General features: G+C 46.1%; 17 protein-coding genes, 4 long non-coding RNA genes, 1 other non-coding gene and 1 pseudogene across 49 annotated transcripts; 12 read left to right on the top strand and 11 right to left on the bottom strand.

Moving 5' to 3' along the window:
* Positions 1-4,090: 4,090 nt before the first annotated feature.
* Positions 4,091-20,648, bottom strand: Ldb1 (LIM domain binding 1). 4 transcript variants are annotated; one of them, XM_048338391.1, is made up of 11 exons: positions 20,150-20,474; positions 9,421-9,523; positions 9,237-9,281; positions 9,050-9,125; positions 8,844-8,946; positions 8,504-8,676; positions 7,900-8,022; positions 7,587-7,670; positions 7,378-7,501; positions 6,795-6,937; positions 4,091-5,888 (listed from the first exon to the last, which is right to left on the bottom strand). In XM_048338391.1, exons 1-11 carry the CDS (start codon positions 20,172-20,174, stop codon positions 5,658-5,660), a joined length of 1,230 nt encoding a protein of 409 aa, XP_048194348.1. In that variant the 5' UTR covers positions 20,175-20,474; the 3' UTR covers positions 4,091-5,657. The 4 variants fall into 4 exon arrangements, with proteins under 4 accessions (XP_048194348.1, XP_048194349.1, XP_048194350.1 ...); XM_048338392.1 differs by lacking the exon at positions 20,150-20,474 and adding an exon at positions 13,902-14,438 and having other exon boundaries at positions 6,789-6,937; XM_048338390.1 differs by having other exon boundaries at positions 4,092-5,888; positions 6,789-6,937; positions 20,150-20,648.
* A 9,155-nt stretch (positions 20,649-29,803) lies between these two features.
* Pprc1 (PPARG related coactivator 1) lies at positions 29,804-47,528 on the top strand. Of its 5 annotated transcripts, XM_048338388.1 has the most exons (15): positions 29,804-29,998; positions 34,214-34,402; positions 35,430-35,576; positions 35,682-35,774; positions 35,904-37,748; positions 38,454-38,742; positions 39,365-39,418; positions 41,360-41,417; positions 42,408-42,478; positions 43,359-44,082; positions 45,938-46,072; positions 46,176-46,242; positions 46,358-46,479; positions 46,685-46,836; positions 47,125-47,528. In XM_048338388.1, the coding sequence occupies exons 1-15, from the start codon at positions 29,846-29,848 to the stop codon at positions 47,226-47,228; spliced, it is 4,203 nt and encodes a 1,400-aa protein (XP_048194345.1). In that variant the 5' UTR covers positions 29,804-29,845; the 3' UTR covers positions 47,229-47,528. The 5 variants fall into 5 exon arrangements, with proteins under 5 accessions (XP_048194345.1, XP_048194343.1, XP_048194344.1 ...); XM_048338386.1 differs by having other exon boundaries at positions 35,904-38,742; positions 42,411-42,478; XM_048338387.1 differs by having other exon boundaries at positions 35,904-38,742; positions 46,182-46,242.
* A 3,829-nt stretch (positions 47,529-51,357) lies between these two features.
* On the top strand, positions 51,358-62,989 carry Nolc1 (nucleolar and coiled-body phosphoprotein 1). 3 transcript variants are annotated; one of them, XM_048338382.1, is made up of 14 exons: positions 51,360-51,537; positions 53,626-53,681; positions 53,796-53,941; positions 54,517-54,650; positions 55,731-55,896; positions 57,496-57,617; positions 57,733-57,868; positions 58,544-58,669; positions 58,857-58,970; positions 59,077-59,757; positions 60,450-60,556; positions 60,822-60,914; positions 61,069-62,607; positions 62,820-62,989. In XM_048338382.1, the coding sequence occupies exons 1-13, from the start codon at positions 51,418-51,420 to the stop codon at positions 61,225-61,227; spliced, it is 2,160 nt and encodes a 719-aa protein (XP_048194339.1). In that variant the 5' UTR covers positions 51,360-51,417; the 3' UTR covers positions 61,228-62,607; positions 62,820-62,989. The 3 variants fall into 3 exon arrangements, with proteins under 3 accessions (XP_048194340.1, XP_048194339.1, XP_048194338.1); XM_048338381.1 differs by having other exon boundaries at positions 53,793-53,941; XM_048338383.1 differs by lacking the exons at positions 60,450-60,556; positions 62,820-62,989 and having other exon boundaries at positions 51,358-51,537; positions 53,793-53,941; positions 61,069-61,209.
* A 67,114-nt stretch (positions 62,990-130,103) lies between these two features.
* Positions 130,104-134,741, top strand: Elovl3 (ELOVL fatty acid elongase 3). The gene is made up of 4 exons (XM_048335105.1): positions 130,104-130,204; positions 132,309-132,440; positions 133,918-134,069; positions 134,326-134,741. Exons 1-4 carry the CDS (start codon positions 130,104-130,106, stop codon positions 134,739-134,741), a joined length of 801 nt encoding a protein of 266 aa, XP_048191062.1.
* An 819-nt stretch (positions 134,742-135,560) lies between these two features.
* On the bottom strand, positions 135,561-149,316 carry Pitx3 (paired like homeodomain 3). Its single transcript, XM_048338380.1, has 4 exons — positions 149,271-149,316; positions 137,396-137,525; positions 137,017-137,219; positions 135,561-136,516 (listed from the first exon to the last, which is right to left on the bottom strand). The coding sequence occupies exons 2-4, from the start codon at positions 137,511-137,513 to the stop codon at positions 135,926-135,928; spliced, it is 912 nt and encodes a 303-aa protein (XP_048194337.1). The 5' UTR covers positions 137,514-137,525; positions 149,271-149,316; the 3' UTR covers positions 135,561-135,925.
* A 3,874-nt stretch (positions 149,317-153,190) lies between these two features.
* Positions 153,191-155,970, bottom strand: LOC125343820 (annotated as a pseudogene).
* On the top strand, positions 155,738-279,663 carry Gbf1 (golgi brefeldin A resistant guanine nucleotide exchange factor 1). 9 transcript variants are annotated; one of them, XM_048338375.1, is made up of 41 exons: positions 155,738-155,987; positions 172,187-172,292; positions 174,428-174,494; positions 242,805-242,936; positions 249,675-249,793; positions 251,843-251,951; positions 252,407-252,467; positions 254,328-254,382; positions 255,039-255,113; positions 258,663-258,810; positions 259,147-259,370; positions 260,227-260,395; positions 260,593-260,804; positions 261,093-261,191; positions 261,756-261,950; positions 262,182-262,371; positions 263,228-263,368; positions 263,804-263,892; positions 265,466-265,668; positions 266,040-266,163; positions 266,880-267,005; positions 267,252-267,334; positions 268,048-268,284; positions 268,554-268,647; positions 269,412-269,588; positions 269,886-269,950; positions 270,042-270,165; positions 270,340-270,411; positions 270,556-270,650; positions 270,873-271,026; positions 273,698-273,923; positions 274,428-274,588; positions 274,715-274,961; positions 275,092-275,297; positions 276,839-276,989; positions 277,081-277,211; positions 277,418-277,519; positions 277,775-277,888; positions 278,019-278,199; positions 278,336-278,464; positions 278,825-279,663. In XM_048338375.1, exons 2-41 carry the CDS (start codon positions 172,197-172,199, stop codon positions 279,103-279,105), a joined length of 5,664 nt encoding a protein of 1,887 aa, XP_048194332.1. In that variant the 5' UTR covers positions 155,738-155,987; positions 172,187-172,196; the 3' UTR covers positions 279,106-279,663. The 9 variants fall into 9 exon arrangements, with proteins under 9 accessions (XP_048194332.1, XP_048194331.1, XP_048194329.1 ...); XM_048338374.1 differs by having other exon boundaries at positions 255,039-255,137; positions 260,230-260,395; positions 275,092-275,285; XM_048338372.1 differs by having other exon boundaries at positions 255,039-255,137; positions 260,230-260,395.
* On the top strand, positions 206,761-212,621 carry LOC125346126. The gene is made up of 3 exons (XR_007209869.1): positions 206,761-206,790; positions 209,127-209,130; positions 212,162-212,621. It is a non-coding gene; the product is annotated as an uncharacterized LOC125346126 (long non-coding RNA).
* Positions 279,664-286,077: 6,414 nt separating the features above from the next.
* On the top strand, positions 286,078-293,882 carry Nfkb2 (nuclear factor kappa B subunit 2). 4 transcript variants are annotated; one of them, XM_048338365.1, is made up of 23 exons: positions 286,078-286,193; positions 287,339-287,591; positions 287,849-287,930; positions 288,035-288,075; positions 288,313-288,411; positions 288,492-288,643; positions 288,898-289,004; positions 289,094-289,252; positions 289,756-289,860; positions 289,962-290,047; positions 290,127-290,265; positions 290,428-290,553; positions 290,663-290,860; positions 290,934-291,075; positions 291,473-291,587; positions 291,671-291,884; positions 292,047-292,216; positions 292,337-292,439; positions 292,559-292,710; positions 292,858-292,927; positions 293,116-293,288; positions 293,413-293,527; positions 293,622-293,882. In XM_048338365.1, exons 2-23 carry the CDS (start codon positions 287,571-287,573, stop codon positions 293,753-293,755), a joined length of 2,703 nt encoding a protein of 900 aa, XP_048194322.1. In that variant the 5' UTR covers positions 286,078-286,193; positions 287,339-287,570; the 3' UTR covers positions 293,756-293,882. The 4 variants fall into 4 exon arrangements, with proteins under 4 accessions (XP_048194322.1, XP_048194319.1, XP_048194321.1 ...); XM_048338362.1 differs by having other exon boundaries at positions 293,619-293,882; XM_048338364.1 differs by having other exon boundaries at positions 286,089-286,193; positions 287,497-287,591; positions 293,619-293,882.
* A 118-nt stretch (positions 293,883-294,000) lies between these two features.
* On the bottom strand, positions 294,001-309,293 carry Psd (pleckstrin and Sec7 domain containing). Its single transcript, XM_048338361.1, has 18 exons — positions 309,221-309,293; positions 308,264-308,322; positions 306,464-307,200; positions 306,112-306,214; positions 305,279-305,639; positions 304,143-304,583; positions 302,605-302,799; positions 302,359-302,439; positions 302,073-302,185; positions 301,485-301,543; positions 301,290-301,379; positions 297,804-297,847; positions 296,392-296,582; positions 296,238-296,308; positions 295,962-296,119; positions 295,703-295,847; positions 295,041-295,184; positions 294,001-294,794 (listed from the first exon to the last, which is right to left on the bottom strand). The coding sequence occupies exons 3-18, from the start codon at positions 307,115-307,117 to the stop codon at positions 294,570-294,572; spliced, it is 3,075 nt and encodes a 1,024-aa protein (XP_048194318.1). The 5' UTR covers positions 307,118-307,200; positions 308,264-308,322; positions 309,221-309,293; the 3' UTR covers positions 294,001-294,569.
* A 1,016-nt stretch (positions 309,294-310,309) lies between these two features.
* Positions 310,310-312,821, top strand: Fbxl15 (F-box and leucine rich repeat protein 15). Its single transcript, XM_048338366.1, has 4 exons — positions 310,310-310,653; positions 310,795-310,948; positions 311,239-311,744; positions 312,483-312,821. The coding sequence occupies exons 1-4, from the start codon at positions 310,523-310,525 to the stop codon at positions 312,670-312,672; spliced, it is 981 nt and encodes a 326-aa protein (XP_048194323.1). The 5' UTR covers positions 310,310-310,522; the 3' UTR covers positions 312,673-312,821.
* Positions 312,822-312,932: 111 nt separating this feature from the next.
* Cuedc2 (CUE domain containing 2) lies at positions 312,933-321,693 on the bottom strand. Of its 3 annotated transcripts, none has more exons than XM_048338367.1 (9): positions 321,577-321,693; positions 314,732-314,818; positions 314,295-314,438; positions 314,144-314,205; positions 313,924-314,057; positions 313,676-313,855; positions 313,474-313,535; positions 313,331-313,391; positions 312,933-313,246 (listed from the first exon to the last, which is right to left on the bottom strand). In XM_048338367.1, the coding sequence occupies exons 2-9, from the start codon at positions 314,803-314,805 to the stop codon at positions 313,100-313,102; spliced, it is 864 nt and encodes a 287-aa protein (XP_048194324.1). In that variant the 5' UTR covers positions 314,806-314,818; positions 321,577-321,693; the 3' UTR covers positions 312,933-313,099. The 3 variants fall into 3 exon arrangements, with proteins under 3 accessions (XP_048194324.1, XP_048194325.1, XP_048194326.1); XM_048338368.1 differs by having other exon boundaries at positions 313,930-314,057; positions 321,577-321,691; XM_048338369.1 differs by having other exon boundaries at positions 313,930-314,003; positions 321,577-321,690.
* Positions 321,694-334,320: 12,627 nt separating this feature from the next.
* Positions 334,321-334,932, bottom strand: C2H10orf95 (chromosome 2 C10orf95 homolog). The gene has a single exon (XM_048336366.1). It carries the CDS (start codon positions 334,930-334,932, stop codon positions 334,321-334,323), a length of 612 nt encoding a protein of 203 aa, XP_048192323.1.
* A 9,135-nt stretch (positions 334,933-344,067) lies between these two features.
* Positions 344,068-356,662, top strand: Mfsd13a (major facilitator superfamily domain containing 13A). 4 transcript variants are annotated; one of them, XM_048338359.1, is made up of 10 exons: positions 344,085-344,132; positions 345,632-345,663; positions 349,163-349,403; positions 349,818-349,900; positions 350,353-350,805; positions 350,919-351,042; positions 352,335-352,431; positions 353,441-353,612; positions 353,684-353,877; positions 355,822-356,662. In XM_048338359.1, the coding sequence occupies exons 3-10, from the start codon at positions 349,236-349,238 to the stop codon at positions 356,082-356,084; spliced, it is 1,554 nt and encodes a 517-aa protein (XP_048194316.1). In that variant the 5' UTR covers positions 344,085-344,132; positions 345,632-345,663; positions 349,163-349,235; the 3' UTR covers positions 356,085-356,662. The 4 variants fall into 4 exon arrangements, with proteins under 4 accessions (XP_048194315.1, XP_048194316.1, XP_048194313.1 ...); XM_048338360.1 differs by lacking the exon at positions 344,085-344,132 and adding an exon at positions 344,250-344,277; XM_048338358.1 differs by lacking the exon at positions 345,632-345,663 and having other exon boundaries at positions 344,068-344,132.
* A 595-nt stretch (positions 356,663-357,257) lies between these two features.
* Positions 357,258-371,889, bottom strand: Actr1a (actin related protein 1A). Its single transcript, XM_048338355.1, has 11 exons — positions 371,736-371,889; positions 367,560-367,624; positions 365,401-365,476; positions 364,568-364,693; positions 363,953-364,077; positions 361,786-362,002; positions 361,037-361,129; positions 360,139-360,313; positions 359,973-360,034; positions 359,121-359,161; positions 357,258-358,954 (listed from the first exon to the last, which is right to left on the bottom strand). Exons 1-11 carry the CDS (start codon positions 371,781-371,783, stop codon positions 358,852-358,854), a joined length of 1,131 nt encoding a protein of 376 aa, XP_048194312.1. The 5' UTR covers positions 371,784-371,889; the 3' UTR covers positions 357,258-358,851.
* Positions 371,890-373,008: 1,119 nt separating this feature from the next.
* Sufu (SUFU negative regulator of hedgehog signaling) lies at positions 373,009-464,337 on the top strand. Of its 3 annotated transcripts, none has more exons than XM_048338346.1 (12): positions 373,009-373,399; positions 378,077-378,211; positions 401,093-401,229; positions 423,871-424,013; positions 424,660-424,745; positions 424,965-425,037; positions 428,380-428,533; positions 431,496-431,607; positions 447,994-448,128; positions 450,169-450,307; positions 460,663-460,731; positions 463,175-464,337. In XM_048338346.1, exons 1-12 carry the CDS (start codon positions 373,218-373,220, stop codon positions 463,262-463,264), a joined length of 1,455 nt encoding a protein of 484 aa, XP_048194303.1. In that variant the 5' UTR covers positions 373,009-373,217; the 3' UTR covers positions 463,265-464,337. The 3 variants fall into 3 exon arrangements, with proteins under 3 accessions (XP_048194303.1, XP_048194302.1, XP_048194305.1); XM_048338345.1 differs by having other exon boundaries at positions 428,377-428,533; XM_048338348.1 differs by having other exon boundaries at positions 373,047-373,159; positions 428,377-428,533.
* LOC125347477 lies at positions 395,535-395,640 on the bottom strand. Its single transcript, XR_007210243.1, has one exon. It is a non-coding gene; the product is annotated as a small nucleolar RNA U13 (small nucleolar RNA).
* Positions 464,338-466,357: 2,020 nt separating the features above from the next.
* On the bottom strand, positions 466,358-469,586 carry LOC125346112. The gene is made up of 3 exons (XR_007209866.1): positions 469,576-469,586; positions 469,020-469,021; positions 466,358-466,445 (listed from the first exon to the last, which is right to left on the bottom strand). It is a non-coding gene; the product is annotated as an uncharacterized LOC125346112 (long non-coding RNA).
* A 6,118-nt stretch (positions 469,587-475,704) lies between these two features.
* Positions 475,705-491,780, top strand: Trim8 (tripartite motif containing 8). Its single transcript, XM_048338344.1, has 6 exons — positions 475,705-478,159; positions 487,808-487,903; positions 488,370-488,603; positions 489,249-489,280; positions 489,400-489,515; positions 489,840-491,780. Exons 1-6 carry the CDS (start codon positions 477,590-477,592, stop codon positions 490,445-490,447), a joined length of 1,656 nt encoding a protein of 551 aa, XP_048194301.1. The 5' UTR covers positions 475,705-477,589; the 3' UTR covers positions 490,448-491,780.
* Positions 491,781-497,027: 5,247 nt separating this feature from the next.
* Positions 497,028-509,547, top strand: LOC125346114. The gene is made up of 3 exons (XR_007209867.1): positions 497,028-497,061; positions 497,646-497,652; positions 508,990-509,547. It is a non-coding gene; the product is annotated as an uncharacterized LOC125346114 (long non-coding RNA).
* Arl3 (ADP ribosylation factor like GTPase 3) lies at positions 504,856-542,404 on the bottom strand. Its single transcript, XM_048338354.1, has 6 exons — positions 542,277-542,404; positions 532,069-532,212; positions 527,143-527,259; positions 518,590-518,640; positions 515,804-515,989; positions 504,856-505,136 (listed from the first exon to the last, which is right to left on the bottom strand). The coding sequence occupies exons 1-6, from the start codon at positions 542,277-542,279 to the stop codon at positions 505,089-505,091; spliced, it is 549 nt and encodes a 182-aa protein (XP_048194311.1). The 5' UTR covers positions 542,280-542,404; the 3' UTR covers positions 504,856-505,088.
* Positions 505,215-509,663, bottom strand: LOC125346115. The gene is made up of 3 exons (XR_007209868.1): positions 509,542-509,663; positions 509,306-509,313; positions 505,215-505,227 (listed from the first exon to the last, which is right to left on the bottom strand). It is a non-coding gene; the product is annotated as an uncharacterized LOC125346115 (long non-coding RNA).
* A 297-nt stretch (positions 542,405-542,701) lies between the features above and the next one.
* On the top strand, positions 542,702-559,486 carry Sfxn2 (sideroflexin 2). Its single transcript, XM_048338353.1, is given in 14 exon segments — positions 542,702-542,720; positions 544,095-544,171; positions 547,829-548,014; positions 548,173-548,343; positions 549,262-549,360; positions 550,629-550,639; positions 550,642-550,703; positions 550,935-551,020; positions 553,874-553,934; positions 554,627-554,693; positions 555,770-555,819; positions 556,090-556,139; positions 557,302-557,349; positions 559,351-559,486. Coding segments are annotated over 13 exon segments (993 nt in total). The 5' UTR covers positions 542,702-542,720; positions 544,095-544,169; the 3' UTR covers positions 559,451-559,486.
* Positions 559,487-565,553: the final 6,067 nt, after the last annotated feature.

Below are 565,553 nucleotides of genomic sequence, written 5' to 3'. Positions count from 1 at the left end.
CTGGGGCTTGAACTCAGGGCCTAGACACTGTCCCTGGGCTTTTATGCTCAAGGCTGGTGCTCTACCACTTCAGCCACACCTCTACTTCTGGCTTTTTGGGTGCTTAATTGGAGATAAGAATTTCACAGACTTTCTTCCCTGGGCTGGCTTTGGACTGCGATTTTCAGATCTCAGACTTCTAAGTAGCTAGGATTACAGGCATGACCTACCAGTTCCAGGCATAGTCTGGTTGTCTTGAAGAGTTAAAGTAAACCCCATTTTCAGGCAGCCCCCCATTTTGTTGTCTGTTTAAACTATAAGTAACCCAGGCCACTAATTATCCCGGCTAGCAGGACAAGCTTATTAGGGCCCAGCCGGTCAGGAAACTCCCTGCTTAACTTTAACCGCCTGGGAATGCTTAACTCTAACCACCCCGGAATGCCTCGAGCCCTGAGCCAATCAGATTTGTACCTGTATCCTAATCTTGCTTGAACACCTGATTGTTTTTTGCCTTTATTAGCTCTGTGACATCTCAGCTCGGGGGTGCCTTCCTCCTAACCTCCGCTGTGTCGGTGGGTAGGACGAGGCCCGATCTGCAGCTCGCCTGAATAAAGCCTTGCTTTTTTGCATTTCGGAACATCTGGCTCTCAGTGGTCCCTCCCCAGCCTGAGGTCTTCAGTGAATCATGCAGCAGAGGAAATGGATGGGAGACGTACACCTTGTGGTTCTTAGCCTGGGGAATAGAGGAAGCTGAATAGGAATAGAATAGGAACTGACCCGTTCCTATAGATTTGTTCTCCAGCCTTAAGAAGGGGAACTTTTCCAAGACCCCCTCCTCCAGCCTAAGATAATCTAACATAGAGTAATTGCTTTTCCAGTTGCCCTGGCTCTATCCTACCAGGTCACCTGGAGAAAAGTCTCAGAGCAGGTGAAGAAAAGATTCTCTCCCCATTACCCCCAACATGTAAGCTTGCATAGGAGAGGTAAGCATAATAATTTACCTTCTTTTAATGGACCTAAGGGAGACAGACTAGATTAATCATAACTTTGCTTTATGACACATTTTTACCATTGCACTATACACACTGTGCTGCTTTAGTTAAAATACTGTTGTAAGAACTCATCACCTGCTGGTTACCAACGGCTCATACCTGTAATCCTAGCTTTTCAGGAGATTGAAATCTGAAGATCAAAGTTCGAAGCCAGATCAAGCAGAAAAGTCTGTGAATGTGGTGCTGTGTCTCAAAGTGGTAGGTCATTAACCTTGAGCACAAAAGCTCAAGAGACAGCACCCAGGCCCTGAGTTTAAGCCCCATGACCAACAACAATAACAAAAAGCAGTTTAGGGCTGGGAATATGGCCTAGTGGCAAGAGTGCTTGCCTCATATACATGAGGCCCTGGGTTTGATTCCTCAGCACCACATATACAGAAAATGGCCAGAAGTGGCGCTGTGGCTCAAGTGGCAGAGTGCTAGTCTTGAGCAAAAAAGAAGCCAGGGACAGTGCTCAGGCCCTGAGTTCATGGCCTAGGACTGGCCAAAAAAAAAAAAAAAAAGCAGTTTAACTTGGGTTGGAAATGTGGCTTGGTGGTAGAGTGCTTGCCTAGCATGCATGAAGCCCTGGGTTCGATTCCTCAGTACCACACAAACAGAAAAGGCCAGAATTGGTGTTGTCGCTCAAGTGGTAGAGTCCTAGCCTTGAGCAAGAGAAGCTCAGGGGCAGTGCCCAGGCCCTGAATTCAAGTCCCAGGGCTGGCAAAAAAAATTTTTTTTGCCAGTCCTGGGCCTTGGACTCAGGGCCTGAGCACTGTCCCTGGCTTCTTCCCGCTCAAGGCTAGCACTCTGCCTCTTGAGCCACAGCGCCGCTTCTGGCCGTTTTCTGTATATGTGGTGCTGGGGAATCGAACCTAGGGCCTCGTGTATCCAAGGCAGGCACTCTTGCCACTAGGCTATATCCCCAGCCCCCCAAAAAAATTTTTGTGTGTGAAATTCTACCTTCAATTAACTAGCAAAAAAGCTAGATTAAGCCTCATGCCAGTGGCTCATGCCTGTAATCTTAGCTACTCATGAGGCTGAGATATGAGGATCTAACCTTCCTGTCTCTATCTACCAATCCCCAAGGTAAGGAGAACTATGAAATAGTTAGGTTTAGACCCTAGAAGGATTATTTAGGTGTGCACGTTTTGTATTTTCTTTTGTTTTTTGTTTTAGGAAAGGAGCTTGAGTTCAGATGAAAGAGGCCTGGGGTGGACAGATTACTTTCTTTGGAAAATTAGAAATCCGGGCTCAGGTATAAAAGGAACTAGATGTTGCGCTCGATTATATGAAGTTCCTAGGAAAGGGACTAGAGCTCAGGCTGGATCAGTCCAGGTTTAAAATATGAGATGAATCAGGCTGATTTGGAGTTCAAATTGGAGGAACAGAGGTTTGGAATTAAGTTCAGGGCCCCTAGCTGGACAGACACATTCTCCAGCAGCATGCTGGGGCTGACACCTACACCTGAAAATTGAGGAGATGAAGGCCTTGGAGGGTTCCTCTTCCTTCACCTCAGTTAATCCCTCTTCATCAGGAGCTTTGACTACCATTGCTATGGGAGCAAATGGGAAAGAGCTAAATCTGAAGCTCCAGAGGAAGACACTGGCCACTGTTTCCTGAATTCAAATAGTGAACTCCCCTGTCTCTCTGACCTACCCCCATACTCCCCTGCTCTGCTTTGGGGATCGATTTCTTCCTGACACCCTCCCCAATACACACATGTACAGGACGTGAAAAGTACACAACCCAGTCATACAACTACTGCCCAGCAGCCAATAACCCAACACAATCTCATTGTGAAACACTTAACAGCACATTCTCATTATGTAGAGCCTTCATTCCCACACAAGAGTCATGTCTTCTCCATCTTGCACCTAGAGGTATCAAGGAATACTAGCTGAAGTGATTATTTCACTAACACATATATGGACACACATACACATGCCTACATGCACACTCAGGCATGTATATTTACAAGTTCTCTCAACTCTGCAATCACATACATAAACTGGCACATAAGTAAGACAAAAAACCCAGATGTGCACTCAGTGCCATAGACCCACTGCAGGTGTTACCTAAAACTCTCAAGGTGAGTTGGTAACAGCAGCTGGCCAGTAAATGTCAGCCCAGGCCTACAGGAAAGTGGGAGGTGGTACAAGTACAATCCTTGGGTCCTGAGGCACTGGGCTATGAGCTGGGCTGGCACCATGGCAATGCCAAGGAAACCATGTGGATTGGAGGTTGGGGAAGGCCAGACAATTCTCTCCATGATATCTTCCTGCCAGCTGGGGAGAAGAGGTGGAAATGTAGATCAGGTTTTACTTCACATCCAGACATCTCAGTAGGGTAATGGTCAGAGGCCTCAGCTTTCCCTGACTCAGATGAAAAAGAGACCTCCACCTTCAACTCACTTCATCTTGATAATAGTTTAATAGTGGTCCAGAGGGGACTTGGGAGGCTTTTAACTCCTTGGAAGTGAATCTGAAAGTGCCTAATTCCTCTTTCCATCTAGAGGTAAGGCTTAGGTGTTCCCCACCCAGTCAGTAGGAGATAAGCAATTCTATTCCTCTCTTAATCCTCCATCCAGGGAGCTCATTTTATTTAGCCCAGGTGACTAGTTCTCAGCAAGGCTGACAAGCTGGGGGCTGTCAGGTGAGGCTGGGGTAAGAATCTCACACAAAACAGAAGTCTTGTAGGCACTATAAATGGCCCAAGATCCTCAGACCCAAGTCCCCTCCTAAGCAAGGACCATTTGCCACTCTGCCCTCCCATGCTTCAACAATCGAATCCATCCAATCCATCTGGTTCCAGAAGCTTTCACTCAGGAGAGCAACCTCATCTAGAGGTGAGAGACAACAGTTGGGGGTGGGGGGTAGAGAGAGCCAAATGCAAAACCTGGGGACAAATTTTGGGGCCTAGGATGAAGGAGAGGACAATTCAAGAAAATACCACTAGAAGAATGAAGGAAATTTAGGATGGAGGGGAGAGAAGGGAAGTTCCTATTAGGAACTACAGGAGAGGGGAAAGACTGCCTTTAAGAAGAGTATTTATTGGCATAAAGACTAACCGGGACACTCTCAAACCAAAAAGTCTTTTTATTGATTGGTACCATACATGACTCAAATGGCCCAAAAAAAAAAAAAAAAAAAAAGGCATTACAGGGGTGGGGACATGTATCTTCCTTACCCCTTCCCTCAGCTCCTGACACAGTACTCAACCCAAAGTGTGGCTAGAATGGAGAAAATAGGGTTGGGAGGACCCCATATTCCAGAGGGAAGAGTGGGGAGAGAGGTGGCACTGACACCTCCTGAGACTGGCCACAGGAAATGGCAGAAAGGCCACGAGCCGGGCCCAGCCTTAAGGGACCCTGCTCTTGGCTTTCCCCTGGCTCTGAACATCCACATGTTCAACTGTGAAAAGGAGCTGAAGATCCTGGCTGCCCCTCTTCCCTTTGGGGAGAAAGGGTAGGAAATGGGAGATGAAGACCCTCTACCTCAGCTGAGGAGGGAACAGAGGCCTATTTCTCCCTGGCTTACAGCTAGGATGTCCTCAGAGGCTCCTCTCCCTCTCTGTGGAGGGGAGCTAGTATTATATAGGAGTTTGAAGGACTATGGAAGGGGGTTCAGAGAAGAGCCGACCCAGCCCCTCTCCCATCCCATGCCTGCATGACTGAGCAGAAACAAAAAATACAGCAAACAAGGCTGCTCCCTTCCCTCCCAACATCCAAGGGGAGGAGGTCTCCCCTCCCTCCATCCAAGACAGCTGCTCTAGTGGAGAACTGTAAAGAATATACACATGAGGATGAAGAATGAGGCTGGGATAAGAGTCACAAGCACTAGGAGGGCAGGCCAGAGTCCAGACAACAGCAGGGGTTGTCACAAAGATGTGGCCATCAGTGACCCCACCCCCACAACATGGCAGGCCTTCCCCAACTCCAATCACCCCAGAGAAAAAGGGGAGATGGCAGTGTCTCCTTGGTCTGAAGCTCTCAAACTATATAAAATGGTATGCATTACCCTCCTGTCCCCACTCTCTCACCCCCACCTGGGTCCGAGTCCCCCCCCCCCAGCCTGCTTTCTAGGAGGAGGGAGGTAGCTAGGTTTTTAATGGGGAACGGGGAAACATGAATTTTTTTTAACTTATATTTTTAATAATATTATTTTTTTAAAAACTTGGAGCTGAGACAGGTGGTAGAAGGGAGAAGGAACCCAGAGCAGCCACCTAGGGGGTAAGGGCATTCAAACAAGCCCCATAACGCTAGGCCCCTAAGGGCTGTGGGTATAGACAACCCCAGGCTTGAAGTGGGTAAATCAGGAGGGTAGGGAACCCAGAACCTGGGGTGAGAATGGAGGCAAATGCCCTGGGAATAGGGTGGAAGGGTCAGAACATTTCTGAGGCCCAGGGTCCATGTAGGCATCCACATGAGAACCCCCTTCCCCCAAAAGGCTCTGCAGGGGCCAGCCCAACCCAGGGCCACTGGGGGGCAAATCTTGGCACCTGCCCCCAGTGAGTCAGTTCCTCCCTGAAGTGGGTGGATGGAGGCTGCCCATTTAGATGCTCAGTCTCTTCATTCTGTCTTCTGCTCCCTGGGGCTGCAAGGGGTGGGGCAGGCAGGCAGAGTGCTGGGTGGTCATGGCAGGGCCTTTACTGGGAGGCCTGTGACGTGGGGTTCTCCGATTTGCTTTCTTGGCTGGACGGAGGCTTGCTGTTCCAGGGGCTGTTGGCGCCCAGTGCAGGGGAGTTGTTAAAGCTGTCCTCGTCGTCAATGCCGTTGGCCGCGTCAAACTGGGTGTTCTCCAGCCGGGTGATGAGCCTCTCGTCCTCGTCCCCGAACTCCCCGCCCATCAGGGTGGGCTCCCCCACCACCATCACATCCTGAGAGTGGCGGAGGTCCCCAAACATAATCGGGGCAGGGGCTCGCCCGGCCCAGGGCAGTAGATATCCCCAGAACCCCCATACCCATCCTAGAAGCTCAACACCTCCCTCCCCCTCCACATTCCCGAGTTTAAAACCCCAACTACTCTGACACCCTCTGCTCCTGGAATCCTTCTCACTGAGGGGCTCTAGAGTATCATAGCCTTTAGCCTATATCCATTAGACTCTGGGAGGAAACATCAATATATTTCCCTAGCTTCCTAATTCATCTTACTCTTCTGTCCACAAGCCAGAGGGAGGGAACAGATCAAAACCAAGAGGGAGGGCAATATGTGTGGATGCATGTGTATTCTAGATCTACAGCCACCTTCAAGACTATATATTCCTCTATCAGTGAATGTATTTCTGATAACATGCTCCTGTGGTTATCTGACCTGAATGTCTCTCTCTCTCTCATTTTTTTATTTTTAATTTTTTGCCAGTCCTAGGGCTTGAACTCAGGGCCTGCGCACTGTCCCTGGCTTCTTTTTGCTCAAGGCTAACACTCTACCACTTGAGCCACAGCACCACTTCTGGCTTTTTCTATATATGTGGTGCTGAGGAATCGAACCAAGGGCTTCATGTATGAGAGGCAAGCACTCTACCACTAGGCCATATGCCCAGCTCCCCTTCTCTCTCCTTTTATACTCTATGTGCTGTGGCTGAGTCTGTGATCCTAACTATGCATGTATGCATGTGCCTGCCAAGGATTCTCTCTTAAGTAAAGAGTCAGCTCATACTGGCAGTGTATACTGGGGAAAACTGTCTTTGCATCTATGCCTGAACTTGCTGAGGCTCAGATAGGGGTCAAGGGTGAGTGGTGGGGCAGCCCAGAAGAGAGAAGAAAGCCGAGATGCTTACAGGTACCTGGCTGGAGAGGGCGAAGGTGCTGGCTGGACTCTTCTTCTTGCTGTTGCTGTTGTTGGTGTTGCCGCCCCCTGAGCTCATGGTGCTTCCCCCTGACATCTTCCGTTTCCGCCGTTTGCTGGGTTGTTGCCGTGCAGGTTCCGCTGTGCCAGGAAAGAAAATCCAAGTAGAATAGGGCCCTGGATCCCCTGCTCTGCAGGCTGACTCCTCAGAAGCCTGAGCCTACCCCTTCCTCAGTCTAGTAGTCCAAGAGCAAGGAAGGGACAGAGAGAATTTGATAAGATAAAAATGCAGCCTCGAAGTCAGGTGCTAGTGGCTCATGCCTGTATTTCTAGCTACTCAGGAAGCAGAGATCTGAGGATTGTGGTTTACAGCCAGCCAGGACAGGACAGTCTAAGACTCTTATCCACCAGAAAACCGAAGTTGGAGCTGTGGCTCAAAGTGGTAAAGCACTAGCTTTGAGCAAAAAGAGCTCAGGGACAGTGCCCAGGCCCAAGCCTGACCATAACGGACCAAAACAAAAACAAAAAATGCAGCCTTGGAAACTGCATCAGTCCTAGTAAGGACGGGGAAAGGCACTCACCAGGAGGCGCTACCATGCGCTGCCACTTCTGGAAAAGGCAGGTCTTGAGGCAGTCTCGGGGGCTGAGGCTGTAGGTCTTGTGGCGGGACATGAGCTCCTGCATGGGCTCAAGTATCACACAGAGCTGGGAGTAGACAAGACCATGTCATAAAAGAGACACAGGACTGTGACCAAACAGGATGGGGCAGAGATGGGTACCAGAAACTCACTCGGAGGTAGTTGAGAGTAGAATTGGATAGCCCACACCGGGTGATATTTTTAGATAGCTGATCCAACATCTGGGGGTCCTGGGCCTAGATGAAAGACAAGAACATTGGCACCTTGATTGCATCTGCTCACTGCCCTCATTACTCATCTGAGCATGTAATTCTCACGAGAAGAGGGACTATAGCACTAAGCCTGTTTTTCAGATGAAGAAACCCTCCTCTTCTCTCCAAGTCAAGATCATGAAATGACAGGCCCAATCTCCCCTTTTGGCTGCTTGCCCTATCCCTTGTGTCTTGGGTCCTGCCCCAAACTCACATGCATGGCAAGGATGCTCCGGGGGATGAGCTCTCGGTGCTGTCGGATGCTGAAGTGCCATGTCTTTATCCGCATCATGTCATCAAACATGAACTCCAGGTACAATCGGCCCTCCACACACACCTGGGGACAGGCTTGTCACAACCGTGTCCCCTCCCCACACACATGAAACCATGCCTGTTATAGTCCTGCCCTTTGTTCACAGCTCTCTCACTGCATACACTTCTGCTATCTGTACACCAATATGGGTATGTAACTATCACAGCAACCCCACCCCATCCCATGCCCCACTCATACCTGGCCTTACACGTACCTATCTGTACACATGCATAGTTGCAATGCTTAAAAGATCTGTGTCCTTCCCCCATGAGGTCAGGGACACATGCATGCTATGAAGACAGGCTCCTGTTTGCTGTATACCCATGGGGCCCAGAAAACAGGCGCAAATCAAATAACTGTCTGTTGAATGCTGAAGTATGCCTGCCCTCCCTTTTAATTTGACCACTTCCCATTAATCCTCCTTAAGAAACAGCTGAGTACATGTTGGGAGAGAAGAAATCAAACCCAGGTGCCCGGGTGCTCCACATCCTGCTGGGTTGCTGACCTGGGTGAACATGGGTTTGCCGTGTTGGGTCACCATGCTGCCCTGGTCACAGTCGAGGGACACAAAGTTGCTGTGGAATGCCTCCTTGGGGTGCTTTAGGACATAATACAGCTCCGTAGCACCCCCTTCAAAAATGCTGCGAAAGTAGCGTGGGATCAGGGTCCGGCCAATGGCTGTAGAGATGGGACATTTTTCAGGACTGAGGGACTTCAAAGAGGGGGTCAGGCAGAGGTATCTTCCCTACCAAGATGGAACTCATGGCACTTCCAGACACACCATCAGATCATACAGCCACACAGGAAGTATATACCCTCAAAGCAGGACACCCAGAGGCACTCACTGTATCTCTTTGGTCCATCTTCCAGGCAGAAAGTGATGGTCAACATGGCATCGTCCTCAAAGAACTCAGTTGTGAAAGCATCCCACCAGAGATTGTCACACTCCTAAGAGAGCACAAACAGAAGAGTGTATGGGCCATAAAACCTCCCACAGGGTATGGTATCTAAACAGACTCCACCCTCCCAGTCGTTTTCCCCTTGGCCAAACCTCTGTCCAGTTCTGAAGCCGTTTGTTAAGCTCAAATATTCTGTAGTCAGTTTGGTTACCATAAGGTGTATGCCTCCTGGAAAAGTTAAGAGGGGAAGTTGGTAGGAGCAGAGCCTTCCCACACTGCCTCCCTTCTGCTTTTACCCAGGTAATGAAAGCACTTCATTCCCCACTGGACCCCACTTACCCAATCCCAGGCTCCAGGTATGTAGGCGGGTACATGGGAGTTGGGCTGTATAAGGGAAGAAGCTATGAGAATGGGGGTGGAGATAGGGATTATTGAGAGGGGTCAGTCCCTCCCCCTACCAGGTAGGAGCCTCATATATGGTAAAAAGGGAGAAAGGTTAAGAAGTAATAAGCAAGGGACTTACCCCACATCCCGATCCAGCATGGTGCCGGGATGAAAGGGAGGGAAGGCGTTGCCGTTCGGGGGCTCCTTCGGCGAGTACAGCTTGAATGACTTTGACGAACAACCTAAAAAGCAAGAGAAAAGAGAATTCGCTGAGCTCCTCTTGGGAGCTCTGCTGGAAGCCTTCGAGAGAGACCATGTGGATTCAGACTGGTCTTCTGGAGCCCCCTAGCCTGGTTCCAAGGGAGTGGTATCCTGGGGGAGGAAGCACTTACCACTTCTTCCAAATCTAGCTCCCATCCCGTTTAAGAAAGTGGGGGCAGCCAGGTGCCAGTGGCTCATTCCTGTAATCCTAGCTAATCAGGAATCTAAGAGCTGGCGAATCACAGTTCCAATCCAACCTGAGCAGAAGTCTTCCAGACTCCATCTCCAATTAACCAGAAAGGAATGGCGAAGTGGTAGAAGGTCAGAGAAAGCTGAGTGAAACCATGCATCAGTGGCTCAAACCTGTAATCCTAGCTACTGGCTGAGATCTAAGGATCTGAGATCTCAGCCTGGTCAGGGATGTCCATGAAACTCATCTCCAATTAACCACCAAAAGCTAGAATGGAGCTCATGTTGAATGAACAGTGCTAGCTCTAGCAAAAAAAAAAAAAAAAAGGCTAAAAGTGTTAATGTGGGGCTGGGCATATGGCCTAGTGGCAAAAGTGCTTGGCTTGTATACATGAGCCCTGGGTTGGATTCCCCAGCACCACATATACAGAAAACAGCCAGACGTGGTAGAGTGCTAGCTTTGAGCAAAAAAAAGGCCAGGGACAGTGAGTGCTCAGGCCCTGAGTCCAAGGCCCAGGACTGGCAAAAAAAAAAAAGTGTTAAGGCCCTGAGTTTAAACTTTAGGACATGTGTACACACACACACACACACACACACACATACACACACACGGCCCTTAATACAAGCTCTCATGGGTACATATGCACATACACTCTCTCTCAAAAAAAAAAAAAAAAGGGAAAGAAAGAAAATAAATTGGGAGTATTCAGCCATAATGCCAACCCATACTCAAGACCCTGCTTCTTTGAACCTTGAAGGACAAAAGAGAAACAAGCTGAGAAGAAATCATAGAATAAATAAAGATCCAGGGGCTGGGAATGTGGTTTAGTGGTAGAGTGCTTGCCTAGGATTCATGAAGCCCTGGGTTCGATTTCTCAGCACTACACAAACAGAAAAAGCTGGAAGTGGCACTGTGGCTCAAGAGGTAGAGTGCTAGCCTTGAGCAAAAAGGAAGCCAGGGGCAGTGCTCAGGCCCTGAGTTCAAGTCCCAGGACTGGCAAAAAATAAATAGGCAAGGAAGGAAGGAAGGAAGGAAGGAAGGAAGGAAGGAAGGAAGGAGGGAGGGAAGGAAGAAAGGAAGGAAGGAAGGAAGGAAGGAAGGAAGGAAGGAAGGAAGGAAGGAGCGAGCACACACACACACTTAGAATCTTGATAATCCCCTTTTTGTCCAGTTTCATTTAATCATCACAACTTTGTGAGGTAGCAGTGTTTATGGCAATATTGTATATGTGTGTGTGGCTGAACCTGGGCTTAAACTGTCCTTGAGCTTTTTTTGCTCAAGTCTAGCACTCTACCACTTTAGCCACAGCACCACTTCTGACTTTGTTTATGTGGTGCAGAGGAATTGAACCCAGGACTTTGTACATGCTAGGCAAGCACTCTACTGCTAAGCCACATTCCCAGCCCTGAGTTTCTTTTTGCTCAAGACTAGTGTTCTACCTAATTCCAGCTTTTTGGTGGTTAACTGGAGGTAAGAGTCTCACATACTTTGCTTCCTCAGTCTGGCTTCAAATCACAGTCCTTAGATCTCAACCTCCTAAGTAGCCCTGCTATGAAAACGTTCTTGTTTTACAGATGAGGCAATTCATCTGGCTCAAAGATCATAAAGGACTGAGATTAACAAACAAACAAAGAAACCCACTATCCATGGGCTGGGAAGGTGGCTTAGTGGCAGAGTTCTTGCTTAACATGCAAGAAGTCCTGGGATGATTCCTTAGTACCACATACACAGAAAAAGCTGGAAGTGGCGCTGTGACTCAAGCGGTAGAGTGCTAGTCATGAGCAAAAGAAGCTCAGGGACAGGGCCCTGAGTTCAGGCCCCAGGACTGGCAAAAACAACAACAACAAAACAATAACAGCAACAACATAAAAACCCAACTACTATCTAGCCAGGCTATCCAGGCTATCCAGCCTGTGGCTTACACCTGTAATCCTAGCTACTCAAGAGGCTGAGATCTGAGGATCAGTTTGAAGCTAGCTGGCATTCCCCTTACCCCTCTTATCTCCAATTAACCACTCAAAAGCTGGCAGTGATGCTATGGCACAAAGTGCTAGAGCACTAGCCTTGATCAAAGGAGCTCAGGGCAGAGCCAAGGTCTTGAGTTCAAGCCCTACAACCAACAAAAACCAAAAGCAAAAACACCCCAACACCTGACAGAATGGACTCAAGCCCGGATATTCTAATTACCACATCCTCAATTACCATCTGACCCCTTTATTGCTCTCTAGTGACCAAGGTGGGGAGGAGAAAGGGGGATTGGGAGAGCTCTCTGCCCCTCCTCCACCCTCAATGTTTTAGGAGGGTAAGGGATAGAAAGATAAAGAGGGGGTGCCGCCCATCAGATAACCAGTTGGGCCTCAGTCTCTCCCCCACTCCCACCAACCGCCACTCCCTTATCAGCCCAGCCCCCACACCCACCTTGGGTAGAGTATTGTCTCCAAACCAGAAACCCAAGCCTCAGTCCCTTTTTTCTTGAGATTTGCAGTGAATGGAGGAGCCTCCACTGGATCCAATTTTACTTCCCGTGGAACATGGGAAATGTGGCATTCTAGATTCCTGGGGTCTCAGTCTATAGGTAAGTAGTAACTAGACAGAAGTCATTGATGTATATCTGGGCATGTATGTATGCAGTCTCTTTCCCACCTCATCTAGCAGCATATTTGGTTCCTAGAATACTATTTTTTTACTTGAACGGTTAAATTCACAGTTAGGGAGAAGCCAGGAACTATTTTTTTCTCCTCCCTCCCAGAAAGGAAAAACCAAAGCATGGTCCCAAAGGTTGAGGGCCCAGTGATATTTGCTTTCACAGGATTCCCAAATTTGATTGCATTTGGAAGGGTAGCTCAATGTCTCTATGTGAGTTCCCTCCCCAATTTAGAAACAAAATCTATTTTGTTCCTGAGGGAAAGAGACAAAGGAAGACCTTGTGCCAATATGTCATTTAATTCTTTCCCCAAAGGCCCCTCCTCACACTGTGGGCAAAAAGGGGGTCCCAGAGGGGCTCAGACTACACAGTTCCTGAAGGTGCCAAGAGTTGGAGTCTGTGTGTGTCTGCACATGAGTGTGTCTCATCCTGCCCAACAGGCTTCCATCCTCAGCTCGCCCCAACATGCCTACTAAGGGCTGGAACTCAGCAGCCCCAGGCAGAATGAGGGTGGCCAAAAAAGGCCCTCAACCTATTGGAGCTCTCATGGGCCATGTCCACATGCTCTAAGTACCACACAAACTGCCTTCCCATGCCAGTCTTGGACTGAGCCTGTGTCTCCAGCAAGCAATAGCCCCACCTAGCCCCCAAGTCCTCTCTACTTCACAGACAAGCAGACTAAGGCCACATTGGAAGCTCAAACTTCAAATTCAAGAAGTGCACCAGAGAACAGGCCTGAGCAGTGAACTCAATAGCTGAAATTCTCAGGACTAGCTCCGATCTCCTAACTAGGCCATCCTTTCCTCAAAAGAACTAACACTCTCCCTTAGTTTTAGGGTCACTTGAAGAACCTGAAGAGAAGGAAATTATAACATCTGAGTTTCTCCCCAATTCTAAAAAAAAGTCTCAGAAACCTTGGTTTCTCTCTCTGGACAAAGCATTGTTTTGGGCTGGGTAACAGTTCTAAGAAGCTAAAAGCCAAAAGCTCGGGGCCTCTATCTGCACCTCCAGTGAATGGACACAACAAACTCAACACCTCTCCAGAGCTAAAGCAATTCCCAGGAGCTACAGTACAAGGAGCTAGGAGTGGGAAGGGGAGGGACATCACCCAGACCATCTGTCTCCCTTGTTGCTGGTCCCCAACAGCCAGGGTAAGAGCAAGGTGGGGGTGGCAATGAAGAGGATGTGCCATCCAGCCTTGGAGTTACACACACCCCTTCCCAGCAATCTAGGATCCTTTAGGAAGTGGGAGAGGAAAACAGGAACCCAAAACTTACAAAGTTTTCTTAGGTTGGAAGCTGCATCCTAGGAATAGTGGGTACCTCCAACTGGGCATTCCCATGGTAACCAGCCTGACCTGAGGGCAGGCCCTTTCCCTTTGGGGGCTGACTACAGGTCAGGAAGCCTGCACTGCAGTCCAGGCCTCTCCAAGCTGGGCACCTCTCCGACTTCGAACATACCAGGCCTGGGCCAGAGGAGGGCCTTCCGCCCACCCCCAACAAGCTTGCAGGGTGCCCAGACTTACCTGGGAGAACTGAGGGGGCCAGGAGAGATGCGGGGACCACCTGGAAACCCAGAGAGACCCTGGCAGGGGTGAGGACTGAGGTGGGGCCAACTTCAGCCGCTCATGTCCCGAGTGGGACAGGCCGGCCTATATAGGAGGCTCCACTCCACCGGGCGCACAAAGACTCACAGGCAAAGCCTCGGCCCGCCCCGCGGCGCCCACAGCCCCGGGGGAAAGTTATAATGGTCACTGGGTCTGGGACTGGGGGCCAGGGAGCCGGCCTGGGGGGCGGGGGGCCGCGGGGAGTCCAGAGCCTTCTTTGTTTGCAAGGTTTCCCTCAACAATGGCTGCTCCGCTCTTTCCTCTCTCCTCCTCCTCCTTGGCTCTCCCCGCCGCCGCCTCTCGCTGCCTCTGCCTCCAAGCAGCCCACCCGCCCCAGGACACGGGGCCCCTTCGCTGGGGCAGCGGGAGAAGCCGAGCCTGGCACTCACACTCACTCACTCACTCACACTCGCACACAGACACACGCAGCTCCCGCCGGCTCCTTCCTTTCTCCCTTTCTCTCCCTCCTCTCCCCTCCCTCTCCTCCCCGCTCCTCTCCGAGCCTCACTCCGAATGAGGCCCCAGGGCGGGCGGAGGGTGGAGCTGCCCCCGCCGGCCCCGCCCCCTCCTGCAAGCTGGAGGAAGAGCGGAGGGAGGGAGGGAGGAGGGACTGCTGAGAAAAACAAAAGAGGAGACCCGCAGACTGGGGATCCTGAGGACTGGGCCCAGAGAACTGGGTGGAAAAGAGGCCTCGGGGGTGAGGGGGAGCAGCAGCGAGATGTACCCTTCCAGACCCAGGCGTGGAGCACTGGGGTGGGCAAGGAAGCCAAAGCCACAGGCAGGGGGAGGAGTGTGCTGGCTGGCCTTTGCAGACTTCCAATATCTTCAATCCGCCCGCCAAACCTCCCCCAATCGCCCTCGATCCCGCGATCTCAGGTTGAAAGCTGGCCCGGGCTGCCACTGTGGACTCCCCTGGTGAAATCCCAGAGCAGCTGGGGTGGGGAGGCTCTGGGGGATATTTTTGACAAGAGACACATTCTGACTTCAGCCTGTAAACACTGATTAGAGGAAAGGGGGTGAGGGGCCACTCCAGGCTTCCCTAGTCTCCAATCTACCTAATAACATCCAACCCTGGACTTAGATAGACCCTTTCTCTACTACCATCCAAGCGTTCTCAGGGCCAGGAAAGGAAAATTTGCCCATCCAGGGGTCTCCAACAGGGGCCTAAGACAGGGGCTCATGAGTCCTCCCCAACATGCTGGTTTAAAAAAAAATTAAAAAGGAAAAGTGGTTACTGTGGCAGAGCCTGGTTTATCTGAAGGGAGAGGTGATAAATAAAGGATATACTTCTGAAACTTGGATAGTGATCCAGAACAACCTAGACAGACAGGAAAAACACAGGAAAGGTGTACATGTGGGCACTCATCCAAGCAAACACACACGTTCATCTCTCTCTCTCTCTCTCTCTCTCTGGTGGGGGGGGAATGCTACTTTCATTCTTCTTTGCAATTTGAGTGTCTCCTCTACTCCTTACCTCCTTCCAACTATATGCACACGTAATCCCAAGCACAGGATTTCATATGAGATACACGTTGGTTGCAGTAATAGCCGGGCACAGGTGACTCACACCTGTAATACTATCTACTTAGGAGGCTGAGATCTGAGGATTGTTAGCATTTCTCCCACCTTAGGTCCTTGGCCCCTTCCACTAGCCCCTAGCTCCACCCAGACCTGAACTCCTTCCTGCCAAACCCGCCTCCCCTCTAGCCCAAAGAGTTACAAGTAACCACCTGCATAAGGCGCAGATGCCATATTGCTCCCTCTCCTGTGGGAGATGTGGCCCCTCTAATAAACCTCCTTATAAACCTTCTGTCCGTGACTATCTCAACGTGGTCCCCTGGGATGGCCGGGACTGATTCTTTCAAGGATAACAATTCGAAGCAGCCCAGGTAGACAAATCTGAGACTCTTAGCTCCAATGAACCAGCAAAAATTTGGCAGCTGAGGCATAGTTCAAGTGGTAGAGCATTTACTTTGAGTGGAAAAAGCCAAGGGAGAGTGCAAGGTCCTGAGTTCAAGACCCAGCATCATCACAAAAAAAAAAAAAAAAGAAAGAAACCTACCAACAAAACACCTCTCAGGGTTGGGAATGTGACTTAGTGGTAGAGTGCTTGCCACTTGCCGAGCATGCATGAAGCCCTGGGCTGGATTCCTCAGTACCACATAAACAGAAAAAGCCAAAAGTGGTGGTGTGGTTCAAGTGGTAGAATGCTAGACTTGAGCACAGACAGGCTCAGGGACAGAGCCCAGGCCCTGAGTTTAAGCCCCAGGACTAGCAAAACAACAATTAACAACAAACAAACAAACAAACCACTTTCACTTGGCTGTCTGAACATTCTCCACACATAAATAACATTTCTAACTTTTATGCAAATCATCATAAATACACTGTGATATACTTCAAACCTGTACACACACATGCAGACAGATACACATATAACAGAATCTGTGTCAAATCTTGATTTCCATACACACTGGGACCTGGGATACATATATACACCCTGACCACAATACACACAACAAAATATAGATACACTATCCATACACAACCCTGAGAATTTGTTACAAAGACTCACCCCCCATACTATTCTCCCTGAAACCTGTACACAATTCCTTATCACAGCCACAAAATACACCCTAGCTCTCCTGAACATTGAAATCTATGACATTTGGCCAGACCTCGCAGCATACTGCCTACCACCAGGGCATAAAATATTCCTACTAGGCTGGGAAAATGGCTTAGTGGTAGAGTGCTTGCCTAGCATGCTTGAAGCCCTGGATTCAATTCCTCAGTACCATATAAGCAGAAAAAGCCAGAAGTGGTGTTGTGGCTCAAATGGCAGAATGCCAGCTTTGAGCAAAAGAAGCCCAGGGACAGTGCCCAGACCCTGAGTTCAAGCCCCAGGACTGGCAAAAAATAAAAATAAAATATTCCTACTGCCTAGAAAATTTGCAGCCCAACTCTGGATTAGCCATATACTCCTCCCCCACTGACAAGGCAATTCCTATCATCTGTTCCTTAAACTTTCCAAATTGAATAGATCAAGCAGTACCTTTGGCTTATACCCAGACACACATAAATGGTCAAACATCCTAACTTGAAAAAAATCACAGCCAAGAAGGCCTGAGGTTGGAACCCTCGACTTCTAACCCTAGTTTATATAAGCCCAGCCCTGGGTATCTCAGCAATTCTTATTCCCCTCCCCTTCTAAGCCTCAAATGACTGTCCACATGGGGATGGTACAGTAGTGAGATTCTGGCTTCTGCCCAAAGTCCAGAGCTCAGAACCCCATCTAGTCCATCTAGTCAGATAGGAGGTACGAGGGGCCTCCCTCTTCACTATGAGGAGGGCCCTTAAACAAGATGTATCAAGACTCTGGACTATCATTCAAATGTGATTCCCTTTCTGTAGCAAGTTCTGCACTGACCCAACTCTAGTCCTCAGGGCAGAGACCATCCAGATAAAGGGAACAAGTTTGAGTTAAAAGACCCTAAAATTGGTGTGTATGAGAGGGAGAATGACAATGGTGATGAGGAAGAAAAGCTGTGGTAGACAAGAGAGAACTCATTCCTTCTGAAGGGGGCCTCAAAAGATAGTAGCCTGCCCTAGACCACAGAATGAGATACCAGCACTGCCCCCTGCCCGGGCCCCTGACCCAGGCCTCCAGTGTGCTTGCCCCCCCTTCCTTTGTCTGTGCCCGGCCTCCCGTTGGCCTGGCGCTCTGCCATCCTCCTCTCCTGGCTCCCAGCCGCCACCACTGCTGCCTCCTCCCCTCCCCCTCCTCCCTTCTTTAACCCTTCGGAGCCACATGCTACCCCACACAAGCCCTGGCCCCTCAGCATCCTGCCCAGGGAGTTTACCCCTTAGCAAGGCTTGTCCCTGCTTCTGGCCATTTCACCCCTGAAGCTATTTCCCACCCCAGAAGCACTAGGGAGCTTAAGTGTTGTCCGTGTAGCTTGTGGTCTTCCCGCGTATGCATGTGTGTGTATCTGTGTGTGTTCTGGCTTCCCTCAGTCACATGTGTGGGGCATGTGCTGTCTCTGCTGGGCTGGGGGAGGAGGAGGAGCCAGGAGACAGCAGAGCACAAAGGAGAGACTCAGGCAGGCAGGCAGGCAGCAGGCTGCTTGCCAGGGTGTCTGGGCCCTCACTCCAGGGCTGCTCAAGGTGGTAGTGGGGTCCTTGGGCCTAGAGTGTTATATGATGCCCTTGTGTTTAAACATGAGCTCCCACCCTCCCATGCAATTCTGGTTCCCTCTCTCATATCTTAGCTCCTATCATTTCCCACCTTGCAAGCCCCTCCCTAGGTGGTTCTCCTTGAAGTCTAACCTCCATCCATCCTCTACTGCATCAATCCACAAGACTTCTTTGCAAAAAAAAAAAGAAGCCTTCCTTATTCTAAGCTATCTTTTGTCCCCTCTCCTTTAGCCAGACCACCACACACACAAAAGGAACAAGACTTTTGAAGAACTGACTGAAGTTCCACACCCCACACACATACATACCCCTGGGTCTAGGTCTTCATATTGTCCTTAAGCTACTCACAGAGACTGAGTAGAAAAACTTTCTTCTTCCCCTACTTGACCCAGGAGTTGGAGAATATGTCTCCAACCTCAGCATCAATCTTCCATCCACCTCCAACTTGACATCCCCTCCATTCACATCCCCTACCCTTCTCTCCTAAGAACCAAGATTAGGACTCAGCCCTTGGTTTTACTCTCCTGTGTATGGAGATGGAGGGACAGCAGCTGGGAATGGGCCTACAGCGTGGACCAATTACAAAGGAAAAAAAAAAAAAAAAGAAACACACTCAAGCATACACACCAAACTGATAGGAGGAATGATGGAGCCAGACAGGAGTACAGTTTGGCAAGCTCTTTCCTTTCCTCCTCTCCTTCACCTTTATGCATCAGGAGCTAGGGGTTCCTCTACCAGGATATTCCAGGATCCTCAGACTCTCCTAGCCTTCCCACTAGGCCCCATGTCCCTTAAATGTCAGGTTGGCAGGCACTTGAAGTGTGTGCCCAGCCCAGCCTGGTTTGGATCATATGATTTTCAAGGAAGCTTCTGCCCTGGCAGCTTCCCTTGGGGAGAGAGAGAGAGAGAGAGAGAGAGAGAGAGAGAGAGAGAGAGAGTGTTAGGGGAAGGGTCCAGTTGGCCTCTCAGAGAACAGGACACATGGAAAGGCAAAGCATCTACACTAGGCTAGATTCAGGGACACTTGACTTCCTGGAGAAAGCTGAATCCCAACAGACAAGAGGACCTACATGAGGACCCAGAGGCTTGGAGTTGGTAGCAGTGTTCTGAGACCCTCTGTCACATGGCTTTTCTGTTTCTTCCTGGCAGTTGAAGTAGGACCTACCCTCCTCCCACAAGAAAAGACTCACATACAGGCCAGCCCTTGACAAGAGCTGGTATTTGTTTGGAGGAGGTAGTGATCTACACATAATGGTCCTCTCTCAAGTTCTCACTTGTGGGGAGGAGAGGTCATCAAGTATTACTCCCCTAACTCAACTCTCTCCATCTCACTCTATTACCTAGCTTACCTGGGGGCTGTCAGATCCCCCCCCCCCACACACACACTAAGTCAGAGATGCCAGACCCAAAGGCCCAATTATCTGGCACCCCTTAGGAATACCTTCTGTCCCTCAGGAGGGACAACCTTCCCTAGCAACAGGCAGAATTGGAGGGGACAAGATGGGCCACAATCAATTCCTCCCCCAGTATGCTCAGAAACAGTCTGGGGGAGAGGGGCATCACAGTACATATGAAGCAGTAGACAGCAAAGAAGGGGGGGCAACCCAAACCATCCAATCACAACTCTATGATGACCTGAGGGGGGGGTCAAAAGTCCAGACTTACTTTTGATTGGCTACCACATTGGAATTCTGGGAATTTCAGTCCCCTACCCCTCCCAATTTAGCTCCCCCCCCCCAAAAAAAAAAACCCATACAAGCTATTCTCAGCTCCCCTCCCCGTATGAAATGCTGCTGCGCATTTACACAGATGAGAAAACCCTCCCTCAAAAGAGGCCCCGCTTACCCTTAGAGCCCCCGGCCCCCCAGGCCTTCGACGCCCCCACCCCACATAAGTTCTCCTCAAACAAGAGGTGAAGGACTCATGAGGAGGGTCAGGGAGGGAGGGATCGGGAGGCCGCGCGCCCCACTCACCAGGACAGGCACAGCCCACTGACATCTTCACATCGCCCGCCGCTGGGGGCCCAGCCGAGTCACGGTGCCCGCCCCTCGCAGGGACAGGCTGGGCATGAGCTGCTGCCGCCGCCTGCGGCTCCCGCTGCCCTCACCGCCGGCCTCGTCCCCGGCCTCAGCCCCGTACGGGCGGCCCCAGGCTCTAGTGAGAGGCCTGTCAGGCGCGGAGCAGACAGGAAGGAAGCCAGGCAGGAAGGCGAGCTGCCTCTGCGTGTGTGCGCGCGGGTGTGCGTCCCCGGGAGTGTGTGTCCGTGTGTGCGCGTGTGCGCGTGCGTGTCTGTGCGCTGCCGCCGCTCACCCGCCCCGCCGCCCCGCCGCCGCCGTCGCCGCTGCCGCCGCCGCTCGCGCCCACGGTCCCCCTCCAGCAGGCGCCGGCTCTCCAGCCCCCGCCGAGCAGGGCCGGGCTTTATTAATATGCTAATTGTTCTGCTTAGTGGGAGGGGAGAGCCGTGTCAAAGTGACCCAGGAGAGCGCGCCGGGAGAGACGACGTGCGTGCGTGCGTGCGTGCGTGCGCCGCGCAGCGGGCGGGCGGCGAGGAGCCGGGAGCCATCAGGAGAACAGCTCGCCTGTGACGCAGCTTTAAAAAAAAAAAAAAAAAAAAAGAGACTGAGGCAGAGACCCCAGAATGGGAGGGTGAAGGGCGGTGGGAGACGAAATCTACCACAGCGTGTCTGTGTAAGCCCGGGGGTGCGGGCTTATCTAGCTGCAGCGGGTGGAGCCAGGGCTGTGAATGTGAGCTCCACGCTCGCTCGCTCTCCTTCCCTCCCCCCACCCCTGGGGAAGAGGGGGGGGGCAGAAGGACTGTGGACCCCCTGCCCTAGCTCTGTGTGTGGAGACCCCCCAGTCTTACTCTGGAGACCGCCGGCTGCGTGCTCCACCCTGTGCTCTCTGGGAAAAGCAGCATTTATCCTAAAGCAAACCCTCCTAAATTAGCTACTCATCTCTGGCTTGCTGAACCAGTTGGGACTGGAGCTAAAAGGGTTAATTTAGCCGAGTCTAACCCTTCCTAGCCTAAGGCCTTGGAACTGCATTTTGCTGGGGGAAAAGGGAGGGAGGAGGCAGCAGATGACCATTAGGTTTGTACTGGGGGCGGCGACGGTGGGGGAAGAGGAGGGTGTAGAGATACGCAAGACTTCTTGCCAGACACTCTTCCCTTCCCCCTTTTCTCCTTCCAACCCGGGCCTCTTCTGCTTCCCTCCCCCCGCCCCCCCCCCCCCCCCGCCGTCCTCTGCTCTCTTTTGAAGGTTATGGAGACTGGAGAACAGAAAGCAGACCCCTTCAGTGCCCCCTACCTGTAGGAGCAGAGACCATGGAGGGGGGGAGGGGGAAGTGGTGTTGGAATAATCTATGTAAAAAGCACTACTTCCCCTGGAGAGGACTCTCCCAAACATCCCCGTACTACTAAGATTCTCCCACCCAGTACTTGGAGGGGAGGGGCTCATCCCCAACCATTCCTAAGTGCCTGGCCCTAGCTGCCTCATAAACAGGAAATACCTAATAACTGAGAGGAGAGAAAGGGGAGCGGCCTTCAGGAGAAAAAGAGAGAGGCCTGGGGTCCCCAGCTTCTAGTTTCTTTTTCTCAAGCTGGGTGGGCCCCGGGTACCCTAGAGCATCTGGTCTAGATTGGTTAAAGGGGGGGGGGGCTTCCCTTTGTTACTTAAAGGGGATTGGCTGAGAAGGGTGGTTTCCTTAACTCAGGCTCTGAGTCTACACAGCTGGTTTGGCCGGCTGGGGGAGGATGCAGATGTGGAGGGACCTATAAACTATTTATGAGACCCCTTTTTTCCAACTTAGTTCTTTGCTGAGGATCATAGAAAGATGGAAGGATGCAGTCTAGAGACCGATAAAATGATCTTCCTAGGAATGAGACCTTCTCCTGTGTGTTTAGGATGAAGGGAGCCCCACAGTGTGAGAGTCACTTCACCTTCAGCTCTACTCTCAGACGGATAAAAGCGGTACAAAATCTACAGAACTGGTCTGCAATTGTAGATAGCTAGGTTTGAATCTCAGCTTTTCCCCTTACTTAACTGAATGACCTTGACAATTGATTGTCATACTCTGAACTTAGCTTTTACCCTCTGAGTTTGGTACCTGAAGCTTGATGAGATGCAAACTAAACAATGTATATATGCCCAGTCTCCTAGCTCAGCATTCTCCCACACACATAGTATTTACTAGATATATTAACATCAGATACATATATTCTGCTTGTCTTGACGTTGCTATTGTAAGAGTATCTGGAAGAGGCTGGATTTGACTTGGTATAGAGAAAGGAATAATTGCCTTGACCCCTTCCCTCAATACTGTCCATGGATTGGCCTTATCTTAATACTGTCACCACTTACCCCTAAGGCTACTCGTTCCATACAACTAGCTTGGCCAGATTCCTTGATGATCACTATCAGTTGAATGGACCGAGAGGATTACCACTTACTGGACAGAAGTCCTTGTATACTCTGAATCTTAGATCTCCTAGATTGGAGATGTGGAATGTGGAAGAAGGCAGAGAAGGAAGGAAAAAAAATAACATTGTTGGTTCACACCTCTGGTCTCATTCATGGGGACTTTTGGAAGGTGATATTTATTGCTTGCACTGAACAAGCAAGCAAACGGAGGTTCAGGGGTAAGAGGTGTAGCAATGGAGGAAGGCATGTGTAGCAGATGTGAGACCCTGGGTTCTGTCCTCAGCACCTCAGAACTGAAGTTCAGCCAGACACTTGTGACTCATGACTAATCCTCACAACTCAGGAGGCTGAGATCTGAGGATCCAGGTTTGAGTAGACAAATCCATGAGACTCTTGAAAGAATCTGTCTCAGCCATCCCAGGGGACCATGCAGAGATAGTCACGGACAGGAAAAGAAGGTTTATAAGGTTTATTAAGTAGGGCCATATCTCCCACAGGAGAGGGAGCAATATGGCCCCTGTATGTTATCCAGGTAGTAGCTTATATAGCTCTGGTGCTAAAGGGGGAGTAGGTAGGTCTGAATGGTGAGTGGAAGTGGCCCATTATAGCTCTAGAGCTGGAAGTTTAGGTATGGGTGGATCTGGGTGCTAATGGGAGGGACTGAGGACCTGAGGCAGGGAAAATATTAATAACTCTTATTTCCAAATTTCCAATTAACCCACAAAAAACTGGGAAACATTGAGCTGGGAATGTGGCTTATTTGGTAGAGTGATTGCCTAAAATGCGCAAAGCCCTGAGTTTGATTCCTCAGCACCAAATAAACAGAAAAAGCCAGGAGTGGTGCTGTGGCTCTAGTGGGAGAGTGCTAGCCTTGAGCAGAAGAAGCTCAGGAACAGTGCCTAGGTCCTGAGTTAAAGCTCCATGACTAACACAAAGCAAAAAGCTACAGAAGGGGGCTGGGAATATGGTCTAGTAGCAAGAGAGCTTGCCTCATATACATGAAGCCCTGGGTTCGATTCCCTAGCACCCAGCACCACATATATAGAAAACAGCCAGAAGTGGCGCTGTGGCTCAAGTGGCAGAGTGCTAGCCTTGAGCAAAAGGAAGCCAGGGGCAGTGCTTAGGCCCTGAGTCCAAGGCCCAGGACTGGCAAAAAAAGCTACAGGGCTGGGAATATGGTCTAGTGGTAAAGTGCTCGCCTCGTATACATGAAGCCCTGGGTTCTATTCCCCAGCACCACATATATAGAAAATGGCCAGAAGTGGCGCTGTAGCTCAAGTGGTAGAGTGCTAGTCTTGAGCATAAGGAAGCCAGGGACAGTGCCCAGGCCCTAGCCCCAGGACTGGCAAAAAAAGATTGGGTAATAGTAGGGAGAGGTGGAAAGTCTTTAACTTAATAGCAGTGTCCTATAGAACAGGCAGTTTTGCTGATGTTTGGGTTATTTCATTTCATTTTATTTTGTGCTGGTACTGGGGCTTGAATTCAGAGCCTGGATACCATCCCTGAGCCTCTTTGAGGCTCAAGGCTAGTGCTACCACTTGAACCACAGCACCACTCTGGTTTGGGGGTGGGTAGTTGGAGATAAGAGTCTCATAAGAACTTTTCTGCCCAGGCTGGCTTCAAACCACTAGCCTCAGATCTCAGCTTCCCCAGTAGCTAGGATTACAGGCATGAGCCACCGGTACCCAGGTCCTTTAGGTTTTTTGCTCAGGCTAGTGCTCTACCACTTGAGCCACAGCTCTACTTCCAGAGTTTTGGTGATTAGTTGGAGATAGGAGTGTTGTAGACTTTTCTGCCTGAGCTGTCTTTGAACCTAGATCTCAGCCGAGTAGCTAAAATTTTGGGATTACTGTATAGGCCTGAACCACCATTACCCTGTATGCTTTTTTTTTTTTTTTTCGACAGTCCTGGGCCTTGGACTCAGGGGCTGAGCACTGTCCCTGGCTTCCTTTTGCTCAAGGCTAGCACTCTGCCACTTGAGCCACAGCGCCACTTCTGGCCATTTTCTGTATATGTAGTGCTGGGGAATCGAACCCAGGGCTTCATGTATACGAGGCGAGCACTCTTGCCACTAGGCCATATCCCCAGCCCCCCTGTATGCTTTTGTCTTTATGTGTAAGGTGAAAGTCATACAAGATTAACTATTTTATTAGCTTCTCGCTCCCCTTCCCCCTCTTTTCCTTCTCCCTGTCTTCCTTTTCCTCCCTCCCTCTCTCCCTCTCCCCCAGTCCTGGACTTGGGTTTGAACTCAGGATCTCATACTTGCTAGGCTGGCACTGTTGATCCACACTCTCACCTCTTTTTGCTTTAGTTATTTCTCAAATAGGAGCTTGTGGGCTGGGGATATGGCCTAGTGGCAAGAGTGCTTGCCTCCTATACATGAGGGCCTGGGTTCAATTCCCCAGCACCACATATACAGAAAATGGCCAGAGGGGGCGCTGTGGCTCAAGTGGCAGAGTGCTAGCCTTGAGCAAAAAGAGGCCAGGGACAGTGCTCAGGCCCTGAGTCCAAGCCCCAGGACTGGCAAAAAAAAAAAAAAAAAAAATCAAATAGGAGCTTGTAAATTTTGCCTAGAACTATACCCCCCTCCTCCCTTCTAGTAGAAATAACCCATGCATCCTGCTGGGCTTATTGATTAAGATGAAGTCTTGCTACACTGCGCCCCCCCTCCCCCCCCCCCCCCCCCAGCTACACTGGCCCCTATCTCCTACTGGTCTGGAACCCTGAACCCTGAGCTTTCCAGTTTCTGCCTCTATTTTTTTTTTGTTGTTTCTTTTGAAATAAGGTTTTAATATGTAACTTCGAGACTTGCTATATAGTCCAGATGGGACTAGAACTTTTTTCCTTTTTTCTTTGCTGGTTCTGGGGCTTGAACTCTGGGCCTGGGTGCTGTCCCTGAGTTCCTTTTTGCTCAAGGCTAGTGTTCTAACCACTTGGCCACAGCCCCACTTCCGGCTTTTTCTGTGATTAATTGGAGATAAGAGTGATAGACTTTTACAGGTGTGTGCCACCGGCACTTGGCCTGGACTTTCTATATTTTCTGCCACATGTCTCTCACCCTTGAAATTGCATTGGTAGCTCACACCTGTATTTTTAGCTTCTCAGAGGCTGAGACCTGAGGATCATAGTTCATAGGGTTCAAAGCCAACCAAGGCAGAAAAGTCCCCATGGAACTCTTATTTCTAGTTAACCACTCAAAATCCAGAAGTAGAGCTGTGGGTCTAAGTGGTAGAGCACTAGCCTTGAGTGAAAAGCTGAGGGACAGTGCCCAGGCCCTGAGTTGAAGCCCCACAACTAACATAAGAATAAAAAAAAGCAGGGAGGAGGGGGGAGCTGGGAATGTGGCTTAGCAGAGTGTTTGCCTAGCATGCATGAAGCCCGGGTTTCTCAGCACTGCATGAACAGAAAAAGCTGGAAGTAGCGCTGTGGTTCAAATGGTAGAGTGCTAGCCTTGATCAAAAGGAAGCCAGGGACAGTGCTCTGACCCTGAGTTCAAGCTCCAGGACTGACAAAAAGAAAAAAGAAGAAGAAATTGGCTCTGCTCTTTTTTTTCAAGAATGAATCTTCTGGCTCAGAAGCAGTTAGACAAACATAGTGGAATTCGAACCCCAGTATAATAAATAAATAAATAAATAGATAGCTAGATAGATATACAGCTAATCCAGGTACAGTGGCACATGCCTTAATTTCAGCACTGGGAAGTTGAGGTAGAAAGATAAGAGGATTTTGAGTTCAAGTTCAGCCTGGATACAACATAGAGAGTCCCTGTTTCAAAAGTTGGCTCCTCACTGGATACTGGTGGATCACACTTGTAATCCAGCTATTCAAGAGGCTAGGATTTGAGGCTTAGGATTTGACACCAGCTGTGGCAAGAAAATCTGAGACTTTTTTTTGTTGTTGTTGTTCAGTCCTGGGGCTTGAATTCAGGGTCTGGGTGCTGTCCCTAAGCCTATTTGTGCTCAAGGCTAGGGCTTTATCACTTGAACTACAAAAGTTCTGGAATAGTGCCCAGGCTCCCAGTTCAAGGCCCAGGACTGGAAAAAAAGAAAGAAAAAGGAGAGAAAAATATTTTCCTCAAGACTGGTGCTCTACCACTTGGATCACACCTTCACTTCTGGCTTCTTTGTGTGTGGTTAATTGGAGAAAAGAGTCACACACTTTCCTGCTTGAGTTGGCTTTGAATGGAGATGCTTAGCTCTCAGCCTCTTGAGTAACTAGGATTACAGTTATGAGCCAGCAGTGCCTAGTTTTTTGTTTGTTTCTTTTTGTCGGTGGGGCTTGAACTCTGGGGCTGGGCACTGTCCCTGACCTCTTCAGATCAAGGTTAGTGCTCTACCACTTGAGCCACAGTGCCACTTAAGGTGTTCTGGTGGTTAACTGGAGATAAGAGTCTCAAGTACTTTCCTCCAGGGCTGGCTTTGAACCTTGATCCTCAGATCTCAGACTCCTGAGAGTCTGAACCACTGGTACTTGGCTCCTAGATTTTTTTTTTTAATACAAAGTCATTTTTTTCCTCTCTCTCTTTTTCTTGTTGGTCATGGGGCTTAAACTCAAGGCCTGGGTGTAAACCTGAGCTTTTCCATTCAAGGCTAGCACTCTATCACTTTGAACTGTTACAGGGTTCAAGGGAGGGAATTCCCCGCCCTCCAAGAGTCTGCCACTCAGACTCAAGTAAAAAGCTGGAAAAGATGGATTTATTGGGGAAGTAAAAAACAAAAACAAACAAACAAAAAACTGGCTGGCCAGGGCGGCAGCCCAGACTTGGAGGGGGCTGGAACTGCTGAGCCCTAGCTGCACTCAGGCCTGGGATATATAGGCATGGTCAAGATCACCACACTCAGGTGGCCAATGAGGTTACAACCTGTTACATAGTATTTGTTTGAACCAACCTACCATTCTTGTTAGAATTGGAGTGGATGGGGGGGGGGCGGGGGTACTATTGTTCACTGCCAGGGGGAAATCTTCCCCCGTTTCCAGGCAGAAGGCATGGCCTTCAACTCTGAAGTTCAGGGGTGGGGGAGATCTCAGAGGAGATGGGGCCAGCCTCCGCCCTCCCTAACTAATCTGAGATGGAGCTGGCTTCCTGTCCCCCAACAGAACTGTTGTAGGGAGTACAGCTGACGCCATCTTGATTAGGGAAACATGGTAGGAAATGTTGGGGGGAGTAGATTAGGTCAACTTGACACCCAAATTCTGCTTCTGTGCCACACTTGCTTGCTATCCCCTGCATCAAACCCACATCTGTGCTATGCTTTTACCTTTATAAACCCCAACCTGAGGACTGCTCGGGGTCACAGTGGCAACTCCCAAGTCTGTGCTGTGTTCCTGGCTGGTCAGTTTGCTTTATGCTCCCCCAATAAACCTATCTTTTTCCTTGAGACTGTCTCTGAATGGTGGGCTCTTGGAGGGATGGGGAACCCCTTTCCTCGAACCCCATAACAAGAACCACAGAGCTACTTCTGGTTTTCTTGTGGCTAATTGAAAATAAGAGTCTCAAGGACTTTCCTGACTGGGGTCACTTTGAACTGCAATCCTCAGATCTCAGCCTCCTGAGTAGCTAGGATTACAAGCATAAGCCACTAGTGCCTGGCAAAACAGGTCATTCTTTTTTTTTTTTTTTTTGCCAGTCCTTGGGCTTGAACTCAGGGCCTGGGCACTGTCCCTGAGCTTCTTTTGCTCAAGGCTAGCACTCTACTACGTCAGCCACAGTGCCACTACCAGCCTTTTCTGTTTATGTGGTACTAAGGAATCAAACCCAGGGCTTCATGCATGCTAGGCATCCAGCTAGCTGAAATATTTTTACCTTATTTTGGGGGTGAAGGGAGTGGTAAAGCACAAACACATGGTCTTGTGTATGTTAAGCAAACTACTATTGAGCTATATACCTAGAACTATTCATGTGTGTTGAGTATATTCCATACAGAAACCAAACAGGTGCTATTGAAATAACAAAATTTGGCAAAATATTTAGCCATTGGTGATTAATATCTCAAAACAGTAATGTTTACAGAACTTTTGCTTTCTTTCTTTGTTTTTAGATAGGGTCTCACTATGTGGTTGACAGTGGCCTTAAACTTCTGGGCTCAAGCAATCCTCCAGCCTCATACTCTCAAGTAGCTAGGACTACAGATCTTTCCCATTGTGCTGAATCAAAGCATCTTTTAGAGTATGTAGGTGGGGGGGGCGGGTTGAATTCACAGCCCAGGTACAGTCCCTGAGCTTTTTCCGCTCAAGGCTAGGGCTCTGTCATTTTGAGCCACAGAGCTACTTCTGTTTTGTTCGTTTGTTTGTGGTTAATTGGTGGTAAGAGTCTCCTTGACTTTCTACCTAGTCTGGCTTCAAACTGTGATCCTCAGATCTCAGCCTTCAGAGCAGTTGGGATTACAGGTCTGAGCCACCCCCACCTAACCATGGTTTTTGTTTTCTTCCTACTTGAAGAAGGTGGGGATTAACCTAAAGCCCCACAGGTGGCAAGCCTGGCAAGCAGTCTACCACTGAGCTACACCTCTGGCATACTTTTTGTCTCTTTTCTTTTTTTTTTTTTTTTAAATGTAGGTACCAGGGCTTGAACTCAAGGTTGGTGCTCTCCCACTTGAGCCAAAGCTCCATTTCTGGCTTTTTGATGATTAATTTTGGTAATTAATTTGTTGAGTATTACAGACTTTCCTGCCCACGCTAGATTCAAACCTTGATCTTCAGATCTCAGCCTCCTGAGTAGCTAGGATTTACAGGCGTGGGCCTCAGGTGCCTGTCTATGAGCTGGAATCTTGAAACTCCATCTCAAAAACAGAACAACAGTAATATATAGCAGTGTTGCAGTGTGGAATTAGGTGTAAATTAGCGGCTGGGCTGCAGGTGTCCACTAGAGGGAACTGTTTCAAAATAGAGGCGCTTTTGAAATGAAGTGAAAGAAATGTATTGCAGGTGGAACGTCAGACAGAGGACTGGATAAATTAACGAGAATAAAAATAAACAAACCCTCCTCCTTACTAAGCGCTCTTCAATTTTGGTCTCTTTGTATAACAAAAATTAAGCACAATAAGCCTAGAGATTGTGCTAGCCGGCTTTCTTTCAGAGACTACGGCTCCCAGAATTCCCGGCGTGAAGCCCAGACTCTCTTCCCGGATGCTACTCGGCCTTCTGGGACTCGTAGTCTTGCAGTGTCCTTCGGGAGTTGTAGTTCCCTTCCCACAATCGGCTGGGCGAGGCTGCGCCGGCGATCAGAGCAGCGCTGGGCGTTCAGGGGCCAAGATGGCGGCGCGCCGGGGACGGAGAGACGGAGCTGTGCTGCCCCCGACTGGGGGCCCCGGCCCTGACCCCGGCGGCGGAGTCCGCGGAAGCGGTCGGGGGAGTCGGAGCCAAGCGCCATATGGTACGGCGGGCACCGTGAGCGGTGGAGAGCAGGTGAGAGGTTGTCGGGCGGCCCGCGGCAGGCAGCAAAGCGGCGTGTGCCGGGCGGTGACACGTGGACGCCACGGGAAAGGGAGGAAGCACTTGGGAGTCGATGCTTGATGGCCGCGGGAGTCAGGTTGGACCGAGTACACCCAAACCGTTTTTGGGGGGGCTATGTTGGCAGAGGCAGGGTTACTACAGCTGTTCCTGGGAAAGCTGGCGGGACCGGAGCGGGTGTGGGAAATATGGCTCTCATTTGGGGGGCCGGGGATTCAGGGTTGGAGTCGAAGGCCAAGTCTTTTCTCTGAGGATGCGGCTGAGGGCTCCACCAGCCCGGCGCCGCAGTTCCTTTTTCGGAACACGTGGGTTGTGTGGGGGGGGGGCAGAGCGATTTTCCCGGGAGAACTTGTCTGTCTCCCTTCCCCCTCGAGGCGGCGGGGAGACCCACGTGGGTTGGGCTCCGGGCGGGGGGGGGGGGGCTCAGGGCGCGGGTCCACGTGGGGGCGGGGAAAGGGGTGTCCACGTGGCTCCCGGCCCAGGCTGGCGGGCATCTACTATCCACGCCGGAGCCGCACTGCCGGGAACTGGGTGTGTCTCAGCCGGTCCCGCCATCTCTGGCCTGTGCTGGGGGCCCCTAGCCAGAAAGGAAGGTAAAGGGCTGCTAGAGTCAGCTTTGCCCAGAGCCTTTTAAGTTTTTGTCCTCTTGCACCGGTCTACATCGCTTTTGGACAGCGGGTGGTGGACTTTCCAGATGTTTGTGAAGTCTCTTCTCTAATGGATGGTAGGGTGTGATGGGAGAATTGAGTCTGAAAGGCTGAAGGAGTGAGCCTGACCGGCTTGGGGTGGGTTGTGACTCACTGGCACTGGCGTTTAGGTTGCCTCCTGTTCTGCCTTCTCATTTGTGATTCAGGGGCGTGGGGAGTTGTCAACGTACACCTAGGACAAGCTTAAGAAAGAAAAAGAGAGGTGCCTCTGTCACTGTTTTCTCCAGCATCTCTTTGGAGGAGGCAGCTAAGGCCTGCTTCTGTGAATTCACATAGAAACAAGGATGTTCTAAATTTAATAATGTTCTCTGCAGTTTTTGCTGGGGATGGGAAAGGTTGAAAGTGGTTTGAGAGCTATTCGACATTGGTTGAACACTTAATGGATGAGGGAGAATTCTTTTGGTCACAGTTTTCTTGGCCTTTAATTCTCCACACTTGCAAAGTATTAATGCTCCACTCTTTAGTAGGTTTCTAAAAGTTCCCACCCATGGTGGCAATGGGTAAGAATTAATTAAACTCTTCTCTCCCTCAAGCAATTTAGCTGGGTCCCACCTAGGTGGGAGTTGAGTTGTGTATATGCTACCTGGTAATATCATGTTCAACAAGCCATTCTATGCTCTTTCCCAGAGGAGAATGGCTTCTGGAATATGATTTTGGGATTGGTCACTTTCTCACCTTTTCAGAGGTTGCATCTTTGGGCTAGAGGGTTCATCCTGTAGGGCAGAGGCAGTAGGGATCCAAGGTTCAAAATAATATGTTCTGTTACTGAGATGTCATTATGTTCAGGCACAGAATAACATGATCACTGTCCTCTAGGATCTTATGTTTTAATCAGGACAGGTAGATACTGTGAATGAACAAAAGGAAAGTGCAGGATATTTAGGATTACTGCCAGCAGTAGTAATCTATTTTGCAGGATATGGGAAGGGATACTTTTTGTATGTGTGTGCTGGTTCTGGGACTTGAACTCAGGACATGGGTGTTGTCCCTCAGCTTTTTTGCTCAAGGCTAGCATTCTACCACTTGAGTCATAGCTCCACTCTGACTTATTGTAGTTAATTGGAGATAGTCTCATGGACATTCCTATTCCTGTCCCGCTGGCTTCAAACCATGATCTACAGATCTCAGCCTACTGAGTAGCTAGGATTACAGGTATGAGCTACCTGTGACCTAGCTTTTTATTATTTTTTTTAAAGCTTACTTTGTTATGCAGGAGGAGATTTCATTGTTGCCTTTCTCAAACATGTTTACAGTGTATTCCAATCAGTTTCACTCTATCACTCACCCTGTAGTGTGAAAGGTGAAAAGGTGAGAGACCTATATATCAGGAGTGGAGGAGAAAAAGCTGAAGACCAGGACTCCTGTGATCCACATTAAAGGGTTTAATGCTAAGTGCAGTAAGATACTACTGGCACTATTTATAAGGGTCTCAGGAAGTAATTATTAATACATTTTAAAAGGTTTTTGTTTTTGTTTTTGTTGTTGGGTGGTCATGGGGCTTGCCAGGTAGGCAAACCCTTTACCACTTGAGCCACACCTCTAGGCTGGTTTTTACCTCCAGCCTGGAGGAAGGAGCAAGATTGATGTGGGAAAGCCAGTTGGAAGAGTGTTGAAGCTAGGAGGTGCTGATGGCTGGCCCTGTTTGGATAATTTTGGTCATCTGGGAACTGTGCTGTTTGGGGGTTGAAGGATGAGTGGTTATATAAGGAAAGATATCCTTCTTGATTACCTCCTTGAGAGTGGAGATGAATGGTTTATATAGCTGGTCATTGCTTTGAGATTCTGCACTTGTAGCTGGGGCTCTAGTAGGGAGGAGGCAGGGCAAGTAGAGTTGCAGACTTCTTGCTCACCTGTGTCTTATTTGCTGAGCCAAGTGCTATTCAACTTCTGGTTGTAATTACAGGATTGTAAAGATCTGGGAGGGGTTAGTGCCTGAAACCTGCTTCCTTTCACTTCATCTCTGGATCTGGTCTCCTAAAATGTTCCTAACTAGCTCCCCTCTTTTCCTCCCCCTTCCAGAACTTACCAACTTTTTTTTGGAAGAAGAGGGAATAGTCACACCTGCCTTTTTCTTTTGGAGGAAGTGAAGTGATAAATTTCCCTTTGCTGAAGAAGAGTCTGTCTTTTCTGTGTTTGATCTTGTTCTTAGGCCTTTGGATCATGCTTCCAATAGTGGAGGCTTTAGCTTCACCAATACTTTTTGGCCCCTGCTCACACTTTTAACAAATTTGAGTGGGCCCTACCTCATGACAAGGCTGAAGACGTTGCTACCTCTCAGAGGAAGCTTATCTATAGATAGAATCAAGTCTTCTCATTGACTGTCACCAGATGGAAGTGGGAGGGGACCATTCCCTTGGGTTTGGGGATGTAGCTTAATAGAGTTTGCTCAGTGAACAAGGTCCTGGGTTCATTCCCTAGTACTAGAAAAGTGTGAATTGAATGAATACTGTGTATAAGATATTGGCAGGTATTATGGGCAGCTGGGAAGTATAAACACAATTAAACTCAGAAGTCTGGAAGAATATAAGCTAATAGAATCCAAAGGGTTATTTACCCCGAAGGAAGATGAAATCCAATTTTAGAAGAGATACATGGGGCTAGTGGAATAGGATGAGATTGTCAGAAAAGTGAACAATACAAAAAATATGAATTGGTCTGAAGAGAGATCAGCATGGTCTGGGAAAGCCTGAGGTATCTTCTGGAGGAAGGTAGGATTTGAATTCAATAGAGAACTGAGGCCTAACAGAGATTTGAGGTACTTCATCAGGTTGCTGTAGCTGGGTTCTCACAATAGTTGACCTCTTTGGTATGATCCTCAGGCAGGTCTCCTCTCCACTGTCTGGCAGATGTCTTGGACTCAGGGCCTGAGGCACTGTCCCTGCATTCAAGGTTAGCACTCTACCTCTTGAGCCACAGCACCACTTCTGGCTTTTTTCTGCTTATGTGGTGCTGAGGAATCAAACCCAGCGCTTCATGCATGCTAGGCACTCTATGGCTAAGCCACATTCCCAGTCCCTTCTGAATAATATTTTAAGGTTTATTTTTGAGGGAGGGCCTTGCTGTGCTGTGCAGCCTAGGAGGGCCTTGGATTCATAATCCTACCTCACGGCTCCTGGTATTATAAAGTTAAGTGCTGCCATACTTTGGGCTGGTTTTGGTCCTTATCATGTTTTTTTTTTTTTTTTTTTTATCTCCGCAGTTTCATAATCTCCTTTGGTTCTGTTTGTGAGTAGAAAACTCTTGTGCAGAATGTCATCCGGTTAAGACTTTTGCTCATAGGTTGTACTTGTTTCTGCCTAGCTAGCCTAGAGGTTTGGCTTAGCTAGCCCAGAGGTTTGGCGATGGTGGCTAAGTTTGGATTGGATGGTGGTGGTAGTTGAGGTCTGAGTATCTGCTTTGTGGAGCAAATCAATTAGCCCTACCCTATAGGGACCTTTTTTGACCTTTTCACCTTTTGCCTCAGGTATTGCTGCATGATGAGGGGGGTGATTCTGGCTTTGTCAATCTGTCAAGGCTGGGCCCATCTCTGAGGGAGAAAGATCTGGAAATGGAGGATCTGATACTGCAGGATGAGACACTACTGGAGACCATGCAGAGCTACATGGATGCCTCCCTCATTTCCCTCATTGAGGATTTTGGGAGCCTTGGAGAGGTGAGTTGAGGCTAGCCTTGGGGCCACATTTCAGGCAGAAGTTCTACATGCTAAGGCTTTACCTTGGAGTTGTTTTAGGCATGGCTCTGTTCTGGAAGATCCTTGATTATTTGGTGCCTAACCTAAGTGTGCGCATATACATATATATATACACACATACATACGTACGTACACATATGTATATGTACATACATATACTTGTTATTGTCTCTAGATGGGAGTTAGTTACAGGTTGCCAGCTTATGGCCCAATTAATGTTTAGGCTAGCTTGGATTGTAGCCTAAGGCCTTTCGTCTTATCTAAACCATTGATCTCTGTGTCCTGAGGGCTCTGATCTGCTTTTAAGCCGAATTCCAATCTAATCAAGATTTGGGCTGAGAATGTGGCTTAGTATTAGAGTCCTTGCCTAGCATGTATGAGGTTCAATTCCTCAGTACCACTTAGACAGAAAAAGCCTTGAGCAAAAGAAGCTCAGGGACAGTGCCCAGGTCCTAAGTTTATTTGTTTGTTTAGTTTTGTTTCTGTTGCCAGTCCTAGGGCTTGAACTCAGGGCCTGAGCACTATCCCTGGCTTCTTTTTGCTCAAGGTTAGTACTCTGCCAATTGAGCCACAGTGCTACTTCCGGCTTTTTCTACATATATGTGGTGCTGAGGAATCGAACCCAGGGCTTCATGTATATGAGACGAGCACTTTACCACTAGGCCATATTCCCAGCTCCACAGGTCCTAAGTTTAAAACCCCAGGACTGGCCAAAAAAAAAAAGTTTGCCTCATATCTTACATCTTGCCTGAAGTTGGGTAATGTGAAACCCAAACTTAAGATCTCTGTTAGCTCTGGAGAGTTTGTGGGTAGTAAATGAGATTGGAACCCATGCCTCCTGGTTTTTAGATCCCTGTTGTTGGCAAATTAAGTTGAGCAAAGCCCAGAAGATGAGTTCTCTCCTGACAGCTAGTTCTTCCCAACAGCTTAGTTCATTTTACATTATTAGAGATGTTGGTGGGAATTTCCTGTTGTCTTTCCGGAACAGAGCAGGTTATCTCTGGAGGACCAGAATGAAATGTCACTGCTCACAGCTTTGACGGAGATCTTGGACAATGCAGATTCTGAGAACCTGTCTCCATTTGACAGCATTCCTGATTCAGAGCTACTTGTGTCACCTCGGGAGGGCTCTTCTGTGAGTGTGGGACCAGGGGGAGGGACATGGCTGGCACAAAGGTTGTGGGCCTGTTCATGTAGCTCTGAAGCACAAACTGATTTCAGATCTTTCTTTCCCTCTTAGTTGCACAAGCTGCTCACACTCTCTCGGACACCCCCAGAACGTGACCTTATCACCCCAGTTGACTCACTGGGACCTGGCACAGGCAGTAGTAGAGTAAGTGGTGTAGACCTGACTGGGATCTCTCAGGGAACTCACAGGTCAGGGCAGTATATGAGGACTGGTTTGGAAAGAACTTTCCTGTAGAAATCTCGTCCTGAGTCTTTCTTGTCTTGTTTCCTGCAGGTTGAAATGTCGCTTACAGAATCCCCTTGGGACTTTTCCCCACCTTCCTTCTTGGAGACCTCTTCCCCTAAGCTGCCCAGCTGGAGACCTCCAAGGTCAAGATCACGTTGGGGCCAGTCCCCTCTTCCCCAACAGCGCAGTGATGGAGAGGAAGAAGAGGAGGTGGCCGGCTTTAGTGGCCAGGTGCTTGCTAGGGAACATGACAACTCTGTGAGCAGTATCACAGACTTCCCCATGCACCTGGCCTGCCCTGAGGAGGAAGAGAAATCAACAGCAGGAAAGGCAGCAGTGCCAGTACCTGGTGATGAGAGCATCTCCTCCTTGAGTGAGCTAGTGCGGGCAATGCACCCGTACTGCCTACCCAACCTCACCCACCTGGCATCACTGGAGGATGAGGAGGAGCAGCCAGATGATTTAACACTGCCTGAGGGTTGTGTGGTTCTTGAGATTGTGGGCCAGGCAGCCACAGCTGGTGATGATCTGGAGATCCCAGTTGTGGTTCGGCAGATCCCTGCTGGACCCCAGTCTGTGCTCTTGGATGACTCACTGGAGGCTACTTCTGCCTTGGAGCTGATCATGCCCACATCAGAGTCAGAGACAGAGGCTGCTGTGCCCAAGTTTGATACTTGCTCTGAGAAAGAGGGACTCTTGCTGGACTCAGCCTCCTTAATGGAGCCCAGGGAGATCATAGAGCCAGTGACACCCAAAGGGCCTCCGAACCCACCTGCCAAGGCAGTTCTGGGTTCCCAGCGAGTTCCCAGAAAGGGCAGGAAGAAGAAGAGCAAGGAGCAGCCACCAGCCTCAATGGAAGGATATACCAGAAGGCTGAGGTCATCCTCCCGTGGGCAGTCTACAGTAGCTACAGAAGTGACCTCTCAGGCAAGTGGCTTGCAGAAACAGCCTCAGGAGGAACTTCAGAGAAAAGCTGGGCCTCCTCAGGGCAGAGGGAAACCTAGGGCTTGGGCTCGGGCCTGGGCAGCTGCATTGGAAAAGCCTGACTCTGAGAACTTGGAGAGAAGTGCTGGGCAAGGCAGCCCTCCTCAAGAAGATTCTCCAGACATCTACTCTAATGTGGTTGATACACATAATGTGGCCAGCCCTGTGCCAGCTCATGTCTCACTGGTTGATTCTGCTCAAGCTGACCCCATGCCAGTTGACTCTGTTGAAGCCGATCCCACTGCAGTTGATCCTACTGTAACTAATCCTGTACCTGTTGATCCAGCATCAGCCAGTTCAGAGCTGGTTGACCCTCTCCCAGCAGACCCAGTGCTGACTGGCCCCATCCTGGCTGACTCAACGGAGACAACAGCTGACCCTGTAGTGGTTGCTCCCATCTCAGACAGCTTGCCGTCAGTTGACCCTGTGCTAGTTAAGTCCAGACCAACTGACCCCAGACGAGGTGCAGCAGCATCAATTCAAGGGAGTTCAGCTTCCCATCTAGACTCAGAGTCTCTGGACCCTCCAAAGGTCATTGTCCCTGAAGTCAAGGAGGTTGTAGGTCCTGTGAAGGTAGAAAGTACTACCAATACCACAACCCAGGAAGCTAGACCTCGGCCTCTCAGCCTCTCTGAGTACCGGCGACGAAGGCAACAACGACAAGCAGAGGCAGAAGAGAAGAGTTCCCAGCCTCCAGCTGGGAAGTGGCCCAGCCTTCCAGAAACCCCCACAGGACTGGCAGACATCCCTTGTCTTATCATTCCACCAGCCCCAGCCAAGAAGACAACTCCTCAGAGAAGCCCTGAAGCTCCTTCAGAGGCTTGCTTTGTGCCCGTGGCTCCCAGCCCTCCTTCTTCTAGTCCTGAGCCATCTGCAAGCAAACCTATGGCCTCAACTTCCACTGAACAGGTGCCATCCCAAGAGATGCCACTGCCAGCAAGACCTCCCCTTCCTGTGCAGTCTGCGTCGCCTGTTGGGCCCATGCCTCCCACAGTGCCCACTCCTTTGCCATTTCCCCCGGGTGGGCTGAGCATGCCCCCTATGCTACCCCTTCCTGCAAGTGGGCATGGGATCCCCAGTCTGCCCCCACCTCCCTTGCAGCCTCCTGCACTTCCAGTGTCTATGAGACCCATGCCACCTGATCCCTTCACTCACTATGCCCCTGTGCCACCCTGGCCTTGTTACCCTCCTGTGTCCCCCTCTGGCTATCCTTGCTTGCCCCCTCCACCAGCGGTGCCCTTGGTGTCTGGTGCTCCTGGTGCCTATGCTGTTGCCCCCACTTGCAATGTGCCTTGGGTACCCCCACCTGCACCAGTCTCATCTTACGGCTCCAGCTGTACTTATGGGCCCATAGGATGGGGCCCAGGACTACAACACCCTCCTTTCTGGTCTGCTGTTCCCCCCCCTCCTTTGCCCCCAGCCCCTGTTGGGAGAACTGTTCCCCCACCCAAGGTAGAGCACAGTGGCATCCCAGCCGTCCCTCCTGAAAATGTACTTCCTGTGCCAGTGGCTCCTTCCCTCAGTCTTGGGCCAACCAGTCCTGTAGCTCCACAGATAGAACCCACCAAGGTGGAGATCAAGCCAGTACCTGCATCTCCCCCTCTGAAACACCAGGTATCCTCCCTGGTGCAAAGCTCCCAGATCAAGACTCCTCCATCTCTACCTGCTGAGGGTGTAGCTGCTGAGGAGCCTACATCAGAGAGGCTAAAGCCTGAGGCCCAGGAGACCAGGCCCAGGGAGAAGCCCCCCACTCCTGCTATCAAGGCTGTTGCTATACCAAGGCACAACACTGTCCCAAAATTGCCTACTGTCCACCCAGCTCGTCTAAAGAAGCTGTCCTTCCTGCCTACCCCACGTGCCCAGGGTCCTGAGGATGTGGTACAGGCTTTCATCAGTGAGATTGGTGAGCTCTGGGTTTGAATCCTTTCTCCTTAGTAAGGGCTGCATACTCTATAGGGAGCATGTGAAGGCAAATGTGAGGTGATTGGAGGCTTCCAGAGACCTGTGTAGTCAGTTATATACATTCATATAAACATACATTTTGTTGTTTTTGGTCGGTCATGGGGCTTCAACTTGGTCTAGGCACTGTCCTGGAGCTTTTTCGCTCAAGGCTGGCACTCTACCACTTCGTGCCACAGCTCTACTTTTGGTTTTCTGGCGCCTAATTGAAGACTCTCAAGTTTTTCTGCCCAGGCTGGCTTGGAACAAGGATCCTCAGATCTCAGTCTCCTGAGTAGCTAGGATTACAAGTGAGCCACCAGCACTCAGCTTAGGGTTGTTTTTTTTTTTTTTGCGGAGGGGGTAGGCTTGGACTCAGGGCCTGAGCACTGTCCCTGGCTTCTTTTTGCTCAAGGCTAGCACTCTGCCACTTGAGCCATAGCGCCATTTCTGGCCGTTTTCTGTATATGTGGTGCTGGAGAATCGAACCCAGGGCTTCATGTATACAAGGCAAGCACTCTTGCCACTAGGCCATATTCCCAGCCCCTAGGGTTTGTTTTTTAATCCTCTGTTGTTTACTTCTATAGGAATTGAAGCATCTGACCTGTCCAGTCTGTTAGAGCAATTTGAGAAATCAGAAGGTAAGAGAACTTGGATGGTTCATATACACAAACACATTCACACTTGTTTGGTTTTTTGGCAGTATTTGGAATTGAAGCCAGGGTTCTCACATACATAGCTGTACCACTTTAGGTATGATCCTAGCCCTCTCCTCCCTCCCCCCCCTTTCTCATTTACTATGAACCCAGTCTTTCTTTTTCTCTCCTTTCTCTCTTCCCTCCCTCTCTTCTTTACTCTTCCTTTTTTTGTGCCACTCCTGGGGCCTGAACTAAGGGCCTAGGTGCTGTCCTTGAGCTTTTTTGCTTAAGACTAGCCTTCTACCTCTTGAACCTCAGCTCTACTGTGGCTTTTTGGTGGTTAATTAGAGATAAGAGTCTGATGGACTTTGCTGCCTGGGTTGTCTTTGAACTGTAATCCTTGTATCTCATCCTCCTGAGGAGCTAGGCCTTTTTTAAATTGTCTAAGGAACTTTGCCTAGGCTTCCCTTGAACCCTCCATTCTCCTCTGCCTCTTGAGTACCTAAGATTACAGGCATGAACCACCACGCATGGATAGCTTTTTTTTCTTTTCTTTGAAGTGCTGAGAATTGAGCTCACGTATCGATTATATGATTTAGCTCTCTGTCCCTTTTTTTTTTTTTTTTCCTTTTGTTGATAACTTCATTTAGGATCAGCTTTGTAGTTGCATTAGCTGGAGTATAGGGGAGGGACAGTCTAAGCCATTAGAGCAGTCCTCTAATTGGTATGGAGAGACAAAAATTTGCCTGTGATGGGCTCAAGGCAAGCCTGTTAGGCAAGTGCAAGGCTCTGAGTTCAAATCCCACTGCCAAAAAAAGATTTACCTGTGACATTAATCTAAACTCAGGGAAATGGTGGTATAGCTTCCAAGTACTAGAAGACAGGAGGTGCATTTATGATGGGATTGTCTAGGAACATTTTTTGAAGAGAGAAATGCTTCTCAAACTGAGCCTTGAAAGATAAGATTTAGAGAAACAACAGTAAGCAGTAAAAACAATTAGTAAACATCAGAGGAGATAAAAGAATGATTCCTTAGGACATATTGGAAGGTAAATAAGTAGATTGGTTTTTGGTGGCTCTTGCCTGTAATCCTAGCTTCTCAGCTGAAATTGAGGATTTTAGTTTAAAACCAACCTGGGCAGGAAAGTCCTTAAGACTTCTACCTTCACTTAACCACCAAAGAGCCAGAAGTGGAGGTGTGGCTCAAGTAGTAGAATGCCAGTCTTGAATGATAAGGGAGAGGTGGGTGATAGAGGGGTCAGAGGGAAATAATTGGGAGAAAATGAGGGAGAGGGTGACACTGTTCAAAAAGAAATGTGCTTATTGCCTGACTTGTGTAACTGTAACTCCTCTATACATCATCTTTACAAAAAGAAAAGTACGCAAGAACATAAGGACCTGAGTTAAAGCTCCAATAGTACTGACGTGCACGCATGCACGCACACACACACACACACGTAAGACATGCTGTAGATGCTGTAGAGGCTATTATGTTCTTTTATTAAGGAGTTTATAGTTTCAGATGAATCTGCAGAAAGGAAGCCTGAGTTTTATCAGGTATCTATGCTATATAATTGAGCATAAATCATGCTACTGGTTAAGACTGTAGTTCAGTGGTAGTGTCTCTGTTTAACATGTGTAAGGCCCTGGGTTCATTCTCAAACATCATAGAAGTTTAGGTGGTGAGGCTAGGAAGTTATTAGGTAGGCAGGTTATGCAGAACTTTTAATACTAGGCTTATAAATTTGTCTTAGATTTCAGTATGTTTCAAGTAGTTATAACTCAACATGGTAACTGGCCTCTCACAGAGGTCTGGGTCTCTTGGCAGTCCAACAGGGAATGTATAGACAAAGTAGATTTTCCTCATTTGAGTCTCAAGCCCTTCTGTGCCACCTCAGTCTGAAACATCTGGTTGAGCTTTTAACTAGTATGGTTTTTTTGCAGCCAAAAAAGAGTGTCCTCTCCCAGCTCCTGCTGACAGCTTGGCTGTAGGAAACTCAGGGTAAGTATGGAGGAATGAGTGAGTTACCCTACAGCTATTGGTCAGCAGCCAGCCGGCGCTCCAGGACCATCAACTAGATGCCTCTGTTGCAGAGATGTTTGGTTACCTCTAGAGTCTTCTATTTCCCCATCCCCTTTTCCTCCCCTCACTGTCAGTCAGGTAGTATCCTGGGTGATAAGGTGAGGAGGTGTGGATTGCCCTCCAACTGGTTCCAGTTAGAGATTCCAAATACTGTTGAGGTGCTTTTAACCTTTTGTCAAATCATAGTTTTAGTGATTTCTTTCATCCTTTAGCAGACTTTAAGCTTGTTCAGTGGTGACAGGGTGACTTAAAATAGGGGGAAATATTAATGGCTTGGGGTTTTCCTGACTCCTTAGAGGATGTACACATCTTGTCCCTCTTTGCCTCCTGGCCTTTAAAATATGAGAGTCCTGGGCTGGGAACATGGCCTAGTGGTAAAGTGCTTGCCTCATATACATGAAGCCCTGGGTTTGATTCCTCAGCACCACATATATAGAAAAAGCCAGAAGTGGCGCTGTGGCTCAAGTGGTAGAGTGCTAGTCTTGAGCAAAAAGAAGCCAGGGACAGTTCTCAGGCTCTTAGTTCAAGCCCCAGGACTGGCAAAAAACAAAACAAAAACAAAATTTGAGAGGCCTTTTTCATTCTTAGTGTTCATAGTACAACATCCTTTTATTTTCCCCAAAGCATGTTCCTGTCCACATTGGTTTCAGGTTGTTTCACGCTGGGTAGGCAAGGTTCCTGAGTTGAAGGAGGGTGGTGGGTATTGATGGTCATAACCAACCTACCTCAGGATTGAGCACAGTTGAGACCCCAGTCACTTTTAAGGCTCTTTTGTGCTAGAGGAAGATGATGGGGCACTTCCAGCCTCCCATGTTTCTCAGCACATACCCTTTTCCCATGGCTAATGAGGAAAGCAGATGTACACGATAATGAGGCAATGAACCAGGCTCTCCCTTTTCCCCCCACCAGCAGCATTGACACTCCCCAGGAGAAGAGGCCCCTAGACCGGTTACAAGCCCCAGAACTGGCCAACGTGGCAGGTGGGTTCAGGTTGGGGAATTCTGGCTATTTGCACAGCACGTGCTGTGCAGAGACATTGAGGATAGAGATCAGTCTCCACCCTTGAGATGCTCACCGTCTAGGGAGTAGATGTAAAAACAAGGGAACATGTTGAATATTAGAGGTGAGTGTTAAGCCTGTGCTTTGCAGTGAAATCTGAAGTTTATTCTCTAATCTGAGTTTTGAGAAAAATCACTGGTATAGATCAGGTGGTAGATTGAGGGGACAGGACATTCTAGGTGGATGGTATAGCTTGAATGGACTTAGGAAACAACCATCCTATGTTCCAGGCATGTGAATGGCTTGGAGTGTAGTGGCTGATGAAGGTGGTGGGTAGACTGAAATGAGATAAAGCTAAAGTAGGATATCCAGGTAGAGGAACTTGAATGTCATGTTAAGCTGTTTGGGCTTTATCCTGTATATTGAAGAAACAATTGGAAAAGCTTTTTCACATTAATTTTTGAATGGTCTGTCCAAATGTAAAAGTGGTCATCAGGTGTGAAGCTGGAAGAAAGACAAGTTTATTTCATGAACATAGGCAAGATGCAAGCATGGCTGAAGAAGAGGGTGGGGCTCAGGATGCACTGAAAGGTAGACCAGGTCTTATGGGACTTAGTCACTAACTAAATTTAGGGAGTCAAGAAAATGGATTTAGGAGGACCCTAGCTAGTTGGATTTCTACGTTAGTCCTCAAGGTGGGACCAAGGGAGAAGGAACGGTTAAAGTGGGAGAAGGTGGGCTGTTGATCAAGTGTGGTGAACTTTGTGAGAAGTAGGGTCTCCTGAGCCTAGCTACACAGTATTTAGAAGTATACAGAATTGGATCTCACCCTGCTATCTCCGTCCTGCCTCCCCCCAACAGGGCTCACCCCTCCAGCTACCCCTCCCCACCAGTTATGGAAGCCCCTGGCTGCTGTCTCACTGCTGGCCAAAGCCAAATCTCCTAAGTCCACCGCCCAGGAGGGAACCCCGAAGCCTGAAGGAGTTACAGAGGCCAAACATCCAGCTGTAGCCTGCCTGCAAGAAGGGGTCCATGGCCCTAGTCCAGTCCATGTGGGCTCTGGGGACCATGACTATTGTGTCCGAAGCAGGACACCCCCCAAAAAGATGCCTGCCCTAGTCAATCCAGAGGTGGGCTCCCGATGGAACGTCAAACACCATCAGGACATCACCATCAAACCTGTTCTGTCCCTGGGCCCAGCCACTCCCCTCCCAAGCACAACTGCCTCCCAGGAACCACTTGATCACAGGACTAGCAATGAGCAGGCAGATCCCTCGGCGCCTTGCCTTGCCCCATCTGCCTTGCTGTCTCCTGAGGCCTCACCCTGCCGGAATGAAATGAACACTAGAATTCCCCCTGAGCCCTCAGCCAAGCAGCGATCAGTGCGCTGTTACCGAAAAGCCTGCAGGTCAGCCAGTCCCCCAAGCTGTGGCTGGCAGGGCCGTCGTGGCTGCAGCAGCCGTTCTGTCAGCTCTGGGTCCAACCGGACCAGCGAAGCATCTTCCTCATCCTCATCGGCGTCTTCCTCATCCCGGTCCAGGTCCAGGTCCAGGTCCCTCTCCCCTCCCCACAAGAGGTGGCGAAGGTGAGCTATGGTGGCTTGTTAGATCCTCTCCGTTTAGGAAGTTTATATACTTTATTCTGTGATTTATTTTGAAAGCTTTTCCACATACCAAAACAACAAACAAACCCCAAAACATAAAAGATAGCCTCAAAAAACAAAGGAACAAAAACTTACACATTGATGGGTATTTTGATGTACTAAGGTTTGGCTTTTTCTTTTCTTTTTTTCTTTTTTTTTTTTTTTTTATTGGTCGTGGGGCTTGAACTCAGTCTGGGCACTGTCCCTGAGCTCTTTAGCTCAAAGCTAGTGCTTTACCACTTGAGCTACAGCAACATTTCTGGCTTTCTGGTGGTTAATTGGAGCTAAGAGTCTCACAGACTTTCCTGCCTGGGTTGGCTTTGAACCATGATCCTCAGATCTCAGCCTCCTGAGTAGCTAGCTAGGATTACAGGCATGAGCCACCAGCGCCCTGCTTAAATTTTGTTTCTTTAGGCAAATTATGAGATTATCCTGTTAGACTTTGGAGTATTTCTTTCTTTTTTTTTTTTTTTGCCAGCCCTGGGGCTTGGACTCAGGGCTTGAGCACTGTTCCTGGCTTCTTTTTGCTCAAGCAAGGCTAGCACTCTTGCCACTTGAGCCACAGCGCCACTTCTGGCCATTTTCTATATATGTGGTGCTGGGGAATTGAACCCAGGGCTTCATGTATACGAGGCAAGCACTCTTGCCACTAGGCCATATCCCCAGCTTGACTTTGGAGTATTTCTAAGGTCTACTTCCATAGCTGAGTCTTAGGGAGACTTACAGTTTGATCTGGGCTTTGTTGCTTTCTTTGTATAATGTTACCAGTTCTTGCATGTGATACTTTGTTGGTGGTAGGTGGTATATTGGGTTTTAATGGGATACAGTTCTTCCCTTAATCATCTTGAAGAAAGTAGGCAGTTCTTTAGGGTGTCATGGTGGCCTCATCTGTTTCCTGATAGTATGGTTTTTGTTTTTCTCAGTAACAAACCCATTTTCCCACTTAATTCAGTGAGGCTATCATGTATTTTGGCAGTGACGCCAATCTCAGAAATGGCTTCCTGCTATGGGTCTGTCAGGATCATCTCGAACAGTTGTAACTGAATGATTCCCAACACCACAGAAACTGATTGTAAACCTGAGCACCAGTGTGAACACACCAATTATCCTATCTTCTCAGTAGGCTAAGATCTGAGGATCAAAGTTTGAAGCCAGCTGGGGCAAGAAAGTCCATGAGACTCCTTACCTCCGGTTAAGCACCAAAACCTGAAGTGGAGCTGTGGCTCCACAGAGCTTTTTTGCTCAGGGCTAGTACTTAGACCCTGAGTTCAAGCTCTAGGACTAACACCAAAACAAGAAAAGAAAAGAAGAAACTGGTTGTAGAACTAAGGTCCAACCCTTTATTTCCATTTATTTTTCTATTTTCAGGTTTGTTAAATGTTTTTAATTATTTCCCTCCCTCTGCTTACTTTCCGTGTGTGTGTGTGTGTGTGTGTGTGTGTGTGTGTGTGTGCGCGCGCGCGCGCGCGTAGCCCAGTAGTCTGGAACTCTTGATCTTCCTGCTTTAGCTTCCCTAGTGCTAGAATTACAGGTGAGTACCACCAGGCAGCTGTCTCAGTTTTTAGTGGTACACTTGAAAAATAAAAATAAATGTCAGCCAAAACATTCCAATGCATTCCATACCCATCTAAAGGCCTAGAAAAGGCCTCAGCTCATTGATTTGTTCCTGTCTAGAACTCTTCTCTGCTTTGATTCTGAGCTTCCTGATTGGGTAGCAGGGCTGGGTTGGGCCTGGGTGAGGTAAGTGGTGTATGTCTGCACTACCTCTACCATACTCACATGCCTTTGAATTCTCTAGGTCTAGCTGCAGTTCCTCTGGACGTTCTAGAAGATGCTCTTCTTCCTCCTCTTCCTCCTCCTCTTCCTCCTCATCCAGTTCCCGAAGCCGATCTCGCTCCCCATCCCCTCGCCGGAGAAGTGACAGGAGACGGCGGTGAGCATGAACGTTCCAGAGGCTGTGCATCTGGGATGCCAAATACCTGAGAGTTCTGAGTCACGTTGTGTTTAGAGAATTGATGACATTTTTCTCTTGTCAGGTACAGTGCTTATCGTTCACATGACCATTACCAAAGGCAGAGAGTTCTGCAGAAGGAGCGGGCGATCGTGAGTAGAGGAGCAGGTTTTAGAGGAAGGGGCTTGCTCTGAGCCAGAAACTCAGAGACATTTTTAGTTGCATCTCTGGCTTATAAGTGTCACTTTTCTTTAATATCCAACATAGGAAGAAAGAAGGGTGGTCTTCATTGGGAAGATACCTGGCCGCATGACTAGATCAGAGCTGAAGCAGAGGTTCTCTGTTTTTGGAGAGATTGAGGAGTGTACCATCCACTTCCGTGTCCAAGGGTAAGCTTCAGTCTCAAGGTCAGGATGGGCTACCTGTGCCATTCACCTACCTTGTTTTGTCTTTTCTTGTTCTGCTGTGCTGGGCAATGGGGGCAACTTCATTTCTACAATCAGGGTTGTGCATTAGAGTCAGAAGAACCTCTGTACCCTGGGGTGCTCTGTCTTCTCCATGACCTGTGCCCAAATGGCCTAACTTTCCTACCAGTGACAACTATGGCTTCGTCACTTACCGCTATGCTGAGGAGGCATTTGCAGCTATCGAGAGTGGCCACAAGTTGCGGCAGGCAGATGAGCAACCTTTTGATCTTTGCTTTGGTGGCCGCAGGCAATTCTGCAAGAGGAGTTATTCTGATCTTGGTGAGTAGATAGAGGAGGGTCCAAGGCATGGACATACTTTATCCTTTCCTTAGAAGAGTTCCTAACTCTTTGACAGTAGAGCTAGGCAGACTTTTCATCTGAGGTGCAAAGAACCTAAGGGGTGGGATAAGAGGAAATGTGGGCTCTTCCATATCACTTTAAATTGGGACAATTTAGCTCTAATCCATTGTTTGGATTGGAGAGCACTGGCTTTTTGAGAACACTACTAGCTGGGATATGTTGTCAGATAACTTGATGGATTTTTTTTGTCCCTCTCTACCTTTGTAGACTCCAACCGGGAAGATTTTGACCCTGCTCCTGTAAAGAGCAAATTTGATTCTCTTGACTTTGACACATTGTTGAAACAGGCCCAGAAGAACCTCCGGAGGTAACCCTGGGCCCTCTCACTACCCACCCCCTTTCTTTGGAGGTGCCCAGCCTCCTCTACCCCCCTCTCCCACTCTAGGGGAGAGAGCTGCTAGTGAGGAGATGACTGTTTTATAAGAAACGGGAAAAAGTGAAATAAAAAATGTGTTAAATCAGATTTTTTAAAGGGGTATTTGTTTTTTATAATAGGTATTGAAACAAGTTAAATTGCATTCCTATGTAAGATGGTTGGGGCTGAGGGAACATCTAAGTCACTATGCAGACTAATAAATACGAACTAGAGAGAACTCGTGTTATTGTGCTTCTTTCTTTAGTGCTGGTGCCAAATGTATTGACTTTTCCTCTGTGAACACAACTCATGTACATGCCTACGTCTATTGGGTTTCAAGTGCTTCTAACCAGGACCAAAATCCCACTAGATTTAAAAGTTGGTGTCTCTCCCCTCCCTCCTCCCTCCCCCCCTTACTTATTTACCATGCCAGCACTGGAGCTTGAACTCAGGGCTTTGCTTAGCTTTTTAATAAATTTTTTTTGCCAGTCCTGGGGCTTGAACTCAGGGGCCTGGGCACTGCCCTTGAACTTCTGTTTTTTTGTTTTGTTTTTGGCCAGTCCTGGAGCTTGGACTCAGGGCCTGAGCACTGTCCCTGGCTTCTTTTTGCTCAGGGCTAGCACTCTGCCACTTGAGCCACAGCGCCACTTCTGGTCATTTTCTGTATATGTGGTGCTGGAGAATCGAACCCAGGGCTTCATCTATATGAGGCAAGCACTCTTGCCACTAGGCTATATCCCCAGCCCACTGCCCTTGAACTTTTTTTTTATATAATTTATTTATTAATTAAACATTTTTTTGACAAGGTGTTGTGCAAAAGGGGTACAGTTACATAGTAGGGTATGCATAGTAGGTGTGCATTTCTTGTGATATCTTACACCCTGTTTTTTTTCCCTTCCCTAGGTCAGGTAGACATATATACAATACACAGTGTACCAAAAACATATACAGTAGCCACGTGGCCTACGCCAAAGGAAATTCGCCTAGAGCTTTAAATGTAATGTTGGCAATAGGGTTTGCTTATCCTTGTCTTATATGAACATACATACATAGCTTTTGAGCTATTGTGATACACTGAGAGGTCTATTTTTGACCTTTATATGTTGAGTAATTAGTTTTAGTTACATAATGTAGGGTCGCTGACCCAAACCTGTGGGAAATACCATTTGAGAAGTTTTTGGTTTCACAGACCTGTCTCTACTGTCTCCCCCTCTCTCCACTTTAACAGTCATATATCGAGATCATGCCCCTTTGTTTTCTGTGTTCTAGGCTTGACTCGCTCAACATTATTTGTTCAAGTTCTGACCATTTCCCTGCGAATACCAATATTTCGCCATTTCTAATTGCTATGTAGTATTCCATTGTGTATAGGTACCATATTTTTTGGATCCATTCATGTGTGGAGGGGCATCTGGGTTGTTTACATATTTTGGCTATTGTGAATTGTGCAGCGATAAACATGGAAGTGCAGATGTCTTTTTGATATCTTGGGACCTGTTGTTCAGGATAGATGCCTAGGAGTGGTATGGCTGGGTCATAAGGTAGGTCTATGTTGAGCTTTTTGAGGAACCTCCATACTGCTTGAACTTCTTTTTGCTCAAGACTAGCACTCTACCACTTGAGCCATGGTACCACTTCCAGCTTTTTCTGTGTATGTGGTACTGAGGAATTGAACCCTGGGTTTCATGCACTCTACCATTAAGCCACATTAAGTCCACTTGCTTAACTTTTTAATACATGGTGCACTATAATTGCCATACCTCCACTTCCAGCTTTTTGTTGGTTGGTTGGAGATAAATCTTAGGTTTTTCTTTTTCTTTTTCTTGTGCCAGTTCTGGGGCCTGAGCACTGTCTCTGGATTTTTCTCAAGGCTAGGACTCTACCTCTTGAAGCACAGTGCCACTTTGGCATTTTTTCCCTGACTTAATCTGTGTGGGCTGGCTTTGAACCTTTAGTCTCTTGAATAGCTAAGATGGGCCACTAAGATTTGTTGGCATTTGTGCTGGGCAGACACTCTTATATTGAGCTAATCTCCAGCACCTTTTTTTGAGACAGGGTTGATGATGCTGAGTTGCTCAGGCATCTTCCCAGCCTGGCTTTGAACTGGGATCCTCAGATCTCAGCCTCCTGAGTAGCTAGAATTAAGTGTAATTTGAGCACAATACTCTTCATGCAGCGGGTACTTTCTTTTTCTTTTTTTAGTGGTACTAGGATTTGAATTTGGAGCCTGGTAGGTAGGCAGGCACTCTTACTGCTGAATCAGTCCCCCGCCCCCCTGTCCCCCTCCCCCGTGTCCCCCTTCCCGCCAGTCCCCCTCCCGCAGTCCTGGGGCTTGGACTCAGGGCCTGAGCACTGTCCCTGGCTTCTTTTTGCTCAAGGCTAGCGCTCTGCCACTTGAGCCACAGCGCCACTTCTGGCCGTTTTCTGTATATGTGGTGCTGGGGAATTGAGCCCAGGGCCTCATGTATATGAGGCAAGCACTCTTGCCACAAGGCCATATCCCCAGCCCCCTGGCTTTTTCTCAAGGCTAGCAGTCTACCTCTTGAGGCACAGTGCCACTTCTGGCTTTTTTTCCTTGTATTTATGGTGCTGAGGAATGGAGTCCAGGGATTCATGCATGCTAGGTGAGCACTTTACTACTGAGGACATATTACCAGCCGCGATTTTTTTTTCCTAAAACTGTCTTAGCAGGGCTGAGAATGTGGCTTAGTGGTAGAGTGCTTGCCTAGCATGCATGAAGCCCTGGGTTCAATGCCTCAGCACCAATAAACAGAAAAAGCTGGAAGTGGTGCTGTGGCTCAAGAGGTTGACAGGGACAGTGCTCAGGCCCTGAGTTCAAGCCCCAGGACTGGCAAAAAAAAAAAAAGCGTGTGACTCATTTTCACTAAATACCAAAACTGTAAGAATCTGTGGCTCAGTAGGAGAGCACTAGTCTTGAGTGAAAAAAACTAGAGGATGGGCTGAGGGTATGGCTTAGTGGTTGAGTGCTTGCCTAGCATGCACGAAGCCCTGGGTTTGATTCCTTAGCACCACATGAACAGAAAAGGCCAAAGTGGCACTGTGGCTCAAGTGGTACAAGCCCCAGGACTGGCCAAAAAAAAAAAAAAAAAAAAAGCTTGTCTCGGGGCTTACACTCCAGGCTTTTTGCACTCATTGGTGGATTTCCCATACCTTCAGATTGGTTTTGGAGATGGAATCTTCTGGACTTTTCTGCCCTAGCTGGCCTCAAACTGTGATCCTCTTATCTCAAGACACTGGTATCCGGCTCTGGCATTGATTGTTTTAAGGAATGCATGCATGTGGCTAGAACTTACAGAGAAGGAAATTTTAAGAATTCTTTCTAGGAGAGGAGTGACAACCGAGAGCTGTAGTTTTGTGAATCAGCACCCTCCCACCTTGAGTGGTGGCAATTTTAGTATCCACTGTAATATAGGTGGGAGTCTGGAGGCCGGAAAGGTGGGAAGGAAACTATCAGGACCGTGAATGTACTCGGTTGGACCGACATCAAGGCCACAAGTGGTGACAAGATGGCTGGTCCACCCCAGCACATTCTTTATTCTGGAATCCGAATTATGAGGGACCCAGTAAGTTGCTACTGTGGAAAAAGTGTTTCTAAAGCCAGGTGCCAGTGGCTCATACCTGTGATCCTAGCTAATCAGGAGGCTGAGCATTGAGGATCAAGATTCTCGAAGCCAGCCCAGACAGGAAACTCAGACTCATCTCCAATTAACCGCCAAAAAAAGCTGGAAGTGGAGCTGTGGCTCAAAATGGTAGGCGCTCTGCTTGGAGCTCAGGGATAGCCCCCAGACCCTGACTTCACGCCCCGGGACCAGCAACAAAGAACAAAACAAAAAATAAACGTTCCTAACAAAGACGCACGAAGTGGCAAGTTTTCCCGCCACGGCCGGGGTGTGGCGTTTGGCGTCAGCGCTCCGCCCCCGCAAAGGGGCGGCCGGTGCGCTCCGCCCTTGGCCAGTATGGCAACCCGCGGGAGACCGGAAAGAGCTTGCCGGCTCGGCTCACACCCAGTCTCCAAGACCAGAACGGAAGGCCGTGTGAGGGCCCGCCCCTTCCGCTAGGCGAGTGCGACTGACTTCCTAAGTCGTGTTGCGTCCGCGACGACAGTGACGCGTGTTGCCGGGAGCATGGCGGACGCCGGTTTGCGCCGCGTGGTTCCCAGCGATCTTTATCCCCTTGTACTCGGCTTTCTGCGCGACAACCAACTCTCGGAGGTGGCAAATAAGTTCGCCAAGGCGACAGGCGCTGTAAGTTCTGGGCTTGGTGTGTGGGCTAGGGTGGCAAGGCCTCATGCCGTGATATGCTTCGGTCTCCGGGTATAGCTTTAGGGTCGGCCGGCCCAGTGCCTACGAGGCCCATTGTTCTGAACTTTGGTGGATGACTATCCGGGATGATCAAAGTCTGAGGCTTTGGCACGGGCCCTAACCGGACCTGGGTCTTGTTTTCTTTAGGTGAACCCTTTGCCGCGTGGTACCCGCGTGGCTCAGATCACGTGCTGGTAGTGTGCAGTGAGGGAACTAGAACGTATAAAGTAGCGATCTCATTAGTGCTTAATTCTGATCTCAGGAACCCAGGGCTGAGCGACACACAATTATTACTTTACTTAGGGCAATTTAGGATGTTCTAAACGCTTGTAAGAGCAAAATGACCAAGAAAGTAAAAAGGCTGTTATGTACATTACAAGAAAAGCAGTCATACTTGGGTGGTAGCATAAGTGAGAGTGTGTTGAGTGGTAGGTTTTGTCAGGGTTAATAGCATGACTAAACTGGTAGATGTGTCTTTTTTAAATATTCGAATGAGGTTGCACAAGAAGGGGATCCAGGCAGCATCCTGAAGGATTTAACCTGGGACAGCCTGACATGTGATCTCACATAACTACTTTGTTTTTTTTGGTCAGTCCTGGGGCTTGAACTCTAGGCCAGGGCCCTGAACCCCAAGCTCTTCATCTCAAAGCTAGTTCTTTTGCCACAGCGCTACTTCTGGTTTTCTGGTGGTTAATTTGAGTTTGTATTTTTTCTTTTTGCCAGTCCTAGGGCTTGGACTCAGGGCCTGAGCACTGTCCCTGGCTTCTTTTTTGCTCAAGGCTGGCATTCTACCACTTGAGCCACAGTACTCACTTCTGGCTTTTCTGTGCTGAGGAATCGAATCCAGGGCTCCATGCATGCTAGGTGAGCACTCTACCACTAAGCCACATTCCCAGCCCTAATTTGAGATGAGAGTCTCACAGACTTTCCTGCCCAGGCTGGCTTTGAGCCATGATCCTCAGATCTCAGCCTCCTGAGTAACTAGTATTGCCTGGATATGTTTTGAGTTGACTGCTAAGGAGACTGCAAGGAATTGGCCAATTCAGAGTTAAGATTCTTGGATTTTGTGTGACAAAGGCAAGTCTTGCCTGGGCATTTGTGACTCCCATGTAAATCTAGCTACTCAGGAGGCTGAAATCCAAGGATCTGGGTTCAAAGCCATCAAGGGTGGGGAAGTCTTTGGGACTTAAATGTGCAGTTAACCACCAGAAAGGCAGAAAGCGGAGTTGTGTTTGAAGTGGTGGAGCGCCTGCCTTGAGCACAAAAGCTCAGGGACCCTGGCCCTTAGTTCAAGTGCCAGAATCTACACATATAGATAAGGATTTCATTATTATATTTCACACATTTATAGTGCATTCTAGTCAGATCTTACCTCCTTTGTTGCTTTCTTTTTTTGCAGAATTGGATATGGTTTAGATATGTGTTTCTAGAGAGTTGATATAATAGTTCATATTACAGCAAACACCACCCTGTGTATTATCAGTATTCTGTGCACTTGTTTCAGCATAAGATTTAATTTTTAGACAATGCATTGTTACAATAAAAGAAATGTCCTTTAGGTAAGTAAGATTAGGAGGCAGGTAGATATTGTCACAAACTACAATAGTGTAATTTTCGGTTTCAGTCTATGACACATAAGTAGAATATATTTCTTAATTTATGCAAATAGGAAAAGTTTTAGAACTTAGAATTTATTCCAAATTAGTAAGTTTAACTAGGCACTGGTGGCTGACACTTGTAATGCTACCTACCCAGAGAGGCTGAGGTCTGACAATTGTGGTTTGAAGTCAGCCAGGCTAGGAAAGTCTGTGGAGACTCTTATTTTCACTAAATTACCAAAAAAAAAGACAGGAGTAGAGCTGTGGCTCAAGTGGTAAACCACTAGCCTCGAGGAAAAGAAGCTCAGGGACAGAGCCCAGGCCTGAGTTCAACCCAACTGGCACTCCAACCAAAAAAAAATTAGTAGGTTTATGACAGGTAAATCACACTTAATGAAATATTAACATTCCCCCCTCCCCCTCTTTTCTGCAGACACAGCAGGATGCCAATGCTTCTTCCCTCTTGGACATCTATAGCTTCTGGCTCAAGTAAGCCTCCCCTATCCCACCTGAGCTATTTTCTTCCTCTAGGTGGGCTGGGCTGTGTTCCTTGGTTTGAGAAGGTTCCAGTTCCCCAGAAGTTAGCCTAATCTACATTAGCAGGTCTGCCAAGGCCCCAAAGCGGAAGTTACAGACAAATGGACCAGTGACTAAGAAGGCTAAGAAGACCTCATCCAGTGACAGCAGTGAGGACAGCAGCGAGGAAGAGGAGGAGGAAAAAGCCCAAGGCTCTCTACCTAAGAAAGCTGGTAAGAAAGGGCAAGAGGATTGAATATGCCACTTTCCTGGACCTTTTTTTTTTTTTTTCCCCAATTCTAGTACTAGAGTTTGAACTCAGGGCCAGGGCAATTTTTTTCCTTCAAGGATGGTGCTCTCCAACTTCATCTACTCCTTGACTTCCAGCTATTTGTTGGTTAATTGGAGAAAAGTCTCATTGACTTGCCAGGTGCCAGTGACTCACGCCTGTAATCCTAGCTACTCAGGAGGCTGAGATCTAAGGATCACACATAGTTCAAAGGCAGCCTGGACAGGCAAGTCCATGAGACTCTTGTCTTCAGTAAACTACTCAGAAAAAGCTGAAGTGGCACAGTGGCTCAAGTGGTAGAGCAGTAGAGCATAGAGAGGCTCAGGGACAGGGCCCAGGCCCTGAGTTTAAGTCCCAGGACCAGCCAAAAAAAAAAAAAGTCTCACAAACTTTTCTTGGTCTGGCTTTGAACTACTATTCTTTGATATCAGCCTCATGAGTAGTTAGGATTGCAGGTGTGAGCCAGTGGCACCGGGATTCACATGTTTGATTCTTATTGGAAATTGTGCTTTTGTTCAGCTGTCCCTACTAAGCGGGCTAATCTGCCTCAGCATCCTGGAAAGGCTGTGGCCAAAGCTTCAGAAAGTAGCAGCAGTGAAGAATCCAGTGATGAAGAGGAGGAAGAGGAAAATAACAAGAAAAAGCCTGTCCAGGTTTGTAGCTTTGGGAAAAGAAGTGGTTGCTTAAGAATTTGGAAAGAAAGAAACAAAATTGTCCTCTTGTTTTTGGTCTAGGAGTAATGGTAGCTGTTTAGTCAATTATGGGGAATAACACGGGAATTTTCAGGGAGGTAATAGAAATTTAAGGTCTGGGAAGGTTGTATGAAGCTCTATATCTAAAGTAATTTGAGGTCTGGAAAGGATGTATGAAGTTCCATATGTAAAGGAATTTATTCTCTCTGCTTTGAGAGGTTTAGATTCTTTTTTTTTTTTTTTTGGTTGTTTGTGGGGCTTGAACTCAGGGCCTAGGTGCTATCTATCCCTGAGCCTCTTTGTGTGCTTTGTTGTTTGTTTTTGGTGGGTCTTGGGACTTGAACTCTGGACCTGGGCACTGCCCTTGAGCTTTTCTGCTCAAGGATAGCTCTTTATCACTTTGAGCCACAGCACCTCTTCTGGTTTTCTCGTGGTTAATTGGAGATAAGAGTCTCAAGGAGTTTCTTGTCTGGCAGGCTTTGAACCACAATCCTAAGATCTCAGCCTCCCGGAGTAAATAGGATTACAGGTGTGAGCTATCAGCCCCTAGGCGGAGGTTTTTGGTTTTTTTTTTTTCCAGTCCTGGGCTTGAACTCAGGGCCTAAGCATTGTCCCTGGCTTCTTTTTGCTCAAGACTGCACTCTACCACTTGAGTCACAGCACCATTTCTGGCTTTTTCTATGTATGTGGTGCTGAGGAATTGAACCCAGGGCTTCATGTATATGAGGCGAGCACTTTACCACTAAGCCCTATTCCCAGTCCCGGTTTGAATTCTTTAGTGGTACTGTTTAGGGACCTAAGAACAAGAGTGTTTTGTTGAGAGTTGTTAATAGGCTATGGGAAGGAGAGGGCCAGTATATCAAGTGGTTGAACTTCTTTATAATGAAGAGTGTTTTACTTTTGCCATGTTCTGTCCTATTTGGATTTCCATCATCTGTAATGGCCCATTAGGCCCATAAAGAATACAAGGAGCCCAGAATGCCTTTTGGCTATCTAGAAACTCTTGCTGATTCATTTCTTTCTTTTTTTCCCCCTAAACAGAAGGGAGTTAAACCTCAAGCCAAGGCAACTAAAGCTCCTCCTAAGAAGGCTCAGAGCTCTGAGTCTGATTCTGACTCAAGCTCCGAGGATGAGGCATCAAAGAACCAGAAGCCAAAGACAACACCTAAGACAGCTAAAGCTCAGGCTAAGTCTTCAGCCAAACCAGGTATTTCTGATATCCAGAGGATAGGTTCATACCATATTACTTCGGACTGCCGTTTAACTTGCTCATTAGGCATTAGGATGAAATAGCATTGCTTGTTGAACTAAAAGCTTGGGATTTATTTATTTGCCAGTCCTGGGGCTTGAATTCAGGGCCTGGGCACTGTCCCTGAGCTTCTTTTGCTTAAGGCTAGCACTCTACCACTTGAGCTACAGTGCCACTTTTGGCCTTTTCTGTTTGTGATACTAAGAAATTGAACCCAGGGTCTCATGCATGCTAGGCAAGTACTCTACCACTAAGCCACATTCCCAGCTCATTTTCTTTCTTTTTTTTTTTGTTATTTTTATTTTTGCCAGTCCTGGGCCTTGGATTCAGGGCCTGAGCACTGTCCCTGGCTTCTTTTTGCTCAAGGCTAGCACTCTGCCGCTTGAGTCACAGTGCCACTTCTGGCCATTTTCTTTATATGTGGTGCTGAGGAATTGAACCCAGGGCTTCAAGTATACGAGGCAAGCGCTCTTGCCACTGGGCCATATCCCGAGCCCTGTTATTTTTTTTAAAGGAAAACTTTTCAATAAGTGACAAGATTATACAGTTAAATAAGAGAAATGGTCATCATAGCAAGTAAAAATAACATTTCTGAGACTGGGTATTGCTGTGTTGTAGCCCAGGCTAACCTTGAATTCATAGTTTATACATTTATAATGTCATGCCCAGCCTAAAAATTACTAGTTTTTCTTTTTCTGTGTGTGTATGTCCCAGTTCTGGGACTTCAACTCAGGGCCTGGGTGCTGCCCCTCAGCTTTTTTGCTCAATGCTAGCTCTCTAGCATTTGCGCCACACCTCCAATTCTGGCTTTTTTGATGCTTAATTGGAGAAAGGAGCCTTATGGACTATCTTTTTTTTTTTTTTTTTTGGCCAGTCCTGGGCCCTGGACTCAGGGCCTGAGCACTGGCCCTGGCTTCTTTTTGCTCAAGGATAGCACTCTGCCACTTTAGCCACAGCGCCACTTCTGGCCATTTTCTGTATATGTGGTACTGAGGAATCGAACCCAGGGCCTCATGTATACGAGGCAAGCACTCTTATGGACTTTCCTTCCCACTATGGCTTTGATCTATAATCCTCAGATCTTAGTCTCCTGAGTAGATAGGATTGTAGGACTGAGCCACTGGTATTGAGCTCAAGTTGTTGGTGAGATAAGATTTTGCTGACTTTGCCCAAGCTGGCCTCAAACTCAAAATGCTCCTATCTCTACTTCCAAAGAGCAGCAAATAACATCTTGTACTACTTTGTACCTTCATTCTGTAGGACAAATGATTTTGTTTTCCTTCTGTAACTGATAATTTGATTAAATGGATTACTAGAATTTCTATGAATAGAGGTTGATGAGAAAGACCTCAGACAGGGTTATTTAAATGATTGGTATTGTTTTTAGATAGTTGTATTTGGATAGGAAACTTGTCCTTTGTTCTAATTAACCATGGTATATTCTTTATGGGTTGCTCTGTAGTTAAAATGGGTAGATTCAAGTTCCGTGCTAGTAGGAAGATTTTCATGGTCCTCTAATTTGTCTTAATTCTACTTATTCTGTTTCTTTTTCCATAGGTCTGCCTGCTCAAGCAGCACCTAAGGTAGCCAATGGCAAAGCAGCCAGCAGCAGCAGCAGCAGCAGTAGCAGCAGCAGTGATGACTCCGAAGAGGAGAAGACCGTAGCAGCCTCCAAGAAGGTCTGGGCCATAACCTCTGTCAGGGCTAGAAGCATATATGTGTTTATCTCCATTCCCTAGCAGGATTGTCTAGGTCACCATTTTCTGTTGATAGTCAACTTTCTGTCCAATGCAGACTGGACCTAAGAAGCAAGTGGTGGCCAAGACGCCAGTGAAAGCAAGTATCACCCCTAACCAGGAGAGTTCTAGCAGTGAAGAGTCCTCTAGTGAAGAGGAAGAGCAGCAGACAAAACCTTTGAAGAAAAAACCAGGTGATTGGACATGGGGAGTCAAGCTGCTTGACTTCTTCATAGAACTGCCTGCTTGTCCTCAAGATATGAGTGTAACTAGCTTCTTCCAGCATGAGGAATCCAAGAGAGCAGGAAGGAAGCAATGATGGATGTTTCATATGACCTCTACAAATATACATATAAGTGACATATTGTCACCTTCACCATTGTCTTTTGGTTACAAAGGATTCATTCATTCTAGTCCACACTCAATGGAAAGAATTAATTTCTGATTCTAGAAACAGGTACTATCAAGGAAGTATAGTACTGTGTGTGTGTTGCTGGGGATCAGACATGGCTTTGTGCATGTTCTGCATGTACTGTTCCTCTGAGATACATCGTCAGCCTTGTTTGCTTCTGGGGATGGTTACTGGGGCTTGAACTCAGGACCTCACACTCTCATTTTGCTTTTTTGTTCCAGGCTGGCTATCACCTGAGCCATGCTTTCAATTCCAGCTTTTTGATGATTAATTAGAGAAAATTTTCTTGGATTTGTCTGCCCACATTGAGTTCTAGTTGAGATCCTAGACGGACCTCAGCCTCCTAAGAAGCTAAGATTGCAGTTAGGAGCGTGCTGTGTGTGTGTGTGTGTGTGTGTGTGTGTGTGTGTGTGTGTGTGTGTGTGTGTGTAAATGACCACATTTTCCTTTTAAATAGGCCCGTACAGTTCAGTTCCCCCACCTGCTCCCCCACCAAAGAAGTCCTTGGGAACTCAGCCTCCCAAGAAAGCTGTGGAGCAGAAACAGCCAGTAGAAAGCAGTGAAGACAGCAGTGAAGAGTCTGGTGAGTCCCAAAGATGCAGACTACCCCTGTCGCTCTGGGGGAGCGTGTGAGGAATACGACTGTTCCTCTGGTACTGCTTTTGGCTTACGTAAGATGGGGCTAAGGCATCAACATGTGTTGTTTGTGTATGGCTCTTCTGGTTGGGTTGGGATTCTGGACCCAGTGTAATGACACAGGTTCTCCCTAGATTCAAGTTCTGAGGAAGAGAAGAAGCTTCCAGCTAAGGCAGTCAACTCCAAAGTAGCTGCTGCTAAACCATCTCCAGCAAAGAAGGCAGCAGAGAGCTCTTCAGACAGCTCAGGTAATGCAGACACAGGCCCTTGGGACAATGGAATACTTTTTCCCTTGGGCAGCTGCTCTAGGGTTTCCCTGAATCTGAAGCTGTTTCCTCTGTCCCTTCTGTCTAGATTCTGACAGCTCTGAGGATGAAGCTTCGAGGAAGCCCGTCAGTACCTCCAAGAATTCCTTAAGTAAACCAGCTGTTACTCCCAAGCCATCTGGGATCAAGCCAGCTGCAGCCAAAACAGCTTCAGGCAAAGCTGCTGCAGCTCCCAAGCACCCTGCAGGTCAGAAGCCTTTGACGAGAAAGGCTGATAGCAGCTCTAGTGAGGAGGAGAGCAGCTCTAGTGAGGACGAGAAGACAAAGAAGACTGGGGCTACCCCTAAGCCTGTGACTGCCAAAGCAGCATCCTCTCTGCCTGCCAAACAAGTTCCTCAGGACGATGGGGACAGCAGCTCTGAATCGGACAGTTCCAGCAGTGATGAGGAAGAAGAGGAGGCAAAGTCTAAATCTCCAGTTAAGAAGATGGTGGGAGGTGCCACCCCTGCCAAACCAGCCCCTACCAAGTCAGCCCCTGCCAAGCCAGCCCCTGCCAAGAAAGAGGCTGCGAAGAGCAGCAGCAGCAGCTCTTCCTCTGATGATTCAAGTGAGGAGGAGGAAGAGAAGCCCAAAGGCAAGGGCACTCCAAAATCACAAGCTCCCAAGGCCAATGGCACCCCTGCAGTGACTGCTCAGAATGGAAAAGCAGGCAAGGACAGTGAGGAAGAGGAGGAAGAGAAAAAGGCAGCATTGTCAGTTTCCAAGCCAGGTCTGTGTACTGAGCACTTAGTCAGCCCTCTGGTTTTTGTCCCCAGCACTGGATGGGATAAGCTTGGGGAATGAGGTAGGCCCACCTTCTGGGAACCTAAGGAAGACAAGAAATTGGGGGGGGGGGTGCGCATGTAAGTGTGTATATACGTGTATACTGGGACTTGAGCTGAAAGCCTTGCGTTCTCAGATTATTTTGCTCATGGCTGGTGCTTACCTCTTGAGCCTCAGTCCAGCATTTGTTGAAGAGGAAGTCTCATACTTTGTTGCCTGGGGCAGCTTCAAAACAAGATTCTCAGATCTGGGCCTTTTGAGTAACATGATCCACTCACTGATTCATGCCTGACTTGCAAGGCAATGGCTCAATATGAAGCCTAGCAGACTTTAAATTCTCAGTCCTCGGGGCTGGGAATGTGGCCTAGTGGCAAGAGTGCTTGCCTCGTATACATAAAGCCCTGGGTTCGATTCCCAAGCACCACATAATATAGAAAATGGCCAGAAGTGGCGCTGTGGCTCAAGTGGCGGAGTGCTAGCCTTGAGCAAAAGGAAGCCAGGGACAGTGCTCAGGCCCTGAGTCCAAGGCCCAGGACTGGCAAAAAACAACTCAGTCCTCTTGACACGGCCTCCTGAGTGCTAGTATTATGGGTGTTGAACATCATACCTGGCTTCTGAACCTGGTTTCATTTTGTGTAGGTTCAGGAAAGAAGCGGAAGCAGAATGAGGCAACTAAGGATGCAGAGACTCCTCAAGCCAAGAAGCCTAAGCTCCAGACTCCCAACACATTTCCAAAAAGGAAGAAAGTATGTTTCACTTTCTCAGGAGCTAGCCCTTTAAAACAAAAGAAAAATCTAGGAGTTAGAGCATGCTCAAATAGTAGAGTGCCTGCCTACCAAGTGCCAGGCCAAGTTCAACCACTATAGCACTACCCCCACCCCCCAAAAAAAGGCAGAAAAGAAATAATTTAGGTTCATCATGGCACCTTGGCTAGATCTGATGCCCCAGATGTGTCATTAAGACGAGCTGTGAAGGAATTACTTTGTCTTTATTTCCTGCTTCATTGTCTAGGGAGAGAAAAGGGCATCTTCGCCATTCCGACGGGTGCGGGAGGAGGAAATTGAGGTGGATTCACGAGTGGCAGACAACTCATTTGATGCCAAGGTGAGGAAGAGAAGGTATCTGCCGATTGGTCATGGGGCTGGGAGATGTGAGGGTTGGTTCAGGATGTCTTGAGCAGGACGGTGAAAGATAAGAAGGTGACAAGACCCTGCCCGGCCCTGTCCTTGTCAGTGTTAACTGTACTTTTCCTTACTAGCGAGGTGCAGCTGGAGACTGGGGGGAACGAGCCAATGAGGTTCTGAAGTTTACCAAAGGCAAATCATTTCGGCATGAGAAAACCAAGAAGAAGCGGGGCAGCTACCGGGGAGGTTCCATCTCCGTCCAGGTCAATTCCATCAAGTTCGACAGCGAGTGACCTGGGGCCGCCCATAGCAAAGCAGGGATGACCAGGGAGGCCACTCACCTGTGGTGGCCTGAGGAACTCTCGGCTCCGGGAGTGGGAAGTCTTGGTATGAACAGAGGTGTAGAGTAGGTCCTAAGACTTTGCAACATAACATTCTCTTAGGTCCTTTTTTATGTTCCAAGTTTTGTACAGATTTGTTTTTTTGAGTGTGGAGTATCAGGGACACAGTAAGAAGAATGTTGTTTTCTAAGAATCTGTTCTAGTTGTCCGTCTCTTATTCTTGTTCTGTGAAAGCCCTCATACTGAGAAATTTGTATATTTTATATTAAATCATTTCTTATTTTTGTTGTGATTTTCAGAGGTGGGCTCCCACACAAAATTTTAGCAATTAACGAAGACATAGTAAATAATTCCATCTAAATTTTTATAACTGAAATTCTGCCTGTGTGAGTGCACACGTCCACGTTTTCTCTCTCCAAAGCCCTGGTGAGACAGATAAAGACTGGTATGTGTTTATATCTGTGAAGCATGCACTATAAAGCTCATCCTCATTCATTGAGTATGGGACTGATGCTTTCAGCCAGCATGGACCTACAACTTCGGAGGATTAAAGTCACACTGTTTTTGTAACATGATGCCTGTAAAATTCACATTGTGTGTAGAATTCAGTGTGTGTAAGTCATGGGTCAGTCTAAATGTTTCATTTTTCTGCAGTCTTATCATATTACATAATATTTGCAGTACATCTTTTGTTTTTAACTTGAAAGCAAACTTTGGTACTGTTAAGGCATTTTTCAGTGACTTGACTTACTACTGTTGTACTACTAAGGTGAGGATTGAATCTTCTGTTATATACATGCTCCAGAACAAAATTGTCTTGGTTTTCTGTGAAAAGTGCATTTCACTATTTCTCAGTTGGTAGCAGTGATGACACAAAATTGATGAATTCCTCCTTTAACAATATTGGGAAAAGAACTGTACTGTAATTAAAGTCCCCAATCCTTAGTAGGAATTAGATTGGTTCTATTAAGAAAACTCATGAGTAACCTCTCTATGTGTTAATAGAGGTATAAAGAACTTTAACAAAACACAAGATTTCAGTAGAGTTGGGTTGGGAGAGCATGGTATTGAAATGAATTGTTTTTAAGTCGGCACTGGGAAGTAATCCATGTGCTCCTGCTTCAGAACCTTAACAGTGAAATAACAGTAAACTGCAGGGCTGGGAATAGTTCAGTGGTAGTATGCTTGCCTGGCATTTGTGAGGCTGTCTCTGAATTAGACATCTGATTATCCAGCTCAGCCAGAGTGAAGAGGAGGGGGAGGGAAGAGTCTAGCTTTCTGAAGCGTGGGCTGTCCCTGTGTGAGGAAGGTGTACCTAGCTTCGTGGATGAGGTGTAAGTCTTTCTTTTGGCCAGTCCTGGGCCTTGGACTCGGCCTGAGCACTGTCCCTGGCTTCTTCCCGCTCAAGGCTAGCACTCTGCCACTTGAGCCACAGTGCCGCTTCTGGCCATTTTCTGTATATGTGGTGCTGGGGAATCGAACCTAGGGCCTCGTGTATCCGAGGCAGGCACTCTTGCCACTAGGCTATATCCCCAGCCCCTGAGGTGTAAGTCTTAAAAGTGCCCTCTAGTTTGGATTCCACACTTGCTAAATAATCCTTATTAAACCTTGAAGAAAATGCACCCTTCATGCTGAGCTGACCTACGTGTTTTCAGTCTGCATGGTAAAAATTTTTCATCTTAACATAAAACAATAAATGAGCTGGTTTAATGTGCCTTGGAAATTTTATTATTGCGAGTCTGACCTCTCCCCGCACTGGAACAGCTTGGGTACCAAGAGAAGGCCATGGTGCAGACCTACCTTGCATTCACTACAGAGGCTTCCAGGGCAGCGGCTTGCTGCCTCTTGTCACACATCCAACCTTTTATTTCAGCTCTAGTGCATTAGTGCAAAATGGCCTATGGTCCAAATCCAGCTAATGGATCTGGGCTACAGTTTGTTTGGGTGCTGGTCCTCGGGTTTCTTGGACTCAGTGCCTGGATGCTGTCCCTGAGACTTGCTCGAGGCTGAGGCTCTGATGGACTTTCCTGCCTGAGTTGGCTGGCTTCGGACCAGGATATTCAGATCTTAGCCTCTTGAGTAGCTAGGTTTACAAGTTCCTGGTGCTTGAACTCAGGGCCTGAGCACTGTCCCTGGCTTCTTTTTGCTCAAGGTTAGCACTCTACCTCTTGAGCCACAGTGCCACTTCTGGCTTTTTCTGTCTGTGTTGCTGAGGAATCGAACTCACGGCTTTATGCATGCTAAGCAAGCACTTTACTGCTAAGCCACATTCCCAGGCCCTGTAAGAGGGATTTTTACACTAAAAAAAATTTTTTTAAGGAAGTGGCACTATGGCTCAAGTGGTAGAGCGTTCGCTTCGAGCTGAAGAGCTCAGAGATAGAGCCCAGAGTTCAAGCCCCATGACCAACCAAGAACAAATTATTCTTTTAATGTAATAGAGGCTTTGCAAATGTTCCACAAAGTCTCAAATTACTTTATATATGGTCTTTTTTTTTTTTTTTAATAATTATCAAACCTTGGACGGAGTGATTGCTAACACCAGAATTACCTGAGGAATCTAGAAACATTGACGCATGGTGGTCCATGGTGGTCAAGCTGGTTTTCTGTATGGCAGTAGATGAAGGGGCTAGGAATTTGTAACAATCCACAGTGAGCCAAATGAGCAACCCACGTTGAGAACCTCTTATCTAAGTATTTGAAAAGATGGCACTTTGAAGCTGAACATTATATCATGTTTCCTCTCCACCCCCACCTCCTATGTTCATACCTTTAATCTTCGAATCCAAATAGTTCAAGGCAGCCTGGACAGGAAAGGTCGAGACTCCCTTCTCAAACCATAGCTGGCACTGGTGACACCAATCATCCTAGACATGTAGGGGAGAGTATCAGTATTGAGGTTCCAGGCCAGCATAGCAGAAAAAGTTGAGCCTGGTAGTGACCTGTGATCCCAGTTAAGCAAAGATGAGCTAGACATCAATGGCTTTCACCTGTTAGCCTTACTACTCAGGAGACGAGATGGAAGGATCGCAGTTCAAAGCCAGTATAGGCAGGGAATTCCCTCAGTCTTGTTATCTCCAATTAAGCACAAAATGAAGAGCTGGAAGTGGAACCATCTCTCAAGTGGTAGAGCACTAGCCTTGGGCAAAAAAGTTGGGGGACAACACTGAGACCCTGAGTTCAAGCTCCAGTACTGGGACTAAAAAATGAAAAAAAATGTGTGTTGAGCATCAAACCCAGGCCTTTGAGCCTGCTAAGCAAAGGCTCTACCATTGAACCTAGCTTCTAAGACAGACTAATTTGTAATTTCAGCAACAATTTATGGAAGTGCCACTGCTTGCTCTGGCCAACACTACCAAATTGATCTTTGCTACTTGGATCTCTGTTGCTTGAAAATACTATGTGTGTGCATGTGTGTATTGTAAAACACATTAAATATTTGTCCTTGGCTTTTTAAAAAAATAGCCCAAGTGGCTCTCAAACTTGGGATTCCCGTCTCTTACCTCCCGAGTGCTAGGGTTACTGCCCATGCCTAGGTCTAATGTAATAACACAGCTGCCAGGAAAATACATTTCTAACTGGCCAAGTTTTAGATCTGACTGGACACCTGCTTAAAATGTCTGCAGTTACTAAAGATGCCAGTAGATGATGCTCTTGCCCACTGTAGAGAATATGATCATAGACTAGTTGAACTAATTCCAGCAGTTAGTTGAATTGACCCAGAAGTTCACAGCAAGAGAACCCACTCCTGGATCTATCTGGTGCTCTTTACAGAGGAAGAACCTATCTATTGTGAGCTTCTAAGTTAAATGAGACACACGCCCTGGAAAGCTAGCTGCAGGAGATATGGAGCCCCCCCCCCCCCCCAGCGTGAAAATACAAAGACTGGCTGCTTTAAGAGGGAAGGAGAGTCATGACTAGGAAGATTAGCTTCAATGATAGGAGCAATGTATTCTGCAAGCCCAGTTGAGATTGAGTAGTTCATTAAGCTTTAAGATTTTTTGTTCCAGTCCTGGGGCTTGATTTCAGGACCTAGGCACTATTCCTGAGCTTTTTTTGCTCAAGACTAGTGCTCTACCATTTGAACCACAGCTCTACTTAAAGCTTTTTTGGGTGGTTAATTGGACATGGGGAGTCTCAAGGACTTTCCTGCCCAAGCTGGCTTCGAACCTTGAACCTCAGCATCCTTACTCGCTAGGGTTGTAGGGATGAGCCATTGGTTTCTGGCTTAAAAAAAGTTTGGTTTTTTTTTTTGTTTTTTTTTTTTGTTTTTTTAAAGCGTATGTGATACTGGGGCTTGAAGTCCGGGCCTTGTGCTTTCCAGGCATATGCTCTATTATTGAGTCCCAGCCTTCTTTGCACTGGTTATTTCTGAGCTAGAATCTCACTTGTTGCCCAGTGCACCTGTTCCACATTCAACCTATTTTAGACCTCTTCACTGTCTTAGCTGGATGACAGGCACATGCTACTGTGCCCAGCTTCAATTGAGATGAAGGCTCCTGGATTTTTCTATCTAGGCTGGCCTTGAACTACAATCTTCTTGTTCTCAACCTCCCAAGTAGCTAGGATTATAGGCATGAGCCACTGGCCTGACAGTGGTAGACAGTTATAATGGTGCAACCTACAGGTGACACCTGGTCATTAAGGTGCATTTTTATGCTTGTATTTCAAAAAACCATTTTTTCATTAGGTGGTGCTGTGCTTCTTTGGGCAGGTGAGATGAGGAGAGAAATGTAGAAAGAGGTGGAGGAATGGAGCAAAAGCTTTTCCTTGGGGAAATACAAAAACAAAGAAAAGGGTGACATGGATGCCACCGATCTTGAGGTATTCTAAGATTGTTGGCATAGTGAAGCCAGATTTGGCACCTGTAGGCCCTCAGGAGCACTGTCTTCTGGAAGGATCCTCAGGACTTCCTGGGCGTTGCAGAAGCACTGAGGATGAGCCTGTGGGCGTCAGCTATTTCAGGACGGTAAAAGGCCTGGGAGGTTCAAGAAGGTTTCTTAAAAAAAAAAAACAAAAAAACTTCATCTACGTCCTGTTTTGTGGGAGATAACAGGATGCAGTAGAAAAGACCACAGGTCCTATATTTGTTATTAATTTGGGTCTTTTTAGTGCTGGGCATTGAACCGTGCTGCATAGCTGTGGTCTTCGTGATCTGTACCGCAGCCTCTTTCATGTGAAGCTCCACTCGTTATGTGTGAGGCAGTTATGCTGGGGCAGCCTACTCAGCTTGCAAAAGCCAAGATGGACAAAGAGAACACAGCTGTGATGGCTGATTGCTGCATCTGATCACAGAGATAGCATGTCCATTGTTCCTGCACTTGCTGTTGCAGCAACCCTAACAATTACCTAAAGTGACGTCCTGGGGCTCTTAAGTTGCGGTGCCCTTTCCTCCCCTCACTTTTTCTTTTTTATTATTATTATGCCTGTTCTGGGGCTTGAACTCAGGGCCTGGGCACTATTCCTGAGCTTTTGTGCTCAAGGCTAGAGCGTGAGTGCTTTAAGCCACAGCACCATTTTGGCTTTTTGTTGTTGAGAAAAGTGTCTCATAGACTTTCCTGCCTGGGTTGGCTTCAAATTTTGATCCTTAGATCTCAGCCTCCTGAGTAGCTAGGAGTACAGGTGTGAGCCACCAGTGCCTGACCAGGAAATGCCTCTAAAGTCATGAGGTGAGCTTAAGTTTACCCTTCATGCTGATTGGGCTAAAGCAGTCCTCCTTCCTTAGCCTCATAAGTAGCTGGGACTATAGATGTACCCAGCTAAACTGCACTTTTTTTTTTTTTTTTTTGGCCAGTCCTGGGCCTTGGACTCAGGGCCTGAGCACTGTCCCTGGCTTCTTCCCGCTCAAGGCTAGCGCTCTGCCACTTGAGCCACAGCGCCGCTTCTGGCCGTTATTCTGTATATGTGGTGCTGGGGAATCGAACCTAGGGCCTCGTGTATCCGAGGCAGGCACTCTTGCCACTAGGCTATATCCCCAGCCCTAAACTGCACTTTTTTTGTGTGTGGTAATAGGAACCAAACTCTCCTTTGTCCCCATCAGACTAAGGTGGGATATATTTTAAGGGGCTGGATCTGGCATCCGAGGTAGCCATAGCAACCTGAGTTGCTCTGATTTGTTCATGGGATAAAATTTGATGGGAAATAAGAAATAGAAAAATGAAAGGCAGAAAGTATGCCTTCTCTTTCTTCCATCAGTTTTGCTGCAAGGCATTGTTTTTGTCCAACAGTACAGTGTATGAGGAGACATCCTCAGGAGCTGCTCATGGCTGCCCGGGTGCCTGGAATCCTAGCTACTTAGGTGGGTGAAACCTAAGGATCACGGTTGGAAGCCAGCCCAGGCATTAAAGTTCGTGAGACTCTTCGCCAATAAACTATTCAGAAAAAGCTAGAAGTGGAGGTGTGGCTCAAGTGGTACAGCGCTAACCTTGAGGAAAAACTCAAGGACAGCACCCAGGCCCTGAGCTCAAGCCCCAGGAGAAGCAAATAAAAAAGAAAAGAAAGAAAATACACTGCTGGGTGTCAGGAGCTCACGCCTGTAATCCTAGCTACTCAGCATCCTGAGTAGACTAAGGATTATGGTTTGAAGTCAGCCTGGGCAGGAAACTCTGTGAGACTCTTTAATTAGTCACACAAAAAAGTTCAAAGTGGAGCTGTGGCTCAAGTGGTAGAGCTCTAAACAAAAGAAGTCCAGGAACAGCGTTCAGGCTCTGAGTTCAAGCCCCAGGACTGGAACAAAAAAAGAAAAACACATGGCCTTGCATTATTTCCCATTCCTCCTGCCTCATTTTCTGTTTATTTGTTTTGTTTTTGTTGCCAGTCCTGGGGCGTGGACTCAGGGCCTGAGCATTGTCCCTGACTTCTTTTTGTTCAAGGCTAGCACTCTACTTGAGCCACAGCGCCACTTCTGGCTTTTATCTATATATGTGGTGCTAAGGAATTGAACCCAGGGCTTCATGTATACGAGGCGAGCTCTTTACCACTAGGCCATATTCCCAGCCCCTCCTGGCTCATTTTCTCTGTCTCTCTGTCTCTCTTCAGTCCTGGAGCTTGGACTCAGGGCCTGAGCACTGTCCCTGGTTTCTTTTTGTTCACTCTAGCTCTTGAGCCACAGCGCCACTTCCAGCCTTTTCTGTTTATGTGGTGCTGAGGAATTGAACCCAGGCCTTCGTGCATTCGAAACAAGCACTCTTATCACTTAGCCACATTCCCAGCCCCTGTCTCACTTCTATTTCTCCTAAAACCTTAGGTTCATACCACCTGAAGAAATCATGTATTTAAATGAAAGGACAAAAATCTAAAAATACTAAAAGTAAAGGAAATGCTGGAGCTGAAAAGAACAAAAAAATTCACAAGAGAGCTATGAAGAGTTATGAATCAGGAGAACATGTAGAAAAAGATCCAAGGAGAAAGGGAGGGGGGGCGGGGCAGAGCCAGAAAGAATATTTGAAAAATGACTTAAAATTTCTCAAATTTGATTGTTTTTCTTTTTGTTGTTGTTGGTTGTGGGGTGTGAACTTAAGGCCTGGTGCTGTCCCTGAACTTTTTGGTTCAAGACTAGAGCTCTACCACTTTGAGACACAGCTGCACTTCTAGTTTTTGGTGGTTAATTGGAGATAAGAGTCTCACCAACTTTCCTTCCCTGGCTGGCATCAAACCATGATCCTCAGATCCCAGCCTCCTGAGTACCCAGGATTATAGGCAGGAGCTGAAAGAAGCTATTTGACTCATCCCTGTGATTCCAGCTATTCAGGAGGCTAAAATTGGAAAGATTGCTGCTGCTTCTCTGGGAAAACATGGAATGGTGGATGATGCTGGTACAGCGGGGAAGGGGGGAAGGGGCAGAGCCCAGGTTAGGGAGTCCGTGGTGACTTTTCTGGGAGTCACAGCCACAGGGCTCGTGGAGGCAAAGCTGAAGACAGGAATGGATCCCTATTATGGGGTTCCAGGGAGGAGATCCCACGTCCCTCTAAGAGTCCACCACTCAGACACAGTCTCAAGCAAAAAGATGGATTTATTGTGGAAGTAAAAGGCGAACTGACCAGCCAGGAATGCAGCACAGACTAAGGCTGAAACCGTGACCCCTAACAGTCCTTGAGCTGGGGTTTAGAAAGGTAAATAATGTAGCACAGATGTAGGAGGTTGATGTAGGGGGTAGAGCAAGCAACCAACAAGTTAAGCAAGCCATTTACAGAAGCAGAATTTTGGGGTGAGGTTGACCTAGTATTTCAACAATTGTTACCATGTTTCCTTAAGCAATATGGAGTCAGCTCTTCTCCCAACATTTGCTACCAAGTTTCCCTAATCAAAATGAAGTTAGCTCTACTTCCTACAACAATCCCCATCACCAAACTGGGCTGCTTTGGGGATCCGTCTTTTCACCCTGCCCATTGAGCAGTCTGAGCTTACTGACTGCTTCCTGGGTGGTCACTCAAGGATGACAAGTTGAAGATTTCCTTGCACAGGAGCAGACCCGAGCTGGCCTGCACACCAGTCTCAAGGCGGTGATAGCTGTTGGTGACTACAATGGCCATGTGAATCTGGGTGGTAAGTGCTCCAAGGAGGTTGTAATGGCCATCATTTTGGCTCTCCATCGTCCCTGAGTGGAGATGCTATGGGGGAACAAGATTGGCACACACGGTCTAGAAAACCCACACCAGAGTCTCCATGCAGAGGGCCTGGCTAGCTGTGGCTACGACATAGGATTTTTTTTTTTCCAGTCCTGGGGCCTGAACTCAGGGCCGGAGCACTGTCCCTGGCTTGTTTTTGCTCAAGGCTTGCACTCTACCTTTTGAGCCACAGCGCCACTTCTGGCTTTTTTATATATGCAGTGCTGAAGAATTGAACCCAGGGCTTCATGCATGCAAGGCAAGCACTCCACCGCTAAGCCATATTCCCAGCCCCTATAACACAGGATTTTTACACAAGAATAATAAAGTGAATCAAGCCTGTTAAAAACAACAACAACAAAAAATCAAATTGGAGGGATTGAGATAAAAAAAAAAAAGTCCTTGGGAGTCTATCTCAGTTAATTAGCAAAATCCTGGACTAGAAGCATGGCCAGCTCAGTATCAACATATTAAAGAAAATAAATGATGAAAGAAAATAATTATCATGGGGAGGGGGATGGACATATGGCACATGCCTGTAATTCCAACTACTGGAGAAATAGAGATGAGAAGATTGTGGTTCAAGGCTGGCTCAGGGAAAAATGTTAGTGACATCCTACCTCAAAAACCAAGCTGATCCTGGTGGTTTGTGCTTGTAATCCTAGCTATGTAGAGCTGTGTAGACGGCTGAAGTAGGGGGATCCCAATCTGAGGTTGGCCATGGACAAAATCGAGACCCTATCTGAAAAACCAAAAGGAAAAGGACTAGATGCCTGGCTCATGTGGTAGACCACTTGCTTAGCAAAAGCAAGGCCCTGAATTTAAACTCACTACTACTAAAAACATAAACAGCTGGGTGCCCATGGCTCACACCTGTCATATTAGCTACTCAGGAGGCTGAGATCTGAGTATTGTGGCTTAAAGCTAGCCAGGGCAGGAAAGTCTTTGAGACTCTTATCTCCAATTAACATCAGAAAACCGGACGTGGCGCTGTGGCTCCAGTGATAGAGCTCTAGCCTTGAGCTGAAGAGCTCAGAGACCTAGGCCCAGAATTTAAGCTCCATGACAACTACACACACACACACACTCACACACACACACACACACTATATATATGTATATATATGTATCCTATATGTGACACAAACTATCTTAAAGTTAGAGAGAATCATGATGTTCTCAGATCAACAAAGACAATTAAGCTCACCACCTCTAGATCCCTCCTGCACAGACAACCCTTCCTTCCTGTCAAAGGAATTCTGCAAGGTGAAATAAAAAAAGTAATTTAAAGCTACATAAGAGAGTAAAGCCAATAAATGAGTAATTATTGTTATAACAATTTTGTCTTTTTACATGATAGAAGAGACTGATATATTTACAGAATTGTTTAGTTTGTGGTTTGGGACCCACAATATCAGATTCCTTACAAGATGTTTCTGTATGTATGCTTGGAGGTGGTGTCCTTCAAATCTAGGACCTTGCACACGCTAAGCAAGCACTCTATCACTGAGCTACACTTCCCAGATTTGAAGTCTTACAAAGATGGTGGTACTTTGAGTTAATGGGTTCAAGTGATCTGCCTCTATCAGCTTCTCCAGTAGTTGGGACTAGAGTAGTTGGACTGTCACCAGGCATGGTGACAGGCAAGGCTGAGAATTTTCCAACTATGTTTTGCTTCTATTTTTAAGTATTAACAATAACACATTTTAGCCTTAAGTGTTTACTCTTGTGTTTTATGATAAGCAGTCATTAGTGAAGAGAAACCTTATAATGCTTTCAACACTTGGCTCACAGATATTATTCTTAGAAGTATTAAAGTTTGAGCTCAGTGGCTCATACTTGCTAGGCAGGTGCTCTATCACTCAAGCCACATGCTCAGTATTTGCTTAGAGATTGCTACTATGTTAGTTCGTCATTAGCAAGTTCTACCTTCCAAAATACACTAGGACGCACACAACCTAATGCTACTTTATATTAAGCATGGTCTTTGAATAATCTTAACCCCAAGTTCTGGTTATGGCTTTTTGCTGGGTAATTGAAGGTAAGAGTTTCATGGATTTGTCTTCCCAGGCTGGCTTTGAACCAGATCTTAACATCTTGAGTAGCTGGAAATATAGGCAGGCATAGTGACACCAAACTATTTTCCTTATCTTGACCTAATATACATTTGCTCAAAATAATAATGGGCATATACATGTGCTAAAATATCATAATGAGGGCTGGGAATGTGGCTTAGTGGTAGTAGGTTTGCCTACCATGCATGAAGCCCTGGGTTTGATTCCTCAGCACCACATAAACAGAAAAAGCCAGAAATAGTGCTGTGGCTCAAGTGCTAGGGTGTTAACCTTGAGCAAAAGAAGCTCAGGGACAGAGCCTAGACCCTGACTTCAAGCCCCAGGACTGGAAAGAAAGAAAGAAAGAAAGAAAGAAAGAAAGAAAGAAAGAAAGAAAGAAAGAAAGAAAGAAAGAAAGAAAGAAGAAAGAAAGAAGAAAGAAAGAGAGAGAGAGAAAGAAAGAAAGAAAGAAAGAAAGAAAAGAAAGAAAGAAAGAAAGATTGGTTCAAAAGTAAACCTAAAATCAAAGAAAATACAAGGAGATGGAAAGACCTCCCATGCTCATGGGTAGGCAGAATCAATATAGTGAAAATGGCCATATTGCCCAAATTGTTATACAAATTCAATGCAATCCCTATCAAAATCCCAGTTACATTCTTCACTGAAATAGAGAAAGCAATCCATAAATTCATATGGAACAGCAAAAGACCTAGAATAGCCAAAGCAATTCTAGGCAAAAAAAGTAGTGCAGGAGGTATCACAATACCAGACTTCAAGCTCTACCATAGAGCCATCATAACAAAACAACCTGGTATTGGTATAAAAACAGACCGGAAGACCAATGGATTAGAATTGAAGATCCAGAAATAAAACCACACTCTTATAGTCAGCTGATATTCGACAAAGGAGCTAAAGACATACAACAGAATAAACATAGGTGCTGGGAGAACTGGGCAGCCATATGCAGAAAACTCAAAGTAGACCCAAGCCTATCACCATGCACCAAGATCAACTCAAAATGGATCAAGGACCTCAACATCAGACCTGAATCCTTGAAACTACTGAAGGACAGAGTAGGAAAGGTGCTAGAACTTATAGGCACAGGAAGGAACTTCCTGAATAGAGTCCCAGGGGCACAACAAATAGGGGAAAGACTCGACAAATGGGACTACTACAAAATACAAAGTTTCTGCACAGCTAAGGACATAGCCACCAAAATAGAAAGACAGCCAACCTTATGGGAAAGGATCTTTACCAGCACAGCAACACACAAAGGCCTAATATCTGTCATCTACAGAGAACTCAAAAAACTAAGCCCCTCAAAGCCCAGTAAACCAATTAGGAAATGGGCAAAGGAGCTAAAGAGAGACTTCACAGGAGATGAGATAAAAATGGCAAAGAAACATATGAGGAAATGTTCAACATCCCTGGTAGTAAAGGAAATGCAAATAAAAACAACCCTGAGATACCACCTCACTCCAGTTAGAATGGCCTATACTCTGAACTCAGGCAACAACAAATGCTGGAGGGGGTGCGGGGAAAGAGGAACCCTTCTCCATTGTTGGTGGGAGTGCAAATTAGTACAACCACTTTGGAGAACAGTATGGAGGTTTCTCAAAAAGCTCAACATAGACCTGTCGGGGTTTGCGACCCCTCTCCCCACTTCTCCAGAGGAGATGCCCAAATTCCAAACTATGAAAGAACACTCGGCTTTAACCTCCCACCCATGGAAGGAACAAAGCGTGTTCTTATGGATTATGCTAAGCTGAGGAGGTTGCCGATACCCCCTCCCCAGTCCCCTCACGTGTCAGGAACGGCGGCAGAGAGAGGCATTGGGGAGACGTATTCGATGGTCCATGAGTCTCACCCGTCCAGAAGGAGGGGTGAAGAATTTATTACGGTGACAAAGGCGGAAGGAGAGGGACCCCGGGGTGACTAGCTAATTGGCTGAACTGGGCTGCCCATCAGGTGATGTCATGAAACTTCCTCTGTGGGCAGAGATCACAATCCCCCAATGGCTAGGCCTCCGCCATTAGACACGTGGCCGAGCTGAGAGGTGGGGACTGCTTCTCTTCTGGTTGAGGCCGGAAGGTAGGAGGGGCTCCCTCCCACACTGCCCCAGGGCTGGGGGAAGGGCAGCATGAATCCCCAACATAGACCTACCCTATGACCCAGCCATACCACTTCTAGGAATCTATCCTGAACAACAGGTCCCAAGATATCAAAAAGACATTTGCACTTCCATGTTTATCGCTGCACAATTCACAATAGCCAAAATATGGAAACAACCCAGAAGCCCCGCCACAGATGAATGGATCCAAAAAATATGGTACCTATACACAATGGAATACTACATAGCGATTAGGAATGGTGAAATATTGTTATTCGCAGGGAAATGGTCAGAACTTGAACAAATAATGTTGAGCGAGACAAGCCTAGAACACAGAAAACAAAGGGGCATGATCTCCCTGATATATGACTATTAAGATGGGGTAACGGGGAGACAGTAGAGACCAGGTCTGTGAAACCATAAACCTCTTGTCAAATGGTATTTCCCACAGGTTTGGGTCAGCGACCCTACATTATGTAACTAAAACCAAACAACTACTCAACATATAAAGGTCAAAAATTGACCTCTCAGTGGATCACAGTAGCTCAAAAGCTATGTATGTACGTTCATATAAGACTATTGTCAACATACTGTCCATTGTAGACATTACATTTAAAGCCCTAGGTTAATTTTCTTTGGCGTAGGCCACGTGGCTACTGTATATGTTCTTGGTACATTGTGCATTGTATATATGTCTACCTGACCTAGGGTAGGGAAAGAAAAACATGGTGTAAGATAACACAAGAAATGTACATACTGCCCTACTATGTAACTGTACCCCTTTTGCACAACGCCTTGTCAAAAAATTTTTGTTTAATAAATAAATAATTTTTTAAAAAAAGAAAAGCTCGGGGCTGGGGATATGGCCTAGTGGCAAGAGTGCTTGCCTCGTATACGTGAGGTCCTGGGTTCAATTCCCCAGCACCACATATACAGAAAATGGCCAGAAGGGGCGCTGTGGCTCAAGTGGCAGAGTGCTAGCCTTGAGCAAAAAGAAACCAGGGACAGTGCTCAGGCCCTGAGTCCAAGGCCCAGGACTGGCCGAAAAAAAAAAAGAAAAAAAAAAAAAAAGAGAAGCTCAGGGACAGTACCAAGGACTTGAGTCCAAGAATTGGCAAGAAATAAAAAATTAAAATGTGGGGGCTGGGGATATGGCCTAGTGGCAAGAGTGCTTGCCTTGTATACATGAAGCCCTGGGTTCAATTCCCCAGCACCACATATACAGAAAACGGCCAGAAGGGGCGCTGTGGCTCAAGTGGCAGAGTGCTAACCTTGAGCAAAATGAAGCCAGGGACAGTGCACAGGCCCTGAGTCCAAGGCCCAGGACTGGCCGAAAAAAAAAAATTTAAAATGTTAAAAAAAAAAAAAGTAAACCGTAAAGTAACCTCTCTGGCTCACAGGCCAAAGAAATACCAGTGGCACTAACTAGTCTCTTGGGAAAAAGAGCCCCAAAGAACTGGAATTTTTCAGGGCAGAGATCTCCAGGAGCTGTATCTGGGAATCATGAGTTTGTTGTGATTTTTTAAAATAAATCATATGTGGGAGATGGAACTTCTCAGATATATCTTAAAAGCCTTTATTTGTTACCTTCATTCTTTGTTACTATATTTTCTTCCACTTTTTTTCTTTTATGGGGTTAAGTGAGCAGTGTATATAATTCCACTTCAGGCCTTCCTAAACATATCAATTATGCTTCTTTTTACTATTTTAGTGGTTGTCATCTAGTACGTAATGTACATTTATAACTAATCCAAACCCAGTTTCAAGTAGCATTATATTGCTTCACAATTACAGACTACCTTGTAATAACGAAGCGATCTTAATTCTCCTTCCCACTTTTTGTTTAATTTGTCATTTATTTTACTTATATATAGCATACACAAGACTACATATATACTTTTGGGTTTTTTGTTTGTTTGTTTTTTGGTCTTGGGGCTTGAACTCTGGGCCTGGACACTGCCCCTGAGCTCTTTTGCTCTAAGCTAGTGCTCTAGCACTTTGAGACACAGCGCCACTTCTGGTTTTCTGGTGGTTATTTGGAGATAAAAGTTTCACAGATGTTCCTGCGAGTACTGGCTTTGAACTGGGATCCTCAGATCTCAGCCTCCTGAGTTGTTAGGATTACAAGCATGAACCATCAGCATCCAGCTTACATATATACTTACATATATGTAGGTGTATATGCATGAGAGTACATGTGTATGCACATGTGCTCAAATACATTTTTCTATTTTTTCTTACTTCATTGTTATTATCATATATGTGTATACATACACATATTTCATTATGGTATTTTTTTTCCCAGTCCTGGGGCTTGAACTCAGAGCCTGGGCACTGTCCCTGAGCTTCTTTTGCTCAAGGTTAGCACTCTGCCACTTGAGCCACAGCACCACTTCTGGCTTTTTCTGTTTATGTGGTGCTAAGGAATCGAACCCAGGGCTTTGTGCATACTAGGCAAGAACTTTACCACCAAGTCAAATTCCCAGCCCTGTTTTTGAATTTCTAAAGTGTATAATTTACCAAAACCTATGAACAGCTAGCACACTTCTGAAAACCTTCTCCCTAGGCAGAGGAATAAAACTATGGTGGCAAGCTTCAGGAAATGCCAGTGAGCCCTGTTGGAACTGGAGAGTATCCTCAGTCACCCAAACGACCCCTTTGCCTGGATGCAAGTACCATTAGTGTGGCTCTTCCTTGGAAGCGGTGCCTAAGTGCCAAGGAGGTGTGTGAATTTGACTGCCCTCCTTCCCCTTGGACAAGAGCCTGAGCACAGCTGCTTGTTTGCATTGTCTCTTCCAAGTCATCCTCATGGCTGTCCCTTTAGTGAGGTACAAGCTCCTCTGTTCACGAGTACCATTGTCATGGCACTGAGCATGGAGAGATTGGTTTTGAGCTAAGCTTGACTACCAAGGAGACAGGGTCACAAACTCACTGTGACCTGTTTTATAGCAGGCCTCCCATCTCAACCATAGATTTGGAGGATTACATTTGCCTCTAGGGACCACTAATACTTAAAGTTTTCAAATGAGTGAACATGCTTCTTTTTAAAAAATTAATTCACTTTATTGTCATTATAGAGATGATGTACGGATGGATTACAATTATATGAGTCAGGTAATGAGCACATTTCCTTTTGTATGGTGTCTTTGTTCCCTCATTCTCTCCTAGTCCCTCTTTCCTGTCTCTACCTACAAGTTGCATAGTTCACTTTCATCTATGTCCAGTGAGCTCTACTGCTATACTTTTTGTTTGTTTGTTTGTTTTTCTTGCCAGTCCTGGGGCATGGACTCAGGGCCTGAGCACTGTCCCTGGCTTCTTTTTGCTCAAGGCTAGCACTCTGCCACTTGAGTCACAGCACCACTTCTGGATTTTTTCTATATATGTGGTGCTGAGGAATTGAACCCAGGGCTTCATGTATATGAGGCGAGCACTTTACCACTAGGCCATATTCCCAACCCCATTACTGCTATACTTTTTCACCTGTTTTTACTCAAGTTCTGTATCCTTCTCCCACCCTTCTGAAGATGTACACTTGAATACATCATACATAAGGTAAAGAAGGCAGAAACATCAGAAAGAAAGAGAGAAAGGAAGAAAGAAAGGAAAGAAAGAGGAAGGGAGGAAGGGAGGGAGGGATGAAGGGAGGAAGGGAGGGAGGGAGGGAGGGGGGAGGAAGGAAGGAAGGAAGGAAGGAAGAAGAAAGAAGGAAGGAAGGAGGGAAGGAAGGAAGGAAGGAAGGAAGGAAGGAAGGAGAGATCTCTTCTTTTCATATCTTGGAGTTCATACGTTATTTTATATAAATATAAAGAGGCACTTAGGCAATGTGCTTTTGTGTTTCTCCTAAGAGTGTCCTCTTTTGGTCTCATGGTGTGTGAGTATTTAGAGTCCTGTATAGTTGGTCATATCCCAGTGTAGTTTAGATTTCATTTCCACATATCAGAGAGAACATGCACATTTGTCTCTCTGAGCTTGTCTTACCTCACTTAACATGATTTATGCTAGTTCCATCCATTTGCCTGCAAATGACAGTATTTTATTCTTTCTATTTGCTGTGTAAAATTCTATTGTGTATAGGAACCACATTTTTTTGGGTCCACTCATCTATTGTGGGTTATCTGAGCTGTTTCCATGATTTGGGTCTTGTGAATAGTGCAGCATCAAACATGGATATGCAGGTGTTCTTATCATATCCTGGCTCATAATGTTCAGGGCAGATGCCCAGGAGTATTATGGCTGGGTTGTAGGAAAGGTTGGTCTTTAGTTTTTTGAAAAACCTTCACACTGCTGTCCAGAGTGAGTGTACTAGTTTACATCCCCATCAGTAGTGCAATAGGGTTCCGTTTCCTCTACGTTCCTGCCAACATTTGTTGCTTGAATTCACAATGTTGGCCAATGTTGGAATCTCAGAGTTGCTTTGATTTGCATTTCCTTTATGGCTAGGGATGATGAACATTTCCTCATGTGTTTCTTTGCCATTCTTACCTCTTCTTCTGAGAAGTCTTTTCTGAGCTTCCTTGTCCATTTAGTGATTGAATTTTTTTTTTTTTTGCCAGTCCTGGGGCTTGGACTCAGGGCCTGAGCACTGTCCCTGGCTTCTTTTAGCTCAAGGCTAGTACTCTACCACTTGAGCCACAGCGCCACTTCTGGCCGTTTTTATATATGTGGCGCTGGGGAATCGAACCCAGGGCTTCATGTATATGAGGCAAGCACTCTTGCCACTAGGCCATATTCCCAGCCCATTTAGTGATTGAATTTTTAAAGTATGGGAGTGGTGAGTTTCTTTAACTCCTTGTATATATTGGGTATTAGACCCCTGTCTGATGTATTGCTGGTAAAGATCTTTTCCCAGTTGGTTGGGCTGTCTTTCTAGTTTAATAACTATGTCCTTAGTTGTGCAGAAACTTTTTATTTTTATGTAGTTTGACCTGCTGAGTCTCTCTCCTATCTGTTGTGCCCCTGGGACTCTAGTCAAGAAGTTTCTGCCTATACCTATAAGTTCTAATGTTTTTCCTGGTTTGGGGTTTGATATTGAGATATTTGATCCACTTTGAATTGATATTAGTGCATGCTGACAAATGAGATCCACTTTTAGTTTTCTGCATATGGCTGCTCAGTTTCCTAACACCAGTTGTTGAAGAGGCTATTTTTCCCCCCACTGTATGTGTTTGGCTTATCAAATATCAGATAACTGTAAGTTATAGTCTTATTCTAGATCTACTAATCTATTCCATTGATTTTCAGTGAACATGCTTCATAGTCCGTGAATACACAATTGCTGAGTTGTCTCTGTGTTACACGCTTTTATACACACACACACATATAGTCAGTCATGAGCTCTTTAGCTAAAGGCTAGCACTGTACCACTTGAGCCACAGTGCCGCTTCCAGTTTTCTGGTGGTTAATTGGAGATAAGAGTCTCATAGACTTTCCTGCCTGGACTGGCTTTGAACCTTAGGTCTCAGCCTCATGAATAGCTAGGATTACAGGCATCCATATCTTTTTTAGAACATAATTTGCTTCTTGGTAAAGAAGAAGTCTCTGCCATTATGGCTGGCTGATTCTTCTCCTCAAACTTCATGGTAGGTTGATAGTGTGTGCCTGCATCTATAGTAATCATCAAGCAACATCTCTGAACAAAGGTTGCTACATGTTTGTTTAGATTAGAAGATGAACCATAGGCTCTCCTATGGAGATGCTTCTTCACTGCTTTTTTTCAATCCTTTCAGAGAAAAGACAGAATCATAATGTGGGTATGATTCATGAATTTAACTTTTGTCTTAAAAAGATACATATTTGTTACATATTTATATTATGTTGCTGTAAGAGCAGTTACAAATATAGTAGATATTAATTCAGCTATGTCAACAATTACTTTGAGACCCAGTCATCTAATTGTACAAATTTAGTTCTATCAGCGTATATCCAAGAACAAGACATAACTAACTTATCTACTGTTTACAAGAGACTATTATAAAGAAAGACACGTAGTTTAAAAGCAAACAGATGGGGCAGCATCTAGATCCTGAGTTCAAGCCCCAAGACCAGAACACGCACACACACACAATATGATCAAAGAATTCACAGCTATATGAATTAAGAAAGACAATAGAATATTTAAACCCAATGATTCTAAAAAAAAACAAACTGAAATTTTGGAAGTGGAAAATTCAATAAGTCAAATAAAACTGTTGAAAACTTTGATATTTTACATCAAGTGGAAGAAAGAATACCACGGCCTGAAGGCAAGACTGAGGAATTACATTCAGACAAAACCTATGGGCTATAACTAAGAGACCAAACATATGAATAATCAGGTCTAAGCTACAGGCATAGAGAATCTGTTTAGTGAAATACAGATTTTCTAAACCTTGGGGAATATCTGGACATCAAACAAAAGAAGAATTTAAAACTCCAAATACATATGAATAGAAAAGAATCTCTCAACAACATATTATATGCTGCCCCAAATACAGAACATTATAAACTGCAAGACAGAGTGCCAAGTTTCTTACAAAAGAAATCCTCAGAAAAATAGATATCACAGAAATGCTAAAGCATAAGTAATGTATTTCAAGCCCTGAAAGAAAATAACTGCCAACCTAGATTACAATATCCACCAAAGTTGCCCTTCTGACTCAAAGGGAAATGAAGACTTCAAGATAAGTACAAGTGAAAGAAACTCATGACCACTAAACTCGTATTGCAGAAGAGAATGTAAATGAGTTCAACACACAAAAGAATAAGCAAAGCAAACATATTCATGAAAATACAAGAAAGAATAAATCTCACTGGAAGTGTAAGCAAGCAAATGAAAATTAGAATATAAATAAATATGGTTAATTTAGTAAGCCATCAAGCCTCGGATGAATAAGGTAACTAGAAATAAACATAAATTATAAATTACTCAAAACAAGCCGAAGGAGCTGGGCACTAATGGCTCACACCTGTAATCCTAGCTGCTCAGGAGGCTGAGATCTCAGGATCATGGTGTGAAGCCAGCCTGGGCAGAAAGTCCTTGAAACTATTTTTTTTTTTTTCCATTCAGTTGTGTGGCTTGCAGTTGGGGCCTAGTACCTTCCTTGAGCTCTTTTGCTCAAGGCTAGTTCTCTCCCACTTTTAGCCACAGCTCTACTTCCAGTTTTCTGGAAGGATAATTGGAGATAAGAGTCTCAGGGACTTTCCTGACTGGGCTGGCTTTGTATCCTGATCCTTAGATCTCAGCCTCCTGAGTAGCTAGGATTATAGGCTTGAGTCACCAGTGCCCAGCCCATGAGACTCTTATTTCCAATTAACCACCAAAGAATAAAACAAAACAAAATGAAACAAAAACAAAACAAACAAAAGTAGGGCTTGGCTTCAGTGGTAGAGTGCTAGCCTTAACCAAAGAAGCTCAAGGAAAGTTCCTAGGGCCTGAATTCAAGCCTCAGGACAGGCTCAAAAAAAACCCACAAAAACAAAACAAACAAACAAAAAAACACCCTAAAACAGGGGCTGGGAGTATGGCCTAGTGGCAAGAGTGCTTGCCTCATATTCACACATGAAGCCCTGGGTTCTATTCCCCAGCACCACATATATAGAAAATGGCCAGAAGTGGCGCTGTGACTCAAGTGGCAGAGTGCTAGCCTTGAGCAAAAAGAAGCCAGAGACAGTGCTCAGGCCCTGAGTCCAAGGCCCAGGACTGGCAAAAAACAAAACAAAACAAAAACCCTAAAACAAACAAAACATTAGATAAATGACAAAATGGAAGGAATGGTACAAACCTTTCAATAATGACCCTGAGTGTAGCTGGGCATGATTGTAATGCCTGTAATCCCAGCAACAGAGGATTAAAGCAAGTGATAGAAAGTTCTTCAAAAGCCTTACAATACAGCAAGACTGTTTCGAAATAAAAGACTGGAGGTGTGGCTCAAGAGATAGTGAAGTAAGGAGACTGGGTCTAAGCGATATGCTCTGGTCCTTACAGCCATCTTGGTGACTTGCTGGGTGGAGGGAACTCTATAGGGAAAGTGTCCTGACTTGTTGAACTCCAGGAATGTCTCACTTCTTTCCCGATTGGTTCCTTAGGCTGTTTGCTTTGCTTTTATTTAACACTTCTTTTAGGTTTGCTTTGCTTCTGTATAACACTGTTGTTAGGTCTAATTCTTCACACACTATGTGGTCTTGTCTTTTTTGAGGTTTGTGCTAGTTGCATTCCCATCTGCAGATCTTTGAGACAACAGTCCACCAGCAGTCCTCTGGCTGTCCAGTAAAGACTTACAATTTGGCCTCTTAAGTGGTGGCTTCTCTGTTTCTCAGGACTGAGTTTCCTTACAGAAATAGAACCCCAGCTGTGAGGGGAAAAAAAAAGCCTAGGGAAAGCACAAAACCCGGATTTCATGCCCCAGTACTAGCACAAAAAATTAATAAAAATAAGTGGCACTGTGGCTCAAAGTGGTAGACTGCTTGCCTTAAGTGAAAAACCTCAGGGACAGTGCCCAGACCCTGAGTTAAAGCCCCATGGCCAACAAAAAATAAAAATAAATAAAAGTAAAAGGGGTTGACAGTGTAGCTTAGTGATACAGTGCTTGCCTAGCATGTAAAAAGGCCATGGGTTTGATCCCCAGTACCACAAAAAAGAAATGAAAAGAAAATCAAAAGAAAATCTAACAATTTGTTGCCTGAAGAAACCTACCTCACTGACAAAGACATACAAACACCAAAAAGGAAAGGATGGACTATTTCAAACAAAAAAACAGAACCCCAAAGCAATCAGGATTATATATTGTTAGGTTTTTAAAGTAGGTAGCCGGTAAAGGAGAACACCACGCGGTATTCAGGTAAGAGAGAAAGTTTATTACTGAACTGCTGGCCTGTGGCCAAGATGATCCATGGCCGGAGAGAAGGGAGAGAGAGAGAGAGAGAGAGAGAAGGGGGGAGAGAGAGAGAGAGAGAGAGAGAAGGGGGGAGGGAGAGAGAGAGAGAGAGAGAGAGAGAGAGAGAGAGAGAGAGAGAGAGAGAGAGAGAGAGAGAGAGAGAGAGAGGAGAGAGAGAGAGAGAGAGAGAGAGAGAGAGAGAGAGAGAGAGAGAGAGAGAGAGAGGAGAGAAGAGGAGAGAGAGAGAGAGAGAGAGAGAGAGAGAGACACCCCCACCCAGTCCTGCCTTATATCTAGGGCAGGGGCAAGGGGTGTGGCCAGGTGGATTAGGAGGTGACCTCAGGGAAAGGGGAGGTAACTGCCTCCAGGTCTGCAGGTTACCCAGGTAACTGGGTGGAGACTTAATGAGGTGGGGGCATCTACATGGAGCCCTCAGGGAGAGGACCTTACATTCCAGCCTTTTAATAGTTATGAAAAAGGGCAAAGACTCTCTCTGGCTGCTTCCTGCTGGCAAGGGGCATCGGCATTAGGGGTAAAAGGCAGAAATGTGGCCCCTCCTGGAGAAGGCGAGCAGCAGGGTCCCTTGGTGGTAGATGCCAGTCCCTGAATGAAGTCTGGAAGAAGTCTCATGAGGCAGGGGCTGGACAAAAAAAATGTTAAGGCAAAAGGAAGGGTTTAGTGCACAAAATTAAAAATTGGGTGACTTGGCTAGTTCTTATACTCAGGTATGGACATTAGATGGACAAGCTACTATGTCTTGATCCCCCAGCTCTGATTAATTTTCAAAGGGTGAGACAAAGTGACTCCATTTTGGATGCGATCATTTTCCTCTTACTCCACTCCATGATACTTGTTCCTGGAACTGGCTGAGTCCCAGTGGTCTAGGTGCTTGTTGCTGGGATGGCTTGCCCTCGTTGGCATTCACAGGATTTGAACTCAGGGCCTGGGCACTGTCCCTGAGCACTTCTGCTCGAGGCTAGTACTCTACCACTTGAGCTCCACTTCCAGCATTTGGCTGGTAAGAGATAAGTCTCTTCAGCCATGCTTCCAGCCTGGCTCTTCGCTGGTTAGTTGGGAGATGGAGTTTGAGAGAGATTTTCAGCCCGGGCTGGCTTCAAACTGCAATCCAAGGCGTCTTTGCCACAAAAGCCCTTTTTGATTTCCAATTAAAAACAAGGAAACCAAGGGGACTAGAGCTTAACTGTACCTTGTCAAGAATTGACCAATACTTGCCAGAATTCTGCAATCACAAAACTCAGTAGATGTGATGAGTTTTAGCATAGATATATAGCTAGATGGACATACTAACAAATGACATTTACACAGACATAAACACTGTGCACATAGTTTTTTGTTGTTGTTGTTTTGTTTTTTGCCAGTTCTGGGCCTTGGACTCAGGGCCTGAGCACCATCCCTGGCTTTCTTTTTGCTCAAGGATAGCACTCTGCCACTTGAGCCACAGCGCCCCTTCTGGCCGTTTTCTGTATACGTGGTGCTGGGGAATTGAACCTAGGGCTTGATGTATGGGAGGCAAGCACTCTTGCCACTAGGCCATATCCCCAGCCCTGCACATAGGTTTTACAGCATGCAAAAATGAATTTCAGCAGTACTCTTGGAATTCCAATAGTAAATGACATTTTTTGCCCAATATTTTAGAACCACGTGGTCGGTTAGAAAAACAATTTTACTAGCAAACAACAATTTTCAGATTATAAAATGGAGAAACCATATTTTGATAAACTCTAGTGGGATGCCATGTTGAGGGGGGGTGGCAGGAGGACACAAACACACTAATAGAGAACACGTGGCATGGCATAATGGCGCCTGTTAAACCCAATATCCACCACGTGGTCAATGCTAGAGAAAAGCACTTTTAGATATCTTTGCTGACAAAGCACATTGGTGGTCAAGCCTCAGTTTCGGAGGTCTGTGAAAAGAGGCAGCTTTGTGAGCAAGGCACACAAGGATGGTATGACTTGGGAATTTTATACAGTAAGCAAGTAAGCAGGAAGATGAGAGAGAGAGAGAGAAAGGAAGAGAAAGAGAGGAAAAGAGAAAGAGAGAGCGAGCCTGAATATAAGTGACTTCTGACCATTTACCATTGCAGTGGCAAAAACTGTATCTGTGCGAGTATTTCGAGCAGGCCTCATTGCACTGTCAAGAGGCGTGCTAGCAGTGTCCTGGCTTGGATGTGACTGTGATGCAAAACCCAAAAAGCATGGGAGGGAGGCGCCTGGTGAGTGGATGAGAGCTTACCGGGCAGAAGCGGCAGAAGCGGCAGAAGCGGCGGACAGAGCGGCAGAGAACCAAAGCAGCAGCAGTTTTACTCACCAGTGTAGACAAGTGGTGTGGAGGTGGAGGTGGATGTGGAGGCCAGCAATGGTATTAGTGAAAAGTGCCACGTGGCGACTCGCAGCAGTTCGGTTCGTGGAAAAAGGGCCGTCAGGACTGGGAATACTTCCAGAAAAAGAAGAAAAATAGATGGGAATTCTGCCTGTCCTGACTCTTAAGCCCCATCCGAGTCGCAGCACCATATATGTTAGGTTTTTAAAGTAGGTAGCCGGTAAAGGAGAACACCACGCGGTATTCAGGCAGAAAAGAAAGTTTATTACCGAACTGCTGGCCTGTGGCCCAGATGATCCATGGCCGGAGAGAAGGGAAAGAGAGAGAGAGAGAGAGAGAGGAGGAGAGAGAGAGAGAGAGAGACTCAATTCAACAATAGTATTAACACTCAACTCTCACTAATAGGTATATGACTCAGACAACAACATTAATGAAGAAATAGCAAAGTTAAATTATACTATATATCAAATGGACTAACAGACATGTACAGAATATTCCATTCAACAAAGGCAGAATACACATTCTTTTCATTTAGCACATGAAACTTTTTCCAGAATAGGTTGTATTTTGGGTCATAAAGCAAATCTTAACAAATTGAAATAATTTTTTACAGCCAGTCCTGGGGCTTGACCTTAGGGCTTTTGTGCTCAAGGCTAGCACTCTACCACTTGAGCCACAGTGCCACTTCCAGTTTTGAGTGGTTAATTGGAAATAAGAGTTTCATGGGTTTTTTTTTTCTGCCTAGGCTGGCTTTGAACCATGATCCTCAGATCTCAGCTTCATGAGTGGCTACCATTATAATTGGGATTATAATTGTGAGCCACTGGCACCCATCTATATAATTTTCTTACAGCAAGAAAAACTATAGAAATTTCACAAACCCATGGAGATTGAACAACAATTTTTTTTAATGCCAAGTTTTGAACTCAGGGGCTTGCTTGTTCAGTTCAACTCTTCTTTTTGCTGGTTATTTGGGAGATTATTCAAAATAACTATTACCCTTTCAATCTCAGTCTCATAAGTAGGTAGGATCATAGATATGAGCAATTTGTACCCAGCTGAATAACATTTTTTTTTTGAGGGAAGAGTGGGGCCATTGAAGGTTGGAGGTGTGGCTCAGTTGATAGAGGGCCAATGAGCAAAGCTTCAAGTACTGAGTTCAAGTCCTGGTCTTGGACTCCATCCACCCTTCCCCCATAAAAAAATAAAAATAAGAGTGGAGTCATTGAAGAAATCAGAGGAGAAACTTAAAAATTCTGAAAATTAAGGTCTGAGACCAGCCTATGTAAATATATGAGACTCTATGAGAAAATAAACTAAAAACAAAAGGACTAGGAGTAGCTGAAGTGCTAGAGCAGCTAAGCATAGGACCTAAATCTAATCCCCAAAACCATCATGTGTTGGGGGAATATCTCAAGTTAGTAGAAGGAAAGAAATAATAATTATCAGAACAGAAAGAAATAAAATAGAGATTAAGAAATCAATACAAGGGCTGGGAATGTGGCTTAGCTGTAGAGTGCTTGCCTAGCATGCACAAAGCCCTGGGTTTGATTCCTCCACACCAAATAAATAGAAAAGGCTGGAAAGTAGTTATGGGTGGATAATTGTAAGAAACTTATGTGCTTATTGATAGCACACAAATTTGCAGTCAGGAATGATGGTGGTACTTTTGATTTCTGATGGTTCACTGTGCACAAACTGTTGCAGGCACAAAATTATTACAGATATTGTGAAAAATGACCCCCAAAATTATATGTATAAAATAAATAAAATTTATATATACATATAAAATGTGATGAATTTCACACTTAGACTTTGGTTCCAACTCAAGATACCTCACTATTTGTATATATACATGTATTACACACACACGCCTGCATACATGTGCACAAATATCCCCTCAAAATTTATAAATCTGGGGCTGGGGATATGGCCTAGTGGCAAGAGAGCTTGCCTCGTATACATGAGGCCCTGGGTTCGATTCCCCAGCACCACATATATGGAAAACGGCCAGAAGGGGCGCTGTGGCTCAAGTGGCAGAGTGCTAGCCTTGAGCAAAAGGAAGCCAGGGACAGTGCTCAGGCCCTGAGTCCAAGGCCCAGGACTGGCCAAAAAAAAAAAAATTTATAAATCTGAACTTATCCAAAGCACTCTGGATAAAGGACATTAAACTTGCGTATGAAAATTAACTTTTAGCCATTTATTTTGAAAAAGCTATCATTTGAAGAAAAGAATAGCAAAATAAATATCTGTATACTTTCTTTTTTGTTGCTATTTTGGTCCTGGGGCTTGAACTCAGGCCCTGGATATTGTCCCTGGGCTGTTCTGCTCAAGGCTGATGGACTACCACTTGAGTCACAGCTCCACGTCCAGCTTTTTTTTTTTTTTTCTTTGGCCAGTCCTGGGCCTTGGACTCAGGGCCTGAGTACTGTCCCTGGCTTCTTCCCGCTCAAGGCTAGCACTCTGCCACCTGAGCCACAGCGCCGCTTCTGGCCGTTTTCTGTATATGTGGTGCTGGGGAATCGAACCTAGGGCCTCGTGTATCCCAGGCAGGCACTCTTGCCACTAGGCTATATCCCCAGCCCCACGTCCAGCTTTTTATTGGTAAATTGGAGATAAGAGTCTCAAAAACTTTCCTGCCCAGCTGGCTTTGAACTGTGATCCTCAGACCTCAGCCTCCTGAGTTGCTAAGATTACAGGCTTGAGCCACTTACATCTTATTTTATTTATTTATATATATTTATTTATTTATTGTAATTTGTGTATTAATTAAACAAAAATTTTTTGACAAGGTGTTGTGAAAAAAGGGTACCATTACATACTAGGGCAGTGTGTACATTTCTTGTGATATCTTACACCGTGTTTTTCTTTCCCTTCCCTAGGTCAGGTAGACATATATACAATACACAATGTACCAAGAACATATACAATACACAATGTACCAAGAACATATACAGTACCACGTGGCCTACGCCAAAGAAAATTCGCCTAGGGCTTTAAATGTAATGTCGACATTAGACAATATGTCTACAATAGTCTTATATGAACATACATACATAGCTTTTGAGCAATTGTATTCCACTAAGAGGTCAATTTTTGACCTTTATATGTTGAGTAGTTGTTTGGTTTTAGTTACATAATGTAGGGTCGCTGACCCAAACCTGTGGGAAATACCATTTGACAAGCAGTTTTTGGCTTCACAGACCTGGTCTCTACTGTCTCCCCATCACCCCATCTTAACAATCATATATCAAGGAGATCATGCCCCTTTGTTTTCTGTCTTCTAGGCTTGTCTCGCTCAACATTATTTATTCAAATTCTAATCATTTCCCTGTGAATAACAATATTTCACCATTCCTAATCGCTATGTAGTATTCCATTGTGTATAGGTACCATATTTTTTGGATCCATTCATCTATGGAGGGGCATCTGGATTCCATATTTTGGCTATTGTGAATTGTGCAGCAATAAACATGGAAGTGCAAATGTCTTTTTGATATCTTGGGACCTGCTGTTCAGGATAGATGCCTAGAAGTGGAATGGCTGGGTCATAAGGTAGGTCTATATTGAGCTTTTTGAGAAACCTCTATACTGTTCTCCAAAGTGGATGTACTAATATGCACTCCCACCAACAGTGGAGAAGGGTTCCTCTTTCCCCGCACCCCCTCCAGCATTTGTTGTTGCCTGAGTTCAGAATATAGGCCATTCTAACTGGAGTGAGGTGGTATCTCAGGATTGTTTTTATTTGCATTTCCTTTACTACCAGGGATGTTGAACATTTCCTCATATGTTTCTTTGCCATTTTTATTTCTTCTCTTGTGAAGTCTCTCTTTAGCTCCTTTGCCCATTTCCTAATTGGTTTACTGGGCTTGGAGGGGCTTAGTTTTTTGAGTTCTCTGTAGATGACAGATATTAGGCCTTTGTCTGTTGCAGTGCTGGTAAAGATCCTTTCCTATATGGTTGTCTGTCTTTCTATTTTGGTGGCTATGTCCTTAGCTGTGCAGAAACTTTTTAATTTGTAGTAGTCCCATTTGTCGAGTCTTTCCCCTATTTGTTGTGCCCCTGGGACTCTATTCAGGAAGTTCATTTCTGTGCCTATAAGTTCTAGCACCTTTCCTACTCTGTCCTTCAGTAGTTTCAAGGATTCAGGTCTGATATTGAGGTCCTTGATCCATTTTGAGTTGATCTTGGTGCATGGTGATAGGCTTGGGTCTACTTTGAGTTTTCTGCATATGGCTGCCCAATTCTCCCAGGACCAGTAGTTGAAGAGGCTATGTTTATTCTATTGTATGTCTTTAGCTCCTTTGTCGAATATCAGCTGACTGTAAGAGTGAAGTTTTATTTCTGGATCTTCAATTCTAATCCATTGGTCTTCTGATCTGTTTTTATACCAATACCAGGCTGTTTTTGTTATGATGGCTCTATAGTAGATCTTGAAGTCTGGTATTGTGATACCTCCTGCACTACTTTTTTTGCCTAGAATTGCTTTGGCTATTCTAGGTCTTTTGCTGTTCCATATGAATTTATGGATTGCTTTCTCTATTTCAGTGAAGAATGTGACTGGGATTTTGATAGGGATTGCATTGAATTTGTATAACAATTTGGGCAATATGGCCATTTTCACTATATTGATTCTGCCTACCCATGAGCATGGGAGGTCTTTCCATCTCCTTGTGTCTTCTTTGATTTCCCTTATTAGATTTTTATAGTTTTCATTAAATAGGTCCATCACGTCCTTGGTTAAGTTGATCCCTAGGTACTTTATTCTTTTTTTGGCTACTGTAAATGGAATTGTTTCCATAATTTGCTTTTCTGTTTGTACATTGCTGGTGTACAGAAAAGCTGCTGATTTTTGTGGATTGATTTTGTATCCTGCTATTTTGCCAAAATGGTTTTTTAGGTGAAGAGTTTGGGCTGGGGATATGGCCTAGTGGCAAGAGTGCTTGCCTCATATATATGAGAGCCTGGGTTCAATTCCCCAGCACCACATATACAGAAAGTGTCCAGAAGTGGTGCTGTGACTCAAGTGGCAGAGTGCTAGCCTTGAGCAAAAAGAAGCCAGGGACAGCGTACAGAGCTCAGGCCCTGAGTCCAAGCTCCAGGATTGGCCAAAAAAAAAAAAAAAAAAAAGGTGTAGGAGATTGGGGACTGAGTTTTTTGGGTCCTTCAGATATAAGATCATGCCATCTGCAAATAGGGATAGCTTGATTTCTTCCTTGCCGATATGGATCCCTTTGATGTCCTCCTCTTGCCTTATTGCTATGGCTAGGGATTCCAGCACTATGTTGAAAAGAAGTGGGGAGAGTGGGCATCCTTGTCTTGTTCCTGAGTTTAGGAGGAATGATTTTAGTTTCTCTCCATTTAATGCGATATTAGCAGTTGGTTTGTTGTATATGGATTTTATTGTTTTCAGGAATGTTCCATCTATTCCTGTTCTCTCCAGAGCTTTTAATAAGGATGGATGTTGTATTTTGTCAAAGGTTTTTTGGGCATCGACTGAGATAACACTGTGATTCTTGATTTTAGTTCTCTTTATGTGGTGAATTACGTTGATTGATTTACGGATGTTGAACCATCTTTGTGACTGTGGGATGAAGCCTACTTGGTCCTGATGTATAATTTTCTTGATCTGTTCCTGGATCCTGTTAGCTAATATTTTATTGAGGAGCTTTGTGTCTGTGTTCATTAGTGATATTGGTCTGTAGTTCTCTATTTTTGTTGGGTCTTTGCCTGGTTTGGGAATGAGTATGATATTAGCTTCATAGAATGAGTTTGGGATTTCTCCCTCTGTTTCTATTTCATGGAAGAGTTTGAGGAGTACTGATATTAGCTTCTCACTAAAGGATTTATAGAATTCGTTGGTGAATACATCTTGGCCTCGGCTTTTCTTTGTTGGGAGGTTCTTGATTACCCCCTGTTTATTTAGTTGATTTATTTCTTCTTGGTTCAGTTTGGGCAGTTTATACTTCTCTAAGAATTGACCCATTTCTGTAAAATTATTGTTTTTTAGTGAGTAGAGGTTCTGGAAATAGTTCCTTATGATTGTTTGAATATCATGTGTAGTTGTAATTTTTCCGGTGGAGTCCCTGATTTTACATATATGAGTCTCTTCTCTTCTTTTTTTTGTAAGTCCTGCGAGGGGTCTGTCAATTTTATTTATTTTTTCAAAGAACCAGCTTTTAGTTTTATTTATTTGTTGAATGATCTTTCTATCTTTTTTTTTTTTTGGCCAGTCCTGGGGCTTGGACTCATGGCCTGAGCACTGTCCCTGGCTTCATTTTGCTCAAGGCTAGCACTCTGCCACTTGAGCCACAGCGCCACTTCTGGACATTTTCTGTGTATGTGGTGCTGGGGAATTGAACCCAGGGCCTCATGTATACGAGGCAAGCACTCTTGCCACTAGGCCATATCCCCAGCCCTGGTCTTTCTATTTACAATCAGATTTATCTCTTCTTTAATCTTTGTGATCTCGCTCCTCCTAGTCATTTTAGGTTCGATCATTTCTTGTTTCTCCAGTTGTTTTAGTTTCATCGTGAGGTTATTCACCTGCTCTGCTTCCATTCTTTTAATGTGAGTGCTGAGGGTGATGATCTTGCCCCTCAGTACTGCCTTAGCTGTGTCCCATAGGTTTCTTTGTGATGTGTTTTCATTGTCATTGTGGCTTATGAATTCATTGATTTCATCTTTAATTTGGTCTGTGGCCAATGTGTTGAATAACAGTGTGGGGTTTAGCCTCCAACAATGTGTATAGCCTCTGTGGTAACCATTGTTATTGAGGGTTACCTTTAATCCACTGTAATCAGATATAATACATGGGATGATGTCAATACTTTTGTATTTGCTGAGGTTCTTTGTGTGGGCTATGACATGGTCTATTTTGGAGTATGATCTATGGGCTGCTGAGAAGAAGGTGTATTGGGTCTCTGTAGGGTGGAAGATTCTGTATAGATCTGTCAGATCCATTTGGGATATGGTGTTACTTAGGTCCTCAGCTCCCTTGCTGATCCTCTGGGTGTTGGATCTGTCTCTTGGAGAGAGTGGGGTATTAAAATCACCCACTGTGATTGTGTTTGGGTCTATCTTGTTCTGTAATTCTGTGAGAATATGCTTGACATATGTAGGGCCTCTTTTGTTCGGTGAGTATACATTTATCACTGTGATGTCTTGATTCTGGACTTTTCCTTGTATTAAAATGTAGTGACCTTCCTTGTCTTTTTGAGTTGATTTTAATGAGAAGTCCAGCTTGTCTGAGATTAGGATGGCTACTCCAGCCGTTTTGGTAGGTGCGTTTGCTTGGAAGATCTTGCTCCATCCTTTCATTTGGAGCCTGTTTTTATCCCTTGCTGTAAGATGGCTCTCTTGTAGACAACAGATGGCAACTTTTTGTTTGCGGATTCATTCTGCCAATCTGCTCCACGGAGAGTTTATATCGTTTATATCCCCAGAGATCAAGGATAAGAGTGTTTTTTCTCCTTCCATTTTCTTGTTAGTCTGTTTTTCTTCTTCTTCTTCTTCTTCTTCTTCTTCTTCTTCTTCTTCTTCTTCTTCTTCTTCTTCTTTTTTTTTTTTTTTTACTGAGCTGCTCTTTCTGTTGGGCTCTGGCTGTTGTAGTTTCTTTCTGTTTCTGTTTGTGTCCTGTACGATTTCTGTTGGGTGGGGCTCCCCTCTTGGTATTCGCTGTAGGGCTGGTTTTTTTATTCACATACTCCTTTAGATCATCTTTGCTATGGCAATATCTGGTTTTCCCCTCGAATATGAACATTTTATTTATTAGTTGTGGTGATGATTAATGATAGATTACAGTTGCCAAAGTTTATTAAACCATACAACTAAAATGGAAGAGTTTCAGTTAATTATACTTCAATATAGTTAAGGGAAATTGTTTCTCAAAGAACAAGGATTAGACTACTCTCTAAGAACTAGCCTGACAGCTCCCAAGATATCTCATAATAGAAAAAAACAAACCCTCAGTATCTGTAATCATATAGGCTATGTGAGTGGGAAGGATTTTGGGGTGAATTGTTGGAAAAAGTGGTGTGAGTGGGATTTCAAACTTGCATAGAATTTTTGTTGGTGTACAGTTACCTACTTATGGATAAGTGACTAACCTAAAATAACATGTGCATAAAAATCAAATGAATTTGGATGCAGAATCTTAAACAGAGTGTGACAGAGTCAAATAACCTATTATGACTCACATTCCGTGGAGTGTATTGTTCCAGTCATGAGAACATACATAATGGTATTTTTTAAATCTAGTAGTGGGCCTGGGTTGTAGCCCAATGGTCAAGTGTTTGCGTAGTATATGATGTCCTGGGTTTGATCCCCAGCACCACACACACACACACACACACACACACACACACACACACACACACACACACACACATCAAAAAAAGTAGAAGAAAAATGTCTGTAAAAAAAGAAAATCACTGGGGACTGGTAGCTCATGCCTGTAATCTTAGCTACTCAGGATGCTGAGATCTCAGCAGTGTGGTTCAGAGCCAGCCAGTTTAGGAAAGTTCATTAGACTGTTACCTCAAGTTAATCACCAAAAAAGCTAGAAGTGGAACTGTGGCTCAACTGGTAGTATACTAGCCCTGAGTACTAAAGCTCAGGGACAGTGCCACATAAACAGAAAAGGCCAGAAGTCGTCCTGTGGCTCAAGAGGTAGAGTGCTAGCCTTGAGCAAAAGGAAGCCAGGGACAGTGCCTAGGCCCCGCGTCCAAGCCCCAGGACTGTCTGGCAATAAAAGAAGAAGAAGAAGATGATGACGATGATGATGATGATGATGATGATGATGAACCATACAGAGACAGTAAGCTCTCTGTCCCAGATCACACAGTCCTGGCCTACTTTCTTCTAAGCCATGACTGTGTATCCTTGCACCATGGAATTAAGTGGGTAGCTCCTTGCTCTTGTTGGAGTAAAGCCAGTGCCAGACAGAAAAGAATGTTGTATTGTACTGGCCACACCCATTCCAGGAGCTTTAGTCTGAAAGGCCAGGCTGAGGCAACTAGCAGGCCCTAGAAGACAGGTCCAGTGATCAAGAGGATCATATTGTGGGAATTACACCCTAACAAGAGTTTTCTAGATTGAACCAAAGAGGCAAATAAGTCAAGCAGAATTTGAAGGGTTCAAAGGAGACTTTGGAGTGTGGTCATACCTCCACAGCAATCTGCCTCAGCAAGGATATTGAGTTTCATGTGTATCTTTCAATAGCTAGTAGAGGGGAAGTGACTTCAGCAAAAAGAGGAGAAGTGGGAAGCAGTTTTGTGGGGGCAGGTAATACGTGGGGTAGGGTTGTTCTGTAGAAAATCTCCCTTTGTTTTCTGTATAGGAATATGGCTTCAGGCAGGGGACAGTAGGACAGTTGTTGACATAATAAGCTACTGTTGCCTCATACATCTTGAGATCTAAGTGACTCTATAGTCTGTTTTATCTCTACATCACATATTTGGGAGACTGAGCCAATATAAGTCACTATATCAGTTCTGACATTTCACCCAGTTGGTCAGACTTGTGTTCCAGGATCATTTCCAAGAGCCTGTAGTTCTAAAGCTTCTTTAGGGTATCTGTTTTCTGATTCCTCTTTGGAAACCAATCAACTTCCTCCTGTCTGCCTCCTATATATCTGGAAGAGTGGAAAAGAGTCCATTCTGTTCCCAAGATAGAAACAGGTGGATGTTGTGCTATGTATCTAAAATCTTATTGTTATGGAACTTGAGTCTATGGATGAGTTTTTCTGTGATTAGTTGATATGACTGAATCCTGTGGGGGCTTTTCAGGCTGTGTGTCTTGTGTTCCCCAATTTATATGAACTTTTTAGGGGCCAAGTGCCATGTATGTCTCATCATCTAATCTATGGAAACCTAAGGACTTCTAATATATCTGTACCTCTCTCTACTATGTCCCCCTTCTATAAGGCATTAACTGATAGCACACTCATCCTGGGTTATTTGAGGACAGCTTCAACTATGAAATGAATGACCTAGTGTAGGGAAAGACAAAAGTATTTCCTAAAGGACCAACTTTTCCCTGAGGAGAAGTTGAGGAAGGGAACCATTTACCAGAATGCAGAAACAGAAAGACCTTGGGGGAAGATCTTAAAGAAAAATAGCTCCCATAACCTAATGATTGGGAGCCAGGAAATATGCTAATCTCACTCTTATTCCATCCTCTCATTATTTCCCACATTGGCCAAATTCATACAGAACTTATAGGGCCTAGGTGTTGTGAATAAGTCAACACGAGTGCATAGGAAAGGATGGAGTGCTCCTGGAAGGTAAACAGAGTACCATCTTCTTCTTTTTTGTTTGTTTTCTGCTACTTTGAGACAAGGTCTCTCTAGGTAGCTAAGGCTGACCTCAACTTTGAGATTTTTCTTTCCTAAGCCTTCTGAATGTTGTCACCACACCAGGCCTGATGATCATCTTCAACCTAGATAACTTATTCATTCTCTTTTTTTCCCCTTTTGTTTTCTTGCCTTTTCTCCTTTCCTCTCCCCCCTCTTCCACTCACCTCTCCTTTCCCCTTCTTTCCTTCTTTTCTTCCTTCCTTCCTTCTTTCCTTCCTTCCTTCCTTTCTGCCTTCCTTCTTTCCTCCTTTCCCTTTTTTGGCAGGGCTTTACTATGTAGCCTAAGTTGGTGTCAAACTTCGGAGTCTCCTGCTTCTGTACTTTGAGAAATAAGATAGCTACTACTAATGGTGGCTCTATGGTGGCCCATACCTGCAATTCCAGCATTTTGGAAGCTAAGACAGTATGATCAAGAGTTGAGGTCAGGGCTGGGGATATGGCCTAGTGGCAAGAGTGCTTGCCTTGTATACATGAGGCCCTGGGTTCGATTCCCCAGCACCACATATACAGAAAACGGCCAGAAGTGGCGCTGTGTCTCAAGTGGCAGAGTGCTAGCCTTGAGCAAAAAGAAGCCAGGGAGCCAGGGACAGTGCTCAGGACCTGAGTCCAAGGCCCAGGACAGGCCAAAAAAAAAAAAGAGTTGAGGTCAGCAAAAGGTGCATAGCTCAACTCTAAAACAAAATTCAAAACAATACTTAAAAACTGAAAAGACACTTCACAAAGTAGGAGACAGTATTTTCAAGTCATAAATCTTATAAGGGACTTGTATCAACAATATACAAATAAATTGTCATTCAACACTAAAAAGAAAGCCCAATTTAAAAATATGAGCAAAGGATTTGAAGTATCTAAAGAAGATAGTTTTCACACAGTCAAAGATGAAAACAAAAGATCCGGAAGATGGTGCCACCACAGTAGGGAGGCACCCCAACTCACTCCAACTGAATAGCGAGCTGGGAACTCCAGCACCCAGCACCCCATCAAGAACCCAGCAAAACCAGCAGCCAGAAGCAGTGGAGAAATGCAGGAAAACAAAAAGGAGCAAAAAAGAAGAGCTGAAAACCTACACCGAGCCGGAGAATCTATGGGGCACCCTCCCCCCACCAGCCGACCCGGGCCCGAACAGGGCCAGGCTGGGAAAGGGGACCCGGTGATCGGCAGACCGACTGCTGGGAGTGCAGAGTCCTGACAACGGGACTCCACAAACACCAGGGAGAGTGCGGACCAAGACAGACGGCGTCGGCGGCAACAGGAAGTTCGGGTCCACACCGGGAACGAACGTAAGCGGCTGGGGAACCTAGCAGTGCAGAAGGGGAGAGCCAGGGACGTCACCACAGCCTTTCGCTACACCCGAAGGACCAATGGCGGCGCGGGACACACGCACAATCCAGGACCAGTGAGTCCCCCATTACCCCCTCCCCCAACGGGAGATCAGCTATCAGAGACCCAAACCCTACAAATAAGCTAGATCTCCCTCCTTTTCCCTCCCCACCCCAAGGGAACAAAGAACTCCCAAATCAGGTGGGAAGCTCCCATCAGGAGCTGGGAAGTCACAGGAGTTTAGCAGGGGAAGGGCGGAGCAGCCCCAAGGCCGCCCAGGAGCCTGAACTGGACTAACCAGCCCTGTCCCCTTCCCAACAGAGGCCTGGGGACGGCTGGCAGTGCAAGCCCCACCTGAGGCGCCTGGACCTCGCGGACTTTTACAACTAAAATCACAGGCACTGGTGGGCAATACCAGCACAGCCAGGGACACCTGGGCCTGATCACACACCCCTCCTCACAGCGGAGGCGCAGTCTGAGGGTGCTAACCCGCGCCTAGACAGTTGATCCCAGGGCCCCACACATACCGCCCCCTACAGTGGACTCACAGGAGGGCGCAAGCACAACCCAACAACCCGGGGGCTCGCTCTGGTATGCGTACCCCACTCAGGTGGACGGGGCCACAGCGGCAGCTCCCGTTGTAGTGGGCGCACAGCACACAGGTAGGCGGGGCCCTGGCGACAGTGCCCGATCTGGTAGGCGTACCCCGCTCAGGTGGGCAGGGCCACAGTGGCAGTGCCTACACAGGAGGACAGAGCTCTCCATCAGCCCGTGCCCACTCAGTTTGGCGCATTCCGCACAAGTGGGTGGTCCGCACTTCAACAACACTGGCCCCGGAGCAGTCCACACAGGAAGACGAACTGCAGGAGAGGCGAACTCCTCTGACCAAGATACAGAGTGGAAAAAAGAACCAAAGAAAAGATAAGCCTCCACGCCACACTGAATTAGTGACCAATAAACCCCCAACAGGGCACGCTAGGGTCAGCACAGCACAGCGCCAGGACACTGTCCCGCAGAGAAAGACACAGAACCTACCGGCCCCCAAGTGTGGTGAGTGACCACCACAGCAACAATCGAGAAGCAAGGTCCAACAGCCAAACCCAAACCCAAAGCCAGGACACCAGGACACAAGGGTCCCACTGACGGACCAGCGGGAACCAGCACAAACCAAACCAGGGAAGCCACCCACAGATCTCCCGATGCGCAAATCACAAAGAAATATAACACAGTTCATCAAAGGACAAGCCAACTCGCTAGTTCCAAAAAGCAGCACGACTGAAGAGGAGATGGAGAATAAAAAAGCAAATGAGGCCATGTTAACAGAAATGATGGAAATCGTCAGAAATGAAATCAGAAAACAATGTCACGAGTTTAGAGGGGATGTCTTGAAGGACATCCAGGAAGCCAAGAAAGAAATGGAAGCAAAAATGGATACAATGCAAGCCTCCTTTAAAGAAGACCTTAACATCCTGAGAAGTGAAATGCATGAAAAAATAGGTTTAAAATACAACTCTTTAAAGGAAGAAATTTTCATGATCAGAGCTGATCTGACAACCATAAATAGCTCTCTGACATCCATAAACTCCGCAATTGAATCCACAGCACAAAGAATCGACCACATGCAATCCAGAATCTCTCGCTTGGACGATGAAGCACCCAACAACAACCAGAAAATTACCACACTCCAAGAAACAGTGAAGCTTCAGGGAAGACTAATCCAGGAACTAATGGAAAAAGACAAGAGATATAATCTGCGCATAATTGGAATAGAAGAAGGAGCTAAATACCAGAGCAGAGGGTTTCATCATATTTTCAATAAAGTTATTGCAGAAAATTTCCCCAATCTCACAAGGGACCCCATCCAGGTAACCGAAGCCTATAGGACACCTGGCAGGCCACACCCCAGAAAAGCCACCCCAAGGCACATAATATTCAAGACTTCAGATCTCAAGAATAAAGAGAAAATTCTGAATGCAGCCAAAACGAAGAAAGAAAATTTCTACAATGGGAAGAGGATTCGAATAACAGCAGACCTCTCCACACAAACCTACCAAGCGTGAAGTGAGTGAAAGAACACCATCCAAGTTCTACAGGCCAACAATATGCAACCTAGGATTAAATATCCAGCGAAATTGGAGTTCACATTCGAAGGAAAAACCAGATCTTTCCATAGCAAAGAGGATCTAAAGGAGTATGTGAATAAAAAACGAGCCCTACAACGAATTCTAAGAGGGGAATCCTACCCAACAGAGATCATACAGGACACACAGACAGAAACAGAAACAGAAAGAGCTGCTCACTAAAGACAAGAAGAAAAAAAAAGAGGAAAAAACAGCTCAACAAGAAAATGGAAGGAGAAAAAACACTCTTATCCTTGATCTCTTTGAATATAAATGGTTTAAACTTTCCGATAAAGAGGAGCAGACTGGCAGAATGGATTTGCAAACAAAATGTTGACATCTGTTGTCTACAAGAGACCCTTCTTACAGCAAGGGACAAAAACACGCTTCGAATTAAAGGATGGAGAATGATCTTCCAAGCAAATGCACTTACCAAAACGGCAAGTGTAGCCATCCCGATCTCAGACAAGCTAGACTTTTCATTAAAATCAACTCAAAAAGACAAAGAAGGACACTACATTTTAATACAAGGAAAAGTCCAGAATCAAGACATCACGGTGATAAATGCATATTCACCGAACAAAAGAGGCCCCACATATGTCAAGCAAATTCACACAGAATTACAGAACAAGATAGATGCAAACACAATCATAGTGGGAGACTTTAATACCCCACCCTCTCCAAGAGACAGATCCAACACCCAGAGGATTGGCAAGGGAGCTGAGGACCTAAGTAACACCATATCCCAAATGGATCTGACAGATCTATACAGAATCTTCCACCCTACAGAGACCCAATACACCTTCTCAGCAGCCCATGGATCATACTCCAAAATAGACCATGTCATAGCCCCCACAAAGAACCTCAGCAAATACAAAAGTATTGACATCATCCCATGTATTATATCTGATTACAGTGGACTAAAGGTAACCCTCAATAACAATGGTTATCACAGAGGCTATACACATTCTTGGAGGCTAAACCCCACACTGTTATCCAACACTTGGGCCACAGACCAAATTAAAGATGAAATCAACAAATTCATAAGCCACAATGACAATGAAAATACATCACAAAGAAACCTATGGGACACAGTTAAGGCAGTACTGAGGGGCAAGATCATTGCCCTCAGCACTCACATTAAAAGAATGGAAGCAGAGCAGGTGAATAACCTCACAATGAAACTAAAACAACTGGAGAAACAAGAAATGACTGAACCTAAATCGACTAGGAGGAGAGAGATCACAAGGATTAAAGAAGAGATAAATCTGATTGAAAATAGAAAGACCATTCAACAAATAAATAGGACTAAAAGCTGGTTCTTTGAGAAAATAAATAAAATTGACAGACCCCTCGCAGGACTTACAAAAAAAAGAAGAGAAGAGACTCATATATGTAAAATCAGGGACTCCACCGGAAAAATTACAACAAGTACACATGATATTTAAACAATCATAAGGAACTATTTCCAGAACCTCTACTCACCAAAAAACAATAATTTTACAGAAATGGGTCAATTCTTAGAGAAGTGTAAACTGCCCAAATTGAATGAAGAAGAAATAAATCAACTGACTAAACAGGGGGTAATCAAAAACCTCCTAACAAAGAAAAGCCCAGGCCCAGATGGATTCACCAATGAATTCTACAAAACCTTTAGTGAGGAGCTAATACCAATACTCCTCAAACTCTTCTGCGAAATAGAATCAGAAGGAGAAATCCCAATCTCATTCTATGAAGCTAGTATCATACTCATTCCCAAACCAGGCAAAGACCCAACAAAAATAGAGAATTACAGACCAATATCACTAATGAACACAGACACAAAGCTCCTCAATAAAATATTAGCTAACAGGATCCAGAAACGGATCAAGAAAATTATACATCAGAACCAAGTAGGCTTCATCCCACAGTCACAAGGATGGTTCAACATCCGTAAATCAATCAATGTAATTCACCACATAAAGAGAACTAAAATCAAGAATCACAGTGTTATCTCAGTCGATGCCCAAAAAACCTTTGACAAAATACAACATCCATCCTTATTAAAAGCTCTGGAGAGAACAGGAATAGATGGAACATTCCTCAAAACAATAAAAGTCATATACAGGGCTGGGGATATAGCCTAGTGGCAAGAGTGCCTGCCTCGGATACACGAGGCCCTAGGTTCAATTCCCCAGCACCACATATACAGAAAACGGCCAGAAGCGGCGCTGTGGCTCAAGTGGCGGAGTGCTAGCCTTGAGCGGGAAGAAGCCAGGGACAGTGCTCAGGCCCTGAGTCCAAGGCCCAGGACAGGCCAAAAAAAAAAAAAGTCATATACAACAGACCAACTGCTAATATCGTATTAAATGGAGAGAAACTTAAATCATTCCCCCTAAAATCAGGAACAAGACAAGGATGCCCACTCTCCCCACTTCTTTTCAACATAGTGCTGGAATCCCTAGCCATAGCAATAAGGCAAGAGGAGGACATCAAAGGGATCCACAACGGCAAGGAAGAAATCAAGTTATCCCTATTCGCAGACGACATGATCTTATATCTGAAAGACCCAAAAAACTCAGTCCCCAAACTCCTACACCTAATAAACCATTTTGGCAATGTAGCAGGATACAAAATCAATCCACAAAAGTCAGCAGCTCTTCTGTACACCAGAAATATACAAACAGAAAAGGAAATTATCGAAACAATTGCATTTACAGTAGCCAAAAAAAAAAAAATAAAGTACCTAGGGATCAACTTAACCAAGGACGTGACGGACCTATTTAATGAAAACTATAAAAATCTAATAAGGGAAATCAAAGAAGACACAAGGAGATGGAAAGACCTCCCATGCTCATGGGTAGGCAGAATCAATATAGTGAAAATGGCCATATTGCCCAAATTGTTATACAAATTCAATGCAATCCCTATCAAAATCCTAGTCACATTCTTCACTGAAATAGAGAAAGCAATTCATAAACTCATATAGAACAGCAAAAGACCTAGAATAGCCAAAGCAATTCTAGGCAAAAAAAGCAGTGCAGGAGGTACCACAATACCAGACTTCAAGCTCTACTACAGGGCCATCATAACAAAAACAGCCTTGTATTGGTAATAAAAACAGACCAGAAGACCAATGGATTAGAATTGAAGATCCAGAAATAAAACCGCACTCTTACAGTCAGCTGATATTCGACAAAGGAGCTAAAGACATACAATAGAATAAACATAGCCTCTTCAACTACTGGTCCTGGGAGAATTGGGCAGCCATATGCAGAAAACTCAAAGTAGACCCAAGCCTATCACCATGCACCAAGATCAACTCAAAATGGATCAAGGACCTCAATATCAGACCTGAATCCTTGAAACTACTGAAGGACAGAATAGGAAAGGTGCTAGAACTTGTAGGCACAGGTAGGAACATCCTGAATAGAGTCCCAGGGGCACAACAAATAGGGGAAAGACTCGACAAATGGGACTACTACAAATTAAAAAGTGTCTGCACAGCTAAGGACATAGCCACCAAAACAGAAAGACAGCCAACCATATAGGAAAGGATCTTTACCAGCACAGCAACACACAAAGGCCTAATATCTGTCATCTACAGAGAACTCAAAAAACTAAGCCCCTCCAAGCCCAGTAAACCAATTAGGAAATGGGCAAAGGAGCTAAAGAGAGACTTCACAAGAGAAGAAATAAAAATGGCAAAGAAACATATGAGGAAATGTTCAACATCCCTGATAGTAAAGAAAATGCAAATAAAAACAACCCTGAGATACCACCTCACTCGTTAGAATGGCCTATACTCTGAACTCAGGCAACAACAAATGCTGGAGGGGGTGCGGGGAAAGAGGAACCCCTCCCCATTGTTGGTGGGAGTGCAAATTAGTACATCCACTTTGGAGAACAGTATAGAGGTTTCTCAAAAAGCTCAATATAGACCTACCCTATGACCCAGCCATACCACTGCTAGGCATCTATCCTAAACAGGAAGTCCCAAGATATCAAAAAGACATTTATTTGTACATCCATGTTTATTGCTGCACAATTCACAATAGCCAAAATATGTAAACAACCCAGATGCCCCTCCCCAGATGAATGGATCCAAAAAATATGGTACCTATACACAATGGAATACTACATAGTAATTAGGAATGGTGAAATATTGTTATTCGCAGGGAAATGGTCAGAACTCGAACAAATAATATTGAGCAAGACAAGCCTAGAAGACAGAAAACAAAGGGGCATGATCTCCCTGATATATGACTGTTAAGAAAGGGAGACGGAAAGACAGTAGAGACCAGGTCTGTGAAACCAAAAACTGCTTGTCAAATGGTATTTCCCACAGGATTGGGTCAGCGACCCCAGTATGTAACTAAAACCAAACAACTACTCATCATATAAAGGTCAAAAATTGACTTTTCAGTGGAATACAATAGTTCAAAAGCTATGTATGTACATTCGTATAAGACTACTGTCGGCATATTGTCTAATATCGACATTACATTTAAACCCCTAGGTTAATTTTCTTTGGCGTAGGCCACGTGGCTACTGTATATGTTCTTGGTACATTGTGTATTGTATATATGTCTACCTGAGGTAGAGAAAGGAAAGAAAAACAGGGTATAAGATATCACAAGAAATGCACACACTGCCCTACTATGTAACTGTACCCTTTTTGCACAATACCTTGTCAAAATAATTTGTGTTCAATTAATAAATAAATTAAATTAAAAAAAAAGATGAATACAAACTCCAAGTGAAAAAAATGAAAAAATATCTTCCATGCAAATATACCCTGCAAGAAAGCAGGCATAGCCATATTGATGTCTGATAAAATAGGCTTTTTTTTTTCATTAAAAATCAGTACAAAGAGACAAGGGAAGACCTGGGAATATGGCCTAGTGGTAGAGTGCTTGCCTCTCATACATGAAGCCCTGGGTTCGATTCCTCAGCACCATATATATATATAGAAAAATCCTGAAGTGGCGCTGTGGCTCAAGTGGCAGAGTGCTAGCCTTGAGCAACAGGAAGCCAGGGACAGTGCTCAGGCCCTGAGTTCACGCCCCAGGGCTGACCAAAAAAAAAAAAAGAGAGAGAGAGAGAGAGACAAGGGAAGTCATTACATAGTAATAAAAGGAATGATTCATGACTAGGAAATCACAGTGGTCAATATTTATCCACCAAACAATGGAACACCTACATACATTAAACAAATACACTCTGATTTACAGAACAAGATATCCCCAAACACAATAATTGTGGGAGATTTTAATAGCCTGCTCTCACCAAAGGGCAGGTCAACCAAACAAAAGATAAGCAAAGAAGCCTCTGAAGTAAATGACACCATAACCCAAATGGACTTAACAGGCATCTACTCTACAGAGTATTCTACTCAACAATGACCCAATTCACATTCTTTTTAGCTGCCCATGGAATACTCTTCAAAATAGATCATATCATAGTACACACAAAAAACCTAAGCAAATGCAAGAGAAGTGGCATAATTCCTTGAATGCTTTCTGACCACAGTGGTATCAAACTAGTTCTTGACAGCAAAATATATTACTCAAATACTCGGAGGCTGAACACCATGCTACTGAATAACAGGTGAGTCACAGAAGAAATTAGATAGTTATTACAGTTCAATGAAAGGGAAAATATATCACAACAGAACCTTTGAGACACAGCAAAAGCAGTGCTAAAGGGAAATTTCATAGCCCTAAGTGTACACACAAAGAAAACAGAAATAGTTCAAGTAAATAATCTCATGATGCAATTAAAGCTGCTAGAAAAACAGGAACAAATCATATCAAAATCTATCAGATGGAGAGATAACAAAGAAATCAACAAGCTAGAAACTTTAAAAATACCTAAAACCAATTAAACAAAAGCTGTTTTTTTGAAATTAATAAAATTGACAGAGAACTTGCAAGATTAATGAAAACAGAGGAGAAGAAATTCAAATCAATAAGAACAGAGTTGTCACAGGAAACATTAAAACAAACATCCAAAAAATCCAAATAATAAGAAAGGACTACTTTCAAAATCTATACTCAGTAAAAGGAAAACCTAGCAGAAATGGATGAATTTTTAGGAACATACAAACTGCCTAAGTTGAATAAAAAAGATATAAACCAGCTAAACAATCCAAAAACACACAATGAGATAGAGGAAGTAATCAGAAATCTTCCAACAAGGAAAAGCCCAGGCCCAAATGGATTATTCACTGCTGAATTCTGTTAGACCTTTAAAGATGAACTAATTCCAATATTCCTCAAGCTTTTCTGTGAAATAGAAGCAGATGGAGTAATCCTAAACACACTTTATGAAGCCAATAGCACACTCATCCCCAAACCAGGTAAGATTCCAACAAAAAATAGAGAACTCCAGGCCAATTTCATTGATGAACACCAACACAAAGCTCTTCAATAAAATATTAGGCAACAGAACCCAGAAATAAATTTTAAAAATCATACTAGGCTGGGAATATGGTTTAGTGATAGAGTGCTTACCTTACATGCATGAAGCCCTGGGTTCAATTCCTCAGCACCACATAGACAGAAAAAGCTGGAAGTGGTGCTGTGGCTCAAGAGGTAGAGTGTTAGCCTTGAGCAAAAAAGAAGCCAGGGACAGTGCTCAGACCCTGAGTCAAAACTCCAGGCCTGGCAAAAAATAAAAATAAATCATACATTATGACTAAGTAAGCTTCATTTCATAGATGCAAGGCTGGCTTAACATACACAAATTAGTAAATGTAATTCACCATGTCAACAGTCAATGACAAGAACCACGTGATCATCTCAATAGATGCAGAAAAAGCCTTTTACGAAATACAATATCTAGGGTTGGGAATATGGCTTATTGGCAAGAGTGCTTGCCTCATATACATGAAGCCCTGGGTTCAATTCCCCATCATCACATATATAGAAAACGGCCAGAAGTGGCACTGTGGCTCAAGTGGCAGAGTGCTAACCTTCAGCAAAAAGAAGCCAGGGACAGTGCTCAGGCCCTGAGTTCAAGGCCCAGTATTGGCCAAAAAAAAAAAACACCCAATATCTATTCATGTTAAAAGCTTATGAGGAGCTAGGAATAGAAGGAGCATTCCTTAAAATAATAAATCCAAAAGGTAACATCATACTAAGTGGGGAAAAACTAAAACCATTTCCCTTAAAAGCAGGAACAAGGCAAAGATGCCACTGTCTCCACTCCTTTTCAGTATAGTTCTGGAATTCTTAGCCAGAGCAATAAGGCAAGAAAATGACAAAAAAAGAGATTCATATAGGAAAAAAAAGAAGTTAAACTGTCCCTATTTGCAGATGGCATGTTCTTATATCTAATGGACCTGAAAAACTGCATCTACAAGCCCCTAGAGCTGATCAATCACTTAGGCAAGTAGCAGGGTACAAAATTAATCCACAAAAATCAGTAGCCTTTCTGTATGCTAACAATGTCTAAGTAGAAAGGAAAATCATGAAGACAACTACATTTACGATAGTCTCAAAAAAAAAAAAAAAAAAAAAGCCCTAGGAGCTAACCTAACCAAAGACTTAAAATAAATTTATAGTGAAATCTATACAAATCTAAAGAAAGAAGTCAAAGAGGACACCAGGAAATGGCAAGACCTTTCATGTTCATGAATAGGTAGAATCAATAATGTGAAAATTATCATACTGCCAACAATGATATACAAACTTATTGCAATCCCAACCAAAATCCTAATGATGTTTTGTACTGAAAAAGAGAAAGCAATAAAAACAATTCACTCTACTATAGAGCCACAATAACAAAAACAATATGGTATTGGTATAAAAATACACCCAAAGATCAATGGAACAGTTTAGAGACCCAGAAATAAAACTAGATACAACCACCTGATATTTGACAAAGAAGGCAAAGGCATACAGTGGAAAAAACATAGCCTCTCCAATATTGGTGTTGGGAAAACTGGGCAGCCATATGTAGAAAACTAAAAATAGATCCTTGCTTGTCACCATGCACTATATCAATTTAAAGTGGATCAAAGACCTCAATGTCAGACCTGGAACTCTGAAACTACTGCAAGAGAGTAGGATAAACATTAGAACTTATAAGTATAGGTAGGGACTTCCTGAATAGGGAATCAGGGGCACAACAGATGGGAGACAGACCTGAAAAGTGGACTACATCAAAATAAAAAGTTTCCACACCGCTAAGGACATAGTTATTAAACTAGAAAGACAGTCAATCAATTGGGAAGAGACCTTAACCAGCAATACATCAGACAAAAGCCTAATATCCAATATATACAAGGAGCTCAAAGAGCTAACCCCTCCCAAATTTAATATATCAATTATTAGATGGGCAAGGGCGCTAAGGAGAGACTTCTCAGAAGAAGCGATAAGAATGGCAAAGAAACACATGAAGAAATGCTCATCATCCCTGGCCATAAAGGAAATGCAAATCAAAACAACTCTGAGATTCTATCTCACCCCAGTAAGATTGGACAACATTGTGAATTCAAACAACTAAAAATTCTGTGAGGGATATGGGGGAAAAGGATCCCTACTGCACTGCGGGTAGGGAGGTAAACTAGTAAAACCACTCTGGAAAGCAGTCTGGAGGTTCCTCTAACATAGACCTTCCTTACAACCCAGCCATAACACTCCTAGGCATCTACTCTGAATATCATGAGCGAGGTTATGATAAGGACACCTGCACATCCCTGTTCATTGCTGCAATGTTCACAATAGCTAAATTATGGAAAGAGTCCAGATGCCTCACTATAGATGAGTTGGTCCAAAAAATATGGTACCTACACAATGGAATTTCACACTCCCATTAGACAGAATGAAAAATAATGTCATTTGTAGGGAAATGTATTGAACTAGAACAAACCATGTTAAGTGAGATCAAAGTGACAAATAGGGCATGTACTCCCTGATACGTGGAAGTTAGATCTAAAATGCACTGGAACATGACAAACTACACAGGATTCTAGATATTCACATAGAGTGAGACCGACCAAAAGAGAATATAGTCTTAGGAGAGAATCACAAAGGTGCAATGCCCAAGTGCCTCTCTCTCTCTCTCTCTCTCTCTATATATATATATATATGCTAAAAATATATATGTACTGAAATGAAATCCAAAGATATAGAAACAAAGGACTTTTTTGTTTTTCTGATGAATCTGTTTTCTTTACCTTATATACAGTGTATTCACATGCACATCTGAGAGAGGGTGAAGGGAGGGCACAGAATCTGAGGAAAAAGGGTGAAAAAGTGAAACACCGGACATTGATGAAAGTTAACTATGCAACTTGTGGGTGGAGATGGGAGGGAGGGATGGGAGAGAATGAGGGAACAGATGACATTGTACGAAAGGAAGTGTACTTATTACTGGATGTATGTAAATGTAATCCCACTGTATATCACCTCTAAAATAACAATTAAAAAGAGAAGAAGAAAAAGATCCCGGAGGAAGATGGCACCGCCACAATAGGGAGGTACCCCAACTCGCTCCAACTGAATAGCGAGCTGGGAACTCCAGCACCCAACATCCCATCAAGAATCCAGCAAAACCAGCAGCCAGAAGCAGTGGAGAAACGCAGGAAAACAAAAAGGAGTAAAAAAGAAGAGCTGAAAACCTACACGGAGCCGGAGAATCTCCAGGGCAACCCCCCCCCCCCCCCACCAGCCGACCCTGGCCCAAACAGGGCCAGGCTGGGAAAGGGGACCCGGCGATCAGCAGACTGACTGCTGGGAGTGCAGAGTCCAGACAGTGCGACTCCACAGACACTAGGGAGAGTGCGGACCAAGACATACGGCCACGGGGGTGACGGGAAGTTCGGGCCAACACCGGGAACAGACGGATGTAAGCGGCTGGGGAACTCATCCGTGCAGAAGGAGAGAGCCGGGGACACCACCACGACGTTTTGCCATACTGAAGGACCAACGGCAGCGCGGGACACACACACAATCCAGGACCCGCAGAGTGAGTCCCCCACTACCCCCTCCCCCAACAGGAGATCAGCTATCAGAGACCCAAACCCTACAAAGAAGCTAGATCTCCCTCCCTTCCCCTCCCCTCCCCGAGGGAACAAAGAACCCCCAAATCAGGCGGGAAGCTCCCATCAGGTGCTGGGAAGTCACAGGAGTTTAGCAGGGGAAGGGCGGAACAGCCCCAAGGCCGCCCAAGATCCTGAACTGGCCGAATTGGCCCTGTCCCCTTCCCAACAGGGGCCGGGGGACGGCCGGCCATGCAAGCCCCACCCGAGGTGCCTGGACCTCGCGGACTTTCACAACTAAAATCACAGGCACTGGTGGGCAATACCAGCACAGCAGGGACACCTGGACCTGATCACACGCCCCCCTCGCAGCGTTTAGAGGGGAAGTCTTGAAGGACATCCAGGAAGCCAAGAAAGAAATGGAAGCAAAAATGGATACAATGCAAGCCTCCTTTAAAGAAGACCTTAACATCCTGAGAAGTGAAATGCATGAAAAAATAGGTTTAAAATACATCTCATTAAAGGAAGAAATTTCCACGATCAGAGCTGATCTGACAACCATAAATAGCTTTCTGACATCCATAAACTCCGCAATTGAATCCACAGCACAAAGAATCGACCACATGCAATCCAGAATCTCTCGCTTGGACGATGAAGCACCCAACAACAACCAGAAAATTACCACACTCCAAGAAACAGTGAAGCTTCAGGGAAGACTAATCCAGGAACTAATGGACAAAGACAAGAGATATAATCTGCGCATAATTGGAATAGAAGAAGGAGCTGAATACCAGAGCAGAGGGTTTCATCATATTTTCAATAAAGTTATTGCAGAAAATTTCCCCAATCTCACAAGGGACCCCATCCAGGTAACCGAAGCCTATAGGACACCTGGCAGGCCACACCCTAGAAAAGCCACCCCAAGGCACATAATATTCAAGACTTCAGATCTCAAGAATAAAGAGAAAATTCTGAATGCAGCCAAAACGAAGAAAGAAATTTTCTACAATGGGAAGAGGATTCGAATAACAGCAGAACTCTCCACACAAACCTACCAAGCACGAAGTAAGTGGAAGAACACCATCCAAGTTCTACAGGCGAACAACATGCAACCTCGGATCAAATATCCAGCGAAATTGGAGTTCACATTCGAAGGGAAAACCAGATCTTTCCATAGGAAAGAGGATCTAAAGGAGTATGTGAATAAAAAACCAGCCCTACAGCGAATTCTAAGAGGGGAAACCCACTTAACAGAGATCGTACAAGAGACACAGACAGAAACAGAAAGAAACTACAATAGCCAAAGCCCAACAGAAAGAACAGCTCGCTAAAGACAAAGGGGGAAAAAAAAAACAGGAAAAAAAAGCCCAACAAGAAAATGGAAGGAGAAAAAACACTCTTATCCTTGATCTCTTTGAATATAAATGGTTTAAACGCTCCAATAAAGAGGAGCAGACTGGCAGAATGGATTCACAAACAAAAAGTTGACATCTGTTGTCTACAAGAGACACACCTTACAGCAAGGGACAAAAACAGGCTCTGAATGAAAGGATGGAGCAAGATCTTCCAAGCAAACACACCTACCAAAACAGCAAGTGTAGCCATCCTGATCTCAGACAAGCTGGGCTTTTCATTAAAATCAACTCAAAAAGACAAAGAAGGACACTACATTTTTTTTTTTTTTGGCCAGTCCTGGGCCTTGGACTCAGGGCCTGAGCACTGTCCCTGGCTTCTTTTTGCTCAAGGCTAGCACTCTGCCACTTAAGTCACAGCGCCACTTATGGCCATTTTCTGTATATTTGGTGCTGTGGAATCGAACCCAGGGCTTCAAGTATACGAGGCAAGCGCTCTTGCCACTAGGCCATATCCCCAGCCCCAGGACACTACATTTTAATACAAGGAAAAAATCCAGAATCAAGACATCATGGTGATAAATGTATGCTCATCGAACAAAAGAGGCCCTACATATGTCAAGCAAATTCTCACAGAATTACAGAACAAGATAGACGCAAACACAATCATAGTGGGAGACTTTAATACCCCACCCTCTCCAAGAGACAGATCCAACACCCAGAGGATCAGCAAGGGAGCTGAGGACCTAATTAACACCATATCCCAAATGGATCTGACAGACCTATACAGAATCTTCCACCCTACAGAGACCCAATACACCTTCTTCTCAGCAGCCCATGGATCATACTCCAAAATAGACCATGTCATAGCCCCCACAAAGAACCTCAGCGAATACAAAAGTATTGACATCATCCCATGTATTATATCTGATCACAGTGGAATAAAGGGAACACTCAATAACAACGGTTACCACTGAGGCTATACACATTCTTGGAGGTTAAACCCCACACAGTTATCCAACACTTGGGCCACAGACCAAATTAAAGATGAAATCAACAAATTCATAAGCCACAATGACAATGAAAATACACCACAAAGAAACCTATGGGACACAGTTAAGGCAGTACTGAGGGGCAAGATCATTGCCCTCAGCACTCACATTAAAAGAATGGAAGCAGAGCAGGTGAATAACCTCACAATGAAACTAAAACAACTGGAGAAACAAGAAATGACCGAACCTAAATCGACTAGGAGGAGAGAGATCACAAGGATTAAAGAAGAGATAAATCTGATTGAAAATAGAAAGACCATTCAACAAATAAATAAGAGTAAAAGCTGGTTCTTTGAGAAAATAAATAAAATTGACAGACCCTCGCAAGACTTACAAAAAAAAGAAGAGAAGAGACTCATATATGTAAAATCAGGGAGTCCACCGGAAAAATTACAAGTACACACGATATTCAAACAATCATAAGGAGCTATTTCTAGAACCTCTACTCAGTAAAAAAACAATAATTTTACAGAAATGGTTCAATTCTTAGAAAAGTATAGACTGCACAAACTGAACCAAGAAGAAATAAATCAACTAAATAAATCAATAACTTACAGTGAGATACAGGAGGTAATCAAGAACCTCCCAACAAAGAAAAGCCCATGCCCAGATGGATTTACCAACGAATTCTACAAAACCTTTAGTGAGGAGCTAATACCAATACTCCTCAAACTCTTCCGTGAAATAGAAACAGAAGGAGAAATCCCAAACTCGTTCTATGAAGCTAATATCATACTCATTCCCAAACCAGGCAAAGACCCAACAAAAATAGAGAACTACAGACCAATATCACTAATGAACACAGATGCAAAGCTCCTCAATGAAATATTAGCTAACAGGATCCAGAAACGGATCAAGAAAATCATGACCAAGTAGGCTTCATCCCACAGTCACAAGGATGGTTCAACATCCGTAAATCAATCAACGTAATTCACCACATAAACAGAACTAAAATCAAGAATCACATTGTTATCTCAGTCGATGCCCAAAATGCCTTTGACAAAATACAACATCCATAATTATTAAAAGTTTTGGAGAGAACAGGAATAGATGGAACATTCCTCAAAACAATAAAAGTCATATACAACAGACCAACTGCTAATATCGTATTAAATGGAGAGAAACTTAAATCATTCCCCCTAAACTCAGGAACAATACAAGAATGCCTACTCTCCCCACTTCTTTTCAACATAGTGCTGGAATCCCTAGCCATAGCAATAAGGCAAGAGGAGGACATCAAAGGGATCCACAATGGCAAGGAAGAAATCAAGTTATCCCTATTCGCAGATGACATGATCTTATATCTGAAGGACCCAAAAAACTCAGTCCCCAAACTCCTACACCTAATAAACCATTTGGCAAAGTAGCAGGATACAAAATCAATCCACAAAAGTCAGCAGCTCTTCTGTACACCAGAAATATACAAACAGAAAAGGAAATTATGGAAACAATTCCATTTACATTAGCCAAAAAAAGAATAAAGTACCTAGGGATCAACTTAACTAAGGACGTGATGGACCTATTTAATGAAAACTATAAAAATCTAATAAGGGAAATCAAAGAAGACACAAGGAGATGGAAAGACCTCCCATGCTCATGGGTAGGCAGAATCAATATAGTGAAAATGGCCATATTGCCCAAATTGTTATACAAATTCAATGCAATCCCTATCAAAATCCCAGTCACATTCTTCACTGAAATAGAGAAAGCAATCCATAAATTCATATGGAACCGCAAAAGACCTAGAATAGCCAAAGCAATTCTAGGCAAAAAAAGTAGTGCCGGAGGTATCACAATACCAGACTTCAAGCTCTACTACAGGGCCATCATAACAAAAACAGCCTGGTATTGGTATAAAAACAGATCAGGATACCAATGAATTAGAATTGAAGATCCAGAAATAAAACCACACTCTTACAGTCAGCTGATATTCGACAAAGGAGCTAAAGACATACAATGGAATAAACATAGCCTCTTCAACTACTGGTCCTGGGAGAACTGGGCAGCCATATGCAGAAAACTCAAAATAGAACCAAGCCTATCACCATGCACCAAGATCAACTCAAAATGGATCAAGGACCTCAATATCAGACCTGAAACCCTGAAACTACTGAAGGACAGTGTAGGAAAGACGCTAGAACTTATAAGAACAGGAAGGAACTTCCTGAATATAGTCCCAGGGGCACAACAAATAGGGGAAAGACTCGACAAATGGGACTACTACAAATTAAAAAGTTTCTGCACAGCTAAGGACATAGCCACCAAAACAGAAAGACAGCCAACCATATAGGAAAGGATCTTTACCAGCACAGACAAAGGCCTAGACAAAGGCCTAATATCTGTCATCTACAGAGAACTCAAAAAACTAAGCCCCTCCAAGCCCAGTAAACCAATTAGGAAATGGGCAAAGGAGCTAAAGAGAGACTTCACAAGAGAAGAAATAAAAATGGCAAAGAAACATATGAGGAAATGTTCAACATCCCTGGTAGTAAAGGAAATGCAAATAAAAACAACCCTGAGATACCACCTCACTCCAGTTAGAATGGCCTATACTCTGAACTCAGGCAACAACAAATGCTGGAGGGGGTGCGGGGAAAGAGGAACCCTTCTCCATTTTTGGTGGGAGTGCAAATTAGTACAACCACTTTGGAGAACAATATGGAGGTTTCTCAAAAAGCTCAATATAGACTTACCCTTTGACCCAGCCATACCACTCCTAGGCATCTATCCTAAACAGCAAGTCCCAAGATATTAAAAAGACATTTGTACTTCCATGTTTATTGCGGCCCAATTCACAATAGCAAAAATATGGAAACAACCCAGAAGCCCCTCCACAGAGGAATGGATCCAAAAAATATGGTACCTATACAGAGTGGAATACTACATAGCGATTAGGAATGGTGAAATATTGTTATTCGCAGAGAAATGGTCCGAACTCGAACAAATAATGTTGAGCGAGGCAAGCCTAGAAGACAGAAAACAAAGGGGCATGATCTCCCTGATATATGACTGTTAAGAAAGGGAGACGGAGAGACAGTAGAGACCAAGTCTGTGAAACCAAAAACTGCTTGTCAAATAGTATTTCCCACAGGATTGGGTCAGCGACCCAGCAGTATGTAACTAAAACCAAATAATTACTCAACACATGAAGGTAAAAAATTGACCTCTCAGTGGAATACAATAGCTCAAAATCTATGTATGTACGTTCATATAAGACTACTGTCAGGGCTGGGGATATAGCCTAGTGGCAAGAGTGCCTGCCTCGGATACACGAGGCCCTAGGTTCGATTCCCCAGCACCACATATACAGAAAACGGCCAGAAGTGGCGCTGTGGCTCAAGTGGCAGAGTGCTAGCCTTGAGCAAGAAGAAGCCAGGGACAGTGCTCAGGCCCTGAGTCCAAGGCCCAGGACTGGCCAAAAAAAAAAAAAAGACTACTGTCGACATATTGTCTAATATCAACATTGCATTTAAAGCCCTAGGCGAATTTTCTTGGGCGTGGCCAAGTGGCTCTTGTATATGTTCTTGATTTATTGTATATTGTATATATGTCTACCTGACCTAGAGAAGGGAAAGAAAAACAGGGCGTAGGATATCACAAGAAATGTATACACTCCCCTACTATGTAACTGTACCCTTTTTGCACCATACCCTGTCCAAAAAATTTGTGTTCAATTAATAAATAAATTAAATAAATAAATAAAAAAAGAGAAGAAGTGGTCTAGGATGTAGCTCAGTTGCAAAGTGCTTGCCTAGTAAGTGCAACATCCTGGGTTCGATCCCCAGTACCAAAAAAAGAAAAGACAAAAAAAAAAAAGAGAGAGAAAGATAGTGTTTGGAAAAAGAAGATAGAAAAATGATCAATAAGTTCATTAAGAGATACTCAGGTCAGGGGCTTCAGCTCACACCTTTTTTTTTTTTTTTTTTTTGGCCAGTCCTGGTGCTTGGACTCAGGGCCTGAGCACTGTCCCTGGCTTCTTTTTGCTCAAGGCTAGCACTCTGCCACTTGAGACACAGCGCCACTTCTGGCCATTTTTTGTATATGTGGTGCTGGGGAATTGAACCCAGGGCCTCATGTATACGAGGCAAGCACTCTTGCCACTAGGCCATATCCCCAGCCCTACACCTGTTATTTTAACTACTTGGGAGCTTGAGATTGGAAGGATGGCAGTTTGAGGCCAGCTATGGAAAATGTTCATGAGATCCCATTTCCATAGAAAGAGCAGATCAGCATTCAAATCCAGTCTGAGCAGGAAACTACTTCCAATTAAGTAGCAAAATGCCAGACTAGAGGTGTGGCTTAAAAGGTAGAGTGCCATCATGAACCATGAAGTCAAATGAGATCTTGAGGTCCTTAGTTCAAGCCCCAGTACTAGCATGCATCTTTCTTTCTTTCCTTCCCTCCCTTCTCTCTCTCTCTCTCTTTCTTCTTCTCTCCTCTTTCCCTCTTTCCTTTCTTTTTCCTTCCTTCCTTTCCTTTCTGGCCATGGGGCTTGAACTCCCTGGGTACTGTCCCTAAGCCTCTTTGTGCTCTACCAGTTGAGCTATAGAGCCACTCCCGGATATTTCTGACTACTTTAGTGGAGATAAAAATCTCACAGACTTTTCTGCCCAGGCTGGTTTTGAATGGTGATCCTCAGATCTCAGTCTCCTGCGTAGCTAGAAGCATGGGCATAAGCCACTGGTTAAGAAAGCAAGCTTCTATAAGGAAAGCAAAACAGAAGCAGACAACAGCCACTTTGATAAGAGATTCCAAATAGTTTTCCTTGACTCTCAGTGAGAAAGATGAGGCCCTGTCTTCTGAGCCAGTGGAAAAATGCTTAGTTACTTGGCCCATGGTGAGAAAAAGCACCTCAACCTGGTTACTACACTGTCTTGCTGAACACTGAGAATATTTCAAGCAAATGATTATGAATGAAACTGGGCATTGTGGCACAAGTCTGTAATTCTAGCTACTTTCCAGCAAGGGCAGAACAGACCATGAAACTTCATCTCCAAAATAACAACAACAACAAAAGACATGGCATGGTGGTTCATGACTGCCACCTGAGGCTCATGGTCCAGGCCATCCTCCAAATAGGCCCTATTAAAAAAATAACTGAAGCCAAAGGGCTGGGATCATTGCTCTAATAGAGCAACTATCTAGCAAGTGTGAGTTAACCCTGAGTTAAAATCCCAGTTTCTCCAAAAAGATAAAAGCAAAGGAAAGATGGAAGGAAGGAAGGAAGGAAGGAAGGAAGGAACCTCATTGTCAAAGACCAAACATAGGCTTAAAATTAGGCCATGTTCCCAGCCCCGATGTGGGAAGTCCAATTGGACTGGTCCCAGTCCAATCCATGAAAACATATGCGACCTTATCTAGAAAATAATGTAAAACAGAGGCTGGGAACATGGCCTAGTTGTAGAGTGCCTGCCTTGTATATATGAAGTTCTAGGTTCAATTCCTCAGCACCACATATATAGAAAAAGCCAGAGGTGTCTCTGTGGCTCAAGTGGTAGAGTGCTAGCCTTGAGCAAAAAGAAGCCAAGGATAGTGCTCAGGCACTGAGTTCAAGCCCCAGGACTGGCAAAAACAAAACAAGGCAAAACAAAAAACACACAAAAAAAAAAACCCAGAAAATAATGTAAAACTAAAGGATCGAGTTTGTGGCTCAAATGGCAGAGTGCCCAAGTACAAATTGTAATACTTCCAATAAATAAATAAAAAGTCTTACAAGCAGGTAATTTGAATATAATATAAATTATCTTGTTTTTTATTTTATCTAATCAATGCTGAATTCCTGAATAGTTTGTATCATACTGTTTTGTTCAAATAAAGCCAAACAAAATGCAACCAATTAAAAAGATTAAAAGGTGCAGAAAGGGCTGGGGATATAGCCTATTGGCAAGAGTGCCTGCCTTGGATACACGAGGCCCTAGGTTCGATTCCCCAGCACCACATATACAGAAAATGGCCAGAAGCGGCGCTGTGGCTCAAGTGGCAGAGTGCTAGCCTTGAGCGGGAAGAAGCCAGGGACGGTGCTCAGGCCCTGAGTCCAAGGCCCAGGACTGGCCAAAAAAAAAAAAAAAAAAAGGTGCAGAAAAATTTTTCAAGCAAATACAGTCTCAAAACCAGAAGTATAGGGCTGGGGATATAGCCTAGTGGCAAGAGTGCCTGCCTCGGATACACGAGGCCCTAGGTTCGATTCCCCAGCACCACATATACAGAAAACGGCCAGAGGCGGCGCTGTGGCTCAAGTGGCAGAGTGCTAGCCTTGAGCGGGAAGAAGCCAGGGACAGTGCTCAGGCCCTGAGTCCAAGGCCCAGGACTGACCAAAAAAAACAAAACAAAAAACCAGAAGTATAACTATGTTAATTTCTGTGAAGCCAAAATTAGTCAGAAGAGACAAAGAAGGTAACTTCATATTGACAAAGAGATCAAGGAAATAGCAACTATAAATGTAATACACACTGAATGTCACATAAACCCATTTCAGAGAGTAAATATTGCAAAACAAAAACAGATACCTGAGCCAGTGGCTCACACTAGTCATTCCTAGGTACTCAGGAATATGATTGAGGTTCAAAGCCAGCCCAGGCAGGAAAAGCCATGAGAGTCTTATCTCCAATTAACAAACAAAAAGTCAGAAGTGGAGCTATGACTCAAGTGCTATCTTTAAGCAAAAAGGCTCAGGGACAGTGCTCAGGTTCTGAGTTTAAACCCTAGGACTAGTAAAAAACAACCCTTCTTCACCCCCTCAAAAAAGCCAAATACCTCAACACAGAATTAGTATGTAACTTTAAATATATGTAACTTTAAATATATATATATAACATCGAATATTATGTATAATTATTTATATAGAATATAAATAGTCTCATTTAAAACATGACACAAAAGCACCTGCTTTTTTAGATATGGAGGGGTATTTACTTTTTAGTCATAGTTTGCAATATTTGTCAAATGTTCTATAATTAACATTATTTCTACTGCAAACTTTAATTAATTAATTAATTAATTTGTGTTTGTCAGTCCCGGGCCTTGGACTCAGGGCCTGAGTACTGTCCCTGGCTTCTTTTTGCTCAAGGCTAGCACTCTACCACTTGTGCCACAGTGCCACTTCTGGCTTTTTCTGTCTATGTGGTGCTGGGCAAGCACTCTTACCACTTGGGCACTGTGGCTCATGTCTTTAATACTAGCTACTAGCTACTCTGGAGGCTGAGATCTGAGGATCATGTTTGAAGCCATCCCAGGCCTGGGAAATTCTTGTCTCAACTGTTGGGGGCCGAGCTAGCAGCTAATCTCATCCTGACCTCTGGCTGTGTTGTTATCACAAGGAATGTGATAAGATTTGGCTTAACTGACAGCCAGCACTTACCAAGATGTTTTACTGCGTCCTTGGTAGCCTGGTTTATGTTGACCATTCAGCCTTGTCTTGTTTTACTGCTTGTTATTTACTCTTGTTATTTACTGACTTATAAGCTTTCTTATTTTCTTTTTTTATTTTATTTATTTACCAGTCCTGGGCCTTGGACTCAGGGCCTGAGCACCGTCCCTGGCTTCTTCCCGCTCAAGGCTAGCACTCTGCCACTTGAGCCACAGCGCCACTTCTGGCCATTTTCTGTATATGTGGTGCTGGGGAATCGAACCCAGGGCTTCAAGTATACGAGGCAAGCGCTCTTGCCACTAGGCCATATCCCCAGCCCTCTTATTTTCTTAAACTTTAGTAACCCTATGCCATTCCCTGGTTCCCAAACTGCATATAAGCTGGAAGTTAAGAATAAGCAGGGCTGCAGTCTTGAGTTACAGTCTCGAGCTGCAGACCTCCCGGACCACATCTTTGTCTCTTGTCTTTTTTCTCTTGTCTTGTCTTCTTTAATCCTCGCCCCCCTCATTCAGGATTCCCTTTTGTTGCCGGCTGGCTCTGGCACTTAACCACCCAAAAACTAGAAGTAGAGCTGTGGCTCAAGTGGTAGAGTGTTAACCTTGAGCAAAAAAGCTAAGGGACAGTGTCCAGGCTCTGAGTCAAGACTTAGACCAGCACACACACACACACACACACACACACACACACACACACACACAAATTCATTATCCAGAGATAACTATTCTCATTTTGGTACATCCAATCTTCATTCTCGACATAATTCATCAATGTTTATTTCTACACAAACTACAAATATTTTACATCTACAGAGTCACACTATAGTATAGTATCACTATAGTATAGTATAGTATAGTATAGACTACAGTGTTTAAACTTAACATTATATATCTTAACCAGTTCCTATATCATCAGAAGAATTATTGCCTGGTGTGGTTTTTGCACTTGTCGTCACAGTTGCTCAGAAAGCTAAGGTAGGAGTGTTACAAGGTGTGCTACTGGAGAGGGCCACATGGACAGAGTACAGCCAAAAGAAAGTCTTTACTTGCCAGCTGGCAACTACACTGGGCAGTCTGGAACCTTTTCTCAGGGCTCCTTTTATGTAGAAAACCCACACTGTTATTTGTGCAGGGGTGAAAAAGTTCCCAACAGTTCTTTTCTGCAGGTGCAAGCCAAGTGGGAAGTTAACAAAAGCCAAACATGACATTAAGCAAGAAGCATGACCTGTTTTAATGATGTGCATTCTATGGGTATACTGAGTACATTTTTCTTGTACATGTCAAGTCTTGAGGGACGAGTTCCATAGGTAGGGGTGTTTTTATTCCAACGTGGAGTGACTTTTGTCAAGAACCAGGGTGCTCTATCACCGGAGGATCACTTGAGTCTAGGAGTTTGAGGCTAGCTTAGGCAAAATAGCAAGATATTGTCTCAAATATAAACAAAAGGTCTCACAATGTGGTTCAAATTTATCATATCTAAAGCCTTAAGATTGCTGGGAATATGGCCTAATGGCAAGAGTGCTTGCCTTGTATACATGAAGCTCTGGGTTCGATTCCTCAGCTCCCCGCCCTGTATATATATATATATATATATATATATATATATATATATATATATTTTTTTTTTTTTTTGCCAGTCCTAGGCCGTGAACTCAAGGCCTGAGCACTGTCCCTGGCTTCCTTTTTGCTCAAGGCTAGCACTCTGCCACTTGAGCCACAGCGCCACTTCTGGCCATTTTCTGTATATGTGGTGCTGAGGAATCGAACCCAGGGCCTCATGTATACGAGGCAAGCACTCTTGCCACTAGGCCATATTCCCAGCCCCCCGTGTATATATATATATGTACATATATATATACATATACACACATATATACATATACATATATATACATATATATCACCTTAGGATTAATCCCTAGTGCCCCAAAAAGAAAAAAAAACCAAAGTGGTGATGCAACCTTTAATTCCAGGAGGATCATGGTTTGAGGATAGGCTGGACAAAGTTAGCATGAAGCCATGTTTATTTATTTGTTTTGTTTTTGTTGCCAGTCCCAGGATGTGAACTCAGGGCCTGGGCACTGTCCCTGGCTTCTTTTTGCTCAAGGCTAGCACTCTACCACTTGAGCCACAGTGCCACTTTAGGCTTTTTTCTATATATGTGGTGCTTCATGTATATGAGGAGAGCACTTTACCACTAGGCCATATTCTCAGCCCATGAAGCTATGTTTGAAAGACAAACTAAAGACAAAAGAATTGAGGGCATGGCTCAAGCAGTAGAGTGCTTGTTGAGCAATTGTAAGGCCCTGTTAAAATCCCAGTACAGTAAGCGATTAAATAAGTAAATATATGTAAGATAATGTAAAATAAAATAAATAGAAAATAAAAAGCATTATTTTCTGGGTGTCTGGCATTCTGTTGACATCAGTTTGTGCGGGGGGGGGGGGGGCGGGGGCGGGTGTTGTATGTGTGTGCAAATAGTAGGGCTTGAACTCAGGGCCTGGGCACTGTGCCTTAGTTTTTCCTCTCAAGGCTGGCACTCTGTCACTTCAGCCACAGCTCCACTTCTGGTTTCTTGGTGGTTAACTGGAGATAAGAGTTTTACAAACTCTCTTTCCCTTGGCTGACTTCAAGCTTTGATCCTCAGATCTCAGCCTCCTAAGTAGCTAGGATTACAGATGAGCCATCAGCACCAGGCCAATATCACTATTAAGGCATTATGACAAAATATTTAAAATCCTAAGTTTTTGCCTATAAACATCCCATTTGATTTACATTTTCTTTTTTTTTCTCACCTTCAATCTTTAGGGAAACTATTGCTTTTACATGATTGTAGTAATAGAGTAGATATTGTTTCCCTTTCATATGAAATTTATAAAATACTAATTAAGTTTCCTAAAATATTCCTAAAATACTATTTGCTTCCTTTTTATTGTTATTAAAAAGGTGATGTGGGCTGGGGATATAGCCTAGTGGCAAGAATGCCTGCCTCGGATACACGAGGCCCTAGGTTCGATTCCCCAGCACCACATATACAGAAAACAGCCAGAAGTGGCGCTGTGGCTCAAGTGGCAGAGTGCTAGCCTTGAGCGGGAAGAAGCCAGGGACAGTGCTCAGGCCCTGAGTCCAAGGCCCAGGACTGGCCAAAAAAAAAAAAAAAAAAAAAAAAAAGGTGATGTACAAAGAGGTTACATTGTGTAAGTCAGGTAATGAGTACATTTCTTTTTAGACAGTGTTACCCCTCCCCTCATTCTCTCCAGGTTTTTCCCTCCCACCCCTCCCACAAGTTGTATAGTTCATTTTCCTAAAATACTATTTAATAAACCCATGTTTCCTCATATTCTGGTAGGTGCAAGCTGTTCTATTATTCTAAGTTCCACTGATAGAAGTATTTTAATACATATAGATTTTTTTGTTGTTGTTAGTCTATAGGGCTTGAACTCAGGGTCTGAGTATTCCCTGAGCTCTTTTGCTCTAGGCTAGCACTCTACCACTTTGAGCCACAGCTCCACTTATGGTTTTTGAGTGTTAAGTGGAGATAAGAGTCTCATAGACTTTCTTCCCTGGACTGGCTTCCAACTGTGGTCCTCAGATCTCAGCTTCCTGAGTAGCTAGAATTATAGGCTTGAGCTGTCAGTGTCAGGCTTACATATAGATTTTCCTGAGTGGCTATTTCACTGAAATAAATTCCTACGTAGCCTAGTACTGGTGGCTCATGCCTGTAATCCTAGCTACTCAGGAGGCTGAGGTCTGAGGATCATGGTTTTAAGCCATCCCAGGCAGAAAAGTCCCCGTGAAACTCTTATCTGCAACTAACCACTCAAAAACTGGAAGTTGCTCTGTGGCTCAAGTGGTAGAGTACTAGCCTTGAGCACAGAGGCTCAATGACAGTGCCTAGGCCTGAATTCAAGCCCCAGAACCACTACCACCACCACCAACAACAACAACAAATTCCTAGGTAAGTGCTTATATCAAAACCAGTTGGTTCTTAGCTGAGTGCCAGTGGCTCACACTAGGATACTCAGGAAGCTGAAATCTTAGGATCACAGTTCAAAGCCAGCCCAAGCAGGAAAGTCCATGAGATTCTTACCTCCAATTAACAAACAACAACAACAAAAGGCCAGAAGTGAAGCCATGACTCAAGAGGTAGAGCACTAGTCTTGAGAAGAAAATGTCAAGGACAATGCCCAGTCTCTGAGTAAGGCATGAGGACCTGCACAAAAACAAAACAAAAACTGGTGCTTGTTAAGTGTTACCTAAGTGTGCTTTAAGAAGGATTGTTTCATTTTTCTTGGCCATTAGCCAAATGTGAATATACCTGTTCCCTAAAGCTTTTACCAGCAGTAGGTATTTAATTTTGTGGCTGTTTATCAGAACCATACTATGCATAGTCTCTAATTTGCATTTCATTAATTACTAAGGAAGTTGAGTTGAGCTTTATATATGCATATGCCTATTCATTCAAGGCAACAGATATTTTGAATGGTCACCATGTACCAGTTACTATGTGCTGCTTTCAAAGATGACAGACTTAATGAAAATAATATTTTGGGACTGGCAGCATGGCTTGAGTGGTAGAGCACCAGCTGTGAGCATAAAAACTGAGTGAAAATACAAGGCCCTGAGTACAAGCCTCTAGTACAAGCACAAAGAAAGAGAAAAGAAAGAAAGAAAGAAAGAAAGAAAGAAAGAAAGAAAGAAAGAAAGAAGGAAAGAAGGAAGGAAAGAAAGAGAGAGAGAGAGAAGGGGAGGGAGCGAGGGAGGGAGGGAGGGAGGAAGGGGCTGGGAATATGGCCTTGTGGCAAGAGTGCTTGTTTCGTATACATGAACTAGGTTCAATTCCCCAGCACCACATATGTAGAAGTGACGCTGTGGCTCAAGTGGCAGAGTGCTAGCCTTGAGCAAAAAGAAGCCAGGGGCAGTGCTCAGGCCCTGAGTCCAAGGCCCAGGATTGGCAAACAAGAAAAAAAGGAGAGAGGGAGGAAAGGAGGAGAGGGAGGCAGGGAAATGGAAATAACATAAGAGAAGGGGTAGAAGAGCCAGCATAGTATAAAAGTTACATAGCTAACTACTTCAAGGAAGAGCACAGTACTGGTAGGCAAAGTCCCATAGGTTAAAAAGAAGCTCAAAGTTGACCATCTCTGAAAGGCTAAGCTCTTTTTTGGGCAGGGAGGGAAAGGGGAGCAGGGAGGGGAGGCAAGTAACCTTATTGCAGAACAATTGGTAAGATATATCCAGGTAAGCAAATGATGTTTGGGGAGAGGGAACAAGATATAGAGAGGAAAAAGGGTGTGTGTGTGTGTGTGTGTGTGTGTGTATACATACATATATATGTGTGTGTATACATACATATATGTGTGTGTGTCTGTGTGTCTTCCATTATAGCAAAAGTGTGCAGTGCTGGAGTTGAGGAAGCAGGGAACATTGTTTGAAAAAGAATCGTCAGGGGCTGGGGATATAACCTAGTGGCAAGAGTGCCTGCCTCGGATACACGAGGCCCTAGGTTCGATTCCCCAGCACCACATATACAGAAAACGGCCAGAAAGCGGCGCTGTGGCTCAAGTGGCAGAGTGCTAGCCTTGAGCGGGAAGAAGCCAGGGACAGTGCTCAGGCCCTGAGTCCAAGCTCCAGGACTGGCCAAAAAAAAAAAAAATCATCCTACTGGAGCTTGAACTCAGGGTCTCACACCCTCACTTGGTTTTTTAACTCAAGGCTGGTGCTCTACCACTTAAGTCACAGCTCCATTTATGGCTTTTTTTTTTTTTTTTGGTAGTTTAGTAGAGATAAAGAGTCTCACCTACTTTCTTGCCCAGATTGACTTCAAACCATGATTCTCAGATCTTAGCCTCCCTCCTGAGCAGCTAGGATTACAGGTATGAGCCCCTACCCCCCAGCCCCCAGACCACTTCTGGATTTTTTCTGGATAATTGGAGCTAAGAGTCTCACGGGTTTTTCTGCCTTCGAAGCATGATCCTCAAATCTCTGCCTCCTTAATAACTAGGATTACAGGTGTGAGCCACCAGCATCCAATGTTTTTTATATTAATAATTATTGTTGTCTACTCACTGTTTTATAATGTTTTTTTGATAGATATGCCTTCATTTAATCCTCATAAACATCTTTCTGAGGTGGATATTATCTCCATTACAGACTGGAATGCTGAAACTAAGATGTTTAATGATGTCTCCTTCAAGATGGCCTATCTTATAAGGGACAGAATGTGATAGAAACATTCTGATGACCATAGTACTTCTAGAAGAAATACTATACTTTGTGTCATATGGAAGAATCACACAGTTTCTTCCTTTTTTGTAAATATGAGGAATTTTATTTTATTTTTTTGCAAAACAAAATTGACACCATACAAAATAACTTCACAAAGTATTATTCACATCATATTTTATCACATTTACAGTATCTGTGAATATTAGGGGTTATGTGAGGAGGTGAGAAAACTGCCAAAATGTTAGTATTAGTTTATATGCACCCAGTAAGAAACATAACAAGTAACAGTTAGGGTTTCCCATGACTTTTTTGCAAAATAGTGCAAACTACTTAGCCTAGTAAGTGGTAAAAACAAACTTGAAAAGGACCCAGCTAAGCTTAAACAAGACAATAAATGCTCAGTGCGTCAGTGGATTAACACAATTTCTGACCTACAAGATTGGAGAAATGGTAGCTGGGTACAATAGCCTATCTGAGAAGAAGATAATAATGTCCATTTAGCATGTGTTTTGTTGAAGAACCCACCAGAATATACTGGTGGAGATATTGATAGGCAGCTGAAAATAGGGAACAGAAGTTAGATTAAGAAGGCACAGACATAGCGATAAAACTGAAACTTCTGGCTGAAGTGAAAATTTGATTCTATGGGACAAGAGACCTCCTCAGCCTATCCTGTTTTTTTTGTTTTGTTTTTGGTCAGTAATGGGGTTTGAACTCAGGGCCTGGGTGCTGTGTCTGAGCTTTTTTGCTCAAGACTAGTAGTGTTCTACCACTTTGAGCCACAGAAGCACTTCTGGTTTTCTGGTGGTTAATTGGAGATAAGAGTCTCACAGACTTTCCTGCCTGCGATGGCTTTGCTAGGATCCTCAGATCTCTGCCTTCGGAGTACCTAGGATTACAGATATGAGCCACTGGTGCCTAGCCTGTTTGTTCTTCTCTGACAACAAATCCTGATGATGCTACATCACCCTGAAGAAACACTTCAAGACTGGGCCCTAATGGTTCATGCCTGCAGTCCTAGCTATTCAGGAGGTTAAGATCTGGGGATCATGTTTTGCAGCCAGCCCAGGAATGAAAGTCCATGAGATTCTTATCTCCTATTAACCATGAAAAAGCTATAATGGATCTGTGGCTCAAGTGGTAAAGCACCAGCTTCGAGCAAAAAAAAAAATAAAAAAATAAGGGACAGTATCCAGACTCTGAATTCAAACCCCAGTATTTGTGTGTGTGTGTGTGTGTGTGTGTGTGTGTGTGTACATACACAAACTTTCACAATCAAATTATCACTGAACGAGATACCATACTATCAGACAAACTTTCACAATCAAACTCTCACTGAACGAAAGAGATACCATACTATCAGACAAGTTTGTATAAAATAGGAGTGCCAGACCAAATTCAAAGGTTGAGGAAGGTTTATTCTAGGAAATAATTCTTGGAGGTGTTTCTTCTTTTCCTCCCCTAAGCCTCAGCATAAAACTTCACAGAGAAACACTACATACAATGTCTTCATTTGAAAGAAATGTAGAACTGAGGATATATGCTCTATGTGCATTCCTAAATCTCTCACAATGATTGACCTCAATATTTTACATTATCCTGTCATTGACATTATCTTACTTATATACTGATTCCAACGTTGTTATGCAGACAAATAGGACTATTTGCATTTTTGCTGCTGAAGAATATGAGTTTCAAAGAGGTTAGGTTAAAAATCACATGGCTGGTTAATGATGGGGCTTGAACTTGAACTTAAGTCTTATAATACATATATTGTTGCTATGGTTTGGATATTGCTTGAGCATGTTCTCCAAAGGTTCATGTGCTAGGACCTTTAGCACCAATGGAATGGTATTGAGGTGGTGGAGGCTTTAAGAGATGATTAAATTGTGACTCTCCTTTGGAAAAGATTAATGCCGTCCATCTTGTTGTCAGTGTAGTTCTAATGCAGGTCCTCTGAGAGTGGGTTGCTGTAAAAGAATGAGGCTGACCCCGCATCATTCTCTTGCTTCTGTCATGATGTGGTCACTCTCAGATGTGTTCATGTCATGTGATGCCACTATCCATGCTATGGCAAAGCCAGAAGGACCTAACTATAGATGTGGTTGACAGATCTTGTGATTTTTGCTTTCACATCTGTGATTCAAATAAGGCATATTTTTTGTCAGTTGTGGGGTTTGAACTCAGGACCTGTGCACTGTCCTGAGCTTTCTAGCTTAAGGCCAGTGCTCTACCACTTTGAGCCACAGCTCCATTTCTGTTTTTGAGGTGGTTAGTTGGAGATAAGAGCCTCATGGTGACTTTTCTGCCTGGCTAGCTCCGAACCACAATCCTCAGATCTCAGCCTCCCGAGTAGCTATGATTACAGGCCTGAGCCGGCAGCACACAGCAATAATAAGCTTTTTCACTTTATAAACAACTCAATCTCAGGCCATGTGTTTTAGCAACAATAATCATTTTATGGTAGCAACACAAAAGGTAGTATTGCAATGGTATTATTTTATAGTATTCACTCTTTTATTTGTTCATTCAACCATCAAACATTGATTTGCATAATGTGAAAGCTTTTAAGCCAGTCATCTATGGAGCAATCAGGAACCACTGAAAGGTTTTAAGCAGGAGAATGATCTAGTTTAGGTTTTAGAGAGAATGATCTGCTAAATGATAGACTAGGAAGTGCTGGCTTTCAAAGAATAGTCTAGGATAACTTAAGGAGCCAGAACCTCTGGGCTGGGGGTACTGAAGAATCTGGTGCTATTTTTTTTTCTGATTCCAATACAAGACAGAGAAGCAGCATATTAAAGAAGTTAAGAGCATAACAAGTTGCTGTGACTGCAGCAACAGGTTAGTGGTGTGGAGACTAAGGAATGCATATCTGAGTTACTTACAAGGTATGGGTAGGACTTTCCATCCATAGAACTGAGATTCCCATCTGGATCCTCAGACTCCATATAGCCTTTAAACTTTACTTCACAAAGCCATATAACAGTAACATGTGCACTTTTTTTTTTTTTTTTTTGCCAGTCCTGGGGCTTGGGACTCAGGGCCTTGGCACTGTTCCTGACTTCTTTGTGCTCAAGGCTACCACTCTACCTCTTGAACCACAGCACTACCTCAACCTTTTTTTTTCTGTTTATGTGGTGCTGAGGAATCGAACCCAGGACTTCATGCATGCTAGGCTAGCACTCTATCACTAAGCCACATTCCTACCCCTGTATGCACCAATCTTGATTTAAATATTTTGTTTGTTTTTCTTTGCATTTGTATTGCAAATACAAGTGTCAAATTTCGAGCTCCTGGGCTGGGAATATGGCCTAGTGGCAAGAGAGCTCGCCTCAAATACATGAAGCCCTGGGTTCGATTCTCCAGCACCACATATACAGAAAATGGCCAGAAGTGGCTCTGTGGCTCAAGTGGCAGAGTGCTAGCCTTGAGCAAAAAGAAGCCAAGGACAGTGCCCAGGCCCTGAGTCCAAGCCCCAGGACTGGCCAAAAAAAAAAAAAAAAATTTCGAGCTCCTATTAACTTTGAGAAAGCCTAAGAAAGAAATAAGGGACACCAAGCAAAGGCTACTTATTTATTTATGCCAATATGGGGGCTTGAACTCAGAGTCTCTTCCCTCAGCTTTTTTCTCATGGCTGACTACCACTTGAGCCACACCTCCAGTCTGGATTTTGTTGGTTGATTAGTGATAAAAGCTTGACTTTTCTACTTTGTGTGGCTTCAATCCTCAGCTCTCAGCCTCTTGAGTAGCTGTTGTCCACCATAGCCTGGCTAAGGTCTTAAAAGTGTTTAAACATTTTTTTGGTTGGTCTTGAGGCTTGAACTCTGGGCCTGGGCTGTCCCTGAGCTCTTCAGTTTAAGGCTAGTGCTCTACCACCTGAGCCACAGTGTCACTTCTGGTGGTTAATTGGAGATAATAGTCTCATAGATTTTCCTGTCTGGGCTGGCTTTGAACTGCGATCCTCAGATCTCAGCTCCCTGTGTAGTTAGGATTACAGGTGCAAGCCACCAGCGCCAGTAGGCTACACATTTCTTTCATTAAAACTAGATATATAAATGAAGAACTAGAGTTGACTAGGGAAAGAAAAGAACAGGCCTTGAGGAGATGCACTGGCTCTTGAGTTCCCAATACCCTAGGAGGCCTCCAGGAAATTTGAAGACAATAACAATTCCACAAGCCCACAGGGTGACCCCGTTTCCATCCTCAGGTTATTACTGGCCAGAGCGGGGGAAGTTCAGGAATTCAGGAAACTATAAAGAACCCTCAACAACTACTTCCCCAAACATTAACATCAATAACATCAGTAGTAAAATTCATTACAACTCATCTCTCTCCACCCACAAACACAGACCTGAAGCTAGAAGGCAGAAGGGACTGCAGGAGAAACTCTTCATTGCCCAGTGTGGTTGTTGTTTTTCACCCTAGACCTCGGTGTCTCAGGATTTCAGAGACCCTGGAAACTGATAGCCTCACTTCTGGATGAGGGAAGCACCAAGGGCCAAAGGCACGGGCCACCTTTTCCTCACTGCCACTTTTTCCTCACTGCCAAGCAGGTGAAAATTAAAGCAACCTGAGCTTAAGGCTAAGGTTGGCAATACCAAGGGAAGACTGGTCTGCCTGGGTACTCTTGTGGAGCCATGGGGGAGATGACCCGAAGAGGTGATTGTGCAGAGGCTGGAGGTGGATAGGTGGAGGAATTGGGAAAGTGGGAAGAGCTAGGCCTACTGCAAGATTTCGGGCAGAGTTTGGAGGGCCTGGAGGACCCAGTGCCTGGAGGAGGTACCCCAGAGCATGGCCAATCAGATAAGAGGATACAACCAGGGGGCGGGGCAAGAGCAGGTCTTTGGCTAAGATTGGATCACAGCTAAGCACAGGGCAGGGTCGTGAGTTCGCTGGGCTAGCTGCTCTGTAGTTCACATTATCTACGGCCGAGGCAGTGGGAGTGGGACCCGACTGGGCTGCAGTGCATGTGACTGGATGCGAGGCACTCCCGCCTGCCTAGGAGTCCCGACTGTCCTGGAGCGGCTCCATCACGTCCTGAGGGTCGCTCCATCCTCGACCCCGCAGCCTGTAGCCCAGCCGCTGAACCTCATCGTCTGTAGAGCAAAATGAGCACAGCCATGAACGACACATACCAAGCACAGCAACTGTGCCAGCCTTACGACTTCGAGAAGGTCACGGACTTGCGGCCCTTTCTGGAGAAGTACTGGTGAGACCTGGTGACCGGAAAGAGCTATGCCGAGGGCCCGACTCTGCTGAATGTTTTAGGGGAGAAAGAGAAAAGGGACTGAATGACAGTATGAGTTCCTTCCTTCCTTCCTTCCTTCCTTCCTTCCTTCCTTCCTTCCTTCCTTCCTTCCTTCCTTCCTTCCTTCCTTCCTTCCTTCCTCCCTTCCTTCCTTCCTTTCTTCTCTCTCTTCCTCTTCTCTCCCCTTCGTTCCTTAGTTCCCTCCATCCCTCCATCTTTCTTTCATTCTTTCTCTTCCTCCTATCCCCCCTTCTTTCTCTCTCTTTCTTTTCTTTTCTTTTTTTTTGGGGGGGGGAGGGGTAACTGTTCTGGAACTTGAACTTGGCCTGGGCAGTGTCCCTGAGCTTTTGTGCTCAAGTCTAGTGCTCTATCACTTGAGCCAAAACTCCACTTCTGGCTTTTTTTGGTTCTTAATTGGATAAGACTCTCAATCTTTCCTGCCTGGGCTGGCTTTGAACCTCAAATCTCAGCCTTCTGAGTAGTTAGGATTACAGGCTTGAGCCATTGGTGACTGGCTCACTATGAATTGTTCAAGGTGGAAGGCAGTATAGCACTGCAAAGAGATTTAGAGCTGAATGAGGCATATAGAAATAAGAAGGCATAGAAAGGGATGTGGGAGGAGATACAGGCAAAGGAGAACTAGTGTATTGAGAACCAATCTGAGGAATGTGATTGATCCAGCCTATTTGATAACCTTCTTGTCGTTTGTAGCTGTATGAGCATGTCTGTGTGCATAGTGCTCATACCCAGAAACAACCTTCTTTTTCTTTTTAATTTTTTATTGTCAAACTGATGTACAGAGAAGTTACAGTTTCATACCTTAGGCACTGGATACATTTCTTGTACTGTTTGTTACCTTCTCCCTCATTCCCTCCTCCCCCCTCTCCCAGAAGCAACCTTCTGTACACAATGGTCATGCTTTCCTTGCAACATCACAGGGCCCTTTTAAGCTTTCCCCAGGCATGTTGGCTTAGTCTTCATGTGGGTTGACTATAGTTCCAACCAGTTTGTCATGATCCAAGCTGACAGAAGCTGTTGCCACATTCTTGTTACACCATGACCTTGGGTTACTTCTAGGTGTAGGCTAGACACTTCTATCTTTTACCTCCAACCTCATTGAGAAAGCAATGATTACAGAAATCTAGCTCTAGCCCCCCCCATATCATGTTAGGTATTTTATATACATTAACATTGCCAGGAGAGGAGAACCCTTCTGTAAAAATAAAGAAAAAAAATGTCATACATAGGTCAGGTGCTTGTGGCTCATACCTGTAATCCTAGCTACACAGGAGGCTGAGGATCACTGTTTGAAGCCAGCCATGGCAGACAAGTTCTCATGAGACTCTTATCTCCAATTAACCACTCAAAGACCAGAAGTGGCACTGTGGTTCAAAGTGGTACAGCACTAGCCTTGAGCAAAAAGAGTTCAGAGATAGTGCCCAGACACTGAGTTCAAGCTCCATGACAGACAACAACAAAAAAAGTCACACACCTAGTTGCCAAGTTGGAACTCCACTCTAGAGCATTCACGTAAAGAAATGAGGGAAGCTTGGTGCTGGTGGCTCATGCTTGTAATCCTAGCAACTCAGGAGACTGAGATCTGAGGATTGCAGTTCAAAACCATTCCTGGCAGAAAAGTCTGTGAGATTCTTTTTTTTTTTTTTTTGCCATTCCTAGGGCTTGAACTCAGGTCCTGGGCACTGTCCCTGAGCTTCTTTTGCTCAAGGCTAGAACTTTACCATTTGAGCCACAGTGCCACTTCTGGCTTTTTCTGCTTATGTGGTACTGAGGAATCGAATTCAGGGCTTCATGCGTGGTAGGCAAGCACTCTACCACTAAGCCTCATTCCCAGCCCTGTGAGATTTTTATTTCCAATTAAACACCGAAAAAAACCAGAAGTGGAGCTGTGACTCGAGTGATAGAGTGCTAGCCTTGAGCAAAAAAGCTCAGAGACATTTACCAGGCCCTGTGTTCAAGCCCCAGGACCTGCAGAAAAAGAAATGAATAGGCATTCCTCTAAGCAGTACCACCCATAAATTCATGCCCTGTGCCTTCTATCTGCCAGGCTATCCTCATTTCCCATAGTTCTGATCTACTTGCTGTTCATCATTGTGGGCCAGAACTATATGAAGACACGGAAGGGCTTCAATTTGCAAGGCCCTCTCACTTTCTGGTCCTTCTGCCTTGCCATCTTCAGGTAAGACACTTGTTCTTTAGCCCTTAAACTTCCATCTTATCTTTTTATTTTTTGCCAGTCCTGGGGTTAGACTCAGGGCCTGAGCACTGTCCCTGACTTATTTTTGCTCAAGGCTAGCACTCTACCACTTGCGCCACAGTGCCACTTCCAGCTTTTTCTGTTTATGTGGTGCTGAGGAATCGAACCCAGGGCTTCATGCATGCTAGGCAAGCACTCTACCACTAAGCCACCTGCCCAGCCCTCATCTTATCTCTTGATTATTATTTTTATTTACTTTTGTTCTGATACTGGGGTTTGAACTCAGGGACTGAGTGCTATCCCTTCACTTTTCTGCTCAAGGCTCTATCATTTGAACTACAGCTCCACTTCCAGCTTTTTTGGATGTAATTTAGAGATAGGAGCCTCACAAATTTCCTACCAGGGCTGGTTTCAAACCTCAATCCTCAGATTTCAGCCTCTTTAGTAGCTAGGGTAACAGATATGAGCCCACAAGTGCCCGGCTTAAATTATTTATTTTATGTAGTTGTACAAAGGAGTTTCATTTCAACAAGCCAGATTATGAATACAATACATCTTGATCAATGCCAGTCCCATCTTATCCCTTTAAGTTTCCCCAAAACTCAGTTGTATTGATTTCTAGCTTCTACCTCCCTCCCCCCTTTTTTGGTAGTTGTGGGGCTTGAACTCAGGGCCTGAGCCCTGTCCCTGATCTTTTTCAGTCAAGGCCAGCGCTGTGCCACTTAGAGCTATAGCACCACTTCTGGTTTTCTGATGGTTAATTGGAGATAAGAGTCTCACCAGCTGGGCACCAGTAGCTCACACCTGTAATCCTGTAATCCTAGATACTCAAGAGGCTGAGATATGAGGATCATGGTTCAAAGCTAGCCTGGCAAGAAAGTCCATGGGACTCTTAAAGGTGTGAGCCACTGGAGTCTGGCTTCTACCTTCTTCTTTTTTTTTTCTTTTTGTTTTCTACCTTCTTCTATATTACTATTTTCCTTCTTTCGTAGACCCCCAAGCTGGTAGTCTTTGCCCCATCCCTCTTACACCCATGAAGTCTGTACTTTAACAAATGTCTACAGCAAGTCATACTCTTGGTTCCTAACTTTATTGCCCGAGATTACCCAACAACTTCCCTACTTGTCCCTCCTTCTTATGTTTTCTTCCCCTATTTTTTTATCTTCCCCATTCCACAAGTATTTCCTCTGAGTCTTCCAAGTCTTCCACCCTATCCCCAGAAATCTATTTTCCATTTTTAATTCTACTTCCCTACAGTTCTTGGTCTTTTCCTGCCCTTCATTTCCTATAGAATACTGGTTGGATCTACCATATTGGCCCCAAGATCTCTGAAGCTGTAACGTCTACTTGTGTGGTAAAGAGGGATGAAGATTAAGACTTATGACCTAGTCAGGCTAGGGGGAAGGGTGAATTAGTGCTTGCAAATGAGCTGGCACCTTCTTTCTCTGTCCTATTTCAGCATCGTGGGGACAGTGAGGACATGGTACTATATGGGCACTGTGATATTGACGAGTGGCCTAAAGCAGACCGTGTGCTTCTCCTTCTTCACAAATGACATTGTAGTCAGATTCTGGTCCTGCCTCTTTCTTCTCAGCAAGATTGTTGAACTTGGTGAGTGGCATGGCTTTGTTTCTTTGCTGCCCAGTGAATTGTGTGCCTCCTCAGAGCTCTCCCCTCCCCCATCAGATGCAGAGTCCCTCTGGTCCCCCTCATCCCCCAACAACACATCTCACCCCAACCCCCTCCAGATTCTCTGCCACAAAGACCCTCCTTCCTATCCTGAGAATTCCTTTAGTGTCCCCCATGCCCAGGATAGAGGGTAGTTCGAGCTCTGGGTGGTATGCCAGCTATGACTCTCATCTCCCAGGAGACACAGTCTTCATCATCCTGCGTAAGCGGCCACTCATCTTTGTACACTGGTTCCACCACAGTACAGTGCTGCTGTTCACAAGCTTTGGATATAAGAACAAAGTGCCTTCAGGTGGCTGGTTTATGACCATGAACTTCAGTGTGCATTCCATTATGTACACCTACTACACTCTGAAGGCTGCCAAAATGAAGTACCCCAAGAAGCTTCCCATACTCATCACAAGCCTGCAGATCCTGCAGATGGTTATGGGAACCATCTTTGGCATCCTGAATTACATTTGGAGACAGGAATATGGATGTTACACCACAACAGAACACTTCTTCTGGTCCTTTGTCCTGTACGCATCCTACTTAATCCTTTTTGCCCACTTCTTCTACCAAACCTACATGAAGCCCAAGGCCAAAAGCCAGTAAAGGGTTGGAGAGAAGGAACGACAGGGTCTTTTTTCCCAGGGTACTAAGGTCAGGGCTTAGGTTTAGGAGAATGATAAGGATCCCTTCTCTGGATGGCTTTCCAGTAGGATGAACACCTGGATATGGCCAAAAGTATCAGCCATGGAATGGGATACTTTGAAGTTTCTGTGTCTAATGTGAAGGCCAGCCAGGCCATGGGAAGGAGGTAGGATGGAGGAGGGTTCCTAGAATTATTTATTTCTACCTAGAAAATCTTTCTTCTTCTTAAGTCTATTTTAAAATGAGATATGTCAACAATATTGGGGATATTTGGGGAAAGGGAGGGATTTCTACGATGGGAGAAGGTTGCTAACAGTGTGTGGAAGGATAGAGGCACAGACACTCAATAAGAGTCCTAGGCCTGGTAGGCACTTCATAAATGTCTGTTACAGACCAGAATTTTATTGCTGTTAGAGGCTTGAGCCCCGCAAAGGAACAGTGAGAAACAGGTGCAGAGAGGCGGAGTAACTCCTCTGAAATCATAGGCTTCCTAAATTGCAAAATTGATCCCCGCAAGGAATTCAAGACCACAGCTACCATTTGACCACGAGGTGGCGCCGCAGCACCATCTGTGGCCAAGGCCAAAGCGCCACCGGCTTGCGCACCCCTTTCGCTGCAGGAGTCCAGGCCTCCCTGAGCTGCTGGAGGAGAGTGAGACTGAACCCGCCAAGCCTGGACTTTGCAACATGTTGCTGTGCGTCCAGCTCTCCTTTAGACGATGGGGGAGAAAGCAGGGAAGAGGGCCCAACCGTAACTCTAAATCATCAAGCCTTGGACAGTCCGCGCACGTTTATTTCACTGATCTTTGAAAACGGGGTAGGGTAGTCTGGAGAAGGCGGGAGGGGAGCCAAGGGTGAATTGGCTCCTGGGGAGCTGGTCCCAGTTCCTGGCCTTAGTCCCGGGGCAGGGGTGGAGGGGGGCGCAGTAGGGCCCAGTCCACCCCCTCGTGGGGCTGGGAGGGGACAGGCCCCTTGCGGAAGCCAGCGGCCCTCCCTACCCCCCAGCTGCCCAAGCACCCCTTTGAAACACTGGGGCCAGGGCCAGCCAGTCTAGACAAGCCCCGTCCGGGGAGGAGGTGAAGCATCATTGCCCTGCGATCGGGGGGGGGGGGGGCGGGAGGGGGGGTGATCCGCCGGCCCTGCCGCTCATACCGGCCGTTCCACGGCATACTGGCACGGGCTGAGGTTGGCGGCCGCGGGCGGCCCGGGCACCGCGGGGTAGCTGAAGGAGGCGTGCTGTTTGGCCTTGAGCCTCAAGCTGGCCAGGCTCGAGTTACACGGGTCCCGGTAGACGTAGGGGGAAGAGGCGGCGGCGGCGGCCGCGGCGGCCGCGGCGGAGGCGTAAGGGCAGGACACAGCCCCGGAGGACACGGCGGCCGGAGCCAGCCCAGGAGGCGCCCCGCCCAGGCCCTGCAAGGCCCCGGGCCCGGGCACAGTGCCCGGAGCAGCGGCGGCCGAGGGCACCATGGAGGCGGCGATGGAGCTGGGTGGTGAGAAGACGGGCTGGGAAGCCAGAGGCCCCACGTTGACCGAGTTGAAGGCGAAGGGGAAGGTCTTGGCGGCGAGCGGCGGGCCGAGCGCCTTGGGCGGCCAGTTGCTGTAGGAGTAGCCGGGGTACACCTCCTCGTAGGGCGGCACCAGCCCGCCGAGCGGCGCCGCGAAGCCGCCCTTGCACAGCTCCGCCTGCTGGCTGCGCTCGCGCTTCCGCCACTTGGCGCGCCGGTTCTTGAACCACACCTGCAGGGCGCGGGAGAAAGGCGGTCAGGGCGCCCGGCGCTGCGGGACAGACACCCCGGAGGCCCGTGGAGGGGCAGATCAGTGCGGGACCTAGATGCGGGGAGGGGGAGGCTCGAGCCTGGGCCGTGCTGGGGACCGTGGGAGGATAAATGAGACGGGGCGAAAGGAAGGAGAGGAAGGTGCGGAGCCGGGGGGCGGTGGGGAGGGGTGGCTGAGACTAAAAGTGGCGGCCGCAGGGTCCGGGGACCGGTAGCCTGCGATCAAGTGGGGTGTGATGAGGGCGGGGGACAAGGAAATGCGCCATCAGAAGTGATAGGAACCCCAAGCGCAGAGATTAAAAGTTGGAGGGCGCGGAGCTGTGGACCCGAGGCCCGAGAGTCGGTTGCTGGGCCCCGGGACGGGACGGGCAGCGCGGCTCCACGATCGGTCGAGGGTCCCGCCGGAGAGAGGCCGGGGGCTCCCGCGTGGGGGGCGAGGCTGGCGGCTAGCCCGGGCCGTACCCGCACTCGCGCTTCGGTGAGGTTTGTCCACACGGCGATCTCCTCCCGCGTGCTCATGTCGGGGTAGCGGTTCCTCTGGAAGGTCGCCTCCAGCTCCTGCAGCTGCTGGCTGGTGAAGTGCGTGCGCTGCCGCCGCTGCTTCTTCTTCAGCGAGCCGTCCTCCGGGGAGCCCCCGGGCAGCGAGGCCGAGGCCTTCTCCGAGTCTGAGGACCAGGACGAGGCGGGTCACAGGGCACCCAAGACCAGGCTCCGGGACCCTCCAGCTCGGGGACCTCTGGCTCTCAGCCAGGTTGCTAACTCCAGGTTCCCCACGTCCCCCCCCCCGCCCTTCCCCGGGGGGAGCTGAACTAGTATGTCCACCCGGAAAGGGCGCGCTCACCACTGTGCTCTTGGCCCTTGCAGCCGTGGTCTGGGAGCGGAGGATGTGGCGTGCCCGCGTCCGATAGCGACAGGGCCGGGCTCCGGGCCTCTGCCTCGCTGAGCAGCCCGAACTCCATGGAGGGACAGTACTGGAGGGAAATCGCAGACCAGGTTAATGGGGATGAGGGTGTACGAATCCCGGGATTTCTCAGTTCCTAGTCGAGTTCCACCAACCCGCCCCTTGCCCTCTTTCTCAGTCACCAACAGAAGGCCACCCTGAGTGGGTTGACGTCCTATCGCTTGAGGAATAGCAGCCTAAGGGGGAAAACGGTGTGTACTGGGAGGTTTTATGCACACATCCTAGACTGTGTTGACTGTAGCGCATCTAGAACTATACCTGCTGCACACTTAGTGTTTCCCATTTATTGAATTAATGAAAATGCGCCCTACTGGCCATCACATCTTTGATTCTGCCTCTCCTGAAGCCTGCTCAATAGCACTATATCGTCATACATGCCTCTGCCAGCCACACCTGCGACACTGCTAGAACACCTGTTATTCGCCTTCCATGGGACAGGTGTTATTTTGAACCAGGCATAAGAATAATTGCTAGTACAACTTATGGTATTTACTGTGAACCTTTATCTCATTGTCTCTCCCTTCACAGAATACATCAAAACCACGTAATTAATACAGTTAATTGAATATCCCTTATCCAAAATGTTTGGGACCAGAGTCTTGAGATTTCAGATGGGGGTGGGGTGGGGAATATTTACATTGATTTACAAGTTAATTACCCCTAATCTGAAAATTTAAAACCCAAAGTGCACCGAAGAAGCTTCAGACTTAAGAATATTTTGGATTTTGGACTTTCAGATTACCTCTGTCAGCTGAGGAAACTGAGCTTTGAAGTAACTTGATTAAAGTCACAGAGCTTGTAAGTGGTGAACTAAAGTCTGAACCAAGTTGGTGGGACTCTTTAATGTTTTTCCTTTGTTTGCTTTTCCACCAAGTGTTCTTTGTGATTCGACTCAAACTCCAGCCTGGCTTCCCTTGAGTCTCCTTCCATTAAGACAGTTCCTGCTTTTGTCTGTTTTGTTTATAATTTTTTTGAAGAGATTTTGTTTGAATAAAGTGTCCCTATATGAAAACCAAATTTGAAAACCACAGAGTCCTTGGGTCCTGTCTGTCTCTTGTCTGCCCACACACATGTCACATCCCACGTCATTCCTGCATCACATGCTGGGCTTCCATCAACGTACTCTAGGTGATAGGCCTGCCCTACCTAAGATGCTCTTCCTGTCAGTCCTCCCTGTCCCAAACCTAGCCTGATACTGCCCAGGAGCCTACTGGGTCCCTCTTCAGGTTTCCCTGTAGGGTCTCCCTCTGATGAGAGGAAGAGAAAGGGGGCAATATTGGGGCTTAAGACATTGGCTGCTTCTTGGTCAGAGGAGAACAGGAAGCTAGGAGTCCAGGGAGAGGGTAGACAGCTAGATGGGAGGATCCCTTGGGCCCCCCAAATCTCTGCCCCATTATCAGGAACTTAAATGCAGGCTTCATGGAGTGGCATTAATAGGGCGGATTAGCTTAGATTGAGATGTGTGTCACTTGGCTGCTCTGAATTTATTTGAAACCTTTCTCAAGGAGGTACAGATGGGCAGCGGCCTGTGTTTGCACAGGGTAATGCCCCTTCAAGTAACTCAGAGATCACAGCTGAGCCAGGCTGGGAGTGGAACAGAGGTCAACGTATGGGGCTGAGAAGCAGTCACTGCTCTTTTACAGGCAGCAGGGTCTCAACCTTGGACCTTTGCATTGGGGTTGGAAAGGCATGGCTGTAGACAACCTAGGGAGGAAAGAAGGAAGGAAGAAGGAAGAGAGGAAGGGAAGGAGGGAGGAGGGGAAGACGGAAGGAAGGGAGGGAAGAAGAAAGAAGGAAGGAGAGAGAAATCAGGCCAAGAGTGGAAGTATGCTCAGCTTCTCCCTTTCTAAGTCTGGAGTCAGTAGCCAGCCCTTGGGACTGGAAAACTCTGGCTCCACTGGAAGGGAGAGGACCTTAGGAGGGACTTGTGTCATTCTTGACCAGGAGCTCTTCCCAAAGATGAGGAAGCCTCAGAACTGAAAGCTAGAAAAAAGGGGTATTCTGAGGTTTGCCATTTCTTCAAACCCCAAACGACCTTGAAATTCAAACCATGTTTCTGACTTTTCCAGGAGCCATGGAAGCAACACACAGCTGAGGAAAGGGACAGAGCGGTTTGCCCATGGGCAAAACTAGGTCCTATTACCATTCATCCTTTAGTCTCTTTTGGCTCCAGACTTCTAATTTTCCAACCTCGCCCCATCCCCTTCTGCTACCCCCACTAGCATTCCATACCTGGGTCTTGATTTCATCCTCTATTTCAGCAGAGGGAGACAGGGTGAAGAGGGAAAAGCACCAAAGTAAAAAGACAAGGCCAAGAAAGCAGTTTAGACTGTGTGTTCTCAAAGACAGACAGACACATGTGCAGACACACACCCAGGCTGCCACTCAGACACAATGAGCACTTGGACTTGGAGTTCAAGGCACACAAACACACACTCTCCCACACATATGCTCCTATATTCAGGCAGACAAAAACACACCGGCATAGCGTCTCCTGTGTCTGTGACAGGGACAGCTGCCTGGGTTGTTTTGGAGATAGCTGTTCCCCACCCCCACCCCTCCCAGGCCCCTCTGAACCTCCAGCTCTCTGCCCCTGGAGCTCAGAACTTGGTGGGGGGGAGGAGAAGCCAAGAGTCCCAGAGAATGTTCCACATTTGTGGCTGTTGTTTGGCTGATATGATTCTTCTCTGGAGCTAAGGGATGGGATAGCAAGGGGAGGGGGACAGAAAGTGTTCAGGCTCTGCTGAAGAAGATAATCTGCTATGGGCCTAAAAGATTATGTTTGGAATAAAAAAGTCTGGATCTTGGTTCCTTAAATTACTAGCTATTGTTTCCTTGGCAAGTTGTTTTACCTCTCTGGGCATATTGTATAGTTCATCATATCTACAAGAGAAATTGCAATCCCTTTCCTCAACTGACTTCAGGGTTGCTAAGACAAGTCACACTATGTAGTTTACACTGGCATCAAACTCATGATCCTTCTGCCTCAGCCTCTTGAGTGCTGGGATGGGATGATATGATAAGAACACACCTGGCTCTGCCTTTAGTATATACGGTTTACATAGCATATAACAAATAAAGTGTGTAGGGATAAAACTCTTGAGTATGTAGACATTAAATTTGATAATTAAGGTAGATTAGGGGCTGAGTTCAGGTGATCCTGGGGAGTTTATTGAACTCACTAGTGCTTCAACCTCCCCAGGCTATGTTCTTCTTTAAGAACAGAGAAGAGCATATTGCATTTCAGAGAGGGATACAACACTGTCCTGAACATAGTGGGCCCAGCCAATAAAGAAATGACAAGTTGGGCACAGTCACCTAAGCTAGGAGCCATGTAGGAGACTAGAAACTGACAAAGGAAGAAGAAAGTCTTTAGGCTCTTAAATGGGTAACACAGCAAGAAGCATCCAGGGCTGAGAAGAGCCCCTAACTATGAAATGGCAGAGAGGGAAAGCACTCTAAAGTCAGGAAGGCATAGGAGAGATATAAGGGTAGGGCATCTGCCTTCAGCGGCCTCTCCTCTCATCTGGATGGGCTGGTCAGGCAAAGGCTGGGGGCGCCAAGCTGTTGTCTGAGCTGGAGACAGGCTGGCTGAGGATTAAGCTCCCCCAAACTGCTGGAGGTCAGGAAGCTAGAGAGTTGGGACCAAGGCCAGGGACTTCATCTCACTCATTGGATAGGGAGGAATAGTGTGGAAGCTGCAGAATTGGTTGATGCTGGTAGAAAATACCAGGCAGGGCCAAAAAGAGCCAAAAGATCACAGTGGTAGTGAGTTCATCCAGAGAAGAGCTGACTGCTACACACACACACACACACACACACACACACGTGTGTGTGTGTGTGTGTGTGTATGTAGAAGGGGGAGGGATACTGTGGCTTGAACTCAGGGTCTGAGTGCTGTACTTTTTCACTCAAGGCTAGCACTCTACCACTTCAGCCACACCTCAGCTTTTTGGCGGTTAATTGGAGGTAAGAGTCTCACAGAATTTTCTGCATGGGCTGTCTTCCATCGGCGATTCTCAGATCTCAGCCTTCTGACAAGCTAGGATTACAGGTGTGAACTACTGGCATCTGGCTCAACCCCAGCCTTTCTCATATGTCTTGCTGGTGATATGAGGCCCAGGCTCTACTGTATCATGGTGGCAAGCCTAGGCCTAGGGAGAATAGTGGTCCCATAGATGTGCTGTGATTCCAAAGTACAGGCCTATCTTGGATCAGCACAAACAAAATATTTATTCAGGATATATTCGAGTGGAAAGCAGATCACAGGCCAGCAAGGCTGTATGGGGAGTCATGGTTTCCATGGAAAACAAGCTCATGGCAAGAGGAAACTGTTATGGGAATCCAGATACATTTTGCAGCCAAAGGAGGAAAGCAAAGTTACCAGTGAGAGAGTCCATGATAAGGTGCAATAAGAATGCCTGAGGCAGGAAGCACAACCTGGACTTAATATGGAGAAAACTTTCTACTGATGCAGAGGAAGCGAAGAGGGGCTGGATTGGTGATGCTGGCTCACCTCAGCAAGCAGAAAGTTGGGGATGCATGAAAACCAATGTCCTAAACTAGAGTAGAGCTGTCATAGAAACCTGAGATGGAAGTGAGGTTCTTGAATAGTCTAAGCCATTCAAAATAATGAACACCCAGATTCTATAGTCTGCTGAACTGTAGTGTGCAAATGCCAACAAAGGAAGACACATTTGCCCATAATCCTACAATGAAACCCCAAGATCCAGGTGGAGGCATAACGATTTGATATACTCACATTACCAAATGATCAATCAAGGGATCAAAGAAATAATCCTATAGGATTTTCAGGGTGCTTCCCTTGCGTTTTTCTTCAAATATTAGGTGCTAAAAGGGATCCTCAAGAATGGTAAAGCTCAGATCTTGCTCACAGTTTAGGGAGACAAACAAGCATACAATGGAAAAAATAGAGCATATAGGCCTGACTCTCAGGCTAACGAGGTCAGAAGTGGGAGCTCTCAAGCTGGGACTCAGAGAATGGAGGTGCATGGCTGAAGTGGAAGTTGAGAAGGCAATGGATAGGGCTTTCTAGAAAACATTGCAGTGTTGGGAGTGCTCAGAGGACAAGGAGCCTCACTTGGTCTCTGTCTCAGCATGGGTAAGGGGAGACAAGTACTGATTCAGTCTAGGTTGGAGTGTCTTCAAGCTTTCCATTAAATTTTTTTTTTTTTTTTGCCAGTCCTGGGCCTTGGACTCAGGGCCTGAGCACTGTCCCTGGCTTCTTCCCGCTCAAGGCTAGCACTCTGCCACTTGAGCCACAGCGCCGCTTCTGGCCGTTTTCTGTATATGTGGTGCTGGGGAATCGAACCTAGGGCCTCGTGTATCCGAGGCAGGCACTCTTGCCACTAGGCTATATCCCCAGCCCCATTAAAATTTTTTGTTAAGTGGGCAGGTGCTGGAGGCTCATGCCTGTAATCCTAGGTGCTCAAGAGGCTGAACTCTGAGGATTGCAGTTCCCAGCCAACTCTGGCAGGCAAGTCTTAAGACTCCTATATCCATTTAACCACCAAAAAGGCAGAAATGGAGCTGTGACTCAAGTGGTAGAGTTCTGGCCTTAGGCAAAAAAGCTCAGGGACAGCATCCAGGCCCTGAGTTTAAGCCCCAGGACCACCACACAACACATAGTGCGTGCATGTGCGCGTGCGCACACACACCACACTTGTAAGTGGCCAGGAACTAGTGGTTCATGCTTATAAACCTAGCTACTCAGGAGGCTAGGACCTGGAGGATTGTGATTCAAGGCCAGCTTGGGAAGAAGAGTATGCAGGATTCCATTTCTAAAATAACCAGCAAGAATCTGGGGTAGAGGCATGATGCAAGTAGTAGAATACTAACCATCAGTGAGCAAGCCAAGGGAGAAAATGAGGCATTGGGTTTAAGCCTGAGAACCACCATAAACAACAGCAAAATTCTAAGTGCAGGGAATAGTGGTTTATACCTGTAATCGAGCACTCAGTAGCCTGAGATAGGAGGGTGTTGAATGTGAAGTCAGCTTGGGCTACATAGCAGGTTCCAGGCTAGCCTGGGCAATATAGCAAAACCCTGTCTCAATACCACCACCATCAACAATCACTATCACAATAAATCCCTAGGATTAGTAAAAGAAAACTAGAGGCATGACCTGAAATAGTAATAGCTATTAGTTTAAAGTAACTGGTAATCTAGCTTAATTTTTTCTCTCTTTTTTTCCTTTCTTTTCTTTCTATTTCTCTCTCTCCCTCTCTCTCTCTTTTTCCTTCTTTCTTTTGCTAGTCAATAACTCTACCACTAAGTTCTACTCCTAGCCTCTCTAGGGGATGCTCAATTTAAAAAATTCAAGCAAATTTTGCTTTCTATTCCATGCTCTAATCTCACTTATTTAAATATAAAAGTGAGGGGCTGGGGATATAGCCTAGTGGCAAGAGTGCCTGCCTCGGATACACGAGGCCCTAGGTTCGATTCCCCAGCACCACATATACAGAAAACGGCCAGAAGCGGCGCTGTGGCTCAAGTGGCAGAGTGCTAGCCTTGAGCGGGAAGAAGCCAGGGACAGTGCTCAGGCCCTGAGTCCAAGGCCCAGGACTGGCCAAAAAAAAATAAAATAAAATAAAATAAAAATATAAAAGTGAATTGTGTGTGTGTTTATGTAAATGTGTGTGCATGTAGTGTGCATACCTCCTCTTGTGTGTATGTGCACACTTGCACATGCAGGTCCTGGGGCTTAGACTCAAGGACTAGGTGCTGTCTCTGAGCTTTCTTTTTTGCTCAAGGATACCACTTTACCACTAGAACCACAGCTCTCCTTCCAACTTCTTTTTGGAAGGTTATTGGCGATATGAGTCTCATAGACTTTCCTGCTTAGGCTGGCTTTGAGCCACAACTCTCAGACCCCAGCCTCTTGAGTAGTGAGGATTATAGGCATGAGCCACAAGGACCTGGCTCCCCCAAGTATTTATTTATTTATTTGCCAGTCCTGGAGCTTGAACTCAGGGCCTGTACACATCCTTGTTCAAAGCTAGCACTCTACCACTTGAGCCACAGTACCACTTCTGGCTTTTTCTGTTAATGTGGTGCTGAGGAATTGAACCCAGGACTTCATGCATGCTAGGGAAACACTCTACCACTTAGCCACATTCCCAGATGCTGTGCCCCCTCCCCCCACAAGTCTTTAAGTAAAATCACCACAGAGGGAAGATAGGCCCTGTTAGCCAACCACTCCTGTCCCTGCTTGCTCCACACACATAAAGAAGCTTTGCTCCAAGTTATGGGAGTCAAGGGCTGGGAATATGGCCTAGTGGCAAGAGTGGTTGACTTGTATCCATGAAGCCTTGAGTTCGATTCCTCAACACCACATACACAGAAAAAGTCAGAAGTATGTAGAAGTATATATAGAAAAGGCCAGAAGTGGCACTGTGGCTCAAGGAAAGAGTACTAGCCTTGAGCAAAAAGAAGCCAGGGACAATGCTCAGGCCCTGAGCCCAAGCCCCAGGACTGGCAAAAAACAAAGCGCAAAAAAAAAAAAAAAAAGCCAAGTTATGGGAGTCACTGAAGATTTGCAGATTGGGAGTAACATAAAAAGTAGCATCTTTGTGAGCAGAGTGGGTCAGGAAGGGGAGAGATAGGAAAAGGGAAACTATGAAAGAACTGAGAAATATAAAGAAGACACCAGAAGCTATGTATGCCAATGGCTCATACCTATAATCCTAGCTACTCAGGAGGCTGATCTGATGATTGCCGTTCGAAGCCAACCCAGACAGAAAAGTCCCAGGAAAGACTCTTATCTCCAATTAACCACTCAAAACCCAGAAGTGGTGTTGTGGTTCAAAGTGGTAGAGCTTTAGCCTTGAGCTAGCCAGCTCAGGGACAGCACTCAGGCTCTGAGTTCAAGCCCCATGACCACCCACCAACCTACCACAGCTCCAGAGCTGGGTATGCTGGTGCATGACTGTAATGCCTGTAATTCCAGTACTCAGAAAGTCTAGGCAGGAGAATCTTGAGTTAGGTCAACCTCAGAAATAAACAAACAAACAAACAACAAAAGAAAGCCCTAAGAAAGAAGGAAAGTGGGAAAGGAGAGATAGAGAGTTTTGCAAACCAGTTCCATAGCTCTCTTTCATTTCACTATCTTCTATTCCTTTTTCTTACTATCACTGGTATAATGGGTCTGTGGCAGAGACCTATGGTACCCCAAAGCTCAGGACCTAATGGATCCTTTAGGTTAACTACCATCTCCTTTCCTCGCACTCTATCAGGCATCACTTAGAATGAACAGAGAAGAAAGATTAGGCCAGGCCCTATTTCTCTTTCCTGGACCTGAATTCCTAGGCCCATATAGCCATCCTTGAGTAGGATGCACGTGGAGTTCAGATCAGATTATCTGGCCCAGTAGAACAACTGATCCCTTGGAGAACTCTCCAGGTTCTTTTAGAGAAGCAGGGGTGATAGCTGGCACCTGACGCCTAGGGTAAGTGATCTACCTCTCCTTAAGAACCTTCCCATTCAGGATAATCCATGAGGCCCTAATATTCAATTAACTACCAAAAAAGCCAGAAGTGGAGCTGTGGCTCAAGTGGTAGAGCTCTAGACTTGAGCATAAAAGCTAAGGGACAGCACTCAGGCTCTTCCAGACTGGTACAATAACCAAACATAAATAAGAACCTTCCTGTGGCTGGATCAGAATCAAGTCCGATATGATCAGGCTGCTCATAGCCTCAAGACCCTACGCTTCCAAAGGCAGAGTCTGTGGTTGCAGAGGACCTACATTAGCAGCAAAGCTTCTTCTGAGGCCTCTCCACTTGCAAAGGGCTTTCCCATACACAATTTCATTTAACTCCCACAATCATCCTGCATGGCAGGAACAGCCATCCCCACTTTCTACTAAAGCAGGAAATTATCAAATTATCCAAGATTGCATAGACAATGGATTGCAAGATACTACTAATAATAATGAGAGAGGAAGAAGAAATAGGAAAAAAAAGGGAGAGAGAGAAAGAGAAAGAAAGAGAAGGAAATAGAGAGACAGAGAGAATGGTTGAGCTATTCTGCTCATTGCATGCTTCGCCCCTTCCACTGGCTGCCATTTGTGAAGATATGCACTGATCTCCCAACCTCTGAAGGATTCCTTTCCTCTTCCGACCTCTATCACCTCTCTGTAAAGGAGTTCTTAAAGTTGGCTGCCCATTGTGTCCAAAGATGTGTTCCTATTCATCCCTACCTTGTATTACTTCAATTCTAAGAGGCTCCCTCATCTCCAGTTTCTGCATTTGAGAAGTAAAGCAAGTCTTCAGCTTATTTATGTTTTTTTATTGTGTTGTAGATTTCCATCCTATTTTACCTCCCAAACTGAATTGCTCTCTCCAGCAACCCTCCCAGGCTCCTCCCCTTTCTGCCATTCTGACTTTTTTTTTTTTTTTTTTGAGACAGAGTCTGACTATGCAGCCCACCTTGGCCTCTATGACTTCTAACTTAAGATTTTCCTGGCTCAGTCTCCCAAGTACTAGGATTGTAGGTGAGACCAACCATACCTGGCTTTCTTTCCTTTTCTTTCTTCTTGTTTTTCTGGTGCTCAGGATTTAACCCAGAGCTATGCCTGTATAAGATGTTTCTTCTAAAACGGAGCCAACCATATTTTCAGGTTCTTCTCTAGGTCTATAACATTCTCCCTAGGAGCCAGTGACCAGGCATACATTCACCTACATAGTTTTATACAAGAGTAAAGGAAGGTTCAGTATTTTGTTTCCAATCATTTTTGTTATAATATCATTCATTTGGCCTATTTAACAGAAGCAAAACTTTTGAATCTTTGGGGAACTATCTGTGATGCCTCTTTATTTTTCCCCCTGATTCAGAGTCCTTCGTTTCATCCATAATATCAGTGAGTTTTCAAAGGCAATTAAAGCACAAGCCCCGAAATGTATTAGAATGTGATAGGGGCAGGTGAGGGTAGAACTATATTTATCAAAAGAGGACAAGGGACAAGTAAAGGTTGAAAAACAATGTCCTAGCTATGATCTAAGCAAACTTTAGAACTGATTAATGGGGGTGAGAACATGGGGACTGTGTATTATATGTCACTCACAGGTTTAAGATGAGACAAGCTGAGACCCACTTATTTTAATTACTAATTGCTAAACACAATGCTTTGCGGTTGTCTTTGTGAAAATCTCAGTCCTGGTTAAGTTGTCTTGTTTACTTGCATAGATTTGGAGAGTTCTCTCTAATTGTTCTCTTATGCTTAACTGGACTGTAGTTATAACTTGGGAGGTCAGGGTGGGTGATCACTGTAAAGGGCCTAAGGGAGTCAGCATACAGGGAAGTTGAGACATCTTTCCCATTCAGATTTAGAGGAACATATAGGTGCTATGTTGGACCCAACATTCTGGTTTCCAACATGTTTCCTTTTCATCTTCTTTTAGCCAATAGGACCACATTGGGGCTGAGAGGCTGAGGGACTAAAACGGGAAAAAGAAAGACCACATAGCTTGCTTTGCTAAGAGGCTGTGGATCTCTCCACTGGCAGGTTCCTCTCCCCTCAAGAATTCTTGAGTCAGATGATGCTCAAAAAGGAGTTTAGGAGTTCTGATCAGTTGTATTGGAATTGGACATTAATTCTAGGTTTGTGAGCAAACTGAGGCTCTCAGGGGTTCATCTGGGCTCTTCGTTGCCCTGCCCTTGCCTTTTGTGCCCTTTGCTTCCCTTCCTGGTCCTGATTCACTAGCAGCTGGCCATCTCTCCTCAAATTTGGATTCTGCAAGTCCAGAGTGATGCTCTGATCTATTTTGAGGTGGGGAGGGGATGTCGTCCAGCCACACTCCGCCATAAGGCCAGGCTGCATCTTTTACTTTCACTCTCTGCCCACCTCCCGGCGGCCCCTGAGGCAGGGGGAGAAGAAAGAAGTTCGTAAAGTGTTCGCAGGGATTTCAGGTGCCCCGTCGCAGCCGACCCCATCGTACACGCAGCAACTGGGCAGACTCTACTGGGTAGATGGACATGCCACTCGGCCAGGGACATTCTGTCCACCACTGCCGAAAAACAGCGCCTGCTCTGGTGAGACCCACTTTGCCACTTCGGACATTCTATCTGCTCCAAGTCCTAAGCGCCTTGGTTATTCTGTCCATTTCTGAGACGACCCCAGATTGGACCCATCCAGACCATGACACCCCAAGTCAAACCGGGCTGACCCGCCGAGTTAGTCTTCCAACCTGGGCTCTGCCGCTTTCCCCGCGGACATCTGACCCAGTCCCTGCCTGGCTCTCCACATCGACAGCGCAGCGGCGGAGCAGGGAAGCGGGTGCGACCCGACCCAGGCGCACCCTTGCTCCCAGCCCCTGCAGTCTGCCCCCAGCGTGGCGCCGTCAACTGCCCGCTTGCTGGGCAGCCTCCTCGGTCTCCTCAGATGACCAAGGCCTCTCCCACCCTTTTCACCCCCTTGTCCGCCTACCCTGTGGCCCCAGATTCCAGGGTACTTTCTTGTAATGATTTCTAGCCTCCCCACTCTTGTGCGCGGAGCTCCCGTCCTGGCTTCGAGTCTCTGACTTCGCTAAGTCTTCTGTTTCAGGTCTCCCGTGCCCTTACCCCCAAGTTTCCTGTGCCCAAGTTTGGCCCCGCGTCCGTAGTACGCCCTTCCAATCTCGACCCTTCGTCCCCCAAGCACCGGAGTTCAGCTGTCCCAGATCTCCATTTAGGAGTCCCGGAATCAGCCTTGGTCCTTTGGCCCCTTGAGCTCCGGTCCCCCTCTTGGGCAAGCACTCACAGTGCGTCCTGCAGCGGGCGGACTCCCGTTAGACGCGGCGGCGGCGGTCGGGAGCGCAGGCTGGGGCCACGAGCCGGGCACCCGGCCGGGGTGGGGGCCGCCCCCCGCTCCCGGTCGGCCGCTCCGCTCCGGCTCTCCTAGAGGCACGAAAGGAGAGTGAGCCTCGAGGTGGACTGCCAACCTCCACCGGCGCCCATTCACTTTATGGCAACCCAGGGCGCCCCCAGCCCTCGGCTGCGAGCCGCGCTCCTCAGGGCCCGCCCCTTTCCAGCTGCGCCGCCCGGGCTCCACCCTTTCCAGCTGTGAATCTCCAAGCCCCGCCCCCAGGGGAGGGGTCTGGCCGGCAGACTGCCAAAAGCGCCGTCCCCTAGCCAATCAGAAGCGCTTCTCCGTCACCAGACCACTCCCCCCTCATCCCCACGCGGCCGAGACCCGGTGCTTGGGCTAGGAGGCTTGGGCAGAGCAAAACAGCCCAAGTAGCTCGGTCACGTAGCTCCTGACAGTGGAGGCTGACGGTGAACTCGGGGCTCTACTTCACTAGAGTGAAGTGGAACAATTCTGAGAAGAGACGGGTGCTGGGGCGCCAGGTGGGGCGGGCACGGCCGGCCCCGGGTCCCAGCGCGCAGGCTGCCGCTCAAGTTTCGCCGCTTTTCTCCACTTGTTGCTGTCTGTCTCTCCGCTTCTTTGTCTCTGTTCCAATCCTCCCACGTCTCGTCTTTCTTTGCTCTTCGCCGCTTCGCTTCTGTTTGCCCCTTTACTTCTATTTGACTCTCCTTACTCCTCTGTGGTTTTGATTTTCTCTGTGCCTATTGTCTTCACATCTGTCCTCCTCTCCCCAGCTATCCTCCACACTTTTTCTCCTCCTCCTCCTCCTCCTCCTCCTCCTCCTCCTCCTCCTCCTCCTCCTCCTCCTCCTCCTCCTCCTCCTCCTCCTCCTCCTCCTCCTCCTCCTCCTCCTCCTCCTCCTCCTCCTCCTTCCTCCTCCTCCTCTTCCTCCTCCTCCTCTTCCTCCTCCTCCTCCTCCCCCTCTCCTCCTCCTTCCTCCTCCTCCTCTTCCTTCCTCCTCCTCCTCCTTCCTCCTCCTCCTCCTCTTCCTCCTCCTCCTCCTCCTCCTCCTCCTCCTCCTCCTCCTCCTCCTCCTCCTCCATCACCATAAAAAAAATCACTTCTAGGAGGATAAAAGCACTTGTCGCCTGGACAAATATGTATTCACGACTTCCAGCCCAAATTCTTCCCCTGGCTCTTTGAGTTTTATCTGACCCCTTGCCCCACCCCCCTTTTTCTTTTCTTCCTGTGCTGAGGACTTGCTTTAGTGGCAAGTGACTTTTGCACTTGGCAACACTTCAGCAAGTGTTCTTCCACTGAGCTAAATTCCCAACCCTTGGCTTTGTTTCAAAAGAGTGGGCCCTGGGGCTGGGAATATGTCCTAGTGGTAGAGTGCTTGCCTCATACACATGAAGCCCTGGGTTCATTCCTCAGCACCACGTATATAGAAAACGGCCAGAAGTGGCACTGTGGCTCAAGCGGCAAAGTACTAGCCTTGAGCAAAAAGAAGCCAGGGACAGTGCTCAGGCCCTGAGTTCAAGGCCCAGGACTGGCCAAAAACAACAACAACAAACAAACAAAACAAAAAACACGCCCCCCCAAAAAACAAAATAAAAAGAGTGCCCCCCAAAAAAATCAAAATAAAAAGAGCGGGCCCTTTGTCTCTCATTTTGTACCCTTAGTTTGTTCAGGCAAACTGGCTTCAGTAGGGCTGTGGGCAAGGTGGTACTTGTAGGTTAGGAAGTTTTTTGAGGGACAAGTCAGTTGTCAAGGAACAAGTAAAGTTGCTTAGATGCACTGGAGAGCTCCAAGCCCAGTCACATAATATTCTCTTAAGGTAATCTAATTACTTACCTCTTTCCTTAAAAACACTTGAAGGCTCTTGAATGTCCTCAGGATAAAGATCAAGCATAGTCTGACATACCAGACCATCAGTATCTGCCATTGTCTTTATTTCCAATCTTTTAGTGTATTCCTAATTACCGCTGTCATTTCCAGACAGTAGCCAATCCCCATCTTGCCAATACATACTCATCCTCCTAAATTTCACTCAGTTCTTGTTCTAAGAAGTCTTTCCTGAACTCTCAGGCTGGCCAGATGTCTAGCCTTACTTCGATCTTATTTCACTTACGGTATTGAAGGGATCAGCTTTTGTTTTATCCCCTAGGACACTAAGATTTAGAAGAACAAGCACTATGTCTTCTTCATCTTTTTTATTCTTAGGCATAATGTAGAAGTATAACAAATCTGCCACACTAAAATCTGCAAGGAAGATGTTTGATCAAATAAGTTGATGGTTAGTAGTTAAAAGGAATTAGAGAATTATCATTTCTCTTTTGCCAATTTTAAATGCACAATTACTTAATTTTAGGATGATGGATATTTGTTTTTTTTTTGGGGGGGAATGATGAATATTTGGAGGCACATAGAAGCAGAGATGGGAAAGCAGGGAGGTTTGACTCACTTTTATAGGATTTTCCAATGGACTGTCCCAGGACCTCTCTGAAACTGGCTCAGGAGGCCAAATCCCAGTTTCCCAATGAAGAGAAAAATGGCTCAGTGGTACTACAGAAAGAAGTATTATGGTAAGATATCCTCTTACTTGACTTGGGTGAACGAGATGAGATCCTCAACTGGACTAAGATCAGGATCTTAATGTACAGGCTCTGGAAGCTGTTGAGGTGTTTCTCATCCCCCCCCCCCCCATATCTGTCTCTGTCTCTCCGTCTCCGTCTCCCCCCCCCCCGTGTGTGTGTGTGTGTGTGTGTGTGTGTGTGTGTGTGCTCTTCCTGGGGCTTGAACTCATGACCTGAATGTTGTCCCTGAGCTTTTGTGCTCAAGGCTAGTGCTCTACCACTTGAGCCACAGCCCTACTTTTGTTTTTTGTTTATGTAGTTAATTGGAAGTAAGAATTGCATGGACCTTCCTGCCTTGGCTGGCTTTGAACCTCAATCCTCAGATCTCGGCTTCCTGAGTTGCTAAGATTACAAGTGTGAGCCTGGAATGTTGAAGGTTTTTTTTTTTTTAGGTTTGATATTAGGACTGATGGGTTCTTCATATTAGAAGATCAAAACATGTAGAACCTTTGGATACTTAGTTTTTGTTGTTTCACCAGTCCTGGTGCTTGAACTCAGGGCCTGAGCATTGTCCCCGGCTTCTTTTTGCTCAAGGTTAGCACTCTACCACTTGAGCCACATCACCACTTCTGACTTTTTCTGTGTATGTGGTGCTGAGGAATCAAACCCAGGGCTTCATGCATGCTAGGTGAGCACTCTACTACTAGGCCACATTCCCAGCCCAGATGCTTCATTTGGAAATCATGTACTTTTTGTTATTGGTGGTGGTAGGGGGGCTTGAACTCAGGGCCAGGGCACTGTCCCTGAGCTTTTTTGTTCAAGGCTAGTGCTCTACCACTTAAAGTCACAGCACCATTTCTGGTTTTTCTGGGGAGGGAGTAATTGGAGATAAGAGATTCATGGACTTTCCTGCCCACACTGGCTGAGAACCACCATCCTCAGGTCTGAATCTCCTGAGTAGCTTGGATTATAGGTATGAGCCACTAAGACCATGCTCTTACAGGGCTAGGCATGGAGCTGTACTAAACTTGAGTCATTCCAAAGTGAGAGAAAGTGAGGAAACTTTGGCATATTTTCTCAACACCTTTAAGTAGCCTTTCCAGGTCTCCAGAGATACCTGGGTCTACTCAACAGATATGCTGGAATCCCTTTCAATGTGTAGGCAGAAAATCCATCCCCCTGTCCTCTACTCTCACTTGCAGATAATTCTAAACATTGTGGCAACCTGTCACCTCTCTCTCTCTCTCTCTCTCTCTCTCTCTCTCTCTCTCTCTCTTTCTCATAACGTACCATTCTTTATTAAAAATTAATGACTTGTGGTATTTTTGTTTTAGGTTTCTGTGGCTTATATACATCCAATTTTTTTTTTTTTTTGCCAGTCCTGGGCTTTGAGCACTGTCTTCTTTTTGCTCAAGGCTAGCACTCTGCCACTTGAGCCACAGCGCCACTTTTGGCCATTTTCTATATATGTGGTGTTGAGGAATGGAACCCAGGAATTCATGTATACAAGGCAAGCACTCTTGCCACTAGGCCATATTCCCAGCCTCCAAAATTTCTTCATGGTCTGTACTCATCCCCTTTGTCTAGAGAACAACTGTGACCATTTGATCTGGATTCTGATCCTCAGGGCAATCTTTCTTAAAATGTTCCACAGAGCCACAGAGTTTGCAACCACCACCATCAGCATAGACTCCTTTGGGATTATCAAGAAATGATCTGGACAGGTATCCCATCTCCCCACAAACAAAACATTTTGCCAATAGAAACACCCAGAGCGGGGTCTACTTTAGCTCTGCATTTGGTTATTTCATGTTCTGTGGACCTACACCGATAACATATTCCAGTGCCCATATCTTGATTTTCAAGGGCAGCTGGGCAGTCTGCAATCCCATAACCATGTTTCATACAATGGAAGCATATCATTGCTTGCCATTGCATTTTTCTTTGCTACTTGTCTTTTTAATGGTCTTCCTTCCCATCAACTGTTTTTCTTTAAAGCAACTGCAATTTCTTCTTTTACTTCTGGGCTGTCTGTTGCTATTATCTCAGCAGCATTTCTTTTTTGCTTTAATATATTTATTATCTCTAAATAATTGTACAAAGGAGTTGCCATTCAACAAAGCAGTTTATTAATGCATCTAGATCAGTCGTCCCTTTCAATATTCTCAACTATCCCTCCCAACCCACCCTGTCCTCATTTTTCTTAATTTTGTAGGACATACAATGATTTTTTAATTTTATTCTCCTTTTTTTATTCACTTACACCCCATATCCATATTTTGTTGAACTATGATTATACCTTTCTAAGGAATTATGTTGTTTTAAGTTCTCCTCTGTATTAAGTTCTCTCCTACTGTATTTGTTAATGCATTTGTATACACTTGCATACCACCCAAGGTATTTATTTATATGTTTATAAATGAAGTCTGGCTTCCACATATGAGAAAAAAACGTGCAATCCTTGTCTCTCTGGGCCTGACTTCACTAAATTTTTGTCCAGGTCCTTCCATTTCTTTGTAAATGATACAACATCATTCTTTCTAATGGATGAGTACAATTCCACTCTGTGTATATACCATATTTTCTTGACCCATTCATCCACTGAGGAGCATCTGGGTTGATTCTGTACTTGGCTATGGTGAATAGTGCTGCAATGAACTGCTTAGCATTTCTAAGGGCAAACAGGAAATGCTTTAGTTTCTTATCCTTGGCGAGGTGGACTAACCGGTGTGATTAGCTTTTTTCCTGGTTGGGATAAGGCGTGTCCAAGGGTTGATACAAGGGGCAGAGCTGAAAGTTTCAACCTGTAGACTAAGGTCTAAGAGGTAGTGGGAAAAACAAAGCTGATAGATGCTGGTAGCCTTCAATCCTAGCTACTCAGGAGGCTGAGCTCTGAGGATAGAGGTTCAAAGCCCGCTCAAGCAGAAAAATCCCTGGGACTCCTATCTCCAATTAACCAGAAAAAAAGTCAGAAGTTGATTTGTGGCTTAAGTTGTAGAGTGCCAGCCTTGAGCAAAAAGAAGTCATGCAAGGCCCTGACTTCAAGTCCGAGTAGTGGCACAAAGAAAAAAAAAGTTGTTTTCTCTGTGTCCCCCCCTCTCCTTCAACCTCTTTCCTCCTCTTTTCTTTTGCCACCATTAACTGTGAAGATGGGCCTGCTTCCATTCTAGGACTCAGTTTTCTGCTCTTTAGACACTGCCACTTCCAAGTTTTTTTCCTTTCTAGATGGTAGGAATAGGGTAGAAGATGCAGAAACAGCTAGGATAGGACAAACACACCTGTGAGAGGCCAATCAGGGTAGGCAGATTGGAGGGTGGGGAAAATAGGGTGTGGGATGGGTTGTCAAAAGGCTGGTTTTAGGACGAGGGGACACTAGAACTATCTCTTAAGTAGTTTAAGGGAGTGTGATCTTTTCAGTAACATAATCTTGGTCCAGGTGGCTTTCATAGGATGTGGCTAGGGGAATGGGGTCGCCCGCTCAGGCTCTCAAAATGGACCCGCCCCCCTTCCCAGCAAATCGTAGCCTCCCTCCCCATAATGCCTAGCAGCCACTGCCAGACCACACGCTGCAACCGAACTCTATTTAACTCCACCTCCCCAACCGCCCCCGCACAACTTCTGATTCTTATTGGCTGTTATAACTGTCACTCAGAGAATCCTCGTATCCGTTGGTTGTTTCCTACACACTCCTCTTTTCCCTAGTACTTTGCCTCTGTAGCCTCTACCCGCCTCCTGGCCCCAGCTCTGTTTCTTCTATTGGACATTTGGAATGTCATTTATTACGAGAACACGCTGTGATTGGCTCTTCGTGGCAGGGCTCGCGCAGTTACCAGGCAGCGGGCTAGACTGAGGCTAGGTACCACGTCAGTGAGCTGACAGGCAGGGTAGCCGGCTCTGCCGCGCGTCCGGGCCGTCTCAACCCGGCCAGCTGTGCGCCCCCCACTCTAACTTCAGCATCAACTTCCAGAAAATCGGCTTCTCTCATCTGCCGTCAGAGCCCAGAGAGCCGCTGGGGACGTCTCCGGGGCCCAAGCTGGATATGAGCAGCGGCTGCCGGTCCTGGGACTAGGCCCCGCCATTTTGAATCCGCTGACAGGTCAGCGAAGTCTCTTCCTAGAATTCCAGTGTCGCGAAGGCTGCCCTGACATCGCGATAGGGAATGAGAGGGAAGCGTCTTAAAGTTGAGCGACGCGGGGTGGGTTGGGGGCTCACGGTTCTGTAATTAAACGAAGGGAGTATTATGGGAGGGACCCAGGAGGCGTGCAGGGGGCAAAGGTCATGCTTCTGCGGCGGCTGGGGGTGGTGGTGGTGGGGGTCTTTTCAGCGGAATGGTGGTACTTTGCCGGAACCTGAAGCCTTCCTGTTTCCCCAGGCCTAACATCCGTCAGCTCCTCTTTTCCAGAGTTTCTTGGTTCCCAAAGAGCCCAGTTTTCAAAAATCTTCAAAGCTTTTAAGGATCATTTTATAGATAATTTGAAGGGTTAGTTTTTAGACTTTAGGCAGGAGTCTCTCTAGGTTCTATAGAGTTTCCATTTCTATGTTCGTACCTGGTTAATACCACTGATCTGCTTCAGATATCCTGAGTGATGAAACAGTACATCCTAGACTTAGGTAGTCGGAAGATACGAGAAGGCTTTCCTTATACGGGGCGGTTCATTTGCCATTCTGGATCTGTGTGCAAACACTGAAATTCTCAGCTGAGCCTGTTTCTTGCTTTATGCCATCTTCTAAAAGTATTCTTTTCTGCTGCCTGTTACAAGGTTGACATTTCCTCCCAGGTCTTTATCTGTGGAGATGAGTCTTCATCAGGAAGACACTCTTTGATGATACTTTTGACTTAAGAGTGAAGAGGGTGAATACTGTCCGGAGTTTGATACTAGTAGCCTGTTATTTTTAACGTGTAAAAAAAAGTTATGAGAAATGACCTGCCAATCATGGAAGGTCAGGGAAGAATAAATGATGGAGCATAACCATGAAGAGTGTAGTTGGTTGCACAGTGATGACCTTTGATAAATTACTGTGTTGTAAAACCATAAAAGTCCATCAAAGGTAAAGAATACTTTTAGAGATGAGGAGGGATAGTGCAGTGTTTTTAAATTGGCAACACAAAACTTATATACTTTTGGGCATACAGTATATGCCCCTCCTTTAGATTTTGGGAGGATATAGGTGGAAAGATCTAGCTGGACACTGGCTGCTCATGCCTGTAATCCTAGTTTGTCAGGAGGCTGAGATCTGAGGATCACAGTTCAAAACCAGCCTGGGAAGGAAACTCTGTGAAAGACTCTTATCTCCAGCTAGCCACCAGAAACCAGAAGTGGTGCTGTGGCTCAAGTGGTAGAGAGCTACCCTTGAGCAAAAGAGCTCAGAGACAGTGCTCAGGCTGAGTTCAAGCCCCATGACTGACCAAAAAAAAAAAAAATAAATGAAAGATATTTGAAATCACTCAAGAAGTGCACTTTTTTTTTTTCAAGACAGGAATTCCTTATGCTTTCCAGGCTGGCCTTGAACACAGTATGTATCCAGGCTGACTTTGGTTTTCTATTATTTTTTATTTTTTGTGCCAATACTGGGGCTTGAGCTCAGGGCCTGGGCACTGTCCCTGAATTTTTTTGCTCAAGGCTAGCACTCTACCACTTGAGCCACAGCACCACTTCTGGTTTTCTGGTGACTAACTGGAGATAAGAGTCTCCCAGATGTCCTGCCTGGGCTGGTTTCTAACATCGCTCGTCAGATCTCAGCCTCCTGAGTAGCTAAGATTATAGGCATCAAGTTTCCAGGCTAACTCTGAACTCAAGACTTTATTGCTTTAGCCTCTTAAGTGCCTCAATTACAATTATGTGACACTAGCCCTGCTCCACACTTCTTAAAGTTGTATATGCAGCACAGCATAGTGTTACAAACCTGTCATCTCCAGTGCTCAGAAGACTGAGGCTGAAGAATCCTGAATTCAAGGATAGACTGTGTCTCAAAGAAATAAAAAAACAAAAGTAGCATATGTGTGCAGTACTTTAGCTAGAGATGTGGTGCCCTAGCTAGAGCATGTAGTAAGCCAAAAGTAGAATCAGCCTAATGCCTTTCAGTATGTATTGGACATGAAATAAATGTTATGTGTATTTGGAATTTGTTTCAGTATGTGATTGTGTCTTTTTTTTTTTGGCCAGTCCTGGGCCTGAGTGTTGTCCCTGACTTCCTTTTGCTCAAGGCTAGCACTCTATTTGAGCCACAGCACCACTTCCAGCTTTTTCTGTATATGTGCTACTGAGGAATTGGACCTAGGGGTTCATGCATGCTAGGCAACCACTTTACCACTAAGCCACATTCCCAGCCTGTGATCATGTCTTATGGCTTAGTTTTGGCTCTGGCAGTCAGGAACACTGCACTTTTGCATGATGAGGTAGTTACAAGGAGGGTCATTATTTCTTGTTGGAAGGAACAATTATCAAGGCTGATAGAATGATTGAACTCAGTCTCTCCTACCAAATTCCCTTTCTCTCTTGAAATTGTGGGTTCCTTTGTGAATGCATAATAAATATTAGTATTTATAATTTACATTTATTGATTTTAAAATAAGTGGGATGGGATAGTGTAAGACACTATTTGCACTTTAACTTGCAGACCCTAAGTTGTAGAATTTCCAAAATAAGTATCTGAAAGTGGCAAATGAAATGACATAGTCAGACCTCACAGAATCCAGGTTTGATGGGCCTGATTTTGCATCTGTACCTGTTGAGTTGCTATATTCGCATAATAGGCAATCAAGGCATCAAAGAATTCCAACTATCACTTAAGGTCTAGGAGTATAGTCCAGTAGTTGAGCATTTGTTCAGTATGTACAAGACCTTTGGTTTGGTCCCCAACACTGAAGGGAAGGGAGGTCATTTTCTAGACAGGAATTATTCCCATCCACCAATGAATCAGAAAATTGGTCTTTCCTTCAAGACTTGTATTTAAACTTCTTTTTAATAATGACTGTAAGCATACAGTACATTCCAGTCTTGACAGTGATGCTTGTTGGCACAGTGGGAACCTCAGGTTCCCTCTAAGGAGATGCATCTCCTTAGTAGCTGGGCATCAGGCCCAGTTTCAGCTCACAGTTCTCAGAGTTCCACTACTATTTCACTGCCCTATGTTCAAGAATTCAGAATGGCTGCTACTTTTATATAACAACCTTATTGAGAGAATATTTGTATTGGCTACTGTGGGTTACTAGAGAGGAAGAAGACACAGCTTCTGCCTTTGAAGAGACATTTTATTCATAGAACATTTGCTGGAAAGATCATCCTAGCTTTGGTATGCCGTTGCTAATTGATTGATCACACTGTATCCCTGAGATCAGTGTGACTGATTAGACAGCTTCTGCTGTTGGGGTCATGGTAGGGCTGTGTTAAAGAAGACAGATTCTTTTTACTTTCAGGCTTGGAGAAGATATGTATATGTAATATGCTGCTGTTCATCTTTATTGTTTCTCTTTTTCTATATTTCTGTTTTTGTTTTTTTTTCCCCCTGGTTGGTCGTGGGGCTTGAACTTGGGGCCTGGACACTGACCCTGAGTTCTTTTGCTTAAGGCTAGTCCTTTGAGCCACAATGCCACGTCCAAAGTGGTTAATTGGAAATGAGTCACAGACTTTCCTTCCTGGGCTGGATTTGAACTGGGATCCTCAGATCTCAACCTCCTGAGTAGTTAGGATTACAGGCACGAGCCACCAGTGCCTGGCCATTTTTTAATTTCTTTAGGGACAGATCTTGTTATGTAGGCCAGGCTGACCTTGAACTTCTGATCATCCTACCTGGTTCTGGGATTACAGATAGCAACTGTCACACTTGACAATTGTTTAATTTGGAGCACACTGTAGTAGTGACAATGGGAGTTTCTAAGACCATATTTGTTTGTTTTATACTGGTACTGGGTCTGAACTCAGGACTTAGGCATTGTCCCTTAGGTTTTTTGCCCAAGGCTGGCATTCTATCATTTGAGCCACAAACTTACTTCTGTCCTTGGGTTTGAACTCCAGGCCTAACACTATCCCTAAGCTTTTTTTTTTTTTTTTTTTTTTTTTGTCCTGGGGCTTGAACTCAGAGCCTGAGCACTGTCCTTGGCTTCTTTTTGCTCAAGGCTAGCCCACTCTACTTCTTGAACCACAGCACCACTTCTGGTTTTTTCTATGTATGTGGTACTGGGGAATCGAACCCAGGGCTTTATGTATGCGAGGCAAGCACTCTACCACTAGGCCATATTCCCAGCCCCTCCCTAAGCTTTTTTTTTTCCCTCAAGGCTAGAGTTTTACCACTTCAGCTACAGCTCCATTTTTGTCTTTTTGGTGGTTAGAGATTAGAAGTCTCACAGCCAGGTGCTAGTGGTTCATGCCTGTTACTAGCTACTCAGGAGGTTGAGATTTAAGGATCAAGGTTTAAAGACATCCTGGGCAGGAAAGCCCTTGAGATGATTTTCTCTAATTAAAGACCCAAAAGTTGGAAGTGGAGCTGGCACAAGTGGTAGACCACTAGCCTTGAGCATGAAAGCTCAAGGACAGTGCCCAAGCCTTGATTTCAAGCACCATCACCAACACATTTAAAAAAAAAAAGTCTCAGACTTTCCTGCTTGGGCTGGCTTGGAACCATCATCCTCAAATCTCAGCCTGCTGAGTAGCTAGAATGATAGGTGTGAGCCACCAGTGCTGAGCCACGAGTGCTTGTAATGACCATAGAAATTTTAACAATTTATTCCAATAGTACTAGAAGTGATCATAAAAGCAACAGTCCTATAAATAACCATGACCATGGAAATACCATTATGTAAACAAAAGTTATAAGTTCAAATGTCTTAAGTCTCAGGCAGGTAGTATGAATGAGGAAAGTGAGTTAGGTGAGAATGTATAGGGTATAGTGGAGTCTGATATGTTGGGGAACTCATCCTCTTACTTTGAGGCATTTACTAGTTATTACTTAGGCTGTGAGCATAGTATGATGAGTCTTCTTAGTTTTCAGTAAATAATGACCTCTGAGGGAGAAGATGGCTAGGCTTTAGGAGGTTTAATCACTGCCTCACAGACTTTTTTTTTCTTTATCCCACTCTGTCAACTGGTATCCTTATATCTTAGTGCGCTAAGTGGTTGAAATATGAATGAGAGAGGGAAGCTTTGTTTCATTTTTCGTCCCTGAGCTGATAGAAGGACAGCTTTGGACATATAAGTGGTTTGCCTTGCACATAGTTCTAGAGATACTTTCAGAATCTCCAGAGGGAAAAGATGACTTGGCAGGGTTTTGGTTCACTGGTTATCTGATAAGCAGGTTTGGAAGAATTTTCTAATTGTGCCCTGTTGGGACACTAGCTTTTTCCCTGATTTCATATTCTTTACTCTTCGAGTAAATATTTTGTGTATAGTAAGTTTTTATTATTTATTAGTTCAGTAATTCTTGATCACTCACAACAAGCCACCAAAACTATGATGTGTTTTGGGCATCTCTGGAAATGTTATAGCTTTGCATCTTTAGTGTATCTCTGAGTTATTCAAGGAATTGAGTGAATTAAAAATGTTGGAAGGGCTATTGAAGCTTGGTTGCTAGGCTCCCCTGTACCATATACCCTCTCAGAAAGCTCATCAAACTTTACTTGGTTTGCACAACAACTCTGTGCCAGACACCAAAATATTATGAAAAACAAACAAAAAAGCCGAGGCTTTGTCTTTGGAGAAACTGTTAGATGAAGGTGTTTTTTTTTTGTTTTTTTTCTGCCTTACTTGTGGTGGTGGGGCATGAAACCAAGTGGTAGAGCACTTGCCATAGTGCATGCCAGCCAGGTGCTCTATTATGGAGCTATATCCACAGCTCTAGAGAATCAATTTGCTACTTTGATAAGTGTGTGTTTGTGTGTGTGTGTTACTGGAGATTTGAATTCAAGGCATTGAGCTTGCTAGTGTTGCTCTCAGCCCAACTTGAAGAAAAACTTTTTTTTCAGTACTGGGGGTTGAAACTCAGGGCCTTGTACTTTCTAGGCAAGCTTTCTTACCACCTTAGTTGTGTCCCCAGCAGAAAAAAAACACATACACACAAAAACAATTGTCTACTTAGTCTTAATGTTAGTTAATTCACGTGTCCATTCAATATTTATTGATTATTTTTCTTACTACGTCTCAGGTATTGAGTATAAAAAGATGAACAAATCATCTTCTCATCTCCTAAGATACTCAGAGACTTATGTTAGAGATAGACTAAATAAAACATTATAAATTGCTAGCCATTGGTGGCTCACTAGCTACTTAGGAGGCTGAGATCTGAGGATCACGGTTAGAAGTCAGCCTGGGCATAAAAAGTCTTGTGAGACTCTTATTTCCAATTAACTGGCAAAAATCCCAGAAGTAGGGTTGTGGCTCAAGTGGTAGAATGATAGCCTGAGCAAAATCTCTGCGACAGCGTCCAGGCCCTGAGTTCAAACCCTATGACCAGAAAAAAAAAAAACACAAAAAAACTTCTAAGAGCAAATACTATCATAAAAATAACATTTAATAAGCTTTGTTAATATCCCAGGTGCCATGCTAGGTGCTTCATGGCTCCTTTAGGAATCACAACAAACTAATGAGGAGGTGTTATCCTCATTTTACAATGATGAACTATAAAACACTTCTCAAAGAGGTTAAGACACTTGGTTAAGGGGTATAGCTAAATGTTTGAGCACACAGCTAGCATGTGCAAAGCTGTGAGTTCATTACCCAACACTGAGGGAAAACAAAGAAAAACTTGGCTACTGTCATGAAGGTAGAAACAGAGCTAAAACACAGGTCTATCTTGACTCTAAAGCTTCTTACAGTTACTGTGGTATTGTGACTCTTTTATTGATTTTTAGATAGAATGAGAAAGGTGGACAAGAATGGGAAAAAGCAATCAAAACAGAAAGGAAATAGCATGAACAGAGGTTAAATATTAAGCAAAAACCATGACTTAAAAACACAATTTTTTAGCTGGTTGTGGTATCACACATATGTAAATACTTGTACTAGTGAGATGCTAGGAAGTGAGGTGTTAGGACAGGAAGTTTCAAGCTCATCTGATCTGACAGAACAAACCAAAAAACCAAAGCAGAGCATAATCAAACTGAGGCTGCAATAAATGTATGCACTGTTGGACTAATCCTCTTTCCTTCTACTCTGCTAGAATATTTTGTTTCTCTGAGATCTACTTCTATAAAAGAAATAGGATATGAAGTACCGTAACTTTATAAGATAATGCCAAATTGTTATCCAAACTGGTTGTTTCAATTTAGATACCCTTTAACCACTTGGTCTACATTTTTACCATCTCTTAATATTGTCAGATTTTCCTGTCAGTCTCATCTTAGTCTTTCACTTTCCCTCCCTCCCCCAAGGTTTATTATTTTTGTGTTATTTGAGGGGTCTAAAATAATAACTCATTATAATCTTATTTTTTAGTTTTCCTGATTATAAACAAAGTTAATCCTATTATATATTAGTTCATTGTTTGTACTTTTTTTTACTTGTTTTGTTGCGCCTAGGCATTATTTCCTTAGTTTTTTAAAAAGATAAATTAAGTATTTTTATCTTTTATAGTGTTATCTTCTAGGCCCCTCTCCCAATATTTTAACAGTAAGGGACACTGAGTATATTATATCTTTATTTCTTTTAATGGTACTGAGATTTGAACCTCATACTACTGCTTAAGCCATGCCACCAGCCCTTTTTGCTTATTTGTGACATAGTCTCACTTTCTACCAAGGCTAGCCTGGACTGCGATCCTCCTATTTATATTTCTTGTGTTGACAAGAAGGTCTTAGAAACTTCTTTCCTCGGTTGGCCTTAAAGTTTGATTTTATCAATCCCAATCCCAGCCTTTTGAGCAGGTAAGATTTCAGTTGTGAGTCCAGAGCTCAGCTTTTTATTAGAGATTTCCTGCCGTAAGTAAGCAAACATGAAGTTTTAGTACTTTCCAAAGGTCATATTATTGTCACTGTCTAAGTTTCTAAGTTTCTAGAGCTGACTTGGTAGAGTAGATATAGTCTTTAAGTTGACATTGTAATTGTGATGTTTGAACCAAAGCTGTTCCTTTTTTTTATTGTGGTTCTAGGGATTGAGCCTAGAGCCTTGTGCCTTCTAGGTAAGTATTCTATTAGTTGAGCTCTTATTTTCAGTTGGAAGAGAGTATACTGTTAAGGAAAACAGTAAGCTCCAGCTTGGTGGCTCAAGAGCAAGGTTAAAGTAGAGAGAAAGAAACATTTCCTGCTCCCCATGTAGGAAGTAGGAATTTAAAACTCTCTTTTTTTTGGTATGTATGTATGTATGTATGTATTTTTGTGCTAGTACTGGGGCTTGAACTCAGGGCCTTGAGCTTTTGCTTGACTTTTTGTTCAAGGCTGTCACTCTACCACTTCAGCCACATCTCCACTTCTGGCTTTTTTGTAGTTAATTGGAGATAAGCATCTCATGAATTTGCCTTCCCAGGCTGGCTTCAAGCTGCAGTCCTTAGATCTCAGCCTCCCGTGTAGCTAGGATTACAGGCATGAGACACTGGCACCCAGCTTTATTTTGTTTTTGAGGTAGAGAACTTTGCCTGGGCTGTACTGTTAACTTGAGGGCCTCCAACTGGAGATCTTCCTGCCTCTGTCTCCCAAGTAGCTAGGATTAAAAACATGTACTATCATTCTTTCCCAAGTGGCCTCTTTTCCTTCTTCTCTCTTCCTTTTTATTAAAACAATTATTGGGGGCTGGGGATATGGCCTAGTGGCAAGAGTGCCTGCCTCATATACATGAGGCCCTGGGTTCGATTCCCCAGCACCACATATACAGAAAATGGCCAGAAGTGGCGCTGTGATTCAGGTGGCGGAGTGCTAGCCTTGAGCAAGAAGAAGCCAGGGACAGTGCTCAGGCCCTGAGTCCAAGCCCCAGGACTGGCCAAAAAAAACCAAAAAACAATTATTATCTTTAAATAGTTGTCAAAGAGATTTCAGTTAGCATGTCCACTTATGTCTATAATGCCTCTTGGTCACTGTCACCCCTTCATCACCCTCACCCATCATCCTGCTGCTTGCAATCTATCCCATCCCAACTTACCTTTGAAGGTTTCCTAGTTTAATTTTCAAGTATGTATGTTGAGTGACTGTACTTACCTAGAGGGCTTTTTTTTCTTAATAACGATCATTCTTTTTTTCTTTTTTTTCTTTTTTGTTGGTCATGTGGCTTGAACTTCGGGCCTGGGTACTGTCTACTGTCCCTGAGCTTTTTCGCTCAAGGCTAGCAGTCTGCCACTTTAAGCCACAGCTCCATTTCTGATTTTCTGATGATTAATTGGAGATAAGAGTCTCATAGACTTTCCAGCCCAGGCTGGCTTTGAACCAGGATCCTCAGATCTGAGTCTCCTAAGTAACTATGATTACATGTGTGAACCACCCAGCGCCTGGCTGAATCTTTTTTTTTGCTAGTCGTAGGGCTTGAACTCTGGGCCTAGGCACTGTCCCTGAGCTGCTTTTGCTCAAGGCTAGCATTCTATCACTTGAACAGCAGCACAACCTCTGTTTTTTTTTTTTTTTTTTTCTGTTTATGTGATACTGAGGAATTGGACCCAGGGCTTCAAGCATGCTAGGCAAGCACTCTACCACTAAGCCACATTCCCAGCCTGAACCTTTTCTTTTTTTTTTTTTAAATTTGATTCAGTAGTGGGCTGGGGATATAGCCTAGTGGCAAGAGTGCCTGCCTCGGATACATGAGGCCCTAGGTTCGATTCCCCAGCACCACATATACAGAAAACGGCCAGAAGCGGCGCTGTGGCTCAAGTGGCAGAGTGCTAGCCTTGAGCGGGAAGAAGCCAGGGACAGTGCTCAGGCCCTGAGTCCAAGGCCCAGGACTGGCCAAAAAAAAAAAAAAAAAATTTGATTCAGTAGATTAAAAAGAAAAGCTTTGAGATACTGATTTTTAACAAACTAGCACCACAGATAAAACTCTACTAGTTACTTTTACATTGCTGGGACAAAATACCTGACAGAACAACTTAAAGAGACAAGAGATATTTTTTTAAAAATTTATTTATTTATTAAACAAAAATTTTTTTGACAAGGTGTTGTGCAGAAGAGGTACAGTTACATAGTAGGGCAGTATGTACATTTCTTGTGTTATCTTACACCGTGTTTTTCTTTCCCTTCCCTAGGTCAGGTAGACATATATACAGTACACAATGTACCAAGAACATATACAGTAGCCACGTGGCCTACGCCAAAGAAAATTCGCCTAAAGCTTTAAATGTAATGTCTACAATAGACAGTATGTCGACAGTAGTCTTATATGAATGTACATACATAGCTTTTGAGCTGTTGTGATCCACTGAGAGGTCAATTTTTGACCTTTATATGTTGAGTAGTTGTTTGGTTTTAGTTACATAATGTAGGGTCGCTGACCCAAACCTGTGGGAAATACCATTTGACAAGAGGTTTTTGGTTTCACAGACCTGGTCTCTACTGTCTCCCCCCCCCCCCCCCCACGTTAACAGTCATATATGAAGGAGATCATGCCCCTTTGTTTTCTGTGTTCTAGGCTTGTCTCGCTCAACATTATTTGTTCAAATTCTGACCATTTCCCTGCGAATACCCATATTTCACCATTCCTAATCACTATGTAGTATTCCATTGTGTATAGGTACCATATTTTTTGGATCCATTCATCTGTGGAGGGGCTTCTGGGTTGTTTCCATATTTTGGCTATTGTGAATTGTGAAGCAATAAACATGGAAGTGCAAATGTCTTTTTTTTTTTTTTGGCCAGTCCTGGGCTTTGGACTCAGGGCCTGAGCACTGTCCCTGGCTTCTTCCCGCTCAAGGCTAGCACTCTGCCACTTGAGCCACAGCGCCGCTTCTGGCCGTTTTCTGTATATGTGGTGCTGGGGAATCGAACCTAGGGCCTCGTGTATCCGAGGCAGGCACTCTTGCCACTAGGCTATATCCCCAGCCCTGCAAATGTCTTTTTGATATCTTGGGACCTGCTGTTCAGGATAGATGCCTAGAAGTGGAATGGCTGGGTCATAGGGTAGGTCTATATTGAGCTTTTTGAGAAACCTCCATACTGTTCTCCAAAGTGGTTGTACTAATTTGCACTCCCACCAACAATGGGGAAGGGTTCCTCTTTCCCTGCACCCCCTCCATCATTTGTTGTTTCCTGAGTTCAGAGTATAGGCCATTCTAACGAGTGAGGTGGTATCTCAGGGTTGTTTTTATTTGCATTTCCTTTACTACCAGGGATGTTGAACATTTCCTCATATGTTTCTTTGCCATTTTTATTTCTCCTCTTGTGAAGTCTCTCTTTAGCTCCTTTGCCCATTTCCTAATTGGTTTACTGGGCATGGAGGGGCTTAGTTTTTTGAGTTCTCTGTAGATGACAGATATTAGGCCTTTGTGTGTTGCTGTGCTGGTAAAGATCCTTTCCCATATGGTTGTCTGTCTTTCTATTTTGGTGGCTATGTCCTTAGCTGTGCAGAAACTTTTTAATTTGTAGTAGTCCCATTTGTCGAGTCTCTCCCCTATTTGTTGTGCCCCTGGGACTATATTCAGGATGTTCCTTCCTAGCGTCTTTCCTACTCTGTCCTTTAGTAGTTTCAAGGATTCAGGTCTGATATTGAGGTCCTTGATCCATTTTGAGTTGATCTTAGTGCATGGTGATAGGCTTGGGTCTACTTTGAATTTTATGCATATGGCAGCCCAGTTTTCCCAGCACCAATAGTTGAAGAGGCTATGTTTATTCCATTGTATGTCTTTAGCTCCTTTGTCGAGTATCAGCTGACTGTAAGAGTGCGGTTTTATTTCTGGGTCTTCAATTCTAATCCATTGGTCTTCCGGTCTGTTTTTATACCAATACCAGGCTGTTTTTGTTATGATGGCTCTATGGTAGAGCTTGAAGTCTGGTATTGTGATACCTCCTGCACTGCTTTTTTTGCCTAGAATTGCTTTGGCTATTCTAGGTCTTTTGCTGTTCCATATGAATTTATGGATTGCTTTCTCTATTTCAGTGAAGAATGTGACTAGGATTTTGATAGGGATTGCATTGAATTTGTATAACAATTTGGGCAATATGGCCATTTTCACTATATTGATTCTGCCTACCCATGAGCATGGGAGGTCTTTCCATCTTCTTGTGTCTTCTTTGATTTCCCTTATTAGATTTTTATAGTTCTCATTAAATAGGTCTATCACGTCCTTGGTTAGGTATCCCTGAGTACTTTATTTATTTATTTTTTTGGCTACTGTAAATGGAATTGTTTCCATAATTTCCTTTTCTGTTTGTATATTGCTGGTGTACAGAAAACCTGCTGACTTTTGTGGATTGATTTTGTATCCTGCTACTTTGCCAAATTGGTTTATTAGGTGTAGGAGTTTGGGGACTGAGTTTTTTGGGTCCATCAGATATAAGATCATGTCGTCTGCGAATAGGGATAACTTGATTTCTTCCTTGCCGTTGTGGATCCCTTTGATGTCCTCCTCTTGCCTTATTGCTATGGCTAGGGATTCCAGCACTATGTTGAAAAGAAGTGGGGAGAGTGGGCATCCTTGTCTTGTTCCTGAGTTTAGGAGGAATGATTTTAGTTTCTCTCCATTTAATATGATGTTAGCAGTTGGTCTGTTGTATATGGCTTTTATTGTTTTGAGGAATGTTCCATCTATTCCTGTTCTCTCCAGAGCTTTTAATGAGTATGGATGTTGTATTTTGTCAAAAGTTTTTGGGGCATCGACTGAGATAACAATGTGATTCTTGATTTTAGTTCTGTTTATGTGGTGAATTACATTGATTGATTTACGGATGTTGAACCATCCTTGTGACTGTGGGATGAAGCCTACTTGGTCCTGATGTATAATTTTCTTGATCAGTTTCTGGATCCTGTTAGCTAATATTTTATTGAGGAGCTTTGTGTCTGTGTTCATTAGTGATATTGGTCTGTAGTTCTCTATTTTTGTTGGGTCTTTGCCTGGTTTGGGAACTAGTATGATATTAGCTTCATAGAATGAGTTTGGGATTTCTCCCTCTGTTTCTATTTCACGGAAGAGTTTGAGGAGTACTGATATTAGCTCTTCACTAAAGGATTTATAGAATTCGTTGGTGAATCCATCTGGGCCTGGGCTTTTCTTTGTTGGGAGGTTCTTGATTATCCCCTGTTTATTTAGTTGATTTATTTCTTCTTCATTCAGTTTGGGCAGTTTATACTTCTCTAAGAATTGATCCATTTCTGTAAAATTATTGTTTTTTACTGAGTAGAGGTTCTGGAAATAGTTCCTTATGATTGTTTGAATATCATGTGTACTTGTAATTTTTCCGATGGAGTCCCTGATTTTACGTATATGAGTCTCTTCTCTTCATTTTTTTGTAAGTCCCGCGAGGGGTCTGTCAATTTTATTTATTTTCTCAAAGAACCAGCTTTTAGTCTTATTTATTTGTTGAATGGTCTTTCTATTTTCAATCAGATTTATCTCTTCTTTAATCTTTGTGATCTCTCTCCTCCTAGTCGATTTAGGTTCGGTCATTTCTTGTTTCTCCCGTTGTTTTAGTTTCATCGTGAGGTTATTCACCTGCTCTGTTTCCATTTTTAATGTGAGTGCTGAGGGCAATGATCTTGCCCCTCAGTACTGCCTTAGCTGTGTCCCATAGGTTTCTTTGTGATGTATTTTCATTGTCATTGTGGCTTACGAATTTGTTAATTTCATCTTTAATTTGGTCTGTGGCCCACGTGTTGGATAACAGTGTGGGGTTTAGCCTCCAAGAATGTGTATAGCCTCTGTGGTAACCATTGTTATTGAGGTTACCTTTAATCCACTGTGATCAGATATAATACATTGGATGACATCAATACTTTTGTATTTGCTGAGGTTCTTTGTGTGGGCTATGACATGGTCTATTTTGGAGTATGATCTATGGGCTGCTGAGAAGAAGGTGTATTGGGTCTCTGTAGGGTGGAAGATTCTGTATAGGTCTGTCAGATCCATTTGGGATATGGTGTTACTTAGGTCCTCAGCTCCCTTGCTGATCCTCTGGGTGTTGGATCTGTCTCTTTGAGAGAGTGGGGTATTAAAGTCTCCCACTATGATTGTGTTTGCGTCTATCTTGTCCTGTAGTTCTGTGAGAATTTGCTTGACATATGTAGGGCCTCTTTTGTTCGGTGAGTATACATTTATCACCGTGATGTCTTGATTCTGGATTTTTCCTTGTGTTAAAATGTAGTGACCTTCTTTGTCTTTTTGAGTTGATTTTAATGAGAAGTCCAGCTTGTCTGAGATCAGGATGGCTATACCTGCCGTTTTGGTAGGTGCATTTGCTTGGAAGATCTTGCTCCATCCTTTCATTCTGAGCCTGTTTTTATCCCTTGCTGTAAGATGGCTCTCTTGTAGACAACAGATGGCAACTTTTTGTTTGCGGATCCATTCTGCCAGTCTGCTCTTCTTTATCGGAGAGTTTATACCATTTATATTCAAAGAGATCAAGGATAACAGTGTTTTTTCTCCTTCCATTTTCTTGTTGGGCTGTTTTTCCTCTTTTTTATTTCTTGTCTTTAGTGAGCTGCTCTTTCTGTTGGGCTCTGGCTGTTGTGGTTTCTTTCTGTTTCTGTCTGTGTGTCCTGTACGGTTTCTGTTGGGTGGGAGTTCACTGTAGGGCTGGTTTTTTATTCACATACTCCTGTAGATCCTCTTTGCTATGGAAAGATCTGGTTTTGCCCTCGAATATGAACTCCAGCTTTGCTGGATATTTTATTTTAGGTTGGCAATTGTTGGCTTGTAGGACCTGGATGGTGTTCTTCCGGTCTCTTCACGTGTGGTAGGTTTGTGTGGAGAGGTCTGCTGTTATTCGGATCCTCTTCCGTAATAAAGTGACGAGATATTTTTAACTTACAAACTCAAGTGGTTTCAAACTTTCGTTCTGTTGATTCAGAGTCCATAGTGAGGTAGAACTTGAGGGTAGTGGGAGCGTGTGGCCGAGGCTACTCATCTCATGGAAGATAGGAAGTGGAGTGAGGGAGTACAAGAAGGATGCAGGCAAGATATAGCCTCTTTGGATACATCCCCAGGTATCAACTTCCTCCACTAGGCCTTGCCTCCGACTTTTCACCACTTCTCAATAATGTCATTACGTTATGAATTCATGAAAGGATTGATTAGATCAGAGACATGAGGATTCAATCTCTTCCCCAAACTGATAACCAAGTCTCTAATATGTGAGGCTATGGGGATCATTTCATATTCAAATTACAGTATAGTTGTATACTTAAAGTCATCATAGGATCTAATTGACTTTGAAGCATCTAATGTGCTTGTTCAAGAGTTTGGAAATTTGGCTGGGAATGTGGCTTGGTGGTAGTAGAGTGCTTGTCTGGGTTCGATTCCTTAGTACCATATAAATAGAGCCAGAAGTGGCACTCTGGCTCATGTGGTAGAGCAGGGGAAAAAAAGAGTTTTGAAAATTTCTGCATTGATGATTTTTTTTTTTTGCCAGTCCTGGGGCTTGAACTAAGGATCTAGGTACTGTCCCTTGAGCCATAGTGCTACTTCCAGCTTCTATTTATGTGGTACTGAAGAACTGAACCCAGGACCTCGTAGATGCTAGGCAAATCCCCAGCCCTGTACTGATGAGTTTTTGTTTTTTGATTTGGTCAGTCATGGGGCTTGAACTCTGGGCCTGGACGCTGTCCCTGAGCTTCACTTCATCTTCAGCTGAAGGCAGCACTCTACCACTTTGAGTCACTGCACCACTTCTGGCTTTCTGGTGGTTAATTGGAGATAAGAGTCTTATGGACTTTCCTGCCCCTGTTGGCTTTGAACCATTATCCTCAGATGTCAACCTCCTGAGTAGCTAGGATTATGGGTGTTAGCCACTGGCGCCAGCTTGCACTGATGATTTTTTTTCCCCTGTCCTGGGGCTTGACCTCAAGGTTTGAGCACTGTCCCTGGCTTCCTTTTGCTCAAGGCTAGCACTCTACCACTTGAGCCACAGCGCCACTTCTGGCTTTTTCTATATATGTGGTGCTGTGGAATTGAACCCAGGGTTTCATGTATATGAGGTAAGCACCCTGCAATTAGGCCATATTTCCAGGGCACTAATGATTTTTAAGTTGCATCTTAAAGTACTCTGCTGTTCCAGAGACTTTGAGGAAAGCCAGGTAGTTGAATTCGTAACGTAAGATGCACTCATCTGTCTCAGTATTACCGATGGAAAATCTGGGCTCTGAAAAGTTAAGTCATGTTTGTAACTTTATTTAGATTAAACATGTGTATCCTCTGGATAATACAATATTAACCAGCCTTTTCTCTTAACTCTCTTGATAGGTTTGCCAGGATGGTGGATAAAAATATTTATATCATTCAAGGGGAGATTAACATTGTGGTTGGAGCTATCAAACGAAATGCTCGATGGAGTACCCATATACCAGTGGTAAGTGGGTAATATGCAGATACCCTGGTTACTGAGTTGTTGTAAGGGATTTTTGTGTGATGTGCCTGTGTGCTGGTATTGGAGCTTGAATTCAGGACTTCATACTCCTCCTTGGCTATTTTGCTCTAGTCTAACTGTCTACCACTTGAGCCACATGTTCACTTTCAGCTTTTTGCTGAAAATTAAGGGTCTCATGGACTTTTCTACCCAACTGGCTTTTTTCTACCCAAACAACAAAAACAAACAAAAATAAGCTCAGGGACAGTGCCCAGGCCCCGAGTTAAGCCCCACAACTGACCAACAACAACAAAAAAGAATATGTATTGGGTTTATTGAAGCAACAGACAAACTATATATATTTGGGATACCTTTAATATGTCTACAATGTCAGATTCCTTATTTTCTAAGTCCTTCATGCTACAATCAGCTATTAAATTTATTTAAATATTTGACTTATTGACATTTGTGATGATGCTTGTTATAGAATGCTCAGCAAACTTCCACATATAAAGCAGGCCATATTTTGCCAAACAGATGAAGATGCTTACTGGTTATTAAGTTGTCTTTTTTTGTTGTTCGTGTATATACAAGGGTATTTTGTTTGTGTGCAGGTTCAGAATTTGAAGTCAAGGTCTATGCTCTCATGGCCTTTTCTTTGTTGTTGGTTGTGGGGCTTGAACTCTGGGCCTGGGTACTATCCTCGTGCTCTTTTGCTCAAGGAGAGGGCTCTACCACTTTGAGCCACAGCTTACTTCCTGTTTTCTGTGGTAATTGGAGATAAGAGTCTCATCGACTTTGCTGCCCTGGTTGGCTTCTATCTAGGATCCTTAGATCTCAGCCTCCTGAATAGCTAGGATTACAGGTGTGAGCTACTGGTGCATGGCTTCTCATGGCTTTTTTGTTATGGCTGTCACTCTACCCCTTGGGCTTTGCTTCTGGTTCTGGCTTTTTGCTGGTTAATTGTAGATAACAGTTTCTTGGATTTGTCTGCTCAGACGGGTTTGTAACTGCAGTCCTCAGATATCACCTTCCTTACTAGTTCTTGACAACAATTTTTGCCATATTTATGTAGAACATTTTGACTTAGTGTATGGAAACCTATTGGTAAATGTGTTTGTAGTTTTGTTTATAAAAATGGATTGGGGGGCTGGGAATGTGGCTTAGCGGTAGAGTGCTTGCTTAGCATGCATGAAGCCCTGGGTTCGATTCCTCAGCACCACATATACAGAAAAAGCTGGAAGTGGTACTGTGGCTCAACTGGTAGAGCGCTAGCCTTGAGCAAAAAGAAGCCACTGACAGTGATCAGGCCTTGAGTTCAAGTCCCAGGACTGGCAAAAAACAAAAGGATTGGTTTGGAAGTGAGAATAGAATCAAGAATGTCTTTGAAGTGAATATCACATATGATATGATCACATGAATATGAATATAATCACATAATGAGTATGAAGGAGAGGAAATAGAATAATACAGATATAAAAGATCTGGCAAGATGGTGTATGGGACCTGGCGATATGGTGGTATGAATGGTTGGTAATGAATGATGTAGATTAGCATGAAGGGATTCACTTATGTGGACAAGCTCAAAGAGATTAATAAACAGAAAATTAGAAACCATGGCTAATTTCTTTTTCCTTTTTTTTTTTTTTTTTCTGTTGGTTGTAGGCATTGAACTCAGGGCCTGGGTGTTGTTACTTAGCTTTTTTGCCCATGGCACCACTGGCTTCTAAATTTCTTTTGCTCATAAGAAAACTTACTGGAGCCAGGGCCAGTGACTCATGCCTGTAATCCTAGCTACTTAGGAGGCTGAGATCTAAGGATCACAGTTCAAAGCCAGCCTAGGCAGGAAACTCCTTGAGATTCCAATCTCCACTAAACTACAAAAAAAGCCAGAAGTGGAGCTATGGCTCAAGTGGTAAGCTCTAGCCTTGAGCTAAAGAGCTCAGGGGCAGCACCCAAGCCCAGAGTTCAAGCCCCATGACTGACAAAAAAAAAAAAGGAAAGAAAAGAAAAAGAGAACTTACTGGATTTTCTGGATTGATTCAGAGAAAAAAAATCCTTTAGAACCCTTGATTTATATTTTCTTTTGTGTCTTTTGGCTCAATAACACTTTTTTTTTTAACCTGTGTATTTCATAGGATGAAGAGCGGGATCCTCTGCTGCATAGTTTCAGTCATCTAAAGGATGTTTTAAACAGTATAACAGGTAAGTCTCCACATGTAGGTTAGGTTACTAATTTTCATAAGAATATGTAATTGGGATTGGGAGGGAGGGAAGGTGAGAGAAAAATGAGGGAGGGTGTAACAAGTATGACAAGAAATGTACTCACAACCTTATTGTGTAACTGTACATCACCTTGACAATAAAATTAAATTTAATGAAAAAATTTAAAAAAGAATATGTAATTGGGCTGAGAATGTGGCTTAGTGGTAGAGTGCTTGCCTACCATGTATGAAGCCCTGAGTTTGATTCTTCAGTACCACATAAACAGAAAAAGCCAGAAGTGGTGCTGTGGCTCAAGTGGTAGTGCTAGCCTTGAGCAAAAGCTCAGGGACAGTGCCCAGACCCTGAATTCAAGCCCTAGGCCTGGCCAAAAGAAAAAGAAAAAAGAATATGTAATTGATTTATTACAGCAATAGACAAGCTTTACATAAAGGACCATATAGTAAATATTGATCATATATATGTTTATATATATATATTACTCAACTCTGTATTTGTACATCAGAACTAGCTATGAGTAATATATACATGAATGACAATATGTTTTCTTTAAAAAAAAAGTTTGTAAGCCATGTTTGGCCCATAGATATAAATTTTTTAGTATCTAGTTTATTGTATTGCTTTCATTCTTAATGATCTTTGTCTTCCTATGTTCCCAGAATCTTTATTTCTAATCATAATATCCTTATATAGTATGTTTTCAATACCTCTTTTACATTCATTATTAATCCCTTGAACTTTTTTTTTTTTTTTTTTTTTTTTGCCAGTCCTAGGCCGTGAACTCAGGGCCTGAGCACTGTCCCTGGCTTCTTTTTGCTCAAGGCTAGCACTCTGCCACTTGAGTCACAGAGTCACTTCTGGCCATTTTCTGTATATGTGGTGCTGGGGAATCGAACCCAGGGCTTCAAGTATACGAGGCAAGCGCTCTTGCCACTAGGCCATATCCCCAGCCCCTCCCTTGAACTTTTAGACAACCTTGTTTTGTAAAGAGAAATATTGCAGATATTGAACCCCCCACCCCCATTTTTTGTTGCCTGTCCTAGGGGCTTGAACTCAGGGCCTGGGCACTGTCCCTGAGCTGCTTTTACTCAATGCTACCACTTTGCCTGTTTGAGCCACAGCAACATTTCCAGTTTTTTGGTGGCTAATTGAAGAGTCTCATGGAGACTTTGCTGCCCAGGCTGGCTTTGGACCATGATCCTCAGATCTCAGTTACTCATCCTGAATAGCTAGGATTATAGGTGTGAGCTACCAGTGCCTGGCAGTATTGTCCTTTTTTAAGGAAAGAAAGGGATTTAGCTGAGGTCATATTTATCTTTGCAGGTGGAGTCAAAATTAGAATTCAGACCTCTTAGGCCTTTTCCCTGTTCTGCATTGCTTCTCTACAGTTAGAGGAAAATATATACATAAAATATCTTACATTGTATGTGGGAAGATTAGGCAGGAAGAGGAAAGTCTCAATACCTATTCATTTTTCAAGGAGGTAGACTGAAAGGGAAAGCTGTAAAGCCCCAGAATGCTGCCAGCTAGTGACATATCTCAGACAACAATTATATAGTGTTTAGGCTTCTGCAAATTAGGCAAGCAATTAAAAATTTCCTCCTTTTATTATTAATGTGAGAGAATATCTAGAGAAAATTTTCTTTATTTTCCTAAACGTGAAGTTGTCTGTTTTCTGTGAAGAAAAACAGTTCACTCAATTCAAACATCTTTGGAAACATTCACCTGGAGCATCAAGTATAGGTGATAGCTAGTTACCAAGGTTGATACTTATGGCCTGTATTAGAATGATTTGGCTACTTGCACAGATTAGTTTTTCTTTTTTTTGTCATATTGGGGTTTGAACTCAGGGGCTAGACCTTGTGCTTGCTTAGCTAGCTTGCTTGTTTAGTGTGCTCAGCTCAGCTGGTGCTCTGTCACTTGAGCCATGCCTCTAGACCAACTTTTTTGTTGGTTATTTTGGAGATAGAGTCTCTTTGTACTTTTCTGCACTGTTTGTTCTCAAACTGCAATCTCTGGATCTCAGCCTCCTGAGTGGCTAGCTTTACAGGTATGAATTTCTGGTGCCCAGCAGAGTTTTTATTTATTTTTAACAGATAAAGCTTGTATTTCCCAAATAGAAAATATGATGAGTGAATATTAGAAAATATAATGAAGAGTGGAAATGTGTAATTCTTTTTAGTGAGCTAGATAGAATTCAGAGTATTATCTTTATGAGACGTTAAGAGGATTAAGTTTATATAATTGGAAATACTTGGTGTTTTATACACAGTGAAGAATTGTTATTATAGTGATTGGTAATATCCTACAATGATTGAGATCACTCTGGAGAAGCCTGTTGAGCCTTTGAGAACTCTCCAGACCTTAAAGAGCTGAGTTGTTACTATCTCGACAGAGCCACATTTTTTTGTTTGTCATCTAGTCCAGTCCATTTCTCCCTGTTGGTTGCTTAGATTTTGGCTTAATTTTATCTCAGAGACCAGTGGTGAGTGATATAGTCCTAGTCCAAGAGTTGGGGTCTCTTTGGAACACCCTTGCAGTATTTGCCCAAACTGTGTGATGCCTTAAGAGCTATCATAGTGGAGTCTGCTGCCTATTTTTCTTACATTCTTGGGTTAGGAATCCAGCCAGATTATCTGGTGCTTAGAATTAATAAACCAGAATGTGTTAAGGAGCCAGTTCTGTCAGTGGTATGAGAATGTATCTGGGTGTTGCTAAGCTTTTCTGAGAACTGAGGAAGAAGGTATTGTTTTCTAAGGTCAGTAGCTGTGACAGATGTTGAAATGGTGCTTTCCAAGGTTATCCGTTTCTTCTTGAGTTTTAGCGTATTACCTGCCTCAGAAAATGACAGTATGGACCCAATATATACCACTTTACGAGTTTCAGATTGGTTCTGACCTATCACAATGCTAGCTTCTGAGAGCAGGTTTAAGGATCAGCTGCCCCTGTGGTCCTGGACTCTGCGGTCCATGACCAATTTCTTGTTTCTTTTACAGAAACAAACAGATTTTTCTGATTGGCAGTGTCAGGAGGACTGCTTTCTTGGAAGCCTTTTAATGGTAGGAGGCTGGGAAAGGGTTTTGAACTTGGAGAGAAACTGAAGCAATTGTGTCTGCATTATGTGACTAGCTATGGTATACCACTTAGATTGGAGTGGGGCTGACAGCAACTCTAGCACTTCTACCTAGTTGTAACTCATGAAACTGACTTGGGCTTGGGCCCGTTTTTGCAAAAGCTGTCCACATTTTTCTACACTATTTGTGTAGAATATGACTTTGGGAAATGGTCATTTGTTGGACATTTGTCAGTAAGCCCAAAGGATTTATTTTCCTTTTCTTGTAAATAGGAGGAAGTCTTTACCTACTCCTCCACAGTACTATCTGATAGTTATGAAGGAAGGAAGTCTGTTTTCTCTAGTAAGGTTGGCTAAGTCCATACCAGTTATTCTTATAGATATGTGTCTTTGGAATATCCGCATGCTGACTTCCTGCTCTATAGTATTTAGAGTAATAGAATATTTGAATACCTATGAAGAGAAAGTTGCACTTGGGAAGAAAAAGGGTGTTAAAGAACAAAGTTTATGCTGAGTGGTAGTGCCTGCCTTTAATCCTAGCTACTTAGCAGAGGCAGTAGGATTGTGATTTCAAGGCCAACCTGGGCAAGAGTTAGTGGAACCCTGTTTCAAACAACCTAAAAGGGCTGTGTGTGTGTGAGTGTGTGTGTGTGTGCTATGTTAAGTGACAGAGCACTCAACTAACAAGTATGAGTCCTTTTAGAAGGTTATTCCAAAGATGTGTGGTTGTTAGGGCTGTTAGTTGCATCGTGTTCCCGGGTGCTAGTGGCTCATGCCTAGCTACCCAAGAGGCCAAGATCTGAGGATTACAGTTCAAAGTCCTGGCAGGAAAGTCCATAAGACTTTTTTTTCCCTGTTAGTCGTGGGGCTTGAACTCTGGGCATGGGTGCTGTCCCTGGGCTCCTTTTTGCTCAAGGCTAGTATTCTACCACTTGAACCACTGCACCATTTTTGGCTTTATCTGTGATTTATAGGAGATAAGAGTCTCATGGACTTTCCTGCCTTGGCTGGCTTGTCCCCAAGACACTTATATCCAATTAACCAGCCTTATGACCCACAGGAAAAAAAAAAGTAATACAGCATTTCTTTTGAGGGTGACAGAATGTTTAAAACTAGATAGTTGTGACGATTATACAGCGCTGTAAATATACAAGAAAACTGTTGAATTATACACTTTACAAGGACAATTCTATGATATGTGACTAGACTGAAAATCTTACAGTGTTGCCTAAGCTGGCCTAAGATTTCTGAGTGCAAGTGATCCTCCTATCTTAGTCTCCTGAGTAGATAGGATTGTAGCTTTGTAGTTCAAATTCTTTTTGTTGTTTCTTTGGAGACAGAGTTTCATTATAACCCAGACTGATTTAGAACTAACTGCAAACCAGGCTGGCCTGGTCATAGTTGAAATTTTTGAAAAGGCAAATGTAGGCTGCGAAAGTATTAGATTCTTAGTTCTTTCTCCAGGTTCAGACCTCTGGAGGAAAGAAAGCTTTTGTGTATAGTTGCTGCTAAGCTTCGGACCCATTGCCCAGTAAAGGCAGCATAAGGCTCAGTTCAGCCTCTTGGCCCAGTTTGTCCTTTTATGTCTCTCTCATTAACTCAAGGAAGCACATGGCTTTTATATTTAAATTTATTCAAGCTGTAATCTTTGACATTTGAGTTAGCTTTTAGTACAGTTTTGCATTTATAGTAATATATATTATGTATTTTCTCTATCCCTAAAGAATCCGTTTTAATCTTTTCCGGATGCAAATTTCAGGCTGTCTTGTCCCATCTTCCCTTTCTTGCTCTCTTTCCCCTCCCCCTACGGAGTGTGTTTGATCAGGTGTGGCAGGAATATCCACTGTCAAGCTGCGCCCTTTATATTAGTCAATATTATCCTTCTCCCCCCTCCCTGTCTGTCTGCCCCTTTGGGCTTTCCCAGTTGATTTATAATTTTGGAATTCTCATCGGAGTCTGTAATACAGTTTGTTCATTATTTAACCAAAACCTGTTTAATGAGCAGAGAGAGGCAATGTAAATGTTAGGCATGTTGCAGTGATGTACCTTTGTGCTTCTTAGAATTGGTGGGTAGTTAACTCTGTGCTGCCTGCAGGGCTGGGGTATCCTGGTTTGGGGGTTAAAAGGGTCACTGCCTCTCCCTTATGCTGCCCCAGCCCTACCATGGGTTTAGATTATGAGGACACATTTCCTTTCATTCTTGTAGTGCCCTTGCATATTTATGGTCAGTCTCATAGGTAGAGACCGTGGTAGGTGTATATGGAATAGAGGCATGGAAAAGAAAGTAGACTCTTGATCCAAGTTTTGTTTTGTTTTTGGTGCCAATCCAAGGGCTTGAGTTCAGAACCTGAATGTCTTCTTGAGCTTCCTTTTGTTTAAGGCTAGCACTTTACCACTTGAGCCACATCTCTATTTCCAGCTTTTTGGTAGTTTATTGGAGATAAGAGTCTCATAGACTTCCTTGCCTCTGCTGGCTTCAAACTGTGATCCTCAAATCTCAGCCTCCTGAGTAGCTAGGATTATAGGCATGAGCTACTGGTGCCCCCAGCTTTGATACAAGTTTTGATTTTAGGTATGAATAGAGTAGATAGTTCAGAAGAATAATTTTTAGCTGACATGGTCTATGCTCCTTGGTCAATTTGTTCCTAGGCAAGATTGGTCCTTGCAGCCCTTAATACCTTCATCAGCTATAGCTTTGGCATCCACTGAGCTTTGGACAGTTGTGATTTGTGATGTTTGACTGTTTGTTTGCTTCTAGATTTAGGCTGCTTTTGTCCTTGGTCTTAAAACCTAGATTTTTATGAAGAGATTTTTTTTTTCTTCTAGAAAATTTTTGGTTTACAACCAGTCTTTTATGGGATTTTTTTCTCTCTGTGTCTGTCTGTCTGTCTGTCTCTCTCCTGTTATTTGTTGGGGAATTGAACCTATGATCCTGGGTTCTTAGCTGGGTTCTTAGCATGATCCACTGGTGCGCCTAGCTATAAAGATTTTTGTTGTTGTCAGTTTTGGTGCTTGAATTTAGGGCCTCGGTGCTGTTCCTAGCTTTTTTTCGCAAGTCTAGTGCTCTATCATTTTGAGCCACAGTGCCATTTCCTGTTTTCTGGCGGTAATTGGAGATGAGACTAATGGGGACTTTCCTGCCCCAGCTTACTTTGAACCATGATCCTCAGATCTCAGCTTCCTGTGTAGCTAGGATTACAGGCGTGAGCCACCTGTTTCTGGCTATAATTTTTTTAAGCAAAATTCATAGTATTCTAACCACTGGACGTATAAGATTGGTGGCTGTATCTGAACATTTCAAAGCTAATATTTGTGGCCTGTATTCTGTGTTATATGATTCTTATCAGATATGAAATGATGACAGTGATTGAAGGCAATATGATGCCATCATTTTTTATTAATTTTTAATTTTAAAAATTATCTTTAGGGGCTGGGAATATGGCCTAGTGGCAAGAGTGCTTGCCTCGTATACATGAGGTCCTGGGTTTGATTCCTCAGCACCACATATACAGAAAATGGCCAGAAGTGGCGCTGTGGCTCAAGTGGAAGAGTGCTAGCCTTGAGCAAAAAAGAAGCCAGGGACAGTGCTCAGGCCCTGAGTTCACGGCCTAGGACTGGCAAAAAAATATCTATATATCTATATATCTATATATATCTCTCTATATATATATCTTTAAGTGGTTATACAAAGGGATTTCACTTCAGCAAATCATTTTCTAAGTACAATGCATCTTGATTAATGTCACTTCTTCCATTGTTCTCCCCTGTCTTTTCCAACTTCATTCATACTCTCAGGTTCCATGGTTCCATTTTCACCCAACTTTTAATTCTTTCCTTCCTTCCTTCCTTCCTTCCTTCCTTCCTTCCTTCCTTCCTTCCTTCCTTCCTTCCTTCTTTCCTTCCTTCCTTTTCTTATTTTTTTCTCTTCTTCTCTCTTCTCCCTCACCTTCTTTTTTAATGGTCCTGGGGCTTGAACATAGAGCCTGGGTGCTGTTCCTGAGCTTTTTTTTTTTCCTCAAGGCTAGCACTCTACCACTTGAGCCACAGCTCTACTTCCAGCTTTTTGGTAGTTGATTGGAAACAAGAATTTCAAGAACTTTCCTGCCCCAGCTACCTTTGAACTGTGATCCTCAGCTCTCAGTCTCCTGAGTAGTTAGGCTTATTGGTTTTCTCATGGCAATTTACGTATTTCCAGAGATATCAGTGGATTACATAGAACAATTCTGAGGAATTGGGTGTTTTTTTAAACTCATTTTATTGGGACAGCAAGAAATAATATGTTTGAGCATGAGAGGGAGGAATAGGTACCAGGAGTGAATGTTAGAAGTTCATTTAAATATCATTTATCTTGGACAAACATGCCTGTATGAAACAGTCGGTCTCAAGTTTTGTGAATTCTGAATATGAGCTAGAAGGTTTGAGTATATCTGACCTACAGAGGTTTGAGGAAAACATTTAAACAGAGTCTGAAGTCAGGGAGGAACTATAATTTGTCTGGCCTAAGCCTCTTAGAATTAGCCTAGGAGCCAGGTGCTGGTGGCTCATACCTGAAATCCTAATACTTGGGAGGTTGAGACTTGGAGATGTATTCCAGGCCAGTCCAGGAATACAAGCAAGACCTCTTCTCAATCGGTGGCTGGGCATGGTGGCTGCACCTGTCATTCCAGCTGTGTGGGAGGCTAAGATTGGGAAGATTGCATTCCAGGCTAGCCCAGGCAGAAAAATTTGCCAGATTCCCATCTGAATGGAAAGAAGCTGGGCATAGTGGCACTGCCTGTCATCCCAGTAATGATGAAAAGCCCTGAAATAGACACAGTCCCCAGGAAGTAAGGTCCTATCTAAATGACAACTACAGCATAAGACAGTGGTAGAGGAGGTAAGAATGATCAGGAAACATTGAAACTCCCTTTGTAAAACTAACGTATGCTTTAAAAAAAAAAGAGCAAAAAAGGATTAGAGGCATTGTTCAGTTGTAGAGCACTCTAGCAAGTAGGAGGCCCTGAATTCAAACCTGAGTACCACAAAGAAAAAAGAAAGAGAGAGCATGAGATAGGGAGGAAGGGAGAGAAACAGCTACTGAAACAGAAAGGAAACCACTCAAGAATGTTTCATAGCTCAAGTTTTTTTTTTTTTTTTTTTGCCAGTCCTGGGCCTTGGACTCAGGGCCTGAGCACTGTGCCTGGCTTCTGTTTTGCTCAAAGCTAGCACTCTGCCACTTGAGCCACAGCGCCACTTCTGGCCGTTTTCTGTATATGTGGTGCTGGGGAATTGAACCCAGGGCCTCATGTATACAAGGCAAGCACTCTTGCCACTAGGCCATATCTCCAGCCCCCAATAGCTCAAGTTTTATTTGGAAAATTGGGAGGGGTGTGGGAAAAGAGACCTTAGTAGTCACTGTCAAAAGATTAAGTAGAGGGCTGGGAATATGGCCTAAAGGTAAAGTGCTTGCCTTGTATACATAAAGCCCTGGGTTTGATTCCGCAGCACCACATACATAGAAAAAGCCAGAAGTGGCACTGTGGCTCAAGTGGTAGGGTGCTAGCCTTGAGCACAAAGAGCCAGGGACAATGCTCAGGCCCTGAGTTCAAGCCCCAGGACTGGCCAAAAAAAAAAAAAAAAAAGTTCATTATATGCCTATAATCCCAGCACTTGGCTAAAATAGGAGGACCACTGATTCAAGGCCAGCCTGGGCTACTAAGCAAGATTTTGTCAGAAACAAATGTGCATTATATTTTAAATTTTTTGCTAGAGTCATCATCTCCTCTATTGTTTGAAGGCATACCTCCACTTTTTTTTTTTTTTTGGCCAGTCCTGGGGCTTGGACTCAGGGCCTGAGCACTGTCCCTGGCTTCTTTTTGCTCAAGGCTAGCACTCTGCCACTTGAGCCACAGTGCCACTTCTGGCCGTTTTCTATATATGTGGTGCTGGAGAATCGAACCCAGGGCTTCATGTATACGAGGCGAGCTCTCTTGCCACTAGGCCATATTCCCAGCCCGCTTTTTGTACAGATGTCTATTGTATGGGGAGTAGTAGAAGCAACGTTTGTTTATTAGCATAAGCTATACAGGTGGTTTCATTGTCATTTCTTTTTACTAAAGCCTTCCCCAAATGATCTCTAAACCCTCATCTGACACTTCTGAACCAAAAGGGTTTTCCAAATATTCGTGTGTATTCAAGATTAGAAAATTCAGTCTCTTGGAGCTGGGAGTATGGCCTAGTGGCAAGAGTGCTTGCCTCCTACACATGAAGCTCTAGGTTCGATTCCCCAGCACCACATATATGGAAAGCGGCCAGAGCGGGCGCTGCGGCTCAGGTGGCAGAGTGCTAGCCTTGAGCGAGAAGAAGCCAGGGACAGTGCTCAGGCCCTGAGTCCAAGGCCCAGGACTGGCCAAAAAAAAAAAAAAAGAAAAAAGAAAAAGAAAATTCAGTCTCTTGAGAAGAAACATTTCTGCCTAGTCTGGTTTCGGGTTTCTCACCTCTCCCTTTTCTCTTCCTAATATATAAATACAACCTAGCCATCAAAACTAGTCTGCTTGTTGATAGGAGGGCACATTTTCTACTGCATCTATTAGAAAAGGGCTTCTGAAAGGGAGAAAAGGCATTCTTTTTGTGTGTACTAGTCCTGGTGTTTGAACTGGGTGCTGCTGTCCCTGAGCTTTTTTGCTCAAGGCTACTGTTCTCCAAGTTGAACCACAGCTCCACTTCTGGCTTTTGGGGAGTTAAATGGAGGTAAAAGTCTCAGACTTTCTTGCCTAGTCTGGCTTGAACTGCAATCCTCAGATCTCAGCTTCCTGAGTAGCTTGGATTAAAGGCATGCACCATCAATGCCCAGTGGAAAAGGTAGTCTTAATTGCTTAGCTCTCAAAAACAACAAAGGAACCTGATTACCAGCAGAAGTTAGAGGTGTAATATAGCACTATGGTCTGTAGTAAGTGTCAGAGTTGCTGGGGTTGATGTTACTGCCTTTTTCTTCTTTAGTGTAACTATCTCTGGAGGTCTTAAGCTTTTCTCTAAGTATATGTCCAGCTTACTGTAACATCAGTCAGTTGAGTAAAAAAGGAGAGAAAGCTGCTGTTTTGTTTTTAACAAAGAAGCAGACAGAGTGCTTTGGAAGAAGCCAAGTCCTTGAAGAAATTTGATATGTAGGAAAGATAGTGAACAAGTTTGTCTTAACCTTGTCCCCCTTTAAATACCTTTTACCCCCTGGGGCTTATACTCCAGGCCTAGCTCTTTGGCTTGGCTTATTTTCTTCAAAGTTGGTGCTCTGCCATTTGAGCCATACTTCTACTTCTGGCTTTTTGTTGACTAATTTGGAGATAAGAGTGTTACAGACTTTTCTGCTCAGACTGGCTTCAAACCTTGATTCTCATAGATGCTTAATTGATGATCCCAGTTTTTGAAGTGATATGTTGGATATGTTTATGGAAAGGATTGAGTGCATTTGTTTTTTAATTTTTTACTTTTTTTCTCCTGGTATTTATTATAGTCAGGCATAGAGCAAAAAGCCAATTAGATTATTTCACGTTAGATCATCTCATCATGAAAGCATGGTACAGAGAGCAGTGACTACATTATGCTCTCAGATAAGATGCTCCTCACCAGTTTGAAGAGCTTTGTTCTTTTCCTTTGTTCTTTTTAGATCCTTTACAGCTTAGATGGACAAGCACTCCTGGCTGCCTGTTGACTGGCTTCTCATTAAATGTTTCTTCTGTAATACCAACCTTCTGTTACCCCTGTTACCATTGTAGGTTTACTTATGAAGAGCTGCCACATGTGCACAGATTGTAACTGACTCTTCCTTGTTCCACGCTTATTGAGCAATTACTTGCTGAGTTGTGGAACTCACATTATTGCCTTGTGTTTCTGGCCCATTGTGAAGGGGGGGCATCCAGGAAGTGGCCTCACAAGACTGTACATCAGAGGACAATAAATTGGCAGTTGATTTGGTGGAAAGGCAAGGCCAGATGTAGTGTGGGAGCGAGTTTTCTGCAGTCAGCCCTGCAGCTTGCTTCCAGGTGTCCTGGAAAGCAGCTTGAGAACCAGAGGCTAAGGGTAGTTGAGGACATTAATTAATTGAAGAAAAGTTTCAAAAAGATTTCAGTGTTATCCGGAATGGATCCTGGATTAGCAAAAAAATCCTTTAAAATTATAGACAATTACATAAGTCAGGTAACGAGGACATTTCTTTTTGGACAATGTCATCTCTTCCCTTGCTCTCTCCCAGTTTTCCCCACTCACAAAATATATATCTTTCCTAAGATTGTAAAACACACAATTCCAATTTGCATGGGTTTTTTTTTTGTTTGTTTGTTGTTTTTGTTTTTGCCTGTCCTGGGGCTTGAACTCAGAGTCTGAGCACTATCCCTGGCTTCTTTTTGCTCAAGGCTAGCACCCTACCACTTGAGCCACAGTGCCACTTCCGGCTTTTTCTATATATGTGATGCTGAGGACTCAAACCCAGGGCTTCATGCATGCTAGGCAGGCACTCTACCAGTAGGCCACATTCCCAACCCCCTGCGTGGGTTTTGTGTGTCTGGTCCTAGAGCTTAAACTCATAGCCTTATACCCTCACTTGTCTTTTTGCTCAAATCTGGAGCTCTGCCACTTGAACCATGTCTTCAGTCTGGCTGTATGATTTTTTTTTTCATGAGTATGTACTGTTCTGTGGGCAAACAACACTGAGCTACAAACTCTGGCACTGAATAGACTAAAAAGTTAGAACTGAAATTGTATTATGACTACTGTGTGCTTGCCATTAATGAATTAGGATGTTATGTTGATAGTTATGTGGCATCTCCTCTCTAATTTTTTTTTTTTTTTTGCCAGTCCTGGGGACTGAACTCTGGGCCTGAGCACTGTCCCTGGCTTCTTTTTGCTCAGGGTTAGCACTCTACCACTTGAGCCACAGCACCACTTCTGGCCTTTTCTATATATGTGGTGCTGAGGAATCAAACCCAGGGCTTTATGTATACGAGGCAAGCACTCTACCACTAGGCCATATTCCAAGCCCCTCTAACGATAATTTTTTATGGACCATTTCAAATGTGTAAGACTAACAGTAACCACCCATATCCCGCACTTGGAATTAAAATTATTGACATCTAGCCATATTTGCTTTATCTACATATGTATGTTTCTTATTTTTAAAGAGCCGTTTGAAAATAAGTTGTAGATTGACATTTTACTTCTAAATACTTCAACACTGATATGTACATTCTCCTGTATAGAGTGTCATTATTACATGTAAGAAACTTATCAATGTTGCCAATATTATTCTATATGAAAAACTTCCTGTTAGCTTTGGTGGGTGGATGGCTGCCATAGCATTCTTGGCCAGCAGTGGATTGGGAAGCACTGGCAGTGGCAGCATCAAGTGTCATTGGTGGTGAAGCAGAACATGATCCATTGTCTGGAGATCCAGAACTAGAACCACTGCTAGCTGAGCACGCCCTACCTGACGGCAAGCAGGTCACACGGCCACTGGGGCCACCAAAGCTGCTGCCACATCCAAGTCTCCCCTTCTCCACCCCCATTCCCCATAGATTTGTCACCAACTCAGCCATCTCAGTGTCACCAATAAATGACCCTAACCCAAGCCAGCTCTTCCATTCTGTCAATAACGGATTGCCATCTTGCCATGGAACTGAAAAAAAGAAAACAAAATCAAAACAAAACTACTGTCACCATGTAAGCCTCTCAAGCAGAATCTTATTGAACCAAACATGACCATAGCTATTTATATACTGAAAGTTGGGCCTCTGATTGCCCTCATACTTAAACACATTTTTTTTCCAGCTTGGTTTGAGAGTATCTGGCTGAAGATGTGATATGAATTTATTTTGAATGAGAGCTACATTTAAAAACTACAAACTATGGGCTGGGAATATGGCCTAGTGGCAAGAGTGCTTGCCTCCTGCACATGAAGCTCTCCGTTCAATTCCCCAGCACCACATATATGGAAAACGGCCAGAAGGGGCTCTGTGGCTCAGGTGGCAGAGTGCTAGCCTTGAGCAGGAAGAAGCCAGGGATGGTGCTCAGGCCCTGAGTCCAAGGCCCAGGACTGGCCAAAAAAAAACAAAAACTACAAACTATGAAAAAAACAACTCTTCCTATTGATCCTCAAACTGTTTTTAATAGCTGTATTTTGGTTTTACAAACCAAAATCCAAGCAAAATTCTTAGTGAAGTAGGTCATAATATCTCTTTAGACTTTTAAAATCCATCACAACTTTCTCTACTCTTTTTTTTTTCTTGGCATTGACTGTTTTCCTTAGCCTTCTATCTTTAGATTGTTATGAATTCCAGGTTTATCTCTGACCTTATGATATCATCTAACTTGTTTTCTATCTCACAAATTTCCTTTATACTAAAAGTTAGGATTAAAGGCTTAATTTTATTCAAGTTAAACATTTTTGGCAAGAGTACTTCCATAGGTTACATTGTATATTTCATATTTCATTACTATGGGAGGCGCATCAATCAGGTTGTCCAGCTGTGAATGATGTTAAGTTTCATCCCTTGCTTCTGGTGCTATATCATCTCCTTACTGTAAAACACATTAATTTTTCTTTTTGCAATTATTAAGGAATCCATAGAGTTAACAATGAATATCTTTTTCTCTAATATCCTCTTACTTAATGGTCATCTAGTAAAGAATCTGCCAGAATCATTTATTTTACTAGGCATCACAGAATGTTGATTTTCTGTAATTCTGTCATTTATTCTACATTTACTAGCTGGCATATTCTAAAAACAAGTTCTTTACCTCTTTTGCTAAATGATAAATCAATTTTTTTTCTAAAAAGGCAGGGTAAATACTCAGTTCTTCCCCTGCCCCCCCTCCTTTTTTTTGCAAGTCCTAGGGCTTGAACTCAGGGCCTTTGCACTGTCCTTGGCTTCTTTTTGCTCAAGGCTATAGCACTCTACCACTTGAGCCATAGCACTGCTTCAGTCATTTTCTGTTTATGTGGTGCTGAGGAATCGAACCCAGAGTTTCATGCATGCTAGGCAAACACTCTACCACTAAGCCACATTCCCAGCCCCAGTTCTTTCCCTTTAAACTGTAAAATTTCAGAGTAGGAAGTTGATGATAATGACCAATAGAGGTGGCAGATATGTCGCCCCCCCCTCCCATTTTTTGACTTCTAAACATTTAACTATTCAGTGGTTTTTTGTTGTTGTTTTGCCAGACCTGGAGCTTAAACTCAGTGCCTGCGCACTGTTCCTGGCTTCTTTTTGCTTAAGGCTAGCACTCTACCACTTGAGCCACAGCACTGCCTCTTGCTTTTTCTGTATATGTGGTGCTGAGGAATCAAACCCAGGGCTTCATGAATACAAGGCAAGCACTCTACCACTGGGCCATATTCCCAGCTCCTAACTATTCAATGTTTAACATTATTATTTTCTTTTTTTTTGGCCAGTGCTAGGCCGTGAACTCAGGGCCTGAGCACCGTCCCTGGCTTCTTTTTGCTCAAGGCTAGCACTCTGCCACTTGAGCCACAGTGCCACTTCTGGCCGTTTTCTGTATATGTGGTGCTGAGGAACCGAACCCAGGGCCTCATGTATACGAGGCAAGCACTCTTGCCACTAGGCCATATTCCCAGCCCCAACATTATTATTTTCAATCCTCAAATTGTTACATGTTTGGCCAGTGAGACCCCCTTCAAATTGATCCTTTGTACATGACCAGTTTGAATACTTTATTGCTTTCTGGTACAAGCAACCAGCATGGGGTAGGAGAGAAGTAGAATAAAATGGAAAATATCAGTGTATCACACATAATAAGGTTAAATATTACATTGTGAAAATTTTGTTTCAGTTGGAAAAATATGTTGCAACATATATTTTCTGTTGGTCATGATAAGAAAATATGGTTCAAAGCCTTGTAGAAAGAGTTAGTAATTTACTCTTTTTCTAGCACTGGCTTAAATTTGTCTGTCCACAATATTTTATCTTGGGCAGGGTTTCAAAGAGAGTGTTAACTCAGGGTGACTATCCCACCATACTTGGCACCCTATGTAGGACCCTGTGAGATGCCCTAGCCCTTTGACTCTTGGGAATCCATTGGTATTGTATTTGAGTTTCATACCTATCAACTTTGTTTTCTTTTCTTTTTTTTTCTTTTTTTGCTAGTCCTAGACCTTGAACTCAGGGCCTGAGCACTGTCCCTGGCTTCTTTTTGCTCAAGGCTAGCACTCTGCCACTTGAGCCACAGCGCCACTTCTGGCTTTTTCTGTATATGTGGTGCTGAGGAATTGTATCCAGGGCTTCATGCATGCAAGGCAGGTACTCTACCACTAGGCCACATTCCCAGCCCCTCAACTTTGTTTTCAATAAAATAGTTTTATTTACTTGGTTTCTGGTAACCAGCTTTTGCTATAGACATTAATTTGAGTTCATTTGAATCATTGCAATCCTAGAGAATGTTAGAATAAATATACTTTCCCAAGGAAATGAAGATTGGGTAAAATTAGGACTGATGAGTCACTTTGTACCATATTCCTTTTTTCTTTTTATTGTTAAAAGTCATATACAGAGGGGTTACAGTTTCCTTTTTTCTTATGTTAAACTATTTTTTCTTATATTAAATATGTTTCAGCATGTCATTTTAGACAACCATGGTTTTGTTTTCTCTCTCTCTCTCTCTCTCTCTTTGTGTGTGTGTGTGTGTGTGTGTGTATGTGTGTATGCTGGTCCTGGGGCCTGAACTCAGGGCCTGGGGTGCTGTCTTTAGTTTTATTTATTCAAAGCTAGCTCTCTGTCACTGCGACACAGCTTTACTTGTAGCTTTTTTGGTGCTTAATTGGAGATAAAAGTCTTATGGACTCTTTTTGTCTGAGTTGGCTTCAAACTGCAGTCCTTAGATCTCAGCACTCAGGCATGAGCACTATCACCCAGCCATAACCATATTTTTTTATCCACTTTCAGTGGGTTGAGGAAGGAAATCATTTGTACTGGGAAAATTGCAAAACAGCATTTTCTCCTATAGGAATTTTTAGCAGAAGTTTGTCATATTTATGTATTCTATGTATATATACATATTTGTATATATACATACAAATATGAAATGTATATTTATCTATATTCAAATGCACACACACACACACACACATACACATACATGTTCTCTTTCAACACATATTTCTTGAGTACTGACTGTGTGCCAGAGACCGAACTGAGTACTAGGGATCTGGTTTTCAAGAGAACTGACAGAATTCATTTTCTCATAAAGTTTATGGACTAGTGTTCTGGTGGTTTGAGTAGCTCTGGAATTTCAGTGGACAACTGGACACTGATTTGAAGTCTTCCCAGCTTCCATATGTGACCTCAGTAAGTTACTAGAGCCTAGATTTGCTGAATGGGTTCTAGGATGGCCAGGAGAATAGCATTGGTGGTATCTGAAAAGCAGTAGTGGTTTGATGCAGTTGTGTGCACCCTTACCCTCTGTCCCAGTCCTGACTGTCTGGCAGTAACTACAGAAACCCTTTGTATGGCAGCTTCATTAGCTGCCTTAGGACTCTGGCTGGCTTAAGGTTGACTAGTTTATTTATAAAATAGCCTTTGATTAATCAGTCTGTCTTAGAGCTTATTAAATAGAGTACCATAGGATAAGATACCCGCGGCTGATTGTCTTTTCTAATAAATTTCAACTTTGCATTTGAGAATGAGATCTTTTTTCTGAAGCCAGAGTCTAATGATTCCAGCTACAAAATTTCATGCTTTTAGTAGCCACCTACTGCCTTTAAGCATAAGGATTGGGTGTAAGGGGGAAAAGTACAAAAATCCTGATAACATTTAACTTGGTCAGGATTGAGGTCTGTAATCAGTAGACCATTACATCATATTTTATCTTTTGAATTCTAGAGAAAGAACCTAGAAGTAGCCTTTGGGAACCTTGAGATCTCAAAGAGAATGTCCCTTTCCTTAGGGAAGATTTCAAGGGCAGAAAAGGAGAGTGAGGTAGTAAAGAAGTTAAACAATAGTTAAGAGAAAATTGGTTCTGGACATAGAGTCATACACCTGTAATCTGTAGTTATCTATTACTTGGAGACTGAGGTCAGATTGTTAATTCAAGGCCAGCCTGGGCTATATGAGACTGTCTCAACATCCAAAATATGTAAGTAAGTAAATAAATAAATAAATAAAATTGGAGTGGCTGTGGAGTACAAATGTATCTGTAAGGTCCACACCCCCTCCCCCCAGGGCTCCATGCAGATGCTCCTGTTTAGGTCTGTACTGGTACCTGTGTTGCCTAGGTAACTGGCACACCTGGAGGCAGCTACCTTCCCCTTCTCTGAGGTCACATCCAATCCACCTGGCCATACCTCCTACCTTTCCGTATCCCGCTCAGTACAAGTTTCTCTCTCTGTCTCCATCTCCCTCTCCCTTTCTCTCCTCTCTCTCTCCCTCTCTCCTTCCCCTCTCCCCCCTCTCTCCCCCTTCCCTCTCTTTCCCCCTTCCACTCCTTCCCTCCTTCCCTCCCCCCTCCCCCACCTCCATCTTGTGTGGTCTGGCAGTTTGCTCTCCCCCCAATAAACTCTTCTATGCCTGAACCATGTGACAAGTTTCCTTTCTGGTGAACCTTACAGTATCCACAAAAAAACCCTGTAATCTGTCATTTACTTGTTCTATTGTACATGAAATCAAACTGCTGTTCTTTGGCTCTCCTTTTCTAATGTAAGTCTACACCCAAGGTATGTTGTTAATATCTACTATAGGTAACTTGTAGACCAGTACTTGGTCATTTTTGGCAGAAAGTACTATTTTCCTATGGCCCAGGAAGAGAAGTTCTTAGAAACATTGTAGGGAGAGTGGGCAAGGAAAAGTAGACTTAGGTTGTCAGAGCTTCTCAACTGAGCTCAAGTTTAGAATCTTAACAAGTCTTCATTTCAAGGGTTTTAAAGACTCAGTCTGTTTTCTTGGGTCTATAAGGGGGGAATAAAAAAAACAAGCAATAGAACTATTATTGGTAGAACTGTTTTATATTTCAGAAATGGGAAATAAACCAGGGTCCTAAGTCATCCTAGGTGGCTATAGGCTGACTGATCAAAATTGGCTTGTGTACATGCACTAAAGGAAGATTGAGAATGGGAACTTGTTGTTTTGCTAGTAGGTTGGTTTTTTAGAATTACTTTACCATTATTATAGAGGTGATATATAGAGAGTTTACAATTACACGAGTCATGTAATGAGTACATTTCCTTTCATACAGTGTCTTCTGTTCCCTCCCTCTCTCCCCCTCCCTGCCATCTCTACCCATGAGTTGTATAGTTCACTTTCATCAGTGTCTAGTGAGTTCCACTGCTACACTTTTTCACTCTTTTGCCCTCAGGTTCTATACCCTCCCTCTAACCCTTCCAAAGATTTACACTTAAATACATTATCTGTAAGGAAAAGAAGATAGAATCATCAAAAAAAGAAAAAAAAAAGGTGGGGGGGGGCTGGGAATGTGGCTTAGCTGTAGAGTACTTACCTAACATGCACAAAGCCCTGGGTTTGATTCCTCAGAACTTGGGATGGGGAGGCAGGGATGAATGAGAAGGATGAAGAATACAGAGCTGCTAAAATAGGAAATAGAGTCAGTTCTACCATTTACCTTTACCCTGCCCAGTGTTTAGGGTTTCCTCTTTCAGTAAAGTATGATAGGATGAAGTATGTGAATGAAACAGTTCCATTCTTACTCCTTCAATCTATCTGCTCAGAACTGAAGCTTCACCTTGTAATAAGGTGATTTGATAGACTGATCCTAGTGGGTTAGGGTGGAAGAAGATATTAAATGATGTTTTTTGGCTAGCTAACATTAACAGGTTTTTTGTTGTTTTGTTTTTTGTTGGCTTGTGGGGCTTGAACTTAGGGCCTGGGCACTGTCCCTGAGCCTTTTTGCTCAAGGCTTTGAGCCATAGCTCCACTTCCAGGTTTTGAATGGTTAACTGGAGATAAGAGTCTTATGAGGACTTTTCTGTCTGGGATGGCTTTGAACCACTATCCTCAGATCTCAGCTTCCTGAGTAGCTAAGATTGCAGGCCTGAGCCACCAGTACCTGGCCATTAATAGTTATTTTTAACCTCCCATTCGAATCTCTTTATTGTTTGAGTGCTCTTCCACTCATTACTTAGAGCACTCAAAATTAGCAACTATATAAAATGAAGTACTTCTTCTTTCCTCAGTCACTTCCAAAATTACCAGAGAGTAATAGTGTCCGTATTTTGTCTCACTTTACTCGGAAGGCTAGCAGTTGAGGAAGCATGGATTAGTGTGTAGTGATTTCTAGGCTCTGCACTCTGGACAGATTCCCCTCAGAGTGTTCCAGCTGAGTGACAGGACCATGTGGCAGAAGTGCAGCTGGAAGTATATCATCGGCAGATTTGGGTTGGGTAAATATAGCAGGAGCAGGATGTCAGTGTGGGAGATGGATTGTTCTGGGAAAGGAAGTGTTGTCTTTCGTCTGAGAAACAATTTCCTGTACTTCTGGTACTTTTGCTTTCTTCTTTTTCTTTTTTTCAAAGCAGAACAGGAGTTGGCAGGGGTTGGGTACACTTGCTAAATTCTATCTCTGGCTATCTATTCCTATGTTTGAAGTTGGGAGTAGAAATCAGATTTATTTCAACCAATTAGCAACTGGCTCAATACATAAACATACCCAATCATTGTATTTGCTTTTGCAGACTTAAAGCATTACCTGCCTAGAGCTTCTTTTTAAGCAGTAATGATTCTTTCAGTAAAATAGACAGGTTGAGGGCAAAAATAATTATATAAAGAAAATCAACTCCATTCAAAGTCAGACATGAGGCACCAGCTGGCAGGAAACAGCTGGGATGTTTCTGGGGGCTAAACTTTTCCACCCTAGAACTTAACTCTTCAAGTTCTCTTTGTTGTCTGAACTAGTAAAATGGCTTTCTATGTACCAACATTGTACATAAATGACTAAAATAGAAACTATGAGTATCTTCCTTTTACATATAAAACTCAAGGTTCAGAAAAATTAAATGCTGGAGCTTCAGTGGCGCAATCTGCGCGCGGTACTTATAAGAAAAATTAAGTACTATCTTCAGTAAAAATCTATTAAAATGTGGCTGTGGTTTGGGAAAGGCAATGAAGTAACTTCCTTATTTGCTTTTTACATGGATAAGGGCAGAAGTAGAGCTAAGCTTTAGGTGAGCCATTTGTAGAATAGAAGACAGATGAATATTGCCTGTTCTTGAACCCTCTGCCTCCCTAGATGCAAATTAACATTATTATTTTAATCACAGTTCTAGGGGAAAACCTTTTTCCTTTGTATTTCTGCTAACAAAAGAGCTGATATAGAGAACTTTAGACCAGCTGTCCAGTTGACCTGTTTTCTAACAGCAGACTTCAGGCTCCTTTCTGTTCCCTTTGTTAGCTACTCAGCTTCCATAGGAAGACCTGCCAGAGAATAAAGATGGTACTAAGATCCTAAATGACAACTTGTAAAGCGCTGAAGCTGACAGAGGATGAACAGTTTATCGATACCATTAATAATCATGCTTAGAGTAGTATATTTTTAATTTAAGAATAAAATAGAAATAGGGATTATTCTTTGTTAATGCTTTTGTTATCTAGAGCTGTGAGCGTAGAGGAAGGTTTGGGATCCTTTGGTTATAAGTGACTATCAGTCTTTTTAACTGTGAGGCTAAGAAAGGCCTGACTTTTTCTTTTTTTTCAAATTTTTATTATCAAACTGATCTACAGAGAGGTTACAGTTTCATACGTTAGGCATTGGATACATTTCTTGTACTGTTTGTTAGGCCTGACTTTTTCTTCAAAAAGAACCTATGGAAATAGTAATAAGTAAAGCAATGAAAAAGAATTTCGGGAAGCTTGTGTATATTGTGTATCTTCATGTTATCATGAGTTGAAGAGATGAGATAGGGAGAAATTATAAACCAGTAATTATTGGAATTTTTTTTGCGGGGGGGGGGGGAAGTCCTGGGGCTTGAACTCAAGAGTCTGAGCACTGTCCCTGGCTTCTTTTTGCTCAAGGCTAGCACCCTACCACTTGAGCCACAGTGCCACTTCCGGCTTTTACTATATATGTGGTGCTGAGGACTCAAACCCAGGGCTTCATGCATGGTAGGCAAGCACTCTACCACCAATCCACATTCCCAGCCTCTAATTATAGGAATTTTTAAGGGTATGGTGACAAGAGACTTTTAGGAAGATATTGATGGAATCAAAGGTGACAACAAGTATTAAACACCAGAGGATGGACTTTATGTTCTATAAATGCTTTTGCCTAAACAGTTTCAAAGAGAAACTGTGAATGACAAAGTAAACAGTATAAAGACTGACTATTCAAGTCTGGCAATAGTGTGGCTCATACCTCTGATCCTAGCTACTCAGAAGTAGCTGAGGATGGTGGTTTGAAACTTGCCTGGGCAGGGAAGTCCATGGGACTCTAATTTTCTTTCTTTTTTTTTTTTTTTTTTTTTGCCAGTCCTGGGCCCTGGACTCAGGGCCTGAGCACTGTCCCTGGTTTCTTTTTGCTCAAAGCTAGTACTCTGCCACTTGAGCCACAGCGCCACTTCTGGCCGTTTTCTATATATGTGGTGCTGGGGAATCGAACCCAGGGCTTCATGTACATAAGGCAGGCGCTCTTGCCACTAGGCCATATTCCCAGCCCTCTTCTTTTTTTCTTTTTTTTTTTTTTTGCCAGTCCTGGGACTTGAACTCAGGGCCTGAGCTCTGGCCTGGCTTCTTTTTGATCAAGGCTAGCACTCTGCCAACTTGAGCCACAGTGCCACTTCTGGCCTTTTCTGTGTATGTGGTGCTGAGGAATCGAACCTAAGGCTTCATGTATACGAGGCAAGCACTCTTGCCACTAGACCATATTCCCAGTCTGAGACTAATTTTCAATTAACCACCAAAAGGCCTGAAATGGAGCTGTGACTCAAGTTGTAGCCTGCGAGCCTTGAGCAAAAGTGCCCAGGCCCTGAGTCAAAGCCCTCCAACTCCCCGCCCCCACCCCCTCCAGAGGGGGAGAGAGGGCAGGGAGAATGACTATTCAAAGCACTCTTGCCAGAAAATCCTTGTGAAATATAAGCTGTCCTTAGATAGGAGAAAATCCTGAAATTGTAACCTCAGCAATGAAGTGAAAGTTATATAACATAAAAATAAATGGCACTAAATTTGTGGCATTTACTATATTCACAATGTGTACAACCTCTACTATTTCCAAAACATTTTCATTTTCCCTGAAGGAAATCCTGTGTCCATCAGGCAATTTTTCCCCAGTTTCCCCTCTCCTGACCCCTGGTAACCACTAATCTACATTTTTATTTCTGTTTACATATTCTACTTTTTTTTTTTTTTTTGCCCATCTGGGACTTGAACTCAGGGCCTGGGGTGCTGTCCCTGAGCTTCTTTTCCTCAAGGCTAGCACTCTTACCACTTGAGCCACAGTTCCACTTCTGGCTTTTTTTGGTTGTTAATTGGAGATAAGAGTCTCACAGAGTTTCCTGCCTAGGCTTGCTTTGAACCTCAATCCTGAGATCTCAGGAGAATCTAGGATCACCTCCTGAGTATCTAGGATTACAGTTGTGAGCCACCACATACTGTTTTGGAGGCTCTTCTGTGCTGTAGAATCATTAGGAGTAATATTATTTTGTATGTGTTTATCACGATTTATCCATTCATAAGACGTTTGGATTTCTTTCACCTTTTGATTTTTGTGAGTAGTGCTACTAGAAACATGTATGTACATGTGTTAAATTACCTATTTTCAGTTCTTTTTAATATATAGCAGTGGAATTTTGAGAATGTATGGTAATTCTGTGTTAAATTTCTCAAGGAATTACCCAACAGTTCTCTTTGGCAGCTGAACTCACCAATCCTTCCTCCCTTCTTTCCTTCCTTCCTTCCTTCCTTCCTTCCTTCCTTCCTTCCTTCCTTCCTTCCTTCCTTCCTTCCTTCCTTCTTTCCTTTCCTCTCTCTTTTTCTCTCTTTTAGTGTGTTGTCCCTAAAACTTATTTTTTATGTGAAAATTATCTTATTCTTATGGAAGGTTGATGTTGGGAATCTAGGACACCAAAACTTTATCTAGTCCCCTGAGTTTTCTCTAGACATCTAGATTTCCTTTTTTTTTTTTCTTGATACTATTTTCTCTAGTTTATATGTTGAATGTTCTGAGTTTTAGAGAAATCTTCTCTATTTGAAATACTGTAAATCAATGTATTTTCGTGTTTATTACAACCATTACTTACTTTTTTGTTTTAAATAAGTTGGAGCCAGTTTTAAGGTAAATAGGAAATTATAGTCTTTGCTGTTTCCTTAACCCACTAGTACATACTGGTATGTTGGGTTTGCAAATGCATCCTAACCATCTGACCAAAGTTGTTCTTTGAATCGGCTATAGTCAGGTGTGCTAAGTGAGAAGGATGTTTGGATTTGTTCTTGAGAGATTTAGAGACAAAAAAGCATGAAGTTTTTGTTGTGTTGTTTTTTTTCCTTTCTCTTTTTGTAATGTGCTGTGTTCTGTAATAGGTTGAGTTGTAACATTCATTAAACCACTCCTCACATTCCCTGTTTTCAGAGCTTATCAGGATGACTTTGATTTAGTTATTTGAAACAAAAAAGGCAGTTTGTGGAGCCTGGTCTGGAGCTATGTAGTAGTAATATATCAGAGATCAGACTTGGGTCCCTGTGGGATTATTCCTCAGGATTTATTTGCCTGGAAGTACACACAGGAGCCAAATGGTATGTATGGAAAGCTTTGCTGGAATGCAAATTGGACACATTTTGTTGGGACCTGTAGGGGATTTTCACTGCTTCATAATTTTTCAAAGGTTTGTTATATATCAGACAGTCACTGCCTCTTCTTTAAATCTTTAAATCCCCCCTCTTTTTCCTGTTGTAAAGGTCAGATTTTTTTTGACAACTGTGTGCAGGAACAAGATTTGCTAAATCCCTTCATTTTTATTCATACAAATATCGGAATTCAGTGAGCATCAGTTATCCCAGCACTTAGAGGTAAGGAAAACTTAGGGAGAATCTTGTGAATCTCAGCTCAGTGCCAGGCATATATATCTGGGGATAAATTTGCTGCCTCAACTTTTAACCCTTAACTGCTCTGATAAAAAAGGGCACCTTCATGGTAGTTTCTTTGTGTGTACATGAAAACCAATCCCATGTCTATGATGGCTATAGGATAAGTGATTTAATTATTGGGAGGGAACTATATTGAACTCTTCTGACATAGTGCTTTTGGTTTTTTTGACTATGAGAGTCTTTTTTTTGCCAGTCCTAGGCCTTGAACTCAGGGCCTGAGCACTGTCCCTGCTTCCTTTCACTCAAGGCTAGCACTCTGCCACTTCAGCCACAGTGCCACTTCTGGCCATTTTCTATATATGTGGTGCTGGGGAATCGAACCCAGGGCTTCATGTATATGAGGCAAGCTCTCTTGCCACTAGGCCATATTCCCAGCCCCAAAATTATTATTATTATTTTTTAACCAGTCCTGGGGCTTGGAGAGAGTCTTTAATGTTGGAAAATATGAACAATTCATTTCCTCCAATGACCTCCTACTTTGGCCATTTTTAGCTTTTCATTGTAACCTGGGTAATGATCATTTGCAACTTGAAGATGATTCTTTTTCAATCGAAAAGAGATGAAATAATGATATTTTAATATGGTACTGTTTTCATCAGCTTATTTGTTTTTGTTGTGCTATCTTTTGCTTTGTAACAAATCACCCCAAAATGTGGCTGCCTGTTTATTTCTTAAAGTGTTATACATAGTTTTTGAGGGTCAAGGATCTGGGAGCTGTTTAGCTACGACCTGGTTTAAGATCTCTCAAGATCAGCCAGAGAAAGTCATGTGAAAGCTTGGCCAGGCTGGAGACTTCATTTCCAGGAAAGCTCATTCATATAGCTCGTGGCCAGAGACCTCCATTCTAAACCATGTAGACTTTTGAATTAGAGCTGCTCCCAGTGTGGAAACAGGCTTACTTCTAGGAACATGATTTAAAAGAAAGCAAAATCCAGACTTACTATTTAATTTTTTTTAAGTGTATGATCTGGGTACATATGGCTCACACCTGGAATTCCAGCTACTTACTTGGGAGGCTGAGATTTGAGGATCATGGTTCAAATCCAGCCCAAGCAGTAAAGTCTGTGAGACTTATCTCCACTTAAGCATCAAAATAAGCCAGAAGTGGTAGAGCACTAACTAGCCTTGAGCAAAAAAGCTCAGGGACAGCACCCGAGACCTGAATTCATCCCCCAGGAATAGAACAACAACAACAAAAAAAACAGCATGAAAAAACTTTATGTATGCATGCATATATTGCTAGGTTTCATAAATGTTAATACACACAAGCAAAATTCACTTAGCCACATCCCCAGCACAGAAGACATGCTCTTTCCTGACCCAACCTAAGAAGTCACATCAATATGTTTTTCCCATACTAGATTTATTGGTCATAGGGTTCAACGCTGATAACAGTCTAGAAGGGGATTACATAAAGTTATTGGATGTGATCTTAGAGGCTGCCCTCACAGGAAGATAAGTCTGAATATTTCAGACATTTAATGATTGACTTTGTGAACTCAGGGCGTAGGTGCTATCCCTTACCTTCTTTTGCTCAAGACTCGCATTCTACCATGTAAGCCACTTACAGCTTTTTGGTAATTAATTGGAGATAAGAACCTCACAGACTTTTCTGCGCAGGCTGGCTTTGAACCCACAATCCTCAGATCTTAGCCTCCTGAATAGCTAGGATTATAGCACCTCGCTCAATATTTTGGAAAAAAAAAATCTGACAAATTCTGGTCATACAAGTCATCTCTTTCCTTTTTTCTACCAAGTTCTTTTAAAATTTAATTTAATGTATTAGTATTTTTTGTTGTTGTTGCTTGTCCTGGGGCTTTGAACTCAGGACCTGGACACTGTCCTTGAGCCTTTTTTTTTTCCAGTCCTGGGGACTGAACTCAGGGCCTGAGTACTGTCTCTGGTTTCTTTTTGCTCAAGGCTAATACTCTACCACTTGAGCCACAGTGCCACTTGTGGCTTTTTCTATTTATGTGGTGCTGAGGAATCAAACCCAGGGCTTCATGTACACGAGGCGAGCACTTTACCACTAAGCCATATTCCCAGCCCCTCTGAGCTTCTTTTAAAGCTCTTGGTTAGCACTCTACCATTTGAGTCACAGTGCCAATTCCAGCCTTTTCTGTTTATGTTGTACTGAGGAATCGAACCCAGGACTTCAAGCATGCTAGGCAAGTACTCTACTGCTAAGACACATTCCCAGCCCTCTTTTTTTTTTAATTTCTTAGGGTTGGTTGTGGGGCTTGAACTCAGGGCCTATGTACTGTCTCTGAGCTTTTTTGCTCAAGGCTAGCATTCCACTCCTTTGAACCACTGTGCCAGTTCTCTTCTTCTGCTGGTTAATTGGAGATAAGAGTCTCATGGACATTCCTGCCTGGACTAACTTGGAACTGTGATCCTCTTAGCCTCCTGAATAGCTAGGATTACAGGTATGAGCCACTGACACCTGGCTTCCCAAATTCTTGTGTCTCTGAAATTATCTATCATGTGTAAATAGTAAATATGCATATGACTACTGCTCCAACATGTCAATCCCTTCTTTTTCTCTCTTGTAAACTCATCTTAAAGCACCAATAAAAACCCTTTTCTCTAAAAAAACAACCTAGTAAGCATGATCCAGGCAATATTTTTCTTTCACTTTTTTTTTCTGGAATGACGGTAGCAACTGGCCTTAGGAGCCTTCTGCTCATGAGAGTCCTTAATTGGACTTAAATTACACTTTGTTCTTCCTCAATTCATTTTCCTCAGTTGACCTAAATATCTGGTACAAATAAACTAAACTAAAATTAAAATAGTTATGAAGTTATTACCTTACTTTCAGACTGAGATACATGCCTAATGATATGAGCTTTTTTGGATATTATCCAGTTGCTCTGTAAAGATTCTAAAAGCCTAATGTTTGATTGATGTTTAAAAATGAATTTTTAAATTTGTTTTCTTCTTTATTGTCATAGTGAAGTACAGAGGGGTTACAGTTTCATATAAAGCAGTGAGTACATTTCTTATCCAACTTGTTACCTCCTCCCTCATTTTTTCCCACCTCCCCCCTTTAAATTTTTTTAAGATTTTTTTATTAGTATGGATTAGTTGTACAAGGAGGAGTGTTCATTGTGACATTTCCATACATGCATACAATTTATCTCATCACCTTACTCTATGATCATTCTCTCATATCCTCTCTCCTTGAAACATTTTCAACAGGTTATATTACTCTGTTTTAATACATGCATATAAGGTACTTAAACTATACACCATAATTACTAACCATTTTGGCTATTCTGGTGTCTTTCCCTCCTTTGTCCCACCTTGGTATGTATTTCCCTATGTCTTATTACAGAAATCTGTTAAGAGTATGATTTTGGCTAGCACCCTATGGCTCATGCCTAAATCCTAGCTACTCAGGAGGCGGAGATCTGAGGATTGTCTTCAAACCAGCCTAGGCAGGAAAGTCCAGGAAATGTATCTGACTAACTACTAAAAAGCCAAAAGTGAAACTGTGGGCTAAGTGGTGGAGTGCTAGCCTTGAGCAAAAAATCTGACCGACAGGGGACACACACACACACACACACACACACACACACTCTCTCTCTCTCTCTCTCTCTCTCTCTCTCTCTCTCTCTCTCTCTCTCTCTCTCTTCTATGTCAGAGTGGGGATAAAATGGAGAGTCAATTTATCTTCTCAAAAATTCCAGATCATTTTTGGCTTTTGGGAAGTAGCTTGAAGCTATAACTTTGGTCTCATTCATTTTGTCATTGACTGACTTAGTAGATAATTTAAAGCCAGAAAAATCCACTGGGTGCTTCTTTTGGCTTTGGACATAAGAACCAAAAACAGAGCCAAAATTGTGTTTAACTCTATAGACTAAAACTAACAAACTGTATCTATAAGAAAAACTAATGAAGCAGGCAAACAAAAACAAAAAAATTGTTGTTTGTATGTAAATGCTAGAGCTTGAACTCAGGGCCTATGGGCACTGTCACTTAGGTTTTTCTCCCAAGGTTGGCATTCTACCACTTGAACCACAACTCTACTTCCAGCTTTTTGCTGGTTAATTGGAGATGAGAGTCTCATGGACTTTTCTTCCCAGGCTGGCTTTGAACCACTATCCTCAGATTTCAACCTCCTGAGTAGGTAGGATTACAGGCATAAGCCTCTGGCACCTGACACATTAAAAAAAAAAAAAAAAACCTTTATACTTAAAATAAATATTTGTTTCTGCCAAGCTTTATCACATAAAAACATTTTAATATAATAGTTTAATCAATATGTACTTATTTTTCTATTTAGTATAATTTCATATAGAATTTCCATAAATGTACCCATATAAATATATGGGTTTTATCTCTATCTATCTATCGATGGATCTATCGCCAGTCCTAGGGCTTGAACTCAGGGCCTAGGCACTGTCCCTGAGTTTCTTTTGCTAAAGGGTAGTACTCTACCACTTGAACCATAGCCCACTTCCAGTCTTTTCTGTTTATGTGGTACTGAGGAATCAAACCCAGGGCTTCATGCATGCTAGGCAAGCATTCTACCTACCACTAAGCCACATTTCCAGCCCAGGAATATCTTTTACTCATATATTCTATATTATGATAATTATTTTATATTAATTAGTCTTTTAAAATGTTTAATTTGTTATACATAGTACAACTTTATCTTTGAGTTTATCTTCATGAAATAATGATCCCACTAGTAGAATTGACTACATTTTATTGTTATACCAAATATATACCAAATTCTGTATTAACTTTTCTATTCTATTTAGTTTGCTAACTTAATTGATAAGCTAATGCCTCTTTACTTATTTTATGTTATATATATATAAGTATATATGTGTATATATATATATATATATATATATATATATGTATGTAGTTCTTGTTGGTGGTGGTGGTGTGGGGCTTGAACTCAGAGCCTGGACTCTGTCCCTGAGACTCTTTGTGCTCAAGACTAGCACTCTACCACTTGAGCCAGAGAGTCACTTCTCACAGGAACTTTTCTGCTGTAATTTTCTGCCCGGGCTGGCTTTAAACTGTGAGCCTCAGATCTCAGCCTCCTAAGTAGCTAGGATTACAGGTATGAGTCACCAGCACCTGGCTGCTTTATATTTCTTTACTAGTTAAAGAATGTTATTGAAGTATACTTATAACTTAAATATTGATGTTAGATTTTCTCTGGTGTTTTACTGTTTGGGATTTTCCTATTGGAATTATCTGTGCCTATCTCTTGGCTATTTATTTGACAGAAACTAGATAGTATCCATTCAGATTTGCTTTTTGCCTTTTCATACTGCCAGTATCTTTTTGCTTTCTATTACTTTAGGCTATTTCTATTGTAGGTATATTTTTTTATCCTTACAGAGAAGTTCTTCTACATCAACTAGTTTGTTGGTGTTTGAACTTTATATATGAAATGTAGAAATGGTTCCGGATGAGCTTTTAGCTTGTAGTGCACATAGGAATAGTGAGTGTGGAGAGAAAGCTATCCAAGATGTAAGGAGAGGGGATATGAGGACAAAGATGATACCAGACCTATAAATACCCTAAGGTTTGTTTAGCTTTGTACTTTGAAATAGGAATTAGGTCACTTTCATTGTCTTCTCCATGTTATTTACTGGTTAGCCATGAAAAGAGACATTAAAAGTTTGAAGAAAATGTTACTGTGTTCAGTTTTCAGAAAAGTGAAAAGTGCTGATACTAGTTCTGCTTTTTTTTTTTTCCATTTCTGTTACAGTGAGGTAAGTAGGTGGAAAGTCTTAAGTGTGCAGTTTATTTAACTAGAGATAATAATATCCAGCTTCTTAAATAAGAAGGTTGAATTCTAACAGTGAAAGGGCCTGCCAGGATCCTTTTGCCATGGCACCATGCCCCAGACAGCCTGACCACACAAAAGGGAAACTAGTGAACTAGCACTTGTTCTCCCTCATTGACAAAGATCATCTTGTGCCACATGTGCACGTCCATAACTGTTCATTGTCACTGGGCTCTGAGAGAGTTAGAGATTCAGATTCAGAACTTTTTCTGAGATCCTACTTGATAATATTTCCTGTTTCTCCTCTAAAATAAGAAAACTTGGATCAAATGATTTCTCTGTGTGTGTGTGTGTGTGTGTGTGTGTGTGTGTGTGTGTGTGTGTGTGTGTGTTGGTGCTGAGATTTGAACTCGGGTTTGTGCTATTTTGTGCTTGCTAGGCAGGCACTTTACCACGTGTGCCACATGTCCATCCCCCAAATGATTTTTTTTTTGCCAGCCCTGGGGCTTGAACTCAGGGCCTAGGCATTGTACCTGAGCTTCTTTTGCTCAAGGGTAGCACTCTACCACTTGAGCCACATCGCCACTCCCAGCCTTTTCTGTTTATGTGGTACTGAGGAATCAAACCCAGGGCTTCATGCATGCTAGGCAAGCACTCTACCACTAGGCCACATTCCTAGCCCCCAAATGATTTCTTAAATCATGAAAGTTATAGATTCTTTGATCTGTTGTCCTTTCACATAAGTTTAGAAATACTTTCAGAGGAATTGTATTCCAGGTGAATGTTATTGCAGTTTATTTGTAACTTAAATATTGATATTAGGATACAATAGAATGCAGCTTAAAGGAGAGTACACAGTCTTTGCTTCTGTTCATTTTAAGATAATTTAACTTCACAATTTCCCATTGTCTTTTTTGTTTCATAACTGTACAGAGTTTACTTTGTCAGTTGTGGGATTTGAACTCGGGGCTGGGCGCTGTTTCTGAGCTCTTCAGCTCCAGGGTAGAACTCTTCCACTTGAGCCACAATGCCACTTCTGGTTTTCTGGTAGTTAATTGGAGACAAGAGTCTCACAGACATTCCTGCTGGGACTGACTTTGGACCTCGATTCTCAGATCTCAGCCTCTTGGGTAGCTAGGATTACAGATGTGAGCCACCAGCACCTGGCCAAAGTTTAGTTAGTAAACAGAAAGTAAAGGCAACTCAGGAGAGTGAGCAGTGGGACTTGGAAACAAGTTGTCCATATGGTCAGGGACCAGCTGTTCTGTGTTTTTCACTGAATCAGAAAATATGAAATCCTAAATTAATTGAAATCCAAAATTTCTTTGAGTGACATGATGCCACAAGTAGAAAATTCCACACCTGACTTTATTTGATAGCTCCAGTCAAAATACATACAATTACTTAGAATTAGATATAAAAATTTACATCAGGATATATATGTGTGTATATATACATATATATCATGCTATATGTAACAAATTACATATATAACAAATTATGTATGAAACATAAATTAATTTTCTCTTTAAATTTGTATCACATCTCTAAGACATTAATATAAATCCATAAATGAAGATATTTAAATACCTGAAATAATTTGCAGCACTTCTGATCCCAAGCATTTTAGATAGGAGATACTCAACATGTAATAGCATTTGTTCCAAAGTATGATTGTGATTAATCTTGACAATCTAATTTATTACTATTAAAAAAAGACATCTATGAACCAGCCATTTTTTAAATTTTTTTATTTTTTGCCAGTCCTGGGGCTTGGACTCAGGGCCTGTGCACTGTCCCTGACTTCCTTTTACTCAAGGCTAGAACTCTACCTTTTGAGCCACAGCACCACTTCTGTTTTTTTATGTTTATGTAGTGCTGAGGAATCAAACCCAAGGCTTTGTGCTTGCTAGGTAAGCACTCTACCACTAAGCCACATTCCCAGCCCCACCAGCCTGATTTTTTTTTTTTTTTTTTTTTTTTTTGCCAGTCCTGGGCTTTGGACTCAGGGCCTGAGCACTGTCCCTGGCTTCTTTTTGCTCAAGGCTAGCACTCTGCCACTTGAGCCACAGTGCCACTTCTGGCTGTTTTCTATATATGTGGTGCTTGGGAACCCAAGGCTTCATGTATAGGAGTCAAGCACTCTTGCCACTAGGCCATGTTTCCAGCTCCAGCCTGATTTTTTTTTTTTTTTTTTTTGGGCCGTCCTGGGGACTGGACTCAGGGCCTGAGCACTGTCCCTGGCTTCTTCTTGCTCAAGGCTAGCACTCTGCCACTTGAGCCACAGCGCCCCTTCTGGCCATTTTCTGTATATGTGGTGCTGGGGAATCGAACCCAGGGCCTCATGTATATGAGGCAGGCACTCTTGCCACTAGGCCATATCCCCAGCCCGTGATTTTTTTTTTTTTAATCCATCTGTAACTTGTGGTTCCTGAGTCTATTTTAGATAGTTTATCCTACAGTGAAAAACTAAAGCACTGAGAGTTTATGATTTAACCATAGTCAGCTTATTATTAGAGGAAGCCATTCAGGTCTTTTAATTCACTGTCCAATGATGCTTCTTATGAGGAAATTATTTATCTCTCTTAGATAAAAAACAGAAAGGGTTATGGTTTTCCCTGGTAGTTTTCTTCCGTAACCTTAGCTAGTTTGGATTTTTTATTTATGAATTTATTTGGTGCTGGGGATTGAACTCGGCTTTGTGAATCCTAATAAGTTCATGCTGCACCACTGAGCTATACCACCTGCCCTTTCCAACCTTAGCTAATTTGTTTTAGAACATTAGCTTGAGATTTGGCTTCTCCATTTTTGTAAGGTGATAGGCATAAGACATTCAGCCTTAAAGTCTGGTAGAAATCCAGGCCTATGGATGATTATATTTCTTTAGACAATAAGGAATTATAGACCTTCAGTAAGTTAAGCATAAAACTTAACCTGAAAAAGGACCGGATAAATGAACCCCTTGTTTCTATTTGGTCAGCAAGTGAGATTTCACTTTCACTAACAATTACATCCATGTGTGGGACTTTTAACATATATTTAAATTTTTTCACTCTTTTTCTTTCAGGCACTTAAACAAGTAGCATAGATGTACAGTTGTGCCAACTGTGAGAATAGTTGCTCACTAGCTATGACAAAGCCTTTATAAAGTATTTTGCTACATAGCCCTTACTAGGTTTTCCCCTAGGTCATACTGGGAAATAAGGGTTTAAATAGTTTCTGGGGTTTTTTTTGGGGGGGAAAGGAGGTTGTTTGTTTTGTTTTGTTTTTCAGTTGTGGGGCATCAACTCAAATCTTGGGCACTGTCCCTGAGCTCTTTTGCTCAAGGCTAACAGTCTTTGAGCCATAGCTGCACTTTCGATTTTCTGAGTGCTAATTGGAGATAAGAATCTCATGGACTTTCCTGCCTGGGGTGGCTTTGAACTGAAATCCTCAGATCTCAACCTCCTGAGTACCATGGATTACAGGTGTGAGCCACCAGTGCCTTACTTAGTTTAGAGTTTTTATTATTAAGGTGGTGTATAGGGGAGTTACCATTTCATACGTCAGGTAATGAGTATAATTGTTTTTGGACAATGTCACCCTTGCCTTTGCTTTTCCCCAGTTTCCTCTTTCCATCCCTGCCCACAAGTTACATAGTTAATTTTCCATATATTTGTATACTGAATGCCCTGTATATGGAATACCATGAAAATAGTTTTATGTATTTTTTATGTTTAATTTAAAAGCCTAATATGTTAGCTTTGAGTAATTGTGACAAAAATACCTGAGAGAAATTAACCCAAAGGAGGGAGGTTTGGCTAGGGTTTTTTTTTTTTTTTTTTTTTTTTTTTGTTTTTGTTTTTATCATTTAGTTCATGGTTGCGTGGCTTCATTGTTTTCTGGTCTGTGATGAGGCAGAGCATCATGGTGGAGCTGCATACCTCATGGCAGCCAGGAATATCAAGAAGGGACTGAAGACAAGATAGACCCTTCCAAGGACTTTTCCCTTGGTGACCTTCCTTCAACTAGACATCCCCTCCTGATAAGGGCACTCAGTTGCGATATACCCATGGGTTAACCAATTGATGAGATTAGCAACCTCGTGATTCTATCACCATGTCTCACTAAAGCCACTAGCTGGGGACCAGTCCTTCAACACATGAGTTTCTGGTATCATTCCAGATCTCAACTATAACACCTAATATACTAGAGCTGACTTTCAAAGAGCTATTTCTGTGCTGGCAAAGATTCACAGAGTAAACATCATTTGAGGGGAGAGGATTATAAAAAGTACCAAAAGAAAGTCGATTGACCCTAGCAGATAGATTTCAATCATTCATTATTCCATTTTATTCTTTTTATTTTATTTTTTGCCTACCTACCCAACTCTTGTCTATTCATACATTTTTTCCAGTCAGACTAAAAAGGAGTAAAAGGAAAGTAATGATCTTTCTGAATGTTTTTCTCTCTCCTTCCCTTCCTTCATTCCTTCCTTTGTTCCTTTCCTTCTTTCCCTTCCCTTCCCTCCTTTCTCCCTCCCTCCCTACTTTCACAAGTGGCTCACACCTGTAATCCTAGCTACTGAGGAGGCCCAGATCTAAGGATAGAGGTTCAAATCAAACCCGGGTTGGAAAGTCTGTGAGAGACAAAAAGTATTAGGAAAAACTACTTAATGTTTTGAAATTGATATAGGTATATGTAATGAAAGACTTGAAGCCAGTAGCTTTAAAAAATACATTCTAGAGCCAGGTGCCAGTGGCTCATACTTGTAATTCTAGCTACTCAGGAGGCTGAAATCTGAGGATCCTGGTTTGAAGCCAGCCAAGGTAGGCAAATCCAACTAGCCAGCAAAAAGCTGAAAGTGAAGGTGTTTCTAAAGTAGTAGAGCAGCAGCCAGAGGAGAGAACTTGAAAACCTGACTTCAAACCTTAAGTACTGGCAAAAAGGTCAAAACATTTAATGCCCACTGTACTGATGCATGCCTATAACTCCAACACTCAGGAGGCAAAGCAGGAGGGTCACAAATTCAAGACAGCCTAGGTTACATTGAGATTGTCTTAAATAAATCAGTAAAACCAACAGCAACATAGACATTCTAAATGTTGACTAATAAAGATTTTGCCCTTATGCTAATGCAGTATTCTAGACTAGAAAATTTAAAAAATAATAAAGCAATTGACTAAAAATGAGTATATTTAATATCTCTTATTTATATACATCCACCACACAGTTTACCTATCATTATAATGTAGCATCAGTTTTATTTTTAGGGAAGTATTTGTCTTTTAGCTTGTCAGAGATCAAGAGTTACAATCTTTTCGAGCTTAGTAAATACTGACTTATATATGTAGCAGACATTTTTTTTGCCAGGACTTTATTGTTCCTATTCAATGTAGATAATGATATTGTATGTCAGGAATTTTATGTTTAAAATTCCAGTACTCCACTCAGGCCTGTTTTTGAGTGCTAGTCTTGCCTAGGTGACCTTACTTGCCCTTTCTGAGCTTCAGGTGCCACATTTGCAAAACAGGACATTGTGAAATACTGCTTAGCAATTAGAAGGAGTGAATTATTGTTGCATATTACAGCTTGAATAGATCTCAAGGCCATTATGCAGACTGAACGTTTCTAGCTGTATAGTGTTCTAAAAAAGGCAAAACTATGGATGGGATGTAGCTCAGTGGCAAAGCACTTGCCTAGCAAGTGCAATGCCCTGGGTTTGATCCTCAGTACCAAAAAAAGACAAAAATCAGGTGTTTTTTTAAAGGCAAAACTGTGGAGACAGAAAATAGAGTGTGATTTTTAAGGGTTGGAAGTAGGGAAAATGTTACTACCAAGGGATAATATGAGAGGATTTTTGAATGATGAAACTATTCTACATTCTCTTTGTGGAGGTGATTACATGACTATATGTATTAAAACACATAGAAATTGATGATGAATTATGTTCATGAACTGCTTTGTTAAATGGCAGCTCCTTTATACAACTTTTTAAAGATTTAAAAAAAACTCATAGGAAACATTCCCCACCCCCAATAGAACCTCTTGAAGTTACATTAGGAAGTGATGGGATTAGGAAGAGTAATGGGGTGTTGATTGAGTATATTGTATTCTTTAATGGAAATGTCACAGTGAAATCTTCCTCCTATATGGCTAATGTATGCTAAAAATAATAAGGAAAGAAAGGAAGGAGGGAAAAGAAAAGAGCTGGGTCTTAGTGGCTCACACCTGTAATCCTAGCTACTAAGGAGGCTGAGTTCTGAGGATTGAGGTTTGAAACCAGTTCAGCAGGAAAGTTTGTGAGACTCTTACCTTTCAATAAACTACCAAAAGAGCTGGCAGTGGAGCTGTTGCTCAAGTGGTAGAGCACTAGCTTTGAGCAAAAGAAGCTCAGGGACAGGTCCTAGGCCCTGAGTTCAACTCCCAGGACTAGCACCAAAGAAAAGAAAAACAAAAGTAAATATGTCCCACTTCTAGATCAATTTACTGATTGTTATTTTAAAAACTAAGTTAGGTCAAACATGCTAGTATTTGCATGTAGTCCCAGCTACTCATGAAGTTGAAATGGGATGATCATTTGATACTACTCTAAGTGATAGAGTGTAAAGTAAGTACACAAGTAAATAAATAAGCAAATAAAATGCCATAAATGGGGAAAGTAATTAAATATTTCTCATAAGGTCATTGTGAAAAATTAAAATTAAGATAATGGAAGTTAAATGTCTTAGTTCTTACTTGAATGTAGTACCTAACAACTACATGTTGTTTTATTGTTATTTTAGACATTATCTTTGAAAGTATATTAAATATAGCAACATTCATTGACAGGATGATGGGATAACTTTTACGCTATCTATATAGGTAGAGTCAATATAATGAGAAAAATGAGTAACCATGAGTCAGATGGAGTGTATTTTCACATGACTTGGCAAGGACCTTGGAAGGTAAGGGAAGATTAGGCTTAGTATTTCTGGAGTATCTTGCAGTTGGCTTCTTGTCTGGCTGTATATACAGTTTCCTTGCTATTATTCAACAAAATAATTTTAGTTTCAGTATGTGTAGCCCCTTTCAGATTAAATATGCAATTTGGATTGAGCAAACTGATCAAAGGGGTAGCTGGAAATGGTTCTCATACTTGGAAGATGATAGTTGGTTTGTATAACAGCTGTGGCTTCCAAAGCCATTTCTTCCTGCCAGCCAGTCTTGAGTAGACACTGACAAGCACTAAGAGTAGAACAAGCATTATTAAAGAGCTGAAAAAAAGTTAAGGTCACAGTGGCATTGTAGTTGCAGCAATGAAAAGAGGCTCTAAGTTGAAAGCTTGATTTTTATCAGCAGGTAGGGTGGTTGACTTGTACAGGAGCTCAGAACCTAACTCAAAACTGGTTGAATTACTGGTAGAAAGGATTCTGACTGTGATGTTAGTTAGTACTTACCAATCTACGAATTATTTGTTGTTTTTAACCCGGCACTGGATATTGAACCCATGAATTGTTTTTATTTAGCTAATGACTGTGAAATTCAAGAAATAGAAGGAAAAAAGAATGCTTAGGATTCTGTACAAAGAGCCTTGGTTTAGGAATGATCTAAATTTTCCTCATTTCTTTACCATGATGACAGTAAATTTGAGGAAAAGTTTCTTATTTGATTTGTCTCTTTCATAGCTTCTCTTATTATATGGATAAATATTATATGGATAAATGAAAGAATTGGACTAGAACTTTCTGTTGATATTTGGTCAGAGTCCAAGATCATCTCTAAATGATGGCTTATGGAGTAGTTCATGACATTTTGAAGCATTGTGTGACAAGGATAATAATTCATGTGCTCTACAGATAACCATTTTTGTAGTTATAAATGTAGACATTGGTAATTTTACAAAAGAGAAGTTTAAGGAGCATCAGTCTTAAACAGTGACTCTTATTAGCTGAGTGACTTTTGTCTCCTTAGAGGATACCCAGCAATATCTGGAGACACTTTGATTGTCTCTTCTAGAGGACAGATATGCTGCTGCTTGTATCTAGTCGGTAGAGGCTAGGAGATAGGTTGCTAAATATCCTAGGATGCACAGGAAAGCCCTTATGACACAGAATTATCTTGCTTAAACAATCATAAGTGCCCAAGCTAAAAAATTTACATCTATGTTTTCTTTTGTTTCTCTCTCCCTCCCTCTCTCCTTCCCTTTCTTTTGGGGTGGGATGAACCCCTGGAGCTTAACTACTCAGAGTCTTGTGCTTACCAGTGAGGTACTCTACCACTTGATTTTTGCTTTAGTTATTTTTTTGAATAGGTTCTCACATTTATGCCTAGGCTGGGTCTGGACCATGATCCTCTTATTTAACTCTTCCTTCATAGCTAGGATAACAGATGGGCACCAAGGTGGCCAGCTATTTATTGATTTTGAGATGGGGGTCTTGCAAACCTTTTGCTCAGGCTGGCCTCAAACCATGCTTTTCCTGATCTCTGCATGACATACTGTGCCTGATTGCTTTTGTTTTAGGGGACTTTTGTTTCATTTTTGCTGGTCCTAGGCTTGAAGTCAAGGCCTGAGCACTGCCCCGAACCTCTTTGTGCTCAAAGCTAGCGCTCCACCACTTGCGCCACTTCCTTCTTTTTCTGAGTAGTTTATTAGAGATAAGAGTCTCAAGGACTTGGGCTAGGAATGTGGCCTCATGGTAGTGCTTGCCTCATATACACGAAGACTTGAGTTCGATTCCTCAGCATCACATTTATAGAAAAGATCAGAAGGAACGATGTGGCTCACGTGGTAGAGTGCTAGCCTTGAGCAGAAAGAGGCCAGGGACAGTGCTCAGGCCTCCCGCCCTGAGTCCAAGCTCCAGGACTGGCAAAAATAAATAAATAAATAAAAATCTCACAGACTTTTCCGCCTACGGAGGCTTCAAACTCGATCATCTGATCTCAGCCTCCTGAGTAACTAGGATTACAGGCATGAGCCACTGGTGCCTGGCTTTTTTTTGTTTTGTTTTGTTTTGTTTTGCCAGTCCTGGGCCTTGAACTCAGGGCCTGAGCACTGTCCCTGGCTTCTTTTTGCTCAAGGCTAGCACTCTGCCACTTGAGCCACGGTGCCACTTCTGGCCATTTTCTGTATATGTGGTGCTGGGGAATTGAACCCAGGGCTTTATGTATACGTGGCAAGCACTCTTGCCACTAGGCCATATCCCCAGCCCTGTTTTTATTTTTAATTGGATAATTTTTGGAGTTTTTAACTTCTATTTCCTGCATAGGGGCTAAAATATTTCTCTTTTTCCATTTTTACTTTAACCTTATATATATATGTTTATATATATATATATATTTTTTTTTTTTTTTTTTTTTTTTTTTTTGCCAATCCTGGGGCTTGAACTAAGGGCCTGAGAACTGTCCCTGAGCTTCTTTTGCTTAAGGTTAACAACACCACTTGAGCCACAGCACCACTTCTGGCTTTTGCTGTTTATATGGTACTGAGGAATTGAACCCAGGGCTTCATACATGCTAGGCAAGCAGTGTACCACTAAGCCACATTCCCAGCCATACTACAAATTAAATCCTTACTAAAGCTTTAAAAAAAAAGGAATTGGATAATTTTATTGGGCAGTGGTCATCAGCAGGAAGGTGGCATGCTAATGGAGCAACTACCATATACATTGTCCAATGAATATGGTTGAAGAAATGATGGAGATAAAAGAGCCATGAGTCAGTTTGATTTGGATATATTTAAGCATATATAGAACTGTCACAGTGGAACTTTCCCTTGTACAACTAATGTAAGCTAATAAAAAGTTGCAAAATGAATGATATAGTGTTAGCTTTTCTATTTAGATCTTCATTTTGTTTAATTTTTATACATAGTATGAACTAGTTGTCCAGTCTTATTCTTTTGTCTGTGGATATCTAGTCTGGATATCAACATCAGTTGTTGAAAAGATGGTTCTTTTCCCATTAGACAGTCTTGATACCCTTGTCAACATCAGTTAACCATAATGGCTGTGCTAACAAATTGTTTTTAGTTATTCAGATTTCTCCTAGAAAAGCCTTATACAGCCTCCCTTGGAAAAGTTTTGATGCTACAGCTACCTAAATAATTCAGCTAGGTGCTGATGGTTCACGCCTATATTCCTAGCTACTCGGGAGGCTGAGGTTTAAGGATTGCCATTTGGAGTCATCCAGGGCAGAAAAATCTGCAAGATTCTTATTTCAATTCACTAATGAAAACCCACAAGTAGAGATGAGAATCAAGTGGTGGAATATCCATCAACCGTGATCAAAAAGGCTCAGTGAGAGTATACGGCCTCAGAGTTCAAGCCCCAGTACCAGCGCGTGCATGTGGACATGTGTGCAAGCAAAATAATTCAAGTTATTTTCAAATGAATGCTTAATGAGAATAGTTAGGGGTTCCGATGTCAGTCTCAATGCTTACTTTTATCATATTCTCAGGCATTAAAATTGTGAATGACCCCAGTGACTATCTTATTCAACTCTGTACTGAGTCCTATGAATTCCCTCACATTATTATGGTTTCATGATACACTGCAATACACAAATCCAATATTCTTTTGGTATTTAGCCTTTTTCAAGAATTTCCTTAGCTATTCCTGAATCTTTCATACACATTATTTTATATAATCCTAAAATAAGCCTATGAGGTAGGGTTGGGTTTTCTTCCTTTTTCATTTTACAGAGGTAAAAACAGAAGCTTAGAGAAATGTATTTCCTGTGGCCAACTAGACTTGAATTTAAGTGTTTGTTTGTTTTTTATTTCAAAGCCACTGCATTTAGAGAGCATATAATGAGGTTTTCATCTTCAACTGAATTATTCTAATAGAAATAAAATAATTACAAAATATATCCAAACAGGAAAATGGTACAGAGGTTTAAGTTTAAGCCAATGTATACTTAGGAGGAAAATCTTAAACTATATTTAACATTCATTGACTTTTCATACTGTATATTCTGATTTAGAAAGGGGAGACAGACCATTCTCTGAAGACTTATTTATAGCTTCAGCCATGCTTTTAGCGTTTATGCTCTTTTTGTTGCTTGGTTGGTTGGTTGCTAGTATGGAGGCTTCAACTCAGGGCCTCAGGATTGCTTCTCCTTTTTTGCTCATAGCTGGCACTCTATCACTTGAGCCAGTGCCTCCAGCATAGCTTTTTTGCTGATTAATTAGGATGGAATCTGCGGACTTTTCTGCTGAGTTAACTTCAAACAACTATCCTCCAGGTCTCAGCTTCCTGGGAGTAGCTAGGATTATAGGCATGAGCTACCAGTGCCCATTATGCTGTGGTTATTTTTAAGATAGAGTTTCACTTTTTTTTTTTTTTTTTTTTTTTGCCATCCTGGGCCTTGGACTCAGGGCCTGAGCACTGTCCCTGGCTTCTTCCTGCTCAAGGCTAGCACTCTGCCACCTGAGCTACAGCGCCCCTTCCGGCCATTTTCCATATATGTGGTGCTGGGGAATTGAACCGAGAGCTTCATGTGTAGGAGGCAAGCACTCTTGCCACTAGGCCATATTCCCAGCCCTAGAGTCTCACTTTTTTGCCTTGGCTGGCCTTGACTTTATTCTTCCGATTTATGCTTTGCCATTGCTGGGATAACAGGCACTTGCCACCCATTCAGCTTTTTATAGATTGAGATGGAGTCTTAAGAGCTTTATTCACAGTCTCTAACAGTGATCCTCCTAATCCTTACCTCTAGAAGTAGCCTAGATTTCTTCTTGTAGACACTAGCCTCTATCTAGTACCTAGGATTATAGGTATGAGCCACTATAGTTTTATCCTTTTTAACTTGAAATTATTTTAGAGCTGGGGTGTAGCTCAGAGGAATAACACTTGCCTAGCATATGTGAGACCTTGGTCTAGCCCTAGCTTCACAAAAAAAAAAAAAAAAAATTCAAGCCAGGTACTGGTGGCTCACGCCCTGTAATACTACTCAGGATCTTATGGTGATTCAAAGCCAGCCCAAGAAGGAAAGTCTGTGAGACTCTTATCTCTAGTTAACCACCAGAAAACTGGAAATGATGTTGTGGCTCAAGTGGTAGAGTGTTTGCCTTGAGCTGAAGAGTTCAGGGACAGAGCCCAAGTCCCAGGCCCAGAGCTCAAGTCTCATGACCAACAAAATAAATAAATAAACAAATAAATTCAAAGACATGAAACATCAGAAGGATTTGTAAGTCTTGTAATATTATAAATTGAAAACATAACCTTCACACTGGAGTTAGGTATAAGAAAATATTCTTGCATGTATATAGGTATATATATGTATATATATTCTTTCTTCTATCATAAGTAAATTTACAAAATTTTATATAAGCAAGGGAAGCGGTAATATTATCCAAAAGGAAATGTACTCATTACCTGACTTGTGTAACTATAATCCCTCTGTTTATCACCTTTGTAATAACAATTAAAAAATAAAACTACTTATTTTTAATTGTTTATTTTTTTTTGGCAGCCCTAGAGCTTGAACTTAGGGCCTGGGTACTGTCTCTGAGCTTCTTTTGCTCAAGGCCAGCACTCTTATTACTTGAGCCACAGCGCCACTTTGGCTTTTTCTGTTATGTGGTACTGTCTAATCAAACTCAGGGCTTTCATGCATGCTAGGCAAGCACACTACCACTAAGCTACATTCCAAGCCTCAAAATAAAATTTTATATAAGACATTAGAACAAGAAGAATTGGGGTAAGGCATTCTGATCTGGGATCCAAGAATGGGCTGTAACAAATTAATCAACCACTTTAAATTATATGCGGAATTATGTGTATATGTGTGTGAATATATGCATACACATATAAACACACTTAGTTGGAGAGAAGATCCACATCAATAAGATCTCAAAGGCAGCCATTATGTTCTAATTTCTAAATCTCTTTGAACTTGTACAAGTAACTTAAGCTGTTTTTCTGGTTGGTATTACTGGGAACTGAACTCAGGGTCATTTGCTGGCTGGACAGGCACTCCACCATACCACTTGAGCCACACCTTTAACCTCTTTTCACATTGGTTGTTTCTAAGGTTGAGTCTCACTTCATATTTGATATATGGTTTGTGCCTGTCCATTGTGCTTCCCCTAAAGCTGAAATAACAGGCATGTTCCACCACACCAAGCCATTGGTTGAGATGGAGTCTTGCGAACTTCTTATTGCCAGGGCTGACCACTGACCATGATGCCCTGATTTCTACCTCCCAGGTATAGATAGGATTACAGGCTTAAGGCACCATCACACCCGACTTCAGATATTCTTACTAGTGCTGCTTCTTCTACTCTTGAGTGAGCAACTGTTTCTTTAGATTGCATTTAATGTGACCAAAGAGTTGAATGTTGTTATTGTTATTAGCTCAGGTTATTGAGAACATGGGATCTTCCAGCTATCTATTTTGAATTAGGTCAGAAGCTGGTCTTATTTGCTCATGTTATAAGTCAGTGTCCTGCAAGTTAGGCCATGTATCCAGAGAGTGGGCAGCAGGTAAGTGCTGACATTTTGATGGCCACATCATATTTCAGCGATCTATGAAAAGGCCTGTAATGGCCATGAAAACTAGCCAAGAATCTCTTTGCCATGGACAAATGGGAGAAGTTACTAAATTTAGCTGACATTAAGCTGTAAATTACTTTAAAGGTGGAAAAGGATTCTATTCCGAGGCTATCTAGAATTTCCATTTACTAATGAGGCTTATGTACTGTATGGCCTTTTGTCCCCAGAAAAGTATTGACTTCTCTTCTTTCCCTGTACTCATTTCTGTTATCTTAGCAAAATGATTTTTAGCTCTTATTGAGACCTGGACTTCAGTGTTTCCTGATAGTCTCAGATGTCAAGGGTCTTTGGATGATCATAATTCAAGCTTAATTTGAGTCTTCTTTTTTTTTTTGCTGGTTCTGGACTTGAACTCAGGGCCTGAGCACTGTCCCTAAGCTTCTTTGTGCTCAAGGCTATCACTCTGCCAGGAGAACCACAACGCCACTTCTGGCATTTTCTGTTTATGTGGTATCAAGGAATCGAACTCAGAGCTTCATGCATGGTAGGCAAGCATTCTACCACTAAGCCACATTCCCAGCCAAGGCTTTTTTTTTTGCCAGTCCTGGGGGTTGGACACAGGGCCTGAGCACTGTACCTGGCTTCTTTTTGCTCAAAACTAGCACTCTACCTCTTGAGCCACAGTGCCACTTCTAGCTTTTTTCTGTTTATGTAGCACTGAGGAATTAAACCAAAGGCTTCATGCATGCTAGTCAAGCTTAACTTATTCTGTTTCTTTGTTATAAACACACACTCACACTCATACACACATATACACACATACACACACACATATTTTGGCCAGCTGGTGTCTCACACCTATAATCCTAGCTACTCAGAAAGCTGAGATCTGAGGATTGTGGTTCAAAGCCAGCTCAGGCAGTAAAGTCAGTGAGATTCTTATCTCCAATTAACCACCAAAAAGCCAAAAGTGGCTTAAGTGGTAGAGGGTTAGCCTTGTGCAAAAAAACTCAGGGACAGCACCAGACCCTGAATTCAATCCCTAGGAATGGCACCAAAACAAAACAAAACCAAAAAACAGCAATTTGTAAAACAATGAAACCTATTGAAATGGTTTTAAGAAGAGAGAATGGGATGAGAAGTGACAGAAGCTGTGAGGATCATGATACATTGTATTCGTGTGTGGAAATGTCACTGTGAAACCCCCTTGTACAACCAATACTAATATATATAAATTTATATTATAAATAATATAAATACTAATAAAATTATGTAAATAATTTTAAGTAAATTTATAAATAAAATTTAAATAATTTTAGATAAGTAAATCCATGTAAAATATTATATTTGGCTCTTGGTTTATATTTGCATAAATTAGGAAAAATATGACCATATCATATACACACACGTACTTTATCATTTCTGTTGGCCTTGAAGAATTGTGCTAGGTACAGTAGAACTCTAGAACAAGACTATATGGATAGTTGTGAGGTTTAGGTGAATTTGTAGTTGGTAAAAGTTGGTGAATTAGAAAGATGATAGATATTATATGCGTATTTCTTATTCAAGTCTTGCCTATTATTGTTTGATGTCAGGGTAAAAAGTGTCAGTGCTGAAAAAGAAGAAACTTGACAAGATGGAAAAACTTGTACCTCATGTTTTCTATTGAACAGAAGAGATTATACTTTCAAACTAGCTTCCTGAAGTGAAGTTGATGCTGTACCTGTCTGCTTATTCTTTTTAGCTTTTACTTTAGTTTTTTTAAATCCTTCCTATTAATCTTTCCTTTTAACTGGTACTGACTGACTGCTGTCTGTATTGGCTGATATTCTTTTTAATCTATATCAGGTTGCTCTGACAGATTATTCAACTATTGGCATTGTCCAAAATAGAGGCATGTATGCAGATTTGTAATCTAGTGATTATAAACACTAGTTTTACCTGGGACTATTAGCCTTAAGAAATACTTGGGCTTTGCACATAAGGTTATTGAATTTGTGGCCTGTATACCAAAGACTTTTTTTTTTTTAACCAACCCAAGCTACATTTGCAGCAGGGATTGAGGAAGAGGTTGGTTTTCCATTTATTAGAGGTGACATGAGCAGTGGGGCAGCGTCAAAGAGGCCATGTTGCTCTTGCTAAATATACATCCCTGACAGTTGGATAATAGGTTCCAGGAAGTTCAGTGGAAAATTAAAACAAAGCAACATTTATAGCTGATTGAACTTGAAAAGCCATTTTGGTGTTGAATGGCAAATATGTGGACTTCAGCATTCCTGGAGCCTGATGTATCCTGCTGGATGGCTCTGTCCTGTGTACATGATGGCCTGGGGACTCGGCAGGGTGTGAGTTGCTCTCCTTTAGAGGGTGCTTTGAGGAAAGAAAGTTTGCTGCCAGAAGTCTCCTTCCCATAGAATTATATAACACAAGTTCCCCATGTCCAGGGAGCATCTTTCCCCTGCTAGTTTGAAGGCTTAATTTGTTAGAAGGACAGGAATGTCTGGCAAAGGACAGGGGAACTCTTAAGTACTATAAATACTCTCAGCCACTCTCTATTGGGGCTGGAGCTCTAAGCAGATTACTGTGGACTGTACACATGATCTTAACATGGTAACACTTATGATTAATGTCCCAGCTTGTCCTGAAGCTTAAGCCTTAAGATTGGCCTGTGACAAAAGGCTCTAGACTACATGTGAGATGGTTAATTTCCTTAGACCAGGAAGGAAACTGCCAGGGAAATGATGGTAGGGAGAGAATTGAGCCTTTTACAATTATCAAGAAAAAGTTATCACATGATCCTATCTTTTCTCTAGTATGATCCATATGCTACTATTACTGTGGTATTTGTCTTGTGAGTAATTAGGCTCAGATGTCTGATGGTACCTGAGGCTATGATTTGGTAAGGTGATGAGAAACCCCCTCTCCCTTGACCCCTCAGTCCCTTGAGAACTTCATGTAAACCAGCAACAAAGATCTAACTTTAATAGTTCCCTCCAGCTCCTCTTTTACTTCATGAAAAGCTTGAGTGAGCCCTATTTTTAAAAATCCCTCCTCATAAGTATAATGGAATGCTTATAAACAAACTATTCTCTCTCTGTCCCACTCCGCAGTGGGATTGAGGAATATAATCTTCTTACTGGGTTCCTTTCTCTTCTGTTGAGCAATTGTATACCAGTTCTATGGTTGGGTTGCATGTCAAGCACTTATAAACTTCTGATAACTTTTCACCAGGCTCTCAGTTTGCATATATATTGATGCTACTGAAATCTAGCTTTCAGCTCAAAAACTTTTTGGTAGAAGTCTCTAACTATTCTAATTGACAGTTGTATCCATTTCAAGTCAATCTTAGAAGCTGACACCTGTTATCTATGCAGGTTGAAGGTTCTTAGTTGGAATAAACCACACTGTTGGTGTTCCCAAACATGAAACCAGTGCTACAGATAGAAGCAGCTGTGTCACTTTGATTTCAGCTCCTAGTATTTATTCCTCTGGTGCTTGTAAAGTCACTAAGGAAGAAACCAGTTTCAGTAAATTGAGTTTTTTTTTGGCCAGTCCTGGGCCTTGAACTCAGGGCCTGAGCACTGTCCCTGGCTTCTTCCCGCTCAAGGCTAGCACTCTGCCACTTGAGCCACAGCGCCGCTTCTGGCCGTTTTCTGTATATGTGGTGCTGGGGAATCGAACCTAGGGCCTCGTGTATCCGAGGCAGGCACTCTTGCCACTAGGCTATATCCCCAGCCCCAGTAAATTGAGTTTTAATTGTGGTTTATAGCTTTCTCTGTCTGAATATTGTACTGGCTCAATGAGTTTACTTCTTAGCCACATAATTCCAAACTGTATCTTGTCCTATGGAGATCTAAGGTTTGGCTGGGCTCATGTTAGTCTCTGAAAGGTGGAATTAAGACCAAGGTATAATAGCATGCTGCTTTCTGTGGTGTTTTATAGATCCAGTTCTTCCTAGCATGCATTCCACTTTGGCAGGACCAAGAAAGTAGTTCTAAACTTGTACTTCATGTAGGCTCAGCACTGACCTAGCATCTTGTAGGTGCTAATGAAGAGGAATTGTAAAGGAATGAACGGTTTCTCAACCTGGAAACACAGTCCATGAATCCTGGAGGCTAGATTATTTTCCTAACTTTAGAAATATAACAAGAAGCTTCATATTGTTCTGAGTACACACAGGTCCATACTACATTTAGTACTCTTTTCCTGAAATAAGAAAGTGATTTATGAGATGAAGGTCCTTACGTGAAAGAAAACATACCCGGCTGCTGTGTAGGCCTGTAAAATTCCTGTGCCATCTCGATGGTGTGGGTTACAAGAGGAGAAGATAGAGCCTGCTAGCTGGCTCTCCTTACTGGGGCTCAGCTGCCCCAAATATTTGTGATATTGAGGGTTATTTATGAGCTCTTCCGGACTGAGATTCACTACCCTACACCCTGGTAGGTGAACATTTGCAGGCAGAAAGTAGAAGCCCTCATTAATCTTCCTGGTCTTGTTGAGGATTTCTTGCCGACTAGCGCTCCTATTGGAGAATGGATTGGGGTTTTCCACTGAACTGCCATGGCTCAGATTAATATTAATCCCTTTAATGCTGCAGTTCATGATATAGTCATTAGGTGACTTGGAACTAATCCTATCCACCTAACTAGTGTGATTTATTAAATACACATAGAGATCCAGTCTGAATACAGCTAGACAGAATCAGCAGCAAATAATGTGTCTGTATTAATGCTGGTTGATTGGGACACAATTGCAGGCTGGCTAGGAGAAACAAGACAAAAAAAAAAAAAAAAAAGAGGCTGAGCTCTCTTAACAGTGTTTGCCCACTCTGCCCTTAATTTAGGTGAAAAACTAAAAACTATTATGAGTTTGTTTCAGGAACAAGGAGTGTAAGTAATCTAGTTCTGGGCATGCAAATTCAAAAAAGAACCTATATATTTGGAGTATGTGAGTGTGTGTGTTGTGCACGTGTGTGCACTTGCCAGTCCTGGGGCTTGAACACAGGGCCTGGGAGTTGTCCCTGAGCTCTTTTGCTCAAGACTAAAATTGAGCCACTTGAGTCACAGCTCTACTTCAGGCTTTTTGGCAATTAATTAGAGATAAGAGTCTTATGGACTTTCCTGCCCAGGATGGTACTGACCCTCGATCCTCAGATCATAGACTATTGAGTAACTAGGATTACAAGCATGAGCCACTGACACCCAGTCATATTTGAAATTTTTTAATTTAAAAAGGAATAAATCCCTTAAGGATACCAATTATTTGAATGACTTTCCTTCTACACTTTTACTTTTGTTTTTAGATAGGGTCTTGCTACATTGCACATGCTAGCCTCAAACTTTCTTCTTTCTTAGACCTCCTTCTTTCGTCTTCTTGCCTTTCTTAGACTCTTGAGTACTTAGGAACACAGGAATGCAGCACCAAGACCAGCTCTAATTTTGAGTCATTAAAGCTCTGTGTGGTTTTACATGCCTGTAAACCAGCATTTAGGAGGTTGAGGCACTATCATAAGTTACAAGCCAGCTTTGCCTATATACAGAGACTTTACATTAAAACAAACAAAAACTCAGTGAACATGCTCTAGCTTCTCTGTGGGTCTTAGTAGACCATATAGGCCAGGACTGGTTACAGTGATCTATCTAGTCTTTCATCTCACTTAGCTTCAAGGCTTGAATTTTTCTTTTTCAAAGAAACAATGATGTAGGGCTACCAGGCTTGCCATATAACAGTTCTCTGATATCCTTCCCAAGCTTGCAGAAGCATAATTTCTTTTGTAAATAATTGAGGTTTATCATTTTCCTTTCTCAAACCTCCTTTTCTTCCCCCTCTTTGCTCTTTCAGCAGAGATGGCATTAATATGGAAAACATCTACCTAGCTGGCTTCGTTTAATCAGGCAAGTCTGACATTTGTGAAACCTCTCATTAACATTTTCCCCAAAGAGCACAAAATGGCCTTCCTTCCAAATACAGCCACCTCAAAGTTTAGGCTGTTTTCTATCATCATTGGCAGGCAGTTCTCAGAGATGTTACTTCTCTAAAGTCTCACTCCTGGCCAACAGCCACTGGTCACATATGGAGGGACCTTCTGTTCAGGTGCTGCTCTAGTCCTTGTAAACATCATTTTTTATCTATTTTTTTTTCTGGAAATGACAAGATATCTTTGATTGGAAAGTTGGGGTATGGATTTCTTCATACTTCCACTTGACCTTTTTTGATGAATACAGACACATTGAGTGCTACTATGTTCCTGATGTTCTTTTAGGAGACACTGTAACAGAAAAGAGAAGCCTTGTCCTTCTCTGTCTTCTAGGAGTTTATAGATCACAATTACCAATTAAGTAGAATATGCTACACTAAAGCAGTAGCTGTAGTGGAAAATACCAAGGAGGAGGAGATTAATTCTGGTAGTAAGAAATTAAGGAGAAGGCTGGGAATGTGGCTTAGTGGTAGAGTGCTTGCCTTGCATGCATGAAGCCCTGGGTTCCATTCCTCAGTACCACATAAACAGAAGTGGCATTGTGGCTTAAATGGTAGAGTGCTAGCTTTGAGCAAATGAAGCACAGGGACAGTATCCAGGCGCTGAATTTAAGCCCCAGGACTGGCAAAAAAAAAAAAAAAAAAAAAAAAAAAAAAGAGAGAGAGAGAGAGAAGAAAGAAAGAAATTAAGGAGAACTTTCTTTGTTGAAATTGAGAAGGTAAGAAGTGAGAGTCAGGCCTAGATGCTTTGGAAAGTCCTGGTTTTGTTATTACCATCAAAGCAGAGACATGGTATATCCTGAACCAGTGAATAAGAATTAACCTAGAATAGAGATGTTACCATATCACAGTGCAATCATTCTTCCTACTTTACTACAAGGTGGGAGTGCTAATCGTCATTTCTGTACTCTTCTGTTTTCTTAGTCATTCCTTTGATCCACTTTATCTCAAAGTAACATACAAATTTTATATCAAAATGAGGACAATAGGCTGGTCCCTTGTAATTTCTGTGTTTATATCATACTTTTGAGATCAATATATCTTTACTTTCCTTCTTTTTGATTTTTGACCTCTGGTTTTTAGCGAAGTACCATTTAGGTAAAGCTATGTACAGCCTATAGTTGGTAAGTTCAATTGCTTTCTTTTATTCTTTCTTCATACCCACTCCTCTGACAATATCTGTGACTATTCAATAAATGTTTTGAACAAAATCACCATTTAGGTGTCATTTAAAACTGTGGGGCTTAGCCAGGCACTGGTGGGATATTGAGGAGGCTGAGATCTGATGATCACTGTTTGAAGCTAGCTTGGGCAGGAAAGTCTTTGAGACTCTTATCTCCAATTAGACACCAAAAAGCTGGAAGTGGAGCTATGACTCAACTGAGCAAAAAAGCTCAGTGATAGTACCCAGGCCCTGAGTTGAATTCCTAGTACTAGTACACACACACACATATACATACACACAAAACAAAACAAAAACCTGTGGTCCTGGGGATGTAGCTTAGTGGTAGGACAAGTACTTAGCACATGGAAGGCCTTGGGCTCCAGCATCAAAACAGAAAGGACCAAATTATAACTGTTTCAGTTTTTTTGAGTGGTGGTACATACCCATAGTCCTGCTATTTGTAAGATTTAAAGAGGAAGATTGCTTGAACCTAGGAGTTTAGGGCCATATTGAATGAAACCCTGTCTTCAAAAAAAAAAAAAAAAAAGAAAGACAAAAACACATTCCACTCAACAAGTAGAAACACTCGGCATACCTAGCAATCAAAAATCATAATCACAGGGTTGTAAGTATGGCTCAGGTGGTAGGACACCTGCCAATGAGTGGAAATTGCCAGTTAGCAAGTTCTAGTTTGAGTCTGGTCTCTGATGAGAGGGGGAAAAAATCATAATCACTGAAATTTTAGAGCTATAAAGTTATCCTGTCTAGAGAGAGAGTGAAAGAGATGAGTAAGTAAAATGGAGAAAATTTGAAGTTTGACCATATAAGCAAGCACTAAAGGTTATTAATCTTTATATCTTCAGTAGATATCTGGATGTATTGGCATTTGTGCACCTGTCATCCCAGATACACAGGAAGTATAGATAGGATTACAGTCCAGACTGGCCTGGAGATAAACATGAAAACATTCTAAAAAATAAAAAAAGGTCTGGGACATAGGGTTCAAATGGTAAAGTTCCTAGACTAGAGTTCAGATCCTAGTGACAAAACATTTGTGGCTTAAAACAACAAACATTTGATTATGTCTTACAGTTCTATAGGTTGTCTAGGACTTAGCTGTGCAGTTCTTATTGTCTCACTTGGAATTTCTCTTGTCATTATAGTCAACTGTGGTTGTGATTTTCATATCTAGTACTATGTGATTTGGGGGGGAGGGTCACCTTTGCCTTTTCCCTTTTTTTATTCTAATTAGCTACCCTAGACTCTAATATCCATCTTGTATTCAGTCAGCTTCCAGTAACAAATAGCTGTATTGATTGTCTTATACAGAAATTTGGTTGAAGAAAATAAAGAGAAAAAATGCAATCTTTCCATTTTCCCATTTGTTCTTCTGGGTGAGACATAACTCTCATAGACAGAAATACAGAGTTCATTTCAGCGTGAAATGCCAGACAAGGAGACAGGTGTAGATAGGCCTTGTTCTGAATTCTGCCCACTCTCCAGGAAGGACAGCCTCCCCCTTGCCTTCCCAATAGAAGTCTACCCCCTTCCTTTATTACAGTTTGTCCCAAGAGCTCCTTCCTGAACTGGTCTAAGTAGAAACCAGAGGGTAATATTGCTTTTCTTTTTCACACAGTTCATCTTCTACTCTCTGAGTTTGTTAACCTCTTATATATCCACCAGGCAAAGATGTATAGTTCTCCTTTCCTCTCCCTCAGCTTAGTCTGAAGGAAGGCAGCAGGTGATGGAATGCATAAACGATGAGGGTGGGAGGCTGGAGAGGGAAAGAGTCTTTTCTCACACACTATGAATGTTGCTCAACCAAATGAGTGTGAAATTTAGTCAGAGCCACAGCATGTGTTCCAATTTTCCAGGGAATTTCCTCTTCCTAACTGTAGGTTTAACCCTTTCTTCTGTGTAATGCCACAAACTACCAAAGAATAGGAAATAGATTATGTGTAAGAAGTAGAAGTGCTAGGGTTTCACAGAGCTCCTTGGGATTCAGGATCTCTAACTTATTTCTTGCCAAGTGGCAATAGAAAAAAAAAAAGCATAGATTTTTCTTTCTATGTCAAAATAAGTAGACCAGCATTCAAATCCAATCTTTATCAACTTGCCCTATGAGTTCTTGTGAGGACTAAATGTGATGATGTGTACAAAATGTTTAGTACAATGCATATCTTGCACACTAATACATACTTGATACATGTTTGGTTTTTTTTCTTCAGTCTTTTTCTTTCCCATGAAGCATTGGGTTTGCCATGTTAGCAGCTTTTCACGTCTTAATTTCTTTGTTCTAATCTATAAGTATGTTAAAGGAATTCTTTTACATGGTATGCAAAATCACTTTGGATGCCTTTGTTAGGCCAAAAGACAGGTGGGTCTCTGTCTAAGTACTGAGGAAGATCACAGCCTTGCCTTCCTCAACTAATCCTGAAGGCCACATAAACTTATTCTAAGAGTTCTAAAATTATGCAGTGTTAAAACCTAAAATGAGGGTAGGCATGATAGTTCATATCTGTAATCCTTGCTAGCAACTCAGGAGCAGAGGCAGGATTGCAGTCTGAGAACAGCCCAGGCAAAGTAGCACTATACAAGCCACAGTTCAATCCCTAGTACAGAGTGGGGGTTACAAAAGTGAAGCAGAGAGGTCACCAACTTCATTGTATTGGAAAAGAACTGTGCGACAGAGGACATGACGTCTTGTACAAGGCCTTATGACAGAATAGTGCACCAACAGAATTAGAGCTCTAAAAGAAGATCAGGAACAGTCCCCAGGCCCTGAGTTTCAAGGCCCAGGACTGGCCCCCCAAAAAAGAATCAGAATTTGACTTGTATATTACTTCTGTATTCACAAGTTCTCTAGGCCCATTATATGTGAACTTTCTTCTTCTAAACTGAACCCTAATCATACTTTAGCAACAGGAAAGTACCATTGACTGTGTATCAGTGACACTTCTTTGGGGAAGCTTCATTGATAGTAGTATAAGTTATACTTGAAAATCTCTTCTCTCCTCAAAGGTTGCTCAAGGGGCACTGAAGTGGCAGCTCAACTGGCTGTTGAGCCTCTGCTCCCAGGGGGCTCCAGGCAAGTTGGGAAGCAAATTTGATTTGTTCTGTCTTCATTCTCATGCCAAATAGGGGAGACTTACCAAAAAAATCCTCAGATATCTTTTTCCTTTTTTAATTTGTTGGTGCTAGGGGTTGAACTCAGGGCTTTGTGTATGCTGAATAAGTGTTATACTACTAAGCTATAACCCTGTCCTTTTTGATGTTCTTTTTTCCTTGAGATATAATTACCTTACCACACAATAATATATATATAAGATTGGATATTCATTTGGTAAGTTTTGCTAATTTGTAAATTATGTAACTATTTTCTTTTAAAAAGATAGAGCTGGGTAAAGTAGTACAGGCCTGTACTCCTAGCACTTGGGAGGCTGAGCAGGAGGATCACAAGTTCAAGGACAGCCTGGGCTACATAATACGAATTTATATCAATAAGCAAGTAAAGAACTAAAGAACATTTTCACTACTCCCTAAAGTTCCTTCATGCTCCCTTTAGCTTACTCATCCACAACACACAGAACCTTATTTTCTGGGTCCTATCACCATAGTTTAGTTATGAGATTTTGTATGAATAGAATCACACAGGGTGGGGGGCTGGGAATATGGCCTAGTGGCAAGAGAGCTTGCCTCGTATACATGAAGCCCTGGGTTCGATTCCCCAGCACCACATATATAGAAAACGGCCAGAAGTGACGCTGTGGCTCAAGTGGCAGAGTGCTAGCCTTGAGCAAAAGGAAGCCAGGGACAGTGCTCAGAGTTCAAGGCCCAGGACTGGCAAAAAAAAAAAAAAGAATCACACAGGGTGTACTTTTTTGCGTCTAACTTTTTTGTGCCTAGCACAGTTTTGGAAGTCATCTGTGTTGTTACATGCACTTTTTTTTCTGTTTTGTGTTGTTTTTCTGACCTACATTCAAGTATATGGATATACCTAAAGAAAACATACCCATTCTTTTTTTTGAAAGACATTAGATTTCTTTCAAGTTTCTATGTTTACTATTATTACTATACACAGTTTTATACTATTTTTGAAGTCTTTTTGAACATGTTTTAGTTTCAGCTGAATAAATATCTAAGAGTAAATTAGTGGGCCAATAGGATAGCATATATTTAACTTTAAAAGAAATAGTTCTTCATCGTGTCTATACCCACAGCTCTTTCTTTTGTGAGAGTATTTGGCAGGGGAGAAGCTATGTCATCAGGGTCCCTGCTGTCAGAGCATAGTGGCCTGAAATGGACATTTAAAAAGCTGAAACAGGTGTTTGAAACCCTACTCCAGCTTCTCTATCTCTATTTGGTGCCAACTCCCTGAGAGGCTAAGGCTTGGCCAGCAGAATTTGGGACTAATCAAATGGGGCTGGATTAGAGGCTTTTGTAGAACATAGCTATGTAATAGTGTATATACTGTGGTCTGTTAATGTTGGAAACAGATGAGTGAACATTGTTCTGTAAGAGGGGCCGAATTTTTTTTTCTATGCCAGTACTAAAGCTTAAACTAAGGATCTGGGCACTGTCCCTAAGCTCTCTTGCTTAAAGTTAGTGCATTATCACTTGTACCACAGCTCTACTTCTGTATTTTAATGGTTAATTGGACATAAGAGTCACGTAGACTTTTCCTGCCCAGGCTGGCTTCAAACTATGATCCTTAGATTTTATCTTCCTGAGTAGCGAGGATTACCAGTGTGACCCACTGGTGCCTGGCCCAAATTCTTGAGTAGGGAATAACTAAGCAATGTATCACATGAAAACCCTTCATATCCTTGCTAAGAAGCATAGATATGTCTTTTCTTCTCAAATCTGTATATACAGTGGAGTCAGCATTACCCTTAGTGAAGTTAAAATTACCAACAGTCTTTCACCTGGTAAGATTTAGTATCCTATGCACCAAATACTATGGAAAATAAATTACACCCTAGTAAATTCTATTTTTTAAACACTCTATCTTACATAGGACTTAAGGAACTAATAATTCTCTGTGTCAAGAGTTAAAGCAGGAGCCAGGTACCGGTGGCTCATAACTGTAATCCTAGCTACTCAGGAGGCTGAGATCTGAGGATCATGCATGGTTCAATGCCAGCCTGGGCAGAAAAATCCGTGAGACTCTTATCTCCAATTAACCACAAAAAATCAGAATGGAGCTGTGGCTCAAAGTGCTTGAGTGCTAGTCTTGCACACAAAAGCTCAGGGACAACACCTAGACTATAAGTTCAAGCCCACAACTGACCAAAAAAAAAAAACATTAAAGCAGGGAAGTAGAGATGTAGCTAAAATGATAGCACCAACCTTGAGCAAAAAAAGTAAGAGTGTGAGGTACTGGTGTTCAAGCACCAGTACTGGCAAGTGTGTGTGTGCATGCACACACACCAGGAAATTAAAAGTTAGTTAAAGCAACAGTTTCTGTAGTTATGCTTAACGGAGTTGAAATTGATGGAAGTGTGACTTTCAAAGGATTGCCTCACTGAAGATTTTTAAAACATGGATTCCAATATCAAATGTCTTCTGGTATTGATTAGAAGAATGTTAAGAGAAGGCTAGGTGCTGATGACTCACACCTGTAATCCTAGCTACTTAGGAGGCCTAGATCTGAGGATTTGAGTTCAAAGCCAGCTGGGGCATTCTGCCTGTGAAACTCCTAGATTCAGTTAACCAGCAAAAAGCCAGTTGAGCTGTGGCTCAAGTGGTAGAGCAACAGCCTTGAGAAAAATAGCCAAGCAAGAATGAAAGGCTTTGAGTTCATGCCCCAGTACCAGAAATATATATATTTGTATATATAACAATTTTATTTCTTCCTAATTTACACGCTAGGTTTTGAGGTTTTTGGGGGGTCTGTTGTAGAGCTTGAACTCAGGGCCTGGGCACTGTCCCTGAGCTCTTTTGCTCAAGGCTGTACCACCTGAGCCATAGTGCCACTTCGACTTTTTTGGTGGCTAGGTGGAGATAAGAGTCTCACACTTAGTGGAACTGTGGCTCGACGTGGTAGATCGCTAGCCTTGAGCACAGAAACACAGGGCAGGGCCCAGGCCCCTAGTTCAAGCCCTACCACCAACAAAAAAGTCAAACAAACAAAAGAGTCTCACAGTTGGCGTGGGAATGTAGCTTAGTGGTAGAGTAGTGGTAGAGCATGCATGAAGCTCTGGGTTCCATTCATCAGTACCATATAAGCAGAAAATGCTGGAAGTGGTACTGTGGCTCAAGTGGTAGAGTGCTAGCCTTGAGCAAAAGAAGCTCAGGGTCAGTGCCCAGGCCCAGCCTCCAGAGTAGCTAGAATTACAGCTGTGAGCCACCAATGCCTGGCATGCTATTGTATTTTCTTGTCTAATTATACTGATTAGGACTTTTATGAAAATAGACATAGTACCTTGTTCCTAATTTTAGGATGAATACAGTAAATCAGCATTTTGCTGTAAAGTATGATGTTAGCCATGTTTTTATTTTGTTTCTTTTCTTTTTTGGTACCAGTACTGGAGCTTGAACTCAAAGCCTCTCCTTTCTTGTTCATAACTGGTACTCTGTGATTTGAGCCATGCCTCCAGTCATACCCATCAGTTTAGTATTATGAATGTTTATTATTATGAATGAATGTTATTAAACACTTTTTTCATCTTATAGCATGCTGTTTGTCTTCTATTGCATGTTGCTATGTTAGAATGATTGGTTTTCAGATATTGAATCAGCCTTGTATTCTCAAACCTCATTTTGTCTTGGTATATTATTCTTTTTATATATTACTATATTTGATTTGCTAATCTGCCTCTTAAGTATAAAAGCTACTTATGGCATCTGGAGACTTGGGAGGCAAGCATGATTCCATACAGAGACTTGTACAAAGTCCCATGGGGAATTCTCCAGAAGCTTTGGTTATAGCCCTCACTCAATACACAAGGAGAGAGAGCCAGACATAAGATAACCACATTTTTTAAGTATCAATTTGGAACCTATGGCTATTAAGGTAGATTCATTAGCCAGGCCCCAATGGGCTCATGTCTGTAATCCTAGCTAATCAGGAGGCTGAGAGATCTGAGGATCGCGGCTCAAAGCCAAACAGGCAGGAAAGTCTATAAGACTCTTATCTCCAATTAAATCACAGAAAAAGCTGGGGCTGGGAATATGGCCTAGTGGTAGAGTGCTCACCTTGTATACATGAAGCCCTGGGTTCGATTCTTCAGCACCACATACATAGAAAAAGCCAGAAGTGGTGCTGTGGCTCAAGTGGTAGAGCTCTAGCCTTGAGCAAAAAGAAGCCAGGGACAGTGCTCAAGCACTGAGTTCAAGCCCCAGGACCACCAGAAAACAAAACAGAACAGAACAAAAGCTGGAAGTGGTGCCTTGGCTCCAGTTGTAGAGCACTAGACTTGAGCAAAAGGGGAGCTCTGGGACAGCCCTCAGGCCCAGAGTTCAAGCCTCAGGACCAGTTTAAAAAAAAAAAAAAGATTCATTCCAATACTTTCAGTTCATGAGTGAAAACTTTGTAGAAATTTACTAATAAAAAGCTAGAAGGGAGTTAGAAGTGTGGCTTAGGTGGTAGAGCACCAGCCAGTGAATGAAAGTAAGCAAGCATCAGATACTGAGTTGGAGTCCTGGTCTCAGACAAAAAAAAAAAAAATTTAAAAACAACTAGAAGGACTAGATGCTTTTAATGAGGCCTCTGGGAACCTTTCCTATCATCCTCAATTCCTCACTCCAAAAAAGAAAATCATCACTGGGTGCTTGTGGCTTACACCTGTAATCTTAACTACTCCAGGGGGCTGAGATTTGAGGATTCTGGTTGAAAGCCAGTCGGGGAAGAAAAGTCCATTAGACTCTTATATCTAATTAACCACCCAAAAGCTGTAAGTAGAGGTGTGGCTCAAGTGGTAGAGTGCCAGCCTTGAGTAAGTAAAGCTAACAGTCTTTAGACCCTATACTGGTACCAAAAGAGAGACAATTTTTGTTTCTGCTAAGATGCATTTGGCTACTCACAATAACATCATTATGAACTACACAAAATTATCAATATAGACAGATGGGCTGTTTGCAACCAACTCAAAGCATTGTATGTATCCTGTCATATACAAAATGATTTTGAAGTCTACAGGTGACCCATGAGTTGGACATTCTTCACTCCTGGATACAGTGAACTTTCTGCAGACACTTCTAAACAGGAACGGAGGCTTTCCCTCTACCTCCAAGTGCTGGTGCATCAGAGAAGCTCTGATGAGCACTCCTTGTAGCTGCAAGTTGTGTTCCTAGCAGGGCATCAGTAAGGACATTACTGATTTAAGAGGTACTTCTTGGATACATGCAAGCAAAAAAAACAGCTCAAAATTCTGGTGAGATGTTCAGGTAGACCTCTAAAATGGTGCTTTTCAAACTGTGGTAAAGTGCCAGTTCCTTTTTTTTGCTTTTTGTCTTTATGCTAATCCATTGTATACTCATAGTTTTATAAAATGGAGTAAAGCTGATTTAAAAAGGCAATATAAACTTTTTTTTCCTCTGTGCTAGGACTTGAACTCAAAGCCTCCTGCTTTCCCTCCACTAGCTTGCTCATGGCTAACACACTACCACCTGACTATTTAGGCTTTTTTTTTACTAGTTTACTAGAGATGTGGGGAGTGCCATAGGCTTTTCTGCCTAGGTTGGCTTAAAACTGTACTTCTCTGATCTCAACCCTATGAATAACTAGGATTACAGGCATGAGCCACAACATCTGGCAACAATTTTTTTTCTTACTAGAATCAACATACATGATATTATTCCATCCGGTTGTATTAGTCATTGCAGCCCATCATCCCAACTACAACTAGAAGCCTAAAAGTTGTATCATGGTCCAGGCATACTCCTGGAGAGGAAGTGAAACTCTATCTTAAAAATTATCAGCACAAGGTCTGGAAATGCGACTTAGTGGTAGAGTGCTTGCCTGGCATGCACGAAGCCCTGGGTTCAATTCCTCAGCACCGCATAAACAGAAAAAGCCCAAAGTGGTGCTGTGGCTCAAGAGGTAGAAGGTGCTAGCCTTGAGGAAAAAGAAGCCAGGGACAGTGCTCAAGCCCTGAGTCCAAGGCCCAGGACTGGCAAAAAAAATAATAATAATTTTAATTTAATTTATATATACATTAAATATATAAATTAAAATTTATATATATATATATATATCAGCACAAAAAGGTCTGGGAAGCATGACTAAGAGATGGAGCCACCTGTGTAGCCAGTATGAGGCCCTGAGTTCAAACCCAGTACTGCCACAGGTGAGGGAGAGAAGAAAGAGCAGTATATCAGAGTACATTGTAAACATGTATGTACATACCACAATGAAAACTCCTTTGTGTGATTATCATACACTAATAAAAAATAAAAAAGAAGCAGGAATATAAATTAAGGAATAAATACCAAGATAACTGTTGCTTGTTATATGTGGTGCACTTTGAGATAGGTATACTCTCAGAAAAGAGAAATATGCTTTCCTGTTTTCCTGTTCTGGATCAGTAGTCCTGTGAAATTACTGATCTCTCATCTGTTGACTGAATTGCATTTTGTGTGAGCACTATATCCAGAGCTTCCATCCAGAGAGTTCTCCGTAGGTCCCTCTTGATTGGAATACTCATGGTCCTTTTAGAAGAGATAAAGATAATTGCAGCAGCTACTATTTATTACTTTGTATCAAATGCTAAACATATTGCATGTCTTCTGTTCATAATAATCTACATTTTGTTGATAAAAATGGGAGTTAGAAAGAAGTAAATGTGTCTACCAGTTAAAAATCATGCAACTAGCTAGTTGTGGAAATAGAATCAAGTCCAGATCCATCTGACTCCAAAAGCTGTGCTTCTGGCTATTCTACACTTCTATTATTCACTAATAGGCCACCACAGAAAGAACAGTTTCTGGTGTTTTACTGTTGTAGCCTGACCAGAGACAGGGTTTTAATTGGTTGAGTTTTCTTTAGAAGAGTGAGAGTTGCTGCTTGAGTTCTTCAGAAGGCAGGTGTCATGATGCTGCTCATAGTAAGCAGGCTGAGTAATTTCACAACCAAGGAGACATCTGACACTACAGCCAAGCAGCCAAAATTCCCGCCCTGGAAAACTGTCAACCTCAAGGCACAAACAGTCCAGTAAACAAACAGTGCAGATTAGGAAGAGGGGTAATCTGAAGGTGACTGGTTCATACTGTAGAATAGGGGAGGAGGGGAACAAGTCCAAGGAAGGGAAATGCATCCTTCACTAGAGAAATAACACTTGAGGTTTTCCTGGAGTTCAAGTGCAATTTCTAGTCACTAAATGCCAAATTATAACAAGATTTAGTTCTGGGTAGTCTCAAAGGCCTTTCAACCCAAGGCTGGTGAAGGCCTCTGGAGATGTCATGGTGCTATTCTGTTCATTGTTGGCTCAACATCAGTTGGTAGGGAGTCCTGCTCCCTATATTATGATGTTAAAACAGAAGTTCCAAACTGGCATTTGTCAAAGAATCTGCCAGTGCCCCCCAAGTCTCCTGTCTTCTCAAATGATGAGTGTGACCTGACTAAAAGGGGCAATGAATCCTGACAGTTTTCTCTTTATGTCAGAGCTGCCACACTTTTTAGTAAATTGTGTAAAAGGCCTCAATGTGTGGCCTCAAGCACTGCCCTTGGACAAAAAATGAACATCTCCTAGCAGCCACTCCCCTCCCAGGAGGCTGTGTTCTCTAGCCTGTAGCAGCCTTTTCTCATTTGGCCAACATTGGACTGGCACATTCCTGAGCCAAAGTGCACACATAAGCTGCTTTCCCTGGTAGTGAAACTCTTCACTCCTGAGTGATTCTTATCAGGGGCAGTTGGGCATTCTCAATTGGATTACGCTGACAAGAAAAAGGCCTGCGGTATATTATTTCAACACCATTTGGCTTTAGAAATGCCTGTCTCGACCCTTTTGCCCTCAGAGTCTACTTCTGCTCTCTTCTTGCTTCCTAGAGGGTTACCAGCCTGCCTACGAAAGTCTTCATCTTATAAATATTGGCCCATGTTCCTGGAGACAGAATGTCATCATTCACAAGATGGATCAAGTATAACAAACTAATAAGTCAAAGCATGATAAAAACAGAAGCCTAGTATGTTTACCCCTCTTGACATTTCTTTATCCAGTGGCACAGAGCTAAAAGTTATTTGAGCGCAGAACCTTTTTTGGGTTTTCTGTCTATCCTGGTACATTATTTTAGGAACAAATGTTGGATCCTCACATTCTATTTTTCTGACTATGCAGTATTTAGGAATGTGTTTCTTTTTAATTTAAATTTTATTGTAAAGATGATATGGAATGTATTTCTTATAAAAGTCAGAATGAGAACAATCTACAAATAGAGGTTGTAGAAAGGAGCTTGTGAGTTTTTTGGTCCCTCACTGACATCAAGTAAAATAGTGGTCTAACCAGTGGTGGCTCTTGCCTGTTCTTAGCTGCTCAGGAGGCTGAGATCCAAAGATCGTGATTCAACACCAACCAGGAAAGTCAGTGAGACTCTTATCTCAAATTAACCACAAAAAGCCAGAATTGGAGCTGTGGTTCAAATGATAGAGCACAGGACAAGAGCTCAGGGACAATGCCAAGGCCCAGAATTCAAGCCCCAGGACAAGAAAAAGTTGTGACTCAAAGAATGAGCAAACTGAGCAAAGCTAGAAGCCTCTAGATTATATGTCATACCTCTTCCAACTTCAGAGTTGTCCCGAACCATTCCTGACTAGGTGGGTATTTGGTCTTAGGAACTGATTGATTCCAGAGAAAACTGCCAAGAGCAAGTCCCACAGATCTTACTTGCTAGCCTGGGCTTGATATCTAACCCATATGGGACTTTGCACTCCCTCCCTGTACAGCAGGAGAAATGAAATAGAGAGATGTACTAGGCCCAGTTCAGGTTGTTACTAATTGTGTGACCTTTGACAGAAACCCCTAACTTCTCTGGGCCATTGTTTCCTCATGCACTGGGATTTCCTAAGGAGTACAAAGGTAATTAACTAGGTGTTTTCCTTTTTTTTTTTTTTTTTTTGGCCAGTCCTGGGCCTTGAACTCAGGGCCTGAGCACTGTCCCTGGCTTCTTTTTGCTCAAGGCTAGCACTCTGCCACTTGAGCCACAGCGCCACTTCTGGCCGTTTTCTGTATATGTGGTGCTGGGGAATCAAACCCAGGGCCTCATGTATACAAGGCAAGCACTCCTCTTGCCACTAGGCCATATCCCCAGCCCCAGTTTTCTTTTTTCTTATGTTAGTATGAGGGCTTGAACTTAGGGCCTCACACTTGCTCAGCTTTCTTGTTCATGGCTAGCACTCTACCATTTAAGCCATACCCCCAGTCTAGCTTTTTGGCTAGTTAATTGGAGATAGAGTCTCTTGGACCTTTCTTCTTTGGCTGCCTTTAAACCTGGATCCTCATATCTCAGCTTCCTAAGTGACCAAGTGACCTCCTAAGTAACCTCTAAAGTGACCAAAAAAGAAACTGCATGCATTTATGCTCTCTGACTTTAATTTCTTATTGGGGTCTTGGCCATCTCTGTCTTTATAGCAGTTCAACCTCTCCTGAGATAGGGAATATCTTTACCAGGTATGAAATCCCTTGACAGCATGTGTCATAGACAGTGTGGGGAACAGACTGTTTCCTTTGATAAATATCTGCTCCTTCTGCTCCTGAAGCACTTATTTTTACTATCTCTTTCTTGCTCTGTGGGGCCAGCCTGGTCTCCCTGAAATCAAATTTAGCCTTCACTTTAGAAAGATTTGACAAGTCCTTAAAGGCAACATAGGCAGAGGAAAATAGTTTTATACATGATTTTGTCCGATATGATGCATGCATGAATCCTGATTTAAATGAGAATAGTCTTACCACTTTGGACCTTCCAGTTAAATAACTAGGTTAGCTGACTGCCAGGATTTGTTATCTAACTGTATTACATTGCTCAGAAGAATAACTTTAATTTGCCTTGGAAGTCAACAACAGCTACATATATTAAACATAATTATCAAGCCAGGCATTGATGCACACCTGTAATCTTAGCAACTCAGGCTGAGGCTGGAGAATTCATTGGACCCTAGAGAGTTTGAGGCCAGTGTACCCAACATAGTGAGACCAAAACAAAACCAAAACCAAATATAACTACTATGCAGTTGTTTTCTGGGTTTTGTTTGTTGCTGGTTCCACGCTTCATGCTCTCACTCAGCTTACTTGCTCACAGCTAGTGCTCTACCACTTGAGCCATACTTTTAGTCTGGCTTTTGTTACTTAATTGGAGATGGAATCCCATGGACTTTTCCATCTGGGCTAGCTTTGAACTATAATCCTCAAGTCGCAACCTCCTCTGTACCTAAGATTACAGGTGTGAGCCACCAGTGCCTAGCTTGCATAGGTTATTTTACTCTCCAAATAACTCTGAGAAACTGTATCATTGTCTCTATGTTTACAAATAAGAAAACCAAGGCTGTGAGAGGTTAAGTGACTTACCCAAGGCCATACAGTAAGTGAGATAGAATTTGAACCCACAGCTTGCTAACTCCAAAGCTTCATGCTCTTAAACACTGCATTATATTTTTTTTTTTGGTTGTGGGTCTTGAACTCAGGTCCTGAGATGCTGTCCCTGAACTTTTTCGCTCAAGGATTAACTTTGAGCCACAGTTCAAAATTAATTGGAGATAAGAGTCCCACACTTTCCCTACGCAGGCTGGCTTTGAATCCCAAGACTCAAATCTCACCCTCCTGAGTAGATAGGATTACTGACATGAACTACTCCCAGCCTTTGCATTCTAGATCAAGCTATTGCTGTATGGGTTTCCTAACTGTATGACTAAAATGGCAAATAAAAAGTTTGTTCTATACCTTTGCTCCTCCTAACCAGTCACTAACCAGTGTTAGTTATTGATTGTAGTACTGTCACACAAATTAAGCATTAAGTTTGTACAGATTCACTCCTAATCCAAGAGGGAGCATGAAACCCCCTTAACAAGGCCAGCAGGGCTAAATGAAGTCCATAGAGATTGGCCTCCAACACACACAGAGGCCTGAGGACAGACTGATCCATGTGTCTCACCAAAAGCACAGTTCCATGGGTATCAACTCTAAACACTACTTCTCTTGCTTCTAGAGGAAATTGGCCCATACTGAAAGGAAAGCAATTAGGTTGTAACATACTAGCAAACTAGAGCTGCTGCTACTCTTCACTGTTTTGCCTTTTCTGCATGTAGTATACATGAACAAACTTAAACCTAAGCAGGCAATTTGAAAGCCCAGGAGAAATTACAAACTTTCACTGCTCTACTTTACAACAGAACAATTCTCCCAAGCCTTATGCATCCATTATGCTTAGAGCAGCTTTTTCAACAAACTCTTTTTGTAGCCTCATTTTAAAGAAAGTTATTATAAATGGCAACAAGAAGAGAAGACAATTACAGGTTTATTATTAATTACTACTCTGTCAGGTCCTCTCTATGAGTCTTGAAAAGAAAACAAAGAAATACAGAAGAGGGGCTGGGAATATGGCCTAATAGTAAAGTGCTCACCTCATATACATGAAGCCCTGGGTTCAATTCCTCAGCACCACATATATAGAAAAAGCCAGAAGTAGCACTGTGGCCCATGTGATAGAGTGCTAGCCTTGAGCAAAAAGAAGCCAGGGACAGTGCTCAGGCCCTGAGTTCAAGTCCCAGGACTGGCAAAAAGAAAAAAGAAAATTCAGAATTAGTGTTAGCAAAGTCTATAGGTCAATAGCCAAAGCTATTGAAAAAGAATCAGAGTTTTTCCCAGACAGTATCAATGCCAGGACTGCTACGAAACCTCTTTAAACATACACATCTCTACCTATACACCTTTCTCCAACAGGCAGAAATGGTTATTACAATAGCATATAACTCATACTTAGTGACATCAAGACTGAGTACTCTTAATTCTACTTGGGCTATCCCATGCTAATGGCTAAAAGAAATTTATAAGGGACATTTTCCATTTTACTGATAAGGAAAACAAAGGTTTCAAAATTGTAACAGATGAGGCTACAGTTCCTGGAGTAGCTCTACTCTGAAAAGTCTCACAATACTTACTCTGAGATGTGCCCAGAGAAAATTTGGAGACAGCTGAATCTGAACATATAAATCTGGGCCCAACCAACATCTGTTCCCCCAACAATATCTGCCTGTCTTTCTCAATGGTATACTTGATACAGTGTTGCATTATTCTCACAAATGTATTCTAGACCAGAGGGCAGAGTTAATGTTTTTATGTAGCCACATGTCTTCTTGTGATGGAGAGTGACTTTATAATAAAGTACTTTATGCTCAATCAACTTACAAATAATGAGCGTTCTGTTACATGGCATTTAAAACATACACAATTCAGAAAACCCCAGAAAGAAACAAGTAGTAGTAACAAGGTCTGAGTCTTACGGGAGATTACTACAAGGAGAGACCCAAGAATGAATCTTCTGGCTTTTTTGTTGTTTTTGTTCCAATACTAGGGCTTGAACTCAGGGCTTTCCACTCTTGCTTAGCATGTTTTCAAGGCTGGCACTGTACCACTTGAGCCACAACTCAAGTCCAACTGTCTGGGCTGGCTAATTGGGGATAGAGCCTCTTGGGCTTTTCTGCCTGGGTTACCTTCAAGTCTGGATCCTCAGATCTCAGCTTCTTAAGTAGCTAGGAGGATTACAGATGTGAGTCACCAGCACCTGGAGCATCCTCCTCTAACTTACTCCTAAATCCTAAGATATCCTAAAAAAAATCCATAATGACACATGCCTTTAATCCTAGCACTCAGGAGGTTGAAGCAAGAAGGTTATAAGTTCCAGACCAAGCTGAGCTCAGGTTTCACTATCCCCGTCTGAAAAACAAAAAACTCAAAGAGAATTTGGTATCTGAGCTTCAACTTCAGCACAATGGTATTAGAACAATTTGACATCATATGCAAACACATGAACCTTGGCCTCACACACAAAAATTGAAATGGATCACAAATCTATGAAAACATAAATGTAAAATTGAAAATCTTTCAGAAGAAAACATGGGGAAAAAAACAACTGCTATCAAGTGTGGTAGTACATGTCTCAGTCACAGTACTCAGGGCTGAAGCAGGAAGGAGATTTCAAGTTTGAGGCCAGGTTGGGCCACATAGCAAGTTCTAGGCCAGCCTGAACTACCTGGTAAGACCCTCTCTTATCCAAGGCAGGAGAAAATGACCAGTTGCTGATGGCTCATACTTAATCAAGAAACTGAGACCTGGAAGATTGAGGTTCAAAGCCAGCCTAGGCAGAAAAATCTGCAAGACCATCTCCAATTAACCAGCAAAATGTTGGACTGGAGGCCAAACATCAGCCAGAAAGCCAAGTGAGTCTGAGGACCTGAGTTCAAGCTCTGCTACCAGCACACAGAAAAAACTCCTGAGGTTACTTTAGACATTCCAAACACAATCTATGAAATAATATTGTAAATTGGGTTTCATCAAAAGCTGAAATGTCTTGCTCTATGAAAAATACTGTTAAAAGAATGAAAAGAATAAGGCTTCAGACTCAGAAATATCTATAAGTAATTTTATTACCATAAAGGACTGAATGCAGAATAGATTAAAAAAAACAACACCAATACATTGCTTCTACCTCAACCATACACCATAACCACCAACACACACATTTCTCTGAAAATTGTATATCTCTGAGTGGACAGTGCAGGTGAGAGGCAGGTTTTTCAGTTTGTTTGTTTGTTTGTTTTGGGGGGGGTGTTGTTGCAGGTCCTGGGGCTTGAATTCTGGGCCTGGGCTCTGGGCCTGAGCTTCTTTTACTCAAGGCTAGTGCTCTACCACTTGAGCCTCAGTGCCATTTCCAGCGTTGTCTGAGTACTTTGTTGAAAATAAGAGTCTCATGGACTTTTCTACCTTGCCTGGTTTTGAACTATAATCTCAGATCTCACCCTCCTGAGTATTAGGATTATAGGCATGAACTACGAGTGCCCAGCTAAGAGGCAGGTTTTATACAACTGATGTGATCACTATACTGATGAGCATGGAAAATACTAACCCAGCCTGCCAATTGACTAAAGCATTAATCTGGGAAACAGTGGAGCCCTGGGAATGTTTTCCCAGAGAAGGAAAGGTTGAGGGAGAGGGGAGGGAAATGGTAGGAATTAAGTAGACCATCCCTGTATTTACATAAAAACACAAGTGCTTCCTTTTGTCTCTAAGGTGGGACAGTTTTGATCACATCCCTAAATGTTTCTGGCTTATTTAGGAAGCCTATAAGAGAGATTGGCTCTGAAAAATGAGAGTCTAGAAAAACATACCAAACCCTAGGTAGAGTAGGAGATATATCCTTCTGATATATGCCTAATGGTGGTGTGGTGGGGTCATAGGAAAATCTGCTTTTAGTCTTTTGAGGAACCTCCATTCTGAGTTCCACAGAGGCTGTACCAACATTTCCACAAAGTGTATGAAGGATTCCCCCCCCCACCCCCAGTATCCTGATCCTGTCCCATATTTGTTGTTTACTTGATGGCTGCCATTCTGACTGGAATGAGATGGCATCTTAGTGTGGTTTTGATTTGCTTTTCCCCTATGGCTTAAAGGATATCGAACATCTCTTCATGTATCTGTTAGCCATTAGTATTTCCTCTTGTGAGAGCTATTTACTCTGTTTTCCCACTTGTTGATTGGATTACTTGTTTTCTTGCTGTTCAATTTTTTGAGTTCCTATATATTCTTGATATTAATGCCTTATCTGTTGAATCACTAGCAAAAAATTTTCTCCCTCTTCATGAGTTTTAATTTTTTTTCTTGTAGAACTCTCAGAGATTGAGCCAAATGTATTCCTTCGTCCATTTCTGGAAGTGATTCGCTCTGAAGATACCACTGGCCCTATCACTGGCCTGGCACTCACCTCTGTAAACAAGTTCCTGTCATATGCGCTCATAGGTAAGAGCTTAAGGGTAGCTATCACTGGCCTGGCACTCACCTCTGTAAATATAGGTCTTTTGGAGGTTTGGCTTATTTTAGTTTTCACATTACATTAAGTTTCAAGTTTTTTCAAATAAATACCTATTAGAACAAACAGTAAAGAGGTGTCTAAAAGAAAAGTTAATTGTCTCCTATCATTTTCAGGATTCCCTAAATAGTGATAGTGACCTAGTTTGAATTTTTCTGTACCTTTTAGATAGCCAGGTTTGAAGCTTTTATTTGTTCATTCATACATTCATTCATTTTGGTAGTGCTAGAGTTTGAACTCAAAGCCTGTGTTTGCTTATTAGGATGGGGTCTTTCTAGCCTTTTGCCTGGACTGGCCTATGACCATGATCCTCCCAGTCTCTGCTTCCTAAGTAGCTGGGATTGGAGGTGTGAACCATCCCACTAGCCTGATTTGAATCTTAATACCTTTTTCTGCATGTATATAAATATGAAGTTCTACCGAATCCCCTTTTTTTGACACAGGATCTTGATAAGTAGCCTAGGCCTAGAACTCATTATAACCAACTTTGGTCCTCTTGCCTCTGCATCATGAATGCAAGAACTACTCCTTTCAAAAAGAAAACAAGGATAATATAAGCTAATTAAGACAAAAAGGGGGAAAAAGGATTAGGTGCTTAATGTTTTCTTTTTTCACTTAATGGTATTTACTTAGAGATACAGTATAATTATCCATCTAGTTTGTTTTTAATGTAGTAGATGAAATTGTTAAATCATTTTAGGTATAGAATTTAGTGGTATTAATGATGTTCACAGTGTTTAACATTCCCATAATCTATTTCCCTAACTCCCCTTCCTCCCTCCCCCACTTAATTCAATATGATTGTTTTCTTCTTATTAATTGTATAATTCCATACTATGGCAGAGATACAGCACAGTTCAGTTGGTCATTCTCTTATTTATTATTTATTTCCTTTTTGAAGCTATTAAACATGAGGCTGAAATAAACTTCCTCATTCACAGGTCCTTATTTACTAATCTTTTCTTTTTTTTTTTTTGCCAGTCCTGGGGTTTGAACTCAGGGCCTGAGCACTGTCCCTGGCTTCTTTTTGCTCAAGGCTAGCACTCTGCCACTTGAGCTACAGCGCCACTTCTGGCCGTTTTCTGTATATGTGGTGCTGGGGAATCGAACCCAGGGCCTCATGTATACGAGGCAAGCTCTCTTGCCACTAGGCCATATCCCCAGCCCCTAATCTTTTGTAATATATATATATATATATATATTTCTTTTTTTTCTCAGTACTGGGGTTTGAACTGAGGGCTTGCTAGACTAGCATTTTACCACTTGAGCCATGTCTCTAGACATTCTTTGTTGATTACTTTTAAGGCAGTCTTGCTTAGTAACCAATACATTCCTGAGCTGTAATTGTCTATTTTGTCTTGCAGTTCTCTGCCCAAACTGGCCTGGAACTGCAGTCCTCTAATCTCAGCTTCCTATGTATTTGTGATGACAGGTGCATACTACTGTGCCCTTCTGAGGGTTGAGGAGAAGGTCTCATGAAATTTTCTGCCCAAACTGGCCAAGATCCTCCAGATTTTAGCCTCCCAAGTAACTAAGACTATAGGCATGAGCCATCAGTGTCTGGTTCTATATGAAGTATTTCTGAACTGGAATTTATGGAGTACCAACTTCCTTTCCCAAAGGACTGCAGCATTTTCTCTCTCATCAGAAGTGTTTGAATGTTTCCATTTTTCCACCAAAGTGTTTGAATGTTTCCATTTTTCCACCAGTCATCAGCACTGAATATTATCTATTTTCTTTTTTGTGTGCTAGTTTAAAAAGTAAAAACTGATATTTTGTTGTTTTTATTTCCTTCAGGTCAATTTAATTTCTTTTCTTTTGCCTCTTTTTTGTTGTTGTTGTTGAGTTATTTTTTCTATCAGTTTATAAAAGCTCTTGCTAAAGACAGAAAACTTCTTGACTGTCATAGTAGTTAAAAATCTTTGCTCTCTTCCTAGGTGTCAGTGAGTCACATATCTAATCTTAGCTACTCAGGGGGCTGAGATCTGAGGACTGAAATTTAAAACTAGCCCATAAGACTCTTATCACCAGAAGGGGACCTGTAGCTCAAGTGATAGAGTATGAGTCTTGAGCAAAAAAGCTAAGGGATAGGGGCTGGGAATATGGCTTAGCAGTAGAGTGTTCGCTTGCATGCATGAAGTCTTGGTTCAATTCCTTAGCACCACATAAACAGAAAAGGCCAGAAGTAGTGCTGTGGCTCAAGAGGTACAGTGCTAGTAGCCTTGAGCAAAAAGGAAGCCAGGGACAGTGCTCAGGCCCTGAGTCAAAACCCCAAGACTGGCTAAATAAATAAATAAATAAATAAAATTAAATAAAGCTAAGGGATAGCACCCACGCCCTGAGTTCAAGCTCAGCACTGGCACACACACAAAAAAAAATGTTCTCAATCTCGATCATATATGTCATCCAACTTATAGCTGATCTGTTTGTTTTCCTGCAGTGCTAGAGACTGAACTCAGGGCCTTGTGCATGATAAGCAATCTACAGCCCCAACTCTCTGAATTTATTTACATTGTCTTTTTGTTGTTTTTTTTTTCTTTTTTTTGCCAGTCCTGGAGTTTGGGACTCAGGGCCTGAGCACTGTCTCTGGCTTCTTTTTGCTCTTAAGCCACAGCATCACTTCTGGCTTTTTCTATATATGGGGTGCTAGGGAATCAAACCGAGGGCTTCATATATGCAAGGCAAACACTCTACCACTAGGTCATATTCCCATAAAATATTCCCATATTTTATCTTTTTCTAATTGATCTTGCCACCCAGAATCCTAAATTTCTTTTCCCCAATACCAATCCTTGTGAAAGCATAAGGGACATAGGAAACAGGAAAGATGAAGCTTAAGCTGTAGCTAGCCAGGAAAGTAAATGACCTTCAAGTCAGGGCAAAAAAGTTGAGTTCGCTTAGCTAAAGCATTGCTCAGGATCCTAAGCAGGTTCTGAATAATGTATAAACCTCTATGCACTCTCTAGTCCCAGTTCTTTTCCTAAATGAAATCAGGCCCAGCCACTTCTAGCCTTGCCCTGAGCACCACCTGCAGGTCACATCTCTTTACAGCCTCCAGCAGCTGTCCTTCTGTGTCTTTCTCTCTGATCTCCTGGTATTCATTTCTCCCCTTCGTGGGCTTGGCAGAGGCTGGTTATTAGAGACCTCAGGCCAGCTGGTCATTGGAGTTTCCTGTGGTGGGAAATGAGAATGTCGGAGGTGGTGATTTCAGTGGGCATAAGAAAAGGACAGGAAGGAGTATACAAAAATGCCAGAAAGCAAAGGAGATGCATTTGGCAAATATCCCTGAAGCCACCTCCTGAGTGGCCAGAAGAGGACATTCTGAGGAGAGGGACCTTAGGAAGATAAGATCTACTAAGTGAACTCAAGCTAAGCAAGCCTTTGTTTAGAAGAAACTGCTCCTTACCACTCAAATCTGTGACCCAAGGTTTCTGGGTTAATTTTAGGTCCTACTACAAGTAAACTGGCCTTTGGTCTGGCCAGGATTTGTGCCACAGATTGCCCAGCTTGCTGACAGGCCCTTCCCATGATTCTAAAGACCTGTCACTATTATTTGCCTTTTTAGAAAATGAACTTTACTACTTGTTCAAGCTTAAGAAATAAAAACACAAAGAGATTAAAGGAGCTTAAATCATGTTAACAAAGAGATTACTGAAAGAGGGGGAGAAATGGACCTCCAGGAGCTTTGTGAGATGGAATGTGGGCTGCCATTCACTAATCTCTGACAGGCCACACTGCCCTGAGAAGGACCTGGCTTTCTTGGGTGGGTGCTGGAGGCTTGAATAAGGACTGTGAGACAGGACTAGGAGAGAGGATTTAAGCAAGGGCCAAAGAATTTGGGATTTTCTGTGGTGACTAGGAGAGACATGATGAGGTAAGGTGATAAAAGAAGGAGCTGGGTTATGACACAAATCATGAAACTGACCTCTCACTTACATGACCTCTAAAGCCATTCTTTGTGCTCAGTAGAAATGTTGTAAGTAGGACGAAGAGAATCTTTGTCAGAGACTACTAACAAAATCAGAAGAGAAAAGTGAAAAAATAATAATAAAAAGCAAAACAATGAAAGTCTCCTACTCAAGTTTCCTGGCCATCCCCCGAGTTTCAAATTAATAATGCCCCGCATTATATCATTCCACCTCAGGAGCAACTTATCACTGCCAGAGCTCGATCGTATGCCTGGCGCGCACATGCACACACATTCAAGTGTGCAGGTCAGGGCCTGAGTGCTGTCCTTGAGCTTTTTCCCTCAAGGTTAGTGTCCTGTCACTTGAGCCACAGCTTCACTTCCAGCTTTTCTGTGGTTAATTGGAGATAAGAGTCTCATGGACTTTACTGCCCAAGCTGGCTTTGAACCCGAAATCCTCAGATCTCAACTTCCTAAGTAGCTAGGATTACAGGTGTGAGCCACCAATGCCTGGCTCTCCTCCCATCTTCTTAATCTGATCCTCTTTCCCACATCCCAACTAGCAAGCCTCTGGTCCAGTTTAGTTTGTCTCTTTTTTTCTCTTAAAGTCTGGTTAAGCTGGTTACATGATTCTTGTCCATTGTCATATCACTTAAAATATGAATGAAGGAAGGAATTGTTTTATTGTTAATCATCATAGAGTTCATAAGCATTGTAGACTAGAATGACAATGTCCATCATTGAGAAGGTTTAAAAAAAAAATGATGAAAGAAAAGGGGGTTAGGTTGGGGGACGGGAATGTGGGAGAGTTAACAAGGATGACAAGAAATGTATATGCATTCACTATCTTAATTAAGTATGTACCTGTAACCCCTCTGTACATCACCTTGACAATAAAAAAAAAAAAAGAAAAAAAGAAACCATAGTCAGGTGCTGGTAGCTCACGCCTGTAATCCTAGCAACTCAGGAGGCTGAGATCGGAGGATCACTTCTAAGCCAACCCAGACAGGAAAGTCCATGAGACTCTTGTGTCCAATTAACCACAAAAGGCCGGAAGTGAAAACTGGGAGAGAGCGAAGGAAGGAGTGACATTGTCCAAAAAAAAAAAAAAAAAAATGTACTCAGCTGGGTGCTGGTGGCTCATGCCTATACTCCTAGCTACTCAGGAGGCTGAGATCTAAGGATGACAGTTCAAAGCCAGCCCAGACAAGAAAGTCCATAAAACTCTTAGCCCCAGTTAATCACAGAAAAAGCCAAAAGTAGAGCTGTGGCTCAAGTGGTAGAATGCTAGCCTCGAGTAAAAGGAGCTCAAGGACAATGCCTAGGCCCAGAGTTCAAGTCCCAGGACAGGGAAAGAGAAAAGAAATGTACTTATTACTTGACTTACGTAAATGTAATCCCTCTGTATATTAAAGCTCAAAGTGGTACTGTGGCTCAAGTGGTAGGATGCTAGCCTTGAGCACAAAAGTTCAAGGACAGAGCCCAGGCCCCAGAGTTCAAGCCCCAGGACCAGTGCAAAAAGAAAAAGAGAGAGAGAGAGAGAAGAAAGAAAGAAAAGAAAAGATGAAACCACAAAGGCCTCTGCTATAATATGGCACCTAGATAGGATAATAGTGGCAGTAACCATCCATTTCTTCTCCCTATCTAAGTTGACCTGGAACATATAACTCTGAAAATGGTAGAGGGGGCAAGGGGAGGGAAAGAGAGAGTTGTATTTTTTTTTTTTAATGAAAAGAAGCTGGGCACCAGTGGCTCATGCCTGTAATCCTAGCTGCTTAGGAGGCTGAGATCTGAGGATTGTGGCTTGAAGCCAACCCAGGCAGAAAAGTCATGGGTGAGACTCTTATCTCCAATTAGCCACTCAAAAACCAGGAGTGGTGCTATGGCTCGAGTGATAGAGTGCTAGTCTTGAGCACAGAGAGGCTCAGGGACAGCACCCAGGCCCTGAGTTCAAGCCCTACAACTAACAAACAAAAAGAAGAGATAAGACAGGGTTGGGCTATAGCTCAGTGGCAAAGCATTTGCCTAACAAGTGCAATGTCCAGGATTCAATCCCCAGTTAAAAAAATTTTAAAAAAAGATGGGAAAAAAAAGAAAAGATAGTTGGGTGCTAGTGGCTTGTGCCTATAATCCTAACTACTCAGGAGACTTGAGGATTGAGCTTTGAAGCCAGCAACAGGACAGGAAAATCCTTGAGACTCTGATCCCCAAGTAACCACCAAAAAGCTGTGGCTCAAGTAGTAGAGCACTAGCCTTGAGCAAAAAAGCTCAAGGACATCAGCCAGGCCCTGAGTTCAAGCCCCAGAACCAAGAAGGAAGGAAAAGAAAAGGCTATAACCCTGGTCTTCACAGCTCTGACCCTATTAGACACTTGCTTTGGGGCACAAATTCATTCCCAGATCCTTCTTCTATGAAATGACTAGTTTAATACCAATGATTCCCAAAATAAGGCCCCCCTGACCAGCAGCATTAACTTCACATGGGATCTAGAACTATAAATTACCAAGCTCCATAGATATACAAAACCAGAAATTCTGGAGGTGAGTACAGCGATGTATTCCAGGTAATTTCAATTTGTGATCGAGCTTGAGAAGCACTGCTTCATCTGGCAGAGTTGTTCAGAGGAGCTTGTTAGTCATTCATGAGTCAAAATTCTTAAGTAGCTCAGGAATCATAGGTTTGGGGACTAGAGAAGAGAAAGCCAAATTCTTTTCTCTGTCCTCACCACATCACTTAACTTGTCCTTTTTTTACTGGAGCAGATCCCACTCATGAGGGCACAGCCGAGGGCATGGAGAACATGGCAGATGCTGTCACTCATGCCCGTTTTGTGGGCACAGATCCTGCTAGTGATGAAGTTGTTCTGATGAAAATCCTTCAGGTAAGTGGGAGAAGAGCAATTAGGCTAATGGCCAAGGGCCGGTGCCCCTGGCTCTACTTACTGGAGTCTGCCGGCAGAATGAAACTGTGTTTTGACTCCACTGGAGCTTAGGGACCAACTTGGTTTCCAAACAAGCAGCTCAGGTACCCAAAGCAAAAGCTTTTTCTAAGGAAAACAATTAAGAGCTTTAAATGAATTGATATCAAATACCAGAAGCCTGTAATGCACTTGCCTGGCTAGACTGTATCTGTGCCATCCATCTGTTAGTCCTGTAAGCAAGAGCTGGAATGAATTCTGAATATGTCAAGGTTCCATAGAGTGAAGAAATGGTTCCCAGGCAAAACTACTAGGAGATTCCCCTGTCAGACTGAAGTGGGGTAACATTCTTCCTAATCTCTTTTTAAGTGGCATGTGCTTTCTCTCCTATATGGAAGCTAAATTTATATATACTTTCTCATATATGGGAGCTAAATTTAAAATGCAACAAAGTGGACATGATGACTTATACAGGACTCTAGGCATTCACATACCAATAAAGGAGGATACTCAGGAGAGGAACCTGAAGGCGTAGCATTTCAAATACTATTTATTAAAATGAATTCCAGGAAATGGAAACATGGGTGGGGGGGTGGGGGTGTTGATTGGGTTTTGTTTGTTTGTTTTTGTCAGCTGGAGGAAAAGGGCGAAAGATGGGTAGAAAGATGGAGGGAGGAAGAGTCATGACATGCAGTCATGGTATTCAGTGTACACTGTGTGGAAAATGAACTAACCAACTGTGGTTAGGGACAGGAGGGAGGAACTGGAAGAAAATGAAGAGGTGACATTGTCCAAAAAGAACTGTACTTGTTACCTAAGTGATACAACACCTTAATAATAACAATAAAATTGTATTTTTTTAAAAAGTAGCTTTGCCCTTGAGCTGGAAATGACACTCACTGGTAGCATGTGTAAAAACCTGGGTTTAAGCCCCAGCATCCTAAATTTTAAAAGTATTTAAAAAAAAAAAAAGCTGGGTTCTGATGGCTCATACTTGTAATCCTAGCAACTCAGGGGGCTGAGATCTGAATATCACAATTCAAAGCTAGCCCTGGTGGAGTAGTCCCTAAGAATCCATTTAACCAGCAAAACAAACTGGACTGGAGATGTGACTCAAGTGATAGAGCACCAAGTATGAAAGAAAAAAAAACTGAGCAAGGGCTAGGAATGTGGCTTAGTGGTAGAGTGCTTGCCTAGCATGCCTGAAGCCCTGGGTTCTATTCCTCAGTACCACATAAACAGAAAAAGCTGCAAGTGGTGCTGTGGCTCAAGAGATAGAGTGCTACTTTAAGCAAAAGAAGCTCAGGGACAGTATCCAGGCCCTGAGTTCAAGCCCCTGGCCAAAAAAAAAAAAAAAGAGCAAAAGGCCCTGAGTTCAATCCCTGGTACTAACGTTTATTTTCAAGCCATAAAATTATAATAATAATAATAATAAAACTGGCCAGGTGCTGGTGGCTTGCACCTGGCTACTCAGAAGGGCAAGCTCTGATGATCGCAGTTCGAAGCCAGTCCCAGACTCTTATCTCCAATTAAGCACCAGAAAATCAGAAGTGGGGCTGTGGCTCAAAGTGGTAGAGTGCTAGCCATGAGCAAAAGAGCTTAGGGACAACGCCCAGGCCCTGAATTCAAACCCCATGACCAACAAAATTAATTAATTAATTAAAATAACAATAATCTGGGCTGGGGATATGGCCTAGTGGCAAGAGTGCTTGCCTCGTATACATGAAGCCCTGGGTTCAATTCCCCAGCACCACATACACAGAAAATGGCCAGAAGTGGTGCTGTGGCTCAAGTGGCAGAGTGCTAGCCTTGAGCAAGAAGAAGCCAGGGACAGTGCTCAGGCCCTGAGTCCAAGGCCCAGGACTGGCAAAACAACAACAACAAAAAAAACAATAATCTTACCCCCTGAGTACTTCATTAGGAGACTGGAAGAACAAGAGGCAGCTTTTTTCCCTCCAGGTAAATCTCACCTAACCTACCTCATTGATCATATCTTCTCTTTCTTTCTGGAAGGTTCTCCGGACTCTGTTGCTAACCCCAGTAGGTTCCCACCTGACAAATGAATCTGTATGTGAGATTATGCAGTCTTGCTTTCGGATCTGCTTTGAAATGAGGCTCAGTGGTAAGTGCTTGAATACTGACTCCTTTACTGTTCCTAAGGTAAATGTCTGTATGTATACAGAATCCTGTCTCAAGTACCCCAGAGATGGACTTTTCTACTTTGTGGGGCCTTGGGGATCTATTTGTTGTGAAGCTAAAATAGAGACCTCAACCCATTATGTTAGAGCAAGGATGGATCCCAGGCTGACTTGCCCCAACACCAAATCTCCTTCCCTTGGGGTTTCTGAGATTGATACTAGCCTGAAACTCATCAGCCCCCACCCCCTTTTTCCCTAACTCAGTAGTGCCACCTAGTGGTCCAGTGAAGTCATGGATGCCAGCTGAGCTGGAGTTGGTTTTAATAAGTTTGGCATAATCCTTGGTAAACAAGGTTTGGAGGGGAGTCTGCTCTGAGAAGTCTCCTGATAATAGCACAGCAAGTAATGACACCTGTGTTATTTGTTTTTGCCTGTGCAGAGTTATTGAGAAAATCCGCAGAGCACACTCTCGTAGACATGGTGCAGCTGCTCTTCACAAGGTAAACCTGCTGCTGTTTGCTTCAGCCGGGCTGCCCAGGCCTCTTGAGTCTGCCTGCTTCCACATAGCCACTTCAGGGACCTGGCCAACCCCACAGCCACATCAGAGGCCACTGGGATTATGGATGGGGGTAGTTCTCTGGGCTCAGGGTTACTGAGCGAGGGAGAAGAAAGGAGCTGGCTTGGCCTCAGGGGGAGGCAGAAGGTTATTTAATCTATATAGATAGATCTTGTTCTGCTTCCCAAATTTATGTCTGTCTTTGTATAGGTAGCAGCTGGGAAATGGAGCCCAAAGCAGAAGCCAGAGTTAAGGGATCCTGGAACAGTTACTGAGCTCCCAGATCTCAGTCTAATTTGTGTGGGAGAAGGCCAAGGCTAGGGTGAACAATAATCATGAGAACTGAACTGATCTCTTAACTTGGTTTGCCTGGTACTGTCCTAATTTTAGCAATCCAAGTTCTATGTCCTGGCAAACCCCCCCAGTCTCAGGCAAAGCAAAGTAGTTGACTTCCCTAAGTAAGGCCTTTAAGCCTAGTAGAGCTTAAGAGGCCTTTTCATACTAAACCTAAAAACCTATTTCCTAAAGTTCTTTTCAATAAGCATGCTTTGAGAAGAACTGAAGCAATGGCTTTAAAACTTCTCCATAAGATTCCTTTTTGCTTTTAAGACCTATAGATGATCATCCTTATTTACCAATTAGATTATTCTTGTACTCCAATGCAAAGACTTTCTTCTTGGATTCAAATTTATTGGCTTCTAAACTTCAGCCTGCTCTTTGCTTCTTACTCCATGCATCGTCTTTTGGGGTTTTGATAGATAACCCTTTTGCTCTCTACCTCATCTCTTGGCTTTTAGTAGTACATTCTCAGGATGAAATGAGCCTCCATACTGCATACTCGCTTAATCACCTTGCCCTGGTGACTGCCATCTTTGTCCATGTCAAACATCTAACACCTGTGACTCCCTTTTTTTAAGTGTGGTTTTGTAGTTTGATAGGGCCTTGTACTTGCTTGGCTAGCACTCTTAACCATGTGAGCGACACCTCCAGCCCTGCTTTTTGTTGGTTATTTTTGGAGATGGAGCCTAACAAACCCTTCTGCTCAGACTTTTCTGGAACCTTTATCCTCTAGAAATCAGCCTCCTGAGTAGGGTTACAGGTGCAAGCCATCCACACCCAGTTTTTTGTTGTTGGTGGTGGTGGTTATGAGGCTTGAACTCATTGCTGTCCTGAGCTTTTTTGCACAAGGCTAACACTCTACCACTTTGAGCCACAGCTCCACTTCCAGTTTTCTGGTGATTAATTAGAAATAAGAGTCTCAGGGCCTTTCCTGCCTGGGCTCTCTTTGTACCATGATCCTCATCTCATCCTCCTGAGTAGCTAGGATTCCAGGCATGAGCTGCCTGTGCTCAGCTTTAAGATTAAAAACAACAACAACAACAACAACAAATAAATATTGGAACTTGGACTCAAGGTCTCTCACTTGCTAGGCTGGCACTCCAGCCTATAATATTATAGAAAAAAAATTTTTTTAGATACTAGGGTTTAAACTTAGGACTTCATGCTTGTTAAGCAGGTACTCACTTGAGCAATTATACCAGCTCCTGTGGCTCATTTATGATGCTGATGCTGATGATGTAGTTGTACAAAGGGGTTTCAATTCTGTACGTTAGGTTATGAGGATAATGCATCTTGATCAATGTCACCCTTTCCATTGTTTATGCCTTTTTTTTCTGGCTCTTTGATTACTTTGCCTTAGAGACAAGGATGTCTCTGGCCCATGGTGCCTTTAGTTATGGCTTGCATAAAGGAGGCAGTTTGTCATTATCACTAATGACAGTCAATGGGATTCTCTATCTTATAGGTTACCTCAGTTTAAAGAAGAACCCAAGAGCTATGTGGGGACCAACATGAAAAAGGTAGGATTTGAGAAATTAATTGCTATCCCTGTCTAAACCTTAACCACTGAACTTCAGTGCTATGGGATACCCTTGCTTACTAGCAAAGACATGCTTTTGTCTAGATAGGTCTGCTTAGAATCTAGAAATAGTTCACTCTTTAGTGAGAAATTCATTCTCTCCCAGATACCTCTCCTTCTCCAGTGTTTCCTTTCTGGCCTATATTTGTTGACCCACCACATAAGCTGATGATCCAGTCCTTCATGGAAACAGGCCCCCAGGTTGGGTTAAAAAGGTATATTGGCAAGGCCATCTTCTTAAGGCTCAGCCTTGTCATCAGGTAGGAGTCCTAGAGAAGCTATGTCCCCAAAACATAATTCTGGGTAAAATAGGGCTCACTCTAGCACTAGTCTCTGTTAAAGAGATAAATCAAGCTGGAATCCAAGTCAAAGGGAGTAGGAGAAGGGTGGTTAGAAGGATGGCCTCCCTGGACTTCACAGACTGCTAGTGAGGATTCTGCTTGCAACCTAAGAGGTTTCACTCACAGAGGTGACCTTGGCTATTTGGTGCATGCACCTGACCTTCCCCTGTCCCTGCTATCCATCCCCATTCCTGCCCTTTTAGCGTGTGTGTTTATTTCACTCTGTTTAAATCGTGCATTTGCCTGTCTTTCACAGATTTCTCCATGTCTCCTCAACAAACTGGAGCTAAGTAGTGGGGAGCAGACCAAAGCCCTGAACCAGTTAGAGAGGGTACTACTCTTTAAGAACCTCAAGGTCTCTCTCCCTCTCCTTCTCCCTCCCCTTCTCCTTTTCCCTTTTTTTATTTATTTCTTTAAATACTTTTATTTGTAACACCTGGGTCCCATTTCCATTGTGTAGAGCACAACTTACCCCTCCCTAGTAACACAGCTTGGCTTCAGAACAGTTGCATGTATTTATAACTTTGCAGTGCTGGGAATTCTCCTGGGACCTCTAGTTGCCTAGAGGCAGAGGGAAGCCTTGGATATTACATAACTTAGAGAGCCTGGGTCGTGCTGTCATTGTATGGGGAGATTCAAGACCTACCACTTTTAGGTAGACTACGTGGACTTCCAAGCAAGACCCTTCCCTTTTCTACCCTTTCCCTATCTTAGAGCTAGGACAGAGAGTTTAAGTACAGTCTTAAGTAGATCAGGATATATATGCTAGTTTGGTGGGGAGCAGTAGTTTAGTGAGATTCTTTTATTTTTCTTGATTACCACTAAAGGAATCATTCCAAGGTTTAGAACTCTAGATTGATAGAAAAGGAAGCAGATACCAGGAGAGCCAGGATATTGGGAGCACACTGGGATCTGCAAAGATGCCCTGTATCTTTTAAAAGTCAAGATGTAGGGAAGCTTAGAGGAGGAGTACAAACTAAAGATTACCCTAGTCTCTATATCTCTGCTTTAAGAAGAGGGAGAAGACTTGGAATGTGGCTCAGTAGAGTGCTTGCCTAGCATGCATGAAGCCCTGGGTTTGACACCTCAGTTACCACATAATCAGAAAAAGCCAGAAGTGGCGCTGTGGCTCAAGTAGTAGAGTGCTAGCTTTGAGCAAAAGAAGCTCAGGGACAGTGCCCAGGCCCTGAATTCAAGCCCTAGGACTGGCAAAAAGAGAGAGAGAGAGAGAGAGAGAGAGAGAGAGAGAGAGAGAGAGAGAGAGAGAGAGAAAGGAGTTGAGAGAGAGAGAGAAAGGAGTTACGGGTAGGGGACATCTAGTTCAACAATATGCATACTAGAAGTGAAATTGAAACATCTAGGTCATTGGAGAAAGAACATTTTGTGTGTATGTATGTGTATGTGTATGTGTGTATGTCCCATTAGTGTAGTTCATAGACCTGTGTCCTCTTTGAATGCACTGTCAGTTTCCTTTGTGTATTTGCATCAGTAGCTACCCAGCACATTGCCATGATTATTAACCTAGGACCTGCTCTCTTTTTTTGTAAAGTTTCTGTTGTCCTTTGATATATAAAATTATACAAATAAAGGGGTATAGTGTTCCATAAACATCCATTGCGTGCTTGTACCTTAGAACCTTAGGCAGAAAAGACCACTTTTTAAAAGCTAAGGTACTTGTAGAACTGGCAGCTTTCTAAGCCTAAGCCCCCACTCCAGCCAGGAGGCCAAGAATACTCATTGAAATGACCAAGTCGGAGATAACTTTGCAGAAGACAGAGAAGGAAACAGGAAAGATTGATGGTAGTATGGAAGCAATGTCAATGACTGAGTCTCATTTTCAGTGGAAGCTAGTCTGTAATGAGAAAACCTCTTTGAGAGAAAGACTATCTCATAAAAGTAGATCCAGTTGTTAGTACTTTTTTTGGTTGGTAGTGGCGCTTGAATTCAGGGCCTGGGCACTGTCCCTAAGCTCTTTTGCTCAAGGCTAGTATTCTAGAACAGTGCCACTTCCAGTGTTCTGGTGCTTAACTGGAAATTAAAGTCTCACGAACTTTCCTGCCTGGTCTGGTTTTGAACCTCAGATCTCAGCCTCCTGAGTAATTAGGATTACAGTTGTGAGCCACCAACATCTGGAAGTACTGGGTTGTTGTTTTGTTTTGTTTTTTTCTTTGTTTTTGGTTGGTTTGGTTTTGGGGTTTTTTTAAGCCTTGAGGTTTGAACTCAGGGCTTTGCACTTGCTGGGCTACCATTTCAGTCATGCTGCAACCCCCTTTTGCCTTATTTTTCAAATAAGATCTTGTATTTATCTCCAGGCTGGTTTGGACTTCTATCCTCCTATTTATGTTTCCTTGTGTAGCTGGGACAACAGGTATGTGCTACCACTCCCAGCTTTTTACTGGCTGAGGTGGGATCTCTAGAGCTTTTGGCTGGGCTGGCCTCAAAACATATCCTCCAAATCTTTACCTTCTGAGTAGCTAGGGTTATGGTTTGAACCACTGCTCCTGGCCAGTTATCAGTACTTTTTGCAGTTCAGTGGCAATGACCAGTAAAGCCAGGAGATTTGTTTTCCCTTCTTGATTGATCTCTTGGGTTTCTTGCCCTTCTGTATGTTTGGCTCACTTCTCTCCCAGATCTTTTTTTTTTTTTTTTTTTTTTTTTTTTTTTTTTGGTTAGTTATGGGGCTTGAACTCGGCCTGGGCAGTGTCCCTGAGCCTCTTTGTGCTCAAGGCTAGCACCCTACCACTTGAGCCACAGTGCCACTTCCAGTTTTTGAGTGGTTATTTGGGGATAAGGGTCTCATGGGGACTTTTCTGCCCAGACCAGCTTCAAGTCGTGATCCTCAGATCTCAGCCTCCTGAGTAGCTAGGATTATTACAGGTGTGAGCCACTGGCCCCCGGCTCTCTCAGACCATTTTCAGCATGAATTAGATTTAGTTGAGCTCCAGTAGTTCCTGGAGAGTATCCTGGTTCCTGTTTAGCCATAGTGCTCAAATAGTTGAAGCTCAGCCTAGGTGAATGACTGCAAGCATTTTGGAGATGGAAGGACAAGAAGTGTGATTCCAATGTGAAGCTGTTACTATGTTAAGGACTGGGGAAAGGCTCAGCTTTTGGGCTTTTCTCCTTTATTGGAAGGGACTGGGGCTTAGGAAAGGGAAAATGATGTGGTTTCTAAGCAAGAAAACCAAAGGTTACCCAGGTTCTGAGAGTGTGGGAGAGCTTAGGGAGTGGAACCTAGTCCCAAACATCAGAAGGAATTGAACAAATTCCTTAAAATTCCATCCAGAAAAAGCAGTAGCAAGAACTGGAAGTCCTTCTTGTATACCGAAAGTGGGAACAGAGCGGTAACAGGACATGACCCTCCATCCTTAGCTCTGCAAATAAACCCTAAGATGTTCCTTCCTTTCTAAGGAATTATTCTTTGATCAATTTGATGTGGAATTTCTAGAGAGTAAGAGGTCTACTTTTATGGTTTAGGCCCGATCCATACAGCAGTAAGAAAGCTGTAAGTTTGGAAAGGAAGGAGTAGATTCTCATAGTTACATAAGAGCTAGTGGTAGAGGGATGGTGTGCAGAATACTTAATTAAGTAAAGCCCAGGAGTCCATGAGCCTGTAGATTTGTGGCTGTAGGCCAAAATAGCTGGCCCTATCAATGCTTAACCCATGTGGAGGCTGGTTGTCCTGCCTCCTTGAAACATGGTAAGAATAGGAGTTGGGCTAGAAGCATAAGACTGTGGTCTGATGGCCTAGGTCCTTGCTTTAGCACAGATGTGGGGAATAGACTATTTTTGTAGAGACCAGAAGAACCAAGTGAAAAGTTGTTTCTAGGGGTAGAGTCAGTCTGAATACTCCTAGAGTGCTAATAAAGTGTGATATTTCCAGCTGAAAATGAGAGCAGGAGGCATGAGTGATTCATCCAAATGGAAGAAGCAGAAGAGATCTCCCCGACCTCCTCGTCATATAACCAAAGTCACACCAAGTTCAGAGCTTCCCACCCCAAATGGAGCCACTTCATCCTCTAACCTCACTGGTGAGCGCCCTGGGCTGTTTCCTCTGATTAAAAGAAACAAAAGAAAAACTCTTTTCTTAGAGATTTGAACATGGAAGACCAACCAATCAGGGGTCTTTTACTGAGAGTAAAAGTGAAAATTTCAGTTCTAACCAAACTGGGATCATTCAGCAATTCCACAGCAACTTAAAGTTGTCCTTTAAGACTGTTTTTCTTACAGAGGTCCTCTTACTATTTTAGAGACAAGCACATTCCTAGGTGAACACACAGCTGGAGAAACAGAGTATCTTGGGCCATGGAGGGTATGTGTTGCCCACAGAGTCTCTCATCTCCTTCAGGCTTCACTTGTCTTGGCAGGTGGCATGCCCTTCATGGATGTGCCCACACCCATCTCCTCCGCAAGTTCAGAAGCTGCCTCAGCAGTGGTCAGCCCCTCTACTGACAGTGGGCTAGAATTCTCGTCCCAGACCACCTCCAAGGAGGATCTCACTGACCTGGAGCAGCCCAGTTCTCCAAGGGAAAGCACAGCTGCAGAGCCTGGAAGCACTGAGCTAGGGGTTTCTGATCAGCCTGACCCCCAGGTATGGCTTTGATTTCTAAAGGTCCCTCTCTGTCTTCTACTGTGAGAACTGGCTTAGTCTCTAAGATCTTGTATCCAGACAAGGCCTTGATTCAACACAAGATTGAGGGCTGGGAATGTGGCTTAGCGGTAGAGTGCTTACCTTGTATGCATGAAGCCCTGGGTTCAGTTCCTCAGTACCACATATATACAGAAAGGCCAGAAGTGGTGCTGTGGCTCAAGTGGCAGAGTGCTAGCCTTGAGCAAAAAAGAAGCCAGGGACAGTAGTGCTCAGGCCCCAGGACTGGCAAAAAAATAAAAAAGAATTGAGGGAGGAGGCTTTTCCCTGTTGCTCAGAATTAGCTGTACTTTCTAGAAAAGCCTATAGTATAACACACTACGTGAGAAGGCTCAGAATATTTATCAAATTATGCAATATATTATTATGGTAATGTCTGGCAAAAGGGAAGGTGCTAACCATGGCTTTTTCTGGAAAGTAATGATCCACATCATAAGCCTATGAGAGTCTCTGCATCTCTAAAGTTGCAGTCACTATAAATCCATGACACCTCAGGAGTTGTTTTCTGAGTTCCTTGTCCTACTATTCCTACCCTGAACTGTCTTTCATTGATTCATAAAACACCAAACTGGTGTGGTCCCAGCTCCTAAGTCTGGGCCATGACCCTGGCCAGTCAGTTTGCTTTTTACTTCCCCAATAAATCCATCTTTTTACTTGGGGGGGGGAAAAAAAAACACAAAAAATACCACCAAACAATCTCCCCTTGCAGTCCATTGGAGATTGCTTGGACTTGAGGGGAATAAGTCCTGCGTTGCCCTTGCCTCATCCTGTTCCTATTTCTGCCTACCACTGGTCATAGCAGGAAGGGGCTCAAGTGCAGAAAGCCCAGTCAACATCTGTGGAATCCATCCCTGAAGTGTTAGAGGAGTGCACATCCCCTGCTGACCACTCTGACTCTGCCTCGGTCCATGATATGGATTACGTCAACCCACGGGGTGTGCGCTTTACACAGTCCTCCCAGAAAGAAGGTAGGTACTCATCCCCATTCTACCCTCTAAGCAGCCTGAGTCTAGTTCACTTTGGACCAAGTTCACTATTGCTTTTTAGATCATGTTCTTAGGCAGAAAATGTAGTCTAGCCTTCAAACTGTTGGCATGGCTGGGCTGGGCTGGGCTGAGCCAGCAGGCTGGTTGTTTCTCAGCAGTCCCACTTCTCATATTCCTAGGCACAGCTCTGGTTCCCTATGGTCTTCCCTGTATCCGTGAGCTCTTCCGCTTCCTTATCTCCCTCACCAACCCACATGACCGCCACAACTCAGAGGTTATGATCCACATGGGACTGCATTTGCTGACAGTAGCCCTTGAATCGGCACCTGTGGCACAGTGCCAGACCCTCCTGGGTCTTATCAAGGATGAAATGTGTCGCCACTTATTCCAGGTAAGATCCTATTGCTCCTAGCCCCTATTGCTCCTAGCCCCTATCTGTTTTTCAGGGTCTCTCAAAGGCAAAGAGAGCATGGTTTGACCGATTGTGCAGAGTATGGGTCCCAAAAAAGTACCTTCCTCCCAGTTGTCTATTAGCAAAGGAGTTTCAGTAGCTCTCCAAAGACTCTAATAGATAGAATTCCTTCAGTGTGCAGTCCTTCTGTGACAACTCCACCGATTCATTCTCCTGACTTTGTCAGCTGAACCAGTCAATTTAAAAAACCTGTCCTCTCATTTCCAGCTACTCAGTGTAGAACGTCTGAACCTGTATGCTGCTTCCCTGCGAGTATGCTTCCTGCTGTTTGAGAGCATGCGGGAGCACCTCAAGTTCCAATTAGAGGTAAGTTTCTTGATCTTGGATGAGAGAGGAAAACCAAACCAGGTATATGGCATCTTCAGTGGGGCCAGCACTGTCATGCTATAGGGATGGGATTTATGAGCTTTCTCTAGGATACTTTTGCCTCTAGTTTGTTTCATTGACGCGTTCTGTAGTAGAAAAGTTCAAAGAAGCCCAGAGAAAAAATGGTTGACTTTAACGTAGGAGAGCCCAAATACAAAGGCTGTCATGTAACTTTACCTGCAACGGGAGCAGGTCTTCATCCCAGCAGTTCCTCTTACAAGTCAAACCAGCACTACTACTCAATTGCAAAAGGGAACTCTATATAGGACTAAGTCAGGTTTGCATAGAGAACACAGAAAGAAACAATGTCTTTGAAGCAGGAATAAGGAAGGGAGCCAGGTTTATACCCTGATAAGGAGATGAGTAGGGGGGATGTATTTCCCAGGGTATATTTGCACCTGTGAGTGTATCTTAATGTATATCTTTTATCTGGGCTTCTACTTCCTATTAATGTTCTTCCTGTCCAATTTTCTCTCCTAATGGTGATCACTGGGTTATTGCCAGATGTACATCAAAAAGCTCATGGAGATCATCACTGTGGAAAATCCCAAGATGCCTTACGAGATGAAGGAGATGGCACTGGAGGCCATTGTACAGCTCTGGCGCATCCCCAGCTTTGTCACAGAGCTGTACATCAACTATGATTGTGACTACTATTGTTCCAACCTCTTTGAGGACCTCACAAAACTGCTGTCCAAGGTGCTGAGCATTATTACTGGCCTCTAGAAAGAAGGCTCTTTTTAAGGAAGTCTCCCCGGTGGTAGTGAAGATGCTACATTCAGGGAGGGGAACACTCAGAGATGGGAAACAGGAAGAAGAAGAAAGGCACTTTGTAAGGGCAATTGAGAAGACAAAAGTTTGGGGATTTTTTTTGTAATCAACTAAAATATTCTCTTATCCTCAATTCTGTTGGATATGTTTACTTTCCAGAATGCCTTCCCTGTGTCTGGTCAACTCTATACAACACACCTACTATCTCTTGATGCCCTGTTGACAGTGATTGACAGCACTGAGGCCCACTGCCAAGCCAAAGTCCTCAACAACCTCACCCAGCAAGAGAAGAAAGAGACAGCCAGATCCAGCTATGAAGCAGTAGATGGCACCCGAGAAGCTATTGATAGTGAGAGGCATTTCTTCCTCCTTTCCTTCCTTCCTTCCTTTCTCCCTCCCTCCTTTCTTTCTCCTTCCCTCGCTCCCTCTGTCCCTTTCCTTTTCCCACTTTCTTGCTCTCTCATTTCTCTCTATGATACTGGAAATCAAACTGCATTTCTTTCTTTGATGATCTCAAGATTCTGTACTTGTCCATTCTCCCCTTATGAGTCATTTTTCCTGTCCTTATATCACTTCCCCTGGGATGCTCTCAATTCTCTTTCCAGTCAGGCAAGAAAGCAGAACTCATAGACTTTTCTCTTTCTTCTCCTCACTTTTTTTTTCCCTAGTCCTAGGACTTGAACTCAGGGCCTGGGCACCATCCCTGAGTTTCTTTTGCTCAAGGTTAGCACTGAACCACTTGAGCCACAGCACCACTTCCAGCTTTATTATTTTTTTTCCTGTTTATGTGGTACTGAGGAATTGAACCCAGGGCTTCATGCATGCTAGGCAAGCACTCTACCACTAAGCCACATTCCCAGTGCCTCACTTTGGTATTTTTACAGACTATTTCTTTGTAGCAAGAGAAGAGATAAGAGGCTATAGGACTTCTGTGCCTACAAGTTCCAGGCCCTTCCTTTTTCCATCTCCAGTATCTTCCTTCACTCTAATTATAATATTTTCTGTTTCCCCCTTTATACTGAAGTTAGAGAAGTTCAGGGAAAATCTCTTTGTTATATAATCTAATGTTTGGCTGATACTATTTAATTTGTTCTGCCATGGCTGGTCCTCTTTTTGAGACATTTAGCTCTTAGCTTGGGACTTAACCCATGAAGCTTTGCTTGACTTCTACTAACAAGTCTTCCCATATATTTTTCTCATAATAGTTGAGAGAGCACCCAGTGATGGGAAATCCATAGGCCTGGCCCCAGATGTCCCAGGCCTACATCTGTCAGCTGGAGGGAGGCTACCAGCTGAACATGGGAAGCTGGGAGGCAGTGACCTGGAGGAAATTGGTGACTCTGGGGGTGAGTATTGGGTTCCCATGACTTTAAATTCCTTCAACTGAAGGTCCTGGTAGGAAACGGAGGAGAGCATAGCAACCTAGGGCCGTACCTGAGTGAAACTTGGCAGCTCACCTGGGTTTTAAACCCAGAGAGGGAAAAAAAGACATTTGGAGCTCCAGAAGGTAAGAACTCCAGTGTGTAGGAGACTGGTGAGGACAAGACAAATTCTAAGGTTTATCCTTTTCACTGGGGAGTATTGGGCTGGAGTTGTGGCTCAAGTGATAGAGTACCTACTTACCAAGCACAAAGTCCTTGGGATGGATGGATGAATAGATGGATGGGTGGATGGACAGATCTAAGAAAGTAAATTACCATTAGAGAATGTATCAGTGACCTTCCAAAAGTCCTGGTAAAATTGCTCTTATGAGTGTACCTCTCTCTTCTTCTCATTTCTAGCTGATAAAAAGTTTACCCGGAAGCCACCTCGGTTTTCTTCACTTCTACCAGATCCACGGGAACTAATTGAAATAAAAAACAAAAAGAAGGTATATATGTATACATACATATATTCCCTAGAGTTCAGCCTTTGCCCACTTCTATCTAGTCCTTGTAAGGTTTCTGTCCCAGAGGATGAGGATCAGGAGATTTTTTTTACAAGCTTTTTGTAGTTACTAATCTTCAGGTTTGCTGGGACTTTAGTAACCTCCCCATCTCCTTTGAAGACCTTTAGCCATGTAGATAAGCAATGCTGTCGTTTACCCTTGAGCAAGCTCTACTCCAGGTGTTAACTGTACTAGTGACAGAAGCCTTGGGAGCTGGTGTCATGTGGGTCATCAAAAGTTATTGGTCATCTCCAGCTCCAGCATAATGACTACCAATAAAAGAGAATTTATTCTGGTACCTTAGTAAAGTTCAAATAACTGTTCGTGCTTTTAGTTTTCTTAAAGAAAATGTTCTCCCTAACCCTTTCTTCCTCTTATTGCCAGCCATAAATGATAAGAACCAAGCAACAAAAAAGCAAAAGGGAGCTGGGCACTGGTGGCTCACATCTGTAATCCTAGCTACTCAGGAGGCTAAAATCTGAGGATTGCAGTTCAAAGGGCAGGAAAGTCCATGAGACTCTTTTTTTTTTTTTTTTTTGCCAGTCCTGGGCCTTGGACTCAGGGCCTGAGCATTGTCCCTGGCTTCTTTTTGCTCAAGGCTAGCACTCTGCCACTTGAGCCACAGCGCCACTTCTGGCCATTTTCTATATATGTGGTGCTGGGGAATCGAACCCAGGGCTTCATGTATACCAGGCAAGCGCTCTTGCCACTAGGCCATATTCCCAGCCCCCCATGAGACTCTTATCTCCAATTAACAACCAGAAAATTGGAAGTGAAGTAGCACTGTGGCTCAAAGTGGTAGAGCACTAGCAGTGAAGGAAAGACCTCAGAGACAGTGCCCTGGCCCTGAGTTCAAGTCCCACAACTGAACACCCCCCCCCAAAAAAAAAGCAAGAGAACTCTAAGCTAAACTATAAATAAGGGATGAGCCTGTGTCAGCAGCTCACACCCATGATTCTAGCTACTCAGGAGGCTGAGATCTGAGGAGCATGGTTTGAAGCCAGCCCAGGCAGGAAAATCCAGTAGACTCTATCTCTAATTAACCACAAAAAAACAAAAAACAAAACAGAAGTGGAGCTGTGGCTCAAGTGGTAGAGCACTAGCCTTGAGCAAAAAAATTCAGGTCCTGAATTCAAGCCCCAGGACCAGCCAAAAAATACATGCTTATGTATATGCAGATACATACATACATACATGTAGAGGGGAATGATGATGAGATAAACTGAAGAAAACTGTCTTTTCTCATTTTTTCTGATCCCCAAATTAAAGGAGAGGAGGCTGTCCTTGCATTTGGACACACCAAAGAGTGGCAAGGAGTTCCTCTGATACTTGTAATGAAACAAGGAGATGAGAGAGAACTGGAGCCAGTCTGGTCCAGTCTTAGTTGTAGAATCACTATGAACCATTGTCCTATGGGCTCCTTAGGTAACAAGCTGTGGGCTGTAGTGGAGTCTTCCTGACCTTGTCTGATTTAGGATTAGAGTTGCTTCTGACACCTCTAGTTTTTCTTCTCCAGCTGCTAATCACTGGTACAGAGCAGTTCAACCAGAAACCAAAGAAGGGAATACAGTTTCTACAGGAGAAAGGCCTCCTCACCATCCCAATGGACAACACAGAGGTAGCTCAATGGCTCCGAGAGAACCCTCGGCTAGACAAGAAAATGATTGGAGAATTTGTGAGTGATCGAAAAAACATCGACCTGTTGGAGAGTTTTGTAAGGTGAGGAAATTGTAAGAAATGTCAGGAATGATTGTGTACCTTTGTAGTAGAATGTTTAGCCTACATGACACCCTAGGTTTGATCCTCAGCCTTATAGAAAGAAAGGGAAGGAGCAGCAGAGGGAGAAAATAAAAGTCTGGGGAACTTGGCATTCCTGAGTATATCTGATGACCTAAGGATGACCAGGTCACATGTTCTGCTTCTTCCCATCATTTATATTTGTTGCACCTGAAAGGGACTCCTGAGAGCCTGCCTCTTACATGGAGAACATTGCAAGTGAGGGTGGGTTAGAGTTCTGGACTGGGCTAACAGCCCAGCCTGTACAGCTTTTCCATTTTCAACTCCTTCATTCTGTTGTTATTTCCCTTTAGCACCTTCAGCTTTCAGGGTCTGCGGCTAGATGAAGCTCTCCGCCTCTACCTAGAAGCCTTTCGTTTGCCTGGGGAGGCACCAGTCATCCATAGGTTGCTGGAGGCATTCACTGAACACTGGAGGGTGAGTGAGTCTAAATTGTAAGGACAGACCCCCTTACATTAGCTTGGAGACTTCTGTGGGCCGCAATTAAAGCACTCAGCTGCTGTCTCTAAAGAAGGCTAAGAGGAATCTTTAGCTTCCATTTCCTGCACAAGGTGCAGGAAGTATTTCTCTCCTACATTTTTCCCTATAACTCCATCATACTATAAGCTAAACCATTGCTAAAACTTAAAAGAAGGGCTGGGAATATGGCCTAGTGGCAAGAGTACTTGCCTCGTATACATGAAGCCCTGGGTTCAATTCCTCAACACCACATATATAGAAAAAGGCCAGAAGTGGCACTGTGGTTCAAAGAAAGAAAAATTAAAGAGAGCTTTCTTTATTGAAATTGGCAAGAGCTTGCCCACTTCCTTTTTTTTTTTTTGCCAGTCCTGGGACTTGAACTCAGGGCCTGAGCACTCTCCCTGCCTTCTTTTTGCTCAAGGCTAGCACTCTAGCTCTTGAGCCACAGTGCCACTTCTGGCCTTTTCTATATATGTGGTGCTGAGGAATCAAACCCAGGGCTTCATGTATATGAGGCAAGCACTGTGCCACTAGGCCATATTCCCAGCCCCAAGAGCTTGCCCACTTTCTAGGTAATACCTCCCTTCTGTGCCAGCACTGACCATAGGATTGATAGTGAGGGTTTCATTGGCCAGAGCAGGGCACTGACACAGGTGGGCTTTTTGCTTTTTCAGAATTGTAATGGCTCCCCATTTGCCAATAGCGATGCTTGCTTTGCCCTGGCCTATGCTGTCATCATGCTGAACACTGACCAGCACAACCACAATGTTCGCAAACAAAATGCACCCATGACACTGGAGGTAAACTTGGGTCCCAACCAATGCAGAGAAGATCAGCCAGCTTTGGAGATAGCAAGAAGGACATGGGGTTTCCCCTGGGCAAAGTGGAAAGAGTTCTGTTCATGGGGATCAGGGAGGAACTGGGTTGAAGAGGTGGGCTTTTTCACTTAACTATTTCCTAGTTCTAATTACTACAGACCCCTAAGTTCATTGGGTGGATCTTCAACATTGATATAAAAGGGAAAAAACTTACTCGTCTGTCTCTAGGAGTTTCGAAAAAACCTAAAAGGTGTTAATGGAGGCAAAGATTTTGAGCAAGACATCCTGGAGGACATGTACCATGCCATTAAGTGAGTATATATAGAGAAAAGTATAGAGAGGCACATTGCTTTCTTTCTCAGAATCACATCAGACTGCAGTCATTTATATGCCCCAGATTTAATCTTGGGATTTAGCTGGTAACCCATTTCAACAACTTGGTTTTTTTCCTTAGAGAAGCCTGGACAGTATTGGAGCTCTATTACTTTAAGTCTGATCCAAACTGCCACTCTTTTGCCTCCCTGAGGATTGAACCCAAAGCCCCACAACATGCTAACTAAGCATGCCCTCTGTCATTGAGCTATATTCCTAGCACAAACTACTGTCCTTCAGTGAGGTATCATTGTCCCATTTTCTGAAACTAAAGTAATTGGATTACTGTGGCTGCATTCTGTGGCTGGTAGAGAAGTTAAGATGGGTCCTAGAGGGTGAGGCTTAGGTCAGAGATTAGACACTTAGTTCCTCACTATAAATTAGAAAAAGTAGAAATTGTTTAATCCTTTCAACAATCAGAAGAATATGAAGTCTTAATACAGAACTGAATGTTCTGCTTAAAGGTAGAATTTGGAGACTATGCAACACTTCCTTTCCCTTCTCCCTCCCTGGGTAGGAAACAGATCACTGAGCTGCAGTTTTGTTGCCTCATATGGATGGAAGATGGCTATATTCACAAAGGCTCTTGACCTAGTTTGGAACCACTCAGGTTCACAGCTGTGCACCTTCTCTTTCCCTTACCTCTTGACAGGAATGAGGAAATTGTGATGCCTGAGGAACAGACTGGCTTGGTTCGTGAGAACTATGTGTGGAATGTGATTCTTCATCGAGGCGCCACCCCTGAGGGAATATTCCTCCGTGTGCCTCCTGGCAGCTATGATCTTGACCTCTTCACTATGACTTGGGGCCCCACTATTGCTGCTCTTTCTTATGTCTTTGACAAAAGCCTTGAAGAGACAATCATCCAGAAAGCCATCTCAGGCTTCAGGTAGCTCAGCTTTGGCGTTGGCTTTTACCTCCTCCTATCTCTCTAAAGCTAACATGGTTACCTCTTGTGATTTTCACTTTCCTAAGAATGGGGTTCTTCCTGAGTTTGTAGAGGGACACTGTTGCTTGGGGAAATCTGTCTTGAACATTAGTGTGAAAGTTTTCTTGCTGGGACTGATTGGGTACAGCTTCACGTAAACCTCTGCAGGGACTTGGAAGGGTTGTTGACCTTCCAGTAACTCTGTTTTGGGGATGGGGGTGACATTACAGGAAGTGTGCCATGATCTCCGCCCACTATGGCCTCAGCGATGTGTTTGACAATCTCATCATCTCTCTGTGCAAATTCACAGCTCTCAGCAGTGAGGTGAGTTTGGGCAGGAACTGTACTTAGACTTCCAAAGGAGGACCTCTCCTTCAGCAATGGACCTGTCCATGTCTACTCCCACCTTTTTGGCTGCACCAGGGTTTGCTTAGGCCATTTTGGTCTTACACACTAGAAAGAGAATAGTCACCTCATGTACCGGGATGGGAGAAGAGATGATGGAGTAGGGAAGACCATCATTATTATGGAGGATTAAAAGCAAAGCCAGGGGGGCTGGGGATATAGCCTAGTGGCAAGAGTGCCTGCCTCGGATACACGAGGCCCTAGGTTCGATTCCCCAGCACCACATATGCAGAAAACGGCCAGAAGCGGCGCTGTGGCTCAAGTGGCAGAGTGCTAGCCTTGAGCGGGAAGAAGCCAGGGACAGTGCTCAGGCCCTGAGTCCAAAGCCCAGGACTGGCCAAAAAAAAAAAAAAAAAAAGCAAAGCCAGGGGCTGGAAATATGGCCTAGTAAAGTGCTTGCCTTGTGTACATGAAGCCCTGGGTTCGATTCCTCAGCACTGCCTATATTGAAAAAAGTTGGAAGTGGCACTGTGGCTCAAGTGGCAGAGTGCTAGCCTTGAGCAAAAAGAAGCCATAGACAGTGTTCAGGCCCTGAGTTCAAGCCCCAGGACTGGCAAAACAAAACAAAACAAGCAAAAAAAAAAAAAAAAAGCAAAGAAGAACACTCAGAGAACCACAGATAGAAAGACCTGAGAGTCTTCTTTCAGACACTACTTGAAACCTCTTCTCATTCTCTTTTCCAGTCTATTGAGAACTTACCCAGTGTGTTTGGAAGCAACCCTAAAGCCCACATTGCAGCCAAGACAGTATTCCATTTGGCCCATCGTCATGGTGACATCCTACGGGAGGGCTGGAAGAATATCATGGAGGCCATGCTGCAGCTCTTCCGAGCCCAACTGCTGCCCAAGGCAATGGTGGAGGTAATTCTTAGTAGATTAATCAACATTAACAAAGCAAGAGTCCTGGCATTTTGTGCATCTAGACATAGATAGAATTGGCTGAGAGTAGCCCTGGGCCTGATGCCTGCCAAAGATCACTAGGAATAGCTCAAATTAATACCACAGATCTTGAAGATAGCTATAAGGCTGGTAGAAGTCATTACCACTTACTGGGGTAACAATAGTTAAAGGACAGAGGGCTACAGGGAGAAATTTGCTTGAGGGGCCAGAAATGCAAAGGACATGGGGAAAGAAATCATTCTTGTCCTACTATGTCAGGTGGAAGATTTTGTGGACCCCAATGGCAAGATCTCTCTACAACGAGAAGAAACACCATCAAACCGGTACGTGAAGACCAGAAGCAGAAGCTAAGGATTTTATGTAGGGAGGGTCAGAACTTTGGGGATCACCATGACATGTACCCTTTTCCTACAGAGGAGAGTCAACAGTACTGAGCTTTGTGAGCTGGCTAACATTGAGTGGCCCTGAGCAGTCTAGTGTACGGGGCCCATCCACTGAAAACCAAGAGGCTAAGAGAATGGCCTTGGACTGTATCAAGGTAACTGCCCACCCCTGGCAAGAAAACCTACACCCTACCTATTGGAAAGATGCAGCTCTGTAGGTAAAGAATAGAATCATACAGGACTTGTAACCAAGATGATTCTACCTTGTCTCCCTGGCTCTCTCCCTTCAGTCTTTGTCACAGACCCTCTTTCTCATATGCCCCCTCTAGCAATGTGATCCAGAAAAGATGATCACAGAGAGCAAGTTCCTCCAGCTGGAGTCCCTGCAGGAGCTCATGAAGGTACCAGAGGAAGGAAGGGAAGAGATGGCGAGCTGCCTGTGTCTGGGAGGGATAGTAGTTTGTACCTCAGTTTCTTTTGAGGCAGAGCGAGCCAGTGGCTGGCTTCTTCTTCATGACTTCTTTCCTGCTGCTGTTCCTTTCCAGGCTCTAGTGTCAGTGACACCAGATGAAGAAACATATGATGAGGAAGACGCCGCTTTCTGTCTGGAGATGCTGCTACGGATTGTATTGGAGAACAGGTAGGAGAAGGCAGATGAAAGTCTTTAGGCAGATACTATACCAGGCTTTGGCTGAGTGGACTCCAGGGCCTGAAATATACAGAACTGTAGACAATAGGGTAAAAATTTGATCTCTGTCCCTGTCTGCTTAGAGTATGATCCCAATAAACCATGAAGGGGATAGAAGACATATTACCCAGTGACCTCCATTTGAGACTGTCCTTATTATTATGTTCTCCAAAGGGACCGTGTGGGATGTGTATGGCAGACTGTTCGAGACCATTTATACCACCTCTGTGTCCAGGCACAAGATTTCTGTTTCCTTGTGGAGCGGGCAGTGGTAGGGCTGCTGCGCCTAGCCATCCGGCTGCTCCGAAGAGAAGAGATCAGTGGTCAGGTAAGCGAGTACATCTGGGAAGGTGGGCAGGCTGTAGGGTCAGTCATGGATATGATCTAAATCAGACTCTGTGTGTGTGTGTGTGTGTGTGTGCGCACGCACATGTAGTATATATATACACACACACACATACACACACAAACACAATGCTCCATAACATAAAACCAGTGGCCAATCACAGGGCTGGCACAGTCTTTTTTTTTTTTTTAATTGAACATAAATTTTTTTACAAGGTGTTGTGCAAAAAGGATGCAGTTAATTAGTAGGGCAGTGTGTACATTTCTTGTGATATCTTACGACCTGTTTTCCTATCCCTTGTCTAGGTCAGGTAGACATATATGCAATATACAATGTATCAAGAACATATACAGTGTTCACAGACTTGGTCTCTACTGTCTCTCCGTCTCCCTTTGTTAACAGTCATATATCAGGGAGATTATGCCCCTTTGTTTTCTGTGTTCTAGGCTTGTCTCGCTCAACATTATTTGTTCGAGTTCTGACCATTTCCCTGCGAATAACAATATTTCACCGTTCCTAATCGCTATGTAGTATTCCATTGTGTATAAGTACCATATTTTTTGGATCCATTCATCTGTGGAGGGGCATCTGGGTTGTTTCCATATTTTGGCTATTGTGAATTGCTGGCACAGTCTTAACAGAGGCACCTGGAATAGCCTTGAGTATGAGTGCCCTGCACCTCTCTGAGTCTACTTTGTAGGGCTGGCTTGCTGCTGCCTTTTAGTAGCCCCAGGACTATATCTTGTTTGAGATTCTTATGCTTAGAACCCTAAGCATGAGATCTCTCGGTTACACTATGAAAAACAACCCAGCCAAACAAAAACTAACTTAAGAAGTTTTAAAAAAAACTATTAAATTAGTTCAAGAAGTTTATAAAATATAAGATCCAACACAAAAGTTAATCATATTTCCATATGCTAACAATGAATGTATGAAAGCTGAAATTAAGAATGTAATAGCATTACATTTAAAGCCCTAGGCGAATTTTCTTGGGCTTGGCCACGTGGCTACTGTATATGTTCTTGATAAATTGTATTCTATATATGTCTACCTGACCTAGAGAAGGGAAAGAAAAACAGGGTGTAAGATATCGCAAGAAGTGTACACACTGCCCTACTATGTAACTGTACCCTTTTTGCACAACACCTTGTCAAAAAAATTTGTGTTCAATTAATAAATAAATTAAATTTTAAAAAAAAGAATGTAATAGCAGCCAGGCACTGGTGGCTCACACCTGTAATCCTAGCTACTCAGGAGGCTGAGATCTGAGGATCACAATTTGAAGCCAGCCTGGGCAGAAAAGTCCCCGTGAGATTCTTATCTCCAATTAACCACTCAAAAACGGGAGGTGGAGCTGTGGCTCCAAGTGGTAGGGCATTAGCCTTGAGCTAGAAAGCTCAGGGACAGCATCCAGGCCCTGAGTCTAAGCCCCACAAATAACAGTAAAAAAAAAAATCAGTACATGAATGTTCATAGTTCAAACTGGAATTAGTCCAGATGCATATACTATACTATGGTATAGTCTTCAAGGAACCGACTACTGATAGATGTAACGGCTTAGGTACTGAGTAAAAAGCCCATCTCCAAAGATTATATACTATGTAATTATATTTATATGACATTTATGAACTCAGAAATTTTTAAAAGTTGAGGACAGATTGCTAGGGGTTAGGAAAAAGGACAAGTTATAGTTAGGGCAGCATGAAGCATCCTGTGGTATATAGGAACCATTCAGCATCTTGACTTGTGGTGAAACTGTAGAGAATAGAGAAATCCATATAGTGTCTGTGAGTTGTATCAATATCAGTATTCTGTTTGTGATATTACACTTAGTTTTGCATATTGGAATAAGTTGGACAAAGTATATAAGGTACTTTATATTATTTCTTTTCTTCTTTTTGTTTTTGCCAGTCCTGGGGCTTGGACTCAGGGCCTGAGCACTATCCCTGGCTTCTTTTTGCAAGCACTCTACCGATAAGCCATATTGCATATGATACTAATTAATGCAATAAGCATTTCAATATAAAGTAAAATGAGTGGCTGAGGGTTTAGCTCAGTGGTAGATCACTAGTCCTTCTCAAAAAGGATGGGTGGGGCTGGGAATGTGGCTTAGTGGTAGAGTGCTTGCCTAGCATGCATGAAGCCCTGGGTTCAATTCCTCAGTACCACATACACAGAAAAAGCCAGAAGTGGCGCTGTGGCTCAAGTGGTAGAGTACCTTGAGCAAAGAAGCTCAGGGACAGTGCCCAGGCCCTGAGTTCAAGCCCCAGGACTGGCAAAAAAAAAAAGGAGGGGGGTGATGTTGTCCAGAAAGAAATGTACTCTTTACCTCACATATATGACTATAACCCCTCTGTATATCACCTTTATAATAATTAAAAATTTAAAAATATATATGAAATAAACAGGTGAAGAAGAGGAAGAAGAAAAAAAGAAGAGACAAAGGCTGGAGGCATGGCTCAGTGGTAGAGTGCCCACCGGGCAAGTTTGAGACCCTGAGTTCAAGCCCCAGTTCCATTAGAGAGAGGAGACTAGCTCAAGTTGGATTCTAACCAAACCCTCCTCACTGCCCTAAAGAGATTGATGGGAAAGCTTCCTTGATAGGAAGCTATGTGCCCACTCTCTTCTTTCCTGCTCCCCACCCATCCCCTAGGTGCTGCTCTCCCTGCGCATCTTATTGCTGATGAAGCCCAGTGTGCTGTCCAGAGTCAGCCACCAAGTTGCATACGGGCTCCATGAACTCCTTAAGACCAACGCAGCTAACATCCACTTGGGAGATGACTGGGCCACCCTTTTCACACTACTGGAGTGTATCGGCTCAGGTGTGAAGCCTCCAGCTGCTCTGCAGGCCACAGCTAGGACTGATGCACCTGATGCTGGTAAGCCTTCTCCCAGGGAGATTCTCACTGGCAGATAAATAGCTGTGGCCCAGGCGCTGGGACAGGAAAACACAACACAGGTTATTGCATTCAGCAGATTAAATATGCCTGGCTTCTGCCATCTGCTTCCAGATCCTCTAGTGCCTGCTGGCTAGTATCCACAGGTTAAATAGCATGAAGGCAAGTAGGCAATGTAGAAGGCTATGAATCCAGGCTTCCTACCATCCTGAGGACTATTTTTCCAGAAATTATACCCTTGCTGCCACCCGATTTTCCTAACAGCTGCTACTAGATGCCATCAGAAGCCCAAATTAGCCTATTGCCCTATTTGGTCATGAGAGAAGCTGTCTAGGCTGAAGTCCTCTGGTGACAAGGCAGAAGTAATCCAGGCCAGAGAGAGGAGGAGGCCAGGCCTCAGCACTTTTCTTCTGAGAGTCTAAATTTTCCTTTGCCCCAGTGTCCCATCCCTAACCTGCCTCCGCTCTTCTCCCTGCCTGGCTTTAGGGGCCCAGTCAGATAGTGAGCTACCATCTTATCACCAGAATGATGTTACCCTAGACCGAGGCTACACTTCCGACTCAGAGGTCTACACTGATCATGGCAGGCCTGGCAAGATGCACCGATCAGCCACAGATGCCGATGTGGTCAACAGTGGTTGGCTAGTGGTAAGTGAGGGTATGGGAAGCCAGTGAGTCTTCCCTCCTGGTCTTGTAAGAGAGATCCCTGGTCCTCTGAGAGGACAAATAGGGATCAAGACTAGGTCCCCAGCTTGTACCCTATGTACTTCACAGGTAGGAAAGGATGACATTGACAACTCCAAGTCAGGACCAGGGTCCAACCGGCCAGGCCCTTCACCTCTGGTCAATCAGTATAGCCTGACAGTGGGGCTGGACCTGGGGCCACATGACACTAAGTCCCTACTTAAGTGTGTGGAATCACTGTCCTTCATTGTTCGTGATGCTGCTCACATCACCCCCGACAACTTCGAGCTCTGCGTGAAGACTCTGCGCGTCTTTGTGGAGGCCAGTCTAAATGGTGGTAGGTCACTTGATGAAGGGACAGTTGGGGGAGAGCCATGGAATTACACAGGGAATGGAAGAAAGGAGAGAGAGGCAGGACATGTTTGCTTCTGGCTGTGGAAAAGTGACCTGGGCCCATCTCCACCCAGGGTGCAAGTCTCAGGAGAAACGCAGCAAGAGTCACAAGTATGACAGCAAAGGGAACCGCTTCAAAAAAAAGGCTAAAGAGGGCTCAATGCTTCGGCGTCCTCGAACCTCCAACCAACATCCCACACGGGGTGGGCATAGTGACGATGATGAGGATGAAGGCGTGCCTGCCAGCTACCATACGGTGTCTTTACAGGTCAGTCAGGACGTAAGTATGGCACCCTTTACTTCCTCTCCTCCCCTGCACCTGAGCCTGGGAGCCTGGGTGGGGCCAAGAGAAAGGACTCATGTGTTCTTCCCAGCCCTGGACTACCACCTCCACAGTGTTCCTCTTACCCAAGACTAACTGTGAACCCTTGCTTGCTTAGGTTCATTTCAAAATTAAAGTTTATTTATTTTTGAATAGGTAATACATGCACATAGTACAAAATTAAAAAGGTAAAAAGGGTAAACTGATAAAATTAAGTTTTTGTTTTATTCCTGCCCCAACCACTAAATTCCTGTCACTGAAGGCAACTTTGTCACCATTTTCTTGTCTCTCTTTCCAACCTTATTTGTGTGTCTATTCAAGGCATATAAAATTGATCTTACGGGGCTGGGAATATGGCCTAGTGGTAGAGTGCTTGCCTCATAAAATTGATCTTACAAGCTGACTTTATCACTAAATAAATGGAGAAACAGTTACTTGCTTCCAGTAAGAAGAACTTTAAAAAAATTATGAAAATAAAGTGTTAGCCAGATATGATGGCATGTGTAATCCTAGCACTCAGGAGGCTGAGGCAGGATCATGAATTCAAGGCCAGCCTGGACTACATAAGTGAGCTTGACGCAGGTCAGACTACAATGAGATCTTGTCTCAGAAAACAATGAAAGTATTAAACCTGGCCAGACACTTGTCCATGAAAGCCTCTGAGCCTGAGATTTGATTTGTTTGGGCTTCTGTGTATGTGTGGGCATGCTAGTGCTAATGCTGGGGCTGAAACGCAAGTCTCCTTGGCTCTTTTGCTCACGCCTAGTGCTCTACCACTTGAGCCACACCTTCACTTCCAGGGTTTTTTTTTCTGGTGTTTTTTGTTTGTTTGTTTTTGCCAGTCCTGGGGCTTGAACTCAGGGCCTGAGCACTGTCCTTGGCTTCTTTTACTCAAGGCTAACACTCTATCACTTGAGCCACAGTGCCACTTCTGGCTTTTTTCTGTGTGGGGCTGAGGAATCGAACCCAGGGCTTCATATATATGAGGCAAGCACTCTACCACTAGACCATATTCCCATCCACTTCTAGGTTTTTGCTGGTTAATTGGAGATAAGAGTCTCATGGACATTTCTGTCCAGGCTAGCTGCAAATCGAGTTCCTCCGATCTCAGCCTTCTAAGTAGCTAGGATAACAGGCATGAGTCAGTGGTGCCTGACAGTTTGTTTTTAAGATGAGATTAAAGTCTTCCAATTTAGTTAGACTTTTTTTCATTAACAAGGATGTATTTTAGAATTAAAATGAAAGTCTTTTCTTGCTGTCATTCTGTGTTGTTGAATTTTGGTCCATACATCTCCTCAAGTCTCCTGTACCATGAATAACTGTGACTATGAGAAATATAGGCAGAACTGGAGCAATTATCTCATCAAGTTAAGACAACAGGAATAGAGAGAGGGATGGAGTGTGCTGTAAATAGAGAGGAGGGTGTCCCTTGATGACTTGGGGACAGTTGCAAGGGGAGGACAGCCCCACTTATATCCTGCTCTCTTCTGTGATGCCAGTTGCTAGACCTGATGCACACCTTGCACACGCGGGCCGCCTCTATCTACAGCTCATGGGCAGAAGAGCAGCGTCACTTGGAAACAGGTGGCCAGAAGATCGAAGCCGATTCGCGCACCCTTTGGGCCCACTGCTGGTGCCCTTTGCTACAGGGTAAACTGTGGGTGGAGGCAGGGTATGGCAGAGGTAAGTCAGAGCACCTGGACCAGATGACTGGCTCACCCTGATCTACTCTTGTTCTCAGGCATCGCCTGCCTGTGCTGTGATGCCCGACGCCAGGTGCGGATGCAAGCCCTGACCTATCTGCAGCGAGCACTGCTGGTACATGACCTGCAAAAGCTGGATGCCCTGGAGTGGGAGTCCTGTTTTAACAAGGTAGAGAAAGTTCCAAACTTACGGCAGGGAGAGCCAGGCCGCCTCCCAAGAACCGCTGTCTCCTCAGCTTGTATGAGACCTTCCCCAGTGCTCTCTGCCCCATCTACCCATCACTAGCATTATGCCCCATCTACCCATCTTGCCCATCCTTGGAGCAAGGCTCCCCAGCTGATCAACTAAGATAACATTGGCTATTTACCTACCAGGTGCTGTTTCCTCTGTTGACCAAGCTCTTAGAGAACATCAGCCCAGCCGATGTGGGTGGGATGGAGGAGACCCGGATGAGGGCTTCCACACTGCTCTCAAAGGTACTGCTCACCATTGCACTCCCACTTACTGTCCCAGCCCCTTGCCCTTTTCCAGAAAGGGAAGTCCCATTTGTTAGGACCCAGAGACACAGGTAGGGGCTCAGGACCCAGGGATTCAGAAGGACTCTGGATTTCAGAGTAATCGCTGATCTAAGATTCCCACGCGAGACAGAGCAGACTTGTGTCCTAACTTGGGAGAGGGACATAGAGGTCCGTACCCTCCCCGTGGCTAACAGAGGCTGTTGTGGGCCTCAGGTGTTCCTGCAGCACCTGTCTCCACTGCTGTCACTCTCCACCTTTGCTGCACTCTGGCTCACCATCCTAGACTTCATGGACAAGTACATGCATGCAGGCTCCAGTGATTTACTGGTATGTTCTACCTGAGCTGGATTCCCACTGCCCAGTTCCTTTCCTGCCTTCCAGGAGACTGCCATCTCCCCATTGGCTGCTGTCTCCCTCATGCTTCTGCCCTGTTCCCATGTCCCTCTCTCCCCTGCAGTCAGAGGCCATCCCTGAGTCTCTGAAGAACATGCTCCTTGTAATGGACACGGCCGAGATTTTCCACAGTGCAGACGCACGAGGAGGCAGTCCCTCCGCCCTGTGGGAGATCACCTGGGAGCGCATTGATTGCTTCCTTCCACATTTACGTGACGAGCTCTTCAAGCAGACTGTCATTCAGGGTAGGGTACCCAGCCCATCCCTGCCAAAGAGTCCCTACAGCTGACTTTCTCCCTGGGTCCCATGGGGGTAGAAAAGCTGGCCCATGGCCAGGACTAAGCACTAAGCGTGACCGCCTGTGTCCTCTTGTCTACCCAGACCCTGTGCCCTTGGAGCATCACAGCCAAAAACCTCTGGCCTCAGCCCACCTAACTCCTGCTGCTGGTGACCCCTGGACACATGGCCATCCACTTCCCCCAGAAACACCCTCTGAGCTGGGGGCCTGTGGTGAGTCCCTCCCTGACAGCCTGCTTGTGGTTGGGCAAGAAGAAGAATGTCTAAGAGGAAGCCTGTGGAACTTGGGTTTGCTGGTGGTGGTGGCGGGAGTTGAGAAGGAAGCAATCAAGGATTGCTATTTGCCCACCCTTTCTGTGGGAAATAGCAAGGCAAGCTAAAAGAAGATTCATGGGTTCTAGCTAAAACCAGACCAAAGTTCAATGGAGGAGATGAAGGGTGGATCTCTTACATAAGGTAGCTGAACATGAGATGCATTTTGAGATTCAATATTTTAGCCTGGGAAGGAAATTGGAAGAAACAGACTTGGTATGCTGACAAGAGCCTAACTGCAGCTACTATGACTCCTTACAGACTTCGAGAAAGCAGAGGGTCCCCGAGGCACCAACAGCAGCTCCCCTGGATCTCCGATGGCCTGTAGCCCTAGCAGGCCAAGTCCTACCCCCGAAGGGCCTCCCCCTCTGACCCAGCCCCCACTAATTCTACAGCCCTTGGCCTCCCCACTGCAGGTGGGTGTGCCACCCATGACTCTGCCCATCATCCTCAACCCTGCACTCATTGAGGCAACCTCTCCAGTACCCCTCCTGGCCACACCGCGCCCCACAGACCCCATACCCACCTCTGAAGTCAACTAAAGTGCGTCCCTCGGAGATGAGGACCAGTACTTCCCACCAGGCCCTATTCCAGCTGTCCCAGGGGCCACCAGCTCTTGCGGCCCAATCCGAGCTGCTGTCGCTGCCACTTGGATGGGGGATAAAATAACTTTTCTATCCCCCACTGGGCCCTCGTTCTCCTCTGCTGTCCATATCTGAGGGTCCAACCTGAGTGCTCACTCAGGTATCATCTGTAGCCTCTGCCTGCAGCCTGGCAGCTCAGGGAGTCATCGCTGTGTCAACCCTGTAGTGCCTGCCGTGTGCCCCTCCTGCCAGGTCGGGCGTTGAGAGCCAAGCCCAACCACTCTGCACTTTGTTTCCCTCTTCCCATCTTGTTCCCATCAGTCCTGGGCTGCCACCTCCAATTCTTCCTCTTTTATTACATAGTTGGCAAGTTTGGAGAAATGCTTGGCGCCAGGGAGGGTGGGCAGGTGGGGCTGAATGGGGGACTGCCCACAAGAGCATGTATATATGGAAAACAAGAATAAACTTTTTATGATGTAATAAATGTCTTAGTACCGATACCATTACCTATCTCACTTTCCTTCTTGAGCTTTGTGGGTCAATGTCTCCTGTTTCTGGGATGTTCAGGATGTGTTGGATGAACAGCACTCAGGGCAGGCCTGGAGCCCAGCCACCATCCAGATGACAACTGGAGTCAGGATTCCTTCTCCACGGTTGCTGATCCACCATTGTCATAGCAGTACATCCTCATCAGAAGAGCGTGGGCACTTCCACAGCTGCTTCACAAGAGACACCTGAGCTATACCCTGGCCTGACTCACAGCAGGTGAATCAGAGCTCAGGTATCGTAATTCAGAAGCCTTCTGCCAGGTGGGCCTCAGAGCCAAAAGCACAGCAGCCAAAGGTAGAGGACGATCCTGCCTACAGCCCAAGTCGTGTGGCCTTGTGCTCACGAAGCTTGCTTGCTGGGCTGGTGCTCTGCCACTTGAATCATGCCTCTAGCACAGCTTTTTGATGGTTATTTTGGAGATGGGGGTCTCATAAATTTTTCTTTTCTGGCTTGCTTTAAGCTGTTATCTTCCAGATCTCAGTCTCCTGTTTAGCTGAAAGTAGGCAAGAGCTACCAGCTCCTGCTTCAGTGGGACACTTCCCTATCCTACAGCCCCTGGCCACCCCCATCACTGCGGCATGACCATCTTTCCCCATGCCCTTCACATGAGTAAGGCAGGTAGGAGAATGCAAATGGCACACAGTGTGGACCAGCAGGCGGAACTGAGTTACTGGAGTTACTGGGGTGGAATTCACAGTGATTTAAGGAGCTGGGGATGTAGCTCAGTGGTAGAGCACTTGCCTAACATGCATAACTGTATGGGTTCCATCCCCAATGGTGGCTTCCTGCATCTTGGTGACAGGAGAATAGGACCCATGGTACTGCCAACTAGTCTCACTCAGAGAACTGGGGGTATTCCCTTTTGCTTTGAGGCCTAGCTGACTATAAGAACAGCCTTTCAGTACTCAGCTTCCCTTTGCTTAGCATTTCCACATTGTCAGACGTATAGACCTCTGTAAGTGTTACAGGGTTCGAGGGAGGAAAGTCCACATCCCTCCAAGAGTCCACCACTCACAGACAGTCTCAAGCAAAAAGATGGATTTATTGGGGAAGCAAAAAGCAAACTGACTGGCCAGGGATGCAGCACAGACTCGGAAGCTGAAACTGCGACCCCAAGCAGCCCTCAAGTTGGGGTTTAGAAAGGTAAAAGTGTAGCACAGATGTAGGGGGTTATTACAGGGGGTAGAGCAAGCAACAAACAAGTTAAGCAAGCCATTTACAGAAGCAGAATTTTGGAGTCAGGTTGACCTAATATTTAACTTCATTTTCAAGATGGAGTCAGCTCTACTCCCCCCAACATTTACTACCTACAACATAAGTACCCCATTCAGGTGCCAATTTGGGAAAATAGTAACTGATGGCACTAGTTTCTCTTCCCTCTGGTCCAGCTCCAGCCCATGCCTGATCTCCTTACTAGTCAGAATCCTTGCCATGGGAAAATTAGTAGGGCAGAGGGTTCCATGGGTAAGAGCAGAAAAGCCTGAATCTACAGCAACTGAACTCAGCCTTTGCTTCCAGTGTCTCTGTTCTCTCATCAGAGCCTCACAAGCCCTTCCTTTAGTGCATCCTTAGGTCTCCCTGTGAGAGGAAGATGGTTGGCTAAAGCAAGGAAATCTGAATGCATTCCTGTGAACAAAGGAATAGAACAGCTGTGTCCTTCTATTGGTCTTACAAGTTAGGAAAGAAGCTGGAGCAACTGCAAAGTGACTTCCTGCTGGGAAACAAACAAAAAAACCTATATTCACCAGTGGTCTCATTCTATTATTATTTTTTTTTTTTTTTGGCCAGTCCTGGGCCTTGGACTCAGGGCCTGAGCACTGTCCCTGGCTTCTTCCCGCTCAAGGCTAGCACTCTGCCACTTGAACCACAGCGCCGCTTCTGGCCGTTTTCTGTATATGTGGTGCTGGGGAATCGAACCTAGGGCCTCGTGTATCCGAGGCAGGCACTCTTGCCACTAGGCTATATCCCCAGCCCCTCATTCTATTATTAAGAAAAAAAAGCAGTTTAACTATGTAGGGCTAGTGCTGAAATAGAATTCATATTGTTGGGAATGCCTTTGCCTAGAAGAAAACTGGACTTCAGTTCTGATCAAGGAAGAACAGCTTGGTGATGTAGAAGTGACAGTCAAGAGGAAAGCAGGAAATGGCACTGTGACCTAAGCCATTCACACAGAGTGGCTACTAGGCCCTTGGAGGAGCTTGAGGTGAGTCAGTCATCCCCACCTTGAAGTATTCTCCACGCTGCTTTTGCACCACTACTTTTCCTTGGTTCTCCATCTCATTAGCATATGCCTTTTCCTATTCCCTTTGTGGACGCATCACAGCACCGCCCCCCCCCCCCCAGCTCAGTCCTCAAATGGGTTCTCTGTACTCACCATCGGGTGATGCCACCCACTGGCAGACCTTCAAATACCACCCATTACACTGACTTCATTCCCAACTCCAACTTTCCACCATCCTCTGACCTTTCAGACTTTCCACTCAGTATTTCCACTGGCATAACTTACAGACATCTCAGATATAACAAACTTAAAGTGACATTTCTTGAATACTCCCTACAAATCTACTTCACTGAAGGACAACTCCATCTTGGCAAGGTCTTATGCCAAAAACCTTCCTTTTCTCACATCCTACACCCAATCCTCAGGCAGTCTTGGTGCTTCTATCTATAAATCTATCTAGAATGTGACTTCCTCAGTGTCCTTTCCCACTACCACTCAAGTCTATGCCACCATGGATGGGAGTACTGGTCTCCTCTTCCATCTTTTGAAAGGCATCATGCCATTTTTATTCTCCTGCCCAAAGCTCTCCAATGACTTTCTATCTTCAGTATAAAGTCCAAAGCTCTTTCTTTTGGGGTTTGTTTTCAGTGCCAGGGGTCAAACCCAGTGCCTTGCTCATGCTAAGCAAATGCTCTTATTTTGAGCTATACCCACCCCGCCAATCTACAAGTTCTTTCTTTATTCCATCTAGCTAACCTTTGTGTTATTCCCCAGATGTGTTATACACAGTCACCTGGGCCCTTCACACTGCTCATCCTTCCATGTGGAATGCTTTTCCTCCAGATGCAACTCATGACCCCTCACTTTCAAGTTGCTTTTCAAATTGCCGCTTTAGAGAGACCTTCCCTAACTGCTATCTCTGAAAACTCTTGCTACTCTATCCCTTTACCCATTTAATTTTTCCCAGAAGTACTTATTACCAATGGACATACAACACCTTGGTTTTTGTCAACAGGCAAAGACATTTGTTTTCCCCCAAGTAAGCCCTTCCTATGTTTTGGTGCTTGAATAGAGAGAATCTCTGATGCATCAGCTTTAAGCAGACATCATTATAGGGCTGGGTACACAAATAGAGATGGTCCTTAAATTGAAAACCAGTGAACAACAATGTAGAACTCAATCTCAGGTAAGTCTGTAGCAACTGTCAGCCAGCTATTTAGAGCAGATAAAAACTCTAGGCTAACAAGCATTGTGAGTTGTCGGGGCTGACAGATGTATGAGGGCTCATTGTACTTTTTCTACACTTTATATATTTGAAATTTTCTTTAATAAAAGTATTTCTTAAGTCTGTGAGACTCTTATCTTCAATAGACAACACAGAAAAAGCCAGAAGTGGTGCTGTGGCTCAAGTAGTAGAGTGCTAGCATTGAGCTAGCACTCAATGAGCCAAAGAGGCTCAGGGATAGCATCTAGGCCTTTAGTGTAAGCCCCAGGAGCAGCAAAAAAAAAGATTTCTTGGGGTTGGAGGCATGGCTCAGGTGGCAGGTGGGGTACCTGCCAATGAGTGTAAATCATCAGATAGTGAGTTTGAGTCCTGGTCTAAGGGGGGAGGGGGGGCCTTTCCAACCCTGATAAATTATAGCTCAGACTCTCAAATCCAACATCCAGCTCAGATGTTGTGACTGGAAGAAATTCTGCCAGTTTCAGCTGATGGTGGCTTATAAGCACTTGGAAATTACAGCCATTATCAGTAACAACCAGCGTAGGTTAACTAAGTTAAAGAATATCAAATTCCATTTAAGGGCTAAGAAATGTAGAAGGAAGGAAAAATGACCAAGGAAATGTAGTAGACAAACTACTTGGACTTAGATTATTAGCAGCATCTCATATTTGCTTGAGAGCTACTAAAAATGAAAAGTCTACTAGAGAAGGGATAGAAAAACAGGACGTAAGATATCAAGAAATGTACACACTGCCCTACTATGTAACTGTACCCTTTTTGCACAACACCTTGTAAAAAAATTTGTGTTCAATTAATAAACAAATAGGGGCTGGGGATATAGCCTAGTGGCAAGAGTGCCTGCCTCGGATATACGAGGCCCTAGGTTCGATTCCCCAGCACCACATATACAGAAAACGGCCAGAAGGAGCGCTGTGGCTCAAGTGGCAGAGTGCTAGCCTTGAGCGGGAAGAAGCCAGGGACAGTGCTCAGACCCTGAGTCCAAGGCCCAGGACTGGCCAAAAAACAAAACAAAAAAAAAAAAAACCAACAATTAATAAATAAAAAAAATGAAAAGTCTACATTGTTTTCTAGAAATTAAAGGAAAGAGCTTCATTCTAGAGTCAAGAGAGTGAGTTTAGATCTTGGCTCTGGTGTGTTAAGCATCTTCAGGGCTTAATTTCTTAATATGTTAAAGGTAATATAGGTGAGCACATGTAATCTGAAACTGACATATTTCACGTTTGGGGGCATTTCAAATTTTTGAGGGCTGCAGGCATGGCTCAAGCCTGAGTACTTGTCTAGCAAGTTAGAAGTCCTGAGTTTAAACCCCATTACCACCAATAAAGAAAGTACTAGATTTTCCAATTTAGCCAAGTTCAACCTATGTAGTCTATGCAAATATTCTAAAATCAAAACAATGTAATATTTGAACTATTTCAGGCCTCAAACATTTATGATAAGGTATAGTCAACCTGTCTGTGTTTACCTTCTAGGGTTGTTGGGAGGAAAAATCAAAGTCCCTTACTACTTAGTGCAAATGGAAGCTTGTAATAGAGGGCAGGTTGCAAGTGAGACCTGACATAGCCTGAGTTCTACCACAAACCTAAGGGAGGCTCCAGGAATGAAGATCACTCATTAACCTCCTAAAGAAAATTACTAGATTTGGGAATGTGGCTTAGTGGTAGATTGCTTGCCTAGCATGCATGAAACCCCAGGTTCAGTACCACATAAACAGAAAAAGCCAGAAGGGGAGCTGTGGCTCAAGTAGTAGAGTGATAGATAGCCTTAGGCAAAAGAAGCTCAGGGACAGTGCCCAGGCCCTGAGTTCAAGGCCCAGGACTGGCAAAAAAAGAAAGAAGAAGGAAGGAAGGAAGGAAGGAAGGAAGGCAAGCAAGCATGCCAGAGGGGTCCAGACACCTAATCAAAGGCTGGTGAATTTGTCTCCTGACCGTGTTGCCACAAGAAAGCACGCTCAAGTGAACATGAGGCAATTTCCAGGTATTAATTGGTTTCAGTTTTGGTTTCTGGGTTCTCTGGAAGAAACTAATGGCCGCAGACATGCAAAGCACATGCTTACCATTGAGCCACATCCTCAGCCAAAAGGCAAATTGCTATGTCTACACTATTTGGGTATAGAAGTTTGAGCTATTTAGGACACTCCGCCCCCCCACCCGGCCCCCCATGTTCTGGGGTTTGAACTCAGACTCCTGTTTGCTAGGCAGGCACTCCACCACTTGGGCCACGCCCCCAGTCGATGTCTTTAAAATTCTAATACTCCAGCTGCCTCGGATGGAGGAGCAAGTTTCCCAGGTAAACACTTTCCTTCCCTTTCTCGACACAGAGCTCCTGAACCCGGGTCAGCCTGACAACTCGGTGCACTCTGAACCTTCCACTGAGAGTCAGGGCTCAGATCCAGACGTCTTTTCCTGAAGTTTTGAGACCAGCAGACCCAGCACCAGGGCAAGGAGGGAGATCCTAGGGCCCTGTACAGCGTCTGTGTGGCTCGAGAGGCCGCCAGGTGGCGACCTGGGACTGACCGCAAAAAACTTCCTTCCTCTTCCCTGGACTCTTCCCAGCAGGGGGCCCTTCTGGGGGCCCGCTGGCTTCCCCTTGGGGTTCCCCGGCTTCAGAGGCAACCAAGCGGTAGACACGGCAAAAGCCGACTGGCAGCGGAGGCTCCCAGCCTCCCGGCAAGCCCGGGTGAGTGAAGGGACCGGAGTCCGGACCCTCCGCGGGGAGCCAAACCGAGTCCGCGGGGCCCCGCCCACCGATCCGGCCGCCGGGCCCTGGCTGGGTGGCACTTCACCCCAGCTCCCGCCCTCCGTGAACCTTTCTCCTCCAAGGGGCGCGCCCGCGTCGCTTCTGATTGGCTATTCGCGTCCCGGAGTTAAACTTCCAGCCAATGAAGAGGGACATGGGGCGTGACGCACAGAAACGTCACGGGAATTCCCCCCTCCCGGGGGCCAACTAGGGGCTTTCCCGGCTGGGGTGTGTGGCGACCGGTTCGTGGAGGGTCGGGTCGGGAGAGGATCCGGAACCAGAGCCTCCGCCACGGTGAGTGGCCGGGTCCAGACCTCCGGGTGGCCGAGAGACGGAGCAGGGAGAGAGGAAGGGCTTGAGGTGACTGACCCCGGGGGCCGGAGAGCGGCGGACGCCCCGAAAGCGCGCGCAGCAGCATACATGTTAGTACACGTAGTTCAGACACACCCGCGCTCGCGACGGCGAGGGCCCCGTGGCCGGACGCGCGCCACACAGCGGCCGACGGGCGTGCGCATCCGCACACCAGTGCCTGGACACACACCTTCCACGCACAAGCCCCAAGAAATGCTTCCCTGTCCTCACTCACCCGGTGTGCATTGGCAGGTAGGTGCCCGCACCGAGCCGCTCAGGGACACTGCACACGCAGGTGGACACCATGCACACATACCATGCGGGCACCAGAGCCGAAACACACTTGTGTTGGACACACAGAGACGCACGCCTGTGTCCCCTGTGTCGTCTGCTTGTCTACTGGCGCCACCTCTGCCCAGTTTTCCCTGTACGTATCTCAGCCTGCCCGTGGGGCTGGCTGTCTGCAAACCCGGCTGTGGGACTGACTGGGGCGCGCAGGGCTCAGCGCGGGGCCGGGGCCGGGGCCGGGGCCGGGGCCGAGGCCCGCGCCGACCCGGCAAATGCAGCGTGCGAAGGCGGGCAACTGAGATGTACCGGGAGAGCCTACCCTACGGAGACTCCGAACCCCCAGGGCCCCCTAGGAAGAGCCCCCACCTACAGGCCATTCGAAAAGGAGGCTGCCCAACAGCAGGAATGCCCCCCCAAAAGCCCCCGGGTGAATCAGCCCGGGCCTCCCGCCTGGCAGAAAATCCCAACGTTGCTCCTTGGGTGGGTTAGGAGAGGGGGAACGAATGAGGACATGACCCTCGACTGTAAGCCTCCCCGGCTTACAGTAAAAGACCCTCACGTCCGCAGCACCTGTGCTGGGGGTGGGAGCCTCAACCCCTTCTGGGGCTTCCCAGATTCTCAAAGCTCCTCGGCAGGCGGATCGCCCGTCAGCGGCCACCAGCCGGCGAGCGTCTCCCGCCCCTCCTGCTCCGGGGCGGGGCCAGTGCGTCATTTCCAGGCCCGCCCCCGGCCCCGCCTCCCACTGGTATTTTTGGGACTTTCCTAAGCTGCTCTAACTTTCTGCCCCTTCCCCGGCCCAGCCCAGCTCCGGATCTCGACCTCCACGGGATCTTACTCGACACACCCGGACGGGCAGCGGGAAGAGATCGGACCCTCCCCCCAAATCAGGAACCCCCCCCCCTCCACACCCCTGTCCTGTCCTGTTGTCGCTCCTCTTCACCACTCCCCTTCACTTTAGGCTGGCGCCTGTAACTCTGGGAAGCCGAGCTAGGGGCGGAAGACAGCCGAGAGAACCGGGCCTAGCCCAGAGTCATGGACAGTTGCTACAACCCAGTGAGTCACTTGCACTGGCCCTGAAGGTGGCCAGTGCTCCCTGTGTCTGTCTGCTTGTCTCCTGGAGCCTCCTCTGCTCACTTCTTTCTGTATGTATCTCAGTTTGCCTATGGGTCTGTCTGTCTGCAAACTCTGATTCTGAAGGGAGCTTTCCAGTGGGCCTGAGGAGCAGCGCCTACTGAGGACTTGGTACTGGGAAGGGAAGGGCTCTGGAATGCTCAGAATCAGCTGCCACCTCCTCCCTGTCTCCAAACCAGGCTCTGGATGGCATCCCTGAATACGATGATTTCAAATTCAACCCCTCCATTGTGGAAGCCAAGGATCCAGCCCCAGAAGGAGGTAAGTCCACTGACCTCCCCTTGCAAGAGGGAGGTAAGCATGCGCCATCTGTGTCTGGGAGGTGGACTGAGAGCCCGGCTCAACAAGACCCTTTTTGTCCCCAGCTGATGTCCCCTACCTGGTGATCGTGGAACAGCCTAAACAGGTATGTGCACAAAAGGATGGCATGGGAACAGCTTTAGGAACAAGTAGGGTAATGGTAGCTGGGTCCAAGGTAGTTTATGGGATCTGAAGTCTGTTTGCTGCTGATCATAGTGCATGGGTGGCAAGGAAGGGGTTCTGCGGCAAACAGTGCTGGTCACTGTCCTCGCTGCTGGCCAGGGCTGTGTCTGCCTGGGTGGTCTCTCCTGATCACAATGTCACTGTGCCATTTAACCTTCAGCGAGGCTTCCGATTTCGATATGGCTGTGAAGGCCCCTCACATGGAGGCCTGCCAGGTGCCTCCAGTGAAAAGGGCCGGAAGACCTATCCCACTGTCAAGGTGAGCAAGGATAGTGCTGGAGGGTAGGCTAAGGGACAGTATGTCCAGGGATGTCCCTGACAACCCCCTGCCCCTCTCAGATCTGTAACTACGAGGGACCAGCCAAGATTGAAGTGGACCTGGTAACACACAGTGACCCGCCTCGCGCTCATGCCCACAGCCTGGTGGGCAAACAATGCTCGGATCTAGGGGTCTGCGCCGTGTCTGTGGGGCCTAAGGACATGACTGCCCAGTAGGTGTCATCTAACCCTGTCCCCACTGGGATATCCCCTCGTTACCTGCCAAGTCTTAGGCCCCAGACTACCTGGGTACACTAGCATCTGACAAAAAGGAGAGAATATTCTCATCCCCAAACCTAAGGGCTCATGTATAAACTACAACAGTTTCCTCATAGAACAGGGGCTGAGTTGACCTTGGCATTGAGGTTGCTACCTCAGAAAGCAAAAACAGCATGGCCCAAGGCCTTTGACCCCTTCTCCTCCCCAGATTTAATAACTTGGGTGTCCTGCATGTGACCAAGAAGAACATGATGGAGATTATGATACAAAAACTTCAAAGGCAACGGCTCCGCTCCAGACCCCAAGGCCTTACCGGTATGGGGGCAGGCAGAATGAGTGGTGCTCATGGAAAGGGAAATGGAAGAGGAGGAGCCTATGGGGTCACACATGTGTTCACTACCCAGAGGCTGAGAGGCGGGAACTGGAGCAGGAGGCCAAAGAGCTGAAGAAAGTCATGGATCTCAGCATTGTGCGGCTGCGCTTCTCTGCTTTCCTTCGAGCCAGCGATGGCTCCTTCTCCCTGGCCCTGAAGCCCGTTATCTCCCAGCCCATCCATGACAGCAGTGAGTATCCTCACTGGCTAGGGTGCCTTGGATGAGGAGGAGGGAACGAATGTGGGGCACCTGCAAGCTGTACAGTCACAGAGATTTGGGTTTGAATCTGGCCTTTCCATGTGTGAGCCCAGTGGTCTTGAACAGATCCGAGTGTGGTTTCTGTCTTTGGTTAAATGATACAAGTGGTTCCTGAGGTTATTGAAATAGTGAATGGCCCCAAAGGCCCAGATCCACCAATATAACCGTGGCATTGTGTTTCTTTTTTTTTTTTTTTTTGGCCAGTCCTGGGCCTTTGACTCAGGGCCTGAGCACTGTCCCTGGCTTCCTTTTTGCTCAAGGCTAGCACTCTGCCACTTGAGCCACAGCGCCACTTCTGGCCGTTTTCTGTATATGTGGTACTGGGGAATCGAACCCAGGGCCTCATGTATACGAGGCAAGCTCTCTTGCCACTAGGCCATATCCCCAGCCAGCATTGTGTTTCTTAACTCATCTCTCACCCCTGCCTCCCCTAGAATCTCCAGGGGCTTCAAACCTGAAGATTTCCCGGATGGACAAGACAGCAGGCTCTGTACGGGGTGGAGATGAAGTTTACCTGCTTTGTGACAAGGTGCAGAAAGGTGAGGCTACAGCCCAAACTGAGCATTAAGGACAGAACTATCTAAGATTGAGGGTCAAGGCAGCTCTAGGAGCAGTGGCCAAGCTTCACTTTTCCCTGCAGATGACATAGAGGTCCGGTTCTATGAGGATGATGAGAATGGATGGCAGGCCTTTGGGGACTTCTCTCCCACAGATGTTCATAAACAGGTATTTGAGGACCAGGGTGGAAGGGAGGCAAAATAAGCAAAGGCCTCACTGACACCCTGTGTCTCTCTCCACCCCCCAGTATGCAATTGTGTTCCGCACGCCGCCCTATCACAAGATGAAGATTGATCGGCCTGTAACTGTGTTCCTGCAACTAAAACGCAAGCGTGGGGGAGATGTCTCAGACTCCAAGCAATTCACCTATTACCCTCTGGTGGAAGGTGGAGCTGGAAGGGACTTGAGGACCACCCAAGGGGTTGGAGGGGGCGAGAAGGGCCTGGAGAAGCCCAGGAAGCGCTTCGTGGGAGCTGATTTGAGGATTTGGAGGGAAAAGAAACTCAGGCATGATCTGTTGATGATGGTGTAACTCCCTCTTCCCCCAGACAAGGAGGAGGTGCAGCGGAAGCGGAGGAAGGTCTTGCCCACCTTCTCCCAGCCCTTTGGCGGTGGTTCCCACATGGGCGGAGGTTCTGGGGGCTCGGCTGGAGGTTATGGAGGAGCCGGAGGAGGTGAGGGGGTGCTGGTGGCCCCCAGAGGGGAAGAGAATTGTGGGAGATGAGACATCTGGGAGAGTCCTGGCTAATGCCTTGCTCCCTACAGCCTGCTCTGTACCCACAGGTGGCAGCCTTGGCTTTTTCCCCTCTTCCCTGGCCTACAGCCCCTACCAGTCCGGCACAGCCCCAATGGGTTGCTACCCGGGCGGCGGGGGCGGGGCGCAGATGGCGGAGGGGGCGCCCAGCGGGGATGCTGGGGAGGAAGCTGCGGAGCCCGGGACCCTCCAAGGGGAGCCTGAGACTCCCGACGCGCTGCAGCAAGGTATGGACTCCAGAATGCGGGCGAGACACGGGGCCAGGGCCTATCGGGCACCCACACTGTGTGTCGCCCCCAGCCCGCGAGTACAACGCGCGCCTGTTCGGCCTGACGCAGCGCAGCGCCCGCGCCCTGCTGGACTACGGCATCACCGCCGACGCGCGCGCGCTGCTGGCGGGACAGCGCCACCTGCTGGCGGCGCAGGACGAGAACGGAGACACGTAGGCGGCACGAATTGCCAGGGTGGGGGGATGGGGGGGAGAGAGGAGTGGGCTTCCGGGGTCTGGGGGGGTCCAAGGTCAAGGGATTGAGTCCGGGGAGGAACCAGCAAAGAGCCAGACCCTGGAGTGGGATAAAGCAGGTCTAAAGTCAGACCTTGCTAGGTTCTAGTTCTGTTCACAGTACCTAATCCCTCCACATTGTGAAAAGGGCAGGACAATAGTAACTACCCCCAAAAAGGTGCGAGGAGGATTCAGTTCAGGTACAGTGATGCCCTTGAAGACGATCTGGGTTCAACAGGCCACAATGAGGGAGACTATGAGACAGTGGGATTTCGAGGGCTGAGGGTGCCCGAGTGGCTGGGCTTACTAGGCCAGAATCTCACTCCGCAACCCCCAGGCCACTGCACCTGGCCATCATCCATGGGCAGACCAACGTTTTTGAGCAGATAGTCCATGTCATCTACCATGCCCAGCACCTTGGCGTGGTCAACCTCACCAACCACCTGCACCAGGTGAGGGGCACGTACCGTGAGGGAAGAGGGATAGGAGGTAGCCTACGCCGTGTGGGCCTGACTCAGCCTGCCTTCCGCCCCAGACGCCCCTGCACCTGGCAGTGATCACTGGGCAGACAAAGGTGGTGAGCTTCCTGCTGCAGGTGGGCGCGGATCCAGCAGTGCTGGATCGGCATGGAGACTCCGCTGTGCACCTGGCCCTGCGGGCAGGCGCCGGAGCCCCGGACCTGTTACGTGCGCTGCTATGCAGCGGGGCTCCCACTGTCTCTACAATGTTGCACATGCCTGATTTTGAAGGTAACTTCCCTACGTCTTCTGGGCCAGGGGTGCAGGAGTGTGGGGAGCAGGGAGGGCACATGGTGAGGGGCGAAGCAGGGTCAAGGTTGACTGGCCAGAGCTGGTGGGGGGGGGAGGCACTTGGGTGTCACAGCTGCAGACTGAGTTTGCCATTCCTCTTAGGACTGTACCCAATACACATGGCCGTTCGGGCCCGAAGCCCTGAGTGCCTGGATCTGCTGGTGGACAGTGGGGCTGAAGTGGAGGCTGCAGAGCGGCAGGGAGGACGGACAGCCCTGCATCTAGCAACAGAGATGGAGGAGCTGGGGTTGGTCACCCACCTGGTCACCAAGGTGAGAGTGAAGAATGGCAGGGGTGCTTTGGGGTTAGGGGGAACCTAGAATGAAGAAGAGGGTGGGAAGGGCTGGCCAGTGGGGCCATGCTGGGTCACTCCCTCCCTTGGCACTCCACAGCTTCATGCCAACGTGAACGCCCGAACTTTTGCTGGAAACACACCCCTCCACCTGGCCGCTGGACTGGGATCCCCAACCCTCACACGCCTCCTTCTAAAGGCTGGTCAGTCTAACCCTTAGAGGCAGAGGGAAGAAACGGGTGTCACCCAGTGCCCCTACCTTACAGCCCTTCCTAGCCACCCCCCCCCCACTGTCCCTTCTCAATGCCTGCATACCTCCTAGGTGCTGACATCCACGCTGAGAACGAGGAGCCCCTGTGTCCACTTCCCTCACCCCCTACCTCTGGGAGTGACTCAGATTCTGAAGGGCTTGAAAGTGACAACCGAAACAGCTTCCGGGGTCACACACCTCTTGATCTCACTCACAGCACCAAGGTAAGGAGGTCAGCCTGGCAGCAGCCATACTGGGCACCAGGCACTCCCTGGGCTTGAGGCTGGAGGACAGCATGTGGGCTTAAGGATAGCTGGGGTTAAACACTGGGACCGGGAGGTAGTCAAAGCTGTCTGCCCCTCCTCCCCCAGGTGAAGACTTTGCTACTAAATGCTGCTCAGAACACCATGGAGCCCCCCCTGGTCCCACCCAGCCCAAAAGGTAAGGCATTTCTAGATCCTGTATCACCCCTTCACAGGGTCCAGGCTCCCTTTCTCCAGCCTTGTCTTCCATCTGTTGCCCGTGACCCTGTGTGTCTTGTCTGTCAGGTTGTCAGGGAGAAAAGTAGTGTCTTGGTATCTGTTTCCTCCCACCTCAAGGAACTGACATGTCTGTCCATGTCCCCTCAGGGCCAGGGCTGTCACTCGGGGATGCAACTCTGCAGAACCTGGAGCAGCTACTCGATGGGCCAGAAGCCCAGGGCAGCTGGGCAGAGCTGGCAGAGCGGCTGGGGCTGCGCAGTCTAGTGGACACATACCGGAAGACTGCCTCGCCCAGCGGCAGCCTCCTGCGCAGTTACAAGGTGGGGGCAGCCTGTACCCTGCCAAGCCCCTAGCTGCCTTCCCTGTCTCAGAGCACCAATGTGCCGTGCTCCAGGGCTCCCAGCCCCATACTCTGAGCATCACCTCCTGCCTCTTCCTTCTCAGCTGGCCGGTGGGGACCTAGCAGGTCTGCTGGATGCCCTATCTGACATGGGCCTAGATGAGGGAGTGAGACTGCTGAAAGGTCCTGAATCCGGAGACAAGCTGCCCAGTACAACAGGTAAAGGGAAAAGCCTGGAAGGTGGATTTGGGCCAGGGATGGGAGGCCTGGGGCCTTCACTCTCCGGTTCCTTTCCCTTGTGTCGCCCTAGCAGAAGTGAAGGAAGACAGCGCCTATGGGAGTCAGTCAGTGGAGGAGGAGGAGGAGGAAGAGGCAGAGAAGCTGGGCCCCCCTCCTGAGCCACCAGGAGGGCTCTGTCATGGGCACCCCCAGCCTCAGGTGCACTGAACTGCTGCCCACCTTCCACCCCTCTTCCCAGACCCCTCTGTACAGCATCTCCACTTAGTCCAGATCTTATTTAACACCTCACGTCCATGCCTCAGCTGAGGTGAATAAAGGATTCTCATGGGAAGTGGAGGAGCCGTCTCCCAACTTATGGCAGCCTTAATATGATTCCTCTGATATGACTCCTGTCTCTGGAACCAGCTTTCAGTGCTGGCCCCAAGCTGAGAGTACAGAAGGAGGCCCAGCTGGCAATTCAGAGCAGTTTTAATGAGGGTGGAGGCTGTACAAAGGGCAGGGCCCACGGAGGGAGGCAAGCAGGCTGTGCCGCTCAAGCCTGTGGATGGGGTCTCAACATGGACGCCCTTTCTCCACCTCTGGAAACAGAAGGGTGAGCCCTTGGGGAGAAGGAGGGAAACCAGCTCAGCCCCAACTCCTGGCAGGCACCAGGACCAGAGGGGTTGCTGGTATCAGGGTGGGTGGTCTCAGCAAAAAGCAGAAATGTCATCAGGCCTCCCCCACAAAAAAAAAAAAAAGAAAAGAAAAGAAACCACATCAAAAGTTCATGGGCATTGGCCCCTCCCACCCCCACCCACCCTGTACCAAAAAGTGCAAAACATTATCACAAAAAGGGGATCTCGGAAAGGCCCTTAGCATAGGCTCCTGAAGCCCTTGCCCAGCCCTGCCCTGCCCCGGACACCGCGTCCGGCGCGGTCGGGCCCTGGGCCAGAAGGCCCTGGTGGGTGGCCCGAGCCAGGCAGGGTCATGTCTTTGTGCAGATGCCACAAAGGCACTGCCCCCCCGAGCTTCCACTTCCTGCTCAGGGTTTTCTCCTTGTACTGCCTGATCGGGCCTCTGAGTTAGACCGAGAAACCCGGGGCTGGCTAGGTAGGTTGGGCCGCAGAGAGGGACTGGAGTGAGGCAGGGGAAGTCCGTCCTCCGTGCTTCCGGCCTGGGCCAGGGCTGCCTCTATGGCGTCCAGCTCTTCACTGGCTGCCTTCAGTTTGACCCGGAGCAGCGCTGCATAGGTGCCGTAGCGGGATTTCTGAGAAGAAGGCCAAAGGCCATAAGAGCCCGCTCTCCTCCCTGGCCCATCCCACCCCACAGGCTCTGCAAGCCAACTCTCACAGGCTCTCAGGACCCAGGGACATGGAACATTTGCCATACCCTCATAGGTGTGAAACTTCAGCTTTGTTCCCCAGAGGACAAAACTAAAGCTCAAAAACCTGCCCAAGGTCACCCAGCTGGCTCTACACCCTTCTGGGGTGCCAGGAAGGGTGAGTGTCCTTACCTCAAACTCCAGGTAGGCTTCCTTCTGCCGCTGCTCATCAGCCTCCTTGCCTCGAGCCTTCTTTCCCAGCTGGGTGGCTCTGTGCTCGCGCAACTCATTTGCCATGGCCTTCAGTTTGGCCTCATGGGTCCGAACCTGCTCCTCCTAGCAGTCATGGGAACCTGGTCAGTGTCAGTGGTCTGTAGAGTCTGTGTAGTGTCTGCAGTTTGTTTGGTGCTGATATAGAGGCTTAAACTCAGGGCCTTGCATTCTTACTAGGCTTTTTTACTCAAGGCTAGTGCTCTACCACTTGCGCCATGCTCCCAACCCAGCATTTTCCTAGTAGTTGAAGGTAGAATCTCTCAGACTTTTCTGCCCACGCTGGCTTCAAGCCATGGTCCTCAGATCTCAGCCTCCTGAGTAGCTAGGATTACAGGCGTGAACCACTAACACTCAGCATTTGTGCCGATTTTAACAAGGTTTCCCTTGGACAAGCAAAACACCATGTCTGGGTTTTCCAGCTTAGCACACAGAATTGGGGATGGATTTCAGCCTCTGCTTGTCTCTGCTGGCCAGGATAGGGATGTATTAGACAATAACCTAATCCTACACAGCCTGGAGTACAGTGGCCTGGGCTTGCCCCTCTCTAACCCACCGTCACTGACCCAGGAGTCTGTGGCTACCTGGGAGAGGCGGGTGGCAGCGCTGGGTAGCAGAGGGCGGCTGAATTTCTTTTGGGAACTAACAGCAGCTGGGAAGGGAGGTGCAGAGAACATGGCGGCCACCACATTGATGCGCGTGATCCAGGACTGCATCTGCTCCAGGCTCCTAGAGAGACAGCACAGCCCCTGGGATCCTGGGCCTAGGGCATCTGCCCGGCCCATGCTTGGGACATGGCATGAGAAGGAAGGTGGGAGTTGGGGTGCATGGTCTGGCACTTACGGGGCCTGGAAGAGGAAGACCCGCCAGTCAGCAGTGCGCAGGTAGAAGACGTGCGGTCTCTTGCTGTAGTCGCTGGCGCGAGTGGCCAGGGCATGGTGGATGCTGATGGCATTCTTCAGCTCCACCTCAGAAAGAGCCTTCCCAGGCTGGTACTCCTCCTGCGGGGATGCCTGTCTTGTCTTGCCCCAGCCCCAGCCTGCTCCAGTCCCAGACAGATACCAGTTTCCCTGTCCCAAGCCAGGAAAGCCCCCAATCCCTCAGCCTGGCCCTCCTCACCTTCTGGAGGTAGAGGATCATGCCCTTGAGGATCCCGTGGAAGCTCTTCCAGCCTCTTTTGCCCCGAGGCGCTGCAGGGAGTAAAACAGGTCACCTCGGTCTGGGGCAGGGCCACCCCCCCATCCACCCCCAACACCCCCACCGGGCCACGTACTCTTCCTGCAGTCAGGGTCTGCGTGCACCTTTCGCACCAGGGTTCCGTGCTTGTAGACAGCCGCCCCGGGCTCAGGAGTCAGGTCCAGGAAAGGGCTGGTGCCGCTGCCGCTGCCCCCGCTGACCCTCTTGATGACCTTGGGGTTGGGGTCAGCCAGCTCAGACAGAGAGCGCCTCAGCTCCTCCTCGTCTCTGCAGGTGTGATTGCCTCAGAGGGGGCTGGCCATGGAGCCACAAAGCCCTTGGGCTGGGGCTTCAGCTCCCCCACACCCCCACACCCCTCCAGTGCTTGGGATTTGCTAAGGATGGTCCCCTGAGGCTCTGCATGTGCGAGCAGGGCTTCTGGAGGCAGATTATTCCCTGAAATGGGCCACAGCTGGGCCTTCTCCTCCTGCTTCTCCCTTCTCTCCACTTCTCAAAGTGACACACCCTACACCAGGACAGACATATCTGACTCAGTTCTTTCTTAAAAATCACCTAACACTAGACTTTACTCATAGATGGTGGGCTAAATGGTGACAAAAGGTGCCCTGCCCCACCCCGCCCCCGAACATCGTGGTTGGCATGCTCTGTCAGATAAGAAAAACACGAGACTTGGTCTCTTCACTTCCTCATCAGAGAACCCGCAGCAGCTTCTACTGCTCTACTCCATGGAGCCAGCGTCGCACCTCCCCACCACTGCTAGAAGCTTCTCCAGCCAGGTCTGCCTCCTCTCCTCCACTCCACACTGGTTTTAACCATGTCTTTGCTTCACAAATACTAACTTCTTTTCTCTCCCCAAATGCTTCTCCTCCATGAAGGCTTGCCCCACTCTCAATCTTCCAGAAAGCCTGCCCTTGCACCCTAATCCTGAGCACTACCCACGCTGAGGTCTCCTCGCAGCTGCAGACATTTATCTAAACTCAGCAGTGACCTGACACAGTAGACAGGAGCAAATGCAAGGGAAGGTTCAACAGTCAGACTAGGGGCTCTGAGGCCAAAACTAGACTCCCAGCCTCAGGCTGAGTCTCTGGTTCTGCCCACAAGGGACAGAGCATCTTGTTCTCCGATATCTGGACTCCTTCAGACTTGCAGAGCTTCCTGTGCTACTGGGTAGGGCTATACTTCCAGAAATGTCTGCTTTCTTTCCCTCAGGCTGCCAGGGGACCTCCTTCTATGGCTCAGTACCCCTCTTCTGTTCCAACCCAGCTTATAATAACAACACAGCCAGAGACAACCCAGACCCCAAGTCCAGACAGGCATCTCCATAAAAGGGAGTGAAGCAGCCTCATTCCTCTTCGGGCCTCTCACACACACCCTCCCCTGCACCCATAGCTCTGGACTCTTGAGGCCCTGGCCCATCTCTCTTGGCTCCCCAGGTAGCCCCTTCCTCGTGCCCCAACCCTAGCCCCACCTCATGGCCCCAAGACTCACATGGCCCACTGCAACTTCTCATTCTTGATGGAGCTGTATAAGGCCTGGAGAGGAACAAATCATGGGGTTGTGGGTGAGTACTGGGAGAAGATGCAGTAGGTACCCCCAACGTCAGGACTCAGAGCCCTCTCTTCCTACTTGGGAGCCGAGACAAAAGTGAAGGAGGAGAGGTCAGTAGGGCATAATGACAACAAAAAGGCTCTAGAACGTGGAGTATGAAGACTCAAGCCCAGCCCCATCACAGCCATAATAGTAGATGCATGACTGGGCAGGTAGCCATGGGGAAGAACAAACATAGCAACATGTGGGGGCAAGTGGTTAGCACAGGGAACCCTGCACAGGGAGCCCTGCATACGGCTGATGCATAGTAGCTAGCAGTTGCTATTATTATCTTTGTTGTTATTAAGGGGCTCTCCTGCTCGGAGCCCGGTAAGAGAAGTACAGCTCTAGAGAAATGGGAAAGAGCAGCAGCCCAGGAAACTCCTTCCCCCAGCCATGTGCTGTTTCCTCAGAAAACGGAGAGCTCCCCTCCACCCCTTGCCCATAAAGGATTCAGCCTCTTTGCTCCTTCCTCGGCATAGAGAACACACTCTCAATAGATCTCAGCCCCAGGACACACCTTCCACCAACCCAGACATCATCATCACCATCAAGCCAAATGCCAGGGCCCCAGCTCCCTGCCTAAGGGAACACTTCATGTTGCTGGGGAGCCAAGTGCTAGTCTGAAGCAGCAGCTGTTTTCCCTTCCAGTCCCTTCCCATCCCAAATTGTGGGCTCCTGAATGGGTCACTTCTCCTTTACACCGGAGACATTTGGGGCCCCTGGGGTGGCAGAGGAGAGAATGACCTCCAGCAGCAATTAAAAGGATTCTCTTTTTGGGAGTGGCCAGGAATATGGGTCCATGCCAGGGACTCCAACTGTGGGGGCGCTTCTGCCAGCCTGTCTGTGAGTGGGTGTGTCCCCAGCATGTGCCGTGTTTTGCTGTGTGTGCCTTATGACACAGCCTGCGTGTGAGCTGGGTGCAGTGGTGACGTCGGTGCCTTCCCCATGATGGGACACAGCCCCCCCCCCTTACTCCCCAACACACCACACGGTCCACAGCTATACCTAGCCATAAGCTAGTCAGACATTTCCATGCCTCCAAACCCTGTTTCCGGAGTGGGTGCATTCCACAGCCTCCACGCAGAACAGTCTAGGAACAACCCAGCAAGCAATACCCAGCCAATACCTGGCCAAAACTCAGCACCAATCAGCCCCTGGACCCTCACTCCCCAACTCTCTGGATAGGACATCGAAGTGGCCACTGTAAAAAACCTAACAGCCACCAAGCTCCAACGTGCAACCTTCCAGCCTTCCAGCGCATCCCTTGCCCAGACTCAAGACCCCCTTTGCCTACAGCACACCTTCCTTCCTTTGAAGGTCTAGAGCCCCCTGAGAAAGACCCACGTCCTGCTCCCATCTACAAAACCCGCTTCATTCCCAAGGTTGGTGAGGCCCACCTTGGCCCTCCCCGCAAAGTCCATGCCAACCTCTGTCTGCCCACAAGCTGTCCCTGCAGGAGCCCCCCCACACACACAACACACACACACACACACACACACACACACACACACACACACACACACACACACACACCACCTCCTCATCTCTGCTCTGGCCGCCCCTGCCACCTTAGCCTCCCCCTCGGACGCCCAAGCCCGGCGGCGTGGGCCGCGGCTCCCACACCCTCACCGCCTTTTTCTTCTTGCGGCTCTGCAGGCGGCTGACCACCAGGTCGGTGTAGAGCACGGGCTTGAGGCTGCGCGAGCGCTGCGGCCATCCATAGCACAGGGTCTCGGCGCCGCGGTGGGTGCGCCCGTAGCGCACGGAGCACAGCGAGCGCGAGCGCAGCCGCCCGGCGCTGCTGTGGATGCTGTTGACGCCGATCATGCTGGCCCGGCCGGCGCGCCGCGACCCCCGGCCATGCCCCCCGCCCGCCCCCGGCCCCCCCGGCCGCCCGGACGGCTGGCGGACAGCTCCCCCGACAGCCAGCCGGCGCGAGCGCCCGGCCGAGCGCGGCCGGCTCCCACCGACGCAAGGAGCGCGCGCGGCTCCACCGCTCGGTGAGGGAGAGGGGGCGCAGACAGGGAGGGAGGGCGCGCTGGGGGCGGGGACCGCGCAAAATGGAGGCACCCAAGCGCCAGGGGGCCCTCGGCGCTACCGCTAGGAGGGGCGGGGAGGCCAGCGGGGGCGCATGCGTGGGGGTGGGGGTGGGGGGCGCTTGGCTCCCCAGGAGCGTGGAGCATGGGCAGCGAAGGCGGGTGGCTGCAGGGAGGGTGTGGAGCTCCCTCCACGCTGGGTTTGTCGGTGTGGAGGGCTGTGGGTAAGACAGACCTCCCTTCATCAACTCGCCCACAGATACCTCAAAGCCCAGGTATGGATCCCGCCCCGCACTTGAACACCCCAGTTCAGAGCTGTACTTAGCTAGCCAAGAGCATCAATTCACATTTACCCCAACTTATAGGCACGCCAAATAGGGATGTATGCCTCCAAATTTACCATACACCACTAGGTCACAGACAGATGTCATTCTACATATATATGATATATATCATATACATCATATATGTGTGTGTGTATAGCAAGTATAGCACCAAAGCATAAACACCCCAAGTCACATGTATCCGTTGACTCAGATACCCTGCCACACATACACAACACACAAATACACCTCAAACTCACTGGCACCTCACTTCCCAATGGATGCCCCCACTCAGACAGATCCCAAAATTCATAAGCCCAGAACAGCCCAAGATCAGCCACCCTAGGGACACATCCTGTGCGATCACATGTATGTAACGATAGGAGGTTCTTCAAGTGAGACCAAGCCTTGCTGGATAAACCATCACCCCATCAGGGAGAGAGAGGAGTGTACCTACCCCTCAGACAAGAATACCTCCTTCTCCTACCCTCATCCAAAGTTCCCTTCCTTAACTCCAGTGCGGGTGCTTGGGTGCAGGGCCTGCTCCCCAAGGAACTAGAAACCGTTTTCAGCCCAAGTTTGTTGCCTTGGCCCCTCTTGCATTGCATCCCTCTGCCTCTGGGGCCCTCAAGGTCTGTGCGGCCGCACACAGTGGGGTAGATGTGTGCCTGTCCCTCTGACCTCCCCTCCCCGCCTCAGTGCTCAGGGGCCACTGGAAGAGGGAGCCCTAAACACCAAATGCAGAGTCCTGGGCCGCCTGCTCACGCGTTTTCCAGAGCTGGCTTCCCTCCCCCGTGGCGCAGCCCAGAGCCGACGACTGCATGCGTGTGCGCATGTCAGAGAGAGCCTGGTGTGGGGGCTGGGCGAGGGGGCGGTCCCAAGGCTGAGTCACGAGAGCCAGGCAAGCCAGGCAAGCCAGGCCTGCCTGGCCCATCCCTCCCTTCCCTCCTATTCTTCTGCAACTCTGCTGCAGACCAGCCCCCTCCCCCCCTCTGATGACATCGACCCCCACCCCACCCCCACACCTTGAGCAGCTCCCTGGGGAAGTCGCCGCCGTCGTTGAGGCCCTCCAGGTTCCCAATGAAGTCCCCGCAGGTCATGCGCTTCCCGATGTTCTAAGGAAGGAAACGGTGACCTGTGAGCTTGATAGGGCACTCGGCCTCCCAGGGCATGGATAGGGGCCTGTTTTCTGGCTCCCATCTGCCCACTTCCCTACTCACATGGCCGTGAAGATCTGTGTTGAGTAGCATGAGAGCACAGGTCAGCGTGTGGGCGCCGTCTAGAGGAAAAAAGGCTTGGTTAACCTTGGCCACCAGTAACTCTCCCCACAGACTTCTTCCTCAACCTCCCCTCTCATCACCCGCCCCTTTTCAGGACTCTCCCAGATCTGCTTTGCTAAGAGAAGACCTGAACCCCATTAGTGAACCCTCCTGGTCATTCCTCTTCTAGCAGATCCTCAGCAAGGAGCTCTCCCCATTTTCTACTTCCCTGATGGGGCATGGCCCCCATGTGCACTTGTCTCTACAAGCTAATCACAAGCAAGGTGACCCCGAGCAAATGCCCACTGATGCCAGGCACTGTCCTTCACACGTGAATAACTGTAAGCAAACACCTGTGTCACCCAAGCACTAGCCTTGCCACACAGGTGATAGCTCCACCTACATGCAGCCACCTGGGCCCTGTGTGGGCACAAGCATGTTCACACGCCTGCAGACATGTGTCCTCATTCCCTCCTGCATACACATGTGTTCCCAGCACACATATGGGGTCCAGCCCATCCACCTCAGTGGACTTCTGGGACAGCGCACCTTCTGAGGATAGTGCTTCAGGATTGCACTGGAAGTATCGCTGGGAGAAGTGGGCCAGCACCCGCTCCCGTTCCTGGGTCTCACCCATTAAGGCCAGTTCCTTCAGAAACACCCTGGGGAGGGAGAAGACAGGATATCAGCCCCATCCAAAGTAGCCCTAGCTTTCTGCCATGCCCAGCCAGCTTGGGCAAGGGGGTGTCAGGACAACTTAGAGGAGGAACTAGGGCTCTCTCTGCACACCAAGCCTGGAGAAATGGGGACTGTCCTCAGAGGATTCAACACCCACCTAAGAGCCTGGTCCAAAGTCATGCCTGTGAAGACGAAGAACTTGAGGTACTCTCCAGCTACCAGCTTGCTGAAATCATTGCTGTGGGCAGGGCAGAAAGATAGGCGGTGTCTCAAGAGGAAGTATTAAGGGGCCAGCTGGGGTCTGGCTAGTGACCCTGGGGGTATTAGGTGGAGATGGGGAGGCATTGCCCCCAGGATGCATTCATTCCCTTGCTCCCATCTCAGTCCCAGCCCATGGCTTTACTTCTTGCCCAGGTGTCGGGCCACATCAGCCTTCCTGAAGCCATCTAGTCGGAACAGCCTCTTGGCCAGGCGTTGAGCGGCTTCCAGATCTGCTTTCTGGCCATTGGACAAGGTATCTGTGCTTCCCAGGGCCAGGCGTTCTGTGCTGTCCAGCTCTGAGTCTGAGTCAGATACCAGCTGGCTCAGGGGTGGTTCACTGCCAGGGTAGAATACCAGTTCAGGGTTGGGGCAGAACCCTCCAGAGTTGTCCACACCATCCCTCTGCCTCCAGACCCGGAAGACAGGGAGGGGGAGGGATATGGAAAGGACATTTGTTTTCATTGGCTTGAACTCAGGGTTTGGGTGCTGTCCCTGAGCTCTTTGGCTCAAGGCTAGTACTCTACTATTTTGGGCCACAGCACCACTTCTAATTTTCTGGTGCTTACTGGGAGATGAGAGTCTCACTGACTTTCCTTCTCTGCCTACCTTTGATCTGCAACCCTCAGATCTCAGCCTCCTGAGTGGCTAGGATTATAGTCGTGAGCCACCAGGGCCCAGCAGAAAGGGCATCTTCTTTTCTCTAGAGTTAGCTTTCTTTTCATCAGCCAACTTCATCATTACCACCCTCTATGGAAGTCCTGTCTCAAGTCTAACTGATATTCAGCTTGTTGCTGTGGGAGTTCTGGCTGCTCCCCCAGGGTTCCCAGAGGCTGCCGTTTGCTATTAGATATAGATTCCTATCTGCACTCTGGCCCTCCTCAAGACAGTCTTCTGTTCCTGAGAATATGGGCATAGGTGGGGTACATAAGCTGCCACAGAGGAAGAGTAGGATCAAGAAAAATTTGAGGGCAGTAGGTGCACCCTCCTGTTCCCAAGTCTTTCCTGCTCTTTCCTACTCACAAAAAAAAAGAAGGTTCCTGGGGTTAAGATGTTTGGGGGTCAGGGTATACCTCCTCAATCCCCTTTCTATTCTTCTCCTTTCCTTCCCACCCCAGCTGCTCTATTTGCAAAGCCACCTGTCACCCCGGAGACAGAGGCCGGAAACTCCTGGTTGCTAGGCAACCCTGTCTCCTTGGCCACCCCCTTCTGTTGCCATGGCTTCCATGACTGAGAGTGTAGCTTGGGTGGGGGGGGTGAGGCAGAAAGGTTAGGCTGTAAAAGGACTTTCCTGGAGCAGAGTGAGAGATGCTTGAAGGGGGGGGGCAGAATGGGAGGGAGGTGATGGGAGGGACCACTGACGGCATCTTTGCTTCCAAGCTGAATGAGAGTGAGGAATTCCACTTGGGGAGGAAAGAGCCCTCTAGGAGAGAAAGAGGATGTTGTCTGGGGATCTTTCAATCCTGAATCATAGTTTCTCCAATCACTGGGTCTGAGCTCACAGGGGGGACCTGCAAGGGGCCAATGAAAATCATTCTCCAAATAGGAAACTAGACATCTGTTAATCACCCCCACTCAGGGGTCAGGAATACAAACTACTTCCTCATACTTGGAATGTGCCCCTTCATTAATTAATCCTGTGGCCTTCAGGGAGAAGGCTAAAGCACCAAAGGACTTACTCACCTGCCAAGGGGTGCCGCCCCCAGCCCAAGGCTGTCCTCCGAGTGGCAGGGACTAGGGGGCTCCCTCCCTGAGGACAGCTTGGTTCTGGCTTTTGCTTCCTGCTCCTCCCCTCTCTGTGTCCAAGGACCATCAGCAGCAGAGCTGGTACCAGAATCTGGTTCAAGAGGGGCTAGTGGGGCAGGAGCAGGTGGGTCGGGTCGGGGAGCTGGGGGTTGGGGGGGCAGCTCAAAGGTGAAGAAGGGGCTCTGGGTTGGGCCAGGTGAAGCCAGAGCCTCCAGTGAAGCAAGGCTGGTGTAGGAGGTGCCCTTGGCCCGGTGTGACTCCAGGATGGCTTCAAATACACAACTGAAAGAGTCAGGCCCATCAGCTGAGGGGCTGGTCCCAGGTAGAAAGGGCACGGGCGACTTGAGAGACCGCGGGTGAGGCATTTGGTTCCCTGGCCTGTAGGGGCAGGGAAAAGGTCAGATCAGAGGCCCAGAGTCAGATGTGGGACAGGATTTCTTTGAACTCGCTCCCTGAATCTGTGAAGGGGGTCATCATCCCCTTTACAGTGGCTCAAATATCCTAAGATAAAGAACCACTGGGTGCAGAGCCCAAGAAATTCAGTGCCTCTGCAGCCTCCCAGCCCCACCCATTGCCAGCACCCAATCCCCCTCCCTTTCTCACTGCTAATCTCCCTTTCTCCTCCTTTCCCCTGATCCGCTTCCCTTCTGCCATCCCATTTCTATTTCTGGCAACATCTTAGGAAAAGATGAGGCTCCAAGCTGCAGTGGGGTGTGAGACAGAAAGGAAAGCCCCCACAATTCCCCAGTCTCCTGCTGGGACCCAGGATCTGGCTTGATGCTCCCCTGTCCCCAGGCTAGTTTCTAGTCTCTGGACCCTGATCTTCTAGAACCCTGCATGTTCTAGTTGGCTGGCCCCAAACCACATGGTATCTCGCTGATGCCCTCACATGCCCAGTGCTCTGCCAGGCCTCTGTCCACTGTCTGGAAACTTCTGCTCCCCTGCTCCCAATACTGCCGTATCAGCACCACGAACCAGCCTGAACCTGGACTCCTGACCCTCCCAGCTCTGCTCCCAGCTCTGTCCCTGGGCTACTTGGAAGAAGTCTCTCTCCTTTCCAGGTCCCCACTTACCGGGCCCCCTCTGAGGCCTCAAACACCTCGTCATCCACATCCTCTTCCCCTCCTGCCTCATCCTCATCCTCACTGCCACTGCCCAGGCTGGAGCGAGGGCCAGGGCATGGGCTGGGACGTAGGACGAGTGGGCGGGCAGTGCCAGGAGGGCCCTCAGAGCTGGGCTGACTCTCGATGGCAGAGTCAGCCTCCTCTCGCTCAGCCAGCACCTCATCAATGTCAGTCTCGCGGTAGCACCTCAGGGGCACTGTATCCAGATCCGTTTCGGAGTACTTGGCTGCTCGCCCCACAGCCACCCCAGGGCCCTGCCCGAAGCCCACCCCACGAGGAGATGGGGGGGCCTTCTCTGGGGGCTTAGCACCTGTAATAATCATAGGCATCCAGGTCAGGAAGGTTATCCATATTGGGCCATTGTCTTGATCCTGCTCAGAACTCCCCCACTGCTCATACTGGCAGGAAGTTCTTCTACTGTCTAGCCACCACTCCCTGACACAACCTTTGCTTGATCCTGGTGCCAATGGAGCTCATTTCAAACCATGCTCTTGTCACATGGCTTTGAGAAGTCTGAAGGAAGCTTATTTCTTTTCCACTCTAAGGAAGTGGACCCTTGACGTCCTGCCCTCCCCCTCCTCTACCACCCAGCTCTCTGCAGGGGCACAGCCCAGCTTCTCGGCATTCAAGAAGACTGGGGAGACTGAGGGCTAGAGGGGCTCTGGACGACTCAGGATTCAGAAAAGATGGAGGCAAGATTTGAAGGAAGCAACCCTATCATCCCTTAGCTGTTCTGTGGGAAGGCTCTGCCCTCTTTGCCTGGCCTGGATGCTAGGCCTTACCTGAGCTGGGGGGGTCCAAGGAGCCATAGAAGAATTCCCATTTGGCTCGAGCGATTCTCTGAGCGTGAGAGGAGACTTCCCGGGGGAAGGACCAGGTATCCCCCTGAGCCATGGAGGGAGAGAAAGGTACAGGCACCCAGAAATAAAGCCAAATATACAAGGACACAAGAATATGGAGTAGAAATAAAAACACATACACATAGGGGCAGAGATGGAGACAAAACATAAAAGGAAAGAGAGATTTAGGATATTAAGGGATTCAGAATGAACAGGAAAGAAACCCAAGTTGGACACTAGGGTAAGCCTTGCCCCTTCACTGGGACCCAAAGGCCCAAGGGAGCCCAAAGCATACCTGGTTCAGGAATCCAGCATGAGCAGGTCCTCGGAATAGTGTGGCCAGGTGCTCAGGAGGACCCCCCAGCCCATTGGGGAGAGAGGAGTAAAGGCCATCTGCCCCAACCTGGGATGGGACTGGTGGCCCACATAAAGGGCCCCGGCTTCCAGGAAGGGTAGAGCCTCCTCCAGCTGGGAGTGGGTCTGATGTGGAGGCTTCCAGCCGCAACTTCCTGTTGGAGCCAGGCCCAAGTGCTGGGGTAGGCCTGGGAGGAGAAACTCCGCCGAGGTCCCAGCTCCGACTCAAACCTCCAGGAGCGGGTAGCCCATTCATTGGCTTCACACTGGCCTTCTCCACAAAGCGAAAGATGACTACAGAGCTCTGGGCCCCGGGCGGAGGCTGCCCCGTGGGGGAAGAAGGTGCCCAAGGTGAGGGAGCAAGACGGGGTGAAGGGGGGCCACGTAGAGGCGTACAAGGTGCTGTCACACGTCCCAGTTCCCGGCCTCGGGGACCTGGACCTGTCACTCTTCGAAGCAGGGAGCCTGTGCTGCCATACATGCTGGCTGGGGGACTTTGTGGTACTGGGCCTTCGGGGAGCCAGCGACGGGGACATCTTGGTGGGGAGATGGCACAGTCACCTTCTGAGCAAAAGCGCATGGCACCCTGGGCCATGCTGGGGCCGGAGGTCAGGCTGGAGGGGCAGGGATGGCAAGGCCGGGTGGGGAGTGAGGGAGCTGCATGCTCTTCAGATAGGCCTGCAAAAAACGAAGGGAAGCAGGGGTAAATTGCCAGGGAGCTGGGCCTCTAAGAGTTCCAGGGACCTAGTCCTGCCTGGAATCTGGCATCACTGACCTCGCCCTGGGAGCTAATTCTATGGAGAATTCTGAGGAGAAAGGTGTTGTCCACCCAGGAAGGCCCTGCGCATCAGCCTAAGAGAGAGGAAGCTAGCTCAGAAGTTCAGTGAGCCAAATCCCTGTAGCAATTTGGATCTACTTCAGGTGTGGGGGAGGCTGATTCTCCACATCTGGTGTCAGCCAATCATAATCATACAACTCTGGATCACCTATCATCCCTCTAATGGGGGTCCTTCACTCAGGGAGGGGAAACAGTTCTCCTGGAAGGAGAGGAAGAACAGGGGTTATATGGGGACAATGAAGAGCTGAGAGGCACAGGGCAGAGGGGAGGAGAGAGGCCTGAACAGAGACCCCTGCCCCCAATACATAGATACTGAGTGGAAAAGAGACATTTATTCTCCACACAAATGCACACACAAGCATGCATACACAGGCACACACACACACACATACATGGGTGCTCAGCTTAAACAGATTCATAGGCAACACCCTCTAGTACACACAGACACACGTACACATACTGCTCAAAGACACACCCTCATACACGCTCAGTCATAACAAATATGTGTGTAATGGAAAGGCACATGCTTGTTTTACACACACAACCTCATCAAGCAGGAACATACAAAGAGGTACCCAAATATACACAGAGGCTCTCATCCTCCAATGCACAGAGACAGGTGTATCAGACACGGCCATAATCAGTCAAAATCAAAATACATTCACACACTCAAACACGGACACAACCCTCCCTCAACCGGTCACTCTAGCTAGGGAGGGGCACTCTCCTCCCCTCCTCCCCACTAGATGTATGACCGATCTTGTCCAGCCCAGGAGAGACCCTAAAGAGGTAACGGGGGCTTCTGGTAGCCATGCGGGGCCATCTGCCAGGCAGGTTCTTAAAGCTTAACGGGGACCCTGCTCCACCCGGGCAGCCTCTACTCAGAGCCACGTCGGTACTCACCGCGGCTCGTCCGGAGCAGGAACGAAGAAGAGGCAAAGGAGAGGCTGGGCCCAGCTCAGCTGTGAAGGCAGCGCGGCTCCCGCTCGCTCCAGGCCCGCCCGCCTCTCAGTCCCTCCTCCACCCCCCTCCCGCCCCAGCGCGCAGCTCAAGCAACGCTAATCCGCCCCCCACCCCGCCCGCACACACCTCCCTCCTCGTTCAAGACCCACAGTCCCAGAGGTTGCCAACCCCCTCGTCGCTAGGTCCCGGCTGGGCTCTCCCGCCAACCTAGGACCCGCTCCAGACGAGGGGGAGAGCATTGGGAACCCCGGGTTTCCTCACATGCCCCACCCCACTCGTGTCCAGGGTCCTCTCGCCCACGGCCTCCTAAGCCACACGTTGGGCCCAGCTGCACACGCGTGTCCCGCTCCAGACCCCACGCGTGTCCCTAGGAGACTGCCACATGACCTGTTATATGCCACACGCGCTCCCGCCCCCACGAGCACGCGGCCGCGCACAGCGCACCGTACGGGTTTCGACCGGACCCGCCCCCTAAATCCCAAGGACCAACTATGGAAGGAACATGAAGGGAACGCGCGGTCTTGAACCCTCCTGGGCTCTGAGTTGCATACCCAGGAGACCTAATCCTGACCACCCACCTTGGGTGGATCAGGGGGAATAAGTCAGACCTCAGAAAGAACTTCCTTGCTGCCTGAGCTATTGTTCTCCTCCTTTCGGGGACGAAAGGTTGGACTGGGTGACCCCGAGGCTGTAGTGGAGCCAAGGCATCCCTTGTGCCCTAAACTAGGGTGAGAGGGGATCTGGCTATTTTAAGAAAGCGCCACCCGCGTTACTATGGCAACGACTCTCCTTCCGAAGGCCAGGATGGGCAGCCGATGCCATCCGAGGGAAAAAGGGGGTCGCTTCGGGCGGTCAGGGGGCGCGAGGACCTGCAAGGCGGGGGCGCGCGGGGCTCACCGCGGGGAAGGGTGACGCGGATCCCGCGTGGTGCTGAAGGGGACAGCGCCACATTTGTCGTATGGCGCAGGCGCAGAAGCGCGAAGAAAGTGGGGAGGGAGAAGAGGCGCGCGGCCCGAGGTGGCGCGCGCCCACACAGCTGAATCTCTGCAGAGCCCTGTTCTCTCTACCCCTCTCCCAAGCCAGCTGAGAAAGACGAGCAAGCAAGCCCCTCACCCAACTTGACCTTTTTCTGGTCCTCTCCCGGGGCTGGATTTTCCCTTGCTACATTGAGGACGGAGGTAGCTGTGGAAAGGATTCTGGGGAAACCAGGATTATCTGGATTCTTTTATCTTCATGTCCTTTGATCTTGGCCAAGGAGCTCCCGTCTCAGGATGTCGGTTTATCCACTTTTAAAACGGAGTGATAGCACAGACCTGCCCACCTTGCAGAGATGCCCAAAGCCCTGAAGAGATAGGTGTAGGAAACAGCTTTTGGTGCGCAGAGGCAGCTGAAGCCGTTGCTCAGAAGAGCGCTTAACCATGAACCACGGCAGTGGCCCTGGAGTGCCTCACATTCACCATGCCCACCCCTTGGATCGTGGGTGAAAACATTACATCAGGTGTTCCTCAGGGCGGGACCTGGGTTTAGGACCTGGGGAAGTCGTGAACAGGAAGCCCTGGGCGGAGTTCTGGGCTCTGGGGCGCCACTGCCTCCTATGTGAGCCCAGCCCCAACCTTTACACAAGGCCAGCCGAGAAGCAGTACACGGAGACGGGTGAGCTGAACCTTCAAGTCTGTAGACCTCTGGAGGAAGGGAAAGAGGAGCGGTTGGAAATATAATCCTTCTTAACGCTCCTCAGACACAAACCTAACCCAGCCCTGTCCCGAAAATGGAAGAGGGCGGAGAGGTCTGTTCTTCACAATTAGGTAGTTTGATGAGAAGAAAAAAGCTTCACCTATTCGTTCGTTCTTCCAGTAATTACATGTCCAGCATGCCCGACCTTAAGAGCCTAGCCCGTTTATTTCCATTTTTCATAAAGAGGGAGGCCCTCAGTAACCTGGGAGTCCTGGCTCCGCCCCTCCCGCCTTTGGACTCGCTAACTCCTCCCATTATTTAGAGGCGGCCGCAGGCCCACTACGGAGACGGGAACCAGTCCTCGGCATTGCTTCTCCAAGCCCCGAGTTTGGAACCTGTCGCTGAAAAGACGACATCTGATGTTACACCACTAGCGTGTTCGACCTCCGTTTAGGGGCCCAGCCGGAAAGCTTTCAGATAGCGCCTCAGTGAGACGACACTCGATTGAGTCGGTCTGTCTCCACAATGGAAGAGGCGGGCTCGCCGCAGACGCTCCAAGGCCAAAACGAGATCCTCCTGCTGCGCAGGCGCACTAGACAACCGAAGGAGCCACCAATGGAGGCGTCCGGAGGGGAGCAAGAACCCGGAGCCGTCAGGTACCGACCACTGGAGGGGCCAAGTGAGGGAAGAGACTCCGAGGAAACGAGCTGAGCTCGAGCTGGGCCTGAGGGCCCCTCTTGAGAGGCAGACTCGCAGGTCACAGCGTCCAGGTGATGTCAGTGCCCCTTCACCCGCAGGCTCCTGGACCTGCCCTGGGAAGACGTGCTGCTCCCACACGTCCTGAACCGCGTCCCGCTGCGCCAGCTGCTCCGGCTGCAGCGCGTCAGCCGGGCCTTCCGGGCGCTAGTGCAGCTGCACCTGGCGGGGTTGCGCCGCTTTGATGCTGCTCAGGTGAGCGGGGAGCGGGGAGCGGGGAGCGGGTCGGAGCCCCGTCCCATAGGGGTATCTCCCCTGCCCAGCCTCCGGTCCAGCCCCGGGCTCCGCTGCAAACCCTTCCCCACTCTAGGGCAGCCGGAGGAGCGATCCACGCAGCCTGGAGTACTCCCAGAGGGCGAGTACTGGCGTGGCCGCTCGAGGGAGCGCGGAGGCTCCCCCGGGAGGGCAGGCGGTGGCAAGCCCCACGGGTAGGAAAACTCCCGGGCGGATAGGCAGTGTCTGTCCCGGTGCCTCTCCGCTTGCAGGTGGGTCCGCAGATCCCACGGGCCGCTTTGGTCCGGTTACTTCGGGACACCGAATTGCTGCAGGAGCTGGCGCTGGCTCCGTGTCACGAATGGCTTTCGGACGAAGACCTGGTGCCGGTACTGGCGCGGAATCCGCAGCTGCGGAACGTGGCGCTGGCGGGCTGCGGGCAACTGAGCCGCCGGGCGCTCCGGACGCTGGCTGGGGGCTGCCCCCGCCTGCAGCGCCTGTCGCTGGCGCACTGTGACTGGGTGGACGGCTTGGCGCTACGGGGCCTCGCCGACCGTTGCCCGGCCCTGGAGGAGCTGGATCTCACTGCCTGCCGACAGCTCAAGGACGAGGCCATCGTGTACCTGGCGCAGAGGCGCGGTGCAGGTCTCCGCAGCCTCTCGCTGGCGGTCAACGCCAACGTTGGGGATGCCGCGGTCCAGGAGTTAGCTCGAAACTGCCCGAAACTGGAGCACCTTGACCTCACTGGCTGCCTCCGCGTAGGAAGCGATAGCATCAGGTACCCGGGATGGCGGCGCGGTGGGGCGGGAAGAGGCCACTCAGCCTCTGGGGTTAGGTAGGAACTGGCTGTAGTTGGCGGCTCTAGTTACCAAACGCTACGCACTACGAACGGAAAGGCCTCTAGGACGATCTAAGCAAGAGTCAAGTTTTAAAACTTTTTTTTTTTTGGTCGGTCTTGGGGCTTGAACTCAGGGCCTGGGAGCTGTCCCTGAGCTCCTTTTTGCTCAAGGCTAACATTCTACCAGTTGAGCCACAGCCCGACTTCGCGTGTGTGTGTGTGTGTGTGTGTGTGTGTGTGTGTGTGTGTGTGTGTTTAGTTGGAGATTAGAGTATCATGAACTTTCCTGCCCCAGCTGGCATTGGACCTCGGTCCTCAGGTCTCAGCCTCCCGAGAGTAGCTAGGATAACAGGCATAAGTCTCCAGCGCCCAGCCAGTTTTAAAAATTTTGAATCAATATTTACACATTGGGCGACTGCAAAAAAAAAGCCCATTTCTGGCATTTCTTCAGAAGGAGGAAAATCTTACAGCCCTGGGTGGAGCTAAGAGCAGGATCCCTCAAAGAGATAGGAAGCCTGCAGCTGACTGGAATCCCCTCTCTTGAGTACCTAGGGAAGAAGTATGCCCTAAACCGGAGACCTGGCATTGGCTGGAGCCAGCCGGAGGCCGAGTGGGGCTGGGCCTTGGGGAGTGTGGGCAGGCCTCTTTCTCTTAGCTTTACTTCGCTCCTCTCCTCAGGACACTGGCAGAGTACTGCCCGGCGCTGCGTTCTCTGAGGGTGCGGCACTGCCACCATGTGGCCGAGCCCAGCCTGAGCCGCTTGCGGAAGCGGGGTGTCGATATCGACGTGGAGCCACCGCTGCACCAGGCCCTGGTGCTGCTGCAGGACATGGCAGGCTTCGCGCCCTTTGTCAACCTGCAAGTCTGATAGACAACCTTCTGCCGGCGGGTGCACAGCTGGACTGTGTGGCTGAGACCTAACACTGAGCTGTAGGAAATTAAACTGTGGGGACCTGTGGGGGAGAGGCCAGTATCTTGCCCACTCTGAAATTTCAAATAAAGAGCTTTTTTGCCCTCTCTTGGCTGGCTTGCCCTATTGGAGACAGGGGATGTGAGGTTGGAAAAATAAAGTCAGACAGTCATAGTATCCCAACCCTGAGTCAGAAATGACCAGAAAGCACTCACACCTTCCTTGGAGCCACTTTACTGTGCCCATGGAGGCAGCTCCAAGAGTAGGTAAACACTATGGAATCAGGAAGCAGGGTATTCAGGGGCAAGGGAAGCCTCCGTGTAGAGGAGTAGGCTCTTGCAGCCCTCTGGGATCTGGAAGGTTCAGGCAGAGTCCAGCAAGTGTCTCAGTGGAAGCGGTACTTCCTGGCTGGCTTGAGGTTGATGTATGTGGCCTTCATCTCTTCAGCCTCAGGATTCCGAACATCTTTGAATCGCTCCCCTTTAGTGCTCACTACCTGGTTGTCAATGTATCGGATCAGCTTCTTGGGAGCCTGTTGGACAATCAGGGAGTGAGCAACAGAAGCCACAAGTCAGCCTCCCAACTCCATGTCCTCAGTGACCCCCAACCTACTGACCTCCTTAGGAACCATGGGCCGGTGAATCTTCTGATCCTCTGCGCTATCCACCATCATGTACCTGCCAAAAACTGGCTGGGTGAAGCTCCTGCCACCCCCAAGGAAGACCCCTCAGGGTATAGCCCAGCCCAGCCCAGACTTACTTCTGAAGAATGAAGGATTTCAACTCATCCTTCTGGGGGCCTCGGAGACGTCTGGGCAGGTCCTGCACAGAGGGGAGGCTTAAGTTAGGCCTGGTGGCACCAGCAAGGGAAACAGATGGGGATAGGAAGGAGTGGGGGCTTCACACCAAGACTGACCATAGCTGAGGCTGCATGGCTGGGGGCCAGGGTTGGGACAGGATACCTGATTGGGGCCATCCCAGCCTGGAGGCCCTTCCTTGCCCTCTACCAACATCTGCACAGCTTCTTCCAAGTCCCCTCGAGCTTTGGCCAGCACCCATTGTGCTTGCTCCATTGAACAGGTAGGGAATACTTCTAGGAGCACATCCACCCCTGGCAGCAGCTCCTTCTCACGGCCAGCTGCCTGTGGGTACAAATGTTGACAAGAGGCCCCACTTCTTCCCTTCCCATCCCCACGATCCCTCACTCTACCAGTACCTCATCTTGGGTATCCCCAGCTGCAGCAGGAGACCTGGTATCGTCATTGTGCTTTTCCGGTTGCTGCAGGGGCTCTGGAGAAATAGACACCTGACTTTGGACACAGGAGCTCTGTGGGTGCAGGTTCTCTTAAAGAGGCAGAGAAGGCATCAGGTTTGCCAGGGCTTTGGGGGATGGGCTATGAGTCCCCCAAGTGCCAGAGCACCAGACTCACCTTTGTTCCTAGCATCGCTCAGCTGTACTGACAGCTTCTGCATCATGTCCCCTATTGTGCCCCTGAAAGGACAAAGGTTGTCAGAAAACCATGCTGCCATTCTGTCCTCCAACCAGCCAGGACCCTCCTTTTGGCCCCAACCAGTCCCTACCTAGGGATGTGGGCGAAGCCAGGCACATAGGCCTCCATCATCTCAGTGAAGGCCTCCATATCAAAGTTCTCTTCTGAGGGGCCTAAAGGGCCCAGGTCCTCTAGAACCCCAAGCACATAGGAGAAGATGACCTCATCCAAACCACTGCAGGAAGAGGGCAGAATAAAGCCTGGGTGAGACACTGGATATTTCCAGCACCCCACCTAGAGATTCCATCAGTCAGACCTCTAACCCTCAGTAAGGGTTTTCCATCTGTCCAATAAAGGAGACAAGTGCAAGATGAGTGGTAAATTCATCTCACCAAATCAAAATCAATCCTCCCCACTTCAGAAACAGCCAGGGCCAAGTGCTTTCATCAGTCTTTCCATTAGCTGGCCAGACTTCTGCTTGGCAATAGCAACTCGGGGCCTAGCCAAGGCCCTTCCAGGTGTTCCTACCTGAGGTCGGCGTCTGGGAGGTGTGTCTGGACAAAGGTAAGCAGTGCTGCACTGACAATCCTTTCCAACTCCATGCTCTCTCCTCTTCTGAAGGGACACAAGACAGACAAAAGGATTGTGAGGCCTTGGGCTGCCTGTCTCTGCCTACTGGGCCTAGAGGGCATCAGCCCCTCCCCTGCGCCAGGGGTAGAACTATTGATGGTTGTCCTGCCAGTTCCCCCAAGCTCAGCCTCAACTCCCTCTGCCACCCACCACCACCTCTTCCAGCTCAGGACAGGGCTGGGCACTGTCTCCAGAAGGAGGTGGTCCCCTCCTCCCTCTACCTCCATCCCATCCCCAGCAGTAGGCCCAGACCCTATAACAAGAAGCTGAGGTCTTAGGGTCACATGCCTCTTGGCTAAAGAATCTTGTCATTGAGAGGGCCACTTGGCCCCCAAGTCAAATCACAAGGGGAGCCATTGTCCACACCCCTCTCTGAAGGAGCAGAGCTCAGGCCTTTCCCCCACCCAGAAGCCACCCACCCTCTACACAAAAGGTTGTCCTCCCCTCCCCCCCGCCTGGCTCTGGGGCCCAGATGGGAGGAAAAGGCTCCCAATGATTCTCTCCTGCCATTCCCTGCCCTTGCAGCATCCTGAGCTGTTTTAGAAGACGTTCCAGCCTCTGAGCTGGAGATCAGCCCCCTTCCCACTCCCAACTTCACCATTCCCTCCTAGCTCACTGTGCTCCTGCCCCCAGCCCTCATGCTGTTCCTCCAGCATGCTGTCTTCCTGCCTGCACCCCATAGATATCTCCAAGACTACTCCAGTGTTACCTCCTCAGAAAGACATTTCCTGACTAAGTTACCTATAAACCCTATGGCCCCTTCTATGTTACGTTATGCTTATCTGCCTGATGTCTGTTCTCCCCTACAAACGTATGCTGCAAGAGTGGGAGGCACAGTCGTGTTCACAAGTGTAGCCCTAGCACCTAGGGAAATGCCTGTACTGTGTCAGGTAAATATTTGACTTCTTTCACCCCTGTCTACGTGTTTTTAACTCCCCAAAGTCTATATCTGAGAGTAAGGAATGTACATTGTGGTAAGGAATGGCTAAGCACCCACTGGCCTAAATGTCAGCTCATATTCCCATTTAGAAGGCTCAAAGGCACCTCAAATTCCCATCCCAAACTCCTATCTTCCCTATTTGCACACATTCCTTTCCTGGGCTCACACTACTCACTCGGTTGCCAGCCCTGAATGTTGCCCTCGTCCACTCCTATCTGCACCCTTCTGGTGTCTCACCTTTCTGGCTATTCCTTTCCTGGCTCACTTTCTTTGTGCCCCTTTCTGCCACCCTGCTCAAGCTCACAGCTCCTATCTCCTCACTGTCCATGCTCTCAATATGGAAGATCTCACCTGGCCCCACATCCTTTGGTACCGATATTATGTTCCCAATTCCCAAATCCTCTAGGCCAGTTTCATTCTCTGAGCTATACACGTGTCCCTCTACCTCCCTGACACTGCTGTATGGATACTCTGCAGGGACTTCATACTTTACACATACCCAAGGGACATTATTCCCAAGGTCTTCTTTCTTTTTCTTTTTTGCTCTAGGATCTGTCCCTGAGCCTCTCTGTGCTCAAGGCTGGACTTGAGCCACAATGACACTTCTGGCTTTTTCTGTTTATGTGGTACTGAGGAATCGAACACAGAGCTTCATGTATGCTAGGCAAGCACTCTACCACTAAGCCACATTCCTAGTCCCAGCCCTGAGCTCCTTTTTGCTCAAGACTAGCACTCTACCACTTGAGCCCTAGTGCTACTTCTGTGTGTATGTATGTGTGTGTGTGTGTGTGTGTGTGTGTGTGTGATTAACTGGAGATAAAAATTTCACAAAGCCAGTTGCTGGTAGTTCACCTTTATAATCCTAGCTACTCAGGAGGCTGAGATCTGAGGATGGCAGTTCAAAGCCGAAAGTCCATGAGATGTATCTCCAATTAACCACCAGAAAACTGGAAGTGGTGCTGTGGCTCAGAGTGATAAACCATGGAGTCTTTTGCCTTGCGCAAAAAGAGCTCAGGGACAGTGCCTAGGCCTGGAGTTCAAGCCCCACAACCAACAACAACAACAACAACAGAGTCTCACAGACTTTCATGCTTGGGCCAGCTTTCAACTGTGATCCTTAGATCTCAGCCTCATGAGTAGCTAAGATTACAAGCATAAGCCACAGGCACCTGGGTTCCCCAAGCTCTTTATTGTCCAGAGCTTCAACTGCTAAATGCATGTCCAGGTTTACAGCTATCCCTGCCATAAGAGCCTATCCTGGACATCATCCCTCTCTTTGCTTTTTCTTAGGCACTCACTAAGCCCTGGCCATTTTCTCCAGACACATTTCTTTTGCCTGCAAAAGCTTCCTAACCATTCTCTCTGCTACTATCTTTCCCTCGGCAACCTATTCTCCAACCCATAGCTGTGTGAGTTTTGCAAAAGGAAAACATCTCTTTTTAAAAATCTATCAGCATCTTGGGGCTGGGAATGTGGCTTAGCAGTAGAGTGCTTACCTAGCGTGCACAAAGCCCTGGGTTCGATTACTCAGCACCACATATACAGAAAAAGCTAAAAGTGGCGCAGTGGCTCAAGAGATAGAGTGTTAGCCTTGAGCAAAAAGAAGCCAGGGACAGTGCTCAGGCCCTGAGCCTAAGCCCCAGGACTGGCAAAAAAAAAAAAAAAAAAAATCAGCATCTTGCTATCACTCTTTCAATAAGTCCAGAATATTTTTGTGGCCTTCAATTCAGGGCCTAATCTTTCTAGCCTTATCCTGCACTGTCCTCCCTTGGATCATTCTCCTCCATGCCAGCTTGCCTTTCAGTTTGTCAACATTCAAAACATGACCCTCTAAAACTGCTCTAATCACCACTACCCTCTACCCTCATTGCAGATTGTATGTTTTCTTTTCTTTTTTTTTTTTTTTTGGCCAGTCCTGGGGCTTGGACTCAGGGCCTGAGCACTGTCCCTGGCTTCTTTTTGCTTAAAGCTAGCACTCTGCCACTTGAGTCACAGCACCACTTCTGGCCATTTTCTATATATGTGGTGCTGGGGAATTGAACCCAGGGCCTCATGTATACAGGGCAAGCACTCTTGCCACTAGGCTATATCCCCAGCCCCAGATTGTATGTTTTCTTACTTTGTAGGGTTTGTCATATCTATAACAAATCATTTGGACAATGTTTAATATTGTTTCATGAAGGCGGAGGCTTTACACCTGGTGTATTTATCAATATAGAGTCAGTATCCCCCATGAAGAAGGCACTCCAGGGAACGTAGCTCAGGGGCAGAGAATCTACCTAACATGTTCAAGGCCCTACAGTTGATCTCTAGCACCCCCCCTCCCCCCGACCAAAGGGGAAAAAAAAACAGTTATTTGTTACTCCCCATTTCACAGGCAAAGAAAATGAAGCTCAGTGGGATGAGTTTTCTACATTCACCTGGATTAATTATGGTAGTCAAAGTTTAAGGTTGAGGGTTCAGTGGTAGAGTACTTGACTGCTATGCAGAAGGCCTTGGGTTTGATCCCTAGCAACACACGTGCACACACATATACACACAGATTTAAGTCCGGATCACTTAATTCAGTGTAATTCTGGGGACAGCTCTGGGAATGAGGTATGTCCAGACTTCCATGTGGGTTAAGATTGAACTATCATCTGTGATGGTTTTCTGGCCCCAAGCAATATATAGTTGTTCTGATTACCTAGGGGCCATTTTGGAGAACAGGACTGAATAACCCCACTTCCTGCTTCAGAACTTTAGCCCCTCCAGGGAGGGAGAAGCAGATAGACTCTGCCCAGCCATTCTATATCCCATCAAGCAGCTTCCTCCAGGGGGTAGCCCCACTCAGAGACCTACACCTCCTTAAAGGGTAGCCACCTTTAGGGGAGGTATAAAGACCCAAAGCTACTGCAAGAATGCTCACTTTTTAGGGAGCAAGCCTCTAAAGGTGTATGTGATACATCTAGATTTTTATTTATTTATTTTGCCAGTCCTGGGCCTTGGACTCAGGGCCTGAGCACTGTCCCTGGCTTCTTTTTGCTCAAGGCTAGCACTCTACCACTTGAGCCACAGCGCCACTTCTGGCCATTTTCTATATATGTGGTGCTGGGGAATCGAACCCAGGGCTTGATGTATACGAGGCAAGCACCTTGCCACTAGGCCATATTCCTAGCCCTATACCTCTAGATTTCTAACCAGGGTGTGGGCCAGGAAGTTATTAAGAAACTCCTCTTTGTCCTCAAAGAAAAGGTCTTTTTCAGCCAGGTTCCTTGGCTCATGCCCGTAATCCTAGCTACTTAGGAGGCTGAGATCTCAGGATTTCAATTTGAAGCTAGCAATGGCAGGAAAGTCCATGAGATTCTTATCTCCAACTAATCACAGAAAAACCCAGAAGTAGTGCTGTGGCTCAAGTGGTAGAACACTAACTGAACAAAAAGGAGCTAGGGAACATGGAGACAGTGTCTAAGCTCAGAGTCCCAGGACCAGCAAAAAAAAAAAAAAAAAAAAAAAGTCTTCTTCGATGGAATTTTTGTGCTGGCCTGTCTGCTAGGGGCCCATCTTCCCAGTTCCTGTTTTTAGACTTCTCAAATTTCACCTAAGGGCTGGGAATATGGCCTAGTGACAAGAGTGCTTGCCTCGTATAATATGAAGCCCTGGGTTTGATTCCTCAGCACCATATATATAGAAAAGGCCAGAAGGGGCGCTGTGGCTCAAGTGGTAAAGTGCTAGCCTTGAGCAAAAAGAAGCCAGGGACAGTGCTCAGGCCCTGAGTCCAAGCCCCAGGACTGCCCACCCCCCCCAAAAAAAAACAATCACCTAAGCTTCAAAGCTTACTACATTCCTCATTCCACCTTTTCTCATTCCCTCAAGGGATAACATCTCATCTTCTTCCTCCTAATATTTTCTTCCAACAGTTTTTTTTTTTTTTTTTTCTGCCAGTCCTGGGGCTTGAACTTAGGGCCTGGGCACTCTCCATGAGCTTCTTTTGCTCAAGCTAGCACTCTACCACTTGAGCCACAGCAACACTTCTGGCTTTTTCTGTGTATGTGGTACTGAGGAATTGAATCCAGGGAGCTTCACTCTACCACTAAGCCACATTCCCAGCCCTTCCTATAGTTCTTGAGCTGAGGAAGATTTGAATGACTAAACTGGTTTCCTAAATTGTGGCCTGAGCAGCCATGAGACTTTTTATTTCAGATACAGTTCACAGAACCTCATTATTTCTTGGGGTCTCCAAGTCAGGGGTCACTGATAAGTGGTACCTATGAAAATATGACTATCAAGCCAGTGCTGGTGGCGCACATCTGTAATAGTAGCTACTCAAGAGGATAGATTTGAGGATTGTGGGTGGAAGCCAGCCCGGGCAGAAAAATCCATGAGACTCTATCTTAAATTCACCAGCAAAAAACCAGAAGTGGAGGTATGACTCAAGTGGTAGAGTGCTAGCCTTGAGCAAAAAAGCCAAACAAGAATTCACGCCCCTGAGTTGAAGCCCCTATACTAGCACAAAAAAGAAAAAAAATTACATACTGTTTACATATATTAACACCCCTAATTCTCACAATAACCCCCAAATATGGATACTAATATAATCCCCATTATAGCTGAAAGGACCTGGAAGCACTAAAAGACTAAATAATTTGCCCAAGGTCACAGGACAAGTAGGTTACTGGAAGATTCACATCCAAACAGCCTGGCTTCAGACTTCTCAATGTTAACTTCCCACACCACCTGCATGGTCTCTCTTCTGCCTGGCCTTCTGTCTTTTTTTTTTTTTTTTTTTTTTGCCAGTCCTGGGCCTTGGACTCAGAGTCTGAGCACTGTCCCTGGTTTCTTTTTGCTCAAGGCTAGCACTCTGCCATTTGAGCCACAGAGCCACTTCCAGCTTTTTCTGTTTATGTGGTGCTAGGGAATCAAACTCAGGGCTTCATGTATATGAGGCAAGCTCTCTTGCCACTAGGCCATATTCTCAGCCCCTGGCCTTCTGTCTTGCCTGTCTGGTCACCCCATTTTTCCTGCTCATAACGTTGTTCCTCTGCCTCCCCAAATCTCATTCTGCAGGACTCATTTCCTTTCTGCAGCCAACCTGATACTATCCTCACCACCCCCAAGTGGTCTGTCAGTCTCCCAAGGGCCAAACACAGGCCTGAACCCTCCAAATGCTCTACAGGGACCTTCCGGACAAGTTAAGAAGAATCATGCTGCTCTGTGGGAGTGGAGAGACCCTCCAAGTGGACGGAGAGCAGGCCATGTAGGAGGAGGAATCCGCAGAACCTGTGTTAGGACTCCCGGGGTACCCTGGGTGCAAGGGGTGTAGAATAGAGGTCATCACTGCTTCTCTCATCGCCTAGAAAGCCCTGCTCCTGGGGTCCCAGACCCATAAACGAAGGCCTCCCAAATACCATTTCCCCTGATCTCCAAGTCTGGCACCACGGTCAGAGAGGGGAACAAGGGGCACAGGAAATCCCATCATCTAGTCGGGCAGGGGCACAAACCCCGGGGAAGTGAAGCACAAGAAGCGGGATCGCGATGATGGCCGATCCTTGAGGAACTCCCTAAAGCGGCTAACGGGGCACCCTTCCAGAATAGTGGGCCCAGGAGCACCGGGATGTGGTTACGGCCCTGGGGACACATGTCAGGCCGGCCTGAGGAAACTAGATGTGCCTCGATGCAGGCCACGAGAATCAGAGATGGGGGTCCGGCAGGCTCCCAGGGGGACGGGGTGCACCGTGAGGGGACACGCACAGATCGGGTACCGGGGGCCAGCGCTCTCCGCGACCCTCCTAGCCCTAAGCCGAGGGGCTGGAGGGGAAATCACCTGCTCTGTCGGGCGCCGACGGCGACTGGTCCCGCGCGGTGCAGTTCTCATCCCCACAGTCCAACCAACGAGATCAAAGGCGGGGCCCAGAGCGGCTCCTTTGCAGAAGCGCCTCGGCGGCCATCTTTGAGAAGGGCACATTGCCCTCAATGGGGCGGGGCCTCGGGGGGGGTGTCTCTTCCCAAACTTCCCAGGCTTTGGGAGAGGCGCCACGGCGGCCATTTTTGTTACGGGTAAGGAGGCCAGAGGTTCTCGCCAGTGCGTGGGTTCCCGCCTAGCTCCTTGTCGACCTCCCGGGGCACGAAGTCTTTTCGGTATTTGAACACGGAAGGACCCAGCGGCTTCCTGTCTTGCTTCCTCACCCTGAAATCCTGTAGATTTCTGTATCTGGCCCGTTTCTCCCTCCCTTGACTTCATGGTTGGAGCTAGTAAGCCCCTCCTGCCAGACCCGATGTTCTTCCCCAAATCTAGTTGTCTCCCCCTTCACAGTTGGTTGGTCCCGGGTCAAGCCTTCTCCTCCAGTGAGCGCGCGCGTGTATACACACACACACACACACACACACACACACACACACACACACACACACACGTCTGCCCTCAGCGGGGTGCCTCCCCCAAGTCCTGGGAAGGAAAAGTGTAGCAGCTGCCAGAGGTGAGGATCTACCTGAGCCCAGATCCGGGACAACCTTCAAGCCACCCCCACCCCCACTCCCGGTGCCCTCGTGCCCACACCCGGATTCTAGGACAGGACAGTTGCTGCATGTCAGCACCCAGCAAGGCCTCAGCTTCCTGTTTCTGTTCCTCCTGCCTCAGCTTCCCGGGACTGCCCTGGGGAAGCCCACAACTATCCCTTCCTGAGAACCCCAAGATGGGTAAGAGGGAGAGAGTCCTCCTCAAGGGGAAAGTGGCGCATCTCGGTGGGCAAGGATGAGCCCCAGTTCAATGCTCCCCCTTGTAGAGGTGCGCGGGAACCCAGAGGCTGTAGCTCTAGTCTGAGATCATAGTCTAAGGGAAAGTTCTGCACCTCTCCTCTAGGGACCAAGGCAGTGTAAAGATGGGATTTTCCTCACCTCAGGCTCCCCACCCCCACCCCAAGCAGGGTCCTAAGTTTTCAGAGATCAGGTTGTTGCTGCTGGGGGCCAGGGAAGGAAAGGAGGGGGAGGGAGGGAACCCACTTTGGCTTGGCTTCTCCCATAAAACCACTGTGGTTGCCAGCCTGGCGCTGTTGGGGTTAATGAGGGGTAGGGTGACAGCCGCTTTGAACTCTGGCCAGGTAGGCCCCAGGGAAGGGGCCATTCACATCCAGGCCTCTGCCAGCTCTCCCCTTCTGGTCCCCCTTCCTCCTCACCAGCTGGCAATTGCACAATACGGATGACTCTTAACTCCCTGCCACCCCCATTCCCGGAACTTTCACGTTTCTTCAGTATAGCTTCCGCTCCTCTGACCCTCACAACCATCCCTAACACTGCGGTTTCTTGGATTGCAGCTGATAGAGCGGGATATCAGAAAGAACTTCCCGGAATTTTGAGGGAAGGATGATGGGAAAGCTTTCTCTCAGGGGAAAGCCCCCGACCCCCTCCATTTTCAGCTCAAACTCCAGGGAGAGTCAAGTCTGTGTAGCAAGGGTCAGGTTCTGTGGGGGTAAGGATAGAAACCTTACTAAAGAGAAGGACCACCATAGGTACAAGCCATACAGTAGAATTCCAGGGAACTTCTGCTCACTTAGAATTCCACAGCTGTTCCAACCTAACCTTCCTGATTTTCTGTCCTCTTAGATTTTCGTCTTTGTCTCCCCAAGGTGGGAGACGCCACTTGTTCTTTGAATGCCACTTGAAGCCATACTAGGGCTCAAGGGTGGGTGCAGTTTGGCCTCTCATTAATTCCCTCAGCTAACTTTTGCAGTTGGTGTCAGTATAGGGTCTCTTGAACTGACAGAAAAGCTAGGGGAAGCCTGTGCTAAAAGTATTCCTATCAATTCCCCTACTGCTCAGCCTCAAAACAAGGAATCGTGCTTGAATTCAGAATCTGGGCAGATGTTTGAGGGCATTAAGAGCAGAACAAGAAGTGAGGTGCTAATCTCAGGGGTAGGACAGGCAATCACAGACTGAGATGAGGAAGCAAACACTTGGAAGAATTTGGGAAGGAGTGGTCCCTGCTCTGGCTTGAGGTCAGAAAGGGCTCTCCTGGGCAGAGTGCCTGGCCCTCCTCCCACACCTTCCTCCTTTCTCAGAAGAGCCCATGTGGGGGTGGGGTGTTGGCGCTGGGTGGAGGCCTATTTAAGGAGCTCCACAAAGCACATCATTGCAGATCCAGCCCTAGAAGCATCCAAGCAAGGCATCTAGGTAAGTACTTCTCCTTTCTCAGGATTCTGCAGGGCTAGGGGTAGAGGGACACCTGAGTCTGTGGCTGGGCTGTGTCTCTCCGCAGGGACAGGCTGCAGCTCTACCCTTTGAGTGAAGGCAGCACCTCTTGATTTAACTTACTAGAAATGAAAGAGTGTTTCAGAGAAATCATGTTCCTCCATTCAGCTTAAGACAATTATGACTTTCATTCAAGTGGGGAATCTTAAGATTTCTTTCAGAGCTGGCACTCCTGGTGTCGGCTTGGGAGATCCCATCTCATCTGGCTCAGGAAGGATCTCAGTCTACAGAGAGATAACCTTTCTTTCCCCCAGGTCCTCAGCCATCAAACTCTCTATCAGTCCCCACGAGGAACATGTCTGGCTGGGAGGTGACAGGCCAGCCATGCCCCGTGTCTGGGAGATGCAGTCCTTGCTATCTCCCTAAGCCCTCTCCTCTTATGGCCTATTCCATTACCTGAGGAAAATTTGGGAACCCTTGTCCATTTCCCTAGCTACTTTGGGTTCCTACTCCAAACTCAGCCTCTTCTGCCCTCACTCTGAGATAGAAAGCATTTTGAGATTCCCACGGTCCATCCTGAGCTTCCACTTGTTCATTCTGGATATATGGAAGACATCACAGAAGGAAGCCCCGGAGGGCAGTGTCCAATGAGAGAATGTTGGCTACCTGGCTCTGAGAACTGAATTCCATAGGCTGTGAGCTTTAGCAATGCCCTAGGAATTCAGTTCTAGTGCCCGGCTGAGCTGTTACCATCAATGCCAAGGTCTTGGAGAAACTGATAGCTTATTACCCACTCCACAAAGAGCTTCTCCAGGAACCCAAGCTGAAGCTTTTCAACAATTTTAACTTGGGCTATGCTTCTCTCCAAATCTCATTACTGTTAACAGTCTTCCATGATATGGCTTCTAGCTTCCATTACAGCCTGGTCAAATCTGCCCTCCACTAAGACCCTGCTGCTTTCCTGCTTCTTTTACTCTGGCTGGCCCCTCCTCAGCTCATCTGGGAACCCTCTTTCCCTTCACTGTGGGCAGGGGTCCTCTACATCTTTCAAAGCTTCTCTCAGATGCCTGTTGAAGAAGCTATTTCAATACTCAGAATAGTGCATAAATTCCTTATAATTCCCAGTATCTATGGGGGGGGGGAAGGGGGACGACTCATGAGCCTCTATCCTGGTAGTCTCTAGCCCAGAGTTCTTTACATGGTAGTTCCTTAATAAGGGTTCCTTGCATCTTGTTAACATGTCTCATGTGTGAAGAGCCAATCCGATCCAGAAGTTAAGGCCCATCAGACACATTCTGTCTGTGTAACCTTGGGAGTTGTTAACTTCTATGGGTCTCAGTTTCTTTTAATCTGTAAATGGAAATAATAAATTCACATCAATGTTTTGGGAGCATTAAGTTTAGTGAGTTGGCATTTCTACACAGGACTTTGGTACAGTACTCAACTCACAATTCTCAGTAATGTGGGAGGCTGTGATCCCTGTTCTATTCTCTTAGGTACAATGGGAGTTATCCAAAGGTAAGTGGGTTTGGGGTTGTGGTGGGGTTGGTCAGGACCTTCTGAGTGAGGGGTGTATCCCAAACTAGATGCCTGGGTTAAGTTTGGCTAGGAAGGAGGAGGCCCTCAGAATCAGGGCTTAGTGGGCCAGGCCCTGCTGGAGGTTGACAGCTAGGAGCTTTGGATTCTCACCTATTATGTGACCTGGAGTAATTCACTCCTCTGACATTTATTTACATTAGTAAGCTGAGGAGGTTGGAGGGGATGAATAGCAAGGCCCCTGGCAGCCCAGATGTTTTATGAGTTCTGTGCCTCTAAGGGTTAAGTTCGAAGAAAAGCTCAAACAAGGAAGCATTCAGGTTTCCTGCAGGCTTCATATCCATCTTCACCAGGCTGGGGGTGAGGAAGGGTACTAGACTGCCCTGAGTGGCAGTGACCTTTCAAAAACAACCCGCCATCAGGGTGCCCTCTGTTAGGTTTTTAAAGGAGGTAGCCAGTAAAGGAGAACGCCACACGGAATTCAGGCAGGAGAGAAAGTTTATTACTGAACTGCTGGCCTGTGACCGAGATGATGCATGGCCAGAGAGAGAAGGGGCGACCCCCACCCGGCCCTGACTTATCTAGGGCAGGGGTAGGAGGGTGTGGCCAGGTGGATTAGGAGGTGACCTCAGGGAAGGGGGAGCTAACTGCCTGCAAGTATGCTGATTACCCAGGTAACTGGGAGGGGGAGCTAACTGCCTCCAGGTCTGCTGTTTACCCAGGTAATTGGGTAGAGACTTAACTAGGTGGGGGCATCTGCATGGAGCCCTCTGGGGAGAGACCTTACACCCTCCTCAGTACACCCTCTCCCCTTGCCAACTGGAGGGGAGGTGGGCTTGTGTGCAGCCAAGGGCCTTTCTGAGGTATAAGTGAAAGCCACAAGGAGAGAGCTCTGTGAGGGTCACAGAGCCTAGGAGATGGAGCATCCTGATCTAAGAGGGAAGGAAAGGAAGGGAACACAGACCACTTCTTATGCTGGGCGGTAAGGGGCTCATCAAGAATTTGAAATTTGCTTTGTTTCAAAAAGGGATTTGAGAAGGTGGTGTTACCAGCACGCAGAAACTTCTATAAGCTCAACAGTAAAATCAGTGATATAGGTATGCACTCTTTATTTTATTTACTTATTTATTTTTGCCAGTCTTGAGGCTTGAACTCAGAGCCTGAGCACTGTCCCTGGATTCTTTTTGCTCAAGGCTAGCACTCTGCCACTTGAGCCACAGCGCCACTTCTGGCTTTTTCTGTTTATGTGGTGCTGAGGAATCAAACCCAGGGCTTCATGAATGCTAGGCAAGCACTCTACCACTAAGCTTTTTGCAATGAGAGAAAAGATTGATTGCTTTTTCTTTCAAATACCCTTCATTACTCATAGGCAGGAGTGGAATTGAGAATGGAATTCAGGGAAAAAATTGGAAAAAAGGCTAACTTTTTTTTTTTTTTGGTCAGTAGTGGGACTTGAACTCGGGGTCTGGCACTGTCCCTGACCTCTTTTGCTCAAGGCCAGTGCTCTATCACTTGGAGCAGAGTTCTACTTCCAGTTTTTTGGTGGTTAATTGGAGATAAGAGTCTCATAAACTATCCTGCCCAGGCTGGTTTTGAACCATGATCCTCAGATCTCAGTCTCCTGAGTAACTAGGTTTATAGGCGTGAACCACTAGCACCTGGCATGTAAATAATTTTGAAATACATTTTGAAAAAGGAGAAATACAGTTGAAATAGATTGTTTTCAGCTATGAGAACAGCACATTGAAATCTATTGAAATTGTTTTTTGGGAAGGGGAAGGAAGATAGAAGGGAGCAATATGTAATTATAGAAATTAAAAATGGAATCCTCTTCTGTACAATTAATATAAACAAATAAAATACTGATTAAGCTGAGCATATACCTGTAAATGGCTCAGACTTGTAATCCTAGCTACTCAGGATACTGAAATATAAGGATCAATATTTGAAGCCAGCCTAAGCTGGGAACTCAAAAATGGAGCTGTGGCTCAAATGTAGTGAAAGCCTTGAGCAAAAAAAGAGGTAAGGGACAGCAATCAGACCTACAGTTCAAGCTGCAGTACTGTTACATACATAAATGCTAATTAAAGCAATTAAGAGGGCTGGGAATGTGGCTTAGTGGTAGTGTGCTCGCCTAGCATGCATGAAGCCCTGGGTTCAATTCCTCAGTACCAATAAGCAGAAAAAGCCAGAAGTGGAGCTGTGGCTCAAGTGCTAGAGTGCTAGCCTTGAACAAAAGAAGCTCAGGGACAGAGCCCAGACCAGGAGTTTAAGCCTCAGGACTGGCAAAAATAAATAAACAAATAAATACAAATAAAGAGCTGGGCACCAGTATCTCAGGCCCATAATCCAAGCTATTCAGGATGCTGAAATCTGAGAATCACGGTTCAAAGCCAGCCGAGGCTGAAAAGTCCCTATTAACCACTCAATATCCAGAAGTGGCACTGTGTCTCAAAGTGGTAGAAAGAGCTCAGAGTGAAAGAGCTCAGAGACAGAACCCAGGCCCTGAGTTCAAGCCCTAGAACCAACAAAAGTGGAAGGAGGAAGAGAACATGAAAAAAAGAAAGATTCTCATGATATTTGTGCTTATTGCTACTGTTGGAATCAGGTCATGGTTTGATGACTCAATATCTAACCTAAAACTTTAGATTCTACAATTTAACAGTTGCATGTGAACAAAGAAGCTGATTCAAGATCATTTTTTCCCATTGCTGTCATTATTTCCAAGTAAGACCAACCTGAGGTCTCTTCTTTGGCCTGTATTGTTTCAAAAGCTTTCTAATTGCTTATGTCCACAATCGTGGTTATCTTCCTCTGTTCATAAGACTTCACCCACTAATAATAATATCCAAAATTGTCAACATGGCCTCAAAGCCTTGAAGAATCTGGCTTCATCTCAAACCTCATTTAGCTGTTACTTCCAGATCACAGGAAAAGGACACTGGCTATAGAGTTTTTTTTAGGACTGGGCACTGTCTCTGAGCTCTTCAGCTCAAGGCTAGCACTCTACCGCTTGAGTCACAGCACCACTTCTGGTTTTCTGGTAGTTAATTGGAGATTAGAGTCTCATGGACCTTCCTGCCCAAGCTCGCTTTGAACTACAATCCTCAGATCTCAGCCTCCTGAGTAGCTAGGATTACAGTGTGAGCCACCAGCACCCAGGCTGTAGAGTCTTATGATTGCTTTTTTTCCACCAGGTACTCCAGTGAAGAGGAAGACTTCTCTCTCACTCACAACATAGTACTAGCTGACACATTCATATGTTCACCCATTTGCTTGTTGTTGGTCTCCTCCTCTGCTAACCTCCATGGGAACAGACTTGTTTTTCTACTGCAACTCTAATGTCCAGAATACTGCCCCGGCATCTTGTGGATGGTCCTAGGTCTGATGAGAAAATAAGTCAACTTTCAATTCATAAGACTTGGGTCCTCACCATGCCTTGTGTGGTTCTGCTTTCCTCCTCTCTCTTCTCTGCATGGTTAGCTTCTATACATTTTTCTTTATTTAGGGAGTAGGATAATAGTGGGGTTTGAATTCAGGGCCTCTCACTCTCACTTGGCTTTTCCAGTAAAGGCTAGTGCTCTATCACTTGGGCCACACCTCCATTTCTACTTTTTTCTTGGTTAATTGTAGACAAGAGTCTCAGATTTGGGGCTAGGAATGTAGGTTAGTAATAGAGTGCTTGCCTCGCATGTGTGAAGCCCTGGATTCGATTCCTCAGCACCACATATATAGAAAAAGCCAGAAGTGGTGCTGTGGCTCAAGTGGTAGAGTGCTAGCCTTGTGCAAAAAGAAGCCAGGGACAGTACTCAGGCCCCGAGTTCAAGGCCCAGGACTAGCAAAACAAAAATAAAATAAAAATAAAAATTAACAGGTGCCAGTGCCTCATACCTGTCATGCTAGCAACATGGGAGGTTGAGATCTGGATGTCTGTGATTCCATGCCAGCCTGGAAAGAAAAGACCTCAAAACTCCATTTCCTTGGAAGAAGCTGGGCATGGTGGTATGTATGCATCTGTAGTGCCAGCTACCTTAGGGGAAAAAATAGGAAGTTTATGATCTGTTCACATGTCCAGGCAGGAAGTGAGACCCTATCTCAAATATAACCAGTAAAGGTAGGTGCTGGTGGCTCAAACCTATAATCCTAACTACTCAAGATGCTGATATCTGAGGATTGCAGTTTGAAGCCAGACCCAGCAGGGAACTCCGTGAGACTATTATCTCCAATTTATCACAGCAAAGGTGGGAAGTGGTGATATGGATCAAGGGGCAGAGTCCTAGTCCTGGACAGTGCCCAGGCCCAAAGAAAGAAATGTTACCATTACCAGCTGTCGCCAAGAACCATACCAGCTTCTTGGTTGAAAAGGAACACTTCAGAGTGCTTTTGGGGTTTGATATGAGATTCCCTACACAAATTAAACTTGTAAAAGTTATTTCTCTGACTTAGATTGAGCAGGCAGCTTCACAATAAATCTTTGAGGATTATACAACCAGCTTATATCCTATTTGATTTCCTCCTATCTCTTTACTAGTGCTGTCATAGGCCTAAAAGGTTTCTATCTGATCAATTCCTGAGCTCAGAGTAGTTTTGAGACTTAATTGGGCAAACACAGAAAGAAACAGGAATGTTTGGGAACTAAAATCAAGAAGAGCAGGGCTGGGAATATGGCCTAGTGATAGAGTGCTTGCCTCAGCCTCAACACCATATATATAGTAAAAGCCAGAAGTGGCGCTGTGACTCAAGAGGTAGAGTGCTAGCCTTGAGCAGAAAGAAGCCAGGGACAGTGCTCAGGCCCTGAGTTCAAGCCCCAGGACTGGAAAGAAATAAATAAAAAACCTAGCTGTGTACATATTTTTTCCCCAAAGATTTCTTTATTGAGCCAGGTGCCAGTGGCTTATGCCTGTAATCCTAGCTGCTCAGGAGGCTGATATCTGAAGATCATGGTTCAAAGCCAGCTTGGGCAGGAAAGCCCATGAGACTCTTATCTCCAATTAACCACCAGAAAACTGCAAGTGGCGCTGTGGCTCAAGAGGCAGAGGGCTAGCCTTGAGCTGAAGAGCTCAGGGACAGTACCCAGGACTAGAGTTCAAGCCCCACAACTGGGGAGGGGGGGGGAGTTCTTTATTGAGATTAAGTAACTACATAAATTTCACAGTACTTTGGTGTAATTATACTTAGCTAAAGTCACAAACACATTTTAACCTTCACACTGATAAGCATACAAAGTTTATGACCTCCATGAACATTAACAATAAAACTATAGATTTGTACATACTTGTATACTAATCTGTAGTATTTGGTACTATGAGAGGGAAATCTTTGGGTTCATAAGTTCTTGTATTTTTTATATTATTGGTTTTTTGTGCTTAAAAAATGTAAGTTGTGGGCTGGGGATATAGCCTAGTGGCAAGAGTGCCTGCCTCGGATACACGAGGCCCTAGGTTCAATTCCCCAGCACCACATATACAGAAAACGGCCAGAAGTGGTGCTGTGGCTCAAGTGGCAGAGTGCTAGCCTTGAGCAGGAAGAAGCCAGGGACAGTGCTCAGGCCCTGAGTCCAAGGCCCAGGACTGGCCAAAAAAAAAAAAAAAAAATGTAAGTTGTTATAAAGGTGATGTACAGATGGGTTACAATTACACAGTCTGGGTAAAGAGTTCATTTCTTTTTGGAAAATGTCACCTTTTCCCTTGCTCTCTCCCAGTTTTTCTCTCCCATCCCCACCCACAAGTTGTGCAGTTCATTTTTAACATAATGTCCAGTGAGTGCCATCGCTGCATTTGTTCACCTTTTGTCCTTCCATTTCTGTGCCTCCCCTTACATTCCCAAAGACATATATGTGAACAGAACAAAAAGAAAAGAAAACAAAAACAGCAAAAAAAAAATCCCTCTTGTTTTCATTTCCTGGAGTTCATTTCTATAAATATTATTTTGTATGATCAGATGCACATAGGCATTGTGTTTCTGTTCCTCTCCCAACAGTATCTTCCTTTGGTCTTACTGTGTATGTCTAGAGACATGTATAATTTATTATGTCCCAGTATTTTAGATCTAGCTTCCACATATGAGAGAAAACATGTGCAGTTTGTCTGGCTTACCTCACTTAAAATGGTATGTTCTATAAAAGAGATGGAAATGGTTAATATTTGTTGACAATTACTTTATTTCTTGTAGGGTTAAACTGTGTAAGTAAATAGGTAAAATAACTCAAGTATGAAACATCTTGGGGGGGAGGATTGTAAAGTCTATTATTCTTGAGTAAATGCATTAAGATGAAATAAAATGATTTGTTCTAGGTCCATCCATTTCCCTGCAAATGACATATTTTTTCTAATGGCTGTGTAAAATCCCATTGTGAGTGTTGTATTCTGGGTAGTGAGAAAATCTACCCCACTGTTAAAGGTGACAAATGAATTTTATTAGTCAGTTTAAAACTGTCCGGCCCTGGGGCTACCCCAGAGCTAGGGGCAGTTGCAGCCTCCAGGTGGCGAGTTCCTTTCCTTTCTTCCTTTCCACAGGCTTCTCTTGTCCAAAGGCCTCCCTACAGGCCTTTTGTTCTCCACAGGCCTCTGTTCTCCATAGGCCTCTCCCCTCTCCGAGGGCCTCCACTTTCCATGTGGCTCTCCACGAGCCTCCACTGTCCACCGGCCTCCGCTCTGCTCCATCAATCAGGCTTCGGACTTCCCCACAGGCCTCAGGCTCTGGGCTCCTTCACAGGCCTCAGGCTCCATTCCACGTCTCAGACCAGCTCCGCTCTGCTCTGCTCCTCCAACAGGCAAGAGGCTCCGGACTCCTCTGTAGGCCTGGCTCAGCTCTGCTCCACTCTCTGTCCGCTCTCCTCTGGCCTCTGGCTCTCAGCAGGCCTCGGCTCTGCAGGCCTCTCCTCTCCTCTGACCCAGAGCTAGGCTGCTCCGGTCTCCATTCTCTGCAGGCTTGGACTTGGGCCTCCCTGTGCAGCTCATCTGGACTTGGGCCTCCTTCCGCTGCTTATCCAGACTTGGGCCTCCCTCTGTTGCGGGTCCTAGTTTGGGCCTCCCTGTCCACAGGCCTGGACCCCCGGTTCCCCTCAGGCCTAAGGAGAACCCAAGCACTGCTCAGCTCCATAAGACACCTCCTTGTCCCTTGCTCTTCAAGTCTCCCTTCCCTTTTCCTGGAAATCCCGCCCTCTTATATCCCCCAGCCACCTGCAGTGGGGGGGCAGGGATCCCCTTTTATGCTCTGCAGTGGGGTGCGGCAATGAGGACAACATAGGGCAGGGCTTCCTGATCCCCAAGTTGGTATAGTGAGGGCTAGGAATATGGCCTAGTGGTAGAGTGCTTGCCTCACATACATGAAGCCCTGGATTTGATTCCTCAGCACCACATATATAGAAAACTCCAGAAGTGGCAATGTGGTTCAAGTGGTAGAATTCTAGCCTTGAGCAAGAAGAAGGCAGGGACAGTGCTCAGGCCATGAGTTCAAGTCCCAGGACTGGCCAAAAAAAAAATTCCCTTGTGTCTAGGTACCACATTTTTCAGATCCACTCATTTATTGTAGGGCATCTGGGCTCTTTACACAACTTATTGCTTTGTTTATTTGCCAGTCTTGGGGCTAACTCAGGGCCTGGGCACTGTCCCTTAGCTTCTTTTGCTGAATGCTAGCACTCTACCACTTGAGCCACTGCACCACTTCCAGCCTTTTCTGTTTATGTGATATACAGAGGAATCAAACCCAGGGCTTCATGCATGTTAAGCAAGCACCCTACCACTAAGCCACATTCCCAGCCCATGTGAGCCTTTTTTAACCAGCAAAAAGCTGGACCTAGCCTTGAACAACAACAACAAAAAAAACCCTTAGGGACAGTGCCCAGGCCCAGAGATTAAGCTCCAGGACACACACACACACACACACACACACACTCTCTCTCTCTCTCTCTCTCTCTCACACACACACACATACACACTCATTCTAACTTCTAGGTAGATGAAGAAATAGGCTCAGTGAAGTTAAAGACACTTGGCTAGGGGCTGGGGATATGGCCTAGTAGCAAGAGTGCCTGCCTCATATACCTGAGGCCCTGGGTTTGATTCCCCAGCACCACATATACAGAAAATGGCCAGAAGTGGCGCTGTGGCTCAAGTGGTAGAGTGCTAGCCTTGAGCAAAAAGAAGCCAGGGACAGTGCTCAGGCCCTGAGTCCAAGCCCCAGGACTGGCCAAAAAAAAAAGACACTTGGCTAGAAAATGTCCGAGCCTGCCTAAATCTGGGTCTCAGAAGCTCCTCAGTCAGTCATGCCTACTATACTCCAAAAGAAGCATGTCCTTAGATCCTCTGTGGGAGGTGGGCCACAGTATCTGGGAAGTCCAGAAGTGTCCACCTGCACACAAGGTGGGAGTGGGGGAGTCAGGCTGCACTCCTGGTTCTCCAAAGGGCAACTTCACACATGCACACACACTCTACAAATCTGTTAGTCTCCCTTTATACCGATGGCAAAACAACCGCCACTTCCAAACATGAAAATGATCTTTCATGGTATACTTGACTTCATTCATTTAATAACTTCTTTACAAGCTGAGGGTGGCTGTGGCTCTTATGGCTTAGGGCAGAGGTAGGCTGGTGATGGACTCAAGGTGGGCAGGAGGGGGAAGGGAGTTAAAAATCCAGGCCCTTCTTCCACTCCAGCTCTTCCCAGCACCTTCTAGAAGGAAGGAGCAGAACACCCTGAGACCTTCCAGCACGGTCCAGCCATAGCGCCAGAAAAATAGATCAAATGCGGGGATGGCGCCGGGGCGGGCGTGCCGAGTTCGGCGCGGGGCAGGCGGCGCAGCGCGGTGCTGGGCTGGGCTGGGCTCCGCGCGCGGCGGGCGCTCGGCTCAGCTCCGGCCTCTCCTCTCCGGGCGGCGGCCGCGCTCCCCGGCCTTCCGCGCGGGGCCGCCGCCGTCGGGGCCGTTCTGGGGCCGGCGCTCCAGGCGCCTCTCCACGCGGTACTCGGGCTCGCCCACGCGCGGCGCCGCGTCCAGCAGGAACTCGCCGCGGCGGTGCGTGACGCGCACGTCGGTGTGCGGGTAGGTGCCGTACACGCGCCGCAGCTCCCGGCGCACGGGGGCGGGCAGCGGCAGGCGCGGGCCGCGGGTGCGTTCCACGCGGCCCCAGCGCAGTTCCGCCTGCACGCTGCCGCCCTCCGGCCACGGCGACTCCCATGTGGGAACCGGCGGGGATCGCCGCCCCGAGACGCCGGCGGCGACGGAGAACGGCGGGCCGAGGGCCTCAGCGTAGGGCGGCAGGAAGTTCCACCAAGGCGGCGCGGCCAGGGGCGCACCCGCGCGGTAGAAGCGGTGGTATTCCCGGGGAGCCGCCGACTGGCCGCAGAAGCGGTAGGTCTGGATGGGCGGCAGCCGCAGAGGGGCGGCCGGGTAGGTGTAGGGAAGGGGCTGTTGCCCGGGCCAGAGGTCCTCCCAGCGTGCCAGACAGCCGTACGAATACATGGTCCGAACCTCCGGCGGCGGGTATTTTTACTGGGGCCTCATCCAGCTTCTAACCTGTGGCAGAGGGATGTGTGGCTACATACACGATTCTTACCACCAAGTCGGCCGCTGGTGCCTCATGCCTGTAATCCTAGCTACTCACCTGTAATCCTACCTACACAGGAGGCTGAAATTTGAGGATAAAACTTCTAAGCCAGCCTTGGCAGAAGTTGGAGAGAGTCTTATCTTCAGTTAACCACCAAAAAGGCCAGAGATGGAACTGTGACTCAGGTGGCGGAACAGCAGCCTTGCACCCTTTAAAAAGCTCAGGGACGGTGCTCAGGCCCTGAGTTCAAGCCCCTATACAGGCACACAAGAAAAAAAAAAAAGGGCAAACCTTTTGCTGGGCTCTGGGCCCTCCCTGTTCAGTGTCAGGGGCCTTGTGTGCCTGCCTCATGGCTTTGGGACACTTTTTAAATTAGGCATTCAGTTCCTCATCAACCCCCCATCTTGTCCCAGGGTTGGGCCCAAATCTTAGTCTCCCAGTCAGGCCATCAAGACCCAATACCTTTTTAAATCCTCATCCCCTGGCATGCCCTATCCCATTAACTCCCTACTCACTTATTTCTTTAGTCCGGATGTCTTTGTCCCTAGATATGGGGGAGCCAGAGTGATCTTCTCCACTACTTTGTAGTTGCATAGCTCTCCTCCTTGTTGTGCCTCTGCCACACCTCCTGGTTACCAGGCAGAGAGAAACATCTCAAGCTGGCCAGGAGCCAGCCAGTCTCACCTGAGAGAGCCTACAGTGGTGGTGGCCTGAGATCAGAGATGCATTCCCAAGACCTCATTGAAAGCTTCCTGTTCCCTTACCAATTGAACTAGCTGTCCTTCCCACATCCCAAGCCCCTCTCTGCCGCCCCACTCCTCCGGATGACTTACTCTAACCATCGAGTGAACTTGCACAACTGCTACTAAAGTTGATATTAACTTTAGGAAAGTGGTGCATCTCCACTTTACATAGCAAGAAACTATAAATCTGCAGTAAGTGTATTCAGTGACTAGGACATACAAAGGATTTTCTGCAACTCACATGACCAATTATGTTCAAAGAAAAAGCTAACCCAGGCATCTGTCTCAAGACTCATACTCACAATATTAGCCTTGTTTCAAATCCATGCTGGCTAGGATATCTTGCAGACTCTGTCCTAGTCCTCCTGCTCTAGAATGTCACATTAGCCCCCATAATTGTTTATAGCCATGTCAAATACAGAGTGATACTCCCACTTAATAGCTAAGGCACCAGAGGCTTAGTGAAAGTAGGCCACTATCCTAGGATCCTAGAGCCTGTAAATAAAACCCAGAGGCCATCTGAGTTAAGCCAGAAAGATTGCTTTACCAACATGGGTAAACTCTGTTCTCTATTGGTAGCAGAAAATTATACAATTTGCAGGTGATTACGGATTATAAAACTTGCAGAAAGCCAGGCACTGGTGGCTCACACCTACAATCCTAGCTACTCAAGAGGCTGAGATCTGAGGATCATGGTTCAGAGCCAGTCCAGGCAGGAAAGTACATAAGACTCTTATCTCCAATTAACCACTAGAAAACCAGAAGTGGTGCTGTAGCTCAAGTGGTAGAGTGCTAACCTTGAGCTGAAGAGTTCAGGGTCAGTGCTGAAACCCAGAGTTCAAGCTCTGTGACTGACAAACAAAGAACAAGAAAACTTGCAGAAGGCAGGATAAGTTGACAAACCAAAATCTGCTTAAGGAAATACGGGGGGTATGAGGCTAAAAAAGAATGAGGAAGTAAAAAGAACAAAAGAATGGGGAAATAAGGATGTCAAAATCTTTGGCAACAAAACCTTAGAATGAAACCAGGCTCCAGTGGCTCATGCCTGTAATCTTAGCTATACTGAGTCTGATATCTGAGGACCTCAGTTTGAAGCCAGCATGGGCAGGAAAGTCCGTGAGACTCTTACCTCCAATAAACTACCAAAAAAAGATGTAAGTGTAATGGATGCAGTGGCTTATGTCTGTATTCCTAGCTGCTCAGTAGAAAAAGAACTTGCTTTGGATCTCATTTATAATCTACTACTCCCTGTTCTCTATTCAAGTTCTAAGAGGGAACTTGTCCTCCGCCCACTGTCAGGGTTGGTTTCAGGACACAGTGGCCTCTGTCGAGGAGGTGGTCTCTGGTAGGTCCCTGGTCCCTGGTAGGCAGTGAAGCCCTTGCTGTCTATACTCTCATCCCTAGGAAGCTGTGAATATGTTACTTGTCAAGGAGTAAGAAGGGATAAGGCTATTAGAGTGGTATTCAGTTTGCTAATCAGATTATCTGGTGAACCTCCTCTAATCATGGGGGTCCTTAAATGTGGAAGAAGGAGGTCAAGGAGTCAGGCTGGTTTTATCTGGGGAACACTTGCTCAGCTTTGCTTTGAAGATAGGGATGGGACAGGAGGAAGATATATGGACACCTTGTAAAGGCAGCAAAGTGCAATGATAAGGTCCTAAAGCCTCCAGAAAGGAATGGAGTCCTGCCATCACCTTGATTTAGCCAAGAAGACTCAGATCTCTAGAGCCATAAGATTAAAAAAAACTTGTGTTAAGCCAGGCACTGGTAGGCTCATGCCTGTAATTCTAGCTACTCAGGAGGCTGAGATTTGAGGATCGTGGTTCAAAGGCAGCCCAGGCAGGAAAGTTCATGAGTTATCTCCAGTTAACCACCAGAAAACTGGAAGTGCTATGGCTCCAGTGGTAGAGCACTAGCCTTGAGCTGAAGAGCCTAGGGACAGTACCTAGGCCCAGAGTTCAAGCCTCAAGACCGAGCCAAAAAAAAAAATTATGTTAATTAACCCATTAACTTCGGTAATCTATTACAGTACCTACAGGAAATCGATATGCTCCCTCACTTGTGTTCATATAACTTCATCCCTCCCCTAATACTGCAGTGTTCAAGATTACCTATGGACTGACCTCACTTAGCAGGCCTGGGACTGACCAATTGTTTCATCTGCTTCCCCAGGGTGAAAAAGAGCTGGAGTAGGAGCAGAGCATATGCAGAACAAGCTCTAGTCAAACCTGGGAAGGTGAGGAACTTGCATTTTGACTTTGGTTCCTAAATTCTTAGGACCTCTGCTACTCTGAGGAGTTTTCAGGTAAAATGAAAAAATAAAAAAAGGTGAGTCTCTTAGTATTTGTTCACCCTGGTTCCAGTAAACAGCTCCCAGATTTTCAGGGGTCCGCACTCTACCTGTTCTCAGTAAAGTGATTCTGGAGAAGTTGGCTATTCCCTCAAGTTTGGGGTGATTTAATACTACTGAGGTAATGAGTATTACCATCTGTTTGGCTATAGTGATGGGTTTGGGCTAGCCAAGTGGGCCAATGGCGAGTCAAGCCCAGGACTTTGTTCTTTTATCCAGTAGAAGGAAGTACGTTGTTTTCCCTGGATAGAAATCTGAAAAAATTCAAACTGGGTTCTGGGAGGGCCACACAGAAGTGAAGCCAAGGGACAAGAAAGAAATTGTATTGTGATATCAGTATCTGAGTCATGAACCTTCAAGTTGTCAATAAACTTCTTTTGTGTTAAGCTGGCTTGAGTTGTCATTTATTGCTTGTTTCAGCGATATTCACTTAAGTATTGCCCCTTATCCCCACTCAGCATCTTACTATAAAGCATGAAAAAAAGTGAGCAACTTGAGCAGGTTGTTTTTGTTGTTTTGGCCATAGGGCTTGAATACCTAAGCTCCTTTTGTTCAAGGCTAGTGCTCTACTACTTTGAGCTGCAGCACCACTTCCATTTCTCTGGTGGCTAATTGAAGAGTCTTATGGACTTTCTTGCTGGGGCTGGCTTTGAATTACCATTTTTTATCTCAGTCTCCCAAGTAGCTAGATCTCAGCCTCCCTAGTAGCTATTTTGTTTTTTGTTGGTCATGGGGCTTGAACTCTGGCACTGCCCCTGAGCTTTTCAGTTCAAGGCTAATGCTCTACCACTTGAGCCACAGCACCACTTCTGGTTTTCTGGTAGATAACTGAAGGTAAGAGTCTCATAAACTTTCTTGCCCAGGCTGGCTTTGAACCGTGATCCTCAGGTCTCAGCCTCCTGAGTAGCTAGAATTACAGGCTTGAGCCACTGGCGCCTGGCTTAGGAGTAGTTTTTGATCAGAGAAGCTTGTGATGAGGAGCTCACTGATGGACAAAGTAGAAGACAGATTGGAAAGGCTGTAGGCCAAAGAAGAGCTTCTCAGATTAACCAGGAAAACTGATCACAGCCCATAGCAAGGGTTTCAAGAGAGATGGATAGAAGGAGTTCATATGGTTACCTTGATGGGGGTGTACAATAGTGTATGTGCATTGTCCTAGCTTGCATAGGTGTAGGTGAGTGGTCAAGGCAGTTTTGGAGATAGAAAACACTAGAGGGAGATGGGGAGCTGGATTGCTGTCCCAACAGATTGGAACATCAGGGAGCTGACTATCACATTCTTGTATTCAGAGTAGAGATAGGGCGTAGTCGTGCTTTGAAAGGTGGTAGGTGAAGTTCCCAGAATAGTTGTTACCTTGTACCTGTCTATCTAGTTCACATAACACCTTTGGCATCATGGCTAGTAAATTATTAGGTCCCCAAGACTTCTCATAATCATGATTGCTCAGTGTAGGGATGGAAATATGGCCTACTGGTAGAGTGCTCGCTTCACATACCTGAAGCCCTGGGTTCGATTCCCCAGCACCATGTAAGAAAAAGCCAGAAGTGGTGCTTTGGCTCAAATGGTAGAGTGCTAGCCTTGAGCAAAAAGAAGCCAGGGATAGTGCTCAGGCCCTGAGTCCAAGGTCCAGGACTGGCAAAAAAAAAAAGATTGCTCAGTGTAAGGTTCACCTTCCTCCTGGGGGCTCCATGCAGATGCCCCTGTTTAAGTCTGTGCCAGTACCTGTGTTACCTAAGTAACTGGCACACCTGGAGGCAGCTACTTACCCTTCTGAGGTCACATCCAATCCACCTGGCCATACCTCCTGCCTTTCCCTATGTAATCCGGCTCAACATGAGTCCCCACTCTCTTTCCTTTTCTCTCTTCCCCTCTCTTGCTCCCCTTCTCTCTTTCCTTTTCTCTCATTTTCTCTTCTTCCCCTCTGTCTCCCCTCACCTCCATCTTGTGTGAGCTGGCATTTTGCTCTCCCCCCCCAATTAACTCTTCTCTGCCTGAACCATGTGCTGGGCTTCCTTTCTGGAGAACCTTACACTCAACAATCTTTTTTTTTTTGCCAGTTCTGGGCCTTGGACTCAGGGCCTGAGCACTGTCCCTGGCTTCTTTTTGCTCAAGGCTAGCACTCTGCCACTTGAGCCACAGCGCCACTTCTGGCCGTTTTCTATATATGTGGTGCTGGGGAATTGAACCCAGGCTTTCATGTATACAAGGCAAGCACTCTTGCCACTAGGCCATATTCCCAGCCCCACACTCAACAATCTTGATTGTTTTGTTTTGCTGCTTTTTTCTTCTTCAAGATGCAGGCCTTGTTGGGCGATGGTGGTTGATGCCTATAATCCTAGCTAGTCTGGAAGCTGAGATCTGAGGATTGTTGTTTTTTAATTAAATTTTATTGACAAGGTGTTGTGCAAAGGGGGTATAGTTACATAATAAGGCAGTGAATACATTTCTTGTGATATCTTACACCCTCATTTTTCTTTCCCTTCCCTAGATCAGGTAGGCATATATACAATATCCAGTGTACCAAAATCATATACAGTAGCCACGTAGGGTATGCCACAGGAAATTCACCTAGAACTTTAAAGATAATGTCAACAGTAGAAGCCTCCTGTCCTTCTCTTGGAGTTGTTTTTGCTTATTGGGGATTTTTTTGTTTGTTTGTTTGTCTTGTTTTGTTTTGTTGCCAGTCCAGGGGCTTGGACTCAAGGCCTGAGCACTGTCCCTGGCTTCGTTCTGCTCAAGGCTAGCACTCTACCACGTGAGCCACAGTGCCACTTCCGGCTTTTTTCTATATATGTGGTGCTGAGGAATTGAACCCAGGGCTTCATATATATGAGGTGAGCACCTTACTACTAGGCCATATTCCCAGCCCTGAGGATTGGTTTTGAAGCCAGCCTGGGCAGGAAAAGTCCATGAGACTCTTATCTCCAATGAACTACTTTAAAAAAGCCAAAAGTGGAGCTGTGGCTCAAGTGGGAGAGTGCTAGCTTACTTCAGTCTCCTGAGTAGCTCAGACTACAGGGTGTATACCACTGTGCCTGGCTTAATCATATTTTGTAGTCTTGCTCTATGTAACCTATCATGGACAGAGAGTTTGAGTGAAGTGTCTTCATTTCTTTTGCTATAACAAAATGCCTAGACCTAGGTGATTTATAAAGACTATATATAGAGTTTTATTCTCTGCTGAGGTTCATGCCTATAATCCTGGAGGGTTACAGTTTGAGGCTAGCCTTGGCAGAACAGTTTGCTGGAGTCCACCTCCAAAATTACCAGCAGAAAAACTGGATTCAAGTGGCAGAGTGCCAGCCTAGCAACCATGAGGCCTTGAGTTCAAACAAACCCAGATATGGGGGCCGGGAGAGGGAAAGAAGGTTTTTTAACTTTGCAGCTGGAAAGTCCAAGAACATGGCGTAATCATCTGGTGAGAATCTTCCTGCTGTATCGGAACAGGGCATCACTCAGCAAGACAAAGCAAGCTTGCTATATCTGTTTTCTCTTCTGAAGCCACTAATGCCATTATGGGGGCCACTCCACCCTCATAACATCACTGAGCCCTAATTACCTCTCAAAGCCTCCAGCTCCAAATACCACGAACGTATCATTTTATGGAGTTTCCAACATACAGACTTTTACAGGACACATTCAAACCATAGCAGAGACTGGGGGCATGACTCAGGGGGTAAAGTGTTTGCTTAATATATGCAAAGCCCTGAGTTCTATTCCCAGTACTAAAAGGAAAATAAAAAACCCAAACCAAAACAAATATTGAAATAGAGACAGAAGGTTTCTTACTTCATTTTAGAAGTCCTTGAAGAAAATGTCATAGTGAAGGAGACGTGGAGCTCAGAGCAGAGGTAGGAATCTAAGGGAGGAGAGATTTCAAGTACAGAGAGGGTTTGTGTATCTATCTGTTCCAGGTCCAGAAGAAGTCAGGCAGGCAACAGAGTCTCCAACCACATCCAACTCTCTTCCCAATTAGGTGTTGTTTTTTTTGGGGGGGGCGGGCAGTCCTGGAGCTTGAACTCAGTGCCTGGGCTCTGTTCCAGGTAGAGTGCTCAGGGCTAGCACTCTACCACTTGAGCCACAGCACCACTTCTGGCTTTTTCTCTTAATGTAGTACTGAGGAATCAAACTCAGGACTTCATGTGTGCTAGGCAAGCACTCTACCACTAAGCCACATTCCCATCCCAAGACAATATTCTTGTTGTAGGAAGTAGGAAGATGACTGACAACAACAAAGGTTTAGGGATCAAACATTTACAAAGTTCTTACACTTGTTTTTCATTTAATGTTCTGGAAACAGAGATTAACAAAAGAAAAAGGAATTCTACTTTTTGCAGATGCCAAAAGTGGTCCTCCTCCTCTTATCCAAAGGTAAATAGGGGGTAAATAGGGGGGATATGGCCTAGTGGCAAGAGAGCTTGCCTCGTATACATGAGGCCCTGGGTTCAATTCCTCAGTACCACATATACAGAAAACAGCCAGTAGTGGCGCTGTGGCTCAAGTGGCAGAGTGCCTTGAGCAAAAGGAAGCCAGGGACAGTGCTCAGGCCCTGAGTCCAAGGCCCAGGATTGGCCAAAAAACAAAACAAAACAAAACAAAGGTAAATAGGGAAACTGGGCAGGTCTGGTGTATGTGCTGTTTAATTGCTTAGAAACCTATCTAGTCTTACAGACCAGTTAGGGAGCATCCTCCAGACTAGACTGAGTCATACAAGCTTAGTTTTGAGAGAATGGATAGGGACTAAAGAGGAAAAGTGTTGTGGCTTGGAAAAACTGTCTGGGTCTCTTGCTTGTGGTGCAAAAGTCACTGTGTCTTTCTGACTATGGCCTAGGAATAATGTGAGGACTCAACAGGAAAATGTAGTGGCATTCTTTTTTTTTTTTTTTTTTTGCCAGTCCTGGGGCTTGAACTCAGGCCTGAGCACTGTCCCTAGCTTTTTTTTGCTTTTTTTTTTTTTTTTTTCTCAAGGCTAGCACTCTGCCAACTTGAGCCACAGCGCCACTTCTGGCCTTTTCTATATATGTGGTGCTGAGGAATTGAACCTAGGGCTTCATGTACATGAGGCAAGCACTCTTGCCACTGGGCCACATTCCCAGCCCCTGTAGTGGCATTCTTTTTTTTTTTGGGGGGGGGGCCAGTCCTAGGCCGTGAACTCAGGGCCTGAGCACTGTCCCTGGCTTCTTTTTGCTCAAGGCTAGCACTCTGCCACTTGAGCCACAGCGCCACTTCTGGCCATTTTCTGTATATGTGGTGCTGAGGAATCGAACCCAGGGTCTCATGTATACAAGGCAAGCACTCTTGCCACTAGGCCATATTCCCAGCCCCAGTAGTGGCATTCTTAAGCAGTGTATAGTAGCAGCTCATCCTCCCTATACGTTATATAAAAAATAGGACTATATTATGTATAAGATATATTGTATGAACAATATAGAATATATAATTATAAATAATACAAGGAGGTTTGGTTGCATAGGTGAGTTGATGGCCTGTCCTTTGTCCCACCCACCTCCCCTATCCTGGTTCCTGTGTTCTGATGCCTCAGGCCCTCAGCTTAAGCTAGACTTGTCCACTCTTGTGGGCTCACAATCCAGCATCAGGGATCCCCACTGTTACCTCCAAGTCAGCCTCCGGCTGACATCTAGGCTTGAAGGATGATGCTAAGGTGTCCTCATCCTTCAAGCAAGGAAAAAGGAGAGCATCTAGATTTGAGATGAATGATAATTAAGCCTTCGTGGAGGTCAAAGACAAGAGATAATCAATCAGGAATCCAGTCAACCTTGCTCCCACTTGCTGTGAACCATTTTCTTTTAGGTCGTTATTGGCAAAGGCCCATGACTAACATGGCGGCGACAGCCTCAGAAGCTGTCACCAGCTGGAGTTGCGGCTGAGCCGTGTGCAGCCAATCGCTGGGAGGGGGCGGAGTCAAAGACCGGGGAAAGCCCTGGTGGCGTGCGCGCAGGCGCACTGGCTGGCACCTGGCTCCGAGCTGTATCCGAGTTAATCTTAGCCTGCCAGGACTGCGGTGAGACGCTGGCCAGCGGCCGGGACGCGGGAGGGCAGGAGCGGGCGAGACTGGGGGGCTGACCTGACTCCAACCACGAACCCAACAGGACGGGATGTTTTTCGACGTTCAGACAGTCATGGGGACTGTCTGCAGGAGTCCTTAGGTGAGGTTGTGGATTGGGACGTTCTGGGATCTGAATAGGCTCAAGGGGCCAGGGTGGAATCTTCTGAAAGGCTCTCAGGGGGTGGGGGAAAGGGTTGCAGTGGGCCAGACAGCTTCTGGGATGCGGGATGCGATCTGGGGTCGCAGAATGCAACTGGTCAGTCTGAGATCCATTCATTGACATAATGGCCCTTGACCGTGGTGTTTGAAGAGCCACTTGGGAACTTGAGCAAAACAACAAAAAGATGTTGGGGCTCACCTCCAGAGATTCTGCTTTTAGTGGCCTGGGGTGAGGCTCGAGCCTCGGTATTGGGTACTGCTCCTCTGGTGATTTTTAATGTGCAGCGGGAATGGAGCACCACCCCACGTGTTAGAGTGTGGTCCTTGAGTGAAGAGCTCCTGGGTTGATCTCCAGTCTCCCAGTGGCGTGGAAGCAGGGCCTGTGGGGGTGAGAGACAAGCTCCTGACTCTTCCTGTAAGGAGGGAGAAGTTTCCCTCCCTGCTTGAGGTGAAAGTTGATTTCTAGCCTGAGGGAGAGGATGGGCCCATTACTATTTGAGAATAGAATCGGAACTCTAGGGGCTGGACCATACCCTGGGGAGAAGGATAGGAAGACAAAGCAAACAATTCTGAGATCAGGTGTTTGCTGAGAAAATGACCTGCCTAGTGTATATTTTACTAGTTTGTCTTACACATTCACACCTGTTCATTTGATACACCTGAGACTGGCAGGAAGTGAAATTATTTCTTCTACAGACCTGACCTAATGTTTCTAATGCCAAATTATGCTTATTGGTAGCATTTCCCCTCTGGGCTGCTTGGTCTGTAGGTGTTTTGTTTTTTCGTCAGGGCCTGTTCTTTATCTTTTGTGTTCAAGGCTAGTTCAAGGCTTGAGCCTCAACTCCATTCCTGGCTTTTTTGGTGGTTAATTAAAGAGAAGAGTTTCATGGATTTTTCTGCCTGGGCTGGCTTTGAACTGCAATCCTCATATCGCAGCTTCCCGAGTAGCTAGGATTATAGGTGTGAGCCAGTAAATCCCCACCCTGCCAATGTCCCTCATTCTGGATAAGGCTGAGGCTGGCATTCTTGATTTCCTCCTCTCAACTCCATCAGCACCCCCTATTCGAGCACACCATGGATTGCTTTAGAAATCAGGAATGTGCTGCAGATAACATTTTTGCTCCTGATGAGACAAAACAAGGAGTCTTTTCAAAAGATTCAAGATAGAGCAGTGCCCTGGTAGTCCACTGTTCTGACAGAAACTCTCATGAAGTTTACAAAACAACTCCTGCTCTGGCTTCTTTCTACCTCTCTGCTCCAAATTTCACTCTCGTTATTTCTGTTTTTCTCACCAGGTGCTGTGAGCTTGGTGAAAGCTTCATGAATGGTACTCTTTGCTATTATCATTACTGTATTATTTTCTATGCCCCATTGGCTCGCCTTGTGGCACTTCTGGCTTCCCAGGTTTCCTCTTCCTTTCAAGACTCCTACAGCTAAATTTGGGAGAATGGTGAGGTGGGAGGATTTTCCTATGACTGCTGTTCCCAAGACTATGGATACCCATATTGGTCTTTTAGGGACAAGTTGGCCCAGAAAGTATTAATTGAGCTTTTTGCTATGTGGTGCCAGAACCTACAGGAGGCAGGGGCAGAAAGGAGACAGCTACCCTTGAGCTTGTAGTCTGGAGGACAGGGGAGGGATTTGGATGCTGGATACTGGGGCTGAGAGATCTCCAAAAGGGAGAGGATACGTGATTAGGTGCACAGAGAAAGGCTTGTGACACCGACCTGGGCCTTGGATGAGCAGATCTGATAAGAGGGGCACATGGTGAAGTGAAATTTTAGTCAGACCCTAGTTTGGATAGTAGAAGGTGGACTTCTAATAGCTCTGTGACCCCATGCCAGTTCAGTTATTCACTTTCGGAGACTTGGCTCCTTTTCCTTCCTTCCTTCCTTCCTTCCTTCCTTCCTTCCTTCCTTCCTTCCTTCCTTCCTTCTTCCTTCCTTCCTGTCTGTCTTTCTTACTTTTTGCCAGTCTTGGGGCTTGGACTCAGGGCCTGAGCACTGTCCCTGGCTTCTTTTCACTCAAGGCTAGCACTCTACCACTTGAGCCACAGCGTCACTTCTACCTTTTTCTGTTTATGTGGTACTGAGGAATCGAACCCAGGGCTTCATGCACACTAGGCTCTACCGCTAAGCCACATTCTCAGCCCCAGACTTGGTTTCTTCTACAAAGCATGGATGGGATTCATGATGGAGGATGTGAGAGCCAGGCATGCCCTGATCCTGAGACATGTCATGTAATTACATCTAGGATATATTATACAAGAGGCATTTCATGAATCAAGGTATGGTGTTAGCATTAAAAAAAAAATTGGGGGATGGTAGATGAGAAAGACTTGAGTGCTGCAGGCAGGAGACCTCTGTCCTGGGAGCCTCTCCGAAAGCTTTAGTCATGGACTTGTCAGGGGGCCCTGACTGATCTTTAAAAGTGATGCTAGTGATTCCTACTTAATCTTCAAATGTTGAGATATTGTGTCAGGTATGGAACTAGAGGCCATCAGAATCCAATTAAAAAAAAATAGAACTCATGAAAACAGACTGCGCTCAGTGGTTTACACCTGTAAGCTACTCAGTAGGTTGAGATTGGGAGGATCACTGCTCAAGGCCAACCTGGCAAAAGGTTTGTGAGTCCTCATGTGAACAAATAAAAGCAGAGCATGCTAGTGCACACCTGTCTTTCCACGTACTAGGCCAGTGTATATATGGGGACTATGGTCCACGCCCACCTGGCCAGAAATACTATAGCATTTCTCCCTATCTGAGAAATAAAGCAAAAAGGGATGGGGACATGGCTCAAGAGAGAGTACCTACTTAACAAGCATAAGATCCTGAGTTCAAACCTCAGTGTCACACACACACACACACACACACACACACACACACACACACAGTGATGAAACAAGTATTCACAGTGCATGTGCCACATGACTGTAATCCCAGCACTCAGGAGGCTGAGGCAGGAGGACTGTGAACTTGAGATCAACTTGGGCTACATTGTGAGTTCCAGGCAAGCCTAGAAAGACCCTGTCTCAAAAGACAAAACAACAAGGGCTGGGAATATGGCCTTGGGGTACAGTGCTTGCCTTGCATACATGATGCCCTGGGTTCGATTCCTCAGCACCACATAAACAGAAAAAGCCAGAAGTGGCACTGTGCTCAGGTGGCAGAGTGCTAGCCTTGAGCAAAAAGAAGTCAGGGACAGTGCTCAGGCCCTGAGTTCAAGGCCCAACACTAGCAAAAAAAAAAAAAAAAGACAAAACAACAAAAAGTCATGTATCTATGACTTCATATTTGTGAAATGCATAATAAGCTTCTGTGTGTGGAGTCTTCGGTGTGCCAGGCACTATGTGTGGAACTTTATGTTCCCTGTGCATCTCAGCCCCACAGCCAGCTAAGAGGTTGGCACCAATATCCCCATTGGCCCGGGGAGGGGGAGTGGTTGGCCCCAGGCCACCAGCTGAGATTATTCCCTGGGAAAGGATGACTGGGGGCTCCAGCAGCCTTGTGTAAACCATAGGGCGGAGACCTTTGTTGCAGGTTACAGGCTGTGCAGCTTATGTAACAAGGCTGGTGTGGGCTTCCTGCTGTGCTTCCATGGTAAGGACACTGCTCCTAGTGGAGCAGGTTGAGGTGCACCGGTGAATGGGGGAAGGCTGTTTGCTGATGGAGAAGCAGAATCTGCAGGAGAAATACCTAAGGGAACCTTTGTACCCTCCTCCCTAAGGCTGTTCACCTGGACAGGACTGGTTCACCTGGCCTCCTGTTCAAATCTCTTGTGGGGGTTTATCTCTGGCCTTCATTAGATGAATTCCTGGATCTTGCAGGCACCTCTTGTGATTCTTACCAGTGGCCATCATTTTTTTTTTTTTTTTGCTAGTCCTGGGGCTTGAACTCAGGGCCTGAGCACTGTCCCTGGCTTCTTTTTGCTCAAGGCTTGCACTCTACCTTTTGAGCCACAGCGTCACTTCTAGCTGTTTTCTGTATATATGGTGCTGAGGAATCAAACCCAGGGTTTCATGCATGCTAGGCAAGCACTCTACCACTAGTCATATTCCCAGCCCCCCACTGGTTAATTTTTATAATACGCTTCCTGTCAGAAATATGCACCTGGACTATAATCCACGTTTTTGGCATTTTTTTTTCTTGTCATAGGAGGGATGACAAGCATGCACCCCATGCCCAGACCTTGGTTGAGAAGGGGGTCTCCCAGCTTAGGCTGGCCTCAAATTGTGATCCTCCCAATCTCAGCCTCCCAAATAATTAGGATTACAGGCATGGGCCACTGGTGCTCAAAAGTGAATTTTGGTTTGTTTATTTACTCTTTTTTTTTTTTTTTTTTTGGCCAGTCCTGGGCCTTGGACTCAGGGCCTGAGCACTGTCCCTGGCTTCTTCCCGCTCAAGGCTAGCACTCTGCCACTTGAGCCACAGCGCTGCTTCTGGCCGTTTTCTGTATATGTGGTGCTGGGGAATCGAACCTAGGGCCTCGTGTATCCGAGGCAGGCACTCTTGCCACTAGGCTATATCCCCAGCCCTATTTACTCTTTTTGCCAGTCTTGAGGTTTGGACTCAGGGCCTGGGCACTGTCCCTGAGCTTCTTTTTGCTCAAGGCTAGCACTCTACCACTTGAGCCACAGCACCACTTTCAGCTTTTTCTGTGTATGTGGTGCTGAGGAATCAAACCCAGGGCTTCCTGCATGCTAGGCAAGTATTCAACCGCTAAGCCACAATCCCAACCAAAAATGAGGTTTTTTTTTCAAGGACTGGGATTAGAAACAGGTCTATTTCTGATCCTTACTGCTAACTTCTTTGTCCTTTCCTCCCTAGAAACAAGAATGGTGAGACTGTCTGTGACCATGAGACCTCAGTGCTCTTGGGGCTGAGGCTGGGGCTGGCAGCCATGGGGCTGGCCCTGCCCCAGGCCTGGCTGTTGGGCCTTCCCACGGCTGTGGTCTATGGCTCCTTGGCTCTCTTCACTTCTATCCTGCACAATGTGTTCCTGCTCTACTATGTGGACACCTTCGTCTCAGTGTACAAGATTAACAAGGCAGCCTTCTGGGTTGGAGAGGTAGGGCCAGTGCTGGGTGGCCTGGTTGGGTGGAGACAGGAAGTGTCGGCTGCCTGGCACATGGTAGGTGCTGGAGCCCTGCCAATTAGGGCTGTGGCAAGGCTGGGCTGGCCACCAAGACTCGGGCAGAGAAGTGGGTGGAGGCTTTGATGAGTCCTCTTCAGGGGGAAGTACAGCACCCTCCTGGCCACTGTCCTACGCAGTCAGCATTCTGTATGGTCATATAGAACATAACAGGGTCACCTGTACTAACTTAACAGCTGGATGGCCTTCCCGGCAGCCAGGGGATGGGGGGAGCTGATAAGAGTAGCTTTGGCAGAGGCACTGGCATGAACGAAGGTTTACAGGCAGGTAAGCTGGGCTGCTTTGGGGGCTGGGTGTAGCCCTGACAAGGCTGTCCATCTCTGTCTGCAGACGGTGTTTCTCCTCTGGAACAGCCTCAATGACCCCCTTTTCGGCTGGCTTAGTGACCGCCAGTTCCTCAGCTCCCAGCCTCGGTTTGTCCCACTCCTCTGCTCCCCAGGACTGCTGCCCATGTTTGGGGTGAGGGGAGGAAGGGGAGGCCAGTTGAAGTGTTGGACATGGCGCCACTCCCTGGGGCTGGGGCAGGCTCCATCCATGTTGGAGAGTAGCCTTGGCCAGCCCCAGCCTGTTCACTGGGGAAGAGACTGACCCCTGCTTGGCCGTCCTGCCTGTCCCCTCAGGCCTCTGCTGCAAACACCCAGCAGATTCCTTCCCCCTACCCGCTTTGACCCTTCCCTGCCCCAAACTTGAACAGTGCTATCCCGCTGCCCTTTGGTGACTGAGGGCTGTGCATGCAAAGCCAGCTCAGGGCTGGGGATTTGGGGTACATTTGTTGTGAGGCCCACTCTCCAGGGGTCTGGGCAGGGGAATTAGAGGCTGGAAAGGCCCAAAAGGGCCCCTTCCAACTGCTGCTTCTCCCTGGCAGGTCAGGCACCGGGCCCTCCTCAAGGGTGGTGGTGCTGGCAAGGGTACGGGCATTGGGGTGGCATGGGCCATTGCTGGCGCTGGCGTTTCTGGCGTTCTGGGTGCCCTGGGCCCCGGCCGGCCTGCAGTTCTTGCTGTGCCTGTGTCTGTATGATGGCTTCCTGACGCTCGTGGACCTGCACCATCACGCCTTGCTGGCTGACCTGGCCCTCTCCGCACACGACCGCACCCACCTCAACTTCTACTGCTCGCTCTTCAGTGCAGCTGGCTCCCTCTCTGTCTTTGCCTCCTACTCCTTTTGGAACAAGGAGGATTTCTCCTCCTTCCGTGCCTTCTGTGTGGCCCTGGCTGCCAGCTCTGGGCTGGGCTTTCTGGGAGCCACACAATTGCTGAGGCGGCGGGTCGAGGCTGCCAGAAGGGACCCGGGGTGCTCCGCTCTGGCCATGGATGGTGGGTGAGTGGCTATCCCTGGTCCCCCAGGTTCTGAGTGGGTTCAGTGCTGGGTCCCCTGGACTCTGGGTGGCTGTTGTGGTCTGGACCAGCCCTCAACTTCCCTCCTCCCCACAGCCTGGGTGGAGATGAGCTCCAGGTGGGCAGTGAGGAAGCAGGCAGGATCACCTTGGGCCAGTACCTCCAGCAGCTGGCACGACACCAGAACTTCCTGTGGTTCGTGGGCATGGATCTGGTGCAGGTAGGGGCAGTGCTTCCCTCCACCCACGGCTGGGCTGAGGGCCACTGCTTAAAGAACAGGGAAGGCAGAAAGCCTGTCATGTGAGCTGATGGCAGGAACCAAGTTTGGGAAAGTAGGAAGTCTGGGTCTTTTCACTTGCTGTGAGCTCTTAGACAGGCTTCGTCCACCTATAAAGTGAGGCCTGAGAAAGAAATGCCCCCTGTGGTAACTCTGTCAGTCTTATAGAATTAACCAAGTACCATATCTGAAATATATGTGACATATACGTTAGCCAGATTTAAAAAAAAATCATTTGGATGGGAGTAGTGGTATGCACTTTTAATTCCAAATACAGGGAAGGCAGCTATCTGGAGGACCATGGTTTGAGGTGCTGAGGCAAAAAGTTAGTGAGACTCTATCTCAGCAAATGAGCCTCTGAGTATAGTGGTTCATCCCAGCTCCTCAGATGCATAGGTAAGAGGATTATGATCTGAGGCTGGCCCAGAGCAAAAACTGGAGAATCTCTCTGAAAAAAAAAAAATAAAGCAGGGGCTGGGAATATGGCCTAGTGGCAAGAGTGCTTGCCTCGTATACATGAGGCCCTGGGTTTGATTCCTCAGCACCACATATACAGAAAATGGCCAGAAATGGCGCTGTGACTCAAGTGGCAGAGTGCTAGCCTTGAGCAAGAAGAAGGCAGGGACAGTGCTCAGGCCCTGAGTTCACGGCCCAGGACTGGCCAAAAAAAAAAAAAAAAAAAAAAGCAAAAAGGGCTGGGCAAGACCAGGTGTCAGTGGTTTACATCTGGAATCCTAGCTACTCAGGAGGCTGAGACCTGAGGATTGTGGTTTGAAGCCAGCCCAGGCAGGAAAGTCTGTGAGATTCTTATCTCTAACTACAAAAACCTGGAAGTTGAGCCATGGCTCAAGTGGTAGAGGACTGGCCTTAAGCACAAAAGTTCAGGTACAGTGCCCAGGCCCAGAGTTCAAGCTCCAGTATAAAAAAAAAAAAAAAAAAAGGCTGGGCAAGTTGCTAAAATGGTTCTTACCTAGCAAATGCCAGACCCCGAGTTCAAATTCCAGTACTGTTAATAAATAAATAAGTAAATAATAATCAGCCAAAAAACTTACCATAACTATTATTTTACTATACCTTCAAATCTTTTGGCAACATTAGGTAAGCAGTAAGAATGTGGTTTTAGGTTTGTTCTGGCATGTTCTGTGTTTAGGGACATAGGGACCACGGGGTGCGTGCCCCCCTTTTGGCTGGCAGGGATACCTCAGGCCCTTCCTCACTGCCCTGTCGGCTTGCAGGTGTTTCACTGCCACTTCAACAGCAACTTCTTCCCCCTCTTCCTGGAGCATCTATTGTCTGACCACATCTCTCTCTCCACTGGCTCCTTCCTGTTGGGTGAGTGGGTGCCGTGGGTTAGAGGCAGTGCCTAGAACTCCTGGCCCAACTGCAAACATCACCTGCCTAAGTGGCAGCTGAGGGGATGAATCTCTGAATTAGCCTTCCAGCTGTCTGCCTCCAGCTCCCCATGGTGTGGGATTGGTTCTCTTGAGGATGGCACCACCCAGCGGCAAGGAGGTGCAGTGGCTGGTTAGTAGTGAGAACTACAGTCCTGAATCTGCTTAATCTTTTGGGGCCTCCGTTTCTCATTTGTACATTAAGGGAAATAGCACAATCAGCCCCCAATATCTGTGGGTTCCATATTCACAGATTGAACCAACAACAGATTGAAAATATTAGGAAAAATAGTATTAGTAAAAGAATAGTATGTACTGCACATAGGTAGTTTAAAAAAATCTTGTTATTATCACCTAAACAATGAAGTATAACAAGTGGGCTGGGAGTGTGGCCTAGTGGTAGAGTGCTTGCCTTTCATACATGAAACCATGGGTTCAATTCCTCAGCACCACACTTACAAAAAAAGCCAGAAGTGGCGCTGTGGCTCAAGTGGTAGAGTGCTAGCCTTGAGCAAAAAGAAGCCAGGGACAGTGCTCAGGCCCTGAGTTCAAGTCTTAGGACTGACAAAAAAAGAAGTATAACAACTGCTTCTATGGCACTTATGTGGTATTAGGTATTTTAAGTAATTGAGAGATGACTGAAAATATATAGGTGGATAAACATTGGCTATATGTGAATACTATACCATTTCATTTACAAGACGTGGGCATCCTTGGATTTTGGTATTCCTGGTGGGCTCTGGAACCAGTCCTCCACAAATAGCAAATGACTACTCTGTTTTCCTTAAGGACTAGCAAAGGTTAAATGAAAGTGTGTGAAAATCAGTTTAGAGCCCATGACATTGGTAAGTGTGACATTAAGGCTCACTAATGTTGATTGTTACAGTGTCGATCACCTATCTCTGCTGAAGTAGGGGCAAAGCCTGTTGACAAGTCTTTTCCTTCCTTAGGCATCTCCTATGTTGCTCCTCACCTCAACAATCTCTACTTTCTGCCCCTGTGCCGGCGCTGGGGCGTCTACGCTGTGGTACGAGGACTCTTCCTGCTCAAGCTGGGCCTCAGCCTGCTCATGCTGTTGGCTGGCCCAGACAACCCCAGCCTGCTCTGCTTCTTCATTGCCAGGTATGCACCTGCCTACCCTTGCCTCCTGACTCCATTCCACCCTGCCCACTCACCCTGCTGTCGGCCCACAGCAACCGTGTCTTCACTGAGGGCACCTGTAAGCTGCTGACCCTGGTGGTCACTGACCTGGTAGATGAGGACCTGGTGCTGAACCACCGCAAACAAGCAGCCTCAGCGCTTCTATTCGGCATGGTTGCCCTGGTGACCAAACCAGGCCAGACCTTTGCTCCACTGCTGGGTACCTGGCTACTCTGCTTCTACACAGGTGAGACGCTCTTTTGACACAGCAGAGGGGACACAGCTTACCAGGGCTTTCTGCACCAGCTGACAGGCCTGGCTCTGGATCCAATGAGGGAGACACAGTGGCTGCCTGGCTGGGTTTTGGCTGCTCTGGGCTAACAGCCATTGTGGGCCTTCCCCACAGAGGCAGAGAGATGGGTCTCAGACTACTCTATTTTTCATTCATTCATTCAGCCAGTTGGTATGGAAGACTTTCCTTGTGTGGACTCCACGCAAGGTGCTGGGAGGTAACAGCAAATAGGACACACCAGGTCTTGTTTGGACTCTGGTGAGGGGAAGCGGGTGGGGCTCAAGGTCAGTAGTAATATAGTGAGTGCTGAGGTAAAATACTGAGGGAGCTGTGAGATGGTGTCACGAAGAAGCCACTTAGTGCAGTGCACAAGGGAAGGCTTCTCGGGGTGATGGTTGAATGGTTTGGTCTGGAAGAGATCTCAGCAACTTGCAGGCAGTGACCAAGATTCCAAGTGTCTGGAGATTCCAAGCTCAGGCTGGGAAAATGAGGGCTTTGTAGAACATAGCAGTGTTTGGATCTTACTTTTGCTGTCAGAAGTTCTAGGCAAAGAAGCCATGTGATCTGGGCTGGGAATATAGCCTAGTGGCAAGAGTGCTTGCCTTGTATACATGAAGCCCTGGTTCGATTCCTCAGCACCACATATACAGAAAACGGCCAGGAGTGACGCTGTGGCTCAAGTGGCAGAGTGCTAGCCTTGAGCAAAAGGAAGCCAGGGACAGTGCTCAGGCCCTGAGTCCAAGGCCCAGGACTGACAAAAAAAAAAAAAAAAAAGAGAAGCCATGTGATCTGGTTAATCTTTTGCCTTGTTTCTGGAATCTTTTGAAAAGTCCTCCCTGCCCGCGGGGATAAATTGTGGGAGGCCAGGGTAGGAAGCCGGGAGTAGTGGCGGAAGTCATGGAGGCTTGGGCCAGGCAGGATGTATTTTGGAGTTGAGGGGAAATGAAGGGTTGGGTGCTGAGGAACTGAGGCAGACTTGGAGGTTTTAGCCTGGGTGACTGAGTGGATGGTGGTGTTATTTGCAAGGGAAGAATGGGGGAGGAGTAAGTTTAGGACAGGCATCAAAAGTTGTAGTTGTGGGGGCTGGGGATATGGCCTAGTGGTAAAGTGCTCGCCTCATATACATGAAGCCCTGGGTTCGATTCCTTAGCACCACATATATAGAAAAAGCCAGAAGTGGCGCTGTGGCTCAAATGGTAGAGTGCTAGCCTTGAGCAAAAAGAAGCCAGGGACAGTGCTCAGGCCCTGACTTGAGTTCAAGCCCCAGGACTTGCAAAACAAAAATAAAAACAGAGTCTGAGGCAAGAGCGCTGCCAGGTGAGGCTATCTGTTCGTTTTGTTTCGAAACAAAAAAGCTAGCTGGGCACTGGTAGCTCAAGCCTATAATCCTAGCTGCTCAGGAGGCTGAAATCTGAGGCTTGAAGTTTGGAATCAGCCTGTGTAGGAAAGTCTGTGAGACTCTATTTCCAGTTAACCACCAGATATCTGGAAGTGGAGCTGTGGTTCATGTGGTAGAGTGCCAACCTTATCAAAAGGGACAGCACCCAGGCCCTGGATTCAAGCATCATGACCAGCACCCGCACACACACAAGTTATGGTTTGGGACATATACATGAAATGAGATGTTACTTTAGAAGGGATTGACTTTGTTCTTTTCTTTTCTTTTTTTTTTTTTTTTTTTTTTTTGGCAGTCCTGGGGCTTGAACTCAGGGTCTGGGCACTGTCCCTCAGCTTCTTTTGCTCAAGGCTAGCACTCTACCACTTGAGCCACAGCACCACTTTCGACTTTTTCTGTTTATGTGGTACTGAGGAATCAAACCCAGGGCTTTGTGCATGCTTGGCAAGCACTCTACCACTAAGCCACATTCCCAGCCCCTTTTCTGTGTCCTTCTGCTCTAGGTCACGACCTTTTCCAGCAGCCTTCAATGACTCCTGTGGGGAGTGTCCAGCCCTGGCCAGAGCTGCCAGCCCCAGCCCCAGCGCAGGCACCGACGCTACGTCAGGGCTGTTTCTACCTGCTGGTGCTGGTACCCATCATCTGTGCCCTGCTGCAGCTCTTCACCTGGTCCCAGTTCACACTGCATGGCAGACGCCTGCACATGGTCAAGGCCCAGCGCCAGAATCTGATGCAGATCCAAACTCTGGACATTAAGACAGTGTGAATTCCACAAGGCCACTCTACTGAGCTCTTGCTCCATTACTGGGCAGGGACTTTTGCCAGGCAGCATCCTGCCCCTTTGCCTTCCTTGGGGACAGCCTAGAGGACAGATGGTGGGTGGGAGCTCAGGGCTGAGCCAGAAGTGTCTCCACAGCCTGTCCCTCTCTAGCTGCCTGGCTTAGCTTGGGTAGGGTGGGGACGTATGTGCTCAGGGACTTGCTTCTCCTGTGGGGCAGGAGGAAAGACAGCCAGACTGAATAAGCTATGTGGTACAGTGGCCTGCCCACTGCCCATTGCCCACTGGAGGTCCAGCCCACTGCCTGGCTTGTATGGGCCATTCTGGTGGGCTCAGGAACTACTTTTGATACTATGATTGTTCCTTTTCTTCTCAGTCAGTAGAGTGCTGACTGTAAGTGCTGCCTGCCCCCGCCCCCTTCCACCTTTCTAGGCATTTCTGGAGGGTTCTCTGCTACAGCTGTGCTGTATCACATCTCTTACCTGTAGGGCTCCCAAGTCCACCAGGCTTCTGAACTCTAGAGGGTTAGTTCATTATGGATTGATTAAAATCACTCATTCCTGTTCCTCAGGGCTGTGCTGTGTGTGTAGATGGGGAAGGAGGTTCAGCAGGTGCTGGTGGCTCACGTCTGTAATCCTAGCTACTCAGGAAACTGAGATCTGAGGACTGTGGTTCAAAGCCAGCCTGGGCAGGAAAGTCTGAGAGACTATCTCCAATAAACTACTCAGAAAAAGCCAGAAGTGGTGCTGTGGGCTCAAAGTGGTAGTTAGCCTTGAGCACAAGAGGCTCAGGGACAGTGCCCAGGCCCTGAGTTCAAGCCCCAGGACCAGCAAAAAATCAGTCAATCAACCAGTCAATCTCTGGGATTTATCTGCCCAGCTGCCTTTGAACCTTGATCCTCAGGTCTTGGCTTCCTGAGTAGCTAGGATTACAGGGGTGTCCCAGTGGTACTTGGCAGACCCTCAATTCTTGACTTTGGTGTGAATAGCACTTTCTCTTCAAGCACCCAACAGATTGGGGCTTGGGTTACAGCCTGGCCAGGTCATGTTTTTCTGGTACAATGGTGCCTGGTAGAAGACAGACCAGGCCTGGTCTCCATTTTATTATTTGTGCTTCCTCCCTCTTCCCACTCAACACTGGTTACAGACAAGAGGCCAGCTATATGTCTATTGGAACGACTTTATTTAAGTACACAGGGCCCCACCAGGCAACGTGGTTTGTGCGAGGCTGTGCGAGGGACGGGCTTGGGCTAAGAGAAGGAAGGTGAGCTGGCTAAGCGCACTGCAGTCCACAGGTCGCCACATCGCTTTCACACACACCTGCTTGGCCCACATGTGCCAGGGGCCTTTGGTCATAGGACGGCGTGGGGTGGGGGAGAATACTGCCTGGAACCTGGGCCTGGAGTGGGGCTTGGTGTCTCAGGTGAAGATGCCAGTGAAGACAGGCTCCCCAGCTTTCTACCATCTGGACTGAAGGCCCTTAGATAGTGGCTAGGAACCAAGGCCTGAGCTCCTGGCACTTTGGTCTGGACCCTTTCCAAACAGGTCCAAAATCAGGAGTGGCACATGATCAACTCAGAGGGGGCCGCTCTGCCCCTTGAACCTAGTCCTGGTCAGCTGGAGGGACAGAAGGCAACGTGGTCAATGGCAGCATTCTCTAAGGATTCCTACATTTCTCCCTATAAAGGGGCCTCTGCCAAATGATACGACTTTTCCTTTTCCCATTTCTAGCAACCAGCCTGTTGGTTCCAGGACAGTGAGCAAGTGGGGGAGGGAGAACCAAAGAGGCTGGTGGGGTGCCTTTGAGTGTTATAGCCTCCAATCTCAGAGGGCCCCAAGGCCTACGGATACATATTGTCAGCTCATCAGCTCACCGTCAGCAGGGAGTGGTGGGCCCTGGGTGCTACGTTAAGCCTAGGTGATGTAAACATCAGGATGAGCACGGTGACTGGTGAGTAGGAGGCAGCGTACCCCCTTACTCCCCTCAGTCTGCTTACTGAAAAAAAAAAACACTTCAATAAATAAAACTTAAGATGGCATTGCAACAAGGACGGATGAGAAGCAAGGAACAGGACCTGGAGCCAACAGGCCCCTTCTTAAGCTTTCCCAAGCCCCCCCTGGATGGGACTGGCACTTAAGAGCCAGTCTGTAGCCAGTCAGACTCCTGCTGTCCTCAAATGCCTAGTGTAGTCCTGGCCCCCCAGGTGGGTGGGAAGCTATCCTGCTCTCTCCTGACCCGAGAGTCTCTGTACCCACTGCTGAGTGGTTTCCCAGCCACCGAAACCCAAACTAGAACACAATCAGAACTGAATCCCAGCCCCAGTCCTCAGTGCATGATCCAGAGGCATGGAGAGCATAATGCTGAAGGAGGGGAGGTGGCACTGCTCCAGGCCTCGGGGCACCCTGGGGGCGGGGGGGGTGGGGCCAGCCCAGCCTAGGAAGGGCAGCAGCAAGGTCTCCCTATGGTGGTAGCCGCAGCCTCACACAGCCAGCCAAAAGCCCAGCTGAGGAAGGAGTGGGGTCCCTGACAGGCCAGGTAGTGGTCAACCCCAGGCCTGAGGCCGTCGCCATCATGGTAGTTCATCGTCCTTTCTGGGCCTGAGGATCCCTGGGCCACACGGCACTCACATTATGTTCACACACTCGTATCCACACACGCACTCACACACACAGGCAGTTCCTCCCAAACACTCCGTCTCAAGAAAGCGAGTTTTAACGTGGAGTTAACTTCAGAGAGAGGTGAAGATGTCTCAACATTAGAAGGTTTTCCTATGGATGGATCGGGCACCATCTTCTTCATACTCCTTCTTGGAGACCCACATCTTCTTAAAGGTGTCCAGGGAGGCGAGGATAGAGCCCCTGCAGTGGAGGGAAGCCAAAGCAGCAGTGAGAGGGCAAAATGGAGCCAGCCAGCTTCCTGGTGGCAGACACCAGAGAAAGCCTTTCTTTAAATGGACAGGGTAGAGAGCGGGAGGTGTTAATTCATGCTTTCCCTTCCACTCCTATCCCCAGACAAGCTACTCACCCAATCCATGTAGAATACAGTCTCTCCTGGGGTGCAGATATCTGCAAAGGCGTATGCAAAGAGGAGCCTGAGACCTCTATCTCCTTCTCTTTGCCCTCTAACACTGTCTCAATGGACGAGGGGGTAGATACTGCTGGACCTGTGATCAGTCTGTGCCCAGCCTGACACTCAAAGGGGAAGCAGATCCCCAGCAGGAACTACACTCTCATTCAGGGTCCCTCCTCTCCAGGGGCAGCCAGCTCCCTTCAGTGCATACTGAAATGGCAGATGCTGTTTGCATGGAGCCACTTGGGCACAGTGGCAATGAAATCAATCGCTTGTCAATCAGTTGTTTCAGAAGGACCACAGTGGGACACTAGCCTAGTGCCCTACTACATCAGTTACTGGGCTATTGGAACTGGCTTTTTTTTTTCAGTCTTGGGGTTTGAACTCTGAGCCAGGGTGCTGTCCCGAGTTTTTCAGCTCAAGGCTAGCACTCTACCACTAGAGCTACAGTGCCACTTCTGGTTTTCTGGTGGTTAATTGGAGAAAAGAGTCTCACAGACTTTTCTGCCTGGGCTGGCTTTGAACTATGATCTTCAGATCTCAGCCTCCTGAGTAGCTAGGATTACAGGCATGAGCCACTGGCGCCCAGCAGGAACTGTCTATTGAGTGAAGGAGGAGAAGGAGAATGGGCCCTCTCTTGGGCAGACCTGAATGTCAGGGTCAGGAAGTATGCTTGGAGTCACCTGGTGTTGCCTCAAGAGCCGGGCTACCAGAAGAGCATGGGCAAAGCTAGAGGGGGGCCTCACCAGGCACTCCAAGTTCTTACAGGCCCAACTCAACCCACCTTACACCCCAGCATGCTCTTACCCTGATCTTCACGTCTTTTGGAGCTAGTTTCTTCACTTCACTCAGTAGTCTGTCTCCAAAACCTAAAGGGACAGAAAAGAAGACTCTTGAGTCAATTCTTTGGGTATCTGAGTTCAGCAGGACTCCGGATGTGTCCTGAACAAGGGCCCTCAGAGCAAAAACCAACCTTTGAACAGGGTGGAGCCCCCAGAAAGGACAATGTTGGAGAAAAGTGTGCGCCGCAGATCCATGTCCGACTTCTGGATGGCAAATACCAAAACCTCATGGATGCCTTCGCTTTCCTCACCAATCAGGTCTGGCCTGAACAGTAGCTCAGGAGCTCGGAATCGGGAGGGACCAATCTGCAGGGTGAAGGAATAGCTTAAAACACTGGGGCTGGAAGTGAGGTCCCCTAGGAGTGGGATCAGAAGAGACCTCTGTGCCTACTTCTTAGGAACAAAGTGCCTATGAGGGTTAGGCCCAAGACAGACCCTGTATATTAAGGACCTAGAGTAGAAGGATAGTTTCTGGTAATAAATAGGGCTTCTAAGAAGTTAAGAGGGGGGGCTGGGAATATGGCCTAGTGGCACAGTGCTCGCCTCATATACATGAAGCCCTGGGTTCGATTCCTCAGCACCACATATATAGAAAAGGCCAGAAGTGGCACTGTGGCTCAAGTGGCAGAGTGCTAGCCTTGAGCAAAAAGAAGCCAGGAACAGTGCTCAGGCCCTGAGTTCAAGCCCCAGGATTGGCAAAAAAAAAAAATGAAGAGGGGAAGATGCTACATTTTTTCTTCACTCTGCTCTTCTGGCCATTCACTTGTGGAAACTTCTTGTCCACGGGAGTTCCAGAGAACAGCAACTTCTCTATACCGGGCCCAGGAGTGGTTAAAGACAGCACTAACCATCCTACTTCCCCATTCACCTTGACCTAGGAAAATTCCTTTGGAGCTGCTTCCCCTCCACACAGAGGGACAACCCCTGCTTCCTTGTACAGGAGCTCTACAGCATCAGGCCCTCATGGGGAGTCTGGGCCCAGAGCTTTTGTGGAACTGCGGGGGAAAAAAGAAGAGGTCCAGCCACTACCTCAATGGTGCTGCCATCTGGTAGGTAGTACTGGGCCTTCTCAGTCTCTAGCGTCTCATCCTTCTGAGGGTTTATGGACAGGTAGCAGGCTCTCTGCAGAACCAAGAACAACAGTCAGACTGATGGGAAACCTTATACACACACAGTCAAAGTCCCCTGGGAGTGATATGCTGTGGCAGAAATCGGCTCATCCATAGAGACTGCTCAAAGGTCATAAAAGCTGTGTCTGTTTTGTGTTAGGTGGTGCTTAGGATATGAATTCTTACCTTTTCAAATCTTCCTGATAGGCAAGCTTGAAAACATGGTTCTCAGGTTCCTGGGTCTGAGACTACAATCTTACAATTATCCCAGGCTTACAAATTGTTCTTCTACCTTTCATAAGGTTCTAGGTCTCTACTACTAGCTGAAAACTTTTCTTTCAGCCATAGGTGGCAGGAGGGTCCTATTTACTTATAAAGAATGCATTCTGACTTGTCCATGTGTATCAAAGAACCTATATGATTTGTAGCAATGAGCACTGTACTCATCACCAAGTTTAGGAGTGGAAGGAGTTCCCTTCCCCCCCACAAGATGGCAGCATTCAGAAAGAATGTGTCAGTGGGAGAGCCCCACCACGTCACACAGCTGCCAGGAGGCTTGCTGGGGAGAAAGGAGCATGATTCAGGATCCCCAGATAGGAGTTTCGCCCATCCCACTAAATGTGACATCCTCCATACCACTCTTAGGACCATGGGAAGCACTTAACTTACTTCTTTTATGGCCTTCACAATCTCGAATTCAGAGGATGAATGGAAATCATAGCCCTCCTTACGCAGGTAGAGGCGGAGGAAGCGAGAGACATCTCGGCCAGCGATGTCAATGCGCATGATTGAGTGAGGCATGGCAAAGCCCTCATAAATAGGCACTGCATGGGTGACACCATCCCCAGAATCCAGCACAACACCTGTGGTCCTGCCTGTGGCATAACTGAAGCAAAGGAACAAATCATCACCGATCCCTGCCTCCTCAGAGTGGGTTCATTTTACTTTGTTAGTCAGAAGATTATTTACTTTATTTTTTATTAGCTTACACTTATAGTACAAGGGGTCTCATTGTGACAATTCCATAGATGTGTTCATGTACTTTGAAAAACTTCAACTCCTCCACCATACTCCTTTAGATCCCTTTTTCCTCTCTTCTTCCCCCCTTTTATAAACAAGGCTTGGTGGGAGAACCCCCCACCCCCCTTTTTGTGGTGCCAGTCCTGGGTCTTGAACTCTGGGCCTGGGCACTGTTCTTGAGCTCTTCAGCTCAAGGCTAGGGCTCTACCGTTTTGAGCCACAGCACCACTTCCAGTTTTCTGGTGGTTAATTGGAGATAAGAGTCCCAAGGACTTTCCTCCTTTGACCTTCAGATCTCAGCCTCCTGAGTAGCTAGGACCTCCTACGCCTGGCAGCACTGAGCCTTTTGCCCAGGCTAGTGCCCTACCACCTAAGCCACAGCTCCACTTCTGGCTTTTTGGTGGTTAATTGGAGATAAGATTCTTATGGATTTTCCTGCCTGGGCTGGCTTTGAATAGTTATCCTCAGATCTCAGCCTCCTGAGTAACTAGGATTATAGGCCTGAGACACCAGCACCTGGCTAAAACCTACTTCTTAAAGCTGAATGTCAGTTAAATTAATGTTTAGTGCTGCCTTTCTCCTGGCCCTTCCAATGGGCTGATACTGCTGATCTTCTCCAAGGTCCCTTCCCAACTCCCTGAAGAGTAGTGAGCTTTTCAGTCTCAGATAACTGCCCTGGGACCTACCTTAATGGGTAGTTTTAACTCTGGACAAGAGGAAAAAAACTAAATGCTGAGAGAAAGTGAGTGAGTAAAGGAGAAAGAGTTTTTCACTTATAACTAGCTTTTTCCCCTTACATGACCTTCTAGGTCCATGTGTAGTTTCTTCTCTTTTGGTAGAGGTAAGGGTTCAGATATAGGTACTTCTGTGAGGGCAAAACCCCAGTTGTTTTAACTGTGTGTATGTGGGGGGGGGGGGTGTCTTTTTTTTTTTTTTTTTGTACTGGGGATCAAACCTAGGATGTTGTACTTGCTAGGCAAGTGCTTTGCCACTGAGTTACATCCCAGCCCCCCAGTTGTTAAATAAGTAGCAATGGACACTAAGTGCTCAGTGTTGGGAGGACAACAGGGAATGGAGCAGACTGTGGTAAAATCAGTTTGCAAAGACTTTTCTGCTATGGCAGCTGCTTCCAGCTCTGGCTGACGTATTGCCCTATAGGAATGCAGGCCCAGTAGTACCAGACCTTCCTGTCCCCCACACCCTTGAGGCTGTAAATCTGGGTTTGGATGTGAAATTGCTTAATCTTTATATTTTTTTGTGGTGCTGGAGGATAGAACCCAAGGACTTGTGCATGCTGCGCAAGTATTCCACCCCTAAGCTACTACATTCCTAGCTCATAAGTGTTTATTTAAATGTTGGCTCACAATGTAATTTGTTGTCCTAAGTTCCTTGTTAAATGGGGGTCAAACACATCCTGTACCCTGATGGAAGTCACTCAGGTATGAATCTTCCAGGAGACAGAGCAGGTTTGAGATAGAGTGGGAAACAGGGCAGGAATGATAGGCTGTGAGGACAGGACTGTATTGGTTTGTACCATGACTGCATCAGCAACCTAGTAGGGCACCTGGAGCTTAATACTGAATAAATACCTGAAAACATTAAGCGGCCTTGTCAGCAGATGAGGCAGGGAGGCTTGGGTGCCAAACCTGCTGAGAAGCCTCAGTATCCAGTTTCTGTCTTTCCTACTGGCTTGAACACTTTCTAGCTAGAGGTGGTTACGTTCCTCTGAATCAATTTTGGTGAGGCAGTTTCAATTGGGCCAAGGGACTGCTTTCCCTCAGAGAGGCCAGGGGAAACCAGCCAGGATGCTACTTACAGGCTAAGCACAGCTTGCATGGAGATGAAAAGAGCTGGCACATTGAAGGTCTCAAAGAACACTTCAGCAGCTCGTTCTCGGTTTTTCCTTGGATTTAGAGGTGCCTCAGTGAGGAGCACAGGATGCTGTTGAAAGGAACCCAGGGAGCAGTCAAGGTGAAGCCAGGGGCGAAGCCCTTCCTATAACTGCTTGAGAGCCCAAGAGACCTGTCAGACTTTCTCCAAAAATAAAAAAGGAAACTCACCCTGTCACCAACCCCTGCCCAAGTTGCTTTTTTCAACTTTTAACATTCTTATCCCATTAAAGTTCCCTGTGTCCTCGGCTCCACCCTCTGTCTTTCTTCCAGGATTCTTCTATAGACCCCTATACCCCTACACCTGCCATTATTGAGAATGTTTTGTTAAATTCTAAATTGCTAGGATAAAAATAGTTTAAAAACACTTTCAAAATGGAAAACTTACTTTAATACTGAAATGCCTTAGTATACTATCTACATCTGACAGGAATGGTGTGAGAATAAATGGCCTAGCACATGCAAGTCTCCTAATGCTCTTGGCAGGAGTCATCATCATCTTCATCATCTCGGGAAGAGGGACCTGTATATAGGGCTCTTACCTCTTCTGAGAAAGTCTGCAGCTGGTCCTTTGAATAAACATATTGCCAGATGCGCTCCATGTCATTCCAGTCCTTGACAATGCCATGCTCCATGGGGTAGCGAATGGACAGCAGCCCCCGGTGCTCCTGTAGGCAGAGGGCAATCATGCAGCAGCAGTCAGCTTCTGCCTGGGACCTTACTCTCCCAGGCTCAGGTTGTGCAAGCCATATCACTTCCACAAGAGCCTGTTTCCTGAGCTACCCCACCGCTCTCCTCCTAGCTGAGGGAGAGTACCCATTCTCCAAGCTTCTTTAATATATTCTGCACACTGCCCTGGCTGTCCAAGCAGCTGCAAAGTAGAGGCCTTTAGCATTTTCATAACCTTCCAATATAAGAGATAAGAGGTTGACTCTTCACTGCCTAATTTCAGGACCAAATCTCCTGGCTTTGACCTCTGGCCTCAGTACTTGGGCGAGAATTGGCAATAATGATTCTGTTGTTCTGCTCCCTAGGGATGCCTGGGGCTCTGCCAGAACTAGGGCACACTGGCCAGGATCCTCTCTCTTAGTCCCTTTTGCCAAACACATAACCAAGCTAGTTTGATCACTGATAAGGCAATGACAAAATACACAAGAAGGGTTTCTAGTTCCCAACATGAGGTTCTAGACAGTTCTTCAAGTCCAGAAGCTGCTCCTGGGAGAAACAAGTCAAAGAGAGGAACAAAGGGGTGGGGCATCAGGAGAAAACTGCTTCTTATACTCATGGCTATGTCCACTTCCTAGGACACTTCACTCTGTGATGAATAATGAGTCTTCTGCTGGTTTGGGGCTGCTTCTGTGGGTCTATGAATTACCTCAGCTTTGGGGCCAATGAAGATGTCGCCTTCAAGGGCTCCTGCCATGACACGAACATGCTTGGGTCTGCCCACACTAGAAAAGACAGCAGGCAAGAACATTTCATTTCCGGGAAGACATAGGAAGAAAATATGTACAGATGCATACCTATTCTCCAATTCTACTGTGTGCACCTCTGACTAGTGAGGGTACAGTTGATTTTATTTTTCTTTTGCCGGTCCTGGGGCTTGAACTCTGGCCCAGGGCAATGTCTCTAAGTTTCTTTAGCTCAAGACTAGCACTCTACCACAGTGACACTTCTGGATTTTTCTGAGTAGTTTACTGTGACAAAGAGTCTCACAGACTGGGTGAACTTTGGGCTGGCTTTGAATTGCAATGCTTAGGTCTTAGCCTCTTGAGTAGCTAGGATAAGAGGCATGAGCCACTGGTACCTGGTTACAGTTGATTTTTATTTTCTTCTACTTGTGTGTTTTCTATAATTCTTTCTTATAGAGAACACAAATTATCTGAAGTTATTTGAAAACTGTTATATTTATAGTTTTGCAAATTATTAAACAAAATTTAGAAGATTCTGTATCTTTAGTTCTTCTTTTTCTGTAATGTGTATAGACCAAGAGAGATATGGAAATAAGAACTTTTAAATGGGGGCTGGGAATGTAGCCTAGTGGTAGAGCACTTGCTTTGCATGCATGAAGCCCTGGGTTAGAATCCTCAGCACCACATAAACAGAAAAAGCTGGAAGTGGCACTGTGGCTCAATAGGTATAATGCTAGCCTTGAGCAAAAAGAAGCCAGGGACAGTGCTCAGGCCCTGAGTTCAAGCTCCAAGACTGGACAAAAAAAATTTTTTTTTAATGAATAGTTAACTCAAAATCCTTTGGGGACTAGAGTGTAGCTCAGTGGTAGAGTACTTGCTTACCATGCATGAGATCCTGGGATCCATTTCCAGTACTGCAACTTATTGTTTTTTCCTCTTTTTAGACCTACATTAGCTCCTTTCCAGAACCTCTACTAAGTGAGACTATTATGTGAAGAGAGCTTTCTTCCTTTTCCTTCTACTTAAAGACCTTCCTGAAACCTCTATGCTATCTCTTGCTTATATTCTCTGCCTTAAGAGGAAAGCTCTGATCTGGGCACCAGTAGCTCATGCCTATAATCCTAGCTACTCAGAAGGCTGAGATTTGAGAATCCATTCAAAGCCAGTTAGGGCAGAAAAGTCCATGAGACTCTTATCTCCAATAAACCACTCAGAAAAAGCTGGAAGTGGTGCTGTGGCTCAAGTGGTAGAGTGCAAGCCTTTAGTACAAAGAGGCTCAGGGACAGTGCCCAGGCCCCGAGTTCAAGCCCCAGGACTAGTTAAAAAAAAAAAAAGAGTAAAAAATAAATCATAAAATAAATTAAAAAGAAAGCTCCATAAAAAAGACAGTTGTCAGCTGGGCACTGGTGGCTCATGCCTGTAATTCTGGCTCATGTCTGCAAATCTCAGGAGGCTGAGATCTAAGAATCTCGGTTCAAAGCCAACTCAGACAGGAGAGTGTTTATCTCCAATTAACCACCAAAAAGCCCAGAAGTACAGGTATGAGGCAACCTTGAGCAAAAAAGCTGAGGGACAGCACCTAGACCCTGAGGTTAAGCCCCAGTACTGGCACCCAAAAGAAAAAGGCAATCATTAAATAATGATGTCCCTGTGATAAAAATTTGTGGCATCAGGGCTGGGGATATAGCCTAGTGGCAAGAGTGCCTGCCTCGGATACACGAGGCCCTAGGTTCGATTCCCCAGCACCACATATACAGAAAACGGCCAGAAGCGGCGCTGTGGCTCAAGGGGCAGAGTGCTAGCCTTGAGCGGAAAGAAGCCAGGGACAGTGCTCAGGCCCTGAGTCCAAGGCCCAGGACTGGCCAAAAAAAAAAAAAAAAAAAAAAAAAATTTGTGGCATCAGATAAAATTGGACTTAATATAAAGAGATCTCTTGTCTGTACCTCTCAGTTTGTACCAAGTCTCAATTGTTTCCTTTGCTTATTCCAAACCTAACTCATGTCCCTTGCTTGTGGTTGCTCTGAGTACAGCTGACTAGGGAGTTCCTCCTTCTAAAAGAGAAGGCCCCATGATAAAGCTGACAAGACTCCCAAAGTCCTGACTAAGTTATGGAGTGACTTACTAGTTTGGAAAGCAGTATTTGGGGATCTGATCACCAGCAAAACCAGCCTTAATCACACCGGATCCCTGAGGAGAGAAGAGAGAGACAAGTCAGAACCATCACTAAACCAAGAGGAGGCATGTATTATATGGTTCCATTGTCATTAAAGAGAGACAGCCAGACACAATGGTTCTTGCTTGTAATCCTAGCGACTTGTAAGGCAGAGAGTAGGACCATTGAGGTGAGAGGCCGAGACTGCCATGCAAAGAGCTGGGTATGGTAGTGCCTGTCATCCCAGCTATGTGGGAAGGTGGACTGGAGTGTAGACTGGAAGATTCTACCTGAAAATATGCAAAGGGCGGGGGGAGGAGAGAGTGCTCATATTTGCATGTAATAATACATTTGCATGAGCCTAGAGAAAGTTGACTACACATGCACAGAAGGATGAGGGACTGGGGATGAGAAAGATTTCCTCTGCACAGTTTATATATTATTGTATGACTTTTCTGTAGGCTTTTGCTTTTCTACATTGAACATATTTTACTCTGGGAATGAAAAATAACATTAATAAAGGGAAGAGAAAAGAAACCTGAGAAGAGGCAGTGCTAGAAACATCGAAGCAGCTGAGCTCAGGAACATAATGGAGATGGGAAATGTGATTCTTTCTGTTCTCCTAGCATGGGATGCTATCAACCTACTTTCCCTGCTCAGGCCTGAACTCTCCTTATTTCCAGGATGCTACAACAGACTCATCATAAGGACAGTCAAGCTTGTTGCTAACTCTGCTGGAACACAAGCTATCTGGTTCCTACCACAGAAGCAGAGCATCATGTTTTGTGAGGTTTGTTGTTTTGTTTCTTACTACTTTTGTTTTATTCCTTGGATTCCTAATGGGAAAGAGAAGGCTAAAGCTTTGTCTGAGAAGAGAAAGACCTATTATCCCACCACTCTGATATTCTTGGTATGCTGGATGGGGAAAGAAGCCCATTTTTTCCAAGGCCCAACTTAGGTAAACATTGGTTCTAGGTAGGCACCACCCTGTGCAGGTCTGATATTGCTTGCAGATACACCTTGTTGTCTTCCCTCTTAACTTCTATCACCATATCTGATACACTCACCCTTCCAACCGCAGTCTGCAGTTTGCTTATGTAACTAGCGTCAGCCTTTCCCCTTCATAACCATTTCTCCTAGGGCAGACTGTGATATTTCACCAGATCCCACATGGCAAGCAGTGAACACATTTAGCTAAGCAGCCAAAATTATCTTTTCATCAAAGGCTTCCCAGCACAGGCTTGGCTCCCTCTCTGTCTGACAGAATGGCTATCCTGGTACCTGCCCCTGGCAAGACAGGATAGGGTGGACGCGCTGAGAAGTGCCTGAAGGACAGAAAGCAGTATGAAGACAGCAGGGCCAGCCAGTTCTCTAAGAGAGCAGGCACCTCTGTAGAGAGAAAACAGAAGACAAAGTGAAATCTCATTGGCCTGGAGGATACACCAAAAGGCCTGGAAGAGTACAGTTGTAAACTGAGATTGAAAGACTAGGAAGGAGAAAGAACCTACTGCAAGCCTTAGGGCTCTGAGACCATGGCATGGACAAGAGGGAACAGCACTTTACAAGAGAACTCTGGGAACTTGTTAGCTCAAGCTTCCAATGACTGCTCATTGCTTTCCCCAGCCTGTAGTGATACCAACAGATGAATTGGATTTCCTGGCAGATACTGAAGACAAGAAAAATAAAGATGAGACCTGTTCTTCAGATCTGGATATTTTAAGAGAATTTTCCAGGATGTTTGATTTTTAGTTTGCTAGCAAAAGACTAAAGTCTGGATAATGAAGTAGATGGAGACATCAGATTCATTTATTCTCCTCTATCCTTCCTTGCAAGAATATAACAGGCCCAGATCAAATAAATATTATGTCATCTTCCTGAAGAATAATTCTCAGTTGGAGCTGATTATTCTCTTCCAATTCTCTCGGCAAATCACCATTATCTGTACTACAACATAGTAGGCATCTCGTTCTGATTTCCATTAGAATTTATGGTTCCCATTTTTGTCTCTTTTCATTCCAAGTTCCTTGGGGTCAGAGACTTCACACATCAGCAATATCTGGCATCTACTGGGCATTCAATCAATAGATGCTAGCTGACTAGTTAAAATCAAACACAAATGCCTGGCAAAGGAAACCTAAAATATGGAACTTGAATGGGTGACTGGAAAGCCAGCAGCCTTAGGCAGAGGCGGTGCAGAAAAAGCAAAAGCAGGGAGGAGAATGATGTACAAAAAGGAACAAGAACCAGCTTGATCCTCCGGCCCCCACTGGGCCTGCCAGGCCACTTGATGGAAGAATCAGTGGAGAAAAAAGATGTCTGAGTTACTCATTGCTGTATGCAAGAGAATATAAAGGAATCATATCCATTTCTGTAAACAATATTTACAAAAGGAATCGTGTACCAGGCTAATAAGCTGCCACCTTTTTGGTATTCACTTTGGCAAAGCTAAGTAAACAAATGATCTGTAGAGGCTTCTTGAACAGGTAGTCTCATTAAATATTTGATTTAGGAGGACCTAAGTATGCTGCCAGCCATCACTGCCAATTATTGTTCTGATGCAGGCAAACGAAGAGTGACTCCTTCAGCAGAGCTTTCCCAGTTTCTTCTGGCTTGTAGGCCTTGTGGCTTGGACAAATTTTATCTTAAGCATTTTTTGTTTATTTTTGACACATGGGGAAAGAAGCTTGCTGTTTCCCATTTTATAAAGGGAAAGGACATTTTAAAGGCGTGGGGCTACAGATTCTACAATATGAGTTAACTGTTTGGCCTCAAGATGTATCTTGTTTGGCCCAGAAAGCAGTTAAAATTTTTGAGATAAAATTCAAATGCCATATAATTTACTCACTTAGGGTGCACAATTGAATGGCTCTCAGTATATTAGGAGTTGTGTTACTATCACCATCTAATTTTTAGGTTTTTTTTTCTTTTTCAGACAAGATCTGGCCACTAACTTATGATAATTTTAGAACTTTCTCATCACTCCAAAAAGAGGCCTTGTAGCCATTAGCAGTCATTCTTCCCCTGTACACACTTTTCCAGCCATAAGCAACTAATCTACTTTGTGTACCTCTCAATATTTTTACAGTAACTGCCAACAGTTACAAATGAGAGATTGTTTGTGATATTTAGTATTTATGGCTTCTCTTGAAAAATCAGATCTGGCAACACCGGGCATTCCTAGAGGGGGAAGACTGGATGGAAATGAGAAGTGGGTGGGCCTTTAGTCACGCATGCACAATTCCATGCACCTAATTTGCCACCTTAAAAATAGGTGTCTCAGGCTCTCCCACCCCTCTTTTTACAGTGTTTTCTTTTTTTTTTTCCTTTGGTGCTAGTTCTGGGTTTTGAACTCAGGGCCTGGGTGCTGTCCCTGAGGTTTTTCTCTCTGAAGACTGGCATTCTTAACTACCAACAAATAGGAAAGTTCCCTCTCCGCTTGCTTTGTCGCTTTCCTGTTTTCTTGACCTATATTAGCTATAATTTATAATTACAAAACAACTGAAATCCTATGGCCATTTCAGGCACCCTACTCTCGGGCCCCACCCAGTAATATTAAACTAAGCCGCTCCCCTCCGGCTCGCAGGGAAGGAAACTTGGCTGTCCTCCACCCAAGCAGCCGGCCCTCTCCTTCCCGTCTCCTCTACCACACAAGACGCCCCGAAACCAATCCCCACCGTCCTAGAGGGCCACCCCGCCCCTCAGAGGGGGAAAACACAATGGCGGCCGGAAGAGCGACACGCACGCGAGCCAATAATTGCAGAGTACTGCCCTCATCCGGCAAGGCCCAGAGGCGGGACTGTCGACAAAGATGGACGGCCAACAAGCCAATAGAGTGATGGGAAGCCGAGGAGGGCGAGCACCAGACTCTCACAGAGCAGTAAAGACCCCTCCAGCCAAGGGCCCAAGGACCCCACTCAGACTACGGTTCTGGTCTCTGTCGGTCCCTGAGTTCTCTATCCCACGGCTCGTAGCGGGCCACCAGCCTGCACACTATGAGTCGGGGAGGGACCAAGGCGGCGGCTGCTGAACCCGCCTGACAGGCCCAGCCAGTGACAAAGAGCCGGCGGCTCAGACTGAAACCCAGAAAACGATCTTTTGGGGGAAGGCAGTTCCAGTCCCTACAGAAATAGGAGGGATGTAACTCACGTTGTCGATCACAACAGGCTGGTTGGCGATCACATCGTAGGACTCCATAGCAGAGGAATCTCTCCTTCCGAGGAAGGAACTGCCAGCCGGGTCCGATGCTAACGCCACGGAAACGCATGCGCAGTCTAGCCACCGGTACACGACGTCCGGGGAGCGGCCCGACCTCGCCACCGAAGAACTACAAACCCCAGCATGCCTTGCACCCGGTTTACGCCAGCATGTTCAGAATCGCGCCTAGTTTAAGGGACTCTGCGTCGCATATTTCCGACGTGAGGTGCTTCGGAGTTCGTAGTCTCTCCGAATTAGAGACGCTGATTGATTGTGTGGTATACCTGAGTTTGTAGTTCCTTCGAAGGGATTCGCCGCAATACATACAGAAGTGTGGAGTCTTCTCAAGTGTTTATGTGTTTGTGTTGGTTTTGGATTGGTCAGTGATTCTTGGATATTTAGAATGGGTCTTGCCACTTTGCTACTCCTTCATTTCAACAATATTAACTTATTTGGGTCTAGAAGACATCAATAAATATTTCCTAGCTCTTCACACTAACAGAAGGAAAACGCACACATAGGGGATTAACACAAAATAAACGAAAACAAGTAGCTTAAATTTAGCTTGTGAACTTACATTGTCATTTATTCTTTCACAAGTTCCCAAGGCCGGTGTAAACTTTCAAAGAGGAAAACATTGGGAACTGGCATTTGGAACGACTAAGGTGTGTGTGTGTGTGTGTGTGTGTGTGTGTGTGTGTATTTAAAACATCATCTATGGGCTTAGGAACTGCTAGCAATTCTAGGGAGCTAGAATTGATCGTGATAAGTTGGAAAATAGAGTTGAAGTGATATATTTGAAAGTGCCCAGTGCATATTTCTCATTTCCTCCCCTTCCTCCCTTCTGTCAAAGGGACCCTTTTGTCAATGACGCTAAGAAATATTAAAATTTATAATCTATTAAAATTAAAGTCAGAGGGGCGAATGACTCAATCTGTTGTCAGATTTATGTTTAAATTGTCATCAGCATGACAGCAAATTAACAGTGGGTGATAAGCGGCGCTTTTCTCTTCGTGGGACCCTAGCACCCTCACCCTCTTAAGGATCTTGACTCTTTAAACCAGGGTACCTCCTATCACTAGGGGGAGGCCTAGAGCCTTGGGACGCTCCCAACACAAGGAGAAGGAGGCGGGCCTATCGCCGAATCACGCCTTCCCCACTTGTGACTGACAAGGACTCTAACCAATGGATACTGGGACAGGGCGCGCCTGGGCTCCGCCCCCCTGAGCTCCCCGCGGCCCCGCGGCACCCTCTGGCAGACTCCGCGGCGGCGACGGCTCGGGTGGACCGGGCACCGCGCGCAGGCTCGGAGCTAGACCTCGCTGCAGCCCCCTTCGCCTCCGGTAGTCGCACTCGTCGAGTCTGTCCGCTGGCCGGTCAGTGCGCTCTTCCTCCTCCACCCTCTCGGGTCCCCTCAGCACACTACGCGCCCTGATGGCGGAGCTGCGGCCTAGCGGCGCCCCCGGCCCCACCGCGCCCCCGGCCCCCGGCCCTACTGGCACTCCAGCCTTTGCCTCACTCTTCCCCCCGGGTCTGCACGCTATCTACGGAGAGTGCCGCCGCCTTTACCCTGACCAACCGAACCCGCTCCAGGTTACCGCTATCGTCAAGTACTGGTATGCCCTGGGCCGGGGGGGTGGACAGGGGCCCGCTGGGAGAGCTCAGAGCACCGGGGACCAAGTAGTTTAGGGGAGAGGGAGGAGGAGGAGAATGGTTAAAAGCACTTGGAGGGAGAACTTCCTGCTGTGAGGGAAGGAGTGAGGACTGAAGTTAGGAATGGGGACAAAGGGGTTAAACAGATCCTGTGGGTAGTGAAGGGTTAACCGGGATTAGGAGAATTGAGTGGGAACTGGGGGTGTGTATAGGAGCGGAGGGGGAACGGTGTGAGAGGGAACTTTGTAAACGTGGTGAAAGGAGGGGGCTCCTGAGGGGGTCATTAGTGGTCGAGGGGAAGCCAAGGGGGAGCGACTGCAGTGGGATGGGGGAGGCGAGGCGGGGCTCGGGGAGCCTGAGGGCTTTGGAAGAGCGAAGTTGAACAAGCACCGTGGGCCCGAGACTGCTTCGACTAGGGAAGGGTCTGGAGTCCCCTAGACTCTCCATCAGGTTGGAGGGGTTTAGCACAACGAGGGAGCTGTGCTTTTGAAGAACTGAGGAGGTGGTCTGTTCTGGATACCTTCTTGATGACTTCTGAAGTCCTATTAGTTAGAAGCTGTTGCTTTTGAAGTTGGATGGAGCAACCTTTCCTGATAAACTTTTGCTTACTCTGCACTGTTTTCATTCTGCAAGAGCTTCCCATTTGGTCATGTAGCTGCTTTGCAGCAAGTTAACAGGCTGGATAATGAAACCCACCAAACACTGAAGGGGGGCAGGGGAGAGAAAAGATCTATATAATAGAGAAGATGAACTTGCTCAAAGTACACTGTACGTATATGTAAAATTATCACAGTGAAACCCCCTTGAACTATTAATGTATGCTAATAAAAATAGTGAAAGAAAAAAAGGCAGAATCAGACCGGATTAAAAAACAAAACAAAAAATAGGGCAGGGAGAACTATGGTTTGTGGAAGAAGAGCACAGCTTCCTACTTCTAGTCAGGTAAATATGATGAAGAGCTGAACCCTGGGCAGGGAGGGAAGAAGTGGAGTTTACTGTCCACAGTGCAAGAATTTAAGCAGCAGTTTTGGGGGGATGCTCGGGGTACGCCTCAAATTGCTTTTTTAAAGACCATTTTACAGAAGAGCTGCCCTTGAGAGTAGGGATGATGTTTTCTGATTTTCCATTCCTCTTTGTAACCTTTTTCAACCTTCGGGCAAACAGGTGTTATGGGGTCTATGGAACACTGCCTGTCCTCATAGTTTCTGGACCAAAAGCTGAGTGAGGAATTGCTTGAATCTGTCCAGGGACTCCTTCAGCACATCCTGCTTGGATTGTTGTAAAGCATAGACCTGAAAGAGGTAGTGAATGTCTTTGTTGCTTACCTTCTCTTTTAGGCCGGAGTCTCTCTCCTCAATCAGCATAAGCAGTCTCTTACTGCCTATGGAGATGGCAGTCATTAGGCTGTACCTGGCTGAGGTGAGCTTATTGGGTCACTGAAAGGATGGTGAGAAGGCTGATAGGGTGGAGAGTCAGAACAGCCACCTGCTCTCTAAGGCAGGGGCCGTAGGGAGCAGCCTCCTCTGTCCAGGTAAACCAAGAGCAGGTATGGCTGGCAGTGCAGTCCTCTCTGTCAGACAAACTCTTCTTAGGTTGAAAGGAGATTTGAAGAGTGCTTATGAGCTCTTGCTAACTTAATCACCCATCCTAATTGTACCTCTACATTTAACCCTTGTGATGAACTTTCCCTGTGTCATGAGAAAAGTGGTGCTGGCTTTGCCTTGTTCTTTGTTTAGGTCTCATGTCAATATGAGGAGAAATCCCTGCACAGAATCTAACAACTGTTTTTGTCACCCAAGTGGCTCTCTAGAATAAAGTTATGTGTGAAAGGTGTCAAAACATCATACAAAGGACTAAAATGGTTAGGGAATTTTTTTTTTCTGCCTCATGCTTATTAGCCAGGCCCTATTTTCAGAGATGGGCTAGGGTGCAATGACAAGTGAGGATTGTAAAACACAGTTGTGAGATTAGAAATGCTGTCTAGATGCAGAAACGTCTAAGAGGGAACAGCTCCAAAACTAGTTCTTTCAAAGATCTAGGAGTTTACAAAGTTAGGATACTGGCATTCATTCCTAGCCCTCACATTTGGGATCCCATCAGCCTCTTCAGTCCTTATAGCAGGATGACTGACTTAGGGTACCTGGGCCTGGTTGTTGCCTAGGGTATCTTGGGATTCCTTTTGCTTTTGAAGGGTTGCTCTTTGGCTTGGGGTCCCTTAAAGGGATTAAAGCAAAGACACCTGTGGGGAGCAGTTATTTGTTCAGAGTTAAAAGATAAGATATGCCCTGGCCCTTTGATAACATGTTTTTCTTTTTTTTTTTTTTTTTTTTTTTTTTTTTGGCCAGTCCTGGGCCTTGGACTCAGGGCCTGAGCACTGTCCCTGGCTTCTTCCCGCTCAAGGCTAGCACTCGCCACTTGAGCCACAGCGCCGCTTCTGGCCGTTTTCTGTATATGTGGTGCTGGGGAATCGAACCTAGGGCCTCGTGTATCCGAGGCAGGCACTCTTGCCACTAGGCTATATCCCCAGCCCCGATAACATGTTTTTCTAAGTACAGAATATAATGATTTTTGGGCTGGGGATATGGCCTAGTGGCAAGAGTGCTTGCCTCGTATACATGAGGCCCTGGGTTCAATTCCCCAGCACCACATATACAGAAAATGGCCAGAAGTGGCGCTGTGGCTCAAGTGGTAGAGTGCTAGCCTTGAGCAAAAAGAAGCCAGGGACAGTGCTCAGACCCTGAGTCCAAGCCCCAGGACTGGCAAAAAAAAAAAAAAGAATATAATGATTTTCCATATCTGTATTTGCATAGTAGAGCAGACCTTTGGGATGAGGTTAGCTTTGCTTGACTCTTGATTATTCCTCCGCTCTTTGTAAAGCACCTCCTTGATGTGACCGCTCTTGGGAGTCTTGGTCAGAAGGAGAATTGCAGTGATATGGCAGGACAGGGGACCGTGAATACAGGTTCATTGCTTGTTGTTCGATGGACTCAGGCTATAGGAAGGACATGGTTGGGATTTTGCAGCAGGAAACCAGAGGAAATATGGGATTTGTAGTCATTCTTGTCTATTCTGAGGTCCTTCCAGAGAGTTCTGCCCTTTTTCTTCTTTCCCTCAAGAACTTCTAAATCCCACTGGTTCTAGAATTAGTCAGGTCTTTTGGTGGCATCAGAGTTAAGAGACATGGAGATTTGTCCCTTTTCCTAATTCAGTTGAGTTTCTAAGCTATTCCTAGTAACTTTCTTACAAGATCTATAAATAACACCATTTCCTAGCAGAGAATAAGGATTTTTACAAAGGCAAATAATAGCCTGACAAAGAAGATAAAACCAGACCTATGGCTTTTAAATAGGGTTTGAATTGCATGGTCCTGGCATACTTACTGGGTTTGTCTGTACCAGGTCTTTTATTTGATTGTTAGTAGTCTATCTCATTTGCAGAGTGCATTTTGTGGAGTGGTTAGACAGTGGAGGCAGCTCAAATAGTAGTTTTTGTTTTTGGTGCCAGCTCTGGGGGTTGATCTCAGGGCTTGTGCTCTTGCCTGGCTTTTTCCCTGAAGGCTGGCCACACCTCCATTTGTGTCTTTTTACTGGTTAATTGGAGGTAAGAGTCTTATGGATTTGGCTGGCTTCGAACTGAGTTCCTCAGATCTCAGTCTCCTGAGTAGGTATGATTATAGGTGTGAGCCACTGGTGCTCAGCTCAAATAGTGTTTATAGACCAAATGTAGAATTCTGTCTGCTGATGGTGTATATCCTTTCTGAAGGAAAGCAGGATTTTTTTTTAAAGTACTAATTACCCTCCTAAAGAGAATCCTTATTGAACTAAATCCTCAGAGTGATATAATGACTGAATCTTTCTCAATTGCTTCTCTGTTGGAATTATGGAGGAAATTTAATGTGGTCCCTAGAGGCCACAAATTATTATTGTCCCAGCTCTCCTTTGAGTTAGCAGTCTCCTGAGATCCTCTTCTGGATGCTGGCACTCATAGGGTTTAGCTTGGCTCTTGCTGGCAGCTCTGCTCAGAGCTGAGCCAGCCTAAGTTTGGCCTTTGTCACTTACAATGATAAAAGAGCAGCTTTGGTCTATGTGTAGACCAGGGTCTGTACCGACTAGAGGCTTTGGGTGTGTTTAGAACAAACTGTAATTAACATAGGACACAATATAGTCTTTCAGGAACTAGCTGTCCAAGAGGCAGGAGTGGAGGGGAGCCTCTGCTTCCAGGAACAATGCCCATTGGGGATGCTCCGGATGGTCATTCAGCAGAGGCCAATTGATTGACCGATGTACCTCTTGCCTTGAAGCTTGGCATGTTTACAGGCACCAAGAAGAAGCATTAATCCTTGCCAATTCCATTTAGGATCGGTAATTTGAAACAGGAGAAAGCAAAATGGGCAACCACCCCGTTTGTTTTATTTCTAAAAGTGGCTTTGCTTGTTGGAGGTAAAAGAATGGAGCTTTTTATACATATGAAATAGGGTAGCCTCAACTGCTTATCCCTAGAGAGATGTAGCCTCCCTTTAGTTACTTTTCACCTTAGGTCCCTCCAGGATAGGACCCTTGGGTTTTGCAAAGCAGATCCTCCCAGTTTGACATTGTCTGGTTTCCAGGCTCACACTGACACTTATGTTTTATCTTTTGCAGGTTGGGAGGCCCAGACCCCTTGGACTATGTTAGCATGTACAGGAACGTGGGGAGCCCTTCTGCCAACATCCCTGAGCACTGGCACTATATCAGCTTTGGCCTGAGCGATCTCTATGGTGACAACAGAGTACACGAGTGAGTGTATGCCCACCTACTCACCCTCCACCTGCCATTCTTTAGGCTTGAGCCTGTTTCTGAGGTTTTCTTGAACAGGGGTAATAGGGTCACTGCTGTGAGGATGCCACTTCTGAAGTGGGACCTATAGGTTCTTGCCTTCTTTTCATGTTGTAGTGGTCCAAATGTGAACATTGTATAGTATAGAAAAAGCCATTAGGTTTTTCTAGCCCTTCTGTGGAGTTGGATCTCAAACTTGGGTTGATGCCTCTATATGTTTCCTTTTCTCCTCTTAGTTTAACACAGAAATTTATGGTTTTGTTTTTTTCTTTTTCCTTTTCCTTGTGGTACTGGGGATTGAACTCAAGACCTTGTGCATGCTAGGTAAGCACTCTATCTTGGAGCTACATCCCCAGCCTGAAAAATTTTCAACATAAAGCAAAATTAAGTTCTATAGCAAAGACTGATCTACTTACACCCCAAATTCTGTCATTTAACATTTTCTACTTGCTCTCTCTCTCTCTCTATATATATATATATCCCTTTATCCTCCTTATCTACTTTTTATTATTTATTTTATGTGTGAGTCTTGGGCTTGGGAAATGTTCCTGAACTTTTGTGCTCAAAGCTAGCACTCTACCATGTGAGCCACAGCTGCACTTCTGGCTTTTTTGGTGCTTAATTTGAGATAAAAGTCTCACAGACTGCCCAGTCTGACTTTGAACCTTGATCCTCAGAGCTCAGCCTCCTGAGTAGCTAGGATTATAGACATGAGCCTTTGGTTCCTGGCTTTGTTTTAGTTTTTGAGATAATGTCTTGGTATGTTGTCTAGGATATCCTCAGCTCAAGAAATCCTCCTGTCTCAGCCCCTTGAGTAGCTTGGACTATAGCCATGTGCCAAAGCACCTAACATTATTTTAATTTTTCTCTTCTTCACTGCTTCTTGCTCTGCTGCTGGTGGGGTTTTTGTCTCCTCCTCCTCCTTTTTCTTCCCCTTCTCTTCTTCATCTTCTTCTTTATGGAGTCTTGTTGAGTTACTTAAACTGACTTAAGCTTACAATCTTCCACCTCAGTCCACTCCCAAGTACTTGAGATTGTAGGTATATGTCATGCCTGGCACTTGGCTACCCACTTTCTTCTTTTTAGAAGGGTGGTGCTGGAGATACATCTACTTTCTTTTTTCTTTCTTTCTTTCCTTCCTTCCTTCCTTCCTTCCTTCCTTCCTTCCTTCCTTCCTTCCTTCTTTCTTTCCTTCCTTCTTTCTCTCTTTCTTGTCAGTACTTTAAGGCCTGGGTGCTTTTCTTTTTTTTATTTTTTTTTGCTGGTTCTGGGGCTTGAACTCAGGGCCTTGGCTCTGTCCCTGAACCTCTCTGTGCTCAAAGCTAGCCCTCTACCACTTGAGCCACAGCTCCACTTCTGGCTTCTTCTGTTTATTTGGTACTGAGGAATTGAACCCAGAGCTTCATGCATGCTAGGTAAGCACTCTACCACTAAGCCACATTCCTAGGCCCCTGGGTGCTGTTCTTTAGATTTAAGGCTAGTGCTCTGTCACTTGAACCACAGCTCCACTTCTGGCTTTATGGTAGTTAGCTGGAAATAACAGTTGCATGGACTTTTCATTCCTGTGCGGGCTTTGAATCTTGGTTTTCAGATCTCAGCCTCTGAGTCGCTAGGATTACAGGTTTGAGCCACTATCACCTGACCTCATTTCACTTTTGTTTTTAAAATACTGGTCTGCTTCCATTTGTTTCCCTGCACACTTCTAAATCTTCCTTGCCTTTTCTTTTTTCCTCCAAACAATTAATTTGTGCTAGAAGAAAGCAAATACATTTCAATACCAAGTTAAACTTAATCAACTTAATTGTAAATCTTCTAAGACAATAGTTACAATTGGGATAGTTATAAAAGCTAGTAACATCTGTTAAGCACTGATTATAAGCCAAATACTCTTCCAATTCTTTTGCATGTATATATTACTAATGAATTTAATTTTCACAGTAACACAATTAAACTGGTATTCATAATAATTCATGAATAAACTAATATTCATCCCAATTTGCACATAAGGAAACCAGGAAACAAGGAGGTTCTACAACTTGCTTAACCTCACTTGTTAGAAATGGCAGAGTGGGGGGCTGGGAATATGGCCTAGTGGCAAGAGCGCTTGCCTCCTCCACATGAAGCTCTCGGTTCGATTCCCCAGCACCACATATATGGAAAACGGCCAGAAGTGGCGCTGTGGCTCAGGTGGCAGAGTGCTAGCCTTGAGCGGGAAGAAGCCAGGGACAGTGCTCAGGCCCTGAGTCCAAGCCCCAGGACTGGCAAAAAAAAAAAAAAAGTAAGAATAAAAAAAAAAAAAAAAAAGAAATGGCAGAATGGGATTTAAATCCAGGGATTCTGGCCCCAGAATCCATCTTTCTTTTCTTTCTTTCTTTCTTTCTTTCTTTCTTTCTTTCTTTCTTTCTTTCTTTCTCTCTCTCTCTCTCTCTCTTTCTCTCTCTCTTTCTTTCTTTCTGTTGTGGAGCTTAAACTCAGGGCCTGGGCACTGTCCTTGAGCCACTTTGTGTGCAAGGCTAGCACTGCACCACATGAGCCACAGTGCCACTTCCAGTTTTTGAGTGGTTAATTGGAAGAGTCTCCGGAGGGTACTGAGAATGTGACCTAGTGGTAGAGTGCTTGCCTTGTATATATGAAACCCTGGGTTTGATTCCTCAGCACCACATATATAGAAAAAGCCAAAAGTGGCACTGTGGCTCAAATGGTAAAGTGCTAGCCTTGAGCAAAAAGAAGCCAGGGGCAGTGCTCAGGCCCTGAGTTCAAGCCGCAGAACTGGCAAGCAAACACACACACACATACACACAAACACCCCCCCCCCCCCCGCCGCGCTCCCCCGACCCGCGGGAGAGACGGGGAAGGTGCGGGCCCTGACCGGACAAGCCAAGAAAGGAAAGGGCTGGCAGACCACCCGCACCCAGCCCTCCCTCACTGGAGGACAATCAGACGGCCTGGGAGACAAGTCGGTGCAAGATCTTGTTTATTGGGGAAGTACGTGCCACTAATATAAGGCACAGGAGCCAATCAGGTCTAAGATCGGCAGGAAGGGGAGGCATGAGCTGTCCATCAAGGGTGGAAGAGCCAGGGCATCACAGCCCACAGAGCCGCCTCCAGATTATAACCAAAGACACTTGCAGCAGCTGCGCGTTGTTAGGCGCCGCCATCTTAGCCACACGTGGACCCAAGACTGAGAAACAGGCGGGGCCAGCTAGTTGACTTCCAGGTGTGCCCCACATCTCCCCCTTTTTGTTTTAATGGGGGGGAAGGAGAGATTGACACTCAAGAGGGAGTACTATTACTGCGCGGGGCAGCTGTCCTCGATGGAGCTCCTCAGCTCCCAGCAGCAGGTCGCGTCCTTGGCGTTCTCGAGGCCACCATTTCTGTGCTACGTGCTCCCGCCAGGGCCCCACAGCCCGTTGACAAGCAGCTGCGTGTTGTCCTGCACCAGCGCCCGCACCGCCATTCCGCCCCATGCGCTCCCTCGCGGGCTCTCTGGTCCCCAGTGGCGCCGCCACTCGCCGCTCACCTGCTGCCGCACTGGTGGGAGGCCGCGTCCCACACCAGGCCACTCTTGTTCCAGGGGCGGATGCCCTTGAGGCACGCGAACTCCCTGGCACTTGCTTCTGGGCCCGGCCAGGTCGGTTCTCCGTTCCATCTCGTTCCTCCGGCCGGCTCCAGTGGCCTCTGCACCACTCCTCCAGGCAGCTGGGTTCAGCTCTCCACTCTGCTCCTCCAGTCCGTCTGGTTCCACTCTACTCCACTTCACACCCCTCCTGTCTTCTTCCTTAAACAGTCTTTGTTCATTTTCCTGTCGTCTAAAGCTTAGTGTGAGATTGCCCCATCTTTGCGGGGATACCCTTATCTCAGAACTCGTTTGGCTTGGCTCGACGAATTTCACTTTTAGTGTGAGATTGCCCCATCTTTTTGGGGATACCCTTACCTTGGGTCGTCTAAAGCTTAAACCTACGCTTCCTCGTGCCCCACATTGGGCGCCATTGTCGGGGTCTCTACTGTGTAGAAGCTAATTTTTAGACAATGATATGGTAAAGATGGTAATAGCCTTTTTTCCCACTTTGTTATAGTTCTTAGTGTCTTCTATGTTGTATGCTCAGTGTTTTACAATCTTATTTTTTGTTGTTGTTAGTAATGGGGTTTAGGTGATGGCTATTTTTACAATCTTATTTTTTTTATTTTTTATTTTTTGCCAGTTCTGGGCCTTGGACTCAGGGCCTGAGCACTGTCCCTGGCTTCTTTTTGCTCAAGGCTAGCACTCTGCCACTTGAGTCACAGTGCCACTTCTGGCCATTTTCTGTATATGTGGTGCTGGGGAATCGAACCCAGGGCTTCAAGTATACGAGGCAAGCGCTCTTGCCACTAGGCCATATCCCCAGCCCTTACAATCTTATTAAGATCTCTTGTTATCCTATGTTGGCATGATGGAAACAATGTCTGGGCCTGCCTGTACCACTTACCAAATCTTTGGAGAAGATCTTACCAAATCTTTGCAGAAGGTTTGGGAACAGAGACTTAATCTTATATGAAATGGGGACCCTGCATTATAATGTTAATAAATAGAGATAGAATAGCAAACAGATGTGGAGCGTAAAAGGACCATGTTAGATTTTAATTTATATTTTTAATAAGAACCTGCAGTGTGCATTTGGTGCAACTATTTTATACGTTTTTGTTGACAGATTTATTATGGTTAAAAGGAAACTATTTCCTATGTAGCTTAAGGATTCTTCCAATCTATCTACTTATCAGGTATGAATCTAAAGCTCAAAGTAAGATGACAAATGTAGTAGAGAAAGGTCCATGTTTTAACATCTGCATTTGAGGTAGGGTCCTCCTTATTATTTTTCCTAGTTTAATATTAGACTCTTGCATGTTGGTTATTTCTATACGATAATGTGTTTGGACATCTCTTTGGGCTCACACCTCATCTTTATAGTGTAGTGCTCCCAGCATCTCTAGTAAAACATGGAAGGAAATGTTTTCATTCACCCAGTTCTGGTTCTCCCCTATGTGGTCAAAAGTACCTTTATAATTGGCCTTGTGCAGATGTGACTGGCTTCTTCTTGATTCTGGTAAATTTCTTTTTCTCTGTGTGTGTGTGTGTGTGTGTGTGTGTGTGTGTGTGTGTGTGTGTGTGTGTGTAGTGGAGCTTGAACTCAGAGCTTCAAGCTTTTGCTTAGCTTTTTTGCTAAAGGTTGGTTCTCTACCACTTTAGCCACATCTCCATTTTTTTTTGTTGATTAATCAGAGATTATTGTTGATTAATTGGAGATTAATTTCTTGTCAGGCTAGCTTTGGACCTCAATTCTCAGATCTCAGCCTCTGAGTAGCTAGGATTATAGACCTGAGCCTATGATCAGGCCCTGGCTCTGATAAGTTTCTTGAAGAAAAACTTTCTTTTGCAAACATTTTATGTGGTCAGGTCTCATTAAAATGGGTTTTAACAGATTCCCTCCTTTTTTTTTCTTCTGTTTTTGTTTTTTTCTTGTTTTATTTTTGTACAGATTCCCTTTTAACTTAGTACATGAAACCAAAGTCAGAAATGTGAGAATTCTGCTATTTACCTTAAGTGCTAAAAGGTCCTGGATTGAAACTATGGCATATACATCTCCTGTGTCATTTTATTGCTTTTTGTTTTCTCATTCTCAAGAAAAGAATAGAAACATTGGTTCCTTTCTTTTTTTATTAGTCACCTATTTTGTAGTAGACACTGAATGAAATAATAGACATCTCAGAATAAAATTGTAAGACATAATTTCTGTTACAGGGTGTTTACATTCCAGAAGCATGGGGAACATGAAGAGATCTTGTAATATCAATTAATGCTATAAGCCAAGACAGTAGAACATGATCTGGGAGCACAGTGGAGAGACTGACTTTCAGTTATGCTGTCAGATCTGCAGTGGCTCCCAAGATGTGAAGCTAAATTCTTTATGTAAAATTATCAAGCCAAGGTGGGCATGCCTGTAATCCTAGCTACTCAGTAAGCTGAGATCTGAGGATTGTAGTTCAAAATCAGCTGGGAGGGATAAACTCCAGAGATTCTTATCTCTGATTAACCAGCAAAAAACCAGAAGTGGCTCCAGTGGTAGAGTACTAGCTATGAGTGTCAAAAGCTCAACAAAAGGGCTGGGGATATAGCCTAGTGGCAAGAGTGCCTGCCTCAGATACACGAGGCCCTAGGGTCCATTCCCCAGCACCACATATACAGAAAACGGCCAGAAGCGGCGCTGTGGCTCAAGTGGCAGAGTGCTAGCCTTGAGCGGGAAGAAGCCAGGGACAGTGCTCAGGCCCTGAGTCCAAGGCCCAGGACTGGCCAAAAAAAAAAAAAAAGCTCAACAAAAGTATGAGGCTTGGGGCTGGGGATATGGCCTAGTGGCAAGAGTGCCTACCTCGGATACACGAGGCCCTAGGTTCGATTCCCCAGCACCACATATACAGAAAACGGCCAGAAGCGGCGCTGTGGCTCAAGTGGCGGAGTGGTAGCCTTGAGCGGGAAGAAGCCAGGGACAGTGCTCAGGCCCTGAGTCCAAGGCCCAGGACTGGCCAAAAAAAAAAAAGTATGAGGCTCAATAAAAATCATTTTATTTTATAGTCACGGTAATTTTGTGACCTAAAGAATTCTTATTCTCTTCTATGAATAGATACAGAAACTCTGAGACGTTTGTTGCATGGCTAGTAAGTTAGAAGCCAGATCTGGTGACCCCAAAGCTTGTATTCTTAGCCAAAGTGCTATATTGCCTTCCCATTTTTGACTCAGCAGCATTTGTTCAGTGCCTGCCTATGCTTCCTTCTAGTAGGATCTTTCTTTTTGTCAGTCTTGAGGCTTGTATTCTGCATCTGGGCACTGTCCCTGAGCTCTTCAGCTCAAGGCTAGCGCTCTAGCCACAGTGCCACTTCTGCTTTTTGATGGTTTATTGGAGATAAGAGTATCACGAACTTTCCTTACTTATTTAGGCAGTGGGGATTACAAGTTACTTTTTTAGCCAGATGCCTGTGGCTCATGCCTGTAATCCTAGCTACTCAGAAGTCTGAGATCTGAGAATCACTGTTCAAAGCCTGCTGGAACAGGAATGACAATTATCTCCAATTAACCACCAGAAAGCCAGAAGTAGTGCTGTGGCTCAAGATGGTAGAGGGCCAAGCCTGAGCAAAAAAGCTCAAGGCAGAGCCCAGGCCCCAAGTTGAAGCCCCATGACTGACAAAAATAAATAAATAAGTAAACAAATAAATAAATTACTTTTAAAAAATATTTGAGTGCTATGGATTGTACCCAGGGCCCCATATACCCTGCCATTGTAATAAATTTATTTTTTTAACTGATAAAGGCATAAAAATTGTTCAGGTGTGTTTCAAGTGACACAGTAATAAAATAGAAGTTGTGTGATGGAATATATCCTGATGTGCTTGACATATGTATAAATTGTGTAATGTTTAAATCAGTTTCAACACATCTATCTTATTCCTTGTAGCCCATATGTTTAAAATTCTATCATTTTGCTTTTTGAAATGTAAATTATTATCTATAGTTACTTAACCATGCAATGGCACATCAGAACTTCTTGTTCCATCAAACTGTAACTTAGTTCCCATTGAGCAGCCTCCCTCCATCCCTCTCTCTTACTCTCCTTGGCCACTAGTAACCACTCTCCTACTCTCACCTTCTCTCAGTAGATCAAAAGGCTCTGAAGAGGTTGTCTCTAAAGCTGGAGAGATGGTGCAAATTCCAGTTTGGGGAAACCACAGGAGAAAGTAGAGTGTTTTTCTAGGAAGCCAGAGGTTACCCTCAACTGACTTCAACAGGAGACACTGTCCTGTCCAAGTCCTTGGTCCCAGAAGGTGTCAGACAGATGAGCCTCAGCTGCAAAGTGCTTGTCAGAGCCTGTAGCTCTGGTCTTTCCCTTTGTGGCCAGGCAGCTGTGGATGGAATGTGGGAATATGTGGCTCTGTGGAGGAGGCAGTTTCAGTGCTTCTCTGAGGATTTCTGGCTGCTCTTGCTACCAACACCTCTGACTGAACAAAACTACAAGGGGCCTAAGGTAGCCTATGAGGCTTGAAGAATGTGTTTATGAATGAAGCAGACTTCTCTGGTGGGATTCCACCAGGGCAGATCATCTGCTGTATGCACTGTGCTGGCTCCAAAGACAGCCTTTGTGAGGAGTTGGCGTGAATGCTAGCAGCCCCATCTCACCACCATGGGAGTTCCAGGCCATGTCTCATAATTGCTGACTCAAAGACAACTATGCCCAGTGGAGTTAGGAGTTGTCCTGGCCCCTTTTGGGGGCTGGACAACTGCTGTTGGCTGCTTCCCTGTGGCTACTTTTACTTGCTTGGTGGAGAGCTTTCTTTTCCCTTCATATTCTTTACTGGACTCTGCACTATACAAGTTATTTATTAAAACCCTAGATTTAGCTTCTTCATTTGCAATTTAGTGTGGCCTTGATCTGCTACAATTAAGAAATACTAATTTTCCCTGCTTAAAGCTTGGCTTGCAGAAACTTTCTAATGTAACATTTCATCTACTAGGGCTTTCAGTAGAAATCTCCTCTTTGCCGTACACACCTGTCTATGAGCTTGGTTTCTGTCTGATTGGGCCTAAGCTTTCCTCCCAAAGCTCTCATCAGAGTGCTTTGTTAATAAACCACCTGCAGAGATGGCAGGTTCTTGTCCCAGTAAAGCTAGAGGAAGGGCTCTGCAGGCTTAGCGAAGGGCAGGTCGCTCTGAAGCTTTAGTCCTTTTTGCCTTTCCTCTTTGAGATGTTTGGTTTCAGGATGACTATGTGAAATTTTAACATTCTCTATTAAGGACATAGTTCTGGGCCATCTAAAAAGAGTGGGGCACCTATGGTCTTAGCCCAGAAAAGGTAGGCCCCAGCTTAGCTTCTACCTGAAGCTGAAGTTGCCACTTCCACTTGGCTGGATTTCGGGCTAGATTGGGCTCAACATCTTTCTTCCCTCCCTTCCTCTCCTCACCCCCCATGCATGCCTTTTTTCTCACATCACAGGTTCAGACAGTGGAACCATTTGTGTTTTCTGATATATTTTCCTTTTGATCACCTCTCAAGCCAGTAATTGTGTTAGATTTCTTGATTAGATGCTGGACCTATCCATGAAGTCCTTCCCGTGCCGTAGCTGGGACTGGCTCATGAGTTCTCTACTTTCATTTTCTCCATTGATGTGTCTTCCATAAAGTCCAGCTGATACAGGGACCTGCACCCTAAGTTAGAGATAGATTGTACCTTCTGGTACACTATGAAAGACTGGCATACAATAAAGATTTGAACCTGTAAAAAAAAGAGAGAGACTGGTATAGCTGGGTGCTGGTGGCTCACACCTGTAATCCTAGCTACTCAGGAGGCTAAGATCAGAGGATCACGGTTTGATGCCAGCCCAATTAATCACCAGAAAACCAGAAGTAGCATTGGGGCTCAAGGTGGTAGAGTGCTAGCCATGACCAACAGAAAGAAGGAAGGGGGGGGAGGGAGGAAGGAAGGAAGGCAGAAAGGAAGGAAGGAAGGAAGGAAGGAAGAAAGGAAGGAAGGAAGACTGGTATGACTTGTCCATACAGACCATATGGAGTTACACTTTAAGTTAGGCTTTTTCTTAGATCCTTTACTGAAACCACAACTTTACTCTCAACATGGTAATAGTAATCTTGAGGGCATGTTGTACCTGTTGCTGTTCTTTTTATGAAGGTCAAGATCGAGCTGAGCATGGTGACATATACCTTTAACTTCAACACTCAAGAGATGGAAGTAGGAGGATCATGAATTTGAGGCCATTGTGGGATACATAGTGAGACGCTTGCAACAACAAACAATTCCCATCACCATTCCTCCTACCAATAACCTGTTAAGATTGGGTGATTGGTGTTAGCAAGAGTTGGACACCATGAACTGTCTTATTCTCCCTTATTTGAATACAAAAGACAGAGCCTGCCCTAGGCTCCTTTACTCAGGGAGATAATATTCATCGTCATAGGCACAAATATCCAAAGACGGGTGCAATGTTTTACAAGGCGAGCACTTTACCACTAGGCCATATTCCCAGCCCTCTTTTTGTTTAGTTTTGTTTTTGTTGCCAGTCCTAGGGCTTGAACTCAGGGCCTGAGCACTGTCCCTGGCTTCTTTTTGCTCAAGGCAAGGGTGCACTGTTTTAATTGACTAAGATAAGTGGGCAATTTATTTAGAGTAATAAATATAATACTGTATTATTATGTAACAATACTGTCTGTTTTGAGCAGGACTGCTGAATGAATCTGGGAGAAAGGATGGTCTGCTGCCCTTTCCTGGCACAGGGTTTGCCAGGTGATGTTAGGCAGGCAGTACTAATCATGGGCTCTTCTTCTTTGGAGGATCCAGCCTTCCTTTGTGATATACTGTCATTACTGGGCTGTTGTTCTGGCAGGAGATCTATGGTAATGAACAGCACAGACCTGGTCCTGATCTCCTTAGACCTTCAGTCATGGCTGAAAGGCCCTGGAAACCAGTGGTGCGGAGGGCGTGATAGAACCTCAGACCCTTAAGTACCTGCCTTTCTCCTTGTGGAATCATCTCTTGAGACCTAAGTTACAGAAGGAGTCCAGAATCTTGGATCAGCCCTCATTTGAGGTTAAGCCAGTTGCCTGTTCACTAGTGAGAACTTAGGTTTGTAGCAGCTTCCCAGAAAGTATGGTTCATTCCCAGCCTTTGCCAGCATGTCTGTAGGAACTGGGGACCCTCAAGGATTCCCGCCCCCATTACAGGGTACTAAGGTCTCAGAGTCCCTGGTCCCAGAATCAGCCTTACTTCATGAAGGCCAGCAATGAGGAGGTATTTGTATTTTTTCTAGAACTGATCTTCATTGGTTCCTGGGGCCACTTGGAGCTTTCTCTCTAACTCTCAGTTTGCCTGACTCTGGCTTTAGGTTGTTCAGTGTAAGGTCAGGACAATGGGGAGAAGAAACTGCTGGAGAACAGGGCCCAGAGCAGGCCCCTTGCCCCAGGGAATACAGCTGGCTGGTTGTGCTTTCTGCATTTGAGAGATTTGACTCCTAACTACTTCTGAAAGTTTGGTTGGCAGAGGGAAAAACATGTAGTGAAAACTGAGAGGAACACCACGTCTTGCCTAACCCCCTCTCCTTCCCTTTCTAGCTTTTCCAATGTATCGAGTTGCACACACCCTGAATCCCCGCCCTCCTGGAGCCAGTCTGACAATTTTTCATTCTTGTAACCAGGAGTTTTGCATAGAGAAGAGGCCCAGAAGGAAAGTGGTAACTGAGCTTTGGGAATAAGATTGGCAGGAACCTTGCCAATGTAGATCTGTTAGTCTTGTGTCAGTTCTTTGGCCAGGGACACTTCGCATAGTATCTCATGCAGCCAATTCCCTGCTCAGATTCATCCACTGGCTTCCAGTCTCCCTTGAGTGAAAGCCATAGGTCATGACAGTCTCCAAGGGCCTATGCACTTCACTTGTGTTTACTTCATCTTCTGTTGCTCTTTCTTGCTCTGCTCACCACACTCTGGTTCCCTTGCTGTGCCAGGCACTCTTGTGCCCCAGGGCCTTTGCACTTGTCTTCCCTACACTTGGAAATCTACCAGAGGACAGCCCCACACTTGACTCCCTCACCTCCTAGGTCTTTCCTCAAATACCTGCTGTCAATGAGGACATCTTTAAAATGGGAACCCTGGGGCTGGGGAATATGGCCTAGTGGCAAGAGTGCTTGCCTTGTATACATGAGGCCCTGGGTTCAATTCCCCAGCACCACATATATAGAAAACGGGCAGAAGTGGCGCTGTGGCTCAAGTGGCAGAGTGCTAGCCTTGAGCAAAAAGAAGCCAGGGACAGTGCTCAGGCCCTGAGTCCAAGCCCCAGGACTGGCCAAAAAAAACAAAAAAAAAAAAAACAAAAATAAAATGGGAACCCTGTATCCCCTCCATAAAGTAACATCTTCCTTTTCCTGACTAGCTCTTCTTTAAAGCATTTAGTTATTACTATCTAGCTTATTTTGTTTACTTAGTTGGCTTACTTTTTATTTGGCTTACTCCCCATTCCCGGCGTGTGAACATGTTTTATGTGTTGATGTTTCCTTAGTGTACCAAATATTTGTTGAACAAATGAGTAAGTTGCAGGTGGCTCTATCCCTGAGTTCAAGCCTCAGTACCACATTAAAAAAGGTAAGAAACAAAAAGAGACAAAATTAGAGAGGAGACAGAGAGAGAAAGGAACACCAAAGAGGAGGAAGAAGAAGAGGACACTGGAGCAAGATGATGTTGCCCAGTTTGAAAGCAGTAGTGGTACCTTCCTGTAATCTCAACACTCAATAGGCCTGAGACAGGAGGAGTTTATAAGAGGTCATTCTGGGCTATATAGTGAAATATTGTTGCAAAGGAAAAAGGAGCCAGGTGCCAGGGGCTAACACCTACAATCATAGCTAATCAGAAGGCTCAGCTCTGGAAGATTTCGGTTCAAATCCAGCCTGCACAGAAAAGTTCACAAGATTCCATCTCCAAAAAATACCTGCAAAAAGCTGGGTTGGATGTGTGGTTCGTTTGGTAGAGTCGAGTACACAAGCTGAGTGGGCATGAGGTCCTGAGTTCAAACTCTAGTACTACCCCCCCAAAAATATATATGACTTTCAATAAATAATTGGGTAAGGAAAGCAAAGGGATGGAATGAAGATGAGGGAGCAGGAGTGGAATTTTAGGAAGCTTTTTCAGTGGCAGAGGACTCTAGCACTAGTGTGGAGCACAAGTGCTGAATGTTGCTTCTACTTCTCTGAAAAGGAAGCAGTAGTAAAAGTGACCCAAAGGTAATACCACTTAAATACCTAAATCTGACCTTGATAGAGACTAAGAGGAAGCTCATTGCTTTTTAATACTGTCTTATCTTGTTTGTTGCTTTTATTGAGACCTGATTATCCCCTTGGGAAACAATGGTACTGTCATTACCATTTGGTGCGGCTCAGTTTTAACAACATGTACCCATGAACAGAACACACAAAAAGTACAGTCTTTGCCCTTGGGGAACTGAGATGCTATAAAGATTTGCTTTTTCCTATTCCAGGTGTCTCAATCTTCAGGGGAGCCGATTTCTTGGAATCCTAGAAAAGAGTAGGTAGACAAAGGCCCCTGGTCAGATCTTTTGGCTCCCATGTCAACAGGAAGCCCTAGAGCTACACACCTGTGCACAGGAAGCAAAACTGGCCCAATCTGGGTCACTATTGGTCCAGCTTGTCTTTTCACTTTTTATAATACTTTAAAGATACTGCTTTAAGACACAAGTGGTGAGTGAGAGCTATTGAGGTTTCTAGTATGCTTGATTACCTTTGGACCTCCCAAGGGTGGACCCACAGGTTGTTAGTGGTGTTTGGGAGGAGAGAGAAGTTACAGTAGATCTCCAGTAGGGAACATTGACTGTGAGACCGCCGACCTTGCAAGAACATCTGCTGCTCTTTGTATGAGCATTTCTTAAATCCAGTGTCTTAGTCTGGGAAGTTCTTTGCTCACTGAACGCCCAAGATAGAGTTAAGCCACCAAAATCTTGGGAGCCAGGAGGCATTGTTTGGCTAGATTCTCAGTTGAATGTGTCCCAGAAGCTACTGTTTTTAAACTTCAAGAATGCTGTGGGAATGTGTTCCTTAGCTGTGGGAATGTGGTCTTTGGCAAGGGGTCTCAGAAAAGGGCTACTTTAGTGAGGCAAACGCATTCCATGAATCTGTTGGATAGGCTGTAGCAGAAAGCAAGCATGTGAAACTCAGTTAAACTGCAGCCTCATCGTACTCCCACTTCCCTTTGTGAGTGTGGTCCCCCTGATGCATGCGTCTGCCTGCCTGCCTTCCTTCCTTCCTTCCTTCCTTCCTTCCTTCCTTCCTTCCTTCCTTCCTTCCTTCCTTCCTTCCTTCCTCCTTCCCTTCTCTCTTTCACTCTCTTTGTGGTGCTAGGTTGAACCTGGACCTTGTGTACAAATTGGCTCTACCATTGGGCTACACCCCCAGCCCTAGGCTGATGTATTTTTTATTCAGCACTGGGATTTGAATTCAAGTCTTCATGCTTGCTAGGCAGATGTTCTATTGCTCAAATTGTACCCTAGCCCTTTTGCTCTTTTTGACACAGGGTCTTGCTTTTTGCTCAGGATGGCTTGGATGGCAATCCTGTTTCTACTTCCCACCATAGCAGGGGTGACAGGTGCACACCACTGCTTTCAGCTATTGATTGAGATGACCAGGCTGGCCTTGAGCCATGATCCTCCTGGTCTTCATTTCCTGAGTAGCTGGGATTACAACTTTAGTACTCAGTATGGTTACTTATGTTGTGATCAAAAAAATTTTTTTTTACAAATGGTTAATGAAATATAGTTGTGAGTTAGTCAAAGTGAAAACATTGTCTTTTTCTTTTCTTTCCTTTTCTTTTTTTGCCAATCCTCGGGACTGAACTCCAGGCTTAAGTACTGTCCCTGGCTTCTTTTTGCTCAAGGCTAGCACTCTGCCTCTTGAGCCACAGTACCATTTCTGGCTTTTTCCATATATGTGGTGCTGAGGAATCGAACCCAGGGCTTCATACTCTACCACTAGGGCATATTCCCAGCCCCAAAAACATTGTCTTTTGAAGGGTTTATTTAGTGATTGTTGTTGAATTCCACTATCATGACTTTCACTGAAATAATAGTGGTCCTAGAGTCTCAGGCTGGGTTGGAAGGCTTTGGGAGGGATTCAAGACCAGGAAATTGGGCAAAGCTTGCAGATTCAGGCCACTTTTGATGTACTGGACCCATGAAGCCCCAGAGTCTGGGAGTTCGTAAGAGTCTGGGTGTTAGGGAAGCTGTGTCATCTGCAGATACTTCCAAGGGGTGATGAGCAGGAGCCACGTGTAGTGAACATGAAGAAGAGGAAGGGACAGGGGCATGGTGGAGCCTCTGTGAGGTTGCTAGCTCCTACCTGGTACTGTGCTGGCCCAGTGAGGAGAATGTCCTATGCAAATTGTGCAGATGAGGAAATGGTAGACACATGGAGTTAATTTGGCATTATCTTGGCTTAGCTTCTGCAATTGCACCCACTTCACTAGACCCCTCTCTAGTACTGAATCCTGGTATGATATAATTTTATGTGATTTTTTTTTTTTAGTATTTTACGCATCAAGTATATGTTGAATATGCTTGAACTCATTTTCTTTTTTTTATTTGTTTATTAATTGAACACAATATTTTTTACAAGGTGTTGTGCAAAAAGGGTACAGTTACATAGTAGGGCAGTGTGTACATTTCTTGTGATATCTTACGTCCTGTTTTTCTATTCCTTCTCTAGGTCAGGTAGACATATATACAATATACAATGTATCAAGAACATATACAGTATTCACAGACTTGGTCTCTACTGTCTCTCCGTCTCCCTTTGTTAACAGTCATATATCAGGGAGATCATGCCCCTTTGTTTTCTGTGTTCTAGGCTTGTCTCACTCGACATTATTTGTTCGAGTTCTGACCATTTCCCTGCGAATAACAATATTTCACCGTTCCTAATCGCTATGTAGTATTCCATTGTGTATAAGTGCCATATTTTTTGGATCCATTCGTCTGTGGAGGGGCATCTGGGTTGTTTCCATATTTTGGCTATTGTGAATTGTGCCGTGATAAACATGGAAGTACAAATGTCTTTTTGATATCTTGGGTTTTGCTGTTTAGGATAGATGCCTAGGAGTGGTATGGCTGGGTCATAGGGTAGGTCTATATTGAGCTTTTTGAGAAACCTCCATACTGTTCTCCAAAGTGGTTGTACTAATTTGCACTCTCACCAACAATGGAGAAGGGTTCCTCTTTCCCCGCACCCCCTCCAGCATTTGTTGTTGCCTGAGTTCAGAGTATAGGGCATTCTAACTGGAGTGAGGTGGTATCTCAGGGTTGTTTTTATTTGCATTTCCTTTACTAGCAGGGATGTTGAGCATTTCCTCATGTGTTTCTTTGCCATTTTTATATCTTCTCTTGTGAAGTCTCTCTTTATTCCTACTGAGTCCACTCCTGGACCTTCCAGTGCCCAAGGAGGCCGAAAATAAGACTATGACATGTGCCTTCCTCACTGCCCAGCTTCTCTCTCCCTACCAGCACGCTCACCACTCTGCCTCAGCCCTTCATTCCTTTATTTTATTTTTATTTTTTGCCAGTCCTGGGGCTTGAACTCAGGGCTCTCAGCACTGTCCCTGAGTTTCTTTTGCCCAAGGCTAGCATTCTATCTCTTGAGCCACAGCACCACTTCCAGCTTTTTCTGTTTATGTGGAAATGAGGAAACAAACCCAGGGCTTCATGCATGCTAGGCAAGCACTCTACCACTAAGCCACATTCCCAGTTCTTTATATTTTTGAGATGAGATTTCACTGTGTCGCACTGGCTGGTCTTAGATGCCTAGCTCCAACAGTCCTCTTGCCTTAGCCTCCTGAGGAGCTGGGACTATAAGTGCATATCATTGTACCCAGCTACTCAGATATTTTCAGTTGTACTTTGTGAACTTTCATTTCATGATTCTTTTTATTACCCATGTGTTTGTGGTAAAATTTACATACTATACATCGTCCCCATTTTTATTTTTAATTTTTTTAATTTTTTTATTTGTTTTGTTTTTGTTGTCAGTCCTGGGGCATGGACTCAGGGCCTGAGCACTGTCCCTGGCTTCTTCCCGCTCAAGGCTAGCACTCTGCCACTTGAGCCACAGCGCCACTTCTGGCTTTTTTCAATGTATGTGGTGCTGAGGAATCGAACCCAGGGCTTCATGTATACGAGGCGAGCACTTTACCACTAGGCATATTCCCAGCCCCGTCCCCATTTTTAGGTACCTGATTTACTGGAATTAAGCATCTTCACACTGGTGTGCAGCTATCACCATTTTCATTATCCTGTTAAAAATAATAATTTCCAGGCTGGGAATATGGCCTAGTGGTAAAGTGCTCACCTCGTATACATGAAGCCCTGGGTTTGATTTCTCAGCACCACATATAGAGGAAAAAAACTTAAGTGGCGCTGTGGCTCAGGTGGGAGAGTGCTACCCTTGAGCAAAAAGAAACCAGGGACAGTGCTCAGGCCCTGAGTTCAAGCCCCAGGACTAGCAAAAAAAAAAGAAAGAAAGAAAGAATAATTTCCTGTTCTCTACTGAAAACTTCTTTTCTATTTCTGTCTCTATTGATTTGTTTATTGTAGGTACCTCAGATAAATGGAACCACATGTTTGTTGTGTGTCTGGCTTATTTCACTTGGCATAGTGTCTTAAAGGTTATCCTCCTCATTGAATGTGTCAGCATCTCCTTTTTTCCCCCCACATCAGACAGATAATATATCCACATTGTAACAAGATTTGAAAGAGGCAGATATCACACACAAGTGTGTGAGAACCCAATCATCATGCTTATGAACCAGAAAAGGATCTAATAGCTCCTTTGTAAGGCTGAATAATATCCTATTGTTAAGTATCAACACATTTTTTTGTTTTTTTGGTGCTGGTTCTGGGGATTGAACTTGGAGCCTGGGCACTGTCCCTGAGCTTTTTTTAAGGCTAACACTCTACTACTTGAGCCACAGCTCTACTTCTAGCTGTTTTGCTGCTTAATTGATAAGAGTCTCACAGAGCCTGAGAATGTGCTTTAGTGGTAGAGTGCTTTCCTAGCATGCATGAAGCCTGGGGTTCAATTCTTCAGTACCACATAAACAGAAAATGCTGGAAGTGGTGCTGTGGTTCAAGTGGTAGAGTGCTAGCCTTGAGCAAAAAGAAGCCAGGGATAGTGCTCAGGTCCTGAGTTCAAGCCCCAGGACTGGAAAAAAAAAAAAAGTCTCACAGACTCTTGGATTGCCCCCCCACCCCCCGCTCCCTTTTTTTAGATGGTGCTGGTACAGGGACTTGAACCCAGGGTTCATGCTCTTGCTCTGCTTTTTTGCTCAAGGCTGGCTCCAATGCAGGACTCTTCTGCCCAAGCTTCAAACTCTCAGCCTTTGGAGTAGGTAGGATGCCAGGCTTATGAGTTTTTTCTAACTTCTCCATAGTGATTTACTAGTTTGTGTTCCCACCAGGGACATGGTAATTTCTCTTTCCTTACACACTAATAGAATGTCATCTCATACTTTTCTTGTCCACCTGATAGGTGAGGATGGTATCTCACAGTTGTTGTTTTTGTTGTTGTTGTTGTTTTGGGTGGTTTTTTTTTTTTTTTTTTTTGCCAGTCTTGGGCCTTGGACTCAGAGCCTGAGCACTGTCCCTGGCTGCTGCTTCTTCTTTTTTTTTTTTTTTCCTCAAGGCTAGCACTCTGCCACTTAAGCCATAGCACCATTTCTGGTCATTTTCTATATATGTGGTGCTGAAGAATCGAACCCGGGGCTTCATGTATACGAGGCGAGCACTCTTGACACTAGGCCATATTCCCAGCCCATGTCTCACAGTTTTGTTTTCTTTTTTTTTTTTTTCCCCCATAGTTGTTTAAATTTGCTCTATCTAATGTATATCTTCCTTATGATAAGTGAGGTCAAACATCTTGTCATGGGCTTAGGAGACATACAGAGCTATGCATCACTTAACAGGGGTAAGTTCTGAGAAATGTCTTTCGGCTATTCTGTTGTTGTATGAACATCATATGGTGCTCATACACAAACTAGATAGATAATATAGCCATGTGGAATAGCCTATTGCTCCTAAGCTGCAAGCCTGTACAGCGTGTTGCTGTAGTTGGGGTAGGGGGAGAGAGACTATACCATTAAGGGACTTGATGGGCCTGAGCTTGGCTTGGTGGCTGGTGCTAAGCCTCAATCCCTGATTTTTACTGTTTCTTGTTTTTGTTTGTTTTTTGGTGGAGGGAGGAAATAGAGTTTCTCAGACTTTTCTGCCTGGGCTTGCTTTGAGCTGCTATCCTCTGGATCTCAATCTCCTGAATAGCTAGGATTACAGGCGTGAGCCACTACCTCCTGGCTCTGTTTACTTTTTGATGAACTACCAAACAATTTTCTGAAGCAACTTTACCATTTTACACACACACACACACACACACGCGCGCATTGAGATGTGGGCATTCCTTATTTTCTTGTCAGTTGTGGGTGCTGTCCTTGAGTTTTTTGCTCAAGGCTATCACTCTCCTCCCAATTGAGCTACAGTTCCACTTCTGGCTTTCTTGGTGTTTACTTGGAGATGAGGCTCCGTCTGGACTTTCTTATCTTGGCAGACTTCAAACTGTGATCCTTAGGTCTCAGCCTCCTGAGTAGCTAGGATTATTGGCATAAGCCCTGGTGCCTGGCTGTCTCATGAGGTTTTGATTTGCATTTCCCTCATGACTAGTGAACTTGGGAATGGAATGCCAGCTTCCAGGTTGGTTTTCTTTGACACCCCCCACCCCCAGTGTGTTTCCTCTAGAAAGTCTCTGTGCAGGGACTGGGAATTTGGCTTAGTGGTAGGGTGCTTGCCTAGCATGCATGAAGCCCTGGGTTCAATTAGTCAGTTTCACATAAACAGAAAAGGCCAAAAGTGGCACTGTGGCTCAAGTAGTAGAGTGCTAGGAGCAAAGAAGCTCAGGGACAGTGCTTAGGTCCTGAGTTCAAGTCCCAGGACTAGAGGGGGGAAAAAGTCTTTGTGCAGTACCAATTTACCTTCTGGCTGACTTATCTGCCATTTTGGCCCATTAGTAACTATTGATGCTCCTTCATTAGGTGATGGAAGAGAGGCTTTCAGTAAGTTCTGGTGGCGAGGCTTCAAGGGCACATGTTTTTTTTCTGTCCGTGTGTGATGGTGCTAAGGCTGGCATCACCATGGCTTTGGCTCTCCAGACTGCTGGGCCAATGCCAGCCTGCCACTGACCATCTCAGGGATCAGGATTTCTTGAGCTGGAAACAGTTGTGAGCTCATCCCATCCATCCTTCTGCAACAACACAGATTCCTTACTCCTACTGCATCAGATGGGGAGAATCTTTAACTTATTCCTTTAAAAATTCCTGTAGGGAGAAATTCTACTGGCCCATTTTCCACCAGTCTGTATTTTGGATCCTTTTATGTTAGGAAAAAAAATTCATTCTAAGATCCTGCCTTCTGCAGTACATGTTTCCTCTCAGAAAATGGGGGAGAGGGAGACAGCTGCTTCTTCGAAGGGGCTTCATTCTCTGGTCAGATAAAAACACTTGGGCAGGAGAGGCCCACATGTGAGGAAGTCCAGACCACATCCATTCCCCTGCAGGAGGCTGTATGACCTTGTCACTTGGCTATTGCTTGGACAGCTTGCTTTGAAAAAGAGGCCTTCTGACAGGCCCTGGCTGTGTGTTTATCCTCAGGCTGGACCATTCCAAACTCATGTTTCAGAGTGGAGAGGTTTTGTCCAGCCAGCCTAGTGGGTGGTAATCAAACACAGGTGGAGGCCATCTGGCCAGCCTCTCCCTCCCCCCCCCCCCCCACCAGCCAAGTGAGCGCTGGCTTGCCTACCACAGAGCTGGCCCAGAAAGTACCGTGAATGGAGACAGATGGTATACACATGCATGATGTATGTGAATGCGTGCCAGTGCTCATGTGTGCACGTGGCCCTTCTTACTGAGGTGGTGCTATTTGGGTACAAATGATTCAGTGACTTCTCTCTGCCTCTCTGCATTCTCATTTGCAGCTGAGGATGCACATGTCTCTTAGTCTCAAGTTTTTGTGGTTAGAAATCATGTATTTCCTTTGGCTCAAGATGAAAGTTCTGGAATAATGGTCTAATAGCTTTACAAAGCTGCCTCTAATTGGTAGCTGCTTGAAATCTTCCCTTTGCCCTAGTGACCCATCTTGTTTTGCAAAGTTCAGCATTAGATTCAGTTTTTTTTTTTCTTTTTTGATGGTATTGGAGTGTGTCCTCACGGACTCAATCTTGTTACGCAGGTACTCTTACCACTTGAACCGTGTCCCCAACCACTTTTTTTGTTTAGTCACTTTTCCAGTAGGCTCTCATCATTTATGCCTGGGCAGGCCCAGACTAGAATCCTGTTTATGCTTCTCCACAGAGCTGGGTAGACAGCTTCAGTCATCATCCCCAGCTTTTATTGGTTGAGATGAGGTCTTTTTGCCTAGTTTGGTCCTCTGGGATTACAGATGTAAGCCACTGTGCCTGGTAGTCATCTTGAGTTAGCCCAAATTTTTATACCCTTTCCATCCCCTCAGCCCATAGGAAGCAGCTTTTGAAGCCTTTGTTTACATAGCTGTTCTCTCAAGCCTCTCTGTACTGAATTGACCTTAACAGGACAATTCAGCAAAGAAATGAAATAATTTAAGTAGTATCACTTTAAGCATTTTTTTTTAGCCTTATCTCCAGAAATCTGTGTGTGTACCCTTCAAATGTGCTTCCCACATTGCTAGATAACTGGAAAAACTGCAAACCACATACTTCCTTAACTACAGTTGGGCTTGACCTTGATCATTTCTACAGATTCTTGTTCAGTCTGCAAGAGATTGGATTTAGCTTTTCAGAGATTATCTTCTCCTGTATGAACCTATTTACCTAGGCACAAAAGCTAAGTGTAGGGGCTGGGAATATGGCCTAGTGGCAAGAGTGCTTGCCTCGTATACATGAGGCCCTGAGTTTGATTCCCCAGCACCACGTATACAGAAAATGGCCAGAAGTGGCGCTGTGGCTCAAGTGGTAGAGTGCTAGCCTTGAGCAAAAAAGAAGCCAGGGACAGTGCTCAGACCCTGAGTTCACAGCCCAGGACTGGCCAAAAAAAAAAAAAAAAAAAAAAAAGCTAAGTGTAGGACAGGTGTCAGCTTCTGAGTCTTATCTAGCCGCCTAGCCTGTCCCTGCTGGGGGGTTGGGGTGGTGGTGATGATGAGAGGTTCCATGAGGAATTCCAGGGTAGGGCATCAACTGCGTCATCATCCCTTGAGAACCCTCCTCTTGTATCACTTGTTCTGGGAGCTTGGCTAGCAAGGAAATGTTGGCTGTCATCTTCCCTTATGGTTTGTATTTGTATGCTGGGGAGTTTACATGTGTATAATCATTGTGGCTCATGTTTGTACAAGATATAATTACTGAAAATTGTATCATGAACCTGTTTCAACTTTTAACCCTTCTCCAGCTAGGAAGCTTTTTGGAGCTCAGGAACACTTCTCTGGATGTCTCCCTCCCCTGAGGAGGTATAATTTTTTTTACCAGCCAAGGCCTGATCTCTGCTCCTTGGTGGCAGGCTCTTTCAGGGACTTCCCTGTGACTCACTCAGGAGCCTTTGATCTTGTCCTGTCACCAGAAGGAGTTATGCCCACAGAAGGTGTTGGTCACCTGAAATGGGAAGAGGGGCAAACTGCTTCACATTCCAGTGGCTAATGAGGCTCTTGCTAATTGGTGTGCATGTCTTAGGAGAATATGAACCCACTGGGTGTTTGGAATCTGCCTGGGGAACCTGTCTTAGGTATTGACCTTGGAGGCTAGGATTGTACCATGATAGGCTCAAGAAGAGTCTATCCTTACATCATATGGCCTTATTAGTTCACAGGATATATATCCTCAGCAAACTGAGTTCTAATTAACAGCTTGAAGGAGTAAGGAGCATTAACAAGGAAGATCCTCAATAATGATGCCTTAATCATACAGAAGGAATGTTCTAGATAATCAAAATCTGGAACTGAGAGTTTCAAGTGCCGGTGGGAGAGTGTGATTGGCCAGGCTGAGGTCATGAACATGTACCTGCAGCTGCCAGCAAACTAAGGGGAAAAAATAGCCTCATAGGTCTTTGAGGTTCTTCCTACCCCTAGGGCTAGTGCTCTAGGAAATAGCTCTTTATAGAGGGTTTGCATGCAGAACCACCACACAAAGTGGAACCTTAGACTTTGAAAAGAATGTTTTTCTTGATTTAGGTTAACTGAAAACATTCACTTTTTGTTCCTTTCAGGTTTACAGGAACAGATGGACCCAGTGGTTTTGGGTTTGAATTGACATTTCGTCTGAAGAGAGAAACTGGAGAGTCTGCACCACCAACATGGCCTGCGGAGCTGATGCAGGGCCTGGCCCGATATGTGTTCCAGTCAGGTAAGTCCAGGGCCCGGCTGGTTGTGCCAGTCCTGTTGCTGTAAGCCTGATGGGTTTTGGGAACTTACATGTATATTTTGATGTCTATGGAATCCTTTCCTCACTGGAAAGCTGTTTGGGCCTTGGCAGAGGAGGATATGTATTCACTGTGCCCTCTTGCCACTGTCCTAACACCTGAGCCTTTGCTGCAGTCTGTCATAATTAACTTATTCCTGTTCAGCTCACCTGGCTGTCTGTTTCTGAGACCATAAGCACACATGCCAATCTTGGCTTGTGGTTGGTTAACAGCAGAGGGTGAAGTTCAGGGAGAGAAAGAATTGCTGGGAACCTGCTCCCTTCCTGGCTTGCTAGAATCACCTGCCCTCCAGGGATCTGCCCTTTGCTCCTAACGCTCCCTGGAGGCTGCTGATATGGATCTCAAAAGGGGAATTTTGTACCCTGAGCCCTGATCTCACTCTTGGCTCAGCTTTCCTGAAAGATTGAGCAAAATTTAGTGTGTTTCATAGAAACTTCATATCATCTGAATGTATCTGTGTTGTAGTAAGTTACTCAGAAGCACTTTCCACATGACCTCTGATTTTTGTCTCCTTGGCTTAGTAAATAACTTTCAAATGAGGACTTAAGACAGTTTTGGGGTTTTTTTCCAATTCTTTTTGCTTGATTGCCATAGCTAAGTATGGAGCAGCTTCTAGACCAGGTCCTGGGAAAGTGCCCCGCCTACACATGCAGCTCCTGAAGACCTCATTGCAAGCACTTGTTCCTTGCCTCAACAGAGATCTCAGATTCAGAAATTTTGGAGTTGGGCTGTTTCTGAATGCTTCCAATAGAGTTTCTTTCTTTTTTCCTCTGTCTGTCTGGTTCTCTCTCTCCCTCTCTTTCTTTCCTTTTTTCCACCCTGTTTTACTATATAATGTGGGCCTTGCATACCATGTTCCTAAACTTATTGCTGCTAGCCTTAGCTCTACTCTTACTTTCTGTCTTGTTCTTCATCCTGCATCAGTGGGGAAGCATGGAAAGATGACGTAAAAGTTTAGCTTAGCTTTGCCAGTTACTTACTGCCTCCTGACCATAGGCAGCATTTAAATCCATTTGCTCATTTATAAGGCAAGCACTCTTGCCACTAGGCCATATTCCCAGCCCTGCATTTGCTTATTTATAAAACAGGGATAATGAGAGTGACTATGCAGGAAGTTATTGAGAGGATGAACCGATCCAGTTGGAGTAGTACCTGATACATACTTAAGTATATAAGTAATCGTGTATTACCTGCCACTATTAAGACTTTCTGTGGCTCAAGAAGGTAAGTATTTTGATGGGATTGTTTTGTTATTTTTGTTTTAGTTTTTATTGGTAGTGACAGTAAAGACTATTTAATAGCAAAACCTTATTAGAAAATACCTTGCTTGTTCCTGAGTCAGTTGCCTTCTTTGGGTCACATAATCTTGCTCTTGATGAAAAACTAGTAATGCTAGTGCAAATAAGATGACTTGTTTTGGGGCTGGGAATATGGCCTACTGGTAAAGTGCTCGTCTCGTATACATGAAGCTCTGGGTTTGATTCCGCAGCACCACATATATAGAAAAAGCCAGAAGTGGCGCTGTGGCTCAAGTGGCAGAGTGCTAGCCTTGAGCAAAAAGAAGCCAGGGACAGTGCTCTGGCCCTGAGTTCAAGCCCCAGGACTGGCAAAAAACCAAAACCAAACAAAATTACTTGTTTTGTATATCATTTTATGCAACCCAAACCAAATTCAGTTCAGATGTGGCTTCTTGAACTTATTTAGTTGATTTGTGTAGTTGCTCCAGAAATCTTAGGCAAATCAAACACTATTCTAAATGCTGGAGAATCTGTGCAGTTTACTGGAACCTTGTAGTAAATCTTTAATAAAGTAAAGAATCGGGCTGGGGATATAGCCTAGTGGCAAGAGTGCCTGCCTCGGATACACGAGGCCCTAGGTTCGATTCCCCAGCACCACATATACAGAAAACGGCCAGAAGTGGCGCTGTGGCTCAAGTGGCAGAGTGCTAGCCTTGAGCAGGAAGAAGCCAGGGACAGTGCTCAGGCCCTGAGTCCAAGGCCCAGGACTGGCCAAAAATAAAAATAAAATAAAAAATAAAAAAATAAAGTAAAGAATCTTTTTATAGTGTGAATAATTGATTCTTATTGTAAATATTTCAAAGACTAGATTTAGGTTGATTGGATTTTCTCCAAATGTGTTCAACTGATAATGAAGAGAACTTTACTAGGACTTATATTTACTCTGTTCCACTGTACCTGGGTTACACATAATTGTAATGTACCAAACATGTGTACTTTGTGTTTGGTGTGCACAGATACATACTTCCATGTGTAAATGGCATCGTAATTCTGTCTGGTGACCTTGTCTTGCTTGTGCTGTTCACTGTAAACTCAGTGACTTTATGCAGCGCTCTCTACCCACCTGTGCATTTGCATGTGAGGACAGGCTGAGCAGTATAATCAAGTAAATGTTGAGACCTGCTTTTCTGGATCTAAACAGCATGTACAGTTTTGCCATCCGGTAAAATGCTTGGAAATAGCATCAGGGTAGTGGCAAGCAAAGAAAAGAAGAATAGTGAGATTTCTAGTGTGGGTGGTAGCAGTGCCCACAGCCAGCCATGGGTTGTGTGAGGCAGCCTCTGAAGCCTGTTCGGAAGAATGACTCAGATTGGTCCTTTATCTTTGCCCTGGCTTCCAGAGGACAGCTACCCTTCAGCAGACTTTCTCAGAGGCTGCTCATCTGGGAAGAAAAGGAAATATAAATGAGAGACCTGAGGATGAAGCAGCAGTCAGGAGTGGTAAAGCTAAGGGCTTATTGTAGGAATTTTTCCTAGTTAGAGAAAAATGACAGAAACCTGATTCAAACTACCTTAACCAGTAGAGCAACTGGGACTTCCAGGGTTTCAAGCATGGCTTGACCTGTATGTTCACAATGTCCACAGAACTGTGACTGTATTGGACTTATACTGCAAACTGGCCTTCCCCTGTGCGAGGGATGAACACCACCGTTACTATTTCAGCTTTTCTCAGTTTGTAGACCGGCAGGAAGAAGGCTGTTTTTTTCCCAGCACTTCTGTCAATCCTGAGGAAGACAGTAGTTCTGTCTGGGGGCTTTTGACCATTTGTTGGTAGCAGTGATTCATATGGAGCATCCGGATTTACACTTGAGGTCCTTCCCCTCCTCAATTCCAAACACATGGAGTAATGGCAAAGGGTAATTCTGGCAAAGAACAAATGTGGCTCTGAGTAGGAAAATCAGTTGTTCCACCTGCCTCTGTGTGATCACACGTAGACATTAATTGTTAAAGAACCCATAGATGGACCTTTCTGTCTTCTTGTGTCTTTGGGATGGTTTTCACTAGAAGCAGTAGAACACCCTGACTAGAATATTCTAACAATAATAGTACTTACTGTACCCAACAAGTTACCTGAAGAGGGACATTTTCCAGGAATGGTTGTCATATGTTCATTGACTTTAGTCAGGGAACTAGGTCTTTCTTGTGCTTCCTCAGTTCTTGGCTTCTCTTTTTAAACTGGTTCTCTTCTATTCCAAAGATGTCTTCCATGGCTCCTAGCATCAGAATCACATTTGACAACTGCTACAGGTTGTGGCTGTCTGTCTGTCTCTCTCTCTCTCTCTCTCTCTCTCTCTCTCTCTCTCTCTTCCTTTAAAAAAAAATTGGGGCTGAGAATGTGGCCTAGTGGCAAGAGTGCTTGCCTCGTATACATGAGGCCCTGGGTTCGATTCCTCAGCACCACATATACAGAAAATGGCCAGAGGCGGCTCTGTGGCTCAAGTGGCATAGTGCTAGCCTTGAGCAAAAAAGAAGCCAGGGACAGTGCTCAGGCCCTGAGTTCACGGCCTAGGACTGGCCAAAAAAAAAAAAAAATTAGTTTTTTCCTTCCCTTCCCTTTCCTTCCCTCCCCCCTCTTCCTTCCCCTTCTTTCTCCTCCCCAATGATGTCTTACTGTGTAGCCTAAACAGGCTTCAAACTCTCAATCCTCCTATTTCAACATTATTGGATTTACAATTATGTATTGCCACTCCCTTCCTTTCCTCCTTCCACTTCCTTCCCTTCCTTCCCTTTTCCTCTCCTCCCCTTCCTTCACTTTCCTTTCCCCCTTTTTATCATTGTAGCTGTTTGAAAGGTCAGTAAAAATTTCACCAAATTTCCTTCACTTCCTACTGCCTAGAATTATATCAAGGAAAGAGAGAGAACCACATTGGCTGGGAGTGATACTGGTTTCCCAAAGATCATGACCAAGAAAAAGCAGAAGTGCAAAACAGGTTTTGTTAATAAGGAGAGTGAATTATTTCTTCCCCAAAAGGTACAAGCGGCAGGATGCTGGTAGCTCACACCTCTAATTACAGCTACTCGGGAGGCTAAGATCTGAGGATGGCAGTTGGAAGCCAGCCCTGGCAGGAAAGTCAGTGAAACTCTTACCTCCAATTAAGCACCCAAAAAATGTTGGAAGTGGAGATGTGGCTCAAGTGGTAGAGTGCTAACCCTGGAGCAAAAAACTCAGGCCCTGAGTTCAAGCCCCAGGACTGGCACAAAATAAAAACCCCAGGTACTTTGCTGGAAGCTTAGTCCCCAGTGTAGCAGTGTTGAGGTGCCTTTCATGTTATCTAGAAGTATAATGTCTTAAGGGACTGATTTAATTATTTTTTATTTACTCTTCTTCTTCGTTTTTGGTATTGGGGATTAAACCAAGGACCTCACAATTGCTTAGCAAGTGACCTGCCATTTGAACAAACATTTTGAGATCAAGCCACTATAAAGCAAGGCCACCCATACCTTGGCCCCATCTCATGACCAGTTACCTTTGGCTTCTCTACAATGTTGTGATAAAATCAGGGCCTCACTGGTGGCTCATGCCTATAATCCTACCTACTCAGGAGACAGAGATCTGAGGATCATGGTTCAAAGCCAGCCTGGGCAGGAAAGTCCTTGAGACTTTTATCTCCAATTAACCATCAGAAAACTGGAAGTGGAGCTGTGGCTCAAAGTGGTAGAGTGCTAGCCTTGAGCAAAAAGAACTCAGGGACATCACCCAATCCCCGAGTTCAGGCCCCACAACATACAAAAAAGCAAAAAACAGGGATCTCTTATTACTAGGATACTGGCACTAGGCTTTTTGGACTCTCCAACTACCAGAATCATGTGCCAAATAAACCTGTTTACTTTACAGATTACTCAGCCTTGGATATTTTGCTTCAGCAATACAAAACAGACTAAAGCAGAGGGGAGTGGCCATCAGGTGGGCAAAACAGTATCTACCACTCCTACCTAAAAAACTCCCACCTTACCTAGGATGAGAGGAACCTCATGTATGGTCAAGATCCTCGACCAGAACAAAAGTATCATGTGGGAAGAGAATGCTTCAGTCCTAAGGATAAGGTAGCTGTCATTTCACTTGTTCTCACAGATTTAGAATCAAATCCAGCCTCTGGCATGAATCATAAAAAGGTTTTTTGGTAAACACATCAGTAGCTTACAAGTAGACACTTCAATGTCTGTCTTTCTTACTTCTCTATTCCTTTTTAATTTTATGATCAGCTCATTCTTTCTTTCCAGATTGCCAGTGACTGCTCTCCTGCCCCCCTCCGCCTCTGGGTTTCATTAGCGAGAAACCATTCCCCACTCAGCAGGGCTTGATTTCTGAGCTGTGCATTAGAATTCTGGTAGACAGGCTGTCTACTCAGTTCTGCCATTGGTAGGCCATAACCACAAAGTCCAAGGCAATTTCACTTGAGGAGTAACATGGACCCTAACCCTGCAGCTGAAACGGTGGAAATTCAAGTGCCTTTGCTTGCTTCTGTTTAATGGCAACTCATGATATGTGCTAAGTTGGCTCAATTTGCCATTCTGGCCCAAACAGGGAGATAATGGGGCCTGAGCGACCCGAGTATTGACAGACTAGTACTCCTTTAATGGTTTTTGAGACTTTCTTTTCCTTCCTCTGTTTATAAAAAAATCGTATTTCATTATAAAAACTAAAATAGAAATATATGACATGAAAAGTACAGATCCTGGGGCTGGGAATATGGCCTGGTGGTAGAGTGCTTGCCTCATATACTTGAAGCCCTAGGTTCCATTCCTCAGTACCATGTATACAGAAAAAGCCAGAAGTGGTGCTGTGGCTCAAGTGGCAGAGTGCTAACCTTGAACAAAAAGAAGCCAGGGACAGTCCTCAGGCCCTGAGTTCAAGCCCCAGGACTGGCTAAATAAATAAATAAAAACTGAAATAGAAATATACGACATGAAAAGTACAAATCCTGGGGCTGGGAATGTGGCCTAGTGGTAGAGTGCTTGCCTAGCATGCATGAAGCCCTGGGTTCGATTCCTCAGTACCACATAAACAGAAAAAGCCAGAAGTGGCGCTGTGGCTCAAGTGGTAGAGTGCTAGCCTTGAGCAAAAAGAAGCCAGGGACAGTGCTCAGGCCCTGAGTCCAAGCCCCTGGACTGGCAGAAAACAGAGAGAGAGAGAGAGAGAGAGAGAGAGAGAGAGAGAGAGAGAGAGAGAGAGAGAGAGAGAGGAAGGAAGGAAGGAAGAGAGAAAGAGAGAGAAAGAAAGAAAGAAAGAAAGAAAGAAAGAAAGAAAGAAAGAAAGAAAGGAAGGAAGGAAGAAAGAAAGTACAAATGCTTCATAATTCACTCCCCAATGAGAACTTTGGTGTTCTGGTTCTAGACCTTCCTTCCTTCCTTCCTTCCTTCCTTCCTTTCTTCCTTCCTTCCTTCCTTCCTTCCTTCCTTCCTTCCTTCCTTCCTTCCTTCCTTCCTTCCGTCCTTCCTTCCGTCCTTCCTTGCCTGGGAGCTGTCCCTGTCTTTTTTGCTCAAGGATAGTACTGTACCACTTTGAGCTACAGCTCCACTTCCAATTTTTGAGTGATTATTTGGAGATAAGAGTCTCACAGACACTGGCTTTGACCATGATCCTCAGATCGCAGCCTCCTGACCAAAAACAAAAAAGATTTTTTTAAGTGTAAGAGGAATAGTTAGACAAATGAGTATATTATTGTGATAAATACTGTCATGATCATCCAATCAGTGTTACAATTGTTTTCAATACAAAACAAAATGCTTCTGTAGTCTGGAAGAATTAAGGTGATGGCCCATTTTAAATCAAAGGGTCAACAGGGATGCAAAGGACAGAACTGGAAGGAGTGAGGAGAAGGCCTTCTTTTTTCTTTTTTCTTTTTTTTAATTATTAGGGGGAACAGCATGTTTGGGCCTCTGGGGAAGGAAATTGCTTAAAGACTGTGGAACTTAAGGGGTTTCCTCAGTCAGTGGATGTGAGGAAAGAGGGAGAGGAAAAGGCCAGCGGTAGAGCTGGCCGTTGAGACAAGTCAGGATGGAGAGTCTGGATTTGATTCTAAGGGCAGTGAAAAGCTAAAAAAAAAAAAAAAAAGCTTTTTCAAGAGAGAGGAAATGACTGGTTTAGAGAATGAAACTTTTTAAGTTGGTCATGGTCATGGTGCTTCAACTCTGGGCCTGGGCTCTGTCCTGAGCTCTTCAGCTCAAGGCTAGTGCTCTACCACTTAGAGCTACAGCACCACTTCCGGTGCTTCCTGCTGGTTATTTATTATTATTATTTTTTTTTTGGCCAGTCGTGGGGCTTGCACTCAAGGCCTGAGCACTGTCCCTGGCTTCTTTTTGCTCAAGGCTAGCACTCTACCACTTGAGCCACAGCGCCACTTCTGGCCGTTTTCTATATATGGGGTGCTGAGGAATTGAACCCAGGGCTTCATGTATACGAGGCAAGCACTCTTGCCACTAAGCCATATCCTCAGCCCCCCTCGTGGTTAATTGAAGATAAGAGTCTCATGGACTTTCCTGTCCAGGCTGGCTTTGAACCTCAATCCTTAGATCTGAGTCTCCTGAGTAGCTAGGCTTACAGGCATGAGCCACCAACGCCTGGCTTGAAAAAAAATTTTTTTTAATTAAGATATGCTTGGATTTGAGATATTTGAGTGAGATTCTCTACATTTTGAGAGTGGCTCTTCCCCAGAGGTTGCTGAGGCTGTTCAGTATTGGAGCCTAGTCTTCAGTCAGGAATTCTCAGCTTTGCCTTTTTTTTTTTTCTACTGCCAGTACTGGGGCTTGAACTCAAAGCCTTGGCATCTTGCTGGGCTTTTTCCATTTACATCTGTTACTCTACCACTTGATCCATACTTCTACTTCTAGCTCTTTGCTGGCTAATTGAAGATAACAGTCTCATGGATTTGTCTGACTGGGCTGGTTCCAAACTTCGATTCTCAGACCTCAGCCTTCTGCATTGCTAGGATTAAAAACAATCTGGGCTGGGAATGTGGCTTAGTGGTAGAGTGCTTGCCTAGCGTGGATGAAGCCCTGGGTTTGATTCCTCAGCACAACAGAAAAAGCCAGAAGCGGCGCTGTGGCTCAAGTGGTGGAGTGCTAGCCTTGAGCAAAAAGAAGCCAGGGACAGTGCTCAGGCCCTGAGTTCAAGCCCCAGGACTGGCAAAAAAAACCAAACAAACCCATAATCTATCAGTGCCCAGCATGGCATCTTAATCCTTGTGATTTGGAGCTCAGGGAAATTCTGCCTGGAGCCTGCCTGCCATACTCTCAGCCTAAGTAGGACACTCCTTTTCTTGCTTAGTGTTAGCCAACTGCCTGTGTTCAACAGCACCCCCACAGGGTTCTCTTTCTAGTCCCAGAGGTGGATCAGGCTCTGCTTTCTCCTACTTCCCTGCAGGTGAGCCAAAGCCAGCAGAAAGACTGAGGAAGTAAAGACATTGCTGGGCTGCAGTTGGGCTTCTCATCTCCAGCTTCTCTGGCTTTCTTCCTGAAGTCCCAAGTGTATGTGATTTTTACTGTCTTTGCCTCAAGTAAAATTTTCGGGAAGGATATGCTCTATCTTAACCAAGGGGAGCTGTCGAGTTCTGTCATTTCCTGGTTTAGAAAAGCTGCCTATTGCCCCAGTCAGCTAACCAAAGCCAAATGGAGCTGCCCAGTTATATTAACATCATTTTTCTTCCTGCTAGTCTTTTTTATTTCCCTGACCATTTTCTTTCCCTCTATTTGATTTATCCTCTTCTCTGGTTGCTATGGATCTGTAAAATATTTCCTCTTTCATCTGTTAGTAATACTGACCAACTGTAAGGTGAAACAACCCTGCTGGGTTCCTGGGTTCCATAGAAGAAAAACAGGACAGCCCCTCAGACTGGGGCTTGTGCCTGAAGTGTAAGTAATTTAGCATATATATATATATATATATATATATATATATATATATATATATATACGTCTTCAATATTTTTAAAGGGTACTTTAAATCCTGAGAGCAGAATCTGGCCAGTACAACCTGTTGGCCAAATCCTGATGGCCACCTGTTTCTGTAGGTGTGCACACAAGGGTTTGAACTCAGGGCCTTGCACTCTCCTCAACTTTTTCCCTTACAGTTGGCATTCTACCACTTGAGCCACACCTGCGGGTAGGCATTTTATTGGTTAATTGGAGATAGAGTGTTACAGACTTTTCTGCCTCAGCTGGCATCAAACTGAGGTCCTCTAGGTCTCAGCCTCGTGAGTACCTAGGATTATAAATGAGCTACTGGCTCCTGGCCTGGCACCTGTTTTTATAAATAAAACTACATTAGAGCTGGGCACTGGTGGCTCACGCTTGTAATCCTAGCTACTCAGGGGGTGAGATCTGAGGATCACCATTCAAAGCCAGCCTGGACAAGAAAGTCCAAGAGACTCTTATTTGTAATAAACCACCAGAAAACTGGAAGTGTCACTGTGGCTCAAGTAGTAGAGTGCTAGAGTTGAGCTGAAGAGCTCAGGGACAGTGCTCAGACCCAGAGTTCAAGCCCCAAGACTGACAAATAAAAAATTTAAAAAAAATTACGTTGGAACACAAACCATACCCATTATACATTCATATTCATAGCTTCTTGTGCTACAGTAGTAGAGTTGAGTGGTTATGAGAACTAAAGGAAAAAAATTCTTGTGGGGCCAGGGTTATAACTAAGTAGTAGAGCATTTGTCTAGCTTGTGCAAGGCCCTAGGTCTAATTCCCCAAACCCAAACAAGTCCAACAAAGAATTTATGTGATCTCTGAAGCTCCAAATATTTTATATCTGGCCATTTGCTGCAAAGAAAGTATTATTTTCTTTTGAATAATGGCCTAAGTGAAGAGGTTATCTTTAAACCTCTCAGATTGCAGAGGCTAAGAATGGACTAATTTTAACTGGGTCTTGTGTCCAGCCATTGATAAAAGGTTTGTCATCATGGGGAGAGAACAAATTTCATCTGCTGATCTGCTGCAGGATTTGGGGCAAATTCCTTTGGCTTCCATGGGTCTGTACCTTACTTACAGACCTACATGAAATGTCATAAGCTTCAGTAGAAAGAGGCTGTTTGAGCTAGGATAAAGATATAAAAAGAAAATAGAAATTTAATTACACATCCTTGGAAGAAAGTCTTGGCAATTTCATCTCAAACACTACCAATAGTTATGTCTAAGCAATTGAATTAATAGGAAAAGAGATTTTCTTTTTTCTTTTCTTTCTTTCTTTTTTTTTTTTTTTTTTTTTTTACAGTACTGAGGTTGAACACAGGGTCTCATGCTTCCTTGGCTAGTGCAGTACTGCTAAGCCAGCCTGGATTTTTACTGGTTATTTTTAGGATAGGGTCTTACTTCCTACTCTGACAAACACTTGAGCCATCCAACTACTACTTTAGGCTTCCTGCTAGGATCACAGGGATTTGCCACTTCATCTAACTTCTCTTTTGTGAAGATGGAATCTCTTAGACTTTTCTGTTGGGGGCTGGCCTGACACCACCACAATCCTTCCAATCTCAGCTTCCCACATAGTGTAAGATGGTAGTGTGTATCAATGTGCCCAACTATGAGTTGAAAAAGAGAATCTTGTGGACTTCTCTGTCTGGGATAGCCTCTGTGATTTTCCCATTCTTAGGTTACAGGTGTGAGCCACAGATGTCCAGCTAGGCAAAGGAGATTTTTTTTTTTTTTTGCTAGTCCTGGGGCTTGAACTCAGGGCCTGGGCACTGCCCCTGAGCTTCTTTGCTCAAGGCTAGCACTCTACTACTACTTATCACAGTGCCACTTCGGGCCTTTTCTGTTTATGTGGTACTGAAGAGTCAAACCCAAGGCTTCATGCATGCAAAGCAAGCTCTGTACTACTGCGCCACAGTCCCAGCCCAGATTTTCATTTTTTTACTTTATACAATTCTCTGTTGTTTGAATTTCTTATCAGAAGTGTATAATTCTGTCATTTAAATAAATATATAATTGAAAATGAAAAGTAAACATTATTTAAATTTCATCCCTGGAGGCAGCCATTCTTTATTTGTTATCTTCCTTCTAGCCATGTCTGTATTCATAAACTAATTAGATAATTTTACTAAATACTGTCATGAAGGCTTCTAGCTGAGTAAATAGAGCTCTGCAGCAATGTGTGTGATGATATATGGCATTCTATTGTGTGGTAGTAACAGGAAAATCTCTTCTAGTTAAACAGCTTTCTCTTGATGACCTTCAAATAATTTCCAGGCTCCCCAGTTTAAATAGTGCTATGAGGAACATCCCTGTACAGCAGGCAGCTTGATTCCCCTACCTCCAGATCATTCCTAAAATGGGATTGCTAGATCATGATGTCTGTAATTTGGATGCCTAACTGACCTCCCAGAAAGGTGACTGCTCTAGGCTGAGTAGCCTTGGTCATGACTATCTCTGTTCTCTTATCTGCCAGCAGCCCAAACACCCAGAAAATTCTCTTGTCACCTTTGAAGTCCACAGAATGAATCACAGGAGTATTTCACTTTTGATAACTTCAAAGCCGGCTTGTTTCTTTGAGGCTGCAGGCCTGCAGGTTAAGAGAACTCTCTGCTAGTCCTGCTTCCTGAGTTGACCCCCAGGCCTGGCACCTGGAGTCTTGCCTAGGCACTAAAATTTTTATTATTAATGCTTTATTGCTGCCTCTTTCTATAATTGGGTCACTCCAATCTGATTCTCTAGATCCTCTTTCCTTGATTTGCGTGGTAAAGGAACTCAAAGTCCCTGGGCAGCTGTGTAGACAGCTGGTGATCTGACCTTTCCCTATTCACTCAAAATTAAGTGACTGCACATGCCATCTCTGACCCAGCAGTCTCTCCTGGTTGCCACATTCTATAATACCTTTGACAAATCAGAGCAAATCCAGAGAAGGATGGCTTTCAGCTGGCAAGACCTCTCAAAGCTATGAGGAAGGGCTACAGAGTGAAAAACTGGAGATGTTCCAGTTTGAAGAAAAGACTGTGGATGGAATACTCAGCTATGTCCCACACAAGTATTTAAAAATATTTGAAGTTTTGCCATATGGAAAAGGGATTTACCTTATTCTTTCCTATTAATGAGTCTTTGACTAGGAAATCTAACTATTCGTTGGAATATGGAAGCATTTTCTACCAGGCTTTGGGAGGCAATCAACTTGACATCTCAAGATGTCCTAGTAAAGTCTGGATCATCACTGACCCGTGTGGTATGGGAGGATTTAAGCACTGGATGTGGACCTGATGGATCTGCAAGTTTGGATCACTGAACCTAGAGGAAAATTAATAATGCTAGTTTTTCTTCTAACCAGTATTCTTTCAGCTACTTCATCTGCTCCTGTGTGGCTTCCTGCAATCAGCTTTGGGTCTTTCTATCCCAGGTCCTCCAGGCTGACCCAGCTGGGTGATATCTGAGCATTCTCATAAATGCTGTGACTGTGTTTCTTGATGTAAACTAACGGAGGATCTTGGGGGGTTAGTCTGAGCTATAGGGATCCAGATTCTGGAATCCTTGCAGAGATTGTTTGCTTTGCCCCAGTACACGGACTCAGTGTTCCTGTCCTTGTGGATTCTTCTTTTTTGGCTAGCATTACTTTTCATGTCATTAGTGGCCCTATTTTTCAGTGGTCAGGTCTTTCAAATGAAAAGCAAATGCTTACTTTGTACTCACAATACACAATAAAGAAGGCAGGGTTTTTGTTGTTGTTGTTTGCTTTTGTGCCGTTTCTGGGAACTTGAACTCAGGACCTGAGTTCTGTTCCTGAGCTTCTATTTATTTAAGGCTAGTGCTCTACCACTTGAGCCACAGAGCCACTTCTGGCTTTTTCTGAGTGGTTTATTGGAGCTGAGAGTCTCACAGACCTTCCTGCCCCAGCTGGCTTCCAACAGCCTCCTGAGTAGCTAGGATCCAACTCCAGGCACAAGGCAGTTTTTACATACTTAAATTTCTTTTTTAGGGTCTAAAAATTACCCTGTAAGGTAGGTAGTATAATTATCACATTGTGTTTTGATGCCTGGGAAAACAAATGCTGAAAAGTGATTTGTTTAACATTGCACAGCAAAGGAAATTGCACCAGAATACCAAGCAAGTATGCAGACTTGTAAGGACCTACATTTTCCCTGGAAGATCTAGTTTTGCTTTGGGCATGACAGTACAACATTTAGGGTTACTGTTTGCTTCTAGGATGTGGTAAAAGAAAAGTAATCTGTGTTAATAAAGTGATTCTCTCCCCCACCCCACCCACACACCCCCCGCCCCAGTCCTGGTGCTTGAACAGGGGGCCTGGGTACTGTTCCTGCTTCCTTTTGCTCAAGTGTAGTGCTCTGCCACTTGAGTCACAGAACCACTTCTGGCTTTTTCTGTGTATGTGGTACTGAGGAATTGAACCCAGGACTTCATGCATGCTAGGCAAGCACTCTACCATTGAGCCACATTTCCAACTCCTGGAGATAAGAATCTTTTGGACTTTCCTGCCTGGACTGGCTTTGGACCTCGATCCTCAGATCTCAGCCTTCTGAATAGCAAGTACTTCAAGTGTGAGCCACCAGCCCCTGACTTGACAACCATAATTCTAATTGGTGTTTTATTATTTTATTTTTTTGAGGGGTTGCTGGATAGATACCAACCAAAAGAGTTTCTGGTTTAAAAGTATTTCTAAGGGCTGGGAATGTGGCTTAGCAGTAGAGTGCTTGCGTAGCATGCATGAAACCCTGGGTTTGATTCCTCAGCACCACATAAACAGAAAAAGCCACTGTGGCACTGTGGCTCAAGAGGTAGAATGCTACCCTTGAACAAAAAGAAGCAAGGGACAGTGCTCAGGGCCTGAGTATAAGCTCCAGGACTTGGGGGGGGGGAGGGGAGTAGAAACAAGCCATCGCAATTTTATTGCACACTAAGCAACCCATGGGTAGGAATGGGAAGGAAGGAATGAGTGAAGGAGGGGACAGATGTTGCTAAACAAAAGGAACATAATGTACATATCATCCGAAATGGAGAAAATGATTTAATTGTTAAAGTTCATAGTCTTCGTAAGCTACGTAGAGTAGAATGATAATTTTAATCATTGTGAAAGTTAAAGTGTATACTATGAAATATATGTAATAACTTTAACCCAATTTAAAAAATACACACTACAGCTAGTAAAACATGAAGATCTGTTAGGTTTTATGGAGATGTATTGTTGCTATAGGAAAAGGGGTTGGAGGGAAGGATATTGGTATTTCAGGCATATGTCCTATATAAATGAAAGGAAAGATGTCCATGTCACTGATAAGAGAGATGCAAGTTAAATTACCCTTTGATTGTCACTGATAAGAAAGATGCAAGTTAAATTACCCTTTGGTTAATACCACATCTCCATGATCAGATCGATAGAGGCAAGTCAGGCTGGAGAAATTTGCACTATCCTACATTCATGATGCAATCCCAAATACCATTTACCCTGCTGGAGCAGAATTTTCTTACACATACCCCATCCTGTGCATATGTAAAGAGAAAGGTAGGACTGCCAGGTTCTCTGGATTTGTGCCATCTGAAGCTTCAAAGCTCAGGAACTCTTTTTCCTCTCTCTGCAGGAGGTTCCATGTTAAGGAGAACTTACTGAAGGCATATTTTGGCTTTACTCCTGTGTGGTATGCATACAGCATTGCGCTCAACTACTATCCAGAGTTCCTAGTGTGGGTATTGCCTTAGAACTCTGCTTCAAGGCTGTTAACTTTGGCCTCAGGTTAGAGTGTGGGGGCCCAGGCAGGAGGCACAGGCTCGTGTTAGGGTGTGTTAACTCAATTATATTTGGATCCTTGGAAGAAGGAGAGTTTCTGTGACCTCAAAAAGGTGAATGCTCATCTTCCCCAGCAGGAAGAAGGTCTGCTGGCCTTCCTTTGATTGATGATGAGGTCAGGTAGAGTAGTCTGTCTGCCTAGAGAAGGCTCTGGGTCTTAGGATGCTGGGCAGCAAGGACAGTGCCCTTAATAAATACAAGGCTTTGGTCACTTCCCTAAAATGAGGGTAGCATTGAGTGTGTTAAGGGCCTTCTTCACACATGTGCATAGGATGAGGTGCTTGTCACAAGAAGATTTCAGGAGCTTTGACTGCATGGTTGCTCCACCGTAGTCATGTGTGACAGTGACATCAGGCTGTCCTGTATCCCATGGCCTCCAAAAAACCCTGTAGGTTCTTCATTTCTTTCTTTCTTTTTTTTTTTTTTTTTTTTTTTGGCCAGTCCTGGGCCTTGGACTCTGGGCCTGAGCACTGTCCCTGGCTTCTTTTTGCTCAAGGCTAGCACTCTGCCACTTGAGCCACAGCAACACTTCTGGCCATTTTCTGTATATGTGGTGCTGGGGAATCGAACCCTGGGCTTCTTGTATACGAGGCAAGCACTCTTGCCACTAGGCCATATTCCCAGCCCTAGGTTCTTCTTCATTTCTAACATTAGACTAGCCATACACATCTCACCCCTTGCACCCAGGTTGGCTTAGAGCAAGGAGCAAGCCCGTGACCCTTTGAAATGAGGATTGGCTATTGAAGAGATGCAGTGGGAATAATAATCAAGTGGCCCAATTAGGAGCAGCTAGGCTAGTGGGGGCGGGGGGGGGGGAGGCAACAAGACTGACTTTGAACTTTCTGTACTCCACTGTCTCAGCCAGGGCTGATTCATTCAGTAAAATGTCCAGGTGGTCTCCCCCTCCCTGCCAGGCCTGTGCGGACTTGCACGTCTGCCCCTGTGTGCTTTACAGCTTGTGGGAGGAGTTTTCTTCCAGTTTCACAGGCAGCTTCTCTGGACCCAACTCCACCAAGCAGCCCCCAGGGGCCACAGCAGCAGCTCCGGTCTTCACAGGAAGGGGTGTGGAGTTGCCAATTGCTGAACTCTCCCCTGGGTATTTGCTTTGTCCTGGGATTTTGAGAGATGGGTCCCAGCCCAACTAGCCTTTCCTTTCTCAGCAGCTGCAGAGTATCTCTGGCAGCATAGCCAGTACATGTGGCATTTAGGGGAAGAACTGGAAAATCCTCCGAAGGAACCAAGTCCTCCAAAGGAACCAGCTCTGGACCTTCTTCTTCTTTTTAATTAATTAATTAATTTATTTATTTATTTTGGTGCTGGTATCAATACCTGCTGACTAACAAGTAGCAGGATTTAGCTGCAATTCTTGCCTTGTCCCTAGAAAGCATGTAGTCATCCAAGTTCTCAACAGAGCACCTGGAAGGAAGGGTAATAAGAAACCCCAAAGGGAACATCAGCGGTCTCTCCACACACCAAGTACCTTAGTTCTGCCTCCCGTATGGGGTAGGGCCCTTTCCAGACCATTGTGTAGAACTTCACTGTACCTGAGTGATTTCACACAGAATGTAGGCAGAGTTGAGGCAAATGACAATAGATTTGCATTTAAGTGCTTCAAAAGCAGTGCTAATTATTTTGTAAAAATACTTATTTTCTTATATGGCCTATTTCCCTAGATTAGGCTAAGTTGTATATCTAGGCCAGGCCAACTATGGTCTGCTATGACTAAAACTCGATGTTGGGGAGATAGAAGGAGGCTGAGGAGCTAAGTTAGTATGCATGTCCCCATTCACATTCCACCACCCCCCTTCCCAATCATATACTTCAGGTATTCTTTCTCCTTCCTTCCTTCCTTTCTTTCTTTCTGTCCTGGGGTTTAAACTCAGGGCCAGAGTGCTGTCCCTAAGCTTCTTTTGCTCAAGGCTAGTGCTCTACCATTGAGCCACAGTGTTACTTCTGGCTTTTTCTGAGTAGTTTATTGGAGTCTCACAGACTTTACTGCCCCGGCTGGCTTCAAACCACAATCCTCAGATCTCAGCCTCTTGAGTAGCTGGGATTACAGGCATGAGCCATCAGCATCTGCTAAATAGTTTCTGAATGGAAGTTGTTAGTAGGATGTAACATGAAGTCATGAAACCTTGCTCTCAAATAAGCAAAGGGTAGGACTGTAACCAGCAGGTTTTTTGGACTTTTTCCCCCCACCCTGGAGTGTTATTTCCCCTCGAATATGCCTGCCTCCCTTTAGCTAAGGGACTTTTCTCTGGTCCCCTCTCACCTAGATGCCTTTCTCTGAGATACCAGTTAACTGTAGGACTCAGATGCCCCTCCCCCAATGGGGGTGGGGCATTTTCACCCTTTGAGGGAGTAGAGGGAAGGAGCCAGCTCCTCCAACCTCTGGCTGGGCAGCTGGAGTTCTGACCAAGGCATATTAGCATTTGAAAACCCCTCTAAAGGGCCCAGAGCTTCCTGGGGCTAGCTTTGCCTCCAGAGCTGGGACCCATAGTAGCTTCCTACAGAATGGGCCTAGAATCCAGGGCATAAAGACCAGAATGAGCCCATTGTGGCTTTGTCCCAAGCGTGAAAACTGTGACCAAGGCTCTTTTCATTGTTGAGAAAGACATTTCTTGGCCACTGCAGCCCGTGCTCCTCACTGGAAGGTCCTGTTAATGTGATGCTCTAAACATTTCTATTTCTGTGGAAAAATTACACTTTCTGCCCCTCCCCTTAACTCAGTAATACCACCTACCAAATCTTGACCATATGTGATCAGGGTGGAATGTGTTGGTCCCATTACAGCAACTTGGCCTGAATTCCTTTTCTTGCCTTAGGGTATCCTCCCATCTGCCATTTAAGCCCCTTCCCAAATTAAGCCCGTACAAAGTGCCATGTGATCGGTTACTCAGTTTGGGTTTGCACATATTTATTTTTAAATCACTGTCAACTCTGGTTAATAAAAGGTCATGGCCCCAAATCTTTCCAGTCCTTTCCTTCTTTTCATCCTAAACTCCTGCCTGGTTTGTGGTAGTTTTCTACAGACCAGACACCAGAAAGGTGTGAAAAGCCCCTAGGGAACTGGCCATCTGTTTCTTAAACCAGGCACAATGGTGCCACCTACAGGGCATTTGATGTTACTACAGGCTCAGTGGCTGTCTTCTGGTGGGAAGTATCTATCAGTACAGTTACACAGGAATACTAATCAGACACATTGAGTAGGCACACTAGTTGCTGATTATAGAGCAAGAGATAAACATTCAGATATTGCAAGTTGGGCAAGTTGTTCAGGGTTGTACTAGTAAGGGACAGAGGCAAATAGAAACAAGTCTTCCCAACTCCAAAGTTCAGTACTGTCAGTCTGCCTTTAAAGCTAGCAGATTTTTAGCTGGTAACTTGACAAGGCACTTGTTAACATGAACAGTTTCTTTCCCTAATCCCCCAGCTCTTTCAGTCTTGTTGATTTTGTCTCAGTGTGATGTGACTTGAATCTTTGAACAGGTTTGTGTGCCTTGTTACTCTTTTTCTTTTTTTGCCAGTCCTGGGACTTGAACTCAGGGCCTGGGCACTGTCCTTGAGATTCTCCATGCTCAAGGCTAGCACTCTACCCACTTGAGCTACAGTGCCACTTCCAGCTTTTTGTTTATGTGATACTGAGGAATTAAACCCAGGGCTTCATGCATGCTAGGTCAGCACTCCACCACTAAGCCACACTTCCAGCCCTTGTTCATTACTTTTTTTTTTCTTTTCCCCAGTCGGTCATGGGGCTTGAACTCAGGGCCTGGGCATTGTCCCTGAGCTTTTTATCTCAAGGCTAGCGCTCCACCACTTTGAGCTACAGCGCCACTTCTGGTTATCTGGTGGTTAATTGGCAATGAATCTTGCAGACTTTCCTGCCTGGGCTGGCTTCAAACTGTGATCCTCATTTCTCAGCCTCCTGAGTAGCTAGGATTACAAGCACGAGCCACTGGTACCCAGATTACAATTTTTTAAATAATAGTAGGAAGATAACAGTATTGACTAGAGCATAGTAACATTTTCCTTTTGTTGTATTGGTTTGAAGCTCTTGAATTATCTTTCACTTAATGCTAAGCAGCATTTACTTTCCTTATTTAGTATAATGATTTGAAGTTGCCTTATAAAGTAAGTTTATTGGGCTAGGAATGTAGCTTGGTAGTAGAGCACTTGCCTAGAATGTGTGAGGTCTAAACCCAGCACTGCCAAAAAAAACCAGTAAGTTTGTTTAGGTAAAAAAAAAAAGTGTCAATTTAAGGAGAAAATACATTATGTATTATGCATTACATTAAGTAATGGTACTAGTGATGCACAGATGTGTCAAGAACCCTAGTGGATCTGTGAAGTTTGGGTCATATTGCTCATTTTCACTGACAAGCCACATGACCTTGGGCAGTCTCATGAACCCTTCTCTCATTTGTAGAAAAGAAAATGTTGGTAGGTGATTGTTCAGTTTACATAGACCTGTAAAATAATTATAAGTGTATTCTGCCAGGATAGCTGCTGACCTTGGGAGGTGGTAACAAAAAATCCAAGGCTTGGCTTGGTTTGCCCTACTTTGCCTCTCCTCCAAGATAACTTCTTTTTGCCTTACTAGAGCCATTTTTTTTTTTTTTTGTCAGTTGTGGAGCTTGAACTCTGGGCTTGGGCACTGTCCCTGTGCTCTTCAGCTCAAGACTAGCTCTCTACCATTTGAGCCACAGCACTACTTCCAGTTTTCTGGTGGTTAATTGGAGATACAAGTACCACAGGCTTTCCTACCTGGGCTAGCTTTGAACCTTGATCCTCAGATCTCAGCCTACTGGGTAGCTAGATTTATAGGCATGAGCCACCGGTGCCCAGCACAACCTTCTTGTATAATAGATTTATTGAGGTATGATTCTACAGAAGCCATCACAAGAAACCCTACAACATTTTCATTACTCCAGAAAGAATACCTCTACCTGTCACTCTTGATTTCTGCCAGATGGACCAGTTGTAGTAACCACTTATCTATTATCTGTTTCTGTATGTTTGCTCGTTTAGATGTTTCATAACAACAGAATTCACATTTTTTAGTAACTTACTTGTTTCGTTTAGCATAATGTGGTGGGGGGTTTTGTTTGTTTGTTTGGCTTGATTTGGTTTGGTCCTTTGATTTTTGCTGGCACTGGGGCTTTTACTTGGGACCTTGCAGTCTTGCTTGGCTTTCTTGCTTAGGGCTGGTGCTCTACCATTTGAGCTATACATTTCTCTTGTTAATGGACATGGAGAGTTTTCTGCCCAGGCTGGCTTTGAACCATGATCCTACCATGTCTTAGCCTCCTCAATAGCTAGGATTACAGGTATGAGCTACCAGTACACCAGAAGGGCAATATTTTTTAAAGTTCAAGTTGTAACATGTATTATAGTACTGTATTCTTTTTTATTGTCAAATAATATTACTTGAGCCTGTATCTTGGATGAAAAAGATGGTTGTGTAACATCACCTAGGAGAGGAAGGATTCGCATTCAGACCAAGAAAGGAACATCAGAAGCCCCCATCTCCCTCTGGAACCTACATGCTGGCTTTCATGCTAGAGGATGGGTGTGGTATGTTTTGCCTTGACTTAAATGTTGATTAGAAAAACAGAGACCTCAGCTGTCAATTCCCAAGTTGTAAATAAATCATGACACAGCCATTTAAAGGAGGCTAAGTAGCTTTCTGCACATTGATGTGGAGTAAACTCTAAAGATACATGAGTGAAGTATACTTGCATTTGTGATCAGAATGAAAAATGGAGTCTGTGGACTCACATGGGCTGGTAAATGCAGCAGACTTTGAGTACCCAAAATTAAGAGTCAGGGTGGGAGAACACCTAATATCGCATGGAGTTTTTTCTCTTTTGGTTGCCATGCCTTAAAAAAGAAATAGAGTAATGGGCCTTGGTGAAGCACAGTTGTGAGGTTCTGAGGGAAAGGCAAAGCAGAAAGATTAGGCATAGGGAGGGCTGGGGATTTAGCTCAGCGGAAGAGCACCTGCCTGGTGAGCACAAGGCGCTCTGGAGGAAAGAAAATATATATGTATATATACATATACATATACATGTATGTATATGTATATATACATATATACATATGTATATATACATATATATGCGCATAAGGAAAGAAGTGGGGGTGATATCCCCCCTCTTCCTGGAACTCTGGGGAATGGAAACAGCTGGTGGAGACAGTACTCCTTCCTCTTCCTAAAGACCCACAAACCAAATAAGCCCTGATAAAAGCAAAGCCTCTGAGACAGGCAACTCTCTTTTCTTTTCTTTCTTTTTTTGCCAGTTCTGGTGCTTGGAACTCAGGGCCTGAGCACGGTCCCTGGCTTCTTTTTGCTCAGGCTAGCACTCTACCTCTTGAGCCACAGGACCACTTCTGCCTTTTTCTGTTTATGTGGTGCTGAGGACTCGAACCCAGGGCTTCATGCATGCGAGGCAAACCAGTAAACTACATTCCCAGCCCAGGACAGGCAACTCTCCAGTGACCTAACCAGATGCCAGAACAGCTGAGACCTCACCCAAAAGAGCTATAAAAGAGGGACTCCACAAGCCTACATCATGCTACTGGTTTCTAGGCCTCCTTATTTTCTTGTGCCTCCTCTTCCTCCCTCTCTTCCTCCCCCTCCATGACCTCCCCCTCCTCCTCTTCCTCCTCTTCTCCTTTTCCTCACCAGGAAGCAAGAAGACAAGACCTCATATGGCATAAAGTGGCCCTCCCTGTGAGGGGTCCTGATTGGGGACTTGTACCAAACCACTGGTAGCTAAGAGGCTTGCCTCCATTTTCCTGGGCATCTGACATTTAGTTTCAACTTTGTCTCTGCTCCCGATCTTCCTACCTCACAATTCTTTATTTGATGGGGAGAAGAAAAGGACCCAGGACCCCTAGATGACATCAGTTCTGGGGTGGCTGACTTCATGGACACAGCTGGTCGTCCTGCTGTGGTGTGTGAGGCACTGCCCAGACCTCCATTTACTCAAAGCCTCCAATGTTCTTCAGAAATCCCTAAATCTGTCTGCCCATGGGAAACTGGTTATAGATCTCCAAGGACCTCCGAGATTGGTTGCATGTTCCCTGTCCAGGCTGTCTCAACAGCACAGAAATCCCCATCTGTGTTTCTAAGGCAAAGGGTTTACATGGCCCCCAGCCTCCCTGCACAGTGCTGGCCAAGTGGCCCCAGAGAAAACCCCTTTATTCTTTGCAGGCAGACACCATTATGACTTCCTCTTCACCCTCCAGTGGGGGTGCTGAGAAGGACAGAAGATTCTGGAAGTCTTCGGCCTTCGTGGTCAAGTGAACATCCACACTTTCTGCCTGTCCTTTGTACTGAAAGCCAACAGAATGGGCAACCAGGAACCACTTGGTGTTTTGGAGAATCTCTACAACTCTTTGCTTTGCCCAGCACCAAATCTTTCTCCCTTTTCATAAGGGCTACCCCAGGAAGACGGGAGCCTCCAGACCTGGGCTTCTGTCATCCCAGGACAGAGTCCAGGTCTTGCTCTAAATGCTAAGGATTCCCCTATGTCTCCACAGAGAACACCTTCTGCAGCGGAGACCATGTGTCTTGGCACAGCCCTTTGGATAATAGTGAGTCAAGAATTCAGCACATGCTGCTGACAGAGGACCCACAGATGCAGCCTGTGCAGACACCCTTTGGGGTAGTTACCTTCCTCCAGGTAAGACACAGTGGAACTGTCGGATATTGGAGCCTTCCCTGTGGGAAAGATCCAGAAAGACCAAGAATGGTGGGGAGGAGCTAGGGAACAGGAGGTTCCCATTGGTCATCTCTTCCTTCTGAGGGTCTGTGAGGTAATCAAATGGTTTGATTTTCACAATTTCACCTGCTGAGATGGCAGAAGTGAGAGGGATTTCCCAGCAGGAAGCAAGCTCCAAACTGGCCTCTTGCCTCCTAGAAGGGGTGTGTTCTCCCCAGCTTCCACCAAAGACCAGTTGGTCTTTGTATAACCTTTCCTGGAGATGAGCATAAAGGCTTTGAGACTGTTGGAAGGCCCCTCTGGCCCACTCCTGCTCCCAGAGACACAGCCTGTGGACCCAAACTGAGTTGTTTTCTCTTGGCAGCTGAGAGCTAGACTTTATGCCATCAGACTTTCTGATCTGTTACAGCAAGGGCAAGAGTCAGTCTTAGTGCCCGTCTCTGGACCCAGGCATCCCCTAGGCCAGCAGCTGCTCCTTCCTAAGCTCTCCATCTCATTTTGAAGCATACCAGGCCTGTGGGCCCTCACTGAGCTGACCCCTGAGAGAGCCTGGCTGGCTGCTAGGAGGGAGGAGCATTAACACATTGCCTCTTGTCCCGGGCCTCAGATTGTTGGTGTCTGCACTGAGGAGCTACACTCAGCCCAGCAGTGGAATGGGCAGGGCATCCTGGAGCTGCTGCGGACAGTGCCTGTGTGAGTACATGTTCCCGTAGGAGGGGGGGCTGACTGCCGCGGGGTGGGAGTCCCTCTGTCATCCCACATATGTCAGTTCTTCTTTGCATGGCTACCGCAGGTACTCACTCTCCATGGCTCCTGACTGTGAATGTTCATTGCCTTGCATTGTGGGAATGCTGGTGGCTGGGCCAATGGCCTTCGATTCTAGTTAATTGTGTCCCCTTTCCTTGTCCACAGCGCTGGTGGCCCCTGGCTGATAACTGACATGCGGAGGGGAGAGACCATATTTGAGATCGATCCACACCTGCAAGTATGTCTTGAGTGAGGAAAACCTTGCTAGCACACTGTGCCTAGGCCTCTTCCAAATAACACTGGCTTTCATCCTGGGAAAATGGAGGAGCTTTATATGTGAGTGAGTAGAAATATGGCATGATTTGGAACTTGTCTCCTGAATTCTGAAACCCACATAAGAAAGAAGATATTTCAGCCCATGAAATCATGTCTCGGGCACATGTATTTTTGAATTACAAAGCATATGTTTTATTGTATATAAACTATATAACAACTCAACAGGTTAGATCCCAGCAACAAAAGAAAATGATTGTAGTGGATATTGCTTCTCTGTTCGGGAGTTATTCTCCCATTTCTCCTTCTAAAAAGAATAAAGATAACCAGGTGCTGGTGGCTGACACATGTAATCCTAGCTACTCAGGAGACAGAGATCTAAGGATTGCAGTTTGAACCCAGCCTGGACAGGAAAGTCCATGAGATTCTTATCTCCAATAAAGTACTCAAAGAAAAAAACAGCCAGTAGTGGCACTGTGGCTCAAGTGGTAGAGCACAAGAAGCTCAGGAACAACACCCAGGACTGGTTTAAAAAAAAAAAAAAAAAGATTTAGCTTGAGATAGTTATAATCCTAGCTCTTCAGGAAGCAAGAGTCAGAACGATTGCAGTTTGAAGCCAGTCCAAGGAAAAAGTTCCTGAGGCCCATCTCAACTAGTGTGCCTGTCATCCCAGCAGTGTGGGATTGAGGTCCAGGCTGACCCATCCAAAAACAGTACCCTATTGGAAAAACAACAGAAGCAGTAAGGTTCATGACTGAAGATGTAGAGTGCCTGGCTTACAAACTCAAGGCCCTGAGATCAAACCCCACTATTACTAAAAGGAAAAAGGAAACAAAACAAAACTCTGTTCTGTTTCCTTTTCAGTGCCACTCTACCCACAGGGAATAATGACTCTGAGGCCCGGCTACAGGATGAGTATTGATTGGCCTAAAGATCCTGTTATTCTTTCCATCACATTTTCCACTCCTGCCTGGGAGGATTGGCACTCCTTGAAGTGTAGAGGGGTCTTTAGGCCACAGGCCCCTCACTATAGTCTGCCTGGAAAACATCTGTCACCTTTGGTTTTGGCTTCCTTGGGCATATAGGTAAATTTTGAAAGCCGTAGATGCCTGGAGATGTGGTTCAAGCAGTAGAATGTGTGCTTGGCAAGCATAAGGCCCTGAGTTCAAATCCCAGTACCAACAGTATAATATGAAACAATCTGAAAGCTGTAAGAACATCAATGCCTTTCCTGCTGGCTGCTCAGAAGTAGAAGCTCAGCAGGCAACTGATCACGTGTCTGCCCTCTGTCTACCTTGCCATTGGTGACAAGGTAAGCAGAACCTTTCTTGCTTTTGTAAAGCACTGGCAGGACACAGATAACTGCCAGAAATTTCATGGCATGTGGACATTTAGCTCACAGACCCTGGGTTTTTTGTGGCAGTCTTGTGAGCTCTTAGGCATAAATTTTCTTCATTCACAGATGATGCTCCTCTGTTTTCCTAGTGCCTTTAACACCAAAATGTTCAAATTGTTGCAAAGATCTTTTGATATATCTCTAACTTTAACTTGGTTTCCATGTAGCCTCTACTAATGGAAGAACTTGAGAACCATGAAGGCTCTGTTTCCCTTAGCCCTTGTTCTGCCATCACACTGAGCTCCAGCATGGGGCACTGTGGCCTGTTTGGCTCCTGTCCTAAGTGCCAAATACTCAGAAAGAACCTGACCCCTTGAACTGATAGGGTAAGCAACCTATCATCTACCTGCTGAGAACTTCTCAAGTCTACAGACTCCTTGGGATCAGCCAGCAGGACCCACAGCACCGAGTGTAGTGCTGCAAGGCACCCTGGGAGATAGCACAGTTTTCTTTCATGGTGGCCCTGTGTACCAAGTGAAAACCCTTAAGTGTTTGCTTGTGCCTTGCTTGGACCTGCTTGCCATAGATTATTTGAGAGCTTGTTCAGTTCCTTTGATCTAAGATCTGCTACTAATGATTTAGTTATGTGCCTTAAACAAGTCCCTTCACTTCTCTGGGCCGTAACTCTTGTGAAGTAGTGGACTAGTGAACTAATGGAGGCAAGCAGTGACTGTTTTTAGCTATTCACCTAGGTGAAGGCCTTACCTAGGTGAGCAGCCAGTGGAGGGGAAGAAACTCAGGGTCTCTCCTGAGCAAACCAGGACCACCTGTTCCTCACTCCCTGCCTAGAGCACCTAGAGCTGCTGTCCTGCCCTACTGCCGGCCTCACCCTGCCAGAATCTCCAGCTTCACCCATGCTTATGGTAGCACCAGAAGAGTGATTGATGTGATGGAAGCCACCTGTGACCAGTCCTCAGCCTTAAGGAGATACCTTGTCTGGGAGCCCCAGACAGGCTTCTTGGCTGACCAGCGGCCAGTTTGGTGCCTGAGGCACTCTAGAGAGAGGAACTGGCAAACAGAAATGTAGTCTCTGTTGAGGTACTTAGTCATAAGTAATTTATTTGGCTCACATGGCTGTTTATGAGCAAGGTTGCTGGAACCTTCCAGATGACCTTTGATCCAAAGCTCAGCATCACAGAACTACGTTTTACCAGAAAATTTAGGGATATTTTGGGTACAACTCTTCCTTGAGGCCATTTGGAGGGCTTTGGACTTACTGGTGCCAAAGTCTTCCCAAAAGCAGGACCTCCAAGGGAGTCTGCAGATGGCCATTGCCCTGTAGACCCCCATTCCACCCTAAGAAATAGTAAAGAACCCCATCTTGAACCCTTTGCCAAACAAGTTGGCTAGCAGCTAGGGAACCAACAACCCTTTTGCTCTGAGTAACTGCCCCCTCTAGCTGCCAGATTGAGGGACTGCAGCTGTGGATTCTCCTGCCTTAAACAGGCTTGTTTCTACTCTACTCCCTTCAGCAGTGACTGGGGAGGTGGTGTGTGTATGTGTGTCTTGCTGAAAGATCAGGAAGAAGAGAAAGGACTCTGCCTTTTCTCAGGGAAAACCTGTTTTGCTATATGAGCTCTGGGCCAACAGGGATAAAGCATGGTCCAGGGTCCAATGAAGCCCAAAGGCCATCTCATTGCAAGGTTGATGACAGAGATGTTACCTGGCATTTTCATTCCTCCTGGCTCCCCATAATCTCTTGCTCCCCACAGGAGTCCAGTGGCAGACAGAGCCTTTTGTATGTTAACCAGAGCAGAACAGGGTTAGAGACCCTGCTCTTGTAGCAGCTGTCTATACTCAGCCCCTACAAAGGTCCATTACATTCTGTAAGAGTCATTGCTGGGATGGGGTGACTATCTTGGGCCTCTAGTTCTCTGAAGGAACTCTGGCTCTTCGATTCTTTTCAAGCAGGAGAGAGTTGACAAAGGCATCGAAACAGACGGCTCCAACCTGAGTGGTGTCAGTGCCAAGTGTGCCTGGGACGACTTGAGCCGGCCTCCCGAGGATGATGAGGACAGCCGAAGTATCTGCATCGGCACACAGCCCAGGCGGCTGTCTGGCAAAGGTAGAAGCTTTTGTCCTGCCTTTCCCTTGTCCTTTCAGGATAATTTTCAGGATCTCTAGGATGGTTCCATTTGATAGTTTATTTCCTGGTCTGACTAAATGAAGTCTCCTAGTATGGGAGAATTAAAGGAACTCTATCACTGTATTTCTAGCAGAAAGTCCGTGTTGTGTGTCATTCCCCCCTCCCTCCTCCCCCCCTCCTTTTCCTGCCCCCTCCCCCCCCCCACTGTCCTGGGGCTTGGACTCAGGGCCTGAGCACTATCCCTGGCTTCTTTTTGCTCAAGGCTAGCACTTTACCTCTTGAGCCACAGCGCCACTTCCAGCGTTTTCTGTTTATGTGGTGCTAAGGAATCTAACCCAGGTCTTCATTCATGGGAGGCAAGCACTCTACTGCTAAGCCACATTCCCAACCCTCTAGCTGTTTTCTGCGTGTATTTCAAATGCATCACCAGAAGGGACCATTATGTTTTCACTTTGCCCCTTGTAGTCTGAGATCATAGAGGTGAGTGGAAGCCATAGAACAGTTACAGGAAAAGTCCACCCAAGCACAAGAGAAAAAGTATTGGCCTACAAAATTGACACAGGGCCCAGGTTTGGCCTGAAGACTATGCCAGACCCAAGGATCTCTCTGTCCTCAGGTCTTTTCAGGCCTTTGATGAGAGAGGCCTGAGTGTAAGGCCAGCTCACAAGCAGCTTTACACCACTGTCCTACAGATGCAGTTTAAGAGACTGTGATAGGGCACTGTACCCACTGCCTTCTGGATAAAGTGTTAGGGAAGGAAGATGTGGAAGCTCCCCATGCTGGTCTTGCCTACCAAAAGAGTTGTAGTTTTTACTAAAGGACATCACTGTGTAGTACCAAAGGAAAGGCAACCATTACATATAGTAGCATTTACAGTATTTTGTCTACTTCCTTTCTCAGTCTCGCCATCTTTTCTTGTTTACTGAAGAATAAGATGCCCACAGTCATGAAGAAAAGGCTATGTACATGATCTTTGTGTGTTTGTGTGTGTTTGTATGTGTGCATGTGTATACATGCATTTACATGCTGGTGTGGAACCTCGGGCCTTGTGCATGCAGAGCATGCATTCCACCACTGAGCTCCATCTCTACTCCTATACTTATATATTTAAGAACACTCAAAAGATTTTTCTCTTTCTAAAAAGTCCTACATCCAAACATTTGGCCCCTTCCTTTCTTTCCTGCTTGTTCTTACAATGTGTCAAACCTATAAGAAATTCAGAGAGTATATAGTCATTAGAATCATTCAGTTGCTCTTGACAAAAGAGGTAGTTTTGGCTGGACACGGTGACTCACACCTATAATCCTGGTTTCTCACCTATAATTCCAGCTACTCCAGTGAAAGAGAGAGAGTCTTAGAGGCAAAAAGTTAGCAAGTCCTCCCAACTCAATCAATAAACCAAGAGTGGTGGTATGCACATTTGATCTCCCGGAAAGCCACAGATAGGAGAATTGAGATGTGAGGTCAGTCCAGGAAAAAAAATGGGGCTTGAACTCTGGGCCTGGGTGCTGTCCCTGAGCTCTTCAGCTCAAAGTTGGCGCTCTATCACTTGAGCCATAGCACCACTTCCAGGAAACGTTTTTTGTGTGTGGTACTAGTTTTGAATGCAAAGCCTCACATTTGGTATGCTACTAAAACCCAACCTGTTTGCTAAAAACTACTTCTAGTAAAAAAAAAAAAATCACACTTCTAGTTGGAAACTAACTGAAAAACAACTAAAGTAAAAGAGAACTAGAAGTATGCTTCAAGTAGTTTTTAGCATAGAATTTGAGTTTTAGTTGTGAGTGCACCAAGTATGAGGCCTTGAGTTCAAAACCAGTACCACAAAAAAAACCCAAAACAGTAATTTAAATAATCGCAATAATTGTGTGTGTGTGTATCTGTCTGTCTGTCTGTCTGTCTGTCTGTCTGTCTGTCTGTCTCCCTGTCTCCTCTGGCCTTGATTTCAGGACCTGGGTGCTATCCTTGAACTTTGTTGCTCAAGGCTAGCACTCTACCTCTTGAGCAATAGCTCATCTTCTGGCTTTTTTGGGTGCTTTCTTGGAGATAAGAGTTTCACAGACTTTCCTGCCCATGTTGACTTCGACCTGTGATCCTTAGATCTCAGTCTCCTGAGTATCTAGGATTACAGGCAAGCATCATTGGCACCTATGTTTTTTGTTTTTGTAATTATAAAGGTAATCTATGCCACTGTAACGAGTCAATTTAGAAAAAAGTTAACAACTATCTCTTTCCCCACTGAACCCTACCCTTTGAATAATTAATGTTAATTTCCTTTTTATAGTGTGCAGAAGTGGGTCTTAGATAAAAATATTTTATTAGAGACAAGACTAGTAAACTAGCTACACCCCAAAGACCATCAAAGCACTATGCAGAGACAATCCCATCTAGGGACTGTTTTTTCATCTCATAGCCCTTGCCAGCCCCATGGAGACAATTCCCAACTGTAGGCAAAAATGGGAAGATGATCTGTGTCCTGCTGACTAGGGCCCAAGAGGAAGGAATGATAGGCACTAGTTGACCACCCAAAGCCCATTAACATATATAGAAAGCTCCTGCTTGCCCATGGAAGGACACTGCAGCTCTTACCAGACTCCATCTCAGTAGGCAAAATTTCTGAGGGTCTGGTGAAGTTGCCATTCACTGTATGGGGCCATGTTAAGGTAAACCTCAGGCCTGAGACAAAAAAGGGCAAAGGACAGTAGGAGCATCCTTCAGAAGTCCAGAGGCCCCCTTTGTCTTCTCAAATATCTATGCCCTATTGAGAACACTGTCTCATTTACCCTGTCTCCTCAGTCTGTACTTACTCACTTTCCATGTCTGGTGTCCAGAGCAGACTTAAGACTAGCCAGCATAGATCTGCTGAGCCAAGGTCCAAAGACAGGCTAGGGGATGCTGGGAGCTCAATGGGCTGTCAGGCAACTTGGTGATATCATTGCAGACACAGAACAAATCCGGGAGACGCTGAGGAGAGGACTGGAGATCAATAGCAAACCCATCCTTCCACCAATCAACCCTCTGCGGCAGAACGGCCTCACCCATGACAGAGCTCCGTAAGTTCCCCCTTGTTCCAGGACTGTTTTTCTCCTAAAGGTCTGCCCCTGTAAATTACATAAGAACAATACCTATAATCCTTTTTAGATGGGCCTAGAATCTCTGGGCATAAGGGCAGTTGTGGTCTGGTACACACAGACCTGTGGGTTATAGCTTAGGTCCTCAAAAAGGACCCAGTAGTCTAGGAATATAAACAGCAGTAAATATTTACGTGCGCTATATGAGCAGACAGAAGGCCAGGTTGAGGCAAAATCTGACTGGGGGCCGCCCAGCCTTGTGGGAGCCTATTGTGCTGAGCATGGTTCCCTCCTTATCTTGGCCTCAGCCAGAGTTGCCCTTCCTTCCTTCCTGGAGCCTGGTCTCCGGCTGATAGCTACAACACTGAGGACCTCCCTGTCTGGCTGGCCCCCTACTGGACGCCTGCTGCTGAGGCCCTTCTTCCTGCCAGCCTTTCCTGGGGCCCAGAGAAGGGAAGTCCTTTGCAGGCATTTGCTGCTTGACTAGGGGATCCTATAACCCTATGGAGAGACTGAGGCCACCCTAGAGGTCAGATTCACTTCCTGCCATCTTTTCTTCCCCTGATAGGAGACAAGTAGTAGGCAGGGCTCTAAGTGTAAGGGCAGCTGGCAGGAGATGCCTGGGATCTGGCAGCTCAGAGCAAGAACCTTGCCTGCCAAGGAGGAAATTGCTGTGCCCTGGGTGAATAATCCTGCAAGACTAATCCTGCAAGACCAGGGTGATCTACCCACCTTCTAAGAAGTCTTTATTGCATATTTGGTGTGTGGCAAGCTCAGGCCCAGAGGGCCATCTGGGATGCATAGGCTCTTCTTTTGGGGGGAGTATAAATGAAACAATGAACTATTAATGGCACAGATCTGGCTGTAGATAGTTTGTTGGAAATGACCACTGCTTTGGAGTCTACCTCCAGTTGCTGATCTGTGCTCCCCAGAAATAGCAGTGATTCATGCAGTATCTACAGAAAAGATAGCATTATCTGGAGTATTTAAGCAGGGTATTTTGGAGGAGGAGGAGTGAGGAGTATGAGATGTACCCTAGAATGAAGACAATCAGGCTTTGTACAACTACTTAAAAAAATAAAGCAACCATGGGCTGGGAATATGGCCTAGTGGCAAGAGTGCTTGCCTCGTATACATGAGGCCCTGGGTTCGATTCCTCAGCACCACATATACAGAAAATGGCCAAAAGTGGCGCTGTGGCTCAAGTGGCAGAGTGCTAGCCTTGAGCAAAAAGAAGCCAGGGACAGTGCTCAGGCCCTGAGTTCACGGCCTAGTATTGGCCTAAAATAAAATAAAATAAAGCAACCATGAGAAGCTAATGAAGCATCTAGAAGAAGAGGAGGCCTGGATGGTTAAGGTTGAGGCTGCAGATTGGGGTGCAAAGACAGTCATACGGGGCACAGAGATGGCCACTTATGGCTTACCTGTCATTCGGAAACCAGGAGAATTAAGCTCTTTGGCAAGTGTATGGAAAGGCCTCATCTCCTACCTGAAAGCAACCTTTAGCTGTAGCTAATAGGTTTCTCAAGCCAGCAGCCCAGAAGTAGCTGATTTGAGGCACCAGGATCTTCCTATAGTAATAGCAGATAGCCAAGCTGGTCACAGGGCATCCAGAGGCTCTGTCTGCAGTCTGGATTATGTCGGAGGGCCAGTCTCCTTCCTGGGCTCTAAAGTTGGCTTCTTGCTCTGAGCCTCCTTGGTACTGGTAAGGGCCAGAGGTACTACTAGTAGGTTTAAAGCCCTGAGTAGATTACCTATAATGACACTGTCCTGATGGCCCTCATGCCTATGGAAGACCACAGTTCTGGCAGAGGGCAGGGCCTCCTACAGAAAGTTCATTCCCTGTCTTAGGCATACTTTCAGCTTCTATGTCCCCATACACTTCAAGGGTTCCAATAGATATTTCCTGACATGGTAGTGGAGCAGAAGGTCTGGACACAAGGCAGAGAGGCTGCAGCACCCGTTGGCCTTAGTTGGCTGAGATATAATGATGGGTCGGGATAGATTGGAGACGCCAACCCCTTCCCTGTGATGCAAGTACCCAATCAGGTTTCTAAAATGCCAGTCTGCCATCTGGAAGGAAAGAATGTCTCTTTTGGGGTTTTCAGTGGTGGCTACCAATTTGTTAACTGGTTGAGCAATGGTTTCTCCTCCTTTGCCAAGACCATTCTCCAACGCATCCTCATCTCTCAGGCTCTAGCTCCCTGTTGTCTCAGGATCGATGATGACCAGTTCAGCTCAGATTAGCAAGCACAGTTGTAATATCTGGGCTGCCCACTCTGGGACCTGACCCCATTTCAGATACATCATAAGGACTGTGATGGAGAAAGCCACTCAAAATGTGCTGGCACTGGTGTTTGCTCCTCTCCCTGCGGGAAGCAGCCAGCACAGCATGGGCCTTATTTTGTCTGCGTGTCCAATTTCCCCTTAGTCAGGATTTCTGGCCTGGGGATCTCTGAGGCCTGGGGCTTCATGGGTCTATATATTATCTAAGTAGGCTACAGATGTAGATTGGAGGTCCCGTGGCTGATCAGGCCTGGGTATCAGCTGGGTTCTTGCCTACTTAAAGAATTAGAAATTTACTTGTTTTATTTTATTTTATTTTATTTTTTTTGCTGGTCTTGGGGCTTGAACTCAGAGCCTGGGTACTATATCTGACCTTCTTTTGCTCTAGTGTTCTACCACTTGAACCGCAGCTCCACTTCCTACTTTTTGGGTAGTTTAGTGGAGATAAGAGTCTCACAGACTTTTCTGCCCAAGCTGTCTTTGAACCACCATCCTCAGATCTCAGCCTCCTAAGTTGTTAGGATTACAGTCATAAATCACCAGCACCCAGCTAGATTTGCTCACTTTATACCTCCTTAGTACCCATTCCTTCCGCAGAGCTTATGCTCTTCTATGCCAGGTAATGACTCAGGGACATTATACCTACAATTTAATTTATCCTTGCTGGAGGGGTGGCTCAACAAACTGTACAGTGCCTGCCACAAGGCCCTGAAACCAAGCCCTAGAATCATTAAAAACAACAACAAAAATCTTTCATCTACATAGCCACTTTATGAGGTAGATAATCTTACACACACACACACACACACACACACACGTACACACACACACACACGTACACACACACACACACTTTGTTTTTGCCAGTCCTGGGGTTTGGACTCAGGACCTGAGCACTGTCCCTGGCTTCCTTTTGCTCAAGGCTAGCGCTCTGCCACTTGAGCCATAGCGCCACCTCTGGCTGTTTTCTATATATGTGGTACTGAGGAATCGAACCTAGGGCTTCTTGTATATGAGGCAAGCACTTTGCCACTAGGCCATATTCCCAGCCTTCTTTGTTTGTTTTTGTTTTTGACACACACACCTTTAGAGAAGAGAAAACTGATGTATTTGGAAGCTAATAAGTAACCAGTCTAAGGTTAGAAAGGGGTAGAGCTATTAAAACAAGTGTGAAGTGGGTGCCGATGACTCACACCTAGGATAACTACTCAGGTGGTTGAGATCTGGGGATCATATTTCAAACCCAGGCAGGAAAGTCTGTGAGATTTTTATCCAATTAACTACCAAAAAGCCAGAAGTGGAGCTGTGGCTCAAGTGGTAGAACACTATCCTTGAGTAAAACAATTTCAGGGGCAGCACCCAGGCCTTGAGTTTAAGCCTCATGGGAGAGTATGATCTTCCTGGTCATATTTTCAGGTACCTAATCAGGGCCACACAGACTGTATCTGAGATAATAATGACCCTTCTTGGTAGAACTCCTATAACCAGTCATAGCATGAATCAGGATAACCTTACATGACACCAACGACAAAACTAAGTGCCTTGGTAGAAGCTTACTATGCTTATTCAACTCTAGGGAGGATCTGCAATCAACCCCAATGCTTCTGAATCTTAGAAATCCTGAGCTATGTCATAACTGGCTTGTTTATATCAGAATATCTTTTTGACACAGGGCCTTGGCCTCTCCACCACCTCAGGGCTAGGGAATTTCTTTTTTTCTGGAGGCCCTATTTCCTGCTTCCCAGAAATGCAGGTCTCTCTGGGTAACCTGCTTTCTCCCACTCACTGTTGCCAGCCCTCCTCCCACTGCCTTCCCAGAAGGAGAGTCCTTGGCCCCCTTTTGGGGCTTCTTCGGCATTTCATAACTCTTGCATTCCAGCCATGAAATTTATATCTGGCTTTTCCCAAGATGATCAGTTGAGAAAAGCCTCCCTTCGGCTTGCTGGCGCCTCCCTTTCCACCGCCTGCTTGGTGAGTTTGGGAAGCAAACCCTTTGTGCCACTTAAGGACAGGCTGGCCTAGAGCTGTGCCTGCCAACTATCTGTGGAGGTGTAGGGTGGGAAGTCACTGCACATGCTTTCTGTGTGAGGTGCCTGGTCAGCCAGCATTTGAGCTTGGTTCTCCGGCCTCTCCTCAGTGATGGGGACAGTGACAATGATAATAATGGAGAGGGTGCGTGTGGTCAGGCACATGCAAAGGGAGGTGTGCATTTCTGTAAAGTGTGTTGGGCTGATGCTGAGAACTTGGATCCATATCCCAGCATCTCCTCCTCCTCCTCCTCTCTTGACAGAGGTGGGAGAACCTTTAGGGAGCTCTTGGGACTTGCACCCTCCCAGAGAAGGACAGGGTTCCCCATGTGCACACATGTGTGTTGGAAGGACAAGGCTTCTCACCATGGGAGAAGTACTTCGTAGTTGAAGCACCTCTACAAGGAGAACTCACCAACATCGGTGAGCCAAGTTTCTTGGTCTTCTGAAATGGTGCCAGCAACTTATAAGGCTGTTTCTTTTCTTTCTCTTTTTGTTTTCTCATCTTTTTTCTCTTCTCATTCTCTTTTTTTTTTGGTCTCAATTTCCTGGAGAATTAAAGTTTTATAGCCTGAATTCTCTTGTTGTGATGACCTCATCTACAATACTTCCCCAATACACTCTCTCTCTCTCACTCACACACACACACACACACACGCACACACACACACGCACACACACACACTTATTTCTTTTCTTTCTACTTTTATAAATATCTCTGATCCCATCTGTTTGGCCTTTTGCACTGGGTGACTTTGCTGCCTCTAATTCCATCTTGAATAGTTTGTAACCTAGCCAGGGAGTCATCCTTTAGAGAAAATTGTGTTTTGTTTTGCTCAGCCCAAGAGGTCCATGAAGATTAATTAGAAGAAGAAAAGATCTCATTTGCATCCATTTTCCCAGTGAATATGGGTGAAGGAAGGTGAGTTTCCATCTGGGAGGACAGCTGGGCTGTGTAGAACCACTCTCACGCAGGCCTGTGTTGGATGACCCTGCTCTCAGGGCCTCTCATGTCAGGGGAGTCTGCTCTATCGCATTAGCTTCCCTCACTACTCCCACACTGGGGAAGTCACAGTTGTTTGCACTGAAAAGAAAGCCCAGAATGAAGCAAGGCAGCTCTCAAGGACCCAATTGGGCTCCATAGAGCTAATTGGAGAAAAGGCCGAAGCCTCTCTTTTTTCCCCTCTGCTTCCTGGATCACCATCTCCTTTCTGTCTCCTCAATGTGGTCCAAGTAGTCATGCTAAGTATCTTTACTGCCTTTCTCAGAAATACACATTTGAAAGGACAGAACAAAGAGCTCCAACAAATCTGGCATGGGTCAATTTCTGTTTTAACTCCATTCTTTGCTTCACTTCCCCAAAGAGATGAAGCCAAGGCATGGCTATTGTTAACAGCTCCCTTCAGGGCCCCTGCCTGGTACTTTTTGAATTTTCAGTGCAAACACTGAATCTCCCTTCCTCAAATTGCACAATCGAGAGAGTATTTTTATCGCCCATCTTTGATCCTCATTGTCACCCAACACTTCAACAGTGAGTCACTTCTGCAGGGAAGGGAAAAGGAAGGCTCAAAGGTAAGCACTGGAAAAAGGAAATGACTCAGTGTCTCAGGAAAGCTAGGGGCTCTGGCTAGAACAGGATCACTCAGGAAAGCAGGGGTCCTGACTAAGGACTAAGCTAGGGTGAAGATCCTGGTGCCCAGTAGGGTTAATGGATTATTAGGGACATTCCCTAATTAGTCAGGGTGACATATTACTCATACTGGCTTCTGCAGCCATACTCTGTCCACTGTTTCACCATCACGTTCCATCTGATAGGCTCTTCCTGCCTAGAATATTGTACTTTATTTATTGTACTATTTGGTTATTGGTGTTTCCCAATAACCTTTTGATACCATCCTCTCAGAATTTGTCAAAGTGACTGGATGATACAACCTTGCTTAAGTATCTTTGGAGTCTGTGCTGGTCCCCCTTTCCCATACCCTTTCAGAATTCTCCTGAAAGGAGGCCTACAAGTGGTTCTTTCTCTGGAAAGTTCAGAGCTTCCATAAGCAACCAGAAAACAAAAGAAATAATCTCCCAGGCAAGAGGCAGAAGCCAAAGGTTGGTTAGGTTCTGCCAGCCAAATCCACTTCACTTTTGAATATTGCCAAGACCAATATCCTGCCTTTTGTTCCTGAGTGTCCCCAAGGGGAAGGCCCCAAGTCGTATGGCTAGTACAGGCACCACAACTGTCGCAAGACTAGGAAGGACTGTGGCTAATGGGAGTCTTGGTTTTTAGCTTCTCTCCTCTCCATACCTTCTATGATTCATCAGATATGAACGGTACCCTTTAGACTAAGAGAAATTCAGACCTTTCAATTGGAAGAGGCCAGTGTAGAAAGAAGCATGAAATAGGTTCTGCCAGTTTTTGAAGTATAGGTAGGATGACCAAGGCATGTACTGTAAACCATACATTATGGAAATTAGGAGTCTATCTTTAACACTGAAAGGGGAAGATGTGTTAGAATATGAAAAAAGTTAGGGGCTGGGAATGTAGCTTAGCAATAAAGTGCTTGCCTAGCATGAATGAAGCCCTGGTTCGATTCCTCAGCACCACAGAAACAGAAAAGGCCAGAAGTGGCGCTGTGGCTCAAGAGGTAGGGTGCCAGCGGTGAGCAAAAAGAAGCCAGGGACAGTGCTCAGGTCCTGAGTTCAAGCCCCAGGACTGGCAAAAAAAAATTTTCTTAAGTTACCTTTTATAGTGAGAAATGTAATTATATATAAAATGTCTTGTATAGACAAGTACTAAAGACTGAATAAATGGAAGATTTAAATCCACTCCTGGATTGCTAAGTTATGTCTGTAAACCACCCCATATACCGCTCCTCCATTCTTTCAACAGCCCAGAATCATGGGCTGGAAATATTCTTGAGGCTCAGCAGGCAGTTTTCATTGCTATAAATGCACTTTATTGTGAACTGCTGTTGTTCCTATTTCTCAAAGTAGAACACTAAGGCTTAGGTTTAATAATTTATCTAGAGTCAAACCACTAGGAGGAAATGTCAGCCAGTATTTGAACTAAAGGTTGCTTTCAATCCTTGGGCCTTTTCTTCTTCTTTTTACCACTGTGTGCTACTTATAAAAGAGGATAAGGAAACGGAGCATAGTGATGCACATCTCAGAACTTGAGGGGCTGAGGTAGGACAATATTGTGTTTGAGACCTGCCTGGGATATATAGCAAGTTCCAGGCCAACCTGAGCTATATAGTGAGACTTTTGTTTTGGTTTTTTGTTGTTGTTGTTTTTTTTTGGCCAATCCTGGGGCTTGGACTCAGGGCCTGAGCACTGTCCCTGGCTTCTCTTTGCTCAAGGCTAGCACTCTGCCACTTGAGCCACAGCACCACTTCTGGCCGTTTTCTGTATATGTGGTGCTGGGGAATTGAACCCAGGGCTTTATGTACACGAGGCAAGCACTCTTGCCACTAGGCCATATCCCCAGCCCCATTTGTTTTGGGTTTTTTTTTGTTGTTGTTAGTTATAGGGCTTGAACTCAGGGTTTAGGCCCTGTCACTGAGCTCTTTTGCTCAAGGCTAGTGTTCTACTACTTTGAGCCACAGCTCAACTTGTGGTTTTTGAATGGTTAATTGGCGATAAGAGTCTTATGGGGACTCTTCTGCCTGGGCTGGCTTTGAACCATGATCCTCAGATCTCAGCCTATTGAGTAGCTAGAATTACAGATAAGCCACCAGCACCCGGCATGAGACTCTGTTTTAAAAATAAAAACAAAAAGTGTAGGCGGTACCCACTAATCCACAGGGGAAAAAAAGAAGGGACGGAACAAAAACAAAAAAACAAAACTAAAAGAAGCCCTGAAGTCTACATACCAGTACAGTGAGTAAAACTGGAATTTTAGTTTGTCTGGAAACCTATGAAGGTACAAGTTGGTGGAAACTGCTGGCTAGGAGCAACATACTAAAAATTCAAGTGCAACACGCAGATGAGGAACACAAACATAACAAAAAAAAAAATAAATCCCACTTGATAAGTAAATTAGCAAATGAGGACTAGAAAAGAAACAAACATCAATCACAAAACAACAAAATGATTAGAAATTCTACATATCTTTCAGTATTAACACTGAATGTTAATAGTCTCAAATCTCTAATCAAAAGATATAGTAAGTTGAATTAAAAAGCAAGACCCACAGCTGGAGGCATGGCTCACCGGATAGATGGCTTACCTTTAAGTGTGAGGCCCTGAGTTCAATCTGATTTTTGTTGTTGGGTTTTTTGTTGTTTCTAAAAGCAAGCAAGACTCAATTTGCCTTCAAAAAACTCAATGATAAAGGTAAATACTATCTTAGGATAAAAGGATAGTAAAAGATGGTTCAAGCAAATGAATCCCCAAAATGGGCATGACAGGATAGCCAGGTGCCAAAGCCTCATGCCTCTAATCCTAGCTACTCAGGAGGCTGAGATCTGAGGATTGTGGTTTAAAGCCAGTCCAAGCAGATAAATTTGAGAGACTCTTACCTTCAATTAACTAGCATAAAGGCTGGAACTGGAGGTATACCTCTAAAGAGAACACTCTAGTAAGAGGAGAAAACAGTCAATTAAGAGGAGATAATAAATAAAGTATATTAAAAGTATCAAGGGAAATTTCAAAAGAATCAGTTAACAGGTGTCAATGGTGTGGAGTGGGAAGCCTACTTACAGTTCTAGTGAGCCTTGTGGAACTATTTGGCTCTTTAAACTTTAAAAAAAAAAAAAAAAAAAAGCCAAACACTGGGGCTGGGAATATGGCCTAGTGGTAGAGTTCTTGCCTCTCATACATGGAGCCCTGGGTTCGAGTCCTCAGCACCACATATATAGAAAAAAGCCAGATGGCACTGTGGCTTAAGTGGTAGAGTGCTAGCCTTGAGCAAAAAGAAGCCAGGGACAGTAAAAAGGAAACACTGGGCATAGTATTTCATGCTTGTAATCCCAGAATTCAGGAGGCTCAGGAAATGAGACGAAGGAAGGAAGGCAGAGAATAAATGAAATGATATTGTTCAAGCTGTTACAGCTTGCCTTGCCCAGTGGGGGAATAAAAGATAACACATTCCAGGTAAAAAGCACAGCATTGGCACCAAGGCAAGCCCAGGGGAAATGAGCAGCAGAGAACCATCTGACAGTCCCTCCAGAAAGCCTCTGACTCAGAGAGCAAGGAATTGCTAAGGGGAACTCAGCTGTTGATCTAATTCTGACCAGCAAGGAGTATGATGAGGTAGGAGTAATAGCTCTGGGAGAAAGTAGCTGGACAGGATAGAGACAGGATAGAGTACAGGAGAGTGAAAAGGGGGGATTCTCTGGCTAAGATTGGAAAATTTTGGCTTATACAAAATGAAACCAGTTAATTTCCCCACTATAGTCCTCCAAAAGGCCAACATTTTGTGATTCTCCAACTTGAGATACACATATTACATCCAGCCCTTACTGTACCTCAGCTGTTTTGTCCTTTCCTTTCTGTAACTCTTTCTTCCTTTTTTTCTTTTCTTTGTGCCATTCCTGGGATTTGAATTCTAGGTGCTTATCCTTAAATTTTTTTTTGCTTGAGCCAAGTGCCCTACAAACTGGGCGCCCGTGGCTCACGCCTGTAATCCTAGCTACTCAAGAGGCTGAGATTATAGTTTCACAGTTCAAAGCCAGCCTGGGCAGAAAAGCCCCCATGAGACTCTTATCTCCAATAAACTACTCAAAAAAGCTGGAAGTGGCTTTGTGGCTCAAGTTGGGAGAGTGCTAGCCCTGAGCACAAAGAAGCTCAGGGACAGCACCTAGGCCCTGAGTTCAAGCCCTAGGACCAGGGGGGAAAAAAAAAAGCTAGTGCCTAACTACTTGAGCCACACCTCCACCTCCAGGTGTTTGGTGGTTAATTGAAGTTGAATCACACAGATTTTCCTGCCTGGGTTGGCTTCAAACCTCAGTCCTCAGATCTCAGCCACCTGAGTAGCTGGGCTTATAGGCATGAGCCATGAGTGCCTGACCTCTTTCCTTTTGTGTGTAGAGTTGAGACAGGGTCTCACTATGTAGCTTAGGCTAGCCTCTAACTCACTATTCTCCTTCATCAGCCTCCTCAATGCTGGAATTGCATACATGTGCTACCATAAATGGCCTGTAACTAGTTTTCTAGAAGCCTCTTAAAATTTCATCAAGGGCCAGAGGTGTGCCTACTTACTAGCAAGTATGAGGCCCAGGGTTCAAATTCTGGTACTGGTATATAAATAAATAAATACTCCTTGAGAATTTCTGCTTTATCTTCAGGAAGGTAGGTTTTTGTTTGTTTGTTTTTAAGTGTTTAGGAAAAATAAGTGTGTCCTTATAGCCTTAAAAATCAAAAGATCTCTGAAGAGGGATAAGAGTTAAGCCAGACATGGTGATACTAACCTGTAAGTCCCCTTAACTAGAAAAGCAGATGCAGGAGGGTTGAGAGAGGCCAGCCCAGATTAACATATCAAGCAAAAAGGTAACAGAGAAGGTATATAGGATATATATGGTGATGTTTTAACTGGTATCAGAAAGAACTAGGGTTTTGTCTCAATTTTTTTTGGGGTGCTCATTGCATGACCTTTGGCTAGTTATTTAGGTCTCTGAGTTTCAGTTTCTTCATCTTTAAATGAGGAGAATAACACCTATTTATAGGATTGTTATAAAAATGAAAGGATGAAAAGTATATAAAGGGTTTAACACAGGACCTGACACTATTGTCTGCACTCAATAAAAGGCATTTTTAATATCATTATGAGTACTTTCTCAAAAACCTATAAGAGGCATGTATCTCTGAGGACCAGTGTAGGCATGTAGAGAATTCTTCACACAACTCAAATTTTTTTGAAAAATGTAAACAGTAGTTGGAAAAAGAGGTACATTCTACCGGCACAGAGGTAAGGGACGGGGTCAAATCAGGTATGGTACACATCTAAAATCCAGTACTTAGGAGGCCGAGACGGAGGAGGAGGAGGAAATGGACAAGAAAAAAAAAAGCTGAAACTCAAGAGCTTGCAAAAGGGGCTAGGAATGTGACTTAGTGGTAGAGTGCTTGCTTAGCATGCATGAAGCCCGGGGTTCGATTCCTTAGCACCACACAAACAGAAAAGGCTGAAAGTGGCACTGTGACTCAAATGGTAGAGTGCTAGCCTTGAGCAAAAGAAGCCAGGGACAGTGCTCAGGCCCTGAGTTCAAGCCCCAGAAATGCCCCCCCCCCAAAAAAAAAGTTTATAACCAGGAAAAAGAACTTCATTTTTGTACTTCTATTTGGAGCAAGAAGAATGAAACCTAGACATCATTGTTAGATGGAGCAGTGCTAATCAGTGGCAGGGAGAGAAATTTTTACCTATGTTATGTATGCATCTACCTCAAAAAAAAATGCCTTATCAGCCTAGGAAGTCACCCAAGTAGTGACAAGAAGACAGAGGCCATGTTTTCCAATCTCCTGGTCCACATTGTATTGTGCTAGCAGATGAGAGTCACAAGGTTGATGTCAGTGCTCTTTGAGAGAACGGAGAAGGATGTTGGCAGAATGCTAGCGCTCAAAAATTACAGGGTGCCAAGAGCCGTGAGCCGTCTTGCACTCTCTAGACTGGTGAAATTGGTGTCATTCTCAGGAAAATTCTAGACTAGATTATTTGGCAAGGAGCTTGGAATATAGCTGTGAGAAAAAGGTTTTAAGAATTGCTTACCTCACTAGTGGACAAAAGAGGTACCATGGCCTCTTATAAACAGGGTTAGCAAAATATTTTGAGAGTGCTGTGACATCATTATAAACAGGCAAAAACATCCAGAGAGCATCCAGGAGGGTGAGAGGCTGGTGATGGGAAGAGAGGGGTTATTCATAATTGGTTGGATGAACATACTCTAAGACTAATGATGTCGGTCTGTCAGGCTGTCTGCCTAGCCCTGGCCTGTTCCCTGTTTAATCAAAGCCTGGGTTGAAAACATCCATGGTGAGTTTATCAATTTTGTCAGTGATGTGAAATCAGGAAGGATTGCCTGTATGACGGATGCCAGAGTCAAGGCTCAGAATTATCTGAAATGCCTGAAGCCCTAGCCCTAGCAGAAGTCTTCTGCTGTTAGCTCCAAATAATCAACAGTATATACTGGGTGGGAGAGAAAAGGTCTAAGGCCAGCCTGTTGGAGAAAGCTAGAGGGAAGCTTCATTGACAGAAATATTGTGGTATGAGTTGGTATGATGAGGTTACAAAGAACAGATCATTTGATGACAGTTTTCAAAGAAATTAAGTACCCCAAATAAGAGATCACAGGGCCTGTGATCTGCTTAAGTTGGAACACATACTGCATTTATTCCTGCACATGACACTTTACTTCTGGACATGACTATAGATTTGACAAGCTACAATAAATCCAAAGGAGGGTGGAGGATTTCACAACCGTGTTGGACATTAGGGCCCCAGATCCTAGAAAGATAAACTATTTGTGGGATGTACAGGTAGCCTCAGGGAGTCAAAAGACTTGTGGGATTAAAATGCTGGTGATTTGAGTGCCAGGGACTTGAGAATTGCAGGAAGAAACATTGTGTTCTGTAGATACAAGATGGCTTGGCCAGTGCCTCCCTCAGTGGAACAAAGGCTCCAAGGAGTTTGGTTGACTTTTCCGGAGCACTAGTGCTGACCAGGGCCTCCAGCAGCCCATCACCAAAGTCAGGAGCCTCCTCAAGCCCTTTCTTAGAAGTCCTGTCTCCTAAGCTCAGCTGGGGAACTGACCTGGCCTCAGGCAGTTGGATTCTGGGCCCAGAATAAGGGCAAACAAGTTTCTATTAAATCATCAACATTCTTGCAGGACTAGCAGAGACTTTAGAAGCTGTCTCAATTTTAAGCACTTACTGCAATGAAGATACTATTAGATATCTCACAGGGGTCATCTCATCTAGCGGTCATCTCATCTAGTCAGTATAGTGGCCTCACTGTTATTTAGTCCCAGTGAGAAAAAAAAGGCACTAAAGTTTCGAGTATTCAGTCTTTTGCCCAAGGTCACATGGGACTCAAAGCCAGGATCTCTGCAGTTTGTCACTTTGCCTCATAGAGCATGCCTCTGGCCCCCTGTCCCTAACAATGCTCTGTGGGGACGGGGCATGCCTCCCCAGGATCCCTTTTCCCTTCTAGTCCCCAAAGCTCAGCCTTCTCTCCTGGGAACTCTGGGAGAAAACAGCCCAGCTGAAAAATTAGGCCATGCTGGCGAGCACACTACTTATTTTTTTTTTTTTATGACTAAGATTAAGCTGACAACCATGCAAAACATTTGCAAACCTGTGTCGGCTGCAGATTTAATACCTCACCCAGCCCACACAAATAATTCATGCTTCTGCATCGATGTCCAGAAAAAACAAATCAGCAAAAAGCTGAGCTCCTGCGTGTGTGGAGCAGCCACGTTTCCATTGAAGCAGCGTGCCGGAAATACCCAAGCTCCAGGACTGCAGATCTAGCATTTTGCAGGGTTTTTTTTTTTTTTCTCTTAAAAGATTAAAGTATTTTTTTTCCAGATGATTGAAGGTTGGTGGGAGGTGTAAATGTGGGCACTTGTCACATTAATTCTTCAGATGATTAAGTTCTTTTCCATTTCTTTAAAGCTGTTTGCAGTTGGGTTTGATGTCCTCGTTCTGGGTGAGTGTGTTGTGGCAGTTACCAAGGTGACTTTAGCTGACTCTCAACAATTTATTTTTCCCTCCAGCTTGAGACTTTCTAGCCCTCTGTGCTGTTGATTCTTCTCTACCAGCCCCCAGCCCACCTCTTCCTGCTATTCATAAGCATTTTTGCCTAGGCTGAGATCTTCTAGCAGGCCCTATCCCGGTCCCTGTGGGAAATATGGTAGTGAATGGGTATAAGAAGCTCTTACATGCTGGGTGCTAGTGGCTCACAGCTGTAATCCTAGCTAATCAGGAGGCTGAGATCTGAACATTACGGTTCAAAGTCAGCCCAGGCAGGAAAAACCTTAGGAGACTTTTATCTCCAGTTAACCACTCATAGGGCTGTGGCTCAAAGTGGTAAAGCACTAGCCTTGAGCAAAAGAGCTCAGGGATAGTGCCCAGGCCCTGGGTTCAAGCCCTACAACCACAAAAAAGAAAAAAAAGCTGGGCTCATAACTATAATCCTAGGTACTCAAGAGGCTGGAAGTTGAGGATTTCGGTTCAAAACCAGTCCAAGCTGACAAATCTTCAAAATTCTTAGCTCCAGTTAACCAGAAGTAGAGGTGTAGCTCAAGTGGCAGAGTGCCAGCTATGAGGGGTACCCTGTCTCCCAGTGAGAGGACGAGGCTGCAAGCCCCTGTACCACTACAAGTAAGTGAACAAATTCCCTTTATGACCTTAGGCAGGTTACCTCACCTCATTTGTAAAAGGGTTGACAGAGCCCACCTTGGTGCTGGCTGTGAGGACTCTTGGTGAACCTGTGTTCAGAGGAAGTGTTCAATAAACAAGGCTACTGTTATTTCCTGTGTTCTCTTGTTTGGGCCCCAGGGCCATCCATATCACCTCTGAGCTCATCAGTAGTGCCTGGCTGAGATGTGATGTTCAGTATTGCCCTCCTCAGAAGACAGAGGGAATAGCCTGGTAGAAAGGAAAGAGTTGTTCAGAAGACCAAAGTAACCACATGGGTCTGCTGCATTCCAGTTCTGTGGCCTTGGATGCCTTGCTGTCCCCTTTTTGAAAAGGGAAGAGGTAGTTTAAACAACCTCTGAGTTTCCTTCCAGTCCTGAAATACCATGATCCTCCTGGCTATCGTGTTTGTTTCCCTTCACAGGTCTTGTGAAAGAAGCGCTTGCCAAGGAAAGGACAGGGAAAGGCAGTTGCAGAAGCAGCTTTAAGAAACCTAAAGAAAAGATTGCTTTTGTGAAAGAGCAGTCAAATCTTGGGGTGGGTCCCTCACAAGGGAGGAGACCAGCTAGGGGCAACTGCCCCCATTACCTGGGAACCAGCACTTTCCAAACCACTGCCTCTGCAGGGCCCTGCCTGCCTGCCAATGCTGACCTCATACCTGGCCCCAGGGAGGGGCTCTGCCTGTTGGCACTTCATTGGCTGTGGGCCCTAGTACTCACCCCCCACCATTGTGTGAGGAGGTGGGGCCTGCCCCTGGGTGGCAGTCCAGCTCAGACATCCTGGGTGGCTTCTGCCTGCGGCTGGAATGATAAATAAGTAAAGCTCCTCACCCAGTATTTTGATGGACACTTGGGGAATTGTTCTGAGATTCACAGTTCCAAACTAGAATCCGGCCTTTTGAATGGGATCAGTGGCTGACCTTTATTTCCTGCTGAGGCAGATTTGAGAGGTTGTCAGATAGGGGCAGCTGAGTTTGCAAGAGCAAATCATAGAATGCAAAGGGACCCTGTGACCCAGCTGTGGGACAGGCTGTTGGTGGTGAGCCAGGCAGGAGGGAATGTGAAGCTGCAGAGATGGCTTAGTGTAGCTAAAGCCACTATCAGGAGGAATCTGGCACAGGTCTCCGGGGGGACCTGAAGTTTAGCAGGGTGGGATCTCAGGCCCAGTAGTCTGATTCCTAAAGACTCAGTTTTACCTCTCAGTGAGGATTGTGTCACTTCTGTGCCTGGCCTTTAGCAAGAGTGGGCATGCTCAGAGCCTTTCTGGGGTCAGCTGGACAGGAGGCCATAGAGCTCATGTCATGGTGCCCTCCCATACCAGCCTTGGAGAACAAGGGGTCTAGGGCTCTAGGGAAAGATGAATGAGGCTTCCTGGAGCTCTCATAGGGGGAGCAAGCCACTGTGGCATAGACTTTAACATAGTGTGTTGTTGGTCAAAGATGTGGGCTTTAGAACCAGACCTACCTGAGAGACAATGCCAGCTCTACTCCTTGCTGTGCAACTGGGAAGGTTACTTAGCCTCCCTGGTCCCAGTATGCCCACCCTTGTGACAGCCAGTCAGTGAGAAATAGTTAACACACAGGCTGGCACTTGGCAAGTGCAGTGTGAAGGGTGGCTGCTGCTATCATTATCAGGAGCTCAGCCAGGAACTCCCATCTTGCTCCTCCCTGTGGATTTCACTATGTGCTGAACCTGTTCCTGTGCTTGCTTCACAGGAGCCGCAAAGATAGCCTGGAAAGTGACAACTCCACGGCCATCATTCCCCATGAGTTGATCCGCACACGGCAGCTTGAAAGTGTACACCTGAAATTCAACCAGGAGTCAGGAGCCCTCATTCCTCTCTGCTTGAGGTGAGCCAAGACAGTTCCACTGTACAGCTCAACCTGCTATGTAGTTCAGCTCTGCAGCACCTAGCTTGGTCTAAGGGATACTTTAGAGCCTTACCATCCCTCCTTCCTAACACATGTCCTCTAGAGCTCTCCCAAGTGTCACTAGGCCTATGGTGGCCACTTTGCCCACCTATGGGTACTTATGGACAGCCTGAGCAGAGCCTGGTGCTTGAGAGGTAAGAAAGCTACTTGAGTAGTTCTACCTTGGGCCTGTGAGAGAGCCTAGAGACTCAAGTAGCCATGTCACTAGGCTATGTAGTACTCTCCCTGCCCAAGCCTCTGGGAGTAGTGAGAGGTAGTTAGTCCTGTAGATAGTCTCTAGAATAGCTGTAGCTCTTAGGCTAGAACAGTAGCAGCCTCCAGAGCCATATTGGTCTCTAGTCTGGCTGTTTGTTTGGTTAACAGATCTTACTTCAGAATCTTAACTCCACAGGAAATAGATGCTGTAGAGCTCTCCTTCATCTAGAAATTGTTCTTCAACCCTGTCCTCCTTAAGGAGTTTCAAGGGCGTCTCAGATACCCCCTGCCATTCCTCAACCCCAATGTCAGGGGTGACTGAGTCACCAATCTCACTGGGTTGTCAGGGAAAGGGTTCCAGTGGGTTGGACTCTTGCTTCCTGCTGCTGCTTTTCCCATACAAGACCCTCAGTTCTTCACACCCACTGGCCAGTCCAGCAGACTCCTTGAGGGACCAAGAGGCCCAGCTGTGTCCCTTCTGCTGCTGTCCAGAGTCAGAACCCAGCCCTTGTGGCCAGAACTTGGCTGTCAGCTTAGGCACACTGCACTGAGCTGGATCTCTTGCAGCTGGCCTCCTCCATGCCCTGGAGCTCCCTCCCTCACTGTGCTAGCAGGGGAGGTAACAGGAATCACTCTAAATGGAGGATGGCAAACAGTTGCATAGCTTGGATAGCCCCACTGTCCCTGACATCAAGGGAAGGAATTTGAAAGGTAACCAGTCTTGACCCCCTACTTTGATCAGTAGGACAAAGACAGAAAGAGGTCAGAATGCACAGGAACCCAGCTATGTTTTCCCAAGCCCTTGGTTGCAGGCTCAGACCTTTAGACCTGGTTAATCCAAGGCACCTAAAAAAGTAAAGTGCTGGTTTTGTTTCATTTGCTTGTTGGTTGTTCCTGCCTGCTCTTCCCCCACCCCAAATATATATATATATATACATACATACATATATATACATATATGTATATATATGTATATGTATACATATTCCAGACTGGGGACCCCACTTGGCCTCAGCCTTTTTTTTTTTTGCCAGTCCTGGGGCTTGAACTCAGGGCCTGAGCACTGTCCCTGGCTTCTTTTTGCTCAAGGCTAGCACTCTGCCACTTGAGCCACAGCACCACTTCTGGCTTTTTCTATATATGTGGTGCTGAGGAATCGAACCCAGGGCTTCATGTATATGGGGCAAACACTTTTACCACTAGGCCATATTCCCAGCCCTTTCTTTCTTCCTTTCTTTTTTTCTTTCTTTCTTTCTTTCTTTTTTTGGATCATTATTTAAATGTTTCAGGGAAGCTCAGGAGCAGATAGAAGATTCTTCCTGGAAACTGGGAAGTGTCATGTTTTGAAAGCACTAGGATTCTTTGGTTAGGTGCCACTTTACCTCCACCCTCTAAGCAAAAGGGAACATGACTCCCTCTTTACTTCCAGCATGACCCTGGGAACATTACTGACTTCCTTCTCTGGCCTTCATGTCCTCACCAGTAGGGAGGAAGGCCGCAGCCCCTACCCCTAAGACCCTTTGAACCCTGATCTAGAGTTGTCTCCTCTGGCTTGGAGCACTTTGGAAGGATTTTATTAGAGAACTGATGCTGGAGGCTTTTCTTTGAAGATGCTACAGTGAACATGTTTGATTACAGTCCCATTAGTAGGCAAGTGGGCCACCAGGAGGGCATGGTCCCATTGTCCCAGAGCCTCTGCTAGGTTTGTTATAGTTTAGGCTATTTCCACACCCAGCTCCTTACTGTCACTGTGTTCACCCCCAGGGGCAGGCTCCTGCACGGACGGCACTTTACATATAAAAGTATCACAGGTGATATGGCCATCACATTTGTCTCCACGGGAGTAGAAGGTGCCTTTGCCACTGAGGAACATCCTTATGCAGCTCATGGACCCTGGTTACAAGTGAGATGACTCCTTTTCTTCTTCCTATCTTCTTTCCACAGGCACTTCTACCTGCCTTAGCAGCTCTGGGTAGTTTCTCTTCCTTCTCCCTAGGCTGGTTTTGAGTTGCCTCTTGGATTCAGAGCCTGGGGCCTGTGTGTGGTTGTAGAGTGTGGATAATGCTGCTGATCTTGGCAGCTCTGGGGCCACTTTCAGGCCTTATCCCCATCCCATCATCTACAATAAGTGATCTCTCTTGGCCATTAATAATTGTGATTCCTTTGGAAATCTAAGTGTGAGAAACACTGTGGATAAGAACACACAGGGAGGTATGAGAACACTGTCAATATCTTCAGTAAACCAACATTCAAGAAACTAAAGGTGAGGCAATGTATGGAAGCCACTCTGTAGCAGCTATATGGGAATCTCACCAGAATTCAGAAGAAGTAGCCATCTGTGGCTAGAGCCTCTCCAAACCAATCTAACAGCTCTTCCATTCCTCCTGATGGAAACCTTGATTGTCTAAACAGAAACCTGCTGGCTTGTCAAGTGCACATTTTCTTTCCTCTGCTCTTCTGCTTCAATACCTTCAGAGCTGATGCCAAGCAGAGAGCTGGGACTAAGAGGCACTGGCTTCCTTCTAGCATCCAACCCTACCCAGGTCTCTAAGGTGTGCTCAGTATGGTCTGTCACACTCCTTTTTGGCATTTGTTAATTGGGGGTGGGAAAGGAAGAATCACTCGCTACCTTATTGGGAAAGGGATTATACATCTCCTTTATAATAACAATTAAAAAAAAAGAAAGAAAGGGCTGGGGATATAGCCTAGTGGCAAGAGTGCCTGCCTCGGATACACGAGGCCCTAGGTTCGATTCCCCAGCACCACATATACAGAAAACGGCCAGAAGCGGCGCTGTGGCTCAAGTGGCAGAGTGCTAGCCTTGAGCGGGAAGAAGCCAGGGACAGTGCTCAGGCCCTGAGTCCAAGGCCCAGGACTGGCCAAAAAAAAAAAAAAACAAAAAAAAAAAAAGAAAGAAAGGGAACTAAGGAATGGGGGTGGTAGAATGATTGTCTAGCATGCTAGAGGGCCTAGGTTCTGTGTTAGCACTGGGCTGGGACGGGGGGCAGGGGGGGGGGGGGAGAGAGTGAGACCGCCAACGCCTGACCTCTGATCCAAAAAGTGACTGAGCTCTGTGTTGAAGAGAACATGGGGGGGGGGGGGGTATTGGAGTAGGAAGAATCTCACTGATTTTTGTGGGTTTAACCCAGTCTAGAGAGAAGTCTGAGGTCTGTAGAGTATATATACTTTCGATATGGGCATGTTTTTGTCTGTGTGTGTCTTCTTATAGCAGTTCTTCCTCCTTCAGGCCAAACCCCCCTCCCCCCAACACACACACAGCAAAATCCTAACCCTTAATTAAAACAAACAGCAAACAAAAGACACCAACCACACTCCTCAGACTAAGCTGAGGTAGAAATGGAAGCTAGTGCTTTAGGGATATTGTGTTCCATAAATTATCTTGCCTTTTTCCACTGTTGTTATTACATTGTTTCATAACAAAATTACTTTGAACCATAAAGTTATAAATACATTTTAAAAGTCCCACTTGGTAACATTAGATTTCTGACCATGTGGTGTTGGTAGTTACTGTAGCAAAAGCTCTGAAGTGTAACATTTGAAATTCTCCCAGTGTAAGTGGAAAGGGCCTCTGCCACCCCCCCACCGCCCCCAGCCATGTCTCAGACTGCCATCACTGCCTCTGCTGAGAACAGGAGGGTTCAGACCGCTTCCCTGAGCAGGGCTGGCAAGGAGGCGGAAGTTGAGGACGGTAGGAGACCCCGGCCCATGAAAGATCAGAATTCAGACATCGTGCTGACAGGTCTTGACAGATGTGTCCTCGTGGTGCGTGTGTGTGGATTGATGGCTCAAGGGCATTTACTTGGGGATAAAGGGACTCCCCAGCCTCAAAGAAGAAAATCCACCCAGTTCTGTTTTACACCCTCTACTCTGAGCCTGCCTTGGAATTCTATCGTCCGCTTATAATGTCTTCCTGCGATATGGGATGGAGTAGTCAGCAGCTCCAGTTTTCAGCCTCCTAGGAACCTCAGCCCCCAGAAGACTCAACAAGATGTTGTGCGGCTCCTTAGACATCTGGAAGGAAGCCTTCTGGACCCCACTCACAATTCCCAAGTACCTTATCTCTTCCTGCTTCCCTAGCTGCTGGCTTTCCCCTCTCCCAGCATCACAACCCCCTCCCTGGGGGCAGCCCCTGCGTGAGCTGGGGCACTCAGCATCCGCTGACTCCCAACACTCAGACCCCTCCCGTGGGCTGTTGCCTGGGGAACCAGGGAGCGGTGGGAACGAGCCGCCAGCCTCGGCATGTTTCAATAAAGTTGCTGTGCTGGGAGCTGCTTAATCAAAGGCCTGTGTTATGGGCTCATTAGTGTGGTCCACCACGGAGCAGCTCACAGGAGAACTCCTGGGAAGGCTGGCTGAGGCCCCCCTCTCCAGGCATGCACCCTAGATCACCGAGGGGTTTCTCAGGCCCTTTTTGAGGAGCCCTGGGAAACCCTCTGACCCTGCCCCAGCCAGCCGTTCTCAGCAGAGGAGCCAACACCCTCGCCAGCCCTCCTCCCCTCCCTTGAGCAGTCAGCATTTTCTGCCTCTGACTGCCAGCCGCCTTCCCCTTTAGGGTCCTGCCTCTGTGGTCACAGACAGCTCCTTGGCTTGTGAGAACCTGAGCTTGTAATGACTTGTGGGCCTCTAGGTCTCTCTCGGAGGCTACCTGTCTCCCCAAGAGTCTGGAGGCCTGGAGTTAGACTCACACTCACAAGGGAGGCCCATCCCCCAGTGCCAAGCATCTCAGACCTCTAGAGAAGGTGAACCCAACACAGAGAGCCCACCCTTGCTCCGTGCGGCATCTCTCACTTCTAGAATTCAGGTGCCAGCCCTCTGGGGACAGAATAGCAGGAAAGTACTAAATGCCACAGATGTGGGACATGGAGGGATCAGGACTTCTTTCTATTGGCTGCTGTGTGAACTCTCCCAGTGGGTTGCCACTGAAGCACGAGGGCAGGTATGAGGTTCTTGCATCAGCCTTTAGCAGCCTTGGAAGCCCTCACTACCAGCCTTGGCACCTGGCTCTGGCTATCAGCCCAGGCTTGTTATCTCTAGAGGGAAAGCAAGGCAGAGACACCCTGCATGAGGAAAATGACAAAGGAGAGCTGAGAGGACAATGCAAAGGTTAGGGAACCTGAGCTCCTTTCCGGAGTTTGTGGAGTAAGTGCAGACAGGTCCTGAACCCACCTTCTCCTGGACTGGCACCTGCTTTCTCACCTTGGACCATCTCAGGGGAACCCAGTCCAGGGAAGTCAGTGTGATGGTGCGTAGAAATGTGGGGAAGAGACAGCTCCGTGAGGGGTGTGGTGAGTGCACATGCGTTCAGAGTTGCTCCAGAGGCAGGATTTAGCTCCAGTGCATGCTCTTCTCTTTCCTGAGAAGACGTCTGGCTCTGTCCCTTCTACCTTTGCTGTGTTACCTTTGTTGAGATGGTAAAACATGTCAGCCAAATCTGGAGCTTGACAAGGAGGGTCTTTTAGACCCTGAGGGAAGGCCTGCCAAATTCTTCTTTTGCCTCTTCCTCTTCTTTTGCTCCTCCCCTCCAGCCAAGGCGTTGGCAAACCTACTCCTTGGCCTGTTGATATCAGGCTCTCTGTCCTCTCAGCTGAGCCTGGCCCACAGCTGAGTAGCTCCTCAGTCCCCAGCTAGTGCTGTCTGCAGGGAAGAAGTCTGAGTCCCAGAGGTCACAGAGGGGTCACATCACCAAATATGAGAATAGATTTTTAGCCTCTGCATGTTTTCTCAGCTGTGTGCTGTCTGACAGCTCACCCAGGCAGCACTCCTAGTCGCAGCAACTCTCTAGCAGTCGGGTGGAAGGTCACTGGCTCAGGAGAAGACACCTGAGTTGTTCAAGTGGACTCTGCTACTTCTGGCCCCGCTGGAAATCACCAGTGAGCTCTGCCCCAGCCCAGGGACAGACTCCCATTCCTCTCTAGACAAGTCTGCACTCTCAATGGCAGTGGCCCCATCCACCCATGTGGATGCTATGTAAAAGGTGGCTTGGGACTCACTAATACAAGCCCTGGGCAGCTCCTCTTTGATTGTCTGCCACGTTTCCTTTCACTGGTGGACTGGCCACACTTCTTCCCCTTAGACGTCTTTGCTTGGGCTGACCCAGAGACCTCATTGTCTAGGGCTATGCTTCTTAAGCTTTTTTTTTTTTTTTTTTGGCCAGTCCTGGGCCTTGGACTCAGGGCCTGAGCACTGTCCCTGGCTTCTTCCCGCTCAAGGCTAGCACTCTGCCACTTGAGCCACAGCGCCGCTTCTGGCCGTTTTCTGTATATGTGGTGCTGGGGAATCGAACCTAGAGCCTCGTGTATCCGAGGCAGGCACTCTTGCCACTAGGCTATATCCCCAGCCCCGCTTCTTAAGCTTTAAAGCCCCACATAGTGCTTGGGGAGGTACCTGCTCTTCAAGAAGAGAACTGTAATGCCCTAGTGTGTCCTCAGCGACCAACAGGCTGCTTCAGGCCACCAAAGCCAACTTCCCACCACCCCCTGAGAACAGGAAATGAATGAGGCCTCCCCGTGCCCCCAAGGCCCTGCCGCAAATGCCTCTGCCCTTCTCAGCTTGGGGGGTGTCTTCAGGCTGCTTTCTAGCTTTTGTTTAACCTGGGTAGGGGAAAAGGTCACAGTAAGCAGGACAATTTTCTGGTCCCTGCCACCTCCACTGCCATTTCGGGCGCCAGTCCGGGTGCCAGTCCAGCTTGTTGGCAGGCCCTGCCACGGTAAACAATGCATTTCCTTCCACAGGAGAAGGAATGGGAGGGAAAAGAAAGCCAAACTTGTTGAGAAGCAAGAACAACGTGTCAACATGAAGAGCAAACAGGGCCCTGGACAAAGTCTGAATTGTTGCACCAAGGGGAAGGAGTGGGCATTGTCAACCACTCAAAAATATCATTGACCACAGACATTTGAATCAAATCGGCATCAGATCTACAGGGGCAGCAGAGCCCCTGTTGCAGCATAGCCTGGCCTGCCCACGGCAGCTACTAACAAAAGATCACATTTCAGGTCCTTTTCTGGAACTTGCTGAGGCCTATGGAATTGAGAGGTTATTGATAATCCTGTACCACCAACCAGCCAGGCTGGTCTGTAACAGCTGGTGTGAGTCCACTGGAGTGAGTTGCTGGCCAAGCCCCCTCTATGCCAAAAGGTAGGGAAGGCAAAGACAATACAACTCAGCCAGTCGGATGGTAGTGGCCAATCCTGTGCCCAAGCCCTTTCCCCTTTGGGCCTGTTTCCCAGCATTTCCTCCCAAGATAACTCCTGGGATGCCTTCTAAAAATTCAGCCAGTGGCTCAAGCCTGTAATCCTAGCTACTCCCAGAGGCTGAGATCTGAGGATTGCAGTTCAAATTCAGCCCAGGCAGGAAAGTCCATGAGACTTTATCTTTGATAAACTACCAGAAAGCCAGAAGAGGAGCTATGGTTCAAGTGGTAGAATGCTAGCTTCAAGCAAAAAAAGCTCAGGGGCAATGCCCAGGCTATAAGTTCAAGTCCTAGGATGGGCACACACACACACAAAAAAAAAAGGTAGATGATTTGGACCTGAGTATTTGCTTCTCTGTTCATGAAGCCTAGCATCTCCATATATTTAAAAAGCCTCCCAGCTAAAGCTAACAAAATCATTTGGTGCATGACAGGACAGATATGTATGCTTCTCATCAGCTGCCCATAGCTGTCTGCTTATATTGATAATTTTGTATGGCTTGAGAATTATGTTATAAATATCCAAGTGGCCCTTGGCAGAAAAAAGGTTCCACACCCACAGAAGGAGAGCTGCCAGGTCAGGCACCGTTCTGAAGTCTCTTCCCAATCTCCTTCCTGTCTCCTTCCTGTTTGTACACGGGCCTAAGTGTTTTATGCCTGGCTCTTCATAAGTGCAAATATGAAAGGGTGCTGTTATCCTTATCATCATCGCTATTCTGTTGCTTGTTTCTGTGCTAGAGGAACTGTTAAAATGTATAGATTCATCAGGCTGGTCCAGAAATTTGTCCCACTGGCCTGACTTGCAACACTTTCTAGATCTTCCTTTCTAGATGGTCAGCTTATTCTTTAGCAGCAGTATGTCTGACACTGTGTATGTGGGGGTAGGGGGCTCTAGCTCTGTTAAACTTTGTAGAGTTCAGAGTACCTACTCTGTTGAGTAGGTGACAGGTGGTCAGAAGACCTATGGCTAGCTAAGTTTGGATTTGATAGTTTTCCAAACCATTCCTAAAAGCTACAACTACCCTTACCTCCCCCCATCAGAGACAGAGATGTCAGTCTGAGAATCCAAGCTTCTACAGTTGGGAGTACCTTCACCAGACCAGAAAGGGGCACCTACCTTGACAACTAGGTCATTCATTCACTGCTCTAAAATATGGGAGATCGGCCATTTTCACTGTTACTATCCTAGCCATTCCTGTTATTATTTGTGGCAGAGCCAGAGAGCTCCACAGGGACCCAGTGAGCTTCAGGAGCTCCAAACCCCAGACTCACACAGGCTTTTCCCACAGTGGTATCACAACGGCAGGTCTGTTCCTCAGGAGAGCTCCCAGGAGCTCCTCCATCATAGCTGTCTATCTCCAGTGTCCTGTTGATAAGATCTGTTAACATTCTCAGCTCCAGCTCTGAAATACACAAAGAACAGGGCCTGTTTGTTCAATCTAAGCTTCTAAGGTTTAACTCCCAAAGGAAATTAAATTAGGTGCCTGGAGCTATGACAGTCTGTCGTGTTTCTTTGCAGAGAATGTCACCCTTAATATCGTGCAGATCTTGTGTATAATTTTTCCCCTTTAATTCTGTTTAAATACTGTGAGCTTTTCAGCAGTAACCAGTAAATCACCAAAAGTGAAAATTGAGGAGCAACTAGGATTTGTCCCCATGTGGGGTCTTGCCATACCCTCCACCAACTGAGTACAAAATAAATCCACACGCAGATAGTGCCAGACTTGGAGGTAGCTATGCTAAAAAGCCTTCATAACCCACCCTTTCCAGCACCATTTCCAGACCTTTATCAGAGAAACTGGCTTAGGACAGGACTCAGGGTTAGTGACATTACCTCTCCTGTTAAAAAACATTCCCTTTGGAATTGTGTAGCCGCTGTCTCTGTAAGCCCCCTCACCCTCCCTCCTATCTTACCCCCAGCAGTGTACTAGTTATAATCCCAGACCTATTTACCACTCTGGCAGAAAGCACCTCCCTTCAAATTATTTGTGAACTTTGCTTAGTCTAGACTGGAGCCATTGTAATGTAACTGGGTTTGAGGCATGCTTGTGTTTGTTCTAGCATTTGCAGAGATGGCAATAAGCCCCGGAAATGCCAAAAATAAGAATGTGACTTTTATACTACTCCAGTCCACTGGTAGAGAAACTCTGACCTTGGTGGCATGTACCTTAGGATAAAAAGAATAGGAGGAAGCCAGGCACTGATGGCTCACTACTGTAATCCTAGCTACTCAGGAGGCTGAGATCTAAGGAGCAAGGTTCAAAGCTAGCCCGGGCGGCAAAGTCCATGAGACTTTTACCTCCGATTGGCCACCAGAAAACCAAAAGTGGGGCTGTGACTCAAAGCAGTAGAGTGCTAGCCTTGAACAAAAGAGCTTAGGGACAGCGTTCAGGCCCTAAATTCAAGCCCCACTACATCACACACACACACCACCACCACCACCACCCCCAAAAAAAAAAAAGTAGAAGAAGCCTCCAGTGGAGGAAAGGTATGTGACCAGGTATGGCTGTAGTCTAGGAACAGTCACTCCAGGCAGTATAGAGGAAGATAAGGAAGGGGTACCTCTGGTGAACATTGCCCTGAACCAGCTAGCATTGTTTTTCTGACTCTAAGCTTTGTGCCTGTCATTACTTGAGGCCTGAGCCCCTAGAACAGACATTTTGGTAAGGAGAACATAGGCCCTTGGTCAGAGCTCTTGATTCTTGACTATGGACTTCTATCTTGGAGAGGTAGAGCCTCTCAACTAAAGGAGTCAGATGGGAAGTGGGCTGCCTTCATGCCTGTCCATGTCATGTTATGTCATACCTGGGAGAATGAATATAGAAGCAAATTTCTAGCCGGGCACCAGTGTCTCATGCCTGTAATGCCAGCTATTCAGGCTGAAATCCGAGGATCATGGGTTGAAGCCAGCCTGGGTAGCAAAGTCTGTGAGACTTATTTCCAATAAACTACTTTTTAAAAATCTGGAAGTGGTGCTGTGGCTCAAAGTAGTAGGGCATTAGTCTTGAGCTCAAGAATAACTCTCAGACCCTGAGTTGAAGCCCCAGGAACGACAAAAAAGAAAAAAAAAAAAAAGGAATTTTCTAGGACCTAAGCATTCAGAAATTGAAGTAGTACTTCAGGCACTAAGCTTCAGGCCCAGACACAGCTGGAGTATGTTTTGTTTTTTTTTTCCTCAGCTTCACAGGGCATGTGCTATATAACTTATCTATGCCTCAGTTTCCTCATCTGTAAGGATACAGTCGGCATAGAACCTGGAATGGCTTTTCTTCTTGGGACATTTTCTCACGTGTCACCCATATGTTTCCTTTAGGTCCATTCTATGAGGTCCCTAGTGACCTTCCTTGCTCTCCTTGTCTCTTCCCTCTTATCTCACGGTGTGGGAATTTCTGCTTTTATCACAGTGCACAACTCCCAGGGGAAACCTGATGGATATTTTCTCAGATTCTTGCTTTTCGACCATCTCACAGGGAGAGTTTACCTCAGTGGAGCCTTCCTCTTGATCTTCACTCCATGGTACTCCAGGCTGCTTAGGGCCTGCTGGAGAAGCAGTTGAAGCCACGGCCTGGGAGAGCCCAGGGGTCTCTCTGTCAACAGGGAAGAGGGAGTGGAAGGCACTAGACTTTGGAAGAAGAAAGATGTCCTCAGCTGGGCGGGATATAGTACAGGGGTAGGGAAATAGCCTAGCCTAGCACGGGAAAAGTAGAAAAACGCCATTAAGTTGAGGAAGGCCTTATATTTGAGGCTCTGAACACTGTGGACATTACCACTGCCTGAGAAAACTTGTTTAGGAGATAAGAGTAGTTGTTGTACTAGCCAATGGTGACTGTCTTCAACATCAAAGCATAAGGTGACAGATATCAAACTAGAGTAGGAGGGGACCCAGAGGAGGAGAAGGGTTGAAGAGCTCAGTGGTTGCCTGGAGCCAGCCTGAGAGACCATGGATTCTGGGAAGAAAGTTGACAGTCCTTCCTCTGTCTATACAATAAAAAAAGACTAATCTATAATCTCCAAACTCCCCAGCTCATACTTTTTTTTAACTTGTAAATTTTACTTATTTACATTATCTTTAAGTAAATTGTACAACGTGATTTCAGTTCAACATATCAGATTATGAGTATCTCTTAATCAATGTCATTTCTTCTATCATTCTCCCTTTTAGCTCTTTCTTGGACATACCTTTGGAGGCATTTCTAGCCTCTAGACAGAGCTTATATTCCAATGCCAAACAGATTCCTTTTGTCCTTGTAACTTGTGGGGGGAATATATGAGCTTGATATAGCCTGGAGGATGTTGTCAACAGAACATTCTCTGTGCTTTTTCTTTTTTTTTAAACCGGTCTTGGGGCATGAACTCAGGGCCTGGGTGTTGTCCCTGAACCATTTTTGTACTCAAGGCTAGAGCTCCATCACTTAAGTCCCAGCGCCACTTCCATCTTTTTCTGAGTAGTTTATTGGAGGTAAGAGTCTCCTGGGGGCTGGGAGTGTGGCTTAGTGGTAGAGTACTTGCCTTGCATATATGAAGTCCTGGGTTTGATTCCTCAGCACCATATATATGGAAAAAGCCAGAAGTGGCGCTGTGGCTCAAGTGGTAGAGTGCTGGCCTTGAGCAAAAAGAAGCCAGGGACAGTGCTCAGGCCCTGAGTTCAAGCCCAAGGACTGGCCAAAAAAAAAAAAAAAGAGAGAGAGAGAGAGAGAGAGAGAGACTCCTGGACCTGTAGGTGACTTAGGCCTGTAATCTTAGCTACTCAGTACGCTGAAATCTGAGGATCACAGTTCAAAGCCGGCCCAGGCAGGAAAGTCCATGAGGAACAGCACCTAGGCCCAGTGTTCAAGCCCCATGACGAACTGGGGCCTGAGGGGGTGGGGGGGAAGCCTCATGGACCTTCCTGTCCAGGATGGCTTTAAGCTGTAATCTTCAGATCTCAGCCTCCTGAGTAGCTAGGATTACAAGCGTGATCTACTGGCGCCTGGCTAAGACCTTTTCATATGATATATATTATATGTGCATATGTGTATAAATAAAAGCGACTTTGTGCCTTTTCCCAGATACTGTTGACAGAAGAGTTTGTTGAGCAAATGCTGGAGGACTTAGAAGATCTGACTTCTCCAGAGGAAGTAAGCCTGCTTGATTTCTCTCTTCCATCCAGGAGCATGTACCTACGTGTGTGTACAATTGTGTGCACTTGTGTGTGTGCATCTGTGAGCCACTGTCCAAGTGGCAGGAACAAGCTGGACAGGAGCCCCTGGGAATGTTAACTGGCTTTATTTCTGTTTCTATGAACCATCACTGTTCCTTACCCCACCCTTATGAGGACACTCAGCAAATTGTCTGAATCACCAGCTCTTGAGAACCTCATTGAAGAGGCAGCCAGGGCCTGCAGGCTAGGATGAGTTCTCCCCAGCCCCTGCTGTTCCCTGGCAGGTTCTTAAGAGAAAGCCCATGTCTGCTGCCAGAGAACATTCCACTGGGGAGTACTGGTGGGCAGTGAGGCTTTTGCCTGGGGCCACCCAGGAGTCATACACTCCCTCCTTCCCCTAACATAAGCTCTCCCCTCTTAAGTTGCCTCTTCCGGGCTAGCTCAGAGCCTGAGGAGTTGGCAGGCCAGGTAGGGTTGTGCCGCCCCTTGGCTCCTTCTCTGGGGTACAGGAATGGAGTTCATAATCCCCTTTGTTTTTCTTCCTTGTTCCTGGCATCTTCATTTACTGGGACTTACCTCATTCTGGAAAGTCCCTTCCCCTCCCCCTGCCTCCCACTAACCAGCACCCAGTGGTATCTGAGCCTCCTAGCCTCAATGCTCCACGGGTTAGTAGAATATTAGCAAGCTGCCCAGACCCCTGGAGAGCTCTTGGAGGCCCTCCCCGCCTGTGGCAGAGGCAGACCCTTTCCTTGCCCTGTGTGCTGGGAAACGTGCTTGGAAGAGCTCTTGTTTGCCTCCCAGGGGCCAGGCTTTCAAGCCAGAGGAAGACCAGGCAGGAGCCTGTAGCTGCTAGGGCTCAGAGGCCACAGAGGCCCCTGATGTTCAAGAGGAGAGTACTCACAGCAAGCTGTCCTGGCCAGGTCACAGGGCGGCTAAAAAGTACTCAGATCCAGTAAAACACAACACACACACACACACACACACACACACACACACACACACACGAGAGCTGTGTCTTCTTTGCCTCCTGTGATGTAGCTTGATAAATTAATTCATTAATATAGTCCAAAGTCATCAAGCACCCAATCTGTGCCAGTTAATTCACTTCCCCCCAAGTCGCTGGCCTCTGAGGCCCAACTCCCCATTCAGACAGACCACAGCCAACTGCTCTCAAATCACTTCCGGAGAGGTCTTGTCATGCTGAGATGGTGCTGTGCCAGCCTGTTCCTTCGAGCCTTGGTGTTGAGGGGGTGGAGAGGGGACAGTCCAGGCAAGAGGGACAGGAGCCAGGGGGAGCTTAGGAAAGTAGGTCACTAAAAATGACTTTTTTTTTTTTTTGCTTTCCTGTCAAGAGGCTATCCCCACAGCCGGCTCCACTCTCCACTTTGTCCTGGCATGGGTGATCCCTTATTAGAGGGCAGGCAGGAGGAGCCTGCCAGGAAGTATTGCACTGGATCTACTCCTGCCCAGATCTAGGCAGGCTGGGAGCACTGATCTCTTCTTTTTCACTCTGGCCCTGACATGTGGCTTAGTCCAGAGATATTGAGAACCATAAAAGACAGACTGCTTCCAAAGCTAGCATTAATCCCAGTCAGTGAGCTTGTACCGAGCACCAGCCGTGTGCCCGGCTAAGTCTGTTTCTTTTCCTCTTGCCACCAGAAGCCCCCTGGGGAGTGGGAAAAGCAAAACAAGAAGCTGACCAGTGATTTCCTGGGGTGGAAGACCTTGGGTTCTCCTCAGCCATCTCTGGGACCACTCTGAGCAAGGAACTCTGGGTAGCATATGAAAACGTGAAGGGGAAAGTGGACTTACTCTTTCCAGTGATGATCCAGTCCCAACTCACCCTTGTCCTGCTTTTCTGTTCCCACAAGACCACTAGGTGGATCTGGCTTTGGCCTTAAACTAGAGCCCCTTTCCCTTTAGATCTTTCAGCAAAGGCTATGGAGGGGCAGGTCCCAGAGTCCTTCTCACATCAGCCTTGGCAATGACTGACCTCCTCGCCACTTCCCCTAGCATCTGCACCCTACCCTGGCCCCTCATCTTCTAGCCCCAGGGCCTCAGGGAACAGATTCCTTACATGCTTGTGGCTAGAGGCAGAACCAAGGAAGTGAGCAGGGGGGAGGAGGAGGTCAGTGTAGTGAAGGAAGAGCTAGAAGTACCCCTCCCCCAACCTGGCTAGTTATTGGCAGGGCAAGAGGAAAGCAAGGGTGAGAATTCCAGCAGCTTGACCCTAGCTGCCCACCTAGGTGCAGCATTTAGGAGCAGATCTATTTAATGACCTGTCATGCCACTGAAGTCTCAGAGACAAGGCCTAGGTGTTTTGCCTCATCTGGCATTCGCTCTTTAAATAATAATTTTAAAAAACACTGTGCAGTCTGTTAATCACAGGTCCTCTGATTCTATGCTTGCTTCCTCCACAGTTCAAACTCCCCAAAGAATACAGCTGGCCTGAAAAGAAGCTCAAAGTCTCCATCCTCCCGGACATGGTGTTCGACAGCCCACTGCACTAGCCCGAGCGGGGCCCTGTGAGGGCCAAAGGGAGCCCAGCTGCTCCCCGAATGACTTCCAGTGTAGCTGTGTAAATGCCATTCCCACCAATTAAAAGACAGGCGTGAGGATGATTGCACAGGCACTGTACACACAGCTCAGTGGAATGCTGTGCAGGACAACCATGGGTCCCACCTCACTTCCAGCTCAAGAGCTGCACCCCCAAGCTGGCCGGACCCATGTGACCAGGCCCTCATCGCAGGGGCCAGTGAGCAGGCACATGCCAACTCTCCCACCTGCTGCCACCACAGGTTCTGGCTTGCGATTTGACTCTGGACTCACAATGCACTCATGGACGGGCACAGGCCTCGTCCTCCTGTGCCCTGGTTCAGAATACACCAGGGCGCCCTGTCCAGCTCAGCCCTGGCAAGCCTTTACTTGTTGGGGTGTTCCAGCCCCAGAACAATTCTTCTGATTATGTTTGGTTTCCTTTTTCCTTATTTTATTTTGTAGAAACCGGATGATATTTTATAGCTCAGCAAAGATGTTCACAGGTCATGTATATAGTGTTTTTTAAACAGAACTTTATTCCCAGATGAACTTTAGCATTCCTCAGACAAGGGCCCAGGGCTCTGCCTCCAGAGAAGGTGCCCTGTGCTTCCTGCGAGCACTAGGCCTAGAGGAGCTGGCTTCATACAAGGGCTTTTCTTAGCTGAGCCTGGAGCAAGAGAAGAGAAAGAGAGACACTCTCCAGCCTAGAACCTGGTTTTGTGAGAGACCAGGTGGTTTTCCAAGTGATCTAGGCCCCAGAAGGTTGAGGGGACTTCAGGGACTAAGGGTTTATTGGTTCCAGCCTTGTTTTCCATTTTTCTACCCAATCAAGATGAGAGCATAAGGCCCACTGCCTCATTCACCATCCCTGCTTCCCACTAAGAGCCTGTGGTCTTCAGCATTTTAACCCCCCTGTCCCTTTCCTTGACCCCTGGGCTTCCCAGTTTCTAGACTGGCTTATTAAAATGAAAAGTCAACCTCTCAACTTCTCTTTCACTTGGATTCTGCTGACACTGCTCTTGCTACCCTCCATCTTCCTGCATCCATTTTTTTTTTTTTTTTTTTTTGGCCAGTCCTGGGCCTTGGACTCAGGGCCTGAGCACTGTCCCTGGCTTCTTCCTGCTCAAGGCTAGCACTCTGCCACTTGAGCTACAGCGCCGCTTCTGGCCGTTTTCTGTATATGTGGTGCTGGGGAATCGAACCTAGGGCCTCGTGTATCCGAGGCAGGCACTCTTGCCACTAGGCTATATCCCCAGCCCCCTGCATCCATTTTTATCTCATTCTTTACCCTTGTTCTGTCTCTTCCCTTGCATCCTAACTGCTTGTGGTCCCTTGGTCCCTCGCCCTTGGTTCTGTAGACCTCACAGTTGACCTTCTAGAAGCCAACTTCCCAGTTCCTCTCTCTCTCTTTTTTTCCCTTCAGTTTTGGGGCTTGAACCTCAGGGCCTAGGCACCATCCCTGAAACTTCTTTTGTTTTTTAACTTTTTTTTTTTTTTTGCCATTCTGGGGCTTGGACTCAGGGCCTGAGCACTGTCCCTGGCTTCTTTTTTGCTCAAGGCTAGCACTCTACCACTTGAGCCACAGTGCCACTTCTGGCCATTTTCTATATATGTGATGCTGGGGAATGGAACCCAGGGCTTCATGTATAAGAGGCAAGTGCTCTTGCCACTAAGCCATATCCCCAGCTTGTTTTTGTTTTTTAACTAATTTTTTTTTGGGGGGGGGTGGTATTTTTTTTTTTTTTTTTTTTTTTTTTTGGCCAGTCCTGGGGTTTGAGACTCAGGGCCTGAGCACTGTCCCTGGCTTCTTTTTGCTCAAGGCTAGCACTTCTGGCTTTTTCTATATATGTGGTACTGAGGAATCAAACCCAGGGCTCCATGTATGCAAGGCAAGCACTCTACCACTAGGCCATATTCCCAGCCCTGGTCTTTTTTGATACTGGAGCTTGAACCCAAGACGTTGTTGCACTTGCTAGACAAGCGCTTTGCCACTGAGCTACATCCAAGCCCAGCTGTACCTGAACTTTATATGTTCAAGGCTAGCACTGTACCACTTGAACCACAGCTCCACTTCTGGCTTTTGGTGGTTACTTAGAGATAAGAGTCTCACGGATTTTCCTGCCCAGGCTCCCTTTGAATTGTGATTCTCAGGATCTCAGCCCCCCTGAATAGCTAGGATTATAGGTGTGACCCCCTGATGCCTGGCTAAGAGTTCTTTTTGAAATATTTCCCACTCTCAACCTGGAATCAGCAAGCTCTTTTCCTACCCTCCTAACCTGCTGCCTCGCATTCACACATCTGCTTCAGACATCTTCAGAGCAGTGGTTTTATCTGTCAGGATTATGTGCAGCTCCTCTCTGCCCCCATCCACTCCTCCCTCCCACATGGGCACCTTCAGGGGTGACCCAGGAGGCCCATTGGGAACAAGATTCCCTCTGCTAAGAGATCTAACCAAAGAGCAGTCTCCAGGGGACACGAGTTGGACCTCTAAGTAACCGCTAGGTCTGGCCTTGTGCATAACACGAGGTTGTTTTGTTGTCTCAGAGCTGCAAGTCAGACCCACCCGGATCATTTGGGGGAGACTGGCAGCAGGCCCCTTCCAGCCAAGACACAAGCCCTTCTGGAACTGATTCTGGCAACACGACTTCCACAAGGACACTTGCCCGCCAGAACAGCCCTGTAACTCTTGTCTTCTCACTTCATGGGCAGAGAGGTGCCTCCATTCCTTGACATCCTGGTCCTAGTCTCCCCAAATTCTCCCTTCCTGGAAACTTGCTTGAAGGCTCCCTGCTGCAGCTCGCTTTGCCTCCATCTGCCTGATTTGGGGGGAGGGTGTGCATGTTCTGAACTAAGCTTTGCCATCAGCATGTGAAGCATCTGGTCAGCAGCTCACCCTAGGCCTACGGGGCCTCTGCCGGCTGACAGTTGGCTCTGCCTTCTTGGCCTGGTTCTTGAGGAATGGGAGATGACAGAAGAAGTTGGTAAGCTCAGAAGTGATGAGCCCAGGAAGCCTGGGGCCCCATGAACATCCAGGATGCTGTTGGAACCAAGCCCCAATCATTTCCCCACAGTGCATTGGTCCAGGAGAATGACAGTCCCTCATCCAGCTATGACGAGGCCACCTTTTCCTTGGGCTCTGGTTTCTTCCAGTTTCTTCCACGCAGCTGCTGGCTGGTCAGAGGGATCTCTGACTGAGGATCAAGCGAAGCAGTCCTTTGTACCAATCCCAGCAGAGCTTCTGCCACATGGTGGGTAGACCCCTTTTTCCTTCCCTGCAGCTTCATGGGAACACTCAACCTCATATGGGAGGAAGTTTCCTCCTCTTGCATTCTCCAGACCCCTAATGCTACAGCTTCTGAGAAGGAGCTCCCCATTTGCTGCATTCTGTTATTTAAGCAGACACGTGTGGCCACCCAGCTCCAATGTGGATTGCAAAAAGAGGGTGATGCCAGCTGCCATTCTGAGTGGCATGGCAGCTCTTTCAAGGTCCTGGGTCTGGCAGAAAAGCTGGTGTATCTTCCTCTTGGAAAAGCAAGGCTCTGGAACAGGACTGGAGAGACTTTGTGGAGAGTGTAGAAGAGCTAGAGCATTCTAAAAATTAGACTCAGAATCTTGGAGCTGGGTTTTGAGATGAGTTGAGGGCAGGGAGGAAAGCTGGTGGTCAGCGCCCCTATGGGGCAGACTAGTAGAGAATTCCTGGACTCTTATTTTTTTATCTGGTCTTCCTTCTAGCTGCCAGGACTTCTGCACTGGGTGAAATGCCTAGGTCTGTGTTACAAATCAGGAGTCCTTCCTTTTGTACAAGTACCTGAATGCTGCAACGAGCAGACTTTTGTAAAGTTTTATACGAGTTTTTAATGTCAGTGGTAACTTGGTTCCTGAGGCTGCAGCCAGCTCGGGACTTTTGTAAGAATTTTTGAGTGACTCACTTAGATGACCTTCCTTCTTGCCCCCTCTTCCTCTGTGTAATCTAAGTGCATTAAACATATTTGCAGAAGTGCCTGGGTCATGTGCTTCTTTCTGGCTGTCTATAGTCGGGGAGCAGGAAGTTTGGGCCCTAGCAGTCACTTAGATGATGGGGGATAGGTGAGACCCAAAAAGAAGTGTTGCCGGGAGTGCAAAGGTGCCAAGATGTGGGCTCATGCCGTGCCTGCAATCAAGCGGGTAATGTCAGTTAATGGAGTTGCTGGAGGTCACCCGTGTTAAAGCAAGTGCTCTAATGACTACACCTTCAGCTCTCTCTCTTGGGTCTTGATTCCTTTAAGGAATATGACCCATGAAGTGATAAGTGGGTGAGACCTAATCTTTGCCACTCCATTCCTCTTCTTCCTACCTCTTCCCTTGGAAAGAGGGCCCCAGTTTGAAAGTATTAAAAAAAATTTTTTTGTACTGGTCCTGGGGCTTAAACTCAGGACCTGGCTCTCTTGCTTAGCTTTTTCATTCAAGGCTGGCACTTTGCCACTGGGCTGTACTTCCACTTCTGGCTTTTTGCTGGTTAATTGCAGATAAGGGTCTCAGATTTGCTGGGTTTAATGGCTCACACCTGTAATCCTAGTTACTCAGGAGGCTGAGATCCCAGGATCATGATTGAGAGCTAACCCAAGCAGGTAATTCTGTGAGACTAATCTCCAATTAACTGCCAGAAAACTGGAAGTGGAGCTGTGACTCAAAAGTGGTAGAGCATGGGCTGGGAATGTGGCTTAGTGGTACAGTGCTTGCCTCGCATGCATGAAGCCCTGGGATCGATTCCTTAGTACCACATACACAGAAAAAGCCGGAAGTGGCGTTGTGGCTTAAGTGGTAGAGTGCTAGCCTTAAGCAAAAGAAGCTCAGAGACCGATCCCGGGCCCTGAATTCAAGCCCCAGGACTGACAAAAAAAAAAAAAAAAAAGTGGCTGAGCAAAAGAACTCAGGACATGAGTTCAAGACCAATGACTGACCAAAAAAAAAATTTTTTTTTTCTGCTCAAGCTGACTCAGCCTCCTGAGTATGTTTACAAGTATGAGCCACCAGTGCTAGGCTAGTTTTCAGAGTCTTGTTCCTGCTTCCAGCCCTCCATTCGCCTCACTAAGCATCTAAATCCAGCCTCCTAATCCAGGGCCTGGGGTAAGACTTGGGGTATAGAAAGAGGGGCAGTTTCAGCACTAGAAGACAGCTGGACACTGATGACTCACAACTGTAATCCTAGCTACTCAGGAGGCTGAAATCTGAGGATCCTGGTTCAAAGCTAGCCCATGCAGGAAAGTCCATGAGACTCTTATCTCCAATAAACTACTCAGAAAAAGCCAGAAGTGGTGCTGTAGCCCAAGTGGTAGGACGCTAGCCTTAAACACAGAGAGGCTCAGGGATAGAGTCCAGGCTCTGAGTTCAAACTCCGGGACTCTCAAAAAAAGAGAGAACTAGAAAACATGCTGGGTAACCCAGGGTAGTTCACCCTTCTAGCAACTTCCTTAGGCCTGGGCTGGGTGAGGAGGAAGTGTAGGAATACATTCCCCGCCTGACTGCGCAGCGCCCCTCTAGCATTCCTGTGCAGCAAAACAAAGCCCAGGGCTGTGGGTCTGGGGATTCAGCAGCCTGAGGAGCCTTGAGACGGGCAGGGTGGCCTTTAGACCCAGAGTTCTTCCTCTTCTTGATTGCTAGGCCTGGTTTTCTGTCCTGGCAGGCTGCATGGTCTTTACTCATGGTCCTCAAGATGGGGTGGCCAACACCAGGGGATTCTGCTGGAACTGCTGATAGAGATCCTAGGACATCACAAGTGGATCTATGAGACCCTAACCTCTGTGACACCCAGCTGCCTTGGGGACATCCCCTGGGAGTGGGTTAGAGTTCCTTCTCCCCCTGTGACCTCTTTCTGGACTCTGAAAGGAGCTGCCTCCCAGAGTAGTGGTCTCTCAGTCCTTAGGTTCTATGTAAAGCCAGGGTTGGCCGAGGCCGCACCCCTCCTTTTCTCTAGGCCCTGGCCTAGAAAGACCTAGTCAGGATGAAGTTCTTGCTCCCCCAGAGAATACAACATGTAGAGAACCCGTGCTTCAGTGGTTTAGGGAGACAGTAGCAAGCTGGAGGTGTCTCGAACAAGAAGTGCTCCAGGACCTAGACCAGGTCTCTGGAGCAGAGACATCATTCCAGATCATGTGTGCTAGGTGATCTGTAATGTCTCCTCTATAAAGACCTCTGATTTCCTTAGGTGTCTGCTCTGCCTCTTCTGAGAGGCCAGAACCTTGGAGAAGGGGCTTCTGGGCTTTGGGGGCTGAGAAACCTTAGAGATTGCCAAACTGGCATGGACCAGGAGGAGAACGCAAGCAGGAAGTGACTGGTCCCAGTGCCAGGCAGAGGCAGCTGCAAGTGCTGAGGTAAGAGCCAAGGGGGAAGGGAGGCAGTACACTGTAGAGAAAGCTGTGTCCCCTGCCTGCAGGGGCAGGCTAGGATGTAGCTGGGGGAGTCAGCTCTCTTCAGGCCCTTCTGGGGACCCCATGGGACTGATCCAGTCCTCTCCTTGCCTCATGGAGTCTTGGGAAGGCAAAATGAGAATTGCTTGTGGTGCCTGTGCTTTGTGTGAGCATAGTGCTGAGTAATTTGTGGGATGAAGGAGACTTTGAAGGGGTTGTAATGAAGTCAGAGAGCAGTGACCCTGTTCCTTGTTTTTTCCAGTGTAGCCCACCTCCACCCAACACCTTATCCAGTCTCATGAGCATCCTTAGGGCATTGAGATGGAGCTGCTATACAAGACACGAAGGCCAGCTGTGCACTGTTGAACCTCAGCAGTAACACTGAAGGAATGGCAAACACTGGGAAAACCACTTGCTCTTTCAGCAAAGGTGTGTAAGGATTCCTAGATGCCAGGAGATGGACATAGGCTTTGCAGTGGGGGCAATGGGCAAGTACATACAAGGAAGCTCAACAAAAGAGGGAGAAGGGGGCTAGGGATACAGCCTAGTGGTAGAGTGCTTGCCTTGAAAATACATGAAGCCCTGGGTTCAATTCCTCAGCATCACATATATAGAAAAAAGCCAGAAGTGGCGCTGTGACTCAAGTGGTAGAGTGCTAGCCTTGAGCAAAAAGAAGCCAGGGATAGTGCTCAGGCCTTGAGTTCAAGTCCCAGGACTGGCAAAAAGAAAAAAAAAGAGTAGAGAATTCCCCAAGGAAAGATTTGGATTAGGAAGAAGAAAATGGGAACAGGATTCAACTACCTATAGGCTGAGATGGAAATTGCTGAATTGAGAAGCTAGAAAGAAGGTAAGAAGAAAAATAAGAACAGAAGCCTATCATATCTATAAGATGAGTGTTTGAGAAAAATAAGAAGTGAGAAGAGTCCATTCAAATGCTTATTCTTGAGGTCACTGGTCAGGAGGACAGAGAAAGTCCTTCCAGCTGCTTCAAATTAGATCTGGCTTGGAAGCCTCTGTTTATTCACTCAAACTTGTATATATTTACTCATGTATTCATTTACACAGCATATGACCTCTCATGAGGGTTGCAAAATGCTAAAGACATTGCTTTGTCCTCAATAGATCAGGGACCCAGAAGACAATTTGAACAAACCCAGGATGTTGCACTTGCTAGATAAGCACTTTGCCACCAAGCTACATCTCAGCCCTTCGATTTGAATCTCAAGTCCATCATTTAGAATAGTCTCCAATGAGACAGAAATTCCTATCTCCATTACATACTTCCCCACTGGGCCTGTATATACAATTCTCTCCCTAACATTTTTGTTGGGATATTGGAGGCAACTTAACTTAGAAACTACCACCCAAGTGGAATCCTTAGTTTCCTCCTTCTTTGTAAATGGCCTCCCGACTAGCCTCTTATTGAGGCTCAAATCTGATGAGCCACTTAAAAATATTTTGGGGCTGCTGGCAGTAAAGGAAATGCAAATAAAAACAACCCTGAGATACCACCTCACTCCAGTTAGAATGTCCTATACTCTGAACTCAGGCAACAACAAATGCTGGAGGGGGGACAGGGAAAGAGGAACCCTTCTCCATTGTTGGTGGGAGTGCAAAGTAGTACAACCACTTTGGAGAACAGTATGGAGATTCCTCAAAAAGCTCAACATAGACCTACCCTATGACCCAGCCATACCACTCCTAGGCATCTATCCTGAACAACAGGTCCCAAGATATCAAAAAGATATCTGCACTTCCATGTTTACTGCTGCACAATTCACAATAGCCAAAATATGGAAACAACCCAGATGCCCCTCCACAGATGAATGGATCCAAAAAATATGGTACCTATACACAATGGAATACTACATAGCAATTAGGAACGGTGAAATATTGGTATTCGCAGGGAAATGGTCAGAACTTGAACAAATAATGTTGAGCAAGACAAGCCTAGAACACAGAAAACAAAGGGGCATGATCTCCTTCATATATGACTGTTAAGGTGGGGGGAGGGAGAGACAGTAGAGACCAGGTCTGTGAAACCAAAAACTTCTTGTCAAGTGGTATTTCCCACAGGTTTGGGTCAGCGACCCTACATTATGTAACTAAAACCAAACAACTACTCAACATATAAAGGCCAAAAATAGACCTCTCAGTGGATCACAACAGCTCAAAAGCTATGTATGTATGTTCATATAAGACAAGGAGAAGCAAACTCTATTGTTGATGTTACATTTAAAGTCCTAGGTGAATTTCCTTTGGCGTAGGCCACGTGGCTACTGTACATGTTTTTGGTACACTGTGTAATGTATATATGTCTACCTTATCTAGGGAAGGGAAAGAAAAACAGGGTGTAACATATCACAAGAAATGTACACACTGCCCTATTATGTAACTGTACCCCTTTTGCACAACAACTTGTCAAAAAATTATTTGTTTAATTAATAAATAAATTATAAAAAATATTTTGGGGCTTGGAAATTGGCTTGGTGGTAGAGTGCTTGCCTAGTAAGCATGAAACCTGGGTTTGATTCCTTAATACCATATAAACAGAAAAGGCTAGAAGTGGCGCTGTGGCTGAAGTGGTAGGGTGCTAGCCTTGAGCAAAAGAAGCTCAGGGACAGTGCCCAGGTCCTGTGTTCAAGCCCCAGCACTGGCAAAAAAAAAAAAAATTTTTTTTTTTTTGGTTGCTGAGTGCTGGTGTCTCACACCTATAATCCTAGCTACTCAGGAAGCTGAAATCTGAGGATTGCAGTTTGAAACCAGCCCTGGCAGAAAAGTCTTTGTGAGACTCTTATCTCCAATTAACCACTCAAAAACTAGAAGTGGAGCTGTGACTCAAAGTGGTAGAGCACTAGCCTTGAGCCAAAGAGCTCAGTGACACTCCAGGCTCTGAGTTAAAGCTCCACAATTGAAAAAAAGAAACACACACACACACACACACATACACACACGTCATTTTCCATCCTACATATCCTATATACATTATACACCCTACAAATTATCAGATTATACTTCATGTACAAATATTATGTTAATTAAGAAACTTAAGGCTGGGCTGGGGATATGGCCTAGTGGCAAGAGTGCCTGCCTCATATACATGACGCCCTGGGTTCGATTCCCCAGCACCACATATACAGAAAATGGCCAGAAGTGGCGCTGTGGCTCAAGTGGCAGAGTGCTAGCCTTGAGCAAAAAGAAGCCAGGGACAGTGCTCAGGCCTTGAGTCCAAGCCCCAGGACTGGCCAAAAAAAAAAAGAAACTTAAGGCTGGAAGTGTAACTCAAGTGGTAGACATTCTGCCTAGCAAGTGTGAGGTCCTCAGTGTAAACCCCAATGCTGCCCCTCCCCCAAAAAACAAAACCAACACAAAGAACCAGTGCTTTAATTCTTTCTTTTTTCTTTGCCAGTCCTGGGGCTTGAACTCAGGGTCTGAGCACTGTCCCTGGCTTCTTTTTGTTCAAGGCTAGCACTCTACCACTTGAGCCACAGCACCACTTCTGGCTTTTTCTATGTATGTGGTACTGAGGAATTGAACCCAGGGCTTCATGCATGCACTCCATCACTAAGTCACATTCCCAGCCAAATCTGAGAGATTTATCTCTTACTAAGCACCAGGAAGCTGGAACTGAATCTGTGGCTCAATGGTAGAGTACTAGACTTGAGTGGAAAAAGCTAAAGGGCAGAGCCCAGGCTCTGAGTTTAAACCTCTGTACCAGGGCACAAAAAGAAAAAAGAATTCTGTTGTGGCTGGCAGAGAGGTAGAGTGCCTGCCTAGCAAGTTCAAGACTCTGAGTTTAGACTCCAGTACCTGGGGGGCCAGGAGGGGGGAGAGCAGGGAGGGGAAGCCTGTCTCATTGTCTCAAAAATAAATACAAGGGCTGGGAATATGGCCTAGTGGTAGAGTGCTTGCAGTGCATACATGAGGCCCTGGGTTCGATTCTTCAGTACCACACACACACACACACACACACACACACACACACACACACACACACACACATATAAAGCCAGAAGTGGCGCTGTGGCTCAAGTGGTAGAGTGCTAGCCTTGAGCAGAAAGAAGCCAAAGACAGCACTCAGGCCCTGAGTTGCAAGCCCCACAACTGGCCAAAAAATAAATAAATAAAAATATATAAATAAATAAATACAAACCAGGCACTTGGTGGCTCACATCTGTGATCCTAGTATTCAGGAAGCTGAGATCAGAAGATTATGACCAGCAAAAAAATAAGTAAAATAAATACAATTCAGAAAGATATGCTACATATTGGAAGTACTTTGTGTTTGTGTGCCAGTACTACAGCTTAAACGTAGGGTCTAGGCTTTGTCCCTGTGCTATGTTACTCAAGGCTAGCACTCTACCACCTGAGCTACAGCCAGCTCTTTTTTTTTTTTCTTCTTGTAGTTAATTGGAAATAAGAGTCTCACATACTTTCCTGTCCAGGCTGGCTTCAAACTACGATTCTCAGCCTCCTGAGTAGCTACGATTACAGGTGTGAGCCACTGACACGGGCTGGAAATATATTTTGATCATCCAGTATATCTGATCCAATAGTTCCGTTTTATTGGTTCTGCTTTCTAAATACATAGCAAATCTGACAGCTGCTCATTGCCAACTTTAAGTCCAAATTACTTATTTTGGCCTATTCTGACCTCTGGCCCTTTCTTATATTTCTGCCTCCCACAAGACATCATTCTGCCCTGGAAAAGGCCAATTCCATTGCTTTTGCATGTGTTTTACCTTCAGATGAGAGCACTCTTCCCAGGTTGTCACTTTGCTTGATTCCTCCTAAGCATTCAGGTCTCAGCTCAAATGTCACTTTTTCAGAGACTCTTTGTGTGTATGCCCTTTTACTCTCAGAGAAATGATTCTACATCCATATGTACATACACACACATACACATATATTGTATGTGTGCCAGGGAATTCTGAGGCCTGCAAAAATGCCATGCACATAAAGTCTTTTGTTACACAGAGTATTTATTGACCCATCAATTGACCTCGGGAGGTTACTTCAGATCTTTAAGCCTCAATTTCCTTACTAACAGAAAAGAGATAGTGATGCCTACCCATCTAGTTTCAAGTCTCATGGATGTGGGGGAAAATATTAAGGACATGGGGGAAATTGCCCCACAGTGAACCTTCCAATTCCCAGCTCATTTTCTATCGGATTGACCAGCAGACTGATTGACAAACCCTTTTTTTTTCTTTCCCTCTCAAGTAAAAGCAGCTACCAGTGATGAGGGCCAGGAAGATGATTCTCACTAAGAAGTGGCATCATCGCCCTTTTAAGATACGTGGAACCCCCACCCAGCCACACACCCAATGTTTAATGTAGCGAAGTTAGTGCAAGTCACGTGAGGCTCCCGGTATTACCACCCCTTAAAAAGGCGGGGCCTCAGCGTGGGGACCAATGGGATAAGCAGCTTCCGGAACAGCCCCCAATTCCAGAAGGGGGGGGAAAGGGCGGGGCCTGGCGCCTCAGCAGCTGTAACAGCACTTCCGGAAAGTAAGCCTCGCCCCCTTCCCCTCCCCCTCGCCCGTTTATTTCGCCAGTGCCCGGTGGGCTGAACCAGCGGGTGCTGATTAAAGGCGCCGCCTGCCGCTTTCTCCTCACCTCCTCCCCTCCGGTCTCCCTGCCCCCTTCCCGAGTAGCTGGACGGGCCTTGATGTGGGGACACAACCCCCCCCACCCCCCCCCCCCGTCTGCTCGCCTCTACCCACCCAGGTTCCCGAGCGCGGGTCCCTGAAGTCCCCTGCCCTCTCGGGTCTCCACCCTGACACTAGAAGTCTGCGCGAAACCCATTGTACATTGAGCCGCGGCGGGGCACCGAGGACCCCAGTGTGCCCCTCCGTGGGTCCCGCGGGCCTCGTCCCCGCCCGCCTGGTTTGCGGCTGCGGCGAGGGTGCCCTTCCCTCCCTGCGTCGGCTGCGGGGCAGGCCGGTGGGGCGCCGGGACGCACACACACCGCCCCCCCCCCCCGGCTCTCAGGGCGAGCCCCCCCTCACCCCTTCCTGCGAGGAAAGGGAGCCCAGGCAGGAAAAGGCAGCCTCCAACTGCCCGGCCCACCGATCATTTTTATTATCGAGATTATTATTAAAAGGGGGCGGGCCCCAGGATGCGGGGAAAGAGGCTAGAGACGCAGCTATTTTTATTAAACAGATTATTCCTGAAATAATACGCGCAAGATGGCTGAAGGTGGCTGTGATGAGTGTTTGGGTTGGGGGGTGGTTTCTTCCTTTTTTTTTTTTTTTTTTTTTCCTCTCCTCTGTTTTTGATCTGTGGATAAAGCTCTGAAACGACGGCCTCTGCGGAGCCCCTGCCCGGAGTGCCCTCCCTTCGCTTGGAGAAGCTGCAGGCGGACACACGGACTCCCGGACGGAACGACGGGTGCGGGGCCCGCCCCGGACGCGTCTCCTGGGCAGCAGCCGGAGGGGCCGCGGGCGCTCGCCTTTCAGCCGACTTCTTCCAATTCTAATCTTTTTATTTTTTTGGAAAGGACTAGGGTGGGTGGAGCAGAGGTGGGGAGAAATCAGGACTTGGCATTTTCTCCCCCCTCTTCTAATTTGCTGGAGGCCGCCAGCCCTCTCCTTTGAGGGGGGGGGAAAAATCCCACCCAAAAAAAAAAAAAAAAAAAGCAGCTCCAGGACCCTCGAGTGCGCGCGCCCGGACCCCCCGGCCGCGGCCGCCGGGAGCCCAAGATGGCTGGGCTGTGAAGAGGCGGCTCGGCCCAGCCCCGCCGCCGCAGGCAGGCTCCGACCGCAGCCCGGAGCCTCCCAGGCCGGAGCAGAGGCCGAGAAGAAAAGAAAGTGGGGGGGAGGGGGCGGAGGGGGAGGGCCGGCGGGGGGAGGGGAGGCCGGGAGCCGAGCCTCCCGTTCATTAGCAGTTGAGAAAAATTCCTTTCTAGTTTGATCAATCCTTGTTTTCCTCGGCAGAGCCGCGGCGCCCGCCCAGCGCGGGGACGGAGAGTGGGGTCTGGCCGCGGCTCGGGGCGGCCCGGCTCGCCGCGGGTCCTCCGGGGAGCGCAGAAGTAGCAACGCGGGGGTCAGGCCGGAGCACCTACGGGGCTTCTCCTTCCCTCCCTCCCTCCCTTTCTGGTTGCTTTTTTTTTTTTTTTTCCACTTCTCTCCCTCCCCCTTCCGTTTCTATTTGTGAAGGGAGGAGGAAGGCAGAGGCGGGCTGGTGTCTCTGGCCGGGGACTGGAATTTCATCTGAATGACTGCCCCAGCGCGCACGCAGCGCCCCGGAGTCGGCCCGCCCGCGCCCCGCAGCCCGCACCCGGCCGGCCAGTGGGGGTCCGCCCGCGCCCCAGCCCGAAGACCACCGGCTCGCCCGCTCCGCCCCGTCCGCCTGTAGCAGCTCTCGGCGGCGGCCGCCACTCGCTTCCCGGGCCCCTCGGACCTCGGCCCTGGGCCAGGCGAGGGAGGCGCGGCGTCACCGAGTCAGGCGGGAGCCACGATCGCCGCGGCCGGCCGTCGTTAGAGGAAGTGTGCGGCTCCCGGGCGCCGTCCGCCTCAGGGCGCGCCCCTATGTCCGCCGCGGGGCCGAGCGCCGGCTGTGGGCCGCAGCTGCCATAGCCGCACCGACGGGGGAAGCGGCCTCTTATATGGAATTTGGAGCCCAGCGCTCCCCTCCAGGGCCGGTGCCCCAGCCACGGCCCTGGCGCAGTCCGCCGCCTCCCGCTAAGCGCTCGGGAGGAGGAGGAGACGCCGGCGGCGGCGCGCGCGGCGCGGGGACCGAGGCTCCTTCCTCCGGGGGGCGGGCACGCGGAAGACGCTGGTGATTGAGCGACTGTCGGGGCCGCCGGGAGCCGGAGCTCCGGGCTCCGGGAGCCCACAGCTGCACCGGACGGACCCTCAGGGTTGGGGAGTTGGGGAGGCCTGCCCAGGCCCCCTGGCCGCAGCCGCCATGGCGGAGAATTGGAAGAACTGCTTCGAGGAGGAGCTCATCTGCCCCATCTGCCTGCACGTCTTCGTGGAGCCCGTGCAGCTGCCGTGCAAACACAACTTTTGCCGGGGCTGCATTGGCGAGGCGTGGGCCAAGGACAGCGGCCTGGTGCGCTGCCCCGAGTGCAACCAGGCCTACAACCAGAAGCCGGGGCTGGAGAAGAACCTCAAGCTCACCAACATCGTGGAGAAGTTCAACGCCCTGCACGTGGAGAAGCCGCCGGCGGCGCTGCACTGCGTGTTCTGCCGCCGCGGCCCCCCGCTGCCCGCGCAGAAGGTCTGCCTGCGCTGCGAGGCGCCCTGCTGCCAGTCCCACGTGCAGACGCACCTGCAGCAGCCCTCCACCGCCCGCGGGCACCTCCTGGTGGAGGCGGACGACGTGCGGGCCTGGAGCTGCCCGCAGCACAACGCCTACCGCCTCTACCACTGCGAGGCCGAGCAGGTGGCCGTGTGCCAGTACTGCTGCTACTACAGCGGTGCGCATCAGGGACACTCGGTGTGCGACGTGGAGATCCGGAGGAATGAGATCCGGGCAAGTACCTCGCACACGCGCGCGCGCGCACACGCACACACACACGCACACACACACACACTTCCTCTCGCCTGGGGAACCATTCATCCTACCAAGCTTAATAGTGTGACATCAGGCTAGAAGGACCCCTTCTCCAAACTCTTCTCCGAAAGTTTGGGGGCAACCTCCTGGAAAGAGGGGTCCCAGTTCGCTGCTGCGATACATTCCCGCACCTGTGTTCGAGGCCTTTATGGAACTGGGGTGTGTGCCGGGCGGGCGGGGTGGGGGGAGGGACGGGAGGAGTTGCCAGGAGGTAGAGTTTGGGGGTTGCTTTTCTGTTTTGCGCAGCTCCCTCCCCCAACATTGTTTCTGTGAGCCCTACGGGAAGTCACCAGAGCAGTGACCCGGCCCTGGTTCTCCAGCTGCTGTTTATGTAATGAGTGTCCTGGTGCCGCTGCTGTAGCTGACATGATCCATGATGCTGGCATACCAATGAGGAAGTAAACAAAAGCAGCCATGTTAGTTTTAAGCTCTATTGGAAACACATTGGAGGTGGGGGGAGCTTCCGGAGAGAGAGCAGAACTCCAGTATCCCCCCTGGACCAGGCCTGGGCAGCCCGAGGAGTCACCGGACAGTGTCAGCTCTGCGGATTAGTCAGTGCAGACGCTCTGGGTGTGAGAAGCTGCCATCTGTGTTTGTGTGTGTGTGTGTTGCCCGAGCCTGCATGAACAAACCTTAAAGTATGTGTCTTCCTCACCCTGGGCCCTTCCCTTCTAGCCCAGCCCTCTCACACAGCCCTCCCACATTTGGGAAGGGGAGGTGGAAGACGGAAAAAGAATCCTGTGGGTTTAAGGTTGAGCCGCCTTGAAATCTGGTTTCAGGCAGCTGGCTCCCCTGGGCTGCCGGCTGGGTGATTACCGAACCGCACCCCCTCCCATTGTATACACCCTGCAGCAGCGGCCAATGTCAAAACCGCCTTCCCCCTCAGGCCCCTGGGCTTGGTTTGGGAGCTTGACAGAGCCGAATTCCCTTCCCCTTCAGTGGAGGGGTCTCCTCCGAGGTCCCTCCCCGGTCTCCTGGCTCCCAGGGTTGAGTCACTAGGCTTGGCCAGAGACTGAGCCTTTTCGAAGCCCCAGCTTGGGGCTTGGGTGTGATATCATGGGGGCGAGGTTGGCTTTAGGAGAGCTGGGAGTGTTTATGGGTGGGGGCCCCTGGAGGCTTGTGAGGCCTGTGGGGTATGAGGAAGCTCTGAGCCGGACATGATGGTAGATGGGGGCTGTTTCCTGTGGTGCTGGTGGGAAACAGTCGGAATGAGTCACTGTTTAGCAATTAAAAAACATACATATACAACCAACAAAAGGCAGGAGGGCCACCGCAGGCTGAGGGCGGGGATAACGAAATTTGCTGTATAATTAGTTTGCAATCTGATGGGCTAGCTCTGGGGTTTTGTGCCAGGGAGGCCTCTGGTTTCTTAAAGGAAGTGTGGGGGGTGGAGCAAGGAGCCACTCCCTCACCCCTTCAAGAGTTGGAAAAGGCTAAAGCCTGGGGGAAGTGGAGGAGCCTCTGGAACCCTGTTGTCCTCTGCCCCAGAGTGAGGGCAGGCACAGCCCACACTTTCTCTAGTATTGGGAAGCTGCTGCTATTAATAAAGATGGCAGGGGAGGAGGCTGGGGAAGAGCAGAGGCCGGAGAAAGGAGAGCTGTCCGCTTCTGTGTCCTGGGATTGGCAGTGGGATGTGGGCAGAGGTGAAAGAAGGCAGTGTGACTGGAAGGAACAGAAGGGGACAGCACCCAGGGTGCGGGTGTTGAACAGATGTGTCTGCCCAGGGGGCCTGCTGTTAACTAAGGTCTGAGTGCCAGGATGTCATAGAGTGGGGAAGAAAACTTCATTATACCTCACTTGGTATAATGTGTGTCTGTATTTGCCCTCAAATGGGCTTGTCTTCTGCCTGTAGCACTAGGTGTTGGGTGGCACTGTGTGCAGAGCATTCCCTAGGAATGAGCCAGCAGGCCCCTGATCTCCAGACTGGAAGACTGGATGGAAGCAGCACTGAACTTTGTCAGCAGCTGTGTGTGTGCGCGCGTGTGCGTGTGTGTGCCCGCGCGCTTGCGCCTGGTATGGGTAAGCTCAGAAATAGTGGCTTCTGCATTAGGGCCAGATGTGCAATTCTGTGTGCTCAGCATCTGGGCCTGGCAGACTGAGTCTCATCTTCAGGCTTTTACACCTCCATTCTTTCTGTTGTCCCAGGGGTTGGAAACTCTTAAGTCCTAGTCCAGTGTCACTCAAATGTAAGTTTGACTTCCTGTGAAAGAATGGGGGTCTGCCCTGGGGGAAAGGGTTTGGCAAGGGCAAGCTGGAAAGAACCACCTTGTCCTCTTCCCCCTGCCCCAGGCCAAACCTTTGTCTCAACCCCTTTCCCTTGCTGGAGGGAATCTATCTTAATTGGCCTTTGATGGTAAGTGTAACAAAATTCCTTAGAACATATGAGCAGGAGCAGAGACCTAGCATAGGCCTTAAAACATGGTCTCTTCTGCCATCCCTGAAGGGGGTTGGTTGGGATGGCAGATCAGTTGGCTACAGGAGGAAACCCAGATTAGCCTATCCCTGGTGCTGCAAGGCACCCACTGTGCCCTTGAACCATTGTCATGGTGAGGGCAGGCAGCAGGAGGGCCAGCAGATCCTCACCCAGCCTGAGGCACAAGGGAACTCAGCCTGTGCAGGTCACGTTGCTGTGGCTCCACTTTGCCTTAGGGAAATCAGTGTGTTGACCATTTTGCCCAAGGCCTAGATGCCCACTACATAGACTTTAAATCACTCTCTTGTCACATGCTTCTGCTCTGTGTTTTCCCTTGGGGGTATGGCAGGGCTAAGGGCTCAGGTTTGGGGCATCCAGGTAGGCTGAAGGGTCCATCTGAGTTAACCAGGGCTGGTAGGAGTTGGGAGCACCCTCATGACCTCCCTCACCATGGGAAGGACCCAAGAGAAGGCCTGGGTATGTGTGTAAAAGGCTTTGCAGGGGTGTGTTGTGTGTGTGCATCTGTCATCCCTCGGAACCCATATCAAGACTGGAAGTGTTGCCTTGCTCCTTGAATCTTCCCAGGTGCAGAGTTGAGAAAGGGTGTTCTCCGGGGAGGGGAACACACTGTTTGGGCCACAATAGGGTTCATAGCTGCCTGAAGTGTGGACATCTGATTCACACGGTCCCTTGGAGGGGCTGGAGCACTGTGCCTTGCCTGTCTATCTCTGGGTGGGCTGGGGAGAGAGGCTGGGGCTGTATCCTGACTCAGGCAGTGCATACCCAGAGTAGACTGGGTTGGGAGGCCAGCAGAGAGAGAGGTGTTCTGAGGGTGCCTGCCCTTGGCCATCCTGGGTTTTCTCAGAAGGTGGAGGTGGGGGCTGGGGGGCTGGCTTGGCCTCCTCTCTGGGATACAAGAGCCTCAGGCAAAGGCCCAGCCCCCCACCTCTACCCCAGGATCTTGCTGACACAGCGGGGCTACTGTCACACTCACCCTATTGATTACTTCTGCAGCTCTGAACGCCTGTGCATCCATGTCTGTAGGTGGTGTGTGTGTGTGGTGAGGGTTCTATATACATCTCACATGGTTATCTCTTGGGAAGGACCATGTGTGACTGGCTTAATTACATAGGTGTTTCATGTATGACTGTGGTTAGGAAAGTGTGTGTGAGAGAAAGAGCTAGAACACATGTTTGTAGGCTGTCTGTGCCATGCTGGTTCTATCCCTTCCCGATCAAGTTGCCCGTGCACTCTGTACTGTCCGACTACTTGCTCAGGTGATGGGGGACATGCGACTTTCTTACCTGATGAGAGTGTTGGGGAAGGGAGGAAAACCTGGGAGTCACCTTAGGGTCAGCTGTTTGGCTGCCAGTGGATCCTGCAGAGATGTGGGGGAAGGAACAGCCTGGGTGGGCATAGGATGCCTGGTTTGGGCCCCTGCCCTGGGCTGAGCTGGCTGGCCTCATCCTTGGCTCTGGGAAAGCCTTCATCCTCGGCTGGCCTGGCATTCAGACCCAGACAAAGGGGGGCTTTCTCTCTCGCCTCTTTGTTCTGCTGCCCCAGAGCGCTGCTCTCTGCATGGCAAAAGCTAATTCCACTCTGCAGCTGGGAAGCCTCGGCCTGCCGGGCTGGCCTGCTTGCCTTCGAGGTGCCTGCCTGTTCTCCTCGCCCTGACTTCTGTCGTGTCACCCCTTCTTTCCTGGATCTGGTTTTTCCAGCCTAGAGTTCACCTGGTAGTCAGAAAGGCAGGAAAGGGGGGCACTTTGGGGAGAGTACTTGGAGTCAGGAATGTGCTCCTGGGGCAAGGGCTGAGGTGAAGGGGGAGAGGGAGGGCTAGAGCTAGAGAGAAAGTTGGGATTGGAGCAGCTCTGAACAGGGGGCCAGAGCTTGAGTTCTAACTGGCATGAAAGGCTGAGCAAGACCTGAGCTGCTCTGTGCCAGCAGCCTGGCTTTTCTCTCCCATCACCACCGGAGCTGCTGGCGCCATCCTCAACTTGGCCTTCAAACTTAGGCCCTGCCTCTTGCTGGTCACCCCCCCCCTTGCTTCCCTTCAAGGTTAACTTGAGGCTTTTCTTATTATTATTTATTAACTTTTATACAACCCATAGTCCCTATGCCTCACCCTACTACTGCCCAGTTTAGTCTAGCAGCAAAATGCAAGTGGGGGCCTGGCTAGTTGGGTTCCAGAAACGCCATACTCCCTCCTTTCAGGTTGTACTGGACTGCAAGAGAGTAGGCTCAAAGCAGAGACCATCAAGGACAAGTCAGGAGCAGGATTCCCGGCCCTGCCTAGGCTAACCACTGGTGTGCCGGAAGGCCAACGAGCAAGGCCCAGAAGGCCCAAGGCCTTAAGAGGCAGGGGCTGGGGGGCGGGGCGGAGCAGGCCCCCCATTGCCCTTCTTCCTTTGGAGGTCTGGTGGCTCCAGCCCCCACACACCTGCCACGGTCCAGGTGGCTCATGGCGGGCTGGGAGCAGTTTGTGGAGCTTCCCCCCATGCCACTGTGAGGAGGCTTTGCTGTGACCACACTGTGAGCTCTGCCCACCTCAGCTGCAGCCTTTTCCTCCCCCGTGGGAAATGTGACTCCCTAGGGAGGCTGCTGGGGGTGGGGAGGGGCACAGGTCCTCCAGTGTCTCCCAACTTGATTTGGTTCTATGTAGAACTGGGCCCGGGTAGCAGGTGGACAACCTTCCTTCCTCCTGGTGTTTGAAGTGGAGAAATAAACTCCTCCCAGGGTCTATAAGCAGGATTAAGATCACTTGGCCTTGAAGGAGGTGGAAAGGCCAAATTGCCCAGCGGGGGCCCTCCCAACCCCATCTGGCTTGCAGCCACCTCTGGCTAGCTCCTTCCTCCCTCAACCTCTGCCTCAGTTAGGAGCCCATGGCCTGAGGTGGGGTGGAAGTTGAGCCCCCTGCCAGGGAGTGTTGCCACTGCCTCTGCTAGACCTGTGGAAGCTTCACTCCCTTCCCTTCTGGCGAGGTGGGAAGGACACTGGATGGAGCCCCCAGTGCCTAGATGAGGAGGAAAGGGGCTGTGGGATCAGCTGTGAACTGGAGGGCTTCGGACATGGTTGGGGGAGGGGCTCCCTGCGGCCAATAGGATGGGAGCTGACAGCCTCATTCTGGGCCATTGAGGGAAGCTAGACTGGGAACCTGGGGCTGGATCTTTCCTCCCTCACCTGGGACTCATCCTGATGCGCCCCTAATCTGTTCCTGATGGGCTTGGTTGGTCATCCAGAAGTCCTTGAGAAGGCAGACTGGGGTGTAAGACTCATGGAGTGAGTGGTGGCTTGGGCCTTCAGATGTCCAGGACTCTGAGCTGCACGTGGGAGGCAGCCTTGTCCCAGGTGTGGGGCTGGCAAGAGTTTGAGGGCCATTTATCACAAGGAAGGCAGGAAGGCCTCAAGTTCCTCCACACGGCCTCTACTGGCTGAGGCCTTCACCGGTCACTATGCAGTGGGCTAGGTAGAGGTGAAAGGAAACAGGGGCATTGCTGAGAGCCAAGTGTATGTGTGCTGCTGCATGGATGTGGGCACCCCTTTTTTCCTGCCCCCGCACAATCAGATTTATTATTGACCTGTCCTTCAGGCCAACACGCAGATCTCTATGTGTTGAACTGGGGTGGATGCCGGGGCAAAATCTCCTGGGTCAGTGAAAAGTCTTGCAACCTAAAGGAGCACCCCAACTTCACCTTATAACATCCTACCTCCTTGCACGCCAGCATCCTGGTTCTTTGTTGCTGGGAGAGCTACAAACACAAAACAGGCCTGTCTAAAGTCTCGTGCTGGTCTTGGCTTCCACATAAGTAAAATGGTTTGGATAGTGAGGAAAACAATGTTAGTATCTTGTCTTTGGGAAGTCAGTTGAGGGGCTGGGAAAATGGCCTAGTGGTAGAGTGCTTGCCTCATACATGAAGCCCTGGGTTCGATTCCTCAGCACCACATACGTAGAAAAAGCCAGAAGTGGTGAGTGACTCAAGTGGTAGAGTGCTAGCCTTGAGCAAAAAGAAGCCAGGGACAGTGCTCAGGCCCTGAGTCCAAGCCCCAGGACTGGCCAAAAAAAAAAGGAAGTCAGTTGGGCATTGCTGGGAGCAGAGGTCATAAGGCCAAATTCAGCGTCACTTTGAGGCCCACACTGAGCAGAAAGAACCCGTGCTTACTTTCAGTATGTGTCTGCAATTATGCAGAGCTGCTTTGCAAACTTAATTTATGTGCAAAACCCCTGGGTTTATTCAGTGAATATGTTTTATAGCAATTGTACAATCAGGCCAGTAAGGTCTTAACTATAAAGGGAGGTGGAGAAAGACAACAGCAGCAAAGTCCTGCTCTTGGCAGTGGGGGTGGGGAGAGGTGTATTTATTGATTTATTTGTTTGTGCTGGTCTTTGTGGCCTGGGTTTTGTTCCTGAGCTTCTTTTGCTCAAGGCTAATGCTCTACCGCTTGAGCCAGAGCTCTACTTCTGGCTTTTTTTCCTTGGAGGGGGGCGGACAATTATTTGGAAATCAAACAGATCCTCAGATCTCAGTCTCCTAAGTAGCTAGGATTACAGACCCCTGGTGTTTAAACACACACACACACACACACACACACACACACACACAAAAACAATAGTTAAAAGCTCTCTGTTGTAGCCCAAGTTGGCCTCAAACTTGTGATCTTCTTATCTCCACTTCCTGAGTGTTGGAATTACAGGCATGTTCCTCCGTAACTGGTTAAAGCCTTGTCGTGTGTGTGTGTGTGTGTGTGTGTGTGTGTGTGTGTGTGTGTGTGTGTGTGTGCGCGCGCGCGCGCGCGCGCATGTTCGCCAGTCCTGGGGCTTGAATTCAGGGCCTGGGCACTGTCCTTGACCTTTTGCTCAAGGCTAGCACTCTACCACTTGAGCCACAGTGCCACTTCCAGCTTTTTCTGTGTATATGGTACTGAGGAATCAAACCCAGAGCTTCGTGTGTGCTAGGCAAGCAGTCCACCACTAAGCCACATCCCCATCCTGTTCTTAAGTCTTGTCCAGGAATTAGATTACACTTTGTGAGGCAAGTAGAAGATACCAGAATAGAGGGTAGGGATGTTGCTCAGTAAATAGCTCCAAGCACCAGAGTGTGGGAAGAAGGCTCTAAAATAGAGCTTGATAAGGAAGAACTTTCTTGTTTATGGTGGCAACATTTTGTGTCCAATAATTGCTACATGTAGCTATTGAGCACTTGAAATGAGGCCAGAGCTACTGAGGAACTGAGGCTGAATTTAGTTTGCCTGTTTGAGACAAGGTCTCTATGTAGTCCTGGCTAGCATCCAACTCTCAATCTTCCTGCCTTCCCCTCTGGAATGCTGGGATTATAGGTATGCTGCGCTACCAAGCCTGGTTTATTTTTCACTAACTTCAATTGAAACAGCCACATGTAAATGGTGCCCAACATACTTGAGGGTATGGCTATAGAGGGAAAGCAGAATATGACGCCCTTACCACATACTCAGAACAGGGAGAGACCTGCATAAACCCAGAGTATGCTGGCTTATAGAAAGTTCCTGAGTTATCTCTTCAAGAAGAGGCACTGCGAACTGTAGAAAAAGATCAACAGAATGGTGGGAATTGAATTGCCCTGGGAAGTGCCATCTTGGAGGTGAGTACCCTGAAAGGCAGCAATCAAATAACCTCCCAAGGTCACCCAGGCCTGTGGCCTAGCCAAAGATCTCACATTATACTTTGCCTTATATTAAAGGACTGAGAGGCAAGTGCAAAATGGCCTTCCCTGTCATGGTAAGAAGTACTTGAAAGGAAGGAGTCATTGGAGGTTCTTTAGCCAAGGTGTGTCTGGTGAAGAGGGAGAAAGGGTTTTAGAGAAGGGAGATTAAGTGCTTGGTCCTGCCCCAGGATGATGGCCTCAGGTCTTAGGAAACCTAGAGTGTTCTTTCTGCTTGGGTCTCATGGCCAGGCTGAGCTGAACAATATAGCCAGGATTCTAGGCCTAGCTCTCAGCCCTATGAGCGAGGGAGTGGTTGGCATGCTGCCCTCTACTGTAAGGCTAACATGAGGTGAGAGCTTTGCCCTTGCCCAAGGGCCTGTGTGACCTAGGAAGATTATCTGATCCTCAGCAACTCAGCATACTCACCTACTAGGTGGTGCTCTGCCGCGACTGGTAGGTAGATAAGGACAAACCCTGAGTCGGTATGGTTGTATGACTTTGGACAGATTACTTAAGCTCTGTGGGCCTCAGTTTTCTGTGAAATGACAATCATAATAGTACTTGACCTTATCCTGATGTTGGATTATGCCTGTAAGCCTAGCTCCTCAGGAGGAGGCTGAGATACAGAAGATTGAGGTTTGAAGCCAGCCTAGGCAGAAAAGTCTGAGAGGCAATCTCTGATTAACCAGAAAAATGCCAGACTGCAGGTATGGGTCAAGTGGTAGAGCACCAGCCCAGTAAGCAAACACCAGGCTAAGTTCAAACCCTAATACCATTAAAAAGAAAAGAAAAACTCAACAGCTCAGTGACAGTGCCCCCCCAGAACTAGCAAAATCAAACAAACAAAAAACAGTAGTTAACAATTTCTTTTCTTTCTTTTTTTTTGGGGGGGGGGGTTGGTCATGAGGCTTGAACTCAGGGCCTGAGCACTGTCCCTGGCTTTTTTTTTGCTCAAGGCTAGCACTCTACCTCTTGAGACACAGTGCCACTTATGGCTTTTTCTATGTATGTGGTGCTGAGGAATCGAACCCAGGGCTTCATGTATGTGAGGCAAGCACTCTACCACTGGGCCATAGTCCCAGCCCTGTTAACCGCTATTAACTATAGCATTGCCAGGATGATAGTACGAGACTGTTATCTCCAGCTAACCACCAAAAAGCTGGAAGTAGAGCTGTAACTCAAGTAGTAGAGCACCCAGGTCCTGAATTTAAGCCCCAGGACCAGCAACAAAAATAAATATAAATATGTGGGGAACTACTGGGGCTTCCCCTGACTGGAGGGTGTCGCAGTGATTTTGAGCAGGCCCTGGAGTTGCATAAGGACCAGACACATCATATTGGCTGCTGACGGATTTCAGGCCACCTGAGTGAAAGGACCTGTAGAGTGAATTTGCGTGTAGAGGAAAGGAGATGCCTGGCCATCCTTGGGAAGATTGGAGCAATAACCCTGCTGATGCCTCTCCTCTCCCTGTCCCTGCAGAAGATGCTGATGAAGCAACAGGACCGGCTGGAGGAGCGCGAGCAGGACATCGAGGACCAGCTGTACAAGCTCGAGTCAGACAAGCGCCTGGTGGAGGTAGCAGAGCCTGAGCCTGGGTGGAGGGTAAAGGTGGTGTGGGTCCTTAGGAGAATGTCTGTAGGTGGCTTTGTTTATTTTTATTTTTGCCAGTCCTGGGGCTTGAACTTGGAGCCTGGGGCCTGTCCCTGAGCCTCTTTGTGCTCAAGGCTAGTGCTTTACTCCTCAAGCCACAGCACCACTCTGGTGGTAATTTATTGGAGATAAGAGTCTTTTGGATGTGGCTACTTGGGCTGGCTTCGAACCCTGATCCTCAGATCTGAGTGGCTAGGATTATAGGAGTGAGCTACCGGCACTTAGCTGTAGGTGGCTTTATGCCAGAGTCCTCCATCAGGTGGAGGGGTGTTTGGCACAGAGCCCAGAGGTGCCAGTGGGAAACTTGCCAGGGGGCTCAAAGTCCTAGACTCCAGCAGCAGCAGCCTTAGGTCTAGTGTTTATCTGCCTACCCTTTCATCACTGCCCGCAGGAGAAGGTGAGCCAGCTGAAGGAGGAGGTGCGGCTGCAGTATGAGAAGCTGCACCAGCTCTTGGACGAGGACCTGCGGCAAACAGTGGAGGTCCTGGACAAGGCCCAGGCCAAGTTCTGCAGTGAGAACGCGGCGCAGGCGCTGCACCTTGGGGAGCGAATGCAAGAGGCCAAGAAGCTGCTCGGCTCTCTGCAGCTGCTTTTCGATAAGACAGAGGATGTCAGCTTCATGAAGGTGAGCTTGACAGTTGTGTCCCCCTCGTGTGCCCACATCCATCCCCTTCACTTAAAACCAGCCTGCAGGGGTTTGAATCCACCCACCTGCTCTTCCTAGCTTTGTGACCTTGGGCAGTCATAGGGTTGATGATACCAGTTTACTATTGTTTTTAATTATTCCAAAACTTAGAAATCTCTGAAGACAGCAGAAACAAATTTTAGCAACGATTGTAGCAGCAAAAATTGCCCAGAACTGATGTTGAACAGTATCTCACTTGGTAAGAAGATGTAAATGCATTGCTACAGAAGTGTTAGTGGGTTTGATTGTGCTGTCCCATTGGGACGATACTATACTAGAACTATATATCTTTTTTTTTTTAAAATCCAGAATATTCCAAGCTACATCTGGTCCAGCAACTTCAGATAAATGGCCAAGGGTCCTCCCCCACCCCCAGGGACCCCAGCTAGCTCTACAAATGAAATAATGGCTTCCTAGGAAGCATTTACAGTGGCCCAGGCCACACAGCAGGAACTCAATAAATGTAGCTGTTGTTTGCAAAAATGCTGTCCTTCAAGAGTCCACAAAGGTCAGCCCTGCTGGGGGAGTGGACAGGGACGACTTCTGTCTGGCCTTTTCCACTGACTGACTTCTCTTTCCCTTCAGAATACCAAGTCTGTGAAAATCCTAATGGACAGGTGAGCAGGTGTTCCCAGCACTCCAGGAAACACAGGAGGGAAGGCAGGCCCAGGTCTGGGGAGGGAGGGCGGGCTCGCTGGGGAGGCCTCCTCACAGACACCCTGTCCACTTCCCCCAGGACCCAGACCTGCACCGGCAGCAGCCTTTCTCCCCCTAAGATCGGCCACTTGAACTCCAAGCTCTTCCTGAATGAAGTGGCCAAGAAGGAGAAGCAGCTTCGGAAGATGCTAGAAGGTGAGGGTGACATCTGCCATCCCGAAGAGCCCCTTAAGCTGGGGTCCATGCCAGAGAGTTTCCCGAGAGGCCCTGTGGCCTAGTTCAATAGACCTGTCTTCATACCATGGCTTTGCTCCCTAGTCTCGGGGCCTTGGTTGAGGTGCATTAGCTCCTCCCTTGCCCTCCGTTTCTTCAGCAGGGACACAGGAGTCATAGCTTCTAACTCCCAGCGGTCCTAAGAGTCACATCTTTGGTCCCAGAGGGGCATGAGGTCCCAGGGGAGAAGAAACCTGGGTGACTTGGGCCGGGAGCTTTGACAACTTTGCCCCACACTCTTCACAGGCCCTTTCAACACGCCGGTGCCCTTCCTGCAGAGCGTCCCCCTGTACCCTTGCGGCATGAGTGGCTCTGGGGCAGAAAAGCGCAAGCACTCGACGGCCTTCCCGGAGGCCACGTTCCTCGAGACGACCTCGGGTCCTGTGGGCAGCCAGTACGGGGCACCCGGCCCTGCCAGCGGCGAGGGCCAGTCTGGGCAGCCCCTGGGGCCCTGCAGCTCCACGCAGCACTTGGTGGCCCTGCCAGGTGGCACCCAGTCAGTGCACTCGAGTCCTGTGTTCCCCCCCTCGCAGTACCCCAATGGCTCTGCGGCTCAGCAGCCCATGCTCCCTCAGTATGGCGGCCGCAAGATTCTCGTCTGCTCCGTGGACAACTGTTACTGTTCTTCCGTGGCCAACCATGGTGGCCACCAGCCCTATCCTCGCTCTGGCCACTTTTCCTGGACAGTGCCCTCGCAGGAGTACTCACACCCGCTTCCGCCTGCACCCTCCGTCCCCCAGTCCCTTCCTGGCTTGGCAGTCAGAGACTGGCTTGATGCCTCCCAGCAACCTGGCCACCAGGATTTCTACAGGGTGTATGGGCAGCCATCCACCAAACACTACGTGACAAGCTAACGCCACGCGGGCGGCAGGGGCCGGGGATCCCCCCCAGCCCCGGCGGCACCCACAGACCTGCCCTTCTCCCCTCCTCTCTTGCCCCCTTCCTCACTCCATTCTCCCAAGTCTTTTTCCTTTCAGATTTTGTTTTGTTTGGGGTTTTTTCTTTTTCTTTTTTTTTTTTTTTTTTAAATCTCTGGATATGGGAGTGACAGTCAGAGCTGGCCTGGACAGGGGCTGCAGGTGGCCCTTGAGTTGGGAAAATGTCTGTCTAAAGGCACAGAGCTCTTTATTTTTTTTTCCCCTCCCTCCCCTCCACATCTTGGAAGGAGCCTCAGTTTCCCCTGGAGCCTTCCTCCCTGGCCCCTGGAGGCAGGTCCAGTGCCTCTTATTTTTGTCTCGGGCAGTTTGATCACTGATTGAGTGAGGAATGACCTATAGATTGTGGGATTTTGTTTTTGTTCTTAATTTTTTGTTTTAAACCAAGGATGATTTCTCCTCCTTTTTCACCATCTTCCCAGATGGGATTCAAAGGCCACTTCTCAAGCAGCTTTTGGCACCTTCAGCCTCAAAGTGGAACCGTTCAAACACCAGAGCCCCTGTGTCCAGGAAAGGGGAAAAGGAACTTTGCCAATGATAGTGACCACAGCAAAAGCAAATAATAATATTAATAATAATTAAGAGAAATAAAAGAAATAATAAAGTAAAAAAAACAAAACAATAGCACAGCCCTTGTTGAGGTCGGTGGAGGAGGGGCTGACCCCAAGTTGGATCCTCATCTGGATTTTGACACCGCAACTTCTGTAGTGAGCACTTTGTATGAATTGTGGACTTCCTGTTCTCAAGGCGCAGGTATTTATTCTGTAATCTGTCTAGAGCACACACCGAAATCCAACCTAATAAACACGATGGCGCAGCCCCGCTCCCTGCCTCACCTCTTACCCCCACACTTGGGCCTGGGGTCCTTGGGCATTGAAAGGGCCTTCTAAAGATAAAGACTCCTGCCCTCTTTGCCTTGATTCCGCCCTCCCAAGTCTGGACTAATCCAGGCCTGTGAATGTCAGTTCCTCGAGCACTTGCTGACTGTATCTACTCTTGACCTTGGGTTCATTTGACAAATATTTATTGAAAGCCTCCCAGGCTCAGCCCTGTGCTACACAGGCCCCTGATATCTCTTTGAGGTTCTGCCAATGTGCTTTTAGCTAGGACAGATGAAGGAGAAACACCTGTGAGTCCTCTAAAGTTTACCTATTTTCCAGTGACAAATATTGAGTACATACTGTGGCCAGGCACTGCCGAACTGCACTTTAAGCCTTCAGAACTTAATGCAGCTGGGCCTCCCCCCAACCAAGGGGAGAGGCCACCTAGTTCTGTGCTTCCTTTGATGATTTGGGATCTTGGTCCTAGAGGGGTAGAGGTGGGGGTAGCAAGATGAAAAAGTTACTCTATCCCATCCCTGCGGCAGTTTCTCTAAGACTCAAGTATGCCTTGGGAGCTTGGATTCCTGAGGCCCGGTTTAGATTCTGTAGGAATCTTAGCACCAAGGAATTTGCATTCCTAAGTCTGGTGATTCTGCTGTACCTCGGGAGGTCTGAGAAGCCCAGCCAAGAGGGACTGGCCAGAGTTCTTAGAGGGGCTTTCTGTGGAGATCCTGATCCTTGTTTTTGTGACATTCTCACTGTGTTACCCAGACTGGCCTCAAAGTCACAATCCTCCAGCCTTAACTCCCTAAGTTCCGGGCTGACAGCTGTGCACTGCCAGGCCTGAAGTCTCTCAGCTCAGAGTTACCTCATGTTTTACATGCATCCATCTTAAGTGAGCCTATACTAGTAGAAAGTTCTGTCTCTGCAGGGACCAAGTTTTCTCTCTTTTTCTGAAAGGAATCAAGAAGCCTAGGAAGTGTGGTTTCATTTCCTTAAGAGCCATCTCAATTGTGCCAACCTCTGGTCACCACTCAGAAAAATGGAGACCTAGACAGGAAAAGATCAGATCAGACCAGTATGGAAGTCCTCTTGTCTCCCTCCTGACCTACAGGGAGAAGTCAGACCTCAACTTCACTGATCTCCCTCCTCCCCCACAGCATAACAATGATGCCCTCTTATCAGTCCATGTACCCCCACTGGGGCAAAAGGGAGAGGGCAAATGACAGGCTCCAGAGAGTAGAGGCCTGGGCTGGCGTTGGTGGGGAAGTGGATGTTTCACCCACGTCTGCTCCTGCCTCTTTCCCTCTCCAGTTCTTTAGGGAGCCCTGGGACATCCTCCATGCCAAGAGTTAGAAGCCAAGACAGGAAGCTGCCCGGTTTCTTTCCTACTTGGCCTAGTTTTGTGTTAGCTGGTGGGAGGGGTCCTTTCTCCAGGCCTATCAACAGGAGAGAACAGGGTAGGAGTTGGGTGTGCTTGAGCCCCATCACCCCCCAGCTTTGAAGCCCACCCCAAACAATGACACCCTCAGGCACACAGCTGTAGGCTGGGCAGCCAGGAAAGCTGGGGGATGCTAACTCCATCCAGCTGTCCCGGCTCCCCAGCTGTCCCTGGCTTTGTAGGAGCAGCTGTCACCCCACCTCCCCAAAGGCTGAGGAGTCCCAGAAAGAGCTGGAGGCGTCACAGGACACAGGCCCACTCAGGAAAGCGCCCGAGGGGCCTCCACCGGATCTCTAGAGCTCAGGTCCCCGCAGGTGCGTGCCCTGCGGCCCCCACCTCCACCACCATCCCCCCCCCCACGCCTCCCCTTTCTGGGAAGGGCGTGGAGCCTACCACCACGTCTCCCCACCCCCACAGACCAGGGCGGCTCCTGCGGCCCAGATGTGGGGAGGCCCCAGTCCCCGCCACCCCTGGCGGCTCTTTCAAGTCGCAGCGGGGCCGAGCAGCTGGGGCCCTCCGCCCCCTCCCTCCCCTCTCCCAGCTGTCTTTGGGGTGGGGTTGGGCAGCTGGGGAACAGCTGCAAAGCTGGGGGGCGGGGCGTCGGGACAGCAGTGCCCCGGTGCCCCCTGCAACTGCCAGGGAAGCAGTGCAGGGCGGGGGAGTGGCCTGTGGGGGGGCACCGACGGACCTTCCCCCTCCGGTATGTGACCTAGGAAACCCCAGATGAGCTCCCCTCTAGTTTCAAAGGACACCCTAAGGGGCGGGAGCACGGGTGGGGCATCCTGAAGCACGTCGCCACAGAGTCATTCCATTCTCTTTCCAGGCTGACTCCATATTTCAACTTAACTTCTGGGTTCTCCCCCGCCCCCCCCCCCACACACACACCCGGTTCACACACACCCACTCCGACAGGACGTGTTCGCACCCTGCCTCCGACCTTCCTTTGCCCCTTCGGAGGGTGGGGGCGCCGCAGTTAGCCACTTCACAACTTCACCCAGCTCCTAGGGGATTGCCACCAAGACCGAAGACCCCCGAGGGAGGGTCCGGGAAGCCGCCCTCCCTTACCTAGAGGGCTGTCTGCAAACAAACAAAGGCTTCCGGGAATCGGGAGCGAGGGGAAGTGGAATCCGGATGCCGGGGTGCCCTTGAACAGACCTTGCCACATTATCCCCTCTGGTATGGATCAGTCTTCCTGTATGGTTTTGCAGAACCCTTCCTTGGGAATGCTGTAGAAACAGTGCTTTCCTGACCCTAGGATCCTGGTTCTAGATTTTTGAGCACTGAGTTTTCTCATCTTTCCTCTGTCTGTCTCTCTTCCTGCTTTGTAGCCAGGCTGACTTCCAATTCATGGTCCTCCTACCTCAGTTTCCTAAATGCTGGGATTACAGATTTGTTGCACCATACCAGCACTGTTTCTTTAAGTTAAATGGGCCAAAAGAGAGAGAGAGAGAGAAAGTTGAGGCACCCTGAGATTGTCCCTGCCCTCTTGTAGAAACACCAGCACAAGGACTAGCATTTCAGGCTTTTCAAGAATTAAGGTTCTAGAATCATCTTTGAAGGCTGAGGGAAATGGAACAGCGATCAGGGTGTAGCTTAGAGGCAGCTAGGGTTGAGGGGTTGAGAGGGATAAAGTCCTTCCAGGAAAGGGGTGGGTCCCAAGAACATCCATTTCTTCCTCAGCTTGTTTCTCTCCCCAGCACACTACCTTCCTTCCACCTCCACCCCTAGCCTTTCTTCCCCTTCAGGGCAGGGCGGAGTCCATCAGTCTCTACTGGAACTCCACCAAGACTGACAGCTTAGAGCCCCAAGCTATCCCTCCCACAGTGAAAGTTCCTTTAGTAGAAGTCTGACAGGCTCCAGTCTCTACCACATTCTCCAATGTATGTGAGCCTTTACAGACACAGAGTGAGGGAAGCCCGGCTGCTTCCCTGGTCTTCCTCGTCCTCAACATCTATGATACGCGATCTGCCAATAGACTTAGCCCAGCATTTTGCACTGAGTCTTTGAATGTTTCCTCCATGGGAGACTGGTTTTCTTTAATTGTTGTGTGGTTAATTTCTCTTAATAACTCAAGCAACTGGGATATTTATGGCTTGCCCTTATACTAGATCTTCAGTAATTGGGTCTTTTTTTTTTTTTTTTTTTTTTTTGCCAGTCCTGGGCCTTGGACTCAGGGCCTGAGCACTGTCCCTGGCTTCCTTTTTGCTCAAGGCTAGCACTCTGCCACTTGAGCCACAGCGCCACTTCTGGCCACTTTCTGTATATGTGGTGCTGGGGAATCGAACCCAGGGCCTCATGTATACGAGGCAAGCTCTCTTGCCACTAGGCCATATCCCCAGCCCCAGTAATTGGGTCTTTCTTGGAGGGAACCCATCTGCTTTGGGGCACAGGTTATTTTCATTATTTATAAATAGAGGCCAAAGGGGGCAATATATGGACACCTGTACAGCTACACAATAGTGCTCAGATGTGGCATGGGCAACATCTCAAAATTACTTGTCAGGCTAAGTGCTGGTGACTAACACCTGTAATCCTAGCTACTCAGGAGGCTGAGATCTGAGGATCACAGTTCAAAGCCAACCCAAGCAGGAAAGTCTGTGAGACTCTTACCTTCACTTAACCAGAAAACTGGAAGTTGTGCTGTAGCTCAAGTGGTAGAGTGCTAGCCAGAGTTAAAGCCTCACAAATTATAAATAACCACAAAAAACTAGAATTGGAGCTGTGGCTCAAGTGTTAGTCTTGAGCAATAAAACTCCGAGACAGAGACCAGGCCCTGAGTTCAAGCCCCCCCCCCCCCCTACACAATTGCTGTTCAGAAGTGGAATGGAGGGAAGAATTGGTTTTGGTTTTGTTTTTTTTGGTTTTTTTTTTTTTTTTTTTTGGCTAGTCCTGGGCCTTGGACTCAGGGCCTGAGCACTGTCCCTGGCTTCTTCCTGCTCAAGGCTAGCACTCTGCCACTTGAGCCACAGCGCCGCTTCTGGCCGTTTTCTGTATATGTGGTGCTGGGGAATCGAACCTAGGGCCTCGTGTGTCCGAGGCAGGCACTCTTGCCACTAGGCTATATCCCCAGCCCCTGGTTTTGTTTTTAATGGTGGGGCTTGAATTCTGGGCCTGGGCACTGTCCCTGAGTTCTTCAGCTCAAGGCTAGTGTTCTACCACTTTAAGCCACAGCACCACTGCCAGTTTTCTGGTGGTTAATTGGAGATGAATCTCACAGACTTTATTGCTGGAGCTGGCTTTGAACCTTGATCTTCAGATCTCAGCCTCCTGAGTAGCTAGGGTTACAGGTGTGAGACACCAGGGTAAGCCACCAGTGACTTTTTTTGTTTGTTTGTTTTTTGCCAGTGCTGGGGCTTGAACTCAGGGGCTGAGCACTGTCCCTGGCTTCTTTTTTTGCTCAAGGCTAGCACTCTACCACTTGAGCCACAGCTCCACTTCCAGCCTTTTTGTGTGTGTGTGGGGGGGGGGAATGCTTAATTGGAGATAAGAGTCACATGCCCTGGGCTAGCTTTAAACTTCTATCCTCAAGATCTTAGCCTCCTGAGTAGCTAGGATGACAGGCATAAGCCAGCAGTGTTTGGCTTCATTCACTTTTTGGGGGGTTAGGTGGGTCATGGGACTTGAACTCTGGGCCTGGGCACTGTCTGGGAGCTCTTCAGCTCAAGGCTAGCACTCTATCACTTGAGCCACAGTTCTACTTCTGTTTTTCTGGTGGTTAATTGGAGATGAGAGTCTCATGGCCTTTCCTCCCGCCCAGGCTGGCTTTGAACTATGATCCTCAGATCACAGCCTCCTAAGTAGCTAGGATTACAGGTATGAGCCATTGGTTCCTGCCTTCACTTGGTATTTTAACTAGTTATTACGTCAGGTTTAAGGTGCACAACTTACCTGTCCACCTAAGTTGTGAGTCCCTAATGAATATTAGTCATTGCTGATCTTTTTCAGAGATGGCTCAGTGCCTGTTTCAGTCACCCATTCATTCATTCAGCAATATTGAGATTCTTCTGGTGCTGGACACTGTGCCACTTTAAATACTGTCACTCAACAAAACTCTGCCTTTGTAGAGTTAATAATCTAGTATGGCCAGGCGCTAGTGGCTCATGCCTGTAATCCTAGTTACTTAAGAGGCTGAGGTCTGAGGATCATGGTTTGAAGCCAGAGCGAGCATGAAAGTCTGAGACTCTCACCTCCAATTAACCACCAGAAAACCGGAAGTAGAACTGTGGCTCAAAGTGGGGAGTACTAGTCTTCAGCTGAAGAGTTCAGGGACAGTGCCCAGGCCCGGAGTTTAAGCCCTAGGACCTACAAAAATAAAATCTAGTAGGGAAGAGATGACCATAAATAAAGGTGGGTTGGCTAAGTAGTAAAAGGAAAGAAAAGCAGGTGAGGATAGGGAATGTCAGGAGCAGTGAGGGGGCTTGGAAGGTTTTATTTATGGAGGTAGCTAGGGAAGGCTTTACTGAGAAGGTGACACTGCTGAGCAGAAACATCGGGAATACGAGGGGGCCAGGATCTGGAATATTTGGAGCAAGTGTGCTCCAGGCAGAAGAAACAAGCCAAGAAGTCTCCCACAGAAGATGCACGTTTCAAGAAAAGTCAGGGGTGAGTGTGTCTGCAAAGACTGACTGGAAGACAAAAACATGGGCGATGAGGTCAGCAGGGCAGCGGGGGAAAAGAATGGGAGGCCGTTGTAAGTACTCTGTCTATATTCAAGAGAATGTGCTAGCTGCACGCTGGTGGCTCCTGCCTACAGTCCCTGGCTCAGGAGGCTGAGAGCTGAGGATTTCCATTCAAAGCCAACTTGGTCACAAAAGTCAGGAAGATTCCATCTCCAAAATGATCAGCAAAAAACCAGGCTAGAGGTGTGGCTCAAGTGGTAGAGTGCCAGCCCAGCAAGCACAAGCCCTCAATTCAAAGCCCAATAACAGAAAACAATAAGTAAACCCAGATATTTGCTGAATGAATAAATGAATGATGGAGTTAGGAATTTAGCTCAGTGGTCAGCATGTGGAGTTTAGCAAGTGGGTAGTGCTGGGTTTAGTCCCCAGAAACCAAGGGGGGGAGAAAAAACCCAAAAACATGGGGCCAAGAAGGTAGCTTAGTAGTAGAGTGCTTGCCTAGCATGCATGAAGCCCTGGGTTCAATTCCTCAGCACCACATAAAGAGAAAAAGCCAGAAGTGGCGCTGTGGCTCAATTGGTAGAGCGCTGGCCTTGAGCAAAAAGAATCTCAGGGACAGTGCCCACGACCTGAGTTCAAACCCCACAAGGGAGCCCATCTGGGGCACAAAATCTATATGAAGTTCATGGTTGAAATCTATCAAAAAAAAAATAGGACAAGCATTTTTGGCTGGGCTGTCCTGGCACCACAGGGCTGTGAGCGGGGGACCTGCCTTGCAGCACAATGGCGCTGACCTCCACAGGGAGGAGAAGCCAGGCTGGCAGCCAGAGACAGGTGGCCAGCAGGGAGGCAGGCAGGTAGGGGTCCAAGCCAGCGCAGAGGTGCAGGCGTGGGAAGGGCTGGGGCCAGGACTGGATCAGGCCTTCCTTCCCTTCTCTGCACACCAGCCAGTCGTGGGGCCAGAGTCAGCAGAAAATCTTGGCTTCGGGGAGGAGGCAGCCTGGAGCAAGAAGCTGCTGAGGGAGCAAGGCAGCGAGATGCCATTGTGTGCCCGCCCGCAATCAAGAGGCTTCAGAGGAAATCAAAAGCACCAACTGGGGAAATGATGTGTGCACTCTCTCAGTTGTTCTCTTGCTCTCTCTCTCTCTCTCTCTCTCTCTCACACACACACACACACACACAAACTTGTGCCTCCAAAATGGGTCAAGTGAAGGCTGTGGGCTGGGGAGGGTGGGGAGCAGCCTGGGCCCTCGTGCCCACTCACCCTTCCTGGCATAGGGGATGGCAGCAGCTGCAGGGTGGGGTGAGATGTGAGGATAAATATACACCTCCCCATGCATATGGATAATGCACACAGCTGCCCTGCCTGCTTAGTGTTCATTAGGACCAACTGTTTCGGGAGCAGAGCAGGCAGGCGGGCGGGGTACGGTGCCCATTCACGGGCTCAGGGTAGGGGGGCTGCCTGCAGCTGTGCCGAGGCCTCCCCGGCATGGATCAGCATCCCAGCCCTTGTTTCTCTCTCAACTCACTGCTTTGCCAGATTTGGAGGGTTCAGGAAGGAAGGGGGCCTGGGGAATGTGAAATGCACCCCCCCGCACCCATAATTTGGGCTGGATTAGATCCTTTGGCCCCAGGATGGGCTGTCAATGACAAACCAAAGCTTCTTATCCCCCCTTCTTTCCAAAAGCCATCTGTGGAATCCAGGCAGGAAAACTGCTTTGGCTGTGTCATCTGGAAGCACCATTCATTTTCCAAAGTCCCAGATCAGGCCTGCCCTGGGCCCCCCACATAATCCAAGGGTGCTGGGAGCTGGTCTGCAACCTGAGTGTGAACGATCCTGACCTCTTGGCTGGAAGCTGGGGAAGGGAGGCTTGCTGGGCTCCAAAAAAGCGCAAGAGCAAGCATCCAAGGCACACTAGGTACTGGCTTGGGGAGGGTGGGGCTGCGGGGTAAGAGGTGGGGAAGGAATGTGCTGGAAGGAGGTAGGCCCAGGGATGTTATAGGCAAGGCCACCAGACTGAGGGGCCTGTGGATTAGTACCAGGCCTAGAATCACCTCTCCTATGTGGCTTGGCCGAGTCTACATAAGCCTTTCCAACCTCAGGAATATGTGTTCTGCTCCCAAGGCAGAAACCGTGTTTGTCTTTGCAGCCTGCCTCTTCCTCCTCCCCTCTGCCAGGGAGAGTGGGCTGTGGCTCCAGGAACCTAGATCTGGGCATCCCAACTCCGTGGGGGAAAGAAAGACAGCACATTGTTTTCTTGGGGGGAGGGGGGCTCTAGGTCCTCTCTGCCCCCTCTGCTGGTGGCCTCAAGAGCAGCAGCCAACTCTGGGACCCAGGACAGGTGACAGAGAGTGGGATTGGTTGCCTCTCCCTCCCTGAGTGCCAGTGCCCCTTTCTCTAACTACTCTGGTAGCTGCTCTGGGCCACTGAAGGCCCAGAGTGTGGGTAGAGGTTTCCTCAGTTAAATGTTAGTTTTATTCTTTAGTTCTATTCCCCCCAGTTCCCAGAACCTCTGGCTTTAGATACCCCAGCAAAGTCTCTCTGCCCCTCTTCTTGGACTCCACTTGTTCTCTGCAATTCTGTCATTAATATTTCATTTCTTTAGAAAGGCTTTTTGTCCCTGGGACACCACTGTTCATTCTGAGAAGAGAAACCTTTTTGTGTGCCTTCCTTTTTTTCTGAGACAGAGCCTTAGAAGTTCAAAAGGAGAACAGTATCTTGGGGCCGAACTGGGTTCAAATTCTGCCGATGTCTTCTTCTTTTGTGATCTTAGGCAACGGATTCAAATTCCATGAATTTCCCCAGCTCCAGGTTGTGGATGTTAATCCCTGCAGCTAATAAATGTCCTTGCAAGGACTAAATAAGGTAATAACTGGGAAGTTCCTGGGGCAAGTAGGTATTTCCTTAACTATATTTTCCTGACCTAACACTGATCCTGTGGGTGCCTGGTTGTTCGCTACACCTCCACAGGTCTCAGTGTGACTGATGCTGGACACACACACACACACACACACACAAAGCTGGTGGACTGGCAGAAGCACTGCAGGGAGCCAGAGCTCTCCCTCCTCCTTGCCCTGCTTCTGGTGACTGCAGCTTCTCTGTGTTCTGCAGTGTTGGAAAAGGAAATTACAGAACAGATTGCAATTAAGGGGGATGGGGGGGGGGCTCGGCCCTAAAATGCAGCTTGACTGAGCGCTAAACTGTGTTTTTGCCTGGAGCCAATCAGGAGCCTCTGACAAGAGCCTGTTCCCACTTACAAATCTAATTGTAGGAGGTGTGGCTGGGGTGGCCCAGGGAGCCTCCGAGAGAAGGGGCTTGCCAGGCCCTCCAGGAAGACTGCTAGCAGGCTGCTTGTTTGTTGCTTTGAAAGTCACAGAGCCAGGTATGCAGGGAGCTTAGGGGACAGAGCTGGGAAGGCCATGACTCCAGAATTTCTTATTAGTAATTATTATAGCAATTAGTGATTTCTACATACTACTGTACATATATAATATCTACTCCTCTTGTTAACTTCACATGATTACCCCCTTACAGATAAGATGAGGCACACAACATCCTATTATATGCTAGGTATGGCTCTAGGTCTAAGTATTTCATTCACATTCTTTCTTTTAAATCTTTTGCCTTGCAGTGCTCTAGCCTGTGATCCTGGCTACTCAGGAGGCTGAGATGTGAAGATGTAGTTTGAAGTCAGCCCAGGCAGAAAAGTCTATGACACTCTTATCTCTAATTAACCAACTCTGAGTGGAAAAAGGTAAAGGAGAAACCTTGCCCTGAGTTCAAGCTCCAGTACTAGCATGTGTGCGTGTGTGCGCGCGCGCGCACACACACACACACACACACACACACACCTGTCTCCTTAGCCTTATTTCACAGATGAAGAGGCACATGTAACTTGCCCATAATCACACAGTTGATATGGAGGAGCCAAGACTGAACCCTGGCCTCTTTGGCTCCAAAGACTACCCATTTGAATTGCATTGTTTGATTCCCTTAAGTTCTGGATGGGAATGTCAGATTTGTTCAAACAGCCCAGGGTGATCAGTTAAATTTAAATTTCAGACAAACAATTTTCTGGAGTATTATAATTGTAATCCAAATATTGAATGAGGGTATATTTGAAGTAAAAACTAGGCATCTCTTTCTGCAATTGAAGCTGAAATGAATGTCCTATAATTTATCAAGCAACTCTAGACCTTCTTTTCCCTCCTGCTTCGGGTTTCCCTCTCCTGCCAATTCTTCCCCTCTATGGGAGTTTGTTCTTGGAGATAGATGGTGGCTGACCCAGGATTTTGGCCCTGCCTGCAATTAATGGCTCTGTAATCTTGGCCAAGTCCTTACCAAAGGGAAGGGCCTCTATTTCCTCAACTGCACTGATATTTGTTCAGGGCCTGGCACGCACGAGGAGCCTAATAAAGGGTGGCTGCGACTCTGCTGGTGGCGGCGATATTATTAACATTATCTTTGTCCTTCTGAAAACAGCGGTGGAGGCTGGCTAACCTCGGGAAGGGCAAAGCCACTGGGGCCTCTCAGAGCTTCAGCAAAAAACACAACACATTCCAGGCTGCCTTCATTTCAGCTACATTTTATTTGTTGCATTTTTGACAGACGTCTAAATTATACATTGAGTTTTTCCACATGACCAAACACCACGTCCCTTCCTTTGATTATCATTTTCAAAAGAGACTATATATATATATATATATATATAAACCCCAACCTTTCGATGGATGGATCAGACTGAACTCTGAAACCACATGGAGTGCTGAGCTAAAAATAAAAGGAAGGAAGAAGTGTCCCTGGGAAGGGAAGAAAAGAGAAATCAAAGCTGTGATGGGAATGGCGGATGGGTCCTCGGGGGGCGACGCGGTGTCACCCTCCAGGCCTGGCTGGGTAAGGAGCCGGCCCACCGTGAGGGGGGGTGGGAAGAGAGTGGCACAAAAATAGCCGCCACTTCAGTCCAGAGGGGAAGAAAGCAAAGCCAGGGGAGAGAGGAGTGGAGCTGGAGGATAGAGGAGGGAGGACGGGGAAGGGGGGTGGGGGTGGAGGAGAGACAGGACTTCTCCTGCAGCTCCCCGGCCGCTGCGGACTCCTCGAGCCCTGGCACGGTGCTAACCGCCAGCATAATCGCTGACTTTCAGCTGTGTACCGACATGTTCCCCAGCTCAACCCACATCAATGACACCCTTGTTTCCATAGTAACCAAGGGAGAGCGAAGGGGAAAGGGTGTTTTGCACTGGGCGCAGGGAATCCAGCCAAAAGCAGCCGCTTGCATGGGGTGGGTGGGGAGGAGGGGAGGACTCAGTTTTTCCCACAACTGGTTTGAACCCGCCATTGCAGGCAGGCCCAGGCCTTGCCTGCCCTCTGGCCCCAGCCCTCTTCCCCCGCACATTCACATGCAATTGTGGTCAGAGCAAAAGTCTTACCAGGACTCACTGATGTGGGGGTGAGGGGAATGGGGGGGGGGGGGATCCTCTTTCTATCTGAAGAGTCAGGGGTCCTGGGGGTCATGGCCACAGGGGGTGGGGGTGACACTGGGAAAAGAGGAAAAGGAGACTTTCAAAGTATTTTGTTTTTACAAATGGGAGCTTTCAAATCCTTCATTTTTCAGGCCCCTCTCATCTACCCCGGGAGCCCCCGGAGGGTTCAACAGGGAAGATGAAAGCGGTGACATCCAGTGTCTCCAGCTGAAAAGCAAATGTGGTCATTCACAGAGGCGTTATCAGAGCAGGGCGAGCAGGGGGAGCCGGGGCCTGGGGAGGGCTCTTTAGAACAGTTCCCGAAGTCAGTGGTAAGAGACCAAAAATATTTTACAGACCATTCGCTGTCCAAGTTCCCTATTGCAGTGTTCCAAAATTGTAGACCTCAAAGCAGGCATCTGGCCCTTCAGATAACATCCCTGATGCACTATTCGGAAGGAAAACCCATTTTCAAGGATCAAAGCCACATTTCCAGCATGGTAGAAGGGGCATTTCCGATTCCTTGTAGTTCTGTGTCACTGCTGTTCAAAGCCAGAGAGAAGCTTGGATGAGCCAGAGAAGTCAGAGGAATCTTTTGTCTTGCAAGCCCTTACTGGTCTGTCCATAACAACCCCGGGAACCTTTTTCCATTTGGCTTTGTTAATGGTTTTCATTCAGCCCATCTTTAAACACTGACCAGGCTTTGGTCTCTCCTGCCTGAAGGGACAGGCCTGCGGTGGTCCGTTCCTGATTGCAATTCTGCTCCCTTGCTGGTGGGTTTGGGAGGGGCCACCTCCCAGGATGAGAAGGCAGCTGGCCTCCTCCGACCCACCAGGCACTGGACAGTCTCTTATTCATTCTCTCAACACCCCTCCTCCCAACACAGGCCCAGAGCAGCATTTAATTCAGGAGCAGGACCATGCGCTGGCCTGCTTTCCCATGTTTCAAGCTGGGGATTTTTGAAGGTCCAGGTTAACAAGCTGCTTTTGCAATACAGGCTAGGAGATCTAGGAGATTGGTTTTTGCTCTTCTCCCCCAATCAGTCAACAGAAGACACATTTGCTGGAGAATCAGGGGAGACCAGAAGCTGGGGTGCCTGGCTTCCCTGGGCCAAGCCCCTGCCATCACAAGCTTCATGTCTACCCAGGAATATCCCACACCACCTAGTTGCCAGCACTGTAAAAATTGATCTCTCTTCAAAATCGATCTGCCTGGCTTTTCTCAGTGGAGAAGGTTCGTAGCAAAGCTGCATTTATTTTTAAAATCTGATAGCAGCGGCCTATTGTGATCATTTAAACAGAATTCTTTGAGCTTTAGAAATCCCTTCTATAGGAGGGCAGTGGAGAAGCTGCTAATCTCAGAGTCCCTGCTCCCTGCTCCACTGAGCTGGAGAAAGCCTGTTTACGCTAGCCTGAGCCCTCGATGTGAGGGCTTTTGAAGGACCTTGTAATTTTTCTGGAATTAAACCTCCCACCTCTCCTTACATTCCTGATGTCATTACAGTCAAAAGTCCTAAGAATTTGCTTCCTTGCGTGGCTGGCTAGGGAGTGGAGAAGCTGGGGTTGGGGTATGTTTCTGTAGTGACTTGTTTGCAAGGAATGATTTTTTTTTTCCTGTTCAAAGGGTGAGGATTACATACAGTCTTCTACCTGCATGACAAGATGGTTTAATCATCTGCCATCTCTCCCCTCCTCCAGCCACGTCCTGCTCCAATGAAGCCCTGGCTTGATTGGTGATGGGGAAAAAAAAAAATCACTGACCACCCTCCCCCCCCCCCCAGCAAATATTGTCTGTGGTTTCTAACCACCAAGGGAGTGAAGGGACAGGTCAGTAAATAAATGAACTCAGCATAAGCAGCTTCTTCCCCCCCCCCTTTTTTTAACAATAAAACCCACTGGAATTGTCTAAACTGCAATGCAATCTCTTGCTCATTTAAAGGATCTCATTTTCTAATCATGTGCTTTGAGACATTTAATACTATTTCAATTATGCAGAGGAAATAATATAATTCCTTTATTTGAAAAATGATATGAACCTCAGAGATCAGTTAAATCTACTGCTGGAATGGGGATTCTTTTTAAATGGTGTTGTTCCCCCTCTTCAAACAGCTGTAGCTGTACACAGATGGAAAAACATTTGGTCAGAAAGCAGCAAATTGGTGTGTTTTTCAGGACCGAATTCAGCTCCTGCAGCTCCTTGTGTTTCCATTCGGCTACATTTTATTTCTTCTTTGCATTGACATTTTTGCAGACCCAGTTCATGCCATCCTTTGAGGAAAATGGTCAGAGAAAGGCAGAGTTAGTTCCCAGAAACCCCCACCTCCAGTCTGGTGGGGAGGGAGGGGGCTCTGTCCTCCCTCTTAGAGACCACCCACTCCAGCCAGTCCCCTTGTCCGGAGGCCCATCTGGGTGAGCAGGGCCCATGACCTCCCCGGGAGGAGGAGGGAGGGGGGAGCGCAAGGGAGGGAGGTGGGAGAGAAGGCAGCTGAACCTGAGATGGGACCTCAGGAACTCCCTCTGAAAAAATAAACACATCTGCCGTATCCAAGGCCTGATTGAGTAGCTATCAGAACAGATTCCAGCCATTTTTGGCTTTTACTAAAAGCTGACCTTTGCTAGGGCATTAAATTCAATAAGCCACCCTTCTGGGGCCCCAGTGTGTTTACAATTGTGACAGTGTACACTCGGGTTAAATTAAATTTCGTTTTGGAAAAACAAGCCCTCTGCGGTGTGTGTTACTACACACACACACATACACTGGGGCAATGTGCATTTGCTTCTCTACGTGAAGCATTACAGATAAGTTTAAAAGGGCCTGGCCTGCTTCTTGTAGCTTTAAGCCTTACCAAGCCCAGGGGCAGAGAGAAGGTTCCCTTAAAGGCATAGTGACCTTCAAAGTGTCCTCTCTTAGAAGGCTGGAGAAGGGACTGGGGTAAGAGCTACACAATGCCTACAGACACCTGGCAGGCAGCACAATTCCTCACGGATGCCAGGCCTGTCAGACATGACCTGCTTTTCAACCCCCTTTGGAGCTGTACCTGGACGGGCCCCTTTTTCCCCAGAGGCTCTCCGACCTTCAAGGGTGTGTGACTTCCCTTAGAAGCCCAGAACTAAATCCAGGGTGGCTGCTTCAATGAATCTCTTCCCCTGCATCTGGAGCCCTCGCGGATCAGACACACATGACACCCCCCGAGCCCCACATTTCCTGTGGCCATGGGTCTAGCTGCTGAACCCGAACAGCTGGGGCAGCTTACAGTAATAAATATCAGCTGACACCCTCGGCCATTCGGAACATTAATCCCATAAACAATACATCACGGCAAAACCATCAGCAGGCACCCTATCCTCTCTTCTGGCTAATCTGACCATCACCTGCATTTACAGTGATTAAAACTCTGCCAGTTGCCATCAGGGCACTTGGGCCGGAGCACCAGAGAATCTGGGTGAACTGTATGGCCTTTGCCAAGCCGAAGCTGGCCCTGGCCGGCCCTGAGACGGGAGAGCACCTGGCCGCAGTGGGGGCAGGTGGAGGAATGCCGGGCCGGGGGAGGGGGCGCCCACCGCCGCATCTCCAATTACAACTGGGTCAGCTGTGCACTTGGAAAAGCTGAGGCCAATTTTAAGACCATCTTATGAAAAGGCTTAATTTAAAGAGAAGCAGGTTTAATTTTAGTAGCTAATTGGTTTCCAGGAAAAAAAAATGATCACCTGCCAGGAGACAAAAAAGATTTTTACAAAATACAAGAGGGATGAATAAGATAACCATCTTCTCTTGTGGGCCGAGGCTGAACAGCTCAGCACTGGTGTAGCACTTTCATCTTCAGGAGCAGCACAAACACCCCCAAGGTGCCACCTCAATATCCTGTCCTCCACCGAGACTCTAACGGCGACATTTTATCAGACCAGCTTCCCGGAGAAGTCAAGAGCCCTGGTGCCACACGACGTGAATATGGTTTTGTCTTTTTCCCTGTTTTATGGACGATGGAGGAGGGTTTTTTTTTCCCCCTTCATATCTAACTGGACATGAATGCAGGCAAAGAGATAGAGAAAATATTTACTCAGCTGCAGGCACTCAGAGCAGAAGGTGGAGGGCCGGTGGCCCTGCCCTGAATATCTGCTGTGGAGGCGGAGGGGGGGGGGGTTAGGGGGCGCGTCCTGCTGAGGGGCGCCATCCTCCAGATGTCTCTGGGTGGACGGTGGCAAGGCCTATGCAGCCACAGTCCTGCCAACAGAGGGCGCTGTAAGGCCCACCACTCACCTCCAGCCTCGGGCCCCGGCGGGAGGGCCCCCGCGGCTCCCCTGGAATCTGGAGGGGTGTTTCAAGTCCCCAGAGCCAACACTGCCATGGCTACTGAGGGCTTGGAGAGGTCCCTCTGAGAGGTATTGTTTGGGTGTTGGGCGGAGCGTTTTTCTTGTTACTGAGAGAACCTGAGCTGAAAGTGGGAGGTCTGGGGGAGGGGCAATCCAGGGTGACAATACCTCGTAAATCAAATCAGGGCTAGCTTTGTCAAGTAGCCCACTGGAGAAGAAAGATAATAGTGGTGTCCAAGATTCCCCAGGGGAGGACCCACGTGGGCCTGGCCTGGGGTCATATCACAGAAACTGGCCAGCACACCTAATTTATATCTTCTATATTAATTCCTTGAGCAGCCCTGTGAAGTAGTTGTTTGTTATTATTTCCATGTTACAAATGAGGAAATGAAGTCACAGATGGTCTGTGGTGAGGGGGGCTCTAAAGCTAGGCAATCTAACTCCAGCCATTGTCTCTGCTTCTGAATCATGTCTCACTTCTCTGTGAGGTGAGAAAGGCAGCCCTTCCAGCATTTTCTTTCTCATAGCTTTGCCTCAGCAACAAGGGGTCCTGAGGCTGCTCCACTGTTCTGGGCTGCCAGGTGGCTAGGCCTGTGGAGGCCTAGATATTCATTCACCTGTTTGTGAGCCTAGGGTATAAAACCATCCCCCTGGACCAGCTCCTCCTGGGAGTTCCACATCTACACTGGGTAGACACAAATGGAGGACTCTTTAGCTTCTTTATGAGCAAGGTTTTGTTTTTGTAATGCAGACAAAGGAGAAAAGGTGATCCCTTCCTATAAGGAGGTAAGTGCTCTGCCTCTAGAGAAGGAAATGAGCTCATGGGTTTGCTTAAGGGTTGAACTGTTATTGTTAGGAACTGGTTTGACCGATTTTCTGCATGACAACCTTTGGTTGAGAACGAGGACCTTATTCCTCCACTGCCCCCTTTCCCCTGACCCATCTGGCTGAAGCCAAATCCGAATCAATTCACCTCAGCTCAATAACACAGATTAGAGAGACACTGAGCCTCAGATACTGAGTCTTTGTCCGGCCTCTCAGAGGAGAACCAAGCTTCTCTCTGTGGCAGTAATCATTCCTTGCTACAACCACTGGGGAAGCACAGGGCATATGGTGGACACCTATTAGGCCCAAAGCCTTCTGTCCAGGATTTCAGGTGCACTTCCTCTCTCTGCAGAGCCACTCTTCAAATCTGACCTCAGTCTAGGGCATCTGTCACTGCTGGTAGGTGGAAGGGAGTAGAGGCAGCTATGGTTGGATGGGCTGGTTTTTAAAGTGAGGCTGACTAGGTGATCACTTCAGTAATTGCTTTAAGATGACACCGGGTTCAGGCCCTTGCTGAGCAATGCAGCCCATCCTGTTGTGCCATTAGGCCTCCAGGGTCAAGGAGCAGCTGGATGCAGCATACATAAAATATTGCTTGCTATTAATATTTTTCTGGTGACAAAGGGCACGGCACGAGGGAAGGAGCAGAATCACATATCCTGAGCTTGCTTTCTTAGTCTACAGAAAGGTTTAAAAAATTTAAAAATAAACCTGACGTCTGACTCACAGAAAAGCAGTTCCAGGTACACCTGGAATCAGTAACAGCAGATGCTGGGCCCTGAAAGAAGTAGTAAATGTCACCATGAGCAGGCGGCTCACGCCTGTAATCCTAGCTACTGAGAAGGCTGAGATCTGAGGATCATGGTTCAAAGCCAGCCCGTGCAGGAAACTCCATGAGACCCTTATCTCCAATGAATCACCAGTAAACCAGAAGTGGCCCTGTGGCTCAAGTGGTAGAGCTCTAGCCTTCAGCTGAAGAGCTCAGGCCCAGTGTTCAAACCCCACAACTGACAACAACAACAAAAAAATCATTCCAATTTGGGGTTGGGGTAGGACTCGGTGGCAGAAGTGGTCCTGGGTTCAATGTGGAGGCCCTGGCTCCAGCACCAACGAAAGAAAAAAAAAAAAAGGTAGTTGTAGGCGTGTTAGGGAAAAGCCCCTTGGCTGAAGGAGGAATAGCACCAAGAAAACGGGCTGGGACTGCTCAGTGCTCATGCGCAGGGCTCGTGAAGCAGCCTCAGGCCTCAGCCTCTGCTCTTGCTGTGGAAGTGAGGTAGGCAAGATGGCTGTCACCTGGGCACTGCTCCTGCTTGGAAAAGGCCGAGAGGAGTGGGGGACAATGTGATACAGAAAAGTGGGCCTGAAGTGGCAGACTGAAGAGCAACACCAGGGAACATTCTGTGAGTCACTGTGAGCCACTCAAGGCCACTGGTGCAGGCAGGTGTCTGTAGTGACCAAGGCTTTAAAAGGAAACCCAGAGCCAGGATAATCTTTCTCTCTGTCCCTCTGTCCCTCTGTCCCCCACCCCCACCCCCACCCCCCCGCAGAGTTTCTGGCACAAAATGTCTTCAAGACACCTGGAATGACAACAGCTGAGGAGCCCAAGGATAGCTGTGGTTTGGGGTTCTAATTCAGGTCTGCAAATGGAAGGATGGGATTCTATTCATTTCTTTGGCTCTAAGTCAGGTCACAGTGCTAAATTGTCTCTTAGGAGAGGTGCAGATAGGCCTTCCTCTGTGTTACAGGGAAACATTCAGGTCATCCCTCCTGGACTTTTTCCTTCCTTCCTTTCTTTCTTTCTTCCTTCCTTCCTTCCTTCCTTCCTTCCTTCCTTCCTTCCTTCCTTCCTTCCTTCCTTCCTTCCTTCCTTTTGCCTTCACCTACTCAACATAACTGGGATTTCTTCTGATCACCCTCTGGATGGTGGGCCTCTCAGCAGGACAGAGTTTCCAAGACATGCACTCCTTCTGCATTTTGTGCCCTTTTCCTGGTGCCTGCTCTGGACACTCTCCCTGCTTTATTTACCTGGTGGGATGGCCTTCCAGTTGCCATCCATCAGCCAAGAAAGACCCATTCCAAACTCTCTTGATGCCCTCAGAAGTCAATTTCTACTCCCAGTGCAGGGGCTGTTGAATACCACATGGTACTGCCTGCCTGGCAAATATTGTATATCTTTGCCTTGAGAACATTATGTGGAACAAAACCTAAATCCATCTCAGGAATCGCTAACTTCTGTAATCTCAAAGCAGGTGTTCAAGCCACGCACTAATGAGAAGTGATGTGCCCATCCCACTTAGCACACGGGTATGGCAGACATATCCATTAGCGGGCTATCTCCCAACTTGTCCACTCAAGGTCCCTGCTCTTTGATAGGATGAGTTTCCCAGATGCTTCTTTTCTCTCTCTTCTCTTTCTCTTTCCCTCTCCCTTTTTCCTTCCCTCCCTCCCTCCCTCCCTCCCTCCTTCCCTCCCTCCCTCTCTTTCTTTCTTTTTTGCCAGTCCTGGGGCTTGGGACTCAGGGCCTGAGCACTGTCCCTGGCTTTCTTTTGCTCAAGGCTAGCACTCTACCTCTTGAGTCACAGTGTCACTTCTGGCTTTTCTGTTTATGTGGTGCTGAGGAATCAAACCCAGGGCTTCATGTATGTTAGGCAAGCACTCTACCACTAAAGCACATTCCCAGCCCCTCTTTCTTTCTTTTGTCAGACGTGGGGCTTGAACTTTGGGCCTCGGTGCTGTTGCTGAGCTCTTTTGTTCAAGGCTAGAGCTCTACCACTTTGAGCTAAAGCACCACTTCTAGTTTTCTGATGGTTAATTGGAGATAAGAGTCTCATGGACTTTCCTGCCCAGGCTGGCTTTAGACAGTGATCTTCAGATCTCAGCCTCTAGAGTAGCTAGGATTACAGGTATGAGCCACCAACACCCCATGCTTGTTTCTTTTTGTTCCAGTACCTGGGCTGAACTCGGTCTGGGCATTGTCCATTAACTTTCTGCCTAAGGGTAGTACTCCACTACTTGAGCTATAGCTCTACTTCTAGACTTTTAGTGGTTCAGTGGAGATAAGTCTCATGGACTTTCCTGCCTGGGCTGGCTTTGAACTATGATCCTCAGATCTCAACCTCCTGTGTAGCCACCAATACTCAGCCTCCCAGAAAAATTTCTTTTTAAAGAACTGACATATAGTAACCCTGGCTGGCCTGAAGTCTCAGTCCTCCCACTTCAGCCTCCTGAGTGCTGCAGTTACAGCTGTGTACCACCATGCCCAGTTTCTCAGATGCATTTTGGCTAAACACAGCACAAACACATGCAATGAAAACAGACACACTGTCTTCCAAAGCTTGCAGCTGGAACAGGAATTCCAGGCCTCTTGTCTTGAACTGTCCTACATGATGACCCTTTCAAGGTCATCTGAATTGTGGTGACAGGAGTCGCCTGACCAAACTACCTAGAGCATCTCATCATTTGGGCAGCTCTGCCCATTCCTGATCATCTTCTGGGGAGGCACAGAGGAGTGGAGAGGGCAAAATAGAAATTTAGAAAATTTGGGCTGGGAATGTAGCTTAGTGGTAGAGTGTTTGCCTAGCAGGCACAAAGCCCTGGGTTCGATTCCTCAGTACAACATAGACAGAAAAAGCTGGAAGTGGCGCTGGGGCTCAAGAGGTAGAGTGCTAGCTTTGAGCAAAAGGAAGCCAGGGACAGTGCTCAGCCCTCAGTCTCAAGCCCCAGGACTGGCAAAAAAAAAAAAAATAGCAAATTTAATCATTATTACACACTCCTGTATCTGAAAGTCAACCCCATCCCCCCATACAGACATCTTCTTTCTAGGAGACTCTTTCATGTTTAGGGGTATTTTAAGCCTTAACCTAATAATCACTACAGGCCTATACTTCAAGTATGCAGTACTGGGAAGGAGTTATACTGAAGCGATCCTTCTGTAAGGTGAAAACTAAGAAACAAGCTGAGGGGGCAGAGTGGAGGTCAGAGGCACTGCTGAGGGAAGGGTTCTGTCAACTGGTGCCCACAGGAAACCCCCCACGACCTTTTTCTGGTCCCCAAAGGTTACCATTAAAGGACAATAGAGAGCAGATTCCCTTCTTAATTAACATTTTTATTAAATAACCCATTTCAAATAATGGTTAAATTCTCTAAATTTATATCATTCTATTAACCATAATCTAATCTCATTAACCTTGAAATCCCAGTCTTAACTACCCAATTCTATACACTGTGGTACTATCTACTAAACTAATTAAGTGACCTTCAAACTATTTGTCCTTCACATGCAATCATCATTTTTGGTCTCATAATTCTTTGCTGGATCGCTCCTGATATCACTTCCTGTGAACGTGGCTGCCCACGGCCCCTGATTGGAGAAGCACTTTCTTACCAAAATCCAACTATATAATCTCACATTATTCAAACTGGCTTGTTTTATACACTGGCTCACTTTACCTCATCCTCTAACCATGTAATTGCTTGGCATCTCCATTTTGGCCTAAAGATCCTGTACAGAGATTTAATGAGTGCTAGAGCACTTGCCTAGCATGTGGGAAGGAGCTCTGAGTTTGATTTCTAGCAGCAGCACAAAAAACAGCAACCCAAACAAGGGCCTGTAACCAGCCCCTTATGTCCTGGGTGGAACCTAGAAGAGCTCTACGGGATGGGAGTCTGGTGGGGCATGGGGAGGCAATGCTAGTAGCTCCTTCTCCACCTCTAGGCTCCTCAGAAGCATGCCTTGAATTTAGTGCTTATTGACTCTGTATCATTCTAGTTCTCCTTTTTTTTTTTGGCAGCATTCAGGGCCTTATATTTGCTAGATATCTACCACTTAAGCACATGACCAAACCCCCTTTGGGTGTGTGTGTCTCTGTGTGTCTGTCTGTGTGCTGATAGTGAGGCTTGAACTCAGTGACTGGGCACTGTCCCCTAGCTGTTCCACTCAAGGTTGGTTCTCTACCACTTCAGCCATACCTTCACTTCCAGCTTTTTTTTTTGCTAATCCTGGGGCTTGAACTCAGGGCCTGAGCACTGTCCCTAGCATCCTATCTCTTGAGCCACAGCACCACTTTGGGCTTTTTCTGTTTATGTGGTGCTGAGGAATTGAATCCAGGGCTTTGTGTATGCTAGGCAAGCTCTCTACTGCTAAGCTACATTCCCAGTCCCACTTCTAGCTTTTTGATGGTTAACTGGAGATAATTGGACTTTCCTGTCCAGGCTGACTTTGAACCATGATTCTTAGATCTCAGCTTAGTGAGTAATTAGGATTACAGGTATGAACAACTGGCTTTGCTTTAGTTATTTTCATGCTTTTTTGCCTGGGCTGGCTTCCTGTCCTAATCTCTTACTTACACCTCCCTTATTGTTCAGATTACAGGTATAATCAGTCTATCACACTCAGCTGGCTTGCTTAGATGAGGTCTTTCTAATTTTTTTTCTTTTGTGACCACATTTGGCCTTGAGCCATGATCCTCTTGATCTCTGCCTTCTGGGAGAGTAGCTGGAATTACATACATGTGAGAGCCACCATGCCCAGGCAAGTCCTGATTTTAAATAAAAGTATAATTGATGAGCGTTAAAGATGTTTAAAAACATCTGGGTTGGGGCTGGGAATATGGCCTAGTGGCAAGCGTGCTCGCCTCCCATACATGAAGTCCTGGGTTCGATTCCCCAGCACCACATATACAGAAAATGGCCAGAAGTGGCGCTGTGGCCCAAGTGGCAGAGTGCTAGCCTTGAGCAAAGAAAAGCCAGGGACAGTGCTTAGGCCCTGAGTCCAAGCCCCAGGACTGGCGCAAAAACAACAACAACAACAACAACAAAAATCTGGGTTATAGTATACTTGTTGAATCAGCCTAAATATTAAATTAATTTTTAAATATAGTTAATTCAAAACCTGATATCTATTATATGTGTATGTAATGTATAGATGTGTGTACAAACACACACATATATAAGTATATATATATGGAGAGAGAGAATCACCCATGTGACAACAGTTTTACAAGGGAGAATCTAGAATAATAATACAATGAATTGGTAGTTAGCCCTTTGTGGAGCAGCACAGGAGAGCAAAAAGAATTTCTTACCTTTTTTTTTTTTTTTTTGCCAGTCCTGGGCCTTCGACTCAGGGCCTGAGCACTGTCCCTGGCTTCTTTTTGCTCAAGGCTAGCACTCTGCCACTTGAGTCACAGCGCCACTTCTGGCCATTTTCTGTATATGTGGTGCTGGGGAATTGAACCCAGGGCTTCATGTATACGAGACAAGCGCTCTTGCCACTAGGCCATATTCCCAGCCTTTCTTACCTTTTTGTGTGTGTGGTGGTGCTAGGGATGAACCCAGGTCCCTGAGCATATAGGCCAGTGCTCTACCACTGAGCCACACCTCGACACGCCGCAAGCCCTCACTGTCTAGTTACAGACTTTTCTATAATCAATGGTGAGAAACACACACACACTCTTAGGCTCAAGTCCCACACAGCTAGGACTACAGGTGTGTGCCCTGGCACTTGGTTTAGAATATTTTACTTTTAGGCTGGAATGTGGCTCAAGTGCTAGAGTGCCTGCCTAGAACATACTAGTTTTGTTTTGGTTTTTGGCTAGTCCTGGGACTTGAACTCAGGGCCTGGGCTCTGTTCCTGAGCTGCTTTTTGCTCAAGGCTAGCTAATGCTCTACCACTTGAGCCACAGTGCTACTTCTGGTCCTTTTTGCTTATGTGGCACTGAGGAATCAAACCCAGGGCTTCAAGCATGCTAGGCAAGCACTCTACCATTAAGCCATATTCCAGCCCCCATACTAGTTTAATAACCAGAATTTAGGTAGAAATAAGACTTAAAGAAAACAGAAATCCAGATGTTCTCTTTGGTAGTGTAAGTATACAGACTTAAAAATTCCCCAAAGACTACCTCCTCTAAATCTCCCAGAGACCCACAGAGCGTCTGAGTCATGGTGATCTCTGGGTACTAAGAGCCCCTAACACACACATGTGCAGACATGCACACACATACGCAAGTGCACGTGCATGTGACAGTACACACACACACACATACATACACAAACTTCTAGGGGTGCAGGCATCAGCTGTTGTCTTATGCTGACCAGGCTGCCCTCAGATCTAGGGCCCACACACAGCCTAGTTTTGTTACAAAAAGAGGAAAAACAGGGGCTGAGAATATGGTCTAGTGGCAAGAGTGTTTGCCTCATATACATGAAGCCCTGGGTTCGATTCCTCAGCACCACATATACAGAAAATGGCCAGAAGTGGTGCTGTGGCTTAAGTGGCAGAGTGCTAGCCTTGAGCAAAAAGAAGCCAGGGACAGTGCTCAGGTGCTGAGTTCAAGCCCCAGGACTGACAAAAAAGAAAAAGAAAGGAAGGAAGGAAAGAAGGAAGATACACGGTACTTGATAATAATAAATGATGCTGCTAGTTTATGTATTCATTATATTATACTTTTACCACTATTCTGCAGTGTACTCTATCTACTTATTAACACCTTGGGAGGAATCAGTACTGGATGCACTATGGAACCCCCAGCCCAACCAGCAAAGATTCTAGGGTTACAAACAGTCTTCAGAGTCTTCTTTCTTAGTTGAGAGAGCTTGTTTGGGGTGGCTTAATCTAAATGTTCTCTCAGAACATTTCCTAGTATCTGGGGGTTGTTAAGTAAAAAAGAACCAACCTCGGCCATGCCAATCAATAAAGCTTATTAGTTCCACATCTTTTTTGAACTAGGTCAACTGAACAGACAACTGAGACAGACCATCTTAGTGGGCTGCCAGGGGACCAAGCCTTCCCGGAGTCTCACCTGAACGCCTTCTCCAGTGAGTGCAGAGCAGGACTGGATTTGCCAGACTCGGTCTCGGATGGTGTGCAGATTCAGGCCTTCTGCAATCTCAGAGGCAGGGGCGGCCGTGAGCAGATCCTGCTTGTTAGCAAAGATGAGCACTGGCACACAACTCAGCTTTTCTTCTTCCAGTAATTCAGCTAGTTCCTGCAGCATGTGCGGAAGGAGGGAAGGGAGGGAGGGAGGGAGGGAGGGAGGTAGGGAGGGAGGGAGGGAGGAAGAAAGGAAGGAAATCAATACTTAATTAAGCATGTACTTTTTTTTTTGTGGCCAGTCCTGGGCCTTGAACTCAGGGCCTGAGCACTGTCCCTGGCTTCTTTTTCCTCAAGGCTAGCACTCTGCCACTTGAGCCACAGCAACACTTCTGGCCATTTTCTGTATTCGTGGTGCTGGGGAATCGAACCTAGGGCTTCATGTATGGGAGGCAAGCACTCTTGCCACTAGGCCATATCCCCAGCCCCTTAAGCATGTACTTTTGATTTCAAAAACCCCAACAATTAAGCTACTCAACAAGAAACTTTCCAGAGCAGTGATCCTTGGGCTTGTGTCTGTGGAAGATTTCCTAGCAAATCCCTGGGCCCAGCCAAGGATGCTGACTTTGGAAAGTCTGAGCTAGTGCTCAGGAATCTTCACACTCAACAAACTCTCCAGGTGATCGGTTCTATGGGTGATACACAGATCATACTGTGAAGCATTGCTCAAGGAAGAATATAAGTAGTGGTTAGGGAAGGCTACTATCTACAAATAACATCCCCCCCTTCTTTTGTGTGTGTGTGTGTGTGTGTGCATGTGTGTGTCAGTACTGGAGCTTGAACTCAGGGCCCTGTACCCTCCCTTAGCTTTTTTGCTCAAGACTGGTACTGTACCACTTGAGCCACACCTCCACTTCCAGCATTTTGCTCATCAACTGGAGATAAGAATCTCTAAATTTGGGCTGGGGATATGGCCTAGTGGCAAGAGTGCCTGCCTCATATACATGAGGCCCTGGGTTCAATTCCCCAGCACCACATATACAGAAAATGGCCAGAAGTGGTGCTGTGGCTCAAGTGGCAGAGTGCTAGCCTTGAGCAAAAAGAAGCCAGGGACAGTGCTCAGGCCCAGAGTCCAAGCCCCAGGACTGACCAAAAAAAAAAAAGAATCTCTAAATTTGCCTGCTTCTGTTGGCTTTGAACCTTGATCCTCAGATCTCAGTCTCCTTAATAGCTACATTGCAAGTGTTGAACTATCAGCATCTTCCCTCTCTCCTTCGCTCCTCTCTTACTGTGTATGAGCCCAGGGCTTGGGCACTGTTCCTGAGTTTTTGTTTTATTTATTTATTTATTTTTGCCAGTCCTGGGGCTTGAACTCAGGGCCTGAGCCACTTCCAGCTTTTTTCTATATATGTGGTGCTGAAGAATCGAATCCAGGGCTTCATGTATATGAGGCAAGCACTTTACCACTAGGCCATATTCCCAGACCCTGTTCAAGGCTAATGTTGTACTACTTGAGGCAGCTCCACTTCTGAATTTTTTGGGAGGATTAACTGGCAATAAGAGTCCCATGGACTTTCCTGCCTGGTCTGGCTTTGAACCATGATCCTCGGATCTCAGCTTCTTGTAGCTAGGATTATAGGCGTAAGCCTCCAGCACTGGCCCTTTATTTCTTTTCTTTCTTTCAGTGCTGGAGATTGAACCTAGGGCTTTGCACATGCTGAACTTTCATAGTGTGTTTGTGTGTGTATAGAAAACTGATTATTTTATCAATCTCTTGTCTCTAAAACATTCATGCCCATGTATTAGTTTTCATCAAATTCTAATTATATTGATCCAACTAGCAAAGTCCCTGATTTTGTGGTTAAAGATTGAACTCTACACTGTGTGTTGGTTCTGTCTGCAGTGGGTACAAGAAGGTGTCTACTGACCTAAACGACAGACCCTACCTCTTTCCCACTAAGTCTCCATTTTAGCTTTTTTATTTTTATTATTTATTTATTTATTTATTTATTTTGGACAGTCCTGGGGCTTGGACTCAGGGCCTGAGCACTATCCCTGGCTTCTTTTTGCTCAAGGCTAGCACTCTGCCACTTGAGTCACAGCACCACTTCTGGCCATTTTCTATATATATGGTGCTGGGGAATTGAACCCAGGGCCTCATGTATACGGGGCAAGCATTCTTGCCACTAGGCCATATCCCCAGCCCCCATTTTAGCTTTTTTAAACACAAGAGCTTTCAGAGAGAACTGGTGGCGGATGACTACTCAAGCTCATGGGTGGCCCTGGTTTGTCCAAGTGATGATCCAGAAATCATCATGGTGCAGAAAGGAGCTAGGCTAGCTCCAGGAGTCTGGAAGGTTCTCAACCTACTATCCAACAAAAAGGAACCTAAACATGGAGGCTGCTGTCTTTGGAAGTCCACCTGGGGTAGTTCAAGGTAAAAAGTGGAGTGTGGCTCAAGTGGTAGAATGATAGCTAGCCTAGAGTGAAAAAAAAATAGCTCAGGGACAGTACTTAGGCCCTGAGTTTAAGCCCCAGGACGGACCAACCAACCAACCAACCAACCACCTCCTCCCAAAAAAGAAAAAAAAATGTTTAAAGGATTCTTAACTAATTGCTTTTTAAGAAGCTGGAATTTCTGCCTGTTAGAATTTCTGATAGTTTGAATTGTCAAGGTTCATCAACAAAAAACCCTCCTTCCCTCTTACACATTTACAAGGTAGATTACTGAGTACCAAGTTATTTGGGAAATATCTTAACAAAAGAATTATTTACCTGACCTGTCTCTTCAAATCTTTTTCTGTCTGCACTGTCAATTACATATATCTGTAAAGACAAAGAAGGTTACTTCAATAAGTAGTGAAGAAAAGAGATGGGCAACTCCAACCAAAGGGGTAGGTGAGCACCACAGCAGACTGCAGGTCAGCACAATGTGTAGAAATTGACTGGCAATTCTCCCCTCATCTATGGAAGCAAAAGAAATTAATCAATTAAATAATTGAGGCTATCCATCCAGAAAATAACCCCAGCAAAGCTCCAAAGTCTAGGAAGCCAGAAAAACTAAGTGGGTAAAAATAACTACATTTCCTAGGTACTTGGTATTTCACTAGTGATGCTTCCTAGTCAGAAGAGCGAGAAAATACAGAGGAGAAAAGGGAGGTAGAGAGAGAGAGAGAGAGAGAGAGAGGAGAAAGAGGAGAGAGAGAGTACACATATCAGGGCTTGAACTCCAAACCTCTTCTTTTCCCCATGGCTTGCAATTTACCACTTGGACTATACCTCTAGTCCAGCATTTTGCAGACTTTTCTTCCAGAGCTGGTTTCAATCTGAAATCCTCCAATTCTTGGCCTCCTGAGTAGCTAGGATTACAAGTATGAATCCCCCTCTCTCCTCTATTAGCCTTTCTTGAGCTCTTTAACACAGATTTCATTACTTCCCATTTGATACAAAAAGAAACATTAAGTGCAAAGGAATTAAGTAAATTGCCCAAAAGTGGGATGAGAACTTATGCACGTGGTGAAGCACATACCTGCACGCATGCTCTTCTTGATGTGGCTACCCTGCACACCAAGTCAGTATGATGGGAGAGACCAAGGGGCTAGGTGGGATGGCTTACTGATGCACTTGAAGTCTTATATTCCTTAAATATCATGCCTTTGGGAAGACCATTTGCAGCATTATTTATAAGCAGATTTCAGGTGTTGAGACATGGTCCTTCCTGTCCCTCCCTTCCTAGGTGGTTTGGAGGTCAAGATCAAGTACTAGAAAATGGCAGGTTATAGGCTTTGCCAGAACAAAGAAAAAACTTTTTTCTTTTTTTTTTTTTTTGCCAGTCCTGGGTTTGAACTCTGGGCCTGGGCTCTGTCCTTGAGCTTCTTTGGCTCAAAACTAGCACTCTACCACTTGAGCCACAGCACCACTTCCAGCCTTTTCTGTTTATGGGGTACTGAGGAATTGAACCCAGAGCTTCATGCATCCTAGGCAATTACTCTACCACCAAAGACAAATCTTGAGATTTATTGTATGTTAAAATTTTCTAAGCCAGATGCCAGTGGGTAATTCTTATAATCCTAGTTACTTAGGAGACTGAGATCTGAGGATCATGGTTCAAAGTCAGCCTGGGCAAGAAAGTCTGCCAGACTCCTATCTCCACTTAACCAGAAGTTAAGAAGTAGAAGTGGAGCTGTGTCTCAAGTGATAGAGTGCTAGCCTTGAGCAAAAAGAGGTCAGGGGCAGCACCCTGGCAATGAAAAAAAATTCCAGCCTTTTCTCCATGCCCGAGTTTGGTTATTGCACAAATATCATCCTATAACAAGAAAAACAAGGGCTGGGAATATGGCCTAGTGGCAAGAGTGCTTGACTCATACATGAAGCCCTGGGTTCAATTCCCCAGCACCACATATATAGAAAATGGCCACAAGTGGCGCTGTGGCTCAAGTGGCAGAGTGCTAGCCTTGAGCAAAAAGAAGCCAGGGGTAGTGCTCAGGCCCTGAGTCCAAGGCCCAGGACTAGAAAAAAAAAAAGGAAAACAAGGTGAGACGAAAAAGAAAACGAAAAACCACCTATAGTTGCACTTTAAACACATTAACTAATGTCCTATATAATGTTGTTGCTAATCCTCCTTCATATGGAAATTACAAAGCTGAGATGCTGTTTTATGGTCTTAATATGTAGCTCAGGCTGCTTTTGAACTCTATCCTCCTGCTTCAGCCTCCCAAGAGCTGGGATTTCAGGCATGCACATCCTGACTTAGCATTGTTATTAAACTAATGGTGTAATGGAAATATTCTGTTTTGGTGGTACAGGATTTGAAGTCAGGGTGTGGTGCCTGACAGACAGGCATGCTACTACTTGAGCCATGCTCACAGCCCTAACATCTTCTCTCTCCCTCTTTTTTGTGTGTGTTGTTCCTGGGGCTTGAACTCAGTGCCCGGATGCTGCCATCTCAGATTGTTTTTTGCTTAAGGTTAGTGCTCTACTACTCATTTCTGGCTTTTTAGTGGTTAAAGATAAAAGAGTCTCAAGGACTTTCCTGCCTGGGCTGGCATCAAACAGTAATCCTCAGATCTCAGTCTCCTGAGTAGTTAGGATTACAGGCACGAGCCAATGGTGCCCAGCTCTAACATTCTTTTTTAAAAGAGCATGTTCAATTAAAACCCAAACTGAAAAACAATTTTCAACTCTTCACATTATATGCCTTAAGTCCCCTAAACTGATAAACTTCAAGGCACACAGGCACTTCTGTGTAAAAGTCAAATCTGTAGTACCCTGAAAACACACTCACTTTAGAAAAAGAAATATTAAAATGCTTTGCTTAATGCTGTCATTTAGTCGCAGTGCTAACTATCATACCAGGAGCCGAGTTCATCCTTTTCTCTCAAGAATAATTTGTATTCCTACTTGGAGAATCACAGGAGGAAGAATAATTAATATAGTTGATTTCGGGCTTTCTTTGTGGCCCATATTATATTGTTGTTACTATTACTCTTAGTGTCAACAAATGCATCACGGGCTGTGAGCCCCACGGATATAATTTGATGTCTGATAAGTCACTATGCAGAACACAGAGATAGCTTTGTTCTTTTATTTGTTTGCTGTTTTGTCGTGCTGGGGATGGAAGCCAGGGTCTGGTGCGTGTTTGGCATTCACATATTAAAAGCAGCAGTCTTAGTATTAAAGACAGGGCAGGGTGAAGTGCAACGATAGAACAGACCTCAAGAGAGAAGATCTAATTAGAATTACTTGGGAGGGGCTGGGGATATGGCCTAGTGGCAAGAGTGCCTGCCTCATATACATGAGGCCCTGGGTTCAATTCCCCAGCACCACATATACAGAAAATGGCCAGAAGTGGCGCTGTGGCTCAAGTGGCAGAGTGCTAGCCTTGAGCAAAAAGAAGCCAGGGACAGTGCTCAGGCCCTGAGTCCAAGCCCCAGGACTGGCCAAAAAAAAAAAAGAATAGAATTACTTGGGAGTCTACAGTAGGTCAGGATATTTGTCAGTGAAGCAGCCCAGGATTCGTGAGGGAAGAAGACTGACACAGTGGCTCACACCTGTAATCCTAGTTCCTCAGGAGGCTGAGATCTGAGGATCACTATTTGAAGCCAGCCTGGGCAGGAAAGTTCATGAGACTCTAATTACAGCAAAACTTGGGAGAAAGAGGGCTGGGAATATGGCCTAGTGGCAAGAGTGCTTGCCTCGTATACATGTGGCCCTGGGTTCGATTCCTCAGTACCACATACGCAGACAAAAGCTGGAAGTGGTGTTGTGGCTCAAGTGGTAGAATGCTAGCCTTGAGCCAAAAAAAAAAAAAAAAAAAAAGCAGCAGCTTAGGGACAGTGTCTAGGCCCCAAGTTCAAGCCCCAGGACTGCCAAAAAAAGAAAAAAAAAAAGATATGTTGGGAGCAAAAAGGCTGAAGCTAGATGAGGGGAGAAAAGTGAAGGCCATTTGGTATGATGGAGAAACCAAAACAAGGAGTGTAGTGTTTTGACAGCGGAGAAGAGTCGTAAACCAGTTCAACACTAGCCAATCCAGAAGCTGAGGCCAGTAGGAAGAAAGCTTTCAATTTTTACTCTGAAGTTTTTGCTATTTATTCACTTGGATATGAAATTTCACAGAAAATATTTCTGCTACCAGATTCTAAAGGCTTTTCCCAAAGGACTCATGCAAGTTCTTCCCCTTAATTAGCATTTTTCTCACGTCACTTTCATAAAATTTGAAAATCACGGAGAGCACTTCCTTGGCAGCACATATGCTAAAATTAGAGTGGTGCGGAGGTCAGCGCGGCCCGGTGCGAGGACGCCGTGTGAGTTCGTGAAGTACTCCATATTTGAGAGAGAAGAAACATCTCTGCACCATAATGCCAAGATTAGGTCTATAAAACAACTGCTCTATTTATTTCTTAAGGGCCAAGTGAGCAATTCACAGGCACAAACTGGGCTGGCAAACCCACAAATGTGTCATGCACAGGGGTGTCTCCTCCCAGTCCCCTTGGCTTCTCCAGTCACACAGTGCCTAAGCTTAAAAGTGTGTGTGTGTGTATGTGTGTGTGTGTGTATTGTTATTCTTTTCAAACAATGCCATAGCTGTTGGTTCATCGAGTCATGAAAAAAATTTTAAACTTCACAAATACTCAAAACTTTTCTGGTCTTTAGCTAAAAAAGTATCACAGAAAGTTAAACACTCATTGTGCTTTTGTGTTGGATTGATTTTAGAATAATACAGACCTCCAGTATCAAGTCCTAAAACTCATTCTATGATAAGGTTATAATCCAGGGCACTTAGACTGATCTTTCAGGCAATGCTAATTCACATCCTTTTTTTTGGCAGTTGCTTTGAAATTCTCATTTGGTTGTAGAAGGAAGGCCTAGAAAAAGGGTTTTCTTGATCCAAGTTGAGACCACTGTGGCTCAAGCAGAGACCAAACCAGGGCCCTTTGTTTCTTCTGCGTCTGCTCCTCCCCCCTGCTGCCACCTTTTGGCTGCTTTATTGCTCCTCAATCTGTCCAGCAGAGGGTAAGCAGCAGTGCCTGGCTCTCCTCTGATGGCTTGAGAGAGAGCAGACACCGACGGGTCTAGATAACTGTGTTTTTAAATCACTAGCACTCTTTCTACTCTAGCAGCACCAAATGCTGTGAGCATTAGCATTATGATGGAATAAGACATAGTTATGTTAGTGCAGAGGGTTTGAGATCTATCTCCCTAACATATTCTGCTTTAAATATGGAAATGATAACAAAGTTACTATGCTTAAATTATCTTGCTTAAATATAAAAATGATCATGTCAATGGAGTTGAGTAGTAACATGAATCAATCTTTTAAAAAAAATCATGTTTTTCTTTTTTTCTTTTGGTAGCATTGGAGTTCAGTATATGCTAGGCAAGCTCTCTACATCCTAGGCATTTTAGCTATCTTGTTATAACTTCCTTACCTAAAGAGATCTAGAAAGCATACACACTGTCCCCTCCCTCTACCATACTTCAAGTTTTCTCAGTCAATTTCCCTCAGGTTAATAAAGCTGAAGTCAGATGTTTTTAGATCACGTCCCAGGAAACAACTCTGGTGCTTTCGGGAGTTGCCCTGACTCTTTCAAGCCACTAAAGAGCCATTTGGTGCTGTAAAGCAAGGCGAGGCAAACTTCTGCAAGGAGGCCATAGTAAATATTTTCTGCTTTGTGGCCCATACAATCTCATTCGCAGCTCCTGCACATGGCTGCTATAGTGAGAAAGCAACCTCAGGAAACCTGTAAACAGATGCATGTGGCTGTGTTCCAAGTGAACTTTACTTATGGATACTGAGACTTAGATTTCATATAATTCTTATCTTTTGCTTCTTTTCAATCACTTGAGAATATTAAAAAATAAAACCCACCACAGTGACTTGCAGGCTATATGAAAGCAAGAGGCAGGCTAGATCAATTTGTTCACCTCTGCTCTAAAGCAAGATTGTACTGTGGCACTCTAGAGAGAATTGAAAAGACTTAACCAGCCAATGAGATGTGTCAAGCCTCAGTCCTGCTCCTCCAGCAGCATGGAGTCCAGTGCAATAGGTCTTTTTCAACCAACAATGGAAGACCATTAAACACAGACAAACAAACAGAACCCATTAACCTGCTGCTCCAGGCTGCTGCAAACTGGCAGACAGGGCTAAGAGCTTCAAGGCTGAGACCCTAAACTTGGGGACTCAGCTGGTTTCCCCAAACTTGTTTGATCTCAAATGGCACTGGAAAATAATGAGAGGCTGACTCTTAACCCAATATATTACCTCTTACTAAGGTATAACATAGTTGAAGGAACCTTCTGTAGGGTTGCTGGAAACTGATTTTTGCGGATTGGCACATCAACTCCTGAGTACTCTCAGCTAATGAGAATGTGGGATCCAGGGTCCTCTTATACTGATCTTGCAGGGTACCATCAGGGTAGTTGCTTACGATTTAAAATTACCCTTGCCTGTCGACCAGAAAGTTTCTGAGACCTTATGGACAATCATGAATGTCCTTACATATTGCTCTTCTTTTGTATTCCTCTCAAAGAATTTTACTTCAGCAGATGAATAGTTAAGAAATTTCTTTCTTTCATACATCTGCTTTGTCCCAACTCTTGATTCAAAAAAGAAAAAAGAATCTATCTATAACCTAAAAAAAAATTAAGGGCTGGAGGTATGGTTCAAGTGGCAGATAACCTGCCTAGCAAACATGAGGCTCTGAGTTCAAACTCTCCCTGAAGCACTTGCTTTATGATCCAGGCTGGTCTTGAACTCTTACTCCTGCTTCAGCCTCTGTAATGTTGAAATTACAGACTGTAAGAGTACACTACCAGGCTGGAAATGTGGCTTAGTGGTAGAGTGCTTGCCTAGCATGCACGAAACCCTGGGTTCGATGCCTCTGTACCACATAAACAGAAAAAGCTAGAAGTGGCGCTGTGGCTCAAAAGAGAATGCTAGCCTTGAGCAAAAAGAAGGGATAGTGCTCAGGCCCTGAGTCCAAGCCCCAGGACTGACAAAAAAAAAAAAAAAAAAGACTATACTACCATTTTGGCCTCAGATTGACTTTTGTTTGTGTATGCAAGTACATGCAAGTCTTCATTTGTGTGCACACACACATATGCAGAGGAGACACGTTTGTGTATGTGTGCTGGTACTGGGGCTTGAACGCTAGAGAACGTGTGTTCTCTCTTGGCTTTTTTGCTCACAGCTGGTGCTCTGGCACTTGAGCCATACCTCCAGTTCTATTCTTTGTGGTTAACTGGAGATAAGAGTCTCTCAGATTTGTTTTCCCAAGCTAGCTTTGAATTTCAATCCTCAGTCTCCTGAGTAGCTAGCATTATAGGCATGAGCTACTGTACTTGGTTTGCTTTCCTTTTTTAAGAGAAATTTCATGACGTATGCATGTGAATAAAAGATATAGGATGCAAAGATACAAGATGGTTTCCACTGGTTATAAAGAATAGCTAGGCTGATGTTACTATAATTTATTACCTATAGTTGTAACTGAAGGAAATGCAAACTTTCATTTAGAGGTTAGTGAAAATGATATGCTTCTTTTTCTTTCTTTTGTGTGTGTTTGTGTATGTGTGAGAGAGAGAGTATGTGTAAGTTCTGGGGCTTAAACTCAGGGTCTGGGCACTATTCCTGAGCTCTTTTTGCTCAAGGATAGTACTCTACCACTTGAGATACAGCTCCCCTTCTGCCTTTTTGGTGGTTAATTGGAGATAAGAAACTCAAGGACCTTCTTGCCTGGGCTGGTTTTGAACTGTGATCTTCAGATTTCAGCCTCCTGAGTAGCTAGGATTATAGGCAGGTGAGCCACCAGCACCCAGCACTCCCCTCCTTTAAAAAAAAACAAACTAGTGCTGGGAATATGGCCTAGTGGTAAAGTGCTCACCTCGTATACATGAAGCCCTGGGTTCGATTCCTCAGCACCACATATACAGAAAAAGCTGGAAGTGGAGTTGTGGCTCAAGTGGCAGAGTGCTAGCTTTGAGCAAAACAAAGTCAGGGACAGTGCTCAGGCCCTGAGTTCAAGCCCCAGGATTGGCAAAAAACAAAGCAAAGCAAAACAAAACCAAAAAACAGCTACTCAAGCTCATAACAATCCCCTGGTCTAATCATGAGCATACATGGCCAACATAGAGTAGATGGCAAGATCACTAGAGGTAGAGAAATGGAGAAACTGAGGCTTGGACACTGGAGAAATCTTGTATGTAGATAGGAGCACTCCAAGAATTCTGAGACGGAGGTTCTAGTGACAGTGATGAGCTGATAGCTGCAATCTCTGCTTCTGCCTGAATGAAGGCCACCTAAGCAAGAGAATCCTCCAGCATGCACAGTCAGGAAGCTTCTTCCCTATTCTGACTTAAAATTCTGCCACTCTAAAGCACCCCATACAGTGGTTAGCTCAGTCATGATGTGAGAACGAGGATGGTTCTGGAAGCAACAACCACAGTGTCAACTGTTCTTTTCACTGAGAACAGGCCTTTTGAGTGTTCCTTAGCTACCATGGTGCTAGGACTCCTACCATCTTGGTTGCTGTCTTCTGGATGCACTTGATTTGTGGACTCACTTGGGGTAACAGAGTCAGTGCACAATCTTGTGGTTTTTCTTCTGCTAGCCAAATCACTAAGTAATTAATAAACACTTGCCTTGCCAAGGTAGGTGCGGGCACAGTGTTGTGTTACTGAGAGGTAGAAAATCATATGGAGAGATGCTTCTCCCCTAGTCAGCAGCCTGCTGCTAGGGCTGCTACCTTAGCCACGAATGTTACAGCAAACACATCATTGACCAGAGTGGATGTTAGGGCAACTAGAAACTAGCATTTCAGAAGGAGTACTTACAAGAATATCGGTATTTTCAAAATAGTTCCTCCAGTATGGTCTGATTTTCCTCTGTCCACCAATGTCCCACACATTCAGTTTAAAACCCTGTGATTGTACACTTTTGATATTGAAACCCTAAAACAGAAGCAAAGAAAAAAAGAAAAAGAAAACAGCAAGTTTTATTAATTCTGACCATGTTACATTTAATACACACATTGTGTGTTTGTCTGTGTGTATGTGTGTGTGTCTGTCTGTCTGTCTGTGTGCTGGGGATTAAACCCAGGTCTCCAGGATACTAAGTATACACTGGATCAATGAGCTACACCTCCTGACCCTAATAGCTATTTTCTAAAATTAGTTATAAATACTCTGTTAGATGCCATACTTTTTTCTCTCTCCAGATGTGATGACGTGATACAGTTAATACTGAAAATGGTTTAATGTGGTAAGGAAAAAAAACATTTATACATGCTTATTTCATTCAGGTTGTAGAGTCAGTATTAATGATGTTAGGGCTGGCATGATATTTTCTGCACTTAAAAAAAATATATATATATATTAGGGCTGGTAGAATAGCTCTGTGGTAAAGTGCCTAGCTAAATATATACAAGGCTCTGGGTACAATCATCTATCATGGCTAGAAAAAAAATTATACATAATTGCTAAGGGCAACTTGGTATGAGATTCCCTATGATCAACACAGACCACACACCCAGGATGAGTCCTCAAAAATGGTAAATTTAACAGGACATTACATATGATTAACAACAAACTAGAAGGTGAAACTCAAGAGGACAAAAAAAAGAACAAAGGCTAAGTTTAAAAAGAGGCAAAAGCCTACACGTCTGGAGGATTAGATTCTCCAAGTGTGGCTCAGAACAAATGTCCTCTTTCACATGGATTAGGGAGGAAAGAGGGAGCTGAACAAGGGCACTGGGAGCCCGAGCATCAGCTAGGTAGGCAGTGGTGAGAAGGGAAAGGAAGGGGAGGGAGGGGAGGGGAGGGGAAGGAAGGAAAGGGGAGGGGAGAGAACAGGAGGGAAGGCGCTGCTGGAAAAGTCTGCACTTTAAGATAGTTACTAAAGGTAGAACTTTTTTTTTCTCTTTTGTATTAGGGCTTAAACTCAGGGCCTGGGTACCATCTCTTAATGTTTTTGCTTAAAGGCTAGTGCCCAACTACTTGAGCCACAGCTCAACTGCTGGGTCTTTTGGTGGGTAACAGAATTTAAGAGTCTTATGGATGTTTCCTGCCTGAGCTCGCTTCCTTTGAACAATAATCCTCAGATCGCAGCCTCCTGAATAGCTAGGATTACAGGCGTGAGCTGCCAGCACTGGGCCTTCAAGGTAGAACTTTGAGGAAGGTAAGTAGAGCAACAACAAGCAGAAAGGCCAGCTGGGAGTTTGTCTAGAGAGAAGCAAATTAACAAGACCTTTGGGGTTCCAAGAGAAGGTACTTCATGAGCAAGCATAATAACTTAAAAAAAAAAAATCACCCTGCAAGAATGATAAAGTGACACCAGAAACTGAAAAGCCCAATCCATAGTTTGCTGCCAGGGAAGAGACATTTTATCCAGGACACCTGGCACTAAGAGGGTCTGGGGGCCTTGGTGAACACGCCCCTCCTCTGGGGCTTCCCCCACTGCTGGCAACACACCAAGACCCAGTACAGGGCAAGGGAACAGGAGCACCGCCACTCAGAAGTCACGAGAAGATGGCTGGCTCGAAAAATGCCCATGAGTAAATTACAAGTTTCAGAACTCAATAGGAAAGTGGCTTACACTTATTGTAAGAGATAGCTTCTTTGTGATTCATTTCCAGAATGACTTTCTGTGTATTAAAAAGTGGTCTGCAGGGGCTGGGAATATGGCCTAGTGGTAGAGTGCTCACCTCGTATACATGAAGCCCTAGGTTCGATTCCTTACCGCCACATAAATAGAAAAAGCCAGAAGTAGTGCTGTGGCTCAAGGGGTAGAGTGCTAGCCTTGAGCAAAAAGAAGCCAGGGACAGTGCTCAGGCTCTGAGTTCACGCCCTAGGACTGACCAAAAAAAAAAAAAAATGGTCTGCAAACAAAAAGGAGCCTATGGACAGTGCCTAGGCCCAGAGTTCAAGCCCTAGGAATGTCAAAAACAAACAAAAACCTTCTACTTAACAATAACTAAGGAAGCTTGTTGAAACAGTTTCAAGAAAAAGGAAAGAATGAGAGAGAGGATGTGTGGTGAGGTTGGTTGGGATACATTGTATGTATGTGTAGAAATGTCACAATGAAACCCACTGTTGTGACATTGATATTAAAACCAAAATATAATAAAAATTTGTAAAGAATACATGAAGCTTAGCTGGACCCTGGTGGCTCACACCTCTAATCCTAGCTACTCAGGCAGGAGGCTGAGATCTGAGGATCAAGGTTCAAAGCCAGCTTGGGCAGGAAAGTCCATGAGGCTCTTATCTCCAATTAACCACCAGAAAGCTGGAAGTGACACTGTGGCTCAAGTGGTATAGCCATTAGCTTTGAGCTGAAGAGCTCAGGGACAGCACCCAGGCACAGAGTTCAAGCCCAAGGAGCAAAAAAAAAAAAAAAGAATATATGAAGCTTGATATAGTATAATAACAAAGTCACCTATAATACACACAATAAAGCCTGAAAGTCAGCATTGGAACTCTGGGCTTATCAGTTTGTGAGACTCTCTCTCTCTCTTTTTTTTTTTTTTGCCAGTTCTGGGCCTTGGACTCAGGCCCTGAGCACTGTCCCTGGCTTCTTTTTGCTCAAGGCTAGCACTCTGCCACTTGAGCCACAGGGCCACTTCTGGCCATTTTCTATATATGTGGTGCTGGGGAATTGAACCCAGGGCTTCATGTATACGAGGCAAGCACTCTTGCCAGTATGCCATATTTCCAGCCCATTATCAGTTTGAATTAATTTCTGTTTGCAGTGTGAAAGTCCTCATTTTAGTGCTCTTGAGAAATATGGTCTACTGCTAATACTAAACACACACACACACACACACACACACACACACACACACACACACAAAACAAACAAACAAAAAAAAACTAGCCCTTCTTTTTTTGGCAGAAATCCTGACACACTAATATGTGTTTTTAGCCCTTCTAGGCTAGACTGTTGTAATTTGCTCCTCCTTAGGCTATACATTAAATTTGTTCAGAAGCTGTAAAATTGCTCATTTGGTAGCAGTTGAAATGACTTTTCTGCAAGGAGCTGTGAATCACTAAGACTCACAGGCCGTGAAGTACACACACCAGCACAGCCTTTCAAACCTGACACCAAGGTCTAATCACAGAACAATGACAGAAAATGCTAAGTAACTCTGCTTTTGCAAAATCCTCTGATGCTCAAACAAACATCCAAAAGTGATTAAGAGCTGGGGACTGGTGGTTTATGCCTACACTTCTAACTCTTTAGGAGGCTGTGGTTCAAAGCTAGTCTGGGCAATAAGTCTGTGAGAACTCCATCTCTAAGAGGACTAGCAAAGTGCCAGACTGTATGCTGGGTGCCCGTAACTTATTCTGTAATCCTAGTTACTCAGGAGGCTGAGATTTGATGATTGTGGTTCCACGCCAGCCTGGGCAGGAAAATCTGTGAACCTTGTATCTCCAATTCAACCAGCAAAGAGCCAGAAGTGAAGGTGTGGCTCAAGTAGTAGAGCTCCAGCCTTGAGTGAAAAAGCTAAGGGATAGTGCCCCCCAGGACCTGAGTTCAAGCCCCAGGACAGGCATATACAAAAAATGCATACAGGAATGGAGTTGTATGTAGTTCAGCAGAAGAGTCCTAGCCTAGCTTGTAGTCTGGTTTGGATCTCTAGCATTGCAAGGGAGAGAAGGATAGAGAATATAGGTAATCCCCTAGATCTTAGAGAACTGTTTTGACACACAAACACATGTATGAGTATGCATCTATATTTTAAATTCTGATGGTATATGACATAAAATGTACTATTATAAACATTTGGTTATTTTCTATCTATCTATCTGTCTATCTATCATGATCCTGAGGTTTGAACTCAAGGTCCCGGGACTAGCTTGGGGGCCTTGATCCTCCTATTTACATCTCCCACGTAGGTGAGATCACAGGCATGGAACGCTAAGCTCTGCTTGCTGGTTGAGATGTGTGTGTGTGTGTGTGTGTGTGTGTGTGTGTGTGTGTGTGACTAACTTTTTGCCCAGGCTGACCTAGAATTGTGATCTTCCAGATCTGTCTCCTGAGTAGTTGGGATTATAGGTATAAACCACCATTACTTGCCTTAACTGTTTTACAGTATAAAGTCTAGCAGACTTAAGTACATTCATGCTACGTGCATCTACCCTCAGAATTGTTTCCATCTTATAAAAGTGACTTTGTACCCATTAAACAAACCTCCCTATTCCTCCTTCCCAGACACTAACCATTCTACTTTCTTTCTCTAGGAACTTTTTTTTTTTTTTGCCAGTCCTGGGCCTTGGACTCAAGGCCTGAGCACTGTCCCTGGCTTCTTTTTGCTTAAGGCTAGCACTCTACCTCTTGAGCCACAGCTCCACTTGTGGCTTTTTTCTATATATGTGGTGCTGAGGAATTGAACCCAGGGCTTCATGTATGTGAGGCAAGCACTCTACCACTAGGCCATATTCCCAGCCCTGACTCTAGGAATTTGAATACTCTAAATATCTCATATGTATAGGTAGAATATCTTCATAATATATTAATAGCATATATCTGACACATATTACATATAGTCGAGAGATTCTATACATAGGTATTATATAAATCACATATTATATGTGATATACACACATATACATATAATATGTATATGCACATGTATATGTAAAATTACTTTTTGACTATATAGACTTTTTTAAGATATGAAACTTGGACACGGACAAAGCCCCATCCTACTCTTTCTCCACCATCCCTGTGGGACTCAGCTCCAGAGCCAGGGCCGTGCTTACCTGGGTAGGTGTGATGTGGCTGATGTCTTCAGATGCAAGCTGCTTTAGCAGCGTAGTCTTGCCCGCATTATCCAAGCCCAGGAGAAGGATTCGTACCTCCTGGTCCGGTGCACTTTTCAACTTGCGCAGAATGGAGAGTAAGCCCTTGAACAAGCATGAAGGAGACAGATTACTTGCGGGGCACTGGCTTTGGTATTCGTGGCCATCAGAATGACTTCTGCTCCTTGAAAGGAGTTCTTGGACATGGACAGCCTGTTATTACTTCCCACTCTAATGCCATTTGTTCCACTTGCTTCCTCCTTCCAAGTTTTAGCAGAAGTACTACAGCAAATGCAGCAACTTACTAAGTGGCATGACTTATTCCTGTTCCTATTAATCCAGCTTAGCAGTCACATAGAATCTTCTGGAAGTGTGAACCACTAACCCATCTGTGTTTCTAAAGCCCTACATACATACTTATACTACAATACTCATAATATATCAGACTAGGTAAGTGGTTGTCTCCTTTACTGGCTTTTGGATTTTTTCAGTGCTGGGGTTAGAATTTAGGGCTTTGTGCTTGCTAGGCAGTGCTTTATCACTGAGCCATGACCCTAGCCCTCTTATTTTCATTATTTTTTTGGGTCTTGCATTTATGCCCAGGCCGGTTTGGACTATGATCCTTTTGATTACATACCTCTCATGTAGCTGGGAGACAGGCATGCATCACCACCCTGGCTGGTTTGTTGAAATAAGGTTTTACTTTTTCTTCTGGGCAGGCCATAAACCAGTCTTCCCTATCTCCATTGCCCAAGTAGTTAGGATTACAGGAGTGAACCACTGCACCTAGCCTATTTTTCTCCTTTACTGCAGTCAAGTTTCTTGTGGGCAGGGTTTATATTAGATAAGACACTAAATAATAGTTGTTAAATTAAATGAAACTGCACACCCATGTCAATATAAAATTCTAAGGTACTCTCTCTAAAAAAAAACAAAACAAAACACAAAACCAACACCACAAGGGCTGGGAATATGGCCTAGTGGCAAGAGTGCTTGCCTCGTATACATGAGGCCCTGGGTTTGATTCCCCAGCACCACATATATAGAAAATGGCCAGAAGTGGCCCTGTGGCTCAAGTGGCAGAGTGCTAGCCTTGAGCAAAAAGAAGCCAGGGACAGTGCTCAGGCCCTGAGTCCAAGACCTAGGACTGGCAAAAAACAAACAAAAACACGAAAAGGCTGTATAAAATGGTAGCTGGGATTTCTGTTTAAGACTTTGTTTTGGTTCATATTTAAGTCCTCAAAATACTTTATTACCATCTATTTGCCACAAGAATAGGTATATAATATAGATCATACACCTATTTTTATATGATTATTACATTATTTATGTTTTTCAGATAAAAAGTTGAATAATAAAGAAGTTAGGGCATTATGAGCACATCATGATCATAATATCACCAGAGTTCTTTCTTTTTCTGAGCTATGAACCCAGGGCCTCATATATGCTAGGCAAATGCTCTACCACTAAGTACACCTCCAGTCCTACACCATTGCTGTATTTTAGTTAAGAACAGAACAATTGTATATGATCATTATTTGTTCTGTCTAATATCTGACAATCTTGTTCTAATGAGGCATGGTTACAACAGGGATCCCAGAGTTTAAAGGGTGTAAAACCCAATCTTCCATCCAGACTACAAATTCCTTTATGCTGTCTTTGAAGTACATAGAATAGTTATATTTGTTATCCACACTACACCAGGTGATAGTTCAAACCAGTTTGTTCACTAAGATCAAGTGATAACTTCTGTGAAATAATTTTTGACAATTAGGTCTTTGGAGAATGATACACAAATATGTACAATTACTAAAAACTCCTTTCGGTTTTATACTATTTGCCACTTCTTTTTTGGTTGTGGGGCTTGAACTCAGGACCTGGGTGCTGTCTGAGATTTTTTTTTCTACCACTTTGAGCCAAAGCTCCACTTCCAGTTTTTTGTTTTTGTTTTTGTTTTTTTGCTAGTCCCATGGGCCTTGGACTCAGGGCTGAGCACTGTCCCTGGCTTCTTTTTGCTCAAGGCTAGCACTCTGCCACTTGAGTCACAGCACCACTTCTGGCCATTTTCTGTATATGTGGTGCTGGGGAGTCAAACCCAGGGCTTCATGTATATGAGGCAAGCGCTCTTGCCACTAGGGTATATCCCCAGCCTCCAGTTTTCTGTTGGTTGATCAGAAATAAGAGTCTCATGGATGGAGCTGGGAATATGGCCTAGTGGCAAGAGTGCTTGACTCGTATACATGAAGCCATGGGTTCAATTCCCCAGCACCACATATATAGAAAATGGCCAGAAGTGGTGCTGTTGCTCAAGTGGCAAAAAGAAGCCAGGGACAGTGCTCAGGCCCTGAGTCTAAGGCCCAGGCTTTGAATTGGGATCCTCAGATCTCAACCTCCTGGGTAGTTAGTATTATAGGTGTGAGCCACCAGTACCCAGATCCCACTTTTTTTGTTGTTGGTGGTGGTGTTGGTACTGGGACTGGAACTCAGGGCCTTGTGCTCTCACTTGGCTTTTTTTGCTCAAGGCTGGCACTCTACCACTTGAGCCATATCACCTCTTCTGGTATTTGTCTGGTTAACTGGAGATTAAGAGTCTCATTAGCTTTTCTGCCCAGCTGGGCTTTGAATGGCAACCCTTAGATCTCTGCCTCCTCTTAGCTTACAGGAGTGAGCCACGAGAGCTTGGCTATTTACAGTTTCTAGAATCGTATTTGCACTGACTTGCTAAGGACCGCATTAACTTCTGTGCCTTACTTTTCCCCAACAACAGATGGAAGATTTAGCCTAAGACAGACAAATTTGTGCCAAAAGAGAATGAATGGGTTCAAAACAAATGAGAGAACAAAAGATAGGTACAATTTTTTTTTTTTTTTGGTCTGGGCTTGGCACTGTCCCTGAGCTTTTCAGCTCAAAGCTAATGCTCTACCACTTGAGCCACAGAACCACTTTTGGCTTTCTGGTGGCTAATTGGAGATAAGAATCTCATGGACGTTCCTGCCTGGTCTGGCTTTGAACCTTGATCCTCAGATCTCAGCCTCCTGAGTAGCTAGGATTACAGGCGTGAACCACTGGTGCCCAGCTAAAATATATATTTTTTTAAGGCAAGACATGTTTTTTGCTTAAAAAACAAAATCCTACCTGGGCTGGGAATGTGGCTTAGTGGTAGAGGGCCCAGGTCCTGAGTTCAAGCTCCAGGACTGGCAAAAAAAAAAAAAAAAAAAATATATATATATATATATTATCTAGCCTTGAGTACTTTGATGTCATTCTCTTTTCAAATTGTATTAAGATGTTTCTTTCATTATTATTAGCTACATTACCATCACTCATTTCTAATATCACCTTTAGAAGAGTTAAAATTAGAATTCTGAGTTCCTTGAGGACTGGTGATATAAAAAACGCTGAGAACAGAGAAAATAGTGTTATGCATCCTTACATCCTGATTGGCTGTGAAAAGAAAGGGTCTCATTATCTCTTATGAGAAATTCTAAAACAATTGGAATCCAGCAAATGAATACATTAGAGGTAATTTCCCAGGCATTATTGATTAGTGTAGAAATTGTTGGCGGTCAGACGGGTGCCAGTGGCTTGTGCCTATATAATCCTAGCTACTCAAGAGGCTGAGATCTGAGGATCACTGTTTGAAGCCAGCCTAGGCAGAAAAGTCGGTGAGATTCTTGGTTGCTTTTTCACTCACTAACACTCGAGTCACACCTCCAGGCTGGCACATTCTGCTGATTAAATGGAAATAAAAGTCTCTCATATTTGTCTGCCTGGGCTGGCTTTGAAACATGATTTTCTGATTGTAGCCCTTGTAGGCTGAGATTTTTTTCTTTCTTTCTTTTTTTTTTTTGCACAGTCATAATATTTAAAAATGAGTAAGGGCTGGGGCTGGGAATATGGCCTAGTGGCAAGAGTGCTTAACTTGTATACAGGAAACCCTGGGTTTGACTCCTCAGCACCACTTATATAGGAAATGGCCAGAAGTGGTGCTGTGGCTGAAGTGGCAGAGTGCTAGCCTTGAGCAAAAAAAAAAAAAAGAAGCCAAGGACAGTGCTCAGGCCCTGAGTTCAAGGCCCAGGATGGAAAAACAAACAAACAAACAAAAAAACTAGTAAGGGCTGGGAATAGTTTAGTGGTAGAGTGCTTGCCTAGCATGCTTGAAGCCCTGGGTTTCAATTCCTCAGTACCACATACACAGAAAAAGCCAGAAATGGCACTGTGGTTCAACTGGTAGAGTGCTAGCCTTGAGCAAAATTTAAAAAAAAATATAAAAATGAGTAAAAGAGAAAAAAACTAATTTAAATTTTTGGGGTGGTGCTTTGTACTTGCTAGGCAGACATTCTCCCACAAAGGCAGGCCAGAAACCCTCTAGTCACCTTAAAGAAGGAACGCAAATCACAGATGAGAAAGAAAAAAGAATTATCTATGCATAACTTTTACTAACCTCATGATATAGTTTATGATAGTCATACATTTCTTTGAGTATTCTTCCCTTTTAGCAAGTGAGAGCACCAGATGTCACCTTATGTGAAATTACACAGATATGGAGAATTCAGCTGACAGTCCCTTCTAGCAAAATAGGCAATGATTTCTCAAACATGATCTTGGGAAGACAGTTGTGTACAAAGGCAATACAGTATCATATTAACTCAACCGGTGAGGACAGTGGATCACAGGATTACCCTAGTTTGCTAAATAGGGAAGAGGATATTTATAGGTATTTATAGATGTTTGCCTGGAAGGTACAAAGTAAGCTGACTTAGGGGGCCGCATGGAAGAAAGCAGAATAAGTCTATTCTATGCTTCTATCTGTATGTACCATACATTCAAGTATCACATGAAGTCAATATATGAAAGGAGCTAGTCAAGAGAAGTTAAGTTTATGATGGGGCTGAGTTTTACAGTATAAATACAATGAAGTCAATATATGAAGTATATTTTTTGTCCTCTCATTAACACCCATAATGTTCTCTGAGCAAACAGTAAGCAAAACAGACTTGATCTCCACACAAGCTTTATACTCCTATGAAATTTGTGCAAGTAAGTTATCTGCACCCTAGTGGACATAAGTGGTTTGACTCAGCCACAAAAGGTATAAACAAGCTTTTCTATAAGGCAGTAGATGTACTATCCGCCATAGATATTTTCCCTGCCTCAAAATCAGCTTACACTCTAGTCCTGGGAGATATGGTATGTGGATCTGAAACCACACAAACTAGGTCATTCAAGGAAACCAGCAGTAGAGGGCCGGGGCAATGTTGGAATATGCAAAGTATACATGGTTGTGAGGAACACTGAAAATATGAATATTAAAAATAATAAGCCACCGGGTGCCAGTGGCTCATGCCTGGGATTCTAGCTACTCAGGGGGCTGAGGTCTGAGGATCTCGGTTGGAAACCAGTCCAGGCAGAAAAGTCCCTGTGAGACTCTTATCTCCAATTAACCACTCAAAAGACGGAAGTGTCATTGTAGCTCAAGTGGTAGAGCATTAGCCTTGAGCACAAAGAGGTTCAGGGACAGCACCCAGCCCCTGAGTTCAAGCCCTCCAACCGGTACAACAACAACCTAAGCCAAGCTAGCTTAAATGGAGTTGACTTCGACACACACACATATTCCAGTGCTAGAGTTCTCTTAGCTTTTTTACCCAGTGCTAGTGACCCACCACTTGAACCACAGTTCCACTTCTGGCTTTTTCAAAAAAAGTGTAATTTTAAGCTGGACACAGGTGGCTCTTACCTGAAATCCTAGCTACTCAGGAAGCTGAGATCTGAGGATTATGCCAGCCAGGTAGGAAATTACAAGACTTTTATCTCTAACCACCCAAAAGCCTGAAGTAGAGGTGTTGTTCAAGTGGTACAGCATTAGCCTTGAGCCAAAAAAAAAAAAAAAGCTCAAAGACAGTGCTCAGGCTCTGAATTCAAGCCCCCGGACTAGTGCAAAAAATAATTTTGTTATTATTAAGGTGTTATACAGAGGGGTTACCATTTCATAAACCAGGTAATGAGAACATTACATTTTTTTGGACAATGTCAGCCTTCCTTTGTTTTCCCCTTTCATATCTGCACTTGTGGCTTTTTGGTGGTTAAATGGAGCTAAGAGTTAGACTTTCCTGCCTGGGCTGGCTTCATTCTAACAGGAATCCTCAGATCTCAGCCTCCTTAGTAGTTAGAATTATAGGTGTGAATCACCAGTGCTTGCTCAATTTCTTTTTCCTCTCAACCTGTCTTTCTTATCACTTTTCCACTAAGTAAATACAAATGGTTCCTGAGAAACAAAGTATACACCTGTTCAGCAGAATCACTTGCCACTTGAGAAGAGCTTGTTGAAAGAATGTTGCACATAAAGCATGATACATAGTAGCTACACAAAACTTTCTTTGCAGGACTAGGTTTTTTTTTGTTGTTGTTGTTGTTGTTTTTTTGCCAGTCCTGGGGCCTTGGACTCAGGGCCTGAGCACTCACTGTCCCTGACTTCCTTTGCTCAAGGCTAGCACTCTGCCACTTGAGCCACAGCGCCACTTCTGGCCGTTTTCTATATATGTGGTGCTGGGGAATCAAACCCAGGGCTTCATGTCTACGAGGCAAGCACTCTTGCCACTGGGCCATATTCCCAGCCCAGAACTAGGGTTTAAACTCAGGGTATTGTGTTTGCTCCTCAGGTGGTGAACTGTATCAAGCAGTCTACTACTGGAGCTTTTTTTGTTGTAGTTATTCTTCAGTTAGTGTCTCCAGTTGTGGGTTTTTGTTGTTTCTGTTGTTGTGGGGCTTGAACTCTGGGCCTGTGTGCTGTACCTAAGCTCTTCAGCTGAAGGCTAGCACTCTATCTCTTGAGCCACAGCACCACTTCGGGTTTTCTGGTGGTTAATTGGAGATAAGAGTCTCACAAACTTTCCTGCCCAGGCTGGTTTCGAACTACAGTCCTCAGATCTCAGCCTCCTGAGTAGCTAGGATTATTGATGCCGGGTAAATTTTCTCCAGTTGCAAATTGTCTCCAGTTTTTTACCTGGGGCTAGCCTGAGATACTGATTCTCCTAAGGACTTTCAGACAGTTGGGACACAGATTAACACCATCATGCTTGGCTTGTTGAGATGGAGTCTCACGAACTACCTGGGCTGGATTTTGAAGCTCAGTCCTCCAAATTTCCCAAGTAGCTAGAATTATAAACATGAACCACTGGGTCAGGCCATGGGGTTTAATTAAAAATGTCATAATTGTGGGTTTTGTGTGTGTGTCTTGTTATTGGCCATGGGGCTTGAGGGCCTGTGCACTGTCCCTGAGCTATATTTTGTTCAAGCCAAGTGCTGTACCACTTTGAGCCACAGCACTACTTCCAGTTTTCTGGTGGTTAACTGGAGAAAGTCTCATGGACTTTTCTGTCCAGGCTAGCTTCGAACTCTAATCCTCAGATCTCAGCCTCCTGAGTAACTAGGATTACAGGTGTGAGCCACTGGCACCTGGCTTGTTTTTAGTTTCTTGAGACAGGTTCTATAGTCTAATCATTAATGCTGGTATGGAACTTGCAATCCTCTCGCCTCAATTTCAATTATGGGTGTGTACTGCCACACCCTGCTGTGTGGCTCTTTTTTTCTTTAATTGTCTTTTTCACTGACCATTTTCTGACCAGAATACATATATACTGTTGGGAACAATCTTCAAATGTTAAACATGCTAGATAACTCTACATGCTCCCTATATAATTACCAGACTGAGTTGCATGTTAAATCACAGTGATTAGTTGTGTGCCCAAATTACTGTCATCTTTGTATTCCATCAAGAATTTCCTGTTCTAGGGTAGGAGTAAAATAGCTGATCCTAGATGTTCTGAGAAACCCTTAATGTTTTTTATTTTCTTTTTGCAGTAACTCAAATTTAGGAAAAAATGTATGATTCACAGCTGAAGTTTAGAACACAGCACTGGAGCTCACTTTCCAGTTGCCCACTGAACCATGGGGCTAATGGAATACTATATGTGAAACACTTAATCATGTCATTTACCATTTAAGTTCAGTATTCCACTCCCAGTTGTAAGAATGTTTTATACTTCGAGACAGAAAAAATGTATTTTGTTTATTTATTTTTTTGCCAGTCCTAGGGCTTGAACTCAGGGCCTGAGCACTGTCCCTGGCTTCTTTTTGCTCAAGGCTAGCACTCTACCACTTTGAGCCACAGTGCTACTTCCAGCTTTTTCTATGTAAGTGGTGCTGAGGAATCAAACCCAGGGCTTCATGCATGCGGAGGCAAGCACTCTACCACTAAGCCATATTCTCAGCCCCTGTTTTGTTTGTTTTGCCAAAAAGTGTATTTTGTAAATCACATACAGAATCCAGAATGTGTCCTAATTTCTTACTGTTCATTTTAAGGAAAAAGATAAACAATATCTGTTTTGATCATTGAATGCCAATCATATAGAACAGTAGTATATATACTGTTAATCTTGTTGTATACAGTGTCAATTTGCACCTGGAAATACCAGCAGTAGGTAATTTACTGTAGTGTATAATTATAAATTAAACAATCATGAAATTATGCAGTCCACTTAATTGATAAAGTGGGAAAAGTAAGCCAACTTTCATCTTCCTAGTTTTCAATATAAATCTCATTCTCTGTTGGTTTGGCATCCCTTTTTCATTTCAATTCTATTTCTTTTCTGTACAAATATTTACATTTGAATTCATTTGTTGAGATAATTTAGCCTTTAAATGGACAGCTCATGTATAAATGCTTAATAAAAAGGAAAGCACTTGTAAAAATCTGTTTAGCCCCAGGTTAAAAAGAACTGCAAATGTAGAAAAGTGTGAAGTGTGATTGGCAACCACAGATCAAATAATTCTACTTCTTTAACAATTTGACAATATAAAAATGATAAAAAATCTTTCATCATAACTTATTCAGTGGACAATCTGAACAAAAGTGTATGTACATTTTCTTCCCGGACATCAAGCTTTTTTCTTTTGTTTTTACGTGCTGGTTTGGGGCTTGAATTTAGGGCCTGGGTGCCATTGCTTAGTTTTTTTGTTCAGGGTTAACATTGTGCCACAGCTCCACTTCTGGCTTTTTGGTGGCTAATTGAAGAGTCTCACAATTTCCTGCTTGAGCTGGCTTCTAACCTCGATGCTCAGATCTTAGCCTCCTAAGTAGCTAGAAATACAGTCGTGAGCCATCAGCCTCCCATACTCTATCCCCCGTCCCCCAGCTCCGCTAGCTTTTTTCTAATGTCAAAAGAAAAAGGTTCAACTTTTAAAAAGTCATAAAAAGGCATGTCCCAAACTGATGCTCACTTTCCAGTTTATTTTTTTCTTTTTTCTTTTTTAGTTTGGAGATTCCAACTGAGATCAATTTTTTTTGGCTCTGGTGAGGTCACATGAAAAAGGATATTGCAACAGGTTCGGATAGAAATGCTAGGGACCAGGCGACGACTTTGCTTCTATTCGGCATGGATTAAGTATGGAATGAAAAACTGCTCGTCGCCAACAACCAGCCCTTGCAGAACTCTAAGCAAGTTAATTCCGGACTGCCCAAGCGCACTGCCACGCAGACGCGGAGACGCTGCAAAATACAGCAGGCATCCTTCCCAAGCAACGCTTCTTTGTGTCCTGGGACTTACTCCCTGCACGCTTCACCCAGGGGCCCGAACACTGCGAGGAAGAGGGAGCGAGGCTGCCATCTCCTCCCCGGGCACCGCCAGGGTGACCGCCAAGACGGGCGATCGCCAAGACGCCGGCCCATCTCCCCGCTTCTGGCCGGGCCCCGTTAGACCCCCACCGCCCTGCGGCGGGCTAGGCCGACGGCCTGAGAAGATCGAAGCCTGTGTGCCGAGATCGCTCTCCAAGCTACACGGGTCCACCCTAGTCCCTGCCAATAATGATGGAGCCCACCGCGGCTCCCTACCCCGCCAACCAGGTACTCCTCAAGTCCCTTCCCAGGCCCCGGAGTCATAGCAAGCCCCGCCTTCCTCCCCAGGCCCCAGGCTTCCCATCAGCGCACACCCTTTTGGGGCTCCCCGCTGGCCCCGAAACCAATCTAGAACCCAGCGACCAAGCTGAGCGCCAGCCATTCCCTCCATGGCTTCAAGTGCAGCGCCACGCCCGGGGCCTGGGGACAGGAGTGCGGGTGGGTGGGTGGGGGGGTGATTGGACGACTCCTGAGGGGCCCGGGCCCCCACACTCACCATCCTCCCGCCGAATCCCTCCTCCTCCGCCTCCGCCTCCGCCTCCGCCTCCTCCTCCTCCGGCCTCCCTCGTTACCAGGGCAACTGCCCGGCGCCGCCCCTGACGTCCCTCACACGCTCAGCGAAGGAGCCAAGCAGCGGTACGGGGCGGGGCCCGGAGCCGCTTTTCCCTCAGTGCGCGTGCGCTCTGGGGGCTCCGCCCCCACCGAGTGGGTGGTGCTAGAGGCGCTGGAGGCGGGGCTGGCTCCTAGTGACCCCGGGAATGGGGAGAACGCGCTCACGTGGCTGGCGGGAGCTTCCCGGGCTGTGATTGGACAGGAGGGAGGGGCGTGGGGGCGGCGAGGGGTGGTTCTGCGGCTCCGGCAGGCGGGGCTGACTGGCCCAGCGTGCGAGGTGGGCTCAGGGAGGTGGCCGGAGACTCTGAGCGTCCCTCCTTCGCTGCAGGTAAGGGACCTTGAATGTGAGGTTAATCGCCACGCCTGCCTCCAGTGTCCACACGCCTCTAGGGAGTTTACATCTGTCCTAAATTTGCTAGGCAGCTTTGCAGCACGTGGGACTGCAGGAGCCACGTGGCATTAGGACTGCCTAGGGCCCCCTCTGACTCCCGTGGCCTTCGATTGGCAAGCTTTGGGGAGGGGCGTTATGGGCTGTGCACAGCCTTATGTCAGTCCAGCATGGGGGATCCCACTCACCGCAGGTTGGTAGCCTGTAGAAAAGGGGAGCAAGCAGACTGGTCAGGACCACCTGACCCCTGAAGTAAGCCAACACCAACAGTGAAAGGTGTTTGGGGATGGGTTGCGTTTCATTTAGCTACATCTGAGTGTTAGCTCCCACCCTCTCACATGCAGAGGACCTTAAGAAGAGTTAGTCCTTGCATATGGGCCGGGGTAGGTTGTAGACACTAGTAACACAGCAGGGGAAGCAACCCAATGTCGTGGAAACTACATCTTTCCCAGTGACAAACTGCATGCAAGATCCGTTTCATTTTCACAACCCTAGATATTGGTTATTATAAGTTGATAGAGAGGCAGGTGCTACATCTCCAGGCCCAAGAGTGTTTTATATCTGTGATGTAAACCAAAACTTTTCTGAGAGCTAAATGAAGTCCAGAAGCAATGATATACCTGAAAGTGTTCGCGTGTGCGAGTGCCTGTTGCTTATCTCAGTGGGCCATATGTAGAGCATTGTCACAAAGGAAGTGTTGTGTATTGTTAATAGTCCGATCTAGATTTTGGGGCTTCACCTTTCTGAATCCTCTTCCAGCAGGCTTTTCAGTCTAGCTATGATTGTTGGAGCATTCAAACCCAGTAGTACCACTACCACCAAAAAGAAGATTGTTGGGGTGAAGGCAGATTTTCTCTGAATGGTTTTTAACTACTTATGCATTCAACTATAAAAACTACTGGAAAAAAATTTTTTTCCCAGTACTGGGGCTTGAACTCAGGGCCTAGGGACTGTCCCTGGCTTCATTTTTTGCTCAAGGCCAGCACTTGAGCCACAGCGTGACTTCTGGCCTTTTCTATATATGTGGTGCTGAGGAATCCAACTCAGGGCTTCATGTATGTGAGGTGAGCACTCTACCACTAGGCCATATTCACAGCCCCTGGAAAAATAATCTTATCGAAGGAAGTGCAAAACCCCCATAATCTACCCATCTCCAGACTTTCGGCCCTTTTTTGTGGAATTGGGATAGCAGATTTCTCTTTCCAATTGTGTGATGTTTAACATCACAGTTACCTTGGAGTCAGATAAATGTCCATAAACATGGACCTGCACCTGGTGGTTTAATTATTACTCTCATTCTCCAACTTGCTCTAGGCGACCTTGACGGGAAGCCTCCTCTGTCTTCTTGGTCTTTTGACTTTCTGGAGTCGTGGGCTACCTCCTTCTTTGATGTGAGTACCAAAGATGATCTTTCACAGTGGGACCATCCTGGATATGGTGGTGACCTTTTTACCACTAGGACTGGAGGTGGGTTGTGCAGGAGTGGGAAGAATAACCATGGACAACACTTCAAGACCATATATGACTTGGTATAGGTAAGACTGACCGCTTGCACTTGGATGAAAGGAAGCCTACTTTTCTGTAAGCAAAGCGGTTCTAAGTTGAACATTGGAAGAAGTGACATCTTTGATGCTAAGATAATCCAAGAATAAGTTGGAATACATTTCCAGCAGGAGGTATTTTTAGAGGGCATAGGAGTGGTGTGGCAGTGACCACTACAGACAGGGCCACATGCCCATGAGCCTTTCAGTGTGTCAGGGGAGGCAGATTTTACACAAACCATTGTAAATGACTCGAATGTGACAATGACAAAAGCTCAGCATGCTGCATAGTACACAGGTGCTATGGGAGTATATAACTGAAAGACTTGAGTTTGCCCTGAAGGAGTCAGGGATTTGTACCCTCTGGTGGGAAATGTTCTAGACAGATAGTGTAGATGGGGTGGGGGTGGGGGAGTCTTATCTTTCATAGGAAACGGGGACTGTGCCTTTTCTTTCCTGGTCTCAGTTTAGAAGGCAAAGATTCTCGCATAATTTAGCAGATGATTTCCCTAGCATGGGAGTAGAAGTGCATCCATTATGAGAGACAGAGAGTTTTGCAGTGTTGAGGGAGATGACAGAGAAGGTTGGCTGGCTACGTGTGTGTCCATGTGCATGTGTGTGTGGCAGTGATGTTAAGAGGAGGCGTAGCATTTTGCTCAGGCCTGCTGTCTCCCTTGTGCAGCCTTTGGCTGCAAGCCAAAGCACTGGATGTGATGTAGTCAATGGTTAAACTCTCTTACTGAATTCTTCCCCTTCCCACTGCTGTTTAGTTGGGATTGAGGAAAATGCCTTTGACCTCTCACCAGCCTACAGGAAGCCAAGTGGAGCAGGAGTGGTAGAAGCGTGGGCACTTTTTACCTGCTTTCTGTCTCCTCTATAGTTGGCCATTCCAATTGTAGCATCGGGCTGGGAATGTAGCTTAGCGGTAGAGTGCTCGCCTAGCATGCATGAAGCCCTGGGTTTGATTCCTCAGCACCACATAAACAGAAAAAGCTGGAAATGGTGCTGTGGCTCAAGAGATGGAGAGCTAGCCTTGAAGAAAAAGAAGCCGGGGGCAGTGCTCAGGCCCTGAGTCCAAGCTCCAGGACTGGCAAAAACAAAACAAAACAAAAATAACCAATTGTAGCACTAGGGCCAGCCAAGGATGTGGTTCCTGTATGTTGGGCATCTTCTATACTGATTCCTTCTTAGATGTGACTGGCATATAGCTGGGTGCCGGTGGCTCACACCTATAATCCTACCTACTCAGGACACTGAGATCTGAAGATTGTAGTTCAAAGCCAGCCCTGGCAGCAGGAAAGTCTATGAGACTCTTATCTCCAATTAACCACCAGAAAACAAGAAGTGGTGCTCTGGTAGAGAACTACCCTTGAGCTGAAGAGCTCAGGGACAGTGCTCAGTCCCAGAGTTCAAGCCTTATGACTAACAACAGCAAACAAAACAAAACAAAACAGGAGTCTCACAGCCTTTCCAGCTCTGACTGGCTTTGAACTGTGATCCTCAGATCTCAGCCTCCTGAGTAGCTAGGATTACAGGGGTGATCCACCAGCACCCAGCTTGCTCTTTTTCTGGAGTGGGGAATACCAGGGTTTAAACTTATGTCCTGGTACTTACTGGGTAGGAGGTGTTCTACCACATGGGACACCTAGGCAAAAGGGTTGTGCTCTACATCTGGGTTGGTCTGGACTGCGAGCCTTCCCTTTGTACTTTCCTATGTGGATGAGGACGGGTGCCCATTGCCATGCCCAGCCCCTGCTGAGAAAGACTCTGGAGAATTCCTCCTTCCCCACCTCCCCCCACCCTGGCCAGGCTGGCCTCCCACCCTGACTCCCCAATCTCAGCCTCCCAAGTAGCTAGAACTACACACTTGAGCCTGCTCCTGGCCCTGATGTCACTCTCAAACCCTATTTTTCTGCACTTTCAGCATCTTATTGCTGAAGTCAGCAATTATGCTCTCACAAGATGAAGGATCACATTGGAGGGGCTAAGCAAGACTCCCAGTATTCTTTTCTGGCATGTTGTGGGGTTACAGTGGGCTCAGAGGGAGCCTTTCCATACCTGCTAGTTCTTTTGAACTTGCAGAGGTAGATAAAATTCACAATTGGTTGTTTGTAGGTTCATCAAAAAGGAGAGGACTGGGTATCAGTGGCTCGCTCCTAGCTACACAGGAGGCTGAGATGTGAGAATAACAGTGCACCTGGGCAGATGAATCTGGGAGATTTTTATCTCCAACTGGAAACCCTGTAAAGGATTTGCCCCTAGGTCTAAAACTTGTGATTGCACCACTCCGTACTCTGCTTAGCCACAATTGTGTGAGCCAATTGACCAATTCCTTATGACAAATTGATTTTTTTTTTTTTTTGCCAGTTCTGGGCCTTGGACTCAGGGCTTGAGTACAGTCCCTGGCTTAATTTGCTCAAGGCCAGCACTCTGCCACTTGAGCCACAGTGCCACTCCTGGCCATTTTCTATATATGTGGTGCTGGGGAATCGAACCCAGGGCTTCATGTATACAAGGCAAGCACTCTTGCCACTAGGCCATATTCCCAGCCCCGACAAATTGATTTTTATATGTTTTCTAATGTTTTGTAGACATATAAAGGAGATATCTCCCTGTATATAATGTACCGATTCTCATTCTGAACTCTGTAAACACCATTCCTCCTCTGCCAGTTGCTTAGCATTATTTTAGGATTCTGCTTCTTAGAAAGCTACTTCACTGGAGATTAGGATCTCCTGGACTTTACTGTCCAGGCTGACTTTCAATTGAGATCCTCAGGTCTCAGCTTCCTGAGTAGGTAGGATTACAGTCATGAGCCACCAGTGTCCAACCATGGCTGAAGTTAGCCTGGCAGCCTCCTGGTGCTGGGAGGGGTGGTCTGGTGAGTCTTTCGGTGAGCCTGTACTGTCAGGCCTTCAGAGGGGCTTCTCAGTCTCAGGCCTAGAGGTGAGGCCCACAGCTAGAGGGCGCTGGTGAGCCTCTCCCTCACCATGGTTAGGCTCTGCCACAGGGTGCCCAGAGAGCAGGCCTTGAGAAGCACCAGGAAATCCTATATGTAATTTAATGAGTGGACCTCCATCAGACTCCGAGTTCCCCAGGGACTTTAAAAAAAAATCCCTTCCTGGGCTGGGGATATGGCCTAGTGGCAAGAGAGCTTGCCTTCTATACATGAGGCCCTGGATTCAATTCCCCAGCACCACGTATACAGAAAATGGCCAGAAGTGGCGCTGTGGCTCAAGTGGCAGAGTGCTAGCCTTGAGCAAAAAGAAGCCAGGGACAGTGCTCAGGCCCTGAGTCCAAGCCCCAGGACTGGCCAAAAATAAAAAAATAAAAAAATAATCCCTTCTTCTAGTGTCTTCCAAGGCATGATCATGCACAGGGTGGCCCACCAGCAGGTGCTGAGGACATGCATGGTGGTGTCCCATTGCGCAGTCATAACCCTTCAGAAGGGTTGCCCCAGACAGGTTTGATCTGGAGGCTAGTCCTCACTCTTCCTCTGTCTCTTAGGTCCACAGTTGGGTGTGGAAGAGGGATGGAGGCTGACTTGTCTGGATTTAACATCGACGCCCCCCGCTGGGACCAGTGCACCTTCCTGGGGCGTGTGAAGCACTTCTTTAACATCACTGATCCCCGCACTGTCTTGGTACCAGAGCAGAAGCTGGACTGGGCCAAGGTCATGGTGGAAAAGAGCAGGTGAATGGGGAGGGGGGGCGGTGGTGGCAGCACTCACGTGATCTTGATGGGCTCCTCTCTGGAGAGCTAGAAACAAGGTGAAGGAATAGGCTGTCATCTTGTGACTGGGAGGCGTGGCTAAGGGTGCTCGGTAACAGTCTCTTGTCCTTGGGTGACAGGATGGGGATCCTGCCCCCAGGCACCCAAGTGGAGCAGCTGCTCTATGCCAAAAAGCTGTATGACTCAGCCTTCCACCCTGACACCGGGGAGAAGATGAACGTCATTGGGCGGATGTCCTTCCAGGTCCCTGGTGGCATGCTCATCACCGGCTTCATGCTCCAGTTCTACCGGTGGGTCCTGGGGCCTGGGGCTGCTGGGCAGGGGGCCAGCGTGAAACAGATACCAGACACTGTGCTGAGCACTTTCCGTGCATCGCCTCCTTGAACACTCTCAATAATGCCACCCATAGGTAGTATTTTCAGTTCCATTTGCTAGATGGAGTTCTGAGTTGCCCGGCAAGTTCTATGGGTGTCTGGACTTTTAACAGACATGGTCTCCTCTTGGGCTTAGCAAATAGGCTATCCAAACTGCTTCTTTTAAAAAGACTTATTCCACAATGAATTAATTTCCCTAGTGTAATATCCAAAGAAAATGAAATAGACCATTTCTCTTGGCTTGGTTGGGGAGGGCTAAACTTTCTGTGTAGCTGCTGGATGTGTGACTCTTTCTCCTCCTTCCTCCTCCTTCCCCCTCCTCTTTCCTTCATCTCTCCTCCACCTCCTCCTCCATCCTTCCTCCTCTCTCCTCCTTTTCCCTTCACCCTCCTCCTTTCCTCCTTCTCTTTCCTCTCTCTGCCTTCTCCCGCCTTTTGCATTCATTTCTTCAGTTCTTGAGCCAGGCCTTGGGCCAGGTGCTGGGGATACAAAGACTTTAGTCTCTCTCCTCAAGGAGCTTTGTTGAGGAGGCCGAGTAAACAGTTAGAGTACAGCCTGGTAAGTGGGGGCGGGGGGAGGGGTTGGTGGGAGAAATTGGGGTTGTGGGAGCAGGGAATGTGGGATGGCAGACTCAGAAGGAGCACAGGAAGGGTGGGAAGGTTTCAAGGAGGCAGTGGGCTCCATGGGAGGAGGGGGTGGGCAAGGCAGATGGCCGAGCCTGTGGACAAGCCAGGGTATATTAAAACAATGTGCTTAGAGAACTACGGATGATGTGGTACCTGGTGGGCGCCATGACCTCCTCCCAACCTCTGCCCCTCTTGGTCTCTCTGGTAGGACCATGCCGGCAGTGGTCTTCTGGCAGTGGGTGAACCAGTCCTTCAATGCCCTAGTCAACTACACCAACAGGAATGCCGCTTCACCCACCTCAGTCAGGTAGGAGGTCTGGACTCTCGACTGTCCTCATGCTTTCCCATGCTCCCAGCAGCAGCCCTGCCAGAGAGTTCTGGAGCTGCCACTCCTCCCCAGCTGGGGCCTACACTGGCAAATGACCAAGTCACCTTTTCTTAGAGTTTGGAAGGATTTTCCTGGGCTCACTGGGAGTGTCTTCTATCTGGACCATTGCAAAATATACTCATTCATCTGACAAATGTCTCCTGTAGGTAGTATTTGCTAGGTAAGATTATAGGAACTGGAGATGCCTTGATGAATTAAGGCATTGTTGTCTCTGCTCTGGTGGAGTGTAAAGCTTTTTTTTGGTTAGTTGTGGGACTTGAACTCAGAGCTTGGGCACTGTCCCTGTCCCTGAGCTTCTTTGTGCTCAAGGCTAATACTCTGCCACTTGAGCCACAGTGCCACTTCTGGTTTTTGAGTGGTTAATTGGAAATAAGAATCTCATAGAGACTTTTCTGCCCAGGCTGGCTTTGAACCCTGATCCTTAGATCACAGCCTCCTGAGGAGCTAGGATTCTAGGTGTGAGCAACTGGCACCCAGCTGAGATTACATTACACTTGTAATTCCAGTTCTTTGAGGCTGTGTCGGGAGGATCTCAAGTTGAAGGCCTGCCTGGGCTGCATAGTGAGATCCTGTCTTTAAAAAAGAAAAGAAAAGAAGAGAAAAGAAAAGAAGAGGGCTGGGGATATGGCCTAGTGGCAAGAGTGCTTGCCTTGTATACATGAGGCCCTGGGTTCGATTCCCCAGCACCACATATACAGAAAACGGCCAGAAGTGGCGCTGTGGCTCAAGTGGCAGAGTGCTAGCCTTGAGCAAAAAGAAGCCAGGGACAGTGCTCAGGCCCTGAGTCCAAGCCCCAGGACTGGCCAAAAAAAAAAAGAAAAGAAAAGACAAAGACAGTAGTCTTGAGTTGGGATTGCTGCGGTTAAGGATGTATGCATGGAGGTGAGAAGACAGTGAGCAGCAGAGGGGTATAGAAGGGTGTCTAGTGAGAAGTCCTTCCTGTAGAGATGACATGTCAGCTGAACGGTAAAGGTTCAACCACACAAGAGTCTAAGGCAGAATTTGCTAGGCAGGAAGCCCTAGTATGTAGAGGTTCTAAGGCTGTAAAAGAACTTGATGTGTTTAAAATACTGAAAGAGGGCCAGGACATTGAGAGTGGTGAAGTGAAGGCGGCCTTGCCTCAGCCATATGGGGGTTCACTCCCAATGTCTGTGCTTTCATCTACCTGGCTCTGTCTCCTTCACTAGGCAGATGGCCCTCTCTACTTCTCAGCCACCACTACTGCTTTGATCACTGCTGTGGGCATGAACATGTGGACAAAGGTAAGCTTGGGAGAATGTCCTGCATTGCGCAGGGGGGCCACTTGGGGGCAGCAAAGTCTTAGGGAAAACGGCTGCCTTTTAGGTTGGTCCTTCCTGGAGTCTTAGCTTCCCAGGTTGGATGTCTGGAGTTGTAGCAGTAGTAGGGTTTCATTGTCTTTATAATCTTTAATCCCCCTCTATTCTCATTTTGTCATGAGTTTGAACAACTCCCATTGTTCCTGCCCTCAACAGAGAGCTCCACCTTTGGTGGGCCGCTGGGTGCCCTTTGCCGCTGTGGCTGCAGCTAACTGTGTCAATATCCCAATGATGCGACAGCAGTGAGTACAAGTCCCCTGGTCCCCTTTCCTCCCTCCACACCACAGGTCTAGCTGGCCAGGGAAGTGTTCATTTCTTTTCTGGTGCTGAGGATCAAACCCATGCTCTAGAGTGCTATTCCATTGAGCTACCCCCACAGCCCAGCTTTTTTGTTTATTTTTTTGTTGGTTGTGGGGCTGGAACACAGGGCCTGGTCACAGTCGCTGAGTGCTTTGACTCAAGGCTAGTGCTCTACTTCTTTGAGCCATAGCACCACTTCTGGTTTTTCTGGTGGTTAATTGGAGAAAGTTTCACAGACTTTCTAGCCTGAGCTGGCTTTGAACTGCAGTCCTTAGATCTCAGCTTTCTGAGTAGTTAGGATTATAGGTGTGAGCCACTGGTGCCTGGCTATTTTTTAGTTTTAGTTTTAGTTTTTTCTTTTGATGCCAGTCCTAAGCCTTAATCTTAGAGCCTGGGCATTGGCACTGTTTTTCTTCTAAAAGGCAGTGCCCTACTATTGTAGCTATAGCTCTACTTTTGACTTTTTAGTGGTTAACTGGAGGTAAGTCTCCCAGACTTTCCTGTCCCAGCTGGCTTTGAACTACTGACTCCCAGCCTAGTAGGCTACTTTCTCTTCTCTTTTCTTTTTATATCAGTCATAGGGCATAAACTCAAGGTCTGGATGCTGTCCCTGAGCACTTCTGCTCAAGGCTAATGCTCTACCACTTTGAACCACAGCACCACTTCCAGTTTTCTGGAGATAAGAGTTTCTTGGGCTTTCCTGCCCTGACTGGCTTTGAACTCAGGCTCTTGAGTAGCTAGGATTACAGGCATAAGCCACCAGCACCCAATTCTTTTGTTCTCCTCCTCCTCCTCCTCCTCCTCCTCTTCCTCCTCCTACTCATCTTCCTCTCCTCCTCTTCCTTCCTCTTCCTCCTCCTCCTCCTCCTCTTCTTTCTCCCTCCTTCTTTTTGTTCTTCTTCTTCCTCTTCTACCACCACCTCCTCCTCCTCCTTCTGCCAGTCTTGGGGCTTGAACTTGGCCTGGGCGCTTCCTTTTTCCAAGACTAGTGCTCAAGCATTTGAACCACAGAGCTACTTCTGGCTTTTTCTGAGTAATTTATTGGAGATAAGAGTCTCATGGGCTTTCCTGCGTGGGCTGGCTTTAAATTGTAATCCATAATCCTCAGATCTCAACCTCCTGAGTAGCTAGAAATACAGGTGGCCTGCCTTTTTCTTTTCCTGATGGTTAGTTTTTGTTTCTTTTCTTTTTTTTTTTTTTTTTGCCAGTCCTGGGCCTTGGACTCAGGGCCTGAGCACTGTCCCTGGCTTCTTCCCGCTCAAGGCTAGCACTCTGCCACTTGAGCCACAGCGCCCCTTCTGGCAGTTTTCCATATATGTGGTGCTGGGGAATCGAACCGAGAGCTTCATGTGTAGGAGGCAAGCACTCTTGCCACTAGGCCATATTCCCAGCCCCAGTTTTTGTTTCTTGACTGACGAGTACATAGATGCCCCTCTGCTTTGAGGTTATAATGTCATACCAGCACCTCGAATGTAACAAATGTGTGTATTAGCTATTGTTGCTACCATTATCATAGTTAATATCTGCGAGCCACATTTTCTTGGGACAACCATGAGGTTTTTCCATGATGGTCTTTGTAGAAAGAGTCCTAAGAATGCCATGCACATACATTGCTCCTCTCTCTTTCCTTCCACCATCTACTCTTCTAGCAGATGAATGAATGGAATGCAGCCACTTGCATGGACCCAGATCCAGTGCTTAATGCACTGGCCCAACAGCTGGGCACTGGTGGCTTGTTTCTATAATCCTAGCTACTCAGTAAGTTGAGATCCAGAGGATCACAGTTTGTTTGTTGGTTTTTTTTTTGGCCAGTCCTGGGGCTTGGACTCAGGGCCTGAGCACTGTCCCTGGCTTCCTTTTGCTCAAGGCTAGCACTCTGCCACTTGAGCCACAGCGCCACTTCTGGCCGTTTTCTGTATATGTGGTGCTGGGGAATCGAACCCAGGGCCTCATGTATACGAGGCAGGCACTGTTGCCATTAGGCCATATCCCCAGCCCCCAGAGGATCACAGTTTGAAACCAGCATAAACAGGAAAGTCTGTCAGAATCTATCTCCAAATTAACCTGCAAAATGCCAGGCTGGTAGAGCACCAGCTTAGCAAGCATAAGGCCATGCATTCAAACCCTATTACCACCAAAATATTAGAAACTGGCCCAAGCACAACAGCCAGAGCTGGGTGCTGGTGCCTGTAATCCTAGCTACTGAGGAAGCTGAGATCTTAGGATCTTGGTTCAAAGCCAGCCTGGGCAGGAAAAATCCATGAGCCTCTTATCTCCAATTAACCACCAGAGAACCAGAAGTAGAGCTGTGGATCAAAGTGGTAGAGCAGTAACCTTAAGCAAAAGAATTCAGGGACAGCGTTCAGGCTCTGAGTTCATGCTCCACCCCACCCCCCCACAACAACAAAAAGAACCCAGCCAGAATAGCTACTGTTTGGGGAGTGGGTACTTAGAAGGTATTATCTCATTTAATCCTCAGTACCATGAAGTGAGTGTCCCGAATTATCTCCATTTTGCACATGTGGCGAACTGAGGCTTTTGAAGGACTAAGGACGGTGCTCTGCAGTTTCAGGAATTAGCCAAGGCAGTCTGACCCCAGTGCTGGCTCTCTTAGCCACTGCCCTTGATTATTCTGAGATACTGGATGCTATCTGCAGTACAGGAAGGAAGTCAAAGGGCCAGGAGCAGGGGGAGGCGTTGTAGCACTTGAGTGTCCTTGGTCCCCTGGTTTGTCACATGCCTGGCCAGCTCTTTGTCACGCTTTCCTGAGCCCAGCAATTTCTGCTTATGTTTAGGGAACTCATCGAGGGTGTCTGCGTGAAAGACAAGAATCGGAATGAGCTTGGCCATTCCCAGGTAAGCTGAGGCCTCCCTGGGGATGGGAGGAGCGAATTCCTACTCAGGCCTTGATCCTTCTTAGTGATCAGAGTAGGCTTGGGCATCCTTAGAGGGGTGAGAAGGCTTGTTCCCTGACTCCATCCTCATTTCCTATCATGTTTTCCCTCCATCATCCGATTTTTTTTTTTATAAAGTATACAACAGTTGTAAAAGGGTGGGTTTCATTGTGACATTTCTATACATCTGTACAATGTATCCAAATTAACCTTACCCCTTCTATCACTCCCTGGTCCTCCTCCCCACTTACAACAATTTCAACAGGTTTCATTGTTGTCTTTCACACATCAAATGAACTACTGGAGCCTATTTATCCTCCCTCACTCTCGCTTAATTGCGCTAATTGGTACCCCCTCACACACCAGTTTTTACTTTCCTATCATTCATGTGTGTGTGTGTGTGTGTGTGTGTGTGTTAATTGTACCAAGGGTTTGATCTTGGTATTTCAGAAGTGCATTTGTTACATTTTGCTCATAACAACCCTCTCTATTGCTCTTCCCCCTTCTCCTTTTGATGAACAGTTTTCATTGAGGTTCCTTATGTCAGTTCAAGTGCTCAAGCCAGGTCAGCCTGGGCCCTACCCCTACAGTGCAGCCACGTGTACTGGACAGGTCATTCCTGACCATTGACCTCTCAATCTTTTCTGCCCTCAGAGAGCTGCCGCCATAGGCATCACCCAAGTGGTTATTTCTCGGATCACCATGGCGGCTCCTGGCATGAGTAAGATGGGGGACGTGCTCCCATCCTTAGGGCCCTGGAGCCCATGGGCCTCGGCTGCACTCAGCTTTCAGGTGGGAGGTGGGATGCCCGCTTCCACAGTAGTGCTTTGTGTGAGACCAGAAGCCCGGTTCCCAGGCCGTCTCACCAGAGAGGCCGGGGGGAGTTAGTCTCACCCAGCTGACACGCAGTGCTGCCCAGCGCAGGCTGCTTAGGGAGCCAGTGCTGGGGAGAAAAATCTCCTGCCTTGGTTTGCTTCCCGTACGGCCTGTTACAGAGTGGGACACAACATTTGTGTGGGCCTTCAAATAATGTTTTTCATTTTGAGAGAGACACTTTGGGCTTCATGGCTGATTTGCCCATTTGAGAAATTTTGTTTTTCTTTTGTTCCAATCATGGAATTTGAACTCAGGGCTTTTAAAGTGGTTAATTGGAGCCTGGGAATATGGCCTAGTGATAAGAGAGCTTGCCCTCGTATACATGAAGCCTTGGGTTCAATTCCCCAGTACCACATATATAGAAAACGGCCAGGAGTGGCGCTGTGGCTCAAGTGGCAGAGTGCTAGCCTTGAGCAAAAGGAAGCCAGGGACAGTGCTCAGGCCCTGAGTCCAAGGCCCAGGACTGGCAAAAAAAAAAAAAGTGGTTCATTGGAGATAAGAATGTTTGTCCAGGGGCTGGGAATGTGGCTTAGCGGTGGAGTGCTTGCCTTGCATGCATGAAGCCCTGGGTTAGATTCCTCAGCACCACATAAACAGGAAAAAAAAAAAAGGAATGTTTGTCTGGGCTGGCTTCAGACTTTGTTCCTCAGACTTCAGCTTTTTTTTTTCTTTTTTCTTTTTTTTTTTCCAGATTTAGCCAGGATTACAAGTTGAAAAGTTTGGGGAACTCCTTTTTTTCTGTGACTTGAGGGAAGAGGTTGAGGGTGACGATGTCTATACCATCTGTTCTTTTCCTTAATGACAAGAATTCTTTGGAGCTTCTGAGGAAGGAGGGGGATTCTGAACTCAGTCCCTGTTGGACTGCACAAGGGGTGATGGAGTTCTTCTGCCCCTCTCAGCTCCTTCCCTGCTTTCTTGCAGTCTTGCTCCCAGTTATCATGGAAAGGCTGGAGAAACTGCATTACATGAAGGTAAGAAGGGTTCTCTCTCACTTGCCCTGTCGGACTCTTGCCATCGCCTCATCATCTCACTTCAGTAGAGCCAGCCCACCTGCTGGCCACAGATTTAGACATCAGAGCTAGTTTCCTAGCAGTAGCCAGGACCATTCGACTTCCCTCAGGGCCAACAGGTTGCTGCCTCTGGCATCTTCTTCCTGCCTGATCCCTGGCAGGGAAGGCATGGGGATCACTTTGAGAGATCCAGGTCTCATGTGGGCCTCTCTTCTATTTGTTTTTGCACAGAGAGTCAGAGTGCTGCATGCCCCATTACAAGTCATGCTGTCTGGGTGCTTGTGAGTATGGAATTTTGGTAGTTCGGGTTCTGCGGTGGCTGGCGGTACTAAGACTTGCCAGGGAGCATGGTGGGTGTCAAAGCGCATGTGCGACTTTGCCTGACTTTATTTAAAATGTCTTTTGTGTGGCTACTGGAGCTTGCACTTGGCCTGGACACTGTATTGGACACTGTCAAGGCTGGTGCTCTACCACATGAGTCACAGCTCCACTTCTGGCTTTTTGGTAGTTAACTGGAGATAAGAGTCTCACAGCCTTTCCTGACCAGGCTGGCTTTGAACCGTGACCCTCATTGTAAGGTCCACACCCAGCAGATTCCATGTAGATGCCCCCCACCTGTTTAAGTCTGCGTCCAATTCCTGAGTTACCTAGGTAACTGGCACACCTGGAGGCAGTTTACCTCCTTCTTCTCTGAGGTCACATCCAATCCACCTGGCCATATCTCCCACCTTTTCCTATATAATCTGACTCAACACAGTCCCTGCTCGCTTTCTTTTTCTCTCTTACTCTCTCTTGCTCTTTTCTCTCTTTTTTCCTTCTTCCTTCCCCTCTGTCTCCCATGCCTCCATTTTGTGTGGGCTGGCAATTTCCTCCCAATAAACTCCTTTCTGCCTGAACCTTTCTTGCAAACCTTACACTCATGTATCACCCTTTTGAGTAACATGAGCCTGGCTATATCATGTCAGCATTTTTTTTTTTTTTTGCCAGTCCTGGGGTTTGAACTCAGGGCCTGAGCACTGTCCCTGAGCTTCTTTTTGCTCAAGGCTAGCACTCTACCACTTGAGCCACAGAACCACTTCTGGCTTTTTCTATGTATGTGATCCTGAGGAATCGAACCCAGGGCTTCATGTATACCAGGCAAGCATTCTTGCCACTAGGCTATATTCCCAGCCCCTAATGACAACAACTCTTTCCCCTACATGCACGGGGTGCTTGTAGCTCATTTGTTTGAACATGGGTGTGGGGTGAGGGCTGGGATGAGGGATGGAGAGACATTGGTTTTCTCCTCATACCAGTGGCTAGAGGACAGAGTGGTGACGGGAACACGGTGGCTGGGAGCAGGCTGGGGAGGGGCCCCCCTCTTTCCTCCAGGGCCTCTGAGATGGAGTGTGGTGGGGCTCCCATGAGATGTCTACCAACCTTTTGGTTTCTCTTTTCTTTCAGCCTCCTTTTCATGGTGCCTGTAGCATGTGGCCTCTTCCCACAGGAATGGTATTGGCTGTTGGCTGCTCTCTTACTGCTTCCCCAGTCCACTGCTGTCCAAGGGGGAAGGGACAGGATAGGAAGGACAAGTGCTTATCAGCTTGAACTCTGGGCCTCTGAGCCCCGAGTAAATGGCAAACCAGCCAGATTGTCAAGGGGTGGGAGAAGCCAGGAGGGGTGCAGTTGCTCCCCACCTAGTGGAGCAAGCACAGCCTTTGAGACATAGGGAGGAACAAAGGACTTCCAGTTCTGCCGGCTCAATTATTAGGAGCACCCCTTCTGGCTGGATCTGGTTTTTAAAATTGAATGAGGTAATTAATCTGGCTTATGTTTTGATCTCTGTCCTGACTGGGACCTCTCTACTTCCCTTGATGTTTTGGAAGGGAGCACAGGAAGAAGGGGTGGTGGGGAGAGGAAGGGATGCATGTGACAGTGGTAGCGGGAAGTGACTGACTCTAGGAGACCAGCATAGCGCGAATCCATACTGAGAAGTTAACACATACTGAGAAGGTATGGTACTCCTTTCTTCAGTACTCCAGTGTTGGTTTTGTTTTGAGCCCATGCTAAGGCTTGAACTCAAGGCCTGGGTGCTGTCCCCTTTAGCTTTTTTGTTCAAGGCTGGTGCTTTACCACTTGAGCCATAGCTCCACTTGCAGCTTTTTGGTGGTTACTTGGAGATTGGACTTTCCTGCCTGGGCTGGCTTTGGACTTCGATCCTCAGATCTCAACCTCCTGAGTAGCTAGGATTACACACATGCGCTACCAGTGCCCAGGTAGTACTCTAGTTCTATACTGCCTCAGGATGATCTGCTAGACACCCTGGGTCCTGAACACTGTGCTTGTCATCTTGTGGAGCATATCACAGTTTCAAACAAAAATGTTACTTCAGAGAGAACGAAGTAGAAGTAAAAGCAATATGCAGAGCAATGTGTAGCGCACAGAGGCCAATGATAACCCTGGCTGAGCTGGGTACCTGTGGTTCACGCCTGTAATCCTAGCTACTCAGGAGGCTGGAATCTGAGGATTGCAGTTTGAAGCCACCCCAAGCAGGAAAGTACGGGAGACTTTTTTTTTTTTTTTTTTTTTTTGCCAGTCCTGGGCCTTGGACTCAGGGCCTGAGCACTGTCCCTGGCTTCTTCCTGCTCAAGGCTAGCACTCTGCCACCTGAGCCACAGCGCCCCTTCTGGCCGTTTTCCATATATGTGGTGCTGGGGAATTGAACCAAGCGCTTCATGTGTAAGAGGCAAGCACTCTTGCCACTAGGCCATATTCCCAGCCCTGGGAGACTCTTATAATCACAAGAAAAGTCAGAAATGGTGCTGCAGCTCCAGTGGTAGAGCACTAGCCATGAGCAAAAAGGAGCTCAGGAACAGTGCCCAAAGCCAGAGTTTGAGCCCCAGGACCGGCAAAATAAATAAATAATCCTGACTAGAAAAATCAGGGAGATTGGCTGGGAATGTGGCTTGGTGGTAGAGTGCTTGCCTAGCATGCATGAAGCCCTAGGTTTGATTCCTCAGTACCACATGAACAGAAAAAAGCCAGAAGTGTCACTATGGTAGCGTGCTAGCCTTGAGCAAAAGAGAAAGCTCAGGGACAGTGCCCAGGCCCTGAGTTAAGCCCCAGGACTGCCCCCCCCCCAAAAAAAAAAAAGAAGAAAAAGAAAAGTAAAGGAAAATAAGGGATAGCTTCTTGGAGAGAACATTGGAGTTATACTTTTCTTTCTTTCTTTCTTTCTGGCCAGTCCTGGGCCTTGGACTCAGGGCCTGAGCACTGTCCCTGGCTTCTTTTTGCTCAAGGCTAGCACTCTGCCACTTGAGCCACAGAGCCACTTCTGATCGTTTTCTACATATATGGTGCTGAAGAATTGAACCCAGGGCTTCATGTATATGAGGCAAGCACTCTTGCCACTAGGCCATATTCCCAGCTTGAGTTATACTTTTCCTAAGGGTAATTTTGCTGCTTTTCTTGTGTGATATATTCATTCGTAACCCTCTTCTATTCTCTTTTCAGTGAATTGCCAGTTTCCTATCTGGAACCAGAGCTTCAAAACACCATCAAGGCCAAGAATGAAGAGCCTGTACCTTATGTCTACTTCAATAAGGGTCTCTGAATGCCCCACCCCAAACAAGAACTGGTGTATGGACTCGAATTCACCACCTCTTTCCTAGCTGCTCTGCACAACTGTGCCCACATTCCTCTTTACCAGCAAAGGGTGGCAACCAGATTGGAGGGGTGTAAGAGGTGAGCAGGTAGAGCGATGCCTTATGTCTCTGCCCAAGCATCTATTTGGTTGGGTTCTAAGGAATAAAAATGAGAAAGACCCAAGTCTGGGGGCTGGGAATGTGGCTTGGTAGAGTGCTTGCCTAGCATGCATGAAGCCCTAGGTTCAATTCCTCAGTACCATATAAACAGAAAAGACTGCAAGTGGCACTGTAGCTCAAGTGGTAGAGTGCTAGCCTGTGCACAAAGAGGCTTAAGGGCAGTGCCCAGGCCTAAAGTTCAAGCCACAAGGCTGGCCAAAACTAAACAAACCCCAAATTTTCTATGTGCTTGCTCTTAACCCTGCCTCCTGCAGACCAGAACCTAGGCCTTCTTAGGAAGTTGATGACTTCAAGCAAATAATTTGGAAAAGTTAAGAAACCTGTAGGATCCTAAAGGAATCCAGCTGGGATTGGAGCAAAGATCTATGTCCTTCTCCCAAGCAATAGAGCCTTTACCAATGCCTGACTCAGGAAGACAAGGGAGAAAGCAGTCTGTGGCACTTTGGGACTCATCTCTGCCCCTCTGCATTTTCCTCGATACCTGAGATGCCTCCTTGGGAGAGTGCTAGACCCATTTATCCGGGACCTAGGAGTTGAGTTATTCCTGTTATAAAAGGATACTGTGTGAAGTAGCTGAGCTATGTAGTGCTTCAAACCTTTGCAAAGACTTTGTTCTGTCTTAAAATCATGTCTGGATCTATTCTGGGACCTTTCTTTTTCTTGTCTTTCTGTGTGTGTGTGTGTGTGTGTGTGCGCGCGCGCGCTAGTACTGGGGCCTGGGTACGGTTCCTCTGCTTTTTCTTTTCTTTTTCTTTTTTTTTTTTTGCCAGTCCTGGGGTTTGAACTCAGGGCCTGAGCACTGTCCCTGGCTTCTTCCCGCTCAAGGCTTGCACTCTACCTTTTTTTTTTTTTTTTTTTTTTGGCCAGTCCTGGGCCTTGGACTCAGGGCCTGAGCACTGTCCCTGGCTTCTTCCCGCTCAAGGCTAGCACTCTGCCACTTGAGCCACAGCGCCGCTTCTGGCCGTTTTCTGTATATGTAGTGCTGGGGAATCGAACCTAGGGCCTCGTATATCCGAGGCAGGCACTCTTGCCACTAGGCTATATCCCCAGCCCTGCACTCTACCTTTTGAGCCATAGCACCACTTCCAGCTTTTTCTATTTATGTGGTGCTGAGGAATCCAACCCAGGGCTTCATGCATGCTAGGCAAGCATTCTACCACTAAGCCATATTCCCAGCCCCCCTCTACTTTTTTGCTCAAGGTTGATGCTCTTATCACATGAGCTACAGCTCTAGTTCTACCTTTTTGGTGATTAATTGGAGAAAAGAGTCTCTTGGACTTTCCTGCTAGGGCTGGCTTCCAACTGAGAACCTCAGATCTCATCCTCCTGAGTGGCTAGGATTATAGGCATGAGCCACTGGTACCTGACAGGACCCCTTCCTTCCTTCCTTCCTTCCTTCCTTCCTTCCTTCCTTCCTTCCTTCCTTCCTTCCTTCCTTCTTGATCCAGTCCTGTTGCTTGAACTCAGGGCCTGGGCACTGTCCCTGAGCTTCTTTTGCTCAAAGGTAGCACTTTACCACTTGAGCTGCAACTCCACTTCTGGCTTTCATGGTGATTAATTGGAGATAAGAGGCTCACATCTCAACCTCCTGAGTAACTAGGATTATAGGCATGTGCCACTGGCAGCCATTAAGACCTTTCTTTATAACGGTGGAAGTCTCTTCCCTCATTGTCTCTTATCTGTTTTAAAAACTAAGTCCCCTAAGCCATGAGTGAAGATGTATGCAGATATGAACCACATATCCTAATGAGTATGATTTCCTGGTTACCTCCCTTCCTCAGCCCATGAAGTTAAATACCAAAGAAAGACCGGTGTAGACTGATAGGAAAGGCAAGTTTTGCTTGGACTCCTCTAATAGAAAATCAGCCAGCACCAAAGAGCCCTTAGAGTGCGCTGAGAAAGCACTGCCTATTCCCTTCTCTGAAGAGGGCTGTTATTACCTCTGTGTGTGTTTCCTTTGATAGTATTTGCTGATTCTGTTCAAAATTATTCTAGTGAACTGAATAAATGACTTGAAAGAGCATGAAAAAGTGGTCTGCAAACTAAGTGAGAAATGCTGGATTGCAAAGCAGGATCTGGTCATACCGTGACCCTGATGTGTCATAGGATATCTCAGCTCTTAAGCTGAGCAGCCCGTCTGATGCCTGGAGGCAGTTGTTTGTTTTCCTAATCCAAGCAAGTGTCCTGTCTATGAAGCTCCGGAGATCTCCCAGAATGGAAACTGTACAGCCCTTAGGTTGGAGTTGGTGAATCATGATACAAAGAGCCAAAGCCACTTACTACCGATTTTATGTACCTGGCAACTAAGAATGGTTTTCTATCTCTGAAGGTTATGAAAAAGCAAAACAAGAATGTCTGATAATATCTATATACATGGCATGTGAAGCCTAGAATATTTACTGTCTGGCTTTTTATACAAAATGCCTGCCCTGGAGCACAGTTCTTAGGCTCTTAAGAGCAGGCATGAGAGTCATCTGACAGGCTTGTGAAAACACTGAAGACATTCCCAGAAGTTCCAGTTCTGTAGGTCAGGCAGAGGCTGAGAACATGGGAATCCATTTTACACAATTGACTGGTGATGCCAATTCTGTGGCTCCTCCAAACTGGAGGCGTACTTCCAAAAAGGGAAAGGGCCTCCTTTTTGATACTAATGTCCTGGCTGCCATTTGATTTTCCACACTGGGGAAAAAAAAAAAAAAAAAGGCAAGGCATGGTGGCTTATATTTACAATCCAAAGCTACTTTGGAGAAGATTAGGGTATCCAGGTTCAAGGCCAGTTCCGGGAAAGAACAAAAAACAAACTTGGAGAGACTTCTTATCAACCAATAGCTAAGCACTAAGACTGGTGCTTATCACCCTACAATTTAGGGAAGTACAAATGGGAGGATCGAAGTCCAAACTGGCAGAGGGAGACAATCAAAATGAATATGAAGGGGCTGGGGATATGGCCAAGTGGCAAGAGCGCTTGTCTCCTGTACATGAAGCCCTGGGTTCGATTCCCCAGCACCACATATACAGAAAACGGCCAGAAGTGGCACTGTGGCTCAAGTGGCAGAGTGTTAGCCTTGAGCAAAAAGAAGCCAGGGACAGTGCTCAGGCCCTGAGTCCAAGGTCCAAGACTAGCAAAAAAACAAACAAACCCCCAAAATGAATATGAAAAGGGCTAGTAGCGTGACTGAAGTAAAATGCCTAGGATTGGGAATGGCCTGAGTTCAGTCCTCAGGACTGGCAAAAAAGAAAAAAACAAAACAAAACACCTCACTATGTAGCCAAGGCCAGCTTGGAACTCAATCTTCTTACCTCAGCCTCCAAGTGCTGGTATTATAGTTGTGGATCACCATGCCAGCTCTGTCTAGTAGACACTTTACATAAATGGAATCATGCAATATGGAGCTTTATGTGTCTGACTTCTTGCACTTAGTATGTTTTCAAGGTTCAAACATGTCATCTGAGCAATTTGATTCTAGCTAGTGTCTGAGTAGAAGTGTTTCTAAGCTGGCTTCCTTAGGATGGGAGAACTGGCTCCCATTTTGCAGGTAACTAGGAAAAGAGAAACATGACCAGATCTAGCCAGAATTAAGGAACTTTTCCTCTCTGGTACTCTTTCAAGATTTGACGGCCTTCCCCTTTGTTTTCCAGCTCCTGGTGCTGGCATGCCTTTTCATAGTCTTTTGGAAAAGTTTAGAGTATGTTGTGGTTCCAGTGTGTGGTGGGGGTGGGGGACCTTTTTATTTGTGTATATTTGAAATGCCTGGGATGGAAGCCAGGGCTTTGTGCATGCTATGCAAGTGCTCTACCATCTTCAGCCTGGAGCACGTTAAAAAGTGTTTCTCCAGACTGCATCTCAGCTCTGTTTTGTAGCTTCTTTGATTTGGCTCCTACAGATGGAAAGCAGTGACTAGATGATGGAAAGGGTGATGGAAAGGGTGACTAGAAGACTTGGTCTGGGAGGTGCTAATTCAGACAAGGTAGGGTTTTGTGATTGTCCTGTTCAGAAGCTCTCAGGAGGAAAGGACGGAGCAGAATCCTTTGTTTTTGGACTGTGCTGTAGCTTTTTTGCTCAAGGCTTATACTCTTGCCCTTGAGCCACAGCTCCACTTTCAGTTTTTGGTGATTAATTGGAAATAAGAGTCTCATACTGGGCACTGGTGGCTCATACCTGTAATCCTAGCTACTCAGACTGAGATCTGAGGGTTGTGGAGGTTAAGATCTGAGGATCATGGTTTGAAGCCAACCCATGTAAGAAAATCCATGAGACTAACAACAACCAAGAGTCACTTTTGTTCAGGCTGGCTTTGAACTGTGATCCTCATATCGCAGCCTCCTGGGTAGCGAGGATTACCTGTACCACCAATACTTGGCTTATATGGGGCTTGGACTCAAGGCCTGAGCACTGTCTCTGGCTTCTTTTTGCTCAAGGCTACCACTCTACCTCTTGAGCCACAGCACCACTTGCGGCTTTTTCTGCTTATGTGGTGCTGAGGAATTGAACCCAGGGCTTCGTGCATGCTAGGCAAGCACTCTACTGCTAAGCCACATTCCCAGCCCCTTATATGCAATTCTTTTTTTTTTTTTTTTTTTTTGCCAGTCCTGGGGTTGGGACTCAGGGCCTGAGGACTGTCCCTGTCCCTGCCTTCTTTTTGCTCAAGGCTAGCACTCTACCACTTGAGCCACAGCGCCACCTCTGGTTTTTTCTATATCTGAGGTGCCGAGAGATCAACCCAGGGCCTCATGTATGCGAGGCAAGCACTCTACCACTAGGTCATATTCCCAGCCCCTATATGCAATTCTTATAGCTCTTGAGGCCAGAATTGATAGATACTGTGCCATGAAATAACTTGGTCCTTGCCTAAGGATGTGGATTTGTGTGATAAATGAATTTCTAAGAAACCAGAGGTTGTCAAAAATACTTGGAAAGCAAGATCAAAAGAAGAGCCAGGTATGGTGGTGTGTCCTTATAGTTCCAGCTACTTACGAGACAGAAATGGAGGATCATTTGAAACTAGGAGTTTGGCGCCAAGTCTGGGCAAATTGCAAGACTCCATCTCAGAAGCAAAACAAAACATAAAGATTCTTATTGTGGGATACTAACTGTGGGATTGAGGGAAAGAGACAGGAGGGGAGAATATTTTAAATACATCCTAACTATGAAGATGGCAGGAATCTTGATGACAATTTTTTTTTTTTTTTTTTTGGCCAGTCCTGGGCCTTGGACTCAGGGCCTGAGCATGTTCCTGGCTTCTTCCCGCTCAAGGCTAGCACTCTGCCACCTGAGCCACAGTGCCCCTTCTGGCCGTTTTCCATATATGTGGTGCTGGGGAATTGAACCGAGAGCTTCATGTGTAGGAGGCAAGCACTCTTGCCACTAGGCCATATTCCCAGCCCTTGATGACAATTTTTGTACTTTTTTATACTTTTTTTTTTTTTTTTTTGCCAGTCCTGAGGCTTGGACTCAGGGCTTGAGCACTGTCCCTGGCTTCTTTTTGCTCAAGGCTAGCACTCTGCCACTTGAGCCACAGCGCCACTTCTGGTCGTTTTCTATATACGTGGTGCTGGGGAATCGAACCCAGGACTTCATGTAAAGGAGGCAAGCACTCTTGCCACTAGGCCATATTTCCAGCCCTTGATGACAATTTTTGATCAAGAGGGGTTAGGAGGGCAAGAAAGAGAAAGAAATTGAGTTATTCTGAGCCAAACATATACACTTCTGAAATAACAGTGAGGGCTGGGATGTATCTCAGTGGCAAAGTGCTTGCCTAGCAAGCACAACGTCCTGGGTTCGATCCCCAGTACCATAAAAGAAAAGACAAAAAAAAAAAAAAAACAACCCAGTTAAAATAACATAGTGAAACCCCTTGGTCTTATTAATATAAATGACAAGAAAGTAAAACG

This window comes from Perognathus longimembris, chromosome 2, assembly GCF_023159225.1.
Source record: "Perognathus longimembris pacificus isolate PPM17 chromosome 2, ASM2315922v1, whole genome shotgun sequence".
In the NCBI taxonomy this organism is placed as follows: domain Eukaryota; kingdom Metazoa; phylum Chordata; class Mammalia; order Rodentia; family Heteromyidae; genus Perognathus; species Perognathus longimembris.
This window is presented reverse-complemented; position numbering and strand designations above follow the sequence as displayed.

Coding starts and splice junctions, on each gene's coding strand:
- Fbxl15 (XM_048338366.1), top strand. CDS start 310,523: ATGGAAGAGGCGGGCTCGCCGCAGACGCTCCAAGGCCAAAACGAGATC. Junction 310,654..310,794: donor CAAGAACCCGGAGCCGTCAG/GTACCGACCACT, acceptor CTTCACCCGCAG/GCTCCTGGACCTGCCCTGGG. Junction 310,949..311,238: donor GCCGCTTTGATGCTGCTCAG/GTGAGCGGGGAG, acceptor CTCCGCTTGCAG/GTGGGTCCGCAGATCCCACG.
- Mfsd13a (XM_048338358.1), top strand. CDS start 349,236: ATGGGGCTGGCCCTGCCCCAGGCCTGGCTGTTGGGCCTTCCCACGGCT. Junction 349,404..349,817: donor CAGCCTTCTGGGTTGGAGAG/GTAGGGCCAGTG, acceptor CTCTGTCTGCAG/ACGGTGTTTCTCCTCTGGAA. Junction 353,613..353,683: donor CTCTGCTTCTTCATTGCCAG/GTATGCACCTGC, acceptor GTCGGCCCACAG/CAACCGTGTCTTCACTGAGG.
- Pprc1 (XM_048338385.1), top strand. CDS start 29,846: ATGGCGGCGCGCCGGGGACGGAGAGACGGAGCTGTGCTGCCCCCGACT. Junction 35,577..35,681: donor CACCTCGGGAGGGCTCTTCT/GTGAGTGTGGGA, acceptor TTTCCCTCTTAG/TTGCACAAGCTGCTCACACT. Junction 42,479..43,358: donor AGAACTGGCCAACGTGGCAG/GTGGGTTCAGGT, acceptor TCCCCCCAACAG/GGCTCACCCCTCCAGCTACC.
- C2H10orf95 (XM_048336366.1), bottom strand. CDS start 334,932: ATGTATTCGTACGGCTGTCTGGCACGCTGGGAGGACCTCTGGCCCGGG.
- Nfkb2 (XM_048338362.1), top strand. CDS start 287,571: ATGGACAGTTGCTACAACCCA. Junction 289,253..289,755: donor CCAGCCCATCCATGACAGCA/GTGAGTATCCTC, acceptor TGCCTCCCCTAG/AATCTCCAGGGGCTTCAAAC. Junction 291,885..292,046: donor GCACATGCCTGATTTTGAAG/GTAACTTCCCTA, acceptor CATTCCTCTTAG/GACTGTACCCAATACACATG.
- Psd (XM_048338361.1), bottom strand. CDS start 307,117: ATGGCCCAGGGTGCCATGCGCTTTTGCTCAGAAGGTGACTGTGCCATC. Junction 296,583..297,803: donor GAGAAGTTGCAGTGGGCCAT/GTGAGTCTTGGG, acceptor TCACACCTGCAG/AGACGAGGAGGAGCTGAGGC. Junction 294,795..295,040: donor AAGCCTACCTGGAGTTTGAG/GTAAGGACACTC, acceptor CCTTCTTCTCAG/AAATCCCGCTACGGCACCTA.
- Actr1a (XM_048338355.1), bottom strand. CDS start 371,783: ATGGAGTCCTACGATGTGATCGCCAACCAGCCTGTTGTGATCGACAAC. Junction 360,314..361,036: donor CAGATGGCAGCACCATTGAG/GTAGTGGCTGGA, acceptor TTCACCCTGCAG/ATTGGTCCCTCCCGATTCCG. Junction 360,035..360,138: donor GGGCTCCACCCTGTTCAAAG/GTTGGTTTTTGC, acceptor CTGTCCCTTTAG/GTTTTGGAGACAGACTACTG.
- Nolc1 (XM_048338381.1), top strand. CDS start 51,418: ATGGCGGACGCCGGTTTGCGCCGCGTGGTTCCCAGCGATCTTTATCCC. Junction 51,538..53,625: donor TCGCCAAGGCGACAGGCGCT/GTAAGTTCTGGG, acceptor TCTTTTCTGCAG/ACACAGCAGGATGCCAATGC. Junction 57,618..57,732: donor CCGTAGCAGCCTCCAAGAAG/GTCTGGGCCATA, acceptor TGTCCAATGCAG/ACTGGACCTAAGAAGCAAGT.
- Gbf1 (XM_048338370.1), top strand. CDS start 172,197: ATGGTGGATAAAAATATTTATATCATTCAAGGGGAGATTAACATTGTG. Junction 269,951..270,041: donor GAAGAAACACCATCAAACCG/GTACGTGAAGAC, acceptor CTTTTCCTACAG/AGGAGAGTCAACAGTACTGA. Junction 277,520..277,774: donor CTTCCACACTGCTCTCAAAG/GTACTGCTCACC, acceptor TGTGGGCCTCAG/GTGTTCCTGCAGCACCTGTC.
- Trim8 (XM_048338344.1), top strand. CDS start 477,590: ATGGCGGAGAATTGGAAGAACTGCTTCGAGGAGGAGCTCATCTGCCCC. Junction 489,281..489,399: donor GTGAAAATCCTAATGGACAG/GTGAGCAGGTGT, acceptor CACTTCCCCCAG/GACCCAGACCTGCACCGGCA. Junction 489,516..489,839: donor GCTTCGGAAGATGCTAGAAG/GTGAGGGTGACA, acceptor CACTCTTCACAG/GCCCTTTCAACACGCCGGTG.
- Elovl3 (XM_048335105.1), top strand. CDS start 130,104: ATGAGCACAGCCATGAACGACACATACCAAGCACAGCAACTGTGCCAG. Junction 130,205..132,308: donor CCCTTTCTGGAGAAGTACTG/GTGAGACCTGGT, acceptor TCTATCTGCCAG/GCTATCCTCATTTCCCATAG. Junction 132,441..133,917: donor TTCTGCCTTGCCATCTTCAG/GTAAGACACTTG, acceptor GTCCTATTTCAG/CATCGTGGGGACAGTGAGGA.
- Pitx3 (XM_048338380.1), bottom strand. CDS start 137,513: ATGGAGTTCGGGCTGCTCAGCGAGGCAGAGGCCCGGAGCCCGGCCCTG. Junction 137,220..137,395: donor CAAGGGCCAAGAGCACAGTG/GTGAGCGCGCCC, acceptor CCTGGTCCTCAG/ACTCGGAGAAGGCCTCGGCC. Junction 136,517..137,016: donor TCACCGAAGCGCGAGTGCGG/GTACGGCCCGGG, acceptor CGCGCCCTGCAG/GTGTGGTTCAAGAACCGGCG.
- Cuedc2 (XM_048338367.1), bottom strand. CDS start 314,805: ATGGAGTTGGAAAGGATTGTCAGTGCAGCACTGCTTACCTTTGTCCAG. Junction 314,058..314,143: donor GAGCGATGCTAGGAACAAAG/GTGAGTCTGGTG, acceptor TGCCTCTTTAAG/AGAACCTGCACCCACAGAGC. Junction 313,856..313,923: donor ATACCCAAGATGAGGTACTG/GTAGAGTGAGGG, acceptor TTGTACCCACAG/GCAGCTGGCCGTGAGAAGGA.
- Sufu (XM_048338345.1), top strand. CDS start 373,218: ATGGCGGAGCTGCGGCCTAGCGGCGCCCCCGGCCCCACCGCGCCCCCG. Junction 428,534..431,495: donor CAGGCGGCTGTCTGGCAAAG/GTAGAAGCTTTT, acceptor ATATCATTGCAG/ACACAGAACAAATCCGGGAG. Junction 448,129..450,168: donor CTCATTCCTCTCTGCTTGAG/GTGAGCCAAGAC, acceptor GTTCACCCCCAG/GGGCAGGCTCCTGCACGGAC.
- Ldb1 (XM_048338390.1), bottom strand. CDS start 20,174: ATGTCAGTGGGCTGTGCCTGTCCTG. Junction 9,524..20,149: donor AGTGGGCTGTGCCTGTCCTG/GTGAGTGGGGCG, acceptor CTTGCTTTTTAG/GTTGTTCGTCAAAGTCATTC. Junction 6,938..7,377: donor GCGCATGGTAGCGCCTCCTG/GTGAGTGCCTTT, acceptor TTCCTGGCACAG/CGGAACCTGCACGGCAACAA.
- Arl3 (XM_048338354.1), bottom strand. Junction 527,260..532,068: donor GCCACATCACACCTACCCAG/GTAAGCACGGCC, acceptor CTTCTGTTTTAG/GGTTTCAATATCAAAAGTGT. Junction 515,990..518,589: donor GATTTGAAGAGACAGGTCAG/GTAAATAATTCT, acceptor CACATGCTGCAG/GAACTAGCTGAATTACTGGA.